The following is a 576,716-nucleotide window of genomic DNA, read 5'->3' on the forward strand; positions in this document are numbered from 1 at the left end:
TTGGCCTGACTGAAATCTGGCAGAGGTCTCGGCCTGAAACGAGAGAAGTTGGCAGGCCCAGGACCTCGCACTCTGTGCACCGTGGGTGTGCAGCACCCAGTCACCCAGCACCTCCTCCCGGCAGGACCCCCGGCTCAGGGCAGCCTGCGGCAGGACGGCCGGATGCAGCTGTCCTTCGAAGTGCCTGCTTTGATCCAGCACCTCGTGTCTGCCCTAACCTACCCAATCGCCACTATTTCACTTGAAAGTGAAATGCTGTTCATTCCTGTCCTGTGTTAATAATAATAATAATCCTACTCCATTTCACGTAAGGGACTTGAGCATCCGCGGAATTTGTTATCTGAGGGACTCCTGGAACCAAGCACCCGTGGATACAGAAGGACGACTGTCCTTATTTGAAATAAAACTTTAGAATGCCTCTTATTCTTTATCACATTAGTCACCGTATCTTATTATTTCTATGGGCAGAGCAGGAGGAAAAAATAAGCAAACGAAACAGGAGAAGGTAAGAGGAAATGGTGAAAAACTCACTGGTTTAACTCAACACATTTGTACTGAGCACATAAAGAGGACCCAGGCACAACGAGGGTACTGTGCCAGTACTTACAATCCCAGCAACCATTTCACTGTGTGATCTTTAAATTTAGCCTTGGAAGGAAAGCCGTTCTTGGCTGGATGCTTTAGAAAATGCCAGTAAAACCGTCACATTGAATGGACATCTCACTTTCTCATTAGCCAGTCTAGACATACATTTTACATTAGCTTTGTTAACTGTCTCATTCTACTGTCTTCTGCCAAAATGAAATCTGCTCATTTGTGGTATTATCATTGGTCTTTTTTTTTTTTTTTTCTGAGTTTTCTAAGGTAACATCCAATGATACATGATTCAATTCTTTCTCTTCACCACTGGATTAATGATTAAGGTAGAAGCATCAGGCTCTCGGATAATTCCAACAGGCAGAAGAACAGTAAAAAGGAATGAAGACTAACAAATAATAGAAGCATCCTTTTCTTACAAGGTTAATTCTGCATTAGTACATTTATTCTGTGCACATGTTCAAGAAGTAATTATCACCTACACGTGAAGCAAGATATGTTAAATTAGGGCACTGGGTTCTCAGAAAAACAACAGCAGAAAAACCCAGCAATTGAAATGAAACATGCCAATTCTGTTTACGTATTTTCTTTCAAAAGAGTGGTACAATTTACTAATTGCTAATTTTGTAATTGCTATTGTGGGTTCATTATACCTCCAATATTTACTGGTGTATCCAATTTACAATGAATATCAGTGCAATTTTCATTTTTAAAAAAGGGTAAAATACTTCAGAAAAAAGAACCCAATTAGAAATCATTTTAAATTAAAAAAAAAAAAATCTGGCATTATAAGAATATGAAACAGCAGGGGGGGATTTTAATTGGAATAAAAAAACTCGTAACATTCTAATTATTTTGCATTTTCTTCATTTCACTGAATTATACTGTTACATTTTTTCATTGAAAAGGATGGAATGATTGGAAATCAACACAAACCATCTTCAAAAACTTATGAAAAAATGACATAATCTAAATTAAACAGAGAGCCTAGAAAATATTTCTAGAACAGAAAACTGTTTTTTTTAAACTTATAGTTAAAGAATCCTGAGGCTAGGTCAGTTTTAGCTTAATTTTCCATGCCAGAATTAAAAAACATAAAAAACTACAATAGCCAAAGGAAAGATTTCTACGTTTTCCATTTCCTAATCTGAATTATGATCAATGATAGAAGCAGAACAAAGTACAGGACCAACTGGTACTAGAAATGCTTACTCAGAAACTAATCTGATGGATCTGATCTGGAGAGGGCATTAGAGCCTGACCATGAGCTCAAGGGCCACAGCCAGTCAGCCTGGGTTAGAATCCCATTTTGCTACACCCTTGCTGGAATGACCATGTGCAAGTTATTTAATCTCCCTGCAAGTCTTTCCTCATCTTTAAAATGCACTTGATGATAGCACCTAACTCATAAGACTGTTGTGACGATTAATTTAGAAAAGGTAAAGTGCTTAACTCAGAGTCTGGCACATAGATAGTGAAAGTATGTTATTTAAATTTATCAACACCATAATTCTCTGAAAAAATAACCTGATATCAAACTCATTACTATCTTCTAGGAACTCCTGGAATCATATATGTTTCCCCTCAGTAGAATGAGATGTAAGAAAAGCTCTCAACAGTTTAAAGCAAAGCCACCATCAGAACGTTTGTCTTCCAACCTCATATATATGTGTATATTTTTACCCAGTTATGATGGGAAGAACAAAGATAGGAGCATGGCTCTAAGCACTTGCATATTATTATTTCGATTAGTAACTTCCAACACTTTAAGTAGCACTGATAACCTCGGTTTACAAAGGGAAAACTTTCACACAGGAAGGTTTAGCAGTCACTGAAGATCACTCGGCTAGAGACTCAACTAGTCTTTTCAGAACTCACGTGCTTCACACCCATGCTATGCAGGCCAGCTCAACTCCAGTGTTAAGTACTTTGTGCATATGATCTCATTTGTCCACAAGTCCATGAGGGAAATACTACCACAGTTCCCATTCTGCAGATAGAGAAGCTGAGACTTAGAGAACTTATGTAACTTGCGCAAGGTCACAGGGCTGGTAATTTGAAGGGTTATTCAAACCGAGGCAGTATGACTCCAGAGGTGACCTTTTGATTCTGCCATGTCAATCAGTCCTGCCTTCAAGAAAGGACACTGGGACTGTTTTCAGTGGTATAACCTGTTTCCATGCATTCCCAGATGTTTCCTCTTCTCAGTGTATACCGATGTACCCATTATACACCCATCTGTCAGTTTGTTGTACCATGGTGGCTTGTATGATGCTATGATGCTGAAAGTTCTGAGACTGGTATTTAAATACCAGCAGGGTCACTCATGGTGGACAGGTTTCAGTGGAGCTGCAGACTAGGAAAAAAGGCTTGGCGATCTACTTCTGAAAATTAGCTAATGAAAACCCTACGGATCACAACAGAAGACCGTATGATGTAGTGCTCAAAGATCAGCACCCTAGGTTGAGAGGCACTCAAAATACACAATGGCTGCAACAATGGACTGAAGCACACCAACTATCAATCATGAAGATGGCACAAGACTGAGCAGTGTTTTGTTCTGTTTTATGTGGGGTTGCCATTGAGTCAGAGCTGACTCAGTGGCAACTGGCAACAACAATGTGTCTATGACAACTGTACTTAAATTTAAAACCACACCCCCCACCCACCCAATACTCTATACACACTTTTCTCACTTATTTCTCTTACACCTAAACAGATTTTTTTAAACAATTCTTATGTAAAAAAACAAGAGAATAATTTTAGCTCTAGTTTTCATTACATCAACAATAACATTTTATATTGTTTGTTAATTAAAAACTAATCTTTTTCTAATACATACATTTTCAACTTCTAGAATATGTTGTACCACAAAGAGCAAGTCTTACTTTAACATTGGTATCAATGGGTATCTCGGTGATACCACTGAGAAAATCTATGAGGAACTTCATGAGTTGGTAATAATATTAATTTGAAGAAAATAATGATCCAATACGTGGGAGAAGACATGATGAACCAAAAAAAAGAAAAATCAGACGAATCTAGATACCTTGATTCCATAAACTGAATTTTCTGCTTCTTCCCTCTTTCCTTCTCCTCCATACCTAAAATACCTCTAATACAGAAGTCATTGTCTCAAACTGTGGGTTTTACTGAATCACTAGGTTATAAAAGTTATATTTTTTTAAATATCCTGCTAAAAGGCAGAAAAAAAAGCTAACAGCTGGCCAAAAAATATAAGAACTATTAGGGTATATTCCTACTTACTTCTCCCTGTAGATGTTATTTTTTGACCACACCAAAATTAACAATGCACGGGCATTTTATCATTATAAATTTTATTCGAATAATAGAAAATAATAATACAGATAACCATAGGATACACACACAGGAGTTTAAAGGTAAATTTTATACTTTTCAATATGAAACGAAGTACCTATCTCATGGAGATATACTGCTAGAAATGAAAGGAGACAAGAGAAAGATCATCTTGAAAATGAAAAGTATAGGAACATATTATAGGAATTACTAAATAATAAAAAGGTACAATCCCTTACAAGCAGCATAAAATACAGGTCCTTGAAGAAAGCATTTCTCCACTTTTTGACTGGAAATAACAATGGTCATATGGAATCTACTAGTCATTCAGACTTTTTCTAGTTATATACATTATGTACAGACCTTACAGAGAAAGTTATAAACATCTCTCTCCTTTGCGTACAACGACTTTACCTTATGTATAATCTCTAAAGGTAATGTTTTATGGTGATATCAGAATTCTGCTAATTTTTAATCTGATGTCTCGATGTCTGAACTGTTGGTTTCAAATTCTGATAACTTTGGAAATAAGTAAAAGTTGCTGAAAAATGTGACATTGGTAGGAAGGAAGTAAAAAATTGATTTTGCAGTGTCTAATACTCAATATGATGGTTTTCATATATTCTTTACATATTGCTATGAAGTCATGTCTTCAACAATCTTTTGAAAACCACATATTGAAAGACCGAGTCATACATATCAAAGTCAGAAACTTCGCCATGGTTCTATTACAAATTTTAACTCAGAAACTAAAAAGCCTGCCAGACTCACTCAGATGGTTGGATTTCATTAAAAAAAAAACAAAACTCTGCCATCCAAAAAGAGAAATGGGAAATGAAGGATCATGAGAGAATTTTATATAATATTTGGGCTGAAGTTCAGATCCTTCCTTCTTTTCTCCATCACATTTTAATAAAACCTGAAGGCTTGTTCATAGGCGTGTGCATGTGGGAGGGGGTACAATTCCTTTTGAAATTTCTTTTTAATTTTTGAGAAAGGATAAAATGTGGTCATCTCCATATTATAATATCACGAAATGAAAGAGAAAGCATTACCTAGAATGTGCAATGCAGACTTTAAATACGTGGCTGGTAACCATGACTTTTATAAGGTTAAATAAATTCATACCAACACTTTCCACAGGTCCAGTGCATTAGGGGTAACGAGGCATTTTCATATTTCCTTCTTTATACAGGTGGGTATAATTGTCTCCACATTTTATGGCTGAGTAATTGAGACATACAGAACATAAAGTCATTTGTACAGTCTCACAACCACTTAGTGGCATTCTAAACCAAACAGCACCTTTCCAAGCTCTGTTAGTTGCTGTCGAGTGGATTCTGACTCTTGTGACCCATGTGTGTAAAGTAGAACTGCTCCATTGGGTTTTTAAGGCTGTGACTTCTTGGAAGCAGATGGCCCACCAGGCCTGTCTTCTGAGGAGCCTCTAGCGTATTTCCATAACACTCTTGAATCACATGCCACCCCTTTCCAAACAGGATAATTTTTTAAAAGTATTTTTCACCCTTGGGGATTGAAACTAACATTTTAAAAGGATACTGATTACGTCTTCCACACAACGCTGTTATAATGGGAAAATAGCATTTGGCTTATTATAATAAGAGTTTTTCAGTTAAAAAAAAATCCTGTGTGTTTGTATGCATGAGAGTGTGTGAGTCTATCCGTAGGCAGTGCTTAAACTCAAAGCTTAAGAACATTTATATCAAAAGTCTGAAGTATGTAATATGTAAATTCCTTTGGTTCATGAGGTAAAGATTAAGGCATTTCAGATTCCTCTAAAAGGATTTACTGCTTTTTTTTTTATTGTATTCATATTTTACCCATAATGAAGTAGAAAGTTAAAAATACAGAGTTGGGAAAAAAAAACATGCATAATCACTGCATTTCATGAAAGCACTTTTTTGTATTCAATTAACTTTCCAGTAAATAATTAAAACAGAACAATCACCACAGGGCATTTACAATAAAGAACAGTACTATGATTATAGAATTCGACACAGGGTGGACGTTCAAGATGGCTGACGTCGATCCTCTTGCATCCATGTCTGTCAAAGAGGAAAACATTAATAAGGATTGTACCAATACAAGTAATCAGGGCTAAAGCAATGTCTCATATCAAAATCAAATCATAGCATATACCTACCCTGGTGCCACAATTTATTATTAAAAAACAATTTATTATTAGTCTTCATTTTATTTATCAGTACAGCAGCTGGTACAGTACAGTATGCTAGGATATATTTATGTACACACTAATATCTATGAAAACATCCATGTGTTCAAATTTTCTTAAATTGTTTCAGACTTTCTTCATCTAATACCATCCAACTTTAACTGAAATTGGAAAAACAACTTAATCATTTTGAAAATAATTGTACTCTACCACAAACAATTTTGAGATAATTCAATGGTTTGATTAAAGAATGCTTCATTGGATAGGGGTTAGGAAAATCTGCATTTGTGTGTGTGCGTGTGTGCGTGTGTGTGTGTGTTTTTGGGGGGAGTATAATATGCATTTATATATTTTATGCATTTCCAGATAAGTTATTATCCATAATATAAAATATCATCTTTTAAAACAAGGCAATCAATAAAAGCTTCATTTTCATACAGAGGCCTTGTGCAGTCACTGGTCTTTGCAAGCTCAGCAAGGCTGAAGAAATCAGATAAAAAGCTATTCTTGACTCAGCACTCCTAAAACACTAAAATATGTCTGTTCCTGCAAAACTACGAAAACTACTCCTTTTAACAGTGCCACTTTGCCAATATCATAATGTTAACTCTATACATTACACTACTCTAGGAACAAAAGACCATGCCTTATGTTAAAACAAAACAAAACAAAAAAACCTTAATTCCTGGTTTTGCCCTACTGAATTATATACAGTTTTTGAAATGTCTGTGGCAAGTCTGAGATAAGTACCTTCCATCATCTCATTTTAGCTTAGTTTGTTTTAGTCTTTATGATTTCAAGGAAAAATAAATTCCTCCAAGTTTCCACTTCTCTCTTCCTCGTTAGCTGCTAATGATGTCAGTCATTTTTCCCCCTAAAATAAAATCTTGACTGCCCAGTACTATAGCTTAGTATGAGATCAATGAAAGAGAACAGGGAGCTGAGTTATTCATGTCATTAAGATCTACAGAATAGGATATGAGGACAAGGTGATCCTTTCAGTGTTTCTACTGAGGCCTGAAAACTCCAGACTTTGAATTTAGAAGAGAAGATAAAATGTCCTCTACCACTGTCACTGATAAAACATATATATGCACAAGTCTGTTTCTCCTAACTCAAAAAGTATAATTTATAGAAGGAAAAACAGATTTCATCTGCATTTTGGAAGGAAAAGTTCCTATAAAACTCCTGTGAAATCTGAAACTCAGAATTTTCTTAATATGTCTTTTGCTTTGGCAAACATAATTAATTTATGACCCTAACAACGTTAATTTAATTTTTCTACTTTTTAAAGAATTGGTAAGATTCATCTATAATTTATAGGAGGCAAACAACTGGAATATCAAAGGCCTTAGAAAACCGTTTGTGTGTTCAACATTGCTCTGGAGAAATGCTTAAGAAATTCTATTTTTATAGGCAGTACAAAGGCGAATTCAGGCATAGCTGAGAATGAGAAAAATGTTCAAATTAGGAAAATTTTGCTAAATATTTTTTGACATCTTCCCATTCTTATCTTTCTCCCTATTTTGCACCACTCTCAAGGGGTTACTGTTGCTTTATCTCTCACATTGCAAAACGTCCCCAGCATCTAGATGTAAGGGATGGTGGGGAAAAAAGAAGGAATGAAGGAGTAGACTGACTCACAGTGTCCATAATACTGATGTTGTCAATATAGAAATGTTGGCTTCATCCAACTTACTGGTTATTCCTGGAATCCTGATCTGTTCACTACTGGTTCCATCCCCTCCATCTGTTGTGGCCTTAACTTCAATAATGTAGTCCTCTTTAATGGGCAGCAGAAGTTCAGCTGAAGTTTTATTCGTGCTCAGCACTTGGACATTATGTTGACTGCTAGTCCTATAGAAAACCTAAAATTCATGAACAAATACACTTATTTATTACATTTCTCACTTTTATTTTCTTCAGAGCCCTTATCCCTCTGACATTACCGTTATTTATTTTGTCTTTCTACGCCCACCAGAATATAAATTCCATTCACTGTTCTGTCCATTGCTCTTTTATTAGGGATTAGCACATACTAGAATCATTGGGCTCTCAGATTCAAGGACATGGGGAAGAGTGAACTTCTGTGGGGGAGTTCTGTTGGCTTGGGTATTTGTAAGGCTGGAAATATAGCACAGGGCTATAATGTACGGATCATAAATTAGAGCTGAGGAATTAAGGCCAATACCTTTAGTTGTTTTTTAAGTAGTATATGGGTGAGCGTCAAAACTACCAAACTGATTAACTTAATGAACAATTTAGAAATATTTTGTTCCAAAACCTCCATATTAGCAGAATGACCTCACTTAATCTATATTGAAGAAATCATTTTGGAAAATACTTTTTTTAAAAAAACAAGCTTGATACCTGTATGTCAAAATTACATTATAGAAACCATGTTATCCACATTTAGAAAAATTCCTCTAAGCCTAGCTGTCCTTGGGAAGTAGTCCCAGAAGCAGGGAAAGAAAGCATCGCAAATGATACAACTTACTTTATATCCTGTTACTTCTGATTCATTCTCCATTGCTTTTACTCGTTCCCAATTAAGTAACACTTTATTGTCTGTAGCATTCCAAACAACATTTCCTGGTGGCTGACTGGGAGCTTGAAATGCAAAATGAGAAATTAAAACAAATTTGAGCATGGAGTGATATTTTCCATGAGAGCAGATAAATGACTCTCATAGGAGGCTAGCAGCAATAGGGTCTCCTTGATAATGCATGGAATATAGACAAAATCAGAAAAAAATGGCAGAGTAGTTAAATTTCTTTTTATAATGGAATTTCAATTAAATTGTGAGATAATTCATTTTACCATATTCATCATATTCTTTAGGAAAATCACGTTGATGGTGGAGATAAGTAAATGTCTTTATCCACCACTAGGGGGACGCTTGGTGATAGGCCAAGGTAGTCAGGCACTGTGACCTGTTTTGACGCAAACGAGAAATTGCCGAATAAGCAGATTAAAGTTGCAAGAAATGAAGCGTGGATGATTTTTAAAGCCAGTCTTGTATGATGAGATGGGCAAAATGTGAGGCAATCAAAAATAAGGATTACTTAGATTTATCCTCATGAAGTAACAGCTACACATGTGAAATATTGCAACCGAGAGAATATATTTTAAAATCTTCATTTGCCAAGTTTAAATTAATTTTTGAGAAAAATAAGGCAAAACACTAAAACGTTAATGAGGATTCCATTAGAGGATTAATGAAACTCTCTGAGGTTTACAGACTTGGATTAACAGTTCAGTTTCCTCTCACGAACACTGGGGTAGCAAACTCATGCTCAGGGGCCCACGAGCATTTGTCAATCGCAACAAAGACCGGGCACTGAATATTTATTTGTCAATCACAAATAACAAACATAACATTATTCATTTGGCAACAGCCTTGTAACGGCCCAAAACAGTACTGAAATATGTTGTGCTTGTGGATATAAGCACAGTATGTGATTCAGTTAACTGAATTTGTAATGGAAAAATGATATAAAAGATTGGCTATCTGGAGAAATTTCTAAACATCATTGACTCATACCAGGAAGGAAAGACGGCTGGACTTACAGATGGAAAGGAGTCTCAGGTGCATGAATGTGACCACTGACAGCAAACAAGACTGAATTCCCTGCAGAGTCTTTTGCTTAATGTCTGTTCTTTAAAATCTTGTGATTCAATATTAACAGTGGACTTAAGTCAGCTATGAGTATTCAAGCTGCAGTGCTTTGATAACAAAAATATACAATGGCAATTGCTTAGTGTTGAAATACTTATGACCTTGCTCTGATGGCTCAATCCAATTGATATGAGCACATAATTGTTAGAACATTTCCCCAAATTCTGTGACTCCTGTGGCCTGACAGGTCCAATTTGATGCAGCTCAGATAACACACTTCAGCATGGTTTGTCCTATCAAAAATGTGCTCCTGGAAGTTACAGAAGACTTGAGTAATTTTGGTTGTATCACCCATCTGAACACTAGCCTTGCTGAAGAAATGACTGCAATATAACTTTGGGGTTTATCTTTCATGAATCCCAAAATAGATAAGTTGAATGAGTTCAGCCTGCATTGAATATTTTTTGAAAAGTCAAAAAGGATAAAGGAAAAGAGAAAGGGGGAAAAAATAAAAGGTTTGTGCTGGGTGTGATTATTCTTATTTTGAATTACATCGGTGTTTCCTGAGGCTCAGACAGTCATATACTTTTTCATCATTTTTGCTTTTTTTTAAAAAAAAAAATTGACTAAATTAAAAAAAAAAAAGTAAGTATCTATTTTAGCCGTGTACCAAACAATAACAATCACACAATAATGAGATTGATATGATAGTTACAGTTTTCTGGAACTCACTAAAATACATTCAGAATCATTAAACTTTAAAACATGTTTGTGAACCACCCTTAAAGTCGTCTCTTATCACTGGTAAGAATAATGCAATCTGGCAAATTCTGAACAAGATAAATTTTCCTTCCATCCTCAAAATTCTATTATAAGCAACTAATGCTTATTAAACCTCTGTAATGTATTAGACATTGTAGAATACGATTTTATATAATTTACCTAATCTTCATAAAATTGCATTATAATAATGTCCATTTCCATACACAGGTAATCTGGGCCCAGAGAGTTAAAAAAAAAAAAAATCCTGTTTAAGAGACAACTAGTAAGAAGTATTAGGTGGATTCAAACCAGCTCTTTAATTCCAAAGCCAATGATTTCCATATTACATTATGCTAATCACCTGTGAAGGAGCCCTGATGGTGCAACTGCTCAGTGCTTGGCTGCCTTGACTGCTAGCCAAAAGGTTGTTGATTCAAACCCACTCAGCAGCTACATGGGAGAAAGACCAGGCAATTTGCTCCCATAAAGATTACAGCCAAGAAACCGCTATGGGGCAGTTCTACTCCGTCACATGAGGTCACTATGAGTCAGAATCCACTCGATGGCACGGAACAACAACTGTGACTTTTACTCTTGAATGACTGGCAATAAATTTATAAATGATGTAAAAATGAATGCTAAAACATATGTGTTCTAAAATTCACTCAAAGCTCACTTTCTTAGGAATGACTTTCCTGACTTCCCAGGCTAAAGCTGAGCCTCTTTCCATATACTGGGTCCCTTTTCTTCATAGTCCTCATTATAGGTATGATTTTTGCATTTAATTGTGGTTTTATTTTTATTAACATCAGTTTCCTTACGGAACTGTAAGTTCCTTGCAGGCAGAGACAATATTCAGTTTGGTCTCTGACACAGTTAAGTCCATATACTAGTTTTTATCCATGAGTCCAGTGCCATGAAAGAATAGGTATCAATTCAATATGTGTGTATCATTGACTAATGCAAGAAACACATACCCGAAGATTAAGGAAATGCTTTTGTAGTGCTATCAAAAAAACAAGTTTGATATATTTCCTATGTACCCCCTAAGGGATGATTCATGCAACGAAAAGATTCTGAATGGGGCAAAGATTCAGAAGAATAAATGAAAACGAGTTCACCACAGCAGCCACAGAACAACCCATGGCTGGTCACATTTCTCAAATGTGGCATATTAGAAAGCAGAATGAATTTTCCAGTTACCCGGTAACCAAATGATCAGTGGTTTGAACCCACCAGCCACTCTGTGGAAGAAAGGCCTGGCAATCTGCTTCTGTAAAGATTTCAGTCTTGGAAACCCTATGGGGCAGTTCTACCCTGTCCTATAGGGTCACTATTAGTCAAAATTGACTCAACAGCAATAAGTTTGGCTTTTGGTTTGGTAAACATGGTATTTAGATTTTTTTACTTAGTTCCCAACTGTTAAAACTTGGGAGCTTTCCTTTTAGATCTGGATTTCCTGTTTCTCCTGGAAAATCACAAGATCAGAAATACTGGGCTATGCTGGGGATATCAAGCATGGGCTGAAGATAAGAAGAGATCACCACCCACCCACTGCCTCCATTCCTACTTAGCCCTTCCACCCATTTGCATTGGGCTACTTACTCACTGAAAGGCTGGCAGTTTGAACGCATCCGTGGTACTGCAGAAAGAAAGCCCTGCCACCCACTTCCTGAAGGTTACAGCCAAGAAAACCCTATGGAACTCAGTTCTACTCTGCAACACATGGGGTTGCCATGCGTTGGAATCGATCGACTCAGTGGCAACAGGTTTAGATTTTCAGTTTTGGCCATTGAAGGCATTTGATTTTATGATTCCTCTGTTAAACAAGTGCCAGTTTTTGGTAGTTTTTATACATTTTTGAGAACATTTTATTAACATATTTATGTAAGTGATCGATCGTGGTGGAATGAATCTCTAAAATGTAACTTCGTAACCTCTTTATTGCATAAAGGCTTATACCAAAAAAAAAAAAGGTAGCTGCTGTGGAGTTGATTCTGGCTCATGGTAAGCCCATCCGTGTCAGAGTAGAACTTCACTGATTTTCAATGACTGATTTTTCGGAAGTAGATTGCTAGGCCTTTCTTCTGCGGTGCCTCTGTGTGGACTCAAACCTCCAACCTCTCGGTTAGCTGCTGAGTGCTTAGCTGTTTGCCCCACCCATGGACAATGTTCTATAAAGGCTTAGGCTTGTGGATATTGAAGGCAGCAACATTGAGGAGGAAGGATTCAGGCAGTAAGGGAAATTGGAAGGCAATGCAGGGATCCTTGGAGATCTATCAGGTAACTTAGACATAATCTTGGGTTCTTTAGAAATACCTTGTTTATGATCCTGATTTATTGGCTCCTGGACGGGTGCTCCTTGGAAACTCTATGGGGCAGTTCTACTCTGTCCTATAGGGTTGCTATGAGTTGGAATCGACTCGACAGAAACAGGTTTGGGTTTTTTTGGCCTAGGTTTATCATTGTTTAAGATTTTTGTAGGCCCCCCATGCGAGGATTGGGCTTTCCTGCATCTCTGATGTAACCCTTGGTCATGGGACTTCCTACTTGGAAGCAGACATACGTCCTCTTCCCATTGGCATCTCGAAGGCATCAGCCTTCGCTGTATGACATGTTTTGACAAATGCAATGTGAGCAGAAGTGACACGTGCCACTTCCAAGCAGAAGCTTCTTTTTTTTTTTAGGGAAACAGGAAGCTAATGATGGACATGTGGTATGAATGGGAAAGAAACATATGTAGCTTTTAGCCACTGAGTTTGGCTGGTCTGGACTAGCCTAATCTGACTGATACAGCTATTAACCATGAATCCAAATAGCACTGATGACTTTTTGTAAATGGATGGAAGCAAGTCCTGAAGTAGGAATGGGCAGGAGATAGTTGATGGCACACCTCCAAGGATTTCCAGTTTCATATTTTACATTCTACCCTGTATGGAAGCCCAACCCAGAACCTGCTGATTGAGTTCTAAACTTTATTAGAACTAGCTTGATTTACAGCCTACATTATTTATTTTTTTCAGAAAGCATTTATCAACCTTTATATTCTACAGAGTTTTTCAACTCAAATTTTACTGCTGATAGTATGCTAAAATAGAAAAAAATGGTAAAACTAATGTAATTCTAATATAAAGGTGGCATGTTACTAGATTTACATCATGACACTAATTGACAGGCTATAAAATTACTTCAAAAATTTCAATGGAATGTGAAAAAAGTATTACACAGAGAGGTTTTTGTTGTTATTATTCTTTCATCACCACATAATTTCTTCTATGGATTTGATTTATCAGAATCTTCAACACCAGCTTTATAGATTAATTATTCTTTAGACATTTGCCTACAAAAAAGTCATCACTGTAAGGCTGTTGATTAGATATAGCTGGGGATATCAGGCATGTCTACCAATAAGAAAATGGCAAAATAAAGCGTGGTAAATGGTCACAATGGAATGTTATACATACATTGACATATTTATGAAAAATTATTAATGGCATGTGGAAATAGTTATGATACCTAGGTAACTACATATACAACATGGAAACCCTAGTGATGTAGCAGTTAAGAACTATGGCTGCTAACCAAAAGGTTGGCAGTTGGATTCTACCAGGTGTTCCTTGGAAACCCTGTGGGGCAGTTCTACTCTGTCCTATAGGGTCGCCATGAGTTGGAATCGATTTGATGGCAATAGGTATATATACAACATAACCTCTATTGTGCAGGCAAAACATTCTGTACAACAAAAGTCTAGAAGGAAAACACCAAAAATATTAATGATATTATTTTTGAGTGGTAGTGGTGCTTTTAAGTAGGCTTGAATATTGAGTATATTGAATATTCCATGGATTGCCAAAAGAATGAACAAATCATTCTTAAAACAATTACAACCAGAATGTTTCTTAAAGGTGAGGATAGTGAGATGTGGACTTGCTCATATTGTACACGTCATCACTAAAGACCAATTGCCAGAATAGGACACCATGTTTAATAGAGCACCAAAGAAAATGAGGGAAACCCTCAGTGAGATGGACTTACACAATAGCCGCAACGACAGACTCAGACATAACAACAATCATCAATATGGAGCACAACCCTGCAATGTTTCTTTCTGTTACACATAAGGACACCATGACTTGGAGCTGACTAGATGGCAACTAACAAGTAGTGGTTTTTAATTTCTTCTCTATCTATAGTGTTGTTGGAAACCCTGGTGGTGTAGCGGTGAAGTGCTGTGGCTGCTAACCAAAAGGTTGGCAGTTTGAATCCGCCAGGCACTCCTTGGAAGCTCTATGGGGCAGTTCTACTCTGTCCTATAGGGTCACTATGAGTTGGAATCGACTTGATGGCAACGGGTATCCACAGTGTTAACAGTGAAGTTGGCACTTACGTCTAAAATATGGAATTTTAAGGACATATACTTGCTGTTATCAATTATACAAAATTCAATATTTTTCCAAACTTTTTCTTAGCCATCTGATGGTAATAAGATGACTTAAGCGATAAGTGGTTGCTATCACCAGTAGCTAGGAGGTCTACTGTGCACTTGGACTGCACTTGAGATGAGTATAATCAGCATTTGTAATTAAACTGCTTAAAGCATGTGGCATTGACAGACATCAGGTAACTGAAAGCCTGTTTCTTCCAAGTAACGCGTATATTTGTCTTGGAATCACTGACAGTATTATAAATTGTTACCGATTGAATTGTCCCTCCAAAATTTGTGTTGGAATCATAACCCCTATACCTGTGGATGTAATCCCATGTGTAATTCCATTTGTTGTTGTATAAATGAGGCCCTATTACTATACAGTGTGTCTTATGCCTAATGATTTTTGAGATATAAGAAAGAAAATTAGGCATAGGGAGAAGCAAGCACAAATAAGGGAAGATAGATACCATGCCCCATATAAATGTCCAAGGAACTGAAGAATACCGGAAGAGACATGAATCTTCCCCCAGAGTTAACAGAGAAAGAGCCTTCTTCTAGAGCTGATGCCCTGAATTCGGACATCTAGCCTCCTGAACTCTGAAAAACTACATTTCTGTTTTGTTTTTTTTTTGGTTGTAATCTTTTTTTTTTTTTTTAACTGTACTTTAGATGAAGGCTTAGAGAACAAACTAGTTTCTCATCAAAAAGTTAGTACATACATTGTTCTGCGACATTGGTTAACAACCCCACGACATGTCAACATTCTCCCTTCTCAACACTGGCCTCCCTATTAACAGCTTTCCTCTTCCCTCCTGCCTTCCAGTCCCCACCCCAGGGCTGGTGCACCTCTTTAGTTTTGTTTTGTTCCATGAGTCTGTTCAATCTTTGCCTGGAGTGAACCTCAAGAGTGACCTCATTACTGAGCTGAAAGGGTGTCCAAGGGCCACACTCTCAGGGTTTCTCCAGTCTCTGTCAGGCCAGGAAGTCTGGTCTTTCTTTTTGAGTTAGAATTTTGTTCTACATTTTTCTCCAGCTTAAATTTGTTTTTTATAAAAGCCACACATTGCAGTATTTCTGCCACAGTAGCACTAGGAAACTCATACATAAATAGATCAATTCTTTTTCATTGGAAATGTGCTCAATTTTTAAAAACACAACAAAAATATCTACTTACTTCTTAACTCATTTAAAACTCAGAAAAGACTGGCTTTGGGGTCGAACCTAGACAGGGAAGACACTCTTTGTTTTCAATTTCAAGGGAATTTTCTTGACGAAAAATTCTCCTTCTTTGGATAACGAAAACATTAGCATTTGTAAACTATAAGCAGGAAGATTTACAATAGTCAGGAGGATTCGAAGACGAGTGGGACAGATTTCCAAAAAAGTGCCTCATCTCCAATAAAGTATAAAGTTTATATCATTTATAATTTTGCTGATTTCTGTTTTAATCCTGGTAAAGTTCAATGTTATATTGTCATCTTTCTTAAAAGCTTACAGAAAATCAGAAATAATTTTGTCCATATATAGGAAAAGTACAAGTCCTAAGTTTGAGGTACACACATTAATAAGCAATGTATGCCAGTATTGTCTGTGTGATCTGTGCAATATACAAACATGAGTAAGTCACGTATATATGTGTATGTGATACACAGCCAAGTCACCAAATAACAGTAAATCACCTAGAGAGAAATTCCCTTTTAGTCTTCCCATTACTTCAAAGAGAAACCTGAATTTGGGAGCTACTAGGTCTTTAAATATGGGGCATCAGTGGTTGAGTGGTAGAATTCTCACCTTCTATGTAGGAAACCAGATTAGACCAATGTATTTTATGCAGAGCCACTGCCCCTCCATCAGTGGTGGTTTGCATGTTGTGCAGTCTATGGCTACTAACCAAAAGGTTGGCAGTTTGAATCCACCAGCTGCCCCTTGGAAACCTTATGGGGTAGTTCTACTCAGTCCTATAGTTTTGCTAGGAGTTGACATCAACTTGAAGGCAATGGATTTTTTTTTTTTTAATGATGCTGACCAGGCTTTAGCAGAGCTTCCAGACTAAGATGGGCTAGGGAGAAAATCCTGGAAAACTGTTTCTGAAATTCAGCCAGTGGAAACCCTATGAATGGCAACAGTCCAATTCACAACCAATCAAGGGGATAGTGCAGGACCAGGCAGCATTTTGTTTCACATGCATGGAGTCACCATGAATTGGGGGCAGACTCAATGACAGGTAACAAAGGTCTTTAAAATCACTCTAAAGCTAATGTCACAAACAAAGAGGGAGCAGATTCAGGGCTTTGTGCACGTGAGGGTATGTTTCTAGTGTTTAAAATGGACAGTGGCTTATTTTTTATTGTATTTATTCGTAGTAACAGTAGCAGTAGTATTGAACTCATTACTTTGTTAAAATCTACTTATGACAGTGATACTGGTTCTCTACTACTCAAATAGAAAGTAGTTTTTCATTTTTCTTTTAAATTTATGTAAGTAAGGTGGAGACAGCATGGCACTATAGACAGAAGCACCATGCCATTCCTCTGGAGCAAAGACCCAAAAAACTAAATAAAACAGATAGAAACATCAATCCTGGGGCCCTAAGCATCAAATGAAGGGATGAAATACTAGATCAAGCACTGAGTGGAAGAAGAAACTGACAAAAAATAGAGAATGAAGAGAGCTATGGGGTGGAGGTCCTCTGCCAGCTAAAGTGGCACAGGTTTGCCATATTTGAGCACAAACACCAATGACCCCAGACAGGGAGCTCCAAAAAGGAGACAGAGCACATGATAACCAGAGATACATGCTTTCCCAACCCCACCCTTCTGCCCTGTACGCTGCCCCCGCCACTTTCCAATGGGTCATGGCTGCTTGGCCGGAGACACTATGGATCACTGCCGTACCAGGTCCACCTCACCCCCAACAACCACTTATGAGCTATCCCTGCCCCACTCCTTTGCTGCACCTGCCCTGCTGCACCACAGCTGAGAGATTGGACCTGCCCACCTGGACAAGGTGGTGCAAACTACTGCACCCACAGACAAGCAAGAAACAGAGTGTGCCCAGCCTGTCTGCCCAGACATAACCAAAAAAAAAAAAAAAAAGGGCAGGATTAAACAAACCTACAATCAAAAATGAAGAAAATAATTCTTGAATGTCCTGGAGACATCAGACAATATCAAAAAATATATTAAAAGAAAAGGACAAGACGGCTCCAGTAAATGACCAAAATAAAACACCAGATGACCTTCCCGTAGAAAAAAGGCACTGGAACTACTTGATAGGTAATTGAAAAGTCAAACATTCAGGATTCATTAAGAGATTAGGAAAGAGAAGAAGGAAAACCTGGACCAAACTAGGGAAAAATAAACGAAACCATGGAAAATACAGAAAAAATCAGGGAAAACATACACAAAGAAATGGAAGAATTCAGGAGAATAATATAGGAACAAAATGTGAAAATAAATAAATGATTAGAAATCATGAAAAAAAACCAGCAATTAAAAAATCCAAAAAATAAACAATGAGATTTCAGAAATGGGCAGTGAAATGGAAGGTTTTAGGAGCAAATATGAAACTATGTAAAGACAGGCTCAGTGAAACAGAAGAAAAATCCTTGGATACCACTTTGAGGAAAAAATCAGAGAAAAGATTGAAGAAAACCTAAAAACTAAGTAGGATGCAATGAAGAGCAAAAATTTGCATGTGATCAGAGTTCCAAGGAGAACAAGGAGAAGAAATGGAAAACATAGAGAGGATCATTGAAGATTTACTGACAGAAAACTACCCTACCACCATGAAAGATGAAAAACTAACCATCCAGGAAGATCAACAAATCCCACATAGGATAGATCCCAAAAGAAAGTCACCAATACATACCATAATCACACTTGCCAAAATGAAAGACAAAGAAAGAATCCTGCCAGCAACTCAAGAAAAACAAGAAGTCACATAAAAACGGGAAACAATAAGACTAAGCTCTGATTACTTGGCAGAAACCATGCAGGCAAGAAGGCCATGGAATGACATACATAAAATCTTGAAAGAAAAAAAACTGCCAACCAAGAATGATATATCCTGCAAAACTCTCACTCAAATATGAAAGCAAAATTAGGACATTTCCAGAAAAACAAAAATTAAGGGAATATATAAAAACAAACCAAACCTACAAGAATTACTATACAGAGTCTGGTTAGAGAACCAACATCAGACAACAACTTAAGTTTAGGACACAGGACAGCATAAGCCAGAAAACAACCTAGGTAATGAACTATTAAGTATTAAACAAAATTAAAAGACTTACAACAAGGAGCCAGAAATGACAGTCTGTAAATGACAACAATATCAGAGTAGTAAAAGGGAGAGTAAATGGTGTAGGTATAAAACTTGCAAATGGAGAAGTCAAGGCAATATCAAGTAATAAAAAGACTGGTTCAAACTTAGGAAGATAGAGGTAAACATCAAGGTAACTGCAAACAAAGTTAACAAACCCACTCAACAAAATAAAGAAGAAAAACAAAGTCTCAGTAAACAGAAAACCTACAAAAAGGAAAAAAAAAACCTACAAACTAAAGGAATTCAGCATATGATAGTAAGAAGAACAAAGAAAACATCAGCACTAAAAAAAAAAAAAAAAGACACTACATAATAACAGCAATAAACTCACACCAATCGATAATCACACTGAATATAAAGGGCTTAAATGCACCCATAGAGAGACAGAGTGACAGAACGAATTAAAAAAAAAAAAAAAAGCAGTAGCCATCAATATGCTGTCTACAAGAGGCGTACCTTAGAAACAAAGACATAAATATATTAAAAATCAAAGGATAGAAAAAAATATATCAAGTAAACAGCAACCAAAAAAGAACAGGAATAGCAATACTAATCTCAAATAACATAGACTTTAAGACAAAATCCACCATAAAAGACAAGGAAGGACATTATATAATGATTAAAAAGACAACCAACCATGAGGACATAACAATAATAAATATCTACACACCAAATGACGGTGCTCCAAAATACATAAAACAAACTCTAACACTGAAAAGAGAAATTGATAGTTCCACAGTAAAAGTAGGAGGCTTCAACACATCACTCTCAGTAAAGCACAGAACATCTGGAAAGAAGCTCAACAAAGATGCAGAAGATCTAAAGGATACAGTCATCAAACTTGACTGCATAAACATATATAGAACACTCCACCCAACAGCAGCAAAGTACACATTCTTTTCTAATGCATGTGGAACGTTTTCCAGGATAGACCACATCTTAGGCCACAAAGCAACTCTCAATAAAATCCAAAACACTGACATAATGCAAAGCATCTTCTCTGGTCACAATGCCATAAAAGTAGAAATTAATAATAGGAAGAGCAAGGGAAAAAAAAATCAAAAACATGGAAACTGAATAATATCTTCCTTAAAAAACCACTGGGTAATAGAAGAAGTCAAAGATGGAACAAAAAACTCCTAGAATCAAAAGAGAATGAAAGCACATCATATCAAAACTTTTGGGAGACGGCAAAGGTTGTACTCAGAGGTCAATTTATAGCAATAGATGCACACATCAAAAAAGGAGAAAGAGATAAAATAAAAATATTAGCTTTGCAACTCAAATAGAGAATAGCAGAAGAAGCCCAGAGTCACAGAAGAAATAATAAATATCAGAGCAGGAAAAAAATGAAAGGAAAGAAAAACATCAGAAAGAACCAACAAAAGCAAAAGTTGGTTCTTTAACAGGATCAACAAAATTGACAATTATTGGCTAGATTGACAAAAGAAAACAGGAGAGAAAGCAAATAACTCAAATAAGAAATGAGATGGGGGACAACAGACGCAACTTAAATAAAAAAGAATCATAACAGAGTACTATGAAAAACTGTACTCCAATAAATTTGAAAACCTAGAGGAAATGGGCAAATTTCTAGAAACACACTCCGTACCTAAACTAACACAAACGGAGGCAGGAAATCTGAATAGACCTATAACGAGAGAAGAGATTGAAAAGGTATTTAAAAAAGCGTCCAACACAAAAAAAGTCCTGACCAAGATGGCTTCATTGGAGAATTCTACCAAACATTCAGAGAAAAGCTTACACAAGTACTACTCAAACTATTTCAGAACATAGAAAATAAAAGGTTACTGCCAAATTAGTTCTATGAAGTCAGCATAACCCTGTTACCAAAACCAGGCAAAGATACCGCACACACACACACGAAAATTACAAACCAATATCTCTCATGAATATAGAGGCAAAAATTCTCAACAAAATTCTAGCCAGTAAAATTCAGCATCATAAATAAAAAAGAAAATACACCACGACCAAGTGAGATTCATGCCCGATATGCCAGGATGCTTTGATCTTAGAAAATCAATCAATGTAATGCACCATATAAGCAAAAGAATCACATGATCACCTCAACCAACACAGAAAAGGCACTTGATAGAGATCATCACTAATTCCTGATAAAAAAAAACTCTGAATAAAATAAAAATAGAAGGGAAATTTCCAATATATTAAAGGGTATCTATAAAGAAAAAAAAAAAATTATACAAAACCACTAGCCAACATCATTCTCAACAGAGAGAGGCTTAAAAGATTCCCCCTGAGAACAGGAACGGGACAAGAATGCCCTTTATCACCACTCCTGTCTTACATTGTACTGGAAGTCCTAGCTAGAGCAATAAGGGGAGAAAAAGAAATACAGAGCATCCAAATTGGTAAGGAAGAAGTAAAACTATCCTTATTCACAGATGATATGATACCATACATAGAGAACCCTAAAGATTCCACAAGAAAACTACTGGAACTAATAGAAAGATTCAGCAGAGTAACAGGATTCAAGATAAACATACAAAAATCAGTTGGATCCCTACAGACCAATTAAAAAAAAAAAAAAAAAAAAAACTATGAGAAGGAAATCAGGAAGGCAACATCATTTATAAAAGTCCCTAAAAAAATAAAATTCTTAGGAATAAATCTAACCAGGGCTGTAAAAGGGCTATACAAAGAAAACTACAAAACTCTACTGCAAGAAACCGAAAGAGACGTAAACAAACAGAGAAACATGCCATGCTCATGGACAGATAGACTCAACATTGTGAAAATTTCAATTCTACCCAAAACAGTCTACAAATACAATGCAATACTGATCCAAATACCAACAGCATTTTTATAAGGAGATGGAAAAATTATTCATTAAATTCATATGGAAAGGAAAGAGGCCTCGGATAAGTAAAGCATTATTGAAGAAGAATGAAGTAGGAGGCCTCACGCTACTTTACCTCAGAATCTACTATACAGCTACAGTAGCCAAAATAGTCTGGTAATGGTACAATGACAGATGCACTCACAATGGAACAGAATCAAGAACCCAGATATAAATCCATCCACCTACGGTCACCTGGTTGTCAACAAAGGCACAAAGTCCATTAAATGGGGAAAACCCAGTCTTTTCTAACAAATGTTGCTGGCAAAACTGGAAGTCCATCTGTAAAAAAATGAAACAGGGCCCATACCACACATAAAACTAAATTCAAAATGGATCAAAGGCCTAAATATGAATACTAAAATTATAATGATCATGGAAGAAAAAATAAGATCAATGCTGGGGGCTTTAATATATGGCATAAATAGAATACAAACCATAACTAACAATACATGAATACCAGAAGATAAGCTAGATAACTGGGATCTTCTAAAAAATTAAACACTTAAAAAAAAAAAAAAAAAACCCGATTATGTTCATCAAAAGACTTCACCAAAAGAGCAAAAAGAAAGCCTACAGACTGGGAAAAAAATTTTGACTACATCATATCTGACAAAGGTCTAATCTCTAAAATCTATAGGAAAATCCAACACCTCTACAACAAAAAGCCAAATAATCTAATTTAAAATGGGCAAGGGATATGAACAGATACTTCACCAAAGAAGAGATTCTGGTGGCTAACAGACATGTGAGGAAATGCTTTGGATCACTAGCCATTACACCAAAAAAAACCAAACCCATTGCCATTGAGTCGATTCTGACTCATAGCAACCCTATAGGGCAGAGTAGAACTGCCCCATAGAGTTTCCAAGGAGCTTCTGGTGGATCTGAACTACCGACCTTTTGGTTAGCAGCTGTAGCACTTAACCACTATACCACCAGGGCTTGTCACTGGCCATTAGAGAAAGGCAATTTAAAAGTACAATGAGGTACCATCTCACCCTGACATTACTGGCATAAATCACACAAAAAAAGAAAATTACAAATCTTGGAGAGGTTGTGGGGAGATTGAAACTCCTATGCACTGCCGATGAGAATGCAAAATGGTACAGCCATTTTGGAAAATGATACAGCGCTTCCTTAAAAAGGTAGAAATAAAAATACCACACAATCCAGCTATTCTGTTCCTAGGAATATATCCTAGAGAAGTAAGAGCTGTCACACAAATAAACATATGCACCTCATGTTCACTGTGGTATTATTCACAATAGAAAAAGATGGAAATAACCTAAGTGCTCACCAACAGATGAATGGATAAACAAATTATGGCTCGTACACACAATGGAATAGTATGCAATGATAAAGAACAAGGATGAATCTGTGAAACACCTCACAACATGGATGAACCTGAAGGGCATTACGATGGGTGAAATAAGACAATCACAAAGGGACATATACTGTATGAGACCACTATTATAAAAAATCATGAAAAGGCTTACACACAGAAATAATCTTCGATGGTTACGAGGGAGGGGAGGGGTGGAGATGGAAAAACACTAACTAGACAATGAATAAATGGTAATTCTGGTGAAAGATAAGACAGTACACAATAGTGGGGAAGTCAGCACAACCTGGCCAAGTCAAATTCATAGAAGATTCATAAAAAAACATCCAAATTCCCTGAGGGATTGAGTAACTGAGCTGAAGGCTGAGAACCATGGTCTCAGGGGACATTTAGCTCAACTGACACAGTTTATAAAGAAAATGTTCTATACCCAATTTTGATTAGTAGCGTTTGGGGTCTTAAAATCTTAGAGCAACCATCTATGATACCTCTACTGGTCCCACCCTGTCTGGAGCAAGGGAGAATGAAGAAAACTACAGATACAAGTGAAAGATTAGTCCAAAGGACTAATGGACCACAACTACCACAGCTTCCACCAGACTGAATCCAGCACAACTAGATGGTTCCCAGCTACCACCACTGACTGCTCTGACAAGGAATAACAAGAGAAGGTTCCAGACAGAGTTGGAAAAAAATGTAGAATGAAATTCAAACTCACACACTCAAAAAAAGGACCAGACTTAATGGTCTGACAGACTAGAGAAACCCTAAGAGTATGACCCCCAGACACCCTTTTAACTCTGTACTGAGGTCACTCCTGAGGTTCACCCTTCAGTCAAAGATTAGACAGGCCCATAAAGCAAACAATAATACATATAGTTCAACCATGTATACAAGGCTAATGGGCACACCAGCCCAGGGACAAGGATGAGACGGCAGGAGAGGACAGGAAAGCTGGACAAATGGAAATGGGGAACCCAAGGTCGAGAAGGGGAGAGTGTTGACAAGTGGCGGAGTTGGCAACCAATGTCCAAAACGATTTGTGTATGGTTTAATGAGAAACTAATTTACTGTGTAAACTTTTACATAAAACACACACAGAAAATTTATTTAAGTAAAAATAGTAAGTTAATTTTTAAGAAAAAAAATTAGTGCATATTAGTAGAGGTGGCCCATGGAAATAGCAAGAAATTGAGAGTGGTTCACATATAAAATTTGGGGAACCTTGCCTTAAAATGTACCCCAAACCGTAGCTTATAGTAGAAGATTACACAATTAAATTGTATATAGGAGAACTTTAAACTTCCAAATTATGTGTCTGAGACAGGAATAGTCATTTTATCAAAAAGCTCTGAAATATTCTGATTCATATTTTTAGTACTTGACTTACGTATATTTTATTTTTTACTTGCTAAAAACATACTTTATTGGCTTTATTAAATCCAGAAAACTGATTTTGGCTCAGCCTACATGGATGAGGATATTATTTCGAAAAGTAAAAACTGACGTACAAAACTGATTATATAAGTGGATACACGTGTACAACAGGTATAAAAAGATAGGATACCCTCATTCCAGGGGAGGGTCTGGGTATGTGTTCCTGGCCAGATCAAATTTTTCTATCAACTGTCCACAAAACTTGATTTGGGTATGGCATTAACCCAAGCTGACCCAATAAGAATTCTACTTGCCCTGGAGTGGAATAATAAGGAAGGTGTTGTCTACCTTTTCCTGAGTGTTCTGTTGAGAGAAAATAGGCCTTGAAGTACAAGTGTCAATACTGCTATCCTGACGAGAAAACCTTTGGACGATGATGCCCACATAGAGCAGAGCCAAGAGATGGATAAAGTCATGCTTTATTCAGCCAATACTTACTGGGCACAAAATATGATCACTTAGCTTCTGGTGACAGAGCTCTGAGGAGAGAGCAATGCTCAACAGGCAAAACACCTGCCCTCAATGAGCTTATATTCTAGTCAAGACAGGTTGGAGAAGACAAAAATAAAATAAATAGGTAAAAGATTTAGTATGTTTGGTATGCCCAAGAATAAAGCAGGGAAGGAGACAGGGAGTATCAGGAGACAAGGGGCTGCAGTTGTAATATGGTGGCCAGGTGGCCTTGAGATTAGAGGAGAGTGAAGATCTGAAAAAGATGGTGGAATGTGTCACGGGGTTATCTGCAGGAAGAGCTTTCTAGGCAGAGGGAACAGCAGACACAGAGGCCCTGCTGGAAAGTAGAATGAACAAGGTGGAGAGAAGTAGGAAATGAATTGTAGCAGGAATAGGGGAATGGACTGCATGAGGCCCTGCCTGGCATTTTAAAGACGTGGCATTTATCTGGAGTGGGACGGGAAGCCATCAGAAAGTTCTGAGCAGAGGAATGACAATTAGCATCACTCTGATCTAACGAAAACGGGCAGAAAAGGGTGAAGACTGAGGGTCCATCGCCCTGATCCATGGGGCAGCTTGACCAGGGTGGCTACAGTAAGAAATGGTAGCTTCTGGATAAATTTAGAAGGTCAGATTCTGGATTGGTTGGAGGGTATGAGAGAAAGAAAAGAGCTGAGAGTGATTCCATGATTTTTGGCCTGAACAACCGAGGTAATGGAATTGAATTTACTATTTACTATAGAAGGAACAGGTTTTAAATGGGGTGGAGAGAGCAGCCGAGAGCTCAGTTTTAGAAATGTTCCCTTTGAGATCCTACTAGACAGCTCTTGAGGATGTTACTTGAATGCTTGGATCAACCCATACTGAAAGCCAAAACTGTCACTTAATTTTTCAGTTATGCAAACCAGAATATTTGCCCTACATATTACTTCTTGCAAACTCTAAGCATAAACCTCTCAATATGTTTCATTTAAGAAGCCAATAAATTTTATCATTTATAAACCATCTGCAATTCTCCTTATCAGTCCCTTTTGACAGAAGGTGTTGTTTAGAGTTAGCTCTCTTCAGGTTGCAAGTGACAGTAACCATCTTAGATTGCTTTAGGAGGCTTAGAAATGATTTTTAACACCACAAGTACTTGGATGTCAAAAATTAAGTGTTTAATGGAAGCTTTTTTAATGGACTTAATTTGAGAATCCCTATGCTATTTTACAGTAATCAAAAATATCACCCAAGATCTGTATTGCCATAAAGCCTTGCATACAGGATTCTATGATTACGAACGTGTGAAACCCACAGGTTTTAAGCAAGATGGTAAAGGTCTACAGCATAACTTTTGGGTTTACAATGTGCAGTCAATAATTCATAACATGCATTTTATTAATAATAGTGCTTTAGGCTGGCCTGCTTCTTTAGGCTTAATTCATCCATTCAGCCACGGAGCCAGCGTTTAATGAGTAGCTACTATGTGCCATGTTTGTGCTGGGCACTGGAGCTGCGTGAATAAGAAACAGAACTCTCTCCCCAATCCAGAGAGGAAGACATATTGCAAGCAAGTACTTCAAAATGCTATTTTAGTTCCTTATGCTCGAGCCAGGAGGATAATTTACTTCATAGTGATAATCACAAAAGCCTTACCAAAATTCTTACGTAGGATTTGACGTTAAACCTATGTCAAAGGTTAGAATGACTATTAAGGCCTGCCAGGAACCATATTAGAAATGGTTTTCTTTAACAGATGGTTTTACTTATATTTTGGTACATGTTTGAAAAATTCTTTTTAACACACAATTTAAAAATTAACGCAAGTTCTTTACATGTAATCTTAAAATGATTAGGGATTTTAATTATCTGTGTGAATCTACCACCAAATATAGGAAACCCTTCCCTAATAACACTGACAGATCAATATGGAGACTCCAGTTCAACTGCAACAATAGGAGAGCATGGCTTTTGGAGGGATTTTATTTAATTGTTGGAATTCCGATCAGATTATAGCTCCATGAGCTCAGGAGACCTGTCTGTCTTTGATCACCTTACCCAGTGGCTGTGCACAGAGCAAAATCATTTAACTTGGGTTAAATGAATCATGAACATTCTAAAAATATCATCAAAAGAGAGGAAAACACTTAAAGACTGTGTCTGGGCTTGGACACCTGTCCTGTTGTTGCTGTTAATTGCCTTTGAGTTGGCTCCAACTCATGGTGACCCCATGTGTGCAAAGAACTGCTCTGTAGGATTTTCAAGGCTGTGACCTTTCAGAAGCAGATCACCAGGCCTGCCTCCTGAAGCACCTCTGGGTGAGACTGAATCGCCAACCTTTTAGCTAATAGTTGAGTGATTAATGATTTGTGCCATCCAGGAACTCCCATCTGATCCCGGGAAAGTTACAGACTCTGTACATGCCTTAGTTGCCTCATCTCTAAAACTAGGATACTAATAGCTTCCAAGTTATGGTGTTGCTGTGAGAGTTGCATCGAGTGTGGTTGGAACAGTGACAGGGACATGCTCAGTGATAGCCATCGTCATTTTTATCATGTGCAAATTTCTACTTTAAATTGGGTATTTATATGCTATTTCTAAGTTATGAAGGAGTTTCTGCCTCTTTTAAAAATTTTATTTCATTCATTGTACATTATCATGACATGTCTGCTGATTTATAATCTGTCTCTTCCTTTGCCTTAACAATTCACATACATTCTTCACTGATTCCACCATGATATCCCACTGTCTTTTACAATCATAATTTCCTGGTGTGTAATCACATCAATAAAGTCAGAGGAAAGAGCCAGATAAACTTGTTTGCATATATTTCTGTCATCAGAATTTTTGACTGATGTGCTTTGAATACATAAATAATGATGTATATTTAAACAGGAATTGTTATTGGGAAGACCAAACATATTTAGTGAGAAGTTGTAAATATAGAATATTTTCAGTTTAAGTATCTCTAAATCCAAATGAATGCTCTTTGGTCTAACCACAACCATGTGTTATGAATAAAGATTGGGCCAGACTTTCCCTAATAATTACTTAAAGATAGTGCTTATTTGTCACATTAGTTGGTTGCTTACAAATGCATGGTTTAAAGGTATTTAAATGACTTTTTTGCTAAACTTAATGCTTATTATACTAGTAAGCTGGTAGCTGAACTTTTTCCTGTAGAGAATGCAAAAATAAACGTTGAGATTCCCTGATTAAATTAACAGTGGCAATTTAAAATCCAAAGTAGTAGAATGATGTTTTATATAGATTTTCAGTTATCCACAACAATGCTAGTCAATGATAATCACAACGATGTGAATAAACAGAATTGGTTTATTTTTTATTACTGACTTTAGGCGGCAACGGGTTTGTTTTTGGTTTTGGAGTTTTAAGCAACAAATATATGCTCTAAAAATTTAGGAATCATACGTGAAATGTAGCATGATGTTAATGAAATTTGCCATCTAGCAGAAGAGTCTCATTCTTGTATAAAGCCAGTTAAGCAAACACTTCTAGTGAATTAAGACACTTTGAAAATAAATTAAGACAAAAAACCTTTTTTTCAGCAAGTAAAATCACTGTATCATTGTACTATAGCTAATCGCTCCATGTCTCACTTTTCACACCATTTAAATGAAGATAATATCAGTACCTACCTCACGGGGTTGTTACAAAGATTAAATACAAGAATGTGTGTAAAGCATTTGGTACACAGAACATTCTCAGTTGCTGTTAGCTAGGAGCCCCGGTGGTGCAGTGGTTAAGTGAAAGGGCTGCTAACCGAAAGGTTGGCAGTTCAAATCCACCAGCTGCTCTTTGGAAACCCTATAGGGCAGCTCTGCTCTGTCCTCCAGGGTTGCTATGGGTTGGAATTGCCTTGATGGCAACACATTTGACCTGGTTGGTTTGATGTTGATGACAATGATGACAATTCAAAAGGCTGCATTGTGAGAAAGTAGCAATATAATACAGCGACTAAACATATATCCATGCTACCGGTTTAAATACTTGTGGGAGGCTAGGGAATTGACTTTCTTGTGAACTAAAGTCATGTTATACCTAAGATGTCACTAGAGCTTGGGAATTTACCTGTGAATACATAGGTAACAAAGACTCAGCTTTGAAGACAACAGTGATGTCTCTGGTTAGATTTTTTAAAGTATCAATACGGTGAAGCGGACCAACATCTTCTGATAACCTAACACACACTGCCATCTTTTAAATAATATAGGAAAAAAATAGCAAAAAAATCATTCCTGATTCTTGGGCCTGGATCTTAGCTTATTCATACTTATCAGAAATCCTCAACCTTTAGGGGAACTTCAAATATATGAAAATAAATCCAATTACATTTATCACATTTTTGAAGTTAGTGATTTCATTCTACTTGGATCAACAATCAACGTGCATGGAAACAGCAATCAAGAAATCAAACTACGTATTGCACTGGGAAAATCTGTTGCCAAATCTCTTTAAAGTTTTAAAAATCAAAATGTTGGTTATTTCAATCATCTCATATGCATGGGAAAGCTGGACAATGAAAAAGGAAGACAGAAGAAGAATTGATGCCTTTGAACTGTGGTTTTAGAAAAGAATATTGACTATACTGTGGACTGACAAAAGAACAAACAAATCAGTCTTAGAAGAAAAACAGCCAGAATGTTCCTTAGAAGCTAGAATGGCCAGACTTCAGCATGGTTACTTTGGACTAATCATCATGGAAGATGAATTACTAGAAAAGCACATCATGTTTGGTAAAGGAGAGGACAAGAAAAGCAAAGGAGGCCCTCAATGAGCTGGACTGACACAATAACTGCAACAATGGACTCAGACATACCAATGATCACGAAGATGGCACAGAACCAGGCGACGTTCTGTTATGCTAAGGTTGCCATGAGTCAAAGCTGACTTGATGGCAACTAACAACCACAACAACGTTTATCACATTATTAATTGAACATTCCACACTAGGATTTTTCAAAAGGTGCACATTCATTTTCACATGAGTTCTCTACCCAAAGATGTAGGGATACAAAGATATGTCTGGCTCTGAGTTTCCAAGGGATTGGAGTTACAGTTATGTCAAATCAGTGGGATTAATGATTTGGACTCGCCATTTAAAATGATAAAGAAGGCTACCATTATGAATGTAAAATATGTTGCTTGCCATTTGAAAACCAGAATATACGTACGAGTTTTCTTGGTTGTAGCATTAACTGTGGCGCTAAAGGGACCGGCACCAGCACTATTGTAAGCCCGGACAGCCATGTAATAGGCCAGGTTGCTCTTCAGGTCTCGGAGTCGGGCTGATGTCTCATTTCCTGACACTTTCACTTTACTTGATGATTCTTCTTCTCCTCCACTGTTATTCCAGAACCGTACCTGGAGAAAAGAAGACATAAAACATGCAAAGTGTTGACAAAATATATACATTAAGTGCTTTTGTTGAAATACGAACATTTATCTTCTCATTGACTCAGCAGATATTTACCGAGGACCTATACTGAGGACCTTGATAGCAAAAGATAAAAACAGAAAAACATTTCCTTGATATATGTAAACAGTAGTTTAAGCACAATAAAAATGGCAATTGATCCTCGGCTTCAGAGTCATGGGGACAATAAAGACTAGTGGGGATTCTGGCTGAACAGCTAAGGTTCCATATTAATAATGGAGCTCCTACTTAGCTCTGGTCCCAAGGTGGTGCCACAGTTACTGCACTTGGCTGCTACCAAGAGGTTGGTGGTTCAGTGGTTCAGCAGTCTGAATCTACCCAGAGGTGCCTCAGAAGAAGGTTTGTGGCACAGTAGTGAAAAGACAGAAACAGGCCTCTAGGAGGACACAGATAATAAGCAAGCATACACATGAGCCAGATAAATTCAAACAGACTAGATGCTAAGTGCTATAGTAGTATAAGTAGGAGAATTCATGAGAAATCTGCATATCTAACAGAGTGAGCTCAGCTCCTTATCCGCCCAGCCCAAGCCAACTCCTGAATGCTGGTAGCCATGTTTTAACTCTGTTGGAGAGTGGAGCTTCCTTCTGTGAAGAAAGCGAACTGTCTGAGAAAAGACCATCAAAAAGCCAGCTGGCCACTTGCTTGTCCTACAGCAATGGCTAAGAGTCAACAAGCCCACCTGTGCACGCAGAGCTGCTGCAGAGAAAGGGAAGGCAATTAAAACATTTGCTCTTAAATATAAATATATAATAAAATACATATATTTTATTATTCAGATCCACGCAAAATCATCTGTAACTTCTTGTAAAGATAACTATTTGGTATAAAAATAAAGAACACAGTAAGAAAGAATATTTGAAGGCTGAGGAATAATAGGGAAAATGAAATAAAGATACGGGTTACTTAATTACTTCAATTTTATGTTAAAAAAGAGTCCTGCTACATTGTTCTTGTTAGGTGTCATCGGGTCTGTTTCAACTAATAGTGACCCTATGTACAATAGAAGGAAATACTGCCTGTTCCTGAGTCATCCTCACAACATCTGTTATGCTTGAGCCCATTGTTGCAGCCATTGTACTGATCCATTTGTCAAGTGTCTTCTTCTTTTTCACTGACCCTCTACTTTACCCAGCATAGTGTCCTTCTCCAGGGACTAATCCCTCCTAATAACATGTCTGAAGTATGTGAGATGAAGTCTCGCTATTCTTACTTCTAAGGAGCATTCTGGCTGTACTTCTTCCAAGACAGATTTGTTCATTCTCCTGGCAGTCCATGATATATTTAATATTCTTCATCAACACCAAAATTCAAAGACATTGATTCTTAAGTCTTCCTTAGTCATTGCCTAGCTTTCACACGCATATGAGGTGATTGAAAATACCATGGGTTGGGTCAGTCGCACCAGGTCAGTCCTCAAAGTTACATCTTTGCTTATTAATACCTGAAAGAGATCTTTTGCAGCAGATTTACCCAATGCAACCCATCGTTTGATTTCTTGACTGTTGCTTCCATGGGTGTTGACTGTGGATTCAAGTAAAATGAAGTCCTTTACAACTTCAATGTTTTTTCTGTTTATCATGATGTTGCTTAATGGTCCAGTTGTGAGGATTTCTGTTTTCTTTATGTTGAGATGTAATCCATATGGAAGGCTGTGGTCTTTGATTTCATCAGTAAGTGTTTCAAGTCCTCTTCACTTTCAGCAAGTGACATCATGTCATCTGCATATCACAGATTGTTACTAAGTCCTCCTCCAATCATGATGCCATGTTCTACATATACTCCAGCTACTCAAATTGTTTGCTCAGCATACAGACTAAGTATGGTGAAAGGATACAAGTCTGATGGACACCTTTCTTGACATTAAACCACAAAGTATCCCCTTGTCTTTTTCAAACCACTGCCTCTTAGACTACGTACAGGTTCTGTATGAGCAAAATTAAATGTTCTGGAATTCCCATTCTTCCCAATGTTATCCATAATTTGCTATGACCAATGCAGTCGAATGCCTTTGCAGAGTCGATAAAACACACGTAAATATCTTTCTGGTATTCTGTGCTTTCAGCCATGATCCATCTGACAACATCAGTGATATCCCTGTAACATGTCCTCTTCTGCACCCAGCTTCCATTTTTGGCAGTTCCCTGTTGATGTACTGCTGCAACCACTTTTGAGTGATCTTCAGCAAAATTTTACTTGCATGTGATATTAATGATATTTTTCAATAATTTCCACATTTGATTGGATCACCTTTCTTTGGAATAGGCATAAATATGGATCTCTTCTAGTCAGTTGGCCAGGAAGCTGTCTTTCAAATTTCTTGGCATAGATGAGTGAGCACTTCTAGCACTGCATCTGTTTGCTGAAACATCTCAGTTGGTCTTCCGCCAACTCCTGGAGCCTTGTTTTTCGCCAAGGCCTTCAGTGCAACTTCAACTTCTTCCTTCAGTACAACTTGAACTTCTTCCTTCAGTACCATTGGTTCTTGATCATATGCTACCTCCTGAAATAGATGAGTGTTGACCAAATCTTTTTAGTACAGTGACTCTGTGTATTCCTCCCATCTTCTTTTGATGCTTCCTGTGTTGTTTAATACTTTCCCCATAGAATCCTTCAATACTGCAACTGGAGGCTTGAATTTTTTCTTCAGTTCTTTCAGCTTGACAAATGCTGATGCCTGTTCTTCCCTTTTGGTTTTCTATCTCCAGGTCTTTGCACATTTCACTATAACACTATTCTGTCTTCTTGAGCTGCCCTTTGAAATCTTCTGTTCAGCTCTTCTACTTCATCATTTCTTCCTTTTGCTTTAGCTACTTTACATTCAACAGCAACTTTCAGAATCTCTTCTGACATCCCTTTTGTTTTTTTTCTTTCTTTCCTGTCTTTTTAATGACCTCTTTCTTTCTTCATATATGATTTCTTTGATGTCATTCCACAACTCTTCCGATCTTCATTCATTAGTGTTCAATACATCAAATCTACTCTTGAGATGGTCTCTAAATTAAAAAAAAAAATTTAGGTAGGATATACTCAAGGTCATACTTTGGCTGTCATGGACTTGTTCTAATTTTCTTCAGCTTCAATTTGAACTTGCATATTAGCAATTGACAGTTGTTCCACAATTGGTCCCTGGCCTTATTCTGACTGATGATATAGAGCTTCTCCATCATCTCTTTCCATAGATGTAGCTGATTTGATTCCTGTGTATTCGATCTGAGGAAGTCCACATCTATAGTAGTTGTTTACATTGTTGACAAAAGGTATTTTCAATGAAGAAGTCGTTGGTCTTGCAAACTTCTATCATGTAATTTCTGGCATTGTTTCTATCACCAAGGTCATATTTTCCAACTACCTTCTTCTTTATTTCCAACTTTCACATTCCAATTGCCAGTAATTTTTAACACATTTTGATTGCATGTTTGATCAATTTCAGACTACAGAAGTTGGTAAAAATCTTCAATTTCTTCATCTTTGGCTTTAGTGGTTGGTAAGTCAATCTGAAAAATAATAGTATTAACTGGTCTTCCTGGTAGGCATACAGATATTATCCTATCGCTGACAACGCTGTACTTTAGAATAGATCTTGAATTTTTTTTTTTTGACGATGAATGCAACGCGATCCCTCTTCAATTTATCATTCTTGGCATAATAGACCATATGATTGCCTGATTCAAAATGGCCAATACCAGTCCATTTCAGTTCACTAACACCTAGGATATCGATCTTTAGGCTTTCCATTTCATTTTTGATGACTTCCAATTTTCCAAGATTCCTACTTCACACATTTCACATTGCAACTATTAATGGATGATTGCAGCTATTTCTTCTCCTTTTGAGTCATGCCTCATCAGCAAAGGAAGATACCAAAAGCTTGCCTCTGTATACATCATTAGAGTCAAATCCATTTTGAGGAAGCAGCACTTCTCCAGTTGTATTTTGAGTGCCTTTCAACCTGAGGGGCTCATCTTCCAGCACTGTATCACACAATGTTCCGCTGCTATTAATAAGGTTTTTACTGGCCAGTTTTTTTCAGTAGGAGGCTGCCATGTCTTTCTTCCTAGTCTGTTTTAGTCTGGATGCTCCGCTGAAACCTGTCTACTAAGGCTGACACTGCTGGTATTTGAAATACCAGTGCAAAGGTTCCAATATTACAGCAACACATAAGTCACCACAGAAAGACAAAATGACAGCCGTGTGATGGAGACCCACTATGGATTACTAGAATATTTAGATTATCCATAAAGTCAAAATCAAAACCAAAACCAATAACAATAGCAACGACAACAAAAACAATCAAGCAAATGGTTCATAAACAACAGAACCATTACCGGTATAGAAACCATTTGCTCATCTGAAGTAGCGGCCAGACAGTTAATATAAACATGTAAAGCAGACTGGGTGCATATACTGAAAAGTTTGATGTTAATAACAGAGGCTCTACTTAGCTCTGGTCCCCAGGTGGTGCAATGTTGAACACACTTGGCTACTAAGCAAAAGGTTGGTGGTTCAGCAATTCAGTGGTTCAAGTCCACCCAGAGGTGCCTCTGAAGAAGATCAGACAATCTACATCCAAAATATTAGCCACTGAAAACCCTATGGAGCACAGTTCTACTCTGACACACATGGGGTTGCCATGAGTTGCAGCAGCCATCTCAAAGACTACTGTTTTTTTAATTAGCTCTGGTTGATTGTGGAAGGCAGGCCCAGTGTTTACAGATCCTTTTTTTTTTTTTTCCTTAATTTTTTTTTAAAGAAAACAGAATCTCAATTTTAAGTGAATTCAAATTTAGGGTTTGCTCAAGTTTTAAAAGACACTGTGTGGGCCACACAACAAGTGTTTGTGGGCGGCATATGGTTACCGATTTCAGTCTTCTGAGCAAAAGACACTAGAAGTTACTGCTCTCTTCAAAAATGAGCCACTATAAAAGCTCTGGTTTAAAAAAAAAAAAAAAAGGTAGCAAAGTATAAATCTCAGATTTTTCAATAATGATCCCAAAGCAGCAAACTATGTTGTATTAGATCAATATTTTCAGTATCTAGCCATAGATACATCTACACATACATGTTCCCTAAAAGTTCAGAAAAACAGTTTATGTTGAGTTGTATCCATGTTTTTCCAGGAAAAGAGTTAGTAGTTTTTGTCAGAGCCTCAAAAGGAAGATGTAAACCCCATGTGACCAAGACTGGATTGAACACAGTTTCTGCAACTTTAAAGCATCAAATTAACACTAAAACTTGATGATGACATTTTAGCAACAGAAAATCCACACATCTGACAGATCCCATTTGCCATTATAAAAGAAAACCACATAGGCTTTATTCATCAATGAAAGATAATGCAGAAGCTTGTCTTTTATGAACCCAAAACCCAATGCTGTCAAGTCTTTTACGTCTTTTATGAAGCCATGGCTAAGTAAACTGTTAATAGATGCTAAAAGCTCATATACACTCTCCATGTACCAATACTAAACACTGTCGGTATTATTAGGTTTAGATGATGCCAAAATGATAAGACACTTTTCCTATTCTTGGGAGCATTGTGTAATTATTAACTAAGAAAAAACACATAATCAGTAATTATAATAAAATGTGACAGAAAGTCTGAGAACTTGTGGTCTGGACATACATCATAAACTGTAAAAACAAAACAAAACACATAAATATGAGCTTAGATAATCCTCACTTGAAAGAAGAGATAGCAGTGGCATGGAGTGGTTAGGTAACTCACTCAAGATCACACGGCCATACACCCTGGTCTCTTGTTTGGTTACAATCTAAGATAAATTTCCCCCTGATAAATTGCAAATTACCTCAATATAAATTGTCTTAAAGTATTCTTAGGAGACTAAATTACACAAGAAATGAAAATAATTTTTAACTGGCATATGTGATATCTTTTATAATTCCATTTAGTGAAGTTTTTGAAGGTTCTTGATGGCAGCATGTTTCTGAGGCACTTTAACTAATCTCTACGTATCCAAATGAGGTATTTCTTTTCAGGTCTTGATCCTGGCTGGGATCTGAACTGTTTAGACACAAAGAAAATGTTGCCAAATCTGAACATGACACTAAAACCAAAACCGAACCCGTTGCCATTGAGTTGATCCTGCCCCATAGCGACCCTAGAGGACAGAGTAGAACTGCTCCATAGGGATTTCAAGGAAACTGGAGTTAAAGGGTTTAATAACAACAACAACAAAAAGTTGCTGTTGAGTCGATTCCAAATCATGGTGACCCCATGTGTGTCAGGCTAGAACTTGAATCCCCAACCTTTCAGCTAACAGCCGAGCATGTTAACTGTATGTACTGGCGAGTGACTCTTGAAATTTAATAGACACAAAATATTAGGGCTTGAATAGCTAGCTTGGTGAATCTCTGTGGTGGGAGGAGGGAGGCATTTTGAAACTGTGTATTGGAGTTACAGTGAGGACCAAGGCAGACAGGTGTCAGCCTCAGGTGTGTGATTCCCAGTGACTGCCTCCTGCTACCTTCTATGCCAAGAAATGCAGGCAATTCTCCTTACAGGTGCACACTCCTCACTAGTGTCTCACTCATGTTAAAGGTGGTGAACTGTACCCCTCAGGTGTATGGTGACAAAAAATATGTTGAGAGCCCACAATTCAATCTTAACCATTCTCTTCTTTGGCGTGGATTTACATTTTATTTTTCCCACACCAAACTCAGGCTGAGTTTATAATATAAAAATTCCTGTGTTTCTTCAGTTCTAGAAAATTCTCAGGCATTTTCTCTTTTAATATTATCTTTCCTAACTCTCCCTGCCTGGAGCTCTGGTTGGAATTTTTCATTTCAGCCTCAATGTCTCCTAACTTTGCTTTTATAATTTTCATTTCTGTCTCCATGCTATGTTCTAGATGCATTAAGTCTCTCTTCCATCATCAAGTCTTTGGCTTAATTCTAAAACTGATTTTTTTTTGGTAATAATTGTATTTTTTAGGTCTAGGATTTTGCTTATTTATTGTTCAAATATGCCTGATCCTTTTTTTTTTAAATCTCCTATTCTTACACTGGGTTTACTGGGTTTTATTATGACACTATAAATTTAGTCCTTTATTTAATCAATTTGAACGTTTTAATATACTTATATCTTAAATTTAACACACTTATTTTAAATTTGAACATTTTAATATACTTATTTTAAAGTGCATTTTAGATCAACGTATTGGTTTGGTATTGTCATGAATTAAATTGCATCCCCGAAAAATATGGTCAGCTTGGGTAGTTAATTTGTGATTGTAATTTTATGTTACAGACGATTAGAATGGGATTATAACACCCTTACCCAGGTCACATCTCTGATCCAATGTAAAGGGAGTTACCGTGGGATGTGGCCTGTACTGCCTGTCATCTTTCAAGAGATAAAAAGGATAGGGAAGTGAGCAGACAGGGGGGACCTCATACCATCAAGAAAGTAGTGCCAGGAGCAGAGCATGTCCTTTGGACTCAGGGTCCTGTGCTGAGAAGCTCCTAGTCCAGGGGAATATTGAGGACAAGGACCTTCCTCCAGAGCCGACAGAGAGAGAAAGTCTTCCCCTGGAGCTGATGCCCTGAATTTGGACTTCTAGCCTACTAGACTGTGAGAGAATAAACTTCTCTGTTAAAGCCATCCACTTGCGGTATTTCTGTTATAGCAGCACTAGATGACCAAGACAGGTGTGTGTATATATATATATATATAAATTTTTTTTTGACAGAACCAAAAAAACATTTTATAAGCCAATATATTTTTATCTGTGTAAGTAAACAGAAACAAATGTGAGAAATGTCATGATTTAAAATGCTATCTCTATATCTGAAAGTAACTCGGTTATACCAAAAATGAATGTTCCCACTGTGAGGAGCCCTTAATAACATTAAAAAATAATAATAATAATTTTTTTTTTTTATTACATCAGAGATTTCCTTAATTTAAACTGAAAATGAAATGTAGTTTGTAAAACTGTATTGAAAACTGGCATGTTTTTGTTCATTAAAGCACAGGTATTCTTTTAATATTATTATTAATATTAATTAACATTAATATTATTTTAATAAAAAAATATTATTTTAATAGGCTAATATAATTATGTTTATACTTAAAAAATTTCATATAGACTCAGTTGTTAGACCAGACACATTTAAATAAACACCAAGCAGGCCAAAATGCATTCAAAGGTCTGTTAGGAAGATGAATCCTGATCTATTATTTTACCCTTCACCCTATTTTCAGTCCTGGGAGGGCCGACCTGTATTAATTACAACAGAGGCTTCCTTGCTCTGGCTACCCATGGAATTTAGCCAATAGGAGGCAGGGAAGGGAAGGGTGGGAGGAGAGAGAAGTTGGGATATTTAGTTTCCTAGATCCCTCAGTGGAGCCCTGGTGGCACAGTGGTTAAGAATTCAGGCTGTGAAACAAAAGGTCGGCAGTTTGAATCCACCAGGTGCTCCTTGGAAACCCTATGGGGCAGTTCTACTCTGTCCTATAGGTTGCTATCAGTTGGAATTGACTTGAGGGCAACAGGTATGGTTTTGGTTTTTGGATCCCTCAATGCTGAGCCACCGTTTAGCAGGGAAACCTGGTGGTATAGTGGTTAATTGCTACAGCTGCTAAACGTCGGCAGTTGGAATCCACCAGGCGCTCCTTGGGAAATTCTATGGGGCAGTTTTACTCTGTCCTATAGGGTCACTATGAGTAGGAATCAACTCGACGGTAACGGGTTTGGTTTTGGTTTATCTTTGCCTAGGAGCCCTAATGGTGCAGTGGTTAAGAGTGCACCTGCTAAACATAAGGTCAGCAGTTTGAATCTGCCAGCCACTCCTTGGAAACCCTATGGGGCATTTCTACTCTGTCCTATAGGGTTCCTATGAGTCAGAATCTACTCAGTGGCAATGGGTTTGGCTTTTGGTTTATCCTTGGTCAAGGAGTCCCTGGGTGGCACAAACAATTAAGTACTTGACTACTAACTGAAACGTTGGTGGCTCCAATCTACCTGCAGTACTACAGAAGACAAGCCTGGTGAATTGCTTCTGAAAGGTGACAACCTTGAAAACCTATAAAGCAGTTCTCTGCACACATGTGGTCACCATGAGTCAGAATAGTCTCAAAGGCAGCTTTTTTGTTTTTCATATCTTTGTCTAATGAAAAACACATCTCATTTGGACAACCCTCACATATAGCTACAGTGATTGTTCTCTCCAGCATAACTGACCTTTCCACCCACTTCAAAGGTCTCCAATTTATTCACTTGAATATATTTTTGCCTGCCTTAAATTTATGTGGATGTGTTTTAATTGTCTATTACCAATTTTCCTACGTACATTTGACTCGTTCTAGAGACATGTTAATCAATTCTTTGCCTGATAGTAAAGATAGACTCAATGCATATGTTGTTTTTCCAGTGGAATGTTCATATTCTTAAACAAGCACTCAAATATTTGACATCTTTTCCTGTTCTAATTAAAATATTAGGCACTAAACACATTCTTTACAGGTGTTTGGAACAGGAGGCTAAATGAAGGCCTCACTGAATTTATAGTTTGGGGGCTCTGTGTACATTTTTAGCTATGTTCTTCTGCCAAACTTTAAAAAAAAAAATTTATTAGGTTCCCCTAAAATATGCTATGCTATATCATTTCATACGTGTAGATTTTTGTTTTGATCACTTATCAAGATAATTATCCCAAGTTTTATTTTTCCAAAGCACAAAATGATGTTAAAGATACTGACTGTCTATACCATGCTGGGGCGCTGGTGGTTCAGTGTTAGAATTCTTGCCTTTCATGCCAGAGACCCAGGTTCGATTCCCAATCAATGTACCTCATGTACACCTACACCCTCTACCTCTGTCAGTGGAGGCTTACGTGTTGCTACAATACTGAACAGGTTTCAGTGGAACTTCTAAACTAAGACAGGCTAGGAAGAAAGGTCTGGCAATCTACTTCTGAAAATTGGCCAGTGAAAACCCTATGGATCACAAAGATCCAATCCACAATGGACCATGAGGATGGCAAAGCACTGGGCAGCGTTTTGTTCCCTTGTGCATGGAGTTGCAATCAATCAGGTGCCAGCTCGATGGCAGCCGACAATAACAACATACCATGCTGGAACCCTGGAGTTTGTATTCCTCAGACACCCACAATACACGAACTTAAGGGCTTCTACATCCTCTCCTTCATGTATTCATCTCTTGTTTTCATCCAAAGGTGCACAGGACAAGATCTGAGCCTGAGTGTAACAGCCTAGCTGATGAAATAAATTGGAGCCCAGGGAAATGAGCTCCTCCACTACTGCTGGGTCAAATCAGAAAGGAAATTAGTCTAGATGCTAATGATGATGTGAGCCCAGCATGCACACGGCACATGATCAACCCTCACTGAGATGAGAGAAAGTCAGGAGCTATTAAAAATTTTAAAGCCATATTGGGGAAACTGCAACTCAGAAAGTTAGCCACATGACCGGTAATTATATACTGTGCTAGGTTTTTTTTTTTTCCCCAGTTTAATCTTCAAATCATAACTGAAACTAAGATATATTTTTATCTTGATAGAATTACATAAGTCATTTCTTAAGATCTTCTCAATTAGCATAGCTTTCTCTTAGCTTGTCTTCCTTCTTTTCATACTTACTATATTGATTTCCTAGGACTGCCATAAAAAAAAAAATCACTAAACTATGTGGCTTAAAATAACAGAACTTTATTCTGTCATGGTTCTGAAGGCTCAAAGTCTGGATTCAAGGTGTTAGCAGAGCCATCCTCGCTATGAAGCCTCTAGGGGAAGTTCCTTCCTTGGGTCTTCCCAGCTTCTGGCAATCCTTGGCATTCCTTGGCTTGTAGATGCATCACTCCAATTTCTGCCTCTGTCTTCACATGGCCATCTTTGTGTCTCTCTTCTCCACTTTATAAGAACCCTGCTCTTGTTGGATTAGGGCTCACCCTAATCCAGTATGATATCATGTTAATTTGACTGGTAACATCTGCAAAGATCCTATTTCCAAACACAGTGAAGTTCACAGGTACCAGGGGTTAAGAGTCAACATATCTTTTTGAGGGACACAATGCAATCCATAACACTTGTCATGTACTTGAAAAATAATTGTTCACTAGTTGTTTTTTTCTTTTTTTTTTCCCCAATATGGTGTTCATGCTACATTTGGAAGTTCTACTTGCTACTCTTTACACAGATAGGCAACAGTCAATGCATCCCCACCTGTAATTAATTTCAGGAAAAGTCCCCTTTTCTCACCACTCTCCTCATCTTCTGTCCCTCATCCTAATGGCAATACCAGCAACGACAGAAACAACAGCCATTGAGCTACACACTGGAATTGTGCTAAGTGTTTCTATATTACTTTGTGATGTTCAAAAATTTTCGTCCAATGAAATCTTATCCAAAAGCCCAATACTTAAAACAAAGTGGAAATCCCAAATCTCTGTGAATCATTTTGAAAATGGCCGCTTTATCTCATTTAATTCTCAAACACTGAATAACTTCATCTCAAACGATGAATAATTTACTGTCATTATCTCTATTTTAACTGAGCCTTGGAGAGTTGTAGTAACTTGCCCAAGACCACAGAGCAGTAAGACAGTGGCGCCAAGAGAACAGGTGTTTAATTAGCAGGCATTTTTTGCATGCTTCCGGTGTGCTGGATACTACTCCACAGACAGGCAGAGCTCCCAGTCTTTTGTGGAGCTTATATTTTAATCTAGGGGATTTGAACCCAGTTTTGTTGAAACCTAACACAGTGTGGTCTAAACTAGAAACAATGCTGATTGTTCTTGCATTCTCTGGTTCTCTCCCTCTCTCTTTAAGCCTCTCTTTGCTGACATGATCAATAGTTCCTTATGGATTATCTTTATCTGGATGACTCCTTATCTGCTTAAATTTATATATTCAAAAATGAATATCCACTTGCCTCCATGCGGCATAGAATCACCAGCGACTCTCGTGGTCCTGGGAAGCCCACAGAGCCCATTTACACGTATTTGCTCATTTATTCCTCTTGGCTACTTCATCAAGCACAACCATGTCAAGAATTATACTCCTGTCATATGGTTCGTAAAGGGAAAAGCTGTTAATGGTGGGTGTGCATCTCTCCACTGACTGAGGAGTGCAAAACCATGTAGTCCCTGATTTTCCTTAAATAAATTTGATTTAGCACTGAATCCCATATCCTGCTCAGCTAATGGAAAATTCAACCTCAGTTGCTCCTGGGGCTCCCCTCCCAATGCCTTGCTAAGACAACTAACTGCTATGTTCTATTTGATTCCTTTAGTTCTGGGCCATGCTTGTGGGTTAAGAAATCTTCGATGAGTCAGGGAAACATAGCCAATCCCTTCTGTAATCTTGCCACCAACCTGGGTACCACCAGGTGAAAAGGTGTGGGCTCCAGGATTTTTTGATAGCCCCAGACCCTTATTTCCTTCAAAGTCATCAGAAATCCCTCCCTATCTAGGGAAACATCTCCTTAGCTCTTCTATTTCTTCAGTGGCATTCCCTCTTTTCTCTCTCTCCAGGATACACAGGACAATCTCTTCAAGGGCTTGAGCTTTGGAAACAAAGCTCAGAGGGGAAGTATTTCTAGGCACATTCTCTTGCTATCCATCCACAAACACCCTTGAGGCAAGGAAGCTTAAAGTCAAATATTTGCTTGAGAATATTTTTTAGGATATTTACTGGGAAAATATATACATTAATACCTCAAAAATGCTCTTGAGCCATGGTTCACACTTACTGATTAATTGTTATTATGAGCCTGGAGCTGTGTCAAGCACATTATGTATCTATTAAAATCCTAATGAGGTTAAGCCTATTATTGTCCCCATTCTGCAGGGGAGGAACATGGGGCTCACAGAGTTTATGTAACATTCCTGCAGGTCTGACCTCAGAGTTACACTCTTTTACAACTGGACTCCTCCCATTCATTTACATTTCCTGTCAATGTCACTGCCTTGTCTCTAATCATTAGGGAGTTACTGTTAGCTTCTCACCATCTTTAGTTGCTTATATACACTGATGTGGAATTAAGTGAATTTTCTCTCCAAACGTTCTTTGGTTCCTTTAAGATGTTGATGGAGCTGCTGTACTGTATTTCTATGGCGTTTCATTTTTTCATTCCCACTTCCTTCTCTTTGGAAACCCTGGTGGCGTAGTGGTTAAGTGCTATGGCTGCTAACCAAAAGATTGGCAGTTCACATCCACCAGGCGCTCCTTGGAAACCCTATGGGGCAGTTCTACTCTGTCCTGTAGAGTCGCTATGAGTCAGAATCGACTCAATGGCAGTGGGGGGCAGGTTTTCCTTCTCTTTAAACATGGATGGCTCTGTCTCTGATCAGGTCTCTGTTTGTCAAAACCTGTGTTTCTTAAATTTTAGTGTACAGAAAGATGTTTCCTTATAGATCATTGTTGTTAGCTATCGTCAAGTCAGCCCTTGACTCATGGTGACCCCCATGCATAACGAAATGAAACAATGCCTGGGCCTGAGCTACCCACATAATCAGTCGCAGATCTAATCGCTGAGATCCATACGGTTTTGTTGGCTGATTTTCAGAAGTGTATTGCCAGGCCTCTCTTCTTAGTCCTTCTTAGCCTTGAAGCCCCGCTGAAACCTGTTCAGCATCATAACAACACAAAGGTCTCCACCGACAGATGGGTGGTGGCTGTGCATGAGGGGCACTGACTGGGAATCGAACCTGGGTCTCCTGCATGAAAGGTGAGAATTCTACCACTGAACCACCAATATCCTGAAAAAGATTACAGTCAGGCCACTTGAAAATTTGATAATTGTCAAAAAATGATTTTAGTTTGCCTTCTATAAGGCTCCATGGGCCCTCAGCTCCTCCTTTCTTTAGAATTGCATGGGAATATGTTTTGAGTCAGAATCAACTTGATGGCACACAATAACAACAACATTTCTACTTTATCTCATTCCTGCAGACTAGCTGTTTTCTGCTTGTCTACAACTTTAGCTTGACAGATCTGAACTGAGCCTTGCATTTGAGATACGGCTGCATGACACTAACTATGATCTCTACATTACTTACTTTAATGCCTAAGAATCTGATTGGCTTAGCTTAACCATCCATGGACCAGTTGCCTTTATCAAGTGGCCACTGTGGTACAATCATTCAAGGTTGTGTAGCCAAGTGGAAGAGTACATGGCCCTGTGGTATAAAATGCCTATGTAAGCCTGCCACTGAACCAGAATTTACAATCATGAGGGAGTTTCCAAAGAAGACAGCTCTTGGTGGGGATAAAATCACAATGTATGACTCTAATAGTATCATTTTCAAAGAAATCTTAATACTTTTATCTTGTCAGTTCTCTGTTCAAAAATATCTAACTGCTCTCTACTAAATATGGAACACAGTCCAAATGATCCTTCTTAGTATTCAAAGCTGTCTGTGACCCGGGTCTCCTATAGGAACCTTCTTCTGCAGGGCCCCTACTCTTCTAACCTCCAATATGTCATGCCTTATATAGAATGCTTTCCACTCTCTCCACATTTACTAACTTTTCCTTCAAATTACTATTAAGCCTTCATATTCTTATGAACATCAGTCTATCAGTTTTTCATACTATAGTGGCTTGTATGCTAGAAGGTACTACATTACAGCTGCAACAATGGACTCAAACATACCATACATAAGGTCACCATGAGTCAGAGCCAGCTTGATGACAACTAACAACAACAATCCTTATGAAGCCTTTCAAAATGGCTCACGCATCTTAACCACCCAAATATCTCCTGTTTGGGTCATTCTGACACTCATTACATTTGGCCTAGTGTTATCCCCTGGTTCAGATGTTTCATTTTATTTCACCAAAGAGAGAGTTCTTTGAGGGCAAGAAGTATGTTGCATACAGATGTCTTCTCTAGAACCTAGAAACCTGTAGAAACCAAACCCTTTGCCATTGGGTCGATTCCAACTCATAGCAACCCTGTAGGACTTAGAACCTAGAAGAGAACCCCAGAATGCAACAAGGCTACTGAGGAAGTAAGAAAAAGAGCTGCAGGTAGGTGATTTCTTATTGCTATCAATTTCCTATAAACCTGAGTACTGCAACTTAATTCCACCCTCATTTTTTAAGTCAATCCATCTAAAAGATTTGGCCCACATGATTTCCTTTCACATTCTTTTGTTTTGTTTTGGTTTTCGCCTCCAATTGAAGTTATTTTCATTCAGCTTGTTAAGTTAAATTCCATAGTCATTAATAATCTTATGAGACAGTGTGCTGGTAAAGAGACTAAATCAAGGATTCCTTGGAGACCTGGAGGCGTGGTGGTTAACAGCTTGGGTGCTAATCAACAGGTCAGCAGTTCGAATCCACCAGCTGCTCCTTGGAAACCCTATGGGGCAGTTCTACTCTGTCCTATAGGGTCACTCTGAGTCAGAATCAAATTGATGACAATGGGTTTTTAAGATGTCCTTAAAAAGAAATTTAAATAAAAGAGACAGGTAACATACATACATGAAATAATTAAATTTTAAAGGAATTACCTCATAGCCAAGTAAATGTCCATTACTCAACTTCCAAGGAATGGCGTTCCATGAAACTTCAATTTCTGAGGAAGATAAGCTATCTGCAGAAACTTGAGATGGAGCTACTGCAGGCTCTATTTAGAAACAGAAATTGAAATACAATTGTAATTTTGGTAGTTGATTTAAAAATCTATTAAAATTTTCATTTTAAAAATACTTCAATATATTACAAATATTATAAAATAGTCATTAATAAGATTTGAAAACATAAATCATGTTGTTATGGACTGAATTATGTTCCCCAAGGAGATATGTTGAAGTTTTAACCCCCTGTACCTGTGAATTTGACCTTGTTTGGGGAAATAGAATATTTCTTTGAAGACATCAGTTAGTCACACTAGAGCAGGGTGGGTCCTGGCCCCAACCCCATGAGTGAGTGGTATCTTATAAAATGAGTAGAACAGATATGGAGGTAGGTTCATACACAGGAGGAAGACAGCATTTGAGGATCTGCCTACAAGCTAAGGAAAGCCAAGAAAAGCACAGGCTCTATCAGAAGCTGAAAGAGACAAGGGAGGATCTTCCCCTAGAATGCAAAGAGAGAAAGCACAGCCCTACCGAAACCCTCAGTTCTGACTTCTAGGCTCCAGAACTGTCAAACAATAAGTTCTGTTCTCTAAAGTCACTCATTGCGTGTTATTTTGTTATGGCAGCCCTAGCAAACTAAGATACATGTCTCAAAAATAAAGACATTGGTCTACTTCTTAAAGAAAGATGGCATCATAGCCACAGATTTTCCTGGCTAAATAGCCATAAAAATTTGTACTTTTCTCCCCTGTACTTCCTTCTTGGAATCTTCCTTAACTTCCCTTCTTTCCTTTTGTTCTCTCTTCCCTACCTTTATCTCTCTGCCCTTCATCTCACAGTTGTTGCTTGAAATCTCCTACAACCGAAAGCCCTACTTATTTGTTTTGCCAAAAGTCAAGGTCTGGAGAGTTCATTTATTTAATAAACATTTAGAGAACGCCTTCTCTAGCCCAGGCCCAGAGTTGCAAATTTAAATGAGATGGCGCAACAGCCGGGCCCCTACTTTTCTGAATGAGTAAATAGACACTCGTGTAAAGAATTATACAGTAAGAAGATTCCCTTTGAAATAGACAACTATTAGAGCTTTATGTGGCTCACCGTGCTCCTCTCTTCTCATGAAAGAGCTCTAACGCAGCTCCCCCATCCCTCAATATTCATTTTTTTGTTAAATGACACTCCTCCTGGCCATGACTGATTGAAACTGAGATAGACTCTTGGTCCAAGGATAAGCCCATTAAAGTTTCTCTTCCAAGAATTTGAAACTTGGTTTGGAGAAACCCAGGTGATCTGGGGCCAATCACACCAGTGTTGGCCCTCTAGTGAGGAAGACAAAGAAGCCAATTTCTGAGACCCCAGAGATTCTCTGATGAAGGTTCTTTATAAAGTTTACTTTTTAGCTCCTTTGACTTGATGAGAAGCCCTTGTATATTTCCAATAAATCACTTAGTTCTTTCTTAGGAAAGCAGAATCTGTTCCTGGTTTTAGAACAGAAAGGCCTTTAATCAACTCATTAGTGTGGGAAAGAGTGCTGATGGGACACTGAAAGTTCATGAAGCAAGAGGGCAAAGGACGGTAGCTCCCACCCCAATTGCCAGCTTTCCCAGTCTTGGGGCAATGTCCCCAAACTCTCCTGTTAGATGTTATCACTCCCCAGATCCCTGGTCTGCTCTTGTAATGAAAACCCTCGGCAACTTTTGGAAATGGAACGTGGCTATAAACAGATTCTTTTGCAAAGACTTTTATGATACCCATTTGTTTTCCTCTCAGAACTGAGAGAAAAAAGAGAGACAAGGATAAGGGGGTGAGGCCCTAAGGAAATTGACTTTACTTATTATTTTTAGTAGTGAGGATTGCGGAAAATCTCAAGGAAATTTTGCAATTTACTGCAAGATCTGGAGGGTAGGGGAGAAACTGAAATCATATTTCATGAGCTCAGTAATGGTTAAGAGTCAAGGTCTTGGGTTCAGCTACTGGCCCTATCACTTACTGCATGGACTTTGGTAGGTTTATCAACCTCTTTCACCAAACTTCCCATTTTCTTATGTGTCAGAGGGGAATAATAACAGTACCTAAACCTCATTTGACAATTCAAATTTGTTGATTTTTCTGACCTGGACTGGGAATCTAATTATGACTTGTACCACTGTTCTTTTGAAGAAATACATATGAAGTCACTAAGAACTTCCCAATAAGTTTTTGGAGCATAACTGGTTTATGAGCTTGGAACTCATATATAATCACGGTGTTTTCCATACCTTCTTCTGCAGAAAATACTGCCGTCACTGGGCTAAATGGTCCTTCACCTTTGTTATTATAAACACCCACTTTAACTTCATAGCGTGAAAATGGCACGATGCTTTCATTTCGAAAGACATATCTTGAGGTATCAGGGGATGTCACCACTGTCTGGATCCAGTTGGTTAACCCATAGGGACGAAAAGCAACAACATACCCAAAACCTTCACCATTCTGCAGTTCTTCAGGGACTGGCTATAAAGGAAAGACATGCTAGATCATCTTTACATAGGAGGGCAAAGTAAAAATGAGTAGAGCTATATTAGTCTTCCATAAAGGTATCAAATAACTACCTACATGGTACTAAGCAGCTGAATAAAAAAGAGGAAAAACATCAGTGGAAGACTCAGCTGCTTTTAAATTAACATATTGTACTTTCTTAAGCCATCCAGATAATGAACTAGAAATTTCTGTGATTCCTCATATATCTGAGCATATTGAAATCCCAGTCTGAGTTCCTAATAACAAGATATATTTTCAGCTAAATATATGTTATCTCTTACACCAAGTAAAATCAATCTAGTCCCTAATGTTGCCTTTAAGGAAATAAATCACACATTGATATGATGATTAAGTATAAAGGAGTAACCCGTTGCCTTTGAGGCGATTCTGGCTCATAGCAACCCTATAGGACAGAGTAGAACTGCCCCATAGGATTTCCAAGGAGCAGCTGGTAGATTTGAACTGCTGACCTTTAGGTTTGCAGCTGAATACTTAAACACTGTGCCACCAGGGCTCCATAAAGGAGTAAAACTAAAACAAACAAAAAAAGGCAAAACAACTTATTAAACCCAAAACTGTATTTGGGTCATACAAAAATTCCTATTGACACACCATCACAATGTCTTGATTCTGTATTTTTTCATCAACATCTTCAAATAATACAGACCACCTCCTGACTTTAAATGTATTAATTAAAATTTATCCTAATTATGACAAAAAGCAAGGGCTGAGAGAATAGTCTGGAACAAAACAGAGATTCAAACACAAGTTTGAGTGAAGTATGCAGGGCTGTGTGGGAAGCCGTGAAGGCAGGGCTCTAGAGTCATCAGCCAGGATTCAACTCTCACTCCTACATTTACCAGCCACGTGACCTTGGGTAAGATGTTTAATATCTGTGTTCCTTAATGTTTTCATCTATCAAATGTTCTGAAGATAAAATGAGAAAAACGTATGTAAAATGCTCGGAATAGTAGCTAGCACAGAGTGAGCATTCAAAAATATGAGCTACTAATCCTACCACCACCATCCGCACCACCACTAGAGCAACCCAGGAGGCCATGATGATCCATGAGGAACAGCACTCTGAAGGGGAAGACGCTGCCCAAACACTTACATCCCAGGTTATCACAAGTTCAGACCGGCTTCCGCCTCCTCCGCTGACTTCTGACGGAGGCACTTCTGGAACTGTGAGGGTCAGAGAGACAGAGGTGAACTGTATTTGCATTTAGTAATATCAATCTGAAATAAGACTCAAAGTTGTGTATTTTTAATATTGGCTCATTATACGTGTGTGTGTGTGTAAAATATCTTTGGGGTGATCATCAAATAATTTATACTTGCATGAAATTATAAAGATGATTCAAAATCTCTCAAACAGTAAGAAAACACGACTCAGTTGGAAGATACATTTTGAACAGTATGAAGGTTAATAAACAGGGAAAAGTGCTTTGCCAGGGATGATGGGAAATCAATCCAACATGAACACTTAATCTGTGATTAGTCCAGGTAGAGATATAATTCTCAGAACCACGTTAGCTTTACATAAGAGTGACCCAGACTCAAATCCTGTTACAAGGTATTCTATATTAACCTCACACAGGCATGAGATATTTTACCTACATCAACGATTTTATGCTTAGTAATCCCCATGACATAGCTAGAATGTAAGTCCACAAAGACCATCTTTCACTGTTTGCTATGTTCTCAGCTGTATCCACAACATCACGGAAGTGCTTAGCACATAGCAGACACAACCTAAGTGCTGTGTGAATAAATGAACAGAGCACCAAGGAAGAGGCGGCTCCCCTGCTTCTCATAACGCGTGGAATAAACATGTGCACTGTCCTGGGTAAAATGGTGTCATTAAAATTATTGAATCACATTCCATGACCCTAATCTTGGCTCAGTTCCTAAAGTGATATACCAGCTCTGTTTCAAACATTCTTTTAGTAAATGTTAATTCACCTTATAGATTCTGAAAAGGAAAATCTCTAGGTCTTCCCAGATGTTTCAATGTGATACCATGTATACTTTCTAATTTTACATTTTAATGTCAGGCAAAGAGTAGTTTTATGGTTTATACTAATAACCACTTTGCATGGACATTTTTAACAATGAATCCTTTTTAATTTAACACTTAAATGGCCAAAATATACCTATTCATCAATTGTCTAAGTGTATTCACTGAGCTTGGTGACAGAATGAGATTTCCTAGCAGCAGAACTCCCAAATGTCATTATCCTACCAATTTGTCAATGCTTGTTATAAATGAAAACAGCACTTCCCCAGTTAACAGGGTAACTATATCAGATAGTAATTATAACCTTAAGTGACAAAAACATACTCACTCAACATGCACTAATGATTGTTTACGATAATCTGAGCTCGTGGAAATGTCACATTACATCAGAATCACTTGTACACGTTGCCTTTGACAAGTGCCATATGGCTAGTTCTGCCATTAGAAAGGTCAGATAATTGTGACAACGGATTATTAAGGCTGATCCCCTGCTGGCCTGGAGACCAAGGCCAATGGGAAAAAAAATGCACTCTCAGGGAAACCTATTAACCCATTACTCAGAGAACAAAAACACTAACCTGCCTCTTCAGTTCTTACTTTTTCTGAGGGTAAACTGGGCTCTCCACCTCCGATTTTGTTACTGGCTACAACCCGAAATTCATATTCCACCCACGGGTTTAACTCGACAACAGTAGCTGTGTGTGTTTTCCCATCGATGACCTCAGGCACTATAAAGGAATATTTTGGGGAGGTAAGAGCCAGCGTATCTTAGCACTGACTTGAAATTCATTTTATAGGTACCGATAGCATTTGCCTCTTCCCTTCTTACCTGTTGTGACAGTTTGCCAACCCACAGAGAAGGGTGTCCTAGCCTGCACTGAATAGGATATGACTGGGCTATGGTTGTCTGTACCTTCTTTCCAAGAGAGTTGGGCTGTTGTATCTGTAATTTCAACTACCTTCACATTTGCTGGTGGTCCAGGTGAACCTAAGGCAGGAAAGAACGTAAACAGTGGGTTTTACGGGAACGAAGCAGAACTATCCAAAAGTCAGACCTTTTACAACATCTTTATTCATATGGATAAAAACCAAACTAGCTGTTGTCTCACAGCAACCCCACAGGTGCCAGAGTAGAACTGTGCACCATAGGCTTTTCAATGGCTGATTTTGTGGAAGTAGACTGTCAGGCTTTTCTTCTGAGGTACCTCTGGGGAGACTAGAGACTCCAATCTTTGGTTAGCAGCTGAGCACATTAACCATTTCCACCCCCTGAGACTCCATACCTAGAGGTAGCAATTCCATAAATATATCATCCTCTTCTACCAAAGTGAAGAATACATCACACAACCACCTCAACACGTCCAAATGATCCCAATTTCAATAGTACTTAGGGAAAAGGCCATGTACCTGGCAATGAAACAGCTACTTTTTTTCACTATTTGGTTAGAGGGATTTTAAATCTAGTTGTGAGGCGGTAATTCCCAAACTATAATACTCCATGGTTGCACTGACAGCTGCCTTTGGAGGCCTCAGTTCAGCAGGGTTCCGGTATGCTTCCAAGTTCAATGTCTTTTCTTTCCGCACTTGGCCTTTCCCTTTAACCCACAGTGCATCTCGAGAGCTGCCCAGTTTCTTGTCTAGAGCTTATAGTTCATAAAATTTGACTCTCTGATGGTCTCCGGTCATTTTTCAGCCCAGTAGGAAATTCAGTAGCTCAGTTTGGCAAATTTCTGGATAATCCTGATTCTTTTGGAAGTGGGCACACATACACACACACACACGCAATATTCTCTCTCATATCAAACACAATTGCGGAGTTAATGAAATGCTTAAAAACACACCAGCTTGGCAGCAGCTGTGACACCAATTACAGTGAGATCTATTGGAAGGGCAGAGTTGACATTTTGCTTCTTTGAATGAGCACCTATCCTCACTGTCATGTCCTCTGGTCTATGAGGAAGAAGCTCTGCAGTACTGTAACTCACACATACATGTGCTACCTCATCATGGCCTTCCTGCCAGGAAGCCCTGCTCAGTTCAGATGGAAGTTAAAAAACACCCCGAGGCATCAGTATTTACCTCTTACTATGAGGTCAGCAGCAGATGAAACCCTGTCCACCCCTGTTTGCACCATACAAACGTATTTTCCACTGTGCTTCAGCTGAATGTTTCTGATCATTAAATCGCCAGATGAACTCTGTTGGAAAAACAGGCAATAACACGCGGTTGTTTTGAAAACACAAAGAACCTTGAATTCTGCAGCCCATCACATTAGGCTGAAACCCATATTTAGAGAGAAAACCAAGACGATGCAAGACAGAAGACGGCCTCGATTGAACATATGGAAATAAAAACAAGTTAAAATCCTTACCTAACTGTAGGCCCACGTTTCTGCAGCCAAATATTCGACAAGCCATTCCCCTGGGCATTTATGGTTTTGAAAATAAATACAGGCAGAGATTACAGTCTCAGAGTCTATTTACTTCCACTCAGGTGACACTTCTTTTTATATCCTCTGCTCAGCACCAGCTCAGCTCTTTTCTTCTGGTTCCAACCCCTTTGCAATTATCTGCTTCAGAAGGTGAGGGGAGCGTGACACAGCACAACGAGGGGATTTCCATGGTTGAAACACTTTTCTGAACATGCTGGAGCTTAAAAAGCCTAAAGCCATTTAATTCCTTAGCTACAGAATTTAGGGGCAGTCAGTATGAACCCTTCCATAAGAAGAAATTAAAACATTTTAAACCCTAAAAATAACAGCTGCCCATAAAGGCATTTGCTGGTACCCCCCAGCACCAATTAAAGGAGCAAAAGTACTTCTAAAAGCTCAACTTGAAATGGTCCTCATTGAAAAAGAATGTAAAATCACTTCCATGAAATGGCTAAACTGTAGGCCAGTTTCACGCATTGATACAAATATGCATAGAAATAAAATGATGTGCAAAGCAAAGCCGTTTGAAAATGATCACTTAGTGAAAAATCTCTGAACTGGTACAGAGGAAAAAGCAGTAAGTGTTTATCTTATTAATTAAAAGGTAGTCTTCCTCTAGGATTTTCCTAGTATTTGTCCAAAGATGAATTCTGTTATGCTGCTTTTATGTAATTTCCTAAGACATTCTATAGGGTAATTTCTTAAATATTGCCTCCCATCCTGAGGATTCTTAATGGGCTATCTATCCTCTGTCGTTTGGATTGTATGGCTTTGGACTGAAGTTTTTGAGTCCTGCGAGAAGGCAGATGTGAAGTGATTGATGGCTGTAATTAAATGATAATCCAGAAACTGTTCAGTTTGCACATTTTACATTCATCAAGTTGAACTTTTTTTTCTCCCTTCCTCCCTCTCTTCCTCCTCAGGGTTATTACAGAATTTATCCCTTGGACAAAACCTTCAATGCTTGCTGACCTTTAGAAACTCTTCAGGCTTTATCAGCTCCATATACTCACAGGACATTGATTATCCTTTCTAAAGAAATTTCTTATTTTCAGGGAAGTAGGAACTGTGGCTATTAAATGTCATTAAGGCATTGGGTAAGCTTATTATTCCTTCCTACCTTTATTTGGTAATTTTAAAACAGTAGGCAAAAGAGAACTGTAACAGGACTTGCTGTATAAACTTAACCAGTAGTCAGTTGCCGTCGAGTCCATTTTGACTCATGGTGATGCCAAGTGTTTCAGAGTACAACTCTGCTCCATAGGGCTTTCAGTGGTTGTGATCTTTCAGAAGTAGATTGCCAGGACTTTCTTCCAAGGCACCTCTGCACTTGAACCACCCAACCTTTCCGTTAGTAGCCAAGCACTTAACCATTTGCACCACCCAGGAAGTCACCTGGATATAACTTCCAGGCACATCGGCTCCTTTTGTTTCTCAGAGGAGTACGGAAAAGTATGGTGTTGGGCCTGCCATTTCTATTCACTTTTCGTACTGATGGATGACGAAGGAGCAAAAATACCATAAGGAACTTATTTATGTTCCTTGTCAATTCTGAAATTGTTACACTATAGTGACAAAATAAGTCAATTAACCCAATTTAGTTAGATCATGAAAAAACCAAATCATTTCCTAAAGAAATGTAGCTAGGTCATCATCAGGGGAAATACAATTTTTAATTATCTTTTACACTGTAGAATGGGGAAAGGAAGCAATTAACTAAGACATGTAGACACTGGGAACGTGGAGTTAAGTAGTTGAATATAAAATTTAATAAAAATTAAGGGAGATCTTCAACTTAATTTTTCTCTCTCTCAATAGATTATTTTTGTATTTTTCCTCCTCTAGCGCTCCCTCTATCCCACCCTATATATTGTCTTTTCATACAGCAGTATAAAGAGTCAAGATTCATCTTAACAAAAGTGTATCTTATTAGAGCCACTCAAGGGTAGAGAAGTATCTAACACATGGTCCGTGACCTATAGGATGTAAACTAAAGTTGGGTTAACACGGTATGTATATATGTATTATGGATAGAACTGTGCCCCTCCCCCCTCCAAAATATGTTTTGGAATTCTAACCTCTGTGGATGTAATCCTATTTGGGAATAGGTTTTCTTTGCTATATTAATGAGGTCATTTCAATGCAGTTGTTCTCCTTGTTGTTAGATAAAGTCAAGTCAGTTCCAACTCACAGCGACCTTGTGTACAACAGAATGAAACACTGCCTGGTCCTGTGTCATACTTACAATCTTTGCTATGCTTGAGCCCATTGTTGCAGCCACTGTATCAATCTATCTCATCGAGGGTCTTTCTCTTTTTCTCTGACTCTCTACTTTACCAAGCATGATGACCTTCTCCAGGGACTGGTCCCTCTTGATAACATGTCTAAAATATCTAAGATGAAGTCTCACCATCCTCCCTTCTAAGGAACTTTCTGTCTGTACTTCTTTCATGACAGATTTATTCATTCTTCTGGCAGCTGACGTTACATTCGATATTTTTCAACAACACCATAATTCAAAGGCATCACTTCTTCTTCAGACTTTCTTATTCACTGGACAGCTCTCACATGCATATGACCCAACCCATATGTGAGGCAACTGAAAATACCATGGCTTGGGTTAGTCACACCTTAGTCCTTAGTGACATCTTTAAATTTTAACACTTGAAAGAGGTCTTTTGCAGCAGATTTGCCCAATGCATGCATTGTCTGATTTCTTGACTGCTGCTTCTGTGGGTGTTGATTGCGGATCCAAGTAAAACGAAATCCTTGACAACTTCAATCATTTCTCCATTTATCACGATGCCACCTATTGGGTCAGTTGTGAGGATTTTTGCTTTCTTTATGGAGGCATAATCCATACTGAAGGCAAGAGTCTTTGATCTTCATCAGTAAGTGCTTCAAGTCCTCTTCACCTTCATCAAGCAAGGTTGTGTACAATTAACTAAGACATGTAGACAATGGTAACAATTGATTTTCGTACATTTCAGCGTAGGGTGTGTCCTACACATTTCAGTGTAGGGTGTGTCCTATACTTAATTGCTCTGAGGTATAAAAAGCAGCACAGACACAGATACACCAAAAACCAACCAAACCCAGTGCCGCCGAGTCAATTCTGACTCATAGTGACCCTATGCACAGATACAAGTGAGCACAAAAAGGGGCAAGATGGCTACCAAGGAACTAAGGAATGGTGGGCTACATAAGCTGAGACAAGGATCTTCCCCCAGAGTTGACAGAGACCCTTCCCCTATAGCTGGTGTCCTGAATTCAGACTTCTAGCCTCTTAAACTGTAAAAGGAGCACTGGTGGCACAGTGGTTAAGAGCTCAGCTGCCAACTAAAAGGTTGGCAGTTTGAATTCACCAGCTGCTCCTTAGAAACCCTATGGGAGTGTTCCACTCCATCCTATAGGGTCACTATGAGTCAGAATTGACTGGATGGCAATGAGTTAAACTGTAAGAAAATAAATTTCTGTTCTTTAAAGCCATTTATTTGCAGTATTTCTATTACAGAACTACTAGGAAAATGAGACAGCATGCAACAGGTTCTTTTTACAAATTCAGAAAGTTTATTTAACAAAGGTTAAACAAAATTACATGGCACACACCCGCCAGGATGACAGAATGAAAGAGACAGATAATTTCAAGTCCTGCTGAGGATACAGAACGACTTATTATTGCTGATGGGAACGTGAACTGGTATGATCACCCCGGAAAACTGTTTATAAGTACCTACTAAGGCAGAACATATGCATAACTTGTGACCCAACCGTTCCGTGCCTAAGCCTACACCCTACAGAAATGTATGCATATGTCTACCATAATATATTTACAAGAATGTTTTTAGCAGAACTATTCATAATAGCTAAAAAGAGAAAAAAAATCCAGTGCCCATCTACAGTAAAACAGGTAAGTAGTAGAATTAAATAAAATACTACTACCTAAAAACCCACTGCCGTCGAGTCGATTCCGACTCATAGTGACCCCATAGGACAGAGTAGAACTGTCCCACACATATAGTTTCCAAGGATACCTGGTGGATTCAAAATGCCAACCTTTTGGTTAGCAGCCACAGCACTTAACCACTACGCCACCAGGGTTTCCAAAATACTCTAAGGATATGAAAATGAATGAACAACAAAAAGATGGATCAAAATATCTAAGTCTCAAAAACAAAATATATAAGTCCAATATAACAGAACACATACTACCAATCTATTGTATTAGAAGTCTAGAATATTGATATTTTTGGAGGGTATCATGGATTGAATTGTGTCACCAAAAAGTTTATGTTAACTTGGCTAGGCCATGATTCCTTGTATTGTGTGGTTGTCCTCTATTTTGTGATCTGATGTAATTATGTGTTGTAAATCCTAGCCCCTGTGGCTGTGGTTATGGTCCCATTTGGGAGTAAGTTGTCTGTAATGTTAATGAGGCATGATTAGGTTATGTTAATGAGGACTAGGGTGGGATGCACCACCCTTGCTTGAATTATACCTTTTATCTTACAAGAGATAAAGAAGAGAGAAGCAAGCAGAGGAGAGGGACCTGACTAACACCAAGAAAGAAGGGCCAGGAACAGAGTGCGTCCCTTAGAACCTTGGTCCCTGTGCCAAGAACCTCCTAGACCAAGGGGAAGATTGATGCCAAGACATATGCAGATCTCCAAGGAACTGGGCCCACAAATGTTGAAAGGTGACGAGGATCTTCCTCCAGAGCCAACAGAGAGTGAAAGCCTTCCCCTGGAGCCAGCACTTGGAATTCAGACTTAAACTGTAAGAGAATATATTTCTGTTTGCTAAAGCCATCCACCTGTGGTATTTCTGTTATAGCAGCACTCCTCAACTAAGACAGAGTGTAACCAAAGCTTAGTGACTAGGCTTCTGGGATACTGGTCATGTTCTGTATTTTTGTTTTTGTTTTGTTTTGTTTTTAAATCTGAATGCTGGTTACATGACTGTGTTCATTTTGTGAAAATTCAATGGTCTGTACACTTAGATTTATGGACTGTTTTGTATTGTGGGAGAAAGATGTGGCAGTCTCCTTCCATAAATATTTATAGCCTTGGAAACCCTGTGGGGCACTTCTACTCTATCATATAGGTTTGCTATGAGTTGGAACTTACTTGATGGCAACATGTTTTGTTTTTGGTTTAATCCATAATCCAATAAATAAAAGCAACAAGTCCAGAACATAGAAGAAAGGGTTGAAAAAATTAAATGGTAGTATATAACAGACATTAAAATGCAGTTATTATTATGCACAACTATACATCTAAATGATCAGCTTTAAATATGGCAATAGGGTGGAGCAGTCAAATAACATAACTTGCAATTCTAAATCAAGGAGCCCTGGTGGCGCACTGGTTAAGTATTTGGCTGTTAATCTAAAGGTTTGTAGTTTAAACTCACCATTGGCTCTGCTGGAGAAAAGACCTGGGATCTGCTCCATACAGATTACAGCCTAGAAAAACCTATGGGACAGTTCTATTCTGTCATACAGGGTTGCTATCAGTCAGATTTGACTCAACAGCACACAACAACAACTCTAAATCTCAATTCGTTTAACAGGAATTAAATATACGGTAATAATAATTTGATAATAATTTGACTAAAGGTGTCACTCAACAGAATACATTGTAGTATCTTATCAAATTGCAATGAAGTATTCCCAAACACTTCAAAAAATCAAAGAAAATTCTAAAACTGAGTTTTTACTTATATCAAGCCAAATCCTGTCCACATCAATTTGTCAGTGTTAGTGGTAAAAGTCAAGATAATTACTGATTAACAGTGCCAAAAGCACAAAATCCAAAACATTAAATAATAAAAAGAATCTTTTCTGATCATAGTGCCATAAAAGTAGAAATCATTAACAGAAGCAGCACGGAAAAAAAAAAAAAAAAAACTCTAATACATTGAAACTGAACAACACCTTGCTTAAAAACCACTGGGTAATAGACGAAATCAAGGATGGAATAAAAAATTCATAGAATCAAATGAGAATGAAAACACGTCTTATCAAAACCTTTGGGACACAGCAAAAGTAGAGTTTTTTTTTTTTTAAGCTTAGAGGTCAGTTTATAGCAATAAAGGCACACATCAAAAAAGAAAAAAGGCCAATATCAAAGCATTAACCCTACAACTCAAACAAATAGAAAGAGGGCAGCAAAAGAAGCCCTCAGGCACCAGAAGGAAGGGAATAATAAAGATCAGAGAAGAAATAAATGAAATACAGAAAAGAAAAACAACTGAAAAAATCAACAAGACCAAAAGTTGGTTCTTTGAAATGATCAACAAAATTGACAAACCATCGGCCAAACTGACAAAAGAAAAGCCAAAGGGGAAGGAAGTAACCTGAATAAGAAATAAGATCAGGGATATCACAACAGACCGAGCTGAAATAAAAAGGATCATAACGGAACACCATGAAAAATTATACTCCAACAAATTTGAAAAACTAGAGGAAATGGACAAATTTCTAGGAACATACTACCTACCTAAGCTAACACAAACTGAGATAAATAAATAAATAAACAGACTCATAATAAAAGAAAAGATTCAAGAAGTAATTAAAAGAAAATTCCCCCCTGCCCCCTCCCCCAAAAAAAGCCCTGACCTGGACAGCTTCACTGCAGAATTCTACCAAACTTTCAGAGAAGAGCAAACACCAATATGACTCAAGCTACTTCAGAGCGTAGAAAAGGAAGGAATACTCTCAAACTCATTCTATGAAGCCAGTATAACCCTGACACCAAAGTCAGGCAAAGACAATACAAAAAAAGAAAACTACTGACCAGTATTCCTCATGAACATAGGTGTAAAAATTCTCAAAAAAATTCTAGCCAATAGAATTCAACAGCATATCAAAAAAAATAATAAATCATGACAAAGTGGGATTCATACCAGGTATGCACAGATGTTTCAACATTAAAAAAAAAAAAAATCAATCAGCATAACCCACCACATAAATAAAACAAAAGAATCACATGATATTGTCAATTGATGCAGGAAAGGCATTTGACAAAGTCCACCACTCATTCCTGATAAAAACTCTTAGCAAAATAGGAAGAGAAGGGAAATTCTTCAACATAATACAGGGCATTTATACAAAACCAACAGTCAACATCATTCTAAATGGAGAGACACTGAAAGCATTCTCCTTGAGAAAGGAACCAGACAAGGATCTCCTTCATCACCACTCTTATTCAACATTGTGCTGGAAGTCCTAGCTACTAGAGAATAAAAAAAAAGAGCAATAAGGCAAGGAAAAAAAAAGAAAAGGGCATCCAAATTGGTAAGAAAGAAGTAAAACTAACCCTATTCACAGATGATATGACTCTATATACAGAATGCTCCGAAGAAATCCACAAGAAAGCTACTGGAACTAACAGAAGATTTCAGCAAAGTTGCAGAATACTAGATTAACATACAAAAATCAATTTGATTCTTCTACACCAACAAACAGAGCTTCAAAAAGGAAATCACCAAATCAATGCTATCTACAATAGCCCCCAAGAAGATAAAGTACTTAGGAATAAATCTAAGCATGGATGTAAAAGACCTATACAAAGAAAACTACAAAACTACTGCAAGAAACCAAAAGAGACTTACATAAGTTGAAAAATATGCCATGCTCATGGATAGGAAGACTCAACACTGTGAAATGTCAATTCTACCCAAAGTGATCTACAGATGGAATACAATTCTGATTCAAATTCCAACAGCATTCTTTAACAAGATGGAGAAAAAAATCACCAACTTTATATGGAAAGGGAAGAGGCCCTAGACAAGTAAAGCATTATTGAGGAAGAAGAGCAAAGTAGGAGGCCTCACACAACCTGAATTTGGAATATATTATGCCACCACGTTAGTCAAAACAGCCTGGTTCTGGTACAACGGACACATAGACCAATGGAACAGAACTGAGAACCCAGACGTAAATCCATTTACCTAAGAGAAGCTGATATTTGACAAAGGGCAAAATTTGTTAAATGGGGAAAAGATAGTCTCTTTAACAGATGGTGCTGGCATAACTGGATGTCCATCTGTAAAAAAATGAATCAAAAGCCATACCTCACACCGTACACAAAAACTACTCGAAATGGATTAAAAACACAAATATAAAATCTAAAATGACAAACATCATGAAAGAAAAAAATAGGGACAATACTAGGGACCCTAAGACATAGAATAAGAGTATACAAACCATAACTAACAATGCACATACACCAGAAGAGAAATTGGATAACTGGGAGCTTCTAAAAATTAAACACTTATTCTCATCAAAAGACTTCACCAAAAGAGACCGGGAAATATGTTTTGGCTATGACATACCCAACAAGGTCTTATCTCTAAAATCCACAAAATACTGCAACAACTCAATAACAAAAAGACCAATAACCAATTAAAAAATGGGCAAAGGATATGAACAGACACTTCACCAAAGAAGACATTCAGGCAGCCAACAGACACATGAGAAAATGCTTCCGATCTTTAGCCATTAGAGAAATACAAATCAAAACTACAATGAGGTATCATCTCACCCCGACAATGCCGGCACTAATCTAAAAAACACAAAATAATAAATGTTGAAGAGGCTGTGAGGAGACTGGAACTCTTATGCACTGCTAGTGGGAATATAAAATGGTAAAATCCCTTTGGAAAATGATACAGCAATTCCCCAAAAAGCTAGAAATAGAAATGCCATGTGATCCTCCAATCCCAATCCTAAGAATATACCCTAGGGAATTAAGAGCCATCACAGGGATAGACATATTCATGCCCATGTTCACTGCAGTACTATTCACAATAGCAAAAAAGATGGAAACAACCTAAGTGCCCATCAACAGATGAATGGATAAGCAAATTATGGTACATACACACAACAGAATACTACACAACAATAAAGAACAATGATGAATCTGTGAAACACATCACAACATGGATGAAATCTGGAGGGCATTATGATGAGTGAAATAAGCCAGTCACAAGAGGACAAATACTGTATGAGACCACTATCACAAGAACTCAAGAAAAGGTTTACACACAGAAAAAAACATTCTTTGACGGTTATGAGGCTGGGGAATAGGGAAAGGGGGAATCACTAACTAGATAGTAGGTAAGTATCAACTTTGGTGAAGGGAAGGAGAACACACAATACAGGTGAAGTGAGCACAACTGGCCCAAAGCAGAAGCATAAAAGTTTCCTAGAAACATCCAAACACTTTGAGAGATCAAGTAGCTGAAGGCTGGGGACCACCATAGACTTGGGGGACATCTAGGTCAACTGGCATGATGTTCTACACCCCACTTTGGTGAGTAGCATCTGTAGTCTTAAAAGCTTGCGGGCAGCCATGGAAGATGCAGCTATTGGTCTCATCCTGTCCTGAGCAATGGAGAATGAAGAAAACCAGACACAAGAAAAGCACTAGCCCAAAGGACTAAAGGACCTCATAAAATCACAGCCTCCACCAGCCTGAGGCCAGAAGAACTAGATGGTGCCCGGCTACCACCAGCAACCACTCTGACAGAGATCACACCAGAGAGTCTCAGGCAGAATGGGAGAAAAATGTAGAACAGAATTCAAATTCAGGAAAAAAGACCAGACTTACTGGTCTGACAGAGACTGGAGGAACCCTCAAGAGTACAGCTCCCAGACACTCTGCTAACCCAGAACTGAAACTATTCCCAGAGCCCACTTCTCAGACAAAAATTAGGCAGGCCTATAAAACAAAAGACAACATGTGAGGAACATGCTTCTTAGTTCAATCAAATATATGAGACCAAACGGGTAACTCCTGTCTAAGAGCAGGAGGAGGAGGCAGGAAGGGACAGGAACTGGACCAATAAACACAGGGAACCGGGGTGGAGAGAGGGAGTATGCTGTCTATCACACTGTGGAGACTGCAACCAACGTCACAAAACAATATGTGTATAAATTTTTGAATGAGAAATTTACTTGAGCTGTAAACTTTCACCTAAAAAAAAGTACAGTAAAATTAAAAAACAGACAAAAATGTAGTGAAAGTGATTTGGACAGGGATGTCCAGAAGAGCTCTAAGTAAAATTAGTTGAAATGTAGTAAAATAATATTCAATAGATTATTTCTGAACAAACTCATCAGTAAAATTGCAATGACTATTTAGATATATATAGAAACATGTCTGCCATTTTTTTAGAGTATAGAAATAATTCAAATAAAACAACTTAAGAATGCTAATATCTTTGACAAATCCTTGTTGTTAGCTGCCATTGAGTAGGCCCCCAACTCAAGGTCTTTAAAAAACAAAAAACAAAACATGTTGCCGTCGAGTTGATTTTGACTCACAGTGACCCTATAGGACAGAGTAGAACTGCCGCATATAGTTTTCAAGGAGTGCCTGGTGGATTCGAACTGCCGACCTTTGGGTTAGCAGCTATAGCACTTACATGGTCCCTAGGAATGCTAATAATCCTTTGATTTAAAAAAAAAAAAAAAAAAGTATATTATCTGTTAAATTAGTCTGTTTTTTGTTTCTTTTTATTGTTTTTTCTAACTCTTTTTTTTTCCCCTTCCCTGAAATAGAATGGACCAGAATTGGGCAGATGCAGAGTCAAAGCTTCATTTTGTTTTCCTCTTCACTCCTATTTTCCCTTAAAACCTCTCAGAGCTAAGCAGAGGTGTTGCAATTTTCAGTTTTTCCAGAAGCCATGTCCTTTTTCTACACTGCTGTCCACAGAACTACTCTGAAAAAGAACCTGTGGCCATGGGAGGAGCCTATTGTCACGGCTTACACAGGAGCTTAACAAGGAGAAGGTATTTCCCTAAATCATACAGCCTTGAGTTTTTTCTGAGACACACTACCATTTTAAAATGAGATCATTCATTCACAAACTACTTACTTACTAAGCAACCACTGTACATTAGTTTACTCTGACCTATAGGGTCACTGTGAGTGGGATTCGACTCGACGGCAACGGGTTTGGTTTTTTTCATTTTGGTTTGGTACTTCAGTTGCTGGGAATATAATGGTGAGGGAAATAAAAGACAGCCATTATCTTCATGGAGTTTACAGTCAAAAGCCAGGCATTAATCAAATGATTGTATAAATTAATGTAAAATTACAAAGTAATGCAAGCTCAGGGTAAATAGGGATATCTATGGTTTCCTGAGGTCTCGGGGAATTGATAGTTGAATTAGATTTGCAATAGGAGTAGACGTTAGCTGGGAAAAGAGAATGAGAAAAAATGGTCTATCCTAGGGCATGTGCACAGACCTATAAGGCCGAAGAGAACAGGTTCTATTTGAGTAACTCAAGAACATTGGGTGACTAAATGGGGGTAGGGGGTATGGGATACCAGAAGTATCATAATCCACAAATTATTAGTATATTCTCAGAAAACTGAAAGTTCACTGTACCTGATTTCAGGTTCATATTTTCACCTTAAAGACAGTTTGTTAAAAAAAAATTTTTTGGTACCCTTCACAACTTTTAAATTTTGCTAGTACTACTTGATTATTCAATTATGTGGCCATTTAATTATACACATTTCTCCTAGGGAAAAAATATTTCCAAAATTTATCATATGTATAAACAGTAAATATATAAGCTAAGTTATCCTTGAAATAAATGCTAAGCAAAAACCTAATGTGTATAAAATGAAGTAAAACAGCAGCCTATGAACTTTTTCCCGATATTTCTCAGGTAATGATGGTAATGGATTTTTTTTACATAATTTTATAACCAGTCTGCGCTGAAAGGAAAACACTGTATGGTGTGGTGAGCCATGCTCCAAAACAAAACCCATTGCCCTCGAGTCGATTCGGAACCATAGCGACCCTATAGGACAGAGTAGAACTGCCCCATAGGGTTTCCAAGGAGCACCTGGTGGATTCAAACTGTTGACCTTCTGGTTCACAGCTGAACTCTTAACCACTAAGACACCAGGGTTTCCAAGCCATGCTGGGAGGAAAAAAAAAGCAAACAGATCATTACTAATTACAGATATGCTGAAAGTATACTGTGATATCTACCAGATGCTAAAAATCAAAGTATAAAATAAACTTCGGAATTGAGGGAACCTCTTGAACAGCGCAAATGTAGCGTGAACTTTCAGTATAACAAATTATCAGCAAAAGCTAATTGCCTAGTAAGCACTTTTGATGTAAGTGTTTCTGCTGGGCTGCCAAGAGGCATAATTTTCCCGTTTAAGGAAAAAACAACACCAAAAATTTTGACGGGTATTTGGAAGATTTGGAAGGCAAGGTTGAATAGGTGGGACTCCTCCTTCTTATCACTTTACACAGCCTGTTATTACATAGCTTCAATATTAATCGTTCATCTATCTCTGTGATGCCTTCCAAACTTTGATACTGCATGTAAAACATCTCCAACGGTCACTGAAAACTGTAGAACCTGCAGGCCCTCCTGGAACCTGGTTGGTGCTGTCTTCCGTCAAGGTCTCTGAAAGGAATTGGTGGTGGACTTGACTGACATTTGCAATATGGACCAATCCAATTAAACTTGGCCTCCCACCAATCCGAGATGTCTACAACAAAGTCACCTTCGTTACAAACGCACTATGCCGACCCAAGGAACAGAAATAATTGGCAGTCATTGAAACATGAAAGCAGGCCCTGGAAACAGTCTTCATTTTTCTGACTGATTAACAATTTCAACTGTCACTTGGTTGTCTGAGCAGGTGATATTTAAGGCAGGTAATAAGCAATCTGTTAATTTAAAAACTTGCTTGATTTTCTTTGGTGCCAATTAACTGGAATAATCATCCCATTATAGGATTTACAGTCCCAGCTTGCCACATCATAACTGTTTCAAAAGAGTAACACATTAAAGATAAAAAAAAAAACCTTGGGCAAAGATACTTCATGAGTATTTGGTTGTTTCTGTTGTTAGGTGCTGTCGAGTCAGTTCTGAATGAAACAAAAGAATGAAACACTGCCCAGTTCTGTGTCATCCTCACAATGCTTGCTATGTTTGAGCCCACTGTTGCAGCCACTGTGTCAGTCCATCTCATTGAAGATCTTCCTCTTTTTCCATGACTCTGTAGTTTACCAAGCATGATGTCCTTCTCCAGGGACTGGTCCTTCCTGAGAACATGTCCAAAGCACATAAGATGAAGTCTCGCCATCCTTGCTTCTAAGGAGCATTCTGAATGCACTTCTTCCAAGACAGATTTGTTCGTTCTTCTGGCAGTCCATGGTATGTATATTCAGTATTCTTTGCCAACAGTATAATTCAAAAGCGTCAGTTCTTCTTTGGTTTTCCTTACTCACTGTCTGGCTTTCCCACGCATACGATAGGTGGCTGAAAATACCATGGCTTGGGTCAGGCGCACCTTACTCCTCAAAGTGACATCTTTGGTTTGTAATACTTTTTTAACACTTTTGCAACAGATTTGTCCAATGTAACACTTCATTTGACTTCTTAACTGCTGCTTCCATGGGCATTGATTGTGGATCCAAATAAAGTGAAATCCTTGACAACTGTAATCTTTTCTCCAATTATCATGACGTTGCTTATGGTCCAGTTGTGAGGATTTTTGTTTTCTTTATGTTGATGTGCAATCCATACTGAAGGCTGTAGTCTTTGGTCTTCTTCAATAAGTGCTTCAAGTCTTCTTTGCTTTCAGCAAACAAAGTTGTATTAAATTCCCAAGTTGCCTTAAAGATGTTAATTTTTCTCTGCTTTAACATCAAGTTCATATTAACAATTTGAGTTTTTTTTTTTTTTTTCTGGTCAGTGTAGTGTTTTGACGGAGTAACTAACAGGTAATTGGTGATCCAAGGTTGCTTAGTCCTTGTTCTCCCAATGATCTTAACTCAGTGTTTTACAAACTTCAGTCATTAGAGTCCCATCTTCATATTTTTTTGTCAATATCTTAGTACCAAATGCTCTATTATTATGTTTTTCTTAAATAGATTTGTTTTCTTAAATTCAAATTCATCTAATATGGACATGCAAATTTTTTTTTTTTTTTTTTAATTTTAAATGGAAAACCACACACCAAAACAAGAAGGTACTGGCAAAATGAACACCAAAAAAACCCCAAAACAAACCTATTGCCATCAAGTAGATTCTGACTCATAGCGGCCCTAAAAGACAGAGTAGAACTGCCCCACAGAGTTTCCAAGGAGCAGCTGGTGGATTCAAACTGCTGACCTTTTGGTTAGGAGATGTAGCTCTTAACCACTTCACCACCAGGGTTTCAAAAAAAAAAAAAAAAAAAATGAATACAGTGAGAATATAATAATGTAAATGACTTCTAGGTGGACCTTGTTAAAATTTCTGAGCCTGAGATCTTTTCTTTTAATTCCAAAGGGAGGAGAGCAAATATTAGAGAATCATTAATGACAAACCTAACACCATTCTCCTTGGTAAACTAAACCATTCTTCCTGGTAAAACCAAAATGACTGAAACAAAATTGAAAATAGAATAGTTCTCTCTTGAGCTATTGTCATAAACAACACTCACTGAAATAATTCAACATGGTGGTAGGCTACTAATGATAAAAAATGATACAAGAGTAAAAATTTAGCTCATAGACTAAATCTCTTTTTTTTTTTTAATTCATCCTAATATTGGAAAGAAGAGAGACATTTTCACTGAGGGGATGTACAGTAAGACTGATTGATAAGAAAAGCAATTCATTGATATTAAGGAAGAAAAAAATCTCTGTTTCCTGGATACTTGACCAAGTTGTATGAAATGTCTTATGTTTACTTCTAGTTCTGATAACTATTGCTACATAACAAATTATCCCAAAACTTAGTGTCTTAAAAAAAATAAGCTTAGGAATGTGGCATTTGAGCTGGGATCCGTGGGGGCAGCTCATCTCTGTTTCACACCTCATAAACTGCGGATGACTTGACTGGGGACTGGCAAGCTCACTTGACTGACACATAGGCTTTTGGCTGGGAGCTCAGCTAGACCTGGGGAATAGACACCTTGGTTTCTTTTGATGTGGACTGCTCCACAGACCATTTGGGTTTCCTCATTCTATGGTGGTTGGATTCCAAGAGCACTGGTGCCAAGGGAAGAAGGCAGAACTGCATGCATTTTTATGAGCTAGCCTTAGAAATCACATAGCAACACTCCTGCTGTTTCTTATTGGTAGAGGCAGTCGCAAGATCTGCTGAGTTTCAAGGGGAAAGGGCATAGACCAGACCATTCGATGGCGAGGAGTGTCAAGGTCGTATTGCAAGACAGCATGTTGGAGGAGGTATGCTTTTGCAGTCATCTTTGGAAAATACAATCAGCCACACCCCTCCAAAATCATTCAGTACTCTCCACTTTGTCTCTGCTTTGGGCAGCTACATTTAAGGACTGTATAAAAGGGTTCCATTAACTTGTGTCTTTTCTTGTTTGCGTCCAGTCAGGAGATGTAAGGTACAGAGAAGAGTGAGTTTGGGATATGTATTCACCAAGATTCATGCTTGCAGGGCTGTTTTGAGCTTACTGTGCCAAGAACCCAAAATTGGTTAAAAAACAAACTCCTGTTCTATACATCCTTCCTTTCATATCTGTAGTGTGCAAAAAAAAAAAACAGTCCAGAGTAAAGTCTTCAAGGGCTCAGGGAGAATAATATTTTAACTTCTCCCAGGAGACTTGCTCAAAAAGAGATCATACTTACCTTTATTACAACTGCAACTGATGGATTCCAACAGGTTTGCTGATACTGGATTTTTTTAAATCACAAAATCATCTTGAAAATGATAATGAAGTAAAGAAGGAATGACTAGGTTTGGCATCAGTTGTGACTAGCAAACAGGCTATTTTTCTGGTAAAGAGCATGATCTATAATTTTAAAATTCAATATATCAAAAATGGCTTATTAAATCAAGGAGTGTTTTCTATAGTAAGAAAAGAAAAAAAAATCTAAAATTCCTGAATTCCAAGTTTAAATTTTTATTTAATTAATTAATTAATTTATATTGTGCTTTCAGTGAAAGTTTACAACTCAAGTTAATTTCTCATACAAAAATTTATACACATATTGTTATGTGACACTAGCTGCAATTCCTATAATGTGACAGCACACTCCCCCTCTCCATCCCGCATTTTCCAAGTCCATTTTCCAGCTCCTGTCCCTTCCTGCCTTCTCATCCTGCCTCCAGACAGGAGCCATCCATTTGGTCTGTGTATCTGCTCGAACTAAGAAATCAACTCTTCATTAGTATTATTTTATGTTTTATAGTCCAGTCTAATCTTTGTCTGAAGAGTGGGCTTCCCAAATGGTTTTAGTTCTGGTTAACAAAGTATCCAGGGGCCATGGCTTTGGGGGTTTCTCCAGTCTCAGTCAGACCATAAAGGTGGTATTTTTCTATGAATTTGAGTTCTGCTTCATGCTTTTCTCCTGCTCCATCAGGGACTCTCTGTTATGTTCCCTGTCAGGGCCATCACTGGTGGAAGCTGGGCACCATCTAGTTCTTCTGGTTTCAGGCTGATGGAGTCTCTGGTTTATGTGGCCCTTTGTCTCCTGGGCTAATATTTTCCTTGTGTTTTTGATGTTCTTCACGCTCCTTTGCTCCAGGTGGGTTGAGATGAACTGATGCATCTTAGATGGCTGCTTGCAAGGTTTTAAATCCCCAGATGCCACTCACCAACATGGGATGCTGAACATTGTCTTAATAAAAATTGTTATGCCAATTGACCTAAGATATCCAACCCCCTACCCCAGGAACCATGATCCCCAGACCCCAAACACAGCTACTCTGTCCCTCTAAGTGTTTGGTTGTGTTCAGGGAACCTCTTAACCTTTGGTTTAGTTCAGTTGTGCTGACTTCCCCTGTACTGTGTGTTATCCTTCCCTTCACCTAAAATGATTCTTGTCTACTATCTAGTTAGAGAATTCCTCTCTCCCTCCCTCCCCACCCTTGTAACCATCAAAAGATGTTTTCTTCTGTGTTTAAATCTTTTCTTGAGTTCTTATAATAGTGGTCTCATACAGTATTTGTTCTTTTTCAAATGATCAATTTCAGCATAATGCCCTACAGATTCATCCATGTTGTGAGAGGTCCCGCGGGTTTGTCATTATTCTTTATCATTGCGTAGTATTCCATTTTTTTTTTTTTTAGTATTCCATTGCTTGTATGTACCATAATTTGTTTATCTATTTGTCTGCTGATGGGCACTCAGGTTGTTTCCATCTTTTTGCTATTGTGAACGGTGCTGCAATGAACATGGGTGTGCATATATCTATTTGTGTGACAGCTCTTATTTATCTAGGATATATTCTAAGCAGTGGGATTGCTGAATTGTATAGTACTTCTATTTTTGGTTTTTCAAAGAAGCACCAAATGGATTTCCAAAGTGGTTATACCATTTTACATTCCCACCAGCAGTCCAAAAGGGTTCCAGTCTCTCCAAAACCTCTCCAACATTTATTATTTTGTGTTTTTTGGATTAGCGTCTGCCTTGTTTGGGTGAGGTGGTATCTTACTGCAGTTTTGATTTGCATTTCGCTAATGGCTAATGATGATGAGCATTTCCTCATGTACCTGTTAGCTGCCTGAATGCCTTCTTTGGTGAAATGTCTGTTCCTATCCTTCGCCCATTTTTTAATTGGTTTATTGGTCTTTTTGCTGTTGAGGTGTTGCAGTATCCTGTAGATTTTAGAGATTAGACCCTTATCGGATATGTCATAGCCAAAATGTTTTTCCCTATCTCTAGGTTCTCTTTTCACTCTTTTGTTAAAGCCTTTTGATGAGCCTAAGTGTTTGATTTTTAGGAGTTTCCAGTTATCTAGTTTCTCTTCTGGTGTTTGTACATTTTTAGTTATGTTTTTTATTCTGTTTATGCCATGTATTAGGGCTCCTAGTGCTGCCCCTATTTTTCTTCCATGATCTTTATCATTTTAGATTTTAGATTTAGGCCTTTGAACCATTTTGAGTTAGTTTTTGTACACCATGCTAGGTATAGGTCTTGTTTCATTTTTGCAGGTGGATATCCACTTATGCTAGCACCGTTTGTTAAAGAAACTGCCTTTTCCCCATTTAACAGACTTTGGGCCTTTGTCAAATATCAGCTGCACATAGGTGGATGAATTTATGTCTGGGTTCTCAATTCTGTTCCATTGGTCTATGTATCTGTTGTTGTAATAGTACCAGCCTGTTTTGACTACTGTGGTGGTATAATAGGTTGTAAAATCAGGTAGTGCGAGGCCTCCCACTTTGTTTTTCTTCTTCAGTAATGCTTTACTTATCCAGGGCCTCTTCCCTTTCCATATTAAGTTGGTGATTTGTTTCTCCATCTCATTAAAAAATGTCGTTGGAATTTGGATCAGGATTGCATCGTATCTATAGATCGCTTTGGGTAGAACTGACATTTTCACAATGTTGAGTTTTCCTGTCTATGAGTAAGGTATGTTTTTCCACTTATAGAGGTCTTTTTTAGTTTCCTGCAGTAGTCTTGTAGTTTTCTTTGTATAGGTCTTTTATGTCTCTCGTTGGATTTCTTCCTAAGTATTTTATCTTCATGGGGGCTATTGTAAATGGTATATTGATTTGGTGATTCCTCTTTGAAGGTTTCTTTGTTGGTGTAGAGGAATCCAAATGATTTTTCTATGTTTATCTTGTATCCTGACAGTTTGCTGAAATGTTCTGTTAGTCTTCTTGTGGGTTCTTTGGGGGTTTTATGTGTATAAGACCATACTATCTGCAAGTAGAGATACTTTTACTTCTTCCATATCAATTTGGATGCCCTTTATTTCTTTTTCTAACCTAATTGCTCTGGCTAGGGCCTCCAGCACAATGTTGAATTAGAGTGATAATAAACGGCATCCTTGTCTGGTTCCTCTTCTCAAGGGGAATGCTTTCAGGCTTTCTCCATTTAGGATGACGTAGGGTGTTGGCTTTGTAAAAATGTCCTTTATTATGTTGAGGAGTTTCCCTTCTGTTCCTATTTTGCTGGGAGTTTTTATCATGAATGGGTGTTGGGCTTTGTCAAAAAAAAAAAAACTAGTGCCATTGTCAAATGCCTTTCTAATTCAATTGATAAGATCATGTGGTTCTTGTCTTTTATTTATATGGTAGATTACATTGATTGTTTTTCTAATGTTGAACCATCCCTGAATACCTGGTATGAATCCTGCTTGGTCATGGTGAATTATTTTTTTGACATGTTTTTCAATTCCCTTGGCTAGAATTTTGTTGAGGATTTTTGTGTCTGTGTTCATGTTCATTGGTCTGTAATTTTCTTTTTTTTGTGGTGTCTTTACCTGGTTTTGGTATCAGGGTTATGCTGGCTTCAGAGAATGAATCCAGGAGTATTCCATCTTTTTCTATGCTCTGTAAGACTTTTTAGTAGTAGTGGTGATATTGCCCATGTCATTTCTTATTCCAGTTATTTTCTGCCTCTCCTGTTTTCTTTTGTCAGTTTGGCCAATGGTCTATCGATTTTGTTGATCTTTTCAAAGAACCAGCTTTTGGTCTTATTTACTCAATTATTCTTCTCATCTCTATTTCATTTATTTCTGCTATAATTTTTATTATTTGCTTTCTTTCGGTGCCCGAGAGCTACTTTTGCTGCTCTTTTACTATTTCTTCAAGTTGTAGGGTTAATGTTTTGATTTTGGCCCTTTTGTCTTTTTCTATGCATGCATTTATTACTTTAAATTGACCTCTGAAGTACTGCTTTTGCTGTATTCCAGACATTCTGGTAGGATGTATGTGTTTTCATTCTCTTTTGATTCTATGAATGTCTTTATTCTAACCTTGATTTCTTCTCTAGCCCAGTAGTTTTTGATGAAGGTATTGTTCAGTCTGCATATATATATTTATTTTTTTTTTTTCCTCACTTTTTCTGTTATTGATTTCTACTTTTATGGCTTTATGGTCAGAAAAAGATGCTTTGCAATATTTCAATGTTTTCAATTCTTTTAAGGCTTGCTTTGTGGCCTAATATGTAGTCTATTCTGGAGAATATTCCATGTGTGTTGGAAAAGAAAGTATACTTGGGTGGAGTATTCTGTATATGTCTATGACGTCAAGTTGGTTGATTGTGGCATTTTAATCTTCCGTGTCTTTATTGAGCTTCTTTCTAGATGTTCTATCCTTCCCTGAAATTCGTGTGTTGAAGTCTCTACTACTACTGTGGAGCTGTTATTTCTCTTTTCAGTGCTGTTAAGAGTTTGTTTTATGTATTTTGGTGCCCTGTCACTGGGTGCATATATATTTATTATGTTATGTCCTCCAGGTGTACTGATCCTTTAATCATTATATAGTGCCCTGCCTTACCCTTTATAGTGGATTTTACTTTAAAGTCAATTTTGTCAGAGATTAATATTGCCACTCCTGCTCTTTTTTGATTGTTGTTTGCTTGATTTTTTTTTTTCCATCCTTTTGAGTTTTAGTTTGTTTGTGTCTTTGAGTCAAACGTGTGTCTCTCGTAGGTAGCATATAGAAGGATCATGGTTTTTTATTCATTCTGCAAAGCTCTTTCTCTTTATTGGTGCATTTAGTCTATTTACACTCGGTGTAACTATTGATTGGTATTAGTTTAGTGCTGTCATTTTGATGTATTTTTGTGTGTGTGGTGTGGACGGTTTCTTTGCTCCACTTAATTTTCTATGCTGAGTTGTTTTTCTTAGTGTATTTTCATCTTTTTCATTGTTGATTTTTTATTTACTGAGTCTTTCTGTTTTCTTCTTTTTTATTTTGATGTGTAGATCTGTTTCAATGGGGTTTTTTTTAGGTCTGTTAGTTTCCTTTGTGGTTACTTTAAAATTCACCTCTATTTTTCTAAGTTGAAGCAATCTTTTTTTTATTCCTTGATATCGCTTTAACTTCTTCTCCATATGAAAGTTCTATGACTACACTATTTAGTCCTTCTTTTCTCTTTTAATTTTTTCATCTTTTACATATTGACATCTCTGTTTCCCTATTTTCAGTGTTTTAGCTTTAACTTATTTTTGTGTCTTCGCTACTTGTTGGATATCTGATTGTTTTGTCCTGTATTCTAGTCTTGGGTTGTTATCTGATGTTACTGATTCTACAGATGGAGGACTCCTTTTAGTGTTTCTTGTAATTTTGGTTTGATTTTTATAAATTTTCTTAGCTGCTGTTTATCTGGAATTGCCCTAATTTCACCTTCATATTTGAGAGATAGGTTTGTTGGATATGTAATTCTTGGCTTTTTTTGTTTTCCTTGAAGTCTTGATATATGTCATCCAATTGCCTTCTTGCCTTATGGTTTCTGCTGAGTAGTCAGAGTTTAGTTTTATTGACCTTCCTTTGTAGATGGCTTTTCGTTTATCCCCAGCTGCTTTAAAATTCTCTCTTTATCTTTGGTTTTGGCAAATTTGATTATAATATGTGTTGGTGACTTTCTTTTGGGATCTAGCCTGTAGAGGGTTCGATGAGCTTCTTGCATAGATATCTTCTCAACTTTCACAATATCAGGGAAGTTTTCTTGTCAGCAAATTTTCAACTATTCTCTCTGTATTTTCTGTTATCCCTCCTGTTCTGGTATACCAATCACTCGTAGGATATTCCTCTTGATAGAATCCCACATAATTTTTAGGGTTTCTTCATTTTTTAAAACTCTTTTATCTGATTTTTCCTCAAATAAGTTGGTGTCAAGTGCTTTATCATCAATCTCACTAGTTCTGGCATCCATTGCCTCAATTCTACTCCTTTGACTTTCTATTGAGTTGCCTAATTCTGAAGTTTTATTGTAACCTTTTGCATTTCTATTTGCTGCCTCGCTATGGATTCTAGCAGCCTGTTAAATTTGTCATTCTGCTCTTGTACAGCTGCACATATGCCCAAATAGGCTAGGCGTGTGAAGTATTTTGATTACTGGTGTCTTTAAACTCTTATGTCCGGTCACCAGGTGGTTTGAGCTGCTACTAGATGTGTGAGCCCAGAAGTCCATTTACTTTTCTTGTGGGGATTTAGCTCAGGCATCCAGGTCATTGGTCACTAAGCATGTGGTGGAGGCTCTCACCTACCATCCTAGACAGGCCAGGCTATGTACGGGTGATTGGAGCAGGAACAGGTATCTGGCTGCAGTATGGGGTTATGTGCTAAGGAAAGTAGGGGGCTGACAGCTGCCACTGAGTGCCTGGTGGAGGCACATCCTTGGTCCCCTAGAGTGCATAGGTGAGTAGGTATTGCAGCCAGACTTTGGGCACCCAATGCTATTGGCTGTAAGGACTGGGAGGCACCACTTATTTTTGGACCCTTCTGAATTTAAAATTTTAAATTACACAAAACAAACCATCCATTCTTCACATTGTTATTCATGTTCAGATCAATCAAGTGTTAGAATTAAATATTATGTCTTACAAATGAAAAGGCTTTCTTTCTTGAAATTGGAGTATAAAATCTAAGCCAGCATGAATTACAAATAAATAATAAAAAGACAAATAGCTCAATTAGAAATTGGCAAAGGGCTTGACTAGGCATTTCTCCAAAGATATGCAAATGGCCAATAAGCACATGCAAAAATGTTCAACAACATTAGCCATTAGTCTGATACAAGTCAAAACCACAATTACATGCCACTTCATACCCACCATCACAGCCATAATAAAGAAGGCAGATAATAATAAGTGTTGGCCAGGATTTGGAGAAATTGGAAGCCTCGTATGCTACTGGTGGGAATGTAAAATGGTCCTGCCACTTTGGAAAACAGTTTGGCAGTTCCTCAAATGGTTATACACAGAGTTAGCATATTATCCAGCTATTCTATTCCTAGGTATATACCTAGGAGAAATGAAAACATAAGTCCACACAAAAACTTGTGAGTGAATAGTCATAGTGCCTTTATCAATAACAGCCAAAAAGTGGAACAACTCAAATGTTCATGAACTGATGGATATACAAAATGTGGTTTATCTATAAAAGGGAATATTACTCCACAATAAAAAGTAATGAAGTACTGATACTGCATGGATGAACCTTGAATACACTGTTCTAAATGAAAGAAGCCAGTCTTAAAAGACCACATATTATATGATTTCATTTATATGAAATATACGGAACAGGCACATCTATACCAAAAAAACCAAACTCATTGCCATCAATTCAAATACGACTCATAAGTGGAGTACAGGGCATTTTTCAGGAAGTTAAACTATTCTGTAGGATACTGTAATGGTGGGCATGTAATATTACACATTTGTCAAAACCCATCAGACTGACTGATGAGTCCTAATGTAAACTATGGACATTAGTTAAATATAATGTGTCGGTATTGGTTCATCAGTTGTAACAAACATAACATACCAATGTAAGATGCTAATAACCGGAAAAACTGTGAGCAGAAGGTACATGAAGGCTCTGTACCTCATGCACAATTTGTTTGTACACCTAAAACTTCTCCAAAATATAAACCGTATTTAGAAAAAAAAAACATCAGAGTATTACCACAAGTAGTTTTTGGAATAAGTACTTTGTCTCAGGTCAGATTAGTGCTCTGCCTCAGATTTAAAATACACATATCATCTTTTACATAGTTTTATATTCTAATAAACCAAAACCAAACCCATTGTCGTCAAGTCAATTCCAACCCACAGCAACCCTATAGGACAGAGCATAACTGCCCCCATAGGGTTTCCAAGGAGTGGCTAGTGGATACGGACTGCCAACCTTTTGGTTAGCAGCCAAGCTCTTAACCACTGTGCCACCAAGGCTCTTTCTATTGTGATAGAAGTGTTATTTTCAAATGTCCAGTCTTTACACACAAATAATTCCGTGAAATCAATCAATTCAAAGTGACCATATCATATTATTACACACAAGGATCGCTTTCAAGGATATTCTTTTCTACTTTCAAGAGCTGGAAAATACATCAAGCCTCAAGCTCACGAGAAGCTGCCACAACTAGAGTGAGACTATGGCCTGTGGGAGATAAATCATATTGAAGTGAGCCAGTTAAGCGAATGGCAGATTTGTTGTCACAGCTAAACTTCTTATTGCTTCCAGTGACTTTTATCCACACATTCTAATTCATCATAGATTCAATTCCACAAAATGTTTGCAAAGCTTTATAGCTTGGCTCTAGACATTTTTCATTCCTTAAACACCCATACCACATCAGGTATATCAAAGTATATCAGTTTCAACATTCTACACTATATATTGAACTTCCATCCTATAGGATGTTTGAAGTTCAAAAGTTTTTACATTCAGTGTGTCCCCATCATATTGGATGTTTCAGTTCAAAAGTAAGTTTATTAGGCAAGTCAGAATTATCCATAAAACCCCAAAACCAAGCCAGTTGCTGTCAAATTGATTCCAACTCAAGGTGACCCTGGTATCCCTTAAATCTTAAATTGCCAGGCTTTAAGTTTTTTTTTTTTTTTTTAAGTCCTTAGATGCTTCTCAGTCAATAGTGTTCTTTTGTTTCTCTTGAACTTTGGACTGTTGCCCCCCTTTTCCTGTTAGTTGGAGCTAATCTCTAAGTTAAAGTAGTGAAAGAAAGATATTATCCTGGGGTCAATAATGATGTATCTCTCTCCCTTCTCCTGTCTCTCTCTCTTCCCCTGCCTCTTTCTCTCTCTCTTTCTCTCTCTCTCTCTGTTTTGGCTGAGTGCATTTGGCTGAGTTGAACTTGCTTTGTTAAATGTGGAATGACCAAACGTTAGGAGTCCCTGGGTGGTACAGATGACTTGTTAAGTGCTCAATTAATAGCCGAGAGGTTGGCAGTTCAAAACTACCCAGAGCCACCTTAGAAGAAAGGCCTGGTGATCTCCTTCTGAAAGGTCACAGCATTGAAAACCCTACAGAGCATTTCTACTCTGCACACATGGTGTCATCGTGAATCAGAACTGACTTGATGGCAGCTGACAATAATATGAGAAAATGTTACTGTATATATATTACTGGAAAATGAATAAGGAAGACCGAAGAATTGACACCTTTGAATTGTGGCGTTGGCGAAGAATATTGAATATACCATGGACTGCCAAAAGAACGAACAAATCTGTCTTGGAAGAAGTACAACCAGAATGCTCCTTAGAGCAAAGATGGCGAGACTGAGTCTTACATACTTTGGACATCTTGTCAGGAGAGATTAGTCCCTGGAGAAGGACATCATGCTTGGCAGAGTATAGAGTCAGCAAAAAAGAGGAAGACCCTCAATGAGGTAGATTGACACAGTGGCTGCAACAATGAGCTCAAGCATAACAATGATTGTAAGGACCTAGCAGTGTTTCATTCTGTTGTGCATAGGGTTGCTATGAGTTGGAACCGACTCGATGGCACCTAACAACAACAACAACATATATTACTGGGCTTGAGTCTTATAACTATGTATATGTGAAATGAAAGTATATATGTGTGACTGTATACACTCTTACCAATGTATGCACAATTACATATTATATATCAAGGTATCTAGACATTTATAGGGACCTTACCAGATGGAATATACAGGAGTTCAAGTTGACTACATCTGTGAAAAGAGATGATGGAAAAACTCAATATCATCAGAACAAGGCCGGGGCCAACTGCAGAACAGACCATCAACTGCTCATATGCAAGTTCGAGTTGAAGCTGACGACAATTAAAAAAAGTCCGCAAGAGCCAAAATATGACCTTGAGTATATCCTATTGAATTTAGAGACTGACCATCACGAGAATAGATTTTACACATTGAACACTAATGACTGAAGACTACACGAGTTGTGGGATGATGTCAATGACACTATACATGAAGAAAGCAAAAGGTCATTAAAAAGACAGGAAAGAAAGAAAAGACCAAAATAGATGTCAGAAGAGACTCTGGAACTTGCTCTTGAATTTAAAGCAGCTAAAACGAATGGAAGAAACGAAGTAGAGCTGAACAGATGATTTCAAGCGGCAGCTTGAGAAGACAAAGTATTATAATGAAAAGTGCAAAGAGCTGGCATTAGAAAACCAAAAGGGAAGAACTAGCTCAGAATTTCTCAAGCTGAAAGAACTGAAGAAAAAATGCAAGGCTTGAATTGCAATATTTAAGGATTCTATAGGCAAAAAAATAAATAAATAAAAAATAAAAAAATTTATTTTTTTATAGGCAAAATGGAAACCCTGGTGGCATAGTGGCTAAGTGCTACAGCTGCTAACCAAAGGGTCGGCAGCTCGAATCCACCAGGCACTCCTTGGAAACTCTATGGGGCAGCTCTACTCTGTCCTATAGGGTCGCTATGAGTCAGAATTGACTTGATGGCAACGGGTTTTGGGTTATAGGCAAAATATTAAATGATACAGGAAGCATCAAAAGAAGACAGAAGGAATACACAGAGTCGCTGTATCAAAAAGAATTGGTCAACATTCAATCATTTCAGGAGGCAGCATAAGATCAAGAACTGATGGTATCGACGGAAAAAGCTGCACTGAAGGCATTGGCAAAAAACAAGGTTCCAGGAATTGGAAGAGTACCAATTGAGATGTTTCAACAAACATGCAATGCTGGAAGCATTCACTTGTCTCTGCCAAGAAATTTGTGCCCACTTTTCCTTGTGACCTGTCCTCTTGGCATCCATGGATCTTTGGACAACTGGTGCCCCTGTTTTGTTGATGCCCTAAGCATGTGCTTATCTTGCTTATTGGGTAATCCGTCCCTGGACTCACCTACTGTCATCATCTTACAACAGTGTCTAGAGCTTATGTGTATCTGAACACAAATCCCCCACTTTTTTAGTTAACTTCACTATGGTGCCTCTTACTGAGATTTGCTTGGCAACCAGTAGGCTTAAGAGGAAGCCTTTTACAGCTGGCTTGATTTTATGACTTTGATTTGTTCATTAGGCACAGGCTGAAGCCTGTCTTTGGACCCATATTTCTCCTTTGTGATGTGCCAATTTGTTTTACTAAACTTTTCTTACTATGTCTACTGTCATCACGCTCGTTTGCCATGATGTTCAAGTCGACACAAGAGATTTGTTTCAGCTTTTTAAGCTTCTGAATTTTTCCCTAAAGCTGTGTGTTTTTGAAAACTCACAAATGAGTACTGAATACCTCATATAGTCCCAAAGATAACTAACAGAATTGGTTGAAAAGACTGAGCTGGACTTTCCATGATCTAAACCACCCTTCCCATTTTATAAATGAGGCTCTTACTATCCACTTCTTGAAGCAACTTTCCCATTTACCAGTCTCCTCCCTTGCATCTTGTTGCTTTTGAAAACAGGGGGTATATTCATGAACATACTGAGATAAATGATAAGCAGACTTTTTAGTTATTAATGTGAGTGCTGCAATGAATACACAATCAGAGAACAAGGGTTGTTATATGATTCCCTTCTCATGCAACAGAAAAACCATTTACTTAATTGCCTGTGCTTGAGGGTAATGTCGTTTTGTACGGCTTACCGTTTTATACTGATTGGACAATATTAAGTTACTAATGGCACAAGTCAATAAAACAAATTCATAGGCCATGAACTAGCATGTTAGGAAAAGGACAGAATTGGCAAGCGATAGCATTAATTTATGAAATTTCACGTTTCAGATACCTGCTTCTTGTACAGCAATGACTTTATGCCTTACGAAGAACTTTTTCAGGGCTGCATAAACCACGAGTAGTTAAATTACATTATAAACTCGGATATTCCTAACTCTAAGCCCCTTTTACAGAAAGTGAAAATCCAACTCAGTCTTAGTGAGTATTTCCCAGAGACTGTTTGATTAGAATCAAACTACTTTGGACTTTCATTCCTCTAATGTGTATTTACTTAGCATTAACAAAGATGGAGGGCACTGAGTTGGGTAAGATATTATCAACAGCTTATAGACCAGCTGATAAAGCCTAAAGGTAATTATCTACAATATTCAACAAAGGTAACTAATGTTTCCAATGAAATTCTATGTCTAATAATTAAAATTAAAAGTACAGCTGGTTTAGAGGAGAAGCCTTCTGCAGATTGGTAAAGGGGATTTTATGAAGGTATCATTTCAGTCTTTTGTCCTTTCCCTTGCCACCTGCCCAGGGAAAGGTAGATGACAGAAGACCCTCACTATGGAGTAGAGAGCTGACTGAGAGTACCAGCATGTGTCTTTTCCTGTTGGATTAAAATAACAAGTTTTTTTTTTTTGATTAGCATTTAAAGCAATACTAGCAGAAATGCTAAAGGGTGGTAGAAACTGGGGAAGTTCTGGTAAGCCTGGGACTGGTCAGAACAATTCAAAGCTCGGACCTCTAAAAAATGTGAATTAGGCAGATGGTTGAAAACAGAAATGGTTACTGAAATTGTACTTAATTGTAATTAGGTATCTAAACATCTTCATTTTTTTTTCTTTTAAAATAGCATCCTTTCAAATTGCATAGGATCCTAATACGTTGTATAAAAAAAAAATTTTTTTTTGATACACGTATAATATGCTGACGTCAAATTAATTCTGACTCATAGCGACCCTATACGACAGAGTAGGACTGTCTCAAAGGGTTTCCAAGGCTGTAAATCTTTATGGAAGCATACTGCCACATCTTTCTCCCACATAGCATCTTGTGGGTTCCAACCGCCAACCTTTTAGTTAGCAGCCAAGTGGTTAACCACTGTGCCACCAGGCTCCTTATGTACACATACATACTTTTAATAGGTCTTTATTGAATGACTATATATGTGCTGCCCATCATATGGTTTTCTTCTTTAGGGAAGCTTACATGCTAAATCCAGACTTGACTAAGCAGCCCCTGACATCTTAGCCAAGCTTAATGAAGAAATACCTGAGTCAATGCAAACAGCCTGCAAAGGAGACTGGCTTTCAATCTGGATTCACAGATGTGACATGGGCTGTAAAGGCTGTCTGGTTTCCCAGCACTGAGTCTTCTTAAACAAATCCACAGAAAGGGTCAACTTTTCCTCCAAATCTACAATTTTTTTCTCACATAGGACCATCATAATTGAGGGGAGAGAACAGAACATTAGAAAGCACTTAAACTTTGGGGACACGCAAGTCTAAGCTTGAATATAAGCTCCACCACTAAGTAGCTGCGTGACCCTGGGCAAGTTCATATACTCTTCTAATCCCCATTTTGTGTATCTGTGAAATGGAGATTCTTACTAGGAATGTCCAGTGCTACTGTGAGCATTCCTGGGGATGAAGTACCTGGCCTGATACATAGGGGGTGTTTAACAAGTTGTGACTTCCCTCCCACTTCATCATAAATAGGTCACATGGAAAGTAAAAACCTGTATAAGAAAAGTGTCCCTTCCATGGGATACTAAAAACAAAATTATCATGAATAATAATAACTTTTAATATAAACAAACATACCCATTCAAAAAAACCCACAACCATCAAGTCAATTCGGACTCATAGCAACCCTATATGATAGATTAAACCTGCCCATAGGGTTTCCAAGGCTGTAAATCTTTTTGGAATCAGATCAGATTGCCATATCTGTTCCTGCAGAGCGGCTGTTGTGTTCAAACTGCTGACCTTTTGGTTAGCAGCCAAGTGCTTAACCACTGCACCACCAAGTCACAAAAAACTTGCTGCCGTTCAGTCAATTCTGACTCATAGCAACCCTGTAAGACACAGTAGAACTACCCTGTACAATTTCCGAGGAGTGCCTGATGGATTCGAACTGCCGGCCTTTTGGTTAGCAGCCGTAGGTCTTAAACCCTATATCACTGGCGTTTCCATGCATAACTTTAACGAAAATTATAAATTATAGGTCAGAGTAAATGTGCACACTTTCTGGTAATTATAAAAAATAACATTAGATCACAACAGAATTGAGAGTGTCTGTTATTACTCATTTAACCAACATTTCTCCAGCATCGCCTATGTGTCAGATGTTTGTTTAGAGACAAGGTATCAGAGCACCACACAATTTAAGAAGCATAAAGAAAGCATTACAACTTACCCCACCGACTTTCTCAAAGTGAGATCCTTCTTTCTTAAAATCTGTGAGGGCCCCATTGAAATACCAGGTAAACATGATGTCTAACAGGGGGTCGTGTTGTACCTGGCAAGGCAAAATGACACTTTCGCCAACTGAGACATCCATGTTTGAAGGTGCCAAAGTTATTCTCGTTGGTTCTATTGGGGAAAAAAATTGTTAAAGTGAAACTTATAGCATTTTTACTGTGAGGAAAACAATTTACACAGCCAGATTGTTAATCACTGTATGTGTGTGTGTTCATATATACACATGTACACACACACACACACATATAAGTACAGGCTACCAGGTTAAAGTATAGACAATTTGATGCAGAGCTATTACACATTTCATTGGATCCACAGATTCTTGTTACACGAATGAGAATACCTGAGTTGAAATATCAAAGTCATCTGTAAACAGTGGTCATAAGACTATTACGAAACCAATTTCAACTTAGTTTTGTGAAATACAGGGGTAGAAAGTGAAACCACTGTGTTTTCTCCAACTTTGAATGACTGGCAAATACAATACTACCAACATAAATAAGAAATAGGCCCAAACATTTAAGGTTACCATGGATTTGAAAGACACAAAAGATAGTTAGAATGGTTAAAACAAAACAAAAAAGGAATACTACGTTAAGGTGTTACTTCATGCCTGTTACTTCCCCCAGTGCAAGTGTCTATATGTACATTGCCTTCTCCCTGTCATCCCCATAGCCCTTCCATTCATAGTGAACTAAACTTCTGAGGATGCCACTTTTCCACAGCTCCTCCTCGTTTCTTTCCTCCGTGTTGCAGCGGAAGTCCTCAAGAGTCATCTATATATGTTGTCTGCTATTCCTCTATTAAATTCTCTCTTTAACCCATTCCAGTCAGGTTTCCCCCACCCCCAAACCACCTGCTCTCATCAAAGTCACCAATAACCCTTCCACTAATCCCAATGATGAATCTTTGGTCTCATTTTACTCGACCTCAGCAGCATCTGCTACACTTGATCACGGTCTTCTCCTTACTCATTTTCTTTACTTAGTTTCTGCAACATCACACTCTTTCTTTTCTCCTACCATGCTGGTCACTCCATTTCTGTCTCCTTTTATGGTTCCTTTCTTTTCTCAAACTTCATAATGTTACCGTGTCTCAAGCTTAGTCCTTGGTCTTTTTTATTCTCTGTATTCATCACTGTCTTGGTGATTTCATCTAGTCCTAATAATTCCTGAATGTTTGTCTCCATCCTTGACCTTTCTCCCCAAATGCAAATTCATACCTACTCAACAGCTCCACTTGGGTGTTGTGAGAGATATTAATGTTGTTCAACACTATTTCCCATTTTCCTCTTCCAGAGCAGAGTAGAAGTAAATTCTTAACCCCTTTGAATTCTGGCATAGTCATGAGTATAATCAGAAGTTATGCATGGCACTGGCAGGCAGACATCTGGAAGAACTAACGGGCAGTCATACTTGTCTTCTTCTTCCTTCTAGGGTGACAGGCAACACGTCAGATGGTGGAGGTACTGGAACCTTCATTCCTGAGTGAGGAGCCACTGTGGACTTGCAGCATGAGCAAAAGTATTTTACTACAGAATACCCTGGTCTGCTTTATGAACACTGAATCCAATAAACATCTCAAACGTAATACCTCCAAAACTGAACCCCTGATCGTCTTTCTCTCCAAACCTGTCTAGTCTCCAGCCTTTCCCATCTAAGCTCACCAAACACCCTGCAGCCTCCTTTCTTTCTCTTGGACCTCGAATCTAATCTGTCAGTAAATCCTGGTGACTCTACATATAGAATATATGCAGTCTGATCCCTTCTCTTCCACTCCTCTGCTGCTCCCTTCATTTGGGCCATTATCACCTCCTGCCTAGAATCCCGCAATGGCCTCTGAGACCTCCCCAGTTTCCACCCTTGGCTCCCCACAGTCTGTTCTCAACACAGCAGCTAGAGTCATCCGTTAACAATGTATTCCAGATCATGTCATTCTTGCTCAAAACCTTGCATCGGTTCCACTTTTCATTCCAGCGAAGGCCTACAGTCCTAGCAATGGTCTTCAAGGCCCCAATGTGATTGCTCCCTAGAAAGCTGTTGGTTCACTGCTTCATGTCCAGTAAATCTTTGTTCAAATTCCTCCTCTGGAATGAGCCCTACTCTGATCACCCACATCATGCTCCAGCTTGCCTTTCTCCATACACTCCTCTTTACTTTCTCAATTTGTAATTTTTTCCTTCTAATAATTAACTGATTTACTACTCCTATTTCTTATGTTCTTTCTTCCTCTGGTAGACTGTAAGATCTAGGAGGGCAGTATCTGTCAGTTAACTGATACAGCTCAAGCACCTGGGCCATAGTAGGTGCTCAAATTTTTTTTGTGAATGAACAAATGAATAAAGTATATCTAACACTCTAAGCAATGCTTGCTGATATCAAGGATTATTCCATGGGCTCTAGCATCTCCAAAAAAAAAATCAAAGATAATGAAAAAGTATACCTAAAGGACATGACATAATAGGAGAGCATAAAATAAAATTCAATATCAGCATTTGCTATTAGTAATTCTTATTGCCCTTCATCACAGCACAGTAACTAATTGTTCCTAGGTACACACTGTGCTGTGCTAAAGAAACATTAAGAATTGTACTCTTGATTTTTTTTTTTTTTACCTCTTAAAAATAACACAAGTGCAAACACCAGTTCTACCTTCATAGGAAACTGCATATTATGAAAAACACACACTTTCTTTGACCTTAATAATATCATCAGCAGTATTCCTAAGTGAAGGAGCTTTTAAGAAATGCATGTACCTGTAACAACCAAACGTGTTGTGCCATTTGCTTTCCCAAACTGGTTTTCCGCTATGCAGGTATAAGATCCAACATCAGCTTTAGTCACATTGGTTATTTTGAGTCCGCTGTCCTTTAAAAAAGAAATTCTAAAAGAAATATAAATTAGACAAATAAACATATAATAGTGGGTTTTTCCAAATAAATAGCAAGCTTTTTATAGGGTAAGTGGCCTTAAGCTAATATTTTTAAGGCATGATAAACTAGCCTTAGCTTTCTTGGAAACAAAGAAAATTAAAAGTAAACTCACACACACACAGCTGAGTGAGAAAAGATACTCCAACAATTCAAACATGATATTTTTAAGCAGCATTACTTAACAGCATTACTTAACATTGCACCTAATTTTGGGATTGCCTTATCAAATCAAAGAAGTGTGAAATGTTTTCCAAAAACATATGGTGTGGTATATTACTCATGGGTTGGCTTTATCAGTTTGGAGAAAATTAAAAGTTGACATGACAAAATTTCCCTTAAATTTTAAATAGTATATGAGAAATAAGAAATTTGCTTGCATTTCATTATGAATTAGGACAGTTACACCTGACCCAAACAAAACCCAAATTTTGCAAAAGAACTTTTGCATGGTCACCTGAGATTTATTGCAAAGAACCCAGGGAACCAAAATGAACATAACTTGAGAATTTCTGAGCATATACATAAAGTCCTTAAAGCTTTAGTATTAAAAAAAAAACCACTGCCATTGAGTCGATTCCGGCTCATAACGACCCTATAGTATAACTAATTAATTAAGGAAGAAAAAAGAAAAGACTGGCAATCTGCTTTCATAAAGATTAAGGCAAAGGAAACCCTATGGAGCTTAGTTCTACTCTGTATCACATGAGGTTGTCATAAGTCATAATTGACTACAACAGATTTGGTTTGTTTTTTGTTTTTTATATAATGAGTCCATTAACAGTTGTCAGGCATATTGTGAGCAAGACAGAAGTCCCTACCTTCATGGGAATGATATTCTGGTGGGTGGCATATACAACAAGCAACTAAATAAATAAATATGATAATTTCAGGTTGTTCAGAGGTACTCTGAAGGAGATAGGGGAATATAATAGAGTACTACTTTAGCCATTGTTACCATACTAGGCGCTTCAGAGAATCTTCTCAAGAGAGGTGACATCTGAACTTAGAAGAAGAATGAGAAGGGGCTAACCTATCAGTCCATTTCCTCTATCTTTACAACCCAACTTGTCAACCCATAACTATATGAATTCCTAAAATCATCATTCTTCATGCAATGCACTTGCCACTTAGAATGCCTGTTATCATCTATGATTCATATCATTGATACGTGAGAGTCATATCTATTCAAATGATGATAAACTTCTTAAAAGGTTCATAACCCCAGCGTCAGCATGATCTTTTATACGTGAACTATGGTCAATAAACACCTCAAACGTTTGGGCTGTTCACCAGAATAGACAGGAAAGATTCAGATGGCATTAGCCTGGAGTGGAAGGTCTCAATTCAATCTCTAAATATTATCAGGTTTGTTGCAAGATTTTCAGGTGTGTGACAAGTATTTGGTTACTTGTATCAACAATGTACGTGATATGTGTGTACCCATACCCATTGCTGTCGAGTCAATTCCGACTCATAGTGACCCTATAGGACAGAGTAAACTGCCCCATAGAGTTTCCAAGGAGTGATGGATTTGAACTGCTGACCTTTTGGCTAGCAGCCATAGCACTTAACTACTACGTCACCGGGGTTTCCTGATATGTGTATCGCCTTAAATCTCCTGTCTCTCACCTTGTATTCTGGTTATAAGATCCTGAGTGAGAAGGTTATAGTGGATTCAAGCTAGCACACTGGAATCTGTTCGTGATGCTGGGTTGAGCCATCCATGAATGTCTGTTGTTTGTATAATCTGTTGTATGCGTGCATCAAGTTGTATTTAAAACAAAAGGATATGAGAACAATGGCCTTAAAAGCCAATTAAAAAACACATAGTATCATACTTCAATTTGAGGAACTAGGCAGAAGGATTAAAAGCTGCAAGAACTTCCTCCCCAGATAGCTATAAAAAGGGAGCTATATCTGATTTCCATTAGGAAAACCTGACTTTTTTGGTTATGAAATGAAAGCTGATCACTTTTCTCTAAGAGTTGATCAAAGGACTTTAAGGAAAAATTCTTTATATCTTAACTTGTCAGAGAACAAAGATTATCTTACACAGTATGTAATAATAACTGAAAAAATGAAGCCCTGTAGGCTTCATAAGTAAAAATGAATGCAAACTTTGGATACAAAGACTGGAAGATTTGAGAAACATGCAGAGTAAACTCTAATAAATGTAAATCAGATCATATAATCCCTCTTCTTTACCTGCAAAATTCTAACTTAGACCCCCTTTCTCTGACATCCTGTATCCTAAGTCTGACTCCTATCCTACAATCAGGCACTGGACCCTCTCTAATCTCATATGGCTTCATAAATTTATCCTGCACTTGCTTTTCTCCAGTCACAAAAGGTTTCTTTGGGTTTTTATTCTTCCTCTTGCCTCGAGGGCCTCTACAAAAGCCATTCCTTATGTCTGGTTAAATTGTCCACATTCTTCAGATTTCTGTCACTTCCCTAAACCCCATGGGCTGAACTAGGTCTTCCTGTATTTGATCAAAACTCCTTCTCGGCTTTCTTTATAGCACTTGGCAACTTGCAAATTATACATTTGCATGCTTATCTAATTAATGCTTTCCCCTTCTAGTAGACTGTAAAATCTCTGCAGACAGGGCTGGCGCCTAGATTGTTGTTTTTTGTACCATTGAGTTAGTTCTGACTCAGAGCAACCCCATATGACAGAATAGAACTGTCTCAAAGGGATTTCTAGGCTATGATCTTTATGGGAGCAGATCACCACATGTTTCTCCTGCTGGGTGAGTTCAAACCAACAACCTTATTCACCAGTAAATTCCTGAAGCCTTGAACAGTACCTGAGACAAAACAGATGTTACATAAATAAATTAAATACTTATTGCATGAATACATGAATGTATGCCTTTGGAGAGTCATGGTAGAACGGTGGGTATTCATTAAGACAAGTTGAAGGGCACTGAGGATTTTATGAATAAGACAGAAACAGATTCAGAAAGTGTGTAGTGTATTCATGCATATATGTAGGAGCTCCGGTGGTACAATGGTTATGCACTTGGCTGCTAACTGAAAGGTTGGTGTTCAAACCCATCTGTGGCTCTGCAGGAGAAAAGACCTGGCAATCCGCTCCCTATAGGGTCACTATGAGTCAGAATCTACTCGACAGCACATGACAACAACAAACATATGTATTTGTGTGTGTATTTTATATATATATATGAATATATATATGGAAATATGAGGTCGTAGAAGGCCAGATGAAGTTATAAATGACTCTTGTAGGATAAGAAAATTGGGAATATACCAAAATGTACTTGCACTATGGGGGAAGAAGTCAGTAGAGAGACTGAAGACAGAGAGAGGGAGGACAGAAGGGATGATGGGAGGGAAGAAGAGGGTGAGAGGGGAAACTGAGAGAAATCCTCAGAGAAGGACAGAGTATAATCAAGAGCGATGCTTTCCAACTCGTTTTGATTGCTAATTCTATCAGTAAAGGTTTTTGACCATGACCCCCCAAAAGAACAGTCCTTGACCTATAGCACTACTCAATAAAGTGTACCTATCATTATTATTTAAAGAAAAAAAAAACTGCATATTGCTGGAGATTTTAATACATAAAGAAAAAAAGCTGGGAGATGATATCAGAACATCTTGAAGACATTTAAATGGTGGGGCAAACTCATCCTTTCCGAACTACTGGGTGGAGACAGAATTGGAAGCTCCCAAAAGCTGGGAAATCTATCAGTTTCTGAGATTAGCAAGCACCAAAACAACCAAAAGTGCCTCTTTGTTGAGTGAACAAATATTGAGCTCAAATTTAGAGGTTCTGATTTGGGTACCATAAAACGGAGACAGGTACTTTCGGATATTTTCTTACGCTGTAATTTTAGTATAACAGCTAACCTTTCTCTACACATACAGAACTATTTGAAATATTGGGAGAACTCGAAATCCTTTAGTGTGTTAGCATTAGGAACTTTAAACAAGCAAACCTGTCTTCATGACCATGTCAAGCTGAGGAACAGCTTCAAAGGCAAGGCCTAACACCTTAGGAATCATGCAAAGACTCCAAAACAAATACATTGACTCTCAAAAAATGCAGATTCTGTAGGCATCATAAAATTTTGAGTTAATTGGATATTTTCTTCTTAAATTGGTTCTTCCAGTAAATTCTAAGAGGCCCACAGGGTATTGTGCACAAGATAAAAATAAACAGTATTCAATAAATGGATGGAGTAATTGTTTCTCAACAGAAAACCTTCAATAACCGATGCCTGCCTACAGAGATCCAAAGTGAAAATTTCATACCACTTCACTATAAATGAAATTGCTTTCTAAGCTTCCTGGGAACAGGTTTTTCTGTAAATAGGTAGAGCTGAAAATGTAGATAACAATGAGTGACTCTAGTCTTCCCTTTTGTAGTAAAAGAGGTTAATTATTTCACTTAACTTTGTGCAGTCCACGGTTAGTTTGGGATAAGTACACTTAATTGCTCTAAGCTGCTCTAATGATCCATGTTGTAATTCAGTGATGGCATTGAATTTATGATTCTCATGAAATCCTGTTTGCTCAGAAAGTATACTGTTGTGTAGGCAACATTGACATTTACTTTATGATGACATTTAAGCTTCCGTATTAACATGAAACCAAAAAAAAAAACCAAACCCATTGCTGTCAAGTCAATTCCGACTCACAGCGACCCTACAGGACAGACTAGAACTGCTCCAGAGGGTCTTCAAGGAGCTCCTAGTGGATTGGAACTCCCAACCTTTTGGTTAGCAGCTGTAGCTCTTAACCACTACGCCACCACGGTTTCCCATAATAACACAGTTTGTTCTGAAACGGGAAAAGTGTGGAGGATTATACACACAAGGCAGGAATTCTAAAAGTACTGTTTTCCCCTGTGTATGTTCTGAATATTACAGTAATTTATTCAGCTCAAATTTTAACAAACAAGCTGCAGTTCTACATTGTCTCAGGATGTGCATCTCAGTGGAGATGCGATCACATGAGATCCTAACGATTAAACTGCTGTACAGAAAATAACAAGGCTATTTTGGATGGCACTGTCTGAATACACGGATAAAGAGACGGATGCTTACAATTAGCTGGCAGAGAAAAGTACTCACAAGGCATATGTTATCAGATAAATAATGACAGTTAAAAAAGCAAATATATATTGACGAAAATGCATGAGAAAATACATGCCAGAGAAAAGGAGAAGAGGGTGTACGTTTTCATCTACAACTCCTCTCACCTGCTTGGCTAAATAACTTTTCCCCTTGAGTTCAAAGATAATCTGCAAACAGTATCTAGGAAATGATATTAGAATTTTTATTCTTTTAGCTGTACCACTTGGGGCTTTCTTTCTGTAAAATTCAACAGTGTTAGGTTAGTGATTTACTGGTTAGAAAATCTCCAAGGAAAAGACGGGCAGGGTGGGGAGGAACCAGCAGTTAATTATCTTATCTTTGAGTAAGCACACGGCTAATAATACCTGGCTTTGTTATTTTGTTGGACACATTACATGCAGCAGACACTTCATATGAAGAGAACCAACAATAAAGAACCATTTCCTTCGCTTTTACAAAATCTTCCCAAATGTATATCTATCATGGCAAATACATTTGGAGCTGCATTCATTTTTAGGACAATGACTCAGTAGCATTTCCTTCTAAATTGGACTCAGACCTATAGGAGGGAAGACTTCAGAAACAGAATTCCGTTTGAATGATTATATAAAACTGGCCATGTAAGTAATTCATGGGGCCCAGGAAATAATTCATTTGATACATTTGCATCTTTACACAATAGAGTGTCTGCAAAAGTTAGAAATAACTAGACGTTTGAGGTAGTGAACAAATAACAAGAAAAATAAACAATTACCAGATGGCTCATGTGTTAAAAGGAAACCTCAAAGGAAATAACTACTAAGTTGAAGACTGATATAATTTTTCCCTGCCCAAGTGATAGATTTAGGAGTCACATCAATGAAAATCAGAATCTCAGCTTTACTTTTATATTACAGATAAAGGTGATGCAAAACTGCTTGCTTGAGCAACACTGGTTTTCTAATACTTCATCCCAGTGTTAGGCAGCTTTAACCTCCTGGGCACAGGAGGACAATCACAGGCCTTCCACAAAAGGCAAGCTCCTTTATGGCATGGTTATGAGGACAGCAAGATGTGCACTCTCTACAGGCAGGCAGCAAAGATGTCACTTTGAAGACTAAGGTGTGCCTGACCCAGGCCATAGTATTTTAAACCATCTCATAGGCATGTGAAAGCTGGACAATGAATAATGAAGATCGAAGAAGAATTGATGCCTTTAAACTACGGTGTTGGTGAAGAATATTGGATATACCATGGAATGCTGAAAGAAGTGAACAATTTTGTATTGGAAGAAGTACAGCCAGAATGCTCCTTGGAACCAAAGATGGCAAGACGTCGTCTCACATACTTTGGACATATTACCAGGAGGGACCAGTCCTTGTAGAAGAATATCATGCTTGGTAAAGTAGAAGGTCAGCAAAAAAAGAGGAAGACCCTCAATGAGATGGACTGACATAGTGGCTGCAACAATGGGCTCAAACATAGCAATGATTGTGAGGAGGGCACAGGACTGGGCAGTGTTTTCTTCTGTTGTACACAGAGTTGCTATGGGTTGAAACCAACTTGATGGCCTCTAACAAAAAAAACAAGCAGGCAGGGGAGTCCCTAGGTCATGCAAAGGTTAAATGCTCAACTATTAACCTACGATTCAAACCCACCCAGAGGCATCTCAGAAGAAAGGCCTGGTGATCTGCTTCCAAAAGGTCACAGGCATGAAAACCCTATGGAGCACAGCTCTACTTTGACACAGATAGGATAGCCATGAGTTAGAGTTGACTTGACAGGAACTGGTTTGGTGAAAGAGTCGGGGGGAGCAGGGGCTGAGCTACAATGTTAAGGTCTCCATCCTAACTCACAAGTCAGATACTTCTTCTGGGGAGGGGGAGAAGTAAGGCCAAAGTGTTACTCCAATGGGTGTCCTTCTACTTAGGCAACAGAAGCCCTAGAACAGATGCCACGTCAAACATAATGCTAAAATGCTTACATTGCATAAGAGGAATTTCATCAACTCAAGGGATATGTGAGATATTTATGTTTATCAAATGGAACCACTATGTATGTGGAGGGTGCTTAATATTGTTTGGGTGCCGAGAATTGACTCCCTTTTCTTTAGTAACCATCACTCTGATTGTCCCGTGGGGAATTCTCTTCTCTCTATCATATGTAGTCTTGGTGAGACTATCAATCCTAGTCAAGGGGCAGAAATGTAACACAAGTCAATGGTTCTCAGACTCTAACATGTACTAGTCACCTCAAGAGCTCATTAAAATCCCCACTGCTGTACCCACCACAAAATTAGGTCTTGAATGGGACCCAAGGACTTGCATTTCTAACAAGTTCCCAGGTCATGCTGGTGCTACTAATATAGAGAGCACACTTTGAGAAACTTTAAGCTTTGTCCTCCCCAGACTTTGACAAAAATAACGGTGAGTTCATTCATTGTGGCGCTCACCCTGACAAGGTGGTACAGTCTCTACTGCCAGGATTCCCAGGGACATCCAGTTCCAGGTTCACCTAGTAATTCTGTGAAAGTTCTTTAAACTGTTTCTCAACTGTAGTTCCCAAATCACTAAATGATACAAGCTACCAAAAGTTGCTGTCTTGTACATAGTATTTTTAAAATAAATATTTTGTTGTCTCAACAAACAGAATTCAGAAACAATCTTCTATCTACAAATGGCATGTTTTATGACAAACCAAGAGTAATCCTAACAAAACCTGCCCTATTGTCAAATTCTTGCAAGAAGAGATGGTTTTGGGTCCAGTATTCCAATTCCAAAGGTCAATGGGTGGCACAAACGATTTGTGCTACACTATCGTTATTTGCCGTTGAGTTGGGTCAGACTCATAGCGACTTTTTGTATCATAGTATGAAACATTGCCTGGTCCTCTGCCAATGAGTGGCCCCTCTTGACAACATGTCCAAAGTAAATAAGACAAAGTCTCCCCATCCTTGCTTTTATGGAGCATTCTGGCTATACTTCCTTCAAGACGGATTTGTTCATTCTTCTGGCAGCCCACGGTATATTCAGTATTCTTTGCCAACACTACAATTCGGACACACTTCACTGCTAACGTAAACGGCTGGCAGTTCAAACTCACCAGTGGCGTCATGGAAGAAAGGCCTGGTGATATGAATCTGTAAAGATCACAGCCAAGAAAACCCTATGGAGCAATTCTGTTCTGTAACATATGGGGTTGCCATGAGTTGGAACTGACTTGATGGCAATAGGTTTGGGTTTTGGTTTTTGATATTCTAATTCCAAGGTCATCATCTTTTATAGACACCCATTAATATTTAAGGGGCTCATTTACAACTTTATGCAATATTTCTAACTTTTCTGAGGCTCAAAGTTCTCGGAGCATTTGAAAAATGTGACAAACCTTCCTGCAGAACAAACAGAATAACAACAGTTTTAATCCAGTTTGGAATGGATTGTCTCCAGTTCTATGCATCTCAGATTAGGAACTCCTGCTTGCAGTTCAATCCATCCAATAACAGAGGATTGTGTTTTGAAACCTGCTTGTCTTATATGGCAGCACTGGTGGCCCAGCGGTTTAAGAGAGCTTGCCTGTTAATCAAAAGGTCAGCAGTTCAAATCCACCAGCCGCTCCTTGGAAATGCTACGGGGCAGTCGGAATCAACCTATGGCAACAGGTTTGGTTTTATCTTGGATGTTTTGGTTTTTGGTTTTATCTTAGATGTACCCGTGTCGGCCTTTCTGGAAGTGTTTTATTGAGAGTTTCTTACATGAGGATGGTGTACACTTGGAGACTACTTAAAAATCATCTTGCCTAACATGAGAGCAATAATACTAAAGCTCGAGAACTTGGGCTCTTGGATCACACATGTGCCCCCACACTGGAGAAGGTCACAAATGGTCTTCTGGGAAAAATCTCAGCCCTGATAACCTGTACTTTCTTGTCCCTCCTCCACACAGAGATGAGGTCAACACCTATTCCAACATAGGTTCTGATGGGCAGCCATACCTTTAATAAGATAAAATAAAATTTAATGCTAGTTTAATGGACTCTTTAAGCCTTTTACTCTTCATTTCCAAAGCAGCATCTTCTCTGTACCACAGATTCTGGACACTGAGCCTTCAAATAATTTCTATTCCAAATTTATTAAAAAACTTACATGAGAGAAATAATATTCTCAGCTAAAGGGAATGTAGCCCATCTGAATCCTGAGTTTAATACTCAGAGTTAAATGGATTGATCAGATATTGTGGAAAGTCAGAAAAAAGTAAACTTTTAAAACTAATTGTATTTTATTTTAAGGATGTTGGGTGTCAGTATTACATTACCCAGTGTACTCTCTCTGTGAACACTCATTGGATTTGGACATGGATATACCCATATCTTGGTGTAGGAAGAGTTGCATATTTCCTTACCAAATGGTTTTATTTCATCAACTTACAGATCGTGTACCTAGTGCTTTTTTCCATCCACTAGTTAGCACAAAGCTCTGAGCCAAACTTGTGGATCTCAGTTAAGGGAATGTATCTCTGGTGTATGCTTTGTAAACTAACCTCAGTCATTCATTCTACAAGTATTTATTGAACATCAGCTATGGACCTTGCTCTGTGATAAGCAGTGAGGACTCATTGGTCCTGAAATACCTTACATTCTAGGCAATTAGAACCCTGGCATTCTTTTTTCTCCTCAATGTTCACTTTGTGGATACTTTGACAAACTGTCTCAAGTAATTTTTCAATGAGATATGATATATATAAATGAAACAATCCAGAAAACATAAAGTTATAAAAACCAGACTAACAAATGGCCAACAAGCACATGAAATGATGCTTAATGTTATTAGTCCTTAGAGAGATGCAAATAACAACTATTATCAGATACCACCTCACTCCTATTAGAATGGCAATGGTTAAAAAAATGGAAAACAATATTTGCTGGAGAGGTTGTGGAAAAACCAGAATCTTCATCCACTGCTGGTGGGAATGTAAAATAGTACAGCCACTGTGGGAAACAGCTGGACAGTTTCTCAAAAAGTTGAACATAGAGCTACCATATGACCCAGCAATCTCAATCCTAGATATACTCCCAGATAAGTGAAGGCTATAAGGCAAACAGAAACCTGTACATCAATGTTCATTGCAGCACTTTCCACAGTAGCCAAAGGTGCAAACAACTGAAATATCCTCCAACAGATGAATGGATGAACAAAATACAGTATACACACACAATGGAATACTTCTTAGCCATTAAGAGAAATGAAGTCCTAATGCATGCTACAACATGGATGTACCTTGAAAACATCATGCTGAGTGAAGCAAACCAAAACCAAATCCGTTGCCTTCAAGTCCATTCTGACTCTTAGTGACCCTGTAGGACAGAGAAGTGCCCCACTGGGTTTCCAAGGAGTAGCTGGTGGATTTGAACTGCTGACCTTTTGGTTAGCAGCCAAAGGCTACACCATTGCGCCACCAGGGCCCTGAGTGAAGTCAATCAATTCGCAAAAGCACAAATACTGTAGGATCTCAGATATATGAAATAAGCACATATATAGAAACCAAAGATTACTAATGGTTACCAGGGGTGGAAGGGAGGGGAAAGGGAGAGTTTTTGTTTAGGGTGCAATGAGTTTACGTTAATGGTGCTGGAATGACTTGAAAAAATTGAATAACGAGAATGGTGGCACAACTTGAAGAATGTAATCAATGCCACTGAATTGTGCATGTAGAAATTGTTGAGATGGTATGTGTCTTGTTATGCATATTTTCACCACAATTTTTTAAAAAAGGCAAAAGTAATAAAAAAATAAATATAGTGAGGTGTAAGCTTCTTAACTATCTACGCTGGAAAAACACTAGATTTATAACAAGCTTTAAAATACTATGGTTCTACCAATTCAGTAAATTAATACTAGAAAAAATTAAATGTCTAATAAAATCTTCAAGTTAAAGGTCCCCTTTTCTTTAGCACTGGAATGTAAATGTTATAAATATCTCTCCTTTTTCCTGAAGATGGTTGACTTTTATATATTCTACCTGAGTGATAAATGTTTTCAGGATTACAGACGTGCAAAGGATCAGACACTCTGAACCTCCCAAAGAAACTGTTCTAGCAATGGAATATGTACTAAGGCAGGACTATAAAATACCACAAGTAAGATGTGGAAGCATAAAACAGATCAAAGTACAAATCAAACTTTTTTTGAGTTTGTTGGGCAGTGAAAAATTTAATTCCGTTTACAAACTCATTAGAACTTATACAACAAATCGTAAATTATGGGTAACTCCTTTCCACGCATCAGGATATGGGAGACAGCAAACATCACTACCAATCTGCATGTTTATTCCTCTTGAATGGAAATTCAATGGCAATGGAACCTCAGCTAACCATCCATTCAACCATCCATCCGTCCAATCACCCCTGTTTCAGTGAAAAAAGTACTAAAATGTAGCACTCTCCATATATTTAATAGGAAGCCTCAAGAAGAAATCTAGAAAAAAAAATCAATTTTATACATTTCTAAGAAACGGTCGTGATAAATCAGAAAATTGTAGGTACTTTTAAGACATGGGAAGCTGTTCAAAATGGAATGAAATTCACTCGAACAAATATTTGTTGAGTACTTTACAATGTAGTGTTTTGGGAAATGTAAATATGAATAAGAACTAGCTCCTATTTAGAGGTCTACAATTTAATGAGAAAGGAAGAGATACATAGTTCATGCATAATCATAAAATGTAATCCTTATGTATGAAAATTTACACCTGAGGTACAAATTCTTCCAGCCATACCTCCAAAACACACAGTATTCTCTTCTCCATTTCTACCACAGTTACCCTACACCAAGTGGTGGTTCAGTGGTAGAATTCTCGCCTTCCATGTGGGGAGACTCAGGTTCGATTCCTGGCCAACGCACTTCATGCACAGCCACGACCCATCTCTCAGTGGGGGCTTGAGGGTTTCTATGTTGCCGAACAGGTTTCATCACAGCTTTCAGACTCAGAACAGGAAGACAGGCCTGGCAATCTTCTAAAAATCAGCCAGTAAAAACCCCGTGGATCACAACAGTCCCCAACTGATCATGGGGATGGGGCTGGGCTGGGCAGCATTCCATTCAATTGTGCGTGGGATCACCGTGAGTACAAAGTTGACTAGATGGCAGCTAACAACAACTCTTGCCCTGACAGCTATAATTTGCCTCCTAATCTGATTAGCTTCCTTTCCCCTTGCTCTTTTCAGTCTACTTTCAGCTATGGAGTTATCTTTTAACCATATCACATCTCACCCCTGTTTTAAAACCATCAACGGCTTTTCATTTAACTTAAAATCTAACGTTCTTATCATAGCCTTCAAGGACTCATATTCTGGGTTTCCACCCATCCCTCTAGCCTCACCTTTTATTACCCTTCTGTACAACACTTGACACTCCAATCACACTAGCCTTCCTCTAATTTATCAAATAAGCCAATCTCAGTGCAGCCTCAGGGTCTTTGTTCTTGTTGGTGTCTCCATTTGAAAGTCTGTTCTCCCAGTTACTGGCATGAACAATTGCTTCTTACCAGTTAGATCTCTGCTTTAATGCTATCTTAATAAAGAGGCCTTCCCTGAAATGCCTTATGCAATTATTCTGTTTTACTTCCTTCTTGCTTAATGGCTAAAGAAATTATTTTGTAACTATGTGTATTCTGTCTCTCCTTTATGCAAGCTCCAAGACTGGGGACCATGTCTATCGGGTTCACAGCACAATGCACAGCACACAGTAGCTGTGCCCAAGCACATCTCCTAAAGATGGTCACAATACTCTTTCTCATCCCACGTCCTCTTCTAGAAGCTTGCCACTCTTCCATTAAAAGGTAGGATCTAATTCCCATCCCCTTGAATCTGGGGCAAGTGATGTTTTGTGGCTTCTAAGTTTAGGCAATTCAACTTCCATCCTGCTAGCTTGCATACTGTCACTCTTGAGAAGCCTCTAGCTACCACGTCAGCAATACGGCTACCCTGAGGCCACCAGGCTCAAATTAGAGACCATATGGATAGTCTTTAAGACTACTTGGAGAAAGATGGAGAGGTACCTAGTCAGCTCCCAGCTATATCAGGTCCAGCCCCCATCTGTCTGTAACCACATGAGAAATTCTGAGCAAAACCATCCAGTTGAGCCTTTCTTAAATTTCTGACCCACATAACCCCTGCATGATTAAAAATAATGGTTGTGTTAAACCATTAAGTTTCAGGATGGTTTTTTATGCAGCAATAGTTAATGGGAACAGAAGGTGCTAAAAAATACTTGATGAATAAATAAATGCTGAAATGAACAAATGTTTATGGAGGAGACACTGAAGATGCCAAGATGATAAGGTAAGAGTCCTAGAGGAATCTAGTGAGCTGGTCTCTGTGCAAACAGTTATAATACACTGTGTTAGTACTACAATTGGACATTGAAAAAAAAAAAAAAAACACTACAAGGGGAAAACAGAAGACAGAGCAATCAATCCTGTAGAATGGGCTAGGTGAAGGCTTCCTACAGGGTCACAATAAAGCTGGGCCTCGAGTGATAAGTACAGGTTTTCCACCTTCAGGAAAAAATAAAAGACATTCCAGGTAGAAGAAGTTGTCAAAGATTAAATGCAGAATGCAACAAGAATTCTGCTTTTTCTTCTCTTTTAAAAATGATTTAAAAGGCAATGATATGGACTCTTGTACTTTTGTGTGTGTGTGTTTTAGGTGAAAGTTTACAGCACAAATTTGTTTCTCATTCAAAAATTTATAGACAAATCCCTTTGTGACATTGGTTGCAATCCCCACAATGTGTCAGCACTCTCTCCCTTTCCCTTTTCACACTAGGTTCCTCATGTCCATTGGTCCAGTTTTCCTGTCCCCTCCTGCCTTCTCGTCTTTGCTTTTGGGCAGCAGTTGCCCATTAGCTCTCCTATACTTGACTGGACTAAGAAGCAGGTTCCTCACATGTGTTATTGTTTATTTTATAGGTCTGTCTAATCTTTGGCTGAAAGGTGGACTTTGGGAGTGGTTTCAGTTCTGTGTTAGTGGGGTGTCCAGGGGCCATAGTTTCGGAGGTCCTTCCAGTCTCTGTCAAACCAGTAAGTCTGGTCCTTTTTAGCAAATTTGAATTTTGTTCTATATTTTTCTCCCACCCTGTACGGAATCTTTTATTGTGATCCCTGTCAGAGCAGTGGTGGTGGTAGCTGGGCACATTTAGTTCTTCTCAGTTCAGAGTTATGGAGGCTGTGGTTCATGCTGTCCTTTTTCCTTGTGTGATATTCTCCTTGTGTCTTTGGTTTTCTTCAGTCTCCTTTGCTCCAAATGTGATGGGGCCAATAAATGTATTTTAGATGGCTGCTTGAAAGCTTTTAAAACCCCAGATATTACTCACCGAAGTAGAATGTAGAACATTTTCTTTATGAACTATGTTATGCCAATTGACCTGGATGTCCTCTGAGACCGTGGTCCCCAGCCCTCAGCCCCAGTAACTAGGTGCCTCAAGGTGTTTGGAGGTGTCTAGGAAGCTTCTAGGGCTTTGCCTGTGCTGACTTTCCCTATATTGTATGGTGCCTTTCCTTTCATCAAAATTAACACTTGTCTACTATCTAGTTAGTAATTTCTCCTCCCCATCCCTTCCTTATAACCAGAAAAGTTTTTTTTTTTTTTTCTGTATATATACCTTTTCTTGAGTTTCTATAATAGTGGTCTTATGCAATATTTGTCCTTTTGTGATTGTCTTATTTCACTCAGAATATTGCCCTCCAGATTCATCCACATTGTGAGATGTTTTGAGGATTCATCATTGTTATTTATTGTTGCATACTACTCCAATGTGCGTATGCACTAAATCAAACCAAATCCAGTGCCATCGAGTTGATTCCGACTCATAGCGACCCTATAGGACAGAGTAGAACTGCCCCATAGAGTTTCCAAGGAGCTCCTGGTGGGTTCAAACTACTGCCCTTTTGGTTAGCAGTTGTAGCACTTAACCACTATGGCCACCAGCATTTCATTTATCAATTCATCTGTTGATGGGCACTTATTTTCAGTGCTATTAGAGCTTGTTTGATGCATTTTGGAGCCCTGTCATTGGGTGACAGAAACCCTGGTGGCCCAGTGGTTAAGAGTTCTGCTGCTAACCAAAAGGTCGGCAGTTTGAATCCACCAGGCACTCCTTGGGAACCCTTTGGGGGCAGTTCTACTCTGTCCTATAGGGTTACTATGAGTCAGAATCGATTCAGTGGTAATGGGTTTGGTTTTTTGGTTTGGTCGTTGAGTGAGTAGATGTTACTAAGGTTTTGTCTTCTTGGTAGATTGTCCCTTTAATCTTTAATGTCCTTCCTTGTCTTTTATGGTTGATTTTGCTTTAAAGTCTATTTTACTGAGATTATTATTGCCACTCCTGCACTTTTTTGGTTACTGTTTGCTTGATATATTTTTCTCTGTAATTTGACTTTTAATATGCTTATGTCTTTGTGTCTAAGGTGTGTTTCTCGTAGACAGCATATTGATGGGTCATGGTTTTTTTTTTCCATTCTGTTACTGTCTCTTTACAGGTACATTTAAGCCATTTACATGCAGTGTGATTATTGATAGGTATGAGTTTATTGCTGTCATAATGTCGTACTCTTTTTTTGTGGTACTGTTTTCTTTGTTCCTCTTTTCTATGTTGAGTTCCTTTAGTTTGTGTATTTTCTTTTTTTCACTTTTATAGATTTTGTGTTTACTGAAACTTTATATTTTTCTTCTTTTTTATTCTGATGATTAGTCTTATTAGCTTTCTTTGTGGTTACCTTGAAATTTACCCTCATCTTTCTAAGTTTGAGTCAGTCTTTTTACTTGGTATCACCTTGACTTTCTCTCCATTTGAAAGTTCTGTATCTACACTATTTATTCCCCCTTCTATTGTTTTGGTGTTGTCGTTATTTACTAATTGACATCTTTGTTTCCCTGTTTTAAGTCTTTTTATTCTGTTTTATTATTGAGAGGTCTTTACCTAGGTCGGTATCTGGCTGATGCTATCCTATGCCCTAGACTCTGGTTATTGCCTGATGTTGTTGGTTCTCTAACCAAAGACTCCTTCTAGTATTTCTTGTAATTTTGGTTTATTTTTACAAATTCCTTAATTTCTGTTTATCTGGAAATGTCCTAATTTCATCATTGTATCTGAGAGAAACTTTTGCAGAATATACTATTCTTTGTTGGCACATTTTTTTCTTTCAAGGTTTTACATATGCCATCCCATTGCCTTCTTGCCCGCACAGTTTCTGCCAAGTAATCAGAGCTTAGTCTTATCATTTCCCTTTTATAAGTGACTTTTTGTTTTTTTAGGGGAAACCTTGTCCTTACTCTGTATCTCAGGGAAGATTAGTTTCTTTATCAAACTCTTGCTAAGGGTGTGTGCCAAGCAAATGTCAGCTACTTTGACTAACCCTGAACGTTAAGGATTCCTGGCCCTGTTTTACAAATAAAGAAACCAAGGCTCAGAGGTTAAATAACTTGTCTAACAGCAAATCAGTGGTAAAGAGCCAAGTTTGATCCAGGTCTTTCTCACTACAATGCTTTGCTCTTTCCACAAGTTAAATGAAGAACAAATAAAACTTACATCTAACTTCATTTGACACAGTTAATCATATGCACGGTGATTAGTACATTGCATGCCACTTAGGCATAAATAAAAATAATTTTTTTTTTTTAAAATAATGATACAAATATATACATTAGCTTAATCTGTCTGGTGGTTAACAGGGAAGATTTATAGTTATGGGTTGGGGATGCGGGGGTGGAATATGGCAGAGAGGAAGTGATCATGATGCCTTCCCAAGAGTACTATCCCAAACCAACAGTCTTGGATTACAGTAACTCTCCTCTTGGTTGTCTTCACCCTTCTCTTAAACCCTCAGCTCAATCTCCTCAAAGGTTATGGAAGTTATGGGGAAAATGTACCCTTTTGCCTTCTTTCCAGCTGGAAACAGAAGAAAATGGAGGTAAGGCTTAGGGAACCCAGATAGGAAAGGAAGCTGTTCTCTATTTTCTTAGTCACTTGCATATTTATAATAACCAAGTAAAGTACCTCGTGTGTCCTTTGAGAAAAAAAATAATCTTCCTCCAATATTTACCTCCTCTATCTAGGAAAGAACTCAGGTCAGGTTTTCTTATTTTCATGATCCTGTGTAAACTTTGCCATTGATACAACAGAAATAAATAGGCAGTTTCACTTCTTGTCTATGCAATCCTTTTTGTTTAGATGGCATTTTCCCCTACTCTTTTGCTTTGCTTGCCCTTACAGTTCCTTCAAGATTCAGCTTCAATGTTCCTTCGAGATGCCTGTATTTTTGGAGATGCTCTCCCCCTTCCCAGGACTAAGACCACATCCCTTCTCTGTGCTTCTTACTGGCTTGTAAACACCTCTACTATAGCCAAGACAATGACCAATTTCCCTGGACCTATCCCAGTTTATACGTGTTTTCTTGGAGGTAATTATTAATACAACAAACTAACAAAACAGTTACCATCAAGTTGATTCTGACTCATAGCGACCACACGTGTATCAGAATAGAACTCTGCTCCATAGGGTTGTCAATGGCTAATCTTTCAGAATTAAACTGCCAGGCCTTTCTTCCAAGGCACCTCTGGGTGGACTTGGACCTCCAACCTTTTGATTAGCACTTGAGCTTTTGCACTGATCAGGGACTCCAATTATTAATAGTACCCTCTTCCCCTTTCATACTGTCCCAGTTTATAGAATAAATTGCATGGTTATCTTGCTGCTTCTTATTCATCTATGAAATCTCAACACTGGGTACAGTCCCTAGTGCTGTATAAAGATATGACAAATTAATGGACAACATGGAGCACTACCCCCACAGGTGAGATCAGGGACACCAATCTCTAAACCAAGGTCCAGTTCTTGCAAGTGGCAGCATCACAAATATTCAATAAAATTCTCCCTTGTGCTTGAAATTAGAGATTAACTTGGACTCAAGGGTAAAAGAGTAAAGGACAGTTGAGATCTCAGCTGTATACCTGAAGGAAGATTAACTGGAATTCACTGAGTTTTCACACCTATCTGAGGGCTGTGAGGGAACAGCTGTTTAGATGGGTAGATGGTGGATGAAGGGGGAGGATAACAGGTTCAGGCCCTTTGCGGAAGGGGAGGAGTCAGGGAAGGGAACAGCATTTTTTTAACCCAATGAAGAAAAATAAAGACTTCATTGTGCTAAGAGAAAGGGAAAGTAAGGAGCGAGAGTGATTGGGGAAAAGATGGAGATGGAAATTATTTGGAGCTTGAGCCAAGTGGAAGTAGCACCTAACAGCTTTCTTGGATAGTAACAGAGTTTCTAGACACATCTTTACTAAAGCATGGCTGTGGCCACTAGGAGTGATACTAACAGATGTGCTAAGTCATTCTTGCTCTGACAGAGTTATCCTGGTTACTGGCAAAAGTGTGGATTCTGTGTCCAAGTACTGTCATTGAATTGTTTAGTGCTTCACAACAGGTAAAAGTGACCTGCTGGAAGTATTGCTTGAGCTTTTACACTCCAATATTGAGCTTCTAATGAAATGAAATTAGGAGAAGATAAATGTAAAATCTCATTTTCCTTCAATTTTTAAAAACAATAAAGGTATAATTTTCATATAGTATAACAAAAACCCAGTGCCATCGAGTCGATTCCGACTCATAGCGACCCTATAGGACAGAGTAGAACTGCCCCATAAAGTTTCCAAGGAGCGCCTGGTGGATTCAAACTGCTGATCCTTTGGTTAGGAGCCATAGCACTTAACCACTACGCCACCAGGGTTTCCTCATATAGTATAATTCACCATTTTTAGTGTATAGTTCTGAGTTCCAACAAATGAATACAGTCAAGTAACCAGATAGAGAACTTCTCCCCTCAAAAAGTTCCCCCAACAATGGCTTCAGGGGACATCGAAGTCAATTGGCAAAATAAATTCTAGTAAAAAAAAAACATGCTGCATCCCACTTTGAAGGGTGGCGTCTGGGGTCTTAAATGCTAACAAGTGGCCATCTAAGATGCATCAATTGGTCTCAACCCACCTGGATCAAAGGAAAATGAAGAACACCAAGGTCACATGATAACTATGAGCCCAAGAGACAGAAAGGGCCACATGAACCAGAGACTTACATCATCCTGAGACCAGAAGAACTAGATGGTGCCTGGCCACAACCCATGACTGCCCTGACAGGGAGCACAACAGAGAACCCCTGAGGGAGCAGGAGAATAGTAGGATGCAGACCCCAAATGCTCATAAAAAGACCAGACTTAATGGTCTGACTGAGACTGGAAGAATCCCGGCGGTCATGGTCCCCAAACCTTCTGTCGTCCCAGGATAGGAACCATTCCCGAAGACAACTCATCAGACATGGGATGGTCTGGACAATGGGTTGGAGAGAGATGCTGATGAAGAGTGAGCTACTTGTATCAGGTGGACACTTGAGACTGTGTTGGCATCTCCTGTCTGGAGGGGAGATGGGAGGGTAGAGAGGGTTAGAAACTGGCAAAATGGTCATGAAAGGAGAGACTGGAAGGAGGGAGTGGGCTGACTCATTAGGGGGAGAGTAAATGGGAGTATGTAGTAAGGTGCATATAAGTTTATATGTGAGAGACTGACTTGATTTGTAAACTTTCACTTAAAGCACAATAAAAATTATTTAAAAAAAAAAAAAAGGTCCCTCAAGACCCTGGATAGTCAACTTCTCTACCTACTTCTGACCCCTGGCAATTGATGATCTGTTTTCTGTCCCTAGAGCTGTGCCTTTTTCATGAATGTCATATAAATGGCATCATACACCATGTATTGCTCATTGCATTTTAAACTAGCTTCTAACTATATGCAAAAATACATTAAGAATTGGTAAATACATTGTCTGGACTCTGGCTATTATCCGGAAAAAATATCATTTCTTTAAAAAGCATTACAAATTTTATAGTATTAAATGCTGCACAGAACACTTGAAATAATTTTAACGTGTTTAATTAGAAGTAATGGCCCATTCTTGAACTCTCTTCTGAACTGAGGCTATTGCAATAAACTACTACTATAAGCAATCGAATTCAAGTAAAATCCCCCATTTTTAAAAATAATTAGCTAATGCATTTTAAGTACTACTAAGTGATTGAGATAAGCTAAACATTCTTTAAAATATGCCAACTAGCTATATCTTCTCTCACACCATGTCTTTTCATATTTTCCAGAGTCTTTTTCAACTTTACTTGGCTTAAAGGAGACAAAAGATCCAATTTTAATTCAAGTCGTTTTTGAAAACAATTGCCTTTAAGTGAATGAATAGAACAGCACTAAAACATTGACATCTGGTGAAATACTACTGGATGATGCTCGAAAAGGTGGGATATTTCTTTTTATTCAGAAAACTGCTTCATGCAGGGGAAAAATAATAATCAACACAATAATACAAAAAAAAAAAAACTACTCAATTCTGGATGTTAATGATACAGAAGTCGAGACTATTTGACCAACAGCTGACTTAAGTTGAACTTTACTTAATAAATCAAGCACTTATAAATTTTTATTGTTAGTTATTTAAGTAAGACTTTAAAAAGAGGCATCTTTTACTCATAACTTAAGTGCTCATCAGTTTCAGAGGTAAGATGTAGACCTTCTACTGTTTTAAAAATATATATCCTTCTAGACAATCGATATATGGAGAAAAGATTGAAGTTGCCAAGGATTTCATTTTACTTGGATCCCTAATCAACACCCATGGAAGCAGCAATCAAGAAATCAAATGACTCATTGCAGTGGGTAAATAGGCTGAAAAAGATCTCTTTAAACTGTCGAAAAGCAAAGATGTCACCTTGTGGCTGACCCAAGCCATGGTGTTTTTATTGCCTCATATGCATGGGAAAGCTGGATAATGAATAAGGACGACCAAAGAATTGACGCCTTTGAATTGTGGTGATGGCGAAGAATACTCAATATACCATGGACTGCCAAAAGAATGAACAAATCTGTCTTGTAAGAAGTACAACCAGAACGCACCTTAGAAGCAAGGATGGTGAGACTGCATCTTACATACTTTGGACATGTTGTCCGGAGAGATCAGTCCCTAGAGAAGGACATCATGCTTGGTAAAGTACAAGGTCAGTGGAAAAGAGGAAGACTCTCAATGAGGTGGATTGACACAGTGACTGCAACAATTGGCTCAAGCATAACAACAAGTGTAAGGATGGCGCAGGACTGGGCAGTGTTTCCTTCTGTTGTGCATAGGGTCACGATGAGTTGGAACCAACTCAATGGCATCTAACAACAACAGACAACTGTATTCATTGCCAGAGTTTTAGCTATCAGGTACATGCTGATGACATCTAAATTTCTGTCTGCAGCCTAGGGCTTTCTCTTTAGTTCCAGGTTCACAGTCAACTTCTATATAAAGAAATGTTTTCTCTTTTGAGAATCCAATAGTATTTCACCAGGTGTCAATGTGTTAAAAAAAAAAAAAAAAACCACTGCTGTCTAGTCAATTCCGACTCGTAGTGACCCTATAGGACAGAGTAGAATGGCCCCATAGAGTTTCCAAGGAGCACCTGGCGGATTTGAACTGCAGACCTCTTGGTTAGCAGCTGTAGCACTTAACCCTACACCACCAGGGTTTCCGTCAATGCGTTGGTGGTGTTCAATTCATTCACTTAAATACATGTCTTCAAAAATACTTAAATCTTTTGTCTCCTTTAAGCAAAATATAATTGATAAAGACCCTTGAGAATGTGAACGAGCATAGTTTTTGCAAAGAAATAGCCAGATGGCACATTTTAAAGAATGTTTAGCTTTTCTCTATCACTTAGTGGTGCTTAAGGTGCATTAGCCAACATGCACATAAATGTATTCAGTTGGTTTTTCAACAGGCACTTCAAACTCAACCAATCCCAAATTGAACCTATCATATTCCCTCTCACCCTGCCCTTCTGTACTGTTCCCTATCTCACTAGTCATTTTCAGATGCCTACATTGGAAATCTAGAACTCATCCTTGACTCTTATCTCCCTTTCAAGCCATGAATCCAATTACTAGATCCTGTTGCCTTAATTTCCTCTCATGCCCTCCAATACTTCTCTCTACTCTCACTGCCACGATACTCTCTTGCTTAGACAGGTAGCTTGCTGCTAAGTGGGTTTCTTGCCTCCAGTCTTTCTGCCTTTCCAGTCCCTGCACTCCACTGTCATCATGGTGAACTCTTTAAAACATAAATCTGATCTTGTAACTCTGCTACATAAATTTCATTCAGTTGCTTCCCAGTGCCTGTGGAATAAAGGCCAAACTCCCTTATTTAGCTTACAATGTTTCCTTAGTTTCCTAGGTGTGTCATTAACACGCTACCATGAATTGGGTAGCTTAAAACTACAGAAAACTTATCCTCTCACATTTCTGGAGGCCAGACGTCCAAAATCAAGGTGTCGGTGAGATCATACTACCTCTGAAGACTACTCTAGGGAAGAATTTTTCCTCACCCTCTTCCTAGCTTCGAGTGGGTGCCGGCAATCTTTGCATCCCTTGGTTTATGGCAACAAAATTCTAATCCCTGCTTCTGTTTCCACATGGCTGACTCCCATCTGTGTGCCTGTGTCTTCACATGGCCTTCTTCTCTCTGTGTATTTGTATCTTTGCATCCAAATTTCCCTCCTCTTATAAAGACACCATGTTAGATTTAGAGCCCACCCTAATCCAGTATGGTCTCATCTTAACTTGATTGTATCTTCACAGACCCTATTTCAAAATAAGAGCACATTCACAAACTCCAGGTGGACATGGATTTTAGGGGTGCACTATTCAACCCATTACAAATATCTTTAACAAGAAGACCCCAGCTCATCTCTACAACTGCACTCTCACTGTATCTTCCATTCCTATTGAGTTTTATGTCTGAGGTGCACTGAACCCTTAGTTACTCAAATACCCAGGCTGTCCTTTGCCTCTGTGCCTGACATGCTGCTCCTTCTGCCTGAGAATTCTTCCCCAGTGAACCCTTAGTCATCTTTTAAGTCTTGCTATAGACATTACATTCTCCAGAGAGTAGGTCTACTCTGAGCTCCAATTTGGATACGGAGTCTTCTCAAGTAATATCTAAACTTTGTCAATTAGGTTTTACGGTAACTGCCCTGTGCGACCTCACTGTAAACCCTGAAAACTACAAGCTATGGGATAGACTTCTCTGATAAAAATTAAATCCTAAGTGCCCAGCACATAGTAGGTAGTCAAGTATTTTCTAATGGATGAATGAACACTTACTGTTAAGAGCCGAGGGAGGACTATTTGCCTGACAAGTCCTGTTATCTGCTCAGAGCAGCTTTAGGCCTCCTTTGGACAGTAATTCTTTTACGATCTTAGCCTGAAATACTCTCCATGCTTGAAAGCAATATACAGATTTCTTCAAAATTATTTAGTGATTTAGGCGTCTCACAGACTTAGATCCACATGTACCAAGGCTGGTCTATAATCACAAAGCTGTTATTTAAACGAAACAAAAATTTACAAGCCAGGTACATTATAATTATTCAAACGTATTGTCTGGTTTACATGTTGTTGTTTTAAGTTGCTGTCAAATCGTCTGACTCAAGGCAAGCAGAGCAGAACTGCTTCCTAGGGTTTTCAAGGCTATGACCTTTTGGAGGCAAATCACCAGGCCTGCTTTCCAAGGTGCCTCTGGGTGTGTTTGAACCACCAACCTTTTGTCTAGTAATAGAGCACTTAACCATTTGCGCCACCCCGGGACTACTATGATTTATATAGTAGACATTTATTCGTTTATATGATTTTTAAAAAGATATATATTAATTCTTTTTTTTTTTTTTTTTCCTGATTTAGACATTCAATGGTACCACGTATACTGGAAGAATACTGGTTTAAGCAAAAGAGCCTGTGCTACCAACAACTTCTATGCTAGGGTAAAGAAAGCTTTTCTTTTTATCATAAATGTCTTATTCACTGACAAACCCCCATTCACCTACCAAAAATAGGAGCTAAAAAACAATGGATTTAAAATTTTGCCATAAAGCATCTCATCAAAAAAAAGTCTTCAATTACATTTTCAAATGCATCCATGAAATTATTTGTCCCTCAAAATCAGTCTGAATCTGCATTTGATAAGTTGCAACAGCCCGTGAATAAACAACCACAATAAATCTACCATTTAATGTGCTTCCCCAATTTGGCATAAGCCTGCAGACTAAGTCATAGGGAAGAGATACGGGACTTTCACTGCCAAGTGATGGCTGAGGCCCACTCTGATTTCCCATGAACTTGGAGGAGATTCAAACCTGCAACTTGTTCGATAATTGCTTCTAGCAGCCTTTTCCCTGAGCAGCAAGGCCCTGGCTCATCAGTGCTTTTGCTGTCCAAAGAGATAAAAGCAAAACCCAAACTACCAGATGCAGGAAGAACTACGGCACTATGGGCCCTCTCCTTAAAGGATGGTTCCTCTTTTAAAGTCCATTTTCATATCTAAACATTTTCTCATTATCCAAAGGCCTTCTGCAGCAAAAGACCTCCTTGAGGTATTAAAAAACAAGGATGTCACTTTGAGGACTAAGGTGCTCCTGACCCAAGCCATGGTATTTTCAATCGCCTCATATGCTTGCAAAAGTTGGACAATGAATAAGGAAGATGGAAGAACTGATGCCTTTGAATTACATTGCTGGTGAAGAATATTGAATATACACCATGGACTGCCAGAAGAACAGAACAAATCTGTCTTGGAAGTACAGCCAGAGTGCTCCTTAGAGGCAAGGATGGCAAGACTTCATCTTACATACTTTGGATATGTTATCAGGAGGGATCAGTCCCTGGAGAAGGACATCATGCTCGGTAAAGTGGAAGGTCGGTGAAAAAGAGGAAGACCCTCAATGAGATGGACTGACACAGTGGCTGCAACATTGGGCTCAAGCACGAAAAAGTTGTGAGGATGGCAGAGGACCAGGCAGTGTTTCATTCTGTTGCACGTAGGGTTGCTATAAGTTGGAACAAACTTGACGACACCTAACAACAGCAACAATATTATCCAAAGGCGAGACGTTAAAAATATTTAATAGAAAGCAAAGCATCAGTAGGCCTGAAAACACAGAAACCTAACATTTATGGCCATGAGACTGCTGGAACAGCAATTATTTTCCCTTTTTCCTTAGAAACAGAATCCCAGTTTTTTATTGGATACATTACCACCCAGAATAAAAAACAATACTCTGTGTTTTCCAGCCTCCTGTGCAGCTAAGTGTGGCCAGAGACTTATTTCTGACCAGTAAGGTATAAGGGAAAGTGTTGTATAGAACTTCTGGGACATCTCTTAAAGGGGAGGGAGTATATACCCTTATTTCTCCCAAACTCCTACCATTGCCTCGAATGTCAAAGGGAAGCAGGAGCTCCAGCTGCCATCTTAGTTCATGAGGTAAGTCTGATTGAACAGGAAGACAGAAGGAGCCTGTGTCTGGTTATTGTGGAGTCGAGGTAGCCTTGACTGCCTATCTCCAGAGGGGAGACCAAAAAATAAACAAACAAAAAACTATCACTTTCAGCCACTGTTACTGTCAGACTTTTTGTTACTTGTAACACAAGCCCACTCTTATTGACTAGTATATTGAATATACCATGGACTGCCGAAAGAATGAACAAATCTGTCTTGGAAGAAGTACAACTGGGGTGCTCCTTAGAAGCAAGGATGGTGAGACTATGTCTCAGATACTTTGTACATGTTATCAGGAAGGATCGGTCCCTGGAGAAAGAAGGACATCATGTTCGGTAAAGTAGAGGGTCAGCGAAAAAGAGGAAGACTCTCAACGAGATGGATTGACACAGTGGCTGCAACAATGGGCTCAAGCACAGCAACAACTGTGAGCATGGTGCAAGACTGGGCATGATTTTGTAAACCAGTTTAAACAAGTATAGATACTCTGCCCTACAGGGTCGCTATGAGTCAGGACCCACTCGACGGCAAACCTAACAACAACAAGAAGTATACTTAAAACTATCAGTCACTATGTTAAATGCTTGGATTCTTTGATTATCATAAACAGTTAAGTGCTCAGCTACTAACTGAAAGGTTGGTGGTTTGAATTTACCTAGAGGTGCCTTGGAAGAAAGGCCTGGCAATCTGCTTCCAAAGGGTTACAGCCATGAGAACGCTATGCAGCACAGTTCTACTCTGCACACACCTAGGGTCATTATGAGTAGCAATCTACTGAACAGCTACTCATTTGGTTTGGTTTTTTATGCTAAATGCTTACTTCATAGCAACTATGTAAGGTAGGAATTATCTTTATTTTGTGGATGAGGTTCAGAGATATTACAAAACTTACCTAAGGACACTACATTGAGGTAGCAAGTGGCTGAATAAGAAATCCCAAGTTACATTCTGAAACGATATTCCCTTTCCTGAACCATTCTTATACTATTGTTTTGGGTGCCATCGAGTCAATTCCAACACATAGCAATCCCATGTGGCAGAGTAGAACTGCCCCATAGGGTTTTCTGAGCTATAATCTTTATGAAGCAGTTCTCTAGGTTTTTCTCCCATGGAGCTGCTGGGTGGGTTGGAACCACCAACCTTTCCTTTAGCAGCCAAGTGCTTACCACTGCACCACCAGGACTTCTTATCCCTATACACTGTTAGGGTAAATCTCTTCTTTGTGTGCCTTTAGCTGAATCTCTTAATTTTTTTATCCCCTCTTAAAACTAAGATTAAAAACTTCTGCATACTCAGGATACTATTGTGAGGGCAAGTGGGTTTACTATTTGGACAAAAATCGTTATTTAAATTATGTATACCATTGAAATATTTAGTTTAAAAACTTTTGAACACAAAATGTCAGCAGTTACATAGGGAGACTTAAGCTCCAGCATAACCACAGGTAACTACCCACATACCAGTTGCCATCGAGTCAATTTTGACTCATAGTGGCCCCATAGGACAGAGTACCTATACTTATTTAAACTGGTTTACAAAATCAAATTCCGTATCACTAATTAAATTTCTGTTCCAGAAATTTATTGTGTGGCCTAGCGTTTGGCTGAATTGTGTTTAATCACTGACCTCACTATTCTATCTTGTCATCCTTCAGTGCCTCCCTTTAATGAAGATCTCCCCCGTTAAAGACTGGCGGGAACCCAGTCTTAACCAGCTCATATAAAGATAACTTGAGGTTCAACCTCAGTGTAATATGATTTTGTAATTTTGGAAAAGTAAATCCACATTTCTTGGTCTCAAGCATTATGGTGATGAGTTAAGTTGTAATGAGAAGTCGGACTCTGTGAGTTCAAAGGCTGAGATCACCTCGAAGATTCTGAGCTCCCTATTTGAATGTGGTAGTGAAATAGCTTAGCAGTTACCCTCTCGAGTCAAACAGATACAGATGCAAACCTCGCTTATTTGACTTTAGGCAAATTACATAATCTCCTACATAACCTTTGAGTTTCTCATTAGTAAAATGGAGATAATAATAGGATCTGCACTTGATAGAGTCTCAGAAACCTTAAAGGACATAATTATAAAGCCGTATTAGTTTGCTACGGCTGCTGTAATGGATTACCACAGACTCAGTGACCTAGAACAACACCAGTCAAAGTCAAGGTGTCAGCAGGGCTGTGTTCCTTTCCAGAGGTTCTCGATGCATTTCTTTGCTTGTTCAGTTTGTCAGCAGAATTCAGTTCATTGTGGTGATGGGACTGAGGTCCCTTTCCTTGCGGGTTGTCAGTGGAGAGCCGTTTCCAGCTTCTACGGTCACCTGCATTCCCTTGGCTCTTGGCCCCCTCCCTCCATCTTCGAAGCCAGTAACAGCAATTGGAGTCCTTCTCATACTTCAGTCTCACCTGACTCTTCTCCTATCACATCTCTCTGACCAACCCTTCTTCTGCCTTGCCCTTCCTTTTTTAAGGGGCCAGGTGATTACTCTAGGTTCACCTGGATAATATAGATAATACCCTTATTTTAAGGTCTTTTTATTAGTAAAATTAATTAAATCTGTAGCTTGAACTGTCTTTTGTCATGTGATGTAACATATTCATGGTTTCCCAGAATTGGGACATGAAGGCCATTATTCTGCCTGCCACGAGCTCTGAGCATAATACGTGTGTGTGTGTGCGCATACATACATCATACTTATGTGTAGCTTGTGGTAGGCATGTAGTAAGTACTCAAAAAAATGATAATACTAGGGAATACTTATTTCTACTCTCTGCTAGGTACTATTCTAAGTGCTTTATGGGTTTTAGTACATTTCATCCACATAACAATCTTCATACCATGAAGTAGGTAGTACTATCATGATCCCCATCAGCAAATGAGGAAATGAGGCACAGAAAGATCATGTCACTTCATTGAACCAGTAAAAGGCAGAATGAAGATTTGAACCCAGGCAGTCTGGCTGGCTCCAGTATCTTCTCATAACTAAGCCTCGTTCTGCCTCTTCATGTTAAATGTTACTGTAATAACCATGAAGTCAAGAAAGCCTTTGTTTCAACTAAATACCAGTGATGATAACTTGATTTAATAAGGGACAATGACAATATTGGTAGTTATTTGGCATGTGCTAGTGTATTATTTTCTCTAGTTTATGCTGAGATGTTTGGCCACTGGAGTGAGGGGCTGGGTCCAGAACCGAGGTTTCTTTATCACTCCAGTTTGAGTCTCCCGAGGTAGGGTGAATGAGGAGGAGAATCCTTGATAAAATGTTCTTGTGCAGAAAGGTTAAATATATCTACCTCTATTTTTAACTTTCAAAAAAATGCTTACTATCAGGAACTTAAAGCACAAAACTCTTAGAAAACATAGAGGCAGAGCTTTACAACCTTGTTTTTGACAGTATATCCTTGGTTATGACACCAAAAGCACAAACCACAAAAGAAAAAATTGATAAATGGAACTTCATCGAAATTAGAAACTTTTGCACATTAAAGGACTTTATCAAGAAAGCAAAGAGATGATCTATAGATTAGGAGAAAATATTTGGTAACCATATATCCGACAAGGATCTAGTAGCCAGATTACATAAGGAACTACTACCAGTTAACAACAAAAAGACAGACAATCCAGTCAAGAAATGGGCAAAGGACCTGAATGGACATTTCCCTAAAGTAATATATAAATGGCCATTAAGCATATAAAAAATTGCTCAACATCATTAGTCATCAGGGCAACACAAAGCTAAAACACAACAAGACACCACTTCAAGAGCGCTGGATGGCTACCATCAGAAAAATGAAAAATAACAAGTGTTGGCAAACGTGGAGAAATCAGAATCCTTGCACATTGCTGGTGGGAATGTAAAATGTTACAGCCACTGTGGAAAACAGCTTGGCACTTCCTCAAAAAGTTGAACATAAAATTACCATATAAACTAGCAATTTCGCTCCTATATACAAAACCCAAAGAATTGAAAGATGGTACTCAAACAGAAGCTGTACACCAGCATTCATTACAGCATAATTCACAACAGCCAAAAGATGGAAACCACCTGTGTGTCTATCAACAGATGAATGGATAAACAAAACAGGATACATATGAAATACCTAGAACAGGCAAATACATAGAGACACAAGTTTATGAATGGTCACCAGAGTCAAAGAGAGTGGGGAACAGGGAGATATTGCTTAAAGGCACTGAGTTTTTATTTGGGGTGATCAAGAACTTTCAAAAATGGTAATGGCGATAGTCATGTAACATTGTGAAGGTAGCTAATGTCATTCACTGGAATTACTATACACTTAAAAATGGCTCCCATGGCAAATTTTTGTTACGTAAATTTTACCACAATAAAATTAAAAAAATGCTTACTGTAAAAATGAGAGTATTACCAAACAAAAATCATTTTATTTTGGTTCTTAAACACCCCATTCACTATTGAAATGCTGAGACATTGAAAATGTACTTCAACATCACTATGGAAAGTGAGAAGTAAGTCACCACCTTTTTGGACAACGGAATAGAATACCTTTCGCTCTTCTGCACTATCCTGTCTCCTTTCTTCCAGAAAGAAAACGCACTGGGGGAGGCTCTGGGTTTACACTCCAAGATGACCAGGCTGCCCGCCTGCACTTGGACCAACTTTTTCATTGGGTTCCTTGAAAAATCTGGAGCAGAAGCTGAAGAGAAAGAAAGAAGAGATAGAATGAGAAGCAACAACCAAAACCCAAACCCACTGCCATCGAGTCAATTGCAATTCACAGTGACCCTAACAGAGTCTCCAAGGCTGTAAATCTTTACGGAAGCAGACTGCCACATCTTTCTCTTGTGGAGTGGCTGGTGGGCTCAAACCGCTAACCTTTTGGTTAGCGGTCGACTGCATTAACCACCGCATCACCACGGCTCCTCAGAATGAGAACAGGATCATTAGTTTAATTTTTAAAACCTCTGTACATTTAAAATGTAGCCTTTGTAACCATTTTTAAAGTTTGCTGGGCACACAAGATGTCAGCACTTGACGAAAGATTTAACGCGTGACAAGCAGGATCTCAGTGCCAAAAGAATAATTCATGCTATCATGTTTTCTGGCAAGTTCTAAATCTTGAGACGGCTAGTTTATGCAGGATTTTGAAAAACATTTCCCTGAAGTTTTAAAATAGTTCAACCGTTCATTTGTTAAACAAAAGAAAAAAAGCTACCAGAAAATGTTTTTAAAAGTAAGTTACACGAAGGCAGGGGTAGGGTTAGTCTCTTTAACTTCTTGGACACCACAGTGGGCACAGTGCCTCACTCAGTTGGTGCTCAATATTTGTAGAATGAAGGCTGAGTATTGAATTAATATTCTTTTTTTAAAAAAATCAAAATCTGTCATAAAATTTTCATGTGGTTAGGTTTAACTTCCAAGGTAGGAAAAATATCAAAGCATGCATTAGTATACAAAATATTATACTATTATATTAAGTATTATAACATGTAGAAAACATTATCTTTGCTAATAATACATAGAATACTGATCCCAAAACAACACCTGATACTCAAGATACATAATAACACACTATTTGAATGAGAAGATACGGAGGTAGTTAAATGTTCATAAGAAAATCATTATTCTTTTTATTGGGGGTGTGGAAAAAGCTCATAACTTAGTGCACCTCCTCAAACATCTAACACTCTGTCTTATGGAAAACGTTGTGGATATAATTTGTTTTTCGATAAGAGGTGATCTTACAGTGAATAATACAATTGGGAATAAAGAAGGCATGTTATCCAGATCTGGCTGGCCTTAAAAATTAAGATCCTGAGAAAACAATAATTTTTACTAAAACAAAACCAAAAACAACTTATATTTGGGTAAAAACATATATTTTTTTATGTATCTCATTTTTTTTCTCATACAACAACCTCACAAGGCATGCTGGGTAGGATCCCTCCATTTTAAAGATGAATAAATGATGGCTCGTCAGGTTAATTTAATACAAGAGTGAAGCAAGCCTTCAACTTAAGACTTTCTGTGCAAATTCTCGTCCCTTTTTGCCATACTACACTACCTCTCTGTTACTGATAACAGCAGCTAGGTTTTGGGTGATGATCTGCCCTTCCGAGGCTTTAGCCGTCCTAGTGGAGAAGACAGGCTCCTAGGTGGCACAAGCAGTTTGCAATCGGCTGTTAAGCTAAAGGCTGTTGGTTCAAAACCACCCAGCAGTGCCACAAAAGAAAGGCTTGGCAATCAGCTTCTGTAAAAACTACAGCCAAGAAAACCCAATGGAGCAGTACTACTCTATAACACAAGGGATCACTATGAGTCTGAATCAACTCACTGGCCAATGGACTTGATTGTATTTTTGGTGGAGAAGATGCATCTCTAACCTCCAGCCATCAGGCGTGTGAAACCTGCTTTCCTTTAAACCGGGGCCTCTCAACATCAACACCGTTAACATTTGAGGCTGGGTAAATTTTTAAACCTTTGTTGTAGGGGACCGTTCTATGTGTTATAGGATATTTAGCCGCATCCCTGACCCATCTGCCTACTAGGGGCCTGCAGCACACGCCGTCCATCACCCACCCACCACCAATTCTAAAAACTAAAAATACCACCAGACACTGCCAAATATCTGTTGGTAGCAAAAATCATCCCTCAGTTAAACCAATCAGGGCTTTCTAGCACTCTGGTCCTAAGAATTAGGCCAATGATGGGTACCTGATCCATATCAGGCTACACAGGGCCAGTGATGCTCAGGACTGGGACTTCTATTTGAGCAAATTAAGAAAGCCATCTGGTTTCCACTAGGTTAGCTGTGGTGAACAAAAACTGATTGGATGTGCTGGTGGACATCATATAGAGCTTAACAATGGTGACTAAGTTTGAGCCCCGTATCAAGTTATACTGAAATCCAAATTCTCCTATTAATTATATCGGACAATAGGTGTCCTATTTATTTACTCACTCATTCATTCGTTTGCTTTTTTGTTTATTCATTCATCCATTCATTCATGCTATGCATATCTTTGGATTTTCAGTCATTTTCAATTTAAAGCATCCTTATGGACAATTGTCCTAAAGATGATATAACATTTTCTTTCTTATCTTATACCTAAGGTATATGAAGAAGAAAGTAATTCAGAACTTCAAGTAGTTGCACCTTCGTTAATTAAGGCTTCAGGATGTCCAATGTTTGATGCTACTAGCAGGGTTATTACTAAAGACAATGGTCATTCCTTTTGAATCAATAAATGATGAATTTGAATATTGCTATTTACTTTTATGGACCAGCAACAGAGACCACCAAAGTCACTCATTCTCTTAAGAGGCATTGCTAAGTTTGTATACTGGAGTTGCATAAGTATGCTTTGGTCAACACTTTCTCCCTACCAATGATTTACTTCGAACTTTGGGACCTAATTCCAGCCTTAATTGTGTATATATACACATACACACCTTGATTAGACTATGCCTTCATTAGAAAGCCTGAGCGATTCTGTTGTAATATTGTAGATATTATTAGACAAAGGAATCTAATACGAAAAATAAATAACCTGCTTTTGGCAACAGTGGAGGTGTTAAAAAAATAAGAAAATAAAATAAGAAAAGAACAGAGAAATGCAGCCATACCAACAACCTTGAGTTCTGCACTGGAATAGACGAGGCCATGTTTGTTTTCTGCTATGCATTGGAACATGCCAGAATCAGTCACATTTAGGTTTGATATTGTAAGGGCACCGTTTTCTATCTGTATTCTCTCCTAGGTGATAACAAAAACATCTTGCACATAAATAGATACATCATTTTGGAAGAAAAATAAACATTATTGACTATCATTTCAATCACATAGAAACCTTCCACATTTTCCTCCATCTGACCTGAAATTTAACCTTTTCTCATTGGAAAGATAAAGGATTGATTCAACTTAACAGCCACACATTGGCAATATTAATAAACATCCTTCAGCCCGAATATAAATCAATAAAATAAATAACAAAGCAAGAAGTAAAATGTAGCAGTCATTTTACTGTTTTCCATGAGGTTAAAATTTCAGACTATACAATGCACGCGTTGTTGTTTTCCTTCTCGGCATTTAGAGAGGTTTTCACTATTTTTTTAATCATGCAAGTTCAAGATATTAAAAAGTCTGTGCCTTAAAAACAGGATCTCGGAAACACAAATATTTATCAGGATATTTAAGCAGTCTGAAAAGTGATGTATGGAAATTTGAAGGAACATAATTGAGCTAGTGTATAATTTCTCAAAGAGCACAAATTACATGGCTTGAGAAGAAAAGTGATGGAGAAAATGAGTACCCATGTAATAGGCTAGCCGACTAATAGATATATTTACTCTACAGAGGCCATACAAAGTTGTCAAACAGAAAAAAGAAAATTATATTCTACACTTGATTAAAGTCAGGTCTTCTCTAATGTCAATGTCTAAATCATAGCGTATTACTTCATATACTAAATTCACAAATCACCCTTTTCCAGTGAAATTCAGTGTTTAAAGACTTCCTTCTTGGTAGGTTAGGTGCTTGATTTTATTTTTGTTCCCTGTACCACTCACATGTAAATAACAGTTCACCTTCCATCCTAGGTACTAGGGAACACATTTACTTGACACAACGTGCAGAGGGGGATTCACCAGGTAATCTTACCTCTAGCACCAGAGCTTCTCCATTTTTCAACCATCGATAGGAGGGTTTGGGTTTACCACTCGCCCGGCATTCCCAGTAGAGATTATCCTCCACAGCTATTTCTATATCCTTTATGGTCTGAACCCAATGAGGCTTTGCTACATTTAAATAACAACAACAACAGAAATAAATAAAACCATTCAGTTAAAAAAAAAAAAAAATCTTATCCAGGTAATTATCAATGGATATACGCTTGCAAGCAATGGATTAAACTCAGCATAGTGACTAGAAACATATTTAATTCACAAAGTATTTACTAAGTGGATATATGAAACATTTCTAGATTTAATAAAGGATGTTGCAATCTGTTTTACCTAAGCCAGACTCATTACACTTGCTTTGTTTTAAAAACTCTGGGCATTTAATATATTCTTCATTTGTCTGTTAGTAGATAGGAGTCCCTGGTTGGTGCAAACAGTTAAGGGCTGAACTAACAGCCAAATGTTGGTGGCACAAACCCACCAAGAAGCACCTCAGAAGAAGTCTGGTGATCTACTTCAAAAGGGGCACAACCATGAAAACCCTATAGAGTACAGTTCTACCCTGACACACATGGGGTAACCATGAGTCAGAATGACTCATCGGCAACAGGTTTGGGTTTTTGTTTTTTTTTTCTGGTTTCATTTTAGATACAGGTAAACAAATTTGATTCTATTTTCCAAGTGTATATTTGAATCATGAGATCGCAACTGATAACGATTAAATACGTGAGTGACAGCACAGACTAGTCTTAATTACACGCTGAAAATTAACATCCATAGAAGAGAAAGTTCTATAGCTGAAGAAAAAAAATACTTCCCTCAAGTTAGAAATAACTCTTAATTAAATACAAACCAGTGAGCATCTTATGAACCTCTGTGCAAATTAAAATGAAGGCAGCAGTAGATGGATAAATTGGTTCAATTTGAATCATAATTTGATTTTTTTTAACCAGAAAAAGAAGTAACTCGAGCAACTTTAAATTATGTATGCAAATCACTTGGATCAAGTAGATTTATCGTTTTCTCTTATGTTTTAGAAGATATTTTGAAAATTCTTTTTACAGATGAAAGCAACATACCACTTAAAATGAAAGTCATTCAATATACATAGCATATTCAGCCAAGTCTCAGCTTGCATTTTAGATCCAACACTGGGAGGTGCGATGTCTTACTGGCTTCACATTGCATTACGTATGCGATGTCTACTGGGGGAGTCGCATTTGCATCCTCCATGTGGAGAAACAGTTTACGTATTTCTCTTTAATTGCAACCAAGAGGAAGATTTGTCTTTCTATTTCTCATAAAGTTGTGGGTTTTTTTTGTTTGTTTGTTTGGTAAATGAAACTATGGCTATTTAGCTTTTAGAGAAAACGCGCTGGTCTAAGTTTTACCTTAGTTTGCTTTTTTTTTTTTTTTAAATATAAACTACTCGTTCAGCCCCAAATCTCTTCTCTCTATTTCATATTTAAAGACATTTTCTTCTTTCAGAAATTATCAGCCTGGGATTGAATGACACTACACACAGACCTACACATGAGCCTTTGACCAAGAACTGAGTTTCTAGAAAAAATTTCCACTGGCTAAATCTCCCATATTAATATTCTTCTGCTTCTAATGAAAGAAAATTTTGCTGGACTACGCTAATTCTCAGATTATAACTGCAAACTTAATGGCCATTTCCCATTTATTCCATCATATGAGACCAAAATCTTCTACCAGATTTTTTTTATATGTATTAGGGGCAATAACAAGAGAACTGCATGGCACTTATTGAATATCCTAGACTTAAGGTAAATTTTCAGAGTCTCTTTCATAAAACTCAATGCATTAATATGAGAATCTTCATGTTCATTTCTAATTGATTTCTTAGGTACATATCATATTACCTTTATACTAGGCTAAAGCAATTGTCTATCTTCTTTGCTAATTATAGCGAATACAGTCAGTTGTCTATTGTGCTTCCATTTCCTGTCTTCTTTATTCCTAAATGAATTCTATTTGTTTATTCAAAAAAAAAAATTTTTTTATTCAGTTATCTTTTCTTTCCTCACCTCATACTGTCCATGAAATCCTGGGAAATCTGACCCAATTCTTTTTTCCCAAGAAAGGCTTGTAAGTGTCTAAGTCAATTATGGTCACCTCATTCTCCTTGCCAGTGATCAGTTTAGGAATGAACATGCAGCCAATGAGATTTGAGGAGGGGATTATGAGATACTCTTTGGAAAAGGAAATATGAACAAGGCATGATGTGCTGGTCACTGCTGGCAGCCATTTTGTGACCATTAGGGAAACTAACATGCAGACCAAGTAGAAAGAGAGAAAGGCAGAATTAAAAAATAAATAAAAATCAAAGAGAAACTGCACCAGGGCTTGACTTTAAGGTGCTTAAAAGCCAACTTAGCTTTGGATTTCTTGTCATATCAAGCAATAGAGTTGTTTATTATTTACACAGGGTGGCTGCTACATACAGGTAGTCCAAAACATTCCAACTGAAATATTAATATAACAAGTGTCAATCTAACCAGAGATAATGTACTTGCGGAGTTCTAATATTTTTTAGGGGAATCATAGTAAGCTCTATAGTTTTAATACTTATCTTTGCACACTTTAAATCCCCCTGAAAAACTTATATATGCTATCCCTTTTAGTGCTGTGGTTAAAAACTTGGGTGCTAACCAAAAGGTCAGCAGCTTGAATCCACCAGCCTTTCCTTGGAAACCCTATGTGGCAGTTCTACCCTGGCCTGAAGGGCTGCTATGAGTCAGAATCAACTCGATGGCAACAGGTTTGGGTTTTTGGGTTTTTCTTTTTTTTTGAGCTGAAGTCATCAATAATCTTAGTGGCTCTTTTCCTTCCTTTTTTAATTTAATAAAAGGGTTTGAAAACAATTTTTGGAAAAAGAAAGATAATCTAACTTTCCTACAAATAGAGTCTAAATAAAGGCAATGTTATTATCCTTTCCTTACTCAAATTGACCACTACATCAAACAAATGTGATTGCAAATTAAAGCCAGTAGACAATGTAAAGATACATTATTGGAAGGAAGATAATAGCACTGAAGAACTCAATAAGAGCCTGAGTTTATGTGGTTTGTCTAATGCAGTAACTGAAACCCTTCCCAGTAGACAGTTTCTTTCTGCTTAGTAAAGGTAATATGGAAAGCTATAAAGCCAGGTTTTCTGGAGGACAGAATAGACATCAGTCCCCAATATGCTACTGTGTAAAAAGTTATTCTTGGGAAAAAAATGTCAAATATTTCATTATCCTATGAATGATTTAAAAATGCAAAATAAAATGTTTTAGGCCTCACACTGTATTGCAGAATATTGTTTTTTTAGTTTCTTCTATGATGAACATCTGTGAGTCGCAATTGACTCAACGGCAATGGGTTTGGGGTTTTTATGATTAAATAGATGTTTGCCCTCTTAAACAAAACACAGAACAAAACAACTTGGACTCTGAAATTATGCTATGACATGCCCCTGCCCCCAGCAACAACAGCAACAATATTCTACAGATGAGAGAGTAAAAGCTAAAAACAGGTAATTAACTTGCCCAAAGCAGATGCTCACCATAGTATGTCAGACGCCCTCTGGCAACATTTTTCCCTCGTGAATTCTCAGCAATGCATTCATATGAACCTGAGTCTTCCTGTTGGAAGTTGGGGATTTCAAGGATACCATTAAACTTTCTCAATTTAATTTTACTGGAAAATGGCAGTCCGTCACTTCTTCTCCAGTTGATCTGAGGTACAGGACTAAGAAGAAAAGCGTCAAGTTACTTGCTTTTCTTGAACTGATGTCTGGAAGCTTTTTTGCCTTGACAAAATGAAGTTTTGGTTAGGATAGAGCAAAAAGGCACAGGTTTTCAAATATCAAACACTTCCAGTTGTCAGTTACCTTACATAAACCTGATGCAAAGATTTAGCTCTTTAAGTCAATATTTTGATGAAAAGAAATTGTGTGTTTTCCTGAGTTAATTCATGATTTAGAAAAAAAACCTGGAATGGAAGAAGTAATACCGACCCACTGTGTTAAAATACAACAAATGTAAAAGCAAATGAAAAATATCACCAATTTAATTTATGAAATTAGGAAGGCACAGTCATTTTCTCCAAATTGCCTTTAAAGTTTCAAATTAAATTACATGTATGCATCTTTCCTGTATTTTATTTTTCCTTGGCTTCTAAATGAAAGTAAAATTCAGAAGCTAAGGAAAAGGAGAAGACGCTGTTAAAAACCACCCTGATCTCTGACAGCAATTTAATATTTCTGCACATAGCGGTGGATGTTATAAAACTTACTTTCCAAGGGCAAAGCATTCCAATTTTACAGTGGAACCTTTAGCTGCTGGAAGAGTTTCTGGAAACTGAACTTCTATTTTGGGTTCATATTCACCCATAACACCTGTAAATACACAATACAACCTTATTAGTTTCAATGTTTCCTTTGCAATTGCCTCGTTTTTCTTAAATAAAAACTTTCTTTTGCTCTATTTGAACCAGCTCCTCCTAGTAATATAAATTACTCACCCGCCATCAGTTAGGTATTACTAGAAGTAGTTCTCACGTGGGTCAAACATGCAGCGTTAATAAATATGTAAGAATTTTGAGCTCAGTGACTCATAAGTTACTCTTGCAGAAGCAGTTCTGAGAAAACTTCTATGCCTTTTAAATTATATAAAATGGGAGGCTTTTAAAATTCTGCATTCAATATGGACATTTCTACTCAAACTGAACACACAATGTATTATGACTTCTTGAAATTTCCTAAAAAGCAAAAATTATGGCAGCGAATTTACTTAATGGTACCCTGGTAGTAGAGACACCAATCTTAAACTTGTTAAATGGTTCCCTAGAGGCACAAAACAGTGACTTAATAAATGCAAAAGGTCAAATTCAATTACAACTGACTGGAAACAGTGCTTAGACACTCTGAGGTCATGGCTTTATGCTGCACAGACAGGATTTTGTGTAAGTGGGTCAACTACCCAGGCTTACAAATCTGCTTCCACTGCATAGGCTCCCCATAAAGTGCCATCAAAGGGTTGACGAGGCAACCTTTTTTTCTTTAGTAATCTTTTTTAGGGATGCTTTTTAACCTACAATAAATATCCAAAGCCTCAAAAAACTCAGGCTAACAAAGGTGGCCTCACAGACTGCAACCTGTACTGTCAGGCTTGGTTTAATGCTGCACTGTTGACTTCTTGAAATTCTTTAGAATTTTTGAACAAGGTGCCCTGCATTTTCATTTTGCACTGGGCCCTGGGTATTACGTAGCTGGTACTGGGTAAGCATTATGCATGGAGTCCTAAGGTTTAGGGAATTATCTTAGTTCTCTATGCTCATATATATTCTTTGTTCAGGAAAAAAAAATGAAATAATTCATGATCTACTTTTTGCCTTTTCCAGTTTGTTTTTGCTTGGATTCACAACAAAATTTCCAGTCAGAATAACACTTTGAAACATTTCATACCATCAGAACGTAGCACCAAAGGCGTTGGCGAACCCAGAACTCTGGCGTTTGTCACCATACTCGTGACCACGCATGTGTAATTTCCCACATCGGATGGCTCCACTTTGGCTATGTAGAGGTGCCCCGTCTCCTGGGAAACAAATCTCCGACTATCTTCTTCAACAAACGATGGATATTCATTGAAGATCCAAGCATATGAAAGTTCTAATAAAATTATTGAAGAGGAAGCAATGTCATTGCTAAAGAAGGTTTTCCACAGCATATAAAAAATACAACTCATGGTACACTAGATAACTATGTTGCCTTGGCCATCAGAGAAGCCCTGGTGGCTCAGTGGTTAAACACTGAAAGATCAGTAGTTTGAACCCACCAGCCACTCCATGGGAGAAAGATGTGGTGGCGTCCGTAAAAACTACACCCTTGGAGACCCTATGGGGCAGTTCTACTCTGTCCTGTAGGGTTACTATGAGTCAGAATCGACTTGACAGCAATGGGTTTGGGGTTTTTTGACCTATACAGTGAAATTTTCTACCCCCTAAGACCAGATAAGCACTGCTGAATTCTTACCGTTACTGAAGCCCAGTGAAAAGTTAAGAGGAGCAAAGACTGTCTGTGGAGGTGTAAGGTGAGCTTCAATGGGGCAAGAAAGAGACTAAGTTCTTCCTTTTATAAGTGAATGGACATCTTACAAATCAGCTGTATGGCTTCTAAATCATAAGAATGTGCTCTGTTAGCCCAAAGCACATACACAGAGCTATTCTCTTCAGACAGCTAGACGAGTTATCTGTAGAACATGGGAATAAGTACTCAGCTTCCATCCATACGATCAGGTTTACCAGGAAAAGTGCTCTGTATTCTATCCTTAGATAAAATTCTGAAACTATACATTTCAAACGTTGGACCACACTTGCTTTCCGCTTTACAAAATGACCTTTCCTTCAAAATCATGCTTAGTGTTTTTACTGAAGACGATGACAAGAGTCATGCAAAATGATTCTGCCTGCATTCTATATTATTAAGGAGGACACTGTCGATTAGCATTCTTGGTGGAGCAACATTGCTGTCATCACTATTGCCACCCCAGATGCCTCCTAACAGGTCTCTCTGGCTTCCGCCTGGCTGCGTTTTATTTTCTATCTCCATACTGCATTTTCTTTGCTTTTCCGAAGTTACTAATCAGACCACATCGATTTCCGACATAAAACTCCCTGCCACTCCTCAGTACTCTCAGAAATAATGCCGGGCTGTTTAACCTGATAAGAAAAATCTCATGAGGAAGTTGCTGCTCCAGGCCTTACCACTCTGAGCTGCCCCATGCTCCCTCTTGCACCTGGGTCTTTGCACATGCTGCTCCCTCGGCCTGCAATGACCTGCATCTCTGACCACTCTTTTACTTCCTGCCCTTTCAACACCAAACCCCATTCTGCCTAGATAACTCCCAAATGGTTTTCAAAGCCTGATTTCAACATCAAGGATCACTTCCTCGGAAAAATTTTCCTAAATTTTTCCTGTCCAGGTTGGTTTGGTGCTCCTATATAGAGCCCTCTAAGCTTGTTTCAAGGAGCCCTGGTGGAGCAATGGTTAAGTGCACATCTGCTAACAGAAACTTCGGTGGTTTGAACCTACCAGCAGTTCCACGGGAGAAAAGACCTAGTGATCTACTCCTGTAAAGATTACAGCCTAGGAAACCTTCTGTCATACAGGGTCTCTGTGAATCAGAATCGACTCCACCATACACAACATAACAAAACAAAAAAAGGATATTTCAATTAAAACACATGTCATTTTGTATTGTAATGAATTATTCACTTGTCTGCCCTCCACATTTGGGAAACAAGTGATATGTAATTTTTATCCTGCCTCATCCCTCTCCCCCACCAACTAGCAAAATGCAATACCCAAAGACAGTTAGTAGTCCTCAATAAACACTTACTGAGTCAATTAACGATAAAATTATCCTACTGACAATCTGTTATGTAAAATTCATTATAAGAGTTTTCTTGAACTTTAGGACCCAGGTAAACATACTTTCTCCAAAGGAACTGTTGGCTGTCTCCTCTGTGGTAATGAGGGCTAACTAATGCTATGCTGCTGTGTCCTAGATGCCCACATTGTTCAGAGGCAGGCTGATGTTTAATCACAGTTGCTGTGGTTGGCATATTTGTTTCCTTCTTTCCTTGGCCCTATTTTCATTTATGACTTCATGTACCTCATTGCATTCGCTCATGAGGGTAATGCTTTTCCAAAAGAATTATTGGAAAACATGGAATCAAAATAAATTTAATGAATAACAAGTACAAAAAATAATTTAAGTCCTAAGTCCAAAGGTGAAGGAACTTTCTGTGTGCTACAGGGGAGTCAGTACACATAACAATGAGACAATATGTACGGGCTGGTGAGTTGCTGAGGTTTCAGAAGGTGAAGAGGTGACATGTTCTTCACCTCTGAAGGAACACATGTTAGGAGAACACTGTGACAAGCAGGGATAAAAGCACTCCTGGTAGAGTGGACAGTAGGCGAAAGGTGTCAAGGGAGAGAACAAAGGAAGTACCTGGTGTACAAAATGGAGCCCTGGTAATGCAGTGGTTAAGCATTCAACTGCTAACCAGAAGGTCAGTGGTTTAAACCCACCAGCTGGCCCATGGGAGAAAGATGTGGCAGTCTGCTTCTGTAAAGATTTACAGCCTCGGAAACCCTATGGGGTAGTTCTACTCTGTCCTATAGGGTCACTATGAGTTAGAATTGACTCTATGGCAGTGGGTTTGGTGCTTTGGTTTAGGGTAGATATGAAATGTGATGACTGGCTCCCTTCTACCCTCAATGCAAATGCTAGATGTTTCCAAAGATTAGCAAATCAACAGCAAATTGTCCAGACATTTCAAAACATTGATTTTGAACCTCAACCTGATCCTTAAATCATGCTATTGTATTGGCAAAGAGTGGTTCATGAAAGTCCAATAAGTCATGTGCCAGGTTATGAAATTCAAAGTCATCTGTTAGGTTGTATGAAAAAAAAGCATTTCGAACATCCATTCCAGAGTTGGCCTCATGCCTATTACCACGGTGGTTTTCCATTACAATATTATTGAATAAACCATAGGAGAAAACAAACCTAGTAAGATTGGATGAATTTGTTCTGCATTTGTGAGAAGTGGCAGCTGTTGTAGGTCTTCCTGCTCGTCTAAGCATCCAGTCACACTTTCCCCACTGACTCTCATCCCTCCCACCCGTGAAACAATATTTTGCTTTAAAGGAGGCAAAATAAACTCACTCTGCTTTCCAAAGTGTTCCATAAATAAAATTAATATATGGTTGTCACTCCCTCTCCCTTTTACACAGCCATATTAGAACTTCAAAGCTCCCCAATACATCGCACCTTAGCTGGGCATTAGGAATAAGAAGTCAATCTTATTAAACCAGTTTATACTAAAATGAGAGTGCTTGATGGAAAGAATTCAGATTCAGAGTCAAAACATCTGAAATCTGGCAAATTTATACAAGAGAATATCATAAGGCAATGAGAAGAAATGCATTATAGCTACACATGACAAGTTAGAATGAGTATTACAAACACAAGTTGTATGTTTCAATTCACAGTATTTTTTAAAACTCTAAAATTAAAATTATTAATATTTAAGGTACTTTTATACTATCATTTGGGGACCTGGTGGTGCAGTGGTTAAGAGCTATGGCTGCTAATCAAAAGGTCGGAAGTTCAAATCTACCTGCCACTCCTTGAAAACCCTAGGGAGCAGCTCTACTGTGTCCTATAGGGTCACTGTGAGTCAGAATGAACTCAGTGACAAAGGATTTGGGTTTTTTATATATGTACTATTACTAAGGACCCATGGTGGCATAGTGGTTAAAGCGCTCAGCTGCTAACCAAAAGGTTGGTGGTTCAAACCCACCAGCCACTCTGCTGGAGAAAGATGTGGCAGTCTGCTTCTATAAAGATTTATAGCCTTGGAAACCGTATGGGGCTGTTCTACTCTGTCCTACAGGGTCACTACCGTCAAAATCGACTCAATGGCAGCGGGTTTGGCTTTGGGTTTATACTATCACTACATTGTTTTTGACTATTAGGAGAAGTAAGGCAAGGAATTCTGTCTTAGTTTTCTAGTGTTGCCATAACAGAAATACCATAAGTGGATGGCTTTAACAAACAAGTTTAATCTGTCACAGTTTAGTAGGCTACAAGCCTGAATTCAGGGCGCCAGCTCTAGGGGAAAGCCTTTTCTCTCTGTTGGCTCTGGAGGAAGGTCCTTATCATCAATCTTCCCTTGGTCTGGGAACTTCTTCACGCAGGAACCCCAAGTTCAAAAGATGCACTCTGCTCCCCGCACTGCTTTCTTGGTGGTATGAGGTCCCCCTGTTTCTCTGCTCTCTTCTCTCTTTTATATCTCAAAAGAGATTGGTTTAAGACACAACCTAATCTTGTAGATTGAGCCCTGCCTCATAAACATAACTGGCACTAATCCTGTTTCATTAACATCATAGAGATAGGATTTACAACACTTAGGAAAATCACATCAGATGACAAAATGGTGGACAATCACACAGTACTGGGAGTCATGGCCTAGCTAAGTTGACACACATTTTAGGGGGATACAATTCAATCCATAAGAAAGTCAAAATTAAAATCATTTTATGACTGCTTCTAAATGAGCAATAAGAATTGGATATGTGCAAATCAAGGGATAATGATAGTGTGGTAGACGAAATAATGCCCGCCCCACTCCAAGATGTGCACATCCTAATCCCCAAAACCTGTGAACATGTTACCTTCCATGGCAAATGGGACTTTGTACATGTGATTAAATTGTGGATCTTGAGATGAGAAAATTATCCTAGGTTCTCTAGGGGCCATTTACTGTAATCACAAGGGTCCTTATTAAGAGGGAGGTAAGAGGAGCAGAGTCAGAGGGAAGGAAATATGAAAATAGAAGCAGGGATCACAGAGAGAACTGAAGATGTCATGTTGTTGGCTTGAAGACAGGGGAAGGGAGCACCACTCAAGGAATGAGGGTGGCCTCTAGAAGCTGGAAAAGGCAATGGAACGGATTCTCCCTGAGAGCCTCCATAAGGAATGCAGGCCTGCCAATACTGTGATTATGGCCTAGTGAAACCTATGTCAGACTGCTGACCTCTAGAACTCTAAGATAATGAATTTATGTTGTTGTAAATTTGTAGTAATTTGTTAAGGCAGCAAGGGGATAATAATACATATGGCAAAGCAACTTTGCAGATGTGATTGCGTTAAGAATATTGAGATGGATCTGGGTGGGCCCAATGTAATCACAAGGGTCCTCATAAGAAAGAGGGAGGAGAAGAATCTGAGAAGGAGATGTGACTATGGAAGCAGAGGTCTGATTGATGTGAATGTTGGCTGGAGGGCAAAGGGCCAATGGACGTGGGCAGCCTCAAGAAGCCGCAAAAGTCAAGGAAACAGATTCTCCCTTCGAGCCTCCCGAAAGGAATGCAGCACTTGTTGATACCTTGATTTTAGCCCTCTGAGACCCGTGTTGGAATTCTGGCCTATGGATCTGCAATATATTTCTCTTGTTTTTAGTCACTAAGTTTGTGGCAATTTGTTACAGCAGCAATACCAAACTAATACAAATGGTGATAATAGCTAACAATAGTCGAGTGCTTACTACGTGCCAGGTACAGTGCTAGGTGCTATAGACAAAATTCCCATAGAAAAACAAATGTCAGAGGAGCGGGGGGGGGGGGATAAGAAAACTTTCCCTTAGAAAGCATAAGAAGAATCAGGTCTTATACATTTATAAGAAAATATAAAGGGGAGCTATATTCCAAAAGAAATATCAAACTACAACAGCCACTAAAAAGCAAATGAATTAATGATTGAGTGTTTTTATAAAGATTTTGACCCTTAAAGATTTATGGAGGGAAACCAAGTCCACATTTGATAGGGTGTACTGGGTGGGTACACCGTCATGAGAGTTAGAGATTTGTAGCACCTACCTTTTTGTTTTAAGGACTTTGTTTGATTTCTATGTCTTAGAAGATCTGCACTAACTTTTCATTTATTGCCTCCATGACAGTGTTAAAATATATATGGCATCACTCTGATTGAAAATGTTGGAGAATTATATAATTTATTGCATTTGAATAATGTTAAAAAATACCTATTTTAACACTATCAGAGTTTCGTTATAAATATCTGCATTTGCAATAAATATTAGTTGTACATTGCAAAGTAAAATACGTATCAGATCAGCATTCTTTGGCGAATATTAGAAATAATTTTATATACACCGATAAATAAAAAATCTGTAATAAAAATGATAGTTTTATATACTCAAACAAGCCAGACTTTACAAAGCCTTTCACAACCTTTCCTGTAAATCACAAACACATTATGCAAAAACTATTTGGCCACTGGGCTTTCTACTAACAATGGTACATGAATATTAGGACTGTGAAATATTTCTCAGAGAAAAGAGATTTTATCAATCAAAGGCATAAATTAAGAAAATGAAGTACTAAAACTCTACTTTCTAAAAAGTAGTATGTGATGAATGGTATCACTTCTCCAGCCACATTCCTCCCAGGGCCTTCTAGGGTGACTTAAGTATAAAAAAAAAAATTAAAATTTTATTTATTTATTTATTTCTAGTCAATTTCACATGAAATATGTTACTCCAGTGTTTACCTGGAGATACAGTAATACACATATTACTGACATTTAAGGGTTTACTTCTGGCTCCATTACAAAATTCTATTATGTGGGAGATTTTATCGTTTGTACAGGTGTTTTCTAGAAGGAATTCTGTCAAACAAAACTGTTGTTGGGCAAAATGGTAAAAAGTAACTTTGGCCATTTTTTTCTGATGCCACCTGGGAAGTCTGACCTACTTTAAAAGAAGACACATTTAAAGGGTCTGAAAGCCTGACGGGTGTCATGCAGATTTTTATTACTGGTTTGTACAATCAGGAGAGAATCTGGCTATGAGGTTTACAGAGGGCACGATGTTAGCGGCGGGTCTAGGATGCAGTACCTATTCAACAACCTAAAACAATCTAGAAGATTGAAGATAATTTCAGGTTCAAAGAAGAGACACAGGATTGAGGAATCTGGACAGCATGGCAAAAGGCATTGTGAGGGCATTTCTAGCATTTCAGCGTGGTGTTTTTCAAAAGCTTTTTTGTAATTTGTTGCTTTGGGGCTAGAGGATCTATTCCTCCCTGAAAGAATAAAAAAAAAGAACAGCGATGAAGGAAACCTGTTGCCATCGAGTCTATTCTGACCCATGGCGACCCCACGTGTGCAGAGTAGAACTGTGCTCCCTAAGGGTTTTAGGCTGTGATTTTTTTGGATGCAGATTGCCAGGTCATTCTTCCAAGGTGCCTCTGGGTGGGTTCAATCCACCAATATTTCAGTTAATAGTCCAGTGCTTGACCGTTTGCTCCATCCAGGGGCTCCTATTCCTCCAGAGAAACAATATTACATAGAGTAGGTTTCTTTGCTTAGCCTATGTCTATCTGATGGATTCTAATTTAGAGTGCTAATAAGCTTGAATTATGAGGGTCCTAAGATATGGAGAAGAGTGGACAAAACAGAAAAAAATAATTAAAAATGATATTTCCTTCCTCCTTTCATACTTTAGGTCTGGATCTAGCCCTGGAGTGAACAACTACACTTGGTATTTGGTCAAGCCCAACTTGCTACCTGCTTTGGCAAATTAAGTTTTTTTTGGACCACATTCACACCTACTCATTTAAGAAGAACTGATGCATTTAAATTGTGGTGCCAGAAAAACAAACAAATCATTCTTAGAAGAAATACAACCAAAATGGTCCCTGGAAGTGAGGATGGAGAGATTCCGTCCTGCTTACTTTGGACACATCATCGGAAGAGACCAATCGCTGGAAAAAGACATCGTGTTTGATATAGCGGAAGGTCAGCAAAAAAGAAGAAAACCCTCAATGAGATGGTCTGATACAATAACCTCAACAATGGGCTCAACATATCAAAGATCATGGAGATAGCACAGGACTGGACAACGTTTCGTTCTGTTATAAGGTCACCATGCGTTAAGCAGACAATGGCAACTAACAACGCCATGGTTGTTTTCATGCTACAAGAGTATACTAGCTGTGACAGAGGCTCTATGGCCTGTAATGCCCACAATATTTACTATCTGACCTTTGAGAAAAAGTCTGCAGACTCCTGTTGGTTAGTATTATCTATAGACCGAGTTATGCTTTTGGTAATCCCTTACCTGTTTTATTTTACTTTTAGGCCTCTTTTTCCTTCCAGGGCCTTCGTGTTGTCCTAACCACCACATGAAGCTTTGCAAACCATAAACTAATCTCCTAAGTCTTCCATGCTCCATATGTCTTTCTATCTCTCTCTTGTTTTATTAGCTGCTGCCTTTGGTAAGCACAGATGAGCCATTTCTATTGTGTCATAGATGCTTCCAGGAGTTTCCTGCTGTACTCTGTGATCACTATTTTTGGTTCTTCCATTTTCTTTTAGGAACCAGCCTCTTCCATTATACTCTGACACCACAAGGTACTGCCAGCCTTTGTCGCTATTTTTAATGCCTCTGTCATAAAAGCTCCTTTCCTAACAAGTGTCCCCATCTCCTCCCTGGTATGCTGGCTCCTGCCATTGATGTGGCAATGCCCCCGAGGTACAAAAATGAAGCTCATTCCTCCATATTTGCCAATACAGAACGATGAAGAGCACCTCTAGAGGCTATTTTGTATTTCTGCTTGCATACACGCATTCTCCCTTTTTCTCATTTTTTTTTTTTTTTTTTTTAATGAACCTCCCTTTTTCCATCCTTGGTTCAAGTTATTTTGGTGGGACTGACCCTACCCTTCCCTCCTTGCTCCAAAGAGATCTTAAGTTAAGAAGGTGCAATGGGGCTACACTCAAGAACATTGAAAACGGGAGGTCTAACAACGGTTGGGGTACCTGAGAAGGACTGGCAAAAAACATTGGCAAGGCATTTACGGAAATACTTCCTTTGGCAAGGTCACTAAAGAAGCATGACATGGCTAAAGACACACCCCACCTTGTCCCGGACTAGCTAGTACAGTGAGGACACTCAGGGAGAGAACTCCAAAATGGCAGAATTGGAACTAGAGATAGAATAAACTATGGAAATATGATGTATTTCTTCTCTGTTTCCTCATTTTTCTCATAAAAAAATGTACCTTTTCAAAGGACTTCGGAAACTCTGAAAATGTATTTGCTAGAAAGCAAAATTAAAATTAGCTCAAAACCAAAATGCTGTCAACAACTAGAAGCCAAGACCTGCTTGTGTAGCTAAAAGAAAGTGCATTGAAATAGCTCATTTTCCACAGTGCCACACTTGACACAATGGATGTTTTAGACTGCAGATCTTCAATGTGTCCTGCTGCCAGACTTGCACTTTTGTCCTTACTTATACCGAACACTGGACTTTTTTTATGACTTTGGTGACAGTAAATAACATTTTCCTTTTAAGTGCAGTCCAGAGGAAGGTAAAGAATCTTATAGCTCATGGGAATGTTAATTGGAGCCAATTATAATTTGATTGACCTGCCTTGCTATTAAAACGATATGCAAAATTTACACTGCCCTTGCAAAATGGAAATTTTCTTTAGCTCAAGCTAAAATTTTTTTTTTTTTTTTTAACAACAGGGGGCCCACCCCTTAATGAATCCACGGGTGGTGCTTTTGGGTTATAATTCCCACATCAACTCTCAGAAGCTAATTCCAGAGGAAGGTTTGTAGAGTTGTAACTGATACAGAAGAATACCACAGAGGAAGAAAATGTGCAACAAAATAACAAACACTTCAGGGCTAACAAACAAAGGCACAATATCACAATAGCTGTCCCTTCCTCATTAGGTCTCATTTTCTTTTATGAAAATGTAAACTCCTTTCTTAAACAATGCCATGGGGGCTTGATTTTTCACTTCTTGTGATGTGGATGATTTTTTACAGCAGAGTAAAATGTTTATTTCACTGCTAAGTAGAAATGAGGTCGTCAGTAAAGGATGAGCTCAGTCTGCCCAATCGCAAGGGTTTTCTGAGGACAATATATGATTTCTCATGGAGCTGGAGTAATTAATGGTTCTCCTTCTTCCTCTCTCATATGCTTAGAAAATACTCCAGGCAGTCCCATGTTACAAATGAGATCCATTCCTAAGTGTGTCCTTAAGAATTTGTGGGTAAGTCCCAACAGGTACGTATGGTTCTTACTTAGCTTTACTTTAGTGCAACAAAGGCTCAAAGTCTTTGGAACGATTTAATAACTGCACATTCAGCAGGTGAAGGTGATTGTGAGGAAGAATCTGTTGCCAGTAGGGGTTGGTTCAATCTTTTCAAAGTGAGGGCACATTTACATATCATTAAAGGGCAAGTAAGATTTGTCCGTAAGTCAGACGTTCATCACCAGGGGACTTACTTCACTACTTTCCATTAGCAGCATGTGCAAATGTTCATCAAAATCGAGATAAAATCTATTTTAAAAGAGATTTTTACCCTTTCTGATTGGTCTGACTTCTCTGAATGATGAATTAAACAAAAGTGAGGACTTGATTATAAATTTCTTTTTTTTAAATATTTTATTCAAATTAAAATTTTAGGTGAAGGTTTACACAGCAAATTATGTTCCCCTTTAACAATTTTTGTACAAATTGTTCCGTGACATTGGTTACAATTTTCCCAATGTGTCAGCATTCTCATTATTTCCATTTTGTTTCATCTGTTTCCATTTGTCTAGCTTCTCTGCCCCTCCTTCCCTTCTCATCTTGTTTTTGGGTAAATGTGGACCATTTGGTCTCACATAGTTAATCATTTAAGGGAGCACATTCCTCATGGATGATATTGTTTATTGTATACACCAATTTATTATTTGGCTGAAAGGAGACCTCTAGAAGTAGCTTCAGTTCCAAGTTGAAAAGGTATCAGCCCAGTAAATCTGGTCTTTTTTAGCAATTTTAGTTTTGTTCTACATTTTGCTCCCATCTAGCTGGGGCCTTCTATTGTGTCCCTGGTTAGAACGGTCAGTAGTGGTAGCCAGGCTCCATCTAGTTCTTTTGGTCTCAGGCTGGAAGAGACTCTGATTTATGCAGGTTATTAGTTCTATGAACTAGTTTCTTCTTTGAGTCTGGTTTCTTCATTCTCTTTTGCTCCAGATGGGAAGAGACCAATAATTGGTGACTCACAAGTTTTTAAGATCTCAGAGGCTACTCACCAAACTAGGATATAGAACACTGTCTTTATAAACTAGGTTATGTCAGTTGACTGGGTTGTTTCACAAGACTCTGTTCCCAAGTCCTTTAACCCAGCAAACCAATCTCGCAAGGTGTTTGGATATGTCTAGAAGGGCTCCATAACTCTGCCCCCTATGTGCTTTATTATAAATATGAATATACATATAACACACCCAAACATATACATATGCACATGCATGTACTCACGTATACCTTCCTATACACATATAGTATATCTGTCTGCCGCTATAAGGAGCCCTGGTGGCACTGCAGTTAAAGCTATCAACTGCTAACTGAAAGGTCGGCAGTTCGAAACCACCATCAACTCCAGGAGAGAAAGATGTGGCAGTCTGCTTTAGTAAAGGTTTACAGCCTCAGAAACCATATGGGGTTGCTATGAGTTGGAATCGACTTGATGGTAGTGTGTTTGGTTTTGGTTTGCTATCTATCTCCGTAACCACATACATACTTTTTGGTTGTTATGGTTTTTGCAAAGTTTTACATTAACATGTACCATAAATGTCTTTTATTCTTGCATACTTCTTATTGTCTTTATTACCCTGCTCAGGTTGTACTGATTCCCTCATATTGTGTATAGTTTTTCCCATCACCAGGAATAGCAGGTGTCTACTATCTAGCAAGTTGACTCCTCCTCCTTCCCCCCTCATCACTGGTAACCATAGAAGAACGTTACTTTCTCTATGTATACTTATTCTTGACTTTTAAAAAAAGTCAGATCATACAATATTTGTCCTTTTGTGATTGACTTATTTCATGCAGCAAAATGTCCTCCAGAGTCATCCATGTTATAAGATGTTTTGACGACTCATCATTATTCTTTATAGTTGCACAATATTCCACCGTATATATTTACCACCAGTAGTTTATCTATTCATCCGTTGAGGGTCCATTTTTCTGCTATTGTGATTAATGCTGCAATGAACATGGGTGTGCATGTGTCTATCTGTGTCACCAATCTTATCTCTCTAGGATACATACCTAGAAGTGGGATTGCTGGATCATAAGGTATTTCTATTTCCAGCTTTTTGAGGAAGCACCATACTGTTTTCCAGGGTGATTTTACAGTCCAGCCAGCAATGTGTAAGAGTTCCAATCTCCCCACAACCTTGCCAGTATTTGTTGTTTTTTTGGTCAGTGCCATTTTTGCAGGGGTGAGATAGTATCTCATTTTAGTTTTGATTTGCATCTCTCTAATGGGAGCCTTGGTGGCACCGTGGTTAAGAACTCAGTTGTTAACCAAAAGGTTGGCAGTTTGAATCCACCAGCCATTCCTTTGAAACCCTATGGGGTAGTTCTACTCTGTTATGCAGGGTCACTAAGAGTCAGAATTGACTCGACAGTGACTTTTTTTTTTTTTTTTTTGGATGGGCACTGGGTAGGCACTATGGGGGGGCAGGCGGGGCAGGTGAATGCCACAGGTCACTATGGTTCACTGGTCTGGTGGTGTGGAAGTGTGCACTGCCAATCACTTGGTGCAGGGGGGGCAGTGGGGAGATGTCACCGGTTGCAAAGTTGGGGAGGGAAGATGCATGTCTCTGGTAAAGGGCAGGGAGTGGGGGAAGGAGGAGACTGAGCTGCCGATGGCTGGGCAGGCAGGAGAGTGTGCTCCTCTGGTCACTGGTATGGGTGCCAGGGCACTCCCCATAGGCTGCAGCCAGCAATCAGGGCCTGGCCCTGACAAAATGGGAGGAGGCGGGTAGCTGCCCGGCGTTCAGTAGGGTGAGGGATCTCCAGCTGCCACTCTGTGAATCTACTACTCAGTGTGCACCAACCACCCAGATGATCAGGGATCAATGCTGCTGAGTAGTCCCAGTCCTAGTTTCTGACTCTTCCTGAGCTGTGGTGGCCAGGATCCCTGGAAGTCTCACTTGCCTTCCTGTACTTTCCCCCTCCTTAGATCCAGTTCATGTTCTGCTCACCTTGCTTCACTCTGGGTTTGTCTATACAATATCTCTCTCTCCTATTGGGAATTCTGTGAAGTTGCCTTCCTGTGCTCCTCACCCAGGAATGCTTCTCGCTTTGTCTCAAGATGGCTACACCATGCCAGGCCAGCTGGCAGGGCACCTAACCTGTTGCCTTCAAGTCAGTTCGGACTCATAGTGACCCTATAGGACAAAGTAGAGCTGCCCGATAGTGTTTCCAAGGAGCAGCTGGTGTATTTGAACTGCCAACCTTTTGGTTAGCAGCCAAGCTCTTAACTGCTGAGCCACCAGGGCTCTGGAAGGACACTATGATCTGTAAATCTTCTCATTCACTGTTTTCATTCAGTTTCTTTTTCCATTCAGTGTTCAGTCCAATTCTTCATCCTTCTGTTTGCTGCTTGGGGCTCCAGGATTGTCATCTGTACCTGTTTCACTTGGTTTCCTGTGTCTTTGCTGTAGGGAGATGGCATGGTGTGTCTGACTAAGCTGCCACCTTGGGTTGTCTCTCTTGATTATACATCTCAGTGTTAAAATAGTCAAAGCCACCTGACTTGTAAAGAAATATTGTATATTTAAATATTTGATTATGGCAGAACATGCAATTATACATGACTATCTGAAATAAACATGAGAAAAAAAAATTGCCCAAAGAAGTCAATAATCAAAAGTAATTCCCATCCCTCAAATCAGGAAGGCTTTATAAATGCCAGTTCCTTAAGACACTGAAGGATATGCCAGGACTTTCACAGCAGCCTCAGGTTCAAGTCAAATACAGGTAACAATCAGTAAGCTTCGAGAAAAATGATAGAAAACAGAATCAGAGAACCAGCAATTGCACTACCTCAAGTTTACCCACTTTTTATGCAAATAATAAATACATGTGATTACACATACATTCCTTCTCTGCTTCCACTATCTTTGTAGCTCTTGTCTATCTTGGCTATGCAGTTATATACAGTGAAAAATCTATAACTCTATCACTCTGTAGAAATGTCTTTCAAAGCCAGAAAAAAAATGTAACAGCTCTTTCTGTTATTTTAATAATTTAGCTAAGAAAACACACATGCACACTAATGTTATAGAGAAATAAACATAAAAAAGTACAAGGTCCCTGCTCAAACTCAGGTGCCAGTTAAAATTCTCATTTGTTCAGTGTTTGCCTGTTTTAGAAATAGTCTAACTTTCTATTTTTGATTGTGAGCGTTTACTAAATTGACCCATTGGCTTATCTATCGAATCCTCCATATTGTTATTACTTTATAGCTGATCTCCTACCTATTAATTGCTCCCTCTTTGCAGATAGCCCAGTCAATGCAGAGAGTAATTTCTGGTCCGTGAAAGATGCAAACCTAAAGGAATATCTGAATCTAATTCAGCGTCTCTTTCACAGTTTCTACTACCAAGGGATAAGGAAAAATTAGATCTAAAATTTAGTAAAAAAAATAATGGATTGCTCATATTCTATCCCCTCAAAATGATAGCTGTTTAATCAAGTGAGATTTTTTAAATTTTACAGAGATCTTTTGATCTAATATTACTGTCTAGTAGTAGCTTTATACCCTTGCTAAAAAAGTGAGTTTTTCTCACCCTATTTAATTTTTCAACATCCTAGCCATCTATTAATAATAAAAAAATAATAATAATCATGTCATATTTAACTAATAGCTGAGTGTTCTATTGGTGAATAAAGATAGATGTATAAAGATGAATGAGTAGCATCCTGATATATGGTATGCCAATGACAACTTTTTAACCAAGAGATTCTATACTAGTATATTCCAGTACTATGCGGATTTCACATTTCTGTACCAGGCTAATGATGAACTCAAGTATCTCAACAATCCTTCTATTCCTTCTGTGTTATTGTTGTTGTTAAGATACCATTGAGTTGTTATCGACCCTATAGGACAGAGCAGAACTGCCCCATAGGGTTTTCAAAGAGTGGCTTGTGGATTTGAATTGCTGATCTTTTGGTTAGCAGTCGAGCTCTTAACCATTATGCCACCTGGATTCCATTCATCCTATGAGATAACAAACACTATTCTAAACTGATTCTTGCTCTAATGAGAAAACTGAATGAATATTGGCTTTGTGGTGATTTTCAAAGTCATAGAACAGAAGTCCACTGAGGCAGGCAGAGTAAAAAGAAATGGAAAGTAAATATGCCCTAATTCACCTTCAAATCAGTAACTGAGCTCATTTTCCTCTCAAAGGAAAGGTTTCAAAGCTCACATCATCAACCTCAATTGGTGAAAAAGATATTTTTAAACCAACTCAAATACTTGATATAATCTAAGTATGATGGTTCTATTTACAGATGTCCCTAAATTGTAATAAACTTTGTGTTTACTAATTCACTAAATTGGTTTTCTTTTGTACTTTTCATATTAGAAGCTTTAAGAATACTGGCTTTATTTGCTCCAAATGTATTTTCCTGAAATGGTACAAAGATATGCTACTTAACCATCTGCTCTTTCTTTCAAGCATTTCTGTATAAAGCACTTCTTACAAAGGAGACAGGGTTCCTTGTGAAAAGAAAGAGAGCAATCACGTGAGTATTCTTCAGCCAACTTGGTGAACTGCTTTTCCTTCAAGAAGCAAATATGTAGATTTTCAGCATAAGAGCATTTGACTCTGCCTTGATCAGAGGTCAAGAATAAACATACGAAGGAAAGTCTAATCTATTTCACATAAATGGTCATTGATCCTCTTTCAGCTGGGGGCGGATACTGAACTTTATTCCTTCAAATTCTAATCCAATATTACATTTTCTATTTATCCTCCCTAGCACTACTGTGTTTTATTTTCCAAATAAATTCATATTAAACAACTTGTCCTTTTGATTTACCCTGTTGTTTCTTTTTCCTTAATTTTACCTGAGGTGATCAAAAGATCCTGTCTTTTCTGTCAATTACATTAAAAAAAAAAAAAAACCTGTTGCCGTCGAGTAGATTCCAACTTATAGTGACCCTATAGTACAGAGTAGAACTGCTCCATAGAGTTTCCAAGGAGCACCTGGTGGTTGTGAACTCCCGACCCTTTGGTTAGCAGCTGCAGTTCTTAACCACTACACCACCAGGGTTTCCAATTATATTTAGGCAGCTGATAATTCTTCGATAATTTAAAGCAACGCATCTATTTCAGCTACCCTCTGCTTCTAGATACTTGTTTCTGTCTTTTTTGAGACCATATGTTGTATAAGGCCCTGGGAATTACTGAAACTGCTCATATTTGTCTTCTACCACAATTTATTTCAACAACATATCTTCTGGGAAATTTATGAGCATGTTTATTTCTTTCATTCCTTTCTTTTATTAATTCGATTAGCTGATCTTCAGCAGGCATGCAATGAAGGCACTTTCTAAGATTCCAATTTGAAAGTATTAAATCAAATAATATTTAGAATGCCATGTTGTGGATTTGGCAACCTCATGGCTATATTTTATTTCTGTCGCTCATAGACACTTATGACACTTGAATTCTGATAAAAATAATAAATTTTCTCTCTCCTCCTCAGAGAAAAATTTTCAAATTCTAGTGAAAATTTGGAAACCCTGTGGATGTAGTAGTTAAGAGCTACAGCTGTTAACCAAAATGTTCAGTTTGAATCCACCAGGTGCTCCTTGGAAACCCTATGGGGCAGTTTTACTCTGTCCTTTAGGGTTGCTATGAGTTGGAATTGATTCGACAGCATCAGGTTTGGTTTTTGGTTAGTGAAAATTTGCTCTTGCACCAAGTGGTGATCTACTTCCGAAAAGTCAGCCATTGAAAACCCTGTGGAGCACTGTTCTACTCTGACACATCTGGGGTCACCATGAGGTAGAACCGCCTTGACAGCTGCTGGTGATTCCCCAGAGAAAACGTGAAAGAAGGCAATGAAAATAATCTTAGCTCTCAGTACTTAATTTTTTTTTTTTTTTTTTTAATGATGGCAGGTAGGCAGAACACAGAGAACCTCTCCAAATTTCCTTTTGGCCCTTGGTATAGGAGATATGAAGGCATGTTTATTACATAATGAGGAAAAATGGCAAAAGTAGTATGGAGAACAGGAATTCAGAGAGAGAGCAAAATACTGTTTAACGACACAACAGTATTTCACCAAATTGTCTAATTGTAAAAAGCAACCTGAAATAAATTTTTCTGGGGGAACTTTGGATGGAGAAAGGATCTTTGGACTGAAGTCATAGGATTTGAGGTTTAGACTTGACTTTGACCTTCTCTAAGGATGTGCCTTTGGTAAACTCACTTACACTCTGTGGTCTCAGTTTTTCTTTCTGAAAAACAAGAAGGTTGCAGAGATGGCATATAACCCTGGTTGCCAACCTATGGGATATGGACTCTTTGGGAATCATGGAATTGCCAAAGGGGTTGGAGAATCCATAAACATGTTGTACTTAATGAAGAGACTGAAAAAAAAAGTTATAAGTTATGCATATATCCAACCCATTGCCATCAAGTGAATTCCGACACATAGTGATTCTATATAACAGGGTAGAACTGCCCCGTAGGGTTTCCAAAGCTGAAATCTTTATGGAAGGAGACTGCCACATCTTTCTCCTGTATGCATATATACGTTGTTGGTGTTGCCGTTAGGTGCCATCGCGTTGATTTCAGTTGATAGCAGCCCTATGTACAACAGAACAGAACACTGCCCAGTTCTGCTCCATCCTAACAATTGTTGCTATGTTTCTTCTCATTTTGAGTTATGCCACATCAGCAAATGAAGGTCCTGAAAGCTTGACTCCATCCACGTCATCGAGTTTAACTCTACTTTGAGGAGGCAGCTCTTCCCTCATTATATTTTGAATACCTTCCAACCTGACGGGCTCAACTTCTGGCTCTATATCAGACAATGTTCTGTTGCTATCCATAAGGTTTTCACTGGCCAAATTTTTTAGAAGTAGATTGCTAGGTCCTTCTTCCTAGTCTAACTTAGTCTGGAAGCTCTTCTCAACCCTGCCCACCATGGGTGAGCATCATGGATTGAATTGTGTCCCCCAAAAATATGTGTGAATGTGGTTAGGCCATGATTCCTGGTATTGCATGGTTGACCTCATTTTGTGATTGATATAATTTTCCTGTGTGTTATAAATCCTAATCTCTGCCTGGGGATAATGAGGGGCAAGATTAGATTATGTTAAAGTGGATTATGTGGGATGTAACACCCTTGCTCAGGTCATATCCCTGATCCAATGTAAAGGGAGTTTCCCTGGGGTGTGGCCTGCACCACCTTTTATCTTGAAAGACATAAAAAGAAAGGGAATACAGCAGAGAGTAGGGGACCTCATACCACCAAGAAAGCAACACCGAGAGTAGAGGACATTCTCTGGACCTACCTGAGGTTCCCGCGCTGAGAACTCCTAGTCCAGAGGAAGACTGATAACAAGGACCTTCCTCCAGAGCCAACAGAGAGAGAAAGCCTTCCCTGGAATTAATGCCCTGAATTTGGACTTGTAGCCTACTAGACAGTGAGAGAATAAATTTCTCTTTGTTAAAGCCATCCATTTGTGGTATTTTTATTACAGCAGCACTAGATAACTAAGACATTGACCCTGCTGGTATTTAAAATACCAGTGGCATAGCTTTCAGCATCACCGCAACACGCAAGCCACGACAGTAAGACAAACTGACAGACCAGTGGTGAACAGTACTATTAAAATGTGACACAGTGGCTAAGTGCTCGATTGCTAACCTAAAGGTGGGTGGTTTGCACCCAACAGCTGCTCTGTGGAAGAAAGATGTGACAGCCTGCTCCTATAAAGATTACAACCTTGGAAACCCTATGGGGTACTTCTACTCTGTCCTATAGGGTATACTCTGATTAACAAAATTATATACTCAGTTAGAAAGGGTTAATGATGTCATAGTAACTTTTGGGTATCATTGTATTTTTCCTTCAAAAATACTAAAAGCAATAAAAACAGCTAACTTTGAGTCGTTCATGTGAATCAGGTACTGATCTTAGCAACTTAAACATATTAACTCATTCAATTCCCACAAAAGTCCATGAGAAAGGCACTGTTATCCTCTGGTTTTATAGATGAGGCAGATAAGGCAATTGAGGAATTGATCGAGGTAATATAGTTAGGAAGGAATTGAATCTAGGCAGTAGGACAGAGCCTAAATTACATTGAACTGTCTTCTTTATGTACCTACACAAATACGAGAGTGATGGTAAATTTTTCACAGTTAGAATGAATCCATGAACTCAGAAGGGCTGGCGGCTACCAGTGTTGATGACCTTTTCCATCCCTCAAAATATTAAATTTCCTTTATGAGTTTCATTTCTTACAAAAGTCAGTCTAGAGTAGTGGTTAAAAACACAAGCTTTTTCACAAAATTGTAACTAAGGTCCAACCCTAATTCTACTATTTAGTAGCTATGAAACCTAGGGCAAGATTCTTTGCCTCTCTGTGCCCCAGTTTCCTTGTTTGTAAAATATGGATAATACACCTGCTCCTTAGGTGTAGATTAAAGACAATAATACACACAAAATACACGTGTGTATAACAAAGATCAAGTGTTCAGTAAATGTTTGTGGTTGGGGCTGTTGTTTTTATTTTTGTTTTGGTTTTATTTGATTGTCCCTGGCAGGAATCTTTTAAAGAAGTCAAACACTCCAAAGGTAGGATTTGTGAAGAAGGCAGGGAGGCAGGCCTGAACAACACATACACAGCAGTGAGCCAGTTCTTCCTGCTTCAAGTGGTGAAGAACTGAACATTATCTTCTTTGGCAGTTCTAGGTGGCAGACAAAACCAACTGTAGGAGGGTGAGCAAAACACTTGTCAAACAGGTTTTCTATGTTTGATGATGTGAGAGCCTCTAAAGTAACGATGTGGAGACATCTGACTTCAATAACCAACTAGGGTGAGTGGTGGGAGTTGCTTTTCAAGAGTGTTTTCATGTACCTTTAGGAGACATGGAGATAAATACTAAACCAGTTGCTAAAGAGTTGACTGCAACTCATGGTGATTCCATGTGTTGCAGAGTAGAACTGTACTCAACAGGGTTTCCACGGCTGTGAACTTCTGGAAGCAGATAGCCAAGCCTTTCTTCCAAGGCACCTCAGAGGGGGTTCAAACCACTATCTTTTCTGTTAGTAACTGAGCACTTAACCATTTGGGCCACCCAGGGACTCCTTAGATAAACACTAAACCAAAACTAAACCTGTTGCCATCAAGTCAATTCCGACTCATAGTGACCCTATAGGACAGAATAGAACTGCCCCATAGAGTTTCCAAGGAGCACCTGGTGGATTCGGACTGCTGACATTTTTGGTAATAGACATAGCTCTTAACTATTACACCAGCAGGGTTTCCATATGTAATAGCAATTATTACTTGTAAATAGTATCCAGTAGTGTTTATCTGGAGCTCTGGTGGCACAGTGATTAAAAGCTACGGCTGCTAACCAAAAGGTCAGCACTTGGAGTTCATAAGGCGCTCCTTGGAAACCCTATGGGGCAGTTCTACTCTGTCCTATAGGGTCGCTATGAGTCAGAATTGACTCATTGGCAATGCTTATTTTTTTGTGGGGAGGGAGGAACACCACAGGAATAAACTTTCATGGCAATTGACAGAACTTGTTGGAAAAGAATAAAAGAATTATATGGAAAAAATCCAAATTAAAATTTTACTCTCAAAAGTACAAATAAGATGATGTAAGTGACCTGAAAAAAGATCATCTGGTCTTGCTTTAACAGAAGAAAGCTAATAGGACTGACCTTTGATTCTGAGAAATATGCAGAATACAGGGATGACAAAACACAGCATCCTGTCTGCTACATTAATCAGAGAGCTAAGTTTGTCTCCAAGGCAGGGCTCACCGCTCAGGTGGTGAAGAGTGAGCTGGTGAAAGAATACGCTGCTCTGCACAGCTCTGAATGCCAGTAATAATTTGAAGCTCTATTTCTAACTCACTTTTGGAAATATTTCCAAATGGGAATTAATCATTTCTAAATGTCAACTTGACTATCTCTAATCTTAACTCATGGAAATACCTTATCACACCACTATGAGGATATTGACAGCATGTTTTGCGTTTATAAGCAAAAAAGCTGTTAATTAAATCCTCATCTCCCTGCCATTGTTTTGGGTGGTATACAGAAATTAAATGAAGATGGGAAAAGGTCCGCATTCCACCTAACTTTTGAACCTTAATGATGACATAAAGACACAGGATAGTAAAACAAACTTAATTTATATTTAAACATTCTAACATCACGCATAAAAAATAGGACCTTGGTAATTAAAAATATCCTCCTCTTTAGTTGATGAATTCTCATTCTGGAGTTAAAGGGAGAATGTATAAAGGTGGGATGACCAGCCCACAGGCTGGGACAGGATGGTCTCCCACTGGCTCCCTGAATAGCCAGTCATTAGTCCATCAAAGTGCCATGATGGTTTCTGATAAAAAGCATTTTACTGGGTTAAAATCACCACAGTACTACTCAAAAGATGGGCAATAAACATATACAAAGAAACAAATAATTCAATACTAATAAATTAAAAGAGAATCTAAATTCAAATAAAATTTTACTCCCCTAAATACTTAAGAATATGCTAGACATTTATTGTGTATGTAAAACATCCAGGGAATGCTAGCTGTAGCTACACAATTCTTATGATCAGATACACTCAAACTGAACTGCTGTCAAATCAGTGATTTAAGAAATTCAAGTATTTTAAATATCAATCAAAAACTCAGTGCAAGAGAAATTACACCATGCAAATGCTCTAAGGTTTCCATGACTATTAAATAAAAAAGAAACAACAATGCATAGAAAACAGCTTTAAAAATTCAGTAATAAATTTACTTTTATAAAAACTTTCCTGGTGGAGGGGAGAAAACTATGAAATAAACCCTAGTCAATTTGGACGTTGAAAATAAGGATGACCAAAGAAGAACTGATACATTTGAATTATGGTGTTGGTGAGGAATACTGAATATATCATGGACTGCATTTTGGGCAAGAAGAATGAACAGATCTGTCTTGGAAGAAGTACAGCCAGAATGATCCCTAGAAGTGAGGATGGTGAGACTTTGACTCACATACTTCGGACACGTTCTCAGGACAGACCAGTCCCTGGAGAAGGACATCATGCTTCATAAAGTAGAGGGTAAATGAAAAAGAGGAAGGCCCTCAAGGAGATGGACTGACTCAGCAGCTGCAACGGTGGCCTCAAATATCGCAACGACTGTGAGGATGGCGCAGGATTGGGCAGAGTTTCGTTTCGTTGTACATGTGGTTGCTATGAGTCAGAACCGACTCAAGGGCACCTAACACACACAATTATATTTATTTTAAAGAGTGTTTCCTGATAATTTATATCCTAAGGGCAGCTAAAATAGTCTTTGGAAACAGATTATAATTCTACACCATTGTCTTTTTCTTCACAGAAAACCCTAAGACAGCACTCACAGACACAGGTCAGAGAAACTGGTCTTTACAACCTCAACAAAGAAAGAACCCTTGGAATCGACATGGTAGGAAGTCCTGGGTAAAAATCTGAGAAATCAAATTTTATAAGGATTTCTTATATACTTAAGAAAAAGGGGCAGCCAGTTTGCCAGATTTTTTTTTTCCCCAGCTCTTATGTTAGTTACCAAGTTTTAATTTGATTATTACAGCCAACTTCTACTGTTTTCCGTATTATTGACCAACGCAGGCACTCTTGGCATTAGTCCTGAGCAACTGATTAATTTTTCAGCTTGAACTCACATTGTCAACACGCAGCTTCAACCACCTTTGCATGGGAGTCACTGACGGGAAATTACGGTGTTTATAATATATAATTACTTAAATTATTGACCCTTATCTCTTCAAATACTGCATATTAGAATGGATATTTTTAGATAGGATTTATGGAATCATATTGGTTTTCTAGAAAGTTGTTACAATGTAGAAAGACTAAGTTAAATGAAATGACCCTGGTATTGTCACTGATTTGGAATTAATTCTGAAATTTATCCTAACACACTGCTCAATGAGTGAATGTTGTCTAGTGCCGTGACACAAAGCACAAATTCTCCCTTTCTTATGGGGAGAATATATCTGGTTCTTATAAAAGTCTATGTAAAAGCCATTTTATATATACAAACATTAGAAAGAAAAAATTACTCAAAAGAAGGGCCATGGCATTATTTTTGGGCAGTTTATGTAATGCCTTTGAAAAAGTGTTATATATCTCAAGAAGAGTATCTTATAACAACATTTGAAGTAGTTCCAGCAATAGCTAAAACTTACTGAGCTTTGACTTTGTGTGAGGTATTATGCTACTGCACGCTAATATCTCCTCAAACCTGCACAACATCCTATGAGGTAGAAGGTTATTTTACAGATGAGAACGCTGAGGCCCATAAAGGTTAAATAAAATCTCACAAATAGGTGGAAGAAGTGAGGTTTGAACGCAGCCTGATTCCTAAGCCCCTGCTCTTAAAATCTAAGCAGTTCTGCACTCACAGAGTCAGACCTGCCATCATTATCCTTCCTCCCTCCTTAATCCAAGCTCTATTCCACATGCCGAAGACAAAGGAGAGAAATGAAAGCCTAAAATTTAGATCGCAAACGTAATGACTTGGAATGAAGTCCTATATTCTCTCTGAAGTAAACGATGAGCTCCCTAAAGACATAATTTAGATTCTTGGGAACAATCATGATCACAACCTGTAGGAGTCAACACTAAACCTTTGCCTTGCCTCAGATCTCTTCTTTAGAATTCATCCCCTACTTGTGTATCTTCTTCGCTTCTCACTGTAGTTAAATAGTACAGGGAATTACATGCAATGATCTTCAAAGAGTACTCTATGAACTACTAAGAACAAAACTGCTTTTATAAGCCAAGTGATCTCATTAAGAAGCATTACTCCAATGGTCTACTTAGATCCCTAACAGACCTGGATTCCCAAATCCCACAGTGTTCAACCTGGGTGGGACAGAGATACAGAACACAGGCTTTTGTTCAAGGGTTTGACTAAACAGAAGAAAAATGTTAAACAGCCCTAGCAGTGTGCCATTTTATATTTTCTCTCTCTGCTGAGTGGCTGGTCTTTTTGAAGAAAAGGCTATTCCATGACAGAATAATTGGCTCTGATTCCACAGTTCTCTATGTCAATGTTCTTCCTTCCATAAGGCCCCAGAAAGCTTTCAGCTGTTTTGAAGGAAAAAAAAAAAAAATCAAGAAACAGACTCAACCCATCTCTGAAGCTCCACAACCCAGTATGAAAGATAGGCACTGAAAAGCAAAGCAAAAGTCATGGGAAGAAAGTAGTCCTTCTTCACAGAATCACAAAAATGCCGTCCTAATTGGTGCATGGGCCACACAGTAAACCAGAAAAATTGGGTGAGCCCGACACCTTTCTTAGTCGACAGTCTCCACCCACCCATATGTTCTTCAAATTAACACCTACTTAACACATAGCAGATACTTTCCCAACACAAATTATACTATCATAAAGGTGGTAATGGAGTAACAATAGAAGTCAGATTTAACAGTGTTCAGGCAAATGGCTAAATGTAACTGGGAAAAATGTCAGAATTATGATACAAAGATTAATTTAGGTGAAAAGGTGGGAAAAAAAGGCATCATGTACTCTGAAAGTATTTTCTTTCACATTTATTAGTTTCTCTGCCACCGTTCTATTTATCAAATTAAAATAAGAAGCCATTCCTGGCCATGAATTACGAGAGATGTGACTTACCAGAGAAATTAAACACATAATAGCCTGTTACATAAATGAAGGTATTTTAATAACTCGAGTTTGGCAGCCAAATAAAACATTATGATCATCTTGAAATTTATGCTGCAGTTAGCAGCCTTGCTTAATGGAAACACATTCCACCTGAAAAAAAAAAGTCATTTTAAGAGGGGTACATGTATTTAAAGGAGCCCTGGCAGTGCAGTGGTTAAAGCAATCCACTGCTAACTGAAAGGTCAGCAGTTCCAACCACCAGCAGCTCCATGGGAGAAAGATGTGGCAGTCAGCTTCTGTAGAAATTTACAGCCTTGGAAACCCTATGGGGTCGCTATGACTCAGAATCAACTCAAAGGCAGTGGGTTTGGTTTTGGTTTTTTACAGGTACTCTCCTTAAAATGATTTTTCTTTTTTTTCCTTCAGGTAAAAAAAGATAACGGAAAGGCTAGAGGATTGAGTCCACCCAGAGGAACCTCGGAGCAAAGACCTTGTAATTTACTTCCAAAACTCAGCCACTGAAAACCCTATGGAGAAGGAAGTCAAACACAAAAGGACAAAACTTGCATGATCTTACTCATATGAAATATCTAGAATAGGCAAATATATACAGACCAAAATCTTTTAGTGGTTACCTGGTGGTGCAGTGGTCAACCATCTGGCTACTAACCAAAAGGTGGGCAGTTCAAATCCACCAGCTGCTCCTTGGAAATCCTACAGGGCATGTTACTAAATTGTACATGTGAAAAACATTATATGGGCGAATGTTGTATTATACATATTTTTACAATAATTAAAAAACTTGATGAAGCACAGTTCTTCTCTGACACACATGGGGTCACCATAAGTTGGAGTTGATGGCAACTGTTTTTTTTGTTTCTTGTCTTTGTTTTTGGAGAACTATGCTATCATAAGGACATAAAATTGTTTAAATGTGGGCAGTCTATAAACATAAATATTTGTTTACTACGTTGGAAGCATGGATTCCAAAATCAGGCCATCTGGGCTCAAATTCTAGCTCTACTGCTTATCGACTGATAACCTTGTGCTGTTCTTACTAACTCTGAGCTTCAGTGTCCTCAACTGTAAAACGAGGTAAATAATATTCTTGACCTGTATGGGGTTCTTGTGAAAATCAAATAAGCTAATATGCATAAAGTGCATCTCAGTGCCTCCCACATATTAAATGCTCAATAAAGATTTGCTACGGAAACCCTGCTGGCATAGTGGTTAAGAGCTATGGCTGCTAACCAAAAGGTTGGCAGTTTGAATCCACCAGGCACTCCTTGGAAACCCTGTGGGGCAGTTCTGCTCTGCACTATAGGGTTGCTATGAGCCAGAATTGACTAGGCGGCAATGGGTTTGTTTGTTTTAATCATTATTATATTCTTTGGTACTTAAAAAAATTCTTAATTTAAAGGCAATGTCCTCCAATTTTGATGAAAAGTGTTATGTTACTGTACTTATGTGAGAAGTAGATATAGGCCAGGGGCTAAAAAGGAAGGTAAGAGAAGGAATGGCAAACGGGAGGTAAAGAAATAAGAGGGAAGAGAAAGTGATGGAAAGAGAGAGAGGAGAAAAGTCGGTCAGATGAGATAATCTAAAGCAGGTACTAGGAATGACAAGTATTTAATTCAGGGAGATTAATTAAAGCGTATTACTGGATCAGAGAAAGAAGGATGTTTAGGCAAAGGAGGGTGAGAGATGAGAAGGCAAGGGGAAAATGCTCATGGTTCTACTTCTTCCTCCCTTCTTCCCTCTCAGTCTCCTTTCTTTGCCTCCCTTTCCCTTCCTCCTTTCTTCCCTCCCTCTCTTTCTTTCTTCCATTCAACCAACAAACATTTATTCGGCAAACAATTAAGAGCATGGCTACTAACCAAAGGCTGGTGGTTCGAACCCACCCAGAGATGCCTGGGAAAAAGGTCTTGTGATCTACTTCTGAAAAGTCACAGCCTTGAAAACCCTATGGAGCACAGTTCTACTCCGAAGCATGTGGGGTTGCCACGAGTAGGAATCAACCTGATGTCAACCAGTTACTGGTGGAACATCATAACATGACATTCTATAATAATCTCAATAAAAAAGCCAAAAGACTAGATATTAGGTACAGACAGTATTTTGTAGCAGAATAAGACAGAGAACTCAGTGCTAATACATGTGATAAGTATATAACGGCAGATGAGTTAGAGGAATTCCCTATTCTCAGTGTTCTAACAGTAGGAAATAGACTCGGTCATGGCAGCCTGCTTTCCAGGCTGCACCATCATCTCTCATACATGTCAGGATGTTGATTACATTTGTATGCTTTGGCTTCTTTTAATCTTGAAAATCCGTTCACACAATTCTAAAATGTTTGAATTCCCTCCTCTGTAAATTCACTGTTCTTCTCCTTGGCCCATTTTTCAATGTATGTGGCTGTCCCTTGCTTAACAATTTGCCAGGGGAGTGTGATTGAGGAGGTAACACTCAAGCTGAGATGTAATTAACAAGGAGAGGCAGACCTAAAAAAGACTTGGAGCTCCAGGCAAAGGGAGCAGCTAGTACAAAGGCCCTGAGGCTGCCATGTAGAAGGAACACAAAGAAAGTCAGTGCGGCTGGAAGAGAGTGGGAAAGGTGGCAAGTAGAACAGAAGAGGTCAGAGAGTGAGAAAGGGGCCAGAGGGATACCTGTGATTCAAAATCTGCCAGGCAGTGCAAGGTTTTCCTGCCCCATCTGCAGAATTTTTAACGTTGAACCTGACCTTTTACCATGCATCAATGAACAGATGATGACAAGCACAACTGTAGCTGATATGCCTCTGAGAGTTTAAAAGTAATAAAAGTAGATCAACAATTGTGATTCACAGCACTTAGGACATCACAAAAGAACATTCTATAAAAATCTCAGTAAGAGAAAGCTAAAAGATTAGATAATAGGTAGAGGAGATACTGTGTAACAGATAATTCGTGTTACTAAAAGAATTTAAAAAATTGCATACTCCTCATTGGAAAAGCCAAAATAATAATAACAAAGGCTTATGTAATTAGACCAGTCTGTAGAGAGTTTCATCTCAAATTACTATAGAAATGAATCTACCCATGGTAAGGAATTTTGAGATTTAAATTTAAGGACAAGCTGTTCTTCTCATTCATTAAGTCAAAAATGCAAAGGGTTGGAGGCTAATAGCTATAAAATAGGGGGAAAAAAAAAGCCAGCATATAATTAGTGAAAACAGTATATATAGTGAGTTTCAGTAAAATATATGCATCTTTCAGATGTTAATTATGCATACAGCATTAGAAAAATAATGTGACTTTGAAGCAATGCATTATAAAACTGTTAAAGAATGTAAATGGGAGGCTTCATTTTTTTAATCCAGTATAGAGCAAGATTTGAGAGAAGGACCTGGCAATCTCCTCCTGTAAGGATTATAGCCTAGAAAACCCGATGGGACAGTTCTGCTCTGTCACATGGGGTCACTATGAGTTGACATTGACTTGATGGCGTACACTGACAATAGAGCGAAATGGCAGAGGGTCCGGCATTGAGGGACATTGACATGTATGCATTTTATTGGGACACATGACATCTTATCTCAGTTTGTCTGTCTAGCCAACAGCAAAACATGTTATGCAAATGGTGGTGATCCTTATAACTCATCCTTTCCAAGAAGAGAAAAGAAGCAAAGAATAGGAAACTCTGAGAAAAGTATATTTATGTTTATCCAGAGATACAGGAATATTTTTAGATGTTAAAAGCAAGGTTAATCTCTTTTTTTAAGTCATAGTTTAATTTGAAAAGATGGTGTGGAACTAACAAAGCTAGAGAGAGGCTCATTCTTAAGCCTTTGTGATAAGTGCTAAAACCACCATCACAAATAAGAAAACCACTGGCAACTTTCAATTCTTTATCAGTGGCTTTTAACTTTAAAAGATAATATGGTTTGAATCAGTCGTTACACTCCTGGGATGATAAGTAATTGGATGCACATGGAAGTGCTTTGAACTCACAGGGGAAAAAGTCTATAAATACAGGACTGTCATTATTGCAAATAAATATTTGGAAAATGTTTAATGTGCAATACAAATGAAATATATGCTAACAAAGCACACAGATAAAATGCAAATAATATACACTGATATTATGATATAAAAATTGTAATTAATTCTGAGTAGTGGAGAAGTCTACTTGAGGCACTGGCTTGCACATGCCTATTGTTCATTCCGTTGCCTTCCAATTGTTTATTTCCTTTTCTGTTTCTCCCTCTAGACCCTAAGCATCTTAGGACAGGTATATGTCATTCTCATCTCTGTGGCCCCAGAGTATGGATTGATGTTAGAGCTCAGGAAATGTCAGAACTCATAGAATCAAACCACTCAACCTAATCAGCACCTGAGTACAACATATATAATTTGAAAAACAAAGTCAAGACTGGATGAATGGACCTTGAAAACATTAGGCTGAGTGAAATGAGTCAGTCACAAAAGGACAAATATCGTATGATCTCACTTACGTGAAATATCTACAGTAGTCAAATACATAGAGACCAAAGTTTATTAGTGGTTAGCTGGGGTGGGTGGGAGGGGAAAAGGCGGAGTAATTGCTTAGGGGGCACCGAGTTTCCATTAATGGTGGTGGAATAATTTGGTAAAATATAGTGGTGGGTCATGGGTGCACAACATGATAAGCCTAATCAGTGCCACCAAATGATATACGTAAAAATTGTTGAATTGGCAAATGTTCTGTCAGTGTTTCTACCATGATTAAAAAGAATCAATATTGGCCTGATTTGGTACTGTAATCATCAGCTCACTAAACATTCCCCTATTGTTGTACGAATAACATATACATGTGTGTGTTTACGTCCCTGGGTGATGCAAGTGGCTTGTAATCAGTTTGGTGGTTCACACTCACCCAGCGGCACCACAGAAGAAAGACCTGGAGATCCGCTTCTGTAAAGATTACAGCCAGGAAAACCCCATGAAGCAGTTCTACTCTGATACACACCGGGTTGCAATGAAGTGGAATCCACCTGATGGCAATGGGTTTGGTTTTATGTGTGTGTGCGTATTTATGCATTTATATATTTTAAAAAGTGAATTGGAAAGACCCTTAGATTAGCACCAGAAAGAACTGAGTCTGAATCCCAGTAAATTCTTATTTATAAAGCACTTACAAAGCACTTACAATAAAAAAAAAAAAAAAAAAAAGTTTTTTTTTTAAGGGTAATATTTAAGTAATGAGCCCTGGTGGCACAAAGGTTAAGCACTCAGCTGCTAACCAAAAGGCTGGTAGCTTGAACCCACCAGAGCCTTTGTGGAAGAAAACACCTGGTGATCTGCTCCCATAAAGATTACAGCCTAGAAAACCTACAGGGTGGTTCTGCTCTGTCACATGTGGTCATTATGAGTTGGAATCAACTCGATGGCACACAACAATAATATTTAATTGTCTGATAAAATATATAAACATAAACCAGGCCATGCTGGCCATATGCTATCAACCTTGGGCAAGTTATTTCACATTTCCAAGGCTGGGTTTCCTTAAGTCTGAAAAGTGGAACAATATTTTTAAAAAATGAGAAAATGAACAGAAAAGCATTAAGAATGCAGTTGTTAAAAAATATTACTTCTTTTCCCCCACTGCTTTTGTCTAAATTAAAAAAAAAAAACTAATTTATCTAAATGGTTTTAATGTGTGTCAAACTCCGTTCTTAAATATTTTACTACTGCTATGGTGAGTTTCAACGATGAAAAATCACACAATAAGAAAGGTATTAAAGACTGTTAGCTAAGGTTGCAAATATGAGTAACTTGTTTAATTTGCAGTTCCCACCTATTTATCCCCATTATGATTTGTATTAAAAAACTGAAACACATCTCACTCCAACAAGGCTGGCATTAATCCAAAAAACACAAAACAATAAATGTTGGAGAGGCTATGAGGAGATTGGAACACTTATACACTGCTGGTGGGAATGTCAAATGGTACAACTGCTTTGGAAATCAATTTGGCACTTCCTTAAATGCTAGAAATAGAACTAGCATAAGATCCAGCAATCCCACTCCTTGGAATATATCCTAGAGAAATAAGAGCCTTTACATGAACAGATATATGCACACCCACGTTCACTGCAGCACTGTTTACAATAGCAAAAAGATGGAAGCAACCAAGGTGCCCATCAATGGATGAACAGATAAATAAATTATGGTATATTCACACAATGGAATACTACGCATCAATAAAGAACAGTGTTGAATCTGTGAAACATTTCATAACATGGAGGAATCTGGAAGGCATTACGCAGAGTGAAATTAGTCAGTTGCAAAAGGACAAATATTGTAGAAGACCACTATTATAAGAACTTGAGAAATAGTTTAAACAGAGAAGAAAATATTCTTTGATGGTTATGAGGGGGGGAGGGCGGGAGGGTGAGAGAAGGGTATTCACTAATTAGATAGTAGGTAAGAACTACTTTAGGTGATGAGAAAGATAACACACAATACAGGTGAGGTCAGCACAACTGGACTAAGCCAAAACAAAGAAGTTTCTGGAATAAACTGAATGCTTCAAAGGCCAGCAGAGCAGGGGCAGGAGTTTGGGGACCATGGTTTCAGGGGACATTTAAGTCAGTTGGCATAATAAAATCTATTAAGAAAATATTCTGCATCCCATCTTGGAGAGAGGCATCTGGGGTCTTAAACGCTAGCAAGCAGCCATCTAAGATGCATCAATTGGTTTCAACCTACCTGGATCAAAGCAGAATGAAGAACGCCAAGGACCCAAGGTAATTACGAGCCCAGGAGACAGAAAGGGCCACATAAACCAGAGACTACATCAGCCTGAGACCAGAAGAGCTAGATGGTGCCTGGCTACAATCGATGACTGCCCTGACAGGGAGCACAACAGAGAACCCCTGAGGGAGCAGGAGAGTAGTGGGATAAAAAAAAAATAAAAAGACAGACCCCAAATTCTCATAAAAAGACCAGACTTAATGGTCTGACTGAGACTAGAAGGACCCCAGTGGTCATGGCCCCCAGGCCTGTTGGCCCAGGACAGAAACCATTCCTGAAGCCAACTCTTCAGACATGGATTGGACTGGACAATGGGTTGGAAAGGGATGCTGGTGAGGAGCGAGCTTCTTGGATCAGGTGGACCCTTGAGACTATGTTGACATCTCCTTCCTGGAGGGAAGATGAGAGGGTAGAGGGGGTTAGAAACTGGCGAAATGGACACAAAAAGAGAGTGGAGGGAGGGAGCGGGCTGTCTCATGAGGGGGAGAGCAATTGGGAATATGTAGCAAGGTGTATATAAGTTTTTGTGTGAGAGACTGACTTGATCTGTAAACTTTCACTTAAAGCACGATAAAAATTAAAAAAAAAAAAAAAAACCCAGAACAGTGCCTTAGAGTCGATTCCAATTCATGGTGACCCGATGTTTCAGAGCAGAAACTGCATAAGGTTTTCAGTGCATCTGCCTGACTTACCCTTTATCACATGACTTACAAGTATCTCTCTTCTATGCCTCTTCCCTCTGGAGACTATGAGCATCATGAAGGTTACAATGTTCTCTTATTTTTCTTTGTATCCTTTGAGCACAGTGCATGTGGGTGTAAAACAAATGTTTTGTGAGTAAAATTAACTAGTTACACATGAGGAATTAAAAAAAAATGACTAGTCCTCCGATGTCTGGTTTTATCACACAAACAGGTTAGACTGCCTGAGATAGAGATTTATAACTGAGTTGGATTTCATGGCCATGGGATATATATGTCCGGGTTACATTTTTCCTCCCCTGGAGGTTTATTGGCAGGCATTGGAGCGACTTATTTAGTATGTTCTGGCATCGTGGCGGATACTGGTGCAACTGCCTAAAAAAGAAGGAAGGTGGTCTCTGCTACATTTGAGTGTTGAGAGCCATTCATATGAGAGGATGCTTCCCAGAGGAATGATTGTGTGAAAATTTTGTGTCTTTTGGCTCCTGTACAGCGAGATAAGGCTTGCGAGTATGTTACTATTTCCTTTGTGTTATTGGGAAGGTACGGTTACTGGCATTCAGAAATATTCAAGCAAAGGAGTTATTTGGGGGGTGAAAACAGTTTGTGATGCACTTCCTGGGCCATGGGACTGATACGTTCCATGAGTGTGATGTGCTTCATGGAACATGGTACTGACATGCCCAACTCTAAATCAAACTGATAACAATTATGTGCAGAAAGCGCAGTGTTTATTCAGTATTTTGTGTGTATTTCTGGGAAGTTGAGTGAGGTATTTTAGGGCTCAAGTGTAACCAGGAAGTGTAATGCACCATGGGACTGGTATGTCCCCTGTGTGTGATGTGCTGCACGGGAAAAGGAACTGCTATGTTCTGCATGCAATTGGCACTCCATTTTTTCGAATACTAAAACACTACCAACAAACAATGATACAGCATCCATTTCATTAGTGAGAAAATATGGCATCACCAAAAACTTCAAAAAAAAAAATTTTCACCCATAAAAAGGTTAAAAATAAATTTCCAAATAATGTTTCTAATTAAATTTTGTCGGTAAATTTTACACAAAGAATCCTCCAAATTAACCTAAGTCTCCCCCTCCCCCCAAAAGATCCCATTACTTTTTCTTTTAACTTTCTCATTTGTGTATCTTCAAACAGGAGGTGTTGAAAATAATCGCCATTTAACAGATGGGGACACTGAAGTTCAGAGCTGCTGTTAAATTGCTTTCTCAAGGAAGAGCAGCCGCTCAGTGGGGGTCATAATCCAAGTCTTGCATCTTCCATTACTCTTTCAATTAGAATCTGCTTCCTAGTAATTAACACGTTTTCTTTAGCCTGAAAATAATCATCCTTTGTAGAGCTCCAGTATGGAACATTTCCATTTGAGGAAGAATTATTTCAGAAAGTTTTATAGGAACTTGCAGTTGCAGGCTATTGTGAAAGGCATCGTGCCATTTTAGTTTTAAAAATGTAATTGTGAACAATTCCCTGAAACTATGGCAACACAGCCCGCCCCTTCTAGTTGTTTACTCTTAAGGAATTAGAGGACTATTTAAGGATTAAGATTACCACATTTGCTATACCAGGTCACTTTTACAAAGGATAAAATACAAACTCTGAGTATTTGGCTTCATAAATTGGTATTGCTAACTATCTTGGGTCACATAGGTATATATGAGCATTTGAACTTCTGGGAAACTGTATCATTTATAAGAATCCCAACATAACTATGCTATTTTAAGGATTGATTAGCACACCAAAGGAAACGTTAAAACAGAATTTATGTTTGCATATGTTTGAGGATCAGTGTTTAGTATCTGTTATGAGATCAAAGCAAAGAGGGATTCCCTATATCTTGGATTTGAAAATAAGAACATGTCTTTGATTCATCAGTACTTTCATTAAAGATATTAATGGTTGTGCAGAAAGAGGAGGGAGGAAAAACTCAACACTGGAGACCTGTTATAAGGATGTGCTTCTTATTGACAGGCTATCCGTGCCTGGCTGCTATGAAATAAACTCAGTTATTAATGATGATGTCCAAAAAAAGTTTAATGCCTCTTAGTTCTACTACTTAATAAGATCCAATTCAATTTACTTTAAAGCTCAAAGAAAAAACTGCATGAGTTTTTTCTTTAACCACAATTTAACTGCTCATACTAAGAGATTCGAACCCTCCTTATTGTAACAAAACTAGTTTTTTTTTATTATTAACTTTTATTGACCTTCAAGTGAACGTTTACAAATCCAATCAGTCTGTCACATATAAGTTTACATACATCTTACTCCGTACTCCCACTTGCTACCCCCTAATGAGTCAGCCCTTTCAGTCTCTCCTTTCGTGACAATTTTGCCAGCTTCCCTCTCTCTCTATCCTCCCATCCCCCCTCCAGACAAGAGATGCCAACACAATCTCAAGTGTCCACCTGATATAATTAGCTCATTCTTCATCAGCATCTCTCTCCCACCCACTGACCAGTCCCTTTCATGTCTGATGAGTTGTCTTCGGGGATGGTTCCTGTCCTGTGCCAACAGAAGGTCTGGGGACCATGGCCGCCGGGATTCCTCTAGTCTCAGTCAGACCATTAAGTCTGGTCTTTTGATGAGAATTTGGGGTCTGCATCCCACTGATCTCCTGCTCCCTTAGGAGTTCTCTGTTGTGCTCCCTGTCAGGGCAGTCATCGATTGTAGCCAGGCACCATCTAGCTCTTCTGGTCTCAGGATGATGTAGGTCTCTGGTTCATGTGGCCCTTTCTGTCTCTTGGGCTCTTAGTTGTCATGTGACCTTGGTGTTCTTCATTTTCCTTTGCTCCAGGTGGGTTGGGACCAATTGATGCATCTTAGATGGTCGCTTGTTAGCATTTAAGACCCCAGACGTCACATTTCAAAGTGGGATGCAGGATGTTTTCATAATAGAATTATTTTGCCAATTGACTTAGAAGTCCCCTCAAACTATGGTCCCCAGACCCCCGCCCTTGCTCCGCTGACCTTTGAAGCATTCATTTTATCCCGGAAACTTCTTTGCTTTTGGTCCAGTCCAATTGAGCTGACCTTCCATGTATTGAGTGTTGTCCTTCCCTTCACCTAAAGCAGTTCTTATCTACTAATTAATCAAGAAAAAACCCTCTCCCACCCTCCCTCCCCCCCTCGTAACCACAAAAGTATGTGTTCTTCTCAGTTTTTACTATTTTTCAAGATCTTAGGGGTCTTACACAATATTTGTCCTTTTGCCTCTGACTAATTTCGCTCAGCATAATGCCTTCCAGGTTCCTCCATGTTATGAAATGTTTCACAGATTCGTCACTGTTCTTTATCCATGTGTAGTATTCCATTGTGTGAATATACCACAATTTATTTACCCATTCATCCGTTGATGGACACCTTGGTTGCTTCCAGCTTTTTGCTATTGTAAACAGAGCTGCAAAAACATGGGTGTGCATATAGCTGTTTGTGTGAAGGCTCTTGTTTCTCTAGGGTATATTCCGAGGAGTGGGATTTCTGGGTTGTATGGTAGTTCTATTTCTAACTGTTTAAGATAACGCCAGATAGATTTCCAAAGTGGTTGTACCATTTTACATTCCCACCAGCAGTGTATAAGAGTTCCAATCTCTCCGCAGCCTCTCCAACATTTATTATTTTTCGTTTTTTAGATTAATGCCAGCCTTGTTGGTATGAGATGGAATCTCATCATAGTTTTAATTTGCATTTCTCTAATGGTTAATGATCAAGAGCATTTTCTCATGTATCTGTTAGCTGCCTGAATATCTTCTTTAGTGAAGTGTGTGTTCATATCCTTTGCCCACTTCTTGATTGGGTTGTTTGTCTTTTTGTGGTTGAACAAAACTAGTTTTAATAAAAGCATGTACTCAAAAAAAAAAAAAAAGGAGAAATGGAAAACAGGATTCACAGAAATATCCTTTCCATCTCAGCACCAAGCCACAAGTCTTTAAACCCTCTACATATCTGAATTTGAACCAAAGAGTCTTAACCAAAAGGTCAGCAGTTTGAATCTACCAAAAGGTTAACCAAAGGTCAGCAGTTTGAATCTACCAGCCACCCCCTGGAAACCCTATGGGGCAGTTCTACTCTGTCCTATAGGGTTGCTATGTGTCGGAATCTACTCAACAGGAACGAGTTTGGTTTGGGTTTTTCATACTCATATTATGAGGTCCCTGGGTAGCACAAATGATTTGAGCTCAACTGCTAACCAAGAGTTTGGTGGCAAGGCCTGGCGATCTGCTTCCTTAAAGATTACAGCAGAGAAAGCCCTGCCATGAGTTGGAATTAACTTGATGGCAATTTTTCTTTAACTCATTATAATTCTCTCATACACACACACACACAGTGTTATATGAAATGAGCTGGTTTAAGAGCCTAATTAAGCATTAAAAAATAGTATTGGTAGGAATCCTTTTAAAATGTATGGCATACTTCCTTCTCTTAGCACATGGAGTCGTCTGAGGGACTAATTTAACTCTTATAGCGTAGGCATGAGGCAATATACCGTAACGTAATGTGGTATAAAAAGCTGCTGCCATGAGATGCTGAAAGAGCCATGGTGAGACGGAGTTGAGGGCACCTGGTTCACTGCTCCCCATCCTCTCATTTCCTGTATTCTCTCACCTCCACACCCCCCAGTTCTCTGCTATTCACTGAGTCATTTTTCCAGAGTATCTCATCCTTCTCCAATAATCAAGTGTATTGTATCAGCAAGCATTTTATACTTTAAGCGCTAAGGAGCCCTGGTGGCGTGGTAGTTAAGCGCTCCACTGCTAACTAAAAGGTCAGCAGTTCCAACTCACCAGCCACTCTAGGGGAGAAAGACGTGGCAATCTGCTTCTGTAAAGATTTACAGCCTTGAAAACACTACGGGGCAGTCCCACTTGCCCTACAGGGTCACTATGAGTTGGAATCAACTCAACAGCAACAAGTTTTGTTTTGTTTTGTTTTTTTTTAAACAATAGTCTTTGCCTGGGAAACAAATAAGAATGAAGCCCATGTTCTCCTAAGATTAAATTTTGCAAAAGACACAAGCCTTTTACATTCTGTAGGCTGGAGGGTCTGTTCCCCAGGAGCAGAACCCTGGGTGTGAGGTATCTGAAGCCCCAGGATTCACATGGTACATCTCCCCAGGGAATCAATTTTACCATGTGCATGTATTATTGGGTATAATGCAAAACTTGCATGAATCTTTAAAGTAAAATATGAGACTTCAAAGGAAGCTTGGGCTTATGGCTGCTCTCCTACAGCAAAAAACCAGAACTCTGAACATCTGTGCTTTCTCTCCCCTCTTCCCAGAGAAAAATACAGAAGCACTGCTTGGGGCATGGGTAGGGAATTATGCTATGAATAGATGAGATTTTTAATAACGTAGCTGGGGTCTTTAATGACAGGTCATTTTTCTAATAACAGTCCTCCAATGAAACCTCATCAAAGCTCATAAAACTTTAAATCTTTGGAACTCACCATTTTCTACCCTGTCTTATTTCTTATTTAGAGCCATGTCTTCTCTCTCTCTCCTTGTGGTTCACAAGCTATACCTGATTAATTGCTACGACAGAAAACTCCTCTAAGCACATTACCTTGAGTAAAAAAGTTGTAAATAACTTGCTGATGTTCCAGTAGATACCTGGCACCTATTTATTGAGTGCCTGCTACATACTAGGTATTCTTCTTGGAACCAGGGATATCACTGCTGATTTCAGATGGATCTTGGCTAAAAGCAGAGAATACCAGAAAGATGTTTACCTATGTTTTACTGATTTAGCAAAGGTATTCAACTGCTTGTATCATGACCAATTATGGCTAACATTGCAAGGAATAAGATTTTCAGAACACTTAATTGTGCCCACATGGAACCTGTACATAGACCAAGAGGCAGTTGTTCGAACAGAACAGGGGATACTTCATAGTGTAAAATTCGGAAAGGTGTGTGTCAGGGTTGTATCCTTTCACCACACTTATTCAATCTGTATGCTAAGCAAATAATCCGAGAAGCCAGACTATATGAAGAACGCAGCATGAGAATCGGAGGAAGATTTATTAACAGCCTGCAATATGCAGATGACACAACCTTGCTTGCTGAAAGTGAAGAGGACTTGAAGCACTTACTGATGAGGATCAAAGATACAGTCTTCATTATGGATTACAATTCAACATAAATCAAAAATCCTTACAACTGGACCAAAAAGCAACATCATGACAAACAGAGAAAAAGATTGAAGTTGTCAAGGATTTCATTTTATTTGGATCCACAATCAATACCCATGGAAGCAGCAGTCAAGAAACCAAACAATGTACTGCACTGGGAAAATCTGCCGCAAAACACCTCTTTAAGGTGTTAAAAAGCAAAGATGTCACTTTGAGCACTAAGGTGCACCTGCCCCAAGCCATGGTATTTTCGATTATCTCATCTGTATGCAAAAGCTGGATAATAAATAAGGAAAACCACAAAGGAAAAATGATGCCTTTAATTACAGCACTGGAAAAGAATATTGAATATTTTTTTTATGGACAGCTAGAAGAGCAAACAAATCTGTCTTGGAAGAAGTACAGCCAGAATGCTCCTTAGAGGTAAGGATGGCAAGACTTCATCTCACGTACTTTGGAAATGCTATCAGGAGGGATCAGTCCCTGGAGAAGGACATCATGCCTGGTAAAATAGAGGGTCAGCTGAAATGAGATGGACTGGCACAGTGGCTGCAGCAATGGGCTCAAGCATAACAATGATCATGAGGATGGCGCAGAACCGGGCAGTGTTTTGTTCTGTGGTACATAAGGGTAGCTATGAGTCGGAACCAACTCAACGGTACCTGATAATAACAACTTCTTGGCTCTAAGGTTACCAAACCAAAACAAATCCATTTGCCCTTGAGTCAATTCCCCACTCATGACAACCTCGTGTGTGCCAGAGTAGAGCTGTGCTCCCTAAGGTTTTCAACGGTTGTGATTTTTCAGAAATAGATCACCAGGCCTTTCTTCCAAGGTGCCTCTGGGTGGATGTGAACCACCAACTTATCAGTTAGCAGTCAAGTGCATTAACAAGCTGCATCATCTAGGGACTCCTCTAAGGACACAGAGCTGAAAATTTTAGCAAGTCCTAACTCCCGCGGAGGTATATAATGCAGAGGTATATAATAGCCGTGAAGTAGTATGTGATGGTATATTTTATGTGTGAACCTGGCTAGGTTATGATGCCCAAGTTGTTTGCTCAAACACTAGCCAGATGTTGCTGTAAAGGTCTCTTACAGGTGATTAGCATTTAAATGAGTTGGTCTTAAGCAAAGCAGATTACCCACCCCAGTGTGGCTGGTTTTAGCCAATAAATGTAAAGCCTTTGAAGTAAAAACCTGAAGTTTCCCAGGAGAAGGATTTTGCCTCTAAGCTATAACACAGACATGCTGCTGGAGTTTCAGGCCTGCTGGCCTGGTCTACCAATTTCAGATGCAAGACTGTGGAAGTTTCCAGCCTGTTGCCTGACCTAAAGATTTTAGAATTGACAACCTCCACAATCACGTGAGCCAATTCCTTAAAATAAACCTCTCTCCCACTACACATACATATGATATATATATATTATCTATATCTATAAAAAAATATCTATACCATATGTATATTATGTATGTATGCATTTGTATATACACATACATATGCTGCTGTTGTTATTGCGTGCCGTCGAGTTGGTTCCGACTCATGGTGACCCTATGTACAACAGAATGAAACGCTGCCTGGTCCTACACCATCCTCACAGTTGTTATTCTTGAGCCCACTGTTGGGGCCACTGTGTCAATCCATCTCCTTGAGGGTCTTCCTCATTTTCGCTGACCGTCTAATCGCTGACCGTCTACTTTACTAAGGATGGTGTCCTTCTCCAGGGACTGCTCCCTCCCGACAACATGTCCAAAGTATGTGATTATACATATATACACATGTATACAATATACACATATGCATATATATTCACATACATCTACACAAATACATATTTACGTGTGTATGTATATACATCTTGTTGGTTCTGTTTCTCCAGAGAACACTGACTAATACGAAGTGGAATTTTTTTTTAAATACACAATATAAACAAACAATAAAATGGAAGATAATGACAAATGCTCTGAAGAACATATACCCAGGTGATGGGCTAGAGAGTGACTGAGAGGTGAGGTTGCTGTAGAAGCAATGGTCAGGAAAGAAGGTGTCTCAGCTTAGCCCTGGATGCTTCAGCGGAGTCAGCCAGGCAAAGATCTAGGGGGTGAACATTCAAGCAGAGGGTCCCAAGGATGCAAGGTTCCCAAGGCTGGACAGGGCACCATGAGTTCTGGACCAAGAGAGGACACTGGGTCCAGGTAGTACTGGGAGGTTGGGATGGTGGAATGAGAAGATGGCTTGAGGTGAGCTGAGACCAGATGATGTTTTGTACTTTGTGTGCAGGATAAGGAACATGGACTTGACTTTTCCGGTGACAAGCAGCCGCTGCAGTGCTTTTAAGTAAGGGAATAATGTGATGTAATTTACATTTTAAAGCCATAACTTGGCTAGTGTGTGGAAGATGGCTGCAGGGGGAGGTTAGAGAAGATGGACATAGGAGATCGGAGGAGACACCTCAGGTGAGAGAGACTGCCAGTTTCAACTAGACTTAGGAGTGAGCCTGGAAAATGTGCAAGATTTTGTTGAGAGGAACTGCTGACAGAAGATGAGGTACAAGGTAAAGGGAAGGATAAGGCTCATTGTGATATTCACCGTTTCCTATGTTTCAAGTACTGTGTGAAGGTGCTTCATGTGTATTTTCTCACTGAAACCTCATAACAACTTTAAGAATTAGGAGGTGCAATTATTATCTAGATCACAAAACAGGTAGGTGGTCTAGTCAGGATTTAAATCAGAATTTGGACTATTCCCACAAACTACTTGTCAGTTCAGAAATTCTAGTTAATAGGGAGGAAGATGGCATAGTCAGAAAGGGGTTTAAGGTTTTATCCCATCATCACCTGACTTGGTATTTGAATTTCCCCATATCACAAGTCATTTCTATTGAATGTCTTAAACAGAAGTTTATCAATAAGTATATACTCTTACAAAAAATATAAGGGGCCAGTTCAAGTTGATCCTGAAACAAAAAAGAAACTCTCAAGCCTTTGGAGATAATGCGACCTCCTTATTCTTCTTGTTAGTCATTAAAGCCATTAATATGTTCTTGTAAGATGCTGTCAAGTTGACTCCATCTCATTGTGACCTTATGTATAACATAACAAAATGTTGGCCAGTCCAGTGCCATCTTCATGATTGTTGGTATGTTTGAGATGAAAAGGACATGTTTGGTAAAGCAGAACCAACAAACCAGTTGCCATCAAGTCAATTCCGACGCATGGTGACCCCATGTGTTGCAGATTAGAACTGCACTCCGTAGATTTTTCAAGACTGTAGCCTTTCAGAAGCAGATTGCCAGGTCTTTCCTCTGAGGTATCTCTAGGTGGTTTCAAATCACCAACCTTTCATTTAGTAGTCAACTGCTTAACCATATGCACCACCCACGGGCTGCTGGTAAAGTAGAGGGCCAAGAAAAATGAGGGAAATCCTCAATGAGATGGACTGACACAGTAGGTACAACAGACTCAAATCCATTAATACAGGGTAGTTGAACTAATTGTCCTTCTGGTTCTCTCCTCCAGATTTGTTAACACGTCCTGCTCTGCCTCCTCGGGGCTTCCTTCGCTAGGAAACCCCTTCTTCTTATCAGATCATATTAAAAAAAAAAAATGCAGGCCACCTCTTCCTTGATGCCTTGCTTTTCCGTGTTCCATATTTCACCTGTTTGGCTCTTAGGGGACTCATCTTCCTCTGTCTTTATTATTTAGGTCCATGTATAACCCTTCCTATTATACACCAAACCCAACCAAAAACCAAACCCAGTTCCGTCGAGTCGATTCCGACTCCTAGCGACCGTATCTCTATGAGTATTATACACCACAGACTATTTAACTTTTTGATAGAATCCACCACCCCCCCCTCCTGCCCCTACTAGTACAGTGTCTCAAATACAACTGGCACAAAATACACATATACAATATAAACAACTATCTATACTGCTGGACTAAATTTATCTCCACAAGGAGTCCTGTGCTACTGTAGAGTAGATGGCAAGGAATAGGAGATTTTCTTTTCTAGTTGAATTTGGATGAAAGTGAATTCACAGACATTCATTAATTCAACAACTATTAAGCCTTTCCAATGTGCCAGGAATGCTGTGCTGTTGTTACCCAAATCATGGTAACCCATGAACAATGGGATCGAATTGTTGTGATCTATGGGGTTCTCACTGGTTTACTTTCAGAAGTAGATTGCCAGGCCTTTCATCCTAGTCCATCTTAGTCCAGAAGACCACTGAAACCTGTTCAGCATCATAGCAACACGCAAGCCTCCACGGATAGAGAGGAGGTAGCTATGCAGAACCTGGGCATCTAGCATGGACGGTAAGAATTCTACCACTAAACCACCACTGCCCTCCATGGATGTTGTAAGCATTGAGTAAACAAAAGAAAGGGAAGATGGCTATTAAGTCTTTACAATGTCCGTTGCTCTGATTTATCAAGCTGAGACATCTTGAACATGATATGATGAAAAACCCAAACCAAACCCATTGCCATCAAGTCCATTCCAACTCATGGTGACCCCACGTGTTACAGAATAGAGCTGAGCTCCATAGGGTTTTCTTGGCTGTCATATTTACAGAAGTGGATTACCAGACCTTACTTCTGCAGCATTGCTAGGTGAATTCCAAGTGCTAACCTTTAGGTTAGTACCTGAGTGCAAACTGTTTGCACTACCCAGGGACATGATGTGATAGAAAGGGGGTATCCAATCATTTTTACCTTGCCTCTCATCGATTACCACTTCACCTTTTCCTCTCAACCAAAACTTAGCTAAGTAAAATACATTTCCAAATTGAAGTCTGTTTTCTTTGAAGAAATGTTTAAAAAAGAAGTCAGCATGTTCTTAATGTAACCCAGGAGGCAGCACGCTGTGGTGGGAAGAAGTTGTTAGGAAACCCAAGTTTTAGCATGGCTCTGTCACCATGCCCTGTGAGCTTGCTCAGTCAATGGACCTACGGAGGTCTCAGTTTCCTCATCTGTACAATAAAGACTTTAGACTAGATTTGTCTTCTGTGTGTTCCATGCTCAGGGTATCACAGCAAAGTACTGAAAGAGTTATAAAACAATTCAGTTTACACTACAGATATTGATGTCTTTTTGTCTGGAGGGACTTTTTTAGAGCAGGGGAAAAGATGAGAAAAAGATAGATTAGACAGGAATGGTTCATATTCCAACTGTAAAAACTGTATCCTCAACTTGCCTTAATTGTGCTCTTGAAGGAAAATTCCAAGAAAATTCTTTTACTACAATCCAAACTACAGGCTGAACTTTATACTCAAAGATACTCATTGTGGCATTGTAACAGCAAAAGTGGAAATGATCTAAATATCCAACAATAGGAAAATGAGGAACAAAAGGCTACTTCCTTAAACATGATAAAGAGAATCTATCAAGAACATCAGAAACAATTGCCCTTAGTGATAAAAGAGCAATGGAATTTTTATAACCTCAGGGGTAACTGAAAAATGGTACTTTCTGAGTACATAAGCCTGCTACCAAGAATCCACTGGCACTAAAAAAGCATGAAGCAATTTGCAAATAAATATGAAAAGTTAGATAGTCTTCTTGTATACTAGACACTATGCAGAAATAAATAATCTGAAAAAGGTTACACAGACAATAAATTTTTTTTTAATTAGGTATAACATTTTAAGAAGATATGTACTGATTATTACTGCAGAAAGACAGTAACTTACTGAAAAACATTACAATTTTAATACTAAAAATGTAGGCTATATTTGTGAATATGGAATCTCAATATTGTAAAGAATCAGTTTTTCCAAAATAAACTAATTCCAATTAAAATCTTAATTTTTTTTTAATAGGATGACTCTGATGTAGATTTAGAGGGATGAATGTATTTGAAAGGACAATTTAAAAAAATCATATAATAGGAGGTCTTGCCTTACAAATTACTGAAACATTATGGCATTTAAAATATCTGTAGAATTTTAAAAATTATACTGCAGAAATAGAATTAATAAGAAAGAACAAAGAGCTAAAAAACTGATCTATGTATGTCTATCTGTATCTGTATATTACTACATGATCAAGGTACCATTCAGAGAAGTGGGGTTATGAGGGAAACCCTGATGGGGTGGTAGTTAAGTGCTAAGCAAAATGTCAGCAGTTCGAATCTGCCAGGTGCTCCCTGGAAACTCTATGGGGCAGTTCTACTTTGCCCTATAGGGCCACTATGAGTCGGAATCGACTCAATGGCAACGAGCGTGTTTTTTGGGGGGTGGGTAAGAGGGGATTATCCATTTAAGAGTGTTGGGATAACCATTTGGCAAAAAAGATGTCAAAATTTGACCTCACAAATTACATGAAACCAATTTTAAATGGGTTGACAGGTAAATAAAAATCACGTAAGTACAAAAGAAAAATATAGATGAAAATATAACATGGAGGATGAGGCAGATTTTACCAAGAATGACACCAAAGCCAGGAACCATACATAATCTAAGAGATTTGACTATAAAATTTTAACACTTCAATATGGCAAAATAAACACAGCAAATACTATAAAAACCAAAACCAAACATTGCTGTTGAGTGGATTCCGACTCATAGTGACCCAATAGGACAGAGTAGAACTGCCCCATAGGGTTTCCAAGGAACAGCTGGTGGATTCAAACTCCCCACCTTTTGGGTAGCAGCTGAGCTCTTAACCACTGAGCCACTAGGGCTCCAAAATATAATGTCAAAAGATGACAAATTGGGAAAAAAAAAAAAAAGGCATATATGGCAAACTATGTTAACTGTCTTAAAATACAAGGAATCCTTAACAGGATTACTTTTAGAGATAAAATTATAATTTCTTTTTACAAAAAAAGTATTTCTAAGGTGTTCATATGAGTTGGAATCTACTTGACAGCAATGGGTTTGTTTTGGTTGCGTTTATACCAATACTGGGAAATGTTTAGGCTCTAATGTTAATAGAAAAAATATGAATTTGTCTCTATAGTACTTCTTAACTATGGAAGAAATATGTGTAAGTAAAATGTTACACAGAGCACCTGTTACTGTGGAGTTGATTCCAACTCATAGTGATCCTACGGGACAGAGTAGAGCTACCCAATAGGGTTTCCAAGGAGCAGTTGGTGGATTCGAGCTGCCCACCTTTGGCTTAGCAGCCAAGCTCTTAACCACTGTGCCACCAGGGCTACCTGTTAGACAGAGTAAATACAACAAAATGATGGCTATTTGGCACTGTGGTAATATGAGTGATTTTTACTGCATGATTTACCTTACTATATTTTCTAAATGTCTTTTAACAATTGCCATTCCTTTAAAAAAAAAAAAAAAAAGCAGTTTTTTGAAGTATATGCAAGTAAACAGGTTCATTTTGAAATTTTACTTTTTGTATTTTCTTACGCCAAACCCTATAGGGTCGCTATGAGTCGGAATCGACTCGATGGCAGTGGGTTTGGTTTGGGTTTGGAAACCCTGGTGGTACAGTGGTTAAGTGCTATGGCTGCTAACCAAAGAGTCAGCAGTTCAAATCCACCAAGCGCTCCTTGGAAACTCTATGGGGCAGTTCTACGCTGTCCTATAGGGTCGCTATGAGTCAGAATCGACTCGATGGCACTGGGTTTGGTTTTTGGTTTTATACGTCAATAAATAGCCCCCTTTTCTACGTGTGCAGGGTTCTTTCATCTAGACAGTTTTTTAAAATCTCTAATTTTGCCAAAAGACAAAGAAAAATGTGTGTGTGTGCACATATGTGCACACGTGTGTGTGTGTGAAAGAGAGAAGGGGAAAGAAGAAAATAATTAGTAAGATAAAATGGATACATTATTTCTCTTGCTAGATATTATTTTATTTCTGCCAGAGGAAGAAAGCCATAATGAAAAGAAATACAGGATAATTTCAGCGGTGAACATGTACTTATTAATTCTTTTCAAGGTTAAAATGACAGCTTCACTTTGTCACGTTGTTTCTTGAAAACTAAACAGGAATTAAGTAAAAATTCCTTTTGTTAAGCAGAATATCCCAAGACCTGATGGTTTACAGAATCATGTAGCCAAATCAAATAGAACCCCACTCTCTGTTCTAATGCAACACTGAATTCTGGTTTAAATTTGTGGATTAAAACTGAAATATGTTATGTTTTTCTATGTAGTGCGCAAGATAAAGGGATGCAGAACTTAAAACAATGAACTAAAGAACGCCTACACACTGTAAGCTATAAGCTAATGTAGCTCATGGCACGAGAAGCATAACTGAGCAAATACGAAGGGGTGGGTAAAATATAGGAAAGCCAACTGTTCTCAACAGAAGATCCAGAACTTTCCCCCATAGAAGTTTTTGAACAACAAATTTGGAAAATACTGGCAAATAACTACTTGATGGCAAAATGTAACACCACACTGCATCCATTCAATGGTATCTCAGTTTGACAAAATATAATAATTTCTTGACTTTTAAAGGAATTATATGATTCAAAATGAACTCAAGGGCAATGGGTTAGGCTTTTTGGTTTTGTATTATCTGTCTTATTTGAATAGGAAGTATATCACAGGGGCCACATACGTAATAACTTCTCCAATGGCTGTCGATGGATGTGAGCAACATGACGAGTCTCCAGTTAACCTCTCCTGACCTGATATTTTCCAACGTAGCCAGAATGGTGGATGCAACCACTGGCTTCCTGCTGGCGTAGAAAGGACCTTAAGAGATGATCAACAATGCTTGGATAAATTCTGCTCCACTGTGAGAAGGCACAAACTTCAGGCTAATGTGCGTCAAAGGAAATTAATTTCCCACTGGTCTTGCAACTTTGTGTTACATAAATTCCTGGATTTAAGACTAGGAATATGTCTGAGGTCCTTTTGAAAATCTGATCTAACTAGTATTTAAGAAAAAGAAAACAAAATTCTCCACAACACAATGTTGTAGGCCTTTGACAAAAGGATTGTGTGGGGTAAATCTCATCCCTGGATTATCTCTTTTAAAAAACAGCGGTTGGTGTTTAAAAGGTTATCACGGAAACAAGAAAGGCAAGAAGAGGGTATGCTTCTGAGGCTGTGCACGTTTTAATTCTTTCCACTGCATTTAAATTTGGAAGTTGTCTCTGTCCTTAGAGGGGACATGCCTGAAGCCTGAAACTGGTTTTCTATTTGCATCTAGATGCATTTCCCAACAAGCCAGATTGCTGTGACCATTGTTTGTCAATCACCCTTATGCACTTATACCTTCCCCTCCCCCCAGTCCTTTGTAAATATTGCACTGAGCTTTTGTAAATAGACTTTGGATTCTCTGGGAAATGTCCTACACTTTTTGACTACAGTTTTGTTAAGGACCTCCCCTGCCTTCTTCATGGTCATTGCCCTCCAGCTGAGGCTCTTGTATCCTCTGATTCCCAGAGAATTTTCTTGTAGCTTATATCTGCTTTTGTCTTCTGATAAAGCCTCATCATTGTTCCAGACAGACCATTTACAGGTTGTTTTCTCTAAATTTTACAGTATTATTCTAGGGCTAAAGTATCATTTTCATAAACTTTTCCACTCTAATACAATGGTTTATTTTTCCATTCCAGGTGTAAAGATTTTCAAGTCCTTTTGCACAATAGGCAGGTGAGAATAAGCAGTCTTCAGTGACACAAAGTGTTTGGAACCCTTGCATGTATTTAAGACCTGTATGCTTTGTCCCTTATCAGGATGTCTTATCACAATCCTAATGAACTAAATGTTAGGTGTCTCAATTCATATTATAATTTATTCTAGTAGTCTGTCTCCAATTATGTGTATAAGAACTGGAAGTTCACAAAGGTAACAAAAAATACATATACAGAGATACTATCCTTGGGAAAAAAACCTTCTCGTTCACACTTTTGGTTCTAAATTTTCTCTACATAACACTTCTAACTGAAATTCCCAGGCTATCTATTTAATGCCTGCTTCCTTTTTGTTTTTTTTTCCTTCGGTTAGGAAGCCAATTCTTAGCCTGTGTTCAAGTCCTCCAATTATGGAGACACCTGGATGTCCATTGAGTTTTGGATCTCATTAACTTCTTTTCTTTCCTGGTGAATCCCTTCACTGCATTACGCATGTTCAGTCATGATAACTTAGTTTTTGCAAACCAGCACTTCTTTCAATTTAGTGGAAGATTCTCGCCGATCCTGTATAGCTTGGAATTCATACCTCCAATACATTTCACCAAGAATAAGGACGATATCATGGGTTCTTCAACAATCTTTTATGACATATAGTGTGAACCAGTACTGTTGGAAATACAGAATTTTGCTTCTCCTGTAAGAGTCACTCAAAGAAAGATTCTGAATGCCTTAATTTCACCCCACAGACTTTACAATTCTCCTTGCAGCTGTATCTTGTTCTCATAGTCTGTAATTCCCCTTATTCTCTACTGTTACCACAGAGAACAAAATCCTGTCACTGTGTGCCTCAAGACCATTCATCCTCTTCCTGTCACCCAGCTGATGGCAATGAATCCCAGACTCAGAACAGAGCTACAGACAACTGAAAAATAACTTTCACTGCTCACTAGCATTGGATTGGAGCCCTGGTGGCAAAGTGGTTAAGAGCTTGGCTTGCTAACCAAAAGGTGGGCAGTTCTAATCCACCACTGGCTCCCTGGAAACCCTATGAGGCAGTTCTACTCTGTCCTATAGGGTCGCTATGAGTTGGAATAGACTCAATGGCAAGGGGTAGTTGTAGTAGCACTGGATTAAGAAAACTCATATAGATCTTATGTTATATCCAAAGGAAAAACAATCTATATCACATGGGTATCTGTAAGTGGTTGGCAATATTAAGGGTGTGCAAAGAATTAACATTTCATGTTTATACCAGATGTCAGGTATACTGTTCTCTCTGAGCTGTCAAAAAGCATAATACAGAAAGAAAAGGTCAAAGAATCCTGAGAGATGTTAGTGCTGCTTAAAGGTTATAATGATTGAAAAAGACTGCTTTAAATCTACATATATCACCACTTCAGGTGTCATTTTATATCTCATGTGGTAACAGAATAGGCCCTTTTCAGAGATGTGTGGAATACAATATGTTTTGGCATAAGACTTGAAAACACACTACGGTTACTGTAAAGCAAGGCAGGATGGGGTCCCCTTATCTGAAGATCAATGATTACGGATGATTGATGGACTAGTTTCCCCACCAAAAACACCAGCCTGCTGTTAGTACTATAACAGATGCAATGTGATCCACACATAATTAATTGAATTTATAAAATACCAGAAGTACATTAATTAGTCAAAGCCCGCTTTAATTTTCTCCCACAGATTTCATAATAATATAATGAAGAAACCACCCCCCAGCATATCAAAAATTCTACTACCTGAATCTGGATAAATTCAGGCAATTTGCTCTGTCTACCTCCTCAGTGATAAAATAAGGGAACTAGACTTATTCCTCCTTCCCTCCTTCTTTTCTCCTTCCTTCCTTCATGTCTTCTTCCTATTTCTTTCTTTATACTCTTTCAGCACAGATCTTATCTTTAAAGAATAAGTATATGGTAGCACACTTAAACCAGGAAAAAAACAGAGTTGCTGTATTTGAAGAGGAAGTTGGGGAAATGACAGGCGTATACACTAAGCTATCCCTTCAAATACTTTCACAAATCCTAACAGCACTCTGCAAAGGATATTCTGAAAACTACTCATATACCCGATCTTCAAACTAGGTCAGCATTTCCTAAAGTGTGTTCCTCAGAACATCCAATCCTGCAAGATGCTCCATGAGCAAAGGGTTCTCTTCTCAAGTGGGCGTGGGAAATACTGCAAGCTAAGTTCCTCTTCTTGGACATTCAAAATTAATACTGGCCTATTAAAAGCTCTAAGAAATAAAAGAAAGACACTTCTGTTTGCTTTTTATAGCATTTCTGAAAAGGTTTTAGAAAAAAAAAAAAAGCCCCATACTTTTTAGCATGATACCTATTATCACTGCACAAGAACACCCTATGAAAAATGCTGCGCAATATCACACAACAATCACTGAGGATAACCTATGCCAAGACAAGTACAAGACCATGAGAGAAAGTAAGGCATTCATGGCGGGAACACAGAATTTACCCTTACCAATTGTATTGAACCTATCAACCTGTTAATCAGGTAGTTTTGTCTGGGAGGCAGTGCACAGCAAAGTCCCTCATCTATGAAACCAAAGCCTCTGTGGTCGAGTCGACTCCAACTCATAGCAACTGTCTTAATCATCTAGTGCTGGTATAAAAGAAATACCACAAGTGGATGGATGGCTTTAACAAAAAGGATGCACTCTGCTCCTGGCATTGCTTTCTTGGTGGTGTGAGGTTTCCCAGCGACTGCTTGCTTCTGTTTCATTTTATCTCTTGTAAGATAAAAGGTGGTGCAGGCCACACCATTTCGTGGGGGTGGCATATGATCAGGAACCCATGGTATTGAAGGAAGAAGTCCAAGCTGCTCTGAAGGCACTGGCGAAAAACAAGGCTCCAGGAATTGATGGAATATCAATTGAGATGTTTCAACAAACAAATACAATGCTGGAGGTACTCACTTGTCTATGCCAAGAAATATGGAAGACAGCTTCCTGGACAACTGACTGGAAGAGATCCATATTTATTCCCAAGAAAGGTGACCCAACTGAATGTGGAAATTATAGAACAATATCATTAATATCACACACAAGCAAAATTTTGCTGAAGATCATTCAAAAACGGCTGCAGCAGTATATTGACAGGGAACTGCCAGAAATTCAGGCCAGTTTTAGAAGAGGATGTGGAACCGGGGATATTATTGCTGATGTCAGATGGATCCTGGCTGAAAGCAGAGAATACCAGAAGGATGTTTACCTGTGTTTTATTGATTATGCAAAGGCATTCAACTGCATGGATCATAACAAACTACGGAAACACTGAGAAGAATGGGAATTCCAGAACACTTAATTGTGCTCATGAGGAACCTTTACATAGATCAAGAGGCAGTTGTTCGGACAGAACAAGGGGATACTGATTGGTTTAAAGTCAGGAAAGGTGTGCGTTAGGGTTGTATTCTTTCACCATACCTATTTAATCTGTACGTTGAGCAAATAATATGAGAAGCTGGACTATATGAAGAAGAATAGGGCATCAGGATTGGAGGAAGGCTCGTTAACAACCTGGGTTATGCAGATGACACAACCTTGCTTGCTGAAAGTGAAGAGGACTTGAAGCACTTACTAATGAAGATCAAAGACCACAGCCTTCAGTATGGATTGCACCTCAACATAAAGAAAACAAAAATCCTCACAACTGGACCAATGAGCAACATCATCATAAACAGAGAAAAGATTGAAGTTGTCAAGGATTTCATTTTACTTGGATTCACAATCAACAGCCATGGAAGCAGCAGTCAAGAAATCAAAAGACGCATTGCATTGGGCAAATCTGCTGCCAAGGACCTCTTCAAAGTGTTGAAGAGCAAAGATATCACCTTGAAGACTAGGGTGTGCCTGACCCAAGCCATGGTATTTTCAATTGCATCATATGCATGTGAAAGCTGGACAATGAATAAGGAAGACCGAAGGAGAATTGACGCCTTTGAATTGTGGTGTTTGAGAAGAATATTGAATATATCATGGACTGCCAAAAGAACAAACAAATCCGTCTTACAAAAAGTACAACCAGAATGCTCCTTAGAAGCAAAGATGGCAAGACTGCATCTTACATACTTTGGATATGTTGTCAAGAGGGATCAGTCCCTAGAGAAGGACATCATGCTTGGCAGAGTACAGGGTCAGTGGAAAAGAGGAAGACCCTCAAGGAAGTGGATTGACACAGTGGTTGCAACAATGAGCTCAAGCGTAATGACTGTGAGAATGGCTCAGGACCGGGCAGTGTTTCGTTCTGTTGTGCATAGGGTCTCTGTGAGTTGGAACTGACTCGATGGCACCTAACAACAACAGGCCACACCCCAGGGAAACTCCCTTCACACTGGATCAGGGATGTAACCTGAGCAAGGGTGTTACGTTCCCACCCTAACCCTCTTTAAATGACAATGACATTGTCAATCACAAAATGGAGGACAACCACACAATACTGTGAATCATGGCCTAACCAAGTTGACACATATTATGAGGGGACACAGTTCAATCCACGGCAGCTACCCCATAGGGCAGAGTAGAACTGCCCCATAGGGTTTCCAAGGAGCGGATGGTGGATTCTAATTGTTGACCCTTTGGTTAGCAGCCGAGCTTTTAACCACTGTGCCACCAGGGTTCCTCATCTATGAACAATGATCTAAAATCAAAGTCATTTTTATGTGCCAGTACATGGAGTATATGTGCCCTGTTATATAAAGCTCAAACGAGAATATAAAAGAAGTAACAGGAGTGGGCTGCAAAGTGCATAGTATTTCTAAATATAATAATGTTATTGAAAACATTAAAAGTACATTAGAAGAAAGAGGAAAAAACCTTCAATTTCCAGATTTACATAACAATCTGCATTAGGAATAACCAACAATTTACTTAAAGCTACAAGAGAAAAATTAGTTAAGTTTCTGCTTAATTATCATGTTTAGTCCTGGTAAGATGATGCTTTCTCACTGGTACTGGATTTCAGTCAACATTTATCACTAATCTTTCAAATTCTTCTCTTTCCAGATAAAATCAACCTATAGTTTGAACTTATCTATAGTAAAACCTCGCTCATTAGACTCCCACGACGTGGTTGTGTTTCACCGACTGATTTGTCCTCACTCTGGTGGCACAAAACATTTGCAGAGAAAAGTAATAATGTAAACTATACTAGAAGGGGAGAATGCTCAGTTACCTCAGAAAAAGTATGTAAAACAAATTTGAATTAATTTTTTTAATTGGCACTAATTGAATGCCCTTGGGGCAGAGACTTCAAACTGTGGCCCAAAAACCAAAAGAACCCTCAAAATTCCTATTGTCTGACCTACATTGTTTCAAAAAAAAGTGGAAACATTGCTCTTATTGAAAACTTTAACGATTACTTTCTCCATGGCAAAAATCAGCTGGAGTTGAGTAGCACCTGAACCCTTCCAACAGAGAATGTTCTCTTCAGTTTACCTCAGTCACTCCCATACTGAGGCTGCTGCCATTTTTCATCCTGACAGATTGTAGTTCTTATGTTTTCTTCCTGGTTATGTTGGAATAACATAAACTAGTTATTGTGTCTAGATCTCTATCAAGTGTGGGGAAAATGAAAGAATGATCACAAAGGCTAAATAGCTCAGAAAAATGAGAGAAAGTAGGTGGTTGATTATATTATTATTATTAAGCCATAAGACTTGCCCTGGTGAATGAAATGGGAGCATCGAGTGGTACACAATCACATAAGATTGCATGGTTCAGTCAATTTTCTTTTCACTCTGTGAGAATGGTATGTCCCAGAAAGGAGCTGCCCTTTCCCCAAATAAAGAAGACACACAAAGTATAGCTGCAGCCAAACCACAGGCTATAGCCCATATGAATAGGAAATAAATCTTTGTTATTATAAGCTGTTGAGACACTGGAATTTCTTGTCACTGCAACACAACCTACCAAAGGTTGACTGAATCAGAGCAAATATTCTACAGGTAGTGAAGTATATTTTTATGCATTTTGCATGCAAAGTGTGTCTGTGTCTAATGAATTCAACTTGAGGGCATTAAACTAACAACTCATTGCTGTCAAGTCAATTCCAACTCACAGAGACCCTATAGTGCAGAGCAGAACTGCCCCACAGAGTTTCCAAGGAGTGCCTGGTAGATTCGAACTGCTGATCTTTTGGTTAGCAGCTGTATTACTTAACCACTAAGCCACCAGGGTTTCCAAGAGGACATTGGTGGAAAAAAGCCATGATAAGAACTGTGACCAGCAAATGGAAAATATGCATGGTAAAAAACTTACTGAACCCCATAAAGGTAATATTCTACATCCTAACTTGGTACGTAGTACCTGGGGCCATCTAAGATATTGGTCTCTTCCAGTCTGGAGCAAAGGAGAGTGAAGGAAACCAAAGGCTCAAGATAAAAATTCATCCAGAGGACTAAGGTCCACACAAATCACAGCCTCTTCTAGCCTAAGAGCAGAAGAATTAGACGATGCCTAGCTACCACTACCATTCTGACCTGGGATACACTAGAAGGTCCTGGTTAGGATGGTAGAAAAATGTAGAACAAAACTTCAGCTCATAAAAAAGACCAGACTTACTGGACTAATAGAGACTAGAGGAAACCCTGAGACTATCGCCCTAAGAGATCCTTTTAACCTGGAACTGAAGCCACTCCCAGAGGTCACCTTTCAGCCAAATGATGGATTGGCCTATAAAATAAATAATAGCACCCATGAGGAATGTGCTCCTTTAAACAATCAACTGTATGAGACCAGATGGTCATTTACCCAAAAGCAAATATGAGAAGGCAAAGTGGGGCAGGGAAACTGGATGGATGGAGACAGGGCAAACCAAACCAAATCCATTGCCATCGAGTCAGTTTGGACTCATAGTGACCCTACAGAACAGAGTAGAACTTCCCCATAGGGTTTCCAAAGCTGTAATCTTTATGGACGCAGACTGCAACATCTTTCTCCTATGTAGTGGCTGGTGGGTTCTAACTGCTGACTTTGGGGTTAGCAGCCACGTGTTTAACCACTGCACCACCAGGGCTCTGGGATACAGGGCAGGTGGAGTAGAAATGGTGAGAGTGCCAATACATTGCAGGGACTATAACCAATGTGACAGAACAATGCGTATATGAATTGTTGAATGGGAATTTAATTTGCTGTGTAAACTTTCACCTAACCCCCCCCCGCAAAAAAAACTTAAGGAACTCAAAAAAGAACTGAATTTCTGTTTTTAAAAAAATGCAAATAAAGTAAATGATGCTGTTGAAGTGATTTAACTATGTTACTAGAAAAAGAATTGCCCTCCAAACCTGGCCCTCTTCAAGAATATGGAAATATTAATACCATGCCATTATTGTAATTGAGTTTTGAAACAGACTTCCTGAAACATTTGCACATAATTCGTTTCACAATTTCTTACCTTTAAAATCTGGTATCATTTCAATATCCAACTTGCCAAAATTTAATAGGTTTTAAGTAAGAGCCAGCCTAAAAAGGAAGGTGACCAGTTTTGACACTCCTTCCCCCTAAGCCCAATCTGGGTTTTATTTCAGACGGATACAACCCCTTGGGAGGCAACACACACATACACACACTCACTCCACACAACACACACACACACACTCCATACATACACTCTACACATGAATGCAGACACTCCACACATACACATTCACACATAGTACATACACACACACACACACATCAACAATAACAAAAAACACAGGAAGCTACTCAGGGATGAGATGGCATGCAGAGCCTGTAAGGATCACAAGCTATGCAGTTCTAAATGTGTGTGGGCGTGGTGATCAGCCCCCATGAGTTCAACATACACAGGTGGGTGCCTTCCAGCTACTACACACCTGGGGAGGTGGATGAAAATCAGGGAATTTTCAGGTACAGGCCTAGGGACACCAGCAACCATGCTCCATAAGGCAGTGATAGATACCAAAGAAGAAATTCAGCTGCGACAAGGAATTGCCTAGCTTATTACTAAATGAACATCAACATTCTATACAAGCCAAGAATTCTAGTGCCCTTTTAGAGTTGAAATTGTCCTACTTAATAACATTCAACCACTAAAAATACTTCAATCTTACACTTGTTCCATCCATAAGTGATATTCATTACTTTCAACAGCCCCTTAATATATTTAAATGTGTATGATTTGAAGGCAGTGGGTCTCAAAGTATGGCTCAAGGACTAACTGATCAAAAATTCCCTAAGACATTTATTAAGAGTGTTGTTCCCAGGAACAACACACACTATGGAGTCATGATCTTTGGTTACATTTTAAACAAGCCCCTAAATGAGCTTGGTTATACAGTCCCTCCAAAAACCAAAAACCAAACCCAGTGCCATCGAGACGATTCCAACTCATAGCGACCCTATAGGACAGAGTAGAACTGCCCGATAGAGTTTCCAAGGAGTGCCTGGCAGATTCGAACTGCCGACTCTTTGGTTAGTAGCTGTAGCAATTAGCCACTACGCCACCAGGGTTTCCACTAGAGCATATTAAACACTGCCCTTAAGACTTAGGGCTGTATCTTATATGTCTGCAGCCTCAAAACATTTATTGTCGCAATAACAGGTCTACCTAAGTGTGGCAGAAGCAGGCTAGCTATCCTCCCAACCCATTTCTACCTCTTCGTTGGCAAAGAGTAGATTATATTTCCTCACCTCCTTTGCACTCAGGTGTGGCCACGTGACTGGGGACCAGCCGACAGAATGTGCACATAGGTGATGGGTAACACATCCGGGCGTATTCCATGAAAACAACCCACACTTGGCTTCTCTTGCACTTCTCCCTCCACCAGCTTGATGGAGACAGAGGTATGGACCTCAAAAGTTACATGTTGAAATACAAGGGCACAAAACGGATGGAGCCAGAATTCTACTACTCAGGAACACTTGATTGTACTTCACCTGAGCAAGGAATACACTTTGGTGTGAGCCAATACGTTTTCGAGCTTGCCTGTGACAGCAGCTCGTGTAATCTTAATTAAAACGCTAATTACCTAGAGGTGCATTTTATGGCAAGGCAACCAAGTTTGCCTCTCCCTCTTACTAACACAAGGAGCCCTGGCGGCACGGTGGTTAAGCACTTGGTTGCTAACCAAAAGGTCAGCGGTTCGAAACTACCAGCCGCTGAGGGGGAGAAAGATGTGGGAGTCTGTTTCCCTAAAAGATTACAGCCTTGAAAACCCTATGGGGCAGTTCTACTCTGTCCCATATGGTCAGTATATGGTTGCAATGAGTGGTAATCAACTTGATGGTAATGGGTCTTGTTAATAAACCGATTAGTCACTAGGTCTCACCCAGTGCCACGATGGTGATTTTTCCAACAAAAAGCACCCAACTAATTGATATTGTTCAATTTCTGCTTGAGATGTTTGGAAACAGAGCCTTTACCAATGTTAATTTGCACTAAATTACAACCTAAACTTTCACTTAAAGCAGAAAACATCAGTTTAAGCATTTTAAAAAGGAATTTTTGTTAAAATATTATCTCTGTAACAGCAGATTTAAACTTCCAAGCTTCTGTCTGTAATTTTTCCCTGCCCCTACAGGCTTAACGCTCCTTCTGACTTTTGTCTGTGGGTGGATGGAATCAGAGCAAGAAAAACAGGGCAACCCTCAGAGTAGGAGAAAATAATTTTCCTCATCATAATTCTGCAGACCATTTAGGGGATTTGAGAAAGGAATGGGAGGGGAGAGCCTGAAGTCACATGGCTGTGATAAAATATATGAGGAATGGCCAGTGGCATATCATAACTTTAGAGGAGACTCACGCACAGACTGAAAATGCAAGTAGCAGTGAGTCCTCAGTTTCTTCAAATTGTCTCACCTGACCCTGCCTCATCCCAAGGGTATTTATGACGTGTGCGGTGCTGGCAGTTTGAATCCACCAGGCGCTCCTTGGAAACTCTACGGGGCAGTTCTACTCTGTCCTATAGGGTCACTATGAGTCGGAATCGACTCGATGACACTGGGTTGGTGCTGACTTTAACCATAAAAGGATGTTGGAATAGCCCAAATAAACTTGCTGAAACACGTAGCTTGTTTCTTCGTTTTTCTGTTTCAATTTCCTCTTCTCCTTCCATCGGTTTCATTACTACACACACACACCACACACTGATGTAGCCTAGAAATAATGCCTGTTGCATTAGTTATGACCTTTTGATTGAAAGAAATGGAATCTTACCAGAATCAGCTCAAGAATGTCAGCTTAAGTAAGAATGGCAAATGCTACAGACAGACGTAGGGCTGCTGTACAGCACCCAAGGACAAAAAAGCAGCTGCCTCCCTCGGGAGGAGGGCTGGGGAGCCTGTAGGCCAGGCAATTTCAACGCTCTGTCTCTGCTCTCTGCTTGTCTCTGCAGGGCTGCATGTCTGCTCTCTGTGGATCAACTTTCTCAGCTGTCTAATCTACTTGACAGAAAGGGTCAGCCCTGAACTCCCAACTTCCTAGCCTATCAGGTCAAGTCCCAAATTCCCAGGAACGAACATCTGATTGGCCCAGCTTTTGTCAGGTGTCCTTCTCAGGCCAATCAGCCAAGGCCAGCTAGAACATGCTGCCTGGGGCCCACCAATGGAGTCCAGGAGGGTAATTCCCAGGGGGAGAGGTAGTCACTGATGCTTGTATGGGATGGGCATCTCCAAAGGCATCCTGCTCTTTCCTCTCTAACTGTTCTGTTAAACAAAAAAAGTCAAGTCTTCCCTGTTCAACCACAAATAATCCAGTCAGGAAAGAAATCCAAACATTTTCTAGAAACATATTTCCTAAAGTGGGTTGCAAATATTCCAGGTAAAACAATCCACTGGGGTGCAGGAAAAAAATATATTAAACCCTCTATATACATTTCTGCTTATTTAGGTGTTTTAAATGTCAATATTTCCCATATAATAAACGTACTAGGACTGTGGTACTTTTTTTTTTTTTCCTATGTAAATAAGTCAGACATTTCAAGCACTTCAGAGGCATTGCCTTCTTGAATCCTCACAGCAATCTTATAAGGACAGGGAATTGTGTCCCCTCAAAATTTTTTATGTGTTGAAATTCTAACCCCTATACTTGTGGAGGAAACCAGGGTTAAAAGCTACATCTGCTAACCAAAAGGTCAGCAGTTCGAATCCACCAGGCACGCCTTGGAAACTCTATGGAGCAATTCTACTCTGTCCTATAAGGTTGCCAGGAGTCAGAATCAACTCCACAGCAATGGGTTTTTTGTTTGATACTTGTGGAAGGAGCCCCGGTGGCTCAGTGGATAACGCATTTGGCTGCTAACGGAAGGGTCGGTGGTTTGAATCCACCAGCCACTCCACAGGAGAAAGATGTGGCTGTCTGCTTCCAAAAATATTTACAGCCTTCGAAACCCTACGGGCCAGTTCTACTCTGTCCTATAAGGTCGCTATGAGTCAGAATCCACTGAATGGCAACAAGTTTTCTTTTTTTAAAAAAATACCTGTGGAGGTAATCCTGTTTGAAAATAGGGCTTTCTTGGCTATGTTAATTAGACCAAACCCGAGTTGGGTGGGTTCTAACTCTAATCACTTCTGCATTATAAAAAGAACACATTAGACACAGAGGTAGGCACACAGGGGAAGAAGATAGACCATCGCCACGCCAAGGAACTAATGAACACCCAGGGTTATCTACAAGAAAGGACTCATCATGGTGGAGACCCTGATTTTGACTTATAGCCTCCAATACTTAGAGAAAAAATTTCTGTTTTTCAAAGTCACCCACTTGTGGTATTTGTGTTACAGCGGCACTAGGTAATTAAGAGAGATAGGTTCTGTGATTATTCTGTTTACAGATAGGAAATAGAGTTATGGAGGCCAGGCAACTTGCCCAAACTTTCGGAGCTAATAACATCAGAGTTTGAATAGAAACTCAAGCTGTATGGTTCTAGCAGCCCGGCTTGTAACCTCTATACTTCCTGTGCATGTTCCTCTGTGTGTGAGTGTGTTTGCGAAGGGTGCTTAAAAGCCTTTTTAATTATAAAAGGACATCTATCAAAAGGGTTTAAAAAATGTTTTCCTAGAATGTGGAAAACGTGCAAATCATAAAGTGACACAGACAAGAAACTTGTAATTTTGGGGCATAGGAAATTTTCCATCAAAAAGCAACAGACTTGGGCCCAAATCCCAAATTTGCTGCTGTGCGGCTTTGAGCAAGTTGCCTAACTGCTCTGAGCCTCAGCTTGTTAACGCAGAACAAGAGTGATATACCTTTCCTTGAATACCTGTTAGGAGCAATAAACTCAGTCCCTAACTGGGTTAATAATGGTGCCTAGTATTGCCATGGAGCCTTGGTGGTGAAGTGGTTAAGAGCTCAGCTGCTAACCAAGGGGTTGGCAGTTCAAATACACTAGCCATTCCTTGGAAACCCTATGGGACAGTTCTACTCTGTCGTATAGGGTCGCTATGAGTCAGAATCGACTCAACAGCAACGGGTTTGGTTTTTTGGTTTAGAATTGCCATGACAGGATCTATCAGTCATCAGGAAACCCACATGTCTTGTTCCCTATGGGACCCTAAGTCCCTGAGGACAACGGTGTCTTATTTTTCTATTTCCTCCAACACTAACCTCAGTGCTTTTCATATGGGGAGTGGTTTGAGGTGGGGTTCAATAAGTATTCATTTGAATACATTCCTATCAAGTTTATCAGCAATGTTCTCAGATTCTTCCCCACTTAATAGTAAGCTTATTAGGGTGATGGACCATATTTATTATAGTAAGTGATTGAAAGATGATAGCTAGTTATTTTATCTAGCTGGCTAGCTAAATCCATTACTGTTGAGTCTGCTAGCTAGACGGACAAAGATCAGTTGCCGTTGAGTCAGTTTCAATTCATGGCAACCCCTTGTGCGTCAGAGTACAACTGTGTCCCACAGGGTTTTGATAGCTGATTTTTCAAGTAGATTGCCAGGTCTTTCTTCTAAGACAAGTCTAGGTAGATGCAAAGCTCCGACCTTTCTGTTAGCAACTGAGTTATCCATTTGCACCACCCAAGGTATGTCCACAATTTGTTTATCATTTGATGGATGTATGAGTAAATCAATGAATAAATAAGATGGATGGATGAATGGAGAGAAGGAAAACAGGCTTAGTAAATATTTTTATTTTACAGTTTCCACATTCATTTGGAGGAATTTGGGATTTTTTTGATCTCCTTTTTTTTTTCCATTTCTAACTACAAAATAGATGTGCAAACAATTAGGTCTATTTACTCTGACAACTACTCCCTTTAAAGATCAAAACATTTTGCAGTTATTCATACAATAGTAGCTGTGATTTATGTATCAATTGATTCAGAACATAATTGTCTGAATGCCAAATGTGGATTTAATATTCTGGCTCCTTTCAATGTCAATAGTAACATCTGCCTTGACATATATTTAAAAATTAGTTTTATAATTGTGATATGTTATTCATTCAGTCTACAGATGGATTCTCTAACTCTTTGCTATAACACGTTAACCTACCTCCATGTTAAAAAAAAATAAATTAGGAGCAGTGCTCTACGGTGCAGATGGTAACTCCTTGATAACCCACTAATCATTTGCTTTTTAATGTGATATCACAACTTGTGACAAAAAATCAGCCAAAAAAAACTCCATGGATCACAGTGGTTCAACACTTAACCAATCATGGCGGCGGCACAGGACCAGGCAGCATTTCATTTCACTGTGCATGGGGTAACCATGAGTCAGGAGCGATTCAATGGCAGCTAACAACGACAACAAGAACAACGAGGTGGCTGCTGTAATGCAACTTTTGGAAAGGCTTCTTTAGAGAAAGTGGAAACCACTGGTTTTTAGAGGATCATTCTACACAGTGACCAGTAACGAAAATATGATGGGAACCAGAAAGCATATTCAGCCACCCATGAATGTATTATGTATTCTTTACTTCAAAGTTTAGAGAAAAGCTACCCTTTCACTGAAATAGCAGTATACCAACCACTAACACTGTTGCTGTCGAGATGATTCCAACTCAGAGTGGCCCTATAGGACAGAGCAGAACTACCCCATAGGGTTTCCAAGGAGTGGCTGGTGGCTTCAAATTGCCAACCTTTTAGTTAGCAGCCCAGCTCTTAAACCACTGCACCACCAGGGCTTCATAGCAGCCACCAGGTAGTAATCGTTCTGGTTCTAATGCATTTAGCACCAAGGTGGGTCCCTTTTGAAATGTATGAGGCTCAGCAGACCAGATCTGGAGTCTCCTTGTTGTGTAGGTTCAGCATTCTACTAGGTGATGCTTCCTGGATGTGTTAGTTTTGTAAACATTTGCCTTTTTTTCCTTTATTTCTGTGAGATAAGGCTTGCAAGCATAATTACTGCTTTCCTGTGTGATAGTTAGGGAGCCCTGATGGGTTTGTTTTGGTTTTTCCTGTGTCATATTTGGAAAACCAGATGTTCTCCATGTAACCTAATGGAAAAGTGCCAACAATAAATTATTACTACAGATTTCATTGATATATTGTCATACCACAGACCGTTGGTGCCAAAGTGCCACTAGCCTCACTGGTGGATTGTATTACCAATGATATTTCTCAAAATCCATATTGCCAACCAAAAATTTAAACACACTCAATTAGTAAGAATGCATTTCTGATATTGAAAACACATGTCATCAAAAAAAATTTTTTTTAATAAAAAGTTGGTAACAAAAGGGTTAAATTTGCTTTATAAGCGGAACAGTAGAGAAATATAGTTCAAGAAAAAATGACTAACTAGGAGAAGATGATGTAAAGATTACAGATTAAATTATTTTGAGAAATTATTGTTCTGGATCATAATCACATCCCAAAACACTAGGCAATGTGTCTTGTCTCCTTGATAAAGGCTCTAGCAACTGGACAAGTCTTCACAAAGACGAAAATTCCTACTTGGCATTTGTTATGTACTGAATTGTGTCATCCAAAATTTACAGTGAAGGCCTAACCTCTGGCACCTGTGAACATGACCTAATTTGGAAATGGGTCTTTGAAGACGTTATTAATTAAATTAACACGAGGTCATACTAGAGTAGGGTCGATCCTAATCCAATCTCAGTGGTGTCCTTATAAAGAAGGAGAACAGATATAGAGACACACAGAAAAAAGATGTCATTGTGAAGATGAATGTACTCCAAGGAATGACAAGAAATGCCTGGGGGTACCAGAGCTGGAAGATACAAAGAAGGATCTTCTCCTAGGGCAGACAAAGAGAGCACGGTGCTGCTGATGCTCCGCATTAGGGCTTCCAGCCTTTAGAACTGCGAGACAATACGTTTCTGTTCTTTGGAGCCACCCACTTTGTGGTCTTTTGTTACAGTAGCCCTTGGAAACTAATACAGCATCTTTTCTTCAGATTCCCTCCTCTAAGGTACCTGAGATGATTTTAGTTTTTTGCTTTATCCATCTTGGGGTAAGAAAAAAATAAATAAAGATGTTGATACAGAGGGTGTAAATCCCACACCATCTGGTAACGTTGCTAACACTTCTCACCTCTGTCACACCAGGATTTAAAGAGCAATTTTTAGCATAACATCTCTTCAGCCTCCACTGCCTGCTGTTTGGCATCTCACATTCTCCTTTCACATTCCAAAGGCCCTGCTTTTATTACTGAATGCCAGTGTACTGGGCTGCCATTTCAGGGTGAATATGCACACAGCAAAGACACGGGGAGCTGGATCAGAGATCAAAGTCATTTGTCGACTAAACACTGGGATGAACTCTTCTTTTCTGCTCAGAATAAATGTCATCAGCCATCCTTGGACAAAAATTGGTTCTTTATTAACAAGCGTGTATGTCATAACTTGATTAACCTACGAATTCATGTCTAATGGGTACCTACCATGAACTAGTCTTGCATAATAGAGTAATTTTTCTTCAGCATTTGATTTCTATGCCAACTGCAATGGTAATTGTGCTAATCCTCAGCTCCTCATAGTTTTGGAAACTATACTAATAGCTACACTTCGGGTAACCCATGTCTAGTTCCTTATTTCTGGCTTCTCAACTTCTAATTTTTCAACTAATTTTGGGTTGCTAATTCTTTTGCTTCAGAGAGGTGCTGGGTTCTTCTGGGTGAGGAAGTAATGAACAGGAAATGGCAGAAAATGTCACAGAATGAGTGGGAGATAAGATCCCCGGCAAATGACAGCAATCTGTTTTGCCTGGAGGTTAAACAGACTCCTAGAAAAAAATTCTGCACTGTCACCCACTGTGAAACAATTCTTCCTTCTTATGGCATCAGATGAATAGCCACCGCTCTTAGGCAGCTCAGCCCCAAGTTGTTGCCACTTTCTTGTAAATTACCTGCCTAAATGAATTGAGTGATATGTACTGTTTTAGAGGGCCCTTTTTTTTTTTTTTTTTAGGTATGATCACCCTAATCTATTTAGGGGGAACACTTCTGGGTTTTATCCCAAATAAACAAAAGATACATATAAATTTGCCTCACCAAGAGAATAGATTTTAATACAATTTTACTATGGGCTCATAAGAGAACTAAAACCCAGGAAATACAAATATGGTAAGAACAGCAATTGTTACTCTATAATAAATAACTTTGCATTCGCCCATACAGGTTATACTTCTGGTTGCAGGAAAAACCAAAACTCCTAAACCAAACAAACAATCTTTGGTGTTAGTCCCAACTCCCCAAAGCCAAAATCACCGAATGGGCAATATCTCTCTAGTACAGGACCCTGTGGACTCCTGAAGCCACCTCCCCTGCACTGAGAAGGCAGGGAGCAGCGAGGGTGAGACAGAGAAGCTCAGGCACACATCACTTCTGCCAATGGATTAAAGGCACAGGTTTTTGGCACACTCTAATGGCTGCTTCTTTGAGTCTTCATGTTTCCATGTCATTGTGGTGAAAAGAATAAAAGGATGATCTGGCCCAGGGATCTGAGACATTCCTGGGTTTTGCAGAAACTAAAACACCAAGCTGATGATGAATCACATCAACGCCTATTACAGGGCACTCGGTGTCATATCATCAAATTTCAAAATCTGCAAAGAGCCTGCTTTGGGTAAGGCTCTTCACGTGTTTGCAGCTCTAAACCAACCCCAAATTAGAGGCTGTATTTGCCTTTAATATCATACCTGGGGGTTGAAAAGACGTGGGCTAAGACTGTGATCCCTTTTTACCCTTGAGACTCTCAGACCTTCATTACAAAGGCACCAACCCTTACATAGGCTTAGGGGAAAAAATAACAACCGTAGTTTTATGAGATATTACAATATTATAAAGAAATGTTGGGGACTCAGAAGGCTACCAAAGAGGGGAATAAATCAGGGTGAAGAGGAGAGTCTTCAGAAAGACACTTCAGTCTTGAATTGGAAGGAAAAAACACAACCCTCAGTGGGGAGGGAATATTTTGGTCCTGAAGTGCTGTACATGTTTCAGCATTCAGGCTGAGAAGTAGGATAGTAAAGAAGGAAGGAGCGAGAGTGGGGTGCAGAGGTGGGTCACAGGAAAACCATCAGGGATCCAGCTCACAGTAATGGAACAGAGGACAGGGAGCAGCTTGCTACTCAGACTTTGGTCCATGGACCAGCAGCATGGGCTTCACCTATAGCTCACCAGAAATGCAGAATCTCAGGCCCTGCCCCAAACCCGCAGAACTGGAATTTGCATTTTAACAAGTCCTCATTGATCCATTTGCATGCTACAGTCTTGGAAGCACTGGGCTAGAGCATGCATGAGTTGTAATATGACTTTGGGCATTGCTGATTTGTTCTGTCTGTAAACCACGCCTTTGAGTATGTTAAAATCATTAACGCTGCTGCTTGAGGTATGACATAGCAGAAGTCCTTGGCTCAGGACAATGACCTTATTTTTCAGGACTCTATTTTTGTAGGGTCGCTATGAGTTGGAATCGACTCGACATCAGTGGGTTTGGTGGGTTTTGGTATTTTTGTAACACGGATACTTGCAAAATGGCAAAAAAGGCTCTATAGAGTGACAAGATAGAAAGAGCCTGGTCAGGAGTCAGGGCATCCAAATCCAAGTTCTCATTCTCCTACACAGTTCTGTGATTTTAGGTAGACCACTTACTCTCTGAGCCACGCTTTGGCAACTCCCAAACAGCAGCCCTAGATGAAAACAGGGAGGCTTGGTGTTAAGGCTTAGTTCTTGACCTCCTGTCTCATCTATCATTTCTAAGCAAGAGGTTTGATCCAATGCATTCAGTCACTGACTGAGAGCTCGGCCTTGTGACATCCTCTGTGCTGAGCTTCTAGATGCTACCTGAGGTTATCACACACCCTGTTCCTCTTCATACACTTAACCAGAAGAACCTCACTAACAGATAATTTCTACAAACAGCTTAACATACTGTTTAGCACGTAAGCAAACCCAGTGCCTTCCAGGTGATTCCGATTCATGGAAAGCCCATAGGTTACAGAAGAGAACTGCTCCATAGTGTTTCCTTGGCTATAATCTTTACGGAAGCAGATGGCCGGTCCTTTCTTCCGAGGCACCACTAAGTAGGTTTGAACCACCAACCTTTAGGTTAATAGTCCTGTGCAAACTCCTTGTGCCACCCAGGAGACTTAGCATGTAAGTAGTACTCAGTAAATAGAGGTAATTATCATCATCTTCATCATCATTACAGGTAGTCCCCAACTTGCGACGTATTTGAGTTGCCATGAATCACATATGACCGTTCTTCTACTTTTGTAAATCTTATTGTTAGTAATAGGTACTACAAACACCGTTGCAGTGTTACAACTCCGATTTCATTCTTATGACACTGACGCTGATGTCATTGGAGACCAGGCCTATACCACGGTCTTATTGAGCGTTTCGTACCATAAGAAGCATCAGTTGTTAATTTGAAGATGAGTTGTTCCAAGTTTCTCTGACTGTAATACTTGCACTGCTTATGCCTTCAACAATATCTCACATAATAGGCTTATTACTGCAACTGGCAAAGTAACAAAAAGTTATTGTTATAATTATTATTTTTAGAGTTATCATTATTATTTTTAGAGTTATCATTATTAGAGTTATAACTGCAACTGACAAAATCCCAATGTCCAACTCTTCATCATCTAAATAAATTTTTATGATTCGTGTATTTTTTATGCTGGCATATATGTATTAAAATATATCTGTAAATCGATACATGATGTTACCAACCCCCAAAGACAAATAAAGATACGATTTATAAAGATACTGATGATAAAAGCAATAATAATGAAACTAAAAAAAAATAAAATGAGGTATTCGAATTTGTCAGAACTCACAATGGAGTCGTTGGAACAGAACCTGTCATAAGCTGGGGACCACCTGTATTATTGCCTTTTTATGTTCACTGTGTTAGAGGAGGGAACGTGATGCGTGAATAAAATATAATGTTGTCTTAAGTAATCAGTAGGTACTGAGAAGCGACCAGGCAGAAATGAAGAAACAAGATAAAGTGAGTGAAGGTAATAAAAAGTGGTGAACTCAGAAAGGGGGACTTGCATGTCCTGCAGACACCGCAGGACTTGAAGGAAGAAGCCCAGGAGCACCACATATCACATGTACTGATAAACCCTGGGCTCACTGCTTCTGCTGTTCTCTGACCAGGCTCAAGCCCTCTACTGAATTAATGTCCCCAAGTCAATAGGGAGGACTGAGAAGGGCTGATGGCAGCTGCTTATGGGCAGAGGTCGCCCTAATCTATCAGTGGCTTCACGTGTGTAGTTGGTGCCCAGGGCATACTGACTGTTAGTTAAATGCTTATACCTTTGGAAGGAGCTCTGGTGGCTCAGCGGTTAAAGCGATTGCTTACTGAAAGGTTCGTGATTCTAAACCACTAGCAGCTCCGCAGGAGACAGATGTAGCACTGCTGCTTTGGAAAGAGATTTACAATGTTGGAAACCCTATGGGGTCCCCATGAGTTGGACTCAACTCGACGGCAGTGGGTTTGGTTTGTGTTTTTTGATTATACAGCTGGAAAAAAAGTTTCTGGTGAATTCTCAAAAAATATACAATTATATTTTTATATATGAATTATTATAAATATTTCATAACTTTTACAATGGTGACACTCTTAGCTGCTAACTGAAAGGTTGACAGTTTGATCCTACGCTGTAGCTCCACAGGAGAAAGACCTAGTGATCGGCTCTCGTAAAGGTTACAATCGAGAAAACCCTATGGGGTAGTTCTACTCTGTTAAATAGGGTCAATATGAGTCAAAATCAATTCAGTGGCACCCAACAACAACAACGAATCTAAAAAAGGATTGACTTATTCATTTCATGAATGTGTTCATTCATTCATTCAACTGATATTTACTATCATAATGCAGGCAAGGCATTTGGGTCGCAGAACAAATACTGACGTAAACCCTGTTCTCAAGTTGCCTACAAGCTGTTAAGTCAGGACAGTGGATATGGGTTGTAAATATCCCGCATTTTAGTGAGGCAGGAATCAATGAGAATCCTTTTTCAGCATCTAAACCTGACACTCTGGCCCAGATGGCTTTCTGACACTATCTAGCACTGAGGGAGGAGTGCTTTTGTTCAACAGTGTTTGCTCTCCTGTGCATGCTCCAGGTTCGTAAGGGCAAGTGGTTACTTCAGGGGAGATTTCTTTTCTTCTTTACCTACAATTCTACTTGACTTCCACAGGCCCCATATCCAAGTACTTTAAAAATAACAGCAGAAATATGCCAAGTCAGCAAACCAAAAAAACAAAAAAAACCATTGCCGGTAAGTCCATTCCAACTCATATCGACCCTATAGAACAGAGTGGAACTGATCCATAGGATTTCCAAGGAGCAGCTGGTAGATTCAAACTGCCAACTTTTGGGTTAGCAGCCGTAGCAATTAACTACTGCACCACTAGGGCTCCAAAGAAGAAGAAGAAAAAAAAAGGGCTCCAAAGAAACCAAAGGTAAGGAGAAATCAGGGTGCTAATACTTAGGTTAGCTGTGATTGGCCAAGAGTTATTCAATTTAGTGGCATTAGGAAAGATTCACCCAACAGCTTATTAAGACATTTTCACTGTGTACATGCGCAGTCAACCAAAAGGTTCCCTCTTTGTTATCATTGATTATACCTAATCATAAAGTACTTAAGGAAGAGCATTCAGTCAGAATCTTAAATTGGGTCAACATTTCTGAAATTCATTATAGACAAGACTATTCAACTACTATTATATGTTGATTTGATCCAATATAAACTTAAATTATTTTGAAACTTCCTTACTAAGTGTAGTTCCAGCCATTAAATTTCTAAGACTCCTCTCCCTTTTTTTCTCATACTAAAACCCTTCTTGTCTTTTGAAAAACATTTCTTCTTCATTCCATGGCTGTCATTGGGTGAAGCTGACTCTGCCCCTCAGCAACTGGGATAATCCCATAGACAAAGCTGATCCAATTAGAATCGGCCTTGCTATATTTGAGAAACAAAGTCCCCGGGTGACACAAATGGTTTGCACCCCACTGCTAACCTAAAGGTTCTTCTTTCAAACCTACCCATCAGTGCCCTGGAAGAAAAGCCTGGTGATCTGCTTCTGTAAAGATAATAGCCAAGAAAGCCTTATGGAGCAATTCTACTCTGTAACACACATGGTCACGATGAGTTGGAATTGACTCAAGGACAACGGGTTTGGTTTTTGGTTTTATTGGGAACAAGTTCTCTGGTTCATTAGTATCCTTAGCATCAACGACCACAAGAGCTTGAAGTTGCCAGGGGCCACCTCTGTCACCAAAGAAGCCTACACAAGCATGGAATCAACATGGAGGGCGGCAGAGCCAAGAAACAGGGAGAAAGACAGATTGTCCAAGACATTGGTTGAACCCTGGATGCAGCAGATTGGGTTCTCAGGAAACAGATGCTGAGACAGTTTGGGATAAAATATTTTTATTAGTGCTCAAAACCTGTGAAAAGAAGAAGGAGGAAGAAGAATTGGGCAGAGAAAGAAGCAAAAATGTGATGTGGCTCAAAAAAGCCTTAGTCATGCTGGCAAGAAGCTCTGGAGTGAATACTACCCAACAGAGTTGCCCAGCATTGGGCAGAAATGGCCTAGCCTTTCCATGTCTTGCTCAACCACATGATGTTGGCTAGGTGAAGGGTGTGGCCTTGGACAAAGCTGCTCTGTGCAGAAGCAGCAGACAGAGAAGGAGCTGACAGACAGAGACCATCCGTCAAACCACAGTTCGGCAGCAAGTCCTTCTGGGTGGTACATATCTGTGTCAACCATGTAGCTGTACTAAAAGCTTCCTGAACATCCCAGTTATGTACGCCAGTAAACTCCCTGTTTTCTTGAAGCCAGTTTGAGCTTGGTTAATTTTATTTGCAACAAAAAGATTCTCTGCTTCCCTTCAAAGTTAAAGATCCTATGAAACTTCAAGATTCCTGCAAAATGTACACTATTAAAAGTAATTTCTGGAACCCCTTTAAACCCATGCCAGCCAACGTCATGGCAATTGCATCTGCCAATCAAGCCCTAAATCCACAGTCTCCAGCTGGCTCCCACATTTCAGGTGGCTAAAAACAGAAGGTGGGAGATGTTTGTTTTATTGGGCACAGGATTTTGTGATTAAGATTAGTAAATCACTGGAAAAGAGCTCTTTGGTTTTTTGTCCCAGTACAAATAAAGTTCAGCATATTTTTATCTGAATGAGCTGTACCATGATAGAAAGCAGGCTCCTCAGTTTCGCCTCTGGTCAGAAAGACCCTCTCTAACCTGTTTATCTCTCAGTAATTCTCAACCTCTCGATAACAGTATATGTTTGTTTCTCTGATTTATAATATTAATAACACCTCCTTGTTCCTGAAAGTGACCAAATTTGCAAGAAGCATGAGAGTAAAATCAAAACAGAACTCCAGGCTCCTACAGAAAAGTAGTGTTTATTAAGTTATTTTCATATGTGCTTAGGTTCATTTTCACTCCAGGTAGCTATTTTGTTGAGCTCCTGAGTTTCCAGGAATATTTCAATTTATACCAGGAATATTTCAATTTAGATTAAATATGCAATTCCAACACCCCAATGACAATGATGTGTGTGTGCATATATGTAAGAAAATAATTATATACATACATATATAGTTTTATGGAGATACATATACATATATCACTTTCACATACACATGTATTATATAAAGAGATCCAACAGCATATATTAATGAGCACATGTAGGTATGTGAGTATGAATGTGTGAGAGAAGGGGAGGAAACTGCAAAGATTCTAATGTGTGTCATGATGGAAAATTAAATAAATTATAATGCTGTCAGGATAAAGCATTGTTCAGCAGTGTTGGGTAATCACAATGAATTTGATCTCTCTCTTTCCCTGAAAACCCTCCTTGATGGAGTGAGTTAATTATGTTTCTAAACTTCTCTAGATGGACTATCTTTTGTAGGGTTTCACATATTCCAACTCAGTTGACAGAATTCAATGCTGCTCAGGTTATCAAGTTTCCCAGGGTAATTTACAGAAGCAATAACAGTATATATGCCAAGGACCTTGCCCTGAAACTTACTCCATAAATGTACAACAAAACACACCACTTCTTACCTCCAGAGTGAGGCGGGGGACCGCAGAGCAGAACAACTCCCTGGCCTTCACGCACCGACACTGTACTTCTCATTTTGGTTTTAAAATTTTCCAGATCTGATTTGGAAACAAAACAAAACTGAGCCTCAGACAGGACAATAGTATTCATATTTTCACACAGAGATATTCTTTTCTTTCAGAGGACACTGTAGAAATCTCTTTTTGGGACCTAAAGGAGAAGAATGCTTGCTTTGAGAGGAGAAAGTAGGATTTTTATTTCTTTATTGAGACTTCAAGAATTAAGCAACATAAATACACACCCATTGATCTTGTGTTTTGTAATTGTGTCAGCAATGGCATGGACTATCCAAAAAGGCAAAGTCTGCATGAGACTTAATTAGCCAGACAATATGATTCTACGGAGGAAACAAAATATCTTGCAGCAAAAACATATTTAAGTGTGAATTCTGTATGTGCCACATGAAATTCACTAAATCGCTGGTAGACTTCTACCTCTATCCTTGCAAAGGTTGTCAACTCTTCATGAATTTCTTTCCTAAAATATTTAACCTACATAGTCTAAAATCTGTTTTATTCATCTATAATTATTGGTGTTATTTTTAAAAAGAGTAGAAAACGTTCACCCTCTGGGTATAAGTCCTCTTTATTTCATGTCTTAAAGGGTTCTGGGGAAGACATGCATCAAATCAGTAGAATTCATTAGTATAATTCATTATCAAACAAGTATAAATCAAAGCATAACCGTAACTTAAATCCATATATAACCTTTTATTTATAGCTTTAAAAAAATCCAAATCATTCTTATAGTCACTCAAGGCATTTTTTAAGTGTTTAATAAAGTTTAAAAAATAGCAATCAGAGACAAAAACTATTTTGATTACCAGTGATTATCTTTAGAAAAATATTAATTTCTTCCAGCAACAATCCAGGGTGACAAATACTCACCGATTCACACTTTCCAGCTTAAATTACAGAATAGAAAAAAATTCTATTGGCTTCATTTTTTAAAAAGTTTAAGTCTATGGGGGAAAGGAAGAAAGAGCTACTGTTTCTCTAAAGTCCGATTAAAAAAAAAAAAAGATTCTGGTGAATTATACACTTAATACACTCAATGGCATCACTTTCTGCATCAGAACAATTGCACTGTCAATTTGTGAGAGAACACGCTCACTTCATGGCTCTTAAGGGCTGATATAAATTGCCTGTGTGGTGACAATACAAAGTGGGACAGTGTGTGTATTTTAGAACACAACCTGGAAAATTTCAACTTTGCCCTGAAAAATGTAAAAAGCAAAATAATTACCTTGAAATAAATAAAACCACAAACTGTAGACACTTAGGAATATTTGAAACACTATAAATCAGAGCATTGGAAGGCAACGAGAAGGCCTGGGGGCTTCATTTTATTGTTTCTGAAAAACAGTATTAAATTGCTAGGTTCTACGCATGGAGTCAAGCGATTCAGCAAAATGCACGTATGTGTCCAAAAAAGAAAAAAAACTGTTCAAAGATTTATTTTAACCAGATGTTATCCTACAGAAATATGATATGACAAAATAGCATCGTATCATTTCAAATCTGTAGCTAAAATGCAACATTACCAAAACATTAAGACCCTTGAAGTGTAACTAAGTTGGAACTGCAAAATTGGCCCATCCAAAAGCTTCCCAGTGGCTATATGGGAAAGTACAACACATCACAATGTGACCTATATATGGAAAAATAATTTCGAAAGATTATTTTCTGGCAACCAAATACATATCATCGTCACTGCTTTCCTGCTCAATTCCTTGATTACTTGTGCCACATAATTTCACCCTCTGGAGGGAATTCATAACTGATTTAACTGGAATGTGCAAGAAAGGATAAAATACTTCCACAGAAACTAATGATGTCTCCTTCAGAAGTCAAACCTCTTTTGCCTAAGTACATATACTACCTGGCACAGATGTGACAATTCCTCTAGACACCAGCATTGATACTCTCCCTGCAGTTTATCAGCAATCAATCAGCTGCCACTGAGTTGATTCTGATTCATGGCGATCCCTGTGTTTCACAATAGAACTGTGCTCCATAAGGTTTTCAATGGCTGATTATTTGCAAGCAGGTCTTCATGTCTTTCTTCCAAGGTACCTCTGGGGTACTTGAACCATAAACCTATTGGTTAGCAACTGAGTGTGATGAGGTCTTAATTGGCAGGAAACACTGTTTTTAAATATCTAATATGGCCAGGTCATGGAACACATGTATCAGGAATAGCAAAACAAAAAACAGTAGGGGCATTAATGTGTCCTGGGCTTTTTTGACAGCACAACACTGTGACTGCAATATACTGCCTTCCATAAAGTAGTATTTCCTGAATTCTTAGCTTATGTTATCAAAGCGTGGTTTGAGGAATACATCATCATTAACGACTGGAAAATTTATTTAAAAATTCAGATTTCTCTAGGGGCCCTAATACATGGCATAAATACAACATAAACCATAACTAACAATGCACAAAAACCAGAAGATAAACTTGATGACTGGGAGCTGGTAAAAGTTAAATACTTATGCTCATCAAAAGCTTCACCAAAAGAGCAAAAAGAGAACCTACAGGATGAGAAAAAATGTTTGTCTGTGGCATACTGGACAAGAGTACAATCTCTAAAATCTACAAAATACTTGAAAAACAAAAAGACAAATAATCCAATTAAAAATGGGCAAAGGATATGAACAGATACTTCACCAAAGAAGACATTCAGGTGGCTAACAAACATATGAGGAAATGTTCCTGATAAATAGCCACTGTTGTTGCTGTCAGGTACTGTCAAGTTGGTTCTGACTCATGGCGACCCTACGTACAATGAATGAAACACTGCCTGGTCCTGTACTACCTTCATAATCATTGCTATGCTTGAGCCCATTATTGCAACCACTGTGTCAATCCACCTTGTTGACAGTCTTCCTCTTTTTCGCTGGCTGTTTACTTTACCAAGCATGATGTCCTTCTCCAGGGACTGATTTCCTCCTGATAATAAGTTCAAGCTATATGAGACGTAGTCTCACCATCCTTGCTTCTAAAGAGCACTCTGGTTGTACTTTTTCCAAGAAAGATTTGTATATTAGCCATCAGAGAAATGCAAATCAAAACTACAATGAGGAGCGGGGCCAAGATGGCAGAGTAGTCAGATGCTTCCTGTGGTCCCCCTTACAATAAAAACCTGAAAAAATAAGTGAATCGATTACACATGACAATCTAGGAGCCCAGAACATCAAAGTCAATATTGTGGAGTCAGACTGAGCAGCAGGGGAAGGGACAGAGTTCAGAAGCGGTGAGCATTTGCCAGACCTGACCTGGCTGACTCTGCAGGCTAGATTGGCTGGCGTTCACAGGCTGAGGCAAGCAGTAGTGCTTGGGATGTGTTTTCCACACCAGGCGAAAAAGAGCAGCAGAGAGTCTGCTCAAGCCTTTGGAACCAGGGAGAAGCAGCACTGAATCTGTAAAAGTTAAGTGCAAGCATCTAACCTACTGCAAGGGATCAAAAAAACCTGTCTCCCCTCTGGGGAGTACCTCTCGCCCGTTTACCTACCCCTCCCCTACTGGTACTTTGTCTGCCTTCAGCAATTGCCATGCCCCCTGGGCCGAAAGGGGACCCCCATCACACAACCTGAGCCATTTTCCTGGCTTCACAGAGGGAACAAGTTAACAAATAGGGGGAAAAAAAATCTGCCAGCTCCCCTAAGCCAGGAACTCAGGGCAGCCACAGCCCTTTTGCCTAGGCACAGGCATAGGGGATCCACGGACTCTGAATGCATTTTACCCTGCCTAGACCTGTGTGGTTTTAGACCTGTGTGGGCCCATTTCAACAGCGCAGGTCCTTACTAGCACAACAGGGTATATACCTGAAGCCTATTTACAACTGCAACAGCTAAGGTGGAATGGCAAATTTGTGACATTTGACACTGCCCTGCCTATTAAGCAGGGTCTTCACCTGCTCATATCAGGGGCCTGAGGACTGGTGGTTCCACCCACTAAACCTAGCCACCTGCCACAGGGGTTCCAGAATAAGTGATGCCTCCTAGTCCTTACAGCCAACAGCACTGGGTGCTCAACGTTCGGCTGCAAAACCCACCCACCTACATGCTCTAGGGAAGAGGGATGCATCTTCCATACAGGCACTCAAGGGCAGCTGTCAGCCCCCTACTTTGCTAAGCACATAAACCCCTACTGCAGCCAGATACTTGTGATTACTCCAATCACCCCTACATACCCCTGCTCATCTAAGGCTGTGAGAGCCTGCACCACACACTCCGTGACTGATGAGCCGGACACCTGAGCTGAATCCACACAAGTAAGGTAAATGGGCTCCTGGTTCACATGCCTAGTAACAGCTCTAACCACCTTGTGACAGGACATGAGCACTTCAAAGATGTCAATAATCATAGTAGCACACATGAGCAGCCTATTTGGGCACATCAAAACAAAACAAGAAGCTCGAACACAATTAGCAAACATAAAATAAATAAATATGATAACTTATTGGTGGCTCAGAGACAACAGTCAATATCAAATCACATAAAGAGGCAAACCATAACGGCTCCAGCAGGTGACCAAAACAAAGAACCAGAAAGCCTCTCAGAGGAACGGAAGGCTTTGGGATTACAAGAAGTAGAATTCAAAGATCAGTATACAGAGCACTTCAGGAGATCAGGCAAAATGCAAAACAAGCCAAGCAGCATGCAGACAAAGCATTAGAGGAACATAAGAAGGTTATGCAAGAATATAATGACAAATTTAACAGGCTGCAAGAATCCATAGAGGGACAGCAAAGAGAAATCCAAAAGATTAATAATAAAATTTCAGAACTAGACAATTCAACAGAAAGTCATAGGAGCAGAACTGAGGCAAAGCAAGTCAGAATTAGTGAGAGTGAAGATAAAGCACTTGACACCAATTTATTTGAGGAAAACTCAGATAAAAGAATTAAAAAAAAAAAAAAGAAACCCTAAGAATTATGTGGGACTCTACCAAGAGGAATAACCTGCAAGTGACTGCAGTACCAGAACAGGGGAGGATAACAGAAAAATACAAAGAGAATTGTTGAAGATTTGTTGGCAGAAAACTTCCCTGATATCATGAAGGACAAGAAGATACCTATCCAAGAAGCTCATCAAACTCCACACAAGGTAGATCCCAAAAGAAAGTCACCAGGACATATTATAACCAAACTTGTCAAAACCAAAGATAAAGAATTTCAAGAGTGGCTAGGAATAAAGGAAAACTCACCTACAAAGGAAAGTCAATAAGACAAAGCTCTGACTACTCAGAAGAAACCGTGCAGGCGAGGAGGCAATGTGATGACATATATTAAGCCTTGAAGGAAAAAAATTGCCAGCTAATAATTATATATCCAGCAAAAACTGTCTCTCAAATATGAAGGTGAAATTGGGGCATTTCCAGATAAACAGACTCAAATGTAATTTATAAAAACCAGTCCAAAATTACAAGAAATACTAAAGGGAGTCCTCTGGCTAGAAAATTATAACATCAGATAACAACCCAAAACTAGAACACAGGACAGAGCAATCAGATATCAACCCGGATAGGGAAGTCACAAAAATAAATCAAAGCTAAAACACTGAAATTAGGAAAACAGAGACGTCAATATGTAAAAGACGACACCACTGAAACAAAACAGAGGGACTAAACAATGTAGTCACAGAACTTTCACATGGAGAGGAAGATAGGTGATATCAAGAAATAAAAGACTGATTTAAACTTAGAAAAATAGAGGTAAATATTAAGGTAACCACAAAGGAAACTAACAATCCTATACATCAAAATAAGAAACAAGAACAACGTAAAGACTCAACAAATACAAAATCAACGACAATGAAAATACATAAAGGAAAACAACTTAGCACAGAAAATTAAGTGGAACAAATAAACTATCAACAACATACAAAAAGATACATCAAAATGACACAATAAACCCATACCTATAAATAACTGCACTGAATATGAATCAACTAAATATACCAATAAAGAGACAGAGAGTGGCAGGATGGATAAAAAAAACATGGTCTGTCTATATGCTGCCTACAAGAGACACACCTTAGACTGAAAGACACAAACTAAAATTCAAGGGATGGGAAAAGATACATCAAGCAAACAACAATCAAAAAAGAGCAGAATTGGCAATATTAATCTCTGACAAAATAACTTTAAAGCAAAATCCACCATAAAGGACAAGGGGAAGACTATATAATGATGAAAGGGTCAATACACCAGGAGGACATAACCATAATAAATATTTATGCACCCAACGTCAGGGCTCCAAAATATATAAAACAGACTCTTAACAGCACTGAAAACAGAAACAGACAACTCCACAATAATAGATTTCAACATACTACTTTCAGTGAAGGACAGATCATCCAGAAAGAAGCTCAATAAAGACATGGAAGATTCCAATGCCACAATCAACCAACTTCATCTCATAGGCATATACAGAACAATCTACCCAACAGCAATTGAGAATGAAAACACATTCTACCAGAACCTTTGGGGCGCAGGAAAAGCAGTGCTCAGAGGTCAATTTATAACAATAAATGCACACATCCAAAAAGAAGAAAGGACCGAAATGAAAACATCAACCCTACAACTCAAGCAAATAGAAAGACAGCGGCAAAAGAAGCCCACAGGCACAAAGAAAGGAAATAACAAAAATTAGAGCAAAAATAAATGAAATAGAAAACAGAAAAACAACTGAAAGAGTTAACCAAGCCAAAGCCAGTTCATTCAAAAGATCAACAAAATTGATAAACCACTGGTTAAAATGACAAAAGAAAAAGAGGAGAGGAAGCAAATAACCCAAGTAAGAAATGAGATGGGTGTCTTAGTCATCTAGTGCTGCTATAACAGAAATACTACTAGTGGATGGCTTGAACAAGGAAAAATCTATTTTCTCACAGTCTAGTAGGTTACATGTCCAAATTCAGGGCACTGGCTCCAGGGGAAGGCTTTCTCTGTCGGCTCTGGAGGAAGGTCCTTGTCCTCAATTTTCCCCGAGTCAAGGAGCCTCTCAGGCGCAGGGACCCCATGTCCAAAGGATGCATTCTGCTCCTGGTGCTGCTTTCTTGGTGGTATGAGGTCCCCAACTCTCTGCTTGTTTCCCTTTCCTTTTATCTCTTGAGAGATAAAAGGTGGTGCAGGCCACACCCCAAGGAAACTCCCGTTCCTTGGATCAGGGAGGTGAAATCCCACCCTAATCCTCTCAAGATAAAATTACAACCACAAAATGGAGGACAACCACACAATACTGGAATAATGGCCTAACCAAGTTGATACACACATTTTTGGGGGACATAATTCAATCCATGACAATGGGCAATATCACAACAGAACCAACTGAAATTAAAAGAATCAGAACAGAATACTATGAAATATTGTACTCTAACAAATTTGAAAAACTAGAGAAAATGGACAAATTTATAGAAACACACTACTCACCAAACTAATACAAACAGAGGTAGAACAACCAAAATAAACCAATAACAAAAGAAAAGATTGAAGAGGTAATTAAAAAACTCCCAACAACAACAAAAAAGCCCTGGCCCTGATGACTTCACTAGAGAATTCTACTAAACTGTCAGAGAAGAGTTAACACCGCTACTGCTAAAGGTATTTCAAAGCACAGAAAAGGACAGAATACTACCAATCTCATTCTATGAAGCCACCATATCCCTGATACCAAAACCAGGTAAAGACACCACAAAAAAAGAAAATTACAAACCAATGTCCCTCATGAACTTAGATGCAAAAATTCTCAACAAAATTCTTGCCAATAGAATTCAGTAACATATCAAAAAAATACTTCACCGTGACCAATAGGATTCATACCAGGTATGCAGGAATGGTATAACATTAGAAAAACAATCAATGTAATCTATCACATAAATAAAAGACAAGAACCACATGATCTTATTACTTGATTCGGCAAATGCATTTGACAAAGTCTAACACCCACTCTTGATAAAAACTCTCAGCAAAATAGGAATAGAATAGAAATTCCTCAGCATAATAAAGGGCATTTACACAAAGCCAACAGCCAACATCATCTAAATGGAGAGAGTCTGAAAGTATTCTCCTTGAGAACAGGACCCAGACAAGGATGCCCTTTACCACCACTCTTGTTCAATATTGTGCTGTAGATCCTAGTCAGAGTAATAAGGCAAGAAAAAGAAATAAAGAGCATCCATATTGGTAGGGAAGAAGTAAAAATATCCTTATTTGCAGATGATATGATCTTATACACAGAAAACCTCAAAGAATCCATAAGAAAACTACTGGAACTAATAGAAGAGTTCAAAAAGAATCAGGATACAAGATAAACATATAAAATAAGTTGGATTCCTCTACACCAACAAAGAGAACTTCAAAAAGGAAATCACCAAATCAATACCACTTACAATAGCCCCAGGAAGAGAAAATACTTAGGAATAAATCTAACCAGAAACATAAAAGACCTATACAAAGAAAACTAGAAGACACTACTGCAAGAAACCAAAAAAGACCTATATAAGTGGAAAAACATACCTTGCTCATGGATCAGATGACTCAACTTGTGAAAATGTGTATTCTACCCAAAGTGATCTACAGATACAATGCAATCCTGATCCAAATTCCAGTGGCATTTTTAAATGAGATGGAGAAACAAATTACCAACTTCATATGGAAGGGAAAGCACTACTGAAAAAGAAGAACAAAATGGGAGGCCTTATATTATCTGATTTTAGAACCTATTATACTGCCATCGTGGTCAGAACAGCCTGGTACTGGTACAACAACAGATACATAGACCAATGGAACAGAATTGAGAATCCAGACATAAATTCATCCACTCTATGAGCAGCTGATATTTCACAAAAGCCCAAAGTTCATTAAACTGGGAAAAGACAGTCTCTTTAACAAATGGTACTGGCATAACTGGATATCCAGCTGCAAAAAAATGAAACAAGACCCATAACTCACACCATGTACAAAAACTAACTCAAAATGGATCAAAGACCTAATTATAAACTCTAAAATGATAAAAATCATGGAAGAAAAATAGGGACAATGCTAGGAGCCCTAACACATGGCATATACAGAATACAAACCATAACTAACAATGCACAAACACCAGAAGAGAAACTAGATAACTAGGAGCTCCTAAAAATCAAACACTTATGCTCATCCACAGACTTCACCAAAAGAGTAAAAAGACAATCTAGAGACTGGGAAAAAAATTTTGGCTACGACAAAACTGATCAGCATCTAATCTCTAGAATCTACAAGATACTGCAAAATATCAATGACAAAAAGACAAATAACCCGATTAAAAAATTGGCAAAGGATATGAACAGGCACTTCACCAAGGAAGATATTCAGGCGGCTAACAGATATACTAGGAAATGCTCAGGATCATTAGACATTAGAGAAAATGCAAATCAAAACTACAATGAGAGACCATCTCATCCCAACAAGGCTACAACAACTCAATATAATAAATGTTAGAGAGGTTGTGGAGAGAATGGAATACTTATGCACTGCTGGTGGGAATGTAAAATGGTATAACCACTTTGGAAATCGATTTGGCCTTTCCTTAAAAAGCTAGAAATAGAAGTACCATATGATTCAGCAATCCCGCTCCTTGGAATATATCCTAGAGAAATTACAGCTGTCACACAAATAGATATATGCACACCCATGTTCACTGCAGCACTGTGCCCAATTGCAAAAGCATGGAAACAACCTAAGTGCCCATCAACAGATGAATGGAGAAACAAATTACGATATATTCACATAATGGAATACTAAACAACAATAAAGAGCAATGATGAATACTTGAAACAGTTTACAACACAGATGAATCTGGTAGGCATTATGCTGAGTGAAATCAGTCAATTGCAAAAGGACAAATATTGTATGAAACAACTATTATAAGAACTCAAGAAAAGGCTTAAACAGAAGAAAACATTCTTTCATGGTTATAAGGGTGGGGAGGGAGGGAGAGGGGAATTCACTAACTAGATAAAAAAAACTAGATAGTAACCAAAAAACCAAACCCAGTTCCATCGAGTTGATTCCGACTCATAGCGACCCTATAGGACAGAGTAGAACTGCCCCATAGAGTTTCCAAGGAGTGCCTGGCAGATTCGAACTGCTGACTCTTTGGTTAGCAGCTGGAGCACTTAACCACTACGCCACCAGGATTATCTTAGGTGAAGGGAAGGACAACACACAATACAGAGGAAGTCAGCACAACTGGACTAAACCAAAAGCTAAGAAGTTTCCTGAACACAAGTAAACACTTGGAAGGATAGAGTAGCAGGGGCGGGGGCCTAGGGACCATAGTTTTGGGGGACATGTAGGTCAACTGGCATAACAAAGTTTATTAAGAAAATGTTCTGCATCCCACTTTCGTGAGTGGCATCTAGGGTCTTAGAAGCTAGCGAGCAGCCATCTAAAATGCATCTTTAGTCCCAACACACCTGGAGCAAAGAAGAATGAAAAACACCAAAGACACAAGGGAAATACTAGCCTAAGAGACAAAAGGGCCACATAAACCAGAGACTCCATCAGTCTGAGACCAAAAGAACGAGATGGTGCCTGGCTACCGCCAATGACTGCCCTGACAGGGAACACAACAGAGAGTCCCTGACGGAACAGGAGAAAAGTCGGGTGCAGAATTCAAATTCTAGTGAAAAGACCAGACTTAATGGTCTGGCTGAGACTGGTGGAACCCCAGAAGACACGGCACCCAGACTCTCTGTTAACCCAGAACTAAAACTATTCCCGAGGCCAAATCTTCAAAGATTAGACTGGACTATAAACCATAAAATAATACTCGTGAAGAGTGTGCTTCTTAGTTCAAGTAAATAAACGAGACCAAATGGGTAGCTCTTGTCTGGAGGCAAGATGAAAAGGCAGAAAGAGTTAGAAAGTGGTTGAGTGGACATGGGAAACTTGGGGTGGAACAGGGAAGTGTGCTTTCACATTATAGGGATTGCAACTAGGGTCATATAACAATGTACAAATTTTTGTGTGAGAAATTAAGTAGAGCTGTGAACTTTCACCTAAAGCACACTAAAAACAAACAAAAACTACAGTGAGATACCATCTCACCTTAACAATAGCAGCACTAATCCAAAAAAAAAAAAAAAAAACCAGAAAATAACAAATGTTGGAGGGGTTGTGGGGAGTTTGGAACTCTTATGCACTGCTGGTGAGACTGTAAAATGGTACAACCGCTATGGAAAATGATACAGCATCTTCTTAAAAAGCTAGAAATAGAAATACCCTATGATCCAGGAATCCCACTCCTAGGAATATACCCTAGAGAAATAACAGCCATCACACAAATAGACATATGCACACCCATGTTCACTGTAGCACTATTTACAACAGCAAAAAGATGGAAACAACCTAAGTGCCCATCAACAGATGAGTAGATAAACAAATTATGGTACATACACACAATGGAATACTATGCAACAATAAAGAATGATGAATTCCAAAACATCTCACAATATGGATGAATCTGGAGAGCATTATGCTGAGTGAAATAAGTCAACCATAAAAGGACAAATATTGTATGAGATCACTATTATAAAAACTCAAAAAAAAGGTTTACACGCATAAAAAAAAAAAAAACTTTGATGGTTATGAGAGAGGGCAGGTTCTGGGAGCAGAAATCACTAACTAGATAGTAGACAACTGCCAACTTTGGTGAAGGGAAAAACAACACACAATATAGAGGAAGTCAGGACAACCTGACCAAGGCAAAGTCACAGAAACTTCTTAGACAGATCCAAACACCTTGAGGGATTGAGTTGCAATGTTTGAGGGTTGGACACCATGGTCTTGAGTGACATCTAGGTCAACTGGATAGCATAGTTCATAAAAAAAAAAAATGTTCTACCTCCTACTTTGGTGAATACCATCTGGGGTCTTAAAAGCTTGCAAGCAGCCATTTAAAATACATCTATTGGTTGTATCTTATCTGAAGAAAAGAAGAATGAAAAAAAAAAAAAAAGACACAAGAAAAATATTAGCCCATAGGACTAATGGACCACATAAACTACAGCCTCTACCAGCCTGGGGCAAAAAGAACTAGATGGTGCCCTGCTACCACCACCAACTGCTCTGACAGGGATTATGATAGAGGGTCCCTGACAAAATAGGAGAAAAATGCAGAAAAAAATTCTAACACACAAAAAAAGACTAGATGTACTGGTCTGAGAGAGACTGAAGGAGCACCCAAGCCTATGGCCCCCAGTCCCTCTGCTAACTCAGAACTGAAGCCACTTCCAAAGACTACTTTTCAGCCAAAGATTAGACAGGCTTATACAACAAACAGTAACACACGTGAGGAACGTGCTTCTTAGTTCAGTCAAGTATATGAGACCAAATGGGCAACTCTTTCCCAAAGGCAAGACAAGAAGGCAGGAAGGGACAGGAAAACTGAACAAATGGACATGGGGAGCCCTGGATAGGAAGGGAGATAGTGCTGACACATCGTGTGGTTGCAACCAATGTCACCAAACAATTTTTGTGTAAATTTTTGAATGAGAAGCTAATTTGTGCTGCAAACTTTCATGTAAAGCACAATAAAATTTAAAACAAAATTCAGATTTCTGGGAATCACTTAAACCTATTGAATTAAAATCGCTAGGGGTTAGGTGCAGGGGCCTGCATTTTTTTTTCCTTTTTTAAAAATTTATTTTGTTGTTAAGAATATACACAGCAAAATATACACCAATTTAACTGTTTCTGCATGTACAGTTCAGCGATACCGTTTACATTCTCTGAGTTGTGCAACCATTCTCACTCTCCGTTTCTGAGATGTTCCCCCACCATTAACATTAACTCACTGCTCCTAAGTTTCCTGTCTAATCTTTTGAGTTGCTGTTGTCACATTGATCCCAGAGAGTTCTTAAAAGTGTAAAATGCTCAAGGAAGACATTTTTTAGTAGTTAAACTAAACTACTATTCAATTTTAAGAAGACTTCAGGGGACACGTTCGGTTTAAGGTTTAAAGATCATCTCAGGGCAATAGTTTGAGGGGTTTATCTAGCTTCCATGACTCCAGAAAGTCTGGAGTCCATGAGAATTTAAAATTCTGTTCTACATCTTACCCCTTTGGATCAGAATTCTCCTACAGAATATTTGATCAAAATGCTCAGTAACAGTTGTTGTTAGGTTCCGTCAAGTCAGTTCCGACTCATAGCCACTGATGGGTTCCAGCTTCCACCCTTTCGATTACCAGCTGAGCTCTTAACCATTGTGCAACCATGGTTCTCTTTATTCCATGTTTCCTTTTCCTTTTTCTCCTTGTCTCCCTCTTCCTCCACACCATCTATAGGATGGAAGTAGCTCACCCAGATGCTCCTTCTGGCCATCAGCTGTGCTGCCTTGCTCTAACAAAGCCTAAGGCTCCAGGAGCACCCTGGAGCCAGTATCTCCCTTCCTGCCTTTGGAAACAAGTGTGCAGAGCCCTGAAGGATGTATAAACATTATGACTGCTTTCTTTGTGAAAATCCATAGGGATCATTTCTGGTGTATATCTCGGACCAAAAAACCCACTGCCATCAAGTCAATTCCAACTCATAGCAACCCTAACTGCCCCATAGGGTTTTCAAGGCTGTAATCTTTATGGAAGCAGGCTGCCACATCTTTGCCCCGCAGAGTGGCTTGTGGGTTCGAAGTGCCAACCTTCAGGTTAGCAGCCAAGTGCTTTAATTTTTGCGCTTCCAGGGCTACTATAGCTTTCATTCATATCTGTTAATTTTCTATTTTGGGCCAGGTTTTCTACTGACTGCTCGAGCACTTGACTTTCAGGTTGATCTCTCCCCCTGTGGAGAGGAAGACCACAGGAAACCATCAGTACAAACAGAGAAAAGAGACTGGGGTAATTCAGACTTCCATTTTCAGTATGCTCAGTTTGATATTTGATTCCACTTTCTATAAATTGCTGGTGTTGATTTCACCATGAGAATTCATCTAGATAGTCAGCTATAGACAGAGTTTGTGGAATGCCATGCAATATAACTGCAAGCTAGAGTGTACAAGTCTACCTTTATACAAATGAAATTAGCCAAAAGAACCATCATCATTTCCCAACAAGTAACTCTGGGAAACCCTGTGTTAAGCCAAGCTAAATGAGCTTCTTTATGCCAGACTCCTCAAACACCCTAATCTAAAATGTGCACTGATAATGTCTACTACGGTGAGATGGATCTTATAGTGTCCTAAACATACCTGATCAGAGAATCTTATGTGCAGAATTTTATGGGAAATGCTGGCAAACACCGTATGTGCAACTGGGTACACGAATATAAAAAAGATGCCAAGAAGAGACTGCAAAGAGAACTACGCCATTTTCCCCTAAAAGGACTAAAATGGAAAACAAAAGTGGAAATACCAGGCAACACAGGTATAGGTGATATAACATATAGGCAATATAACGATATAATAAAGCACAGTCTCCTATGCATAATGCCTTTGTTGTGGTGGTTGTTAGGTGCTGTGAGTGGTTTTCAACTCATTGCGACCCCATCTGACAAAATGGAACCATAAGGTCTTCCTGGCTGTAAATGTCTTTATCGTTTAATGTTGAAATGCTTAGTGGTTGGCAGATATCAAATTAAATCATTTCCCCAACAGTGTAAATGACAAAGCTATCTTTTGAAAGAATCAGGTAGCTGCCAATAAAAGAAAAGTTTTGCACTGCTATACAAAAGCTAAGAAATGCAACTCAATTAACACACCCGAAAAGGCAATGAATATCAAGATTGCAGCTCTGGTAAGGTTTTCATCTTCATCTCCACTGTGTTAGATGCTGTGAATAAAGAAGAGCTGCATTTAGTGACTCAGCTTCCAGGATCAAGCAGTAAAATTTCAGCTAGTATAACAAATCTCATGAAAGCACGTACCCCTGCAAGGACAAAAACCTTGCATTCAGTGGATGACCATGGCCTCTCTTCCTATTGCCTGACTCGTGCAGAAGCATCTGGAAGATTTCCCAAATCTGTCTGAATATAAGATAGAGCCAACTGAAACCTTTTTTTTTAAGATTAGAATATGATGACGCTTTATTTGTACTTGAAAATGTTATTAGATCTTAACCTGCCTTCTAATACACAGAGGTAGTTTCCTTCATCCTTGTCAAAAGTTGAGGCACTTTTCTTTTCAGTTATTTATGAGCCTAGTACAGTTACTATTTAGATGAATTTACCATAAGAAAAATCTTGCAAAATGATATGACATATTTATATAATTCCTTTGTTAAACAGCTCTCACGTCACGTAAAACAAGTGTTCCTGGGTGGCACAAATGGTTACGCACACAACTTTAGCTGAAGGTTGGTGGTTTGACCCCATCCAGAGCTGCCTCAGAAGTAAGGCCTGGCGAACTGCTTCCAAAAAGCCACAGCTTTGAAAACACTATGGAGCAGTTCTGCTCTGCACACATGGGGTTGCCATGAGTCAGAATCTACTCGATTGCAAACAACAACATCGTGTTACCCTAGTTAACCAACTGACTCTTAATCACCTTCAGTGTTAGGATGTCCAACACCCAACCATTTTTTCCTGCTCTATATTCCAACCTCCAAATTCAAGGCTTCTCCTTCTTTTTGTTACCTTTCTTATTTAATATATTGGCCCAATTCTCACAACACTTAATCAATTATGAAATCCCTAGAAGATTCTTTTTTTTTCTAGAAGATTCTTCCTTGGCAATTAATACATCTTAAGAAAAAAAAAAAAATCCTCTTATGCAAAAACAATGGCTTGCTCAACAAAATTCAACCACATTTTATTTCCCCAAAAGCAGGGCCTAAGAAAAGTCTTGGGAGAGGTGTTTTATGTGGGAGGTGATCTCAAGAGGTAGGAGGGAGGGAGCGGGGAGATGGAGAAAGGGATGGAGGAAATACCAACACCTGGGTGCATTATTGAAGATGCTACGGTAGGCAATGAGGGCTTGATTCTGCAGGAACTTTTGAGAAACATACAGAATGCCTTCCAGAATTATCCATTTGAAAGACGGGAATCTGGGGCATTTATATACTGGCTCCCAAACCCATTACTGGAGATTTTCTTCTGGGGGTGATAATTTCTTCACGCTTGTCAGAGCTCTCATTGTGACTTGTATGGAGCTGTCTACCCAAGTCACAAATGAATCAGAGGTAAGCAGAAGAGATGTGATACATTTTTACTGCAAACCATACCTTACTTAAGGCCCAGCCTTTTTAAAGGTTTTAAAATAAGTGGATATGTTAAGTCTCAAAAGCAAAGGATTTAATTTTTCAGTAGTTTCCTAAGCCTCTTTGAAATAGAGAAGCACCTTACATTTTAACATCTCTAGAAGCTGTCCTTGAGCACTGTCTTAGGCTGGGTTCTCTAGAGAAGCAAAACCTGTAAAGTGTATAAATATATATATAGAGAGAGAGAGATTTATATCAAGTAAACGGCTCACACGATTGTAGAGGCTGAAACATCCCAAGTCTGTGTATCACAACAGAGGCTTCTCTCAATTCACATAGCTGCAGGGGCTGGCAAACCCAAGACTGGCAGGTCGGACAGCAGGGCTCCTGCTCTCAGGCTGTGAAAATCGAGGAATTTCAAGATCTTCAGGTAAGCTGAAAGCTCAAGTCCCAAGAGCCACAGATCAGGTGAACAGGAGGAAGCACAGGATCCAGAGTGAGCAAAGAAGACAGAATGTCTGCTTATATTTGGATGCAGGCCACACCCCCAGGGAAACTCCCTTTCAACTGACTGGCTACTCACAGCAGATTCAGTCATGGGAGTGATCACATATAAACACTGAGAATCACGGCCTAGCCAGGCTGACATACAATCTTAACCATCACAAGTACAATTTGGGAGACGTTGGCACAAAGGGTAAACTCTAAGCTCCTGTTCTCCAAGACGCTTCCAGACAGTTACTCTACAGTCCAACTTCCTCTCTATCCCCCCTCAGACCATCGCTCCTGTACCCCCAACTCCCAGCTACATACATTATGCAGTCAAATTATATATTAAAGCAATAACAGGAGGCGGGGCCAAGATGGCGGACTAGGTAGACGCTACCTCAGATCCCTCTTGCAACAAAGACTTGGAAAAACAAGTGAATCATCACATACATAACAATCTACGAACCCTGAACAACAAACACAGATTTAGAGACGGAAAACGAACAAATACAGGGAGGCAGCGACTGTTTTCAGAGCCTGGAGCCAGCGTCCCAGTCAGGTAACCTTGGCGCCGGGCTTCTGGGCCCAGGGGAGCTGAACTCAAAAATCTTGTGACGGCGCAAACAAGGGGCACAGCCCTACCCCCCTGAACTGAACCCGGGAGGGGGCCCAGCCGGTCTGCGCAGGAGGCGTGGCGACGCGGCTGGTGGGAGAAGTCCCCGGGAGGCAGTGACGGGTTTTGGAGCCAGGAGTACAGCGTCCCAGCCGGGGAACCTTGGCACCAGGCTTTTGACTGGGCGCTGTCACGGCGCAAGCACAGGGCGCAGCTCTACTTCCCTGAACTAACCCTGGGAGGGGGCCCAGCCAGTCCGTGGGGGCTGCGCGGCGAAGCGGCTGCTGGGACGAGAAGTCCTCGGGAGGCAGCAACTGATTTTGGAGCTGGGAGTGCAGCGTACCAGCAGGGGAACATTGACGCTGGGCTTTCGACTGGCAGCGGAGGATCTGACCGCGGCTGCAGAGGGACAGACCCCCGGGGGCAATCTCCACACAGCCAGCACAGGTAGGCGACATGCCCCTTGGGAATCTCAGATAGAATAGTCATTCCAAGCAAGACAAGAAACTTTGGCTATATTCTGAGGTGCTACTCTCCTATCTCTCTGAACCCTCCCCCACCCTTCCCAGGCGGCTTCATTAATGTTGGAATTTCCTGAGCCAGACGGAGAACGGCTCCGGCTCCGTGGCGGCTTTGCTTTTCCCTTTTTTTTTTTTTTGGTCTTTTCCTAACCCATTCTTCTGGCCTGAAGGAACCACAAAAAACCCAGGGGCCAAAAATCCATCCCTAATTGGACTAAAAACACAGAACCAGCTACAGCCAAGCATATATGATCCAAATCTCGGACTTTCATCCTTACAGGGAACAAGGTGGTGGTTATAATCCAAAGGCAATTCTGATAGGGATCTGACTGTATTTTTTTTAATGGATTTTCTAGAAAAACAAGTTTCCCAGTGATGGCTCGGAGACAGCAGTCGATATCAGAACACATAAAGAAGAAGACCATGACAGCTTCTACAATCCCCCAAATAAAAGAATCAAAATCTTTCCCAAATGAAGATACAATCCTGGAATTATCAGATACAGAATATAAAAAACTAATTTACAGAATGCTTCAAGACATCAGAAACGAAATAAGGCGAACTGCAGAAAAAGCCAAGGAACACACTGATAAAACAGCTGAAGAACTCAAAAAGATTATTCAAGAACATAGTGAAAAAATTAATAAGTTGCAAGAATCCATAGAGAGACAGCATGTAGAAATCCAAAAGATTAACAATAAAATTACAGAATTAGACAATGCAATAGGAAGTCAGAAGAGCAGACTCGAGCAATTAGAATGCAAACTGGGACATCTGGAGGACCAGGGAATTAACACCAACATAGCTGAAAAAAAATCAGATAAAAGAATTAAAAAAAATGAAGAAACCCTAAGAATCATGTGGGACTCTATCAAGAAGGATAACCTGCGGGTGATTGGAGTCCCAGAACAGGGAGGGGGGACAGAAAACACAGAGAAAATAGTTGAAGAACTCCTGACAGAAAACTTCCCTGACATCATGAAAGACGAAAGGATATCTATCCAAGATGCTCATCGAACCCCATTTAAGATTGAGCCAAAAAGAAAAACACCAAGACATATTATCATCAAACTTGCCAAAACCAAAGATAAACAGAAAATTTTAAAAGCAGCCAGGGAGAAAAGAAAGGTCTCCTTCAAGGGAGAATCAATAAGAATAAGTACAGACTACTCAGCAGAAACCACGCAGGCAAGAAGGCAATGGGATGACGTATACAGAGCACTGCAGTAGAAAAACTGCCAGCCGAGGATCATATATCCAGCAAAACTCTCTCTGAAATATGAAGGTGAAATTAAGATATTTACAGATAAACACAAGTTTAGAGAATTTGCAAAAACCAAACCAAAGCTACAAGAAATACTAAAAGATATTGTTTGGTCAGAAAACCAATAATATCAGATACCAGCACAACACAAGGTCACAAAACAGAACATCCTGATATCAACTCAAATAGGGAAATCACACAAAAAAATTGAGATTAATTAAAAAAAAAAATGCTCAAAACAGGGAATCATTGAAGTCAATATGTAAAAGATCACAATAATCAAAAAGAGGGACTAAATACAGGTGGCACAGAACTGCCATATGGAGAGTGATACAAGGCGATATAGAACAACACAAGTTAGGTTTTTACTTAGAAAAATAGGGGTAAATATTAAGGTAACCACAAAGAGCTATAACAACTCCATAACTCAAGATAAAAGCCAAGAAAAACGTAACGACTCAACAAACATAAAGTCAAACACTACGAAAATGAGCATCTCACAATTTACTAAGAAAAACGTCTCAGCACAAAAAAGTATGTGGAAAAATGAAATTCTCAACAACACACATAAAAAGGCATCAAAATGACAACACTAAACACTTATTTATCTATAATTACGCTGAATGTAAATGGACTAAATGCACCAATTAAGAGACAGAGAGTCTCGGACTGGATAAAGAAACACGATCCGTCTATATGCTGCCTACAAGAGACACACCTTAGACTTAGAGACACAAACAAACTAAAAGTCAAAGGATGGAAAAAAATATATCAAGCAAACAATAAGCAAAAAAGAAGGGGAGTAGCAATATTAATTTCTGACAAAATAGACTTTAGACTTAAATCCACCACAAAGGATAAAGAAGGACACTACATAATGATAAAAGGGACAATTGATCAGGAAGATATAACCATATTAAATATTTATGCACCCAATGACAGGGCTGCAAGATACATAAATCAAATTTTAACAGAACTGAAAACTGAGATAGACACCTCCACAATCATAGTAGGAGACTTCAACACACCACTTTCGGAGAAGGACAGGACATCCAGTAAGAAGCTCAATAGAGACACGGAAGACCTAATTACAACAATCAACCAACTTGACCTCATTGACTTATACAGAACTCTCCACCCAACTGCTGCAAAATATACTTTTTTTTCTAGCGCACATGGAACATTCTCTAGAATAGACCACGTATTAGGTCATAAAACAAACCTTTGCAGAATCCAAAACATCAAAATATTACAAAGCATCTTCTCAGGCCACAAGGCAATAAAACTAGAAATCAATAACAGAAAAACTAGGGAAAAGAAATCAAATACTTGGAAAATGAACAATACCTCCTGAAAAAAGACTGGGTTATAGAAGACATCAAGGAGGGAATAAGGAAATTCATAGAATGCAACGAGAATGGAAATACTTCCTATTAAAACCTCTGGGACACAGCAAAAGCAGTGCTCAGAGGCCAATTTATATCGATAAATGCACACATACAAAAAGAAGAAAGAGCCAAAAGCAGAGAACTGTCCCGACAACTTGAACAAATAGAAAGTGAGCAACAAAAGAATCCATCAGGCACCAGAAGAAAACAAATAATAAAAATTAGAGCTGAACTAAATGAATTAGAGAACAGAAAAACAATTGAAAAAATTAACAAAGCCAAAAGCTGGTTCTTTGAAAAAATTAACAAAATTGATACACCATTGGCTAGACTGACTAAAGAAATACAGGAAAGGAAACAAATAACCCGAATAAGAAACAAGAAGGGCCACATCACAACAGACCCAACTGAAATTAAAAGAATCATATCAGATTATTATGAAAAATTGTACTCTAACAAATTTGCAAACCTAGAAGAAATGGATGAATTCCTAGAAAAACACTACCTACCTAAACTAACACATTCAGAAGTAGAACAACTAAATAGACCCATAACAAAAAAAGAGATTGAAACGGTAATCAAAAAACTCCCAACAAAAAAAAAACCCTGGCCCGGACGGCTTCACTGCAGAGTTCTACCAAACTTTCAGAGAAGAGTTAACACCACTATTACTAAAGGTATTTCAAAGCATAGAAAATGACGGAATACTACCCAACTCATTCTATGAAGCCACCATCTCCCTGATACCAAAACCAGGTAAAGATATTACAAAAAAAGAAAATTACAGACCTATATCCCTCATGAACATAGATGTAAAAATCCTCAACAAAATTCTAGCCAATAGAATTCAACAACATATCAAAAAAATAATTCACCACGATCAAGTGGGATTTATACCAGGTATGCAAGGCTGGTTTAATATCAGAAAAACCATTAATGTAATCCATCACATAAATAAAACAAAAGACAAAAACCACATGATCTTATCAATTGATGCAGAAAAGGCATTTGACAAAGTCCAACACCCATTTATGATAAAAACTCTCACCAAAATAGGAATTGAAGGAAAATTCCTCAACATAATAAAGGGCATCTATGCAAAGCCAACAGCCAACGTCACTCTGAATGGAGAGAACCTGAAAGCATTTCCCTTGAGAACGGGAACCAGACAAGGATGCCCTTTATCACCGCTCTTATTCAACATTGTGCTAGAAGTCCTAGCCAGGGCAATTAGGCGAGACAAAGAAATAAAGGGCATCCGGATTGGCAAGAAGGAAGTAAAATTATCTCTATTTGCAGATGACATGATCTTATACACAGAAAACCCTAAGGAATCCTCCAGAAAACTACTGAAACTAATAGAAGAGTTCGGCAAGAGTCTCAGGTTATAAGATAAACATACAAAAATCACTTGGATTCCTCTATATCAACAAAAAGAACATCGAAGAGGAAATAACCAAATCAATACCATTCACAGTAGCCCCCAAGAAGATAAAATACTTAGGAATAAATCTTACCAAGGATGTAAAAGACCTATACAAAGAAAACTACAAAACTCTACTACAAGAAATTCAAAAGGACCTACTTAAGTGGAAAAACATACCTTGCTCATGGATAGGAAGACTTAACATAGTAAAAATGTCTATTCTACCAAAAGCCATCTATACATATAATGCACTTCCGATCCAAATTCCAATGTCATTTTTTTAAGGCGATAGAGAAACAAATCACCAACTTCATATGGAAGGGAAAGAAGCCTCAGATAAGCAAAGCATTACTGAAAAAGAAGAAGAAAGTGGGAGGCCTCACTCTACCGGATTTCAGAAGCTATTATACAGCCACAGTAGTCAAAACAGCCTGGTACTGGTACAACAACAGCCACATAGACCAGTGGAACAGAACTGAGAACCCAGATATAAATCCTTCCACATATGAGCAGCTGATATTTGACAAAGGCCCACTGTCAGTTAATTGGGGAAAAGATAGTCTTTTTAACAAATGGTGCTGGCATAACTGGGTATCCATTAGCAAAAAAATGAAACAGGACCCATACCTCACACCAAGCACAAAAACTAACTCCATGTGGATCAAAGACCTAAACATAAAGACTAAAACGATAAAGATCATGGAAGAAAAAATTGGGACAACCTTAGGAGCCCTAATACAAGGCATAAACAGAATACAAAACATTACCAAAAATGACGAAGAGAAACCAGATAACTGGGAGCTCCTAAAAATCAAACACCTATGCTCATCTAAAGACTTCACCAAAAGAGTAAAAAGACCACCTACAGACTGGGAAAGAATTTTCAGCTATGACATCTCCAACCAGCGCCTGATCTCTAAAATCTATATGATTCTGTCAAAACTCAACCACAAAAAGACAAATAACCCAATCAAGAAGTGGGCAAAGGATATGAACACACACTTCACTAAAGAAGATATTCAGGCAGCTAACAGATACATGAGAAAATGCTCTCGATCATTAGCCATTAGAGAAATGCAAATTAAAACTATGATGAGATTCCATCTCACTCCAACAAGGCTGGCATTAATCCAAAAAACACAAAATAATAAATGTTGGAGAGGCTGTGGAGAGATTGGAACTCTTATACACTACTGGTGGGAATGTAAAATGGTACAACCACTTTGGAAATCTATCTGGCGTTATCTTAAACAGTTAGAAATAGAACTACCATACAACCCAGAAATCCCACTCCTCGGAATATACCCTAGAGAAACAAGAGCCTTCACACAAACAGATATATGCACACCCATGTTTATTGCAGCTCTGTTTACAATAGCAAAAAGCTGGAAGCAACCAAGGTGTCCTTCAACGGATGAATGGCTAAATAAATTGTGGTATATTCACACAGTAGAATACTACGCATTGATAAAGAACAGTGACGAATCTGTGAAACATTTCATAACATGGAGGAACCTGGAAGGCATTATGCTGAGCGAAATCAGTCAGAGGCAAAAGGACAAATATTGTATAAGACCACTATTATAAGATCTTGAGAAATAGTATAAACTGAGAAGAACACATACTTTTGTGGTTACGAGGTGGGGAGGGAGGGAGGGAGGGAGAGGGTTTTTTTACTGATTAATTAGTAGACAAGAACTGCTTTAGGTGAAGGGAAGGACAACACTCAATACATGGAAGGTCAGCTCAATTGGACTGGACCAAAAGCAAAGAAGTTTCCAGGATAAAATGAATGCTTCAAAGGTCAGCGGAGCAAGGGCGGGGGTTTGGGAACCATGGTTTAAGGGGACTTCTAAGTCAATTGGCAAAATAAATCTATTATGAAAACATTCTGCATTCCACTTTGAAATGTGGCGTCTGGGGTCTTAAATGCTAACAAGCGGCCATCTAAGATGCATCAATTGGTCTCAACCCACCTGGAGCAAAGGAGATTGAAGAACACCAAGGTCACACGACAACTAAGAGCCCAAGAGACAGAAAGGGCCACATGAACCAGAGACCTACATCATCCTGAGACCAGAAGAACTAGATGGTGCCCGGCCACAATCGATGACTGCCCTGACAGGGAGCACAATAGAGAACCCCTGAGGGAGCAGGAGATCAGTGGGATGCAGACCCCAAATTCTCATTAAAACACCATACTTAATGGTCTGACTGAGACTAGAGGAATCCCGGCAGCCATGGTCCCCAAACCTTCTGTTGGCACAGGACAGGAACCATCCCCGAAGACAACTCATCAGACATGAAAGGGACTGGACAGTGGGTAGGAGAGAGATGCTGATGAAAAAAAAAAGCTGATGAAGAGTGAGCTAATGGTATCAGGTGGACACTTGAGACTGTGTTGGCATCTCCTGTCTGGAGTGGGGATGGGAGGATAGAGAGAGCTGGAAGCTGGCAAAATTGTCATGAAAGGAGAGACTGGAAGGGCTGACTCATTAGGGGGAGAGCAAGAGGGAGTACGGAGTAAGAGGTATATAAACTTATATGTGACAGACTGACTTGATTTGTAAACGTTCACTTGAAGTTCAATAAAAGTTAATAAAAAAAAAAAAAGCAATAACAAACTACTCAGACTTCCCAGGCACACAACGCTTCCCCACATCTCATGCATGTGGTATTCCCACTCCATCACTGACATAGCAAACTTGTATTCATCTTCAAAACGCAGCTCCTACCACTTTTTTACCACAGCCGTTCCTGGAAACTCTTAAAATTACCTTCATTCTTTCACCTCTTTACTTCACATACTGGGAGACACCCAATGCCTATACCTTAATGCTTCTAATTTTGACAGTGGTTAAGAAGCCCATTTTGCTCTTTCAGTATACAAAACTTAGGAAAACAAACCAAAACAAAAATGAAACATTCCCCTTTTGATTATGGACATTAATTTCACCTGTAATATTAAATTTCAAGGCATGAATAGTATGTAAACTAAAGAGTAAAATAAATCCTTACTGTCTGAAAGATTTTTCCTACACTTCACATTTCATAAAAAAATCCTGGCTTTGTCATTAAAATTACATTCCTTTTTCATTTTTGTGGTAATAGTAGAAATCATTTTCCTTTTTTACAAAATAAAATCTCTACGTGTACATGAGATTTGATATAATTCAGAAAATCTGTGTGAAAACCACACTCTAAAATTTCATTTGATCTTAATAGAAAAACAGATAAAGCCAGTGTCCTTAACACAAAGCATTATCACATCAAGAAAGTTGTGTTTTCAACACTATTAAAAAAGTCATATTTCAAAAACTGACCAATGTACTTAATGTACCTATTCATTATAACTATTAATTATATAAAAATGTACTTGTTCCTTTCATTTAGTAATATCTACTTACCAATTTGAAAATAAAGAGATCACATCAAATGACAATATTCTGAATATGGGGACAAATCATGCCGCTTCAACACAGTTATCTTAATTAAGCTTTTTAATACTCTAGATTAAAATGTCACAGTGCCTTCTTCAGCACAGAACTTGAAGTCAGACTTCAATTGGAATATCTGCTACAAAAACTAGCTCTGTGGTTTTGCACAAATTCCTCATATCCTGACGCTGAGGTTCTTCATCTGAAAAATGCAGATAATATAACCTGTGTTACAGGCTTGCTGAGAAGGTTATACAAAAAAACAAATGTAAAATGCCTGGAACACATTCCAAAAAAACCCAAGCCCATTGCCATCAAGTCGATTCCAACTCACAGGGTAGAACTGCCCTGTAGGGTTTCCAAGGAGCAGCTGGTAGATTCGAACTGCCTTAGCAGCCATAACTCTTAACCACTGTGCCATCAGGGCTCCTGGAATACATTAGGTGGTCTTTAAGTGTTAGCATGCCATTTTCTCTCCCAAGACAAGGATAAACCCTACACCTCCTCCTAGCCTCATCTGTCCAGACCTATGTCATTCAAGTCCCAGGTAAAATGTTTTCTTCTTAAAAGCCTTTAGCAACTACTCCAGTTTACATATATTTATCCTCTTGCCTTATACAGGCATGTCTCTCTCCCCAGGAACACCGTAATTTCTATTATTTTCCTCCTGCAATTAGAGTAGGTGGAAACTAATATTTGTTGAGTTCAATACATGAAATGATTTTAAAGCTCCTGATATTTGCCATCTGTGGTTGGCAAAGTATAGCAGTCATTGAAATTATTTAGGAATTTCATGGAACAGTTGCCTTTAAGACACATTTGATTTTAGCAATGAATACATGATGCTACATCATAAGCTTTCTTCTATCCACCAAAGGAATAGTGAAAAAACTAGCATAATGCAGTGATTCTCCTAACTCTAAAACAAGAAAAACAAACAAAAACCCTGACATATGCTTCTTACCCTTATTACAAATACTTTATTTTGTTAATGATTCACTCAGCAGCACTAATAGGGTAGTTCACAGGTAGTGAGAACTCCTGTGGTTTGGCAAAGAGCACTCTTGTGTCTAGACATAAGCTAATTAGGCTTATTTTTTCCTTAATCATACAATAAGTTCATACTGAATGTTTTCATCAACATAAGAGAGTGAGGGACATCAAAGATTACTTATGGACCAGTAAAAAACACCTAATTCAAGTGAATCGGAGATTCCTTTCCAGTCTCCCCTTAAAGGTTCAAAAATTACTTAAATGTGTATGATCCTCTAGAGTTGTACATATTTTATCTCATATTATTCCCCCAATTACTGCTCTTATTATTCCCAATTTTTACATAGGCAAACCAAGATCAAGGGAGGTTAGAATTTTGTCCACAGTCATGCTTTGACACACTTAAGTGTTAGAGTCAGGCCGATAGCATATGCCCTGATGTCTAACATTAGAAAAAGAAGGAACGTCACATCCAAATTAAAGCTTAAGCTTCTGACTTCTTTTTTAGTCTTTAGAAATGCCACCTAAAAGAGCTGAACTGGATAATTCTTGTCCAATTTAAAAGTCGTATTTCATGTGTGCTCCTTCTTTGAATCATTTATTCGATTACTCGACAAATCCTACTAAGTGTTGCAAGGCTAAGTGAAGAGGTGTATGTTTTGGCCTTGTGAACCTTGTCAACTGGCTCCTTAACCACACAATGCCATGGCTTCCTCTTTCTCAACAACTATGGAAAATACCTGCCCAGCAATCTCTTACAGTTTGATATAAAGATCAAAGGCAATAATCAGAGACAGAGGTTCAAAATATAAATGACAGCACAATTCTTGGGTTAATTGGCTCCCATTCGTCTTCACTCTTTATAAAAATAGCTTTATTTTCCTTCAAAGTAGATATATAATATCACAGGGTATATTTATTGTTTATCTAGTTACCACTTTCCTCACTAGGATGTAAATACAAGACCATTGACTTTTCTTTTTTTTTTTTTTCTGGATAACTATTATATTCTTTCCACATATTATATGTTGAATACACTAAAAATGTATTCAAATATGATTTCCATATGGGATCTGTTTCTGCTATACCCTACATTAACCTCAACAAACCAACTAGCTAAGTGGGAGATTGTTAGCATCTTGGATCAAGGTTTTGCATAGCTGATTTCTGCTCTTCTGCTATAGCTCCCTTGAATCATTAACTTAAAGCACCCAAATACATAGCTAGAAAAAAACTCCCATAAAAAATAATTCTGAACGTAAAGGAACGAGTGTATCTCCCCCTCAACTTTAACATTGTTTTCAACCTATGTGTCACGTATCTTGATATCAAAACTTTTACAAATATATGTATGCAATTTTCAACTTACAGGAAATTATAGACAATTGCATTTGTAATAACATCTTGCTAATTTCCATGAGGTAAGACTTTAAAAACATTTAACCCAGAAAACAAGGCCTAATGTAAAGTTAAAAAAAAAAAAAAAAATTTTTTTTTTTTTTTTTAAATTACTTAAGAAAATAAAAGCATATATTATGTTGTCACTTTAACACCATATTCTAAAATAAATTCAGGCATATTAGATGGATATAAATATTATGATATCCTGCTTGTTGCCTTGGAAACATCGCTGTCATTGTACTTCTGAATATGTATTTGCCTATGTTTCTCTGGCTAAGAAAACAAGCCCAAATTCATGCTACTTGTCTTTCTCTGTAAGTTACATCTGAGAACTAGCATAAGCAAAGAACAAGGTGCAATTTTGTGCTCCAGAAATGCATTACACATGATACTAGGTGACACATGGATCCATTAGTCTAGTCGACCCCTCACCCTTTCAGCACTTAAAGAACCCTTGACAGAGGTTTTCCAGTTTAAATTTTTAAAGCACAAAAATGTATACATATTAGAAAGCAATTAGGGTAAATGTGCTGATGTGGAGGGTAAAATGAAGTGAAAATGTGACAAACGTAAACATATTTTAGTTAGGATAAATGTGCCAGCTTATTAAATGGGTTACATTAGCCTTTGGACCTGTTTGTGTATTGAAAGTGCCAAAAATCACGAAGCTGGTAGGAGAAATGCACTCCATTGATCCTGTGTACGCTGTTTGCACTTAGCCGATATGATAAATTAGGCTACCACCCTCCCAGAAAATACTGTCCCCCAAGTATAAATACTATAACTTTGACTCTGTAAACATTGAGGTCTCTACATTCTGTCGTATCCAATTACTTTCTTTCTTTTTTTTTTGTATAAATATTATATAACCGAGTAGGAGGCTTTTACATTAAAATAGATTAGACGGGAAAAGGGTCTGAATAAGGGTGGTGGAAACAGGATAAAAGGTAGAAGAGGAAGTTCAGGAATACCTCTAAGAGCTAAAATTAGGTGGCTGATTTCATATGTGGAAATATTGATAAGGAAGAAATGAAAAATGCTAGTGCAAAAAAAGGAGCAATTATTTCTGGAGTGGGAGAAGACCATCTTGTAACAAAGGATCAAAGAGAGAGAGACTGGAATAAGCTATCGTCACATGGAAGGAAAAGGAGGAGTATTCTCAATAGTAGATACAGTGTGTGTAAATGTAGGTGGGCCTGGGGCCTGGGACTAGGAAAGAAAAAAGGGGGGTGCATTTAGCTGAAAGAGAAGACTGAAGGGGGATATGACAGCTGTCTTCAAAAACTACCAAGCGGGCCTTACACAGACTGATGGTGCTGGTGATGGGCCATCATAAGTACGGATAACTCAACTCATAGCACCTTGGTGAAAAAACGTGTGTGTGCGTGTGTACTTACGTGCACGCATGTACCTATTTGTGTATTCACAAAGACATCTTGTCATATCTCAATTAGACTTCTGTGCTTCAAATGGGAGGTTTCAGAAGGCCACCTTAGACTCAACAGAGGAAAGCTATATGCAACATAACTTCGTAGTTTGGAATTGTGAGATCCCCAATCACTAGGAGGTTCAGCAATGATAATAATACCTATTTTTTTTTTTTATTTAATGGGATCTTACAAAGTGCTAGGTACTCCTCTAATTTCTTTATGAGAATTAACTTAGAGCATGACTCTCATAGCAATCTTAGGAGCTATTTTATTTTCACCTGTTTCAGAAATGAGGATATTGAGGGACAATGGCATTAGGTAACTTGTCCAAGGTCACATAGCTAGTAAGTGATGGAGCTGGGATGTAAGTCTAAATAGTCTGGCTCCACAGCCCATGATCCTAAACATGTTCTTATAGATTTAATATCTACCTCCAGTGGGGATGTTACAAACATGATCCCTGTATTGAACTTCCCTAGATTCTACGTGTGTCTTCAGGTTTGACCAGAAAGGCAAATGGGAAGGCCTTGGCATGCTGAATGGGAAAGAACCACCTCAACCTTAGGGAGGACAGTAGCAGCTTCAAGGAGGAAGTCCTGGATTTAGTAGGAGGAACCCAACTCAACTGGCTCTGTCTTCTTCCTTCTGGGTCCTGGGATCATTTCAGTCTCATCATCATTCCTTTTTCACCAGACCTTCCAGTCTTGATCACTGAAGTACAAACCCTTATGTAAACCTGAGCTCCTGACCAGCTTTGCCATCCTCCAATCTATCCTGTAGACCGTGGCTTGATCAGTGTTTCTTACATGCACATCTGATGCTGCCACTCCCCTCCTTCAACAGCTCCCCACTGCCTGAAAGATCAATCCTAATTCCTTAGCATGGCTCATGTGGTCCAATAAGGTCCGAACCCTGTCTATCTCTTCTGTACCATCTCTCCACTGTCTGTGACACACTGCATACCTCAGTTAAATGAAATGTTTTTCTCTAACCTGCATTCGGCACACTATTTTGTGTTTCTCAGGCCTTCCATCTTCTACTCTCTTTACCTGGATAACTATCATTAACTACTCAGTCTCAGCTTAGGTGTGGTTTCCCATAAGAGGTCTCAGTTACTCAGACCCTTATTATGTCATTGCTGTTGTGTACCATCAAGTCAATTCCAACTCATAGAGACCCTATATGATAGACTAGAACTGCCCCATAGGGTTTCCTAGGCTGTAATCTTTTCAAGAGCAGATCACCAGGTCTTTTATCCCATGGAGCTGCTGGTGGGTTTGAACTGTCAACCTTTTGGTTAGCAAGCTGAGTGCTTAACCATTGTGCCACCAGGGCTTATTATTATAGCATACCAAAAAACCAAACCAAACCCATGGCCATCAAGTCAATTCTGACTCATAGCAACCCTATAGGATGAATGGAACTGCCCCACAGAGTTTCCAAGGGGCACCTAGTGGATTTGAACCGCCAACCTTTTGGTTAGCAGCCGTAGCACTGAACCACTACACCACCAGGATTAGCATAGTCATTTTAAATACCACGTGAGTTTCATGAGAGCAGGGGCCTCTTGGTCAAGACTTGGCACTTTGTAGGTAGTGAACAATATTATGAATAAACAAATCTAGTGAACATATTATGTCTAGTACAGAAGGAATATTCAAGAACGGAGACTAGAGCATCCTCACACTGCCTATGCATGTTTCAAAGGGCCTGAGCAGTGGATATTCTACTGAAAGCTAAGCTTTCTATGTCTCTTCCCAGAACTTTTGACCTATCATAAAATAGTCAGTTGATGTTGAGTTGAATCAGACTCATGATGACCTTATGTGTATCAGAGTAGAACTGTTCTCCATGGGGCCTTCAATGACTGAATTTTTGAAGTAGATCACCAAGCCTTTCTTCCAAGGTGCCTCTAGGTGGATTTGAACCACCTACCTTCTAGCTAGTAGCCAAAATCTTAATCATTTGTGCTACCCATAAACTGCTACAATACAATGGAAACCATGTTTAATCACAAGCTTCAAGATCACGACATAATTCTCTGGGTTTTTTTTAATCTTTTTTATTTTTAAGGCCCAATACAGTTAACTTCTTAAGTATCAGCAAATATTCTTTTCCTTAGTTTCTCCTTCAGTACCCCAACAAAACTAAATGTGGCATAGCTTCACTTCTAATTACCAATTTAACTAAGTTTTGAAATACTGCTAGAAAAACCATTTTGAATGAGGCACTTTCAGCAAAATTTTAAATGTTTTCAATTATAAACTTGCATTTACTAGCTGAATATGGTCTGCTCCCTTACCAGCCAATAGAGGGACATTATTAATCATAAAAATTAATCTTAATTAAAGTCCACATATGGGAAAAATTAGGAAATATTTAATATAGCTGATTTTGAGTATTTTTGTATAATAGCAACAAAATATCTTACCCATGACTCCGCATACAATATAGAAAGATGATAAAAAATGTAGAATAAAAGAAATTAAATACAGCTATCTTTCCTGAAGTTTGCACACAGAATAGCTTCAATAAAGTATGTAGTGTCTAGACAGCTACGGCGTTATTACTCCGTGATGGATACTTCCTTTCAGTAGGTTTGATGACACTAACGGCACTCATAATATTTAACGCACTAATGATATATTTTACTTAGGAGGTTAAATGATGTTTGCAATACAACACTTTCTAAAATGTCATAGTCTTCTGACGATAATGTATGGAAACATTAAAAACTACTCCTGTTTTATGAATGTCTTCTACTAGGATCAATGAAATTAAACATGTATTTGACTATGACAGTAAGCAAAAGTAGCACTACGAAGACATGATGTTGGAAAGCAATACATTTTATGCAGCCTCTTAATGTGTACTGTCTAAGCAAGGGAAACAAAATTGAAGGACTCTGCAGTAATGCTAGTAGGGAAGGATGCGCTCTATCACTAAGAATCACAGAACAAGACTAGGCCTCTGTCATGGTGCAGGCAGACATTCTTCGTTTGTCTTTGAAAATAAAACAAATGGAAGAGTTAAGTAATGTGCCTAAACTCATTAGTTTTTGGCACGAATGAACCTGAAGTCAAGGTTGACACCTACGGCTGCACAGGTTGTACACTGCACAACTCAACAGAGCACCTTTCTCGTGGACTGTGATGTGAAAGCATCCTCAGGAGTTGTGAAGTGCTGAATTGTCACAACAGTACATGACAGCTCTGCTTAAAGTCTGACGTCTTCTCAGTCCTGATCTTTATACCTTACTAATTCTTCACAATGATGTTGCCTAGGAAAAGGCAAGTAATGGCAGATCTAAATTTCTCTCCCTTCCCCATGGTCAGTCCCTACAGGTCAAACCTACCTACACCTAGTCAGTCCTGCAGTGGTCATGCTTTTGACTTCTAGAGCACTGGTTTTAGAGTCAGAAGAACTGGGTTGGAGTCTGTCATGGATTGAATTGTGTGCCCCCAAAATATCTGTTAATTTGGCTAGGCCATGATTCCCAGTATTGTGTGACTGTCCACCATTTTGTCATCTGATGTGATTTTCCCATGTGCTGTACATCCTATCTCTATGATGTTAATGAAATGGAATTAGTGGCAGTAATGTTAATGAGGCAGGCACTCAACCTACAAGATTAGGTTGTGTTTTAAGCCAATCTCTTTTGAGACATAAAAGATAGAGGTGAGCAGAGAGACATGGAAACCTCATACCACCAAGAAAGAAGCACTGGTAGCATAGCACATCCTTTGGATCCAGGGCCCCTATGCTGAGAAGCTCCTCAACCACAGGAAGGTTGATGACAATGACCTTCCTCTAGAGCCGACAGAGAGAGAATGCCTTCCCCTGAAGCTGGTACCCTGAATTCGGACTTCTAGCCTTCTAGACTGTGAGGATGAACAAATCTGTCTTGGAAGAAGTACAACCAGAATACTCCTCACAAGCAAGGTTGGGGAGGCTATGTCTCACGTACTTTAGACATGCTATCAGTGGGGATCCATTCCTGGAGAAGGACATCATACGTGACAAAGTGGAGGGTCAGCAAAAAAGAGGAAGACCCTCAACAAGATGGATTGACACAGTGGCTGCGACAATGGGCTTAAGCATAATGACTGCGAGGATGGTACAGGACTGGGCAGTGTTTCATTCTGTTGTATACAGGCTTGCTATGAGTTGGAATCAATTCGATGGCACCTAACAGCAACAAGAAGACTATGGGAGAATAAATTTCTCTTTGTTAAAGCCATCCACTTGTGGTATTTCTGTTATAGCAACACTAAATAACTACGGCAGAGTCCATGATCCGTTGCTTATCTGCTCTGTAACTCTGGGTTAGTTGCTTACTACCTCTGTGACTCAGTTTCCTCATACATCAGAGTAACACTTATCTAGACTACCTCAGGAGATTTTAACAACAAAAATAACATATTTTAAAGTTTATGATATACCAAGCACTGTCTAAGTGTGTTGCAGGTATTAATTGTTGCAGAAAAAAGACTTACTCAGATTTGCAGATAGGCAGTTAACATTAGGGTTATTTGGATTGACAGGGGAACTGTTATGTGAGAATTTATATATCATAAACCTTAGATCCTCACTGTCCAATAATCATTGGCCACATGTGGCTATTGAGCTTTTGAAACGTAGCATGTTTGAATTGAGATGGGTATTTTTTTTTTAAGACTGTAAAATAGAAAATGGATTTCAAATACTTACTATGAAAAAAAGAATTAAAAATGTCTCGTTAATAATTTTTTTTGTATTGATTGCACATTGAAATAATATTTTGGATACACTGGGTTAAATGAAATATATTGTTAAAATTAATTTCACCTGTTTCTTCTCACTTTTTTTAATGTGGCCACTGGAATATTTTAAATTACATACATGACCCACATTCTATTTCTAATAAACAGTGCTGCCTTAGATAGAGTATTTTGTTTTTGGAAGTCAAAATACTCATATATCCATACATTCATAAAGATGAGGATCAGAAGGTATGTTTTTGAGTTTTAAGCAGACAGATTTACTTACATTCTAGGACATACTGATAAATTTTACCCTATCATCTTCTATACAAATATTCCATGCCAGTTCTTATATATGAATGTAATATAAAGTAGTTTGAAAGACCCCAACATATTTTTCCTTGTTTTGTTCCATTTATAATTATTTCACCAATGTGCATTTATCAGGCCCCTGGTGTAGTGGTTAAGTGCTACGGCTGCTAACCAAAGGGTGGGCAGTTCGAATCCGCCAAGCGCTCCTTGGAAACTCAATGGGGCAGTTCTACTCTGTCCTATAGGGTCGCTATTAGTCGGAATCGACTCGACTGCATTGGGCTGGGTAGCAGTGTACAGGTGGTACATTTAAGTGGGTAATTTGAGAAGAGTTTATAAAAATTTAAGAAAACCAACATGGGGCTAGTGATAGGGCACCATCACCATGCTTAGACCTGAAGGGTAAGGGTAGCTAAATGGGGGGAGGGTACCATCAGGAGCTGTGGCCTCCATTAGGAAGCCTCTTAGACAGCAGATGGAGGTCTAGCAGAGAGGGAGGCAGAGGAATAAATACTCTTCCCACTCTCCAATAAATACTCTCCCCACTCTCCAAAAAAATATTCTTCCCATTCTCTAATTAAATACTCTTCCCACTCTCCAGTAAATACTCTTCCCCCCTCCAGAAAAATACTCTTCCCACTCTCCAATAAATACTCTTCCCACTCTCCAATAAATACTCTTCCCACTCTCCAATAAATACTCTTCCCACTCTCCAATAAATACTCTTCCCACTCTCCAATAAATACTCTTCCCAGTCTCTAATAAATACTCTTCCCATTCTCCAATTTCTTGACCTTGCCTCCCATTAGCCAAAACCATCCAGCAGCCAGAAAACAAGGGAAACTTCTGTTGTCAACGTGGATCTCCTGAGTTGAACAGCAGGGTAGAAGCTGGATCTGAAGGGACGTGCATTTTTCATTATTCTGAAAGGTGTCTCTTGTCACTTAAGTAAACAAAGGGGACCAGCAATTGCATGGCAAATAAGACATACTAAAATGTTGACTTGAATTTAGCTAAAGGGTCTGGCATGTTTGTTTTGTTTTCAGTGATGTGATGACACTAATGCTGTCACCACATGTCCTATTTTCAAGTTCAAGGTTTACCATCGAATTTCTCTTTGGAGATGAATAATCTAATTTTCAGATATTATTATCCCTGAGGTGGAGAGTTCATAAAGAGTTACACTGACTCTAGGCACTCCCATTAGGAGCTAGAATCTTCTGGACCCCAAATGAAACTGCTCCATTTGAAAAACATCACCATTATTTTAATGAAGAGATTAAAAACAATCCCAATAGGTCAGTTTTTTCAGCTACTTGGAGAATACCTCATTCCGGAAGATCTATCAGGATGCAGGCCAGCTTAAAATTGGATGATCCATGCATCCCATTGCCTGGTGTCATTTTATGGATGAGGCAGTCAGCTGGGAACATCTGCTTTAAGATTTTCCAGGTTAAAATTTTGCCTTCAATGCTACATGGGGCAGAGCTCCAGGGTTTTTAACAAATTATTTATGCATTTGCTCAATATGATTCTTGGATCTTTTCTGTACATAGTACCCATTCATTCTTCCTCTAGGTACTTCTGTGACCCACACAAGCCCTGTGTCTAGGTGGGAATAACAGTGCAACTTTTTCTTCCTGAATGTTTACTTCATTTCTGAGCACATATTCTGTTCTGTGTATGTTGCCAAATAAGACACTTAAGCAGGTAGGTTTCTTTTAACCAAAAGCATAAAATAACAACAGAGCCACTAGATACTAGGTTTTCACCTTGTAGTACCAGATAGAGTGATTAAAACACTTGTCTTGGTCTAGAAAATGAAAGAAACTGTGATAATTAAATACTCTTATTCATCCTTTTTTTTTTTTTCCCCAATACATACCATATATTATATTAGTGTATATTATCAGAGATGGAAACCCTGGTGGCATAGTGGTTAAGTGCTACGGCTGCTAACCAAAGGGTCGGCAGTTTGAATATGCCCAGCACTCCTTGGAAACTCTATGGGGCAGTTCTACTCTGTCCTATAGGGTTGCTATGAGTCATAATCGACTTGACGGCACTGGGTTCGGTTTGGTTTTTTGATCATCAAAGAGAAAATCATTTGGGTAAATCTGACCAAACCTTTTGCTGTTGAAGTGATTCTGACTCATAGTGACCTTATAGAACAGAGTAAACTGCCCTTAGGGTTTCCAAGGCTGTAATCTTTACGGAGGAAACCCTGGAGGCGTACTGGTTAAGAGCTACGGCTGCTAACCAAAACGTTGGCAGTTTGAATCCACCAGGCACTCCTTGGAAACTCTATGCGGCAGTTCTACTCTGTCCTATGGGGCAGCTATGAGTCAGAATTGACTCGACGGCAACGGCTTTGGTTTTGGTTTTTGGTTAATCTTTACAGAAGCAGACTGCCACCTTTCTCGTGCAGAGCAGATGGTAGGTTCAAACCACCAACCTTTTGGTCAGTAGCTGAGTGCTTAACCACTGCACAATCAGGACTCGTCAACCTGAGGAACTCTTACTAATTATTTAGCTTCTTTGCACCTAAGTTTCTTCAGCTGTAAAACAAGGGAACTATGATTACCTACATTTCTAGGGTTATTGTGAAGGATTAAATGAAATAACATACATAGGGGAAGGATAAATACTAAAATATTAACTGTTGTTCTAAGTTATCTAAAACTGGATGGTGCAAACGGTTAAGCACTTGACTACTAGCTGAAGAATTGGTGGTTCAAACCCACCCAGAGGTGCCTTGAAAGACAGGTCTGGCGGTCTGCTTCCAAAAGGTCAGAAACTTGAAAATCCTATAGAGCTGTTCTACTCTGCACACATGGGGTCACCATGAGTAGGAATCCACGGGATGGCAACTAACACCACCACCACCAATAAACTATCAGCACAAACAAAAATGCCTTCCATGGCTATAGTTAATGAAACGCCTTCATAGTCTACAAGAACGGTGCAGCTCACAACTGTATCTTTTCTGTATCTTTTGCAAAGTAGTCCTCGAAGGCCCTATTCTCTCGTTTATACAATCCACTGCCATATACCTCACATTCATCCCTCACTTAGTTCTAAGAAAAAAACATCTGCCTCTTCTGTTAATTGTATATGCTTTCTATATTCGAGATGAAAAATTTATAAGCCAACATGTTTCCATTTTGGTTTTAGCTATCAGGACACTTCCCAGCTGTTAGAAATAACAGCTCCCAGGTGCCTCTAATCCTTTTAAATGGTCCCTTTCTATTTTTATCTGTGCTTGTCCTAATTTATATTAATTTCCTTTTGTAAGCCAACTCAAGTCTTTTCAGAAGTTGTTGAGGTATAAATCATAAAGAAATACATATGTACTCTAGAATAAAAATGAAGGCTGATTCTTTGTGGCTTCTTATTGTGCCCACTCTGGGGCCATTTCATCGCCAGCTAACATCCTCCCACATGAAAGATGAAGCAAGAGAAAAGGACTGAAATTAATTTAATCATTTTAGATGAGGTTCTGAGTCTTAAGTAAATCACATTATTTCAGTAAAGAGTTTGAAACTGAATTATTTATACTCTTTCAGAACACTAATCTCTTTAGTCATTTTGCTCAATTAAAAAAAAAACCACAATAAATTTTGATAGAAGAATAAAATCCACTTTGTCTTATAATAATCAGCAGAGGAGCATGATTAAAATGAAGTTTTCCAGGCCCCACTCCTAGAGATTCTGATTCAGCACGTGGGGGACGGACTTTGGATCCATGTAGGAGATGCAAAGCCCAACACGTAGGTCAAGTCAGTGAGCTGAGGGCCAAGAATTTTGAAGAAAAACCCTCAGACACATCTTGGACTTCATTAAACTGTAAGCCGTGGTTGATTAAAGTCATTTAGACTCTGACATTTACCAAAAGCCACTTGGCATTAATTGGTCTTCTACCAAATATTCAGAGTGAATAACTAGATATTCCATTATATAGCGAGCCAAAAATATTTACCCTGGACCAAGCAGTCAGAGGCATATTCTTGGAACACTGACATTAAGCAATGTTCTGGATACATATGCCAAATTTAATTACATACTACTCAAAAAAGCATGTTAAAATATATCTGTCATTTTTGTAATAATTTTTTATGATCATTTAGTTGGTATGTAATCACTTAATAAGGAGCCCGGGTGGTACAAAGGAGCACAGGGCTGCTGATAGAAAGGTCCCACCCAGCTGCTCCTTGGGACAAAAGACTAGTCGATCTGTTCCCATAAAGATTACAGCCTGAGAAATCCTATGGGGCTGTTCCAGTCTGTCATACAGGGTCACTGTGAGTTGGAATTGATTCAATGGCACACAACAACAACAATCATTTAATAGCAAAATACTGAGTTACTTTGAGCCTCTCTTCCCCTTACCTAAAATATAAGAATTATCTTTTGCTTGCAGGCTTGTAAAAATTAGGCGGCTCATGTCTGTAAAACACAGTAAAGCTTTCAATAAATTCTAACAGTAAGCATCTATTACTTTGGTAGAAAAGATTTTGCATTCTGTTTTGTAAATATTTAAAACATATTTTAAAAATACACATTTTTGATATTAAGTAAAGAATACTTCAATCTGCCAGTTAACAGAAACATAGAAGAAAATCTCCAAAAAGATTACTTAAGAAATTCTAAAATAAAAAAAAATTTTTTTTCACACCTTATTGGTGGTAATATAAATTGGTATTACTTTGAAAAGTAGTTTGACAAATTTCAATCTCCATAAAAAGGTTTATCTACACAGACATTCACTGGTGCACCGTTTATAATAGAAAAAGAGTAGACACAACCTAAATGATACAGAATAGGAAATTATTATGAAAAAAACAAAAACACATGGTTTATCTGAAGCCCTGGTTCTCAAACTGTAGCTTGCATCAGAATCACAGGAGGGCTTGTTAAGACTGGTCCATGAGCCCACCTAAGAGTGCCTGATTCAGTTGGATGGAGGTAGAACCCAAGAATTTGCATTTCTGACAAGTACGCAGGTGAAGTTGATGGTGTTGGTCGGGGAACCTACACTGTGACACCATTGGCCAATGCTGTGGACTATTACGCAACTATGGGAAAAAAGAAATATTAAAGCCATATGATCTAACACAGAATAAACTCCAAAATGTGTTAAATTTACATTACAAGGTGCTGGGAAGTCTGTTTGACACAACTATTTTAAACCATCTAGAGCCTTGGTGGCACAGTGGTTAAGAGTTTGGCTGTTAACCAAAAAGGTTGGCAGTTTGAATCCACCAGCTGCTCCTTGGAAACCCTATCGGGCAGTTCTACTCTGTCCTATAGGGCTGCTATGAGTCGCAATCAACTCGACGGCAACAGGTATGGTTTTGGGGTTTTGGTATCTCTATATAGAAGGAGCCCTGGTGGCAGAAAAGTTAAAGTTTGGTGGTTTAAACCCACCCAGCCGCTGCATGGGAGAGACAGCTGGCAATCTCCTCCCATAAAGATTACAGCCTAGAAAACCCTAGGGGCAGTTCTGCTCAGTCACATGGGGTTGCTCTGAATCGAAATCAACTCAATGGCACCTAACAACAACAATAACAACAACATCCCTATATATACTTATATAGGGACATGGGGGTTGCTGTCTGGCAGCCAAGGATATGGGGTTGGGAAGGCAGCATTCTCTTCATTGCATATCTTTAATGTTTTACATGTGCATGTATTATTTGTAAAATGAAGATCTATGAAAAAAATTAAAGAAAGAAAAGCCATCCAGGGATGTTCAACTTTAATTTCTTGTCAGCTGATTTACAGAATCCCTACCATTTTCCTAGGCCCGGAGCATCTTATTTCAATGGCACTACAGTGCATAAAATTCAAAATCTGGAGACTCCCAAAGCCAGCTCCGCTTATACATTTTCTTGGCAACCTGTAATGATTATGCTGCATTAATGGGCTCAGAAGGAGGAGGACAGATATGAAAAATGATGCGTTTCTTTTAGAGCCGCAAAGGACAATCCTAAAATTGTTAACTTGAAGTCAGCGTGGAGGAAGAGATGAAAACACAGAGAGATAATCTGCTCATTTACCTTTAGGTGGTATGTGTTGGTGAAAGTAGCTGATAGTCATACTGGTTTCGGAGGTGGAAAGAAAACTGTCTAAAACAGTTGGGTTATTGAGAGTTTCTTAAAATAGGAAGCAAATGGCCGGTAGGGAGTGTCACTGTAGCTAATTCACATTTTCAACAACAATAAAAAAAAACTTTCTGAATTTCCTTGTTATAACTTGGGTTAAAACTTTTTTTGGCAATGAAAATGTGATATTCATTTCATCTAGCTGAGATTTGGAAATGTTCCTTTTATACTGAAATAGCAAATTACCAAGAGTACACTCAAAGGAAGAATAAACTATTTACCAAGAAGATTTTTATATGCACTCTACCTACTATAAAAGTAACGCAAAGGAAATAATTCTAAAAGACAATAAAAACAGCATTTACAAAACTTCCACAAATATACTACAATCAGTTAATGCTAGATTTTATTTTAATAATGTTAAAGTGTTATATAGTTATGTGATAACCAAAATTAATATCCCACTAGCAGTTAACTGTCTATTTTATTTTAATATTATTAAAACATGATATTTTGTAAAATCCTATGATAAAAACAATATTATGTAATTGACTTTGGTGGAATAAAAAGAAGTCATGATTGAGCGTAAGAGTAAGGGCAATTAAGCAGTGTCTTGACTGTTCACAAAAGTTTAATTTTCTGCAAATATTAGTCTTCAGAAAACAATTTTCTATGAAGACAAACTTTTAGAGGTTCTGGGTACGGGTTAAGGGCCTTTGGCTTACAGGTAAGTGGCCAAGGTTTGGGTTTATACTTTATCATCAATTACGTGCCTAAGGCAAATTACCTTTGAGACTCAGTATTCTCATTGGTAATATACGAAAAATGCAATAATATCATCTACCTCAAGTACATTAAACAACATGCCCTACCCCCTCAAAAAAAAAACCCTGCTCTTAAAATTTTAAATTTTATTTGTACTATGGAGGGGAAGTGTTATGCAGCCACTCCTAACCAAGTTGCTCTGGGGTCCATTCTGACTCATGCTGACCCACGTGTGTCAGAGTAGAACTGCGCTGGCTGATTTTTCTTTTTTAATTGTGTTTTAAGTTTACAGCTCAAGTTAGTTTCTCATACAAAAATTTATATACACATTGTGATGACGCCCTAGTTGCCAACCCTATGTCAGCACACTCTTCCTTTGTACCCCAGATTTCCCGTGTCCATTCAACCAGCACCTGTTCCTTTTCCGCCTTCTCATCTTGCCTCTGGACAGGAGCTGCCCGTTTGGTCTCATACATCTACTTGAACTAAGAAGCACACTGTTCATGACTATCATTTTATGTCTTATAGTCCAGTTTAATCTTTGTCTGAAAAGTTGGCTTTGGGAATGGTTTTAGTTCTGGGTTAACAGAGAGTCTGGGGACCATGTCTTCTGGGGTTCCTCCAGTCTCAGTCAGACCTCAATGGCTGATTTTTAAGAAGACATCACCATACTGAACATTTTGGTCAAACATTCCGTTAAAGAATCCTGATCAAAAGGGGAGAAATGGAGGTTGGTTAGAAGCTGGCGAAATGGACGCGAAAAGAGAGAGTGGAGGGAGAGAGCGGGCTTTCTCGTTAGCGGGAGAGTAATTGGGAGCATGTAGCAAGGTGTATATAAGTTTTTATATGAGAGACTGACTTGATTTGTAAACTTTCACTTAAAACACAATAAAAATTATTAAAAAAAGAAAGAAAGAAAAACGTTATGGAGCAGTTCTACTCCGCATACATGGGTTGCCTTGAGTTAGATTCCAGCCCTGGCAGCAGGCAACTAACAACAGGACCTGTTACAGAAAACAGTGCCGGACCGATCTGTGGGTTCTCTAGGGGTCTGGACTGGGTGAGCCAGGGGAAGGTGATGCCTTTAAAATTAAATTTTAGATATTGCTATCCACTGAGGCAACTGTGACAGCATTTCTCTTTGCTGATAAAATCTTGATTTGCTGTGAAATACAGTCAACTACATGTACTTTCAAAAAAAAGGGGGGGAGGAATGTAAAACAGAATTTCAAATTTTCCTGGACTCCAGACTTTGTGGAACCATGGAGTCTAGATGAACCCCTGAAATTACTGCCCTGAGATAATCTTTAAATCTTAAATCAAACGTATCCCCCAATGTTTTCTTAAAACTGAGTAATAGTTTAGCTTAACTAGCCAAGAATGTCTGCCTTGAGCACTGTGCTCTTTTAAGAGCTATCTATGTGGAATCAAATTGACAACAGCTTATGTTAATGGAGGAGGAACAATGTGGATAAGGAGGGTAAGAACGGCTGCACAACTCAAAAAATGTAATCCTGTCACTGAATTGTACATCCAGAAACAGTTGAATTGGTGTGTTTGTTGTGTATATTCTCAACAGCAATAAAAATAAATTATTTTTAAAAACAGCAAAAAGAGATCACCAGCCCTTTCTTCTGAGGCACCTCTGGTTGTACTCAACCCTCCAAGCTTTTGGTTAGCAGCTCAGTGTGTTAACTGTTTTGCACGACCCAGGGACTCTTAAAATAATTATACTAACGATAAAAGGTTTACATATGTGTGTGCCACTTGAAAAAAAAAATTACTTTTAGCACTTATAAAGAAAGTCTGAAAGAACATAAAGTTCCTTAAAATCTTAATTTAATTCTTATTTAAGAAACAATTTCACATAGCTCAGAAGGATAGATAAATTAATACATGGCAACAAATTAGAAGGATCTAAGGAATTAAAAATGTAAAATCAGAGATATAAAATAGTCAGAAAATGTTATAAAGCTCTGTCTACTTGTAGTCACATCACATATTTTATTTCGAGCTTCCTAACAACCAAAACCTGAACCTATTGCCACTGAGGCGATGCCAACTCATAGAGACCCTACAGGACAGGGTAGAACTGCCCCATACAGTTTCCAAGGAGCATCTGGTGGGTTCAAACCACTGACCTTGAGTAGCAGCCATAGTTTTTAACCACTACACCACCAGGGTTGAGCTTCCTCACAACCATCAAGAAAACAGGCATTTGGTTAGTTACATAATTCACCACAGCTAGAAAGATTTTTTTTTTAATTCCACAGGTGAAACACAACTACACCTGATACCAAGACTAGAAAAAATAAGATCTGTAGGTCCCCATAAAGAAGATTCTTTCATAGTATGAGAACCATCCTTAACCACAACTACCCAGGGGTCACCAAAAACCAAAAAACCTGTTGCTGTCAAGTTGATTTCCACTCATGGCAGTCCCGTGTGTTACAGAGTGGAACTGCCCCATAGGATTTTTTTTGGCTGTAATCCTTTCATGGAAATCCTGGTAGCGTAGTGGTTAACAGCTACAGCTGCTAACCAAAAGGTTGGCAGTTCGAATCCACCAGGTGCTTCTTGGAAATCCTATGGGGCAGTTCTACTCTGTCCTATAGGGTTGCTACAAGCTGGAATTGACTTGATGGTAATGGGTTCGGGGTTTTTTTTTTGTTTTGTTTAATCCTTTTACAGAAGATCACCAGGCCTTTCTTCTGCAGTGCCATTGGGCAGATTCGAACTGCCAACCTTTTGGCTAGAGCAAATCACTTGTACCACCCAGGAATGCACACAGTGGTGAGTATATAAGGCTGTCCCTCAGAGCATCTTCTTGTTGGCTAATAAGCATACCATCAGTTGAACATATAATTTACAATCAGCATCAAAGCACTTTTGAAACAGAAACAGGCATTAACCAGCGAGAAAGCAGGGAAAACAGGTGTGAACTAAGTGACCAAGCAAATTGGGACAAACTATCACCTTCCACGAATCCATCTAATTCTATAGAGTCAAAGGGAGGGGCTCGTAATTTGATGAGGTGCAGGTTCACTGCTCTCTACTGAAGTAATATTTACTTTTTTTCAATTTTCACTCAGCAATTAATATTTAGAAAATTTATACAGTCATCAATAATTAAAGGAGATTACATTTTCAGGTCTTACAATGTGCCAAGGACTTATGGTTTCAAAGATTGGCAAATTATGGCTGGAGAGTCAAATACGGCCTGCCATTTGATTGTTTCAGGCCTGAGAGTGAAGAATATTTATATTTCCAAATCATTAAAAAAAAAAACAAAAACAAGAATACTATTTCATGACATGTGAAAAATTTTTTAAATTAAACTTTTAGTGACTACAAATAAAGTTTTAATTGAAACAGAGCCATACCTACTATTTACATATTGTCCATAACTAGTTTCTTACTACAATGTTGAGCTAAATAGTTGTGAACAAGACCATATGGCCCACAAAGAAGCCAGACTCAAAAGGCTACATTCTCTACTTAAATGAAATGTCTGTAATAGGCACATCGATAGAGACAAAAAGTAGATTAGTGGTTGCCATGGTCTGGGGAAGCAAAGAATACAGAGTTATTACTTAATGGCTACAGAGTTCTTTTTGGGGTGATGAAAAAGTTTTGGAAGTAGATAATGGTGATGGCTGTAAGACACTCTGAGTGTAACTAATGCCACAGACTTGTACACTTAAAAATGATTAAGATGACAAGTTTTGTGTTATACATACTTTAACACAATATTTTTTAAATTATTTTAAAAAGCTATGTACTATATGATTTCATTTATACAACATTCTGGAAAAGGCATAACTTTTTCAATAGCTTCAAGAGTCAAGGGATGAAGAGAAGGTTTGATTATAAAGGGGTAGCTGGAGAGTATTTTGGGGGGGTGACCAAACAGTCTGTGTTTTGATTGTGTCACTATTGTACTAACGAACATTCACAGATCTATATACCAAATTGTATAAATTTTACTGTATATAATTAAGGGAGGGGGGAAAAAAAACTGTTCTATTTGATTCCAAACCTCCTAGCCACACAGACTCAACAGAACATAGATTTCTCTCTTTCCAGTTCTATACTCTTCCAGCTCAAAGCCACAGACCAACTGTAAGCCCCTAGTCTCAATTAATATATCTTTAAATACAAGGGATACATTTCATTCAATAAAAGACTGCTGAACTATCTGTTCCATTAAAGGTCAGCTAAAGCCTTTCTTGACTGACTGCTCTCCAGCCAGCCTGCAGCTTCGGAACGCCTCAGGGCTCCTCGAATCTTCATTTCTCCAGCTGTAGCAGGGGGTTTGGGCAAAGTTTCCTCCATGAAGCTTGCCTTATTTGCTCCACGTTGCCCTTTCCAGAAGAACCTCGTCATCTTTCACTACTCATTCCTCTTCCTCACACTGAGCACTGCCTCACCAAGTTCTGTTACTTCTACCTCAGAATACCACCTATCAGTTCCCCTTCATCTCCACGGCTATGATCCTTACCTAGGCCACCATGCTCAATTCATTCTGGCAAACAGCCATGACAATCTTCCAAGTGCAGATCTCATGTTCTCATTATCCTGCTTGAACCACCCAATGGCTTCCAACTGACCTGACTTCTTAACAAGACCAGCAAGAGCTCTGACCTGCCTGTCTCCTCAGCCCCACATCTCTCCACTAACTTCTGCAAATTCTCGGGTCCAACCATCAAACTTCTCTCAGGCCCTTGGATGTTCTATGCCTGCTGCCTTTCCGCTGCTATGCCTTTCAACATGACATTCCCTCTGCTGACGCTCCCTTTTTCACTCCTTTTACCATCCTTCTCCACGCTGTACCCATCCATTAGTTCTCAGTTAAAACACATCTCTAACCTTTAAGATAGCTTCCCATAATGTGCCAAACTAAGTTATTCTCTTCTGTTAAAGCCTGCCATCACATCTTTAATTAGGTTTCATAAAACCTGGCTTTTTCTGTTTCTCCTGGAGTACTTAAACCAAATTCAAATAGCTCATTATTTTTCCTTAAGCATTTTAGTGTTATTTCTAACAGCTAGTACCTTTTTTCTTTTTTTGTAGTTAACATACACCTTTACCATTACCACACTTAAAAAAAACAAAAAACAAATCCTAATATAATTTACTCAGTCTGGGTCAATTTTTCTAACTCTATCAACCATGCCTTTTTTACGGTAAGTTTCTTCAGATCAGAATAGTCTAACATTGCATTTGGTTACTATGTCCCTTACATTTTTTTCAATTAAAACTTCATCGAGATAATTGTAGATTCACCTACTGTTATAAGAAATGATACAGACATCATATTACATTATAAGCAATTTCCCATGGAAATATTTTGCTAAACTACCGGATTATATATTGCGAGGAATGGGAATTCCAGAACACTTAATTGTGCTCATGAGGAACCTTTACATAGATCAAGAGGCAGTTGCTTGGATAGAACAAGGAGATACTGATTGGTTTAAAGTCAGGAAAGGTGTGCGTCAGGGTTGTATTCTTTCACCATAACCTATTCAATCTGTATGCTGAGCAAATAATCCGAGAAGCTGGACCATATGAAGAAGAACGGGGCATCAAGATTGGAGGAAGACTCATTAACAACCTGAGTTATGCAAATGACACAACTTTGCTTGCTGAAAGTGAAGAGGATTTGAAGCACTTGCTAATGAAGATCAAAGACCACAGCCTTCAGTATGGATTGCACCTCAACATAAAGAAAACAAAAATCCTCACAACTGGACCAATGAGCAACATCATCATAAACGGAGAAAAGATTGAAGTTGTCAAGGATTTTATTTTACATGGATCTACAATCAAAAGCCATGGAAGCAGCAGTCGAGAAATCAAAAGACGCATTGCGTTGGGTAAATCTGCTGTAAAGGACCTCTTTAAAGTTTTGAAGAGCAAAGATGTCACCCTGAAGACTAAGGTGCGCCTGACCCAAGCCATGGTATTTTCAATCGCATCATATGCATGTGAAAGCTGGACAATGAATAAGGAAGACTGAAGAAGAATTGACGTCTTTGAATTGTGGTGTTGGTGAAGAATATTGAATATACTGTGGACTGCCAAAAGAACAAACAAATCTGTCTTAGAAAAAGTACAACCAGAATGCTCCTTAGAAGCAAGGATGGCAAGACTGTGTCTTACATACTTTGGACATGTTGTCAGGAGGGATCAGTCCCTGGAGAAGGACATCATGCTTAGCAGAATACAGGGTCAGTGGAAAAGAGGAAGACCCTCAATGAGGTGGATTGACACAGTGGCTGCAACAATGAGGTCAAGCATGACAACGATTGTGAGGATGGCTCAGGACCGGGCAGTGTTTCGTTCTGTCGTACATAGGGTCGCTATGAGTCGGAACCGACTTGACGGCACTTAACAACAACAACAACTGGATTATATCACAGGCAGGATATTAACATTGACAAAACACACAAATTTTATTCATATTTATCCAATCTTACCTGTGTTAATTTATGATTGTATATGTTCAGTTCTGTACAATCTTATCATCTGTATAGTTTTGTATCTACACCACAACACTCAAAATACAGAACACCTATGTCACCACAAGTATCCCTCATGGAGCCCTTTTATAGCCACACCCCCTTAGTTATCTAGTGCTGCTATCACAGAAATACCACAAGCGGGTGGTTTTAACGAAGAGAAATTTATTCTTTCACAGTTTAGATGGCTAGAAGTCCAAATTCAGAGTGCCACTGGAGGGGGAGGCTTTCTCTCTGTGTCAGTTCTGGGCAAGGGTCTTTGTCATCAATGTTCCCCTGTCTAGGAGCTTCTCAGCATAGGGATCCGGGGCCCAAAGGACAAGCTCTGCTCCCAGCACTTCTTGCTTGATTGCTTGAGGTCCCTCTCTCTGTGCTCGGTTCTCTCTCCTTTTATCTCTTATAAAAGGTGCTGCAGGCCACACCCTAGAGAAGCTCCCCTTACATTGGATCAGGGCTCTAACCTGAGCAAGGGTGTTTCTTCTCACCCTAATTCTCTTTAACATAACCTAATCTTGCCTCATTAACCACAAACCGATTGTCATAGTCAGTTCTGACTCATAGTGACCCTATAGAAGACAGAAGCACTGCCCCACGGAGTTTCCGATGAGTGGTTGGTGTATTCAAACTGCCAATCTTTTGGTTAGCACCCTCTTAACCACTGCACCACCAAAACCCAAAAAACCAAACCCACTGTCATCAAGTTGATTCCAACTCATAGCAACCGTATAGGACAGAGTAGAACTGTCTCATAGGGTTTCCAAAGAGCTCTTGGTGAATCTGAACTGCTGCCCTTTTGGTTAGCAGCTGTAGCTCTTAACCACTATGCCACCAGGGTTTCCCTGCACCACCAGAGTTCCCACTAACCACAGGAATTAGGATTTATAATGCAAAGGATAATTACATCAGATCACAAAATGGTGGACAACCACACAATACTAGGAATCATGGCCTAACCAATTTGGTACACATTTTGGGGGAAGACAATTCAACCCATAACATGCCCAACTCTACTCCCACTGTCTGTAGCCCTTGGCAACCACTAATCAGTTATCCATTTCGAAGTGTTACATAAATGGAATCATATAGTAAGTGGGAAGGGCTTGTTTTACTCAGCATAATTACCTGGAAATTCATCCAGTTGTTCTGTATAACAAAAATTTGTTCTTTTTTATTGCTGAATAGTTTTCCATGTTATGGATTTATTCAGTTTGTTTAACCAGTCACCTACTGAAGGACATCTGCATTTCATCCAATTTTGGGCTATTATGAATAAAGCTGTATAAACCTTTGTGTACAGACTTTGAACGTAAGTTTTTGTTTCTGTATAACAAATGCAGAAGAGTGCAATTGCTGGGTCATGTGGTAGTTGAATGTTTAGGTTTTTTAAGAAACTGCAAAACTCTTTCCCAGACTGGTTGTGACATTTTATATTTCTGATAGCAATGTATGAGTGATCATTTCTGCATATCCTCACCAGCATTTCATATCATCACTATGTTTTATTTTAGACATTCTGATGGGTATATAGCGATAGATATCTCATTGTGATTTTGTTTGCATTTTCTAGGTGGCTGGAGATCTTTTCATGTGCTTATTTGCAATCCATATGTTGATATGAAATGGCTGTACATCTCTTTTGCACGTTTTTTACACTGGATTGTTTATATTTTTTACTGTTGAGTTTGGAGAGTTCCTTATATATTCTAAATATGAGTCCTTTACTAGATAAGTGGCTTGCAAATATGTTATACGTGTTTGTAGCTTGCCCTTCACATTGTTTTTCATAGAGCAAAAGTTTTAAATTTCAATGAGGTCTAATTTACCAATTTTTTTTCTTTTATGGATCATACTTTCGGTGTTAAGTTGAAGAACTTTTTGCTTAATCCTAGATCCCAAAAACCTCTACTTTTTTTTTGTAACGGCTTTATAGTTTTACATTTTATATTTAAATTCATAATCCATTTTGAGTTAATTTTTATATACGGTGTGAGGTTTAGATTAAGGTCTCCCCTCCCCCTAAATGATGCTCCAGCATCATTTGGCATTTGGTGAAAGGCTATCCTTCTTCTGCTGAATCGTCTCTGTAGTTTTGTCAAAAATCAGTTGAGCATGTATCTGTGGGTCTATTTCTGGGTTCTCCGTTCTGTCCTACTAATCTATGTGTCTATCCTTCCACCAATACAACAGTCTTGATTACAGTAGCTATATAGTAATTCTTAATATCAGATGGAGTGACTACTCACATTTTATTCTTCTTCACCAAGACTGCTTTAGCTATTTAGGGCCTGTGCCTTCCTTCATAAATTTTAGAATAAGCTTTTGTATGTCTACAAAACAAGACAAACAAAAATCCTCTGGAATTTTGATAGGAATTGCATTAAATCTATAGATCAATTTGGGGAGAAGTGACATCTTTACTACTCTGAGTCTTCCAATTTATGAACATGGTATGTCTTTCCATTTATTTAGGTCTTCTTTGATTTCTTTCATCAGCATTCAGATCCTAGACATGTTTTGTGACATGTATTCCAAACTACTTCATTTTCTTTGGAGAGACTGTAACTGGTTATGCTTTTATTTTGGTTTATGACAGTTCTTTGTTGGTATATAAAATTGTGATAATTTTTGTGTGTTGATCTATCCTTTCATTTTCTTAAACTCACTTATTAGTTGTAGGAGATTTTCGTAGATTCCTTGAGATTGTACAGATGTCATCTACAAGTAGATGTATGTTTTATTATTTATTTTCCTTGTCTTATTGCCATAGCTGGATATTTTACTATTATATTAAGAATGATGAGCATGGACTTCTTTTTCTTCTGACCTTAGGGGAAAATTATCAGTCTTTCATCATTGAATATGATGTTAGCTGTAGGTTTTTTGAAGGTGCTATTTATTAAGTTGAGGTAATTAACCTGTATTCCTAACTTACTGAGAGTTTTTATCATGAGTAGGTGTTGGATCTTGTCAAATGCTTTTTCTGTGTCAACTGATACGATCATATGGTTTTTCTTTAGCTTGCTGATATGCTGTGTCACACTGACTGATTTTCTAATATTGGGCCAACTTTGTAGTGCTGGAATAAACCCCACTTGATCATGCTATAGCAATCCTTTTATACATTGTAGGATTTGGTTTGGTAGTATTTTATTGAGGGTTTTTGCATCCAAGTGCGTTGAGTCACATATGTCTGTATTTTTCATTTTTGCACTTTGTCTGGTTTTGGTATCAGGACAATACTGGCTCCATAAACAGGTTAAGATGTGTTCTATCTTCCATACTCTGGAAGGGAATGTGTAAAATTGCATTAATTATTTGTTAAATGTTTGGTAGAATTATCCATTGAAACAACCTGAGCCTGAAAATTTCTTTGGGGGAGATTTTTAATTAAAAACTCAATGTCTTCAATGGTTATTGGGCTATTCAGGTTATCTATCCATTGATTGAGTTTTGGAAGTTTTTTGATTTTTGAGGAATTGGCCCATTCTTCTAAGCTGTTGAATTTATAACCAAATGTTATTTATAATATTTCCTACTTATTATTTTAGTAGCTACAGGATGCACGGTGATTGTCATGGATTGAATTGTGTCCCCCAAAAATACGTGTATCAATTTGGCTAGGCCATGATTCCCAGTATTGTGTGATTGTCTACCATTTTGTCATTTGATATGATTTTCCTATGTGTCATAAATCCTATCTCTATGATGTTAATGGGTGGGATAGGTGGCAGTTGTTAGGGAGGCAGGACTCAATCTACAAGATTGGATTATGTCTTGAGGTAATCTCTTTGGAGACAGAAAGAAGCAAGCAGAGAGATGGAGAGGCCTCATACCACCAAGAAAACAGTGTCGGGATCACAGCTCATTCTTTGGACCTGGGGTTCCTGCACAGAGAAGCTCCTAGTCCAGGGGAAGGCTGATGATAAAGACCTTCCTCCAGAGCCAGCAGAGAAAGAAGGCCTTCCCCTGGAGCTGGCACCCTGACTTCAGACTTCTAGCCTACTAGATGGACTGAGAGAATAAACTGCTGCTTGTTAAAACCAACCACTTGTGGTATTTCTATTCTAGCAGCACTAGATAACCAAGACAGTGATATTTCTGATTTTATTTCTGGGTGGTGTTTTTGTCTTTTTATTTTTGTCAGTATTACTAGAGGTTTATTGATTTTTTTCAAAGAACCAGCTTTTAGTTTCATTGTTTTTTTTCCTCATTTTTCATCCCATTTATTTCTGTTCTTATAGTTAACATATCATTCCTCTTTGGCTGCTTTCATGATTTATCCTTATCTTCATAGTTTTCGGTTTTTTGATGTGTCTTGATGTAGATGTCTTTGGAATTATACTGTTGGGCTTTACTCAGATTCTTGAACCTAAAAGTTTGTGTCTTTCATCCAATTTGGAAAATTTTCAGCCATTATTTCTTAGAACATTCTTTCAGCCGTGCTTTCTTCTTCCTGTCTGGGACTCCAATGATACAAATGTTGGACCTTTTGTTATTGTTCCACAGATCTCTAAGGCTCTGTTTTGGTATGTTTGATGGCTGGTTGGTTGGTATTTCTTTTTTCTTCCCCAGTCTATGTTCTACTGTTCAGATTGGGTGAATCTCTATTGATCTGTACTCAAAGTTCACTGATTGTACCCTCTGTCATCTAGGGTTTAACTATTACTATACTTTGATTTTCTAATTTTTCAATTGTTTCAAGAGAATTTGTAATTGATAATTAAAGAATTTCTATGATGGCTGCTTTAAAATCCTCATTAGATAATTCCAACATCTGATTCACCTCAATGTTGGTCTTGACTGTCTTCTTATTCAGGTTGTGATTTATGGTTCCTGGAATGACAGGTATCATGGATAATAGAAAATAATATATCATGGCTATGTTTTGTCTATTATGTTAGTAGACTCTGGGTCCTATTTAAGTCTTCTATTTAATAGGCAGTCACCATGTTTAAATTTAGCATGCAGATACTGGTCTACTTTTATGGGCTGTGGTTCCAGTGAGTTTCATTTTCAAAGCCTTCACATTGTTATTTTGGTCTGCATGGTCTCCCTGGAGCTGCTACAGCTCTCAACAATCCCTGCAGGTTCTGCCTGAGGAAACAAAAGGGGTTTCCCTATACCTGGTTGCTGGGTGTCTCTTGGTGAGGGAAGGAAGTCTCAGGCATGCGGGAATAAAAAGTATTCCTAACCCGAGTACTAGCTGTGGTGGGAAATCCCCTGCCTGTGAGTAGTGGGGAGTGCTTCTTGAGTTGGGTAGGAGACCATGATCCCCCCACAGGTGTCCTCCTTCTGCCCTATGTCTCAAAGAAGAGGAGGAGCATCTCAGGCCCACAGAGTCAAAGAGACTTCTGGACCAGACATCTTGTTGTGGCTGGGTCCCTCTTGCGGGATCTGCCTGTCTGTCTCCTTATGTCTCTGTGAAGGAGGAGAGTCTCACACCCAGGGGGGAAGGAGTACACTTTCCCCAGCTGCTCATTGTTGGCAAAGCTCCCTATGTATCCCCCTTTGTCAGTGTTATCTGGTTCAATCTGGGAATGGAATGAGCCTACTTGGGTTGCCTTCTCTTGCTGGGTTGGGGGGTTAGGAAATGTTGAGTCTGGGTTGCCACCTTTTGTTGGATTAGGAATCATAAGACACCCTGTCACTGGTTGTTCCACCACTCCTGTGTTCCCAAATCAGTTTCTCTTCTTCTTACCACCTTTCTGAGATTTCATTTAGTTGCCTCTTATGTTACTTCCAGGAACAGCAGGGAAAAAAATGGGCCTACACCATGTAATCCAGACTGCAGACTGTCTCTTACAACTGTGTGACACTTCTGTCTACCCACCCACTCCCATCTTCCTTCTCTTGCTTTCTTTTTATTTATTTATTTATGTTCATGCCCCTTATGTAAGAAACTTGATCATTCATATTATTGAACTGACTACTTTTTGGAATAGGCCGATTGCATCCCTGTGTGTCTTTTCACTTCTACTTGTACCTCCTAAAAGGAGCCCTGGTGGCACAGCCATTAAGTGCTCAGCTGCTAACCAAAAAGATCAGTGTTTTGAACCCACCAGCCACTCTGCAGAAGAAAGATGTACCAGCCTGCTTCCATAAAGATTACTGCCATGGAAACCCTACGGGCAGTTCTACCTTATCCTATAGGGTCGCTATGAGTTGAAATCAACTAGACGGCAATGGGTTTCTATCACCTAAACTGGTAAGTAGGCCTAGGAGTCTGATTAGAGTCAAGTTATTTGGGTTAACAATCTGGAGGCACCTGCTTCTGAATGCCCTTCTTTTGCTGATGTTAAAATTAATCAGTACGTGCATCTACCTATAATACATTAATCTCCATTAACAGGAATCTTTGGTAAAATCTGCAATTTCACTTTTCAGTCTATTTGCATCTAATTTGCATCTTATTTTGGGGTATTTACAATACCGGATAATCACTGAGATGGCATGATAAAACAAATTGAGGAATGGCAGGGTAGAATTTAGTGTTAAATTGGGAGGTATACTCCAATGTGGAATGATTTTTCACGTGCTCATTCATTAATGAATATTTTCCTGTTAAGATGATTTTTGATTCTCAGTTCTACTTCATAACTACAAGGAATTAGATAATGACCACTTGAATACTAAGAAGGATTCTGATGCTTCAAATGACCCAAATCCTTCTATGATTTATCCTTCTAAATTAGAATATAATGGGAAGAAGAGGGTAGCAGCACAAGCAATGTGGGTTTCCCCTTTATAATGTATGAACTTTCAAGTCCCTTTCCTAAGTACATATGACAACTAAAATGTATGCTGTTGAATAATGTAATAAATATACTTAAAAAAAAAAAAGTCTACTGCAGCTTTCACAAAAGCTAAGAATCAGGGTTAGAGTCACCTTGCTTTTTTCTACCTTGCCCAAGTCTAGTCAGTTATATCTTGGACATTTTTATCACATATGTCAACTTACCTCTTTTCCTACTACCCCAATCTTCACTGCCTGATTGTTATTGTTATTGTTAGGTGCCTTCAAGTTGATTCCAACTCATAGCGGCCCCATGTACAAAAGAACAAAACAATTCCAGATCCTGAACCATCCCCACAATCATTGCTACGTTTGAGCCCATTTTTGCAACCCCTGTGTAAATCTAATTCATTGAGAGTTTTCGTCTTTTTTGCTGACCTTCTACTTTACCAAGCATGATGTCCTTCTCCAGGGACTGGTCTCTCCTGATAACATGTCCAAAGTCACTTGAGGCAAGGTCTCACCATCCTCACTAATAAGACTGTACTTCTTCAAGACAGATTTGTTCATTCTTTTGGCAGTCCATGGTATATTCAATATTCTTTGCCAATACCACAACTCAAAACGTCTCAGTTCTTCAGCCTTTCTTATTCATTGTCCAGCTCTCACACGCATATGAAACAATTGAAAATAACGTCGTTTGAGTCAGGAGCACCTTAGCCCTCAAAGTGAGACATCCTTATTTTCCAACACTTTAAAGAGGTTTTTTTGTAGCAGATTTGCCCAACACAATACATTGTCTGATTTCTTGACTGCTGCTTCCATGGGCACTGATTGCAGGTCAAAGTAAAATGAAATCCTTGACAACTTCAATCTTTTCTCCATTTATCATGATGTTGCTTATTGGTCAAGTTGTGAGGATTTTTGTTTTCTTTATGTTGAGGTGTAATCCATACTGAAGGCTGTGGTCTTTGATCTTCCTCAGTAAGTGTTTCAAGTCCTCTTCACTTTCGACAAGCAAGGTTGTGTCATCTGCATATCGCAGGTTGTTAAAGAGTCTTCCTTTAATCCTAATGCCTCATTCTTCTTCATATAGTCCAGCTTCTTGGATTATTTGCTCAGCATACAGATTGAATAAGTATAGTGAAAAGATACAACCCTGACTCACACCTTTCCTAATTTTAAGCTAGAGTAACCCCTCGTTCTGTTCGAATGACTGCCTCTTGGCCTACGTACAGGTTTCTTGTGAGCACAATTAAGTATTCTGGAATTCCCATTCTTTGTGATATTATCTGTAATTTGTTATGATCCACACAGTTGAATGCCTTTGCGTTGTTAATAAAACACAGATAAACATCTGTCTGGTATTCTCTGCTCTCAGTTAGGATCCACCTGACATCAGCAATAATATCCCTTGTTCCATATCCTCTTCTGAATCTGGCTTGAATTTCTGGCAATTCCCTGTTGATGCACTGCTGCAATCACTTTTGAATGATCTTCAGCAAAATTTTACTTGTGTGTGATATTAGTGATATTGTTTAATAATTTCTGTTGGATCACCTTTTTTTGGAATGGATACAAATATGGATCTCTTCTGGTTAGTTGGCCAGGTAGCTATCTTCCAAAGTTCTTGGCATAGATGCATGAGTGCTTCCAGTGCTGCATCCATTTGTTGAAACATCTCAGTTGGTATTGTCAACTCCTGGAGCCTTGCTTTTCACCAATGCCTTCAGTTGAGCTTAGACATTTTCCTTCAGTACCACTGGTTCTTGATCATACGTGACCCCTTGGAATAACAGAATGGTAACCAATTCTATTAGGTACAGTGACTCTGTGTATTCCTTCCATTTTCTTTTGATGCTTCCTGGTTGTTTAATATTTTCCACGTAGAATCCCTCAAGAGTGCAACTCGAGGCTTGAATTTTTTCTTCGGTTCTTTCAGCTTGAGAAATGCTAAGTGTGTTCTTCCTTTTTGGTTTTCTATCTCCAGATCTTTGCACATTTCATTACAGTACTTTTTCTTCTCGAGCCGCTCTTTGAAATCTTCTGTTCAACTCTTTTACTTCATTTCTTCCATTTCCTTTAGCTACTCGACGTTTGAGAGCAAATTTCAGAGTCTCTTCTGACATCCATTTTGGTCTTTTCTTTCTTTCCTGTCTTTTTAAGGACCTGTTGGGTTTTTCATGGATGATGTCCTTCCACAGCCTGTCTGGTCTTCCATCAATAGTGTTCAGTGTGTCAAATCTATTCCTGAGATGGTCTCTAAATTGGGATATACTCAAGGTTTTACTTTGGCTCTTGTGGATTTGTTTTACTTTTCTTCAACTGCAATTTTAACTTGCATATGAGCAATTGATGGTTTGTTCTGCAGTTGGCCTCTGACCTTGTTCTGACTGATGATATTGAGCTTTTCCATGGTTTCTTTCCACAGATATAGCCAATTTTATTCCTGGGTATTCCTTCTGGCAAGGTCCACATACATGTAAGTCGCCATTTACATTGTTGAAAAAAGTATTTGCAATGAAGAAGTCACTGGTCTTGCAAAATTCTGTTATGCGATATCCAGCATTATTTCTATCACGAAGGCCGTATCTTCCAACTACCAATCCTTCTTTGTTTCCAACTTTCGCATTCCAATCACTAATAATTATCAATGGGTCTTGCTGGCATGTTTGATCAATTTGAAACTGGAGGAGCTGGTAAAAACCTTCAATTTCTTCATTTTTGGCCTTAGTGGTTGGTGTGTAAATTTGAGTAATAGTCATATTAACTGGTCTTGCTTGCAGGCATATGGATATTATCCTACCACTGACAGCGTTGTACTTCAGAATAGATCTTGAAATGTTCTTTTTGATGATGAATGTGATACAATTCCTGTTCAATTTGTCATTCCTGGCATAGTAGACCATATGATTGTCTAATTCAAAATGGCTAATCCTAGTCCATTTCAGCTCACTAATGCCTAGGATATTGATGTTTATGCGTTCTGTTTCATTTTTGACAAGTTTCAATCTTCCTAGATTCGAATTTTTGTATATCCCACCTTCCAATTATTAATGGATGCTTGCAGCTGTTCCTTCTCATTTGGAGTTATGTCACATCAGCAAATGAAGATCTCAAAAGCTTGACTCCATCCATGTCATTAAGTTCAACTCTACTTTGAGGAGGCAGCTCTTCCCCAGTTGTATTTTGAGTGCCTTCCAACCTGAGGGGCTCATTGTCTGGGTTATACCAGTAAAAAAAAAAATTGTTTCACTGTTATTCATAAGATTTTCACTGGCCAGTTTTTTCAGATGTAGACTGCCAGGTCCTTCTTCTTACAGTGTCTTAGTCTGGAAGTTCAGCTGAAACCTGTCCACCAAGGATGATTCTGCTGATATTTAAAATACCGGTGGCAAACCATCCAGTATCACAGCAACACACAAGCCACCACAGTCCAACAAAATGACAGACATGTGGTGGATTTTGCCAAGAGTGGACTGAATTTTTTTCTTCAGTTCCAGCTCATCATCTTACTGCCAGTTCTTGGGACTTGAGTCAGCGGCCTGTCGTCTTACCTGACAATCTTGGATTTGTCAGCCCCTGCAGCTACGTGAGTCAGGAGAAGCCTGATGCCTGATGCTTGACCCTAAGACTTGAGACCTGCCAGCCATTACAATGGCATAAGCCATTTTCTTAAGATAAATCTTTCTCTCTATCTCCCTCTCCCTTTCTCTTTCTGTATCTCTCCCTATGTGTGTGTGTGTGTATATATATATATATACCAAAAAAAAAAAAAAAAAATCCATTGCCGACAAGCTGATTCTGACTTATAGTGACCCTATGGGACAGAGTAGAACTGCCCCATAGAGTTTCCAAGAAGCACCTGGTGGGTTTGAACTGCTGACCTTTTGGCTACTAGCCATAGCTCTTAACCACTACACCACCAGGGCTTCCATATATATACATATATGTATATGCAAAAAAAAAAAAATTTTTTTTATATGCATATGTATTTTTTAATTAATTATTTATACACTTCACTGGTTTTGCTTCTCTAGAGAACACAGCCTAATTAGCCTTTTTCTAATCTCTGCACTTCCAAACCATCATGTTCCTGCCAGATTAAATTTCCTAAAGTACAAATCTAATCATATTGTTGACTCTGACAGTTTTAATTCCCTATTACATAGAAATTGGAATCCTTGGATGGCACAAATGGTTAAGCACTGGACTACCAGCCAAACTGCTGGTGACTTCAACCCATCAAAGGCACCTTGGAAGACAGGCCTGGTGATCTGCTTCTGAAAGGTCACATCCTTGAAAACCCTAAGAAACAGTTCCACTCTCCACACATGGCACCAGGAGTTGGGATCGACTCAACAGCAACTAACAAAATTACACAGAAAGCAGAGGTGAAATTCCGTTCAGTGGCACGCGTGACTTTTTGCCATCTAGTATTTCTCAGGGCTCCCCTTCACATACAGTTTAGTCAAATAAATGTATTTCCTTGTACTCATGTGACTTCCTATGCCCATGCTATCACTTAACAAAGGACTCCTGTCTAGAATACCATCTCCAAATAGCTAAAATGGTGGACATATTCACAGTATTTAATGACCTGTGTGACATGGATACTGACAAATCTGACTAAAAGGCAGCCAGTAAATCCCACTGGTGGTCACCAGCTGTAGAGCAGCCCTATTCCAAATCCTCAGCACTCTTCAGGAAACTACTCATTAGGCACTTCCTCTACAACACCTGTGTTGATTACCTCAGACTCCAGTAGCCCTATAAAGATATTAAGAGTCTCATAGCATTTCCTTTTTAATATCTATAACATGTTATTTCCCCTGCTGGTCTGTAAAATTCCTGAGGCTAAGAGCTGTCTGATTCATCTTTGATCCCCTTACAGCCTCTAAGATAAAACCTCATCTCACTTTACTTACTTAACAAAGACCTACATGTTTTTGAAGTCCAAGAACAATTGGCATCTCCAGAGTGAAACCTTCCATATCAGCCCTGGCCTTGTTAACCTTTCCCTACTCTGCTTCTACCAATTTTTAAATTGGTACTTGTAAATTAGTCTGTCTCTCTTGCTTATCTGTGGGACAATTAACTTGTGGACCACATCTATCTATGGCCCATATTTAGCACAGAGACTGGCATTTGAAACTCACTCAATAAAGGAATATTAATTTAAATAACTAAGCCATCACATAAACTCAGGAATCACTGGTTCAATGGAGAGAAGTGACAACTCTGTTTCATTAAGTATTTGATTTCTACAATGTTTAAACTTGGCTAATTTGCATTTTGCATATGTCTTCTTTCTCCAGTAAGACAGGAAATATCCTGAGTGTGTGACATGGCCCTTTCTCTCTCCCAGAGAGCATACTATCTGTGAATATCTGCAAATGATTGATAGATAACATCAATACAAATAGACAAGAATTTCAGTTAGTAAGTAACAGCGGAAGATTAAAAGCTGGTGATACAGGTAATGGGAGTCCAGGCAGCAGGGAGAGGGAGTGAGAGGCACCTACCCTAGCCTCCCGCTGTTAGAATCTATGGTCCTTCCTCTCATTATGAAACCGGCTCCCTTTGTGAATGCCACTATGAAGAACTAATTGGTTTTCTGGATTCCAGATTTCCTCCACAAGATGTCAAATGAGTTTACACCTCATGCAGACATATCTCACAGCAGGGACAAGACTATCTTAGTAACACTACATCTTCCCCATTTAACACTGATCTGGCTAGTTTCCTGGTCAGTCATTTCAGGAAGACTGAAAAACATGTCTTTTGTTGTTGTTGTTTTGTTCCCAGGTCAACATCTCCTGGAGAGCCAGCATATTTTATTCACACCCTTCATGTCTCACTAATGAAACGATGCTGTTATCTAACTAATCTTCTGTCCTGTCCACCAGCATCCTTCAATCAATCCATATTACACAGATGTTGGATGTGAAAACACAAAAACCCACAGGGAAAAGAAATGGTGGTTTCCAGCCAAGACTGGATGTGCCAGGTTTTACAGTTTCTATTACAGTAGATGCAGTTGAAATTTGTAAATAGTCATTCCTAGACTATCCTTTGACAATATCAGTTCCATTTCAAACTTTAGCTGGGTCTTAGAAATGTTTTCCCTAGGTCTTTTCCCCTAGAGTCAAAATCTATGTAGTGATTAAAGCATGGGCTTTGGAGTAAAAAATCCCAGGCTTCACAATATGGTGCTTCATGGGTGACCTTGAGAAAGTTACTTAATTTCTCAAAGCCTCAAATGTCTCACCAGCAAAATTCAGATATTAACATTACTTACTCATAGAGTCTATGTACAAAAGAGTTAATACAGCAAGGCTGAACTCTTATCCTTTGAAAGGGCTGCCTACAAGGTTTGTCTTTGTCTGGCATCCAGGAACTTGGGTTTCCAGAGAATTCTCACCACTCTAACATGAGTGGCAAACTGTGCTTCGACTGTTTGCATCAACAATGGGGTTTAAACAGAACACCTGCTTTCCTTCCAGAAGTCTGAAATTTTGGTATGTGTCAGGCAGAGGTTGCCTATGTGACCAAAGACAAACCCAAACCAGTCATTGCTGAGTTGATTCTGACTCATGGTGACCCAATGTGTTTCAGAGTAGAACTGTTTCATAGGGTTTTCATGGCTGTGACCTTTTGGAAGCAGGTCATCAGGACTTTCTTCCAGGTGCCTCTGGATTCAAACTGCCAACCTTTTGATTAGTAGTCCAGTGCTTACCCATTTGTGCCACCCAGGAACTTTGCCTATGGAACCAGCTCTTAATAAAAACCCTGAGGACTAAACTTCTAACAAGCTTCCCTGATTGGCAACATTTCACACATCTTGTCATAACTCATTGCTGGGGGAATGAAATGCTTCCCCTCTTGGAATCTTATGCCTGTTTTCCCCAGGACTTTGCCCCAAGCACCTTTGCCTTTTATAGATTTAGTTTTGTATCCTTTTGCTGCATTAAATCATAGCCGTAAGTAAAACTAAACACGGAGTCCAGTGAGTCCTTCAAGGGGATCCTTAAACCTGGGGGTGGCCTGGACGAAGCCCCCACCCCTGGCCCAGAGTTATAAGAATTAGATGACCTCATAGATCTCACGTCATTTTGAGAGTTAAATGAGATGATCATGTAAAGTGTTTCACTTGCACTGTGCCTAATCCATAATAAATATTATTTATGTTTAGGACATCTCAAATGTGCATATGAAAAAATACAAGGCGTGTGTCTTTGTTTAACAGTACTTACAATTCTCTACTGAACATACTATCTCCTGGCACCCAAATAAATTTGTTTATGGGACCTGAGCTAATGTGTTCTGATTTTTTCTTTGCTGAAAGATTTGATGGTATATATAGATGTAAGAATGTAGAAATCTAGTGTTAAGGCATCCCATGAGGAGAGGGCTTTAAACAAAAGAATAACAGTGGAGGAACATGCTGACAGCTTAAAATCCAGCTGCCAAAGCTTACACTGCAGTTCAGAGGAAGTCAATCAGAAACATTTACTCAAGAGCCACTGGACCCAAGGACAGTATGCGAACAGTGCCTACTTGGGTGCGGGGGGGGGGGAGGTTGTACAGTGTGTAGGAAAGCAGCTAGTACACAGTAGGCCGTCTGCCAAAATTATTTTCTACCAGGCCCTGTGTTCCATTTTGGAGATACAAAGAATATAAAACGATCCCACAGAGAATATTAAGAATTGTGTTGAGAATAAAATACAAAGGCTATGACCAATGCTGTTACACTCTGTGGAGATTGGTACATGACTTAAAAATACATATATACAGAGAGAGAGTAAAAAGTTAAAACAGACAAACATAGAGACAGCGGGACTACAGCCTCAATTAACCAACCTCCTCTAACATGGTTTTTCTCTCTTGCTGCTCGAAATGGAAAAATCTAGAAAGCACTATAAAGTGGAGAATGTCTCCAAGGGCATTAAATTCCTTCCTAGCCTTGTCAGGAGCCATCTTTGCAGACACAAAAGTACATTTTTCTGTCAGAGAAAAAGGTTCTAGCGAAATTCTCTGTTTTGCCTGTGCAGCATCCATCCCACTTCCCGGTAACAGCACCTTTAATTTTCTTTCAGGAAATTTCCTTCCCACACCCCTCAGTGCATAAGGATCAATAGAAGCTTGACCAATTAGGTATTCCATCTGCCTGATCAAAGGTTCTGTACAGGAATTGACACATGTCCTATGCCGATTGGTAAGGCTTACACCTAGAATTGTGTCTGAAACTTGATGGAGAAATAGATCCTTTTCTTCTAAGAATGGTAAAGTGAGGGGAGCCAGCAGCAATCCTGACATCCAGCAGATGGACGCTGTCCCAAAATGAGACCAACAGAGAGGAAGGCAGAGATGGAGAGACACCAAGTCCTAAGGACATCACTTGAGCCTCCGGATCCTGCCCTGATTACAGCCTCTTTACTCTGAACTTTTCAGCTGCAGGAGCCAAAACTTCTTTTGGAGCTTAAGCCGGTTTTCACTTGAGTTTCTATCACTTGTCACCCGAAGAGTCCAAACTAAAACAAGAGGGACCTGAGCAGACACAGAATGATGCTGCCAGAATGAAAGAAATGTGGAGAAAACAAGCGAGCTTGCTGAGAGGGCAGGGGCTCAGGCAAAAGTGGAGGGAAGTTAAGAAGACATAACAGACTAAGGGAGAAGATAAACGTGTGAAACTGCATAGTCAGTCTTACCGGACACTGAATTACCTACAGAGGGAGACAGGGGTCAGTAATGACAAAAGGATTTGAGTTGCTGATAGCATCGAAATACAGTGCAAGAAAAAGCATGAATAAAACATCAGTTACAAAGAGGCTCATAGTTAAGAAAGGAAGAAAAGCAGGATAATGAAATTGAGATTAATTCCCAAAATATGATGCTGAAACTACTACTGTGTGTTGGGAAACATAACTATTTTGAGGGCTGGAAAAGCTGAAGTATGCATAATTACGTGTCCTATCATTTTTTATCATTGCTACTTATTTTAATGGGAGCTTGAAGTCTAGATGAGCTGGAACAGTGGAAAATTTATCTACAGATCAGGGGTTGAATGAGAAATTTTATTAACAAATTATCTACTGGACAACCTGGATTTATATATGGATTTTTAGGCAACATTTTCAGTGAACACATAAAATCAAATTAATAATTAGAGGAGGCAGTTAGCATGAAAAAATTTGAACTTGGTAATGAAGAAGTCATAGGAATAAAAGAGAAATGTGAAAGAAATGAGTATACCTACTGACTATAAATCTTTATATATTAGTGCTCTTGAGTACAAAGGAATAAAAATATAGCAAAAAATGACAGGCAGAACTGTTAATTATAGTCTGCACAAATAAAGGAGAAAAATTGATTAGTGTTCACTGTAGGAGATTTTTACCAATAACTTTACTGAATCAAATAACCAAAGGGATGAAATGCTCCCATTTTCTAAAGCACTGTCCTTTGAGATTTTGAAATTAAAGTTTTAAAGTGTAATTTATGGCAAACAGAATATTTTTTAAAAAGAAGACATACTATACTGTTGAGTAGCATATTCTTTGCTGCATCACAGAAGGGCTGAAAATTCTCAAAAGAAGAAAAGCAAGTAGTATTAGTACATCTTTTGTAAATCAAGTCATTCAAAAACTCAACAACAAATAATGGATGCTGTACCAAATGTGGAATTATGAAAAGATGTAGAGTCAAACAGTACAGGCTTATCAAAGCTAGCCTGATTTTTAAAGCCATAACTCCAAATTTAACAAAATTATAACAGGAAAAAAATAAGATAAGGAAAAAAAAATGCTCCAGGAGAGATGACTACTGGGAAAATTATAAGATTCCAGGTCTGATTTTAAAGACATTTTCCAACATTTGCAAAATAGAATCACAGCAGTAAAATGTATGAGTATTAGACCAAGACTCACTTAAATAGATGCTCATGTGGGAAAAGAAATTACAGAATATTTTTAGCATGCTATAGCAGGAGAACACAACAGCCTAAAAATTATGGTACACGATACACTATAAACCACCACGCATGTATAATAGTGCCTTAGCTGCAATTAAAGGGTTCAGTTCAACCCTAGCCTTTTCAAAAGCCACTGGGTTTTAACTTTAAATATACCACCCAAGCAGCTGCTGCCTTCACCAGGCAACCCTTTCTTTCACAGGCAAGCCATAACGGTTCCATTATCGACAAGAAATTGCTTTTAGAGTTTTTAACAAGAAGTCTTTAAAAAAAAAAAACAGAACAGCAATAAAGGAACATTCCTACAGTGACCAAAGAGGAAAAGTAAAACAAAACAACCGGCAGAGGATTCCTAAGCAAGAACCTTTCCGAGGCTCACGGAAATAAAACTGATCTTTTTTTTTTTTTTTTTTTTTTATCCTGAGAAGCATTCAATCTACTTCTTCTGTAATGGCATTATATTAGAAAAAGAATAAAGGCCATATAGAAGATATGCCAGTTAATCAAAGGGCCAAATGGGCTATAGATATTTGCAACCTCTGGGATCTTGGGCTCCAATAACACAGGATTTCTCGTGACTTCTACGCTGGTTTTAATTTCACTTAATTAGAAAGGAACTGGAATCAGCTTTGTTGGGATTCAAGGAAAGCTAATCAGTATTTTTCCTTTAATCCCTGCAGTGGTAGATGCAACATATTCTGTATTCATAAACAACATTTATAGGAAGTTAAAATAAAATGGTATTGATATCTCCAGCAAAATCTTAAGTCCGGAAGTTTCCCATGACTGATAACTGACAGAAATGAGACAGGAGCTGACATCCTGCTGTGGCTTTGTATCAAAGAAGATACAAATGTTTTAATAAAACGGAATAAAAACTAAAACATACATGTAATTAACAGGTCAGAAATCTCTTAGGTACTCAGACCTGAGGTATATTATCATCAAGACCAAACAGGCTAACTTCCTCAATTTCATACCCCAAAAGAAAAATAAAAATCAAACTCATTGGCCCTTGAGTTGATTTCGATTCATAGTGACCCTATAAAACAAAGTAGAACTGTCCCATAAGCTCATATTGGCAGGGATGGTCCTCATTCTAATACCAACACCCCCAAAGTAAATGTCTTATTTGAATTCTTAAATTAATCAAATTTTTATCCATGACATCATCTAAGATCAAATGGATAAGACAAAACCACTGCCAGGCGAAAAGAACAAAAAACCACACTAAACAATCAACCAGATTTCCATAAATGGTACTGCCCTACAACAGAGAAATAGGGGGGTTTCTAGACTCTCAAGAATAACAACCCTGTGATTACAGCACACAAGTGCCACTTTCAGCAATCAACATCCATGGACATGTGACAGATGTCTCCTTCAGATGACAGATTTTGTAAGAATTTAGATATTACTCACCAAACTGAATTATACTATCTTAAGGAAATTTTTTTTTTTAAGGAAATATTTTCTAAGCTTGTCATTTAGGTGTTAGTTTCAACAAATTGCCTAGAAGGGAAGAAGACAAGAGGATTCTCAAGGCCATTGTTGCACAGTGATATTTTGGCAAATTCTCAATGAAAAAAGAAGAAAAATAATTCCATCCAAAGCTCTCTATTGTTTCAAGACCTAGAAGTTAGTATCTTTTTTTGCCTTGGAAGGAAAATTAGCGTCACTCTGTTCAGCTTAAATTTTAAATTTAGTTTTTTAGTAGAAGAGTATTTTAGATAACGTAACCAATCCTATCTTACAAGTAAAGAAACAATGGCCTAGGAAGATCAGGCGACTTGTATTTAGTGGCTGAGCCAGGACTAGAACTAAAGTCTTCAACTTCTAATTTTGGATTCCTTTCACTCTAGCACATTGATTTCATTAGAATAGCATTCCATTTTAACCCTGTGGATTACTCTCAAATTGAAGATATACCTTTTCAGTCTAATAATCATAGAAGACCTTTGCAAATTACCTCAGAGATTTACAGAGGTAACTCAAAAAATCATCTCAGCCATAAAATGGTAGGACATTTTTGCATATATTTGACTTATATATATCTAGACTATATAAAGAATTCTTAAACTCAATCATAAAAAGACAACCAAATTTTTTCAAAAATAAGTATCCAAATGGACATTTCTTCAAAGAAGATATACAAATGGTCAATAAGCACCTGAGAAGTTATCTATTACCCATTAGGGAAACAAAAGAAACACCACTTCTCATCGACTAAAATGAACATAACAGAAAAAGATAAATAATGTCAAACATTGGCAAGAATGAGGAGAAATTGAAACTGGTGAGAATGTAAAATGGTGCAACAACTTTGAAAAACAGTCTATCAGTTGCCCAAAAGGTTGAATACATATGAACCAACAATTTTAATCCTAGAGAAAAAAAAAAAAATATATATATATATATATGTCCATACAAAAGCTTGTAAACAAATTTTACAGCAGCATTAGTCATAACAGTCGAAAAGTAGAAACAACTCTAATTTCCACGAACTGGTGAATGGCTAAGAGAATGTGACACAGGCATATAATGGAATATTATTTAGCCATAAAAAGGAATGAAATACTGATACATGCTACAACTTGGATGAATCTTGAAATATGCTAAGTGACAAAAGCCAGACACAAAGACTACATATTGTATGATTCTAGTTCTATGAAATGTTAAGAACAGGCAAATTCAGATAAAAAGTAGAATAGTGGTTGCCTATTGGGATGAGAAGGTAATTGGGGGGAAATGGGGGGTGACTGCTAACGGGTACAGGATTTCTTTTGGAGATGGAAATGCTTTAAAATTGACTGTGGTGATGGTTATATAACTGTGGGTATACTCAAACCATTAAATGGTACACTTTAAATGGGTGAATTGTATGATATGTGAATTGTATCTCAATAAAGTTGTATTAAAAAAAAAATCTTAACTTGTCCCCTGTTAGGCCCACACTGCTATTATGAGACACATTGTTAGAGCATACAGTCCCCATATGTAGGAATCAGAAAAAGCTGTTTCCTCTGGGAAGGAGATTTAGAAAGTCAATCCCTTCTCCCTGCAGACACAGCCAGGCCAGGGCGAAGCTGCGTCACTGGAAAATGAAGCCTTAGATTGATTTCAGCCAGGAGCCCTCAGCAAGGAATGGTTGTACAAATATGCACAACAATGCTGCCCAATAAATAGATCACTTTATTATCAAGCCAGGTGGAAGAGATACTTTTTAGGTTACCTATAGGGTCACTGGGGAGCCCTTCATGGCGCTAACCAAAAGGTCGATGGTTCAAATCCACCAGCCACTCCTTGGAAACCCCATAGGGCAGTTCTATGCTGTTCTATAGGGTTGCTATGAGTTGGGTCTGACTCGAAGGCACCTAACAACAATACAGGGTCACTGGGGAGCCCTGGTGGCACAGTGGTTAAGAGTTATGACTACTAGCCAAGAGGTCGACAGTTCAGATCCACCAGACACTCCTCAGAAACTCTATAGGGCAGTTTTACTCTGTCTTTTAGGGTCGCTATGAGTGGGAATCAACTCGATGGCAATGGGTTTGGGTTTTGGTATACGGTCACTATGAGTCCAAATTGACTCAACAGCAACGGGTTGTTTGTTTTTTTATGAGTGGGAATCAACTCGATGGCAATGGGTTTGGGTTTTGGTATACGGTCACTATGAGTCCAAATTGACTCAACAGCAACGGGTTGTTTGTTGTATGGATGATGACATCAGCTTAAAACTCTTAAAAAGAAACACATGATCTTTCTGCACCAGCCACACCGTACCCTCCCATCGCATTCCACCCTCCTACCCCCCCCAAAATTTTAGTCTTCTAATGTTGCCCATCTTGGTTAACTGCACCAACCATCCACCTAGCTTCATGATAAAAATATTGCACACCCCCCCCCCCACATCCAATCTACTACCAAATTCTATCATTTTTATCTCAAGATTTCTAAATTCCAAGAGGCGGGGCCCAGATGGCAGAGTAGTCACATGCTTCCAGTGATCCCGCCTACAGCAAAGACCCAAAAAAACAGGTAAAGCGATTGTATATATGAAAAGCTAGGAGCCCTGAACATCAAAGGCAAAGTTAGAAAATGGACTGAGTGGCAAGGGGTGTAAAGACGGTTCAGAAGTGGCAAAGAGTTGCTGGACCTGATTCGGTGTGAACACTTAGGCACGATCCCCTGGAGCTACCATGGCGGGGCTGGTGGTAGTATTCCAGATACGGCTTCCGGAGGCAGAGACAGTGAGCCACACACCCTACTCACACTCCAAAACCAGAGTAGAACAGCACTCTCGGCAAAAGCTAAGTACTTGCATTTATTTTACCATGCCCAAAGCCCCCAAGCTTGCTTCAGTGGATGTCGATTTCCCTGGGCCTGACATAGGTCCTGCTGTACATCCTAAGCCATTTTTCCAGCCTTAGAGTAGGAATAAATTAACAAATGGGGGAATAGATAATCTGCCAGCTCCACTAAGCTGGCAAGCTCAGAACAGAAGCAGCTCCTATTCAGGGACAAATGCTCCATAGAGTTCGAATACTCACCCCTGCATGGATCTGTGTGGGCCCGTTTCAGGAGAATAGATCCTTATTGGCAGACTGCAACTGTTTCAGCTATGCAGTGGAGAGGTGGGTTTTTGATGTTTGATGCCACTTTCACTATTAAACAGGGTCCTCACCTAGCCGCATTAGGGACCTAAGGACTGGTGGCATCACCCGCATCCCCTAGCAACCTGCAAAAGGGGTCCAGGAATAAGTGGTACCTCCCAGTCCTTACAACCAAAAGCACTGGGTGCCCATGGTCCGGCTGCAAAACCTACCCACCTACGTGCTCTACAGAACAGGGACCTGGTTTCCTCACAGATAATTGGGGGATGGTTGTCAGCCCCTTGCCTTGTTCAGAGAGTGACTGCCTACTGCAAACAGATAACTGTACCTACACCAATCACCTCTGCCCCTCTAAGGTTGTAAGACAGAGCCTGTATCACACACTTCATGACCAACTACCTGGACACCTGAGCTGAATCCATACAAGAAAAATGAATAGACCCCTAGGATCATAAGTCTGGTAATAGCTTTAGCTATCTGGTGACAGGACGTTAGAGCTTCAAAAGCAAAAATAATCAAGCTAGCTCACTCAAGCAAACTATCTGGGCATATCAAAACAAAACAAAGCAAGAAGCTAGGACACAGGAAGCAAAGATAAAATAAATTAAAACCATAACTTGTAGATGGCTTGGAGACAACAGTCAATATCAAATCACATAAATAAGCAGACCTTGATCACTTCAACAAGCTCTCAAAATGAAGAATCAAGGACTTTTCCAGATGAAGGTGTATCCTGGAACTACCAGATGCAGAATACAAAAGATTAATATACAGAACTCTGCTCAAGACATCAGGAATGAGATCAGGCAAAACACAGAATACATGAAGAAACACACAGATAAAGCAGTTGAAGAAATTGAAAAACATTATTTAAGAACGTAATGAAAAATTTAATAAGCTGCAAGAATCCATACAGAGACAGCAATCAGAAATTCACAAGATTAACAATAAAACTACAGAATTAGACTAAAGCGGGGGGGGGGGGACACCAGAATTAAACCACTCGATAGAAAATCAGAGGAGCAGAACTGAGGAAATGGAAGGCAGAATTAGCGATACTGAAGATAAAAATTTTGGCAGCAACATATTTGAAGAAAAAACAGATAAAATAATAAAAAAAAAAAAATGAAGAAACGCCAAGAATCATGTGGGGCTCTATCAAGAGAAATAACCTGTGAGTGATTGGAGTACCAGAACAAGGAAGGATAACAGAAAATACAGACAGAATTGTTGATTTGTTGGCAGAAAACTTCCCTGATATTGTGAAAGATGAGACGATATCTATCCAAGATCTTCATTGAACACCACATAAAGTAGATCTCAAAAGGAAGTCACCAAGACATATTATAATCAAACTTTCCGAAACTAAAGATAAAGAGAAAATTTTAAGAGTGGCTAGGGAGAAACAAAAAGTCACCTACAAAGGAGAGTCAATAAGTACACCCTTGGACTACTCGGCAGAAACCATGCCTGCAAGAAGGGAATGGGATGACGTATAAAAAGTGTTGCAGGAAAAAAATTGCCAGCCAAGAACCATACACCCAGCAAAACTAACTCTCAAATATGAAAGGGAAATTAGGACATTTCCAGATAAACAGAAGTTTAGGGAATTTGTCAAAACCAAACCAAAACGAAAAGAAATACCGAAGGGAATTCACTGATTAGAAATTCAATAATATCAGGTATCAACCTAAGACTAGAACACAGGACAGAGCAACCAGATGTCAACCCAGATAGGGAAATCACAAAAAATAAATCAAGATAAAAAAAAAAAAAAACACAACAGAGAAACAGCGATGTCATTATGTCAAAGAAGACAAAATTAAACAATAAAGAGGGACTAAAAAATGTAGTCATAAATCTTTCATCTGGAGAGGAATTAAGACAGTACAAAGAAAAAAAATTTAGGTTTAAGCTTAGAAAAATAGAGGTAAATATTAATGTAAACACAAAGGAGACTAACAATCCTACTCATCAAACTAAAATACAAGAAAAAAATAAAGATTCAGCAAAAACTAAATCAACAACAATGAATAAGAGAAAAACACAATATATACAGATAAACTACTCAGCACAAAAAATTAAGTGGGAAAAAGAAAATGTCAACAACACACAAAAACAAGACATCAAAGCGACAACACTAAACTCATAAACCTATCCATAATTACGCTGAATGTAAATGGACTAAATGCACCAACAAAGAGACAAAGAGTGGCAGAATGGATTAAAAAACATGATTTGTCTATAGGCTGCCTACAAGAGACACATTTTAGATTTAAAGACGCAAACAAACTAAAACTGAAAGGATGGAAAAAAATATATACCAAGCAAACGACAATCAAAAAAGACCAGGAGTGGCAATATTAACTTCTGACAAAATAGACTTTAAAGTTAAATTCATCATAAAGGACAAGAAATGACACTATATAGTGATTAAAGGGACAATATACCAGGAGGATATAACCATATTAAATATTTATGCACTCAATGACAGGGCTTCAAGATATATAAAAAAAACTCTAACAGCATTGAAAAATGAGATAGATAGCTCCACAGTAATAGTAGCAGACTTCAACATACAACTTTCGGTGAAGGACAAAACGTCCAGAAAAAAGCTCAATAAAGACACAGAAGATCTAAATGCCACAATCAACCAACTTGACCTCATAGACATATACAGAACACCCCACCCAAAAGCAGCCAAGTATATTTTCTTTTCCAGTGCACATGGAACATTCTCTAGAATAGACCACATATTAGGTCATAAAGCAAGTCTTAACAGAATCCAAAACATCGAAATATTACAAAGCATCTTCACTGACCATAAGGCCATAAAAGTAGAAATCAATAACAGAAAAAGCAAGGAAATCAAACACTTGGAAACTGAACAATACTCTGTTCAAAAACTACTGGATTATAGAAGACATTAAGGATGGAATAAAGAAATTCATAGACTCCAATGAGAATGAAAACACTTCCTATCAGAAAGTTTTGGACACAGCACAAGTGGTGCTTGGAGGTCAATTTTTATATTAATAAATACACAAATCCAAAAAGAAGAAAGGGCCAAAATCAATGCATTATCCCTACAACCTGAACAAATAGAAAGAGAGCAACAAAAGAAACCCTCAGGCACCAGAAGAAAACAAATAATAAAAAATCAGAGCAGAATTAAATGAAATAGAGAACAGAAAAACAGTTGAAAGGGTTAATAAGACCAAAAGCTTGTTCTCTGAAAAAAATTAACAAAATTGATAAACCATTGGCCAAACTGACAAAAGAAAACCAGGAGAGAAAGCAAATAACCCAAAGAAGAAATGAAATGGGTGATATTACAACAGACTGAACTAAAATTAAGACATATCAGATTACTACGAAAAACTGTACTCTAACAAATTTGAAAACCTGAAGAAATGGATCAATTTGTAGAAACCTTAACTAACACAAACAGAGGTAGAACAACTAAATAGACCCATAACAAAAGCAGAGATTGAAAAGGCAGTTAAAAGAAACTCCCCAAAAAAAAAGCCCTGGCCCAGACGGCTTCACTGCAGAATTCTACCAAACTTTCAGAGAAGAGTTAACGCCAGAGGCATAGAAAAGGATGGAATACTTCCATACTCATTCTATGAAGCTAGCATATCCCTGATACCAAAAGAAAATTACAAACCAATGACCCTCACAAACTTAGACACAAAAATCTTCAACAAAACTCTGGCCAATAGAATTTAACAACATATCAAAAAAATAATTCACCATGACCAAGTAGGTTTCATACCAGGTATGCAGGGATGGTTCAACATTAGAAAAACAATCAACGTAATCCATCATATAAATAAAACAAAAGATAAGAACCACATGATCTTATCAATTGATGCAGAAAAGGTATTTGACAAAGTTCAACACCCATTCTTCATTAAAAAAAAAAAAAAAAAAAAACTCTCAGCAAAATAGGAATAGGAGGAAAAATCCTCATTATAGTAAAGGGCATTTACACAAAGCCAACAACCAGCATCATCCTAAATGGAGAAAGCCTGAAAGCATTCCCCTTGAGATCGGGAACCAGATAAGGATGACCTTTATCACCACTCTTTTTCAACATTGTGCTGGAGGTCCTAGCCAGAGAAATTAGGCTAAATAATGAAATAAAGAGCATCCAGATTTGTAAGGACGAAGTAAAAGTATCTCTATTTGCAGATGACATGATCTTATACACAGAAAACCCTAAGGAATCCTCAAGGAAACTACTGAAACTAATAGAAGAGTTCAGCAGAGTTTCAGGATACAATATAAACATATAAAAATCAGTTGGATTCCTCTACACCAACAAAAAGAACATTGAAGATGAAATCACCAAATCAATGCCATTTACAGCAGCCCCCAAGAAGATAAAATACTTAGGAATAAATCTTACCAGAGACATAAAAGACCTATACAAAGAAAACTAGAAGATGCTACTGCAAGAAACCAAAAGACACCTACATAAGTGGAAAAACATACATTGCTAATGAATAGGACAACTCAACATTGTAAAAATGTCAACCCTACCAAAAGCAATCTGTAGATGCAATGCAATTTGGATCCAAATTTCAACGATATTTTTTAATGAGATGGAGAAATAAATCACAAACTTCATATGGAATGGAAAGAGGCCCTAGATAAGTAAACCATTACTGAAAAAGAAGAAGCAAGTGGGAGGCCTCACACTACCTGATTTTAGAACATATACTGCCACAGTAGTCAAAACAGCCTGGTACTAGTACAATGACAGATACGTAGACCAATGGAACAGAATTGAGAATCCAGACGTAAATCCATCCACATATGAGCAGTTGATATTTGACAAAGGCCCAAAGTCAGCTAAATGGGGAAAAGACAGTCTTTTTAACAAATGGTGCTGGCAAAACTGGATATCCATCTGCAAAAAAATGAAACTAGACCCATACCTCACACCATGCACAAAAACTAACTAAAAATGGATCAAAGACCTAAATATAAAATCTAAATCGATAAAGATCATGGAAGAAAAAATAGGGACAATGTTAGGAGCCCTAATACATGGCATAAACAATATACAAAACATGACTAACAATGCACAAACACCAGAAGAGAAACTAGATAACTGGGAGCTCCTAAAAGTCAAACACCTGTGGGCATCCAAAGACTTCACCAAAAGAGTAAGACAATTACCTACAGACTGGGAAGAAGTTTTTAGCTATGACGATCAGTGTCTGATCTCTAAAATCTACATGATATTGCAAAAAATCAACAACAAAAACACAAATAACACAATTAAAAAATGGGCAAAGGATATGAACAGGCAGTTCACTAAAGAAGACATTCAGGTAGCTAACACATATATGAGGAAATGCTCACAATCATTAACCGTTAGAGAAATGCAAATCAAAACTACAATGAGATTCTATCTCACTCCAACAAGGCTGGCATTAATCCAAAAAAACGCAAAATAATAAATGTTGGAGAGGTTGTGGATAGACTGGAACACTTATACACTGCTGGTGGGAATGTCAAATGGTACAACCACTTTGGAAATCGACTTGGCACTTCCTTAAAAAGCTAGAAATAAAACTACCATATGATCCAGCCATCCTACTCCTTGGAATATATCCTAGAGAAATAAGAGCCTTAATACAAACAGATATATGCACACCCATGTTCACTGCAGCACTGTTTACAATAGCAAAAATGGAAGCAACAAAGGTGTCCATCAATGGATGAAGGGATAAATAAATTACGGTAAATTCACATAATAGAATACTATGCATCAATAAAGAACAATGATGAATCCGTGAAACATTTCATAACATGGAAGAATCCGGAAGGCATTACGCTGAGTGAAATTGGTTGCAAAAGGACAAATGTTGAATGAAACCACTATTATAAGAACTCAAGAAATAGTTTAAACAGAGAAGAAAATATTCTTTGACGATTACGAGAGTGAGGAGGGAGGGAGAAAGGTGGGTATTCACTAATTAGATAGTAGACAAGGGAAAGACAACACACAATGCAGGAGAGGTGAGCACAACTGGATTAAACCAAAAGCAAAAAAGTTTCTGGAATAAACCAGACGCTTCGAATGCCAGCATAGCAGGGGTGGGGGTTTGGGCACCATGGTTTCAGGGGACATCTAGGTCAATTGGCATAATAAAATCTATTAAGAAAACATCCTGCATCCCACTTTGGAGAAAGGCATCTGGGGTCTTAAACGCTAGCAAGCAGCCATCTAAGATGCATCAACTGGTCTCAACTCACCTGGAGCAAAGCAGAATGAAGAACAACAAAGACGCAAGGTAATCAGGAGCCCAAGAGACAGAAAGGGCCACATAAGTCAGAGAATACATCATCCTGAGACCAGAAGAACTAGATGGTGCCCAACTACAACCGATGACTACCCTGACAGGGAACACAACAGAGAACCCCTGATGGAGCAGGAGAGCAGTGGTATGCAGACCTCAAATTCTCTTAAAAAGACCAGACTTTATGATCTGACTGAGACTAGAAGTACTCTGGAGGTCATGGTCCCCAGACCTTCTGTTAGCTCAAGACTGGAATCATTCCCAAAGTCAACTCTTCAGACAGGGATTAGATACTGTTAAGGAGTTAGCTTCTTGGCTCAAGTAGACATATGAGACTGTGTGGGCAGATCCTGCCTGGAGGGGAGATGAGAAGGCATAGGGGGACAGAAGCTGGGTGAATGTACATGGGAATGCAGGGTGGAGAGAGGGAGTGTGCTGTCTCATTGGGGGAGAGCAACTAGGAGTATATATAAAAAAAAATATAGCAAGGTATATATAAACTTTTGTATCAGTGACTGACTTGATTTTCATTTAAAGCCCAATTAAAAAAAAAAAAAAAGATTTCTAAATCCCATCTCCCCTCAACAATCAGCAGCTGGCTAAACAAAGGTAATCTTTTCCTAGCGGTCTCCTTTTTTCTATTCTGGGTACCCTCTGATCTAACCGCCAAAAGCAACTAGAGTTTCTTTATAAATTCAGAATATGTCACCCTGTTTAATGGCCTTTAAAATGCCTGGAATGAGACAGTTTATATGAATTTACACAATCTAGCCTGTGACTACTTCTGCAAGATCATCTCACGAAATCTTCCCTTCATTGCTACCTTTATTTAGATTGAGATCATTCTGACCTCTTTCTCACCTCACTTTCTTTAACACTAAAGAAGGAAGACTGAAATAGAGAATTCCGAGTATCAAAGACAGATTATGGGGAAAAAAAGCTGTCATTTTCCTTTATAGTACCTGTCTCAGTCTGTATATATTTGTGTTAATTTGATAAAATTCTATTCCTCACTAGAATTCGGCTCCACGAAAACAAGGATCTTCCAAGTATGTCCAGCCTCTTATGAAATGCCTGGTACATAGAACATAAATTCAAAAAATGCTCATTTCATCAATCAATGGAGGGAAATTATGACTAATATGCCTGCCTTGCAAGGAATATTAAAAGAAGTTCTTCAGAGAGAAGAAAAATGATATATCAAGAAGTCCAGATCTATTTAAAGAGCATAAGTAGAGGATCTGAGAAGGAATAAATGAAGGTAAAACAGAATTTTATTTTTTCTTATTTTTAACTGTTCTAAGCAGTTTTTAACAGTTAACAGTTCATTTAAAATAGTAACAGAGTCAATATGTTGGAAGATTATAGGTTATGGACAGGTGAGATGAATGACAGCAGTGTTACAAGGGGTGGGAGGAAGGAATTAGGAATATTCTGTTATTAGGTACCTGAACTACCCATGAAGTGTTGTAGCATTATTTGAAAGTGGACTGAGATTAGTTTAAATGTATATTGCAAACACTAGTTGTTGTTGCTAGGTGCCACTGAGTTGATCTCAACTCATAGTGATCTCGTGTAACAGAGTAGAACTGATCCATAGAGTTCCTTGGCTGTAATCTATATGGACACAGATTGCTAGGTCTTTTTTCCAAGGAGCCACTAGTGGTTTTGAAGCACCAACCTTTCAGTTAGCAGCCAAGCACTTGTTTGCACCATGAGGGCTCCTTGCAAACACTAAGATAACCACTAAAAAACTATAAAAAGAAGTACAACTGATATACTAAAAGAGAAAATGAGATAATATAAAATAATTGAAACTAGAGAAGAGAGAAAAAACTAGGAAGACAAAAAAATAAAGAATAAGGACCACAAATAGAAAACAGTTACAAATAAACAGATATTAATCAACTATACCAATAATCACTTTAAATGCTAGTTGTTGAGAAACATCAATTAAAAGACAGAGATTGCTAAAGTGTATAAAAATAACAAGACCCAACTATATGTTGTCAACAAGAAACTCACTTTCAATGTAAAGACATAGATAGATTAAAAGTTAAGGAATGGAAAAAATACACCATGTTAACACCAATCCAAGGAAATCGGCAGTAGATATATTAATTTCAGACAAAGCAGATTTCAAAGTAAGGACAATTACTAGTTATAAAGAGGGGTATTGCATAATGATAAAGGGGTCAAATCTCCAAGAAGATATAAAAATCTTTAATGTATATGCACCTCAAAGCAGAACATCAAAACATGTCATACAAAACTCATAGAAGTGCAAGGAGAACTCCACTATGATACGCAGAGACTTCAACACTCTCCTATCGGTAATTTACAGATCCAGCAGTCAGAAAATCAGTAAGGACATATTTGTACTGATCAATTAAATGGATCTAATTGACATTTATAGAATACTTCATCCAACAATAACAGAATACACATTCTCCTCAAGCTCACACATACCACTGACTTAGACCACACACTAGGTAATAAAACACACCTCAACAAATTTAAAAGGATAGAAACCATATAAAGTATCAGTTAGCAATGGAATTAAAGTAGAAATCAATAGCAAAGACAGCTAGAAGATCCCAACAATGCAATTCTAAATAAAACATGGATAAAAGAAGTCTCAAGAGTAATTGAAAATATTTTGAACCGAATAAAATACAACTTATCAAAATTTGTGGAAGGTAGCAAAACCAGTGCTTTTATATAGGAAAATTTATAGCACTGAATGCAGGTGTGAGAGAAAAAGAAAGATCTGAAATCGATAATCTAAGCTTCCACTTTTGGAAGCTACGGGGAAAAAAAGAGCATATTAAATCCAAAGCAAATGGAAGAAATAATAAATATTAGAGAACACATCAGTGAAACTGAAAAACAACAGAGAAAATCAACAAAATCAAAAGCTGGTTCTTTGAAAAGATCAATAAAATTGATAAACCTTTAGTCAGACTAACCAGGACGATAGAAGACACAAATTACAAATGTCAGAAATGAAACTGACACCATGAAAATTAAAATAATAAAAAAGGAATGTTATGAACAACTCTATGCCCGTGAATTTAGTAACATAGATGAAATGTACAAATTCCTTGAAACATACAATCTACTAAAACTCATATGATGAGAAACAGATAATCTGAACAGGCCTATATCTATTTTTAAAATCGAGTCAATAATAACCTTCCAAAAATGAAAGCACCAGGTCCAGATGGTTTCACTAATGAATTCTACAAAACATTTAAAGAAGAAATTATACCAATTCTCTACAGTCTCTTTCAGAAAATAGAAGCAAAAGGAACAGTGCCTTACTCATTTGATAAGGCAAGTATTACTCTAATACCAAATAAAACCAAGATATTATATAAGAAAGGAAAATAAATGAATAACTAGTTTTGGAGTCTCTGCATCCTCTTTTGGTGTCTCATTCTAACCATTATAGCTCCACAGTGAAAATGCTTTATTTAAATCTGGTAGATACAGTTATTATCTGGCCACTTCTTTGAATCGTGAGCCTTGTAATGCTCATGGAATGAAGACCAAGATGAACTCAAACTCAATGGTCCAGATAATGTTTTACTATACAGTATTTCCGCTGCTCTTCTTAAAGTTTTCACTGGCCAATTTTTTCAGAAGTATATTGCCAGGTCCTTCTTCCTAGTCTGTCTTAGTCTGGGAGCTCTGCTGAAACCTGTTCACCAAGGGTGACCCTGCTGGTATTTGAAATACCAGTGGAAGGCTTCCAATATCACAGAAATATGCACACCACCATATTATGACAAACTGACAGTGAAAACCTTATGAATAGCGGCAGAACATTGTCTAATATAGTGCCAGAAAATGAACAACTCAAGTTGTAAGGCTCTCAAACTACCTAAGAGCTGCCTGATTAAAGTTGAGTCGGCCTTAATGAAGTAGGTGGAGTCAAGGTTTTGGGACTTTCATTTGCATATGTGGTACAACTCAAAATGAGAAGAAACAGATGCAAACACCCATTAATTACCGGAATGTGGAATGTACTAACTATGAATCTAGGAAAATTGGAAGATGTCAAAAATGAAATGAAAAGCATAAAGATGGATATTCTAGGCATTAAAAAAGGGCTGGTATTAACAATCATGAATTGGACAATCATATGGTCTACTATTTTGGGAATGACAAATTGAAGAGGAATGGCATACATTCATTGTCAAAAAGAAAATTTCAAGATCTACCCTGAAGTACAACTCTATCAGTGATAGGATAATATTCATAAGCCTACAAGGAAGACCAGTTAATATGACAATTTTTTATATTTACTCACCAACCACTAAGGCCAAAGATAAAGAAATTGAAGATTTTTACCAACTTCCAAAGTCTGAAATTAATAAAACATGCAATCAAGATGCAGTAATAATTACTGGTGATTGGAAAATGAAATTTGGAAACAAAGAAGAAGGATCAGTAGTTGGAAAACATGGTCTTCGTGACAGAAACGCTGCCAGAGATCGCATAATAGAATTTTGCAAGACAAACGACTTCATTGCAAATACCTTTTTTCAACAACCTAAATGGTGACTATACACGTAGACTTCATCAGATGGAATACACAGGAATCAAATCGATTACATCTGTGGGAAGAGACTATGGAAAAGCTCAGTATCATCAGTCAGAACAAGGACAGGGGCCAACTGTGGAATACACAATCAATTGTTCATATGCAAATTCAAGTTGAAGTTGAAGAAAATTAAATAAAAGTCCACAAGAGCCAAAATATGACTTCAAGTATATCCCACCAGAATTTAGAAACCATCTCAGGAATAGATCTGATGCATTGAATGCTAAAGACTAAAGACCAGGTGGGTTGTGGAAAGACATCAAGGACATCATACACGACGGAAGAAAAAAAGTCATTAAAGAGACAGGAAAGAAAGAAAAGACCAAATGGATGCCAAAAGAGACTAAGACTTGCTCTTGAGTGTAGAGTAGCTAAAGCGAAAGGAAGAAACGATAAAGTAAAAGAGCTGAACAGAAGATTTCAAAGGATGCCTACAGAAGACAAAGTATACAATGAAACGTGCAAAGACCTGGAGTTAGAAAATCAAAAGGAAAGAACATGCTCAGCATTTCTCAAACTGCCAGAACTAAAGAAAAAATTCAAGCCTTGAGTTGCAACATTGAAGGATTCTACAGAGAAAATATTGAATGATGCGGGAAGAATCAAAAGAAGGTGGAAGGAATATACAGAGTCACTGTACCAAAAAGAATTGGTTGATGTTTGGCCATTTCAGGAGGTAACATATGATCAAGAACCAATAGTATTTAAGGAAGAAGTTTGGTCTGCACTGAAGGCATTGGAAAAAAACAAGGCTCTAGGAACTGATGGACTACCAATTTAGATGGTTCAACAAATGGATGCAGCGCTGGAGGTGCTCACTCATTTACACCAAGAAATTTCGAGGACAGCTACCTGGCCAACTGACTGGAAAAGATCCATATTTGTGTCCATTCCAAAGAAAGGTTATTCAACAGGATTCAGAAATTATCAAACAATATTATTAATATCACACACAAGTAAAATTATACTAAAAAAACACTCAAAGGCAGTTTCAGCAGTATATCGACAGGGCACTGCCAGAAATTCAAGCTGGATTCAGAACAGGACATGGAACAACGGATATCATTGCTGATGTCAGATGGATCTTGGCTAAAAGCAGAGAATACCAGAAAGATGTTTACCTGTGTTTTATTGACTACACAAAAGCATTCGACTATGCAGATCATAACAAATTATGGACAACACTGGGAAGAATCGAAATCCCAGAACACTTAATTGTGCTCATGTGGAACCTGTACACAGATCAAGAGGCAGCTGCTGGAACAGAGCAAGGGGATGCTGCCTGGTTTTAAAGTCAGGAAAAGTGTGCATCGGGGTCGTATCCTTTCACTAAACTTATACAATACGTATGCTGAACAAATAATCTGAGAAGCTGGACAATATGAAGAAGAATGTGGCATCAGGATTGGAGGGGGACTCATTAACAACCTCTGATATACAGATGACACAACCCTGCTTGTTGAAAGTGAGGAGGACCTGAAGCACCTACTGATGAAGATCAAAGATGACAGCCTTCGGTATGGATTACACCTCAACATAAAGGAAACAAAAATCCTCACAACTGGGCCGATAAGCAACATCATGATAAACAGAGAAAAGAGTGAAGTTGTCAAGGATTTCATTTTACTTGGATCCATAATCAACGCCCACAGAAGCACCAGTCAAGAAATCAAACAACATATTGCACTGGGCAAATCTGCTGCAAAAGACTTCTTTAAAGTGTCAACAACCAAAGACACCTCTTTGAGGACTAAGGTGTGCCTGACCCAAGCCATAGTATTTTTAATCGCTTATATGAATGTGAAAGTTGGGCAACGAATAAGGAAGACCAAAGAGGAACTGATGCCTTTGATTTACAATGTTGGCAATGAATACTGAATATACTATGGACTGCTAGAAGAACAAAATAATCTGTCTTGGAAAAAGTACAGCTAGAATGTTCTTTGGCATCAAGGATGGTAAGACTTGGTCTCAAATATTTTGTACATGTTATCAGGTGGGACCAGGCCCTGGAGAAGGACATCTTGCTTGGTAAATTAGAGGGTCAGGGAAAAAGAGCAAGACCCTCAACAAGATGGACTGACACTGTGGCTGTAACAATGGGCTCAAACATAGCAACGATTGTGAGGGTGGCGTAGGACTTGGCAGTGTTCCATGCTATGAGTCAGAACCAACTCGACAGCACCTAACATCAACAATATACAGTATTTAAACAGAATAGAGTGCCTTGGGATGAGAAACTGATACTGTTATGCTTTTAGTGAAAAATACATTAGGAAATAACCTGATTAATTCAGACATTTTAGCCATACACATACCATCCACACCATTCTACTCATTCATAGATAACCACACTCAAAGACATAACAATTGATGGGTTGACACAGAAAACCCAATGGAAATTTAGATTAAGAAATCTCTCAATAGAATATTCTCAGCCAAGTTTTTACCTAAAACGTAGACCCTGAAATAATATTGTGACACTATGCATATCTTGGAATTCCTGGTGGCGTAGTGGTTAAGCACTATGGCTACTAAACAAAAGGTCGGCAGTTCAAATCCACCAGGCAGTCCTTGGAAATTCTATGGGGCAGTTCTACTCTGTCCTATAGGGTTGCTATGAGTTGGAATCGACTCAACAGCAATGGGTTTGGTTTTTTGGGTTTATCAATATCTTAATAAATCTGCAGCTTATCTTGCAACCTAAAACATTTTTATTATGCAAAAGACAAACAACAAATATATCCCATTTATGTGGAAAACATAAAACAAACACACTGAGAAGTTACTGAAAAATGCTGGCTTCTATAAAATATTCCTATGTTACAGGGCTCAAAAGTATGGTGCTTAACTCAAATTTTTTGTTCTGTTTTTTAAATCACACAACATCAATGGTGGGCTGATAAACATCTTTCAATCTAAGAGGGCATAAAAAATAAACAAAAAGATATAAAATGTCAGGTAAAGATCAAGTTGCTGATAAAGTTGTAGTCTTTTGTTTTAAACTTAACTCCTAATTAGACCTATCAGAGCAAAGCAGCTTCGAACTTCATCAAAGTCACTTATGTTCAAAGATGAAATTTATGTTTTTAGCAACACTATTTAGTTATAAGAAATAGCACTGGCTATAACTCACAGCAAACTAGTGAGTTCACTAATTTTAACACAACAACTTAAAGTAGCTAATTAGTCTTTATTAATTTTCTTTTCAGATACAGCCAGCCAGTCTGGGATTCATCCTCTTTTTTTTTTTTTTTGCATTTGTTTAAATTTTCTTCAAATTATTTTTTCCAAGTATTAATGTGGTTTCTAAAGATCTAATAAAAGTGCATTAAAATGCTACATCTTCATTTGGTGAGGGAAAGAGTAACTTTTGTAGGGGCACAAAAGACTGTGAAATAGAACAGACAATAATTTAAAACAAAAGAGAAAGAAAAAATACCTCTGAGGCTCAGTAGCTGCTATCTTGAACACCCTCCTAAGAGAGGGAGGTAGGATTATTCATAATCCAATGTAATAATTTTAATCTCACAGTATATCTGCTCTCACTATCTAGGTCAGAGGTCATGACCTGGTGACCCTTAGGTTATATCTGTCCTTCAGACATGTTCTGTTTGATGCAGACAGAGTTGGTACATGTAGAGTTTTTACACGATTTAAATTTAATTTCCAATATCTAAAAAGTCACCACATTACAAAAAGAATGGATTTCTGGTTTATTTTAAAAATTGATTAGCTCTGATAACACTATTACTGCATTTTCTCATTCATTGTTTTATTCCTTGACCAAATACTATTTGAATCTCTACTAAATTCCAGGAACTCTGCCAGATCTAGGAATATCTCAACAAACAACACAACGTCTTTCAATCTAAGAGGGCATAAAAAATAAACAAAAAGATATAAAATGTCAGGTAAAGATCAAGTCCACGGTGAAAATAGAGAGGATAGAAAGTGATTTGGGTTATCACTTGCCTTTTTTGGGAGTGATATATAAGAGTGACCCAGATGAAGTGAGCAATCCAAACAGATCTTGGCGAAGGCCCTGAGGGGGGCATTCTCAGGGCATTCAGGAAAGGCAGGGTCAGAGTGGCTGGTGAGGAATGAGTGAGGGGAAGTCATAGAAGATCACGCATGAGAAGCCAGACAATGTCTTGAGGGCCAAGGTAATGAGTGAGACTAATTCTTATTTTTAGGGAAAGTCATTGGAGATTTTGCACCAGGAGGCACTGCTCTGACAAGTATGAAACTAAAGGAGTCACTCTGGTTGTTGTCTGGAGAACAGTCAAGTTGGGGCCTGGAGAATGATAATAGAAAAAGGGAGCCTACTGCAGTAGGCAAGGTGAGTGGTAAGCTTTTTTTTGGATAAGGATGGTAGTAGTGTCAGGGTGGGGGGAGTGGTCAGATTCTGGGTATATTTTGAAGAATATACTAATGATTAGGTGTTGGAGTGAAAGACATACAGAACTCAACAATGACTGAGATTATCAGCCTGGATCACACAACGGAACAGTGATTTTTCCAAGATAGAGAACACTTTGAAGGCTGGTGTGCCTGACCCACGCCATGCTATTTCCAGTAGCCTGATATGCATGCCAAAGCTGGACAATGAATAAGATGAAGAAGAAGTGACACATTCGAATTACTGCGTTGGCAAAGAATATTGAATATACCATGGACTGCCAGAAGAGAAACAAATTTGTCTTTGAAGCAGTACAGCCAGAATGCTCCTTAGGAGTGAAGATGGCAAGACTTCATCTCATGTACTTCATACATGTTATCAACAGGGACCAGTCCCTGGACAAGGACATCATGCTTGGTAGAGGATCAGCAAAAAACAGAAAGACCCTCAACCAGGTGGACCGACACAGTGGCCACAACCACGGGCTCAAACACGGCAAACAATTATGAGGATGGCTCAGGACTGGGCATCCACTCCTGTTGCACACAGGGTCGCTATAAGCTGGAGCCAACAGGAGGGCACCTAACAACAACAAGAACATAAAATCGACAGTAAGCATCCTATCAAATGATGAAACATTAATGGATTTTTTTTACTCTCCTTAAAATCAAGAGTAAGATGGTAGTATTTACCCTCAAAATGCCTACTCAACATTGTATTTAGGCCATAGAAAGTACAGTAATGTAAGCAAAAGATATAAAGGGAGAAAAGATTGATGAAGAACAAAAAAGTGTCATTATTTGCAGATATGATTCTCCAAACATAAAAGCCCAAAGAGCCCAGAGACAATGACCATATATTGCATTTTGACTGATAAAGAATTGGCTCCTCAACCAAGTGCCTGGTAAATTTCATTTTCCATACTGGTGTGTGTGTGTGTGTGTGTATATATACATATATATGTATGTATCCCACCTCACACCATAGATACAAAGTCAATTACGGATAATAAATGACTTAAATGTAAAAAGCAGAACAACTAAAATTTTTCTAAGCATATTTAGGAAAAGATCTTTATCATTTCCATGTACAGAAGCAATTTTTTAAAAACAAGTAGAAAATATAAGTCATAAAAATATTTATACTTTCAACTATTTTACAACTAAAAACATACATTCATCATCTGGAAGGATTAAGGAAAACAACAATCACTAGCCACTAATAAACATAAGGTAACTGATAAGATAATAAATATAAGATAACAATCCAGTATAAATAACTCCTGTAAGTTATTTAAAAAAGAATAACATCTAGGTGAAAGATATTTAGACAATAGGAACATAAGAAAAAAAAAAAGATAAGAAAAAAAATATTTAGACAACAGGAACATGAGCAGTCGATAAATATATGAAAGGGAGCTTACTTAACTTCATTGTAATCACTGTTGCCAGGTGTCGCTGAATTGAATGCAACTCATAGTGACCCCAAATACAACAAAAGAAAACACTGCCAGGTCCTGCACCATCCTCGCAGTCGTTGCTATGTTTGAGCCCATCCTTGCAGCCACTATGTCAATATAACTCATTAAGGGTCTTCCTCTCTTTCACTGACCCTTTACTATAGGGTCTCTATGAGTCGGAACCAAATCGATGGCACCTAACACCAACAACATACTTTACAAGCATAATGTCCTTCTCCAGGAACTGTTCACCTCCTTATAACATGTTCAAAGTACACGAGACAAAGCGTCACCATCCTTGCTTCCAAGGAGCACGCTGGCTGTGCTTCTTCCAAGACGGACTTCTTCATTCTTCTGGCAGTCTATGGGTATACTCAATATTCTTCACCAACACAACAATTCAAAGTCATCAGTTCTTCTTTGGTCCTCCTTATTCACTGTCCAGCTTTCACATGCATATGAGGTGACTAAAAATACCATGCTTTGGGTCAGGTGAACCTTAGTTCTCAAAGTGACATCCTTGCTTTTCAGCACTTCAAAGAGATCTTTTGCAGCAGATTTGCCCAATGCAATACATCCTTTGGCTTCTTGACTGCTGCTTCCATGGCTGTTGATTGTGGATACAAGTCAAATGAAATCCTTGACAACTTCAATCTTTTCACTGTTTCCCATGATGTTGCTTACTGGTTCAGTTGTGAGGATTTTTGTTTTCTCTATGTTTAAGTATAATTCATACTAAATGCTATAATCTTTGATCTTCATCAGTAAGTGCTTCAAGTCCCCTTCACTTTCAGCAAGGAAGGTTGTGTCATCTGTATATCACGGGTTGTTAATGAGTCTTCCTTCAATCCTGATGCCACGTTCTTCGTATAGTTCAGCTTCTCAGATTATTTGCTCAGCATACAGATTGAATAAGTATAGTAAAAGGATACAACCCCAACACACATCTTTTCTAATAATTCTAAGCCACACAGTATCCCACTGCTCTGTTCCGACAATTGTGAGCCCAATTAAATATTCTGGAATTTCTATTCCTTACAATGTAATACATAATTTGTTATGATCCATACAGTGCAATGCCTTTGCATAATCAATAAAACACAGGTAAACTTCTCTCTGGTATTCTCTGCCTTCAGCCAAGGTCCATCTGACATCAGTAATGATATCCCTGGTTCCATATCCTCCTCTCAATACAGCTTGAATCAGGCAGTTCCCTGTCATTTTACTGCTGTAACTGTTTTTGAATTATTTCAACAAAATTTTACTTGCATGTGATATTATTTGATAATTTCCACATTCTGTTGGGTTTCCTTTCTTTGGAATGGGCACAAATATGGATCTCTTCTGGTTGATGGGCCAGGTAGCTGCTTTTCCAATTTCTTGGCATAGACAAGTGAGCACCTCCAGCGCTGTATCTGTTGAAACATCTTAACTGGTGCTATGGATTGAACCGTGCCCCCCAAAATGTGTATCAATTTGGCCAGGCCATGATTCCCAGTATTGTATGATTGTCCACCATTTTGTTATCTGATGTGATTTTCCAATGTGTTGTAAATCCTGTCATTATGATATTAATGAGGTGGATTGCTGGCAGTTATATTGATGAGATCTACAAGATTAGATTGTGTCTTAAGCCAATCTCTTTTGAGATATAAAAGAGAGAAGGGGACAGAGAGACTTGGGGACTTCATATCACCAAGAAAGCAGTGCCAGGAGAAGAGGGCATCCTTTGGAGCTGGAGTTCCTGCGCAGAGAAGCTTCTAGTCCAGGGAAAGATGGATAAGAAGGAAATTCCTCTGGAGCCAACACAGACAGAAAGCCTTCCTCTGAATCTGATGCCCTGAATTTGGACTTCTAGCTTACTAGACTGTGAGAAGATAAATTTCTCTTTGTTAAAGCCATCCGCCTGTGGTACTTCTGTTACAGCAGCACTAGATGACTAAGACAACAGGTGTTCCGTCAATTCCTGGAGCCTTGTTTTTTGTCAATGCCTTCTTCCTTCGATACCACTGGTTCATGATTATATGCTACTTCCTGAAATGGTTGAATGTCAACCAATTCTTTTTGGTACGGTGACTCTGTATATTCCTTCCATCTTCTTTTGATGCTTCCTGTGTCATTCAGTATTTTGTCCATAAAACCCTTCAAAATTTCAGCTTGAGGCCTGAATCTTTTCCTCAGTTCCTTCAGCTTGAGAAATGCCAAGTGTATTCTTCCCTTTTGGTTTTCTAACTCCAGTTCCTTGCACATTTCATTATAACACTTTATTGTGTCTTCTCAAGCTGCCTCTTGGAATCTTCTGTTCAGCTCTTTTACTTCATCACTTCACAGAAGTGCAAATTAAAACTGCCATAAAACTCAGATTTGTATTTATCAGATTTGCACAAATTAAAAAAAAAAAAAAAAAAGAACAATAAGAACTGTTGGCAAGAATGTATCAACAGATATTCTCTAACATAAAGTTGAGGGGAAAAAAAAGTTGTAGACATATGCAAACTGAATAATGCTTTTGTATTAAAATTTCTAAAATAAAATGGCATAAGAATTTTACATGTTATTTAGAAGTACATGCATATGTAGTCAGGAGAATGGCAGTTCAAACCCACCAGCAGATCCACAGGAGAAAGATGTGGCAGTCTGCTTTCACAAAGTTCTACTCCCTTGGAAACCCTGTGGGTTGGTTCTACTTTTTCCAAACTTATTGCTATGAGTCAGAACCCACTCGATGGCAATGGGTTTGGGTTTTTGCTTTAGGTATATATATCTAAAGTATTAAAAGCTGCATGGGAACAAAACACATTTAACTCAGAACAGTGAATACTTATGGGGAGGGGTGAGGGAGAGAAGGAGATGTTATCAGAGTGAGTTACCAGGTAGTTTTAATTGTGCTTCAAAAGCCTTAAGTCTTAAACTACATGGGGGCTATACAGATGGTCTTACACTTTTCTCCAAACAATTTGTATGACTGAAATAATTCATGATTAAAAAATATATTGGCACCTCAAAAATGTTTCTAATAAGAATATTTTAAAGAAAGAATTAGAAGAAATTCAGGAACAAGCCAATTAAAGCAAATTATTAACAAAGCAGGGATATTTGGAGTTTGGGAGCTATATCCCTAACCTTCACTGGCTGAGATTAAAAACCTGATTAGAACATCTCCAAATACATCAAAGAAGCACAAAAAAACTACACATGTGTAATGCAACAAAATCATTGAGAAAATTTCTACAATATAAACATAGCATAATTTTGCAAATTTTTTTTCCTCCACAGGTTTTGTGAGTGTTGCATATAAAATCTGTTAAAAGGGTCAGAGAGTGCTTACAGAAAGCAGGCATCCTACTCTATAAATGGCCTTTTCACTTTTTTTTCTTTTCAAACATTATTTTCAGGCAACCTGGAAATTAAGATAAAATTTCTTGCATTTTCACCAGTGTTAAAAGTGGAGTAGTGACCATATCTGCATTTACTCATTTATACATGAAGCACATACTAAGCAGTGTCTCCATGATTAGGAAACAAAGAAATGTTACTAAGTATTGAAACATACAATATAGTCAAGAGAGGAGACACAGCTATATTGAACAATTAGAACATTTTTCAGTGACAACACTTTACCATCCATTTGCCTGGAGCTAAGACCGTCAAGAGTCCTGTGAACTGGAGTCATTAGCATACTTCTAATACAAAGGTCTCCATCTTAATCCTGTCTTTCAGTTAATGTATCGTATCTTTCCAAGGTTACTAAGGTTAAAGCAATGCTCTCTTATAGCTGGTCATTTAGAATCTCTGACGTATTAATTATCCTCCATTTCTTTTGTCACCTTCTTTTGTTTCTTTCCCAGAAAGCTATACCCCAACCATATAAATTGAAAAACAAACAAAACATTTTATACATTTTTAGCCAATATGGTATCAGGCTAAGAATACCCACTGTTGATTCTTGTAATTTCCAAATAAAACACTTAAGAAAACACCAAAAAAAAAAAAAAAGCAAAACAAAAAATCCAAAATGAAAAAAGCCACATCATACCCCTAGATTATTAAACCATCTAATGCCAAATATAACCAGTTGTCATCAAGTTGACTGCAACTCGTGGTAACCTCATGTGTGTCAGGGTAGAACTGTGCTCCATAGGGTTTTCAATGACTGATTTTTTTAGAAGTAGATCGCCAGGCCTTTCTTTTGAAGTGCTTCTGGTGAACTTGAACTATCAGCCTTTCAGTTAGCAGGTGAGCATGTTAACAGCTTTCATCACCCAGGGACTCCACGCCAAACATAGGAGTAACTAAAACTTACTATAAGGCTAATGAGGTTGGGCTCAATTGAAACCTAAGAAACTAAACGGTACATAGTGAGTTTGATTTATGAAACAGAGAACATACTGTGTACCTCATGCACCACATGTATCCTGATATGGTACGTCCCAACTCAGAAACTCAAGGACAACACACACACACACACACACACACACAAATTAGCAACTTCTGTTAAAAAAAGTAATGCACTATGTGGTCTGAGCTTCCTTGCAAAACCATTTCTCAGGGCCCTGTTTACATAGAGCAACCTCAAGTAATAAGGTAATGTTCTCGTCAAGGGCAAGGAGCTGGCTTGCATACTGCTTGCTATAAAAGAGACAGACGCTCCAAGCTCAGTGTTTCTCAGCTGTGCCACAAACCTACTGCATATGTAGTATCCATCCTGGCCATATTGTATCATTTCCATGGGACTCGGATGCAAGGAGAACTGATGAAAACATTCTGAAGTTCATGTTTTTTTTCTGTGCTGAGAGTAATAAAGTCCTCTGTCACTGACCCAGTAGTCTCATGTCTTTTGCAGCACACATGAAACAATAACAGGTTACTTTGTTAGCTTGTTGTTGTTATCATTGTTAGGTGCCGTCAAGTTCCCTCCAATGTATAACAGAACGAAACACTGGCTAGTCCTGCACATTACTGCAGCTACTGTGTCAGTCTATCTCATTGAGGGTCTTCCCCTTTTTTGCTGACCCTCTACTTTACCAAGCATGATATCCTTCCCCAGGAACTGGTCTCTCCTGATAACATGTCCAAAGTATGTGAGAGAAAGTCTCACCAGCCTCACTTCTAAGAAGCATTTGGCACTATATCTTCCAAGACAGATTTGTTCGTTCTTCTGGAGGTCCATGGTATATTAAATATTCTTCACCAGCACCATAATTCAAAGCCATCAATTCTTCTTCAGTCTTCCTTATTCATTGTCTGCCTACCGCATGCATATTAGGCCTGGGTCAGGCGTACCTTAGTCTTCAAAATGACATCTTTGCTTTTTAACACTTTAAAGAAGTCTTTTGCAGCAGATTTGCCCGATGCAATACAAAACAGAATCCTTATAAAATAGTAAAGCAAAACACACAACCAATTTCTGATTCATACAGTATATAGAAATCAAAAACATATTGAATTGTTTTTTCAGCCTATTTAATGAATTAATAAAATTCATGTATTGTTTCTGAAACACAAAATAATCATACAAATGAAGTTAGATATTTTAAAATGTTGGTCTTTCTAGATGTGTGAACATAAACTTACATGCAAACTGGAGTTTAGCTTCTCTGCTGACAACTGTTCCAAGTGAATTTGTTGCAAAACATTGGTAGCTTCCTATATCCCAATTTCTGTTGGGATTAATAACCACAAGATTTCCTCCGATCAATTTATAACGATATTCCAAACTCAGATCGATATCACTTCCATTCAGCTGCCATCTGTAAAACAAATTTCAAGGATTTTTTTAACTCCCTCTTTGTATATTTAAATTAAAAAGGACTATATTAAGAAATCTACTTTGAGCATTTTTCCTCTTATTAATAAAAGATAATGCATACTTTATGCAAGAGGTACATGTTTGAAGATCAAATACGCCCACATATTTATCAGAAGCAAAAGGTTAAAGTAGAAAGTACAACAGAGTCACATCTAGAAGTTAAACATTTTTAAAGAAGTTGTCAAAAGAGGTGAGCATAATTTAGTTGGCTCACTAGGTGGGAATTAGGCTAGGTCTGTATAGCCAATGATGAAGTAGAAAGTCGAGGCAATTATCTCAGATACTTCAGGCCAATCTCACACTGATGATGAAGGGGAAAAAGCACATATTTCTTTGATTTATTGAAATTGACTAAGCACACTTAATAAATTAATTGGACAAGTGTTCAACTATCCATTTCAATTTGTTTGGGTAAATACCTGTCCCCAAGGCAGCCTCCAATTTTAAAGCTATCACAGTGCTAGTTACTACATGATACCCTAGTGGCAAAAAAACCTAAATACCACCTAACTCCTTGCAGTTGCCAACTCCCACTCATAGCAACCCTATAGGACAGAGGAGAACTGCTCCATAGGGTTTCCAAGGAGCGCCCAGTGGATTTGAACTGCCGTCCTTTTGATTAGCAGCCATAGCTCTTAACCACTATGCCACCATGGTTTCCAAATACCACCTAGAGGGTCCGAATAAGTAAGGCACTAACCCCACAGCCATATTTATCAACGGCAAGAAAGAAGAGAGAAAGATAAATACATACACACACACACAAAGAGAGGGAGAGAGAGAAAGGAAGGAGGGAGGGAGGGAAGAAGAGAAGAAAGGATGGAAGAAGCTGTTTTTGAAACAAGAGTTTTTCCGGAAGTGTTAAAAGAGTGAATATACTTGACACATTAGATTTCACCTTAAAAAAATTCATTCTTATCCAACAATCTCAAGAGCACATTCATTATATAAACTGAGGCATCCACCTCCTGAAAGACCACGTTCTTACAATAAAATTACATTTCCATCAGTTTTATAAATTTTAAAGTATTATCACAATGATTATCTCAACTGCCCTTTATAATGATCTTGAGAAGTAAGAACAATAGGTAATATAATGCCCATTCTATAGATGGCAATTGCCAAAAAACAGAAGTTGAGTGAGTTGTCAAATTGCTATAAACGATTAATTGGCTGGATCAGGTATAGCATCCGTTTGAATTTTAGCCCAGAGTTCTTCAGATATGTCCTAGGCCATCTAAAAATTCTTGTATTAATACATAAACTATTTAACCTGGAAATTTTATATACTGTTAAAGTATTTTCAAAATCTGAAAACTGTCTCAAACTTGAAAATAAACGAGGTGAAATGGAATATTATATAGCTCTGAAAATGGATGAATTTTATAAGCATGGAAGTCGCTCACAAATGATGGTGAGTAAAAAAGCAAATGAAAATGTAGTTTGATACCATTTATATGAAGTTTTAAAACAGACATATTAAGTACTTAGTAAACATATTTTAAAATGTATAACCACTGGAAATGGTAGATATCAACTTTAAGGTATTTAAAACCTTCTCCTGGAGAGAGTAGGGTATGTTTAGGGAGTACGGGGGCAGGGATGGAATTTAGAATTTTGCTTTATTTCTCAAACTGAGTAGGGGTTATATGGAGGTTCACCATTATACTTTATTGACTGTCTGCATCATTTTCTCTATGTGAAATAATGCATAATAAATATTTAATGATTGGGTGCTAAAGAAAATGAGTAAGTTTATACATGTAATCCCTGCTGCCCAATATAATATTTTATCATTTACTCATTTTTACAAGTCTCCCAGGTATAAAGCAACAATTCCAGTGATAGATAAAAATGAAATTAAAAGAAAAAAAGCACGAGGTCCCAACTCTTTTCTTCTGAACGTAAAGGAGCAGAAATAGAAGGGAACAGAAACAGCAGTCACCTTTTCTCATTTGTGACAGATTTCTCCTGTTGGTTTTCGTTCTGCTTTGTTTGCAGGGCCACTCTCTTATGACACTTCCCAGGGCAAGTTAAATCTGCAGGAGCATTTTGGGGTCGCTCTTCCTTCTATTTTAACTTTAGTTTTGCCCTCAGAGTTTTGAAGTTGAACCATGACCACTTCTTAGCCCTCCCCTATACTACCAAAGACAAAACAGTTGTCAAGTCAATTTTGACTCACAGCAACTCCATGTACTTCAGAACAGAACTGCACTCCATGAGGTTTTCAAAGGCTAGTTTTTGGAAACAGATCACCGGACCTTCCTTACCGAGGTGCCTCTGGGTTGGTTGGAACTGTCAACCTCCCAGTTAGTACCCTGGTGCTTAACCATCTGCACCACCCCTCATCTTACTGTTCCCAAAGCTCAAAACTACAGAAACACATAAAAGAAAGTGAAATAAAGGAAACACGTCCATCCACATTCTATCTCTGAATACTCGGTATTCTTGATACACAGTAGGGACTGAGGACCAGTATCATCATCATCATCATATGAAAATTTGTTGTAAATGCAACACCCTGGGCCCTATCCCAGATCCACTGAATCAGAATCTACTTCTTAGAGGGATCTCCAAATGTTTAATATGTACGATTCAAGTTGGAGGAAAACTAGTCTATGCCATCCTCACCAAGTAACCATGGGTTATCTACACTGGGACACAAGCCGATAAAGAACTCTATCCTTCCTCATTTAGCTTATCCCATATTCAACAACTCTGAGAAGTGTTTTTCCATGTGTCAAACCAAAACCTATCTTCCTTCCTTTCTCCCTTCCTTTCTTCCTCCCTTCCTTCCTCCCTACCCCACCCCACCCCACCCCTAGTCACAATCAGTTAAAAACAATTCTTGAGCCTCTTCCATGTGGGAGACTTGGGTTCAACTCCAGCCAATGTACCTCATGTACAACCACCACCCATCTGCCAGTGGAAGCTTGTGTGTTGCTATGATACCGAACAGGTTTCAGAGGAGCTTCCAGGCTGAGACGAAGGAGAAAGACTTGGCAATGAACTTCCTAAAATTAGCCAATGAAAATCCTATGGATCACAACGGTCCAGTCTGCAACTCATCATAAGGAGGGTGCAGGACCTGGGCAGAGAGTATTTCCTTCCATTGTGCATGGGTCACCATGAGTTGGGGCCTACTCCACAGCAGTTCACAACAATAACAACAACAATTATGGCAGGCGATTTTCTAGGTTCTGAGGATGTAGTGAGTAAGATCTCTACTTCTGTGTAGCTTACATTTTGTGGAGACTTTTTTCCTAGTTCCTGCTCCACTTGTCTAAACCCAGGACCCAGCCATTCCTTCCATGGAACAGTGTAATGAAAAGAAATGGATTCAGTGCCAAGTGATCATTGGTTTATCAGTTGGATCCACTGCTCACCAGCTGGGTGGTTATGGGCAAATTACTTAACTCCCCTGAGCTTAAGTTTTTAATATATAAAATGAAGAGCACGGCATTTTTTCCATAGAGCTGTTCAATTGATTTCTTTAGACCATGTACACAAAACACTCAGTTCAGTGCTTGGCACATGGCAGGCAATCACAAATGGATTGGCTGCATGTTAAGGTTGGCAGGGGCTCTGTCAAAGCCCGGAAGTTGAAAACCCATCTGTCCACTTTGTTTTGCTATTTTTCTCCATCCCCATCAAGACCACGTTAGCTATATGTCACCCTTGATCCACTGCTTTTGGTCATCTCCTCTCATGTGGAACAGACTGTATCTCCCACATATTGTTTGTCTGCATTTTTACCTGCCCTGAGAAGTCAGCAGAAAGCTGGACACGGCACATGCTGGGCTTGACCTTCAAAAAGTAAATATGACAGTAAATCGCAAGTGGGTGGGTTTTATTTTTAAGTGTAAATGGTCTGTCAGTTACTAAGTGACTAAATGCTTATGGAAAGAAAAAAGGCACTCAACACAAATCAGGAAAGGTGTCATTCATGTCACCCATTTTTGAATGGGAGGCGCTCATGACAAAGGGAACTTGTGTTTTTGTTACCTACAAAGTACATTTTGTATGGGGGAAAAAATGATTTTAACTCTGGAGTTAGAATGTTTATGGTCTGACTAAGAATGCCTGATAGTTTCATTTGAAAATTGTGTTTTTGTGCTTAGCTGAGGAGTAATAAACAAACAGTGGCTATGTGGAAAATTGTACAGACAAAAATGTGGAAAAGCACAATTTCTGATCTATTTAATAGCTGGAAAAATTTAAGAGGCCATAAAATATGTGAGAAAATATTTCAGTAAATGTTTAAAATCTAAAACTATCATTCTAAAGTTTTGACTTAAGAACCAAAATGGAAATTTTTTTGTCCTTTACCTGTAAACGTTTCTCACTTCCTTTAGCTAGGTCTTCATCACACATACCCAATTCCTAAATGATTTCACTATGGCAAAAGCTATTCCATTTTAAATATGTTTCTGCACTACCAAAAGCATTAATGCATTTGTTTTAGCAAACTCTTCAGAGCTAAGATTTTCTTGAGACACCTTGAAGAATGTTAATTTTCTTTTACTCAACCAATATAATTACTTCTGTCCATCCTAACACTATTCATTGTTAAATGGAATTCTTCCCCAGGTAATATAAAATTTCTCAATATCTTATTAAACATTGATTGTTTTTCCTCTTGCTGAAAAAATCATGTTGAATTCAAAAAGGCTCTCTTTGCTTAAACTCCTTAAAGTGTAAGTAACCTTTGGGACTAAAAAACAAAATGGTATACTTAGTTTTCTAAGTATATGCGTGTCTGATTTTTGTTGTTGTTGTTGTTGTTGGCGGCAGTAGAGTCGGTTCCTGACTCATGGCGGCTCCGTGAAAAATGGAAGAAAACATTACCTGGTCCTCCACCAGCCCCATGATCCAACCATTGTGATTCATAGGGGTGTCATTTGCTGACTTTCAGAAGTAGGTCACCAGGCCTTTCTTCCTGGCTCATCTTAGTATGGAAACTCCACTGAAACCAGTTCAGCATCATAGCAACACACAACTGTTCACTGACAGATGGGTGGTGGCTGTGTGTGAGGTGCACTGGCCGGGGATTTAACCTGGATCGCCTGCAAGGAAGGCAAAAATTCTACCACTGAGCAACCACTGACCCCACCTGATTTATAAACCTGGTTACTTTTCATTTGTATAAGATATATTGAGGAAAACTGACGATAATACACAGCGCCTTCTTTCACAAGTGTGGGTCCAATAAATCTATGAACTGGACTTATTTTCTTTGTGGGGATTTGTAGTTCAACTGTTCAGGGCTCGTGAACACAACACCTAGTCATAAAATGTGACAGGTAAATGGCAGAGTCAAGTCATAAACTTGGGAAACTTTCAGAGGCAGTTATTGCCTCTTAGTTTTGTGCATCCACAATCCTTTGTAGAAGGTACAGATTTCTGCTTTTATCCAGTAACTCTGCAGTTCACCAGGAGCTCTAAGTCTCAGAATGAAATCTTTTTGAAATATGGCAATTGTCGAAAACTTCACCAAAGTATATCTGCATACCCAAATTCCATCCCAAAAGGCTTAATGCAGTGATCTGAGGCAAAAGGAGACAGCCCTGTGGCTCTCGGAACTACAAACACCAGCATTTCAATTGTATAACATTTACATTGTGTTCTAGAAATAGACTAACCTTGCAGCTCTAGCTCAGTGGTAAATGTCACAAGATTAAGTACCTTTGCATAATCATGATGTCGTATCACTCTTGAATGATCTTACAAGTTCGCCGTCAGCCTTCAGTGTACAAATGCTCATTCTACACAAGTTAGGATTTGCTTTTAGAATCCACAAATGAAAAATGATTTATTATTCATATTTCACAAATCTACCAGCTCTCAGTCAAGTGCTCTCACACTCTTTAACTGTTTGGGGCAGAGTTTATACGTGAATCTGTTTCGTAGCCAGTAACTACAGGCCAATACTTGGGGCACCGGAATCAGAAGTCCTGGTCTGTTTACTCCACTGGCCCACCTGAGGTGGCAGACACTTAACAATCCACTTCTCCCAAATCCCAGTTAAGTACTCTGTAAAATAAGGAGGCTGAACTTATCTACCTGACTGGCAAGAGGTTTGTCAGGTAAAGGGTCAGACATAATGCAATACAGAGTGGTGGAGTCTGTGACAAACTGCCACCTAAAACAACTCAAATACAATTTCTTTACAACAGTGTTCATGCTCTTGGGCCATCAATTTTTGAATCTCGAATATAAAGCATAAAGTGACACTAGAGATATTTTAGAACGGGTGGTTATTACTTGTAAACTATGAAAACTATATTTTTTATTTCCAGGAATTAAATGAAAACATCAATGGCTGAGTGTATACGGATCACTGCCTTCCAATACAACCAACAAGCTATGTATAAAAACTAAAACCTAAACCCACTGCCATCGAGTCATTTCCAACTCATAGCGATCCTACAGGACAGAGTAGAACTGCCCCATAGGGTTTCTGAGGAGTGCCTGGTGGATTCAAACTGCCGACCTTTTGATTAGCAGCCATAGTTCTTAACCACTATGCCACCAGGGTTATGTATATAAACACAAATGTATATAATAATAAGTTAAATCACTACCAAAAAAAAAAATTCCTATATTATTAGGGTTAAAAGGGTCTTTTCAAAGCATATAAGCTTTTCCATTGGATCATGAATGTTTTAATTGTTGCTGAATTCCCACCATCTGGCATGGTGCTTAGCACAAGATAGAGACTCATAGAAGCTTCCCAAAAGGAGTAATCTAATTCTACTCTCTACTCTAGCCATGGAGGGGCCCTACTGGTGCAGTGGTTAAGAGCTTGGGCTGTTTGAACCCACCAGCCGCTCCTTGGCAAACCCTATGGGCAGTTCTACTCTGTCCTATAGGGTCATTACAAGTACGAATCCACTCAAAGGCAATGTTTTTGGTACAGGACTCTAGCCATAATTGACCTCCATATGTTGTTGCTATTGTTGTTTTAGTGTGCCACTGAGTCGATTCTGACTCATAGCGACCCTGTAGGACAGAGTAGAAATGCCCCATAGGCAGTTCCACCCCATAGGGTTTCCTAGGCTGTGATTTTTACAGGAGCTGATAGCCAGGTCTTTTCTCCTGAGGAATGGTTGTTAAGTTCAAACCACTAACCTTCTGGCTAGCAGCCGAGAGCTTAACCATTGCACCAATAGTCTCCCTTAACTATGGTAATCCATATTGTCAATAAACATCTCAGAGATGGGGAATCAACATATTGTTATTTTCTTTTACTTTATTAGTTATCTTTAAGGTACCATACTAGTTATTATCAGATATGGCAACCTCTGACACAAGACTGCACTAATATGGGATAACAATCATGAATTTAAACATAGGCTTATCTTGTTGTCAGTATAATTTAAGGCACTAAACTCTAAATTGGCAGTTCCCCAGGAATTTGACAACAAGGTTAAAGAGCATTGTCTCCTGAAATGGAAACCAACAAAACTGGAAATAAATTGAATGGCTTCAGGTAATTTCAAAGATAATCCCAGGATATAATTCACCTCACAATCTATATACTATTGCATGTAATCTGGTCAGGAAAATGCAAATATAAACAATATTCTGGGGAAAAACAACTGTCACACTTTAGACATCAACATAAAACAAGGCAAAAAGAACAAAATAATTTGCTAAAATCTTTTGGGGGCTGGAATTGGGCTTGGGAAACATGCCCGTACTAAACACTTGTTAAATCAACAGACAATACTTTATTTGGGGTTTGACAGGAAAATTAGGAATTTAATCACAGAAGCAATTTGTGGTTTTAGATGTGGCTTTCAAGTTAATAAGCAAACGCATTTGTGTTCAAATGCGATGTTTGTTAATATGTTTACTGAAGGGATGAGAATAATTGCAGCCCTTGAAAGAATGAACGCCTGAATTTGCATATTCAATACTTTATCCAAAAATAACTAGCTAGGCTTCAACAATAATTGCTGAAGATATAAATGAGTTAAGTTGTGATGCTGTGCTTTTTAAAAATTGACATTTGAAAATGTGTTTCATTACATAGATTCTCCATTTCTCAATCACTGATGATAAATTTTAAATATATGAAAAATAAAAAGAACAGAAATTAGAGCCACACTGGCATTTTAGAACTGCTCAGTTACATAGTTATAGCCTAGCTCAAATTGACTGGTTATCGTCTTAAGATTATTCAGAGGAGAATTACAGAAGATGTTTTTTTCTCCCTTCCCTGCATCCATTTTGACTTTTTCTGATAACAGCTCTCTCATGTTCCTTCGGAGAGGCCACACCTTACAGGACCCTGACCTGGCCAATCAGAACTCTCCCTTTCTCAGGCTTTAGTGATTAGTTAAGAACGTGAAGGTGACCCAAGTGATTTAAAATGCATTTGGTCAATCTGTGTATATTCCTCCTCCTCACCCCACTGCAGAAAAAAATTAAAAACAAAACCAAACAAACCTATGGATTATCTTGCTATACTCCTCTTTTTCTGTTGTCATTATGTGCTGAGGAGCCAGTTACAACTCAGTGGCCCTACAGGACAGAGTAGAACTGCCCCATGGGGTTTCTACACTGTAAATCCTTACAGAAGCAGATCGCCAGGTTTTTTTTCCCTGACGAGCCTCTAGTGAGTTCAAACTGCTGACCTTCCAGTTAGCAGCCCAGCGCTTAACCATTGCACCAGCAGAGCTCCTTTCCTCTTTTCTAACCCATTGCCATTAAGTGGATTCTGACTCATAGCAATCCTATATCTAAAAATAACCCAAACCCATTGCTGTCAAGTTGACTCCAACTCATAACGACCCTACAGGGCAGAGCAGAACTGCCCTATATAGTTTCCAAAGAGCGCCTGGTGGATTCAAACCGCCACCTCTGAGTTAGCAGCCGTAGCTCTTAACCACTACGCCACCAGGCTTCCTAAGCAACCCTACAAAAAAAAACCCTACAGTGGTGGCAAAATCTAACTTTATATTCTTACTGTGTATTGATTGCTGATAATATAGCAATGTTTTTATTTCACATTTTTTTCTGATACCATTCTGGGGCTCTAACGGCATTAACGGGAAAGATGCCATCTTTTCCCAGTTGACATCATGGGAAGGATAGGATATAAGTAAATCAGGACTTGTAGGCAGCCATCTTTGTCACCGAAAGGGCAGTCTGTCTTAGAATTGAGCCAAAAGAGGTTAATTAATCCAAATTTACAAATATCTTCTAAAATAAAATATTGGCCACTTCTGTCTCTGTGATCCTTCATGACATTCTTGACTCCTAAATCATGATCAAATCCCAAATTCCCTTTGTTTTCCCCCTTGTTAATGCCATTCCATTTTTTTTTTTTTCACACCCACCAATTGAGCATTCACTATTTGTGAGGCATTTGGAATGTAAGGATGAAGGAAGCACTGTCTTCATCTTCAAGGGAATTGTAGCCCCTTTTCATTTTGATAACCTTCATAAAGCAGGCTGGCATAGGGTACAATGGGTGGGCATGCTGTTGGTGCATGAAGCCAGCCCAGCGTTGACCTTATCAGAGAAAGCTTCCTGGGAGAGATAGTAGTACAGCCAACATTAAAAGACCCTGTAATAAAAATTATTAAAAAAAAAAAAAAAAAAAAGACCCTGTAAGAGTTGTCATTTACCTCTACTTGCTTTAGGAACTACAGCTATTCTTTGTATTTTATGATTTTCTACCATTTCAAGAATGTGAACATTTCATTGCTCTTAGTGGCTAACTGTGAGTGTGGGGACCAGGGCTCACCTGTTGGAGAAGTCAGGATGCTGAAAGTAGTTGAGCCTGAGGAAAAACCCAAGGAATTGGGCCTAGAAAGTCTAGCAGAGAGGATTATGTTTCTATGGGCCAACAGAATTTAGAGGAACGACTCCTATTTGTCTAGAGGTATAAAAGTAAAATAACAGGGACATCAGATCTTAAATGAGGATATGTGTAACTTACAGATGGCATATAATCAAAATTATAATTTATATACATATACCATATATTATTATGATATATTATGAAATAGAATATATGATATATATTCCATATACTATATATTCTATATATAGTATATATTAAAAATGTATAGCACATACAGAGAACATAAATATAGTACATATATATATTATTATGTTAGTATTATGTGTGTATATATATTTTACTGTGTGTTTCTTTATATTCCAAGAAACTAGATTTCCTTCCCTACAGTCACTCCTTGAATAAATCGTGAGCAGAATTTAGTCTATTATCTTATTTTCTTTTTCTTTTTTACACTGAATGCATTTAGTTGAATTTCAGTAAATTAACTCTGAGTAGGATGCTATTCCATGGCAGGCAACCACCCTTAAGAAGAGAAAACTGGGGCCAGAAAAACCTGAACTTTGGAATGATATTTAACTCTTACAACTTGAAAATATCTACCCAAGGCTCCTCACACTCTACTTCACTTGTTCTACAGAGCTGGGAGAGAATGATCCTCTGGTCACTTATAGTGAAAAAAGGATTCTTGGTGGAGCAGTGGTTAAGAGCTCGGCTACTAACCAAAAAGGCGGCAGTTCGAATCCACCAGCTGCTCCTTGGAAACCCTATAGGGCAACTGTACTCTGTCTTATACAGTCTCTCTCTATGAGTTGGAATCAACTAAGTGGCAATAAGTTTGGTTTTGCTTAGTACAGTGAAGAAAGGGACTGGGAGAGCATTTATAGGAAAGAGTGGAAAATCTAAGAGTCTAAAGCAGCACTGTCCAAACGAACTTTCTGCAATGATGTAAATGTTCATCTGTGCCGTCCAACATAACATCCACTAGCCATATGTAACTACCAAGCACTTGAAATGTGGCTGATGTGACTAGGAACTGAATTTTCTTTTACTGATTTAAATTTAAATGGCACCATGTGGCTATTGGCTACCAAACTGGACAGCAAAGCTCAAGAGCTTCCAGTTAGACTCAAAGTTGAAAACACAAAATCCACATGGGCCCCATTCGGCCTTAAGCATTATTTTCTTTGGTTTGCATTCATGTCTAAAAAGAAAAGAAGAGTCAACACTTAAAAGGAAAGAGATTACAAAAAGAAAAATATCTGCATTTTAAACTTCAGTGAAAAATCTTTTGCAGTACTGGACCAGGATTGCTGAATGGTAACAATTGGCTGGTGCTGAGAAGCAGCTATTCCCTTTCCATGGGCACATGGCTGAATATTTGATAGTTTCCAATCTTTATTTGATATGTCTATACGCTCCACCTCAGTCAGTTATGCTACTTGCCTGGCCCCTACTGGTGTGTGGGTATTATAGCCCAGTCTAGCCCAAATATATAATCCCTTTAAATGATAAGGATTCCCTGGGTGGTACAAACTGTCAATGAGTTAGGCTATTAACCGAAAGGTTAGAGGTACACCCAGAGGTGACCCAGAAGAAAGCCTGGCAATCTACTGCCAAAAAAATCAGCCATTGAAAACCCTGTGGGGAAGAGTTCTACAATAACATTCATGGGGTTGCCATGAGTAGAAGTCAACTGGATGGCAACTGCTGTTTTTTGTTTTGTTTTGTTTTAAATGCTAAATGGCACATCAGTAAAAGTAACCAGTGACCCTCCTATTTGGGGTCTTTCATCATAACAAATGTTGGGCATTTCAACCCCATGAAAAGGAAGAGAAAAGTATTAATAGTTCCTCAGGGTAACCTCTTTCAGCACCATCAGCAAGTAGGATGAGACTGAATACTAATTAACCTTTAAATATAGGTCTTGGGGCTGAGGTGAGGAAATGTGAAAGGAAGAATAAAATTTTCAATTAAGCCCTAAGACAAGTGATTTCTCTTGAGAATTTCTGAACTTTTGGATTTCTGATACGGTCAATTAAGAGTTCTCTTTTTTACCCAATGGGATAGTAACAAAGAAAAGGTCTCTAAACAGATACGTTTGCCTCAGTCTACAAGACAGGCTCTAGGCTGTCAAAGGACACTCTTTATAAGACTCAAACTCTATTCTGAATCTTTGGAAACATGTTTTGATTGCCTTTCACTTGTGGTTTCAAATGACCCCAATTTTCCTTCTCTCTCCTTCTCTCTCTCTCTCTCTAATTGTGTATGTGCATATACATATATATACACACACATACATTATAAATATATATCTATAAAAAGAGTACCCTTTCTTTGATCTTTTTGTAAAAAATTTCCCCATATTCCTCTTTATTTGTGTCCTCAATATTATTACATATTTATACCATTCATCTGTAATTTTCCAAGCGTAATAAAAGAATACGTGAATAGATTGCCTTCTGGATCATTTAAACAATTATGGGGACTATCACCCAGCTGCCTGTTAAAAGCTAAAACCTATAGAAAAATAAAACAGACCAAAAATGACGACGTTGTCTAAAGAAAGAAAGTTGTAATTACAGCCCACATTTTTCTATACTTCATTTACTCCATCCGCACAATCTATTTCTTATACAGGTAACAGAAATAACAGGGAGTTCTTCCTTATTAGAGGAAAACTCAATATTTCACAAAATGAAAAGAGGTTACCTTGTATTTTCTCATATTCTCTAATTCTAATGAATATAAACATTTAGTTTAAGTGAAATTTCATATCTGTTAGCTGCCTTAACTGTAGACTATTTTTAAGGTAAAATAAAAGATTCTGCTCTACTTTGCTACAAAGCGAGCATCTTAAAATAGAAAAAACAATACCTAGCAGGTTAAATTTCTGCATTCATAAGACATAAAATTGATAAGTCAATTTAAGTCACACGTCTCATAGTCTCCATCACAAATTTTGTTTAAATTGTAACATAAAGACTAGAATGACACCCCAGGGCATCTAATAAAATGTAAGAATCACTACACAAATAACAGAAATCCTGGTGGCATAGTGGTTAAGAGCTACAGCTACTAATCAAAAGGTTGGCTGTTCAAATCCACCAGGTGCTCCTCGGAAGCTCTATGGGGCAGTTTTACTCTGTCCTACAGGGTCGCTATGAGTCGGAATCAACTGGACGGCAATGGATTTTTATTTTAATACAAACAACATATATAAAGTGTTGATGGTGAAGTTTTGTCATCAGTATGTTTAAACATATACTCCGTGACATTCCAATAACTGTCTGGTGTGTAAAGAAAAAAATACGAAAAAGACTCCTTCTGGATTTCTAAGCATAAGGCTTCTAGCTATTTGATAAAACTTTACCAGCATAATTAATCTACTTATTTAAAAATGTATTCTTGTATGACTCTAAATCTTGTACCTTGACAATTCTTCAGCTGAACAAATTTATCACCAAATTATTCATATGATAAATGCCAGAAAATACAACTTTACTGACAATAGAAAAACAGCCTACTTAAGAGTCATTTACATGGATTCTTTACCGTATTTACAGCCATCTCTATGAAGGTAATTTTCCATTTCAAATAGAAATAAACAGATGTATCTAAGCATTATTTGAATGACCTGTGAAAACGCTGGAGAAGAAAAATATTTCCAGGATAATGTCTTGTTAAGTTGCTCTGTTTATCTTTCCCCAAAAAGGGCAGACATTTTTAGATTTTGCATATGTTTATGCCTGATTAACTGAACTACCTTATAAAATAGAGTCTCTTGGTTTTGGAATCATCTAGGTATTCTTCTGTTACTTTTACATGTTTTATTACCTCTGCCAATTCTGACCAGCCATGTTGTTGTTGTTAGGTGCTGTCGAGTTGGTTCCGACTCATAGCGACCCTATCCACAACAGAACGGAACACTGCCCGGTCCTGAGCCATCCTTACAATCGTTGTTATGCTTGAGCTCATTGTTGCAGCCACTGTGTCAGTCCACCTCATTGAGGGTCTTCCTCTTTTCCGCTGATCCTGTACTCTGCCAAGCATGATGTCCTTCTCCAGGGACTGATCCCTCCTTACAATATGTCCAAAGTATGTAAGACGCAGTCTCGCCATCCTTGCCTCTAAGGAGCATTCTGGTCGCACTTCTTCCAAGACAGACTTGTTCGTTCTTTTGGCAGTCCGTGGTATATTCGATATTCCTCGCCAACACCACATTTCAAAGGCATCAACTCTTCCTCAGTCTTTCTTATTCATTGTCCAGCTTTCACATGCATATGATGCGATTGAAAATACCATGGCTTGGGTCAGGCGCACCTTAGTCTTCAGGGTGACATCTTTGCTCTTCAACACTTTGAAGAGGTCCTTTGCAGCAGATTTACCCAATGCAATGCATCTTTTGATTTCTTGACTGCTATTTCCATGGCTGTTGATTGTGGATCCAAGTAAAATGAAATCCTTGACAACTTCAATCTTTTCTCCGTTTATCATGATGTTGCTCATTGGTCCAGTTGTGAGGATTTTTGTTTTCTTTATGTTGAGGTGTAATCTATACTGAAGGCTGTGCTCTTTGATCTTCATTAGTGCTTCAAGTCCTCTTCACCTTCAGCAAGCACGGTCGTGTCATCTCCATAACGCAGGTTGTTAATGAGTCTCCCTCCAATCCTGATGCTCCATTCTTCTTCATATAGTCTAGCTTCTCGGATTATTTGTTCAGCATACAGATTAAATAGGTATGGTAAAAGAATACAACCCTGACGCACACCTTTCCTAACTTTAAACCAATCAGTATCCCCTTGTTCTCTCCAAACAACTGCCTCTTGATCCATGTAAAGGTTCCTTATGAGCACAATTAAGTGCTCTGGAATTCCCATTCTTCGCAACCTTATCCATAGTTTGTTATGATCCACACAGTCGAATGCCTTTGCATAGTCAATAAAACACAGGCAAACACCCTTCTGGTATTCTCTGCTTTCAGCCAGGATCCATCTGACATCAGCAACGATATCCTTGGTTCCATGTCCTCTTCTGAAACTAGCCTGAATTTCTGGCAGTTCCCTGTCAATATACTGCTACAGCCGTTTTTGAATGATCTTCAGCAAAAATTTGCTTGCGTGTGATATTAACAATATTGTTCTATAATTTCCATATTTGGTTGGATCACCTTTCTTGGGAATAGGCATATATACGGATCTCTTCCAGTCAGTTGGCCAGCCATATGGAATCATATTTATTTTGTTCAAGGTATACAATAGGTGTTCAACAAACATGTTGTATGCATCTGAACAATATGCAATATTGCTGAAATAGACTCATCTTGACTACTTCCAATTACATAAATGCAAAGGTCTATATTCTAACGCAGTCCTGACCCAATTTACAATGACTGTTGGTTTCCATTATTTACATGGGTTAAGAGAACAATAGAAGTTCAATAAGATCAATATTAAAGACTCTAAAAACTAGAATTATATTAACAAATTGCTTATTCTGCAGGTTATAGAAAAGGGTTGGCCAAGCAAACTAACACCATAAACAACATTTTGGAGGTGGATGTTCACAGTACTTTAAAGAGCATGTTGTTTTCAAGCTGCCTCAAGCACTTTATCAGAGCCACTTATATGAAGGCAACACATCCTATTTATAAATAAGTCATCTCTTCATTAAATGGGTCCCTTAAGTGCCCCTAAGAGTAAAAATTGTTTTTCTTGTGTTATTTAATAAAGTAAATATCTATGTATTCCAAATAATTAACCATCATTCCAAAAATGTTAATTTTTTTTTTTATTATTTCAAGGTCGGGGAATAACCTTTTTTTCTTTCTTTTCCTGGCACCTTCCTGCAATGTTTGAAGGTTTTCAGTGAACAGATATTATTTATGGAACTACACCACCAGGGTTTCCTGTTATTTGTGCAGTGATTCTTACAGTTTATTAGATGCCCTGGGGTGTCATTCTAGCATTTATGTTACAATTTAAACAAAATTGGTGATGGAGCATTTGTGGTTAAGTGCTACGGCTGCTAACCAAAAGGCCGGCAGTTCGAGTCCACCAGGTGCTCCTTGGAAACTCTCTGAGGTGGTTCTACTCTGTCGTATAGGGTCGCTATCAGTTGGCATCAACTCAACCGCAGTGGGTTTTTGGTTTGATATTATTTATATAATCAGAAAAATACAGGCTTTGACATAATAAAAATGTGTAATCAATGAAATATATTTTTCTCTTTAAGAACAATTGAAATCACTTTAGTAAGATTATATTTTATTTTTGATATGTAATGAGCCCCTAAACACATATCCAATAAAATAGTAGAGGAAGAAAGCGGGACAGTTCAAGATTTTTGTTTTTTTTTTTAAAGGTATGGTTTCTAAATTCCCTTAGAACGCATTTCATTTCATCCCGCAATAGATGAGTTCCTAATGCCATTGCCGTTGAGTCGATTCCGACTCATAGCGACCCTAATGACCACATGTAAATACAAGTTTACAAATTAAATTATACAATAAATGGATGAAAAGACACTAATAAAAAAAGTTACTGTACATGAATAATCAATCAAATACGGACTGTACGTATCCAATGTTTATATATTCCATCAGCTTAACATATCATGGTGACAACTACAGTTTCATGGCTTATTTATTACTGATGGCATAAACATATTGAAGCAAAAAAAAGTTTACAATTGCCACTCTGATTTTTCTTAATAAAGTCAATTTTCAAACTTTTCACTGTACCTGTAGTGAGGTGAAGGGTTGCCTCTTGCTTCGCAATTGAAAGTTATTTTTTTATCCTCTGAACCAACAGGGAAAATGCTGTTGCCGGGCTCTTTGATAAACACGGGGCCTTGTAAGAGAAGCTCACCTATATGGGTGGAAGACATCCAAAAAAAATAGGAAGTCAAAGGTATTGTAGAATCTGCATTCTGGAACTGAAGAAGAAAAACAAGAAATGAATGTTCGTGTAAAAAAAAATCCATTCCTCCAGCTGCCCACAAAGCAACATGGCCTTAGGCATTGCCAATGTTTATCACTTAAATCATTCTCAATGGCCTAGTAACAAAAAACCTGCAATATTAATAAGATTTCTTAAAACTGTAAATAAGACTTCGGTAATCACCTTTCCCACTACCTGTCTGTCAATTTGCAGTACTACTGTGGCTTGTTTGTTGCTGTGATGCTGGAAGCTATGCCACCGGTACTTCAAATACCACCAGGCATACCCACGGTGAACAGGTTTCAGCAAAGCTTCCAGAACAAGACAGACTAAGAAGAAAGGCCTGGTGATCTACTTTTGAAAAGAAAATTAGCCAATGAAACCTTATAGACAAAAACGTAACATTTCCTGATACAGTGCCGGAAGATGAACCCCTCAGGTTAGAAGGTGCTCAAAATATTACACGGTATCAGGATTGGAGGAAGATTCATTAGCAACCTGCGATATGTAGATGACATGGCCTTGCTTGCGGAAAATAAAGACAATTTGAAGCACTTACTGATGAAGATCAAAGACCATAGCCTTATGTATAGATTACATCTCAACAGGAAGAAAGCAAAAATCCTCACAACTGGGCCAATAAACAACATCATGATAAGTGGCAAAGAGACTGAAGTTGTCAAGGATTTCATTCCTCTTGGATCAATAATCGATGACCACAAAAGCAACAGTTACAAAACCAAAGGACATAGTGTACTGGGAGAATCTGTTACAAAAGGCCTTCTTAAAGTGCTCAAGAGCTAAGGTGTCAATTTCATGACTAAGGTTGCACCTGACCCAAGCCATGCTATTTTCAATTACCTCATATGCACGTGAAAGCTGGAAAATGAAAAAGGAAGACCAAAGAAGAATTGACATATTTGAATTATAGCGTTGGTGAAGAATATTGAATATACCACGTACTGCCTATCGGGGTACTGCTGCAACCACTTTTGAATGATCTTCAGCAAAATTTTATTTGTGTGTGATACTATAAAGCAGACCTCGTGGCACAGCAGTTAAAGCGATAAACTGCTAACCAAAAGGTCAGAGGTTCAAAACCACCAGCGGCTCTGTGGGAGAAAGATGTGGCAGTCTGCTTCCATACAGATTTACAGCCTCAGAAACTCTATGGGGTCTCTGTGACATTAATGATATTGGTAAAATAATTTCCACATTCTGTTGGATCTTCTTTCTTTAGACTAGGCATAAATATGGATCTCTTCCAGTTGGTTGGCCAGGTAGCTGTCTTCCAAATTTCTTGACATAGAAGAGTGAGCGCCTTCAGCACTGTATTCATTTGTTGAGACATCTCAATTGATATTCCGTTAATATCTGGAGGCTTGTTCTTCCTCAGTGCTATTGGTGCAGCTTAGACTTCTTCCTTCAATACCATCAGCTCTTGATCATATGCTACCTCCTGAAATAGCTGAACCAACTCTTTTTGGTACAGTGATTCTGTGTATTCCTTCCATCTGCTTTTGATGCTTCTTGCATCATACAATATTTTGTCCATAGAACCCTTCAGAATTGCAGCCCGAGGCTTGAATTTTCCGTCATTTCTTTCAGCTTGAGAAATGCTGAGTGTGTTCTTCCCTTCTGGTTTTCTAACTTCAGGTTTCTGAACATTTCATTATGATATTTTACTTTGTCTTCTCAAGCTGCCCTTTGAAATCTTCTGTTCAGCTCTTTTTACCTCACCATTTCTTCCGTTTCCTTTAGCTACTCTACATTCAAGAAAAAGTTCCAGAGTCTCTTCTAACATCCATTTTGGTCTTTTCTTTCTTTCCCATCTTTTTAATGACCTTTTGCTTTCTTCATGGAGGATGTCCTCGATGTCCTCCCACAACTCAGCTGGTCTTCAGTCATTAGTGCTTAATGTGTCAAACCTATTCTCGAGATGGTCTCCAAATTCAAGGTTGCATTTCAGATCTTGTGGACCCCTATACCTGTGGTTATAATCTTATTTGGGAATGGGTTTCTTTGCTATGTTAATGATAGAGTATTAGTTTATGGACTGTCTTAAGTCCATCTCTTTTGAGATATAAAATAAAATTAAACAAGCAAGTGAGCAAGCAGAGATGATGGAAGAGAGGTGCCAAGTCACATAAAGATTGCTCAGGAACAGAGGTTCAAAAGAGACAAGAACCTTCCTACAGAGATGACAGAGAAAGCCTTCCCCTATCGCTGGCACCCTGAACTCCGTTCTAGTCTCCTAAACTGTGAAAAAATAAATTTTTGTTTGTTAAAGCCATAATTTGTAGTATTTCTGCTATAGCAGGACTAGATAATGAAGGCACCTACTACTGTGAGGCGCCACAAGACCGGTGAATGTTTCTTTCTGTTATATGTAGGTTTGCTATGAGTTGGAGCTAAGTCAAGGGCACCTAATAACAACAACAACTTTTCACAACAATAAGCTATACTTAGATTTTTATTGGTTTGTTAGTGAATGAACTATTAGAGGAAATCTTTTCTGTCATGAGCCTCTATGCAGAAATTAAAGTCCAATTCAGACCAAGTTGAATAGCTAAGTATCATCTTTTTCAGAAAATCTCCTGGGCATACTAATCTGAAGGTTGATAATGTAATTTTGTCATTTTGAAGCAAAAACACTCAATATTTGGTGGGACTGGGATTTCCATTTGATTACTAGCAGATTTAAGGGAAGAATCAGCACTGAACAACTGTCTTTTAAAAAAGTGTTTCTACTTCAGTTAAGAGAAATTGAATGTCCTCTGAGGAAGATTTTCACATAGTACAAAAAAACAGAAAGCTCTTTGTTCTATGACTTTATAAAGGAAAGTGATAATGCTTCTGCAGTTGTATATGCATTGCCAGAACATTTGTTAAAGTAAACAATTTCAGAGACAAAAAAAAGAGAGAGTGAGTAGACTTCACTTTCCTATCTTGGATCGCTCAGCAAAATTACAGGGTTCTTTTTTTTACTGAAGCAGAGAATGAGTAAACAGACTAAGAGAAAAAGAATCCTCGAATAATTAGCCAAAATGTAAATTCATAGTTTCTGGGCCTTTTGGGTTCTTTTTCCGTTTCTTTTTGTCTACTTCAAATAGTAATCACATCAATAAAAATATTTACCATAACACCACCACTAATAAAATGGTACCCAAACCAAAAAACCCAATCTGTTTACGTCTAGTCAGTTTCTACTCATAGTGACCCTACAGAACTGCCCCATAGGAGCAGCTAGTGGATTCAAACTTCTGACCTTTTAGTTAGCAGCTGATAAGCAGGCGAGCTCTTATCACTGTGCCATCAGGACTCCAATGGTAATAAATAGTGAAAACAGTCATTGAAATGATGAAAATAGCAGCAGCTAAAATTGAGTGTCCTCTGTGCCCAGATTGGTTCTTTAATCCTCTCATCACCCTAGGAATAATTATTCCCAAGATCAGAAGAGGAGTTCTGAGTCTAAGAGTTGTTAGGTGACATGAGGAAGTTCTGCAGCCTCTCTCAATGTACAACCACACTCTAGAATATCTGATTCAGAGTCTGTGCAGTGATACCGTCTTGCCTCCACTGCAACTTCATCTGAGTTAACCCTTACTACTCCTTGTGGTTGTTGTTAGCTGCCGTCTAGTCAGCTCCTGACTCATAGTGATCCCATGGACTACAGAGCCAACTACTGTGCCACATGTACCATCAGTTGCAGATCAGACCATTGTGAGCCACAGAGTTTTCACTGGCTGATTTTCAGAAGTAGATCACCTTTCTTCCTAGTCTGTCTTAGTCTGGAAGCTTCACTGAAATCTCTTCACCACGGGTGACTCTGCTGGTATTTGCAATACCAGTGACATAGCTTCCAACAACAAAGCAACACACAAGCCACCACAGTACCACAAACTGACAGACGGGAGGTAGAGAACATGTAGGAACTCAATATGTGTCTGCTGGATGAAGAAATTCTCACAGTATCTCTATGTAAGACAGATGATATTTCACAGATAGTGACTGATGAAGCTAAGATTTTAGATTTCCAGAACTTGTGTTTTCATTTTGTACGCTATTTGGCCTTCCCGGGAGAGGGGAGGCACAGAGAGGTTAACAACTCAACTACGGCAACACAGGTTCTTAGTGAGAGAACTAGTATCAGGCCCCAATCCTCAGATTCTTGTTGGGCTTCCTTACCAACCCTCAGATTCTTGTTTGGCCTCCTTCCCATTAAACCACACTGTTTTAAATACGGTCAAAGAGCAAAGTAACAATCAGCCTACTTTTTCCAAGTCAGTATTTCCAGACGACACTGGAGTTACCAGCCTGTGAGGCTTACACCCAGCATCTCTGAAATTTCAGGCTCCTAAAAGCTTTGCAGACCACCAGCAGCCATTCTGGAGGCTCCAGCAACTCTTAAAAGGTAAGTACAAATTAATAATGAAATGTAACAGGCGGTCCATGCTTCACGCTCAGCTAAGAGACAAAGGCCACTCAATCTTGCTTCAATGGAATGAAACAGGTGATAAGTGAAGTTAGGGTATAATGTTCTAGTCTCTCGTCAGAAATACAAACTTAAAAGGAATAGATATTGAGGTCTTTGCTTATCTAAAAGAAATTATCCAACATTTTCCTCAAAACGAATTTTGATCCTCAAAAGGACAGAACCTTGGCTATTCGCACAGATACGCATAACCAGAAAAAAAAAAAAAAAAGCAGGTTGGCTGAAAACAGAAGGGGACCTCTTGCCTAACTAAATGGATTTGATGTAACATTTAGATTGATGCTAAACTTTACTTTTGGTGACAGGAGCATTTTTTTGATATGTTAGCCTGGCTCCAGAGTTCCATTTTAAGTTTACGACCTAAAATAAAGGGCATATAACATTTCCTAACAGGACTAATAAGTCCAAAAATCCAATCCTAAGGTGTTATTTCTTTTCCCAAACACCCACAGGCTACCACGAATAACTGTCATTGAATGTAAGTACAAGCTTTATGAGATCCTAAGGCAATGTCACGTAAAAGATCAAACTGCGGCCGATCAATTCTAATGGTCGTGTTCCATACAATTTTTATGAAGACTGACAAAGAAAAATAGACAAGGGATTCCAAGCAGTTAGCATTACTTTCACTAAAAGAAATGAAATTTCTAAAAGACAGTGAATGTTATCTCTGAAACTCCCTAGGAAAACCGGAAAGCATACCTGTGTTCCCTTGCTGATTGACGTCTTAGCCACCTGAAACAAAACAGCAAGGCATTTCCATAATGCGCTAGATCCTAAAAGAGAGCCTGAGTCCACAGTGCTGTCAATGGCAGAATTTTAGTGGATGTGGACCTAGGAAGCAATGTTCAATTCACTTACTAGGTATCTGACCCAGAGAGAATGAACTTCTAGCTCTAGCCTAAGGTCAATGATATACTGCCAATGAGATGAGGTAAGTATTGTCAGCACAGTGGTTAAGAGCTCAGCCACTAACCAAAAGGTCAGCAGTTCGAATCCACCAGCCACTCCTTCGAAACCCTATGGGGAGGTTCTACTGTGTCGAAAAGTCGGAATTGACTTGACGGCAAAGGTTTTTTTTTGTTGTTGTTGTGAAAACTTTTTTTTAGCATTTTTTTGGCATTCTTGTTTAAAAGCAAGAAAATGCCAAAAAAAAAAAAAAGTAAAGATAAAAATAAAAACCCATGTATAGTCTTCCAATGTCAGGGGAAGATAAAGGATTCAATCTTAGATTAATCCAACCCTTTAACCACTATTTGAATGCTAGACACAAGCAGCATGTGAAAAACTAGCTGTGGCAGACGCTACTGCTTGTCTAACCCAACCCACTGCCATCGAGTCGATTCTGACTCATAGCGACCCTAGAGGACAGAGTAGAACTGCCCCAAAGTTTCCAAGGAGCACCTGGTAGATTTGAACTGTCGACATTCTGGTTAGCAGCTGTAGCTCTTAACCACTACGTCACCAGGGTTTCCTACTCAACAGTTATTTCCCACTCTTACCTTCCCTGAGAGCCTGATTTCAACCATTGTCACTGGAACTGCTAGATATATTAACTTCCCAGAATGCTCTGCAATTCTTGACCAAGGAGCAGGTGGACAGGGGAGACTGGGGCATGAGACTAGTAGCAGGCAAAAAGAAGAGTGAGGGAAAACCTGCTGGAACCTTCTAGGAAAGACGGTCTAAAAAAGAAAACAAGAAGGAATAAAGTGAAGGAATGCAAACTTCTCTTCCTTTCTCACATGGAAATTGTCAGGCAAAGAAAATTCTGCGAACTACTATAACCATCAAGACACCATGTAGGGAAGGTTTAATACACAGCGCGCAGAAAAGCCAACCGAGAGCCCTCACATCTTTGACCCAGCATGAACTACATAATTCTAAATACCGCTGTTAGAAAAATAAACCTCTAATGCATTTTCGTCACCTGCAGCTAAAAGCACTGTAACCAATGCGCTTGGGGGGTGAAGCAATACAGTGTGCTTAAAATGAGACAAGAAAATAAAATGCTTACCAAGAATAACTAATTTGTCCATTTTCTACACCTGGACATATTCTGAAGCAATTAGATTGAAAAAAAAAAAAAAAGGCGGGAGCAGAGGGGGCTGGAGTATGGCCTACGCCTGGAGTATGATATTTAGCATAATAGACACCAATATAAAATGATAAAAATTCCTTAAATTATTAAACTAATAGTTTTCTGCATTATTCCCCAATCCTTTGCTTCCTATTTTTTTCCATAAGCAGAAACAGAGAAGATGCCTAGGGAAGGAAAGAGCATCCAATAATTAGGGAATGAGAATTACGAGGGACTGTTTAAGCTTTGTATGTACTGGAAGGAAAAATACAAGTACAAAAATGCTCTTCCCTGGACTGGCAGAACCCTTTCAAAGCATGACAGATTTTACCCAGAAGTGCATTAATTCCTTAATTTCAACGGGGGAAATGTTCACACCCATGCATATACATGATTCAAGTTTAAGGTGAAATATCTGGACTTTGGCACTTTGCTTTAGGAACATAATCACAGATTTTGATGGAAGTTACCATCTATTTTACTGGATTAATTAATGTTCAATCTTCCCTAAAAAACCCCTAAATCAGTAAAAGAAGGGGACTTGGGAGGATTTCTGAGGATGTTGAATATTTTATCTTGATACTTTTTTTTAATCTGTTGGCTGTATTTCTGACTGCTGAAATGTTCTGTACAATTGAATAAAGAGTTAATCCATTTCCAGTTATACTGATGAAAATAAATGATATGTTTGGGCAAAAACAGTCGTAAGAGAAGATGGACCCAAATCTTTGTAGATTAAAATGTTTTCATAGGACTTCATGGTTTCTGTTTTTAAATTCATGTTATTGTCTTTTTGATGAATGTGAATTCTAGTGCTTTTGAACCTCCCTGACATCCTTCTATAATTCCCAGCTCATAATTATACTGTTCTTGCTAGGCAGTTGAATGGCAACTGAACAGGATAAAAGAAGTTAGAATGTTATTGTTAGGTACGGTGTGCTATGTGTACAATACATCCATGAGAACACAATTCATGGTCCATTTATCTGAAAAGAAAAAAACGCCTACGTTCCCACCTTGTATTATGCCAACATTCATTGAGCACCTTCAGAACGTGCAAATTCACAGGGTTATCGCCCGCCCATCATATTGAAAAGACCTCATTAAGCAACTCCTTTAAAAACTTTCCTTTAGCATCCTGCTCTCAAATGTTTTAATGGAGTAAATTATTACATCTGTGGTTTCTATTCTCTACCAAAGAGATGGGGTCGAGCCTTCTTGGGTCCAGGCATGATTCCCTTTGTGTATTTTAGAAAGAAGGTTCATGTGAAACTCTAGTTGAAGGCCATTGTCTCTACGAAAAAATAATTCTACGGTAAAGAATTCCTATGATAAACTGGTTGTAATGAAGAAGCTATTAAGAAGCAATACTTGCTGGTGATTGGATTTTTTAATATTTTCACTACTTTTTTTAATCTCATAAAGGAGAAAAGAGCGTATTCTTTTCCTGCCTCCACCTCAGTAAGCAGAGCCAGCATTTCGTTTCTAAATGTCTGAGTATATACAGTACCATCTATTTCACTCTTTCTACTTATTGTCCCAAGCAAGGATCCTGAATTTATATTTCCAGGTCACTGAGGGAATTGAGCAGGGTTGCAAGATCTAGTGACCCAGTGGTTAAGCGCTCAGCTGCTAACCAAAATGTTGGTGGTTTGAACTCACCAGTAACTCTGTGGGAGAAATATATGGCGGTCTGCTTCCATAAAGATTACAGCCTTGGAAACCCTGTGGGGTGATTCGACTCTGTCCTATAGGGTCACTATTAGTTGGAATTGACTTATGGGCAGGATAGGTATGGAGATCCAGGGGAGCTAGGTTCGATTCTCAGCCAATGTACCTCATGCAAAGCCGCCACCTGTCTGTCAGTGGAGGCTTGTGTCCTGCTATGATGTGAACAGATTTAAGCAGAGCTTCAAGACAAAGACAAACTAGGAAGAAAGGCCTGGAGATCTACATCCGAAAATCAGCCAGTGAAAACCCTGTGGACCACAGAAGTTTGATCGGCAACAGGTCATGGAAATAGCTCAGGGCTGGGGAGCATTTCGTTCTCTTTTTCCATGGCATCACCATGAGTTGGGGACTGACAACAACAACCACACCCTGTACAAGGCACTTCATATATCTGCTAAGTCACCTACTTCTAAGTAAATATTAAACACTCAGGATAAAAATGATACTCACTTTAATTTTCTTTCTTTCCTTAATAATGGCATGGATTATAAATAAGTAATATTTGGGGCTGGTAAGGAAGATTACATTGGGCACTCTATATGCATTTTTGGAACCACTACTGTGGAGAACCATTTGGCAGTATGTGTTAGGAACCACAAAACTGAGTAGGAAGTCTAAAGAAACTCTGCTATCAACTCTTTCCTTGGTACCACAATTTAACAGTGATGGTCCCCCATTTTCAATTCTTGAAAGAATTTTATGTATTCTGTTGCTTTTAGGTGCCATCAAATCGGCTTCAAATCATGGCAACCTTGTGTATAACAGAAGGAAACACTGCTCAGTCCTGCATCAACCTCACTATCATTGGTATGTATTCTATACAACACAATATCCCTATGCTTCTATATACTGAAGTTACTTGTTTTTTTCTCTTATATCCTCCACTCCAGGTCTTTTAACTTTCAGAGGACAGTGCTTATATTTAACACACATTTCTATACCCTTAGCATCCCTAACGTACTGTATACATTAGAAAACTATTGTTAGAAATGAAATCTGTGTGTATGTATGTATGTTTATGCATCATTGCACAACGGTTTAATTTACAAAATGTTGTATCTGATCAAAGACAGACTTGGGCCATTCCCAGGACAACCAGAAGCAAACACCCTACTGTCTGATCAGGCGGCTATTTCTGCTTGGACAATTTTCAGGCCCTTGGTTACCTGCACCCCATCTGCTTCCTCCTGAGGATTACAAATACAGGTACTATACAGGAGCAGCTTCACTAAAACACACACCTAAATATCACTTTTAACAGCAACAGCACTCTGGTAATCTCTTGCAGAATCTCTGAGTGCTGGAGCAGAGCTCCTCCTCTGGGTTTTCATAAGTTCCTTGGACATGGCGGCTGCCCCCCCATTTCAAAAAGAAAAGAAAGTTGAGCTCTTGCTAGGCTGTGTCATTCCTCAGCTCTCTCAGGAAGTTTACTGTGGCTAAAGTTACTTTCAAGAGGAGCAAACAATATCCTCTTTAGTAGGGCCCACAACTTCAGAGGTCATACCATTCCCCCGGAATGACACCTCTGCAATATATGACAAAAATCCACAATAAATCATTTAGGTGAACCATACATCTAGTAAACATGTAACCAAGATGCAATTCTTGCTTTAGATTCAATGTTCTAAATTAGAGGTTAAAAGTTAGAACCCAGATCAGTCACCTCGTTGGCTGCCTGAACATGCTCCACGCCACTGCTTCTCTACCTCACAGGATCAGCGTGACTTAGGATTCCTGTTTGCTTTTCACACAGGCACTGAGCTAGACTGTCTTTTCAGGGCTTTGCAAATGTGACATTCTCTAATGATAGGAAATGTGTATGATGTGACCTATCACATCTATGTCGACATTTAGTTTGCAGAGTAGCACATTAGTGCCTATGGAGCCAAATGATTCCTACAGGCATGTTAGATATGGATCATACCATACTCAGGCAAAAACACTTATTTCAAATTTACTGGCCTCATTTAAAAATCCAAAAATGTCACACACAAAAAGCCAAATTTCTGCTTTCTAAGAAAAACAAAACAAAACAACACACAGAGGTTTGGCATGGCTGGGTCCGCTTTCTCCCATGGTAATGCAGTGCCTTATAGACGGAGCATCTTCCCAGTTTTCACAGAATTCAGTCCTGCCAATAAGCAAGACATCCATGGTTGTCAATAAGAAATTCACCTATATGTATTTGCAAAATTGCTTTGCTTACCAAATAAAAAATCTTATATTGACTTAGGCCATTCTCCTTCCTAGGCTGCTTTCCCCTCTAGCCTTCAAGGCACAGAGACTCTTGAGACAGTCCAGCCAGAAACCATTCCACTGTATCAGAAATTCCACTTAGTGCACTCAGTTCTACCTCATCCAAGCATCTGTATTTGAGTAATCTGTGTGCACGCTGCCTTCTTCTTCCTCAGCTGTGTTCTTTTCATCCTTGAGGCATAGTGAAAAATAGCTTGCACGTGGTAATATGATAAGTGCTTGATAAACAAGGATCTTAAAAAAAAAAAAAAAGCAAAAACACACATGTGTTTACGCTTTGAGAGAGGGGTCAGCACACTATGGCCCATGGGCCAAATCCAGCTTAACACTTGTTTGTATGTGGACTGTGGATCAAAAGGGTATTTCAAGACACATGAAAATTATATGAGCTTCAAAATTTAGAGTCCATAAATAATGTTTTATTGGAACACAGTCACACTCACTTGTTTATGTGTTGTCTGTGGCTGCTTTTGCGTTACACTGGCAGAGTTGAGTAGTTACAACAGAGACCACAGGGTCCACAAAGCCTCAAATATTTACTATCTTGTGCTTTATGACAAAGTTTGCCAACCCATGATTTAGGAAGACGCATATCCACTGGGAGGAACTGTGACTTTGGTCAAGATAGATTTTTTATCCCTACCACTACCATCTACCCTTAGGTAAACCAAGGAAGCTCTCTGAGCTGCTGGGTTCTCTACTGTTTTATCAAAATGATATCAATATTACATGGTTTCTGATGCCAGGATAAGTAAAATTTTGCGTCCAGTGCAGCTTCAGTACAACAAAAGCATTTGACATTATTACTGCTTATTTTGCTTAACCCTTGCATCACACTTTTAATTACATCCAAATGAGAAATATTAATTTATGAGAAGGAAGAATAAATGACTTCATTCAGTAAAGCCCTATATCTCCATGACATGAAAAATAGGATGGAATTGTCCCTATCTTCATGGTGGTTGTGAACACTGGCACCTGTATGCAGTTATCTGGTCTGAGCAAATAATTGCAGGTACTATGTCTAAGACAGAAGATCCTTATCAATCAGTAGAGGGTGGTAACTGTAAAAAAAAAAAAAAAAAGGTAGGGGAATGTAAATTGCCTACTTCATCAGTTCTCAGTGAAAGAAATTCTCCAACACGTATTTACTCTTCGCCCTGTCTTTAAATAATTACTCACTTTAAAGTAGTATCAATGGGAAACTAGACAAAACAAGCAGCAAAGAGCTTTCAAACCCCATGAGGTGGAAAAAAGCATTAGATTCTTTTATGCTGAACGTTTATTTTCAGTCTTCCCCCATAATAGGAATAATGGCCACAGTACTGCATATTCTCAATTTGCTTTGCTGCGTAATCAAGCAAAAAAAATAATAATAATAAAGTCATTTCTGTTCTTGTACACACTGCAGTAAATATTATTCCTTAACTGAAAGATTGACTTTCACTCAGAAACCCATGCAGTACACTGCGCATCAATCAATACTTCCTAATTAAAAAATTATGGTCTGCTTATTACCGCTTCTCTACAGTTTTTGTCCATCTGCTTGAACTTAAACATTGTTCACATATGTGCAGACACACACTCACAGGATCAGAATGAAGAGATCTGTCTTCTTGTATAGCTGAAAAGTTAGAAAAAGTATTTTAAAATCACAGAAAGGAAAATTTAGTTGGAGACTACAAGTCTAGAAGCCCTGCTTCATAAAATTCACACTGACATAAAATCCCCCACGAATGTTGCCATCTGACTTTAAAACTCCCTGGGCGGCACATGCTGACTGCCCCTTTCTGATGCAACAAGAGAGACGACATGATGTTGCAATGAAAGGTGTAGGACAGGGATATATTATTCCAAAGTATTGATGTGTTCTTTCAACGATACTTTAAATTCACTAGTATCTCCATATCCATGGTAAAGTAACTGGATGAAGTCACAAAGTTCAGAGAATATGGATTTCCTTGTCCCAGACCATCACACATCATCACACCCCACCTGTCACCAGCCCTTGAATTCTCTTCCTTGGCTCCCTTCCACAAACTGGGTGCTGGGCCTTCAATGACTATGCAGCCGTTATAAACACAGAGCAGCTTCCTTAGGGTAACTGTCTGACAAGGTCACCCACAGCAAGCTGGGGCTCAGGTCTGCCTAAGTAGACAGTGCTCCTTTGTTTTTGTTTTTAAATTGCCCTTTTAGTTAAAAGGAACAAATTGCCTCTTGTTTAAGTGACAGGTGGGAATATTACTTTTGTCTCCAGCAGTCGATAAATAAGAAAAGTAAACCAAGATGGTATAAAGAGAAAGTAATAAGTCAAATACCAAGATAAGAGCTTAATTCCTTAGCTGCCAGGCAGAAGCTGAAAGAGACAGGACACTGATAAGTCCAATGGCCAGGTAGGGGTATAGAGATTTTTTTGCCAATACCAAGAGTTTGTTGTTTTCCTTCTTTTTAATAGATACTAGCAATGTAGTATGACCAAAAAACATGGTGTTTTACACTCAATAAATGTTCTTAAATATTAATAGAAGAGTGAGCAAAGAATTATCAACATTTCAATCTTAACCAGGTAATATGATAATGAAATCTTTGCTCACCCTTCTATTAGTTTTCAAAAACACTGAGTGTAAAACACTAGGTTCTTTGGTCAGAATGACATAATAGAATTTCCAATGCAATGACAATTATTAAGGGCTCCAATTAATGTGTCAATGATTTGATAGACCCAAAATCAATCAATAAAAATGATGTTGAATAATTTTCCTTTATATATTTATTTATTGATGGACAAATAAATTCTAACAATTTTGTGCGTTTCTAAAAGTCATCTTCCTTCTTTGCACTTGCATTATACCCTCTTCAAAGAAAATAATATGATGTTCCTTATGGACAGCATTAGTTGGCCTAAAAAAAACCCAGTGCCGTTGAGTCGATTCTGACTCATAGTGATCCTGTAGGACAGAGTAGAACTGCCCCGCAGAGTTTCCAAGGAGCACCTGGCGGATTCAAACTGCTGACCCTTTGGTTTGCAGCCGTAGCACTTAGCCACTACGCCACCAGGGTTTCCTAGTTGGCCTAATGTTTAAAAAAAAACAAAGAGCAATTACTGAACAACTAGCAGCTATCATAAAATATTTGGGTTAAACCTCTCCTTGTCACAGTTGGCAAAAAAAAACTCCAGAAGTTTTCCATAACTTGATCAAACAAAAAAAAAAAAACAACAAATCCATTGCCACTGAGTTGATTCCGACTCAAGAAGACTCCATGTGTTACAGAGTAGAACTGCCCCACATGGTCTTCTTGGATGTAATTTTTAAGGCAGCAGAGCCTTTCTTCTATGGTACTGCAGGATAGGTTCATACCGCCATCCTGTGGGTTAGGAGTCAAGCACAAACCTTTTGTGCCACCCAGGGACCGCGATAATGGGATATACTGCTTTAAAGTGATGGAAAGTCACCTCACAAAAGATAAAATGACTCTCTCTTTCCCCATAGTTGCTTCCAAATGCAAACACAGGTATTTATATATGTAAATATGCATACACCCTGATGGTTCCCTACTATATATTATTTTCATAAAGTAATTCTAAATTTAAAGTATCTCTATCTAAAATAGTATACCCAGTGGTGTATATCTAATCAGTGTTCTGTCACTTGACAGTGTATCAAACTTAAAGTGTTGGTTGACATTCAAAGGGAGAAAGAGGCAGAGAAGTGAGCATAAATTGTATCTGTATATCTCACCAAGATTGAAAAACAAACACAAAAAAAGGCACACGACAGGTCAGGGTTCAATAACTAAACAAAAGCATGGAATGAGCCACTTCTCAAATAAAAATGTGCAACAGTTTCTGAGTTAGAGTTTTGCTGTGAAAGTCATAGGGATACAGAAATGCTCCCTATGAATGGACATTTTCTCATGCCCCAGCTTTGGATTTATGGAAAGGAGGACGGGGTTAAAAAAAAAGGTACATGTAAATCCTGAAGACGATAAAGCCTCAGTGCCCTCAGAAGTAGGAAAAGGGATCTTTAAGAATACTGCTGCAGGCATTTTCACTACCAGAGGGTCTGAGTGATAGACTAAGCAAAAAGAAAGATGTAAAAACTCAGACAAAAAGGGAGATAGAAAGTATGTGGGAGTTACAATGCACAGTTGACGTGAGAATTACGGAAGGACATATGTAAAACACCTTTCACAGTGCGTGCCATGGAGGATGGTCAATCATGATGGTCATTATTTTCAGCAAGCTTAGAGATTCTGACTGGCAACTGGTAATAGTGGGCAAGTGGCTTATTTCCACACTGGTAAGAATTTTCATGATGACAGTGGTGATTCAGTGGTAGAGTTCTCGCTTTCTAGGCAGGAAACCTGGCTTGGATTCTCAGCCAGTGCACCTCATGAGTAGCCATCACCCATCTGTGAGTGGGGACTTGGTGTCTTGCTATGACGCTAAGCAGTTTTCAGCAGAACTTCCAGACTAAGATGAAGAAAGGTATGACAAACTACTCCGAAAAATCATCCAACGAAAACTCTACAGATCACAATGGTCCTATGTCCTATCCCCAACTGATCCTGGGGATGGTGAAGGATTAGGCAGAATTTCCTTCAGTGATGTCTGAGATCACCAGGAAAATAACATTTTCACATAATGAAGCACACATAATAAATAGCAACTTGGCATTGGTACAGTATAAAGGAAATACAAACTATGTTTAAGGACTTAGTCCCCCAGATACTCAGCAATGGGTGAGCTGAATCTACAAGGGTGATATGAAGCATCAAACCATTAGTATATGTTCACTATTCATTCCAGGAGAGCACTGGTACAGTATTCAGGAAGGAAGGTCAGGTAGATAGACACAAAAGCCAGAGCTAGCATCTACCAAATATCAACATCATCGTATTGTGACTGGAATTTTGATCCACTAAGTCGCTTTGCCTTAAAAGAAGATGGAAGGAATACACGGAGTAACTATACTAAAAAGCATCAGTTGATGTTCACCATTTCAGGAGGTAGCATATGATCAGGAACCAATGGTGCTCAAGGAAGAAGTCCAAGCTGCACTGAAGGCACTGGCGAAAAACAACGCTCCAGGCATTGCTAGAATAACAACTGGGATGTTTCAACAACCAGAAGTAGCACTGGAAGTGCTCACTCATCTACGCCAAGAAATTTGGAAGAGAACTACCTGACCAACCGACTGGAAGAGATCCTTATTTATGCCTCTTCCCAAGAAAGGTGATCCAACTGAATGCGGAAATTATTGAACAATATCAATATCACACACAGGTAAAATTTTGCTGAAGATCATTCGAAAGCAGCTACAGCAGTCTATTGACAGGGAACTGCCAGAATTCAAGGCAGATTCAAAAGAGGATGTGGAACCGAGGATATCACTGCTGATGTCAGAGACCACCAGAAAGGTGTTTACCTGTGTTTTATTGAGTATGCAAAGGCATTCAACTGTGTGGATCACGACAAGTTATGGATAACATTGCCAAGACTGGGAGTTCCAGAACACGTAATTGTGCTCATGAGGAACCTGTACGTAGATCAAGAGACAGTTGTGCGAACAGAACAAGGGGATACTGAGTGATTTAAAGTCAGGAAAGGTGTGCGTCAGGGTTGTATCCTTTTACCATACTTAGTTAATCTGTAGGCTGAACAAATAATCCTAGATGCTGGGCTATATGAAGAAGAATGTGGCATCAGGATTGGAGGAAGACTCATTAACAACCTTCGATATGCAGATAACACAACCTTCCTTGCTGAAAGTGAAGGGGACTTGAAGTACTTACTGACAAGGATCAAAGAGCACAGCCTTCAGTATGGATTACACCTCAACATAAATAAAGCAAAAATCCTCACAACTGGACAAATAAGCAACATCATGATAAAGGGGGAAATGATTGAAGTTGTCAAAGATTTTATTTTACTTGGATCCACAATCAAAACCCATCGAAGCAGGAGTCAAAAAAACAAAAACACATTACACTGGACAAATCTGTTGCAAAAGACCTCTTTAAAGTATTGAAAAGCAAAGATGTCACCTTGAAGACTAAGGTGCTCCTGACCCAAGCCATGGTGTTTTCAATGGCCTGATACGCATGCAAAAGCTGGACGATGAATAAGGAAGCCCAAAAAATAATTGACGCTTTTGAATTGTGGTGTTGGCAAAGAATACTGAATATACTATGACTGCCAAAAGAATGAACAAATTTGCCTTGGAAGAAGTATGACCAGAATGCTCCTTAGAAGCAAGGATGGCGAGACTACATCTCACATACTTTGGACATGTAATCAGGAGGGATCAGTCCCTGGAGAAGGACATAATGCTTGGTAAAGTAGAAGACCAGAGAAAAAGCGGAAGACCCTCAACAAGACGGACTGACACAATGGCTGCAATGACTGTGAGGATGATGCAGGACTGGGCAGTGTTTAGTTCTGTTGTACATAGGGTTGCTATGTGTCGGAACCAACTCGAAGGCACCTGACAACAAGAAAAAGCCACTTTACTAGGTCCCTAGGTAGGGCAAAGGATTTGTGCTCAACTACTACTAAAGGCTGGCTGTTCAAAGCCACCCAGAAGCACCAGGGGAGAAGAGCCTAGCAATCTGCTTCCATAAAGATTACAGTCAAGAAAACCTTATTGGAGCATTTATGCTCTGTAGCAGTTAGGTCACCATGAGTCAGAGTCGTTTCAATAGCAATGTTTTTGTTTTAAGCCACTTGGCATTTCAAGTAAATTCCTAGCTAGCTGGAAGTTAAGAACTAAAACTCAAGTTAAGAAGCCCTGGTAGCACACTAGTTAACCGCTTAGCTATTAACCAAAAGGTCTGAGATCAAATCCACCAGATACTTCGAGGGAGGAAGATGTGGCACTCACTTGCGGAAAGATTACAGCCTCAGAAGCCCTATGGGGCAGTTCTACTCTGTCATATAGGGTCAGTATGAGTCAGAATCAACTCGATGGCAACAGGTGGGGCTAAACCTCGAGTTATTTGATGTAGGAACAGCCATATCCCAAAAGAATGGTCTTTCTTTCAGCAGAACAAACTCTTTGGGAAATTTCAATTTTTGTCTATTCCCTTGAGACTATTTACCTTGAAAGTAGTTATAAGTTCAAAATATACACGAATGTTCTGAACTGACAACTCCTGTCAACTCCTTCTGCCACAGAGCTATGCCTTCATGCACACACACACCTGCCCCAAAACCCTATTTCATATCAACACTTCTCCTCCCACAGCATCAAAGAGGAACCGCTTGGTTCTTTTCTATAAAGGAGTCTACAAAATGCCACATTCATAAAAGACTGACTAGTACCTGTTACTCTTGAGTTAATTCCAACTCACGGCAACCCTACAGAAAAGAGTAGAACTGCCCCATAGGGTTTCCAAGGAGCGGCTGGTAGATTCAAACTGCTGACCTTTTGGTTAGCAGCCAAGCTCTTAACCACTGCGCCACTAGGGCCCAGTAAAAGGCTTAGTGCAGTTAAAAGACCCTTAGATCGAAATTCAGGCAATAAAATCACGTCCCTACTGGACTAATAACTAGTGTGTGACTTTGAGCAAGTGCCTGAAATGCTCTAAACTTCACTGTTCTTATTTCAAAATGAGCAAGCCTGGAATACACACACCACCACCACCATAACCACCACACACACACAGAGAGAGAGAGAGAGAAGGAAGCAGGGATTTGGATGTGTTCAAGTCACACTGGATTTTGAGGTGCTTGAAGAGTATCTGGGTGGTATGAGCTGGCAGGCTGCTGACACCATACTGGAATCCAGGGAGTGGAAGGGCAGAAGGTCAAGACGGGAAGGAAATTACATAATGACAGTAATTGATGATACCGTACAAGGATGAGGTATGGAGAGTTATGTGAGTGTGAGTTATGTGATAAAGTGTGTGTGTGTGTGTGCGTGTGTGTATGTGTGTGTGTGTGCATAAGTATGCTGTTCTTAGGTGCTGTCGAGTCAGTTCCAACTCATAGCGACCCCATGTGAGAAGAACTGCCCCATAGGGTTGTCTAGGGTGTATGGTGGTGTAGTGGTTAAGGATTCAGCTGCTAACCAAAAGGTCGGCAGTTTGAATCCACCAGGCACTTCTTGGAAACCCTATGGAGCAGTTCTACTCTGTTCTATAGGATTGTTATGAGTCGGAATCAACTGGACGGATGGCAATGGGTTTGGTTTTTTTTTTTTTAAATCTTTACAGAAGTAGATCACCTGGTCTTTCTCCTGTGGAGCTGCTGGGTGGGTTCAAACCTCCAACCTTTTGGTTAGCAGCTGAGCATTAACCACTACACCATCATGGCTCCTTGTGTGTAAGTATAACTGAGTTTAATCAAAGTGTTACTGTCATCAATGTCTTCTTCTTTCTTTCCAAGCACCTCTTCCTTAAAGCTTTACACTACAATAACCCAGGGTCGCCTGTTCACAAATCCCAGCAGCTTTCTGTCAGCCTCCATTCCTATCATGTCTCCTTTTTCTTGAAACATTTTCCTTGACTTCCACATCAAATGGCTGACTTGGGGATCCTTCCACATCTCTGCTCTTTCTTTACCTCTCACACCCCACCTTTGGGTTTGGTTCTGTTTGCTTTCAGTTACCTCTCCCCACTCATTCCTGCACAGCACCCTGGATTACTTTCAGTGGGCAAATCCCTCCTCATCTTGATCTCCTGCCCTCATGTCCCTTGGTTTCAATTCTATGGTTTCAACAGCTCATACCATCCAGATACTTTTCAAGTACCTCAAAACACAATAGGCCCCCCAAAACATCCAAATCCCTGTGGCTTTCTGTGTTCCTTATATCTGCTCATTGCCTCATCTCCCATTCAATTTTAAAACTTCATAAGTTTCTTTCAATAAACTGTCCTCCCTCACTGGGCACCACCAACTAATTGTTTGCCTTATCCATTCAATTCTGATTCTGTAATTTCTCTCATCTCCAGACTTATATATATATATATATATTTTTTTTTTTTTTTTTTACTCCAGCTGCCCTAATTTTAGCACTTGGTGTATTATAATAACCTTCAAACACTTCTTACTTCTTTTAGCTTTTCTTCCTTCCAATCCATCCTTCCAGTATCACTTTCCATCCAGGCAATTCTGACTCATAGAGACGCCATGTGGCTCAGCTGTGCTCAACAGGGTTTTCAACAGGCGACGTTTCATAGATAGATCACCAGGCCCTTTTTCTGAGGTGCCACCAGAGGAATTCGAACCACCAACCTATCAGTTAGTAGTCGGGCACTTAACTATTTGTACTACCCAGGAATTCTCCAATCTATCCTACACACAGCCTATTGGAGCCATGTTCTTATAGAAAAGCTAAGATACTAACATTCTTTGCTTAAGAATCTCTAGATGCAACTGTATATGGATCTCTTCCAGTCAGTTGGCCAGGTAGCTGTCTTCCAAACTTCTTGGCATGGACAAGTGAGCACCTCTAGCACTGCAACCATTTTTTGAAACATCTGAATTGGTATTCTGTCAATTCCTGGAAACTCGTGATTCACCACTGCCTTCAGCGCAGCTTGGACTTCTTTCAATAACATTTGTTCTTGATCATATGCTGCCTCCTAAAACAGTTGCACATCGACCAATTGACCAATTCGTTTTGGTACAGTGACTGTGTATTCCTTCCATCTTCTTTAGATGCCTGCCTACATCGTTCAGTATTTTGTCCATAGAATCCTTCAATATTGCAATTCTAGCCTTGAATTTTTTCCTTCAGTTCTTTCAGCTTGAGAAATGTTGAGCATGTTCTTCTCTTTTGGTTTTCTCGCTCCAGGTCTTTGCCCATTTATTATAATATTCTACTTTGTTTTCTTGAGTGGCCCTTTGAAATCTTCTGTTCAGTTCTTTTACTTCATCATTTCTTTCATTCACTTTAGCTACTCTACATTCAAAAGAAAGTTTCAGAGTCTTCTCTGGCATCCATTTTCATCTTTCCTTTTCTTCCTGTCTTTTTAATGACCTTTTGCTTTTTTCATGTATGATGTCTTTGATGTCATCCCACGACTCGTCTGGCCTTCAATCATTAGTGTTCGATCAGTCAAACCTGTTCTTGAAATGGTCTCCAAATTCAGGTGGGATGTACTCAAAGTCATGTTTTGGTTCTCGTGGACTAGTTTTAATTTTCTTCGCCTTCAACTTAAACTTGCATATGAGCAACTGATGGTCCGTTCACAGTCGGCACCTGGCCTTGTTCTGACTGATACTATTGAGCTTTTCCAACATCTCTTTCCACAGATGTAGTTGATCTGATTCCTGTGTTTTCCATCCAGTGAGGTCCACATGTATAGTCACCAAGTATGTTGTTGAAAAAAGGAATTTGCAATGAAGAAGTTGTTTTTGGTCTTGCAAAATTCTCTCATGAGATCTCTGGCATCATTTCTATCACCAAGGCCATATTTTTCAGCTACTGATGCTTCTTTTTTGTTTCCGATTTTTGCATTCCAATCACCAGTAATTATCAACTCATCCTGATTGCATGTTTGATCAATTTCAGACTGCAGAAGTTGGTAAAAATCTTCATTTCTTCATCCTTGGCATTAGTGGTTGGTGCATAAATTTGAACAATAGTCATATTAACCGGTTTTCCTTGTAGTTGTAAGGATATTATCCTATTACTGACAGTGTGGTACTTCAGGATGGATCTTAAAATGTTCTTTTTGACATTGAATGCATATAACCCAATATATCAAAATACTATCTCAATATGAAATTAATATAAAATTATTAATGATGATTCTCACTTTTCTTTCATAGTATGTATTTGAAACTCAGTGTATATTTTGTACTTACAGCAAATCTAAATTCTGACTAGCCACATTTCAAGTGCTCAACAGCCACATGTGGCTGAAGGCTACAATACTACACAGTGCAACTCTAGAGAAATACAGCCTGGGCTTGAATCCTGGTTCCACTTAACAACTGTGTACGAATTTAGGGAAGGTAATAATCTCTCTGTAACTCAACTGCCTCTTGTAAAATAACAATATTACTATTAATACTTATCTCATAAGGTTGCAGCGAGAATTAAGTAAATTAGCACAAATAAATTGTTTAAGCCTAGGAGCCAACTCTATGTTATAACTTCTTCTAAACTTAATTTATCTATCTTGCCCATTCTCTTATGTCCTATTTTAACAAACTGATTGTATCCATGGACTGTGGTGTGAGAGTGCCTTGGTTTCTGGATCCCAGCTCAAAGCCTTACTAGCTATGTGAATTTTAAAAGTCCCTTAACCTGTCAGAGCAGATCTCCTCATCTATAAAATAGGCATAACAATAGTAAACAAAAAAAAACAATAGTACATGAGTTAAATGATGTTATTCAGGCTAGGCTATTAGCTCAATGCTTGCTACACAATAAACTCAACAAACATTCAGTATAATTATTATCTGGAGCCCTGGTGGCATGGCGGTTAAGAGCTATGGCTGCTAACCAACAGGTCGGCAGTTCAAATCCACCAGCCACTCCTTGGAAACATTACGGGGAAGTTCTACTCTGTCGTATAGGGTCACCATAAGTCAGAACCAACTCAACAGCAATGGGTATAATTGTTACTATTTTAAGGTCCAACTCAAATACTGCCTTGTCTGTGAATATTTCTGTCTTTATTTCTATATATAGCTTTTCTCAGAAATTCCATGCTACTTTATCTGTATTTTTCTTAAAGCTCTCAGCATTTCTCCTCTCCTTGTTTCCATGTGCATTCTTTCCTCCCTAGACTGACAGCAAGCTGATTCATCTTGGAATCCTCCATAGCACTTATCACAATGCCTTATACAAAGGAGACACTCAGTAAATGCCTGCTGAATGGGTATTCTGAAAGATAACCCTGGTTGTAACATGTGGGATGTACTGGAGTAAAGGAAGATGCAAAGCAAGGTCAGGGCAACATTCCTAATAGAGTTAATAAATACATGAACTGCTTACAGAAAAGTGTACCAGAAATGGGAATAGGGACAGGGATGAGAACAGACAAAAATAGAGAAATGACAATAAAGTGAAATATTGGAGCACTCTTAAATGCAGCATAAACATTGCCTTCTCTTTGCTTAGAGGCCATTTGTTAGATACAAACTATTGACCGACATCAAGGTTTCTCCTGTTGTGGCTTGTATAAATGTGTATGTCTGTATGTATGTGTTTATCTAACACTCAAAGTACACCACTATCCATGAGTTAATACTTAAGACTGCACCTTTACACAGCATGAACCCAATCCATTGAGCTCACTAATACAACTAATGGGAATACCTACTATACACAGGGGTATTTAAAAACACTTGTATGTGATGAGTACTTTAAGACAGCTTACCACTTAGGCAATAGTCAATTAAATTGGCTTGAACAAGTGCTTTCTTTGCAGGAGTCAGTGAACTAATCAACATATACATTTGAGCTAAATTACAGTATGGGCTTTATTTATTCTGATGTGTTCTGCTGATTTCTAAAAGCATTTCCAATACACTTTTTTCTTTTTATTTTTTATCCCCTGAATGCGTTCTTAGTCACCATCTAGCTTACCAAAAGCCAATATCCAGAGTTATCAATGATCAACTTTATAAAAACAAAATACACCAAGAATGCTCTGCGTCTTTTACTTTGATTGCACATGCATACTCCGATAAACTGTCAAGATTTAAATGGGATAAATGAAAAGCCATTCAAGATTTAGGATGCTATAATAGAGGGGATAATTTGAAATAGGTTTTATCTGTAAAAACATGGAAGGTGTCAAGATTTCTAAGCAGAGATCAGAGACATCTCCATTTCACCAGTATCAATGCTATCAAATCATATTACATTGCACACAAATATTATAGAGGAAATGATAGTCGTTTGAGTTTATGGCAATAGTGTACTTGAAGTGCCACATCCAATGCCACAAAACTCAGTCCCAAATCTATTTTGAGATTAACTACAACCCAGTAGAAATCCTTAATCATTTTCTCAGTGATGACAAGGGTGGTGTTATTAAAACAAATTGAAAAATATTCTTCCATCATCTCAGGGAGAATGTGAAAAATTTACTTTGCTTTCAATGCATTCCTTAATCACTATTTGGATGAAAGACTAGCAGAGAAAGTTATTCACATTAAAATGACATAGAACAGGATGGAATGCGATGACTGAGGACATTCGAAGATTGGTGTCAGCAGGCATGATTTGTGTTTGCACTCATTGCTACTATTCGCTTTAGGGTAAGCCGAGTTTCTGATTTTCAGATGCACTCCAAAAATATGAATGTTGTTTGTACATGTTGTTAATTACTAAATCTACAATGTTAAAGGAAGTCAAGATTCATGTTGGGTGAATATGCATTTTATCCTCAATTATAATACCAAATACAAAAAATTTTTCACTGAGGTGATCTAAATCATATCATAGAAGATTAGGGATGCATATGAATGGACATAGGTCTCCAAACATGAAGTTCAGGGGTCAACACAGTGTTCCTAGAGTAAGGCCCATGCCAGTTCAGAGATGGGTTTATTGCTTTTTAATTCTGTTTAAGCCAGAAGTAGGGCTGTGGGATAAATGATTTAACTTTACCCAAAATAATTTTCTTTACACAAAGAATATGGTCTTTGTCCTTGGTTCCTTGGAGATAACCTCTAAAACCTTGGTATTTCTCCCATTAAATGAAGTATCTTTGAGAGTTCAATGCTGATAAGATGACTGGAGCCTGGCTAGGCCAGAAAGACCCTCAGAGGAGGGGCCCCAATAAAGGCTCTGGACATGAAAGCTCCATGGGCTTCCCGGTTGGTGAAAGACATCGATGCATGTGAGAGGGTAGCATGTCTCTTTTTGGGACATGGAAGCCTTGCATTGGGAACCTTCCCAGACCTTGCCCTATGCATCTCTTCAATCGCATCCTTTTTGATATAATAAAACTGTAATTGTAAGTATAGCACTTTCTTAAGTTCTGTGCGTCGTTCTAGAGAATTATCAAACACAAGGGAGTAGGGGGACCCAGCAAGTCAGAAGTGAGGGAATCCTGGAGACCCCTGAGCCTATGGCTGATATCCTGAGGGGGCAGAGGGAGCCCCAGAAGTGGTAGCCATAAGGTCAGAAGTGAGGGGAGCCTGGGGACACACATACTTACAGCTAGCACCCTGAAGGGATAGTGAGAAGTACTAAAATTTTAGCCAGCAGATCAGAAGTGAGGGAAACCCCAGTGGCTGGTGGTTAAGTGCTATAGCTGCTAATGAAGACATCGGCAGTTCGAATCCACCAGGTGCTCCTTGGAAACTCTATGGGGCAGTTCTACTCTGTCCAATAGGGTCGCTATGAGTTGGAATCGACTTCAGGGCAGTGGGTTTTGGCCAGAAGTGAGAGACCCCCAAGCTTACAACAGGCATTTGAAGTCTTGCGCAGATGTGGCAGTCTGGAGGACTGTGCCTTTTGCCCTAGTTCTGGTGGGTAAGGTTAATTTGGAAATGAATTGAATTGGAAATGAATTTCTTCAATTCAATTGGTGTCAGAAAAATAGAATGCATACATTTGCAATTAATCTTTATAGGAACCATGTCAGCATGCTGCCATGAAATAGCCGGGTTTTTTTTGTTTGTTTGTTTTGTTTAGTTTTTTGATCTTTCTGATCCACATCCACAGAAACAGCTTCTTCTTCAAAGCAGCTTCCCTATGGATTGCAGACTGGCCACCTGCAGCAACCAACACTTCAGGAATCCTCACTCAGGTCTACCAGGAGAGAGGGAACATTCCAAAAACAAAGTGTGAATAAAAAGTCCTTGAACCAATCAATCCCTGTGACTAGGAAAATGCTTTCAGCTGATTTGTTTAGGCCAATGGAGCAAATGGCATAGGTCTATCACTGGACTTTTGCATGGGGAAAGTCTGTTCCAATCCTTCTGGCTGCTCCATGATTACAGAGTGGAGTAGATATTGTAGAGACTTCCATAAAAACCCACTAGAAGAAGGTTAAGGACAACTGGAAATCGTCTTCCCTTTATCAGGCCTTCTGGGATTAATGACTACTTGCTTTGGCATGTAATTTCTAGGTAATACTAAGATTTTAGAAACCCTGATAACACAGTGGCTAAGCACTCAGTGCTAACCAAAAGGTCAGTGATTTGAACCCACCAGCTGCTTCATAGGAGAAAAATGTGGCAGTCTGCTTCTGTAAAGATTAAAACCCAAACCTAACTACCATCAAGTTGATTCCAACTCACAGCAATGCTACAGGACAGAGTACGACTGCCTTGTAGGGTTTCCAAGGCTGTAAATCTTTATGGAAGCAGACTGTCACACCTTTCTTCCACAGAGCTGCTGATGGGTTTGTATTGCCAACCTTTCAGTTACCAGCCAAGCACTTTAACCACTGCACCACCAGGGCTCTCTGTAAAGATTACAGCCTTGGAAATCCTGTGGGGAAGTTCTACCCTGTCCTATAGGGTCACTATCAATTGGAATCAATTTGATCACAATGGATTTGGTTTGGATTTACCAAGATGCTGGAGTCCCTGTGTGGTGCAAGTGCTTAACACGCTCACCTGCTAACTGAAAGGTTGTAGCTTTGAATCCATTTAGATTCAACTTAAAAGAAAGATCTGGAGATTCACTTCTGAAAAATCAACCACTGAAAACCCTATGGAGCACAGTTCTACTGCAACATACACATGGGGTTGCCATGAGTCAGAATCAGCGCAACACAAACCAGGTTCAGTTTGGTTACCAAGATATTAATAAACTTTAACCTGCTGATTGTTCACTACAATTTTAAGAGAAGAATTTAGTGAAATAAAAATATTTTAAAACATTTATAGTAATATATTTTTCATAATGGTGTTTTTAATTCGGCATCAATGATAATTTTAGTTACTCAGGGAAATTTCACTTTCCAAAAGAATTGTTACATTTACTTAGCTAGTCCAAGTACAAAATTAAAACAAAAAACAACACGGAATATACTCTGAGAAGCTTAGAATTTCCAAATGCATTGACTAGGACTTGTCTCTATTCATCAACCAAGGATACTGGAAACCTAAGCTCATCTTACAAATGATTCATTATTGATAGGTAATATACACTCAGGAATTATTTACACCTCCACATATAAAATAAAAAGCACCAATTATCTTAATTAATTTGATCTACCTTTGCACTAACAGAATATGTTAGAATGCAGTTACAAAATAATCAGGTTCCCAATTTATTAACTTTCTAGGGCAACACAGAGAAATACATACATATGTGTGGCAGTACATTTAAAAAAAAAAAAAAAAGGGCAGAAAACCATTATCATTGAGTTGATTCTGACTCATAGCGACCCCACAGGACACAGCTGAATGCCCCACAGAGTTTCCAAGGAGTGGGAGGTGTATTCAAACTGCCAACCCTTTGGTTATCAGTCGAGCTCTTAACCACTTCACCACCAGGGTCCACATAGATTTCATATTTTCTACAAGTCACATTAAAAAATAAAAATAAAAAGGTGAAATTAATTTTAATACATGTTTAAACCAGATACAGCTAAAATTCATTTCAACATCTAATCAATATAAAAAAAATTGAAATATTTTAAATTCCCCTTTTTTTTTGTACCAAGTTTTCAAAACCCCGTGTGCTTCTACACTTATAGTATATCTCAACTTGGCTAAACACATTTCAAATGTTCAGTATCCAAAAGTGGCTAGTTGCTCCTATGCTGGGCAGTTAACATCTAAAGTATCTAAAAATAGTTCAGCTAATTGGGTAATCTTGTATCATTAATGATTCAGAGCCCTATGGTTTGTATCATTCACTTTATTCTGAAAAGAAACTACTGAACTAGTATATACTAGTGGATAGAGGACTAGACTTTGATTTCAGGGCCAAATCGAAATCTAAAGAAAACCACACAGATTTGGAAAATGACTTAAATTCTTAGAAAATATTTGCTTCTTTCTAAAATAATATCTGACTTATTATGTTTTTATGAATTAAATAAGGAGTCCTCGTGGTGCAGCAGTTAAGCAATTGGCTAACCAAAAGGTCAGTGGTTCAAACCCACCACCTGCTATGTGGGAAAAAGATGTGGCAGTTTGCTTTCATAATGATTGCAACCTTGGAAACCCTATGGGGGCAGTTTTATTCTTTCCTATAGGGTCACGGTGAGTTGAAATTGAACTAAGTAAGGCCATTTTCATAGTACCTCATATTATTATTTCTAAATTTACTTTTCATTTCTAAAATTTTATCTCATCCAGTATTCCATCTTTCTCTGGCTTCTTCTAAAAATTTTGGAGAGTTTTCTTCTCCACATTCCTTTTCTCTACCTGGGTATCTAAGTTTTCAGCTTTTCCAACAGCAAATCGGAAAGAAATACATGTAACGTTATGACCAAATGCAAATATAGAAAAATATCAGGAGGTGGAGCCAACAAGGCACTAAAGACAGAAGCACCATGCCATCCCTCTGCAGCAAAGACCTGAAAAACTAAGTAAAACAGATACATATGTCAATTCTGGAAACTTAAGCATCAAATGAAAGGATAAAGAACTTGATCAAACACCGAATGGAAGAAGAAACTGACAGAGAACAGAGAACAAGGAAAGCTACAGAGTGGAGGTTCCCTGAGAGCTAAGTTGGTACTTTTTTGCCACATTTCACAGCCACAAAGGACCCCACACAGGGAGTACCAGAAGGCAACTCAGGGAATCCCCAACAGGAGATAGACCACCTGCTTCACACATCACATCCTCTCCCTTTCTTCCTGCCTATCTGCACTGTGCACCGTGCCCCTAAGTGGCACCACTGCAGACCCCACCCCACCTTGATACCCAGCCCAGGCCCACTGTGCCAGTATGTGCCACAAACAACCCTCCCCATCCCATCCCCCCAGCTGAACCTGCCCTGCTGCACCATAGTTGAGTGACTGGCCCTGCCCAACTGGACAAGGTGGTGAGAAGTATTGTGCCTACAGACAAACAACCAACGAAATATGCCCAAACCACTTTCACAGACATAATCAAATAAAACAAAAAAAAGCAGGATGTAACAAACAAAGCTACAATCAATAAATAATTCCTGAATTTCCTGGAGACAGCAGATAATATGAAAATAACAAAAAACGGGACAGGATGACTCCAGTAAGTGACCAAAATAAAATACCATGTGACCTTCCAGTAGTAAAAAAGGCATTGACCATCCAGTAGTAGAAAAGGCATTGGAACTACCTCACAAAACAAAACAAAACAATAAACCCATTGCCATCAAGTTGATTCCGACCCATAGTGACCCAATAGGACAGAGGAGAACTGTCCCATAGGGTTCCCAAGGGGTGGCTGGTGGATTCAAATGGTTGGTCTTTGGTTAGCAACCAAGATCTTACCCACTGTCCACCAGGGCTCCAGAACTACTCGATAGGGAATTCAAGTCTAATATTCAGGAATCTCCAAGAGATTAGGAATGAGATGAAGGAAAACACAGACAAAACTAAGGGGGAAAAAATAGAAAAAATCATGGAAAACACAGCGAAAACAATGGAAGAATTCAGGAAAATAATAATGGAATAAAATGTCAAAAATAAATAAACATCCAGAAATCAGACAAAAAGTTAGAATCCAAAAGATAAGTAAGATTTCAGAAATGGACAATGCAATGGAAGGATTTAGGAGCAAAATTAAAACAATGGAAGACAAGATCAGCAAAACTGAGGGCAAATCCTTGTATTCCACTTTGAGGAAAACTCAGAGAAAAGAATGAAGAAAACCTGACAATTATGTGGGATACAATCAAGAGCAAAAATTTATGGTTGTTGGGGTCCCAGAACAGGAGAAGAAAATGGAAAACACAGAGAGGATCATTGAGGATCTGCTGACAGAAAATGTCCCTAATATCATGAAAGATGAAAAACTGACCATCTAAGAAGTTCAACGAACACCATATAAGACAGACCCCAAAAGAAAGTCACCAAGACATCATAACCACATTCAACCAAACAAAAGACAAAGAGAGAATCCTGAGAGCAGCTTGAGAAAAATGAAAAGTCACATAAAAAGGGGAAACAATATTGCTAAGCTCTGATTACTCCACAGAAACCATGCAGGCAAGAAAGCAATGGGATGACACATATAAAACCTTGAAAGAAAAAAACTGCCAACCAAGAATAATATATCCTGTAAAATTCTCACTCAAATATGATGGTGAGCTTAGGACATTTCCAGATAAACAGAAATTAAGGGAATATGTAAAAACTAAACCAAACTTACAAAAATTATTAAAGGGAATTCTTCAGTTAGAGAACAAACATCAGATGACCAGGACACAGGACAGCATCAGCCAGATACCAAACTAGATAATGAACTCTCAAGCAGAAAACACAACTAAAGACTGACAACGGAGAAACAGAGAAGTCAATCTGCAAATGACAACAACATCAGAACAATAAAAGAGGGAATAAATTGTGTAGGTATAGAGCTTTCAAAAGGAGAGGAAGTCAAGGCAATATCGAGTAGTAAAAGACCGGTTCAAGCTTAGGAAGATAAGGGTAAATTTCAAGGTAACCACAAAGAAAGTTAACAATCCTACTCACCAAAATAAAAAAGAAAAACAAAGTCTAAGACAACACAAAATCTATGAAAACAAACTCCAAAAACAAAAGGAATTCAGCACAGGAGAGTTAAGAGGAACAAAGAAAACATCGGTACGACAAAAAAAAAAAAAAAAAAAGGGCACTACAAAATGACAGCAATAATTTTTATTGATAATCATACTAACCATAAGTGGCTTAAATGCACCCATAAAGAGACAGAGAGGGACAGAATGGATAAAAAAAAACAAGACCCATCAATGTGCTATCTACAAGAGACACAGCTTAGGAACAAAGACACAAACATATTAAAAATCAAATGGAAAAAAATGTATCACGCGAACGGCAACCAAAAAAGAGGAGAAGTGGCAATAGTAATCTCAGATAGATTTTATGACAAAATTTACCATAAAAGACAAGGAAGGGCATTATATAATGATTAAAGGAACAATCCTCCATGAGGACATAACCAAAATAAATATCTATGCACCAAATGATAGGGCTCCAAAATACATTAAACAAACCCTAACAGCACTGAAAAGAGAAATTGACAGCTACACAATGACAATAAGAGACTTCAACACACCACTCTCAATAAGGGCAAAACATCTAAAAAGAAACTCAACAAAGATTCAGAAGATCTAAATTGCCATAATCAACCAACCTGACCTCACAGACATATATACTCCACTCAACAACAGCAATGTATACATTCTTTTCCAATGTACACAGAACATTCTCCATAACAGACCACATCTTAGGCCACAAAGCAACTCTAAACAAAATCCAAAATACTGAGATAATACAAAGAATTTTCTCTGATCATAACACCACTAAAGTAGAAATTTATAACAGAAAGAGCAAGAAAAAAAATCAAATAAATGGAAACTGAATAACACCTTTTTAAAAACCAGTGGGTAATAGAAGACATCAAAGATGGAATTAAAAAATTCCTAAAGTCAAATGAGAATGAAAACGCATCATGCCAAAACCACTGGGACACAGCAAAGGCAGTGATCAGAGGTCAATTTAGAGCAATAGATGCACACATCAAAAAAGAAGAAACAGAGAGCGGAGCCAAGATGGCGGACTAGGCAGACGCTACCTCGGAGCCCTCTTACAACAAAGACACGGAAAAACAAGTGAATCGATCACATACATAACAATCTACGAACCCTGAACAACAAACACAGATTTAGAGACGGAGAACGAACTAATACGGGGAAGCAGCGATTGTTTTCAGAGCCTGGAGCGAGCGAACCAGTCAGGTACAGCACAAGCACAGAGAGCTGCTCCACCCCCCTGAACTAACCCCAGGAGGGGGACGAGCCGGTTCCGCAGGCGGTGTGGGACGCAGCCGGTAGGAGAAGTCCCCGGGAGACAGCGACTGGTATTGGAGCAGGGAGAACAGCATCCCAGCTGGGACACTCGGTCATGGCACAACCACGGGGAGCTGCTCCACCCACCTGAACTAACCCCGGGAGGCGGTCCAACTGGTTCGCGGAGGCGGCATGGCAACGCGGCTGGAGGGACGAGAAGTCCCCGGGAGGCAGCGACTGATTTTGGAGTCGAGAGTGCACCGTCCCAGTAGGGGAGCCTTGACGCTGGGCGTGGGGCTGGAAGCGGAGGATCTGACCTTGACTCCAGCGGGCCAGACTCCCCAGGGGCAATCTCCACACAGCCAGCACACATAGGTGACGCGCCCGGCGGGAATCTCAGATCTAATAGTCATTCCAAGCAAGACAAGCAACTCTGGCTATATTCTGAGGTGCTACTCTCCTATCTCCCTGTTCCCTCCCCCACCCTCCCCAGGCGGCTTCATTAACATCTGAATAGCCTGAGCCAGAGGGAGAACTCTGATAGGGATCTGACTGCATTTTTTTTTTAGCGGATTTTCTGGAAAAACTAGTTTCCCAGTGATGGCTCGGAGACAGCAGTCCATATCAAACCACCTAAAGAAGCAGACCATGACACCTTCTCCAACCCCCCAAACAAAAGAATCAAAATCTTTCCCAAATGAAGATACAATCCTGGAATTATCAGATACAGAATATAAAAAACTAATTTACAGAATGCTTCAAGACATCACAAATGAAATAAGGAAAACTGCAGAAAAAGCCAAGGAACACACTGATAAAACTGTTGAAGAACTCAAAAAGATTATTCAAGAACATAGTGGAAAAATTAATAAGTTGCAAGAATCCATAGAGAGACAGCATGTAGAAATCCAAAAGATTAACAATAAAATTACAGAATTAGACAACGCAATAGGAAGTCAGAGGAGCAGACTCGAGCAATTAGAATGCAGACTGGGACATCTGGAGGACCAGGGAATCAACACCAACATAGCTGAAAAAAAATCAGATAAAAGAATTTAAAAAAATGAAGAAACCCTAAGAATCATGTGGGACTCTATCAAGAAGGATAACCTGCGGGTGACTGGAGTCCCAGAACAGGGAGGGGGGACAGAAAACACAGAGAAAACAGTTGAAGAACTCCTGACAGAAAACTTCCCTGACATCATGAAAGACGAAAGGATATCTATCCAAGATGCTCATCGAACCCCATTTAAGATTGATCCAAAAAGAAAAACACCAAGACATATTATCATCAAACTCACCAAAACCAAAGATAAACAGAAAATTTTAAAAGCAGCCAGGGAGAAAAGAAAGGTTTCCTTCAAGGGAGAATCAATAAGAATAAGTTCAGACTACTCAGCAGAAACCATGCAGGCAAGAAGGGAATGGGACGACATATACAGAACACTGAAGGAGAAAAACTGCCAGCCAAGGATCATATATCCAGCAAAACTCTCTCTGAAATATGAAGGCGAAATTAAGATATTTACAGATAAACACAAGTTTAGAGAATTTGCAAAAACCAAACCTAAGCTACAAGAAATACTAAAGGATATTGTTTGGTCAGAGAACCAATAATATCAGATATCAGCACAACACAAGGTCACAAAACAGAACGTCCTGATATCAACTCAAATAGGGAAATCACAAAAACAAATTAAGATTAATTAAAAAAAATACACATAACAGGGAATCATGGAAGTCAATAGGTAAAAGATCAAAATAATCAAAAAGAGAGACTAAATACAGGAGGCATTGAACTGCCAGATGGAGAGTGATACAAGGTGATACAGAACGATACAAGTTAGGTTTTTACTTAGAAAAATAGGGGTAAATGATAAGGTAACCACAAAAAAGGTATAACAACTCTACTACTCAAGATAAAAGCCAAGAAAAACGTAACGACTCAACTAACAGAAAGTCAAACACTATGAAAATGAGGATCTCACAATTTACTAAGAAAAACGCCTCAGCACAAAAAAGTATGTGGAAAAAATGAAATTGTCAACAACACACATGAAAAGGCATCAAAATGACAGCACTAAAAACTTATTTATCTATAATTACGCTGAATGTAAATGGACTAAATGCACCAATAAAGAGACAGAGAGTCACGGACTGGATAAATAAACACGATCCATCTATATGCTGCCTACAACAGACACACCTTAGACGCAGAGACACAAACAAACTAAAACTCAAAGGATGGAAAAAAATATATCAAGCAAACAATAAGCAAAAAAGAAAAGGAGCAGCAATATTAATTTCTGACAAAATAGACTTTAGACTTAAATCCACCACAAAGGATAAAGAAGGACACTATATAATGATAAAAGGGACAATTGATCAGGAAGACATAACCATATTAAATATTTATGCACCCAATGACAGGGCTGCAAGATACAGAAATCAAATTTTAACAGAATTGAAAAGTGAGATAGATACCTCCACAATTATAGTAGGAGACTTCAACACACCACTTTCGGAGAAGGACAGGACATCCAGTAAGAAGCTCAACAGAGACACGGAAGATCTAATTACAACAATCAACCAACTTGACCTCATTGACTTATACAGAACTCTCCACCCAACTGCTGCAAAATATACTTTTTTTTCTAGCGCACATGGAACATTCTCTAGAATAGACCACATATTAGGTCATAAAACAAACCTTCGCAGAGTCCAAAACATCGAAATATTACAAAGCATCTTCTCAGACCACAAGGCAATAAAACTAGAGATCAATAACAGAAAAACTAGGGAAAAGAAGTCAAATACTTGGAAAATGAACAATACCCTCCTGAAAAAAGACTGGGTTATAGAAGACATCAAGGAGGGAATAAGGAAATTCATAGAAAGCAACGAGAATGAAAATACTTCCTATCAAAACCTCTGGGACACAGCAAAAGCAGTGCTCAGAGGCCAATTTATATCGATAAATGCACACATACAAAAAGAAGAAAGAGCCAAAATCAGAGAACTGTCCCTACAACTTGAACAAATAGAAACTGAGCAACAAAAGAATCCATCAGGCACCAGAAGAAAACAAATAATAAAAATTAGAGCTGAACTAAATGAATTAGAGAACAGAAAAACAATTGAAAGAATTAACAAAGCCAAAAGCTGGTTCTTTGAAAAAATTAGCAAAATTGATAAACCATTGGCTAGACTGACTAAAGAAAAACAGGAAAGGAAACAAATAACCCAAATAAGAAACGAGAAGGACCACATCACAACAGAACCAAATGAAATTAAAAGAATCATTTCAGATTAATATGAAAAATTGTACTCTAACAAATTTGAAAACCTAGAAGAAATGGATGAATTCCTGGAAAAACACTACCTACCTAAACTAACACATTCAGAAGTAGAACAACTAAATAGACCCATAACAAAAAAAGAGATTGAAACGGTAATCAAAAAACTCCCAGCAAAAAAAAGCCCTGGCCCGGACAGCTTCACTGCAGAGTTCTACAAAACTTTCAGAGAAGAGTTAACACCACTACTTCTGAAGGTATTCCAAAGCATAGAAAATGACGGAATACTACCCAACTCATTCTATGAAGCCACCATCTCCCTGATACCAAAACCAGGTAAAAACATCACAAAAAAAGAAAATTATACACCTATATCCGTCATGAACATAGATGCAAAAATCCTCAACAAAATTCTAGCCAATAGAATCCAACAACACTTCAAAAAAATAATTCACCATGATCAAGTGGGATTTATACCAGGTATGCAAGGCTGGTTTAATATCTGAAAAACCATTAATGTAATCCATCACATAAATAAAACAAAAGACAAAAACCACATTATCTTATCAATTGATGCAGAAAAGGCATTTGACAAAGTCCAACACCCATTTATGATAAAAACTCTTACCAAAATAGGAATTGAAGGAAAATTCCTCAACATAATAAAGGGCATCTATGCAAAGCCAACAGCCAATATCACTCTAAATGGAGAGAACCTGAAAGCATTTCCCTTGAGAATGGGAACCAGACAAGGATGCCCTTTATCACCGCTCTTATTCAACATAGTGCTGGAAGTCCTAGCCAGGGCAATTAGGCTAGACAAAGAAATAAAATGTATCCGGATTGGCAAGGAAGAAGTAAAGTTATACTATTTGCAGATGACATGATTATATACACAGAAAACCCTAAGGAATCCTCCGGAAAACTACTGAAACTAATAGAAGAGTTTGGCAGAGTCTCAGGTTATAAAATAAACATACAAAAATCACTTGGATTCCTCTACATCAACAAAAAGAACATCGAAGAGGAAATAACCAAATCAATACCATTCACAGTAGCCCCCAAGAAGATAAAATACTTAGGAATAAATCTTACCAAGGATGTAAAAGACCTATACAAAGAAAACTACAAAGCTCTACTACAAGAAATTCAAAAGGACATACTTAAGTGGAAAAACATACCTTGCTCATGGATAGGAAGACTTAACATGGTAAAAATGTCTATTCTACCAAAAGCCATCTATACATTTAACGCACTTCCGATCCAAATTCCAATGTCATATTTTAAGGGGATAGAGAAACAAATCACCAATTTCATATGGAAGGGAAAGAAGCCCCGGATAAGCAAAGCACTACTGAAAAAGAAGAAGAAAGTGGGAGGCCTCACTTTACCTGATTTCAGAACCTATTATACAGCCACAGTAGTCAAAATAGCCTGGTACTGGTACAACAACAGGCACATAGACCAATGGAACAGAATTGAGAACCCAGACATAGATCCATCCACGTATGAGCAGCTGATATTTGACAAAGGACCAGTGTCAATTAATTGGGGAAAAGAAAGCCTTTTAAACAAATGGTGCTGGCATAACTGGATATTCATTTGCAAAAAAATGAAACAGGACCCATACCTCATACCATGCACAAAAACTAACTCCAAGTGGATCAAAGACCTAAACATAAAGACTAAAACGATAAAGATCATGGAAGAAAAAATTGGGACAACCCTAGGAGCCCTAATACAAGGCATAAACAGAATACAAAACATCACCAAAAATGATGAAGAGAAACCCGATAACTGGGAGCTCCTAAAAATCAAACACCTATGCTCATCTAAAGACTTCACCAAAAGAGTAAAAAGACCACCTACAGACTGGGAAAGAATTTTCAGCTATGACATCTCCGACCAGTGCCTGATCTCTAAAATCTACATGATTCTGTCAAAACTCAACCACAAAAAGACGAACAACCCAATCAAAAAGTGGGTAAAGGATATGAACACACATTTCACTAAAGAAGATATTCAGGCAGCCAACAGACACATGAGAAAATGCTCACGATCATTAGCCATTAGAGAAATGCAAATTAAAACTACGATGAGATTCCATCTCACACCGGCAAGGCTGGCATTAATCCAAAAAACACAAAATAATCAATGTTTGAGAGGCTGTGGAGAGACTGGAACTCTTATACACTGCTGGTGGGAATGTAAAATGGTACAACCACTTTGGAAATCTATCTGGTGTTATCTTAAACAGCTAGAAATAGAACTACCATACAACCCAGAAATCCCACTCCTGGGAATATACCCTAGAGATACAAGAGCCTTCATACAAACAGATATATGCACACCCATGTTTATTGCAGCTCTGTTTACAATAGCAAAAAGTTGGAAGCAACCAAGGTGTCCATCAACGGATGAATGGGTAAATAAATTGTGGTATATTCACACAATGGAATACTACGCATCGATAAAGAACAGTGACGAATCTCTGAAACATTTCATAACATGGAGGAACCTGGAAGGCATTATGCTGAGCGAAATGAGTCAGAGGCAAAAGGACAAATATTGTATAAGACCACTATTATAAGATCTTGAGTAATAGTAAACCTGAGAAGAACACATACTTTTGTGGTTACGAGGGGGGGAGGGAGGGAGGGTGGGAGAGGGTTTTTTATTGATTAGTCAGTAGATAAGAAATGCTTTAGGTGAAGGGAAAGACAACACTCAATACATGGAAGGTCAGCTCAATTGGACTGGACCAAAAGCAAAGAAGTTTCCGGGATAAAATGAATGCTTCAAAGGTCAGCGGAGCAAGGGCGGGGGTCTGGGGAACATGGTTTGCAGGGACTTCTAAGTCAATTGGCAAAATAATTCTATTATGAAATCATTCTGCATCCCACTTTGAAATGTGGCGTCTGGGGTCTTAAATGCTAACAAGCGGCCATCTAAGATGCATCAATTGGTCTCAACCCACCTGGAGCAAAGGAAAATGAAGAACACCAAGCCCACACGACAACTAAGAGCCCAAGAGACAGAAAGGGCCACATGAACCAGAGACCTACATCATCCTGAGACCAGAAGAACTAGTTGGTGCCCGGCCACAATCGATGACTGCCCTGACAGGGAGCACAGCAGAGGACCCCTGAGGGAGCAGGAGATCAGTGGGATACAGACCCCAAATTCTCATCAAAAGACCAAACTTAATGGTCTGACTGAGACTAGAGGAATCCCGGCAGCCATGGTCCCCAGACCTTCTGTTGGCACAGGACAGGAACCATCCCCAAAGACAACTCATCAGACATGAAAGGGACTGGTCAGCGGGTGGGAGAGAGACGCTGATGAAGAAAAAAAAAAAAGTGAGCTAATTATATCAGGTGGACACTTGAGATTGTGTTGGCAACTCTTGTCTGGAGGGGGGATGGGAGGATAGAGAGAGAGAGAAGCCGGCAAAATTGTCACGAAAGGAGAGACTGAAAGGGCTGACTCAAGAAGGGGAGAGCAAGTGGGAGTAGGGAGTGAGATGTATGTAAACTTATATGTGACAGACTGATTGGATTTGTAAACGTTCACTTGAAGCTTAATAAAAGTTAATAAAAAAAAAAAAAAGAAGAAACAGACAAAATCAAAACATTAGCTATACAACTTGAACAAATAGAAGGAGAACAGCAAAAGAAGCCCACAGCCACCAGAAGAAAGCAAATAATAAAGATCACAGCAGAAATAAATAAAATAGAGACTAGAAAAACAATAGAAAGAATCAACAAAACCAAAAGTTGGTTCTTTGAGAGAATCAACAAAATCAACAAACCACTGGTCAAACTGACAATAGAAAAACATGAGAGGATGCAAATAACCCAAATAAGAAATGAAATGGGGGACATTACAACAGACTCAACTGAAATAAAAAGGATCGTAACAGAGTACTATGAAAAACTATACTACAACAAATTTGAAAACCTAGAGGAAATGGACAAATTTCTGGAAACACATTATCTACCCAAACTAACACAAAATGATGCTGAAATCAAGAGAAGAGACTGAAAAGGTAATAAAAGGATTTCCAACAACAAAAAAAAAAGCCCTGTCCCAGGTGGCTTCACTGGAGAATTCTACCAAACATTCAGAGAAGAGCTCAAGCCAGTATTACCGGAACTATCTCAGAACACACAAAAAAAGGAAAGCATACTTCCAAGTTCACTCTATGAAGCCAGCATAACTCTGAAAACAAAACCAGAAAAAGACACCACGAAAAAAGAAAATTACAGACCAATATCTCTCATGAATACAGACGCAACAATTCTCAAGAAAATTCTAGCCAATGGAATTCCCCATCATATAAAAATAATAATAAACCCCAACCAAGTGGCATTCATACCAGGTATACAAGGATGGTTCAACATTAGAAAATCAATCAGTGTAATCCATCACACTAATAAAACAAAAGAAAATAATCACATGATCATCTCAATCAACTAAGAAAAGGCATTCAATGAATTCCAACACCATTCCTGATAATGACTCTCAATAAAATAGAAATAGAAGGGAAATTTCTCGACATAATAAAGGGCATTTATACAAAACCAATGCCAACATTATAATCAGCAGAGAGAGGTTAAAAACATTCCCCCTGAGAACAGGAACAAGACAAGGATGCCCTTTATAACCGCTCTTATTTGACATTGTACTGGAAGTCCTAGCTAGAGCAATAACACAAGAAAAAGAAATAAAGGGCATCCAAGTTGGTAAGGAAGAAGTAAAACTATCCCTATTTCCAGATGATATGATACTGTAGGAAACCCTGGTGGCGTAGTGGTTAAGTGTTACAGCTGTTAACCAAAAGGTCAGCAGTTCGAATCTGCCAAGTGCTCCTTGGAAACTCTATGGGGAAGTTCTACTCTGCCCTATAGGGTCGCTATGAGTCGGAATCGACTCAACAGCAGTGGGTTTGGTTTGGTTTTTTGGATGATACTATACATAGAGAACCCAAAGACTGCATAAGAACACTACTGGAACAAATAGATTCAACAGAGTAGCAGGATACAAGATAAACATTCAAAAACCAGTTGGATTCCTATACACCAATAAAGAGAGCTATGAAAAAGAAATCAGGAAGGCAATACCATTTATAATACCTACTAAAAAGATAAAGTACTTACAAATAAATCTAACCAGAAATGTAAAAGACCTATAAAATGAAAACTAAAGAATACTAAAAGTTGTGCATGAAACCGAGACCTACGTAAATGGAAAAACACACCATGTTCGTGAATAGGAAGACTCATCATTGTGAAAATGTCAATTCTACCCAAAGCAATCTACAAATACAATGTAATCCCAATGCAAATAACAACAGCATTCATTAATGAGATGGAAAAACTAATCACTAACATTATATGGAAAAGAAAGAGGCCCTGAATAACTAAAGCACTATTGAAGAATAATAATTAAGCAGGAGGCCTCGCACTACCTGACCTCAAAACTTACTATACAGCTACAGTAGTCAAAACAACCTGGCACTGGAACAACAACAAACACACTGACCAATGGAACAGAACCAAGAACTCAGATGTAAATCCATCCACCTATGATCACCTGATCTTTGACAAAGGCCCTAAGTACATCAAATGGGGAAAATGCAATCTTTTTAATAAAGAGCACTCACAAAACTGGGTGTCCATCTGCAAAAAAAAATGAAACAGTATCCATACCTCACACCATACACAAAAACTAATTCAAAATGAATCAAAGACCTAAAGATAAAACCAAAAACTATAAACATCATAGAAGAAAAAATAGGGTCAACGCTAGAGGCCTCAATATTAACAGGCCACAAACCATAACTAACTATACACAAACACCAGAAGATAAGCTAGATAACTGGGTTCTTCTAAAAATTAAACACTTATCCTCATCAAAGAACTTCACCAAAAGAGTAAAAAGAAAAACCTACAGATGGGGAAAATTTTTTTTGCTATGACATATCCAACAAAGGTTTAATCTCTAAAATCTGTAGGAAAAACCAACCTCTCTACATTTGGTTTTGGGTCTACAAGAAAAAGATAAACACTCCAATTAAAAATGGGCAAAGGATATGAACAGACACTTCACCAAAGAAGACATTCAGGCAGCTACCAAATACATGGTGAAATGTTCACGATCACCAGCTATCAGAGAAATGCAAATCAAAATTACAATGAGATATGATCTCACTACAATATTACTAGCCCCTCCAAAAACAAACAAACAAATGTTGGAGAGCCTGTAGGGAGACTGAAACTCTTATGTACTGCTAGTGGGAACGCAAAATGGTGCCAACGTTTTCAGAACCGATATGGTGCTACCTTAAAAAAGCTAGAAAGAGAAATACTATATGATCTAGCAATCCCACTCCTAGGTATATATCATACAGAAATGAGAGCCGTCACACGACTAGACATATGCACAGCCATGTTCATTGTGGCATTATAAACAATAGCAAAAAGATGGAAATAACCTAAGTGCCCCTTGACAGATGAATGGATAAACAAACTATGGTACATATACACAATGGAATACTATGCAACAATGAAGAACAATGATGAATCCGTGAAACCTCTCACAACATAGATGAATTTGGAGAGTGTTATGCCGAGTGAAATAAGTCAACCACAAAAGGACAAATACTATATGAGACCAATATTATAAAAACTCATGAAAAGGTTTACACACAGAAAGAAACAATCTTTGTTGGTTATGAGGGAGGTGAGAGGTGGGAGGGAAAAACACTAAATACATAATAGGTAAGTGGTAACTTTGGTGACTCCCACATGTCTGTCAGTTTATTGTACTCTGGGGGCTTGTGTATTGCTGTGATGCTGGAAGCTATGCCAGTGGTATTCAGATACCAGCATGGTCATCCATGGAGGACAGGTTTAAGCTGAGCTTCTAGACTAAGACAGACTAGGAAGAAGCACCCAGCAGTCTACTCCTGAAAAGCATTAGCTAGTGAAAACCTTATGAATAGTAGCAGAACATTGTCTGATATAGTGCTGGAAGATGAGCCCCAGAGGTTGGAAGGCACTCAAAAGATGACTGGGGAAGAGTTGCCTCCTCAAAGTAGTCGATCTTAATGACGTGGATGGAGTAAAGCTTTTGGGACCTTCATTTGCTGATGCGGCAGGACTCAAAATAAGAAGAAAAAGCTGCAAACATCCATTAATAATCGGAACCTGGAATGTACAAAGTATGAATCTAGGAAAATTAGAAATCGTCAAAAATGAAATGGAACACATAAACATCGATATCCTAGGCTTTAGTGAAACTGAAATGGACACAGACCTCGCCAGATGGAGCACACAGAAATCAAATTGACTACATCTGTGGAAAGAGGCGACAGAAAAGCTCAATATCATCAGTCAGAACAAAGCCAGGGGCCGACTGTGGAACAGACCATCAATTGCTCATATGAAAGTTCAAGCTGAAACGTAAGAAAATCAGAGTAAGTCCATGAGAGCCAAAATATGACCTTGAGTATATCCCACCTGAATTTAGAGACCATCTCAAGAATAGATTTCATGCATCAAACACTAGTGACCGAAGACCAGACGAATTATGGAATGACATCAAGGAAATCATACATGAAGAAAGCAAGGAGTCATTGAAAAGACAGGAATGAAAGAAAAGACCAAGATTGATTTCAGAGGAGACTCTGAAACTTGCTCTTGAATGTCAAGCAGCTAGAGCAAAAGGAAGAATTGATGAAGGAAAAGAACTGAACAGAAGATTTCAAAGGGTGGCTAGAGAAGACAAAGTATTATAATGACATGTGCAAAAAGCTGGAAATGGAAAACCAAAAGGGAAGAACACGCTCAGCGTTTCTCAAGCTGAAAGAACTGAAAAAAAATTCAAGCCTCGTGTTGCAATAGTGAAGGATTCCACGGGGAAAATATTAAACGACGCAGGAAGCATCAAAAGAAGATGGAAGGAATACACAGAGTCATTATACCAAAAAGAATTAGTCGATATTCAACCATTTCAAGAGGTGGCATGTGATCAGGAACCGATGGTACTGAAGGAAGAAGTCCAAGCTGCTCTGAAGGCATTGGTGAAAAACAAGGCTCCAGGAATTGATGGAATATCAATTGAGATGTTTCAACAAACAGATGCAGTGCTGGAGGTGCTCACTCGTCTATGCCAAGAAATATGGAAGACAGCTTCCTGGCCAACTGATTGGAAAAGATCCATATTTATGCCTATTCCCAAGAAAGGTGATCCAACCGAATGTGGAAATTATAGAACAATATCATTAATATCACATGTAAGCAAAATTTGCTGAAGATCATTCAAAAATGGCTGCAGCAGTATATCAACAGGGAACTGCCAGAAATTCAGGCTGGTTTCAGAAGAGGACATGGAACCAGGGGTATCATTGCTGATGCCAGGTGGATCCTGGCTGAAAGCAGAGAATACCAGAAGGATGTTTACCTGTGTTTTTATTGACTATGCAAAGGCATTTGACTGTGTGGATCATAACAAACTATGGATAACACTGCGAAGAATGGGAATTCCAGAACACTTAATTGTGCTCATGAGGAACCTTTACATAGATTAAGAGGCAGCTGTTTGGACAGAACAAGGAGATACTGATTGGTTTAAAGTCAGGAAAGGTGTGTGACAGGGTTGTATTCTTTCACAATACCTATTCAATCTGTATGTTGAGCAAATAATCCGAGAGGCTGGACTATATGAAGAAGAACAGGGCATCAGGTTTGGAGAAAGACTCATTAACAACCTGAGTTATGCAAATGACACAACCTTGCTTGCTGAAAGTGAAGAGACCTTGAAGCACTTACTAATGAAGATCAAGGACCACAGCCTTTAGTATGGATTGCACCTCAACATAAAGAAAACAAAAATCCCCACAACTGGACCAGTGAGCAACATCATGATAAATGGAGAAAAGATTGAAGTTGGCAAGGATTTCATTTTACTTGGATCCACAATCAACAGCCATGGAAGCAGCAGTCAAGAAATCAAAAGACGCGTTGCATTGGCTAAATCTGCTGCAAAGGACCTCTTCAAAGCGCTGAAGAGCAAAGATGTCACCCTGAAGACTAAGGTGCGCCTGACCCAAGCCATGGTATTTTCAATCACATCATATGCATGTGAAAGCTGGACAATGAATAAGGAAGACTGAAGAAGAATTGATGCCTTTGAATTGTGTTGTTGGCGAAGAATATTGAATATACCATGGACTGCCAGAAGAACGAATAAATCTGTCTTGGAAGAAGTACAACCAGAATGCTCCTTAGAAGCAAGGATGGCGAGACTGCGTCTTACACACTTTGGACATGTTGTCAGGAGGGATCAGTCTCTGGAGAAGGACATCATGCTTGGCAAAGTACAGGGTCAGAGGAAAAGAGGAAGACCCTCAATGAGGTGGATTGACACAGTGACTGCAACAATGGCCTCAAGCATAACGATTGTGAGGATGGTGCAGGACCGGGCAGTGTTTCGCTCTGTTGTGCATAGGGTTGCTACTAGTCGGAACCGAATCGAAGGCACCTAACGAAAACAACAACAACTTTGGTGATGGGTAAGATGGTACAGGATACTGGGGAAGTCAGCACAACTTGACCAGGGCAAGGTTATGGAAGCTTCACAGACATGTTTGAGCTCCCATAGGGATAGAGTTCCTGGGTGGAGGCATGGGGACCATGGTGTTGAGGGACATCTAGCTCACTCAGTTGGCATAAAAAAAAAAACAAAACCAAACCCAGTGCTGTCGAGTCGATTCTGACTCATAGCTGGCATAACATAGTTTATAAGGAAAATGTTATCTCCTACTTTGGTGAGTGGCATCTGGGGTCTTAAGAGCTTGTGAGGTGCCAACTAAGATACATCTACTGGTCCCATCTCATCTGTTGCAAGGGAGAATGAAGAAAACGAAAGGCACAAGTGGAAGATTAGTCCAAAGGACTAATGGACCACAATTTTGACAGCCTCCAATTCTCCTTTTCAAACCCTTACAGCTTCTTTACTACCATATCCAGAAAATCGTATTAACATTTAAATTCTTTAATGTCTTTAAATTTCAGTAAAATAGACACTGCCTTTTCTATAAACTTTTTTCATAAATATGTAAAACCTATCTCAAAAACTGCTAAAACACAATCTATACAATTTGCACATTCCATAAAATTACAAGTTAAAATTTTAACCTTTGAAAAACTGATTTCATTTTCTGTAGCTATACTGTCACTTTCTGAATACATCTTTTCAGTTATGTGGGAAGTTGCAAGATTACTTCCACAAAAGTGGATACTGTAAACAATAACACTATTGTAGCATATTCCACATCACGTTTTCTTCTTCTACGACAACAAAAGTCAAATTTGAAACTTTGTGAATGAAGAAAAGATTCCAAAATTTTTTCTCAGTTTTGATATCTGCATTGATCTTTTTCCAAAGACCATTTGAAAATGCAGAAATTTGTGCATAATTATTCCTTTGTTCTTCAGTGCCAGATTAGTAGCAGTCAAAGAAAATGTATTAGAAACAAAATTGAGGCATAATGGCGAAAGAGCCTGTTAAAAACTTTTTAAAATTGTAGGTTTGGTTTATAATTTATTATTGATATTTGACCATATATTACCATTTAAATTGTTGAAGATATGTGAAGTTCCACATAACTCAGAAGTCTACTCCAATAAATGCAAGTCCTCAAATTCCATGTGTTTTATCTGATAATTGGATTTGGTACTTCCACACCGATTTCCACATCTTAGAAATGACAAGCTATATTTTGTTAGTTTTCTTAAATGTCATAAAGAAATTATATTTATGTAGAAAACTGATCTTAGAAGATGGGTATTAAATTTTTTAGGGGTGAGAGGCAATGATTTCTGCAACTTATTTTGAAATTATTTAGCCAAAACCAAACCAAATCCAAAATATTGCCGTCAACTCAATTTCGACTCAAAGCAACCCATAGGGTTTCCAAGCCTGTAAATCTGTACAGAAGCAGATTGCCACATCTTTCTCCTGCAGAACCATTGCAGACCTTTTGCTTAGCAGTTGATTACTCTAACCACTGTGCCCCGGGGAACTCTGATTTAGCCAAAGCCGGGGCCGGGGCGCGGGGGCAGGAATATTAAAAATACATACAAACATGCATAGAGATAGAACAAATATAGTAAAAGGTACAATCCCGTAAAAACCCATTGCCATTGATTCTGACTCATAACGACCCTGTAGGACAGACTAGAACTGCCCCCATAGGGTTTCCAAGAAGTGGCTGGTGGATTCAAACTGCCAACCTTTGGTTAGCAGCCATAGCTCACTGTAGCTCTTAACCGCTGTGCTACCAGGGCTCCAAAAGGTACAAAAGTTAAATCTAAATAGTTCATGTATGGGTATTCACTGCATTATTCTTTCAACTTTTTAGATGCTTGAGAATTTTTATAATAAAAAGAAGGGAAGCAATAAAATACAACAAAAAACTAGCAGCTGTTTACATACTACTCTATTAAAAGTATCCTCTTACTCATTTAATCCACCAGAAAACAAAATCATACAAACAAAATGAAAATACATCAAACGATTTAGAATAGTTGCTTTTATATAGTAGATGCTTGGGAATCATTCCCTTTTCCTCCTACTTTGCTCTAAACTTCAGATTTTCCTAAATCTCAAAAGAAAATTGCTGATCTTGAGTCTTGGTCCCTTAAATAAGTTAATTGCTAACAGAAATATAGGATTGTTTTTAGGATTTGATATGAAAATACTGACATTCTTCAAAAGCGAGATTTTTCACTTGTACACCAGAGCTTACACCTTCTAGCTCCTTTTGAAAAAAAAAAAAAAAGTCATCAACCAACATTCTCATATTTTGATTAATTGTTATATTCATAATACTAAGTATAACACTATAGTGGATCTATCATATTAAAAAAAATATGCCATTATATTTGCCATAGAAATAAAATGGCTTGCAAAGATTAAGGGGGGGGAGGGATGAGAATCCAATTATCGGAAGAGAGAATTAGAATTTTCTATCTGAGAGGAAAAAAAGATTTGTTTTTCTTTTCTATTGGTGAAGCTGTATTTCAGCATCTGAAAATAATTGAAGCATATGACTCAAGTACAGTTCTAACCTCAACTTAGAAAGTACAGCTTACTGTTACCTCCTAGGCAGCCAATGAATGAAAGCAGGATCAACCGTTTCCATGACAACATCATCTTTAACCGCCAAAAGCAAGAGTAACTCTTGTCCAGTCTCTGATGAATATGCTTTGTCTTCAGGTAAACCCTTTAATCTGTAAAATACATGTACAAAGAAGTTAGACTTCAAGAAAAAGTAATTGCTTTAAAAAAATAGATTTTTCTTCCTTTCATAAAACTGTAACATTCACAAACACTCAAAATCCTCAAATGAAATGACTCTTTTAAAATAGGGGATTAGTTTGAAATACAGATACTCAAAAATGCTTCATGTAACAGTCTTATAGATGGAAATGGCTTTACAGAACTAGGAGTTTTCACCAATATGAAAATATTATATCTTAACATATTAAATATTAAAACTTTTCCTAGGCAATAACTGCAACAAATTAAATATTGCCCTAAAATTTTAACTTTTCTTTCTCTCTCATGATAACATTTTCATAAAACTAAAGAAGACAAATAAGTTGGTATCTTAAAGTTTGATTTCTGTAGTGTTCAAATCCCCAATAAGGCATACTAATTATAAACAGCATTATTAATGTCCATCTTAAGCTTATTTTATTTTAGAGACACTTACAAAAAGCCCTCAATTATACATAAAAAATCCAAACCAAACCCAGTACCGTTGAGTCGATTCCGACTCATAGCGACCCTATAGGACAGAGTAGAACTGCCCCATAGAGTTTCCAAGGTGTGCCTGGCAGATTCAAACTGCCGACCTGTTGGTTAGCAGCCGTAGCACTTAACCACTATGCCACCAGGGTTTCCTCAATTATACATATGCTGCATAAAACAGACGAAAAACTTAAATCATAGAAATTGTTCATCCTGAGAACCTAGCAAATGAAACCATTTTCCTCTTGGCTTTCTTGAATTTTCATAAATTTGAATCTGCTGGTTGAGAAGAAATAATTACATGAAAGTCCTACGTCATTTTCAGTGGCCACTTGAAGCTAGTTAATCTGCACGGTTAATCATCAAGTAGACTAGATACACACCCCTAAAATTACAGAATGTTCTTGCTACTGCAGAACCTCAGCTGGTTCGATGCATGAAAATTAACTATTTTCAAGTTTGCCACTTTAGCAGGGTAGGTGAACTCTCTGATTCAGCAGTTGCTACTCGTTGGACTGCTTCAGTTGTGGCTGAGCAAAAAAGGGAAAATCTCAGCTTTGTTAAGACAGTGGTTTCCAACCATGGGCTCCTGACTTGTGGGGTACACCCAATCAGATGCTAAGTGGGTCCCAAGTAAGAATAATCTCATGATTACAAACACGATGACTTTCAAATCATGTATTTAAAGTAATACATCAGATCAACCATTCCTATAGTAATGTTCTTGTTCACTTGCAATCCAACATACACTCTTAGGTGGGAAATGAGAGGTGAATTGCAGCTAGAATGTCAGGAATTATGCATCGATCTGACTACGGCCATGAGAGTATGAAGTCATCTGGCTCAAGTGGGAACATACTTTCGAACTATTGTTATAAGAACTGCAGATTAGCAATTTACATCCTCTTGGGATCTTTGACCACCCCTCACTACTGCCATTACTACAAATTACATGAGTTTTAGTTTGGGTTTCCTCTATGGCAAACATTGCAAAGACTTCAAGTGTAAGTAGTTTACTTGTGAGGTGAAGGACCAAAACAATAAGGGCATGGGAAGAGGGGAAAGGGAAAGGAAGGCAGCCAGTAAAGGGTGAGATACACAGCCGCTCATCACCATGGGTGACTGGAGATTATGCCTGTTAGGGAAATCTGTAAATTCAGTCAGTGTACAGGATATAGCCCCAGAATTATCCCACCCATGGGTGAGGGAGGCTGGGCACTTATACACCAACTCTCATTAGTCATTGTTTAGAGGCTGCTCCTAGGGGGGTTAATTATCCAGCACATCTAGCCTCCCACTACAAGAGAAAAATGGCTCCAGAGGCTAAAAATGCCCTCAAGTAAAGAATTGTGTATGCTGGCAATTGGAAGTGGTAGCACTGAAGTGACAAAGGTGAAGGGATACGAGTGGGTCACACACAGTGTCTGCTACATCATGAATATGAAACTGAGAATTCTGGAACCTATTTTCAATAGCATCAGGTCCCAGGCGGCCATAATTACTGGATATTTGAAGTGTACAGGGGAGGGGTTCACATACTAACCCAATCAACCATTATACTTCTCAAGCCTTTCCAGTGGTTGATTCCCTCCTTGGACCAAAGGCTTTCAGATACCTGCCTTCCATCCTTTACTTCTGGTGAATCAAGGACACATCTTGTATCCGTGTGACTATACCTTGGTTCCCTATGTCTTTTTTATGAGAATAATTATTATTCTCAAAATCATTCTAGATTACATTTAACCTGTAACTAACAATCGTTAACTGTCTTAACCTTCTACTAATCATGCACGTGAAGAAACTGTAATCAAGAAATGATAAGGATGAACAAGTATATATATGTGTATATATACACACACATATAAATTTGTGTAAGAGTGAATAAATATATATGTACAAGAAAGGATAGTAAGAGTGAATATACACATACACATATAATTTTTTTTATATATGTATATATACACATATACAAGAAATAATAATAAGAGTACACACACACACAAGGAACCCTGGTGGCACAGTGGTTAAGTACTCAGCTGCTAACCTAAACCTTGGCAGTTTGAGCCTACCCAGCTGCTCCTCAAGAGAAAAGACCTGTCAATCTGCTCCTGTAAAGATTGCAGCCTAGGAAACCCTATGGGGTAGCTCTATTCTGACACACAGCGTCACTGAGTCAGAACTGACTCAACAGCACCCAACAACAACACACACACACACACACACACACTTGCATATACACATATATAAATGTATACATATAATTAGAAAACTAATACTTTTTTTAAATTGTGAGGTAAAATACAATGATAATTAGTTATAAAAGGCATGAGAAACATGAAATGCATGAATATGACACATGACGTATCAAAGATTCACAAAAAAAATTCACTGGAAAGGCATGAGGAGTATCATGTTCATTTAAACTGGTATTTCTTCCATTGAAGAGATCATGGCTATCCAGTTTATATACTAACTTTAATCTGGAAAGAATTTGGTTATTATAAAATAATACAACTGGAAAGAGTAAGTGTTGAAATTTTCTTTTAAAAAGGAAAAACTTGGGGCAGAGCAGAATAGACGCTTCCTGTTGTCCCTCTTACAACAAAGACCCGAAAAAACAAGTGAATCGATTACATATATGACAATCTAGGAGCCCTGATCATCAAAGACAAAGCTGAGGAGTCAGACTGAGTGGCAGCGGGAAGGAGAAACCACTCAAAACCAGTGGTGAAGCACCAGTTACAAGGTCGCCAGCGCCCTGCTGGCTGGGTCGGCTGATGCACGCTGGCTGAAGTGAGCAGTAGTGTTTGGGACACATCTCACTATATCAGGTGAGGCCAGGCGGCGAGTCTGTACACGCCTCCAGAGCTGAGTGGAAGAAGTTCTGGACCTGTGAAAGTTAACTGCAAGCACCTAACCTATCACACGGGGGCAAAATAACCCCCCTCTCATGGAATGTCACAGCAGAGAAGTGCTTCCTTCCCCTCACTCACCCCCACCCCACTAAGCTCTGACTCTAGTCGGGCAGTATTCAACAGCTGCCATGCGCCCTAAGCCTGAAACTCAAGGCTATCTGCATCCAAACCAGTCTTGCAGCATAAAAAAAAATGCCACTCCCCCTAAACCAGTAATTCAGGGCAGGTCAAGAGGACCTGCCCCTTTGTCTAGGCACTGGCATCAGAGGTACACAGACTTGCAGTGACCTTCAACCCTGCCTAGACCTGTATGGGCCAATTCAGCACTGCATGCCCTTATTAACACAAAACAGCTCGGCATATATGAGAAGCCCATTTTCAACTGAAGCAGGCAAGGGGGAACTGCAGATTTGCGACAAATGACACTGCCCTGCCCCTTAAGTAGGGGCCTCACCTGCTCACACCGGGGACCTGAGGGCTGACGGTACCACTCAATCTAGCCACCCACAACATGGGTATGAGAATAAGTGGTGCCTCCTAGTCCCTCCAGCCAACAACATTGGATGTCCAAGGGCCAGCTGCAATACTCCCCAGCTATATGCGCTAGGGGCCAGGGAAATGCCTTCAACCTAGGCACCTGGAGGCAGCCGTCGGCCCCCTGCCTTGCTGCACACATAACCCCCTACTGCAGCCAGATACCTGTGCCTGCTCCAAACACTCCTATGCAGCCCTGGTCATCTAGGACTGCAGGTGAGAGTCTGCACCACACACTTAGTGACCGACGGCCTGGACACCTGTGCCACACCCACCAAAAAAAGTGAACAGACTCTGGGTTCACTTAGTAGCTGCTATGACCACCTAGAGAAATGACGTGAGAGCTTCGAAGATGCCAATAACCAAAGTAGTCCACATGCTCAGGCATGTCAAAATAAAACAAAACAGAAAGTTAGGGCACAGTAAAAAAAAATACAATAAATATAACAACTTATTGATGCCTAGGACAACAGTCAACACCAAATCACATAAAGAAGGAGGTCAAGATTGACTCCAGCAAGAAACCAAAATAAAGAACTAGGAAACCTTCCAGAGGAAAATAAGGAAAATGGAACTATCTGAGATAGAATTCAAAAGACACAGAGCTCTCGAAGAGATCCGGAAGACGAAGCCAAGGAACACACAGACATAGCAACAGAGGAATTCAGGAAAACAGTAAAAGAACAAAATGACAAAATTAACAGGCTGATCGAATCCACACAGAGACAGCAACTAGAATTCAATAAAATAAATAACAAAATTTCACAATTAAACAACTCAGCAGAAGGTCGTAAGAGCACAGCTGAGGAAAGAGAAGTCAGAATTAGTGAAACTGAAGGTAAATCCCTGGACGCCAATTTATGTGAGGAAAATCAGAAAAAAGGAATGAAAAAAAACGAAGAAAGCCCATAGTGGGACACTATCAAGAAGAAAAATCTATGAGTTATCAGTGTACCGGAACAGGGGAGGGTAATAGAAAACAGAGAGAATTGTTTAAGATTTGCTGGCAGAAAACCTCCCTGTATCGTGAAAGAAGAGACAATATCTACCCAAGAAGCTCATCGAACCCCATACAGGGTAGATCCCAAAAGAAAGACTTCAAAATATACCGTAAATCAAACTAGCCAAAACCAGTGACAAAGATAGAGTCTTGAGAGCAGCTAGGGATAAAAGAAAAGTCACCTACAAAGGAGAACCAATAAGGATAAGCTCTGACTACTCAGCAGAAACCATATAGGCAAGAAGGCAATGAGACGACATATATAAAGCCTTGAAGGAAAAAGTGCCAGCCAAGAATTATATATCCAGCAGTACTGTCTCTCAAATATGATAGTGAAATTAGGTCATTTCCAGATAAACAGAAGTTAAGGGAATTTGTAAAAACCAAACCAAAATTGCAAGAAATATTAAAGGGAGTCCTCTGGTTAGAGAAACAACAAGATCAGACAACAATGCAAAACTGGAACACAGGACAGAATAAACACTCATCAACTCAGATAGGGAAGTTGCAAAAACAAGTCAAAGCTAAAATACTGAAAATAGGGAACCAGAGACATCAATATGTAATCGATGACAACATCAAAACAAAAAAGAGGGAATAAAGAGTGTAGTCACAGAACTTCCATATGGAGAGGAAGTTAAGGTGATACCAAGAAATAAAATATCAGTTTAAACTTAGAAAAATAAAGGTAAATTTTAAGGCAACTATAAAGGAAGCTAACAAACATAGCCGTCAAAATAAAAAAGGAAGAAAAATATAAACACTCAGAAAACACAAAAGTCATTAATAATGAAAAAGATGAAAAGAAAAACATACAAGGAAAAATGGTTCAACCCAGAAAACTAAGTGGAACAAAGAAACTGTCAACACCACACACACACATACACATACACAAAAAAATAAATAAATACATCAAAATGACAGCAGTAAACTCATACCCATCAATAATTACACTGACTAAATGCACCAATAAAAAGACAGTGGCAGAACGGATAAAAAAAAACACCATCCGTCTATATGCTGCCTATAAGAGACGCACCTTAGACTCAAAGACACAAACAAACTCAAAGGATGGAAAAATATATATACATCAAGCAAACAACAACCAAAAAAAAAGCAGGAATGGCAATATTAATCTCTGACAAAATAGACTTTAAAGCAAAATCCACCACAAAGGATATAGAGGGACACTATATAAGGATTAAATGGTCAATACAGCAGGAGGACATAACCATAATAAATAAATACGCACCCAATGACAGGGCTACAAAATACATAAAACAAACTCTAACAGGATGGAAAAGACAGACAGCACCACAATAATAGTAGGAGACTTCAACACACCACTTTCAGCGAAGGACAGAACAGCCAGAAAGAAACTCAACAAAGATACGGAAGATCTAAATGCCACAATCAATCAATTTGATCTCATAGTCATACACAGAACACTCCACCCAACAGCAGCCAAGTATATATTCTTTTCCAACGCATATGGAACATTCTCCAGAACAGACCACATTTTAGGCCCTAAAGCAAGCCTTAACAGAATCCTAAACATTGAAATATTACAAAGCATCTTTTCTGACAATCATGTCATGAAAGTAGAAATCGATAACAGGATCAACAAAGGAAAAAAAAAATCAAATACATGGAAAATGAACAAGACCTGGCTTAAAACTACTGGGTTATAGAAGAAATCAAAGACAGAATAAAGAAATCCACAGAAATAAATGAGAATAAAAACAAATCTTACCAGAACCTTTGGAACACAGCAAAAGCAGTGTTTAGAGGTCATTTCAGAGCAATAAATGCACTCATCCAAAAAGAAAAAAGGGCCAAAATCAAAACATTAACCCTACAACCTGAACAAATTCAGAGCAGTAAAAGATGCCCTCACGCACCAGAAGAAAGGAAATAATAAAGATTAGAGAATAAATGAAATAGAGAATAGAAAAACAATCAAAAGAGTCAACAAGACAAAAAGCAAAAGCTAAGAAGTTTCCTAGACATCTAAACACTTTGATGGATAGAGTGCTAGGACTGGGGCCTGGGAACCATAGTTTCAGGGGATATCCAGGTCACTTTGCATAACAAAGTTTATTGAGAAAATGCTCTACATCCCACTTTGGTGAGTGGTGTCTGTGGCCTTAAAAGCTTGCGAGCAGCCATCTAAGATACCTCAGTTGGTCCCATCCCACTTGGAGCAGAGGAGAATGAGGAAAACCAAAGACACAAGGAAAATATTAGCCCAGAGGACTAAAGGATCACATGAACCAGAGATTCCACCAACCTGAGACCAAAAGAACTACCACCAAGGCCTGCTCTGACAGGAAACATAAGAGAGTCACAGAGAGAGCAGGAGAAAAATATAGAACAGAACTCAAATTCACGTAAAAAGACCAGACTTGATGGTCTGACAGAGACCGGAGGAGCCCCCGAAACTATGCCCCTGGAACACTGTTAACCCCGATCTGAAGTCATTCTGGAAGTCCACTCTTCAGACAAAGATTAGACAGGACTGTAAAACAAATAATACACATAAGGAATGTGCTTCTCAGTTCAATCAGATATAAAAGACCAAATGGGCGGCTCCTGTCCAAAAGCAGTATGACAAGTCAGGAAGGGACAGGAAATGGTCAAAAGAACACAGGGAACCCGGGGCGGGGGGGGGGGGCGGAATATGCTGTCACATTGTAGGCATTGCAACTAATGTCACAAAACAATATGTGTATAAATTTTTGTACGAGAAATTAAGTTGTGCTGTAAACTTCGACCTAAAGCACAATAAAAAAGTGATGAAAAAAAAGTTAAAACTCTAGCAAAAGATCCTGTAGTAACATCATTGTCACCATTACCATCATCATCATCATACAAAAACACCCAAATAAATATATGAAATTGATCTATGTCACATAAACCAAAAAGACCTGTTACCATCAATTCTGACTCATGGCAAGTAGAACTGCTCCAGACTGTTTTCTTGGCCTAATCTTTACAAAAACAGATCACCAAGCCTCTCTTTTGTGGTGCCACTGGGTGGGTTTGAACTACCAACCTTTACGTCAATAGTTGAACACAAACTGTTTGAGCCACCCAGGGACTTTCTGTGTCATATAGATAAATATATATGTATGTATATATATATATATATATATATGGTCTATGTATTCACACCATAACAAACAAGTAAAATGCTGTCAACTCTTTTAAAAAGGATAAGAAGCCATTTAATTACTAGACTGAGAAATCTGAGGGTAGGACCACAAACCATCCATTACTGGATGCTCCAACGCTCCAAACACCCTTCTACATAGCAGGCTTTCAAGCAATGTTCCTTGCTGACTTCAAGAATAATGAATACATCACCTTGAGAGATTAAATCTCAGCACTGTATATAAAGTGACTGAGAAGCAGTTCTACTGGAACAAAAGAATAAGTCATGGCATGGGATCTAGCCACCATCTGAAAATTATTTCAGGAAACTGTAAGAAGGCATAAAGAACGTGATAGCTTTAAAAAAATGTTACCTTCACAACACTGTATTTCCAAGGTAACATGCATTCGGTTACATTTAAAAAGTCTAAGTGTGCCTACCTCAGCCTGAGGCTGGAAGAACTAGATGATGCCCAGGTACAACTGATGACTTCCCTGACAGGGAAGACAACAATCTCTGATGGAGCAGGAGAACAGTGGGATGCAGACCTCAAATCCTTGTAAAAAGACCACACTTAATGGTCTGACTGAGACTGGAGGGACCCCGGAGGTCATGGTCCCTGGACCCTCTGTTAGTGCAAGACTGGAGCCCTTCCCAAAACTAACTCTTCAGACAGGGATTGGACTGGACTATAAGATAGAAAATGATACTGATGAGTAGTGAGCTTCTTGGTTCAAGTAGACACATGAGGCTATGTGGGCAGCTCCTGTCTGGAGGCGAGATGAGAAGGCAGAGGGGGACAGGAGCTGGTTGAATGGACACGGGGAATACAGGGGGGAGAGGCAGAGTGTGCTGTCTCATTAGGGGGACAGCAGCTAGGAGTACATAGCAAGGTGTATCTAAGTTTTGTATGAGAGACTAACTTGACTTGTAAACTTTCCCTTAAAGCACCATAAATTTAAAAAATTAATTAAAAAAAAAAAAGTGAAAGATATCTATACCAGACCCCCAAACTCCATTCCTGCCTCCAACAATCACCTTCCACCCAAGTATTTACACTTAATCTTTTGTTATTGGTTGGATTTAAAAAATAAAAATTAAAAAAGTTTAAAAAATAAAAAGTCTAAGTGTGCTCAAAGTTTTGAAGTTTTTTCAGAAATTCATTCACTCAACAAACATTTACTGAGCACTGCATTAAGGACCGGGATTAGAATTCTGGAGGAAGGTGGGGGTGGGAGAGGTTGTTGGGGGAGAGATGATGTCTGCCTTCACAGAGGAAACCAACTAGTGAGGAATAAAAGAAAAAACACCCATTGCCCTTGAGTTGATTCTGACTCATAGGGACCCTATAGGACAGAGTAGAACTGCCTCATAGGGTTTCTGAAGAACCAAGCATGTTAACCACTTGCACCACGCAAGGACTTCCTGGTATAGCCTTATGAATTGACAAATATGCTGGCAAATAGCCATTGTCTGGACCTTGCCTCTATCACCCAGCAACCTCACCTCCCAGGCTGCCCCAGGACTGCATCACATCTCCTTCAATCCACCAACAAAAGGGTTAATGCTTGGCTCAGCAGGGAGCTTCCAGAATCAGTTTCTAGCCCAAGTCACTTCTGATTGGTCAGTGCCCAGGCCCTACTCCTAAATATTTTGGTAATCACCTCTGAAAATATGGGATAGAATATGCAAACGCTTAAATACGTGGCTTAAATGCTCATGGCTTCTTGCAAAAACAGAAAGTAGCCTAATGAGATGGAATGCAGATGACCAAACTGAGTGTGGTATGGAGGGATACTGCAGACGTATAATGTGGTTCAACCTTATAGGCCTGGCTAGGATTTCACTCTTACCAAAAAGCCCTTTGAAAAAGTCATTGCAATTTTAACCAGGGAGTTGATATGATTAGATTTGCAATGAAGATTCAAAGTAGACATATTATAATCTGTATCTGGCTTGAAAGGATGAAAACACATTTTGCGACACCCAAATTTCATTGTCACTTACAGATTCATAGAAATTAGATGCTAGAAAACATCAGGCAAACTATCTGATTTAAGAGAAGGGATATATTAATACACATATATTCTAATACAGGCATACCTTGTTTTATTATGTTTCACTTTTGCGCACTTGGCAGATATTGCATTTTTTTACAAATTGAAGATTTGTGGCAACTCAGTGTTCAGCAAGTCTATCGGTGCCATTTTTCCAATAACATGTCCTCACTTCATGTCTCTGCGTCACATTTTGGTAATTCTCACAACACTTCTAACTTTTTCATTATTATTACATCTGTTATGGTAATCTGTGATCAGTGATCTTTGATGTCACTATTGTATTGTTTTGGGCGTCATGAACCATAACCATATAAGACAGCGAACTTAATCTCTAAATGTTGCATGTGTTCTGACTGCTCCACCAACCAGCCATGCCCCATCTCTCTTCTCTCCTTGGTCCTTCCTATTCCCTGAGACATGACAATATTGAAATTAGGCCAATTAATAACCCTGCAATGCCCTCTAAGTGTTCAAGTGAAAGGAAGTGTCACACGCCTCTCACCTTAAATCAAAAGCTAGAAATGATTAAGCTTAGTGACTAAGCCATGTGGAAAGCCAAGACAGGCTGAAAGCCAGGCCTCTTGCACCAGTTAGGCAAGTTGTGATCGCAAAGGGAAAGCTCTAGAAGTTAAATCAAAAGTGCTACTCCAGTGAACATACGAATGATAAGAAAGCGAAACAGCCTTATTGTTGATATGGAGAAAGTTTTAGTGGCCTGGATAGAAGATCAAACCAGCCACAACATTCCTTTAAGCCAAAGCCTAATCCAGAAAAAGGCCCTAAAGAGTTCAACTCTGCGAAGGTTGAGAGAGGTGAAGAAGGTGCAGAAAAAAAAGTATGAAGCTGTCAGAGGTTGGTTCCTGAGGTTTAAGGAAGGAAGCCATTTCCATAACATGAAAGTGCAAGGCAAAGTGGCAGGTGCTGATGTACAAGTTACAGCAAGTTATCCAGAAGGTCTAGCTACGATAATTGGTGAAAGTGGCCACATTAAAAAGCACTATTTTCAGTGTAGATGAAACAGCCTTGTATTGAAAGAAGATGCCATCTAGGACTTTCATAGCTAGAGAGAGAAGTCAATGCCTGGCTTCAAAGTGTCAGAGGAAAGGCTGACTTTCTTGTTAGGGGCTAAGCAGCTGGTGACATTCAGTTGAAGCCATTTCTCATTTACCATTCCAAAAATCCTAGGGCCCTTAAGAATTACGTTAAATCTACTCTGCCTATGCTCTATAAATGGAACAACAAAGCCTGGATGACAGCACATCCATTTACTACATGGTTTATTGAATATTTGAAGCCCACTGTTGAGACCTACTGCTCAGAAAAAAGAAAGATTCCTTTCAAAATATTACTGTTCATTGATAATGCATTTGGTCACCCAAGAGCTCTGATAGAGATGTACAAGGAGATTAATGTTGTTTTCATGCCTGCTAACACAACATCTGTTCTGCAGCTCATGGATCAAGGAGTAATTTTGACTTTCCAGTCTTGTTACTTAAGAAACGCATTCATAAGGCTATAGTTGCCATACATAGTGATTCCTCTGATGCATCTGGGCAAAGTAAATTGAAAACCATCTGGAAAGGATTCACCATTCTAGATGCCATTAAGGACATTCATGATTCATGGGAGGAGGTCAAAATATCAGCATTAACAGGAGTTTGGAAGAAGTTGATTTCAACCCTCATGGATGACGTGGAGAGGTTCAAGACTTCAGTGGAGGAAGAAACTGCAGATGTGGTGGAAATAGCAAAAGAATTAGAATTAGAAGTGGAGCCTGAAGATGTGACTGAATTGCTGCTATCTCATGATAAAACTTCAATGGGTGAGGAGTTACTTCTTATGGATGAACAAAGAAAGCAGTTTCTCGAGATGGAATCTACTCCTGGTGAAGATGCTGAGAACATTGTCGAAATGACAGTAAAGGATTTAGAATATTACATAAACTTAGTTGAAAAAGCACTACCAGGGTTTGAGAGGATTGGCTCCAATTTTGAAAGAAGTTCTACTGTGGGTAAAATGCTATCAAACAGCATGGCATACTACAGAGAAATTTTTCATGAACAGAAGGGTCAACTGATGCGGCAAACTTCATTGTTCCCTTATTTTAAGAAATTACCACAGCCACCCCAGTCTTCAGCAACCACCACCCTGATCAGTCAGCAGCCACCAACATCGAGGCAAGAGCCTCCACCAGCAAAAAGATTACGACTAGCTGAAGGTTCACATGATGGCTAGTTTTTTTTTTTTTTTTTTTGCAATAAAGTATTTTCTTTTAGTTAAGGTACATACATTATGTTTTTAAACATAATGTTATTGCACACTTAATAGACTACAGCATAGTGCAAACATAATTTTATATGCACTGGGAAACGAAAGGAAATCCTGGTGGCGTAATGGTTAGGTGCTATGGCTGCTAACCAAAGGGTCGGCAGTTCCAATCCACCAGGCGCTCCTTGGAAACTCTGTGGGGCAGTTCTACTCTGTCCTTTAAGGTTGCTATGAGTCGGAATTGACTTGACGGCACTGAGTTTGGTTTTGAGTTTGGGAAACGAAAAAAAAAATCAGTGACTGGCTTTATTGCAACATTTGCTTTATTGTAGTGGTCTGGAACCAAAACTGCAGTATCTCCAAGGTATGCCTGTATTCGTGTGTGTGTGTATGTGTACATACATACAAGCACAAACACACCGTGTTTGAAGTTAAGAAGAAATCTTATTCAGGTATATTATTTTTAGAAGTCATGTTGCTTGTTTTTAAACCAATGCCAAAGTAGGGCACTGACTTTAAAAATAATGAAGGTAATTAATATAATCATGACCTGACTTCTCACCATTTCCAAGTATTATCATGGACAAAAGAGGCACATAAAAGCTCGTCCCATTTCTGAAATCTCAAGGCTAAAATAAACATGAAGGAAGCTACTGAAGTAAGGCAAATACAAATCCAAATGTCGCCCACTGCAAAAAGAATATTCCCGTAATCACAGAAATGTTTTAAATCAAAGAAAAAATAAGTACCCTTTACAATTTTCCCTGCTAATAGACATTTGCATTCAGGGGTTAAAGCTTAATATATTCCCAACACGTTTCTGGTGGCAATCTTTAAATTGCCCCCAAACTTAGTACATATTAAAAACTGTACTATCTATTCTAAATGTCAGCTGAGCTTAAAAATGCTAGACCTTGGACTCAAAACCAAAAATGCTCTAAATAGTTGTTCCTGGTTGTTCTAAAAGAAGAAACCACTTGTGACTTTCATTATATACTTCACAAAACTGCTGCTAAGATTGTGGATCATGTAATACTGATATATTTTTGCAATTTTAAACATATATGTACAACTTTGAATATAGCCTTGGCAACTGCTCAGAGTTAAGTTTCCTGATGTGATGGAAAGTGAAGCTGTGAGAACGATTTAGCTTAATTTCCGAGAGTCTTCTAGAACTTATATTAAGTTGCACTCATGGTATGCAACCATAACATCATGGATGTTGCTGTTGTTGTTAGTTACCCTTGAGTCACTTGTCATGCGTGGTGACCCCATGTGTGCAGAGCAAAACTGCTCCAAAGGCTTTTCAACGCTATGATCTTTCAGGAGCAGATAGCCAGGCCCGTTTTCCAAGACACCTCTAGATGGCTTCAAGCACTTAACCTTAAAAAAAACCTTAGTCAATAATAAATAAGTTTATTTGCTAGATTAGACTGCACATCCCATCAGATTAGCAATCAGGCATCCATCCATTTTGTTTTCATTCATAATCAGTAGTTCCTCCAGAAATGTGGTTCTTCCACTCTGCATACTAAGCCTGCCTCCATCCTGCGGGAACTGACCTAACCGGGGATAAAATTTACACGAACTCTGGGCTTCTAGTCCAAGATTCTGAAGAACTTTACCCACACCCTCCCTGCAGTTCACTAATGGTCAGCTACTAAGGAGAGGGGAAAACATAATGTGCCCAGTTGGGGACTATCTTCAACCCCAGCAGCTCTGTGATTACAGTAGCACAACCGAAAAATAAGGAAAATGGTGGCTGGAAGTCATCTCACACTCCTGTGGACATCCACAACACTTCATCTTCCTTCCTCAGGTCCTCAATATGTTCAGCACCCTCTATTACTGTTATTTAGACTATGGCTTCTCCCTCCAACTAACCTGCAATCTGCAAAAAACAGTGATTCTTAACACTTTTAGGTCAAGGACGCTTTTGAGAATTAGCCAAATCTAAGGACCCAAATATTTACCCCTCTACCCTAAATGCACATAGACAAACATAAGCAAATTTTTGAGTATACAGTATGATTTATTACACTGAAAAATAATTTTTTACACAGAAATGCAAATTTCTCACATCTTTTACATAGTATATATGAATGCTTATATAGAGAGATATATTTGTAGTATATACGGAGGGCAGTAGTGGTTCAATGGTAGAATTGTAGCCTTCCATACAGGAGACCTGGGTTCGATTCCTGGCCAATGCGCCTCATGTGCAGTTATCACCCATCTGTCAGTGGGGACTTGTATGTTGCTATGATACTGCACAGTTTCCAGCAGAACTTCCAGTCTAAAAGGGACTAGGAATAAAGGCCTGGAAATCTACTTCCAAAAATCAGCCAGCGAAAGGCCTGTGTATCACAAGGGTCAGATCTTATATGGATGGGGTTGCCATGAGTGAGGGATCAACTCAGTGACAGTAACTATAACAACATGTATGTATATATATATGCATGTGGAAATCCTGGTGGCAGAGTAGTTAACAGCTACAGCTGCTAACCAAAAGTTCAGCAGTTCAAATCCACCAGGCACTCCTTGGAAACCCTATGGGGCAGTTCTACTCTGTCCTAGGGGGTTGCTATGAGTCAAAATCAACTTGACAGCAACTAGTTTTATATACACACACACCAAAAAAAAAAAAAAAAAAACCCAAACCCGTTGCCATCAAGTCAACTCCGACTCATAGCGACCCTACAGGACAGACTAGAACTGCCCCATAGAGTTTCCAAGTTGCACCTGGTGAATTCGAACTGCTGACCTCTTGGTTAGCAGCTGTAGTACTTAACCACTATGCCAACAGGGTTTCCATGTACACACACACACACACAAGTGTGTGTGTGTTCAGGGGTTTAATTCTTCCTTCTTTATCATGAAGAAATTAATGGAAACTTCGTGAAAATGGAAATAAACCTAAATTATGCAAATAGAGATGAATTCTGTTCAAAAGATAAGTGTTCCCAAATTGTTAAGTTTTGTTAAAATGCTTAAGAATTTAAAACTATGAGCTGGTTTTTGGTATGGCAATGGATGTTGTCCCTTGACATCCTGTTAATTTTTGCTTTAGATCTTTTAGCAATAAGTGTATGTATGTCGTAGCAAACAGAATCAGAGCTCTCATTGCTAATACCTTGCAAGAGATGGGTCAACTACATATAAATATTGCCAGAACATTCTAAAATGCCTTCTGTACATTCCAGTCTATTTTACTTTGTCCTCAATTCAAAGGGGTCTTCTCTGGCAAGACCGACATCACTGATGTTACGTCAGAAAAAGAATATTATAAATCCCCTTTTCAACTGGTTCCACTAGTGTCATCTAAGTGCACGTTGAAGGGAAAAAACACAGCTCCCAAATCATGCCAAGCCATGATCTGTTTCAAACTATTAGATGAAATGTCAACACTTCTTGAGTAGTACACTTGACAGAGGGTTCACTTCAGTTTTCTTTGCTTCAAGCCTCAAACTAACTTGGCCATTTCTAGGGCACACTGTTTAACAAACACTCCTGCCATTCATGGTGACGTCTTTTATCTGAGATGCAACAATTACCCTTGTGGCATGTTTCAAGAGAAGACTTTTGTTTTGGAGCCAGTTAAAGTTTCAGTAAAATTTTCAGAATCTTCATCTCTGAAAAATATCTGCACTGTACTGTCTAATGTTTTTCCAAGGTAGACAGACATAAAGTGTTCTTCTAGCGTTTTTTTTGTTTGCTTGTTTTTCTTTCTTCGTTTTAAATTTTGTGATGCCATTGCAAAGAACCGCCAATGAGGGACGTTGACTTTGGGCTCTACCATGCTGAATGGTGAAAGGAAAACTAAAAAATAAGCAAACTTCATGATATATTCTCATCCTTGACATTTTCCAAATTAACCAGGGAACAAAATGTACAAAGACAAATTTCCATAATTACAAAGGTTTTCTTCACTTGTTATCAAATGGGAAATTACTCCAAACCTCATTACATGGTGAGGAGGAGAAACGTGCCTTTCCTAAGTCTGCGTAACAACATTCCTAGTCACCATATAATTATTTAGAATTTAAAAATAATAACACAATATGATGTCAATGTTTTTCTACAGAGACAATTCTCACCACATCAATAAGGAAACTACATAGTAATGTAATAATCGCTCACATGTACTGTGTGATTACTGTGTGCCAGGCACGGCTCTAAGTGCTCTCCATACATTAGTTCACTTAATCCTCACCACATTCCCAAGAGGCTCATTTTATTATCACCCCTCTGTTTCACGTGAAGAAATACAGGCACAGACAAGTTAAGAAACATTTCCAAGAGAAACAAACACAGAAGCTGTGTGATTTTGATATTTTTTTTCACACAATCAGTATCAAATGGAATGCTTAGGCAATCAGATCATTTAAACAAACAAACAAAAAAACCTACTGCTATCAAGTCGATTTTGACTCACAGTGACCATATAGGACTGAGTAGAACTGCCCCATAAGCTTTCCAAGGTTGTAATCTTTACGGAAGCAGACTGCCACATCTTTCTCCTGTGGAGCAGCTGGTGGGTTCAAACCGCCAACCTTTCAGTTAGCAGCTAAGTGCTTAACCACTGTACCACCAGGGCTCCTTAGTTAGGCATCAGGTAACCATAAAACATAACCTGATATTTTATGTATTTTGAAACTCTGCATAATATAGGAAACCCTGGTGACGTAGTGGTTAAGTGCTACGGCTGCTAACCAAAAGGTCGGCAGTTCAAATCCACCAGGCCCTCCTTGGAAACTCTATGTAGCAGTTCTCCTCTGCCCTGTGGGGTCGCTATGAATTGGAATTGACTCGACAGCGATGAGTTTTTGGTTTTTGCATTAACATAATTGGCAACTGAAAATGGTCACAAAAGTGTGAATGCATTAAATCTCAGTTACCTTTCTCGTAAAATGAAAAGGAATGGATTGTTACATAAACAACTCTTCAACTTGATTTCAAGCGCATGAACTTTGATAGTGCGTCAGCCCTCTACCATGCATGAAGTAAGAAAAATGCAGCAACTCTACTTGGAATCACATCAAAATATCTCCAATACATACTAAGTCACAAACAGAAGGTGCTAAACGTTGTGTGCAAACCTGTTCTGTGAGTACAAAAATATAAATGCTTAAATGGTCGATGGAAGCATAAGCAAGAACTGGTGAGAGCAGTTGTCTCCAGGGAGGAGAACCATGTGCTCAGGAACAGAAACTGAAAGAAAAAATACTTTTCACTGTGCATTGTTTTATATATTTTTAATTTTCTATGGCATGCATATAAGACTTATTCTAAAACATTAACAAACATTCTTATATTAGGAAAAAAACACTTCATTTCTTATATATGCTAATTGGCCAAAAATAGGTAAAAAAAATTTTGTTGTGCAAGTAGAACAATGCGTAGAAAAGGCTGAAGGATCTGAAAAGTTCTACAAAAGGACTTTTCTGCTGGGGTACAAGCAGTTTCAATAGGAGCTGTAACTCTGCCCACTAAGCAGGCCTCTTCTGCTTCTAACCTCCTAACTTGGGGAGTGATTTCTGACAGAAAACTTGCATTCATTGAGTGCCTACAGTGTGTCAGGAATAGACACAGAGATAGAATATCTTTAAATAAACCATCTTCTTTGCCCTCCAGGCACTTACACTCTAAAGGCATATACAGACTCCTACATATAATGGCCACACAGCTGCATCAATGATGCTGGACTAAAGAAGAGTGGTCTGTAACAAGATGTTGATGTGAAGTTTCCTTGAATCACTAACACACAACAGGTATTGCACCCCTAAGAAAGGACCCCAAACAGGCATCAGACTAAGTGTAAATTCCAAAGGAGATACTGAAAAGCCATTTAATTGCCTCTTAAGGCCCTTGCTCACATCAGAGGTCTTAGGAGACTGAATAGAGGATTTGAGAAAAGGCTTTCTTTGGAGAAGGTGCCCCAGTGGCACAGTGGTTAAGCAACTCCTCTGCTAACTGAAAGGTTGGTGGATTGAATCCATCAGCCACTTTGTAGGAGAAAGATGCAGCAGTATGGCCTTGGAAACCCTATCAGGAAGTCCTACTCTGTCCTACAGGGTCACCATGAGTCAGAAGCGACTTGATGACAATTTTTTTTCTTTGAAAAGGATGCTGCTGAGTTCTGCTCTCAGGGGGAAGAAGGAGGGTCCTCTCTCTAATGCCAAGTCAAGAGTAGGGGGAGGCACCTTATGGAGATCACACAGCTGCACAACATGGATGCGGTGGTCTAGCTGTTGGTGTTGTTAGCTGCTGTTGAATCAGCTCTGACTCATGGTGACCTTATGTATAACAGAATGAAACGCCCCCTGGTCCTACACCATCTTCATGATCATTGGTATGTTTGAGTCCATTGTTGCTGCTACTATGTCAATACATCTCATTGAGGGTTTCCCTCATTTTCACTGACCCTCTACTTTACCAACCATGATATCTTTTTCCAATGACTGGTCTTTCTTGATGACATGTCCAAAGTAAGCTGAGCTGGAGTCTCACCATCTTCATTCCTAGATACATTTAAGAACACTAATGGGTGCACAAATGGTTAAGCACTTGATTGCTAGCCAGAAGATTAGCAGTTCAAACCCACCAGACATGCCATGGAAGAAAGATGTGGCAGTCTGCTTCTATAAAGATTACAGCCTTGGAAACCCTAAGGGGCATTTCTACTCTGCCCTATAGTGTTGCTACGAGTCAGAATCAACTTGACAGCAATGGGTTTGGATTTTGATTTAGGGATGTTTTTTGCAGTCACATGGCATGGGGGGGTTGCTACTGGCATGTAGTGGATAGAGGTTACAGATGCTGCTAAACATCCTACACTACATAGGACAGCCCCCCACGACAAGAATTATCCCGTCCTAAATGTCGATAGTGTCTCGGAGAGAAACTTGGCTGTAGGAGCAGCTTAGCATCAGAAGGGAGTCCCTGCATGGTGCAAATGGTTAACACATTCAGCCACTGTCTTAGGCTGGGTTCTCTAGAGAAGCAAAACCAGTGAAGCATACATATGTAGAGAGAGAATGAGAGAAATATCAAGGAAATGGCTCACATGGTTGTAGAAGACTGAAAAGTCCTAAGTCCGTGGGTCAGGCTGGAGGATTCTCCCAACTCACGTAGCTGCAGGGGATGGCAAACCCAAGATCAGCAGGTCAGACAGCATGCCTCTGGGTCACAGGCTGCAGAGGTCAATGAATCCCAAAACTGGCAGGTAAGCTGCTAACTTAAGTCCCAAGAACCAGAGGTCAGAGGCAGGATCCAAAGCAAGTAAAAGCCAGCAAACTTCCAGAAAGTACACATATATTGGGTGCAGGCTACACTCCCAAGGAAAATCCCTTTGAACTGACTGGCTGCTCATAGCAGAACTCATCATGGAAGTGATTACATTATATCAGATCTCATTATGGGGGTGATTATATAATTACACAGCTGCCAAGCTACATCATAACTGCCAAACCACTGAGAATTATGGCCTAGCCAAGTTGACACACAACTTTAACCATCACAGACACTAACCAAAAGGTTAAAGGTTAGAGTTCACCCAGAGACAGCTCGTAAGAAAGGCCTGGTGATCTACTTCTGAAAAATCAGCCACTGTAAATCCTATGGAACACAGTTTTACTCTGACATTCATGGGGCTTCCATGAACAGAAGTCAAATCAACAGCAACTGGCTACTGGTAGCATCAGAAGAGCATAAAACCAGCTCCCATGCAGCCTGGCTGCTTCATGTTCACAATTCACAGAAGGTCACACTTTATTGTCAGGTGTCCTGTTCTCATGTACCACTAGTATTGGGGAAAGCAGAATATAAGAGCTTGGTGGCCCTATTTTTTTTAAATATAAACTTTTTATTGTGGAAAATTCCAAAGACATACACAGTAAACAGAGTAGTGTAACAAACCCCCATGTACTCACCATGCAATTTTAACAAATATCAATATTCTGCCATTCTTGTTTTATCTACAGCACTACTCAACCCACTCCACTTCCCACTTATTATTTCAGTTGTGTTTTAGATAAAATCTGAAAACCTTAAAGTGTTTAAATCTTAGCTGCATAATTTTTAATATGAGATTTTAAAAATTGCTATTGTAAAATAAAACAAAGATCTTTGTATTGTAAAGTCAAACATGAATACAAAACCAAACGTATTCATAATGAGTTACTCTAAGGTGAACCCCCATGTATCGTGGGCTCAGGCACTTTACCACAATGGCTTCCCTGACATCTAGCTTCTAAGTCAGTAGTTTTCAAACTGTAGGTTGTATCCCATTGATGGGTGCTATTAGTTGCTGTCCGGTAGGCTCTCACTCATAACTATCTTACGATTCTTGGTCTGTTCAAGCCCATCATTGTGACTATTATAACAGTCCATCTCATTCAGGGTTTCCTGACCCTCTCTCTTTTTTATCAAACATGATGTCCTTTTCTAGCAATTGGTCTTTTCTGATGATGTGTCCAGTATAGACGAGTCAAAGTCTCACCATCCTCATTTCCAAGGAGCATTCTAGTTATAACTTCTTCTAAGACTAATTTGTTCGTTGTTCTGGCAGTCCGCAGTATATTCGATATTCTTTGCCGACATCACAGGTCGAATACATTGATTCTTCTTCTGTCTTCTTTTTTCATTGTCCAGCTTTTACAGGCATATGAAACAACTGAAAAGACTATGGTTTGGGTTAGGTGCACCTTAGTCATCAAAGTGACATCTTTGCCTTGTAAAACTTTAAAGAGGTCTTTTGCAGCAGAGTTGCCCAGTGCAATAAATTCTTTGGTTTCTTGACTGAAAATTCTTTTTTTTGCAAATGAAATAGAATGGAATAAAAATATCAGGATGTACTGAAGATAACAAGGGTTAGTACTGCTTTGTAAGAATAATACTATCGATGTGTAAGGTATGTATTGAGCACTTAAGTAACTAGCATTTCTCACTAGAAGTGGTAGTCAAAAATAGTTAAAAATATATAAGGCAGAATGAATTGTGATGAAACACTGTTCCAGAATTTTTTGTCATTGTTGTATACCCTTGGGCAATTTGCTTAAAGCTCTCTTGCCCTTTTATAGCTCTAAAACGGATGGGAAATGTGTATGTAATTGGTTAATAAAAAAATAGTGAGAATTAAATAAGATTGTGATGATATGCTGAGCCAACTCCCAAATATTTAAGCAGTGATAGTTACTGTTACTATTTTCAAGAAAATAATTGGCACCATGCCTGGATATAACCCAAAGACTTTTATAAAGTAGGAACTCAAACATAAATTGCAAACTCATTTTAAAGAGATTTTAACTGCTCATGAACTGCTTACATCTTTTTAAAAACACTTGTTCTGCTTAAATGTGTTTTTTAAAGTTGCCTTATCACAATGAATGGAGTGATTTTGACACCTTTTGGAAATGCTAATCGTGGCTATGAATAGTTATCTGCTTGGAATTCACACCTATTCAGGCTGTATCTAGGTGTATAAAACTTCCACTCTATCAACACAGAAGTGTAAATCTAAATTCAGGCAAACTGTGATAGTAGCTTGAATTTATACCCACATTATCAACTTCAGCGGAGGAGACAGCAATAGGAAAAGTACCCGGAACCCCGGCCCCACACTGCAACAAACCTCCATTTGTTTTCATACAAAGAACTCACGGTTTAGATGAAGTCCATAAGCCATCACGGGAGGAACGGAAAAGATCAAATGCACTGCCTGCATGGAATAATCTGGAATGTACATGAGTGAAACATGAGACCAGATATGAAACCATAAGGAGGGGTGAAGACAGACAAGAACCTGGGTACCCTTCTAACTCAGCCTCAGGGGCTATTGACGAGTTGCAATGTGAGTCCAGGGCTGCCAGATGCTCAGATATCTCAGAATACCTGAGGCTTGCAGAATTTTACATGAAATCTCCCAGTTTTTAAACATTAACAATCCACTAATTAAAACCACAGCAACAACTTCAAAGACATTTGTGTGAACCAAACAAAATGTCTGCAATTTAGATATAGTCCATCTTGAAATCTCTGACCAAGAAGCCTAAAATCCCAAACAGCGTAACTGATCACCCTGTTGATCCTGGAGAAACATGCAGCACTCCATATCAGAAACATGTCCGTGTTTTTTTTTAAACCCAGAGTGCAATTATTTGTGCTTTAGTTCTTCACTGGAGGAAGTGACAGTGGAGGTCAGAATTCATCCACTCCATACTTTGTAAAGGAGAAAACTCCTGTGATGGAGGAAGGATTCCACTTTATTATGTTTTCCTGACCAAGATGGTTCTCATTCATCAACTAGTGAGCTCATCTCTAAGACCTCCAACCTTTGTGACAACAGCTCTGAGTCTTGAAGGCTGTGGCCAGATTGGAGATTTCCTCACTCGTATCCACACACTGCAGCCAGTCATCTCAGGCCACAAAGAGCCTCCTGTCTTGACCCCTGGGTGCCATACAGATATTAACATTTTCTACGTATGTCATGTGTGAAATACAGGGAGCCATTTGTAATTACTGGCAAGAAAAATTTGAGGACCTTAACGCAGACTTTGAGGCAGAACTAAGAGTTGACACTTTTCAGTTCACAAAGTAGTAATCACTGTGGTTTCAGTTCCTCAGATTGTTAGAGTGATTTGGGGGACAAAACTGAATTTACCAAAAAGCTTTATCCAGATTTAAAGGTAAAGGGCCAACTCTGAGCAGCTGGGCTGCTTCTTCAGCACCGAGAACTCTGCCTGGATGAATACATTTACAATGAATAAGCTTCTAGAAGTGGACTGTGTGATTTCTGGATTGTTCAGAGCACTGATTCTGTTTACTGCCTGCTTCTGTAGACACTCTACATATAGTACCACTATGTGGACATTTGAAGACATAATTATTTTATAGAATCAGAACACATTTCCTTCACATTTCAAAATAAGAAAAACAAATATAAGTTCTCATACACATTTACTTCAATTTTCCTAATATATATTCAGAATCTAAGGACACTGAAGAAAAAAACCAGGCAGGTTATTATAAATTAGTGAAAAGTACCAAGTAGGAGCAGTTATGAGATGCCAAGGGCTTGTCAACTAATATGGGGCAACTGCTTCCCAGTTGCAGAAAATACTTGTCAACCTGTCAACTTTTTTGTTTGTTTTTTTGTTCGTTTTATCACACTGGCAATCAATTTTTTTTTTTTTTCTTTTTAAACACATTTCTGACCTAACAAAACTTGCCTGTAGACAGGATGTGGCCTGCGGGTCAGAAGTTTAAAATCTCTGACTACACAGTTACGGGGTGGAGAAGTCCCTGGGTAGTGCAAATGGTTAACGTGCTTGGCTGCTCACCCAAAGGTTGAAGGTTCCAGTCCACCTAGAAGTGCCTGGAAAGAAAGGCCTGGTGATCTACTTCCAAAGAATCTTCCAATAGATTGGAAAATTTGGCAATGGATATGGCAATTGTTGCGCAGCATGACGAATATACTTGGTATCACTGAACTGTACACGTGAAAAATGCTGAATTGGCAAGTGTGGTTTATCTGTATTTTTACAACAATAAAAAAATTCTTTTTTTAAGAAAGAAAACCCTACGGAGCACAGTTCTACTCTGACATACACGGGGTCACCACGCGTTGGACTTGTGTCTATGGCAACTGGTAACAAAGTGGAACACTGGACAACAACAACAAAACCATCTGTTAAACTCTTCTTCAGATAAAGATAAGCGCTGCTGGGCTCACTTTCTGCCTATTCATTTCCATGCACATTCCCACTGCACGTCCCAAAGTCTATCGCGGTACCTGGCCACAGAAGAGTCTCAAAACATATGTGTTGAATTACTGAACATCACATGTAGGGCACCAGCTGCCACACTTGACCCCGTATCAGGGCTTTTGGGGGAGCAGTAGACCCAGATTTTTTTTTTTTTTTAACTTCCCAATGTAATTCGATGCATTTAGAATTTTAGTAATTCCGTGCACTTAGGAGCCACTAGCTAGGACACAAGAGCTTCCAAAGTCCTGTCCCAGTTGTCAGTGACAAGATTGAAAAGTGTCTTCACCTCCTTGGTAGTTTTAACATTTTTAACTTGGGTTTATTTTCCCTGAATCTCTCCCTTCCACTAGCCCTGAGATTGTCTGACACAGGGAAGTGTGAGGCAAGATGAAAACTCAAGTTTTTTCCCAAATGAGTTGTTGCCAAAAGCACAAGTAGTTTGCAAAAAAACCACTGAGAAGATTCAACAAAAGTCTCAGTGGGAAATACATGAACAGAGAAGAAAAAATTTCTTTCGAGACTAAAAAACATGTGTCCCAGGTTTGGAGGGATGAAAGTCAGTAAGTCACAGGAGAATGGCATGACCAAAGACAATGGCTACCTGGAGTTACCAGGTAGATGGACTTACAAAGATCCCAAGACACAGAAGCAGGGAAGGGCAGCTTGACCGGCAAGGACCATGTGGACAGACAACCTGGATAGATGGATGGCCCATGCCCCAACCTTCCAAGCCCTGTTCATTTCCATTTCCCAATTCATAAGCTCTGTGAAAATTCTGGAGCCTTCGTGGCACAGTGGTTAAGAGCTATGGCTGCTAACCAAACGGTCAGCAGTTCGAATCTACCAGCCACTCCTTGGAAAACCTGAGGAGCAGTTCTTGAAAACATGATGGGACCAGGTAAGGGAAAATCCATGAGAACTGCAGCAGAATGAGGATTTGCCCTAAAAAAAAAAAATCTAAGTTGAATTATACACCATCAGTCAATTTGTCTTATTATGGTGGCTTATATGTTGCTACAAGGCTGGAATCTATGCCACAGGCATTTCACATACCAGCAGGGTCACCCATGGTGGAGAGATTTCAGTGGAGCTTCCAGACTAAGACAGACTGGAAGAAAGGATTGACAATCTATTTCTGAAAATTAGCCAAGGAAAATCCTGTAAATCACGACAGACTATTGCCTGATGGATCACAACAGACTATGGCCCGATACAGTGCTGAAAGACGAGCCACCTAGTTTTGAAGGCATTCCAAACATATAGTAGGTATAACAACGGACTTGAGCGTACCAAAGATTATGAAGATGGTGCAGGATCAGGCAATGTTTCTTTCTGTCGTACATGAGGTTGCCGTGAGTCAGAGCCATCAGGATAGCAACTAACAACAAAAAGCTGAGTTACAGAAACATAAGAAGCAGTTTCCTGTGCCACTTTAGTTGGTATATTCTGATTTAGACCCCAACACCTGTCTGCAGTAAGGCTTTTTACATAAACCAGAAGTGACACTTGCTTGAAAGGATTTTGTGGGAATTAATTAGTTTGTGAAACACTTTGGAGGGTGCAGTAAGAATGCGCCTTATTGTGGTTATATAATCTACTAATTTTACAGTTTAAGAACAGAGTGATTAAGGTTTCATCACAAGCTGAGAACGCTGAACTTCAGTTAACTTTCTCTCCATCTGTATTCTTCCTGAGTTGAATTATCTGTAGAGTCAGGTACGCCTAGTTATTTTACTTAATAGATGCTTTGAAACAAATTTTAAAGGAAAAACAAAAAAGACAGATTCCAGTTTATCATAATAAAAATGTCTTCTGATTAATGCTCATTTGAAGGCACTGTTTTATTGGAGGAGCCCTGGTGGTGGAGTGGTTAACAGCTCAGCTGCTAACCAAAAGGCTGGCAGTTCGAATCCACCAGCTGCTCCTTGGAAACCCTACTGGGCAGCTCCACTCTGTCCTATAGGGTCACTATGAGTCGGAATCAACTTGACAACAACGGGTTTGGCTTTTTTTTTTTTTTTTTTTGATATTTTATTGGAGCATGTGTATTTGAATAAAAAAAATACACAACATTTATTACCATTTGGACATTTTGAACACCTAATCATTTTATGATAGAAAGGATACGTGGACTTTCAGCTTCTTGATAGGTGGTGTGTTTTTCACTTCCTAATGAAATGCCCTTCCCTGAGGCAGCCGTGGAAGAAAGAAATCAAAAACAAAGCTGCTGTTTCTACCGGGAATAATAATTAAAAGCCAGGAAACTGCTGAAGATTTGCAGCCACAACCCAAGCCCTGTTCTCACCACATTCTAGGTTGATATTTAGTCCAGGTTTACATGGCACAGCTGTGCCAACTGTTCACAGCTGCTGCCATTCTGACTGGGCAGTACAATGCTCCTTCTTAAATATTTTGAATACCACCCTTAACACATTAAAAAAAAAAAAACCTCAGTTGACTTTTCACATTATGCAGGGACATATAAATGGCCTCTGTCCAATACTTTAAAACAGAAGTCCTACAATAATTTTAATGTGTGCTAAGGTAGTTCCCTCTCCCATGGATACAGGCAAGAGCGTAAGTCATTGTACACCTAGCAGTGTCCTGCCCACAGGATGGATGAGGGTAACGAGGTGCCAGCTATTTAATGCATCATTGTGAGCAGGACTGTCACTTTGAAGTTTTAGAATGATTAAAAAAGTATTTAATACCTAATATTGGTGCTAAGAAATTGTTTCTCATAGAGTGTTAAAAGGCAAATGCTACTAGGAATTCCTGCCATTTGTTAACTATCTTATGCCTGGCACTGAGCTATTTTAATTCTCAGAACAGCCCCAGGAGGGAGGTACTATCATTACTTCCACTTATAGAGAAGGAAACTAAGGTTTAGGGAAGTAAAGTGATTTATCCACCATCACCCAGCTTATAAGTAGGGAGTGTCTGGAGTCCACTCTGGAATCCCTGGGTGGTACAAATGGTTAGCATGCTCCACTGCTAACTAAAAGCTTGGAATTTCAAGTCCACCCAGAAGTACCTCAGAAGAAAGGCCTGGCAATCTACATTCACAAAATCAACTATTGAATACCCTATGAACCACAATTATACTCTCACACACAGAGGTCACCATGAGTCAAAATTGACTCGATGACAACTGGTCTTATAACTGGAGTACACTCTAGTGGAATCTTAGGACTCTCTTATACTGTCACCTTCTGGAATATCCTTATGTCCGACATCAGTTTAAAACATCAGTTCCCTCTCAGAAGAAACAAAAAAATAGCAATTTAGTACAACACTATATTTAAAATGGCCCTGGTAGTTCCTACACAGAAATTTCTATTATGTAATACCTGTGCTGCTCTTTTGTAAGGTACTGGTGATCATTTCTTCCTATTTTTGGACTTGAGTTCACTTGCTCTTTAAGACTGAGGGGTGGAGTGGGTGGGTGAAGAACTAGAATTGAAAGTGAGTAGGAAAAAAAGAATGAGCAGGTACAACAAAAAGCCCCTTGATACAACCTAAACATAAAGACATTCTTTCCCAGTTCCACATTGTATTTGTTTGGATAGTAGGCTCCATTTGCTCTGAAAAAACAATAATAATTTTGAAGAGGTAGCCAAATGACCTGGCAGAGAACCTTCCAGAATGCAATACCTAAAATCCAGATCTGCTTGACCTGTCATGCAGCATATTCTATTACGGGAGCTCTACTTCTACAAGGTCACCACTCCAGCGGACACTGTTTGTAAGAACTAGCAAAGTGCATAGCTAGCAAAACACTTCCCTCTTGGAGGGCTGGCAGCCACACATGTTCAAGGTATACTCTGAAACAGGAAGCCAACTTGGTGAGGATCGCAATGGTCCACGACTTCTGTTCTGTACATACACCGTCCCGAGACTTTCTGCATAGGTCCCCTTCATTTGTCTTCCCATAAAAGGGCTGGGGGAAGGGGAAGAAGTATGAATAGACAGATAATAAGGAAAAGTTTTAGATCCTCACCTGGAGGAGATTTCCTTTGCGTGCTGCTTAATAATATTTCTCCTTACCATGAGTTTACACAAACATTGATTTGGTTATAACTGATGCATTGGCCTGATTTTGGCACTTAGCCATGCATCTTATATTGTTATTTTCTTTATTTATGTCCTGTTTCTCCAAGCAGATGTAAGAACCTTAAAAATATAGCAAAACCTGTGAAAGTGGAAACACATCAGAGAAGGAAAACTCAAACATTTTCCACTAAAACAAGCTATGCAAAAGTGGTAAGAAAGCACCCTGTCAACGGCTGAAAACTTGCAAGACCAGGAAAAACAAGGCTGTTCTGTCGAGTTCTGGCTCTCACAGGTTTCACTGTAATCATTCATGTTTGCTGAGCATTTACTATACGCCTGGCTCTATACAATATGCTTTACATGGGTTATATGTATTTATCTTCATACAACCAGATAGGGTAGGCACTAGTCTTCCATGGATTTCCACATGAGTAATTTGAGTCTGAGAGACTAAATAACTTCCTCAAGTACCCAACAGCACATTAAGTGACACAGTTGGTAGAACGTCCCCAAAGCCCTACCTCCCTCTTCCTTTACATTGCTTCCTACTGGTCAAAGATTTTTTTCTGCTTCTCTCTGTCCAAACTACCTACTTAATTCCCAAATCAACAAGTAGGCAAAGGCTAAATAATGGAGCCAAGCTGCTCCATTTAATCCATCAAAACTAGTAATCATTCATTCTATTTTATATGTCTGCATATACGACATCATGTCTATACACGAGACATCACGCTTGGAAAAGCAGAGGGTCACCAAAAAAGAGGAAGACCCTTAATGACATGGACTGACACAGTGGCTGCAACAACAGGCTCAAACAGCAACAAATGTGAGGACGGCACAGGGCAGGACAGTATTTTGTTCTGCTGTACATGAAGTTGCTGTGAGTTGGAACCGACTCGACACTGCCTAACAACAACAACAACAACATATACAAGGGTAGTATATTTTATTTATATATTTACATTCATAACGTACAAACTGTTATATAGCCTTTTTTTTTTTCTTGTCAGATACATTCCATATATTTGAATTTTGGTTTTAATTTAATAAGTAATACAAATCCATAGTGTAAAACATACATAGGCAAAAAGAAGAGTATAAAAGATTACTAAAAATCTCACAGTCTAGGTAAAACCATTCTAAATACTGTGGTGTATACACCTCCACCATGGTTTTCTTTTTCCAACTCATTATATAAATGAATATACTATTTTTGAAAAGTGGGTTCAGACTCTACATACTATTTTATACCCTACTTTAAAAGTTAATATGCTTATTCGAGGTGATTATAATTTGTTCTTATTAGAAATGACAAAAAAGAAGTTGTAAGGAATTGTTCATGCCCTGAAGGAGATTATATGGTTGAAAAAAACATAAGTCATAGCCATAAAAGGAGATGGGTTCATGTAAGTACTGGGAACTGTCTTAGTTTCTCAGTGCTGCTGTAACAGAAATACCACAAGTGGGTGGCTGTAATGAACAGAAATTTATTTTTTCATAGCTTTTTAGTAAGCCAGAAGTCTAATAACAGGGCACTGGCTCTAGGGGAAGGCTTTCTCTCTCTTCTGGCTCTAGAGGAAGGTTCATATCTTCTCTTCAGCTTCTGTTCCTCGGTTCCTCGGCCATCTTCATATGGCGTGACACCTATCTTTCTCCACCTGTTCTTGCTTTCTTCTATGCCTGATCTGCTCTTTTATATCTCAAAAAGTGATTGGCTTATGATGCATCCTATACAGACGTGGCCTCATTAATGTAACAAGGAAATCCCTATTCCCAAATGGGATTATATCTGCAGGTATAAGGGTAAGGATTTACAACACATAATTTTTGGAGGACATAATTCCATCTGTAACAGGAACCAACTATACGCTGTTCAAAAAGACCTAACCAAAAGAGTGGGAGACGGAGGGAGGATGGGAGAGAGGGAGACAAGGAGAGAGGAAGACAGGGAGAGTATGAAAGAAAATGACAGAAATTGGAAACAGTATGTCAGGCGAACACAAACAAAATAGTACTGAAACAGCTACCATGATTATCAGACAAAATAGACTTTCAGGGGAAAAAACAGTAGGAGAGACAAAGAGGCTCACTGCCTACTAATAAAGATTTGGTTCACCAGAAGGATGTAAGAATTCTAAATCTAAATAAGAATTCTAAAGGCACCTAAGAAAATAACCTTAATGTATAAAGCAAGACTTGGCAAATCACAAGGAAAAACTGATAAATACATCAGCACAGTGAGAGATGCCATTAGCACTCCCTCCATGATGGCTACATGCACAGAAAATAATTAGATAAATTATGGATAATTCATAAGCCCTGGCGGCAGAAATGCTTAAGCACTCAGCTGTTAACCGAAAGTTAGAGGTTCAAATCCACCCAGCAGCTCCCCAGAAGAAAGATCTAGCAATCTGCTCCTGTAAAGACTACTGCCTCAAAAACCCTATGAGGGCAGTTCTATCCTATCACATGGAGTCGCTCTGAGTCTGAATTGACCCAAACAACATCGATAATCTGAACAACCAGTTAAAAAGCTTGATTTAATAGACATATACAGAACACTGCAGCCAATAACTGGAGAAGATAAATTATTTCTTAAGCATGTATAGGACAGTCTCATAAACCGACCACACAAGCATTCAAACCAGCTGCCATCCAGTTGACTCCAAATCATGGAGATGCCACGTGCGCCAGAGTAGAGCTGTGCTCTGTAGAGTTTTCAAAGGCTGATTTTTTGGAAGTAGATCACCAGACCTTTTTTCCAAAACAACTCTGGTTGGACTTGAACTTCCAAACTATTGGTTGGCAGCTTTGCGCGTTAACCATTTGTACCACCCAGGGACTCCAGGCATTAACACATATCAAATACCTTAGGGGGGAAAAAGAAATCCAACAAAAGACAAACACGACCTCTATTCTGGGTAAAATAACACAATACTGAGAAAAACTGTAAAAGACCTAATTAAATGGAGAGAAATACAGATACCTGGATTGTAGACTCAGCCCTGTAAAGATGTCAGTTCTACCCCAAACTTATCTACAGATTTAATGAATTTCTGAACAAAGCCCTAGCATGGTGTGTGTGTGTGTGTGTGTGTGTGTGTTGTTTTGTTTTGTTTTCAAAGAGGGGAGAATGGAACTGATAAACTGATAGAAAAATGTATATGAAAGTTCAAAGGGCCAATAATAGCCAAGACAATACTGAAGAAGAGGAAAGCTGTAGGACTTATACTAACAGAAACCAAGACTTACTACAAAGTCACAGTAAATAAGGCAGCGGGGGTACTGGCACAAGGATAGTGAAACAGACCAATGAAACAAAATGGAGTGCCTAGAAACACACCCCCACATATAGGGCCACTGATTTATGACAAAGGTGACATTGTAGTTAGCACAGGGAGGAAAGGATAGTCTCTTCAATAAATGGTGCTTGATCAAGTAGATAGCCATATAAAAAGATAGATAAATCATGACCCATACCTCCTACCTTATACAAAGTCAAATGCCAGACATATTGTAGTTAGACATATGAAAAATCAAACAATAAAGGTTCAAAAAGAAAACATGGAAGAAAAGCTCCATGACTTTGAGATAGAAAAAGGTTTATTAAACATGACACAAATATTATTAGCTTTAAGGAAATAATTGATAAATTGTACTATATGAAAATTAAAAATTTATCTTCATGAAAAAATACTAAGAATGAAAAGGCAAGCCACAGAATGTAACTGAATGCTGGCTACAGAATATACAATATATCTTATTTTATACCCAGAATACATATTAAACTTTTTCAAAAATCAGTAAGAAAAAGATGACAACCCAATAGGAAAAAAAAAAAATGGTCACAAAAACTGAACAGGCATTTAAAAAAGAGGAAATCCAAATGACCAATAAACAGATGCAAATGTATGCAACTTCTTTAGGCATCACAGAAAAGCAAATTAAAACCATAATGGAACACCATTACATGAGGATAGCTAAAAAGTGAAAGACGTTACATCAAGTGTTGGCCAGGATGTCAAAGGGCTTTAGTTTATGTGGATTGTATCTATTAATATTTATCATCTTAGAAATTAAAAGAGAAAATTTTTAAATTATATATTTTAGTTAACTTACATACAACAGTAATAAATCTGTAACATGCTAACATAAAACATATTTTTATAAAAATAACTACATTATACAAACCGAAAAAAAAGGGTTTATACTTTCGCTAATACCTAATGTCTGGCTTAATGGAGAATAGCTGGATTTTTGCATCCACTTCTGCCTTCTGCTGTAGTACTGCATGTCACAAAGGCTCTGGTAAATTCCACTGTATGCTCATGAAAGAATAAATGTTATAAAGGAAATAGTGTCAGAGTGTTACTATGGAAAAGAGTTTTGACCTCATAGTGCCCCAGGGGTCCCCAGACCTCAGCGAGAATTGCTGCATTATTCAACAGATGTTAGCCAGACAATTGTTTAGCCACTAGAGGAGAGGTTAAATTGCAGCACAAATTCAGACTATACAAAAATTATTTCTAGGTACAGTAAAGATTTAACTGTTAAACATAAAATTCTAAAACCTTTAGAATATTTAAAAGAGTATCTTTATAACCCTGAGATTCGTATCTTTAAAATAACATACAAAATGCCCTCACCATCAAGAAAAGAAAGATAAATTTTTCTATACTGAATTTTAAAACTTTGGCTAACCATATCATATCGTAAAAAAAGTACAAATAAAAATACACAGTTAAAGAAGATAAGTTGTTTCACACATAACCAAGAAAGAATCTGTGTCTAGAATATATAATGAACTCCTATAAGTTAATAAGAAAAATTCAAGCAACCCAGTAGGAAGATGAATAAAAGACAGGATTAAGCATATCACACAAAAAGAAATGTGAATAATAAAAACATAAAAAAGACGCTGAAAGATACTCAACCTTACCAGTAATTGGGGAAATGCAAATAAAATTACAATGAAATACTGTTTTATACACATTGGATTGGCAAATTTTAAAAAGTTAGATAATATCAAGTGTCGGTGAGCCTGTGAAACAAAAAGAATTCATATGCCCAGCCTGTAGGCGTACAGCTTCACAGTAACAACTTTCTGCAACAATGTGTCACCATCTTGTAAAGGGGGTTAGAAGCTGATGAAATGGACATGAAAAGAGAGAGTGGAGGGGAAAAGCGGGCTGTCTCATTAGGGGGAGAGTAATTGGGAGTAAGTAGCAAGGTGTATATGAGTTTTTGTGTGAGAGACTGACTTGATTTGTAAACTTTCACTTAAAGCACAATAAAAATTATAAAAATAAAAAGGAGAGTCTGGAGTGAAGCACATCCTTTGGACCAAGGACCCAGGGTCCCTGTGCAGAGAACCTGCTATACCCAGAAGAAAGAGAACATTAAAGATGACCAGAGACAGCAGTGGCTGGCCTGCCCAGCCAATGGAGCAAAAGCTAAGCACCTTCAGGCAGGAGGTTTGCCCGTAGTGCTAAAAGAGTTGTAATGCTTATGCAGGGCAAGAGAGGCCTCAGTGTGCCCTATTCAGGGGCTGTACACGCCCCAACCCCTGGCAGTCAGGGCCCAGGGAGCAGGGCAGCAAGAGAGCCCCTCTGGTGGGAACCAGAGGCCAGCAAGGCCGCAGTGACATGCACACAGCATCCTACCTACCTAAAAGAGGCACGTGTGCCCAGCAAGATAAGAGTGGACATGGGTAATTTGTGGAAGTGTAAGCATTTCCCCTTTGGGAATCTGTTGTTACGGTTTACCATTTACTTTCTATAAATCATAATGGTTTTCACTTTACCAACACTGTATAAGTGTCTTGTGTGTCCAGCTCAATCACTGATGAATATAGCCCCCGTGGAATGGTTGATGACAGTGGTTGTATGTGTCTCATTCCTAGCAGTTTTATGGCTGCCTGGAAGTTTGAGGCACAGCCTGTCTCCATGTGCAATGCAGACAAACAGGTACATGCAACACATTTGCAATATATATTATTTGTATGTATGAAATATTTACTATAAAAGCAAACATTATTATTTTAATCTACAAAGTTTGAGACTAGAACAAAGAGTTTTGGTAGAACTCGATGGCAAAATGGAGTCTTAAATGTCAATTCTGACTTCTTTTTGTAATTTTCTGAAAATCTATGTTCTACATTAAGAATGATGCTTAAAGCATATGACCGAGCAATTCCACTCATAGGTATATACTCAAAAGAACTGAAAGCAGGGACTCAAACAGATACTTGCACACCAAGTTTATTACAGTATTATTCACAATAGCCAAAATGTGGCAACAACCCAAGTATCCATCAGAAAAAATGAATGGATAAGCAAAATATGTTATATACATCCAGTGGAATATTACTTAGTCATAAAGATTAGTGGTTATCAGGGGCAGGTGGGAAGGGGAAATGGAGAGGTATTGCTTAAGGGGTACCCAGTTTCTCTTAAGGGTGATGAAAATATTTGGAAATGGACAGTGGTGATGGTTGTCCAACATGGGGAATGTAATTAATGTCACTGAATTGTCCACGTAAAAATTGTTGAAATATCAAGTGTTTTGTTGTATGTATATATTTCACTACAACAGAAGAAAAAAGAATGATGCTGAGATCAAATTTGAATTCAGCTGAAACAAGTGCCACGATCGATTGCTAATGTCTGCCATGGGCACAGGACAAACCATGGTGACACAAGTGCTATGGCTTTTGCCATTTCTTGTGCATGAGATATTAAGAATAAGGCTGTAAATATGTTCCTGCCTCTGCAGGGGGAGGTGACTTTTAATAGAAGACTAAAAGGTATGAATTTTACCCTACAGAGATAAGGGACCACCAAGGCTCTGGAACAAACGTGTATTTACAGAAGTGCTTTAGGAAAATTAACCAGATAATGGCTTGAAAAATTCTAAGGTAAAGCAAACCATTAAATCAGAGGTATTCTCATGGGGAGATTTGTCAAAATCCACATGCCTGTGGTCTACCCAAGCAAAATCAGAAGCTTGGGAATGCTTATACTTTAAAAAGTTACTAATGCAATTTAGATCCATACAGCTATTTGAGAATCACTAAGTGAGCTATCGCAGATAACTATGCAGCCAAGATGTACTAAGTAGTATTAGATAATTTGCTGATTCAGGAAACAGTGGATTTTTCAATTTGGCGTAACTCAGCAGTAATCGCATAATCTTGACCATAGCTAACAGTGTAAATTTGCCAAGCACACATATTGCCTAACCAATGTTCAAAAGATTCATATATTTGCTATTTACTCATTTCTGTTTTTACAATTTAATTCAAAAGTTCTCTCAGAGTTTATATTTTCTGTATAAAGTACAAAGTACTAATTAAAATAATGAATTTCTGGTTTTTCTTCCCTAAAGAGTAAGAGTGACTGCTGACACAAATTTTCCTAGGACGTAGTTAAAAACATGGTGTATTCTATTTCAAAGTACTCAACAGGCAGAAAAACACATGGCATATGTGGAAAAGTGAAACAAGTAATCAAGACAAAAGAGAACCAGGAAAATTTTTTTTTTTAATATAGCATATAATTTATTACTTGGAATGTCAGCCTCTGATGGTAACAGATTTTCCAAGAACCTTTCTGAAATGACATAGGCATGCTAGGACTTCTGGATTTAATAATAGAAACAAAGTGCTGGGTCATGACACTTGCTGTTTTCTAAAAGATGGTGTTGAATGAGTGTGAGAAAATACACTGAGATCAAAGTGGAGAAGAACAATGAAAATATCCATTCATAGGAAATATGAATTAACAGCTTAATATTGTTGTATTGTGGTGGCTTGTGTGCTGCTGTAATGCTGAAAGCTATGCCACTAGTATTTCAAATACCAGCAAGGTTACCCATCCTGGGCAAGTTTCAGTGGAGCTTCCTGATAAAGGCAGAGAGGAAGAAAAGTCTGACAATCTGCTTCCAAAAATTATCCAATGAAAACCTTATGGATCACAACAGGATACTATCTGACTCGTTTGCTTTGGACACGTCTTCAGGAGGGGTCAATAGTCAGAGAAAGGCATCGTGTTTGGTGAAGTACAGTGCCAGCCACGTGAGGTAGACTGGTACAACTGTTGCTACAATGGACACATACACGCTAGCAAAAGTGAAGATGGTGCAGGATTGGGCAACATTTTGTTCTGTTGTACAAAAGGTCGCCATGAGTCAAAGTTGACTTGATGGCGGCTATTTATCTAATCTAGTAAAAGCCCACATGAAGTAACACTAATCAGATCTTCAATACTGGTTCCCAATTTTACTCAGAAAATATTTTTAACATTTACATATTACGTACAGACATTAATTTGTACAAAAATATAAAAAGAAACTGAAGGGGCACTTTTCAACATAGCAACTGCACAAACGTGCATACAGAGTCAAACATGTAAGTGGATGATGGGTTATTTAACAAAGTCTTCACAGCCCCATTTTACCAATCTGAGATCATAGAAATGCCAAGGCACTTTCTTCACCCAGGCAGAACTGGGATGATATAAGAGATTAAACTGGATCGAGTAGTAATTTGGGGACCACCTAACCAAGTCTTTGAATTAAGAGTTTTCTAATGAAAAAGAAGGTCAAATACAAAGACTAATAAAAGAACATACAAGAAAATCATTAATGGCTTTTAATCATATTTGACTGGCAAGTTCAAGTTAAACTTTCAATTTGCAATGGAAGAGTGTGTAGAGTCACTGAGTCTAATTTAATCAGAAACTCCAGGAATACAAGAGTCAGCGAGAACACAAACTGATTTTTTCTGTATTGATCACAGACCACAAGTCACAAAATAAATTGGGAGAACTGACATGGAAGGTCAGGCTGGCACTGAAAGGGGAAAGGCATTATTAGAACTTCTTCTCAATAAATTATGATATAAGCTCACAAACTTTTAACAGTATGTAACAAACAGGCTCAAGAAGATAATAGTGCCTGACCTGGAGAAACTTTGAAGTTTAATTGAGCCTTTATCCATGTCCAGCTCTTACTGAACTCCTCACTGAGCACATGTCAGATGTATTATTATTATTTATTTTATTGTTGAGGATATACACAGCAAAACATACACCAATTCAACAGTTTCTGAATGTACAGTTCAGTGACATTGATTACATTCTTCAAGTTGTACAACCATTCTCACCCTGCTTTTCTGAGCTGTTCCTCCCCCACTAACATCAATTCTCTGCCCCCTAAGATTCCTAATTAATCTTTCCAGTGTCAGACATTTTGTTTTTAATGTAATACTTATAATACAGTTCTAAGAATACTGAAAGTTATTTAAATGACATATTAGCCCGTGTCAGTTGCTGTCAAGTTGATTCCCACTCATGCCAACCCCATGTGTGCCAGAGTAGAACTGTGCTCCACAGGATTTTCAATAGCTGACTTTTCAGAAGTAGATCATCAGGACTTTCTTCAAAGGAGCCTTTGGGTGATGGCGAATCTCCACCCTTTCAGTGAACAGCTGAGTGTGCTAACTGTCTGCACCACCCAGGGACTCCTAAATGGTGTATAGGCATCTTCATTTTGGCTGCAAACTAAACAAAAACTCACTGCCATTGAGTCGATCCTGACTCACGGTGACTCTGTAAGAGTAGAACTGTCCCATAGGATTTCCAAGGTTGTAAATCTTTACGGAAGCAGGCTGCCACATCTTTCTCCCTTGGAACAGCTGGTGGGTTCAAACCACTGGCCTTTTAGTTTGCAACTGAGTACTTTAACCACTATGCCACCGGTGCTCCTTGGCTAAGAACTACTATTTATAAATACATAACAAACTTTCTAAAGCTTAGTGTACTGAATATCGACAGTTTTCTACTCTAAAGGCTGTATATGAGTGCTTGAAGGACACTGCTTGAACCATCTCTACCAGAATCTCGTGCAGTGCTTATTTAAAATGCCAATCCTAGGGCCTCCACACCCCTGGAATGAGACTGGCAATGCGAGACCATGGAATCTACATTTTAAACGCCTATCTTAGGTTAGGTAATTCTCTGGCATAATGATATTTTAAAACTCACAGGAAAAATCTTTAGAAACAATTTTGAGAAGAGAAACAAGCAACCTTAAAAAAACTTACATCATTTCAAAACATCTTATAAATAGAACAAAAATTCCACATTACAGTTATTGGGGGTTTTGCCCTCCAGGGCTACTTCTTAAAATACCCTACTTGTTATACTAATTAGTGCCTAGTACTCCAAACAAAAATTAGAATGTCAGTTCTTTGCCTTTAAGCTATCCTAAAAATTCCTCTAACCTATGATGAGATGCCAACTCAAGCTACTCAGTCCTATCAAGGTAATTTTCTGAAAAAGCTTAGGCTACTCCGCCACTCACATTCTCAACCTTTAAGACTGTGAAAACTGTCCCTTTACAACCCCCCTCCTAGTTCCTTAATACTTCAATAACTCTAAGTCCACTGGGTGTCACTTTAACCAGGCTCACATCTCACCACCCCACCATGTCTGAAAAGTATCAGTAAAACCCCACCTGCCGGTTCACAGGCAATGCTATAGTTCTTTTATTTATACATTCACAGTTCTAGTAGGTGCATTAAGTTAGGCTATGAATTCATTATCGCCAGAAGAAAGGAGGTCTTTATTTAAATTGTACTTCAAGGACAAGTTCTCGGGCTTTCTTTTTTTCTGAAAATAAATACAGAATGGTTAATCTTGAAATATAAAACTCTTTTAGGGATACCAAGATATTCAGTGATATAAAGTAAATAATTATAGATCTTTTTGTTTTGTTTTGTAATGTGCTATTATAAAAGCCGATAAATTTAAAAAATAAAAGGAGACATTTAGATCACAACATCAATAGAGATATCTTGATTACGTTAGCCCACACTCGATGCACCATTCCTAGACGATAAAAGGCCGAGTTGAGACCTGGGTCCATTAGTGATTTTTAAAGTTCCTCTTGAGTTGGTTTCATTTCTTGATATTTTAAGCATTTAGTCAACAAACAGCCATATTCACAAGCATCCAAAATAATATCAAATTTTCTATTCATGTTGTTTTATTCCATTATATTTAACTTTCTCCTTATACTGTTGATTTAATAACAGTAATTTTTTTTTTTTCATTTTCTACTTACTTTCCCCACTTCACTTCTTTCCCCCTCAACACACATCATCTTGCCACTCCCATTCCACTTCTTCCAGGCTAACAAGCTAACAGGAATGTATTCCATCATAATTTCCATACTTTTATTTAGTTTAAACATACACACACACATATTAATTTCTTAGTGGTGCTGTAACAGAAATACCAGGAGTGGGTGGCTTTAACAAACAAAAATTTATTTTCTCACAGTTTAGGAGGCTGGAAGTCCAAATTCAGAGCACTGGCCCTAGGGGAAGGCTCTCTCTCTCCACTTTGGGGGAAAATCCTTGTCTCAGCTTCTGTAACTTTCGTTTCAGTGTTTTTTGGAGATGATGTGGCATCTAACTTTCCCCATTCCTGCTTGCTTGATTCTGTGCTTATCTGCTCTTCAAGTATCAAAAGTAATTGACTTAAAACATATTCAACGCTTATATGGCCTCATTAGCATAACAAAAAAGCCCTTATTCCCAAATGGGATTATATCTACAGGTATAAAAAAAAAAAAAGGGGGCTAGGATTTACAACACATTTCTTTTGAGGGGACACAATTCAATCCATAACAATCCATGTTATTGTTGTTGTTAGGTGCCATCCAGTTGATTTTGACTCATAGTACTAACATGTAACAGAACGGAACTGCATCATAGCATTTTCTAGGCTGTAATTTTAATTTTTTTTTTAATTTTAATTTATATAGGATAGACACGTGTCTGTCAGTTTGTCATACTATAATGACTTGCATGTTACTGTGATATTGGAAGCTTTGCCACCGATATTTCAAATACCAGCAGGGTCAACCTTGCTGGACAGGTTTCAGCTAAGCTGCCAAACTTACAAACTAGGAAGAAGGACCAGGCAGTCTACTTCGGAAAAAACTGGCTAGTGAAATCTTATGAATAGCAGCGGAACATTGTCTGATACAGCGCAGGAAGATGAGCCCCTCAGGTTGGAAGCCACTCAAAATACTCCTCAAAGTAGAGTCCAGACTAATGATGTGGATGGAGTCAAGCTTTTGGGACTTTCATTTGCTGATGTGACATGACTCAGTATGAGAAGAAACAGCTGCAAACATCCATTAATAATAATGTTGAACATACGAAGTATGAATCTAGGAAAATTGGAAGTCATCAAAAATGAAATGGAACATATGAACATCTATATCCTAGGCATAAGTCAGCTGAAATGGACTGGTATTGGCCATTTTGAATCAGACAATCACATGGTCTACCATGCCAGGAATGACAAATTGAAGAGGAATGGCATCACAGCCATTGTCAAAAGGGACATTTCAAGATCTATCCTGAAGTACGTCACTGTCAGTGACAGGATAATATCCATAAGCCTAGAAAAGGCCACTTCATAAGGTTATTATTCAAATTTACGCAACAACTACCAATGCCAGAGTTGAAAAAATTAAAGATTTTTACCCAATTCTACAGTCTGAAATAGATTAAACGTGCAATCAAGATGCACTGATAATTACCAGTGATTGTAACGCAACTGCTGGAAACAAAAAAGAAGGACTGGTAGCTGGAAATATGGCCTTGGTGATAGAAAGGACTCCAGGGGTCGCATGATAGAACTTTGCAAGACCAACAACTTCTTCATTGCAAATACCGTTTTTCAACAACATGAACGATGAATACACACGTGGACCTCACCAGATGGAATACAAAGAAATCAAATCAACTACACCTGTGGAAAGAGATTGTGGAACAGTTCAATATCATCAGTCAGAAAAATGCCAGGGGCCTACTATGGAACAGATGATCAATTGCTCATATGCAATTTCATGTTAAAGCTGAAGAAAATTAGAACAAGTCCACAAGAGCCAAAGTATGGCCCTGAGTATATCCCACCTGAATTTAGTGACCATTTCAAGAACAGATTATTTGCATTCAACAGTAATAATGACCGAAGACCAGACATCACACTCAAAGAAATTGAGAGGTCATTAATAAGACAAGAAAGAAAGAAAAGACCAAAATGGATGTCAGAAGAGACTCTGACACTTGCTTTTGAATACAGAGTAGTTAAAATGAACAGAAGAAATGATGAAGTAAAACAGCTGAACAGTGAACCGAAGATTTTAAAGGGCGGCTAGAGAAGACAAAGCAAAGTATTATAATGAAACATGCAAAGACACAGAGACAGAAACTCAAAATGGAAAAACACACTCAGCCTTTCTCAAGCTGAAAGAACTGAAGAAAAATTCAAGCCTCGAGCTGCAATACTGAAGGATTCTACAAGGAAAATATTAAATGACACAAGGAACATCAAAAGAAGATGGAAGGAATACACAGAGTCCCTGTACTGAAAAGAACTGGTCGACATTCAGCCACTTCAGGAGGTAGCATATGACAAAGAACCAATGGTACTGAAGGAAGAGGTCCAAGGTGCACTAAAGGCATTGGCAAAAAACAAGGCTCCAGAAATTGACAATACCAATTGAGATGTTTCAACAAATCAATGCAGCGCTTAAAGTGCTCACTCGTCTGAGCCATGAAATTTGGAAGACAGCCACCTGGCCAACCAACTGGAAGAGACCCATATTTGTACCCATTCCAAAGAAAGGAGATCCAACAGAATGCAGAAATTATTGAATAATATCACAAAAAATAAAATTTTGCTGAAGATTATTCAAAAGCAGTTACAACGGTACACTGACAGGGAACTGCCAGGAATTCAACCTGGATTCAGAAGAGGACATGGAACAAGGGACACCACTGTTGATGTCAGATGGATCCCAGCTGAAAGCAGAGAATATCAGAAAGATGTTTATCTGTGTTTTATTGACTATACAAAGGCATTTGACTGTGTGGATCATAACAAGTTAGAGATAACATTGCAAAGAATGGGAATTTCAGAACACTTAATTGTGCTCACGAGGGAGCTGTACTTAGACGAAAAGGCAGTAGTTCGAACAAAACAAGGGGATACTGTGTGTTTGAAAGTCTGGAAAGGTGTACGTCACGGTTATATCCTTTCACCATACCTATTCAATCTGTACGCTGAGCAAATAATCTGAGAAGCTAGACTATACGAAGAAGAACACAGCATCAGGATTGGAGGAAGTTCACTGACAACATGTGATATGCAGATGACACACCTTGCCTGCTGAAAGTGAGGAGGACTTGAAGCACTTACTGATGAAGACTGAAGACCCAGTCTTCAGTATGAATTACACCTCAACATAAAGAAAACAAATACCCTCACAACTGGGACAAAAAGTGACATCATGATAAATGGAGAAAAGATTGAAGTTGTCAAGGATTTCATTTTTCCTAGATCCACAATCAACACCCATGGAAGCAGCAGTCAAGATATCAAACAATGCATTGCACTGGGGAAATCTGCTGCAAGAGATTCCTTTAAAGCATTAAAAAGCAAAGATGTCACCTTAAGAACTAAGGTGCACCTGATCCAAGCCATGGTGTTTTCAATCACCTCATATGCATTTGAAAGTTGGACGATGAATAAGGAAGATCTAAGAAGAATTGATACCTGTTAATTATGGTGTTGGCAAAGTATACTGAATGTATCATAGACTGCCAAAAGAATGAACAAATCTGTCTTGGAAGAAGTACAGCCAGGATGCTCTGTAGAAGCAAGATGGAAAGACTTCTTCTCACATACTTTGGACATGTTATCAGTCCCTGGGGAAGGACATCATGTTTGGTAAAATGGAGGGTCAGCAAAAAAGAGGTAGACCCTCAGTGAGACGGACTGACACAGGGGCTGCAACAATGGGCTCAATCATAGCAATGATTTTGAGGATACTGGGCAGTGTTTTGTTCTGATGTACATAGGATTGCTATGAGTTGGAACAGACTCGTTGGCACCCACAACAACAACGATTTTTATGATAGCAGATTGCCAAGTTTTTCTCTTTTGGACGGGCTGAGTGTGTTCGAATCGCCAACCTTTCAGTAACCAGTGAAGCGCTTAACCACCATGCCACATGGACAAACTTATACCTACGTGGAGTTTTTGTCATTGATTTATAAAAGTTTACACACATTTTTTTGCAACTTGCTTGTCTTTCTAATAACGCGTAATAAAAATTTCTCCAAGACAACTTGCCTAGCTCTGAAATATCACTTTTAATAATTATATAATATACCGTGACTGGAAAAATCAAAATGCATTCAACCATTTCCAATATTTTGATAGTCCTCCATCATGTAACACGAGACACACACAGAGATGTACACATACACACAATTAAACTAGGGCCTTCATTTATACAAGACAGATTCCCAGAAATGAGAATGCTGCTTGAAAAAAGATATGTAATGTATAATTTTTAATATTTTAATAGATACTACCAGATTGTTCTAAAAAGGTAAAACTATTCATAGTTCTACCTGGCAAGCAAAGATCATCATTTGCTCACTTTTTGCAGTGAGTACCATGAATTTAAGTACCTTAAATATACATTTAAGCATATATTTGCTGGCTTCCTGGCTTTACTCTTCTACAAACTTTTTTTTTTTTGCTGGTTTATTTATTGAGCTCTTTATATAAAATATAATTTACTATAGTCAATTTGTAAGAATTCTTTTTATATTATGGGTATTTACCATTCACCTGTCAACTACTCTACAATTTTACTTCAATCCAAATGTTTTGTATGTAATAGTTTTAAGTTTTGCACAGTAAAATAAGACTATATCTTCTATAAATTTTCCAGGTTGTCTGTTTTGATTAAAATGAATTTTATCTTGCAGCCTTCTAAATATTCTTCTTAGATTTTTATTTTGTTCATACCTAAGTCTTTAATCCACATACAATTTATTTTCAATGTGATACAAGGCAAGGCCCCGCCTTTATTTAGCTCCAGTTGAACAGAAATCTTTGCCAGCATTATTTAATAAATAAATAATCCATTTGCCACTAAATTACAATGCTGTCTTTGCTAAGGAAAACCTGGTGGCCCAGTGGTTAAGTGCTACAGCTGCTAACCAAAGGGTGTTGGCAGTTCAAAACCACCAGGCGCTCCTTGGAAACTCTATGGGGCAGTTCTACTCTGTCCTAAAGGGTCGCTGTGAGTCGGAATCAACTCGACAGCACCGGGTTTGGTGTTTTTGGATCTTTGGTAAATATTAAATTCTCATACATCCTAGGATCTAATCCTGGACTGTCTATTCTAGTCTGCCAATCTATGTGTCCATTCTTATGCCAATATCATCTGGATTTGGTTATAGGGGTTTTATAGTATGGTTTTAGAAAAAATGGTGATCAAAGGCATCTTTGCCTAGTTCTTGATTTTAATCTTAGAGGTAGGCCATTTAGACTAATTGCATGCAAGGTCTGGTAGTTTTTGGTAAACAGCCTTTATCATATTTAAATAATTTATAGTTCTTTTTTATCTATGTATTACATGAGGAATGGTAACTAAACATGTCTTTTCAGTATGTATTTGATATGGTCATATGGTTCTTCCAAACTAATTTTTTGCATGAAGACATACTGAAATGTTCTTACTTTCCCTGGTCAGAGTTGTTATTCTTTTAATACATTTCTGAATTCCAATTGTTAATGTTTTATTTATCATTTTTACATATATTTTAAAGATCATATGCATATTGGTCATTTCCTATTCATATACAATATTAGCTTAGACTTCATAATATAAATTATATAGACTTCATAATATAAAGTGCTGAGCTTTCTTTAGTTTTCTAGGGCATTAACTCAGAATAAATAGCAATATACATTTAAGGTCTTGTCCAGGGACATGGTAACTCTCCCACCCATTGACATATATAGTTTCAAGGGACCTAGACAATGTGAACATTTTGCAAAATATCACACTGGTCCAATATACCAACAACATTATGTCAATGCAATCAAATGAGCAAGATGTGACAAGCACATTGGAGACCTTGATAAAATACACATGTTCCAGAAGGTAAATGGAAAACCCTATGCAGATTGAGGGATTTGCCTCATCCACAGTTGAAGGATTTTAGCTTTTAGAGGTCCAGTGATATGGTGCATGCTGGAACATTTCCACAAAGTAAAGGATAAAGCATTGCATGGCAAACCTCCTACCATCAAGATGAAAGCAATATACCAGGTTAGCCTCTTTCTCTCTGAACAGTTCTCTGATCTGTGTACAAGTGACATATAAGCTGTCAGTGTTCAGTGGAGCCAAAGCAAGAAGAGACTCTGCAGCAGACTGTCGTGCAGGGCTATCATGCAAGTGGCTCTTCTCCTTGAGACCTATGACCTGGCAGATACCATGGTTTCAGCGGTGTCAGTGGTGGGTAAATGCACCATAGAGTTTCTGGCAAGCCTGGATAAGAGAATCATAGCATAACTCCTGAGGGCTCTGCAGCAAAAAGACATGACATCTGCAGTGGAGAACTATACATTATTTTGAAAACCAGCCGCTACAGTGTTACTGAGCCGAAGGAGAGAAAAAGTGCCTGACCCTGGAATGTTATCTGACCATTAGGACAGAAATGCCCATCACAAACCAGTTTCTGTCAGACTCACCAAGTCATAAGGTCAGGCAGGCCCAGGAGAAACCCAACATAATATGCGTGTGATCTATTTGGGACAGGAGGCAGCAGCGGTTCAGCAAAAGAATTCTCACCTTCTCTGTTGAAGACCTAGGTTTGATTTTCAGCCAAGGTAAGTCATGTGCAGCCACCACACATCCACCAGTGGAGGCTTGCCTGTTGCTATGATACTGAACAGGTTTCAGCAGAGCTACCAGACTAAAATGGAGTAGGAACAAAGGCCTGGCAATCTAAAAAATCAGTGAATGAACACCCTATGGATCACAACTTTCAATCCCCAACTGGTTATGAGATGGCACAAAACTGGGCAGTGTTAATTTTCTTTGTGCCTGGGGTCACCGTCGGTTGGGGGTCAATTTGATGGCAGGTAATAAAAAAAAAAATTTTTTTTTTTAATAACAGCAACAACATATCTGGGATCAGGCATGAGCAGGACCAGACCACCCAGCTCTGTATGTGGACTCCAGTCAAAAACAACCTGCTGCACCAAATCCTCAGTCAGAGGTGGCACCAAAAGACAGCAGTGAAAGGAAATCCTCAAAATAGGCAGAGAACTGTTTTTTTTTTTTTTTTGTCACAAGTGGCCTAAAGTAAAAATATATATGGATTCATAAAAGAAAAAAAACAAACCCACTGCTGTAGATCGATTCTGACTCATAGCGACCCTATACAACACCACAGAACTGTCCCACAGGGTTTCCAAGGCTGTAATCTTTATGGAAGCAGACGACCTCAACTTTCTGTAGCAGAGTGGCTGCTGGGTTCGAGTCACCGACCGTTCAGTTAGCAGCCAAGTGCTTAAACACTGTGCCACTAGGGATCGTTTTATGGATTTACTAAAAATAGCAAATAGCTTGGTTAGTTGGATGAGAGCCTACAAGGATCAGGGAAAAGGTGACCCGGGGAACAGGCATGTGGACAGACATACGGCAATGGGTACATAGTATGAAGATCTTAGTATCATGAATTAATACACACCAGAGAGCATCTACAATGGTAGGGGTATTAAATAATCAAGTGAGGCAGAACACTTTGGCCAGTTGTTACCAGCCAGCCTGTCATCTGCCACCACAGGGCTGGTACAAGGGGTATATGAGCAGAGAAGGACACAGATGGAGGCTAAGCATGGGTCCAAAATCACAGGCTCCCCACTTACCAAACCTATTCCAAACCACGATCAAGGGACCAATGTTGTATCCCCAATATAGCACTATCCCTCAAGGAAACCACAAAGCCACTTGGCAATAAGTTAATTGCATCAGGCCCCTTCTACCCCGGGAGTGGCAGCAAGCCATCTTGACAGAAATTAAGACATATTTCAGTATGGGCTTGCCTTTCTTCTCCATGGGTCTAAGCTAGAGCCACTAACCAAGAGCTTACAGTGTTTATCTTCTAACATGAGATCGTCCACCATATAGCTGATTAACGAAATGGAGGTGCAGCAGTGGGCACATAAGAACTGTAACATATTCAACACTATTCAGAAGCTGTCAGCCTGAGAAAATGATGTAATGGTCTTAATAAAAAAAAAAAAAACTGCTTTATTGAAATATAATTCTCATACCATAATATTCACACTTTTCAATTGAAATATTCAGTGGTTTTTAGTGTATTCACAGAGTCGTACCACAATCACCACTATCTAATTTCAGGTTTTCATTACCCTGTACCATTAGCAGTCACTTCACTTTCCCTACTCCCCCACAGCCACCAATCCACTTCCTGTCTCCACATATTTTCCCTATTCTGGGTATTTCACACAAATGGAATCACATACTACGCGGTCTTTTGTGACTGGTTTGTTTCATTTAGCATGTTTTCAAGGTTCATCCATGTTGTAGCACATATCAGAACTTCATTCATTTGTGTGGCTGAATAAAATTTCCTTGTATGGATATACCATATTTTATCTATTCATCAGTTGATGGACATTTTGGTTGTTTCCAGTTTTTAACCATTATGAATAATGCAGCTACAAATATACAAGGACAAATTCTTGTGTGACCATATATTTTCAATTTTCTTGGGTATATACTCAGCCGTAGAATTGCTGGATCATATGATAATTCTATGTTTAACTTTTTGAGGAACTCTTAAAAGTGTTTTCCACAGAGGCTGCACCATTTTACAGTCCCACTAGCAATGAATGAGGGTTCCTGTTTCTCTGCGTCCTCGTCAAAACTTGTTGATTTCCATTTATCTCATCATTGCCATCCCAGTGGGGGTGAAGTGGTATGTCACTGTAGTTTTGATTTGCATTTCCTAATGACCAAAATGCTGAGCACCTTTCCATGTGCTTACTGGACATTTGTATATCTTCTTTAGAGAAATGTCTATTCAAATCCTTTGCCCATTTCTTAATTGGGTTATTTGTCCTTTTATTATTGCATTGTAAGAGTTCTTCATATATTTTGGATGGAAGTCCTTATGAAGGTATATAATTTGCAAATATTTTATCCCATTCTGTGGACTGTCTTTTCACTTTCTTGATGACGTCAAAGGCAAAACAAATTTTTTTAATCTAATGAAATACAATTTATATCTTTTTTCTTTGGTTGTTTGTGCTTTTGGAATTACTACCAAATCCAAGATTTACACCTGTGTTTTCTCCTAAGAGTATTATAATTTCAGCTCTTACAGTTAGGCCTATGATCCATTTGGAACTAGGGAGTCCATCTTCTTCTGCCTGTGGATATACAGTTGTTCAACCATTGTAATGGTACCTGGAAGGTATAACTGAGGTATCAGCTTGTAGCTGATTCTCTAAAAGGGCACAATATATACCCTAAATCTATGACCATTATATGTTGCTATGTCCTTAATAGGTAGAATATGTAGGTTTAGGAACCAAGAAATGGAAGCAAAAGTGGCCGTACTTATTATGACTCCCAGTCACCCACATGGGAAATTGCTTCTTCTAATCCCTGAAACTCTGGGAATTTAAGAGTCCTTGTTCCCAGAAAGGGAACATTTCCACTAGAGAAAACAACCACAGTCTCATTAAACTTTAAGCTATAGCTTCCATCCTGTCAATTCAGGCTCCCTCTGCCAGGAGATCACTACGCAAAGAAAGGAAAGGCAATGCCAGCCAAGGGGTATCTAGAATGGGCAGTAGAGAACAGGACAATAAGTATCAGCTGTGGCCTCAGACCAGGTGCAAGTTGGAGAATATAATTTGAACCATAAACCTTCCCCTTGTAAACTTCTCCAGGAAAAGACACAAACGAGAATCTCGGAAAAGCTGTTTCCAAAACCTATTACACAAAGCAAGTGGATGTGAACAAAAGCAGTGAACTGTTGTAGTTTCTCTTCAGAAGGAGGCATTCGTTACCCCCGCTGCTGGGAATACAATACAGGTGGCTGCTGATCTCAGCTGAGTCCCTCTCCAGCAACTGCCCTTAGCCACCTTTTCAGATTTATCTAAAGCTTTACTTCTCTCTTTAGGGAACAGCCTGCATACAATTACAGGTCTTTTCAGAGTACCTGAAGGCCCAGTCCACTGCCTCAAGGTAGGGAAATGCTGCATGGAGATCCCAACCCCAGATTCACCTTAGAATGGACTGAGTCCTTCAATGTAACTGAACTTATGTATATCGTAACCCATTAACCCGCTCCCATCCAGTTGATTCCAACTCATAGCAACCCTACAGGACAGACGAGAAATGCCCCATAGGATTTCCAAGGAGCACCTGGTGGGTTCGAACTGCTGACCCTTTGGTTAGCAGCCGAACTCTCAACCACTATGCCACCAGGGTTTTCTATATATGTATATATATATGTGTGTGCGTATGTATGTGTGTGTGTATATATATATATATATATATAAAGAATCAAATGGGAAACAGAACAGCATAGAGATAGTTTGTGTATTCTTTGGTTTAATTGACCTGGATTTGAGTCCTTGATCTGCAATTTATTGTCTTTCTGATCTTGGGTAAACTACTTAACATTTTATATCCTAATTTTTTCATTTGTAATATTGGGTTAGGAGTCTCTGGGTGGTGCAAACAGTAACTTGGCTGCCAACCAAAAGGTTGAAGGTTTGGGTCCACCCTGAGGCATCTCAAAAGAAAGGCCTGGCAATCTACTTCCAAAGAAATCATCCAATGAAAACCCTATGGAGTACAGTTCTTTTCTGACACACGCAGCAACCCCATGAGATGAAATCCAATCAATAGCAACTGGTTTTAGTATGGGGTTCATAAAAGTAACTATGCTCAGGCAGTCATTTTAAGAGCTAAATAACCTAACTTGTAGAAAAATAGTAAGCATAGAGCTCAATAAACATTGTAGTTTCTGTTGTTGTTGTTGCTAGGTGCCATCAAGTGGACTTCAACTCCTAACAACCCCATGTGACAGAGTACAGTTGTCTTCTAGGCTGTAACCTTCACAAAAGCAGATTATCAGGTCTTTTCTGCTTCAAAGCCTCTGGGTGAGTTCAAACCACCAACCTTTTGGTTAGCAGCTTCGGTTAGCTGTCTTGATTAGTAGCCAAGTGCTTAACCATTGCACCACCAGGGTTCCTTGAATAAACATTAACCCATCGCCATCGAGTCGATTCCAACTCCTAGAGATCCTATAGGACAGAGTAGAACGGTCCCATGGGGTTTCCAAGGCTGTAAATCTTATGGAAGCAGATTGCCACATCTTTCTCCTATGCTGAAAGTGGCTGGTAGGTTCAATCCGTCGACCTTTCAGTTAGCAGTTGAGCGCTTACCCACTGCACCACCAGGGACTAGCTATTATTCTAGGAGCCCTGGTGGCACAGTCATTAAGTGCTCATCCACTAACCAAAAGGCTGGCGATTGGAACCCACCAAACCACTCTGCAGGAGAAAGATGCAGTGGTCTGCTTCTGTAAAGATTTACGGCCTTGGGGCAGTTCTACTCTGTCCAATAGGGTCGCTGTAAGTCGGTATCAACTCAATGCCAGTGGGTTTTATTGTTTATTATCGTAGTAAAATTATTACTGGGGAAAAAAAAACATACAAATGGGCTTAAGCTCCAGTTCTGACACTGTTAAAACTTTTCAGAGTTTATCTGTCTACCCTGTGTCTCAGTTTCCTTAACAACAAGATGAGAAAAGCAGATGAGAAGTCTCTAAGCTATCTTCCTGCTCCAAAAAACTGTGATTCTGGAAATGCAGGGACCCGGATGATTTGTGTCAGTGAGTTTTTTGGTATTAACAGCTCCTGAGATGCTGATAGTTCCTCGGCACCGAAGGAGAAGTGATGGCCACCCCTGCTCCTCTGGGGCCTCCACCCCTGCTCCTCTGGGGCCTCATTAAAGCCCTGTTCCTGAGCAGCTCCGTGGCGTCCTCGTTATCAGGGAGCTCTGGCGTGTGGCAGTTGCTTTGTACCTTGTGGCTTACCCAGCCTACCTCTACCAGCAGGGAGCTTTGTGGCTGGCAATCAGTCCTGACAGAACTGAGGGGTAAACATAAAAGATTAAAATAAAATAAGACACATACATTCAACCTTAACTCCACCCTCGACCTAAAAAAAAAAAGAATGCCAAGCACAATTTTAGAGCTTATACATTGCTTGAAGGGGAAAAAAAAACAGGAAAGAAAAAAATTTGCCTTCTTAAAAGAAAGGAAAGTATAGCCATCTGTTTTATTTAGATTCTTCTCCTCTCTTTAGATGGCTTCCTGATTACATTACGCAATTGCTTACCAGAAAACCAAACCAAACCCAGTGGCATTGAGTCGATTCCGACTCATAGCGACCCTGTAGGACAGAGTAGAACTGCCCCACAGAGCTTCCAAGGAGCTCTTGGCGGATTCAAACTGCTGACCCTTTGGTTAGCAGCCGTAGCACTTAACCACTACGCCACCAGGGTTTCCACGCAATTGCTTAGTAGGTTAATATACAGAATCTGTGGTTTCCCAAACTATATTTCAGCGGTCCATATCCAGAACTATGTTGGCAATTATTTGAATTATGATGAGATCATTCACATCTGCACACTGGGACACTGGTAATATCCCAAAATCCAAAACAATTCTTAGTCCAGAATATGCATCTCTAAAAAAAAATCAGGTCTGTGTCATTCGTTCCAAGAGTGGCAACTCAATTGGCATACATTTTTACAGTCACTCATATGCAGGCATCCGGTGAAAAAGCAGCTGTCGAAGCGCTGACTTCAACTCATGGCAACTCCATGTGTGTCAGAGGAGAGCTGTGCTCCCTAGGGTTTTCAATGAATGATATTTTTTGGAAAGGTCAGGATGGTTTTCAGAGGTACCTCTGAGTGGACTCGAACCTCCAACCTTTCAGTTAGCAGCCGAGCACGTTAACGGTCTGCGCCACTCAGGGACTCCAACGTATGTGTAGATGCCCATAAATGGTATCAATACATGGTGTCAGCACCACCCATGTTCTGAAGCCAGACAGTCCTGGGTGCACATCCAAGTGATGCACTGACTGGCTAGATGTCATAAGGCAAATTATTTTCCTTTCCTACCCGTGAGTTCGGAAACCCTGGTGGCACAGTGGTTAAGACCTATGGTTGTTAACCAAAAGGTCAGCAGTTCAAATCCACCAGGTGCTCCTTAGAAATCCCGTGGGGCAATTCTACTCTGTCCTATGGGGTTGCTATGAGTGGGAACCAATTTCACAACAATGGGTTTGGGTTTTTACCCATCAGTTCCTCCTCTGCACAATGGGATTAACAATGACACCTATGTTCAGAGGATCAGATGAGCTATTATCAAGATAGCACTGAATACAGGACGTGGTACCTGATGATTGCCTCTTAAGGTTATATGTACTATGGATATCCTTATGATTATTTCTGGTAACCTTGACAGGCCTTACATGCCTATTTTCCTATAAATGCCTTACAATTTCTAATTTTACATTTAAAAAAAATTGTTGTTTTTATCAGGTGCCCTTGAGTCAATTCCAACTCATAGTGACCCCACGTACAACAGAACTAAACGCTGCCTGGTCCTTGCCCTCCTCATAATCATTGCTATGTTTGAGCCCATTCCTGCAGCCCATCTGAGTTCACTTTCTGACTCATTGTCAATCCATCTCATTGAGGGTCTTCCTCTTTTTCACCGACCCTCTACTTTACCAAGAATGATGTCCTTCTCCAGGGACTGGTCCTTCCTGATAACATGTCCAAAGTACATGAGATGACGTGTTGCCATCTTCACTTCTAAGGAGCATTCTGGCTGTACTGCTTCCAAGACAGATTTGTTCATTCTTCTGGTAGGTCATGGTATGTTCAATACTCTTCGCCAGCACCATAATTCAAAGGCATCAATTCTTTTTCGGTCCTCCTTATTCATTGCCCAGCTTTCACATGCATACAAAGCAACTAAAAATACTAAGGCTTGGATCAGGCACACCTTAGTCCTTAAGGTGACATCTTTGCTTTTTAATGCTTTAAAGAGGTCTTTTGCAGCAGATTTTCCCAATGCAATATGTCATTTCATTTCTTGGCTGTTGTTTCTATGGGCATTGATTATGGATCTAAATAAAGCGAAATCCTTGACAATTTCAATAAAATTAACATATTCTAAAAATATACATGCATGTATACACATGGGGTTGCCATGAGTCAGAGTCAACTTGATGGCAACTGTTTTTCTTATACATAAATATACATATATGTGTACAAATACACACATACAGAAATTTAGAAATATTCAATCCACCCACGTCCCCTCCATCTCCAAGGTTATCACTCTAGTCCAAACCAACATCATCTCTTAATAGAATTATTGAGATTGACACTGAACTAAGCTGTCTGCTTGCACTCTTATCTTCTACCTCCCCATCGCCTCCCAGCAGCTAATTTTTCAAAACCTAGATCAGAACGTGTTACTTCCCTGGTGAAAACTCTGTTGTTCATAGAAAAAAAATCCAGACTCCAAACTATGTGCTACAAGGACCTATGAGCTCTGGTCCCAACGTCTCCCTCTAATCTCCCCTTCTTTTACGCCTAGGCTCCTTTACTACATTCTAGCCCCATGGGCCTTCTTTCCGTTCTTCAGATAAGCCAAGTTTATGCCCTTGGCAGGGCATTTGCACTTGCTGAAGTCCATCTGCAAAGCTTCTTCCTGCTCCATCCTCCTGTGCTTTGCTTTCCTTCTCATGTTCCTGGTCTTCTCTCAGTAGAGGACTCTAATATAGAGGGTCCTCCTTCCCTTCACATCCCCATTCTCCATTATAAAACATTGCCATATCATCCTTTGATCAGTTATCAGTCCCTGGATTTATTTTGTTCATTATTCTGGGATTTAGTGTTTATCTCCTTTCAACTACCTGGAAGCAGCATGAGAGGAGCTGGATCTCTGCGTGGTGCAAACAGTTAAGTGCCCGACTACTAACCGAAATTTAAGTAGTTCAAACCCACCCAGAGGTGCCTCAAAAGAAAAGTGATCTGCTTCCAAAAGGTCAGAGCCATGAAAACCCTACGGAGCAGTTACACTCTGCACACGTGCGGCCGCCATTTGTCAGAATTGACTCCATGGTAACTGGTTTGGTTTTTGTTTTGTTTATAATATCCTACGTCCTCTATATTACTTTCCACATCGTTAGAGCTCACTAGGCACTTTATGAATGAATGAATTCTGGAAACCATTTTATAAAGGGAAAAAATATCTTTTCATTCACTGAAACAGCATATAATCATGTTTTTTATAGAGGCATTATTTTTATTACTACTGACCATATATTTTGCAAGTAAGAAATGCCAAATTGGATTTACCATTCAAAATGAAGGCCCACATGATTGTTAGGAAACATTTTCAGGACAGAAGACGTGAGATACTCACACAGCCCGACTCATCCAGCACAGTAATTCACCCAAACTCTTGGGACCAAGATCCTAGAAGCCTCTTGGCGTTTACCGTACATTTCCACCAGCCACATCATTTTTTATTCTCATTCTCAATAGAAACAATTGACAAAACAAAATTGTCAACATGTTTGCAGGGAGTAGATTCTGGCACAAATGACTTGCTGTGAAAATAAACACATTCAAGTTTTACACAGTCAGATCCAAGGAAAGGTAAATTACAACCCACTTTTTTTTTTCACCTGGTGTTATTTTCATAATTTCCAAAATCTTTACTGTTTTCCTCCCTTTAATTTTGTGTGCTTGTGTGTGTTTGCTTCCCTTTTTTAATCTTTCTTCTGATGCTTGCTTCATAAACTTAAAAACGGAAAAACAGCACACACATCATTGCTACTTCTTCTCTGTCTGGCCGAAGAATGAGACGCTATGGCAACAGCACCCAGAAAACGATTACCGAAAATAATCAGGGCTTAGGCACGATACAAACTATATCCAGGTAATAAACTCAAAAGGGAAAACGAGGGGCTAATGATGGGCCTATGAAAGTAAATACTCTTGCTCAAAATCAAGTTCATGGTTAAGCCTGTGAAGGTTTTTATACTCTTAGAAGCACTGGCCGCACTCAGTTTTTCCTCCTCTGCCTCCTTCTCTGCCACCACTGCTCAGCACGGAACTCTGCGCGGATGCTTTAATTTAACACAATACTCAAATGCTTTCACTCAAGCCATCAGGCGGACCTCTCACTTCTTCACCGCTCAGCCTGGAGACATCAACTTTCCAACCCTGTCTTTCTAAGTAGGTCAGAAAATGCAAAGGAAAAAAAAAAAAATTTTTTTTTTTTTTAACTGTACGTGGCCTTTAAAGCTGATCACTTGCGTTCCAGAGCAATTAAAATCTGTCGAAATGTAAAACCCGCAATGAGCTTCTATTAGAAAGGCAAAGAGATACTCTGGCGTCCCGGGAATGCAGAGAGGTAATGCCCAATTGAGAATAATGATAAAGCAGCTGCAGGTGTTTAATCAATTAGATGGTCTGATTAGCGCAACATTCCCATGCATCATACAAATCAATAACGAATTGCCCCGCTGTTCATTTTCTGAGGAACGGCTTTAAACGGCATACCCAGGACAGCTGCTGGGTTCCACCCATTTGCTTCTATACATTCCACTACTCAATCCACCTCTGCTTAGTGCTTCATTTGATTGCCAAGTCCCGGATGTTTCTGCTCTCTCATTCTCCCTCTTCAGAATACCCTTTTCATTTGCAACCCAATAAGCCCAATGGAAAAATTAAAATTCCACATTAGCTCTTCAATTTGTGGGAGCTAACGAGACCTATCACTGCCTACTAGAGAAGTCGTATCTCTAAGTGTCAAATTTTCGTGATGGGATTACTAAGTAATAATGGAATCCAATTTATAGTTGCCCTTGCGTTCCTTTTACCGGTGGAATAGACTTTTGTTATTCTATCTGGGCACCCAGCATCTTCGGTTCCTGCTTAGAAAAGCTCCCCCAAACTCTGAGGTAGATTCTGCCCTCAGAACAGAACTGCAATTGCCAGAAACCAATTTTCCCAGGGTCTCTTGCACCATATTGTAGACACATAACGTAGGCTCTGACAAGTAAATGCACCACCTCAGACTTCGAATGAATAGTTTTTGAATGGAGACACACAGACTGATAGAATTCATGTTACTGAAGACTGGCAGCAGTAGAACCATTCACTTTCCAGGAAATACAACAGCAGCAGGGCTACCACCAGGGTCTTAGGTTGTGCATGACATTTGTGATACAAGCTGTGAGGTTCCTGGTGTTCTTGGTGTTCTTGGATGTGTAACCTCTAGGCTTGGCCCTCACAGATATTTTCTCTTTGATTTAGCCAACATCTTTTTAATAAGCGTTTTCTCTACTTAAGCAGCCAGAGTCAGACTCTACCACTTGCAACTAAGAACTCTGAAAGATATAGTCAGTGTAAGAACTATGACATGCAAATGTTAGAGTGTAGGGCTGGTACCAAGGAACACATCATGCCATGGTAAAAATAAGACAGAGCGTATTTTTCTCTTACTTAATCCAGAGGAGGTAGCTCTGTATCACGAGGTCACCCAGGGATCTAGTTTCCTTCTAAGTTGTCATTCCACTATCCTTCTCTGCAAGGTCAAATTTACCTTCCACCACTTGCATATTTCAACCAAAGGAAAAGGAAACAAGAGGAGCAGAAGTCAAGTAGTGCTCCTCTCTGTATTAGCTTCCAAATTGCTACAAACTTAGTAGCTTAACACAAGACAAGTTTATTTTCTTACAGTTCAGGAGGGCAGGCTCTAGGTGAGAATCTGGTTCCTTGTCTTCTTCAGCTTTTAGAAGCTGCATGCATTCCTTGGTTTGTGACCCCCTTCCTCCAACTTAAAAGCACATCACTCCGACCTCTGCTTCCATTTTCACATCTCCTCTCTCTGACTCTGACCCTTCTGCTTTCCTCTTTAAAGAATCCTTGTGATTAACACATTGGGCCCACGTGGATATTCCAGGACGATCTTCACATCTCAAGATTCTTAAATTAATCCGTCTGTAAAGTCCCTTTTGTCATGTAAGGTAACATATTTACAGGTTTAAGGGATTAGAATGTGGATATCTTTGCGAGGCCATTATTCAGCCTATCACAGAATACAACCCAGAAGTTGAACCTGTCTATTACACTCACGTTCTACCAACCTAAAATTAGTCACATAACAATATCCAGCTTCACAGGAGCCTGGGAATTTTTGGTCTACTTGGATAACCACATGCCCTTTCAAAACTCAACGATGGTGGGACAGGGAGAAGGCTTCTAAAATTCCAAGGAAGAAAGGGAGGATGGAAACTGGGTGATTTACATGGTTGCAGGGGCTGACGAACCCAAAATCTGCAGGTCAAGTGGAAGACTGAAGGCTTCTCAGGTTTTAAGTACTGGTGGTCAGATAATCGAGAGAGAATGAGAGAGAGAGAGAGAGCGCTTTGCCCGAATATCCATTTATACATTGGATACAGGCCACACCCCCAAGAAAACGCCCTTCTAACTGATTGGCTGCTCATATCAGATCACAAAATGGAGGATGATTACATACTGTCTGCAAACCACCAAGAATCATGGCCCAGCCAAGTTGACACATAACATGAACTATCACACCACCTTAAGCACTACGGTGACAAAGAAATCTGAAATATTGTACATACAGTGACTTAGCTATTGGGGAGCAAGGGTGACACCTGCATATCCTATGAGAGGATATGCCATCTTTTCTAATCTTGAGAAGACAAAGGGTGGGCCTTTTTCATATGATCACTCCCTCTGGTGACAGAACCAGATGATGCTTCTAGGTCCTCAAGATGCTCAGAGTTATACAGAGGACATGCACATTAAAAAAAACGATGTGATAGGGGTTTTAGGAGGTATGTAAAAAAGTTAAGAGAACACCAATGAGAGAGCAATTACCTAGGTTCAGTACACTGTAGGTTATAATACACCAGATTCCCCTCTCCTTGAAAAATTGGTAAGCTATAAAAACTAAATTCAGAAAAAATCTGAGTTAACAAGATTTTAACAATTCCCACTCATTCTGTGTAGACTGGAAGTTACTAATCGAGGCCCACTCAGTAACTTGTTCCAGAGAATCTTCCTAATGGCAACTCCCCAAACTTCTTGACCAAAATAGAAATTTTTTAAGCATTTTAGAATGTCTCAGCATCAATTTTCTATTTCTGAAAAACTGAGAATATTACCAGTGTTGTCCATTATAGAAGCACTCATTCCTTTAATAACTGGTTTTTCATTGATGTGACACTTAAGCAGGAATTCTTAAATGAGCTGATGAAGGCAAATTGGAAGGTTCTCATCTGTATTTAAGGAAAGCTGAACGCATACTCTAAGTACACCTATGCACCTGGTGTCCAGGTATATGCGCACGAATATGAGCACATGAATATGTGTTTGGGGAAAATGCTTTCCTTCACTCCTCACATGTGGGCAAAGCTTCATTAACTTAATACAACCCAAACCAAACGCCCTGCCGTCAAGTCGATTCCAACTCAAGGCAACAATATAGGACAGAGTAGAACTGCCCCACAGGATTTCCAAGCAGCACCTGGTGGATTTGAACTGCCAACCTTTCAGTTAGTAGCCGTAGCTCTTAACCACTAAGCCACCGGGGTTTCCTAACTTAGTATAAAAAAAACTTAGTATAGCACCTTCTTATTCCCCTACTCCAGGGGATATGAGCAATTTAACTGAATAGGGTATTTGCAAATAAACTGAACAAACTAAGCTCAATCCCAGGTTCCTTTCCTTGGTTCCAAGCTTGCTCTGCTACTCTCTGTGGGGTAAGGCCTGCCCAATCCATGCTTGTATAGAAGTGGGTAAATACATCTGCTAATTCTGGGGCTCGGTCTTCACAAACTCAGCCAACAGTGCAAAAACTCTGTGCTCCAACCTGGCCTCTGCCACTAATAACGGTGAGAATTTGTCTTCCACAGCCTCTTGTTTGCTTTATTTCTCGTTGCTTTTCAGAATCTGAGTGGGCAAAGGGGTTCAATTTTCTAAGGTCCTCTCACATGCCTCAAGGAGCCTTAGTGGCACTATGATTAAACGGTTGGCTGCTAACTGAAAGAAAGGTAGGTGGTTTGAACCCATCAGTTGGGCTCAGTAGGAGAAAAGAACTGGCCATCTGCTTCCATAAAGCTGAACCACCAGGACTCCTCCATAAAGATTACTGCCTGGGAAACCCTACAAGGCTGTTCTAGTCTGTCATATAAGGTCATTATGAGTGAGAATCGAGTCAACGGCAACAGGTTCTCAAAGGCCTCAACATGTGGTGAGCTGTCTTGGAGTGCCAATACACGTCAAAGGTCAAAGTTGGTGAAATGATTGGTGCTCTTGTGGCACTAAGACCTGTGACTTCGAACCTTGGACTTTAGTGTGTGAGCAAAGGACATGAACCTTGATGTTTTGATAGGAGGATTAAAAGTGTTTGAGGCTCTGCAAAGGTATGGCCAGCCTCAGCCAGATGGCAGGGAGGGCAAGGTGGTGCTGGATGTCTCTGACAAGGGGAAGTGGATTCAAGCTCCAAGTGACTGCTGCTGTAGTGTACTAAAGGACACAGCTGTCCCTGTGCAGGCACAATTATGCAAAGATTTTATTGTTGGAAAAAAAAGTATTTACTGGGCTTTTAGGCTTTGGTGAGCATAACAATTTTTGCTGCCATAGAAAACCCTGGTGGCATAGTGGTTAAGTGCTTTGGCTGCTAACCAAGAGGTCGGCAGTTCAAATCTGCCAGGCACTCCTTGGAAACTCTACGGGGCAGTTCTACTCTGTCCTATAAGATTGCTATGAGTCGGAATCAACTCGACGGCAATAGGTTTGGTTTTTTGGTTTTTTATGGTATCTTGAACTTGGAGGATTTAGCTGGTATGTTAGTATTCCAGGAACCCTGGTTGTGCAGTAGTTAAGTGCTTGTCTGTTAACCAACAGGTTGGTGGTTCGAACTCACCAGGTGCTCCATGGGAGAAAGATGTGGCAATCTGCTTCCGTCAAGACTTACAGCCTTGGACACCCTATAGGGCAGTCTACTCTGTCCTATGGGGTCGCTATAAGTCAAAATCAACTCAGTGGTAACCGGTGTGGTTTTTTGGCTTGGTTGGTGTCCACTTTACAGGTTCTAGTGTCCAGGTGCCGGTTTCTGTATGCTTTGCTTCTAGAGGCTCAGGCTTGTGACCTCCTTCAGGAGCCTGCCCACGTTACTACAGCAGAGAGCTCAAAATGCCTGAGAACGACATCCCCTCAGCATACACCAAGTCTACAGCTCAATACTGTAGAAGGATGACAGCCCAGCTCCATTGCCTCAAAATGGGGCAAATCTGGGGGTATAAGTTACACTCTAGAGCTTTCTGCAAGAGCAGACTAAAGCAAGGCTTTGCCTGAAACCACCCACTGCTCAGCCTCTTCCCCTTCCCCATCCTGCTCTCCCACTCCCCTACCAGTCTCCTCTGAAAGCATGTCCTTAAAAAATCACCTGCATGAAAGTCCTCACCTTAGGGTCAGCTTCAGGGGAATCCAAACGAAGAGAGAGACCAGAGCTTTGTCCCAAACAAGTGGCCATTTCCACAGAGGGAAAACCTGAAGCAGAGTCTAGGCCTTAAGCAAAAGTGCTGGAGGCTCTGCAAAGGCGTGGGCAGCCTCAGCCAGACGGCAGGGAGGGCGAGGTGGTGCTGGATGTCTAACAAGGGGAAGTCGCTTCAAGCTCCAAGTGACCGTTGCTGTAGTGTACTAAGGGACACGGCTGTCCCTGTGCAGGCACAATTATGCAAAGATTTTATGGTTGGAGAAAAAAGTATTTACTGGGCTTTTCGGCTTTGGTGAGCATAACAATTTTTGCTGCTTTTAATAGCATTTCCTCGTTTTCCACAGAGAACGGCAGAGCCAGGCCTAGGTAGACAATGCTAAGTCAGGGGTCCTAGATGTCATCCTGCGTTCTGGGCCACGCAGTAAGCTCTGGCGAGACTAGTAATGATTTCATGTTGTTTGTCTATCGGTTCAAGAGTATCAACTCTCAAATGATGACTTAGTGACTTTAAAATATGATTTTATAGGTGGGTTCACAGGTAACGTCTGGGCCCTCAGGGAATGTGCCAGAGAAATTAATAGAATTCAGAATCGTCTTGAGCAGAAGTATTGGTCTTCAATAAATCCTAGGGCAAAAGTTTTAGCGGTATCCAAGCAGTTTCAGTCCAGGGATCTGCTAGAATGAGTCTTCAGCTGCAACAGATGAGAAGCTAAGGGAAAACCTTCCCAGGGAGACCCTGATCCTGCACAATTCCAGAACGAGAGGTAGGAGGACAGATACCTTACACAGATCCGATGACTAGGACCATTATCACTGGAAAAGTGTCTTTAACTTTGTGTATTAATTTTCTGTTGCTGCATAACAAACTGCCACAAACTTAGTGGCTTTAAACACCATCAATTTAATTTATTTTCTCAGTTTCCCTGAGTCAGGAGTCCAGACACATTTTAGCTGGGTCCTCTGCTCTGGGTCTGACATCAAGGTGTCAGCTGGGGCTGCAATCTCATCTGAGGTTTGGGGTCCTCCTCTAAACTCGTTCAATTGTTGTCAGGACTCAGTTCCTTGAAGTTGTACGACTGAAGTACCCATTACCTTGCTAACATCAACTGGGGACTGCTCTCAGGTGCAAGAGGTCACTCCTGGGACCTTGCCACACAGCCCTTGTTAGGGACTGAACGGTGTCCCTGAAATACGCCTGTTGTAAATCCTAAACTACTATTCCCATAGATGTAATCCCATTTAGGAACAGGCGCTTCTTTGTCATGTTAATGAGACCATATCAGCGTAGGGTGCATTTTATGCCAATCACCTTTGAAAAAAGCAGATCAGGCAAAGAGAAGGAAGCACAAATGGAGAAGAAAGTACAAGCCACATGAAGATCACCAAGGAACCCAGAAATAGAAGCTGAAAAGAGACAAGGACCTTCCTCCCATGACTGACAGAGAAAGCCTTCAGCCAGTGCCCTGAATTCAGCTTCCAGCCTCCTAAAATGTGAGAAAATAAATTTTTGTTTGTTAACGTCACCTACTTGTGGCTTTTCTGTTGTAGAAGAACAACCAAGACAGTTCCCATAGGCAGTTCACAGAGTGGGGTTTGCTTCCTTTTAGGCCAGCAGGGGCCCATCTCTCTTTCTCCATTGTGACCAGCCAGAGAAAATGCTCTGAATTTAAAGGGTTTGTCTGAATAGGCGAGGCCCATCTGGATACTCACCCTTTTGCTATATAATGTAACAATATCACAAGAATAGTATCTCATCATATTCCCACGCTCTGCCCATACTCAAGTGGGTTATGCAAGGCACAAACACCAGGGTGTGCATCTGAGAATCCTGCCTACCACACTTTGCTGAACAGCCAAAAAAAAAAAAAAAGCAGCTGCTGTTGAGTTGACTCAGCCTGATGGTGACCCCATGTGTTTCAGGGTAGAACTGTGGTCCCTAGGGTTTCCATGGCTGTGATCTTTTGGAGGCAGATTGTCAGGCCCTTCTTCCAAGGTGCCTTTAGGTGGATATGAACCGCCAACCTTTCCTTAGTAGTTAAGAGCTTAACCTTTTGCTACATCCAGAACAGCTATAATGTGTAAAATGCCATTGTGAGTTAGGAAACATTGTGCACAGGAGGATTTTATCTACCAGGTATGATAAATGTACAGTATCAAAATGAAGTGCTTACTAGGAGACGGAGTTTCAATTCCTGTAGAGGATTCTGCAAGTGACGTTGAACCCAACGTGCTCTCTTTCAACCCTTCCTTGCCTTAGAACGTAGGGTCTCTGGCAAGATGACACAATGGGTTCACAAAGCGCTACCCTGAAATAACTGCTCCAGAGATTGGCAGGTATTTTCTCAGGTTATGCTGCAGAGGGATCAATGCTGCGTGATAATCTTGTGTGTCATATTAACCCTTTGGCTCCTTGAAAGTGAAGCACGTCAGCACCCTGGCCTCAGCCTTTGAAGCCTTGAAGGAACCCACCCAGACTTCAGCTGCAGAAGGATCATCAATTTTCTAGGGCATCGCTTAGAAAAAATGGGAGAGGATGAGTTTTAGGTTCTAAATTTATTTATGAATTGTGAACTTGCAATGGAAATACGGATAATACGATTGTACGCTTTTAGTCACTTGAACTTGAATGACTTTGGTATCTAACTGTGGACTTCAATTTTTCCTTGGGAATTTGATCATGGATAGATATTCATATTTGAGTTGAAGGCATTTCTAGGATAATATAAAATAGAGTATAACAATTAGAAATATAATAACACATGACATTTGCAAGGATAAGTACAATTGTTAGTTGCCTTCAAGTCAACTCCGACTAGGCGACCTTGTGTACAACCGACCAAAACGCTGCCCAGTCTCGCATCCTCACAGTCATTAGTGAGTCCATCGCTGCAGCTATTGTGCCAACCAATCTCACTGAGGGTCCCCCACACCCTCGCTGGCCCTCTGCTTCACCAAACATGATGTCCTCTTCTGGCAATTAAGTCTTCCTGATGACACAACCAAAGCAAGTGAGACAGACAATGTTCTATTATGACCTATAAGGTTCTCATTCACTAATTTTCAAAACTGGATTGCCAGGACTTTCTCCCTAGTCTTAGTCTGGAAGCTCCACTGAAACCTATCCACCATGGGTGACCCTGCTGGTATTGGAAATAGTGGTGGCACAGCTTCCAGCATCACGGCAACATGAAGCCACAGTAGTAAGGCAGAAAGGTGGTAGAAACGCTAGTACATGACATTATGATTTCTGAATTACATATATGTATATCGTTGAATTGAGTGATGACACAAAATATATTTCTTACTGTGAGTTGCAGTAAAAGGCAGTTGAAAGTAATTTAATTAATAGAAAGTGATTAATACCATCTTCAGCACACAATACGCACTGTACTATAGATAGTGTTCCCAGCAGCAGGTGCACTGACATCAGCAGGTCCCAACTTGGGTTGGACCTGAATCATCTGGGGAGCTTTAAACACCAAGGGAATCCTTGTATTCCCATCCCCCACCTCCTATTCTAATGTGATTGTCCCAGGATGTGGCCTGGGCATCAAGCTTCTACGAAGGAGATTAGCTCTAGCGGTACAGACCTAAGACGTGGATCCCAGCTCTGTCCTTTGTTCTTTTTATAATCCTGAACAAGCTACTTACTAACTTCTCAGGACTTCAGTTCCCTCATCTTTAATACAGGAATCTTTCTATTGCAGGCATTCAGGGGGGTGATTATGAGGATTAAATGACATAATGTATGTAAAGTGCTTAGCAAAGTGCCCGTGGTACATGTTCACAAAGTGGTAGCTATTATTCAGACATATTAAAAATCCACAGCAACAAGAAACTTGGAACTTGTGTGTTTATTGATGCTGTTTGTCAAAATAATCTTATTATGCATTTAGGTAACATGCATTAGTAACCTTCATTTTATACTTAGTAGCTAGGAAACAAAAATTCCAGAACTTGGAGTCTCTCTGATTTGAAAATATCAATTTGGAATATTTTCGTAACAATATTTTGTCATTTTCTTCTTGATCAACTACTAACTGCCTCAGTTCATCTTTGCTATCTCTGGCTTCCCAGCCCCTGGCAGTGTATTCTCACCTGCTGATCAGGGTATAACATCAGCTACCTCATTGGAGGCTTTGGCCCGTATACTGCCCACTGTCTTCACGATCTTATAATCTGCCCTCCACCTGCCCAGCCTTTGCAAACTCTTCTCATCCACTCTAGTGTTTTGAGCTACTTTTAAATAAAATAAGTGGGCCTGCCCTGCTTTCCCACTTTCTTCACTAAGAACTGTGACCCCCATGTGATACAGGTAGTCATCAACTTTTGTACATAATACATTCAAGTGCCCTGGGTCTCCAGGCCAGGTAAACGAAAACAAAATACCAGTTTCACCTAATGTATTAGCAAATACGCTGTGAACAGTTTAACATTTGATAACATCAGACATTGGTAAGATGTAGGCAAATGAATACTCTCATGTACCACTAGAGGAAGGGAAATTAGTGCTACTACTTTAGAAGGCAAGCTGAAATTATGAAAATTTAAAACGCACTTACAGTGTACACCAGTCATTCCACTTCTTAGTAGCTAATGTAACAGAAAGCCTCCTACATTTGAAGAAAGCATAACCCATAATAGTCACTGCAGCCCTGCCCGTTTAAAAAAAAAAATGGAACATAAATATTCATTAGAAGAGGAACAGGCAATTAAACTATGATATACTCGGCTACAGAATATTATGCAGAAATTACAAGGGAAAAGTTTGATCTATCTACAACAAAACAATGTCAAGTGATAAAAGCAAAATTACTTATAGTATCATATTATTTATGTATGTGTTATAAAGCCTTCCTCGAAGATATTGTGGGTTCGGTTCCAGACCACCACAATAAAGCAGATTTTTTTGTTTCCCAGTGTGTATAAATGTTCACACTATATTGCACTTTATTAAGTGTGCAATAGCATTATGTCTAAAATGTATATACCTTAATTAAAAAATACTTTTTTGCTAAAAACATGCTAACCATCATCTGAGCCTTCAGCGAGTGGTAATCTTTTTGCTAGTGGTGAGTCTTGCCTCAATGCTGGTGGCTGTTGACTCATCAGAGTGATGTCTGGTGACTGTAACAATTTCTTAAAGTAGAACAATGAAGTTTGCCACATCGATTGACTCTTCCATTCATAAAAGACTTCTCCGTAGCATGCCATGCTGTTTGATAGCATTGTACCCACAGAACTTCATTCAAAATTGGAGTCAGTCCTCTCAAACCCTGCTGCTGCTTTCTCAACTAAGTTTATGTAATATTCTAAATCCTTTGTTGTCATTTCAACAATGTCCACAGCATCTTCACCAAGAGTAGATTCCATCTCAAGAAACCACTTTCTTTGTTCATCCATAAGAAATAACTCCTCATCCAATGAATTTTTATCATAAGATTGCAGCAATTCAGTCACATCTTCAGGCTCTACTTGTAATTTTAGTCCTCTTGCTATTTCCACCACATCTGCAGTTACTTCCTCCACTGAAGTCTTGAACCTCTCAAAGTCATCCATGAGGGTTGGAATCAACTTCTTTCAAACTCCTGTTAATGTTGATATTTTCACATCTTTCCATGAATCACAAATGTCCTTAATGGAATCAAGAATGGTGAATCCTTTCCAGAAGGTTTTCAATTTATTTTGCCAGATCCATCAGAAGAACCACTATCTATGACAGCTATAGCCTTAAGAAACATGTTTCTTAAATAATAAGACTTGAAAATCAAAAGTACTCCTTGATCCATGGGCTACAGAACGCCTGCTGTGTTAGCAGGCATGAAAACAACATTAGTCTCCTTGTACATCTCCACCAGAGCTCTTGGGTGACCAGGTGTGTTGTCAATGAGCAATAGTATTTTGAAAAGAATCTTCTTTATCTGGGCAGTAGGTCTCAACAGTGGGCTTCAAATGTTCAGTAAACCACGTTGTAAACAGATGTGCTTTCATCAAAGCTTTGTTGTTCCATTTATAGAGCACAAGCAGAGTAGATTTAGCATAATTCTGAAGGGCCCTAGGATTTTTGGAACAGTGAAGGAGCATTGGTTTCAAGTAAAAGTCACCAGCTGCATTAGCCCCTAACAAGGGAGTCAGGCTGTCCTTTAAAGATTCGAAGCCAGGCATTGACTTCTCTCTCTAGCTGTGAAAGTCCTAGATGGCATCGTCTTCCAGTACAAGGCTGTTCATCTACGCTGAAAATGTGCCATGTAGTGCAGCCGCCTTCATCCATTATCTTTGCTAGACCTTCTGGAAAACCTGCTGCAGCCTCTACGACAGCACCTGCTGCTTTACCTTGAACTTTCACATTATAGGGGTGGCTTCTTGCCTTAAACCTCAGGAGCCAACCTCTGCAGCTTCAAACTTTTCTTGTGCACCTTCTTCACCTCTCTCAGCCTTCACAGAATTGAACTCTTTAGGGCCTTGCTCTGGATTAGGCTTTGGCTTAAGGGAATGTTGTGGCTGGTTTGGTCTTCTATCCAGACCAATTAAACTTTCTCCATTTCAGCAATAAGTCTGTTTTGCTTTCTTATCATCCATGTGTTCACTAAAGTAACACTTTTAATTTCCGTCAAGAACTCTCCCTTTGCATTCACAGCTTGCCTAACTGTTTGGCACAAAAGCCCTAGCTTTCAGCCCATCTTGGCTTTAGACATGCCTTCCTCACTAAGGTTAATCATTTCCAGCTTTCGATTTAAAGTGAGAGATGTGTGACTCTTCCTTTCATCTTAGAGTCCATTATATGGTTATTAATTGGCCTAATTTCAATATTGTCATGTCTCAGTGAGGCCTGAAGAGAGGGAGCGAGATGGGAGGGGTGGGGGTGATAGGTTGGTGAAGCAGTCAGAACACTCACAACACTTATTAAGTTTGCCTTCTTATATGGATACAGTCCATGGCACCCCAAAACAATTTCAACAGTAAGTAACACCAAAGATCACTGATTACAGATCACTTAAAACAGATATAATAACAATAATAAATTAGAAACACTGCAAGAATAACCAAACATGACACAGAGGCACGAAGTGAACGCATGCCTTTGGAAAAACGGTGCTGGTAAGACTTGCTCAGTACAGAAAAAGCCTTCAATTTGTAAAAAAAAAAAATGCAATTCTGCAAGTGTGATAAAGCAAAGCACAATAAAACAGGGTATGCCAATAATACCTGACATTTCTCTGTGTGTGTGCATGTGTGTGTGTAAAGAGAGCCCAAAATACACAAATGAAACTCAAAATGACTGTCTCTGACATGGTGGGGAATCTTACTTGCACTACTTGGATTTTATTAAATAATACATTAATTCATTACTTATACAATTAAATACTTGTTTATAAAAGCCCACTTTTTAAAAGCAGAATAAGAGACTTCAGTTTTGCTGCTTGTCTTACTTAGACTTACTTGGAAGCCGTGGTGGCACAGTGGTTAAGTGCTATGGCTGCTAACCACAAGGTTGGCAGTTTGGAATCTACCAGGCGCTCCTTGGAAACTCTACTGGGCAGTTCTACTCTGTCCTGTAGGATCACTATGAGTGGGAATCAACTCAATAGCAGTGGGTTTTTTGGTTTTGGGTTACTTAGACCACCTGGTGGATGGATTGGAACCTTTTTAAAAGGCCAGTGGAAGCCAGGAGAGGAGGTAAGTGCCTGCATGGGAGGACACCTGTAGTCCAGGGAATGGGGAAAGTCTAAGACTCCATCTACCTTTCCTGTACATCTGGAGGGACAGGCAGGCCCCATCTTTAAATCTCCATCTTGGGCTACACTTGATGCTTAGACTGGAGTGGGAGAGTGGCTGTTCCTTTCTTCAGCTTTGTAGCTGGTGCATCTGAGGCAAGTGGGGGACAGTAGCTTCCTACAGGGCACCTGCCTCCCCAGCTTAGTGCTTGTAGCCCAGGACTGCACACCTTCTGGCCGAACCAATGGAGGGCACCCATAGGACCCCAATGAGTTGGGAAGGATCTACCCAACATGAATGACTAAATATTCTTCAAGCCCCAGTAGTCTAGGGCATCCTGAGTCTCAAGGGAAAAGACAGAACTGATTGGCAGAGCATATTATGTCTGAGAGTGACAGTGAATGGAAGTGGGGGGTGGGGCCGGGAAAACAAAGGAGCACACTATTCAGCTGTACAAGCCACCATAGCACCACTCCCAAAACACCAGGCTGCCACAGAGTAAGCTCAATCCCCTTTCTTTATGTTGATATCTCAGAATCAATATGATAAATCACAATCATTATTGGTATTCTGATCTCAAAAGATAAATTTGTGTAGGAGCAGAAGTTTAGGGCAGTCAGGGCCTAATAGTCCAGGAGACAGTCTACCGTGTGTGAAAAAGTTATCACAGATCCAGGAAAAATTAAAATTAGAACCAACCTAAATACCCAGCAATAAGGGACTGATTAATAAATTGTGTACACATTTATGAAACATTATGGTGCTGTTAAAGAGGGTGTTGCAAAAATACCTTGGTCAACATGGAAAAATGCTCAACAGAGGCACCCTAGAGCAGAGGGCCTGGAATTGAATCCAGGTTCTGTCACTTTTGACCTTTGGAAGATTTTGCAAGGCCTTTTGCAAGACTCTTATTTAAGACTTCAGCAAACCTGTGTTTAAGTTCAGTAAAGCAACTGTCTTATAGGGTTGCTGTGAGGAGCTAATGTATACATAGATACCTTAGAAGGTGCCTGGCACACAGCAAATGTCACTATTAGCTATTATAACTAAAATGATCATTATTTAAGAAATCCTATTAGATGTGAAAGCTTACAAAGCAATGGAATAGTTTGGTATTTTGGAAAAAATATATACATATATAAGTATTTATATATAATATATGAAACGGGCAAATATATAGAAACCAAAGCTTATTAGTGGTTGCCAGGGCTAGGAAGGAAGAGGAGAAGGGAAGTTACTGTGTAGAATGCACCGAGTTTATGTTAATGGCAGGGGAATAATTCAGAAAAGGATAGTGGTAATGGTTGCACAACGTGAAGAATGTAATCAATACCACTGAATTATACATGTAAAAATTGTTGGATTGGCAAATGTTCTGTTATGCATGTTTTTACCACAATAAAAAAAAAAATTTTAAAAGTAACATTAAAGACTGTAAGCACTTAAACTGAGAAAAACAGAGGTATATATCATCTATATTGATACAGAAACAATTAAATATAGACACACAAACACATGTACATGTATTAAAATTCAATGATACAGAAACAACTTGAAGCATGAAACCAAGTATTGTTATTGGAAACTCTAGGAAATATTTTACTTCCTCTCTTTGTTTATCTAACTAGAACAGCTGTGAGGAGACACTGCCCATGTTCAATCCCTGGTTTGGCCACATACTAGCTATGTGACTTTGGAAAGTCACTTAACCTCTCTATGTCTCACAGTTTCATCATTTGTCAAATGAGAAAAACATTTGTAGTTATGCTAAATTACAATGAAATTATATCTTATTTAAAAAACATGTTCTTTATGAATCTACATAGGTTGTTGAGGACAAAATGGTTTAAATATATGTGATGGATTTAACACTATCATGTCAATTTTTATTTTTTTTCTACCACAGTTCGAAAATTTGGTTAGAATTTGCAGATTATACAATCTTTATATATTATACAATATAGATTATACAATCCTAAAGAATCTACATATATGGCATATATGACATCAGATCAATACACACAAAAAATGGTTGTATTTCTATTTACTAGCAATGAACAATTAAAAAATAAAATCAAGAAAACAATTTCACTGACAACAGCATCAAAAAGAATAAAATACTTAGGAACAAATTCATCAAAAAAAGGGCAAGGCTTGTACACTGAAAACTACAAAACTGTTGAAAGAAGTTAAAAAAGATTTAAATAAGTGAAAAGGCATTACTTAGCTCATTGATTGGAAAACTTAATTTTGTTAGGCTGGCAATACTCCTCAATAGACCTACAAATTCAGTGCAATCTCTTTTAACATCCCATCCATCTTTTTACACAAGTGGACAAGCTGATTCTAAAACTCATGTGAAAATACAAGGAATCCAGAATATCTGAAACAATCTTGAAAAAGAAGAAGTTGGAAGACTCACACTTTGCAATTTGAAACTTATTACAAAGCAACAATCATCAAAATGGTGTGGTAATGTTATAAGAAGATCAATGAAACAGAATCAAGAGTTCAGAAATAAAACCATACAGCTTATGTTTAACTGATTTTCAACAAGGGTGCCAAGACAATTCAGTGGAGTAAGAATAAAATTCTCAGCAAATGGTGGTGGGAAAACTGGATATCTACATGCAGAAGAATAAATTTGAACCCAAACCTCAAATCAAACCACATCAAACCCAGAGAGATAAAATTGATCAACTCAAAATGGATCAAAGACCTAGATGAAAAAAATAAAAACACAAAACCCATACAAAAAAAAAAAGTGTAAATCTTTATGACCTTAGAGTTCATCAAAATTAAAATATTTTGTACATCAAAAGACACTATCAAGAGAGTGAAAAGACAACACACAGAATGAGAGAAAATATTTGCGTATCACTTATCTGGTAAGTGTCTCCTATCCAGAATATGGAACCATGCAGGTGTAATGGTTAAGAACTCGGCCGCTAACTAAACATTGGCAGTTCGAATCCACAAGCCACTCCTTGGAAACCCTATGAAGCTGTTCTGCTCTGTCCTATAGGGTCACTATGAATCAGAACTGACTTGACAGCAACAGGTTTTTTGTCCAGAATATACAAACAACTCTTATAACTCAACAACATAGAGACAAATAGTCCAATAAAAAAAAGGACAAAGGATTTGAACTGACATTTTCCCAAAGAAGATACATAAATGGTCGATAAGCAATGAAAATGTACTAAGTGTCATTAGTCATTGGAGAAACGTAAAGGAAAACCGTAATTGGTAGCGATACCACTTAAAACCCATTAGGATGGCTACGGAGTCCCTGGTTAGTAAAAATGGTTAATATGCTCAGCTGCTAACAAAAAGGTTGGAGGTTTGAGTCCACACAGAGATGCCTCAGAAGCTATTTACTTCCAAAAATCAGCCACAGAAAACCCTGCAGAGCACAGATCTACTCTGACACACATAGGGTAGCCATGAGTCGGAATTGACTCAACAGCAACTAGCTTTGGGATGGCTATAACAAAAAAAAGTGGGGGAACAGAAAGAACACGTGTTGAGGAACAGGTAGAGAAGTTGGAATCCTCACAGACTGGTGGAAATGTAAAACATTTCAGTCACTTTGGAAAACAACATCCCTACGAGGCACAGATGGTTTGGGCTGGACTGCTAATCTAAAGGTTGATGGTTTGAACCTGCCCAGCGGTACTGCAAAAGAAAAGGCCTGGTGATCTGCTTCTATTAAGGTAATAGCCAAGAAAACCCTATGAGACAGTTCAGTTCTGTAAGACATGGGGTTGCCATGAGTAAGAATCGACTTGACGGCAATTAACAACAACTGTGGAAAACAGTTTGGCAGTTCTTCAAAATCCTAAACTAAGAGTTACCATATGACCCAGCAATTCTACTCCTGGTATGTATTCAAGAAAACTGAAACTATATGGTTCACACAAACGTCCAAAGTAGCACTATTCACAACAGCCAAAAGGTGAAAACAATCGAAATGTCCATCGACTGATGAATGAATAAACAAAATGTGGCATATCCATGCAATGGAATAGTATGTAACCACACAGAAAATAGAGTCATTGCAGCCAGAGACAGTGTGGAGAGGGGAAGGGAAAGTGGCAGCTAATGGGTATGAAGTTTCTTTCGTTGTTGTTGTTAGGTGCTGTTGAGTCAATTTCAACTCATAGCGACCCTGTAGGACAGAGTAGAACTGCCCCATAGGGTTTCCAAGGAGCAGCTGATGGATTCGAACTGCCAACCTTTTGGTTAGCAGCCATAGCTCTTAACCACTGTGCCACTAGGGCTCCGTTCTTCTGGTAGTCCATGGTATATTCAATATTCTTCATCAACACTAATAATTCAGAGGCATCAATTCTTCTTCAGTCTTTCTTATTCATTGTCCAGCTTTAGCACGCATACAAAGTGATTGAAAATATGTGGCTTAGGTTCGGCACACCTTAGTCCTCAAAGTGACATCTTTGCTTTTCAACACTTAAAAGAGGTGTTTTGCAACAGATGTGCCCAATACAGTATGTTAGTAGATTTCCTGACTGCTGCTTCCGTAGGTGTTGATTGTGGATCCAAGTAAAATGAAATCCTTGACAACTTCAGTATTTTCTTCATTCGTCATGATGTTGCTTATTGGTCCAGTTGTGAGAATTTTTGTATACACTTTATGCTGAGGTGTAATCCATACTGAAGGCAGTGCTCTTTGATCTCCATCAGTCGGCGCTTCAAGTCCTCTTCACTTTCAGCAAGCAAGGTTGTGTTATCTGCATGGGAGTTTCTCTTAGAGTGATGAAAATGTTCAGAAATTAGATAGTGGTGATGGTTGCACAAACTTGTGCATGTACTAAAACCCACTTAATTGTATATTTTAAAATGGTGAATTACATGGTGCGTAAATAATATCTCAAGGGAAAAAAACTGCTTAGAACATTTTTTTTTTTAATGAAATGTAACTTCTAAAATTCCTGCTTTATGTTTCATTGTGACTAAATCAGAATCATGTAGGTTAGCTATCCCCACGGAATTCATGTTGCTTTCCTCCATCTCACAAGCTTTTTATTGTCCCTAGTGTTTACTCTAGGAAACCCTGGTGGTATACTTGTTAAGTGCTATGGCTGCTAACCAGAGGGTCAGCAGTTCGAATCCGCCAGGAGCTCCTTGGAAACTCTATGGGGCAGTTCTACTCTGTCCTATAGGGTCGCTATGAGTCGGAATCGACTCAGTGGCACTGGGTTTGGTTTTTGGTTTTATTGTTTACTCTGTCCTACAGGGTCACTATGAGTCAGATTCAACTTGATGGCAAGGGATTCTGATATTTTTTTTGTAGCGTGGCACTTATCTTTTCAATAATTCCATTTGCACCAGTCACTGATTGGAATTTGATATTACCAAACTGTATCCATTCTGGAAAACTCTTGGAAAAATCAAAGGATACAGCTTCTACCAGGCATTTCCTGAAAGATCCACATGGCTTCCGTGTACTCTGCGTTATTACTGAAAAAATTAAAACTGCTGGTGAGAAACTGAACAGCCACAGGTGATGTTAGGTAGAAAATGGCTCAATATGATGGAAAGGAAAATCAATGCTTTTCTGAGAGGCATTTTCTATTTATTAAAAAAAAAAAGCGACCAGATAATTTTTGAGATATTCAGTTGTTATTGCCCCTTAACATCTCTCCCAGATCTCACACACACACACACACACACACACACACACACACCACTTCAAACTGTACAGTCAGGTTTTTTGTAGCGCCTTGTAATTGGGGAACCTCAATTCCTGGTTCTTTTTTTCTGAACCTCCCTCATTTTTCAGTGTCTCTGTCTTAAAAAATGAAGTACCACTCTGGGAAGCTTATCAGCCAACTGAGCCACTATGGAGACACTCACTATGCCAGCCCACATGGTTCCATGGGGTCCAGCAGCTCTACTGTTTCAGAGGCAAACTTGGTGGGTAAACCATTCCTGGGCTGGCCATCTGGTACCCAGTATCCAAATTCCCTAAGTCAACCATACATACTTCCCACCTTCACCAAAGCAACCCCCCAAAAGATTCTACCACATGCAGAGTATTGACCACAGGCATCTGCTCCTTCCAGTATCCCAGATTTTTGCCTCCTTCTAATCTTAAAACCCCTTCTCCTGCCTCTTCTTGCCTTACTCCCCTCCTTCCTCACCCCTCTACTCTGTTCCCTCTTGGCTCTCCCAAATGCTCAAACTTCTCCTAGGCAAGAGAGCAGTGGAATATAGTAGAAATATCATGCAAATTAATTTCTTTATAAATTCTACTGCCATATGCATATATTTCATATCATATATGCATATATGGATATTTCATATATATATTTCACTTATGTATATATGTATAATGCAGAGCCCTGTGGTGCAGTGATTAAGAGCTCAGGCTGCTAACCGAAAGGTCACCAGTTCAAAAACACCAGTGGCTCCTTGGAAACCCTACAGGGCAGTTCTACTCTGTCCTAGAGGGTCACTATGAGTCAGAATTGACTCAACAGCAATGGGTTTTGTTTTGTTTTAATACATAACAAGGAAACAAACACTGTTCTCTGATCTTGAGCATATCAAACTTCCAATGTTCTCATCAATAAAACAAAAGAATTTGGACAGTTTATTTCCATTGTCTCTTCATTCCAACTTAAAAAAGAGAACATATTCAATGTCATATATAATATGTCTAGTTAAAACAGAACAAAAAGTCATTCTCCAAACCAGACCAGAGTACAATTTCTTGAGTAGAAGGAAAAAAAATCTTCACCTAGCCACAAGCAAGGAGGAAACAATTTCATAAATTGATAATAATTGAAATTACATTAATCATTTATAGATAAACCAGAAAAGTTCTTTTTATATAGCCAAGATAAAAATCAGAATGATCGTACATTATTCTATTTAAAATGCCCTTAAACTGCATCTATTCTCTGGAAAGGTTTCTCTGTTTCTCACATTATAATTTATATTAAATTTATACTAAGTAAAAGAAAAGAAAAAACCCACACCCCTGGTGCTTAATTAATTATTTTCCCTATTTAAGAAAAACAAAGTATTTCTACATATACTTTTTCTTTCTATATGATTTTTTAAAAAAGCAAATTCAAACAAACTCTTAAATCCTACTTCCCTACTGGAAGTAGGAGCGCTTATTTCCAGGGCTAAAACTCCCACTGTTAAGTTTATTCTACTTACTTCCCAGTTTAAGGACCAAATCCTGTAGAATCTTAGTGACCACCCTTAGTCTTCCAGGAGAGGAAGCAGTGAATCTGTAGGCAGCTTACTATGCCTGGTAGTAATATAAACAAACACCTCTCGGAGTTCACTGTGTCCAGGCTTCTTCATTCAAGAAGGAAAACAAAACACACACCTCTCCCTGGAGAATGATCCGGGTACTACATCCCGAACACAAAGTCAAGTCATCACAACTGAAATTTAGAAGAAATGCCATTCAGGGAGCCATGCCAAAGATGTTTTAGTTGAACGGATAAACTAGTATCAAAGGAGTATCAAATGCTTCCATGCGCTATAAAAATGAAGAAAGATTTCACTAAAACAGATCGTTAATCCAAGTGATAAGAGCAGTTTCTATCTTGGCAGCTGTGATTTCTAACCATTCAAACTTCCCAAGTTATTGCATTAAAATGTGCCTGGTTTCATTCTTCAATTGGCTTCACAGCATTACTTATTCTATGTTTTCAAGAGGGAAGGAAAAAAAAAAAAAGAATTATGGTACGTGCATGTTACTGAAATGACCTCAAACCCAAATAGCATAGTTCTCTCTCATTTAACCAATGCATATTTCATTTTTACTACCACACAAGATCTCAAGTTATTCTAAATTATTCATGATCACTCCTTCCCAGTAACATCCATATGGTCTCACTCACTTTAAAGAGAAAAGCCATTTCCATTCTTGATTAGTAGCATTTGCAAGCTATCACCTTTCTTTAAAATGAAAGGTTGAATGTTTCCAAAAAAAAATTATTATTATATAGGCAAAATCTAAAGACTCAAGTCACATACTAGCATTAATTTTTGCAGAAAGTTTTGTCCTGAACTAATGATGGATGTTATTGACAGAAACCCATGATTAGATATTTTAATATTAATTATGTTGCCTATATACATACAATCTGCAGAATACTGAAAACTGGCACAAAGCAGGCATTCTATATATATTTGTTGAACAAATGAATGGATGTCTAACTGACGGGCATTTTGTCTTAAATTAAAAAACAGATATTTATTTTAAATGTACCATATTTTCATTGAAATAAAGGTCTGATAAATCTGGTCGCTTTGCAAGTTAAATATTGAAAATATGAATTTCCTCATAAAGTCACCAAAATTAACCTAACTCGTTGCCATCGACTTGATTCCAACTCATAGTGACCCCATGTGTCATAGTAAAACTGCGCTCCATAGGATTTACAAGTCTGTGACCCTTCAGAAGTGGATCACCAAACCTTTCTTCCAAGGCACCTCTGGGAGGGTTCGAACTGCTCATCTTGTGGTTAGTAGTCAAGCACTTAACCATTAATGCCACCCAGGGGTTCCATTTATAAAGCCAGGTTTGATGTCATTGATTAACTCCTCATTAAAGAAAGCCTAAACAATCGTTCACTAAAAGACGGTATTCAAAATTCCCACTTTTGTTTAGCAAGCTACTGGCAGAGATGGAATTTTTATAATACTCTTAACCAGACTCTGATTATAAAATGTAAATAAAGGAAAAAGGTGAAACTATAAAAGTATTACAGGAAAAATACATAAATAAATTAAAGGCCAGCAACTGATAACCAGGTGCCACAGGCCAAGCTTCTCTTTTGTTGCATATAAATGCAAAAAGTGACGTCACACACATACCAACCACCCACTCACAAACCTAAAGGGACAATGCATCACTTTCTTCAGTGAGTGAATGTGAAATCAGGTTCTGTGACAGGCTGCCAGGGCATCTAGAGTTAAATGAAAGGACTTTCCCTCTTTGTGGTGGAGTAAGGACATCCGGTTCTCTAGGAGCCCATTCTTCAAGTTCATTTACAAGCACATTCATTAACCCTTCAGAGTATTCCATCAAGAAGACAGGAATCATGAACAATTTATAGGTGGCTAAAGTGCCATGTTCTCATGACTTACTCCACTTGCCATATGTTCTGGAAACTTGACTTGGGGAAGGGAATAAATCCACAGAGCTTTAATAATTAATTGCAAAAAGTTTAAGGGCTACAATTAATTTTAAAACCCTGTGAATTTGGCCCCTTCCTCGACATGGGTCTAGGGTGATGGAATGCATAAGACTCAGACCACCTCTCTCTCAGGCCTTTTTACCTCATCACCAAGAGAGACCTCCATGCTGATACTAAGAGCACACTTCCCCAGGCCGTCTGTCACCACTACCAGGGGTGAAGAGGGCCCAGAGGTCCACATCCTCCTGCCACCATCTGCCACCGGGACTCATCACACGGCAAGCCCATGACCCTATCCCTCCATCTCCATGAGATGTCCAACTTCCTGGTCATCCCTTATCCCTGACACTGTATTTTTATAAGACTCTTCACATCCCCTATTCCTTTCCCTTCACCTGTTCCTCCTCAATTCCTGAAATCCCTCCATTCATACTCTAGAATCACCTCTATCATCAGCAAGCCCCCTACATCCTTAGGTTCTTCTCCCAGTCTTCCCTTGAGCATCTTGCTCAGCAGAAACCTGGCTCCTCCCTAAGAATTCTGCTTCCTCTGTAGCCCTCTCCAATGGTGGCTACCTGTTATTTATCCCACAACCCTTTTTCCATGGGATCTGGATGTGGAGTTAATGTCCTTCTTGCTCCTCAGTGCCATGTTAAGACCATTCTCCTTCCCTCCTCCATAAAAATCCCAACATGCCATCAGATTACTGCACCACTTTTTTTTTACCCCTCATTGTGAGGATGGCACAGGATGCATAAGGTTGCCATGAGTTGGAGTCTACTCACGTATAGGTAACAACAACCGCTCACTGCTGCCCTGGTCTACAAACCCGAGGACCATCCTTTTAACTTCCTGGGGCTTTTAGCACCTGACTCACTACCACTCTCTCCAATATTATCCTTGTTATAATTCTTGATGATTCTAACGTGCACATTGGTGATCCTGTCCACAACTTGGCCTCTCAAGTTTTTGAGCTCCTCTCCCCAATGATCTTGTCCTCTGTCCTGGCACATTTGCTCACTCCCATAGATGTAACCCAGAGTAGCAGTCCTTCAGCTTTTTGTGCCACAGACCACACAGACAGTCTGGTGAAGTCTATGCACCCTTTCTTAGAAAATATTCATACAGGCATAAAATATAACACTTATGATTACAAATTAAACAATTGTATTGCTATGAAGTTGTCATAATATTTTTACACATAAATGTGTGACACAGTAACATATTTGCTACTTTGTTAACACAATTATTATCAGGATCTAGTTGTAGGTTTCAAAACTGCCATAATTTTGAAATAGTGATAAACAAACGATATAGGAAGGTATCACACACTGATATAAAAGTATCTACTATTTCTATTAGCGATAAAGTCACAGGCATTAGTAACCCCTATGTGATTTGTTACTCACATTTATAATTGAATAAAATGCTAAATTTCAGTTAGGCTAAGTGAAAATAAAGATGTGATTTTTTTTCACTTCCAAATTCAGGGAGCCCACAAGTGTTATCCACGGGGCCCAGATTTAAAAACTATGCCTCAGACGTTGTTGTTACCAATAAGGACAACCATAAATGACTTTTATATTCAGTGAGTGGGAGAAATAAGAGCTTGCAGTCTCAAATCTCTGACTTTTCATCCTCCATAGCATAGGGCCTGTGTCCGCTGAGGACTTTCTGGTCCTTTGGTATTAGATTATTCATTTTACTACCTTTAAAAAAACAGTTGTTGGTATCCTCTTCCAATTTGTGGTTTACATGGACATGATGCCCCCTCACGTGAGAATGAACGTTCCTTAAACAAATTAAACTGCATAACTGAGACAGACACAATAAATACAGTGAGGTCTATACACCCTAGATGCACAAGGACACAATGCAAGGATTTTTTTTTTAATACAACAAACATTTTATTTATTTATATTTATTATGCTTTAAGTGAAAGTTTACAAATCAAGTCAGTCTCTCATACAAAAACATACACATCTGGCTATGTACTCCTAGCTGCTCACCCCCTAATGAGACAGCACACTCCTCCTCTCCACCCTGTATTCCCTATGCCCATTCACCCAGCTCCTGTTCCCCTCTGCCTTCTCCTCTTGCCTTCAGACAGGAGCTGCCCACAGTCTCATGTGTCTACTTGAGCCAAGAAGCTCACTCCTCATCAGTATCATTTTCTGTCTTATAGTACGGTCTAATCCCTGTCTGAAGAGTTGGGTTCAGGAATGGTTCCAGTCTTGGGTTAACAAAGGGTCTGAGGACCATGACCTCTGGGGTCCCTCCAGGTCTCAGTCAGACCATTAAGTCTGGTCTTTTTATGAGAATTTGAGATCTGTATCCCACTGCTCCCCTGTTCCCTCAGGTGTTTTCTGTTGTGTTCCCTGTCAGAGCAGTCATCGGTGGTAGCCAGGCACCATTTAGTTCTTCCAGTCTTGGCTGATGTAGTATCTGGTTTACGTGGCCCTTTCTGTCTCTTGGGCTCATCTTTACCTTATGTCTTTGCTGTTCTTCATTCTCCTTTGCTCCAGGTGGGTTGAGACCAACTGATGCATCTCAGACAGCTGCTTGCTAGTGTTTAGTAAGGACTTATTTTTAAAGGTCAGCCTCAATTGGTCATTACATCTCCAATACTTAATTTATTTAAAATATACTAGAAGCCCTCAGTTTTAAATATCTTACCAAACTTTCTATTCCAATATTTTCAATCTTCTTTCCAATGTGACAAGATGGCAATAAATTATACTCTAGCTTTTAAGTATCTAGGCTTTTGCTTTTTTTATTCCAGTCACCTAGATCCAAATGGATACCTGCTAACCTGCTGGTCTGCTCCTACAATTATCAGAAGCATTTGGCAACTATGTTTCATAAAGCAGCCTTTCCACCCTTCCACCAAGTGACCCTTCACTAACATGACAGAGTAAAAAGGGTATGAGTTTTGGCAACAAATGTACTTGAGTTTGAATCCTGGTTCTGCAGGTTGATATCTATGAGAAATTACTTACCCCTGCTAAATTCCAAATCCTATATCTGAAGATTAAGAGACGGGTTAAATAGTTTGTCCAAGGTCAAAGTGCTGATAACAGAGGTAGGACTTGAACCAATGCCTAAATTTTGGTTTTTCTATGCATAAAATAGGGATGATAAGAGTAATTAATTAATAGAGTTATGGAATGATTAATTAAATAAGACATGCCTTTTGCATGCCTAGGGCATATGTCTTAGTCAGCTAGTGCTGCTATAACAGAAATATTACAAGTGGATGGCTTTAACTAAGAGAAATTTATTACCTCACAGTAAAGTAGGCTAAATAAACAAATCCAAGGTGTCAGCTCCAGGCAAAGGCTTTCTCTGTCAGCCTTCTCATCCATCTTCCCCCGGACTAGGAGCTTCTCCACTCCGGGACCTTGGCTCCAAAGGACGCACTCTGCTCCCGTTGCTGCTTTGTTGATGGTATGAGGGCCCTCCTCTCTGCTCGCTTCCCTTTCCTTTTCATCTCTTCAGAGAAGAAAGATAGTGCAGGCCACACCTCAGGGAAACTCCCTTTACATTGGCTCAGGGATGTGGCCTGGGTAAGGGTGTTACAATCCCACCCTAAGCCTCTTCGACATAAAATTACAAACACAAAATGGAGAACAACCACACAATACTGCGAATTATGGCCCAGCCAAACTGATACACACGTTTTTGGGGAGACATACTTCAGTCCGTGACAGCATACTAAATTGTTAATATTATGAGATATACTTATTTTTTAAGTATGTAAATGGTTAGTATTTAATAGATGCTCAAGACATTTTAGGTTCTTTTATTAGCTCCCTATAACACCATTTTAAGGAATATATAACAAACATATAAAGTAATAAAGCATATGTAGGCTGTAAAGTAAAAGTATTCCCACTTTCCTCTTTTTCCTGGCCTCTTAAATGAATTCAATATTTCACTTCAAATCAAATACAAAAGTAGCAAGAGACAGCCACGTCCATCCTTAAATAAAGCTAAATAAACCTTAAATCGCAGTTGTTTCTGTTTTAACTCCTCAGAGAATAAAAAATTACCTGAACTCCAGAAAGTGACAAGCCCCTCGTGAGAGAAAAAAGACTTAATGGTTCTCTTATCCATGCAGAAACTACACGGTACGGAGAAAATCAGCCACAGAATAATAAGGGGAAATCAACTGAATGCTTAGTGAATTTTTCCTGACCCTGGGTGGACTGATGTGACAGATAAGATCCCAAACAATCCCCCAAAACAGAAGTCTCGAACCATCTGCCATCTCCTTTCTTCCCACAATCTTCACTGAATGAGCTGAAGCAATGCACCAAAGGCGGGGCAGACAAGGAGGGCTGAGCAGGAGCTCCTGGAGACACCTGGGCCTTTGAAAACAGGTGGAGAAAGGCAGTGGGGAAGTGGCAAGAGAGATGAGAGAATGCCATCTGCAGGATTCTGGACTTTCAAGATGAAGGCAGGGCAGCAAAGATCATAGAATATAGCAGAAGCATTCTTGGCCTCCAACTAAGAAAAACTAAGGTTGGGGCACAAGAGCTGAAAGAAACTCCCAAGACGCTTCAAGTTTTCAACAACCAAAGACTAAGAAAAGCTCCTTTTTAGGGCTTTCTGGGTGTTCCAGAGTGAAGGGGTCCTGCACTCAGAGGACTATCAGGGCTGGAAGCAATCTCCAGAGGTCAGGCTGGGAGCTATGTTTTGCAGTCAATCAGTAATTATTTTATTCTTAGTCAAGACACTGCTGTTTGAAATCCTTACCGATGGCAAACTGTTTATCAGTTCTATCCTGGCTCTTCATCCACGGCCACACCGATAAGATTGGGTATAAAAGTCTTCAGAGGTTCTCTCATCTTCAGAACATTTTTGACTCTCTAGCTGAAGTGTTATGCTGATTTGCAAATTGTAAATCAAGTACACTTCTGTCAATTTTTATTATCGGCTAATACGATTTTTTGTTTTAACACCCCATACACCAGCGTTTATTTGACATAGATCGTAGATCTAAATGTAAAACTCCAAATCATCAAGTTTTCAGAAGAATGCATAAGAGAACATTTTCGTGGCCAGGGACAAGAAACACAATTAACCATTAAAAAAATAAAAGGATAAACTGGACTTCTTCAAAATTAAAAATTCTTCCTTATCAAAAACATATGATTGAGCAAATCAATTAACAAACCACAGACTAGGAAAAAAGTATTGGCAGTATATGTACCTGCCAAAGGACTTGTATGTTAACTATAAGAGAAAAAAATGATGTAGAGATAAAAAAAAAAAAAAAAAGCCCCATAAAGTGGGTAAAAGACTTGAACCAACACTTCTCAAAAGAAAATATGTAACAGATCACTTAGCATAAAAAGATGCTTCACCGTAAAAGAAAAACTAGATAACTGGGAGCTCCTAAAAATCAAACACTTATGCTCATACAAAGACTTCACCAAAAGAGTAAAAAGACTACCTACAGACTGGAAAAAGTTTTTAGCTATGACATTTCTGATCAGCGCCTGATCTCTACAATCTACATAATACTGCAAAAACTCAACTGCAAAAAGACAAATAACCCAATTAAAAAATGGGCAAAAGATATGAATAGACACTTCACTAAAGAAGACATTCAGGTAGCTAACAGATACATGAGGAAATGTTCACGATCATTAGCCATTAGAGAAATGCAGATCAAAATTACAATGAGATTTCATCTCCCTCCAACAAGGCTGGCATTAATCTAAAAAACACAAAATAATAAATGTTGGAGAGGCTGTGGAGAGATTGGAACACTTCTACACTGCTGGTGGGAGTGTCAAATGGTACAACCACTTTGGAAATCGATTTGGTGCTTCCTTAAAAAGCTAGAAATAGAACTACCATACGATCCAGCAATCCCACTCCTTGGAATATATCCTAGAGAAATAAGAGCCTTTACCCAAACAGATATATGCACACCCATGTTCATTGCAGCACTGTTTACAATAGCAAAAACATGGAAGCAACCAAGGTGCCCATCAATGGATGAATGGATAAATAAATTATGGTATATTCACACAATGGAATACTACGCATCGATAAAGAACAGTGCGGAATCTGTGAAGCATTTCATAACATGGAGGAACCTGGAAGGCATTAAGTTGAGTGAAATGAGTCAGTTGCAAAAGGACAAATATTGTATAAGACCACTATTATAAGAACTTGAGAAATAGTTTAAACTGGGAAGAAAACATTCTTTTGTGGTTACCAGAGGGGGGAGGGAGGGAGGGGGGGAGAGGGGTATTCACTAATTAGATAGTATATAAGAACTACTTTAGGTGAAGGGAAAGACGGCACACAGTACAAGGGAGGTCAGCACAATTGGACTAAACCAAAAGCAAAGAAGTTTACTGAACAAACTGAATGCCTCAAAGGCCAGCGTAGCCGGGGCAGCGGTCTGGGGACAATGGTTTCAGGGGACATCTAAGTCAATTGGAGTAATAAAATCTATTAACAAAACATTCTGCATCCCACTTTGAAGAGTGGCGTCTGGGGTCCTAAATTGTAGCAAGCAGCCATCTAAGATGCATCAATAGGTCTCAACCCACCTGGATCAAAGGAGAATGAAGAACACCAAGGACACAAGGTGATTACGAGCCCAATAGACAGAAAGGCCCACAAGAACCAGTGACTACATCATCCTGAGACCAGAACTACTAGATGGTGCCCAGCTACAACTGATGACGGCCCTGACAGGGAACACAACAGAGAACCCCTGAGGGAGCAGGAGAGCAGTGGGATGCAGACCTCAAATTCTCATAAGACTAGACTTAATGGTCTGACTGAGACTGGAAGAACCCCAGTGGTCATGGCCCCCAGACCTTCTGTTGCCCCAGGATGGGAACCATTCCTGAAGCCAATTCTTCAGACATGGATTGGACTGGACAATGGGTTGGAGAGGGATGCTGGTGAGAAGTGAGCTTCTCTTGCCTGGAGGTGTGAAAAGGATATGAAAAGAGAGAGTGGAGGGAGAGAGGAAGCTGTCTCATTAGCGGGAGAGTAATTCGGAGTATGTAGCAAGGTGTATATGGGTTTTTGTGTGAGAGACTGACTTGATTTGTAAACTTTCACTTAAAGTACAATAAAAATTATTTTAAAAAAAAAGATGGTTCATATCATTAGTCACGCAGATTAAAACCACAGTGAGATATTCTTTCAAAAAGACTGACAAATGCTGGCACAGAAGGAAGTAACTGGAATCCCCAAACATTGCTGGTGGAAATGTAAAATGGTTCAACCACTCTGGAGAGACTGTACATGTCCCTACCACACATTCTGTTTTTAAGCATTTACCCCAGAGAAGTGAAAACCTGTCCACAAAATAACCTGTACAAAAGTGTTTATATAATCCTTATTTATAGTAGCCTCAGAGTAAAAAAAAAAAAAATTTTTTTTTTTTCAGAGTGGAAAACAAACCGAATGTTCATTGACGAAGGAATAAACCATTTCTCTACAGTGAAACACTTCTTAATGATTAAAAACAAACAAAAAACACTACTGGTACATGCAACACCTAGAAAAAAACTGAAAAATACTATGTTAAGTGAAAACATCCAGACTCTAAAAATATATATATTTTTTCATTTATAAGAAGTCTGAGAATAGACAAAAATATATACTGTTATGGGAATCACAGTGATTGCCTTTGGGAGGAAGGGTCAGGGGTGACTGGAAAGGGTCATGAGAGAAATTTCTAGGGGAATGAAAGTATTCTATACCTGATTTGAGGTACGGTCTACCTGGGTGTACTCAATTTTCAAAATGCATCAAACTAAACACACAACATCTGTGTATTTAGTTGAGTATTAATTACGCTTCAAATTTTTTAAACGGAAAAAAAATTAGAGAAAATTATACATCTGAAGAATTACTCTGGCTATTTTTACCGCTTACTTTTCACGTTTATCGTTTATTTGAGGCCCAGTTGGAGACAACAGTTAATTGCAGCGGTTTCAAGCTCAGGCTTTGCAGCAGACTGGCCTCGCTCTTATTTCTGACTCTTGTCACTGGTTCTTATTCTAAAATCTGTGTGGCTTTTTTACCCAGGCTTTTATCTTCTCTAAGCCTCAGCTTTTTCATCTGAAAAAATGGTAGTAGCGGTATCTATTTCCTACCCACAGTGGACGCACTCTGGCAACATCACAATATAGGAAAACCTCACATTGATGATAGCAATCGCAGTAAAGCTAATATTAATTATTTGTGAAAACCTACACCAAACAGTAGTTGTCACTGAGCTTGGCAATGGCATGTGATATCCATTTTCTTCATTGTTATTTTTTACAACACAATGAGTTTTGTATTTTATTTTCTACAATAAAATGAAATATATCCTTTGTTATAAGAACATAGTTTACTCGACACCTTACATAGCTGTGCCCCTGGCGGCTGGCATAGTTGTTGAGACCCAAATAGAATAATATATAGGAAAAAGCATGAACTTCTGCACTGGGTCCACAATGCACTACATGTACATTATCACTTACGATCCTTACAATATTCCAGTATTCCTATTAAAAAAAAAAGGTAGCTACTATTACTATTCCCATTTGATAGTTGAGGAAACTGAGGCTGAGAGAAGTGTCACACTCCAAGAAAACAAGGTGGATTAGTGGTAGAGCCAGGATTTCAACATGATCATTAAGAATCCTGGTTCTTTTCATCTTTCTACCCTGACAGCCTCAGCAAATTGGCTCATCCTCTCATGACTACAAAGTGCTTTTCCTGCATCAGGTATCACATCTTTAATCACTATCCAAAGTCAAGAAGGAAGAAAGAGGGTTCCTCCCTCTTCTGCTCTGTCCCTTTATAATCTAACCCACCAGATAACTAATACAAGGAGTATCTCCCCCTTACACATTTCCTTATGAAAGAAGGAAGTAGGAAGCGCATATCTAACTTTAATAAAATACTGCACTTGAAATTTTTACATGCAAGGAGAATCATTAGATTTAAGGATCCTGATGGGTCAATATCCATAAATCACAGGTCTGGACGTGTGCAAATGAAGCCCAGCCAGAGCTGCTAGGAGAATCAGAAATTAAGCTGTAAATCCTGCCCTGCTTCCACGTGTGACTGAAACAAAAGTTGGAGTATCTAATTCATATTACTTTAAATGTTAAAGAATAACTGTGTGTACGCCCAAACTCAATGGATTTTCTGTAACAAAATTGTGGGTACCAAGTTCTTGCAAACTACAGAATTAAACATTTACTGACATTTGTGGGCTTATGTTGCATTAGATTACTCAGTTTTAAATCAGGTTTTGGACAAGCAAAACACTAAAAATGACCTTGATAGTATAAAAAACAAAATTGGAATTTATATTTGTCTCAAAATCTTTTATGAAGTAATCTTGGTCTTTTACAGGACACCCCAAAAGAACGACAAGCTAACTTGATTGTTAAATATTAAGTATGTGTACACTTAAAGGCACACTGTTAAATTAAAACTTTTACTTAACTTTATAAAACTTTTATTTTAGTATAGAAAAAGAGCTGTCTTAACAAAAAAAAATCTAATTTTACTATTTCAAATAAACACAGCTAAAAATGTATGTTAATGTCAACTAAATACGGATTTAAAAAAGGATCTATTCAGGCCCATTTAAGACAGTTTTCTTAGCTGTCAAAATGAGCTACAGAAGAACAAATGGGAATTGCATTCCATTTTATCTCACTTTTCTACAGAGGCACGGTATGAAATTCTTATAACTTCCTTGTTAAAATTACAATGTATCAAGCAGAATACCAGCCCACTGGGATAATGGTAAAATTACTATCTTGGCATTCTGACTTCATTTCCTCAAAGATTTTGGAAGTTGTGACAAGCTGCTAGGTGTCTTCAAACTACAAAGAAAAGCAAAATATCCTCATCTTGGCTGGCACAGGATATGGCAGCAAACAAAGTGAGGCATGTAGCCACGGGCAATGATTTCTCTATAGAGATATCAGATCTGAGAAAATCAGTTATCAAAATATTTGTTCTTCTATAATGATGGGAGATGTTGCCTACCACGGATGTAATGGATCTTTAATAAGTGCACATAAAAGTCATTAATAAAATCAGAGACTGCAAGGAGAATGCTAACATAGAAACTTGTTATGTTGTTGCTGGATGCCACCTAGTTGACTTTGATTCATTTGCTATGAGGTGCCCTCAAGTCAGTTCCAACTAGCCGCCCTATGTACAATAGAATGAAACACTGCCCGGTCCTGAGCCACCCACACAGTCTGTTGCTATGTTTGAGACAATTGCTGCAACCACTGTGTCAATCCGTCTCATTGAGAGTCTTCCTCTTTTTAGCTCCAGGGACTGGTCCCTCCTGATAACATGTCCAAAGTATGTGAGTTGAAGTCTCACCATCTTTGCTTCTAAGGAGCAATCTGGCTGCACTTCTTCCAAGACAGATTTGTTTGTTCTTCTGGAAGTCCACGGTACTTTCACTATTCTTCACCAATACCATAATTCAAAGACATTAATTGTTCTCTGGTCTTCCTTATGCACTGTCCAGCCTTCATATGCATATGAGGCAGCTGAAAATATCATGGTGTGGGCCAGGTGCACCTGAGTCCTCCAAGTGACATCTTTTTAACACTTTAAAGAGGTCTTTTGCAGCAGGTTTGCCCAATGCAATAAAAATACGTCATTTGATTTCTTGACTGCTGCTTCCACAGGCACTGACTGTGGATCCAAGTAAAATGAAATCCTTGACAACTTCAATATTTTCTCCATTTATCATGATGTTGGAAACCCTGGTGGCATAGTAGTTAAGAGCTACCGCTGTTAACCAAAAGGTCAGCAGTTTGAATCCACCAGGCGCTCCTTGGAAACCGTATGGGGCAGTTCTACTCCGTCCTGTAGGGTTGCTATGAGTCAGAATCTACTCAACAGCAACGGGTTTGGTTTTTCTGGCTTATCATGATGTTGCTTATTGCTCCAGTTGTGAGGATATTTGTTTTCTTTATGTTGAGGTGTAATCCATACTGAAGGCTGTAGTGTTTGATCTTCAACAATAAATGCTTCAAGACCTCTTCATTTTCAGCAAGTAAGACTGTGTCATCTGCATATCACAGGTTGTTAATCAGTCTTCCTCCAATCCTGATGCTTCATTCTTCTTTATATAGTCCAGCTTCTCCATTATTTCTCAGCATCGGCATACAGGTTGATTAAAACCCACTGCTGCCAGTTCAATTCTGACTCATAGCAACCCTACAAGACAGAACAGAACTGCCCCATAGGGTTTCCAAGAAGTGGATTTGAAATGCTGACCTTTTGGTTAGCAGCCAAGCTTTTAACCACTGTGCCACTAGGGCTCCACATATTAAGTACTGTGAAAGGAAACTGAATGGGTTAAAATCAGGAAAAGTATGCTTCGGGGTTGTATCCTTTCACGTCTGGTGAAAGGATACAACCCCGAAGCATACTTTTCCTGGTTTTAACCCATTCAGTATCCCTCTGTTCTGCTCCAACAACTGCCTCTTGGTCTATGTACAGGTTCCTCATAAGAATTCCCATTCTTCGCAATGTTAGCCATAACTTGTTATAATTCACACAGTCTAAGGCCTCTGCATAGTCAAGCATAGGCAGCAACCCTAAGGCAGAGCAGAACTGCCCCCGTAGGATTTCTAAGGCTATAATATTTACAGGAGCAGATTGCTTTACAGGAGCACCTGGTTGGTTCAAACCACTGACCTTTTGTTAGCAGCTGAGCATGTAACCATTGTGCCACCAGGGCTCCTTAACATACGAACACACACACACATATAGGGCTCCTTAACATATACACACATATATATGTATTTGTGTGTGTGTGTGTGTGTATACACATATACACACCCCCATTAACTTCCTCACCTGTACTGACTACCAGAAACACTCTTTCTCATCTTGGAGAATATCCTGCGTTTTTCTGCATTTTAAATGGGGAATATACTGTAAAAGGATGCAGTTTGAGGCAAAATTTATTAAGAAAATACATCAAGTGACTATTTAATAAATTATTATAGTGATAAAGCATAGAGTTGGACTGGGTAGGCTCAAATCCCTTCTTCAGAACTGTCTAGCTTTCAGACTGTGTATTAGTTTCCTCAGGCTGCTGTAACAAATTACTACAAACTGGGTGGCTTAAGTGCTCAGTTACTAACCATCTGAATCTATCCAGAGGTACCTTGGGAAAAAGTCCTGAAGATCTATTTTCAAAAGATCACAGCCTCTGAAAACCCGGAAACCTTGGCGGCATAGTGGTTAAGTGCTACAGCTGTGAACCAAAGGGTTGGCAGTTCAAATCCGCCAGGCGCTCCTTGGAAACTGCACGAGGCAGTTCTGCTCTGTCCTATAGGGTCGCTATGAGTTGGAATCGACTCAACCGCAGGGGATTTGGTTTGGTTTTTGGTATTGAAAACCCTGTGAAGCACAGTTCTACTGTGAAACGCATGGGGTCACCACGAGTTGGAATTGACTCAATGGCAACTGGTGGTGGGTGCCTTAAAACAACAGAAATTTATTCTGTCACAATTCTGGAGACCAGAAGTCCAAATTCAAGCAGTATACAGGGCCATGCTCCCTCAGAAGGCTCTGGGGAATATTGCTTTCTTGTTTCTTCCAGCTTCGGGTGATTGTCGACAATCTTTGGCCTTCCTGGCTTTAGATGCATTACTCCAATCTCTGTCTCTATCTTCAGTTGGTGTCCTCCTCTCTGTGTGTCTTTATGTGCGTTAGTGTCTCTCTGTCTATCTTCTTATAAGAACACCAGGAATTGGATTTGTGGCCCACTCTGATCCAAGTTAAGATCTCGTCTTAACTTGATTACACTGCAAAGATCCTATTTCCAAATAAGGTCACATTCCTAGGTACCAGGGGACTGCAACCTCAATATATCTTCTGGGGGGATAAAATCCAACCCACAACACTTTGATTAAGTTAATCAGCCTCAGCTTTCCCATTTGATCAAGTGGGTTAAGAACAGTACATACCTCACGGGGTGGTTGTGAGGATTCAACAAATTCATACACGTAGTACCTGACATAATAAGTATTAGGTAACATTTATATAATACTTATTATATCAGGTACTCGATGGCAGTGGGTTTTTTTTAGTAGCTTTTTAATAGTAGTACTATCATACTATAAATGAATGAATGAATAATAAACCAAAAACTTAAGCAAGATGCTGTGTTGAACACTACCTGAGAAACCAAACCAAGCCCATTTTCATTGAGTCAATTCTAACCCACAGCAACCCAAGAGGACAGAGTGAACTGCCGAATAGGGTTTCCAAGGCTGTAAATCTTTACAGAAGCAGACTGCCACATCTTTCTCCTATGGAGCAGCTGGCGGGTTCAAACTGTAATACATTTCTTTTTTCTTTTTTTAACACTACTAACACTACCCAAGACATACAAAAAAGAAATGTATTAGCCTCTTTTCCCAAGTAATTTTAAATCTATTTAGGGATCTAGCAGATACCTGTGAGGTCTGCTTACCTAGCACCTATTATGCCTAGATTTTATTTTGATGAATTGCCCCTCCCAGCTACTCTCAATCCATACAATTCAAGTGGGGCATTCCCCATTTCTCCTTTTTCCCTCACAGGTCCAGAGAAAGGCACACAGCCCAGGCCTCGCCAGAAAGAGTCAATTTCAGAACTTGGTATCTACTAGTCAGAAAATGATCTCTTCCCCCGGGAAACACTTTTAACTCAGTATTGAAGTCACTCCTGATGTTTACCCTTCAGCGAAAGATTAGACAGGCCCATAAAACAAACAATAACACACATAGCTCAACCATGTATACAAGGCTAAGTGGGTACACCAGCCCAAAAGCAAAGACAAGAAGGCAGGAAGGAGCAGGAAAACTGGACAAATGGAAACGGGGAAGCCAAAGTCGTGAAGGGCAGAGTGCTGACACAACACAGGGCTGGCAACCAATGTCACAAAACAATATGTGTATTGATTGTTTGATGAAGAGCCAACTTGCTTTGTAGGCTTTCACCTAAAGCAAAATAAAGAGGAGAAGAAAAAAAGATGATCTCTTTTCCCCGGGGTGAAAATAAAAGCATTAAAAACGTAAGATTTGTATGTATGTCAATCTGTGTACCACTACCTGCCTCTCAGTTTGTCACACTGTGGTGGTTTGTGTGTCCCTGTGATGCTGGAATCTATGCCACCAATATTTCAAATACCAACAGGGTCATTCATGGTGGACAGGTTTCAGGAGAGTTTCCAGACTAGGGCAGACAAGAAGAAAGGCCTGGAGATCTACTTCCAAAAATTAGCCAATGAAAATTCTATAGCTCGCAACAGAATATTGTCTAATACAGCGCTGGAACATGAGCCCCCTAGGTTGGAAGACATTCAAAATACACAGTGGCTACACCAAGGAACTTGAGTATATCAATGATCACAAAGAAACGGGCGATGTTTCATTCTGTTGTACATGATATTGCCATGAGTCTGGACAGCAGCTAACAACGAAAATGACAAATCTGCATAAAACTGAGGGGGGAGTGAGGAATGCAGATAACCGCAGTAGAAAGGAAACCTAATTAAGCTCAATATGAGAGCATAGGGCCGTTCACCAAGATTATGGTTTTCCTTTCCATTCAGGCGAGGAAAGGACTGCACCCTCACTGAACACAGGTATGGCATGCGATTTTCTTTGTTCAGTGAGATAAAAGCAACAGTGATAGGTGTCTCTGCTGGGCAGAAGTTCAAAGACGATTGCACAATCTGTCATGTTCCCTTTTTCATATTATGGGGACAGTGGAAGCATATGTCAGGATTGTGCTTCCATCAACCTGGGTCTCTAAGTAACTACTATGGGCAGATCTCACCTCCCACTTATGTAGAATGTATAGCATAAGCAAGAAGTAAATTTTAATTGCATTAACCTATTAATATTTTAAGTACTTAGCCTGTCCTGACTGATACAGGGGCAAAGATAAAAGTGAAGAGAGACAGACAACCACAGCTGTCCAATGATCATTGTAAAATGCCTGGATCTCATTAGCCCAAAGATATCTATCCTGGACTTGTCAGTAAAGTAATTCAATGCATTTGGGGTAGCAGAGATAGAGGTTTACGCCAGTCTGACTTGGGTATCTGACATTTAGGAGTGCTGGTGACACAATGGTTAAGTGCCCAGCTGTTAACTGAAAGGTCAGCTGTTGGAATCCACCAGCCACTCCACGGGAGAAACATGTAAATATTACAGCTCTAGAAACCCTATGGGGCAGTTCTACTCTGTCCAATAGGTTGATATGATTTGGAATCGACTCTCAACAGCAGTGGGCTTGGGTCTGGTCTAGTTTATCTGACATTTGCAACTTATACTTTCTAACCCAGTACGGGCAAATATTCATGAGAAAAATAAATATATACAACTCTAATAAGCATGCTAAATTACCTTGGGCGTTTATGCAGACGATGGATCAGAGTGTAAGCTTTAGGCATGGATTAGATTTTGGCAAACAGATGAGTGAGGACTTTCCAAAGGAGAGGAAGAACGCACGCAGAAGAAGGTGAATACACAGGCAGCCAGGGACACCTGAGCAGTTCTCAGTGGCTCTCAGAGCCGCACCACCCCCTGTGTGGGCATCTTCAAAAACAGTGTACAGGGCATTTTAGCTAACTCATTGCTGGGGGAATACCAGCAGCTGTTAAGAGGACAGGGGCCATGGATGTCAGATGTCCTGCAATGCAAGTCCCACACGGCTTTCAAATGGGACCATTATATGAGTTAAAAACAAACAAAAAAAACTATCATTATCTGAGCTTACAAAGAATTATTGGAAGGATTTTAATACATAAAGATGCAATTCCCATGCAAATCAATGGAAGGCTGCATTTGTAATGTTCAGAATGTCCCCAAAAGCTGCCCACCTTTCCAGAGAGTCACATTGCCACTGGCCACACTCCTAGTAGGCCTCCAGTCAACAGCTTGACTCCTGGACTGCATTTGTAGCTCTTCCATTCACACAGTGATTCTATGAATACATACAAATAGGCATATATAGCTATCATTTAAAAATATCAAATATCAAGAAAAATGACTATAATATTGAGTTGGCTCCTGTCTTACTGCTCTTAAAAAAAAAAAAATCTAACCTTAATTATTATTACAAGCAGCTGCAAGCATTGACAACTTCATCTTATCTTCATGGGCAAGCAGTTACAGATTAAAACAACATATTATATCATGAATTAATAATTATCTCTCCTGTAATTATATTTTTAGGCTTCATGTCAGCTTTTTTGAAGTCATGTGTGTATGTCATCTATGAATTTCATGCCAATAGAAAACCCTCTGGGGTACTTCTATTCTGTCACATGGGGTTGCTATGAGTCTAAATTGACCAGATGGCACTTAACAACAACAACAACATATAAAGGATATAAAATATTTGTTAAAAAGAGGAGTTTTGAGAATTACTGACCCCAAGTAGAGAAACTGGAAGAATAATACTGTTGTCAAAATGTGGGAATCCCTGAATGCCAGGCTAACAGCTTTTTTTGGGGGGGGGGAAGGGGTACTTTTCCTGCAAGCCACAGGAAGCCGTTATAGTTTCACAGTGAGAAAGTGGTATGAAGTCAGCTGTGTTCTAGGATAATTCATACACGATCATGCAGGGCAATATGGGGAGAGGAGAAACCAGTGAGGTAGCAGCTGTGGTCACCATAATGTGATAACTGAGGCCTGAACTGGGGAAATGGCTGGAGAAAAAGATCTGAGCAGCAAAGATGATTCTACTATGACGAGCGACTGGGTTTGGGAGGTGAGGGAAGAATCAGTGATAACTTCAAGGTTTTTGGTTTCCCTGACAGGAAAGACCAACCCTCCTGAGTCAGCAATAAGGAAGTGTGAGAAGGCACACCTGGAAAGAAAGGTAAATATGGGTTCAGATTCACCAGAGTTTAAATTAACAGCAAGACATTCAGATGGAAATGGCTGACAGTGGTTGTCAATTTGGGGCTCAAGCAAAAGGAAGAATCCAAGGCTGAGAAGACACATCAAGAACATAAGAGTTGCAGTGCTATAGATAGGATGGACACCCTAATGGAAGAAAGGAGTAAGGAAAGAAAAGGCAGCCCAGGGCTGAAGTTCAGAAAACATCTTCAATCACAAAAGGAAGAAGAGTAAAAATCAGCCAGGCAGAGTGGCAGCTGGAGACACATAAAAAGAGCTACCAAAGTACAGTGGTATGAAAGTCAAAGGAGGCAAAGTGATGGTGGAGAACAGCATCAAATACCATTGAGAGCTTACAGAGAATGAGGACTGAAATATAAGCCCTGAACTTGACATTAAGAAGCTGCTTGTCATCTCCCAGATGTCATTTCTGTAGTATGGGGATCAGAAGGCTGACTGAAAGTCAAAACTGAGCTTTAGACAAGAAATTAGGGGGCCAACGGAGGCAACCTGTTCTAGAAGTTCAGTAGTGTAATGGGGGGTGTCATGGATTGAACTGTGCCCCCAAAAAATATCTGTCAACTTGGCTAGGTCATGATTCCCCGTGCTGTATGATTATCTACCCTTTTGGTATTGGATGTGATTTCCCAATGTGTTGTAAATCCTATCACTGTGATATAATGAGATGGATTAGCGGCAGTTATATTGATGAGATCTACAAGGTCAGATAGTGTCATAAGCCAATCTCTTCTGAGATATAAAAGAGAGAAAGGAGCAGAGAGACATGGGGACCTCATACTACCAAGAAAGAAACACCAGAAGCAGAGCGCGTCCCTTGGACCAAGGGCTCCTGAGAGGAGAAGCTTCTAGTCTACGGGAAGTCTGATGACAAGGACCTTCCTCCAGAGCTAGCAGAGAGAGGAAGCCTTCCCCTGGAGCTGATGCCCTGAATTTGGACTTCTAACCTACTTGATTACGAGAAAATAAAATTCTCTTTGTTAAGGCCACCCACTTGTGGTTATTTCTGTTACAGCAGCACTAGACGGCTAAGATGGAGGAAGAGGAAGAAACCTAAGGTCACTGATGAGTGATTTCAGTATAGACTACAATAAGAAATGTTGATTCATGTAGTCAGGTATTTCAAATTAGACTCTCGAATTAGAAAAAACTATACCTACCCCCAGTATTACTTGGCAAAAGAAATATATACACACAAAAAAATTTTAAGTATGCAACAATTCTTACTTTAAGAAATTAAAGAAAGTAATACTAACACTTTCTCCAAGCCTTAAGACTTCAGGCTGGGATAGTCCCTGGTGGGTTGGCTAGAAAGCTGATATTCTGGGTCACCATTTTCCTGAAGGAAAACTGAAGTAAAATGCAGACTCTTTATTGGAACTTTCTTCACAGAAAATGACTGTGGGAAACATCTAACCAAAGACTAACCTCTATTGTTCTCAACACATTTATTTTTTAAAGGCCTGAATTTTATGTGTCTCATTGATCACAAATTCTTTCTAGGAAAATCTCTTGTTTGGCAAGTTTACACAATAAAAATACGTCACATTTACTAAGTCAACAATTGTTACCTCTAATTACTTCATAAACCATGTAGTTACTCAGTGCCTAGTATGTTTCAGGCATGAATATAGCTTCAAAATAAACTTAGCTTCCTAAAATGTAAATAAATATGCAAATTGACTCAATATTTTAAGTTATGTATTATTGTATTTTTTTTTTAAAGAACATGTCACAAATTCTGACTAGTAGATTAATTGAGAAGTTTATAGCTTGGCAAATGTATTTGCACTTTAGAACAATTTATGACAAGGATTCTGTAATGCCTTGTGGCTAATTAATGACTTTTTTGTGGTTTGACATACATAATACATTAGCTTTGTGAGAGCTTCACCTCAGATCCTCCTGAATCATCTCTCTAAAATCTCAAGGCATGTGAGTGGTTGAAATAATAGAAACTCCATTTTCTCTTCTGTTTCATAACAACTTATGGTACAAAGGTGATTTGCTATTGAACATCAAAGAACAATGGATAGACATGGAAGGTTGAGAGATTATTACAAGTGCCTCTAAATTTCCAAAAATATTGCATACTAGTCTACAATTTTTAGCAGTGCTATTAAGTGTTGACAGGAAGGGAAATATTTTCATACACTCTTCCTGTTTAAATAGATTAATTACAACAGAATGCTTCTGTGCCACAAACTATATGATATTACATTATTTTTAATTCACAAGAGCCATGAAATGTTGGTTTCACAGATGAGAACACTGAAGCTTATGAGTTTAAGGTTTCAGGAAACACAATTAGAGGGGTGAAGCTATTTAAAAGCCTCACCAAAGGTTCTGTTCACTGGTTGGGACTGATTTAAAAATGGAATTCAGTATTAGCTGTTGCTTCTATGATTTTAGCATCTGCTAAGAGGAGGAGCACCTTAGCAGTAAGAGTTGTCTCAGTGACTCGTGAATTCTTATAGAAAGGGGAGATCAAAGATCTCTCTCTTCTGCCAACACTGTCCCATCTCCACACTAGAGTAGAGAATAGAGTCACTGTGACAATCCACTTTAAAATGGAAGAGAAGTGATGGGACGTTGAATGGAAGACACAGCAGGATAACAAACCTAGGGAGCCTGGAAAAGGAAAGATGGAATTCCAAAGGGAACATCTTATTTTCCAGTGACGATGATAAGGATGGTTCCATACCCAGTGAGGAGAGGGGGTGAGGGGAAAAGCATTGGTAAAGTCTGAATAGGTCTATCATGGGTGTCCTATGCGACTCCGTGTGGGCTTACTAGGCTACAGGGTTATTTACTGATGGCCAATTCCACCAGTCCCTTCCAATATTAAATGCATAGTACTGTGGCTATATATTTGTTGTGGATTGAATTGTGTCCCCAAAAAATGTGTGTCAGCTTGATTAGGCCACCATTCCCAGTATTGTGTGGCTGTCCACAATTTTGTCATCTGATGTGATTTTCCTGTGTGTTGTAAATACTACCTCTATGATGTTAATGAGGTGGAATTAGCGGCAGTTATGTTAATGAGGCAGGACTTGATCTAAGATCAGGTTGAGTCTTAAACCAATATCTTTTGAGATATAAAAGAGGAAAGCAAGCAGAGAGACACGGAGGACCTCATACCATCAAGAAACATGAGCCATGAGACTTGCACATCCTTTGGATCTGGGATGCCTGTGTTGAGAAGCTCCTAGACCAGAGGAAGGCTGATGACAAGGACCTTCCCCCAGAGCCAAGAGAGAAAAAAAGCCTTCCCTTGGAGCTGGCACCCTGAATTCAGACTGCTAGCCTCCTGGACTGTGAGAGAATAAATTTCTCTTCGCTAAACCCATCCACTTGTGGTATTTTTCTTACAGCAACACTAGATAACTAAGACAATATTCAAAGGTGTATTTCCTATTTCTGAAAAGTATTAGACAATGTATACAAAAATTACCAAAATTGGAATCAGTGGATCCCATCCCCTGAGAAAGGAAATGAACGTACAATAAATCAGTACCGTGGACTTAAGGTCCAAGGGTTCTTCCAGGTGTAAATGGTATAATTCTGTCACTGGAGAATATTACCTTTAAGAGCAGAGTTCTAATGTCTTCAACAAGGCATCAATATACAACAAAGGACTTTACATACAACAAAGGACCGGGGATAAATCCCTTTACCTTCAGGTGAAGTAAAACCAATGTAGCCCTGGAATTCAGGTCCCACCCATCCTCCTAACTACACTGGCAGGAGAAGCAGGCAATTTAAACACAAGATCCATTCTATTTACATAGAATTCTAGGGCAACAACTTAATTGGAAAAGGGAGGGCTCTATTCACTACTAGCCCATCAGTTCAGTGATCTGACATGAGAATCTATCAATGTATATTGATCATATAAAATCTACTTTAAATGAGACTTATACTAGGTTTGTTCCTGAACCAAAAAACCATCCTTTATAACCATTTCAGGAAGAGTTTATCAATACCATTAGAACCATGGTTTTCTTAGACATATAAACCTCTTCTCATGATTTAATACTAGATGTAAAATAACTCTACACTCTAAGCAAAAAATCTTTCCTAAGCAAAAATCTTTCTAGAACTACATTTTATCAAGTACATTGGTTTTAATGAATAAGGAGTAACCCATACTATGGTCCTCCTAGCTACTAAGCTGTGGCTTTGTGAAATGGAATTTACAATTACTAAAAAGAATACAGCCCCAAACCCCACAGCTCCTTTCATTTAATTATTCATGATATTGATCAGCACATTTATTTTTAAAAACAGATGAAGTTAGAGCACCACTCATATAGGGAAAAAAACCACAACAACTTCTTGCTAACTTTCATCACTGTGGACTGGTTAGTTTTTGGGGGGGGGGGGGGGGCGGAATTTGTACTTTACATGGAACCCTGGTGGTGCAGTGGTTAAGACCTCAGCTGCTAACCAGAAGGTCAGCAGTTCAAATCCACCAGCCACTCCTTGGAAACCCTGTGGGGCAGTTCTTCTCTGTCCTACAGGGTCGCTATGAGTCAAATTTGACTCAACAGCAACGGATTTGGATTTTGGTACTTTACATATGTAAATTTTAAAAGCAATCAGTATCATCACCACATGGCTGAAACAAGCTTACAATGTTAAAAGCCATCTTTGCAGGTGACACTTTTCCTCCTAATTTACTCATCAAGCTTAATTTCTGTTTATTGTTCTTAATCATAAAAATTAGATAACTCCTGCAATACTAAAAATAAATATGGCAAAGATGAAAAAGAGGGATAGAGGAATGATTTAAGAGTTCTAAAAATTATTTCAGGATTTATAAGTCATGTCGGCAAATCAAAAAACATCAGCTATGACAGAATAGACTTTGTACTGCTGTTGCTGTTGTTAGGTGCCATCAAGTCATTTTTGACTCATAGTGACCCCATGTGACTGAGTAGAACTTCCCCGCAGGGTTTTCTTGGCTGTAATCTCTATGGAAGCAGATCACCAGGTCTTTCTCCAGTGGAGCCACGGGTAAGTTTGAACTGTCAACCTTTCGGTTAGCAGCTGAGCACTAACCAAGGCTCTTTGACTTTCTACTACCCATAACAATTGAGGTAATCTTGGAAACATTTAAAGAAAATTTAGAAGATGTGTTGGTTCAAGTACTTCCCTTACAGTGGAGGATGGTCTGTTAACACAGTAGCCAACAAGTTCTCCTAACCCCATATGCCACACTGCTCCCTCACCTCAAGAGGTAGAGTTCATCTCCTCTACACCTGAATCTGGGCCAGCCTTGTGGTGTGCTTTGACCAATGGATGTGGCAGAGGTGACACTGTCAGTCCCAGGCTTAGGCCCCAAGAGTCCTTACAACTTCCATTTTCACTCTACTGTAATGTTCTCACTGCTGTGTAAGGAAGGCCAGCCTAGATACTGAATGATGACAAGTGAGAGACAGCAGCTAGCCAGGCCCAAGGCATTTCAACTACTGCAGCTGGGGCACCACATTGTGAGTATAGGCATCTTGGATCCTCCAGCCCCAGTCAAGCTACCTCAGCCACCACCACATGGATCAAAGATGAACTGTCCCTGCAGAGCCCTTTTCAAATTCCCAGCCCACACAGAACTGTAAGCAACACACTGATTGCTTTAAGCCTCTAAGTTATGGGAGGGTTCATTACACAGCAATAGATAATTGATACACTTACAACTGAGTTCCATACAGTGTGATATCCACTCCTGTGCCCACTCCTGTGCCATCCCCATACTCAGCTGCAGATTGGACTATTGTGATTCTTTAGTTTTCACTGGCTGATTTTCAGAAGTAGATTGCCAAGCCCTTCTTCCTAGTCCCTCTCAGTGTGGAAGTTGAAACCTGTTCAGCATCATAGCAACATGCAAGTCTCTGTTGACAGGGTGGTGGCTATGCACAAGGTGTGTTGGCCAGGACTTGAGCCCAGGTCTCCTGCGTGGAAGGTGAGAATTCTACCACTGAACCACCACTTCCCCCGTAGTTTCACTACATCCCTTAATATAATAAACAATTCATGTCAATTCTATAAACGAATCATTGAACAGATACCTCTAGAGGTATCTACTGTGTGTTAAGGCAATGAGATAATATGAAAAATGGTAATATCACCCATCTAAGTATACTTTTTTATTCATCAAATATGTATAGAGTTCCTACTAAGATCCAGGTACTTTGCCAGACACAGGGGAATGGCACTCAGAAATGTTAGTTTTAGAGGGCCATTTGGGCAGGTAAAGGGAAATTATGGCATAGAGTAATAACTGCTATCATGATAAGGGTTAAAATCTAGGAGTGGAGAAAACACTATGTTGAAGCAATACACTAAGCATCATAAGAAAGGTATAGCTACATTGCTCATTTGTTGTGAAGATTAAATGAAGTGGTTAGCATAGCATTTAGCACATAATCAATCCACATTAAATGGTGCTGAAAAATATCAACTACATAAAGGCTTGCAAAAACTCCAACAAGGAAAAATCATGAGTGGGAGTTGCTTGTGGGTTTTATCTAACTTGTTCAGTGTTTTTAAGAGCCTAATCAATGCCAGGCACTAAGGTACAGAGGTAACCAAGAAAGACTAGTTTCCTGCCCTCAGACAGCTCAACCTGGAAAACTGACATTAAGTAAGTGTAATGAGTGATTTTTAAATGCCTGTTTTCCAGGGTAACAAGTGTTTAATGAGGCATTGTTGGTTCAGGGATAGGAATCTCACCTTCCAGCCAGGAGGTTCGATTCCCAGCCAGTGCACCTCAAGTGCAGCCACCACCCATCTGTCAGCGGAGGCATGCGTGTTGCTATGATGCTGAACAGGTTTCACTGAAGCTTTCAGACTAAGAAGGAGTTGGAAGAAAGGCCTGGTGATCTACTTCCAGGACTCAGCCAATGAAAACCCTGTGAATCACAATGGTCCAATCTGCAACTGGTCACGCAGATGATATAGGACTGGATACTATTCGTTTCCTTGTGCATGAAGTCTCCGTGAATCAGGGGCGAGGCTGACAGCAGTTAACAGCAACAAAAACAAAAACAATGAATGATAAAAAAACAAACAAACAAACATAGAATAAAATGCTGTAATCTGTTCCAGGATGTGCCATTTAATTTGAAACTTGCAGGATGAGGTAGAAGTGGGGCAGGCAATGGCTGCTGGGTGTTGTGTGCAGATGGATGGATGTGTGGGGTGGGGTTGGGAAGCATACTTCAGCCAGAAAGCACAGCATAAGCAAAGGCCTGTTCAGGGAACCAAAAGACGTCCATCATTGCTAAGGATCAGAGAATACCACACCATGTGGTGTCCTGTGTTAAGGCCAGTGAGGGTGGTAGAGGTAAGGTCAGGAAGGTCTCATGAGCCATGTAAAGTAATCCAGACTTTAACCTAATGGTATGTGGAATTCACTGAAGTTCTGGATGATTTCAGCAGGGTTTCATATTTAAAAGAAAGCACTGGCTACAGTGTGGAAAGTAGGCTTGTCACAGTCAAGAATGGATATAGGCAACAGGAGAAACCAGACAGGATGCTTTTGTAATAACTGAAACAAATGATGAGGGTGGTTTGGATTAAGATGCTGGAGCTAAACATGGAGAGAACTTGGGCAGTATTATGAGATATTTCAGATGTAGAGAAGACAAGACAGCTGCTATCAGAGGCTTCAAAAAGAAGGAGTTAAAAAGAAATCCCAGGTTTCTGGTTTGAGCAGTTGATTCAGTGGTTCTCCTGCTTTCTAGCTTTGGGGACAGAGTGAACACTGGTAGAGAAACGACTTTGGCAAGGACGTTGATGGGGTCAGTTTTGTGCACATAGGGGCTGAAGGGGTGGGAAGCACCCAAGTAGATGTGGTATATCAACCAGCAATAGCCAGGTTATGCTGTCATAATCAACAGCACGTGGCTGGCAACAACCAGGAGACAAAACACTCATGTCTCACATCTATTGCAGCTCAAGCAGAAGGCTCTGCTCATGGCAGTCACTGGGAACTCAGGCTCATGGAGGTTATATCTCAACATAGGCCTCCACAGCCACAGCAGCAGATGGGGACACAGGAATCATGTCCTGGCTCTCAAAGCCCTCACCAGGAAGTGACTAAATGTGAAACGCCCACATTCCACTGGCCAAAGCAAGTCACATGACCGAGCCCACCAGCACCAATGGGGCGGGAAGAATCATTCTCTTCCAGGGAGAAGTAGTCATTCCCAACAGTTTCCCAACAGTAATACAGTAATATAGTAAACAACTGTACAGATAGGTCTAGATCTCTGGATCAAGCTGGACTAGAGCTAAAGAGAGACAGAAGAGAGAACATTAAGTTGAACCTTAAAAAGCATGGGTCTGATTTTGACAAAAACAAGAAAAACCATGAAGAGAATTCCAGGTATAATCGCAGGCAAAGAGAAAGAAAAGCACAGCAGGTCGATGACTGTTTGGGTTTTTTGTTTGTTTTTCTCTTTACAGAAGAAGAGAGAAAGAGAAAGAAAAAAAAAAAAGGAATGATTAATATGAGGGAAAGGAGAAAAAGTGCAAGCAGGAACCCTGAACCAACCAGAGAAACTACGACCAAAAGAGCAAGTAAAGAGAAAAGTCTTCAGAAAGAAGGGGAGAGGGGTCATGAAGGTGCACAGGGGAGCTGGAGGGGCTCGTGAAAACTAAACTGAAAGTCGGTGCTGTAGAGGAAGTCCTTCAATAGAGGAGAGTGAGTACACTCTGAGATCAGCAGAAGAGTTCACTCCCATGCACTCTATAGGAGAGGGCAATGGTTCACACATTTAGTTACATACAGTTTTTCACAAGTCGAGGCTGTTCCGGGGTGAAAAGTGCATTGCTTCTGGACATGGGGAATATGGATTCCATTCCTGGTTAGGTATTAACCTGAGGCATTCTATGAATCTTTTTTCTCTCACTGGTAAAATGCATTCTAAGATGCTCTGCTTTACAAGAATTTTTGAACAAACGATAAAAGTTATCTAGAGAGAGAATTTATCATGTTATCATAGATTTATTTTTCTTCTCAGTCTCCAATGACTTGAGTTTCACAGCAGGCCATGGCCTCAAATTGACCTCCATGCTCTAATAATATCTGAGTAGCTTTTTTTCTTTTTTAGCCAACATCCTACCCAAAACAAGGTTTCCCTGTATTCCAACTTACAACTCAACGACCATCCCGTTAAAACACTCTCAACTACAACAAGCATGGAAAGGACTCACTGGCTCAAGAACATGCCAGGTCAGCTCATATCACTCAGACAAGCTGTACCTTGATTTCCAATCCTCCACATTTTGAGGGTTCAGCTCAAATTTGAGATTCACATGAAGTCTTCCCTCATCATTATGTCTGACAGGCATCTCAGCTTGCTCTAATTCCCCCCAACTTTCTTTTTGTTTAGCATACGCCACATCTCTATTACTGTATGAATGTATTAAATGCATGTAAAAAACAAAAAAAAAACAAACCCATTGCCGCCGAGTCGATCCCGACTCACAGCGACCCTAGAGGACAGAGTAGAACTGCCCCATAGAGTTTCCAAGGAGCGCCTGGCGGATTCGAACTGCTGACCCTTTGGTTGGCAGCCGTAGCACTTAACCACTACGCCACCAGGGTTTCCATTAAATGCATGTAGGAAATAATAAACACCTCAACACTAATACAACCACAACCATCAACAGTTAGCATCTACTGAGTTTTGCTAAGCATCTGGCCTTATCTCATGTATTTCTTACAAGAAACCTGCACAATATTCCAACTTCACAAATGAACAAAGTGAGGCTTAGTGAAGTCAATTAATTTGTCCAAGGTCACAAGGCTATTAAGTGGCAGACAAGGTTTGCCTGGATTAAGAAGCACACACATGATTACTAGGCCAAAATCCAGTCGAAATGGATTCCATTCTGACTCACAGCAACCCTAGAGGACAGAGTAGAACTGCCCCATAGGGTTTCCAAAGAGCAGCTGGTAGATTCAAACCGCCAACCTTTTGGTTAGCAGCCGTAGCCCTTAACCACTGTGCCATCAGGGCTCCACTACTAGGCCAAACTTCCTGATATTGCTCGCTTGATTTTCTGACATGCTCACTAAATACACATCAGTTCTTGCAGTTGGACTGTATGGCCTCTGAGGGCTTTCATTAGTTTTACACCTCTGTGTATGCGAATTTTTGAGCCTCACCCGGACTTCTTCATTTAGGCATCGATTCTAAACACCAAAATCCAAACCCGTTGCCATCAAGTCGATTCTGACCCATAGCAACCCTACAGGACGGAGCAGAATTGTTCAATAGGGTTTTCAAGGTTGTAATCTTTACAGAAGCAGGGTGCCACATCTTTCTGCTGCGGAGTGGCTCGTGGGTTCAAACCACTGACTGGACTCTGAGTTAGCAGCTGAATGCTTAACCACTGCATCACTAGGGATCCTTAGGCATCAATTAAAAAGAGTGGCATAATTCATTCCCGGGCAATAGGCAATAAAGTGATATTTTACATTTGTTTCTAATCTGAAATGCAACTAAAATCTAGAGGGCATTTACATTGCTTAATGGTGGTGTAGGAGCCCTGATGGCATGACAGTTAAGCATTTGGCTGCTAATTGAAAAGTTGGCAGTTCTAACTCACTCAGCTGCTCCACAGGAGAAAGACCTCGTGATCTGCTCCTGTAAAGATTACAGCCTAGAAAACCCAGTTCTACTCTGTCACATGGGGTTACTATGAGTCAAAATAGACTTGATGGTACCTAACAGCAACAACAATGGTGGTGTAGCAGATTGCCTTATCCGTCCAAATTCTTCACCCGTTCCTGTATCTACGCCTATGGCCATGCGACTTCGCAGTTCTTCCCGCTAACAGGATATTTCCCCACCCTTGACTTTGGGTTCCACAGAGTTACTTGTTGTGGCCAATAGAATGAGGCAGAAGTGACAATATTCCAGCTGTGAACCAAGAGCTTAATGGACTCTGTGTGTAATCCTGCAAATGTCATGAGAAGAACTTCACCCAGGGAGCTGCTCCTTCAGCCCGGGTCCCATAAAGAGATGGGTAGAAACACCTGAGCCTGCCAGATCTTCAGCTCAATCGAGGCAACTGTCCCGAGCCCAGTCTAGATCAGCCAACCCACAAGAAAATGAGCAAGCCCAGCTGAGTTCAACAGAGCCACCTCAGCTACTCAGTAGGTATGAGAGCTATATAAATTCCTCTTATTTTCGGCTGCTGAAATGTTATGGTTGTTTTCCATATAGGATTATTGTGGTAATAGGTAATTCATATGGGTAAATTATATTCTTGCCCACAAATATTCCTGCTTGGCCCTCATACCTAGACGTGGAATGTACTTCTCTGTCATGTAATTTGTCACCAAAATATCAGCATATGAGATTTACAAGGGTAAGTCAAAAAGTATTGCTACTAGGTTTCCAGTTCATACATGCACGGGTTTATTCCAAACAAAACATGTTTAAACACGTCTCTGCGATCAGCGGATGGCTGTGGACAAGTTCTCTCAGTAATACACTTGTCTTAGTCTCGTTAAGATGCCTTCAAAAAGGATACTTTTTGTTCCATGGGGAAAAAAAAACAATATTGAGGTCAGGGCTAGTATCAAATTTTTAACAGAACTCAAGTGGACATCTTCCTAAATCACTGAAGCTTTGCAACAAGTTTATGGGAACGCTGACCCACATAAAACAACTGTTTTTAGATGGGTCAAGTGTTTTAAGGAAGGTCTGGAAGACCTCAACGATGAGCCAAGAGAGGGAAGACCACTTAGAAGGCTATGGCGACTGTTTTTTTGGGGATCCCAAAGGGGTTATCTTGATAGATTTTTCTCAAAGGACACAAGACGATCACAGGGGCTTATTATGAAGAAGTTTTAAGAAAAATGAAAACTGCACTGGTGAGAAAAAGACCAGGAAAGTTGCACCGAGAATTTTTTTCCATCATGACTGCACCTGCTCACTCTTCGAGGCTAGCAAGGGCTGTTCTAGCAGAAATTTCATTGGGAAACCTTACCCCATCCACCCTACAGCCCTGATCTTGCCCTGTCAGACTTCTTTTTGTTCCTAAAACTCAAAGAACATTTAAAAGGAGCATGATTTGAGTCCCCTGAGGATGCCAAAACTGCCATTTTGACATGGAATAATTTGAAGAATGCAGAACTCTTCAGGGGAAGGATTAGAAAGATGGAAACACTGCCTTCAGCAGTGTATAGACCTAGATGGAGGATCTGTCAAGAAACAATGGCTTCACATCTTGATATTTTTGTTTAATAAGGGTTTCTATGATTTTGAACCAATACTTTTTTACTTACCCTCGCATGCTACTAGCTAGCACAGATTTAATGATTTAATTGTTTGGTTCTGCTTTTTGCACTTTTGCCATAAGAAGTAGAGAATATATAAAGAAATCTTGGACTTATATAGCCTGATGACCAGACTGGATGAGACTCCGGGGTGGAGTTCTTGTAGAAAGAGTGAGGGCATTTTATGTACACCTGAATAAGACTATATTTGGTGTGTATGAGGCTAAGACAGGTGGACTACAATAGCCAGTAACCAGTTGCTACTGAGTCAATTCCAGCTCATGGCGACCCCAACTGTGACATGTCAGAGTGCAGCTGTGCACCACAGGGTTTTCAACAGCTGAATTTTCAGAAATAGATTACCAGATTTTTCTTCTGCGGTGCCTCTGGGTGTACCCAACCTTTCAGTTAGCAGCTGAGCACGTTAACTGTTTGCACTAGACAATGTCAGATTATATTATTCTTTTAAGCATTCATTAACCCGTCTCACCTGAGCCGTTACCTGTAAGGGGAATACACTACTCTGTTCCATTTCAGGCTTGGCCCTGTGACTTCTGGCCAGCAAAATGTGAGAAAACACAATATATGACCTGTCCTAGCCCAAGTTTTTTATGCCATTACATGATTTAGCTAAGCCTCTTAGGTTCCTATCCTTTGCCGTGAGAATAGTATGCCCCACAAAAGAGCTTTTCTTGTCTTGGGTTCCCCAGAAGCAAAATCAGATGTGGAGAGAGTTAAGGACCATTCTCAAAAGAAACATCTGTGAGGAAGTTCATGAAAGCATGAATGGACAGAAAGGGACCTTGAAACTTAAAGTAGTTGCCACAGAGGCCTTCACGGAGTTCTGAGACTGAGATGGCCCTTTAAAAAAAAAAAAAAGAGTTGTCAAAATCAAGACAAGGGTCTAAACCTTTGTGCCCCTGCATCACCCACTCATTGATCACAAGCCACCCCCAGAGGGGCATAACGATGGCTGAGACAGTCCTCTGTAGCAAAGGGAAATTCCCAGTGAGGGGTGCATCTGTGAGCCATCAGCTGCTGCTCTTCCGGCCATTTCATAGAAAGGTATGTGGGCCTTAAATTAGGAGCACACAGTAACCACAACACAGCTTCACCTTCACCCATGGAAGGTATCGTTGCAGCCATCTTGCAGTCTACCACAGGGCTGATGTGTGATGCTGTTGTTGTTTCTGGCTGTTTTTTCTTTTTTTCCCTGAAGTTAGTTTTCTTTGAAGATCCAGCTTGATAAGTTTTATAGGGTCTGCCCCGCCCCTCCCTGCCCCCCGCAAAAGAACACAAATATATGTAACCTTTTTAATTTTTTTTTTTTTTTTCCAATTAGAGACAACTGAAAACAAAATCTATCCACTAGAGGCCAGCACAGAAGAGTCAAACATGACCCTAGGGCACGCAAGAAAACTAAGAAAAGGAAAAGAAGAGGAAGAGGAAAAGGAGGAAGAGGAAGAGAAAGCAGAGGAAAAACCTGAAGAACTTGAAATATCATGGGCATATTACCACCAGATACAATCTAAACTGCCTCCCCCACCATTTGATTTTATTCTCTTCTGCTTGAATGCTTACAAAATGTCTAAATTTCTTACCTTATGTATTTCATGACTTAGGGTTAATGCTATCCATATCCTAATCTATGTCTCAGGTGGTGTGTGTGTGTGTGTGTGTGTCTGTGTGTGAGACAGGTGGGTTGTTAGAAGGCTAAGGTACAGTGGGAAGAAGGATGATAGAGAATAATCAGGTCATTAAAAAGGAAGAATAAAAAATCAAAACTCAGGAGAAAAACCCCATAAGTCATTTCTAGCAAAATAGCAAAGGATATTTGCCATGCAAGTCACAATGAAAAAAATATTTACAGCAATATACAATTCTGACACAATTAGATTAAAAAGGGATAATGTCTATATCCTGCAATTTCCATTAAAAGGAAGTATGCCTTCTATCTGTATCTTCCCAGAATATGTGGTCTGTTTCATGATATAACGAAATTCATATATACACACCCTTTTACTCTTTAAAAACTAGTATTTGCCCTAAATACTACAGAATCAACTCCATAGGGGCAATAATTCTTTTATACTGGTGAAACAGGAGTCCCTGGGTGGCACAAACAGTTAAGTGTCCGACTACTAGCTGAAAAGTTGGTGGTTCGAACCCACCCAGGGGAGCCTCGGAAGACAGGTCTGGTGATCTGCTTCCAAAAGGTCACAGCCTTGATAACCCTATGGAGCTGTTCTACTCTGCACTCACAGGGTAGCCATGAGGCAGAATGGACTCAACAGTAACAACAACAACGTTGGTGAAATAACAGTGTAATAATTATGACTCAGTGTAAATATGTATATCTTTACATCCTATATGAGAATAATTCTTATGTGATGGAATGAAAGGGAGAAAAAAGAAAACCTTTGACTTATAAGGTTCTAATTTCAAAATCTTATAGCCTCTGCATACAGCTTTTGGTTGAGTGAAGTTAAGAAAATGAAAAGAAGTCACAGCAAAGCTTCACTTAGAGTAGCTGAGGAAATGACATAAAATGTCTAACAGGTATATACAAATGTAAAAGCATTTGATGGCAAAGGGAATGAGTAAGGGTGAGGAAGGTACTGTCACAGGCACCATGCTTCTGTACAACTGTGCCTTATTATCTGTATTCCGGGACCTTCAGAAAACTCCCCAAAGTTAGTAACGACCACTGGTAATCAGCAACTTTCTGCTGCTTTACATTCACAGAGGCAGCCGGCCCCAGTGAGTCGCAGGCATCGGATTAGATCACTAGCTATATTGTTCGAGTTGATTTTAATTGCCTGAAAAGTGTCATTACCATCTTCTGAAATGTGTTGAGTTATTTTAAAGTGTGACTATTTCCATGTAAGAAACAAAAATGGACTACGATTCAGTTAGAACGTACATGGAAGTATTCCATTGGGCCTTTAACCTGGTGGCATAAAAATCCTGTTCGAGTCTCAATACGATGAGAAACAAACACACTTGGTATCTGTGTAACTTTTGAAACTTAGGATGGAAATTAAACACAAATTCCAAGCTGATGACCACAGAGAACCACCCAAATGTCACATGCTGGCATATAAAACGCCAAGACTCCCATTTCCACGGCAACTTTTATATACAGGCATCACCAAGGTGAAGGAGTTTATGATATTTAAGAACAACAAAACAAATATTTGCATGCAAAAAGGTCTATGGAGGTGGAATTTTTGAAACCTCAAACATATTTGCAAAAATATTATATCAGTGTATGCTTATCTACTCTTTAAAGTCCTAAATGCATGAATCTATGCATGGGATAAAACTGCACAGACCTCACACACACACAAAAATGAATGAAGGTTAAAAAAAAAATGGTGATAATTGAATAAGCTCTGTGGTCTAGTTAACCATAATGTACCAATGTCCTTTTTCTGGTTCTGATATTACACTACAGCTATATAAGATGTTACTCTTGGGGGAACCTGGGTGAAGGGTACAGAGAACTCTTCATACTATTTTTGCAACTTCCTATAAGTCAATAGTTGTCTTAAAATAAAAAGTTTTAAATATACGTTACGAAGCCGCACCCACAGGGAGGATTCAGAAGGTCTTATACGGGCCAAGAAATCTCCATTTTTTCAGCAAAACCGCAGTTAATGCTCATGTAGAGAGATCACAAGTCAGGAAACCATGGAAAGGGGAGGGAGTATTTTCAGTACTGTTAGGGGTGATTTCTATTTAAACGAGAATCTGTGAGAATGTTAATGCCCACAAGGTCTTCCTCTAGTTAAAAGTAATTATTATTATACTTTTGATTTGTTATGATATAGTCATTCTGTTATTTATTTCATGTGCCAACGTTTAACTCTAGTAAAGCAATGAATTTTGAGGATACCAATCTACTTCTTTGCACTTATTGTTGCTGTTAGTTACCATTGAATTGATTCTGACCCCATGTATGTAGAGTAGAACTGCTCCATAGGGTTTTCACGGCTCTGTACTTTTGGAAGCAGATCACCAGGCCTAACTTCAGAGGCACTTCTGTATGGATCTGAACTGCCAACCTTTTGGCTAGAAGTCAAGCACTTAACTATTTGCGCCTGCCAGGGATGAATTAAATCAATGACCAGCCCTAGACGATAATGACCATTAGCTTATACCTCCTTTAGGGTATATGTTTATCACAGAATTCTCCAAATTCAGACTCAAGATACCGCCACACCAAGGATAACATTCATCTTTTGTCAATTAATGATTCATCTGCCACCCGGGAACTGTGCAAGATATAATAAAATCTTTAAATTATGCACTAAAAAATGTTTCAGTCCTAGAAAATGGAACCCCAATAAACCCACAGCAGAACTTCATGCAAATGAAAGAGATCAGGCAAGCAGGGACAGGACAATTAGACTATTTTTCTATCATTGCACATATATTTACCAAAGTCCTAATGGTGTCTGTGCCTTCCACTCACACACTAACAGGAAAGACAGATATTAAAGAACTTTATAACATTAAGTGAATTCTAATCCATTCTCATCCAAAAGAAGAAATAAAAAGTAGTTGCCTAAATGGCATAGGGCTCAAACCTAGTCTGGGAAGACAGTTAAGGCTTCCCTGAGGAATCCATGGGTGGACGTCACCGAGACAAAGGGTAGGGCTGGTAGTAAGAGCTTTCCTGTCAGAAGTAACAGTGAATCAGTGTGTAGATGAGTTAGTTGAAATGGGAATGAGTGAAGTAGGGTGGAAGCAATGTGTGTTCTAGACAGACGCAATGGCACATGCAAGGGCCTTGAAGGTAGAGGTTGTACGTTGAGTTTGCAAGGAAGTAAAGAAGTCTCCTGCAGTTGGAATATTAAGAGTCAGTGGAGACTTACAGGGAAGAAGCCTCATGCAGACAGGCTGTACTGGTGGTATTTTTCTCCCTAGGAATTAGTACCCAAAGGCAAAGGGGTCTGATTTGTGGATTAGTACAGCACTGTGTGCTAAATGGACTGGAGCAAGAAAGTGAAGGGAAAGAGAGATCACTTCTCAATCCACTGCATTTAAGCAAGAAGTAATAAGCACTAAAGGGAGCAATGTGCTTAGAACCCAGCCTGGCACGTACTAACCCCTGAATGAATGTTGTTTGTGTTTTTCATCAGTTGACTGCTTGGTTACAGGGGCCAAGAGAGAGGATGGTGCCAAAGACCACTGGTGTCACATGCCTTGAGGGTCACGATGAAAGCAAAGGAAAGAAGTGGTCATCTGAACTGGCATCAGCTTGGGAGGAAATATGATAAATCCCATTTGGACACGGGTTTGAAGAGGCACATAAACAAGAAAGTATGGACAACGTGGCAGAAGGTATTCCACAAAAGTTAGCTGCAAACTCTTGACGAATACAGACATCTTGACAAGCTCCTAGACCTTGGTCACACAGGTGCCATGGTCACATGTCACAAACTCAGCACCCTGTGAAGCTTAGTTCTCATGGGTTTATCAAACTCTACTGCAAGCCAGGCACTGTGTAAGGTGCTGTTTGGCAATAGTGAGTAAAACAGCCCTAGTAACTGCTTACAAGGTACTTACAGGATAGTAAAAAAGTAATCACACAAGGAAATGTGCAATTCTGAATTGCAATACCCGCAATGGGAGAACTGAACAGAAAGAGTCTAACAGAGGTGCCCTAATTCAGAGGAAGAGGGAAATTAGTGGTCCAAACGGTTAACACAAAAGGTTGGAGGTCGAGTCTACCCAGAGGTGCTGTGTAAGAAAGGCTTGGTAATCTATTTCACAAAATATGGAGCACAGTTTTAGTCTGATACACATGGGGTCACTATAAGTCAGAACTAACGTGATGACAACTGATTTTTCTCTAAGTAAATGATATTTAAATTACTACTTAAGGAGTGAGCAGGAGTCAAAAACGTAAACAGGTGGTGGTGGTGGTAGTGGGGTGTGTGTGTGTGTGTGTGTGTGTGTGTGTGTGTTCGGGAGTGCAGGCTGGCAGAGGGCTGCAGGAACCCTGAGGTAGGAAAGAACGGGACAAACTGCAGACCTCAGAGAAAGTCTATGACACTCTTGCTCCCCAAAGCATGGGGTGAAATGGTATTGGAGGGTTGGGTAGATTTTAAACCCTATGCGGGTTTGTAGATAATACTTAAGAGTCCAGATTTTATTCTAAGTGCAACAGAAAGCCATTTAATGGTTCTGAGTAGATGATCAATAACTCAATTTACATTAATATATATATATATATATATTGTTCTGGCTGCTGTATAGAGAATGATTTAGGGAAGGAAGCAAGAAAGGGGTCCACAGACCATTTAGGAGGCCACTGTAGCTGTCGCTGGAGAGAAGATGGTGACTTGGAGGAGGATGATGTGAGTGGTGACGGAGAAAAGTGGGGAAAATTTGAAAAAAAAAATTTTTCAGAGTTAGAATCAAAAGGCCACATAAGATCCGGACAAAATAAGACTCTCTTAAGTACTGTGAAAATACCAAGAATCCTTTATCTTAGTAAAAATACTATACTCACAGGCAAATTTCTCCAATAACTCATAAAAGTAGTTTTTGAATTGTGGCTCTCCTTGGTTGTTTAACATTTGAAAGGTAATCAAAGTCAAGGCATTAAAAAAAAAAAAAAGGACGGGACAAAATTTTTCTATTTGAGAACATAGAGAATTTGCAGTCTGAGTTACAAAGGTATCTAAGGGAGTGCTATGGAATTGCTGCAACATATATAATCTATTCCTTTAAATGTCAATGTGGCTGCAATAAGGAAAATGCTGCTGGATTATTTTATCCTACATAGTAGTCATTTGTTTCTCACTCTTCGCAAGGCAACTTCTTGCACAGTAAAGATTGTACAAATATTTACATTCCAAGTAGCACAGCTGTTTGAAATGCTATGAAATTCTGCCAAAACTTCTATGACAAACCTTTATTTCTTGTTTATAATGGGTACATAAAAGGTGGAAAATAAAACGTACTATGATTTGAAACTTGGCATACAAAGTTCCAACCAGGGAGCCCAATTCTCCTGCAGCAAATTTTCAAAAAGAAATGTACCACCATTTAGGAGGTAGAAGGGTAAAAAAAGGCTACAAACCAAAACCATTTAGCCCACTTGATCCTTTTCTGAAATTCTTTTATACAAATTAGATCTGAGAGTGAGAATTATCATCCCTCAATTTCAAAGAAATGTTCTATTTTAAACTATCCTGTGGCTCAACACTAATTATTGCTAAACATATCGCCAGAGGGATATTGTCCAATGCACTCTTATGCAGCATAAAAAAGGAAATGGCCCACCGGCAATAAGTGACTAACAAATGCATATTAAAAACCAGTAAAGTCTCAACAACAACAAAATCAATAAAATTTAAAAGAGGGGAAAAAAAAAAACTCATGGAACAACCATCACAGAATAAGAATATCAACACATGTGAAAAATATAATCCATGTCACTGAATAATTTGTGTAGAAATTATTAAACGGGAACCTAGTTTGCTGCCTAAATGCTCACAGAAAACACAATAAAATATTATTTGGGGGGAAAAAAAAGCATTACACATCAAAGCACTCAAAGAAGTACAAGAGCAAGAGATAAATCTTCACTCTGTCTGATTTCAGGGATTTCAAAGGAAATCTGAAGTGGATGCGATTACCTGGTAATTAAAAGCAATAAAAATAGCAAAGGCATCATTTTTCATGGAACAAAAGTATCCATTCTTTGGCGAAAGTGGCTTGAAAGAAAATTTCAAAGAAATGCATTAGATGTGGAAAGTTTGAGCCTCCTCGGGTTCCTCTACAAACTCCAAGGAGAAACGAATGAAGCCCTGGAGTACTATGACAGAAGGCCCTGAGGCTGGCTGCTGACTTTGAGAAGTCTGAGAGAAGTGATCCCTGGTTGCTAACATAGCAGTCATTTTCACATTCCATTTGATTGTAGGTTAATATGCGGTAATCATCTTTCCTGCTTGCTGTACTCAAAAACATACTATGTAATTCACTGTAATGATAAAATTTCTGAACAATGGTAGTTGTATTCAGAAAAAGCGATACAAAAAATATATACATATGAAACCATTTCTGTGTGAATGCTACAAAGTAGAAAAAAGAGTTTACTGAAAAAAATTGAAAAGAAATAAAAACACTGAACGTCTCAGAGGTGCACAGCTTTAAGAAACAAAGTAACTCACAAAGATCAGAAGGCTTAACGATGGACCCGTGGTGATGACTAATCAGAGATGGCAAGTGAACACACAAAGCATCAATAAATCCCCCTGCCATCTGAATATCTCCAACCACATAAAATTAGCCTTATTTTACGGCTAACAATTTACTAAGTGGTGACCGGAAAACACAGAACACTGAACCAGTCATACATATACCTCTCTGTTTTTGGTACTGCCACAACACAGTGATATATAGATCTGGCGGTTTGAAAGGGGCAAGTCCATCTATACACTATTTCAGCACAAAACAGATTAAGAGTTAATGAGAACTTCAAGTTGGCCACTTAAATATGCAGTAAAAACAAAGCCAGAAGATGTACATTGAATGTGTGAGGAGGAGTTAGGAACATATAAAAGAGAAAGAGGTCTATTTTGCTTGCAGAGTGAAGAGGCTGTTAGTTTGTAATAACTAGGCATATATGAAATGTGACAGTGATAAAATTGAACATCCATCAGCAACTGAGAGGCTACTGCTTGCTGCTCCACTTGAATCTGCTCAGCACTTTGGTACTATTAAATGTGTTGCCATTTTAAGGAAAGCTTGGGTAATCTGGTTGTGTTGAAGTGTACTTAAAAGTTAGAGTTCTCCTGGAGAAATGAACTCAATGCTTTCATGTCTTCGGGCTGATGTTAATGACATCCAGACAGTGAGTAGGACATGGGGCTGAATGTTATTGTCTGAGGCAGCCGCTGTCTGAATCTATTACCCTGGAAATCAATTAACCACTTGGTGTCTCAGTTATCCCATCTTTAGACAGCCGGGGCCACACGCATGCCTTCTACCTCACCATTCCCATTCATCTAACAAAAATGTGCAGCAATTTTCTGTTTCCCTGGTGGATAGTGATCCTTTTGGGGTAGGGGTCCTCAAACCACATGTGGACCCTCAACTGACTTCTCGCACGCATTCAAAGACCAGTAATTTCTGAACCCCTTATTTTTATTACTTGCAAGCAATTATCTTTCCATTAGCAAAGCTGAACTCTATTGGTTGTCCTTTATTAACTGCATTTATAAAAACTTGTCCCACTACAATTGGTGACTTGTACATACTAGGCATTTTACAAGTGTTGCTCAAAATGATATGAATATTAACCTGCAGGCAACTTCCTCCCTACTGCCAAGACCCACAAAGGGTTAAAACCACCAACAAAGATGACATTATTGCAACCAAAGTCATGTCACTGTTAGTAAATACTGCTAGCAAAGCCAAAGTAAAAAATTTGACTTTGCTATTGAGACATAATAGCTCTTTCAAAGGCAATTACTCCTCCTTTCAATCTCAAAAGGGCTCTGACTCATTGTTCTGATTAATTCCTGTTTTTAATCTATTTACAGATCAGGATTCTTTCTCTTTTTCATCTAGTGTGATATTCATCTCTGCGGGGGTAGACAGAAACCACAGCACTACAGTCTTCCTACTTTTTTTTTTTTTTTTGTAGTTATTCTTGCTTAATGATTTAAAAATTATTTCTGGGTTTACCTACTCACCATATGAGCTGGGGTTTCAGATCTCCCTCCTGCACATCGCACATCTCCCGTCTGCAGCCTCCTCTAGCTCTGTTTCCCCACATCTTGGATTGAGGTTAACAGCCTGGCTACCCCTCTCCCAGACCTCTGTCTGTTCTCCTCCCTTTGGCTCAGAACCAGTGTCCTCAAGGCAGCGGGCACTGTTTGTTATTAAACCATTTCTCTGGGCGCATCTCCTTCTCGTAAATCAATAAGCAAATTTTATAACGGAGAAGGAGCCACGGGTTGGCAAGCTGTGCGGAGCTTTGCAGAAGCAGAGCCTAGAAGCTGTTCGATGCAACCCAAAAAAAATTCCTGATGCTGCTGTGACTTGGGGTGCCCGGCTAGGACTTCCTGATTTTCTCTTCCTTTAGTATTCTGTTGTTACCTGCTTGGTCAGCTTTGCAGGGTTTCTTAGAGGACACGGAAGCAGCCAAGATCAAGGTCCGAGTTCAAGAAACCTGGATGACAGCCTATAGGAGAAAACCTGCAACTCAACGCGACAGGGGATCTGTCCAAGGCTGAAAATTTTAAGCGCAAAGAAAACGCAGCTCGGAAAACTTGATCTCTAATAGAAGCACCCTCCCTCCTTGGCTTCCTCCATACCTCGGGGGACCAGGAGGGAGTCTTCTGGCAAAACGGTATTACAATCCCACCCCCTGCACTATGGACCTGGGGTTCTTCCTCAGCACCCCCACGGTTCACAACTTTTATTTTCAACTTTCACTGGCCAAATCCGCTCCACTAGGGGCTAGCCAGAGGGTCTCACCTCGCTCTCTCCGCGCTCCAGTTGGGGATGCGGAGTCTTTCCCTCCGGAAAACAATACTCGCCCTAAGTGGGACAAAACAATCTCCCCCAAAACAAGCCGGCTGGGAGAAGCATGCTGTATTCTCGACCCGTCGGCCGCATCTCCCCACAAACAAACTTTGGGGCTGAGGAGCCGCGAAGCCAGTGCATAAAGTTTGCCCAGGCAGGTGGCTCAGCCCTGTACCCCGGGCCGGCGCGAGGAGCCTGGCATCCCCAACCTACCTGGTCGCTGCAGCTCGGAAGGCGCCCGCCCAGCCGGCCCGCCCGCCGCCGTTCGCAGGGGCCCGGGGGGCCGCCGCGCGCGCCCGTGCCAGTCCTCGCCGCAGCGCCCCCGTCCGCGCCGTTCCCCGCCGAGCCCGCGGCGCCCGCCCGCCCGTCGCCGCCTCCACCGCTGCTGCCGAGCGCCAGGCTGCTGTGGCCACTGCCGGCGCCGAACGCGAGCTGCCGATGCCTCACCGCCCCAGCTCCGGCGCGGGCGCCAGAGGGAGGGGATACGGGGCGGGAGAGAGGGGCGGGGAGCGCGCCGGCTGCAGCCAACTGGGTCCCGCGCCTCGCGCCTGCGGCGCCCCAGCACCTCCTCGCCCCGCGGGGCACCGTGCGGCCCTGCGCTCCGCCGCGTGTGCCCACGTGTGTCCGGCCTCCGCAGGGCCCGGGGCAGTGGCGCGGAGGGGGCGACGGTCAGTCTGTCACCACTGGGTGGCCTCGTGCGCGCGCAGCTGAGGCCTGGGGTGCGCAGGGTTAAAAGGCAGGAATTCCACTTCTTGGAAAGCCTCCTGGAGCTGCAGTGCCACAAGTGCGCGAAGATTGCCAATTTTAATATTAAAAAGCGTTTAATTATTGAGGGCTTGCTATGCCCCAGGTACTGGGCTGCAATTTTAGTGAATTAGTTCATGCAGCCCCCAGAATAAGCCTGGGTCTGTTATTATTCCCCGATTTAGACATAAGGAAATTAATTTGCCTGTGGCTTCAGTGGAAACCCTGGTGGCATGGTGGCTGAGAGCTACATCTACTAACCCAAAGGGCAGCAGTTTGAGCCCACCAGGAGCTTCTAGGAAACCCTATGAGGGCAGTTCTACTCTGTCCTATAGTCTCACTATGAATCGGAATCGACTCGACGGCCGTGGGGGTTTTATGACTTCAGTAGCAGTTTGGAGAATGGTCGTTACTGTATTCTTACAAGGACCCTATAAAGTAGGTCTGACTAACTTTATTTGCCCATCTACATACAGACAGTGGTTGATTGGAGAACCTGGATTTAAGTCTAAGCCTGCTAAAGTCCTAAGCCCTTGCTTTGAACCGCTAGGCTTTATTTGTTATTGAAAAACAATTAGAAACTGCCTGCCTATCCATCAATACGGGAATATTTAATTAAAATAGAGTGGAGCCATACAATGGAATAAATGCAACAGCTACATGCATTGGCATGAAATGACCTTCAGGAGGTACTGTTAGGAGGAAGTAACAGATACAGGAAAAATAGGTACAGTGTTTGTGCTTACATATACATTCTTATGTATGCATGTATATGTATGTTCTGTGTGCATTTATGCGTTCACAATTTGTAAAAGAATGTCCCAGGATACCATTAACAATAGTTAGTCCTGAGTGAAACTAAAATTGAGGCTGAGGAGACCATATACTTTTCATTTTATGACTCTCTGACATTGTTTTTAACGTTTATTTTCCTTTTAAATTAAAAATACCCGGTCATTTTTTCAAAATTAGAGCTTATGGCCCTGTTACCTCTCCTGCCCTCTCCTCTCCTCCCTTCTCTTCTCTTCTCTCCCCTACTCTCCAGGACCTCCCTTCTTTTCTCCATTCTGCAGAGGAGACCAAAACCTGTTGCTATTGAGTTGATTCCGACTCATAGTGACCCTATAGGAGAGAGTAGAACTGCCTCATAGGGTTTCCAAGGAGCGGCTGGTGGATTCGAACTGCTGACCTTTTGGTTAGCAGCCAAGCTCTCAACCACTGAGCCACCAGGGCTCCGACAGAGGAAAGTAACCCCTAAAATTATGCAACCTGGACACACTGGACCTGAGAGGGTGTTTAAGGGTCATGGCTCTTTTAACTGCTCTTTCCCATTCTTGCTCATTTCTCTGTTAACTAAGCATTCCAGACGATTCCCCTGCAATAGAGTATGGAATTTGAATCTGTGGGAAGACTTCCCTTATGAAAGTTTAAAAGATAGAAAGTAAAACTCAAGTCACTAGGATGCTGGTTGCTGCTCCCTACTTTGAAGCCCCTTATGGGTTCCAGCCTGCCCTTCCTGCTGGCAGAAAGAAAAGGCTTCAGAGGCTTAAGTAGGGTGGGTTTTCCCCAAACTTTCCTTCAGCAGTAGTATTCTCTTTGCACAAGAGCATGCAAAGTGTTCTGGAATACACTGGGGGAACTTTCCCTGATGTTGGGCACTTTTGCCCCATTTCTCACTTTGTTAGGAAACTGCTCTTCCCTGTAAGAGTAATAGCTGGATTTAAAAAAGAGAGGGGAAAAAAAAAGAAGCTGAGGTTATTTATATTCTAAGGGGGGGGGGTGGAGATAGATAGAGCACACTGCTATAAATAAAAATAATGTGCTTTTTCCCACCAGAATTAAATTGTAGTAAATCTGGACTCCTTAAGGTCTCTCTACTTAGCAAAAGAAAAAAAAAAACAGATATGGAAAGGTTGTTTATGGCCGTTTCAGTTGTTATTGGTTACTGTAAATAATCTTTTTGCTTGCAATCTGGGAACGTGTTGCCGAACCCCCCGAGTGTGACAAAATGTTTTATTGGTTAGAACTGGTGTGTTCTGGAAGGTGCTCAGAGAACGTAACATGCAAATTATGCTCATGCCTTGCACCCAGCAGGTGCAATTACTGCCATCCCCACATCCATCACAGGAGTGCATCCTCTCTTAATATTTTCAAGTTGATGTCTCGTGATGCATTTTCCTTCTAATACATACATATATGCTCTATCTAATGGGAAGGGAAAGAGCATTTTCATCAAGGAGGGGAAGCTGGCCCTAGGCAGCAAAATAACAGGGGAAAGACAACAGAGAAGCTTCTTGAAATTAGAGAAATTTACACTGTGAACCCCTTACCACCATCTCTAAATAATTAGTCATTTTTAGACTCAGATTACATTATCTGTTCTGGGGAAGGCTGATTATGCTGGAAAGATATAATTGAATTTTGAAACCCGTGGTTGCAGCAGAAGGGGTGGCATCCTGAAAATTGTGGAAGCAATGATGGACATTTAGTATGAGCCGTGGTTTCATAATCAGAACAGGTAAAAGGTGTATAAATATATGTATTTGAAGAGAGATGCATCATTTTATTTACCTCCCTTTGCCTAAAATGTAAAGCATAATGTGAGTCAACTGAAAACCTGATATTTACTAAAAGTTGATACACAAAAGCAGGTTTAAATAAAATTTCTGTCCGATTTCTGGGCTGGAAGCCCAGGAAATTAAAAAAAAAAAAAATTAAAGGCACACGTGGGTCTCCTCACTGTGAATGCCGAATGGAGTTTTTATTGAATTTGGCCTCAACTGACTGTAGCATTATAAGCAATTCTGCAGGTAAGTTTCAGCAGCCATTTAGATGGTAAATCCTTTTTTTAGGGTATTATAACTAAGAATAATAACTTACCTTTTATATCGAAGCACTTTAAAGTGTGAGATCACCTTCCCATTATTAAGATCCCCCATCTGTGTTAGAATATAGAAGCTATTTCGTACCACTGACACCGCATAACAGTTATTTGTTTGCTTGCTTATCGTGTAGCAAAAGGAAATGAAGAAACATACCTGCTAAATCCTCAGACTGAAAGTTCTAGGTAAAACTGTAAATTGGAATATAGCCCAGCCACTAAGTTAAACACATCTATTTCTATGCACAAGGGTGTAGAATATTTTCATGTCCATAGGTGTAAAGATAAATCCTCTGGGCATCCGCATGTTACAGTAGCAAAGTTCTAGATTGTTTCTGGGTGCAGAGATTATACTGTTAATTATACAGGATTGTCATTTATTATTTCCAGCGCTGGGATGGGTGCTTCTGTGTGGTTCTTGGAGTCAGACTAAAGAATACTAAGAATATGCTTTCAGCATCCAAATTTGGAGTAAGGAAATACATTGTTACAATAACAGGAAAATGGAGACAAAAATCCTTCCATGAAACTTATGCCTTAATTGTCTAATTGTCCATTGGCTATGCTATTCAAGCAAGTTCTCCACCTTTCTGGTAAGAGAGTCAAAACTGGAGGATTATAAAAACATGAATACACATAAATTCCTTAACTTTATGCCTGCAGCTTAGCTCTACATACTAATCAAATAATGCTAACAAATTCTGGGATATGCTCATTTGCTTTCCCCTCTGAAGGCATTTGCTGAGCTTCCTGTCTATAATAGCACTGCGGTCATTCTCTCTACTTCACGGAACATATCATTATGTGACGATTATTTTACATGTCCGCTCATTTATTGCCAATTTCCCCCACTAGATTGTAAGCTGCATGAGGGCAGGGACTTTGCTTTGTTCACTGCTGCATTCACAGCTCCCAGCTGATATCCGACACATATGTGATAAGTGTGCAGTAAATATTTGATGATCGAAAGAGCTTCCAGTGTGCTAGGCACTGTACTAACAGCTCAGTGCTTCACAATCCTTACAATAACCTCGTGGGATAACTACTGTTTTACCACCTTTTTCACCAGTGAAGAAACTAAGACAGTAAAGTGAGCTCACATATTTGGAAGCTCACACTTCCAAGATTACACTAACTGTAAGCAGAAAGGCTTAGCCTTAGATCTAGGCATTAATGCTAGACTCTCCACTCTGTGTTATACATCGCCGCAAGCTCGGATGAATTTCATTGACCATCTCGTCCAGCACTTCTCAAACTTCAGTGCACACATGAATCATCTGGGGATAAAATGTAAATTCTGATTTGGCAGGTTTGGGGTGGGGCCTGAAACTATACATTTCTATCAAGCTCCCAGATGATGTGAGTGTTAGCTTTGAAGAGCTAGAATGTAGTCCAAACCTTTCATGTTAACATATAAGCTGGTTTGTACAACCTAAATTTTAGGAATGTGAATTAATGGAAGTTAAGCATAATAATAGGGTATGCCCAGGTGGTACAAATGCTTAAAGTGCTCAGAGGCTAACTGAAAAGTTGGATGTTTGAGTCCACCCAGAGGTGCCTCAAAAGAAAGGCCTAGCTGTCTACTTCTGAAAAAAATCAGCTATTGAAAACTCAAGGGAGCACAGTTCTACTTTGACACACATGGGATAGCCATGAGTTAGAATCAACTCAACAGCAACTGGTTGATTTTTTTTGGTAAAAATAATGCTGGAATTACTTTAAGGGTCATGCAATCATAAAATTAAGATTAGGATTTTTTCCTTTACAATGCCATCAATATTAATTTCCTATACAGAAAAGGAAACTAAGCCACAGAAGGACTGATGATACAACTCCATGATACAATTTCCCCAATTCATTGCTGGTATTTTTTTTTTTTTTTTTTAGAGTTGGAATAGGAACCACCATGTCCTGATTAAGCTGTTCTCTTCTTGTTTTGACCAGAACACTCACACTTCTCTCAGTTTTTTCAAAAATAGATTTCATGGAGATTTGAAATGGCAACAGTCTGACAAGGTTAAAAGAGTTGGTAAAGAAAAAGGTGTATATGAATGTAGTGATCAGTTGCGCTTTGGTAGGGATGAGGTTGTTGCAATCAAAGAAAGAAATGAGACCATTTGAAGTTCACAGCTCTTGAACTGAAAATCTGTTATATAACACACCAATGAGCTTTGTATATGACTATACCCTGAACACAGGTTTCTGGTTTAGTAACTCTATATTCTTTTTCTTTGCCCAAATTTTAGTGGGAATAATGCTGTCTTTCCCATTTAAATATGATTCTGCTTTGAAGAGGACATATATCACTCCATTGAAAATATGTGCTGTTGTACAAAGTGACACATAGTTCATTAATTTATCTCATCAATTTTTTAAATGGGGGTTTCAATAAGTATTTATTTTATTGCTGTACTTGAAATGTTTTCCCCCAGACTGCCAACCTTTCTTGGAATAAAGATAAAGATTTTTCATATGCTAACGTGTAGAAAGCATGCCTTCATATTTATATTTTAATTGTGTTTATATTTTTATTATGATGCAAATTTTTATTAAAGGTAGTAAATTTATTGATGTTAAAATTGGGCTTCTGCCCTATATTGAACTTGGAAATGCTTTATATATCTAAAATCTTAGCTGGTATGTTGAAACAAGGACATTTTCTAAACATAAGGCTAAAAAACCTTCTTCACAGGGTAGTTTCAGAATGAAACACAAAAACTGGTTCATTATATATGGAGGATGGCCACTATTAGCTGAAAAAGTATCCTGGGTGAAGTATAAAGAATGAAAATAATAATACAAAATAAGTTGAGGTAAAATATTATCCTAAATAGAAAATATTGTATAGAGGACTAAGAAACAAGCCAGGAGAAAAGAATGTTGATTTAGTTGCTATCTTCAGATCCTCATGAACCTACAAATTAGTATAACAAATATTGTTGGCAACATTTATAGGTATTTGACAACATATATAGGTATCAAGTGGATTATTTAGGCTCTGAAAAAGACATAAGGAATAGTTTTATATTTAAGTCGTTTAACACTTTTTAACTTTAAAAAGTTAAAGTCATTTAACTTTTCTGTTAATAACTTATTGCAGCATTGGTAAGAGTAGCCATAGGTATAAAACAGCACAGGGTAATCAATTCTGCTTTGATTAACAGAGCCTCAAACCAGTTTGAACTGGTTCAATCATGGCCAATGAAGTAAAACCAGAACAGGCCCAAATTTTTACAGTTTGGGTGATCCAGAATGGTAACAGGAATAGGAAAAATTATGGGTCAAAGCCCTGGAATGGGAGACTCAGAAGAGGCATAGTGAGCCTTTACAGGAACCTGATGCGTGAGGTTGGATTATTGGCAGGACTGCAGAGAGTGACACACATTCAAAGAGGCATGGTCAGCTGCCATCTTTGAGCAGGGCACTACTGTTTCCGACTCTTCTCAAAATCTAAGGGGCAAGAGATCTGGTTGCTATGCAGCACATTGCTGCCGTTGGTTTCTAAGAGAGAGATTATGTTTCTAGCAGGGCTTCAACCTGTAATTTTTCCCATTTTGATTACCGTTCTAGTTTACCTGAAACTCTAAAAATTCGGGTCTGTTCCAGTGTCAATTCTTTGGCCATGACTGAATCAGGGAAAACCTGGCTCAAAGCCCTGCTTTTTAACCTGACCACTTAATCTATAAAAATAAAAAGGTCTGGTTTCCACTATTTCCTTAAACCTGAGGAAGGAGTGATTTCCGTAACGAGTCACAAAAAAAAAAAAAAAATAGAGTTCTTGGCTTCCTTCAGAGCTCAGGCAAAGTGCAAATGATTTCTAAAGTTCTCCTGGAAAATGAGTGGCCATAAAACAGATGCTGTCCTTGGACCTCTCACATGGCCTAATGCACAATATACGTTAAAATGTTCATTGAATGAACACATGACAAATGGTAAGGTTTCTAAAATTATTTTTAATTCATGTAATTCATTTGGATCACCTGCTGAAGTTCTTTTTATTCTTTTCTAAATGCTTAAAGGAAGAAAGGTATTTTCCTGATTGGAATGTACACTTCATTATGCTAAAATACATTTTTGAGATACTGGTAGCCAGAATCCTTTAGTCTAATGGTTCTGAGACTTTCGCTGAATGCTAGAATCACTTGGGAGAACTTTCAAAATCTAGATGCCCTGGCTTCACCTCGTACTTACTGCTTTGGAATCTCTGAGGGCAGTCTCTTTTTAAACTTCCCATGTAATTCCAATGTACAGCTAAGTTTGAGAAACACTTCTCAGTCAACCTCAAGACAAGCCTTGCTGGCAGTATGTGATTCCCCCTTGGTTGGTGGCTTGGTTTTTCCTCATTTAGCTGTCTAGTTGAATTGGGAGGGGAGATGGTTTTAAAATAATAGCCATTTTCACTGACTATGGCAGAGTAAATATTTTGCCTCTTTCCATTCCACCCTCATTTCCCGCCACTGGCATTAAGCCAGGCAGAAAAATTCAAAGCTCTTACTTTGATGAAACATTTCTTTGGATCATTCCAGTTTTAGGGATAAGATTCTGCCACTTGCTACTCCAAGCACTTGTTTGCCTGTACACTTTCTATCACGATCCATATAATTCTATGTGAGTCACATGACTGTGGTGTTTTCTCTTTGAAGCCAGACCAATTGCTGCAGAATACAATCAGCGTAATCAAAACATTTTTAAGGTTGAAAACAATGAAAAACTGGTGGCTTTCTTTTTCTCAAATCTTTTGTCCCAGATGATAGGTTCTCAAATATATTTTCCCATAAAAAATGTTTCTTCAGTAATTATGAAATGATCCTCAACTATAGACTATTTTAAAGATTAACTGAAAAGAAACTTTAGGTGATTTTTAATCATCTTCAAACTACTATGACAATTATCACAGTCACTGAAGGGTAAGAATAGGGCATGATTTGGTCATGGGTACACACAGCCTAGTAATCAAAATGCTGGTAAAGCAACACTCATCTCAAGCAACCGTTTTAGATGACTAGATAAGTAACTATAGGCATAAGTCCAATTAATGAAGCATTGCCCAGTTTATGGTTCCTGGGCATTGCAAACAGTTTGTGCTTGGCTACTAATTAAAAGACTGGCCTTTTGAACCCACCCAGCAGCATTGCAGAAGAAAGGCCTGACAACCTACTTCTGTAAATATTACAGCCAAGAAAATCCTATGGACTCTGACAGGGATCACAATACAGAGTCCCGGACAGAACTGGAGAAAAATGTAGAACAAAATTCTAACTCAAAAAGAAAAACCAGACTTGCTGACCTGACAGAGACTGGAGAAACCCTGAGAGTATGGCCCCTGGACACCCTTTCAGGTCAGTAATGAAGTCACTCCTTAGGTACCTCTCTGAGCCAAAGATTGGACAGGCCCATAAAACAAAACGAGACTAAAGGGGCACACCAGCCCTGGCGCAAGGACCAAAAAGCAGGAGGGGACAGGAAAGCTGGTAATAGGGAAGCTAAGGTTGAGAAGCGAGAATGTTGATATGTTGTGGGGTGGTTAACCAGCATCATAAAACAACATGTGTTCTAACTGTTTAATGACAAACTGGTTTGTTCTGTAAACCTTCATCTAAAGTACAATTAAAAAAAAGAAAGAAAGAAAATCCTGTGGGGCTCAGTTCTACTCTATAACACACGGGATCACCATGAGTCAGCATCACCTTGACATGTCCATGGGTTCAGATCCACTTTGTAGCATGATGGGTGCGAAACTCCAAAGCAGGTCTAGAAATGTATAAATTATAACCTCTAAAATATGATTGTCACATATCTGACACCTAAGCTAACAGAAAAGAGCCCTCACCTAGGAATGTAAGTATGCAATTATAAAAATTATCAGGAGAGTGATCAAGTGTGGTATTAGCTGACAGCTTAGAACATAAAATAGAGATAACTTAAATTTAAGGGTTAGTAGTTCACATGAATAGAAACACCACTGGTGGAGAGAGAGCTTTAACTTCTCTTATCAAAATTACTAGGTCCTTGGCATAAACATGCCTAATGTCTTGGCTAATCCTATGATGACTGATAGACAATATTCTGTGGAGCATTTCTGGCTGTAAAGTCCTCACAGATCCTCAGGGGGTAAGAAACACACAATAAAAGGAGGGTGGAGGATTAGGATAATTACTCAGGTGGTTGGAGAGGAAAGATGTCTTGCCCTGTGAGAGCCAGTCATGTATTTTATATATAGCTAATGGGAAAGTCAGGACCTACTACATAATTTGTGGCACCCAGTGCAGCATGAAAATGTGGGAACCCTTGTTCAAAAGCAGGAAAAAAAAAAAAAAAAGTATTGTATATAAAGCTTTTTCCTTTCTTCCATGTTCTCTTTCTCACATTTTCATGGTGTCTTTTTTTTTTTTCCATTTAATGTCACTCTAAGAAAGGAAAAATTTTCATTATTAGCTTTAGTTTTATCATTCACCTTTATGTTGTGCAACGCCAGTTTTAAATGCAAATATAAGAGAATTTAACTCATATGCAGAATCACCAAAATTACACAATTTGTATTTGATAGCCTCCGCATGCATATGTATTTTTTTCTTACCAGAACAATAGGAACATTGCACAAAACTAACTCAGCTGTTGTTATTTCACTGCTTGATGTGCACACCTTCTACCAATGCTCTCTACTTTTGGTTTACTAGTGAGTAAGGAAGAACAGAAGGGAAAATGAACTATGGGCTGCCCTACCTTTCACTTTCCTCTTATAATTTTCACATAAGTGGTGGGACAATACAGGGAAGCAATAAGGATAAGAAAGGATATGACAGGGTTCCTTGATCTTTAGAGTTTCCAAGCAAGTTTTGGCTCTATTGGACAGAGTGGCTTCCCAGGGCTGTGGGCATCCTTGATTCCTGAGTCCTAGACTTAACACATTTACTTTGTCTCCATCTAAGTCCCACATAGTGGGTCCACCAAAATTTTATGCTTATGGGGCTTCCTGAACACTGTATGTGAATGGGAAGGTCAAGAATGGCAGACACATATTTCCTCTCCTCAAGTGCATGCTCCATTGTCCAGTTGAATTACAAAACACAAGCTTACTTGTCACTTACAAAACACAAGTTCAAAGTTAAAGTTATTAAGAATTTCAAGATGGCAACAGCATAGCATTAAACTAAGTGCAGGGCTCTTTCGAGCTTGGGATGCTGTGTAATGAATCAGGTCACGCAGCCATAAAACCAGCCCCAGGCAAAGCTATTACACACGTGTAGTTTCCAAGTTTCTCTGTCTTTCCACTCCCAAGAATGTTCTGGATTTAAATGTAAGTGTTGGGGTGATAGCTAAAACATTTAAACAGGTTACTTGAGTTGTATTTAAAAATGGTGCTTTCATTTTTTAGCTCTTCTGTCTAATTTTTGACTTAGCAGGAATCGGTTTTTTTTCTTACATGAAATAGGTACACAAACTCTCCCTGAGTATATTTTCATGTTTTTTCCTTTGCTAGTGTCCTTTCTTTTATCTATGCTGAAATTTGCTATTGGGAGCTAGTCATGATCTATATTCTGGATCCACAAAGTCTTTTTAAAATAAGCTGTGGGCAATTAATGTTTATTGGGTGGAGCAAACAGGATGTGCTTGACTACTAACTTAAAGGTTGGTGGTTCAAACCTACCCACTGGCACCACAGAATAAGGGTCTAGTGATCTGCTTCTATAAAGATTACAACCAAGAAAACCATATGAAGCAGTTCTAGTCTTTAACACATGGAGTCACCATAAGTGGGAATCAACTTGACAACAAAGTTTTTTGTTTTTTTTTAGACAATGATACAACTTCACAGTCACACACCCCCTGTTCTGCACATCTATCTGCATTTACTTATATTTTCAAATTATCGTAATCATTTTTCTTTGTGTCTTTGTCTTAAGGAACAACTTTATACCACATGTTGTAAAAAGCGTTGATGGGGTTCTTGGACACATGGCTTAGTTATGCAGCGATAGATCCTTTGAGGTTAAATCTGTCGCTTTCCCATTGTGGGTCTACTTTCCGCACCACTCTGTTTTAGAGGGTTCCTGCATTTAAAATTTAGATCATTAACTTTGAGCATGGCAGAATTTCAAAACCGGCATACGTTACAAGAAAGCAGCCTGGGGGTTACAGGCATTCTACCATGTTTTAATACTCCCAGGTGCTGCTTTTGTGAAAACACTCCAACTCTACCCCATGTTTGGTATGCTGCCCTGCTTACCACGAGTGCAAATCTAGTGTAAACACTCTTCTTAATAAGGCTACCAGGATCAGAGCCAATCAAAAAATAAAGAGCCTTCATAAATATTCTCACCTCACCAGGGATTTATCTGTAGCAAATAATGAATAGTCATAGGGAATCACACCATTGACTGAGACCCATCAACGCAAAAACAAAACCCCATTTCCAAAAGCAAAACAACGGAAGTGTGTCTGTAAAATGCAGGCGACGGGTAGTCTTAAAATGCAGGTGACGGGTAGTCTTAAAAAAAAAAAAAAAGTTTTTTTTTTCTTTTTTTAGGAGTACATTATTTCGATTTAGAGATTTTTCTTTTACAGCCCGTGCATCATTTATTTTCTTTTTCTCCCTCAGATTAAGTGTAGGTTCTAAAATACACACACGTAAGTTGTGAAGACCTATTTTCCCCCAATATATCATTATTTTTTCCCTTCTACTTAGATAACCATGTGTTCATATGCCACAGACGGCAGTAAGATCCACGCATTTTCTCTGAATAGCACATCTGGTTGCTTACTGGGCTCATGGGAAGCTGGTAGGTGATTTTAAAAATGGTTTCTGGCTTGTGGTAGAACATTTCATCCTGGAAACTGGAATAGCACTTGGTTCGACTCCCCTCAATTTGAGAATAAAATATTTGGGCTTAAAACATAAAGTGGGTTGAGGCATATGGGCCACAATGAGTCAGGAAGTAACCCGGACATTAAATCTGGGAGAGTGGGGGAAAATGTGTCTCTCCTTCCTTATTTCTCTCTTTATGGCTTGCTAAATAGAATTGTCAAAGCACCAACCTCCTGCATCTGTTGCAATGTTTTGTACATTAGATATTTGGAAAGCACTGTTATCTTTATGAATCTGTCTTCAATGGGATCTGCTCTCTCTTCTGAAACCCATGCAATTAAAAATGATTTAACAGGAATGTACTACAAACCGGACACCCCAGGTTAGGTGACATATGTCCTCTCTTCACACCCTCCCCCCATCAGTCTGACCAAGTTATCAAAGAGACTCAGAGGACCTCTAAGTATTTTAATGGATGCACAAAGTAAGTCCAAAGAGAATGTCTTCATTTATTCATGTAACCCTCTAATTATTCATCCAGCTCTCTCTGTCTTTCTCTTTTTTTTTTTTTAATAAATTGTAGTTGGCTTAGAGCAAATTCATTTCACAGCCTGTCACCTCTTTCCCACCCTATCCCCTTCCCTCACCTTCAATACAAGAAACCTTTAACTCCTTACAAAATTAAATACAAATTCCTCCACGTTACGTTCTGGTTGTTCACATCAGGACTCCCTGAGTCAGGATGCTTTGGATTATCTAATGATGGAAACCCACACAAAAAGGAAAATGTCTTTGTTCACAGAATTGAAAAATCCAGGACTACCATTAGCTTCAGACATAGCTGGAGCCAGAGAGACTGAGTTTCTCTCTTCCCTTGCCACTACTCTCCTCTGCACTGAATTCCATAGTAAACATGTTCTCTCCATTTGGTGACCCCTGGCAGCTCAGGCTTACATCCTCCCCATTTTAAGTTAATCAGAAAGAGACTTCTTTGAACCCCAACAAAACTTAAAGAAAGATGTCTCATTGTACTCATAGACCAAGCTTGGGTTACTTGCTTCTCCATGAAGCAGTCTCTGGAACCTGAGGGAGATGATGCTGTGACTGACATGTTTGAGTCATATTCCACCCTTGGAACTAGGCATGGACTCAGCTCACCCAAACCACATGGATCGTGATACTTGCAAGAAAAGTGAGGTCCTATAGACAGAAGAACTTGAGGCTGGACAGGAAATTACAACGGATACTCATTAGAAGCCTCAGTCTACCTTTCTTGTCTTGTCTTCTTTTCCCCTAAAACAATCTGATTTAGTCCACTGTGGTTTCATTAATTGATGTACACAAGAGGATAGTTTCAGTCACGTTTTAGGGAGACATAATCCTCTTCCTCAGCAACATAAAATATTCAGGAAATCTTTCTACAAGTTCGTAGTCCAAAACTTAGTCTTAAAATCAAGTCCCATTGGCAAAGACAGCTGTCTCTGGGGAGTCTAGGCCTCTGTTAGGGTAAAGGCTTAAACTTGGTTCCAGAGTTTAAGTGGCTATAACTATAGCCTCCCTGAGGTGTTTAATCATACATTCAACATATGTTTAATCATATAATGAACATCACCAAGCGCAGGTGTTAAGTTCATTACTATGACCTGAATTAAGCGGGAGTGCAGTGGTCAAACAGAATTCTCAGTGTAGCCCTCTGATTGCTTACTTCATACATCTATCCAAAGGCTATTTCTTAGAGGTGTCATCCTACTAAATAGTGGATCCTACAATAGAAAACATAGGATGTAAAGATATGTTCTTGACCTGGAAGGATTCTTGGATCCTACCCTGTGTCTCTTTCCCACAAGTTATGGCCTTAGGGAATACTTGAACAAACAGATTGGGCAGGCATTATCTGATATCGTCTAGACCCTTGCTCCACAAACTCTGGCCTGAGGATCACTAAGTAGCATTAGCAGTACCTGGGAGTTTGTTATAAAAACAGAATTATAGGTTCCACCATGGAGAGACTGAATCAGAATCTGCATTTTAACAACATGTCCAGGTAAGTAGTGTACCTATTAATGTTGTCCTAGGGGGTGCTGTCCTAGAGAACAGACTCTGGACCATCACAATATACGTATGACAATATTTCAGCCTTTTTAAGCATCTGATATTTTTAGTTTTGTGCAGTAGACCTTAGCAGTTAAGAGCCATGCTCTAGAGCTAGAGTGCAAATCCCAGCTCTAATGCTCAGTTTCTAGATGAATCTAAGATACTTAACTGTTTTGTGCCTCAGTTTCCTTAGCTATATAATAGGATAAAAATGGTACCTATTCACATTATTGCTATGAGAGTTACATGAATTAAACCAAAAAAAAAAAACCAAACCCATTGCCATCGAGCTGATCCCGACTCATAGTGTCCCTATAGGACAGAGCAGAACTGCCCCATACAATTTCCAAGGAGCGCCTGGTGGGTTCAAACTGCCAACTTTTGGTTAGCAGCCATAGCTCTTAACTACTATGCCACGAGGGTTTCCTTACATGAATTAGTACATATAAATATTTAGTATGGCATCTGGCCCGTAGTATAATCAGTATAACTCACTAATAGTTATTATTACTATCATCTCATTCTTGAAGTCAGAGATGAAAATGACCTGTGGTCAACACTTTACCTGAGGTGTATGCAAAGATGGAGGAACACCCTCAGGTGAGTGAGTACGTCATCTTTGCCCTAGTGCTTTTGAATCTTCTTTGTGTGTGTGAGTTTGTTTTGTTCATGCAGTAGGGATCATTTTGTTCACTCAGCAAAGGGGTGGTGTCTTTGTTCATCTTTCATGCAATTTACTTGACAAAAGCCCTTATACTGTCCTCATATTTGTTCAGCTTGGGACTTCGGATGCCTTTTGTTGCCCGTCCTATGCACCCTCACCAGGCACACAGCAATCTAATCCCTAACTAAACAATGGTTGTTTTCAAATTATTTGTCTATTATTTTTAGACTTATTATTCCATTTAACACCTCTCATCAGCACTGCACACAATGGTGCAAACACTGAGTCAGGCCTTAGAGTAAGGGAGTCTGAAAATCGTTTTATATAATTTCACAGTCCAAAATCCATCCCAAATCAGGCCCTTCCCCACACCTTGTTTTCTCTGCCTATTATGCTCCAAGCCATCTTCCAAAGCCAGGACCTGACCCTCAGAGGCTTAGCTGGGCCGTTTAGTTCTTGTCTCTCACTCATAAAATGCCTCAAATTATTCTTTTAACATGATTACTCAATAAGTTTATACAATCGTTGCTTTTGTGAGTTTGTGTAATTGGCATTAGTTTATGAAAAAATAAAACATTAAAAATAGACCACAACTTTTACAACCCACTTTTGGCATTAATTTCTTTCTTCCTTACTTTCTTTTTTTAGTATTCTGGAAGCCTCAGAAAATGGAAGCGGGTTCTCGCCCTCTTCTCCAAACGCCTTTTAAATTATCTTTCTTTCTATTGAACTTTTGCAGATGCCTCCTTCCTCTAAACTCTCCTAGAAAGTTCTAAAATTCTCACCAATTATTCATTATTCTCTGCTTTCACTGAGAGTTGTGCACATCCCTTGTCTTCCATTCTCACAATAGCTTTTTGAATTCAAGGACTATTTTACCTCATTTTTTTTTTGTGTGTGTGGTATACTTGTATAGCCCTCCACAATCTGACAGGACCTGTGTTATATTCACTGATGAGTCAGCAGGAGCCTAGCACATAATTCTGTTTACATAGTAGGTACACAGGGTCCATGGGGGGTGCAAACAGTTCCTGCTTTTCTACTAACTAAAAAGGTGGTGGTATAAACTCATCCAGTGGGACCATGGTAGAAAGTCCTGGCAATCTGTTTCCATAAAGATCACAGCCAAGAAAAACTTAGTGAGCAATTCTACTGTGTAGTACATGGGGTCACCAAGAGTTCAAATTAACTCAATGGCAACAGATTTGGTTTTTTTGGCTTTAGGAAATGCGTAATTAGCATTTGTTGAAATGTCTTGTATCTTTCAGTTTACAATTGTGTTAGAAATGTCTGTGTCTTGTGAGTGTCTTGATGGTGTAGATCTAGTTGGTAGCAAAATCCACACTTTCCTTTTCTTGTGTGATTTATAAACAGTTGCTCCTTTATAAATAGTCCTTGCAAACAACCTCCCTAATTCTCAGAACTGACCATACTTGCTGTGATTCTTTCACTATACCATATGTATGCTTCTGTCATGTTGCATTTATTAGTTTACTTGCCTGCCACATCTTCTTATTCTGTAAGCCTTTCAAAAAGCAAAGAGTAACAACTGAAACACCTACCAACTGATGAATGATGTCATACAATGGAATACTACTCGGCCCTAAAGAGGAATGAAGTACGGATGCATGCCACAACATGGATGAACCCAGAGGACTTTATGGTGAGTGAAATAAGTTGGTTGCAAAAGGACAAATACTATATGATCCCACTTACATGAAATAAGCAAATAATGTATAGAAATTAAAAGTAATTCATGGTTATCAGGGGTGGGAGGGTGGGGGAGAGTGGGAGCTTTTGTTTAGGGTGCATCAAATGTATGTTGATGGTGGTGGATTATTGTCGAAAAAGATAACAAAAAGGGTTGCACAACTTGAAAAAAGTAATTAGTGTCACTGAACAGTACATGTAGAAATTGATGAAAAGCTATGCTTGGCTGTGTGTATGTATCACTATAAGAATAATAAAAAGGCAAGGACTACTTTTTTTTCGTCTTTATATCCCCAGTACTTAGACCATAAGTTTCAGTCCATAACTATTTTTCATATTAAATAAATGGGAGGAGTGATGAATTGAATGTAAGTCAATTCCTGTAGAGGAAGGATGGATTCCTGCATATCAGTTAGCCATCTCCACGATAATACCTCATAACAAATGCCACGAGACTCGGTGGATTAAGACAATGATTCTTTATTCTTCATTACGTGTCTGTGGTTCAACTGATGTAGGCTGTACTTATGTGGACATTTCTGCTTCAATGTGTGGGTCAGGAGAGGCATGGCTCCCTGCCACAGACAGGGACTGTCTGTACCACCCGTGTTAATTCTGGGGGCCCCGCTGAAGATGCCAGCAGTTAAAACTAGTCTTTTCTCAAGGTGACAGCAGAGGCGCAAGGGAGCAAACCCTGCCATATAAACATATTTCAGACTTTTGCTTCCATCATGATGCTAACATTGAGTTATTCAACTAAAAGCCTCATGGCTAAGCCTGAAGTCAATGGGTAAATACCTTTGAGTCCATGAGAAGAACTGCAAAATCTCAGGTAAAAGTAAAGATACAGGGAGGGGTGAAAAACTGAGGTGAACAATTCAATCTGCCATACTAGATCAAAGCAAAGATTTGTGCAAGAAGTAGAGTTTAACAGTTCGATGTAGCCATTGCTGTTCTAGAATTTATTTGTGGTCTGTATCCAAGATATCTAAGGATGATTCTAGTTTAAATCATATTTCAGTATCTACTAAATTAATGCTTATATATTTTTAACCATTTAAAATACATATCGTATACATTTATGAATATCTAAATATTGCTATGTTATGCTCACTAAATCTAAAGTTAATGTCTTCCAAGAACAGATTGTCCTTATTCTGACCTTGGATTTGCAAATTCCCCTAGTGAAGTTGCCTTCTTAATTAGCAATCATGACCTTCTGTTCACAGAAACAATGTTATTTAATTGGCCTTCCTTACAATCAAGTCAGACACCAGGAACATTTCACGATTTTTAATTTGTAAATGACCATGATTTTAATACAAGTTTGTGCAGTCAGTAGTTCCAAGGTTTACTATTTTGCACCCTCTGCTGGGGGAAAAAACAAAGCGAATTACAACAGATACAGAGAAGTATGTGATTTGAGGTATGAAGGAAAAGCCTTAGAAGAGCCCTTGGCTAATAAAAGTTTCACATTTTCAATTATTTTGAGAATATGTTGCTGTAACTCTCCTTGCAAAAACAATATATTATGCAATTTAAATTCACGAACATTAACCTAAAAATATTCAAGCTTATAACTTATAGTATATAAGTATATTGTGGAATATATTTAGAGCAAATCCCATTGATAAGAACTCAAAATAGCAAGACAAGGAAATATTCTGTATCTGAAGATTGGAAATTTAAATGGTACTTTCCATTCAGAAAGCCACAAGTTAGTAATTTTTCTGTTCTGCATTCCACAAAAGAGATTGTCAGCTTATGCAGTACATGAATTATAAGGAAACAAATATCTTTTTGTTAGAAAGGTATATTTAAATGCAGTTACCCCTTACAGTGAATTACTAAGAATGCTAATGGGACTATCCATTGGGATATACTTTCTTTTAAAGGTCTCTCCATAATGACAATGACAGCCTAAAATTATTTCAGTGTAGGTACCAAACATAACATAAATCTGAACTGTAGAATGCTTTTCGTAAGAAGAAAGAAAGTAGCTGTCTTTAAAATATTCCCCAACTCTTATTCCCAACAGGTGAGTAGTTTCGTAGGTGAAATTATCACTTAGAGTGACAAATATTTTAAATGGAAGAATATTAGATTTAAATAGTCTTATTTCTAAAGTCTTATACCTATGCGTGTAAATCTCTGCAACTGTCCTACTTTACGTTGAATGCTGTAATATATTGTCCAAAGTGGTCAGATGTATCCATTCCCCACACCTTTATACTCTAATGTTGAAAGAATATTTCAGCCGCCGCTGCTGTCTGAGTAGCCTGTGGAGCAACACAAACGTGATATTTTCTAATCCGAGGTTATTTTTCAGGTCATCAGTTCTATTTCCAAACATCTGACAGACTCTGGTGTTCTTAATTAGAATGGTGGCACATCTATCGATCATTATCTTTATGACTTCAATTTTCTCCTCGACTTGTAACAAGTTCAGAGCTAGGCTTTCACAGACCTTGTCTGTTGCTGTCTGAATCACATCTACTAGCATTTACTAAGCCAGTCTGACATCATTTGATAAGTAAAAATGCATATCCTCAGATGTTAAATCAAAAATAGTATTGTTTACCTTCAAGGAAGAAATGAGGGCAAAATGGTGAATTCTGATCTTTCTCCTTCCAGCCCTCTCTCTCTTTCTGTTACATAAAGCCACATACTTACAGCCCTTAGTTACAGAAATCAAATACAGTTATACAAAATATGAATAGAATTACATTTCAATACCTTTGTACCTATCTTTAGTGTTAGAGAAAACACAAATATGTAAGCTTTGTAAATACAGGATTTCCATCTGGTTCTTTCAGTTTCAACCTCTGCTGAAAATATGCATTTCTAACAGTTCCCTGCTGAGAATTTGCATTTCCACCCCAGGTATACAGCATCAAAATCTACATTGTAACAAGATCCCCAGGTGATTCTTATGTATAGCTTCCTAGGAACTTGTTAGAAATGCAAATTCTCAGCAGGGATTTGAACCAGAAGAACCCATTCTAAGACCTGTGTAAATGCATTCCTTCTAAATGGTGTTACGGAAACCCTGGGGCCTAGTGGTTAACTGCTAGAGCTGCTAACCAAGAGGTCAGCAGTTTGAATCTGCCAGGTGCTCCCTGGAAACTCTATGGGGCGGTTCTACTCTGTCCAAGCTGGAATTGACTAGACAGCAGTGGGTTTGGTTTTGGGGGTTTAAATGGTGTTATAGGAGTCTCTGGACAGAGCAAATGGTAAGCACTCAGCTACTAACTGAAAGATTACAGGTTCAAATCCACCCAGAGGCACCTCAGAAGAAAACCCTGTCAATCTACTTCTGAAGTATCATAGCCGTTGAAAACCCTAAGGAGTACAGTTTTACTTTGAAACGTACGAGGTGGCCATGAATTGGAATTGACTCAATGCAACTGCTTTTTTTTTTTCCCGTCTTTATTATTTACTGTTTTTTTTTTGTTTGTTTGTTTGTTTTAATGGTATCATGGGTAGGAATACAGGAAAAAAGAACCTCAAAGTTCAGTTAGCTGCATTTTCTGGAGGTCAATGGTGTGAGAAGACCTCCTATAATCTGGCCTTTCACTTCCAGCTTCACCCTCCACATTTCACAATTTAAGCTATTTTAGCTGGCTCTGTGCCTTTGAGGTCTGTTCAAAACGCCATGCTTGCCCTGTTTGTCATGTAATTTTGCTTCTCATTTTTACCTTTTAACATCAGATTATGCCCAGCTCATGCACAATGCCTGTTGCCGTAGAGTCAATTCTAACTTATAGCGACCCGATAGGAGTAGGTTCTACAGAGTAGAACTGCCCCATACGGTTTCCAAGAAGTAGCTGGTAGTTTCGAACTGCCGACCTTTTGGTTAGCAGCCAAGCTCTTAACCACTGTGCCACTAGGGCTCCCACATACAGTAAGGAGCTATAAAATTTATTTTAAAAAATGTCAGCATTAAGTGATATTTTTTCCTAAGAATAGGACTAATCTAATTAAATTAGATAATTAATTATGTCATGTATTTATCCTTTCAAGGAGCCGTGGTGGCACAGTAGTTAAGCACTCAGCTGCTAACCAAAAGGTCAGCGGTTCAAACCCACCAGCTGCTCTTTGGGAGGAAAATGTGGCCGTCAGCTTCTGCAAAGATTTACGGTCTGGAAATCCTTTGAGGCAGTTCTACTCTGTCGTATAGGGTTGTTATAAGTCAGATTCAGCTTGACAGCAATGGGTTAGGTTTGTCCTTTCAACACAAATTTGGATTGAATTGGATAACTCTTATGTTTCTCGATCCAGATCCCCATTTCAATTTTCTGTCTAGGAAAATCTGTTCTATCCAATGATACTCATTGTGTTGATTGCCGCGACCCATTTTCTTACCGTATAGAGAAAGATATTAAATAGGGTTTGTCTGCATCTTTGTTCTTGCACTCATCATGCTTTTTCAGGAATGCTTCAGCTGTCGTATTAGTTGGAATTCTTTCATTTGCAAGTAACAGGAACCACACTCGAATTAGCTCAAGGTAAAAAACGAGATTTACTCATGAAGTAATAGGAAATGATACTGGAATAGATCTTGGAATGAAAGGACAAGATCTAAGCCTTTAGGTATTAAAAAGGAAGACCCAGTGCTTCCTGAATTCTGTCTGGATGTATCTGTTGCCAACCTCTGCATCTCTCTGTAAGGCAGCAGGCCCCATGCTATGCAGCAAGAAATGCGGTTGCCAAAACCACTAATTTAGCAACTTTAGCACAAAGTCTGTCTCTCATTGTCCAATTATCCAGGGAAGGCACCTGATTGGCCCTGCTTTGACCCACATATCTACCTTTTGGGCCAATCACAACTGCTTGGGTTTGGAGAAATGTAATTTTGAACCATATGTAACTACTGTTTCCGTAGGTGCAAAATGATCAAATATTGCCGTTTTTATATGGTTCAACCAACTGAAGGGCCAGGCCTGGTCATATGCTACTCTTTGGACCAGGAGGTCTTTTACTAGGTCCCGAAAAAAGGAGTGAGAAAATTGTCAGACAGCTGAAAAATTAGTTATTATAATTCCAATAAAAGCATTTTACATATTTCAATAACTTAAGGTTGATAATATAATCTATTTTATGAGTACTTAAACCCTCAAAATATACCTGAAACAATACAAACCTGGTCTTTTTGAACTGAGGTCCTTTTTCAGGTCATCAATTCTATTTCTAAACACCTGAAAGGTTCTAGTGTTCTTAATTAAAATGGTAGATGCAAGTCTATATCTTTTTCTTTTTTCAAAAGGAGATTTTGTTCTTAATGATTGTGTTTCATATGCTGAATTTCATAGCATTTATAGAATTTTCATTCCCAATTCTCAAAGTAATCAAGAACCATATTATGAAATGTTTTCTATCTTCTTGTACAAAGCCATTATCCCTTATTAGAAGATGAGTGCTCATTTATTTAGGACCCATAGTAGGACACATTTCAAAAACCTTTTAAACAGTACATAGGTATGAAGGTGGTATTATACCCCTGGACTTTGTCACTTCGAAGAAAAGTACAGGTCAATAACAACTTCATTCCATTTAAATAAAATTATTTATGATTGCCACAGAAGTGGTAATTTTATACAGCTCAACCTATTAATCCATGAGAGAAATTTATGTCAAGTCCTGCACTTGATTTCATAGAGTGTGAAATTCAGTGTCACTCTTGGTCTAGGTCTGAACTGGTATAGGAAAATCTCCTCAGATACAACTTAATTCGTTTGTTTTCACAGCTATTAAACAATGGCTTTTTGTAAGGGTACCTTGTACTCAAGTACGACGAAGGATAATTTTCCAGTGCCATCCAGGTATAAGCATGAGCTCAGACTATGATTTCCAGGTCTCCGTAAAAGAGCAGAGTTTAGGTCAGCTTTGTTCGTTGCTGTGTCGGTAAATATCTAATGCAGAACCTGGTACATGAGAGGCAATTAATGCGATTTTACTGTGTGCGTAAAAACAAATGTATATATATATAAATGTTTACTTGTGCTTTTAGGTACATTTTCTTGTTGAAAATAATTTTACCCTAAAAAAAAAGTATATATATATGGAGAATTAAACGGCAACTGCCATTTCACTGATGACTCTGGTGTACAAGTTGTGATATAGCACACCAGAAATTAGTTATATGTGGGAGAAATCACAAAATTTTAAAGTTAATGGTGCACCTACCAATGCCTACTCCATTTTAAAGATGAAGAAACTGGGAACCAAAGAGGTTAAGTACCTTGCCTAAGATCACATGGCTAGTTAGTAAGAAAGATAGGACAAAAGTTCAGGATTCATGAATCCCACTGCAATAATCTTTTCATACGTAATTAAAAGAGAAAAAATTGAATTTGTTTTGAACCTCACTCTGTGGTAAAATTAAAAAAAAAACAAAAACCCGGTGCTGTCCAGTCAATTCCAACTTGTAGCAGCACTATAGGAGAGAATAGATCTGGCCCCTTGGAGTTTCCGATGAGCACCTGGTGGATTCGAACTGTTGACTTTTTTGCTAGCAGCCACCAGGGCTTCCGTGGTAAAGTTAGCAATCTTTTAAATGGATTACACTGAACTGAATGTAATAGAACAAGTCAGAGTATAACCCCGAACAGTATTTTCCATTGAAAAGTCTGTATAATGTTTGCTATAAAAGTGCTAGATCCCCCAAGGTGGGTAGTCTCAGCTACAACACAGACCCACTGTGTGTAGCATCCAACACATTGTCCCCATGTGACCTGGGGGCTAGGATAACTGATACAAATATGCTGGCGCTCATGTCATTTGCTGTGCTATATGTCATAAAGTTCTTGTCTTTGACCCAGGAGTGTCTGTATTTTGCCAGCATTCATCAACAGTAATAGAGTAATTTATTAGCTTGTAAGGAGGGTAAAAATGAAATCCCAAATCTGAAATCATGTTTGTTAACTCCTCAACAATTTAGGGGAAAGCATAGAAAAAAAAGTAAGCCTTTGCTGTTTAAAGACTTGAAGCTAGAGATTGAGCTGGATGCGGTCACATTGTGTTTTAGTGTGATTTTTAATGAGGAGGAACATATGAGAATATTATTAGTGTTTGGTTACCATCTGTGAATAGGTACAAAAATATAATTTGATTACTTTCACAGGGATAATAATATATTATTTTTAGAAGAATTTCTGTTCTATCTGAGTGGATTTTCATGTTGAATTTATAATGTTGAAATACAAATGAACAAACAGCTTACTTTAGCTATATATAATTTGGAAATCTTTTTCTATTTTGCCTGTCTGTACCATAAATACATTTATCCTAAAATATTTTGATTTCTGTAGTTTCTAGTTATTTTTCATGATAATAATATATTAAAATACATAGCTTCCTAAGGATTATATTTCATTAATGCGAAAGTCTTGTTGTTAGGTGCCGTCGAGTTGGTTCCGACTCATAGCAACCCTGTGTACTACAGAACGAAACACTGTCCAGTCCTCCGCCATGCTCACAATCATTGTTATGCTTAAGCCCATTGTTGCAGCCACTGTGTCATTCCATCTCATTGAGGGTCTTCCTCTTTTCATCTGACCCTGTACTCTACCAAGCATGGTGTCTTTCTCCAGGAATTGACCCCTCCTAATCCAAAGTATGTAAGATAATCCAAAGTATGTAAGATGCAGTCTCACCATTCGTACTTCTGAGGTGCATTCTAGTTGTACTTGTTCCAAGACAGATTTGTTCGTTCTTTTGGCAGTCCATGGTATATTTAATATTCTTTGCCAACGCCACAATTTCAAAGGTGTCAATTCTTTGTCAGTCTTCCTTATTCATCGTCCAGTTTTTGCATGCATAAGATGCAACCCGAAAATACCATGGATTGGGTCAGGCACACCTTAGTCTTCAAGGTGACATCTTTGCTTTTCAACACTTTAAAGAGATCTTTCACAGCAGATTTGCCCAAGGCAATGCGTGTCTTGATTTCTTGACTGCTGCTTCCATAGGTGTTGATTGTGGATCCATGTGAAAGACTAGAGGTTATGTTATTGTATTTCTTTTTTATTAAATTTTTTGTTGGGAATATACACAGCAAAACATACAGTAATTCAACAGTTTCTACATGGTTAAGAGCTCAGCTGACAACCAAAAGTTTGGCAGTTCAAATCCACCAGTTGCTCCTTGGAAACCCTATGGGGCAGTTCTACTCTCTCCTGTAGAGCCGGTATGAGTCAGAATAGACTCAACGGTACACGACAACAACAAGTTTCAATACTGTATTTCTTTTTAAAGTTATCGTTTTAATAACTTGTGTTGAACTCTCAAAAATTCTCTGAGACTCCTCCTGCAAGGAGGGGACAGAAACAAGAGTATCAAGTGGCCTGATGCAAGCTTTGTGTGCTTTGATCAGGCAGTTGCTTCAATCTTGCAAAAAAGAGATTTTTTTCTTTGTGATTCGACTCAGACTAGCTCATCATGTCCTGTGGTTGTGCTAAAAGAAAGGATTCAGAAAGTGAGGCTTTTCTACAGACAAAAACCAAATTCAACTGAATTAAAAAAAAAATGTTCACTGCTGTTTAAGAGTCTTTTGAAGGTTGAGTAAAGGGTAAGCATTATTTTTCCTAAATGTATCCCTTAACATTACAGATCTTGAAGCCAGACGGGCAATAAACTTATTTAAAAGCAAACTAACTTCTAGATAAATGTAGTTATTTCGTATTCTCTAGGATATTTTTTGAACCTCCCCTTGTGAAATCTTACATGAATGAGCATTTCACTGATTAACTGTGGAATAGTGATTTATTCTACCTCACACTTAGCATCTAAATATAATCATTCCATTACTGGTAACAAATCACCATAAGAGCAGTTACAGCTAGAATATTTCCTCACAATCTGGAGTGAAACGTTGAATAGGACTCTCAGATCCATCTCCCTTTATCATGCTGCAATGAACCTGAAGGCTAATTTACTTCCCATCTGCCTTTATTTCTTATCCTGTCGATTTCATACTTGCCTCATCTTTTTTTCCCCATGGATGTATATTCTTTCTCTTCCAAACTCCTTTCTTTTTTTACCAATTTCAAAATTGGGCAGCTGATTTTCAGTAAGACATCATCCTAAAGGATCATGCTGCATTAACATAATGTGCTCTCTCCCTCTCTGCCTCTCTATCTCCCTGAACTACTCAGCTAATTTTGAAATTTGAATTTTCCCTTTGAAGCAACTTGTTTCTATAACATTTCTTTTGTCTATAATATGGAAACAGATAAGGAATCTTGGCCTCAACAGATATGATGTCTTGGCCTCAGTTCAGATTGCTGAACCATATGGACTAGGACTTTGTAGAAGAACACTACAGGCAGCCCTTTGGAAGCTGTAAGTAAAAAACAAACACTGCCATCCCTCTCTGAATTAGTAATTCTAAATGATGTTCACACATCTCTGCACAGTTTTTGTTTTTCGATAATGGAGCTATTATTACTTTTTCCTCCCTTTAGAATTTGTCAATACTAACTAACAAATAACATAATAATATCTGCATCTAAACCTATTCAAGGAGACAGGCGATTTAATAAGAGCATTTTAGTTTACAGTTGGAGTTATGATCAATGTGAAGATAAACTTGGATAGTGTGATGGTATGTGTGGGGTTTAGATCAAAGTTGAATTATCCTTTATCAAATTGTAGGCAGGGTAGCATAACGGCTAAGGTTTGAGGTCAGTCTTACCTGATACAGCTTAGATATATATATAATATATGTGTATCTATGTATATATGTGGAAAATATATATGGAAATGTGTATAGAATACATATATGGAATATATATATAAATATATGGAATATATAAATATATGGAATATATATACACATGGAATATAATTGCTGAATAAATATTATTGTATTTATTATTATTATTACTAGCGCAGAGCCATTGTAAAATGAATTTTCAGTGACCAACCCTGTTGAAATGGCGGGACAATTCATCAGTGTCTACATATAACACACACAGTACCTTAATTAACCCTATTTAAACCATAATAATAACCCTCAAGGGATATGGTGTCTTGGCTTCAGTTTAAATGGCTGAACTGTATGGATTGTGGACTTTGATATTTTTTATTTATTCAACATATACTTTTGTCCTTTTTTTTCCCTTGTATCTGTTGTTGTTGTTTTACATTGCTTCTAACCTAACGTCAGTACCCGGCAATAATCTGAAATTTTGGACCTTTTGATATTACACATATGAGAGAAAGAGCTCACATTCTCACGTTTTTTACAACTTACATTTCAACTGCTTAATTTCAAGGATTGTATTGTTAAAAAAAAGTTTTATTCATGTTTTAAAGCCAGAATACATGAGGTGGTAGCGTTGGAGTCGTGGAAGGAGGCTGTACATCACAGTTGGTATCTTGGGTTCACACTCTGGTTTCTGAATTCACTGCTGAATAACAGAATGGGCACAGCTGAAGAGCGCTGATAATGTCCATCTGAAAAGCAGTCAAATGCATTTGAAAACTTGAGGAATCACAGAAGGTGTTCTGAAGGTCAGAGGAGAGTGTAGAGCAGTTCCTGAGGTTTTTCAAGTGAATAAACTCTTGAGATCTCATTTTGTTCTTCCAGTTTGTGAAGTTCTTTTAATTATGATAAGCAAAGGTCTTATCAATATAAATGTTCATAGTTGACTCAAGAAGTAGCAACCCATGCAAATGAATATCTGAAAGATAAATGAAAAAGTCATGTACAAATTTATCCTTAAACCATGCATGGGCTCAAGTGAGTTAAGTACCATAAAATATTAAGAAAACTAACAAACAACACCAAATAATTATTATATTTTGTTAGCTATTCCAGAGCACAGACACAAGCAAATGTCCAATAGCGGAATAGTGGAGCGATTTTGATGCACCTATACCAGGGTCATTATGAGTTGAAATTGACTCAAGGGCAACAGGTTTTTTTTTTTTTTTTTTTTTGCTTATTATACCATGAGTTAATATGCAGACATTTCACAGTGAGCAATGTCCAAGATACAATATTAAGATACAAAGTCAGTAAGTATACATATAGAATTTGGAATTTATATTTTATACAGCTATAATCATACATTTAAATATAAACATAAATTTAAATTTATACGTGTTAATAATAATTCCCTTAGGGGAAGAGAGAAGATGCTGTGTGTGTGTGTGTGTGTGTGTGTTTGAATGTGTGTTCAGTATGTGGACTAGAATACTGGGGAGAATTGAAACATTCGTACTGAACACAATAGATTTTTGTATTTTGCTAATAATTTAGAATCAGAACGCTTTTATTTCTTATTTTGTAAAAGAAAACACATTAAAATTAATAGGATAAAATAGAAGTCATGGCAAAGTATATTATTTTCATTAGAAATATGAGAATGAAACCAGACCAGTGGGTCTGTGCCCAGCGTGCAAGAACCCAAACTCTCAGATGTTGGTTTTGAGAGGAAGAAGTTTATTTTGCAGGCGAGCAAGTGGGAACTCAAAGGTGTCGACCTCAGATAGAGTTCCCCGATCTGCACGAGCAATGTACAATTTACACTTACACATGTTCATTTAGGGGTGGAGGGAAACAGTAGGGAGGATCAGAGGTTTTACCTATTCATAGTTTCTACTGATTATTTATTACGAGGCGGGGCTAAGACTCGAGGGCACTGAAGGGGCTGACGGACCAAAAGCTTTTGAAATGGGCTCAACTATTGTCAGCGATACATTTCCGGTGATTTTGGTTCTTTGCCAGGAGTCTTTCGGTTCTTTGACATAAGTTCTCTTGCGTTATTGAGCACGTGTGGCAGCCCCGGGTTGTTTGTCAGTCATTGTGGTCTGCTGTGCACATGTCAGGCTGCTCTGAGCCTGTTAGATCTGGACCCTTCTGAGGCTGTCTGGAGGGTCTGAAAAACAACTTAGAGGAATTGAGTGCCGTGGTGGGGAGGTGACCGTGAGTGGCCTTATGCCTGGTGGAGTACTAATTAATTAGGTGTCTTCAGCCTCAGAGTCCTTAAGCTATTTGCCAAGCCAGGAAGCTAGAATATTACCTGAACTCAAGCCTAGGTTTTTGGAATCCATTCTCTCCTCTACTTTAAAGGGATATATTTGTTTATAATTTTAACATTATTTTTATTTTATTGTATGGTTATTATAAATTACATTTGGAGGATACCGATTACAAAGCTACTATTCATACCTAAGTTGCAAAATATACAGAGAAGGGCACAAAAAAGATCACTTACTATTCCATCATGTAAGGATAACTAATATTAAATTTATGATTTACATACTTCTGATCTTTCATTTATGCTCATGCACAAAATGAATATCTCCTAAATTAAAGTTATACATATTTACATATTTCTAGTTTCTACATACAGTCGTGTTGTTGTTAAGTACTGTCGAGTCGGCTCCAGCTCATAGAGACCCTGCGTACAACAGAGAGAAACACGGCCCAGTTCTGCACCATCCTCACAATAGTTATGCCTGAGACCATTGTTGCAGCCATTGTGTCAATACATCTTGCTGAGGTTCTTCCTCTTTTTTGCTGACCCTCTACTTTACCAAGCATGATATCCTACTCCAGGGACTGGGCCCTCCTGATAACATGTCCAAGGTATGTGAGGCGAGCTCTCCCCAACCTTGCTTTTAATGAGCCTGATTGTACTGCTTCCAAAACAGATACGTTTGTTTTCCTGGCAGTCCATGGTATAGTCGATATTCTTCACCAACGCCATAATTCAAAGGCATCAATTCTTCGTCCATCTTCCTTGTTCATTGTCCAGCTTTCACATGCATATGAGGCAACTGAAAACACCATTGCTTGGTTCAGGTACACTTTCATCCTTAAAGTGACATCTTTGCTTTTTAACATTTTAAAGAGGTCTTTTACAGAAGATTTACCCAAAGCAATGTGTATTTTGATTTCTTGACTGCTGCTTTCATGGGTGTTCATTGTGGATCCAAGTAAAATGAGATCCTTGACAACTTCAATGTTTTCTCCATTTATCATGATGTTGTTTTTGGTCCAGTTGTGAGGAGTTTTATTTTCTTTATGTTGAGGTGTAATCCATACTGAAGGCTGTGGTCTTTGATCTTCATCAGTAAGTGCATCAAGTCCTCTTTGCTTTCAGCAAAAAAGGCTGTGACATCTGCATAATGCAGGTTGTTAATGTGTCTTCCTCCAATCCTGATGCCACATTCTTCTTCATATAGTCAGCTTCTCAGATTATTTGCTCAGCATACAAACTGAATAAATATGGTGAAAGGATACAACCCTGATGCACACCCTTCCTGACTTTAAACCACACAACATCTGTGTGTTCTGTTCGAACGACTGCCTCTTGGTCTAAGTAGAGGTTCCTTGTGTACAACATTAAGTGTTCTGGGATTTCCATTCTTTGCAATGTTATCCAGAATTTGTTATGATCTACACAGTTGAATGCTTTTTCATTGTCAGTAAAACACAGGTAAACCTCATTCTGGTATTCTGCACTTTCAGCAATGACTTCCCTCATTCCTTGTCCTCTTCTGACTCCGGATTGAATATCTGGCAGCTTCCTGTTGATGTACTGCTACAACTGGGTTTGAATGATCTTTAGCAAAATTTTACTTGTGCATGATATTTTTTGATAATTTCTGCATTCTCTTGGATCACCTTTCCCCAATATGGGCACAAATATGGATCTCTTCAGTTAGTTGGCCAGATAACTGTCTTCCAAACTTCTTGGCATAGAGGAATGAACGCTTCCTTAATTGTTGAAACCTCTCAGTTGGTATTCTCTCAATCCTGGAGCCTTGCTTTTCGCCAATGCCTTCAGTGCAGTTTGGACCTCTTCCTTCTGTACCATTGGTTCTTGATTATATGCTACCTCCTGCAATGGTTGAACAATCAATTCTTTTTGGTACAGTGACTCTGTGTATTCTTTCTACCTGCTTTTGATGCTTCCTGCATTGTTTAATATTTTTCCTGTAGAACTCTTCAATATTGCAACTTGAGGCTTGAATTTTTCAGTTCTTTCAGCTTAAAAAATGCTGAACATATTCTTCTCTTTTGGTTTTCTATCTCTAGGTATTTTCACATTTCATTATAATACTTTGCTTTGTCTTCTGTAGCCACCCTTTGAAATCCTCTGTTCAGCTCTTTTACTTCATCATTTCTTCCTTTCACTTTAGTTATTCTACATTCAAGGTCAACTTTCAGAATCTCTTCTGACATACATTTTGGTCTTTTCTTTTCTGCCTTTTTAATGACCTCTTGCTTTCTTCATGTTTGGCGTCCTTGATGTCATGCTACAACTCCTCTTGTCTTCAGTCATTACTATTCAAAATGTCTAATTTATTCTTGAGATGGGCTCTATCAATTCAGATGGGATATACTCAAGTTTTACTTTGGCTGTCATGGATTTGTTCTAATTTTCTTCAACTTCAACTTGAACTTGCATATGAGCAACTGATGGTGTGTTCCACAGTCGGCCCCTGGCCTTTTTTTCTGACTGATAATATTGAGCTTTTCCATCATCCTTTTCCACAGATATAGTCAATTCAATTCCAGGGTACTCCATCTGGTGAGGTCCAAGTGTATAGTCACCTTTTATGTTGTTGAAAAAGGTATTTGCAATGAAGTTGGTCTTGCAAAATTCTATCTCGCACTCTCCCGTATTGTTTCTACCACCAAGGCCATACTTTCCAACTACTAACCTTTCTTCTTTGTTTCCCACTTTAGCATTCCAATCACCAGTAATTATCAATGCATCTTGGTTGCATGTTTGATCAATTTCAGACTGTGGATGTTGGTAAAAATCTTCAGTTTCTTCATCTTTGGCTGTAGTGGTTGGTGTGTAAATTTGAATAATAGTCATATTAACTGTGTCTTCCTTGTAGGTATCAGGACATTATCCTATCACTGAAAGCATTGTCCTTCAGGATAGATCTTGAAATGTTCTTTTTGGTGATGAATGTGACAGCATTCCTCTTCAAATTGTCATTCTCAGCATGGTAGACAATATGATTGTCTGATTTGAAATGGCTAATACCAGTCCATTTCAGTTCACTAATGCCGAGGATATTGGTGTTTATGTGTTCCATTTCATTTTTGGTGATTTCCAATGTTCCTAGATTCATACTTAGTACATTTACATCCTGATTATTAATGGATGATTACAGCTGTTTCTTCCCATTTTGAGTCATGCCACATGAACAAATGAAGACCCTGAAAGCTTGACTCCACCCACATCGCTAAGATCAATGCCACTCTGAGGAGGCAGCTCTTCCCCAGTCGTACCTGAGGGGCTCATCTTCTGGCACTATACCAGACAATGTTCTGCTGCTATTCATAAGGCTTTCACTGGCCAATTTTTTTCAGAAATAGACTGTTGGGTCCTTCTTCCTAGTCTGTCTTAGTCTGGAAGCTGTGATGAAACCTGTCCTACAAGGGTGATCCTGATGGTATTTGAAATACCTGTGACAAAGCTTCCAATTTCACAGCAGCATGCAAGCCACCACAGTGCAACAAACAGAGACGTAGTGGACATATACTCATAAATACATACAGTACTTGAACTTGAGCCTAGGCTTTTGGAACTCATTCTCTCCCCACTTTATATATGCATATTTATAAGATAATAGTCACGATAGACAGATTTTATGACTTTTAAAGCATAATACATAGAAATATTCCCCATGCCATTAAACTGTCTTCTAAAATGTGCCTAAATATCTGTGTATTACTTTATATTTTGTACAAATGTAGCAGTACTTAGTTAGCTAATTTATTATTATAAAAGTTTTCACAGGTTATGTCTCTGAGCATTTCCTTAGGGAAAATCCTCAGAAGTGAAATTTCTTGGCCATATTTTTAAGCCTATTGATAGATCTTAATGAACTGCTTTCCAGAAAAGGTTTACCATGGCCAGTTTATAAGCACATTATTTTATCTCACTCTGGACATACTAGATAGTTAAAATATATTTTATTCTCATTAAATGTTGCCAGTATGATAGGTGCAAAATTACATTCTCTGACCAATTAGTTCTAATTGAAGTATCTGACAGAATGCATAATACTCAGGACAAAGCATTACTGTAAAAAGCAAATAGGTTTTCAACCTTTCAATGTATCCATTTAGAAGTAGGTCATTAGGAAGAGCAACTGAGTGCCAATTATGTTCTAGGTATAACCCAGATAACAATTGAAGTTGCCCTGTCCTCTGAGATTCAAATAAAATTAGTTCAAACCTATCTTACCTTCTGTCGGAAGTATGATATTCCCTCAAAGGTGTCTGAATCTCATGGAACATGTGCTTTGATGGTAAACTCGTACTCTGATTTCTTGCTCCTCTGAATTTTCTGCCCCACTGGCATCACGTCTTCAGACTTGTCTACTTCTCTCGCCACTGCAGTATTAACGTAGCACAGAGCAAATCTCCTAAAGCCACGCATGGGATACATTGGTGTGTCTAGTGGGGGCAGTTTTGGGGTGGGGAGAAGAGAGTTTATACCCCAGTTCTAAATAGGAAATGACATCTATAAATTATGAAGTGGTGAAATGAATGAAAATTTAGTAGTAGACATTTTTATCCTTAAATGTCATTCAGCTAGCACAGCTGGAATTTCTCATTGACCTGGTTTCTCCTAAGTCCAGTACCTTCTGATATGCATCTCAGTTCCTTAAGCTTTCTCTCTCTATCCTGTTTTACCATTTCTTCTTTGTATTTTCTCACCCAGCCCCCACCCAAACCCTGGTAAGTTCTTGTGTAGAACATTTTAATGATTACTTTTTTTTTTTTTTTTTAAATCACGAAGCCATCCAGCTAGAACCCAGGAGACTTCACCTTGATAAGCTGGTGAACAAAGACAACTTTCTCCCAGACAGGAAGTTTATGAGTAGCCCTTAAGGTAACACCCCTCTCCTATGGCTTCGAGGATGCAATACAGAGAACGCTTGGTTACACCAAGTGGAACAAAATCTGGTTGATCCCTGCTCTCCAGACACTCCAAATACAGCATCTCCATTTAAATTTCTTAATCTTTCTGAGACCTATATTCATTCCTCAGACAAGTAGTTAACAATACAGTTTATTAGAATTATCTGGGAACTTTTTTTAAAAAGCTTGCACTGCATGGCAAACCAGTGAATCAGAATCTCAGAGGTAAGAGCCCCAGACCCTGTGAGCACTGGGATGATGCTGATGTGTTCGCAAACTTAAGAAACTCAACAATAGTCCATCTTTTTGGAAGTTTTCGCCCACATACAAAATTTATGACTCTAGAAAGTAGTAGGAGAACCAGATCCAGCTTCATAGTACTTTCCAAATTCTTCATAAAAATAATCAATGTCATTATAAATGGTTACAAAAGAATTATGTGTTCCAGCTAGATTGTGTATTTGTCTGAGATAAAATAAATGGGAAGTTCTAAAAAGGTCACAGATAAACCTTTTTCAAATATAACCAACATAAAGATGAACTGAAAACTTGCGGGAAAAGAATAGGTAGTGATGACTTAAATAATGGTAAACCACTCTGGGATTTTGGTGACAGAACAAATGATGAATGCATAAATAATAATATAACTCACTAGGTAAACACACAAGGTAGGTCTCAATACTCAGAAGAGTGGTCATGACACTTCTCTGTGTGCAAGATTCTTGCTGTCTTTTATACTCAACTGGATAATCATAATTGAGGGATAACCATGTTGTGATCGTTATTAGACCCTTATTGGTTCTAGATGACTCCTATAACGGAGGTGTCTCTTTCTAGATTGTCTTACAAGAAAGTTTTAAATAATTTTATACAGCCTGTCTGTTAAGTCAGAGAACCCTACACCTTTGATCATGAGTTAGTTAATCCATCTTAAGAGGGGGCGGGGGATATCCTATATGGAAACTTGGAAACTTACATTTTGTATTAGTCAAGGCTCTTTTACATGTATTAATTCCTTAATTCTCACAACAGATGTATGAGATAAAAGATAGGTCCTATTATTTCTCCATTTTAAAGGTGGGGAAACAAAATCACTGAGAAGTTAAGTAATTTACCCAAGGTCATACAGCTATGAGTGGTGCAACCAGGAATCTCATCTAGGCTGTTTGACACCAGAGTCCTGGTCACACCTGGACCACTTTTGGTTTACAGGAACAGGTCCGGCTTCCCCCTAAATTATGACCTGGTAAGATTGTTATAAAATTGGGAGTGAGGGGATGGTTTCCCAAAGGAAGGGTTGATAGATGGGCAAAACTGAGGGTCTAAGATGTATTTTTTCTTCTCATAATAGAACAATTTGTCTAATAGAAAAAAAAATTGCAAATAGTTGAAGGACCAATATAAGAATTAATTAAAATTAATGTAATAATTGAAGAGGTTTGTGAGGCAAATTTATTTTGGTGGAAGGAAGTGTATAGTCAATGAGATTGTTAGAATAAAGGAAGCTACAAAAATGGGAAACTAAATGAACCCACCTGGGAAGGTAATTTGTTTCTTTCCGCCTCCTAGCAATTCTGGTAAGTTTTTGGAAGGCACTTTGATTTAAAAACATATGACAAATACATAGATGTTTAAGTCTTCAGAAAGATAGGCTAGAGCTGGAAGATAAAGGAAAATAAGAAATAGTTTAAATAGTTAGCAGTTTGGGACATCTTACATTTACTTGCTTTGGCATTTAACCACATACACGTACACAATTCATACATATACACACACATACATACACTCTAAAGTCATATATATATACACAATTCAAACATATACACACTCATGCTTACAATTCACACACACATACACAGCACACTTTTTTGCTGGAAGTGTCAAAAGTGAGTGTTTCTTTTTTATCAGAATCAAGAGTAATGACATTTTTGCATGATGAATTCCTTTTTCCTCTAGAAAAGCCAATCTTCCTTTATTCTCTGTGCTCAGGCTGTTTTTTAAAATAGATTCTAAATCACACAAAACTCACCTGAAAGCAATGAGAGGATAAAAAGCAAAAAACAAAAATGAAGTTAAGCTATACAATTCAGCATCAGAAAAGGGTAGGAATGGGCGCCTTCCCCCTACGTCAGTGTTTCACCACATTTAACTAACTTCCATAGCAAACACCAACCTGTCATTGTTACAGTAGTAAACTTTTTATGTGGCACATATATGACAAAAGCAATCATTTTTACTTTCACTGCTAAGCAATATTTTAAAATAAGATTTAAAGAACGGCCATAAATGTAAATCCTTCTCTTTCCAGCAACATATTGCACTTATTGGTGCAATATACTAGACTGAGGATTTTTATATTCTGGAAATATTTCAATATGTTTTTCCATTACTTGTTGGGATGGGCCCCTTCTGAATATTTTGGATGGGCTTAATGGAAGAGTCCAGTGGCAATGAATAGGATCGCTTAAAGCAGAGAGCTTTTTGGGGGGATGTTTTTGAGGAATGTTTTACATCTCAGGAGTCCATCGGCCTTTTGAACTGCACTGGACTACTGTTCTTACAGAACACATGTTTTAAAAAGGTGAATTATATTCATCTAATAATGAATATTTTAGTTGATATATTCTAAGGGAAGATGACATCAATGTGGTTAGTCCAGCCATGGCTGATGTCTTTCCGTAATGTTATCTCAATTAGACTGACCACATTTTAACCAGGTTCTACTCCATTTGAGGAGCTTTTACCTCTCTCTAGCCATTTTTCCTGGTCATTGCAATGTTGCCATGATAAGAGATGGGTACTTGGAGGGATTCTAAACAGCACTTGAGGCTAGGGTATGTTCTTAAAGCAAAATAAAGTCTATTAGAGAAATATGTAAGCAATAGGTTGAAGTGTATTTTTAAACTAAAATATAGATATGTTTTCAAGTAAATTAATGAATATGATGGAATGAAAGTATATTGAATTCATCGTATGTGTTTGTAAATACTGAGATACAGAGTTTTAGCAGTCAAAATAATAATACGATGTCTCTTCTGGTTTTAAAAAAACTTGTTTTGTTCATTTCATTGAATAATATTGAATTCTTATAGTTCTTTCTGAAAAAATTTTCAAATTCAAACATTTCTCCATGTATACATACAAACATATATTCATCTGATAACCATGAAAATTAATTTCATTTCTCCATTTACTCATTAAAGTCTTATTTTCTTCAAACCAAATGTATTTATGGATTATAAATTCATCTCAGAGAAAATGGCATGATGAGCTATTAGTGGCACTATACTTCATTTGCAACTTATAAATATTGCTTTTTTCAAGTGGTACTTTTATATTTGCTTTATGAGATGGATTATTCTTTATTTTGTCTAATAAGTACGAATGCCTAAGTTTTAGTTAGCTTTCAGTAATGGAGGGCAAATTAATTTCTCCCATATTAGAATTTTTTCACATTATAACCTTCGCAATTTATTATGTGTATGTTACTTTCTAAAGGATGGTTTTTTAATGGTAAGTGCTCAGAACTATTCACTCTTAATTACTTTTACTAACGTTTAATATAACACTGTACTGATCATCTGTAAAAGAAGACAGATGGACACCATTTACCGTCATTGAAGTGAAATTTGCATGTGTTTCTGTGTGTGTGTGTCACATTCTGTAGTACTTACCTGCTGGAATTTTATTTTTAACTATTTAAAGTTGAGCTTACTGACCTGGAATTGGTAACATATACAATGCTGAATGCCACAGGGCTTGGGCATGCTTTCAATAGATAAAAATGAACACATACTTTCCAGACTGTCATGGCTGATTATTTCCCATCCTGCCAATCAATGTGATCCAAAACTTTTCATTGTGTGTATAGCCACTAAAGTAATTTGGCTTTCAAATATCGATTCCAAATCAATCCCAGGCTTCAGAGAAAATACTAAGGAGGACTAATTATAGTAAAACTCCTGAGTTTACCAACTTTAAAAGCACTTCGATGTGTTTAAGTACATCAATTACAGAAACCACATGGAAAAATGGACAAATCTTCTTTCAAAAAGTTTAAAATATCCCACATACTAGAAGTGGGAAGTCTGTGTGGTGTCATTACTCTTTGATTATTGAGCCATTTTTCTTCAGTAATTAGAAGCAGAGCTTTGCTGTCTAACACAATTAAATTTGGGTCCTGGTTTCACCTCTTTCTAGCCTGTGTCAATTTCCTGATTTATAAAATGAAGACAATACTACCTACGTCATAGGGTTGTTGTAAGCATTAAGTGACAAATATATACAAGTCTTTAGTATACTGCCTGGCTAAAAGTCAGGGGAGGATTAAGGGTTCTGCTGTTGCTGTGTTGTTATTGTTATTATTATTCTTGATGTCTCCTGCTGGTTGGTGGCCTGTTAATCAGGGGATTTCTCAATTTTGATCTAAGGTATTAATTATTAGTTATCTATGCATGCCTGAAGAAACCTAGTAAGAATAAAGTCTATTAGAACATTTTGACTTTTATAACTAATTTTTTTTTATTGTGGTAAGTATATATATAAAACATTTGCCATTTCAACATTTTTGACCTGTGCAATTCAGTGATATAAATTATATTCATCATATTGTGCAGTCACCACCACTGTCCATTTCCACATTTTTCTATCACCCTTCACAGAAGCTCAGGACCCCTTAAGCAATGGCTCCCTCTTCCCCCCACCCCGTCCCCATTCCTGTTTACCACTAATAAAATTTTATTTCTATACATATGCATATTCTAGGTATTTCAGATAAGTGAGGTCATACAATATCTGCCCCTTTTTGACTGAAATATCACTCAGCATAGTGTTGTCAAGGTATATCCAAATTCTTAATCCCAAGCGTTGGTTGAAATTGCTGGGATTTTGTTAAGCACGGAAGGTGGGGGATATGTGCTATTGTCTTGGCCACCTGGAGTGGCTCCCAGGCCATCACTCTTAGACTCTGGAAATGAAAGACATTTGGCTCCAATGGCATACCTACTTGTACTCTATACATGCCATGAAGACGGGAACCAAATCTGTTTTGTTCTCCACTGAATCTCCAGTATAGAGGCCAGATTCTAACAAGCAATGAGTGCATATTCATTGGATACATTTATCAGAGGAAACATTAAAGCATAATACGATTGAGAACTTTCTACTCTCCCCTTCTTAACCTTCTGAAAAATGTTAGGAAATCTATTTTTTTTTTTTTATCAAGTATTCAGGTTATTTATTTTTTTCTCACTACAAACACACACATCTATACACCTTGGTATTAATTATTATTCTTGTGGTGGCAAAAGGAGAATCTATTAGAAAGATACTGGGTGACCTCACTGAATGCAAAGAAGAGTTTGACAGTCAAGGGCAAGAATAAAAGCAGATTCAACAAGTTCAGCTTAATGAATGATTCAACTGCCAATATCTTCTAGTCTCTCTGTTTTTAGTATTTCAGGAAAGACAATCTAATTGGCGCAGCTTGTATGAGTTGTCTACCTTTGGACCAATCAGCTATATACAGCTAGGGATAGTGTCACCCATTAGTAAAACATTTGCTAAGAGTCTACCCCTGTGGGTAGGGTAGCAAGTTTTCAGCAACTAAAACAGCTGGAAGACAACTCATGTCTGTCAGATTGGGCTAGGTTATGCTGTGGTAACCAGTAACTCCAAAGTCCCAGTGACTTAACACCGAGCTTTATTTCTTGCTCTCAGCACATTTCCATTGCTGGCTGGCTGCTCTGCATCATCATCATTCTAGGACCTAGGCTGAGAGAGCAGCCAGTACCTAGAACAATGCTGTCCAATATGGCAGCCTCTAGTCATACGTGGCCATTTAAATTTTACTTTAAATGAATTAAATTTAAATAAAATTTAAAATACAGCTCCTCAGTCATACTAGCCATATTTCAAGTGTTCACTAACCAGATACGGCTAGTGGCTACCGTACTGGACAGTGCAGAGCACGTTTCCATCGTCACAGAAAGTCGTACTGTATAATTCTGATATAGAACATTGCTAGTCACTGTGGCAGAGGAAAAGAGAGTTCTGGAGGGTCTTGGATTAGCATTTTAGTGCTTTATCTTGGAAGCAACTTGCACCACTTCTGCTCACAATAAATAATGCCTCCACCAAATTTCATGGCCTGCCCAGCATCAATTCTACTATGCAACCCTACTATGTGAGAAACAGTAGAAACCATGAAATACTTGGTGAGCTAGCACTAATAACATCCACACAAACCAATGGACATTTATTACTACAGAAAATTTAGGAACCATGCAATGTTTTCAGGTTTTTTTTTTTTTTTCTTCAGAAAAGTATTCATGACTTCCGCTTTCCCGAGGAAAACAATGTTGCACATAAAGTCTTCATTTTTTATCTGGAATAGTCGCACCATGCAAGAAGCTAGCAAACACACTGTGTGAGTGTGTGTGCATTTGTATGTGTGTGTGTAATGGTAAGAACCTGATAGGGTTTTGTTACTCTTATATAATTGTACTTGAGAATAGTTTACAAATTAATTTTTTTTTTCCTGCTTTCAGACTATTGATTTCCTATACCAATATTAGTTTGATAAACTAAAAGAAAAAATTACCTGGTCTTAAAAAACCAAAAAGCACAATTATGCTATTGAGAAACCTGGCTTACTCTCAAACCCTCCAACAGTGGCCATAGTAACAATATTTGAGAACAATCACTTTATGCCAAGTATTATGGTAGGTCAGTTACATAATTGTGATGGTTAAGATTGTGTGTCACCTTAGCTGGGCCATGATTCTCAGTGTTTTCGAAGTTGTGTAATGTCGTGATGACTTCCCTGTTGAAATTTTATATATGATCATCCCCATGATGGAATCTGATGAGTGGTACCGGAGGGGTTGGGGCCTGGTAGCTCACCACCCCCTCAGCCTTCATCTCTCCACCTTCCGCCACCTACTTCCTTCCTGCTCACCTGGCAAAGGTTGTTGGCTTGTTCTGGATCCAGCAGTTGCCTCTTGTCTGTCCTCTGGTTCTTGGGACTTGAGCTAGCAACTTACCTGTCCATCTTGGGATTCACCAATCTTCACGGCCTACGAGCAAGAGTCCTGCTCCCCGACCTGTCTATCTTGGGTTCGCTAGCCCCTGCAGCTAAGTGACTCAGGAGAAGCCTTGCAGTCTTGCCTGCCGACCTTGGGGATTTCTCAACCGTCACAACCTGTGAACGGGATTCCTGTTCTCCAACCTGCTTATCTTGGGTTCACCAGATTCTGCGGCTCAGTGAATTGGAAAAGGACTCTATCCTGATCCGAGGACTTGGATCCAACACCTACAAATGTATGAGCTGTTTCCTTAATATAAATCTCTCTCTATTTATGTATTTATATGCATTACTCGTTTTGCTTCCCTAGAGAACCCAGCCTAAGACAATAATTAAATTATTTAGTCATCATATTTGAATTTTACAGATAAAGAATTGTTACATAGCTAGCTGAAGGTCATAGGCTGTGGGAAGGTAGACATGGGACTCAAACCATGTCTGTGTGACCATCCCACATTGCAAATCCATGTACTTGGTGACTTTAGAGTACTCATCTTTGCTGCTTGCTTATGCTTCCCCTTCTCCCCACTATAATGATTTCTGTAATTAAAGAGTATATTTTAGAAATGCCGATTTGCTGAAGACCTTTAATCTCTTCCTGAATAACTTATCTTACGGATGAAACGAGAGGTACACGAGGCTAAGGCTGTTGATTAAGGTCACAGAGATAGCTATTAGCAGAGGTGGGGCAGGGACTTAGCCTTGATGAGTGCTGTGACTATTTACATTTACAGGAACAGAGGCAAGGATGATGATTCTACAGCTACCTGATATATATTCATTCATTTATTCAGACATTAATTTCTTTAACAGATATTGGAGAAAATTCACCATTTTAAGCCCCCAGTAGGTCACAAGGACACCACTCTAAATCAGACATGGTTTCTACCCTTCTGCATTGTGTTATTAACTGTGGCATGAATTTAGTTACTTTCTAAAACTTTGAGACTTTTTTATATCCTTCAAACCTTGGAGATTTTAAAATAAATGCTAGTTGGTGTTAGTACATTCCTACCCTAAAATCAACTTTTTTCTCTATGTGTGAAAGAGTGCTCATACTTCTTTAGAATGGATAATGTCACTCTAGCTTTGTTAGGCTTCTTAACCTTTTACTCTCTAGAAGACTTTTGAGACCCTATGCCCACCCCCATGTGGCAGAGTTTTCTGGATTTGAACCAGTAACCCAGAAGTGATAGAATTTATATTCTGTACCTGACCCGGTTATAATCCTGACACCTCCTGTTTTCTCAAAAGGGTTGATTTATTGCTGCACCACAGATCTTTAAACATTTCTTCAGTCACAAGATACGTACCTCTAGCTGCTCCTGCACTTGTTGTTGGAAGACCTTGATTTCTGAATTCTTTTAGTGCTGAGCCATCTATCTTGAATGCTCAGTTTAAGCAAACTTGACTCCATTTTGTTATCAGATACCCTATTTATAAGGGTAGTTTCATGTCGTTTACACAGGAAAAGCATGGCATTTGCTTTTCACATAAAGACTTAGGTTTTGTTCTTAGTACTCTAGAGATTGTGAAAATGTACCCTATTGCTTTGCAGGATTTTCCCTGCGAATCATTAAATCTTAATTGGTTTTCTCAAATTCTGTCTTATTATTTTGCCTTAGTAAGTTCAAAAATAGATTTCTGCCTGTTTTCTACAAGAGGAAAAAACAATCATCCTCCAAACTAAAATATATATTTCATGAAAAAACAGACAGAGGAAAGGAAAGTTGGTATTTGTATGTAGTATATCATTCATATCTACTCCTGAGTTTTGGGCCTTTCCATCAGTTACCTAAAAACATGTATATGACCCTTATTATAATACCATGTACGTGGACCATAATTTATTCTTCAAAAATATTTGGTCATTTGGATTGAGAGGTAAGGCACAGGGCATAATGGGCACTGGATTAGGTCAAAGCATGACCACATTCTTGCTTATCTCCTTCCCCTGTCCTGTTCTGCTTCCCTTGCTCTTTTTTTTTTTTTTATTAACTTTTATTAAGCTTCAAGTGAACGTTTACAAATCCAATCAGTCTGTCACATATAAGTCTACATACATCTCACTCCCTACTCCCACTTGCTCTCCCCCTATTGAGTCAGCCCTTTCAGTCTCTCCTTTTGTGACAATTTTGCTGGCTTCCCTCTCTCTCTATCCTCCCATCGCCCCTCCAGACAAGAGTTGCCAACAGAACCTCAAGTGTCCACCTGATATAATTAGCTCACTCTTCATCAGCGTCTCTCTCCCACCCGCTGACCAGTCCCTCTCATGTCTGATGAGTTGTCTTCGGGGATGGTTCCTGTCCTGTGCCAACAGAAGGTCTGGGGAGCATGGCCGCCAGGATTCCTCCAGTCTCAGTCAGACCATTAAGTATGGTCTTTTTATGAGAATTTGGGGTCTGTATCCCACTGATCTCCTGCTCCCTCAGGGGTCCTCTGCTGTGCTCCCTGTCAGGGCAGTCATCGATTGTGGCCGGGCACCAACTAGTTCTTCTGATCTCAGGATGATGTAGGTCTCTGGTTCATGTGGCCCTTTCTGTCTCTTGGGCTCTTAGTTGTCGTGTGGCCTTGGTGTTCTTCATTTTCCTTTGCTCCAGGTGGGTTGAGACCAATTGATGCATCTTAGATGGCCGCTTGTTAGCATTTAAGACCCCAGACGCCATATTTCAAAGTGGGATGCAGATTGATTTCATAATAGAATTATTTTGCCAATTGACTTAGAAGTCCCCTTAAACCATGTTCCCCAGACCCCCGCCCTTGCTCCGCTGACCTTTGAAGCATTCATTTTATCCCAGAAACTTCTTTGCTTTTGGTCCAGTCCAATTGAGCTGACCTTCCATGTATTGAGTATTGTCTTTCCCTTCACCTAAAGCATTTCTTATCTACTGATTAATCAATAAAAAACCCTCTCCCACCCTCCCTCCCTCCCCCCCTCGTAACCACAAAAGTATGTGTTCTTCTCAGGTTTACTATTTCTCAAGATCTTATAATAGTGGTCTTATACAATATTTGTCCTTTTGCCTCTGACTAATTTCACTCAGCATAATGCCTTCCAGGTTCCTCCATGTTATGAAATGTTTCAGAGATTCGTCACTGTTCTTTATCGATGCGTAGTATTCCATTGTGTGAATATACCACAATTTATTTACCCATTCATCCGTTGATGGACACCTTGGTTGCTTCCAACTTTTTGCTATTGTAAACAGAGCTGCAATAAACATGAGTGTGCATATATCTGTTTGTATGAAGGCTCTTGTATCTCTAGGGTATATTCCCAGGAGTGGGATTTCTGGGTTGTATGGTAGTTCTATTTCTAACTGTTTAAGATAACGCCAGATAGATTTCCAAAGTGGTTGTACCATTTTACATTCCCACCAGCAGTGTATAAGAGTTCCAATCTCTCCGCAGCCTCTCCAACATTTATTATTTTGTGTTTTTTGGATTAATGCCAGCCTTGCTGGTGTGAGATGGAATCTCATCGTAGTTTTAATTTGCATTTCTCTAATGGCTAATGATCGGGAGCATTTTCTCATGTATCTGTTGGCTGCCTGAATATCTTCTTTAGTGAAATGTGTGTTCATATCCTTTGCCCACTTCTTGATTGGGTTGTTTGTCTTTTTGTGGTTGAGTTTTGACAGAATCATGTAGATTTTAGAGATCAGGCGCTGGTCGGAGAGGTCAGAGCTGAAAATTCTTTCCCAGTCTGTAGGTGGTCTTTTTACTCTTTTGGTGAAGTCTTTAGATGAGCGTAGGTGTTTGATTTTTAGGAGCTCCCAGTTATCGGGTTTCTCTTCATCATTTTTGGTAATGTTTTGTATTCTGTTTATGCCTTGTATTAGGGTTCCTAGGGTTGTCCCAATTTTTTCTTCCATGATGTTTATCGTTTTAGTCTTTATGTTTAGGTCTTTGATCCACTTGGAGTTAGTTTTTGTGCATGGTATGAGGTATGGGTCCTGTTTCATTTTTTTTGCAAATGGATATCCAGTTATGCCAGCACCATTTGTTAAAAAGGCTATCTTTTCCCCAATTAATTGACACTGGTCCTTTGTCAAATATCAGCTGCTCATACGTGGATGGATCTATGTCTGGGTTCTCAATTCTGTTCCATTGGTCTATGTGCCTGTTGTTGTACCAGTACCAGGCTGTTTTGACTACTGTGGCTGTATAATAGGTTCTCAAATCAGGTAGAGTGAGGCCTCCCACTTTCTTCTTCTTTTTCAGTAGTGCTTTGCTTATCCGAGGCTTCTTTCCCTTCCATATGAAATTGGTGATTTGTTTCTCTATCCCCTTAAAATATGACATTGGAATTTGGATTGGAAGTGCGTTAAATGTATAGATGGCTTTTGGTAGAATAGACATTTTCACTATGTTAAGTCTTCCTATCCATGAGCAAGGTATGTTTTTCCACTTAAGTAGGTCCTTTTGAATTTCTTGTAGTAGAGCTTTGTAGTTTTCTTTGTATAGGTCTTTTACATCCTTGGTAAGATTTATTCCCAAGTATTTTATCTTCTTGGGGGCTACTGTGAATGGTATTGATTTGGTGATTTCCTCTTCGGTGTTCTTTTTGTTGATGTAGAGGAATCCAAGTGATTTTTGTATGTTTATTTTATAACCTGAGACTCTGCCAAACTCTTCTATTAGTTTCAGTAGTTTTCTGGAGGATTCCTTAGGGTTTTCTGTGTATATAATCATGTCATCTGCAAATAGTGATAACTTTACTTCCTCCTTGCCAATCCGGATACCTTTTATTTCTTTGTCTAGCCTAATTGCCCTGGCTAGGACTTCCAGCACTATGTTGAATAAGAGCGGTGATAAAGGGCATCCTTGTCTGGTTCCCGTTCTCAAGGGAAATGCTTTCAGGTTCTCTCCATTTAGAGTGATATTGGCTGTTGGCTTTGCATAGATGCCCTTTATTATGTTGAGGAATTTTCCTTCAATTCCTATTTTGGTGAGAGTTTTTATCATAAATGGGTGTTGGACTTTGTCAAATGCCTTTTCTGCATCAATTGATAAGATCATGTGGTTTTTGTCTTTTGTTTTATTTATGTGATGGATTACATTAATGGTTTTTCTGATATTAAACCAGCCTTGCATACCTGGTATAAATCCCACTTGATCGTGGTGAATTATTTTTTTGATGTGTTGTTGGATTCTATTGGCTAGAATTTTGTTGAGGATTTTTGCATCTATGTTCATGAGGGATATAGGTCTAAAATTTTCTTTTTTGGTAATGTCTTTACCTGGTTTTGGTGTCAGGGAGATGGTGGCTTCATAGAATGAGTTGGGTAGTATTCTGTCATTTTCTATGCTTTGGAATACCTTCAGAAGTAGTGGTGTTAACTCTTCTCTGAAAGTTTGGTAGAACTCTGCAGTGAAGCCGTCTGGGCCAGGGCTTTTTTTTGTTGGGAGTTTTTTGATTACCGTTTCAATCTCTTTTTTTGTTATGGGTCTATTTAGTTGTTCTACTTCTGAATGTGTTAGTTTAGGTAGGTAGTGTTTTTCCAGGAATTCATCCATTTCTTCTAGGTTTTCAAATTTGTTAGAGTACAATTTTTCATAATAATCTGAAATGATTCTTTTAATTTCATTTGGTTCTGTTGTGATGTGGTCCTTCTCGTTTCTTATTCGGGTTATTTGTTTCCTTTCCTGTATTTCTTTTGTCAGTCTAGCCAATGGTTTATCAATTTTGTTAATTTTTTCAAAGAACCAGCTTTTGGCTTTGTTAATTCTTTCAATTGTTTTTCTGTTCTCTAATTCATTTAGCTCAGCTCTAATTTTTATTATTTGTTTTCTTCTGGTGCCTGATGGATTCTTTTGTTGCTCACTTTCTATTTGTTCAAGTTGTAGGAACAGTTCTCTGCTTTTGGCTCTTTCTTCTTTTTGTATGTGTGCATTTATCGATATAAATTGGCCTCTGAGATCTGCTTTTGCTGTGTCCCAGAGGTTTTGATAGGAAGTATTTTCATTTTCGTTGCTTTCTATGAATTTCCTTATTCCCTCCTTGATGTCTTCTATAACCCAGTCTTTTTTCAGGAGGGTATTGTTCATTTTCCAAGTATTTGATTTCTTTTCCCTAGTTTTTCTGTTATTGATCTCTAGTTTTATTGCCTTGTGGTCTGAGAAGATGCTTTGTAATATTTCGATGTTTTGGACTCTGCAAAGGTTTGTTTTATGACCTAATATGTGGTCTATTCTAGAGAATGTTCCATGTGCGCTAGAAAAAAAAGTATATTTTGCAACAGTTGGGTGGAGAGTTCTGTATAAGTCAATGAGGTCAAGTTGGTTGATTGTTGTAATTAGATCTTCCGTGTCTCTGTTGAGCTTCTTACTGGATGTCCTGTCCTTCTCCGAAAGTGGTGTGTTGAAGTCTCCTACTATAATTGTGGAGGTATCTATCTCACTTTTCAATTCTGTTAAAATTTGATTTATGTATCTTGGAGCCCTGTCATTGGGTGCATAAATATTTAATATGGTTATGTCTTCCTGATCAATTGTCCCTTTTATCATTATATAGTGTCCTTCTTTATCCTTTGTGGTGGATTTAAGTCTAAAGTCTATTTTGTCAGAAATTAATATTGCTACTCCTCTTCTTTTTTGCTTATTGTTTGCTTGATATATTTTTTTCCATCCTTTGAGTTTTAGTTTGTTTGTGTCTCTAAGTCTAAGGTGTGTCTGTTGTAGGCAGCATATAGATGGATCGTGTTTCTTTATCCAGTCTGTGACTCTCTGTCTCTTTATTGGTGCATTTAGTCCATTTACATTCAGCGTAATTATAGATAAATAAGTTTTTAGTGCTGTCATTTTGATGCCTTTTTATGTGTGTTGTTGCCAATTTCATTTTTCCACATACTTTTTTGTGCTGAGGCGTTTTTCTTAGTAAATTGTGAGATCCTCACTTTCATAGTGTTTGACTTTATGTTAGTTGAGTCGTTATGTTTTTCTTGGCTTTTATCTTGAGTTATAGAGTTGTTATACCTTTTTGTGGTTACCTTATTATTTACCCCTATTTTTCTAAGTAAAAACCTAACTTGTATTGTTCTATATCGCCTTGTATCACTCTCCATATGGCAGTTCAATGCCTCCTGTATTTAGTCCCTCTTTGTGATTATTGTGATCTTTTACCTATTGACTTCCATGATTCCCTGTTATGTGTATATTTTTTTTTTAATTAATCTTAATTTGTTTGTTTTTGTCATTTCCCTATTTGAGTTGATATCAGGACGTTCTGTTTTGTGACCTTGTGTTGTGCTGATATCTGATATTATTGGTTCTCTGACCAAACAATATCCTTTAGTGTTTCTTGTAGCTTTGGTTTGGTTTTTGCAAATTCTCTAAACTTGTGTTTGTCTGTAAAGATCTTAATTTCACCTTCATATTTCAGAGAGACTTTTGCTGGATATATGATCCTTGGCTGGCAGTTTTTCTCCTTCAGTGTTCTGTATATGTCGTCCCATTCCCTTCTTGCCTGCATGGTTTCTGCTGAGTAGTCTGAACTTATTCTTATTGATTCTCCCTTGAAGGAAACCTTTCTTTTCTCCCTGGCTGCTTTTAAAATTTTTTGTTCATCTTTGGTTTTGGTGAGTTTGATGATAATATGTCTTGGTGTTTTTCTTTTTGGATCAATCTTAAATGGGGTTCGATGAGCATCTTGGATAGATATCCTTTCGTCTTTCATGATGTCAGGGAAGTTTTCTGTCAGGAGTTCTTCAACTATTTTCTCTGTGTTTTCTGTCCCCCCTCCCTGTTCTGGGACTCCAATCACCCGCAGGTTATCCTTCTTGATAGAGTCCCACATGATTCTTAGGGTTTCTTCACTTTTTTAAATTCTTTTATCTGATTTTTTTTCAGCTATGTTGGTGTTGATTCCCTGGTCCTCCAGATGTCCCAGTCTGCATTCTAATCGCTCGAGTCTGCTCCTCTGACTTCCTATTGCGTTGTCTAATTCTGTAATTTTATTGTTAATCTTTTGGATTTCTACATGCCGTCTCTCTATGGATTCTTGCAACTTATTAATTTTTCCACTATGTTCTTGAATAATCTTTTTGAGTTCTTCAACAGTTTTATCAGTGTGTTCCTTGGCTTTTTCTGCAGTTTTCCTTATTTCATTTGTGATGTCTTGAAGCATTCTGTAAATTAGTTTTTTATATTCTGTATCTGATAATTCCAGGATTGTATCTTCATTTGGGAAAGATTTTGATTCTTTTGTTTGGGGGATTGGAGAAGCTGTCATGGTCTGCTTCTTTAAGTGGTTTGACATGGATTGTTGTCTCCGCGCCATCACTGGGAAACTAGTTTTTCCAGAAAATCTGCTAAAAAAAAAATGCAGTCAGATCCCTATCAGATTTCTCCCTCTGGCTCAGGCTATTCGGATGTTAATGAAGCCACCTGGGGAGGGTGGGGGAGGGAACAGAGAGATAGGAGTGTAGCACCTCAGATTATAGCCAGAGTTGCTTGTCTTGCTTGGAATGACTATTATATCTGAGATTCCCTCGGGGCGCGTCGCCTATGTGTGCTGGCTGTGTGGAGATTGCCCCCGGGGGGTCTGGCCCTCTGGAGTCATGGTCAGATCCTCCGCTTCCAGCCCCTCGCCCAGCGTCAAGGCTCCCCTGCTGGGATGGTGCACTCTCGACTCCAAAATCAGTCGCTGCTTCCCGGGGACTTCTCCTCCCTCCAGCTGCGTTGCCGTGCCGCCTCCGAGAACCGGTTGGGCCCCCTCCCAGGGTTAGTTCTGGTGGGTGGAGCAGCTCCCCGTGCTTGTGCCATGACCGAATGTCCCGGCTGGGACGCTGTTCTCCCCACTCCAATACCAGTCGCTGCCTCCCGGGGACTTCTCCTACCGGCTGCGTCCCACGACTCCTCCGGAACCGGCTGGTCCCCCTCCCGGGGTTAGTTCAGGGGGGTGGAGCAGCTCTCCGTGTTTATGCCGTACCTGCGTCCAGTCCAAATCCCGGCGGGACGGTTCCCCGGCTGGGACGCTGCTATCCCCGTTCCAAGACCAGTCACTGCCTCCCAGGGACTTCTCCTACTGGTTGCGTCCCACGCCTCCCGCAGAACCGGCTGGTCCCCCTCCCGGGGTTAGTTCAGGGGGGTGGAGCAGCTCTCTGTGCTTGTGCCGTACCTGACTGGTACGCTGGCTCCAGGGTCTGAAAACAATAGCTGCTTCCCCATATTAGTTCATTCTCTGCCTCTAAATCTGTGTTTGTTGTTCAGGGTTCGTAGATTGTTATGTATGTGATCGATTCACTTGTTTTTCCGTGTCTTTGTTGCAAGAGGGATCTGACGTAGCATCTGCCTAGTCCACCATCTTGGCTCCACCTCCTCTTGCTCTTTTTGATACATTACCTATATCAGGAGTGCAAGGCTTTTAAGATTTTCCTTAAGATAGCTCTTTTTTTTTTTAATTTTTTTATTGTGCTTTAGATGAAGGTTTTTGGAACAAATTAGTTTCTCAGCGAACAATTAATACACATATTGTTTTGTGACATTGGTTGTCAACCCCATAACGTGTCAACACTCTCCCTTCTCAACCTTGGGTTCCCTATGAACAACTTTCCTGTTCCCTCCTGCCTTCCAGTCCCTGCCCCAGGGCTGGTGTGCCTCTTTAGTCTCATTTTGTTTTATGGGCTTGTCTAGTCTTTGGCCGAAGGGTGAACCTCAGGAGTGACTTCATTACTGAGCTAAAAGAATTTTTTTTTTTATTGTACTTGAGATGAAGGTTTACAGAGTAAATTCGTTTCTCATTAAACAATATATGTATTGTTTTGTGACATTTGTTGCCAATCCTGCAACATGTCAACACTCTCCCCTTCTTGACTTTGGGTTCCCCATAACCAGCTTTCCTGTCATCCTCTGCCTTCTCGTCCTTGCCCCTGGGCTGGTGTGCCCATTTGGTCTCATATATGTGGACGTAGGCTACGTTTATTATTGTTTGTTTTATGGGCCTGTCTAGTCTTTGGGTGAAGGGTGAACCTCAGGAGTGAGCTCAGTACTGAGTTAAAAGGGTGTCTGGGGGCCATGCTCTCAGGGTTTCTCCAGTCTCTGTCAAACCAATAAGTCTGGTCTTTTTTTGAGAGTTAGAATTTTGTTCTACATTTTTCTACAGCTCTGGCCGGGTCCCTCTATTGTGATTCCTGTCAGACCAGTTAGTTGTGGTAGCTGGGCACCATCTAGTTTTGCTGGACTCAGTCTGGTGGAGGCTGTGGTAATTGTGTTCCATCAGTGTTTTGGACTAATCTTTCCCTTGTGTCTTTGATTTTCTTCATTCTCCCTTGCTCCAGATGGGTTGGGACCAGTGGAATATCTCAGATGGCCGCTCACAAGCTTTGAAGACTCCAGACGCTATCCACCACAGTAGGATGTAGAACATTTTCTTTATAAACTGTGATGCCAATTGAGCTAGATGTCCTACAAGACCATGGTCCTCAGCCCTTAACCTAAGAATTCAGTCCCTCAGGGAGCCTGGATGTTTCTATGAAATTTCCATGACCTTGCCTTGGTCAAGCTGTGCTGACTTTCCCAGTATTGTGTACTGTCTTACCCTTCACCAAAGTTACCACTTATCTATTAGTCTAGTTAGTGTTTTCCCTTCCCACCCCTCCCCCCATAACCATCAAAGATTGTTTCTTTCTGTGTGTAAGCCTTCTCATAAGTTTTCATGGTAGTGATCGCATACAGTCTTTACCCTTTTGGGATTGACTTGTTTCAGTCAGCATAATGTCCTCCATATTCATCCATGTTGTGAGATGTTTCACAGATTCATCACTGTTCTTTATTGTAGTGTAGTATTCCATTGTGTTTATGCACCATTGTTTGTCCATTCATCTGTTGTTGGCCACTTAGGTTTTTTCCATCTTTTTGCTATTGTGAATAATACTACAATGAACATGAGTGTGCACATGTCTATTATGTGACAGCTCTTATTTCTCTAGGACTTGTTCCTAGGAGTGGGATTGCTGGATCATATGGTATTTCTATTTCTAGCATTTTAAGGAAATGCCATATCATTTTCCAAAATCGTACCATTTTACAGTCCCACCCGCAGTGCATAAGAATTCTAAGGTCACTGCAGCCTCTCCAACATCTGTTATTTTCTGTTTTATTTATTCATTTTTTTTATTTGTGCCAATAATGTTGGGGTTAGATGATATCTCATTGTAGTTTTGATTTGCATTTTTTTAATGGCTAGTGATGGAGAACGTTTCCTCTATGTCTGTTAGTTGCCTGAATGTCTTCTTTGGTGAGGTGTCTGTTCATATCCTTTGCTCCTTTTTTAGTTGAATTGTCTTTTTGTTGTAGAAGTGTTGAATTTTCCTACAGATTTTAGAGCTTAGACTTTTGTTGGATTTGTAATAGCCAACTTTTTTTCCCCAATTCTGTTTTTACTCTTTTGGTAAAGTCTTTTGATGAGCATATGTGTTTAAATTTTAGAAGATCCCAGTTATCTAGCTTATCTTCTGGTATTCATGTATTGTTTGTTATGGCTTATATCCTCTTTATGCTGTGTATTAGGGCCTCTAGCACTGGCCTTATTTTTTCTTCTATGATCTTAATAGTTTTTGGTTTTATATTTAGGTCTTTGGTTCATTTTGAATTCATTTTGTGTGTGGTGTGAAGTATGGGCCCTGTTTCATTTTTTGTTACAGATGGACATCCAGTTTTGCCAGCACCGTTTGTTAAAGAGACTGTCTTTTCCCTATTTAATGGACTTTGGGCCTTTGTCAAAGATTAGGCAACCGTAGGTGGATGGATTTACTTCTGGGTTCTTGATTCTGTTCCATTAGTCAATACGTCTGTCATTGTACCAGTAGCAAGCTGTTTTGACTATATAATAGGTTCTGAGGTCAGGTAGTGTAAGACCCCCTACTTTTTTCTTCTTCAGTAGTGCTTATTCATCTGAGGCCTCTTCCCATATAAAGTTAATGATTAGTTCTTCCATCTTGTTAAAGAATGCTGTTGGTATTTGCATCAGGATTATATTGTATTTGTAGATAGCTTTGGGTAGAATTGACATTTTCAAAATGTCGAGTCTACTTATCCATGAGCATGGTATGGTTTTCCATTTATGTTGGCCTCTTTTGGTTTCTTGCCGTAGTGTTTTGTGGATTGTCCCTGGTTAGATTTATTCTTAAGTATTTTATTTTTTAGGGGCTTTTGTAAATGGTGGAGCCTTGGTGGCATAGTGGTTAAGAGTTCAGCTGCTAGCCAAAAGGTCAGCAGTTCAAATCCACCACCTGCTCCTTGGAAACCCTTTGGGGCAGTTCTACTCTGTCCTATAGGATCACTATGAGTTGGAATGAACTTGACAGAAATGGTTTTGGGTTTTTGTGGTTTATTATCAATGGTATTGCTTTCCTGATTTCCTTTTTGCAGTTCTCTTTATTCATGTATAGGAATCCAACTGATTTTTGTATATATGTCTTGTCTCCTGCTACTCTGCTTAATCTTTCTACTAGTTCCAATAGTTTTGTTGTGGAGTCTTTTGGGTTTTCTATGTATAGTATCATATCCACAAATAGGGATAGTTTTACTTCTTTTTTTTTTATCAATTTGGATGTGCTTTATTTCTTTTTCTTGTCTAATTGCTCTAGCTAGGATTTTCAGCACAGTGTTAAATAGGAGTAGAGGTAAAGGGCATCCTTATGTTTTTCCTAATCTCAGGTAGAATATTTCCAGACTCTCTCCTTTGAGAATGATGTTGGCTGTTGGTTTTGCATACCCGTTGCCCATTGCTGTCGAGTAGATTAGGACTCATAGTGACCCTATAGGACAGCATAGAGCTGCCCCGTAGAGTTTCCAAGGAGCACCTGGTGGATTCAAAGTGCTGACCCTTTGGTTATCAGCCATAGCTCTTAACCACTATGCCAGCAGGGTTTCCATAGGGTTTTGCATAGGTGGCCTTTCTTATGTTGAGGAATTTCCCTTCTATACCTATTTTATTGAGAGTTTTTTAAATCAGGAATGGATGCTGGATTTTATCGAATGCATTTTCTGTGTCAATTGAGCAGATCACGTGATTCTTTTGTTTTATTTATTTATTTATTTTTAATTTATGTGATTGGTTTTCTGATGTTGAAGCATCCTTGCATACCTGGTATCAATACACCACTTGGTTGTGGTGTATTATCATTTTTGTATGGTGCTAGATTCTACTGACTAGAATATCAATGAGAATTTTTACTTCCATATTCATGATAGGTACTGGTCTGTAATTTTTTTGTTTGTTTTTATGGTGTTTTTGCCTGGTTTTGGTGTCAGGGTTATTTATTTATTAGAATGAATTTGAAAGTATCCCTTCCTTTTCTACATTCTGAAATAGTTTGTGTAGTTCTGGTATGAGTTCTTCTTTGAATGTTTTGTAGAATTCTCCAGTCTAGCCATCTAGGCCAGAACTTTTTTGTGTTGGAAGTTTCTTTCTTTCTTTTTCATTTTTTTTAAAATTACCTTTTCAATCTCCTTCCTTGTTATGGACATGTTCAGATTTTCAACCTCAGTTTGTGTTAGTTTAGACACGTAGTGTGTTTCTAGAAATTTGTACATGTCTTCTAGGTTTTCAAATTTGTTGAAGTATAGTTTTTCTTAAGATAGGTCTTAGAAGGCAACAACCATGTGGCTAAGCATGAGATAATGGAATGTTTTTTCACATTCTTGGGGACAGAGAGCTGTGAGCAGAAAATCTACCCAGGGACTGAATATCGGAAATGGTCACTACTATACCAAGGCCAAATTTCAAATTGCCCATAGCAGTTAATTAGATTATGTACTGGTTTATTCCATTTTCTTGTTTTATTTCACTATTCCTTTTCAGAGGCAAATGAGGCATTCTTTCAAAAACGATAAGTCTTCCATGCAGAAGAATCCCAAATGATGTGCATAGAGGCTCTCCTGTCCAGGAGGTGGAGATTAATTCTCCTTCCCTGGAGCATGGTCTAGACTTGGTGTCTCAATTCCAAAGAATAGAGTATAGAAAGGAAAAAAGAGTGTCTTTACAGTGGAAAAAGCTGACAAATGCTACCTGAGCCAAGTGATAAAGGTTAACATCACTCATGATAAGTTCTGTTGATATTACGTATCCCTTGATATGACGTGATGAGTAGGGCACATCACTTATCTGGTATTCTTTGCCAAAACCCATAACCCCAATCAAATCATAACAGAGAATACCTGAAGGATGTTTACCTGTATTTTATTGACTATGCAAAGGTGTTCGACTATGTGGATCATAACACATTGTGGGTAACATTGTGAAGAACGGAAATTCCAGAACACTTAATTATGCTCATGAGGAACCTTTACATAGATCAAGAGGCAGTTGTTCAGACAGAACAAGGGGATACTGATTGGTTTAAAGGCTGGAAAGGTGTGTGTCAAGGTTGTGTTCTTTCACCATATGTATTTAATCTATGCTGAGCAAAAAATCAGAGTAGCTGGACTATATGAAGAAGAACAGGGCATCAGCGTTGGAGGAAGACTCATTAACAACCTCCGTTGTGCAGATGACACAACTTTGCTTGATGAAAGTGAAGAGAGCTTGAAGCACTTACTAATAAAGATCAGAGACCACAGCCTTCAGTATAAATTGCACCTCAACATAAAGAAAAAAAAAAAAATCCTCACAACTGGACCAATGAGCAACATCATGATAAACGAAGAAAAGACTGCAGTTGTCAAGGATTTCATTTTACTTGGATCCACAATCAGCAGCCATGGCAGCAGCAGTCAAGAAATCAAACAACACATTGCACTGGGTAAATCTGCTGCAAAGGGCCTCTTTAAAGTGTTGAAAAGCAAAGATGTCACCTTGAAGAGTAAGGTGAGCCTGACCCAAGCCATGGTATCTTCAATCACATCATATGCATGTGAAAGCTGGGCAATGAATAAGGAAGACGGAAGAAGAATTGATGCCTTTGAATTGTGGTGTTGGCAAAGAATATTGAATATACCATGGACTGCCAAAAGATTGAACAAATCTGTCTTGGACTAAGTGCAACCAGAATGCTCCTTAGAAGCAAGGATGGCCAGACTGCATCTTACATACTGTGGGCATGTTGTCAGGAGGGATCAGTCCCTGGAGGAGGGCATCATGCTTGGCAAAGTGCATGGTCAAAGGAAAAGAGGAAGACCCTCAACAAGGTGTATTGACACAGTGGCTGAAAAAATAAGCTCAAGCATAACAACAATTGTGAGGATGGTGCAGGACCGGGCAGTGTTTTGTTCTGTTGTGCATAGGGTCACTATGAGTCACAACCGACTGGGCGGCACCTAACAACAACAATCGTGAGAAAACATCAGACAAACCAAGTTGAGGGATATTCTCTTCAATGCATGATCAGTACTCTTCGAAACTGTCAAGGTCATGGAAAACAAGAAAATATTGACAAACCATCATAAACCAGAAAAGAGTAAATACAGTGCTGTATCCAGAACTGGAGTTTAGAGCACAAAGAGGACATTAGTGGAAAAACTTGTGAAATTCAAATACAGTATACAGATTGTTTAATGGTGTTGAATCAATATGAAACCCTTAGTTTTTACAAGTATATCATAGTTACATTAGATAACATTAGGGGAAGCAGGAAGACAGGTATGTGGGAACTTTCTGTAGTATCTTCGCAACTTTTCCGTAAATCTAAAATTATCCTCAAATAAAAAGCTTTTTGTTTCAAAGAGAGAACCATTGCCCCACTACAGACGCTTTTATATCTGAGGTCAATGATTGAAAATGGCAGAACCAATGTAATGAATTAATCCGACTCATGGAAGTCCCACAGATCCCTCAAAATGAGAAATATCTTATTGTTTTGAAAAAATACGTAGGTTTTTTAATCTTCCCAAAATTTTTAATACTCCTTGATAACAAATTTTGAGATCTTGCTGATAGTTACTGGAAATAAACTAAATGCTCAGGCCAAATCCTCAATTTACCTCTAATGAACTAGGCGTCCTTTAACTTCTGTGCCTCAGTTTCTTTAGCTGTAAAAAGGGGGTGATAAGATTTACAGATTTGTTGTGAAGATAATGGAGCCATGAACCATCTTAGGGGTTATGTTGTCATTGTAAGGATCAGATGCATCATTTAGGTATTTTTAGCATTACCATTATCAGCTACCCTTGCATTAATTCCATCAACTGTAAATTTTAACATATATATATATAGAATTAACTTGAGTCTTATAACCTTTATCTTTCAAAGTGAATATACTTCAGTTTGACTTTCTGCAGAGGTGAACATTTGGGGAAATTTGAGGGGAAAATATTGCATGGTTCTGCCAATAAACAAATCAGCTAATAGTATGAACAACATTGAATAGAATTTAAATCATTAAAAAGAATAATGCACTTTGGATCTCAAAATGATATCATTTAAAATTTCCACCTAGTCATTTACAATACTACGTTAGGGATTTTTATTATGAGCATTTAAAGAAGAAAATGAAGGCCTGTGTAAAAGCTCCAGTTAAATACATTAAAATAGATCATTGGAGTTAGGAGATTGTGCAAACAGATTACATTTAAGCTTAGGAACTGAGACCAAACTGGCACACAATCAAGCCAGGTCCCTGTTTTGGCTGCAGTACAGAAAGGACTATTTTCCCAATCTTGTCTCCTGCATTTCACTCTTTACAGCCAACACCAGATAAAACTACTTTGGGCCATTTGTTTACTGACATTAAAGTGGATTTACTGAGACTGAAAGCCTTAGTTCTATTGTCCCTTCTGGGCTGAATCAACTTTATTTAAATGGTAATTCACTCACATATTTCTAATCCCCTTCAAATGCTTCCTTTGTTTATAACAACCAAAGATATTGAGGATTTAGAAAAACAGTTTGCAAATATTATTGAGCATATTGGATAATAAAAGCCTTACTCTAATACTTAGTAAATTAAGCATTTCTGAAGAAAATGCAATATTTCTGTTTTCAAACTAAAAATTTAATATAGTAGACAAAGGATTTAAACATAATCCTGTATATATAATTAATGACTCATTCTGGTAGATAGAAAATAGTCTGTTATCAGTCACTTCGGAAGTAATTTCTATTGTGTTACCCCTCCCGTTACATTTTTGTCTTAGTTAAAAATTTCCACTGGTAATGACTTATTATTTTTTTCCTCATTTGGGTCTTTTACTTTTCCATTTATTAAGTCACTTAAATCCTCCTCTCTGTCTTTGTAAAGAACACTTTTAAACAAAATTCTTAGAGTTCAGTTTGACAACTGTACCTACTTGCTTGGCTTACAATCTTTGCAGACTTCTGAATGATTTCCATTTTTTCTCTTCTTTTCTGAAAACATGCTGACAGAAAGTGTTTTTTGAAGGTTTTATATTCCTGTACTTCATAGTGGCAAGGAGCCAAGTGATACAATGGTTAAGCATTGGTGGTTTGAACCCACCAGCAGCTCTGTGGAAGAAAAGACGTGGTGATCTGCTCCTGTAAAGATTACGGCCTATGGGGCAGTTCTACTCTGTCCTATAGAGTCACTATGAGTTGGAATAGACTGGATAACACACAACAACAATAATTCTTAATGGTACCTTTTTTCAGTTGCAACATTGACAACAATTTGTTTCTACATATCAGTGTTGCTCTCTTAAGCAACTTATTGTCAGAAATACTAAATTGACATGTCAACCATGGTCTGAAAAGTTGGAGAATATACAAGAAGCTGGATGTGGTCTTAGAACATTTTCAGAGGTTTATTAAAATATGATTACTGGGACCTCATTTGTTCATTTTATTTTGTTTAAAAATGTATTGGTCTAAATGTAATGGCATACCTCCAATTAAAAAGCAGAGGGATTCTCTGGCAGGATGACAAAGCAAGACCAAACTATGTGCCGTTTACAAGAACAGACTTTAAATATAACAAAACACACAGAAGATTTGGACAATCATATCTACATAACATGGATCAGTACAAAAAGCTTTATGTTGAGTCTAAGACCAAGACCCCAAAAATTATATATGTGTGATTCCATTTATAAGAAACCAGGGACAGGTGATTATAAATTTAAAAACCTATTTAAAAACAAAAACCTAGATATACTCCCTGCATCAGAATCACATGGAATGTTTACTGATTTCTCAGGGCTCATCCCAGATCATATAAATTAGAATATTGTGGGAATAACCCATTGCCGTTAAGTCGATTCTGACTCATAGCAACCCTATAGGACAGAGTAGAACTGCCCCGTATAGTTTTCAAGGGGCACCTGGTAGATTCGAACTGCCAACCTTTTGGTTAACGGCAGTCGAACTTAACTGCTACACCACCAGGGTTTCCGTTTTGGGAGTAGGGTCCAAAAATCTGTATTTTTAACAGTCTTCCCAGGTGACTCTTATGTAATCTGAAGTTTTCAAATCACTGGTTTGCAAGATACTAAGAAAGAAGTAGTGCCAAATAGTAGATGCACAAACTTAGATACAGAGTGGTGCGATGACTTATCCAAGGTCAGACAGTCAGTGTGTTGCAATGACATATCTCCTGATACCCAATCTGTTGCCATTCCTATTATTTTACGTGAGATTCTTAGTTTATATTTGGGGTCAAGTAAATGGATCTGTGGACTACATTGTGATGCCTGTATCATAAGTGAGCTTAAGTCATACCTACTTCCACTCAGAATCCCAGGAGTGATCTCACCATCATGCATTCCCAGGCCTGTATAACACATCATCGCATTCAGTATCACATAGAGAAGTTGATATGGGACTTGTCTATCAGAGGGGAGTGCTTATCAAAAGGAAGCAAGCTGCTCTGTAGAAGGGAGGAAGAAAAAGATGGTGAAGACAAGGAAGAGAGAAGAAGAGAGATAGACTCAGGTCTCTAGTTTATTTATTTATTTATTTTTATGGCAAAGATTATTTAAAATTTAAGTCTTTTAATTTCTAGCTAAACAGATCAATATCAGGCAATTGATTCCTAGGCATAAAAATCTATTGATACGTTTAAAAATGGAAAATTAAATATGGTGCCGTCAAGAAAGATGGATTTACATTGGAAATATTTTTAGTGAGCATTCCACATAGTCTTACTTAGCATTAAGATGGATGATGGATTCAAAAGAACATTAACACCACATTCCTTTCAGTATTATAGGAAAGAAATATTGTTTTTAAGTTGAGGGCAACAGTGATAATGCTACAGATTGTGGGATAATTATAAAGCTTTCATCCTTGATTCGCTTAGAAAAAAATACTTTATTATGTAATTTTTTTGTGTATGAATACTGTCATTTGACATTGACCTGTCTAAATTAGTCTAAACTTCTTTTATTCCAGCCTTTTTTTTAATTGCTAGTTGCCATAGGGAATATTCATATAGATGTATATATTTATTGAAACAACAATTTCATAGTTGCTTCAATTAACAAGTAGACTTGTCACTGTAGACAGAAAATTAAAAACAAAACACATTCTTTCTCAGAAGCAAGCTGAATTCTATGAAGAAGAACACGGGTTTAGTCCATTGAATGTAATCAATTGAATTCACTAAAAAAAGTGAGCTACTTTCATCAATTCCTTTGAAGTCACCATTGTTCAAATCCATAATTCAAATATAATCCTTGGAATTCCTTAAAAGATGAATTCGCTAACATAGGTAACAGGAATAAGCAGTCTTGAGTTTGTTTTTTGTAAAGATTTGCAACACATGTAGGAACAGAAGTACAAATTTGAAGACTCTTCGAATTTTAACATCAATAAAGGCCGTCTAACCAACCCACTAAGATCTGAAAATAGACAATAGAGTGCTCTGTAATTTGCAAAATGCTTTCACAGCCATTATACAAATTTTCATTACAAAAACCATGAGATACAGAAGCACGGGCAAGCTAGTGAAATTTTACTGCTGAGATTATTGATACTTAGGTTGCTATGATGGGGATAAATAATGTAAGGCTTTCAGGTACTTAGTGATTATGGGTTGTTGTTGTTTGCTGCCTAGTAGTTGGCCTCCAACTCATGACCCCATGCACAACAGAAGGAAACACCTTCTGGTCCTGAGCCATCTCCACTATTGGTTATAGATCGGACCCTTTTGATCTATAAGGTTTTCATGGGCTGACTTTTGGAAATAGATCACCAGGCCTTTCTTCCTAGACTGACTTAGTCTGGAAGCTCTGCTTCAGCATCATAGCACCACAAAAGCCTCCCCTGACAGACAGGTGGTAGCTGTGCATGAGATGTACTGGGCAGGAATCGAACCCAGGTCTCCCACCTGGAAGGCAAGAATGAAACTCCTAGTTTTTTTTTATTCTAATTTCACCCAATTTTACATTCTTGTAGTTTTTGCCTGTCTGCACGGCTTCTTTCTTTATCTTTGATTCTTTTTCACAGACAAGTGACTGAGGTTATAGACAAAAGTCAATGATAGTAACATATATAAGAATGGTAGCATATTCTAGAAGAAGAATATTAGAATTGGATTTAGGAAATGTGGACATTTTCTGGTGATGTAGGGGTTAAGAGCTATGGCAGCTAACCAAAAGGCTGGGAGTTTGAACCCACCAGGCATTCCTTGGAAACACTATGGGGCAGTTCTACTCTGTCCTATTGTGTTGCTATGAGTCGGAATTGACTCAACGGCAACAGGTTTGGTTTTGGTTTTTTGGTCTCTTTTTCTGGCATCAATCAGCTATATAAACAAGAGTCTGTACATGTAGAGTAGTAACACCTGCATTATTTCCTTTGTAGGATGCCAATAAAAGGAAGCCATGTGTTAATAGAGTTTATAAAAATAAAAAATGCCCTACACATGCAACTTGTTTCTGTAAAATTCTGTTTCTATTAGTTAGACCATAAATAACTAAATTGAGAGTCAAATAACCTCTCTTGGGTACATGCTGGGAGAAGGGCCTAGCAATTTGCTCCTGTAAAGATTACAGCCTAGGAAATCCAATGGGGCAGTTCTACTCTGTCCTATAGAGTCACTATGAGTCAGATTTGACTCAATGTCATCCAATAGGTACATGCTGCTGTATAAATATATTCCCCATTAGCATCACAGAAAACTAGGTTTGAAAAAAAAAAAGGTTTGGAAGGAACCTTAAATTACTTTAGTCCAACCACCCCTCTGTTGCTTAGATACATTCAGCATAAATAGAAATTATATAACTAATGAAGGTATTTTGACCTCATATCCAGCCATAGCATTCTAAGGTGAGCCTATTTAATCATTATACATAGTAGTGATATATTAATGAGTTTTGTAATCATGGAAATTATGAATATATGAACAGCGGAGTTGTATCTTACTTGGGGATCAGGTTAGAAAGCCAGCACTAAATTGCTCATAATGGCTGGGACCAGAGCTCTTGAGGTTTAAAAGCCGTGAATTAGCTTGCTTTGTTTTAGTGCCTTTATGCTGTGGGTTACTGGAGGCTACAGTTTTCCCTTAGGGATGGTTTGAGGGTGTGTGTGGGAGGGGGGTGCAGGCAGAAAAGGAAAGGCATGATTCCTTCTTTCTGCTGACTGTTTCAGGTGTGACTTGCTGATGTTAACTGTATGCATTCTGGGACTCAATTGGACCTACATTTATTTCTAATGCTCTTCAAAAGCCCTGACTACAACACCACAATCCGTTGCTCACAGCCTCAGTAAGCACACGCCCTCCATGTGCACACACCCTCCACCTTTCTCTGCATTTGCTTTTATCCACATCATTTTTGCAAAGCTTCAGCAACTTTGTTTCAATATAGCATGACTGCACATTTTAATTTCCTGAACTTGGTCTTGAAATCCTTCCAAATAAAAATTAGCTCCTTTTCTTTCTTCGTTGGTTACCACTCACCTGTAATTTTGAAGACGGTGGTAGAGACAAAAGTTCCTCCCATTCCATAGCACTTATGAGGCATATATAAAGCTGAACAACAGTTTGAATAGAAGAAAACCAGCCCGTTTTCTTATAAAGGCAGTACCTGGAAGTCTGAGCAGTGATTTGGTATTTGTGTGAGCATCAAGTGCTCTGAGCATGTTTCCATGTTGTAGTCATGTTTTCTAACTCATTTCCTATTTACCTACTAACAAAATCTTACGATTCTTAGTTTTTGGCAGGCAAATTTAATTGATTTATTGGACATCTGGTCAGAAATTTTTGGTAGATAATTCCCAGATAAGAAGTCAGAGCTCCAAGTTACTTATATACATAGACGTATATTAGTATAGATGTACATGTGTAATTTTTTAATGGGATGCTTTTCCTGTCCCTACCTCCCAAACTGGACATTAGCTGTCTGTACTCCATTGACTTTGGTGCTTCTGTTAGTACAGTTACCCAGGTGCCCTTAGAGTCTGAGTGCCTGGGTTCATATCTCAACATCACTATTTCCTAGCTATGTGACTTAGGGAAAATTATCTAATCATTCTGAAACTTCAGTCTTCCCATCTGTAAAATGGGGTCGACAATTGCATCTATCTTTTAATATTGTAGGAGGATGTTAAGTGCTTTGCACAGGACAGGTATGATATTAACAATCATTAAATATTAAAACCAAAAACCAAACCCATTGCCCTTGAGTCAATCCTGACTCATAGTGACCCTATAGAACAAAGTAGAATTGTCCCATAGGGTTTCCAAGGAATGCCTGGTAGATTCGAACTGCCGACCTTTTGGTTAGCAGCTGAACTCTTAACCACTATGCCACCAGGGTTTCTTACTATTCCCTTCTTAATCTTTCTCATTTTACCACTTGTGTACTCATCTAAGTCCTTCATCTGAATGATAAACTTCTTAAGAAAAAGACCTTGTTTTCAAATGCCTATTACTAAAACAGGGAGAAACTGTGTAGCATTTTTGAAATGAATGTGGGCTGGGTGGTCAGAAAGACCTGGGTTCAAATATAATTTGAAATCCAGGATCTGATAACTTATCGGTAGGACTCTTTCATATGTAAATTTGGAATAATAAAATTACCAAGATTATAGGTGATTAAATTGGGTTTATCTTTGAAAACATGCATTTTCTAAGCAAATCTTAGACATTGTGTTAGAAATTCCAAAGATAAGTTAAACCAGGATGACTCTTACCATATACCGCTGTTTATTTTAGCTATATAAACAACACACATTATCTTGCTAATATGTTTCAACACATAAATGTTTTTCATAAAGTATATAAAGAACTGAACTGGTACCTGGCACATAGCACAGCATCTATTACTGTGGTAGTTCTAGTATTGTTATTATCTGGGAAAAAAACTCATCTAAGTTTTGAAGATCATTAAAAATACAAATTTGAATTTGAACCAATTATGTATAAAATCTGCCAAAATCTTTATCATAAATACCATGAAATTAGTGACATTTTTTTTAAAATGGGGGCAACATCATATTCTAGAACTTTAACATTTTCAGGACAGCAAATTTTTTCCTTGACCAGTCAGATCAGAAAATGGAGAATTTGGAAGTAGGATTGGTTCATAAAAAAGAACACGAGCCTTTAAGGGTGGTTCCTTAGATGATCCCTGTTAATACTCTTTGGCCTTCATTTTCTGCATTGGTGAAATACAGCCAACTTAAAAGTGATAATTTGGAAAAGATTTCTTTGCCTCTTTCCGTCATATCTGGGACAGGAGATTGGGCTCATCATTTAATTTATGCTTCAAAATAGCCCTGTGTGGTATATAAAAATAGGGCAGGTATAATTATAGTCAACTTTTAAATGAGTACTAGGCCCAGATTGGTTATGTTAATCATCCAAGGACATTCAGCTAAAGTCATTGGTAGTGAGGATATGAACCTAAGTCTTTGGATGGTAGACTTTGATGATCTTTGTATCACATCAGACTGTTCGTGACTTTTGTGGCTACTTGGTCAAAGCCATTGTGCAAGGGGCAGCTTTTACCTTGATATGAAAAAAAAAGTGCCCACTCCCATTAACTATTCAGTCAGTTCATAATTGTCAACTTTGCCTAAGCAAAACAGTGCTTTATAACATCAGGGATAGGAACTTTTCAACTCCAAACCAAATATAGCAAGAGAAGAAAAATATTCATATACTGGAAACTTATCACAAAAACCAAACCTGTTACCATCAAGTCAATTTCAACTCATAGTGACCGTATAGACAGAATAGAACTGCCCCAAATGGTTTCCAAGATGCAGCTGGTAGATTCAAACTGCTGACCTTTTGGTTAGCAGCCAGGTTCTTAACCACTGTGCCACCAGGGCTCTGGAAACATATTAGCAATATAATAACACAATATAATATGTGTTGCTCATATAGTTAAAATAAACAGCAGTATATGGTAAGAGTCATTCCGGTTTGATTTATCCTTGGCATTTCTAACAAAGTGTCCAACATTTGCTTAGAAAATGCATATTTTCAAAGACAAACCCAATTTAAGAAGTGCAAACCTCCTACTGTAGTCAGTCTACAAAGTCACCATCGACTTGTATGAGATACAGGAGGTTTTGATCTCTAATTATAGTCTGAACTCACCCCTGGAAAATAAACATCTTGGATTTTTGGTTTTATTTTTATTTTTAGCCTCTCCTCAAAACACTGAATATGAATTCTTATACACAGCAAACACTGAGAAAATATTATTCACCGACTTACTGAAGCTAAACCTTATTGAGCAAAAATACCTTCCAGTTTCTTGGAGGGGCTGGAGTCAATAATTCATCTCCTCGTAGATACAAGTGAAAGGCAGTTCTCAGCACAGCTGCTTGCTTCTGCTCGGCGTGGTGATTGATGGGAGAGGGAATAGGCAGTGAGTACTGTAAGGGTTTCTTGCAGGTGGGATTCTTAACCTGAAGTTCAAGGATAACTCGGAAGCTCCAATGATGATCCTAACAGAATCTGCAAGTAACTGCTAAGAGTATTCAAGTGTTTATACACGCCTTTCTATATTTGCACCCCAATGGAAACAAACAAAACCTTAATCCCTAGTGTAAAGCAACAACATGGCCAACTCAAGGAATTAAATATTACAAGTCACAAGAGGATTGTGCGCCCACAGCTTCTTTTATGGGATCGGCGTGAAAAGCTGCAATGTTGAAGCATTGCTGTTGTAACGTCACTTCCCGAATCTTTGTGGACTGTGGGTGGGATGGAGTCTTGAGATAACATGCTTCAGCCATAAATTCCAAGTGGAGGCTATAAAGATAAAGAAGATTCTATTGCCTACTCCTGTTAGGTGTCTAAAAATATCCCATTAGATTCACCACAAGTGATATCCGTGAAAGACTTGGAATGAACAGCTATACTGGGAGCTCAGGGAGGATTTTGAGGGCAAAATAAACCAGAAATGTCAGGCAGAATATGTTGCCAGAGAAGAAAATGGGGTGGGTAATTGTATTGCAGTCACTGGGGGTAGTCATTTATTAAATGTTAGGCTTTTTGAATGTCCTGGTAGATTTAGTTTTATTTCCAAAAGGTGAGGCTTCTTCTGTTAGCATCTCCCTAGTAGACTCAAGAATTTAATATCTGTCTCCACATAGTTTCTTCCCCTCTTCCCTCACCATTTGATTATCTTTTCATTTTCTTATAGGTTCCACAAAACACATTTGTTTTGGCACCTCATATTATACAGGTGTGTGTACATGTGTCTGTGTGTTGTGTGTGTGTAATTTCTCTATGTACAAACATCTGCGCTGAAAGGAGGATGATAAGGGAAACGATGAGCTTCTATGCTGAATGTCACTAGGTATCTCTTTTCTGCAGATATTTCAAGCCTCCAAATCCCTTTTGTATTTTTTTCATCGTCCCTATTAAATGCATGAAAATTTATAGTGAAATCTGCAGAGATAAATCGGTATCACAGAATCACGTGTACTCTGACTGTTGTGGTTCTATTACAAACAAGGTAAGTGATGTCTGCTGTTTTGGCAAACATTTCTTTATTTCTATTCTGGAAAGATAATAGTTGTCAGTTACTTAGAATACCTTTTCTTGTTAGTGAATTTGGCTTACAATTTATATTCAATTTCTGAACAGGAAAAAATACAGAATTCACTTGATTGCAACAAAGAACGTAGGGAAAATAAATACCAACTTTTGACAATTGCCAATTCTGGGACCTCCATTCTATTGATTGTACTTTCTCTAGATTTGACACCATCTTCCTAAAGATGAGATTCCATAGACCACAAGGTTTCCTGTGAAAACGGTTCCCCGTTTTACTTGTAGGCACTAAAAGGAAGAGAATCATCCCAGGTATCAAGCTGACAATAATCTGTTAAACAGCTATATTAATTTATGCATATACTTCCCATTGCTGTAATTAGAGGTGAGAATCATCTCCTTAGCAATGAGCCTGCTCAACTTCATAATTACCAGTGTCCTTGAAGGATAGTATTTATTGCAAGTAAAGAAAAAAAAATAATTGCAATAATATTGAGCAGATTTACAGGGTTTTTTTTAATTTATCATGTTTTGGAGTTCTGCATGGGATTTAAACCTCATGAAGGAGGCCAAAGCAAAGTTTAAGCTTAGTTAATTAATATATAAGCATTTTTCTCTTTCACAGGTTTAAAAATAATTAAGCAGGTTACACAGACAAAATAAAAACACCTCGTTTATATTATAGAAAATCTGAGCTGTTACGGATAATCAGAAAAAAATTCACAGTTCTGATGTATTTAACAAAAATAGTTTATTTTAATGTGAAACGTGTCTCTAAATTAGTAATGAAGGAATTCAGTTAGTATAATGGTTTCAGCCATTGGACTCCAAATTGCTGATTATTCTAAGTTTTAGTTATATTCAAGTATATTGGCACTTTCTGAATGATAAATCACTTAGTTCAAGTCTGGAAGGTTATAGTAATTTTGGCATCAAATGAGTGGACTTCTTTCCAGGTCTAATGAAAGAGAAATAACAACTATTAAGTTCCCAGTTGATACTAAACTGGGTAAACTTAGCTCTTTACAAAATATATCGTTTATGTTAGGACATGAATAGCCAACTGGGTCATTTCTGCATTGGAAAATAAAAGGTTTTAGTTTGAATCATCTAGGTTCAGTGTGTTATGCTTCTAAAACGTATTCACCAATTAAAATGCCTTCCACTGCCTGAAAACTGCTGGAGGCATTTCATCTGAATGTCCAACATAGTTTCTAGCAAATTGTGGCCATTTAGTCAAACTGTGAGAAAAGCAAATGTGTTTTGTCAGTTGCTTCTTTTATATTATTTTCCCCAGCACAGACATAATTTGTGTATTGAAATGGTGCATGCGACTTGTCAAAATTTTAGGTCATATTTTGTTTTGTTTCTGGTCCGCTCAACCGTTGTGCAGGCTTTCCTCCTTCCTTCCCTCCTTCCCAGCTCCATCTCCCCTCTTCCCTTCGTCTTTCTTTATTTCCTCCCTTTCTTTTCTATTTAAGACAGGGAAACAACTGATTTGCGCTTTGTGCCTATGATTATTTGTAATGTTAGGGCTGGGGTTTCTCTTTCTGATTCAAGACTTTTGGTAACATTTTCTCAATCATAATGAAACTCTAAGGCATTGATTTACTCTGAGCCTTCTGAGGGAGGGTAGAGGCCTATTGGTCAACTGGAATAAACTGTTGGGATTGAAATGAGCAGATTGTTGCAGATGTTTTGGGTTGTTTTCCAAATAGGAACAAAACATATTTGATGCACTAATTTTTAATGATGCAATACATTGTGTTGTTGTTGTTAGATGCCTTTGAGTCTGTTCTGACTCATAGAGATTGTATGCACAATAGAGCAAAACACTGCCCAGTCCTGTGCCATTCTCACAATCGTTGTTATGCTTAAGCTCATTGTTGAAGCCACTGTGTCAGTCCATCTTGTGGAGGGTCTTTCTCTTTTTCACTGACACCTTATCAGGAAACCCCGGAGGCGTAGTGGTTAAGAGTTCGGCTGCTAACCAAAAGGTCGGCAGTTTGAATCCAGCAGGCGCTCTTTGGAAACCCTATGGGGCAGTTCTACTCTGTCCTGTAGGGTCTCTATGAGTCAGAATCGACTCGATGGCAACGGGTTTGGTTTGGTTTTTGGGTTTTACTTTACCAAGCATGATGTCCTTCTCCAGGAACTAGTTCCTCCTGATAACATGTCCAAAGTATGTGAGATGAAGTCTCACCATCCTTGCTTCTAAGGAACATTCTGGCTGTACTTCTTCCAAGGCAGATTTGTTCTTTCTTCTGACAGTCCATGGGATATTCATTATTCTTCATAATTCAAAAGCATCAATTCTTCTTCAGTCTTCCTTATTCATTGTCCAGCTTTCACATGCATATGCAATATTACCCAATTTTATTTTGTTAAACGAGTTAAAAATAATTCTGGGTAGTCTAAATTGTTACATTTATTTACAAAAGATGAATGGAGAATTTTTCAAAAGCTGAGATTTTGAAAGTCACAAAGATCTTAGCCTAATGAAGCCAGGAGAGTTCACAGCTGAGGGACAGCAGTCAAGCCCCCTCTTTACTACATTAACCCTTTCCAGGACCTATTGCTCTTTTTGCTTTCTTCCCTTCAGTCCTAGGACTTCTGTGTTCTTTCTCAACCATTCCTTAGGATCTTCTTCAACAATTCTTTCTACCTCAAATACTCTTTCTCAGAAGAAGTTAGCACATGGCTAACTTCCTCATTTCATTCAAATCAGTCCTCAAATACCTACCCTGACCTTCTACTTAATACTGAAATATGTGCCACCACCCAGCCTGAAACTCCTAGTTCCTCTCACTCTGGTTGATGTTTTCTTTTCTCTATATACTCTTCAGTTTATACACTAGATAATTTACTTAATTATTACATTTATCATATATTTATCTCTCATGCTAAAGTGCAACATCCTAAGGGTGGGAATATTTGTCTTTATTGTTCATATATATATGAAATATCTATCATGTATTTATATATGTTTTTTTAAATAGGCTTATGTCATGGATTCAATTATGTCCCCCCAAAAATATGTGTATTAACTTAGTTAGGCCATGTGTGTTTGTCCTCCGTTGGGTGATTTTCCTATGTGTTATAAATCATAATCTCTGCCTGTGGTTAAAAGGATTAGGGTGGGATGTAACACTCTTGCTCAGGTCACCTCCCTGATCCAATGTAAAGGGAGTTTCCCTGAGGTGGGAACTGCACTACCTTTTATCTTACAAGAGATAAAAGGAAAGGGAACAGGCAGAGAGTTGGGGACCTCATACCACCAAGAAAGCAGTGCCAGGAGTAGAGCGCATCTTTGGACCCCGGGTCTCTGCACCTGAGAAGCTCCTTGACCAGGGGAGGAATGAGGACAAGGACCTTCCTCCAGAGCTCATAGAGAGCCTTCCCCTAGAGCCAACACCCTGAATTTGGACTTGTAACCTACTAGACTATGAGAAAATAAATGTATCTTTGTTAAAGCCATCCACTTTTGGTATTTCTGTTACAGCAGCACTAGATGACTAAGACAGCTTACAAAACAAAACAAAAACCCATTGTCATTGAGTCGATTCTGACTCATAGAGACCTTTTAGGATAGAGTAGAACTGCCCATAGTGTTTCCAAGGAGTGGCTGGTGAATTGGAACTACTGACATTTTGGCTAGTAGCCAAACACTTAATCACTGTGCCACCACCAGGGCTCCATTACATACATCTTGAATCTCTCAAAAATTCATGTCTAAATGGGACAAAATAATTACTGAAGTTAGGTGCTAAATGAAAGGTTGGGGTTTCGAGCCCACCCAAAGAAGCCACAGTAGAAAGGCTTAGTGATCTACTTCTGAAAAATCAGCCACTGAAAACCCTGCGGAACGCAGTTCTACTCTGACTCACACGGGGTTGCTGTGAGACAGAATCAACTCCATGACAACTGGTTATAGACTAGTGTCCCTGAATGTGATGTGACGGCTAATTTTGCATTGTTTTCCTCAAATCATAAGATAGAGAACATTTGTTTTTTGTTTCGAAAGGCACTGTTAGAGGATTTTATTTATTGAAATAAAAATATTCTAACATTTTAATATCAGCAAAATTGTAGATCATCAAAGCATTTTCTGAGCAAAGCATATGTCGTGAAAGTTTTGTAATTATAAACACCTGAAATGTATGATACATTTGATTCATGAAAGACTAGTGAGTGTTTCAGCCAGAGTAGCAAACAACTTGTGTTTTTTAAATTGAGTATTTTCCCTAAATTATCAATGCTACTGAAAAATGAATTTAAAACAATCTCACAGCTGTGAAATATTTTTATCTCTTTTATATTGTATTCTAGTTTTATGCTTAAATATCAATACACTTATAATCTGAAAATAAATCATGTTTATAAGATGATATCTTTCTAGTTAAAGTCATTTCCACTATAAACACATGATTAATAAATGTTTCCCCCCAAATACAGCTTTACCTGGTACTCTATTTGCTGGCTAAGAAATGAACACTGAATAATTATTGACTGAGAAGAAATGTTCAGTATCTCTCTTGAGTTTACTTTCCTGAAAAACACAAATAAACAACAACCATTTGGTTTTCTTAGAAGAGTGAAGAGATTTAATTAAACTTAAAATATGGAAAAGATCACTTTCTATTAGAAATTAACAGGTTAAAAAAAATGAGTGCAAAGGTATCCGTGGCACCATTTTTCGAAATTCACACTTCATTTGCATCATACAAGCAGATAAGTCATGTACCTCCCTCCAAAGTGGATAACAGAAGTATGTGTATAACATAAAAGCACATCTGTTAATAAGTCTCTGTTGAAAAATGGGAAGGACAAAAGCTTACTCCTTTCAGCATTAATTTGATAATGAGAACTGTCTCTGAAACCTCAGACCACTCAACACTGAAAAGTAGAGAGTAAAGCGTAGAGGGAATTCCTAGAGTAAATTAATAGGTTGATGGTAATAAGATGCAGTGCTAATTCCTCTTTTACTAATTGCTAATATAATCAAAATACAGTAAGACAATATGGAAACACATGAAAGTAAACAAGAAAAAAGGACACGTCTGTTTATTATTAATTATTGTAGCATGAGATACAGCAGTAATTTTGAGGATAAGGGAAAACTCACAGCTTTTTTTTTTCCCCCATCATCCTTCCGCTGAGAGAATTGCTCTATTTCCAAAAATGAGTCCTTAAAAAAAGAAAACTACAGTCTGTACTTTGAAATCAGGTGCAATTATCTTATTAGCAATTGAAACCATCTCCAATTTAGGAGAGGCTTAATTTAAACTTCTGAGGTCTAAGGTAACTGGGTTGACTATTTGCTAGTAACTAGACTGCCTTTATTTAGATGCTCAATTCCCCAATCCTATGAACGTATTCTCCCATTCAGGATAATCAGGGAACATCTATGGAAAACTTTTGACTTAAGATTTTTTGTCTGTGCCCAAATTAAATGCTAACCAGGAGTTTGGCAGTTGGAACCCACCAAGTGGCTCTGAGGGAGGAAGACCTGGTGATCTACTTCCATGAATATTACTGCCACTAAAACTCTATGGGCAATTCTACTCTGTCACATGGGGCCAACTCTGAGTCGAAGTCGACTCATTAACACCTTCTACCAAAACAACAAATTAGATAAAGCCTGGAAAGAACCTAAACGTTAATCTGACTTCCCTACTATGGCGATTGGAATAAAGGTAGTACCACTGATAACTCACCCTCTTCATAAAGATTTTATTTTGTCATATACTATTGTCTCAGACAAAATAGTAAATGTTATTTGATGATAATGGCAGGTAATAAATAAGGGGAGTAGAAACATCATGTTTTTGTATTTTGGATTGTTATTTATTTGTAAGTTGTCCATTGTCCCGCTTTACAACTAATTATAAAGAAGGAAGAACCCATAAACTAAGTCACATTAAGAAATCAATAACTAATATTGTATTAAAATTTTTATATTACTCCTTCCAAGATTGTTTGCGTTTTCAAACAGGACACCTAGAAGTAGAGGTATTTTAAACAAAATATCTCTAGATAGTAGTAAAAGTATACCTTTCAAGTCAAATCCCACAGGACAAGTTCTATTATGCTTATAAAGAGTCTCCTGTGTTCAAGTTAAAATGGAACTTTTCAGTTGGTTTTTATTCTAAGACAGAATAAGTTCAATTCACACTGTCCGTCCCACGAAAAGCTGCTATAAAACCTGGACGGCATGTATGAAGCAACTGTTTGAGGACTGTGAATAGTAAATAGTACCAGGGGGACTGGGAAAGAAAACCAGGAATGGATGGTGTACCCTTTCCTGTCTGGTATGCTTCCCAGCTCAAAAACCAAAGTAGGCATCAATTTGGACAGAGTTCCAAGAGAAGCCCTCCGTTTCTGGCTCAAGGAAATGGAAAAAGGAACTCTTAGTTCTCAGAGTGGTTTTTTCAGTCATGCTTTTTGTTTGTCTCTATTCTCTTGTTTTTTGTTTTTTATTCTCTTGTGCCTCAGCCTGCAAGCAATTCTGTGGCAGCAGCAGCAAGAGCAGCAGTAATAAGAGGCTACAAGACTCAAAACCCTGGTGAGGTGGAATATTCCTCTCCAATCAGAGGAGCTCTTTTCTCCAGCAGGCAGAGACCTCCTCATGTTTTGTTCCCCTCTATTACTCTCTTCCTCCTGTTAGGTTCTGAATGTAGGTACAATCAAGGCCTGAAAGAGAAGGATAACTAAAGATCCAGGTTTGGGGTCAGAAAATCAACCAATAAATACCCTATAGATTACAAGATTGGATCCACAACTAACCACTCAGATGGCACAGGGCTGGACAGTGTTTTGTCCCCTTGTACATGGGGTTGCCACAAGTCTGGATGCCGACTGGATGACAGCTAACAATGAAGAATATAAATGGTTGTTTTGTGCCTATATATTCACCTCTCAAATTTTCAGCCACGAAAAATAGTGTTTCAATTACACACTAATTAATGAAATTATTCTCAAGCATGTCTCTTCTGAGAGGGATTTGGTTTTGGAAGGGAAGGGTAGAGCAGTGCACTGTGTAGTGCACCAAACAGAACACATGAAAGCACCAAAGGCATTTTATTTACAAGTCTCTGAGTCTAGTCAAATAAAGTGGGGCAGAAAAAACTCACTGGATCACTTATGAATCATTTTCCTTAATAAGAAAGTAAAAAGACAAAAACTTAAAAAAGTTAAAAGTACATAGTTTATTTCAGACAAAAATATTTGGTGTGAAAAATAAGGCAGATATATTATTGTGTTGAACAAAATGATCCCTCTGTCTTTTGCCTGCATTGAAAAGATATGTCTAAAGACTGTTACCATGTTCTAACGTTCTAATTGCCATGGACCATGGAAGAGTGAATAGGTGTTGATGTAAATATAGTGCCTGGCAGGTATGAACTTGAGACTTCGTAACTCATTTACTGTAGTCCTGAAGTCCATATATTTCCTTTATTTGCATTGTTTTACTTGATGCTATTAGAGTCAGCCTTTCTAGAATATTCTAAGTTTTTAACAATTTTTTATTAATAAAATATAATTTTGGATATGAAATTGGGATACATAAATATAGTGGACACTTGGTTGTTCCCTCTCAATTCATTCCTCTTAACTCTTTTCTCAAGAATTTTCCTTTTGGGGATCTCTGTTATTCTGGAAAAACTGACTCTGTCCTTATAGCCTATAACCAAGCCTAAGCCAATCACCACATTTCATTCTCTGGCCTCAGAGTTGGTACATGAGAGGCATGTAATTCTGACCCGATCCAATCAAAGTAAATCTCAGGGCTTGTACTCAGGTTGCTGAGACAAAAATGCAATAGAGTTTCTCAACACTCAATCGTTTCAGGAAGTAGCATATGATCAGGAATGGATGGTACTGAAGGCAGAGGTCCAAGCTGCACTGAAGGTACTGGCAAAAAACAAGGCACCAGGAATTGACGGAATACCAATTGAGATGTTTCAACAAATGAATGCAGTGCTGGAAGCACTCACTTGTCTATGCCAAGAAATATGGAAGACAGCTACCTGGCCAACGAACTGAAAGAGATCCATGTTTGTACCCATTCCAAAGAAAGATGATCCAACAGAATCCGGAAATTATTGAACATTATCACTAATATAACATAGAAGTAAAATTTTGGTCTTGATAATTCAGAAGCATTTGTAGCAATATATCAGAGGGAACTGCCAGGAATTCAAGCAGGATTCAGAAGAGAACATGGAACAAGAGATATCATTGCTGATGTCAGATGGGTACTGGATGAAAGCAGAGAATACCAGAAAGATGTTTACCTGTGTTTTATTAACTATGCAAAGGTGTTTGATTGTGTGGATCATAACAAATTATGGACATGGCGAAGAATGGGAATTCCAGAGCACTTAACTGTGCTCATGAGGATTATATAAATGATTGTTTTGTGCTTCTATATTCAACTCTCAAATTTTCAGCCATGACAAATAGTGCTTCAGTTATGCACTGATTAATTCAAACAGAACAAGGAGATACTGCTTGGTTTATAGGCAGAAAAGGTGAGCATCAGGGTTGTATCCTTTCTCCATACTTATTCAATCTGTATGCTGACCAAATAATCCCAGGAGATGGACTATATGAAAAGGAACAGAGCATCAAGTTTGGAGGAAGAGTCATTAACAACCTGTGACATGCAGATGGCACAACCTTGCTTGCTGAAAGTGAAGAGGACTTGAACCACTTACTGATCAAGATCAAAGACCACAGGCTTCAGTATGATTACACCTCAACATAAAGAAAACAAAATTCTTCACAACTGGGGCCCTGTTGGTGTATGGCTCAAGAGCTTGGCTGCTAACCAAAAGGTTGGCAGTTTGAATCCACCAGCTGCTCTTTGGAAACCCTGTGAGGCAGTTCTACTCTGTCCTATAGGGTCACTATAAGTCGGAATCGACTTGAAGGCAGTAGGTTTAGTTTTTTTTTTTTTTTTTTGGTTTGGACCAATGAGCAATGTCATGATAAACAGAAAAAATATTGAAGTTGTCAAGGATTTCATTTTACTTGGATCCAAAATCAACATCCATGAAAGGAGCAGTAAATAAATCAAAGGACACATTGCAATGGGCAAATCTCCTGCAAAAGACCTGTCTAAAGTGTTGAAAAGCAAAGATGTCACCTCGAAGACTAAAGTGCACCTGGCCCAACCCATGGTGTTTTCAATCACCACATATGCATATGAAAGCTGAGTGGTGAATAAGGAAGACTGAAGAAGAATTGACACCTTTAAATTATGGTGTTGGCAAAGAATATTGAACATACCACGGATTGTCAAAAGAATGAGCAAATCTTTCTTGGAAGAAGTACAACCAGAATGCTCCTTAGAAACAAGGCTGGCGAGACTACGTCTCACATACATGTTATCAGGAGGGATCAGTCCCTGGAGAAGGACATCATGTATGCAGAGGATCACTGAAAAAGGGGAAGACCCTGAACAAGATGGATTGACACAGTAGTTGCAACAATGGGGTCAAACATTACAACAATTGTGAGGGTGGCTCAGGACCAGGCAGTGTTTCATTTTGTTGTACATGGGATCACTAAGAGTCAGAATTGACTCAATGGCACCTTACAACGTAACAACAACATTGCTGATATGAAGGAAGAAATTTGTGCCTATGAGATTTATAATGCCATCTTGGGATCATGAGGGTGAATGGCTTAGGGTGAAGTCAGTACCGACGAAGCAGAGCAAAGAGAATGGCAGGAAAGGTTCCTTTTAATGTATCAAACCTATCCTAAATCCTTCTTCAGTACTTTTTAGTTAAATGAACCAAAAAAAAAAAAAAAAAAAAAATTTCCTCAATTAATTGTTAAACAATTATGAGTTGGTGTTCAATGATAAATAACAGTTCCATACCTGGTAAGAAGAAAAACTAAGCCTTTTATGATAGGTGGAATAATGGCCAGCCAAAAATGTCCAAGTCCTGTCTCCAGAACCTCCATGTTAGATTACATGGCAAAGGAGAATTTACATAAAATTGAGGTTGTTACTCCGTTGACTTTAAAGTAAGAGATCATCTTGGATTATCAGCATGGATCCAATGTAATCACAAGAGTCCTTAAATGAGAAAGATGAAGACAGAAGAAGAATCAGTGTCTGTGTGATGCATCATGAGAAAGACTCAATAGGCCCTTGCTGGCTTTGAAAATGCAGGAATACGGCTAAGAGCCAAGTAATACAGGCAGCCTCTAGAACCTTGAAAAGGCAAGGAAGTTGATTCTCCCCTAGTGCCTCCAGAAGAAATGCAGTACTGACATATATCTTAATTTTAGCCCAAAGAGACCCATTTTGGACTTCTAAACTCTAAAACTGTAATGTAAAAAATGTGTGATGTTTTAAGCCACCAAGTTTGTGTTAATTTGTAATAGTAGCCACAGGAAACTAGAATATCTTAAGCCATCAGTTCCTCTGGATAACTTTCCCTCATATATGAAGTTTGGTTAGATGTCTCTCAGTTGTCCTTCCACAGTACCCTGTACCTAAGATTTTTTAACCTCTAAATACTTCAAGATGTAGTTCCCAAAAACAGGACATGTTCTTACATAATCACAGAAATTATGGATATCTGGAAATTAATATTGATACAATGCTCCAATCTATAGTTCTTTTTCAAATTTTTGTTGTCTCATTAATGTCTTTCATATATATATATACAACCCATATATATACATGTATGTATATTTTTAATGATCAAAGATTGAATTCAGGACCACACATTGGATTTGTCATGTCATGATATTTCCTCAGTTCTTTGTCTTTCATGTGGATGACATTTTTGAAAAGTACAGATAAATTATTTTGTGGAACATTCCTTAATATGTGTTAGTCTGATGTTTCCTCATGATTAGATTCGGGCCGTGCATTTTTGCAGTAATACCATGAAAGTGTTCTTCTCAGTACATCGTATCAGGAAGCACGTGTTGTTTATTTGTCCTGTTACTGTTACTCTGATGGATTAAATTGGTGTTATGGATTGAACTGTGTTCACAAAAAACTATGTGTTGTAAACCCTAACCTCTATGCCTGTGATTATAATCTCATTTGGGAATGGGTTGTCTTTGTTATGGTAATGAGGCAGGATTAGTGTAGGGTGTGTCTTGAGTCAATCTCTTTTGAGATATGAAACAGATTAAACAAGCAGGCAAACAAGTAGAGATGGGGGAAGATAGATGCCAAGCCACCTAATGATCACCCAGGAGCAAAAGCTGAAGACACAAGGACCTTCTCCCAGAGTCAACAGAGAGAGAAAGTCTTCCCCTAGAGCTGGTGCCGTGCATTCTGACTTCTAGTCTCCTAAACAGTGAGGAAATAAATTTCTGTTTGTTAAAGCCACCCACTTGTGATATTTTTGTTATAGCAGCACTAGACAACTAAGATAACTGGCAACTAGCAATAAACTCCACTATAAATTTATCAGTTCCCTCTTTGCAATTAATAAGTGTCTTATAAGGAAATATTTTTAGATCATATAGCTATCTCATTATATTTTTGCTCATTAGTTTTGGCATCTGTTGAGTGCCCTTGCCTGAAAAATTACTATAAACTCCAAAAAAACCAAACCCACTTCCGTCAAGCTGATTCCGACTCATAGCAACCCTATAGGACAGAGTAGAACTGCCCGGTAGAGTTTCCAAGGAGTGCCTGGCAGATTTGAACTGCCGACCTCTTGGTTAGCAGCCGTAGCACTTAACCATTATGCCACCAGAGTTTCCAAATAAATAGTGGTTGCCAAATGGTGATTTTCCAGTTCTATCATTAATTTTCTATTATTGGAGTTCTCTTCTAAAGAAGAGCTGTAATTTCTCCTCCATTTATTATTTTCATAGTCATTTGTGTCAGTGTGGACTGATGGTTTTTTCTTTTCTTCTTTGGGTTATACTTTATTATTTATATTTTACATTTTATTGCTCAAATTACCCCAGATTTGAGCAGTGCTAGTCCTTTCAAGCTGGCTTTAGTGTTCTTTTGGTATGTCCCCATGATTTTAGTCCTTTCAAGCTGGCTATAGTGTTCTTTTGGTATGTCCCCATGATTCTTTGAATATTACCTTACAGTGTGGCACAAAATATTGTAACTTTATCCTGTATGTTTCCTGTTCTACCTCTGGAATAAGCCATTTCTTCAAGGAACCCAGGTTCTTATTGTTGGATATGCTATTTAGAGACCAAGAATTGGATGTTAGGTGTGCTTTTGCTACTAGGGTTTCATTACTTCCAGAACTGTTCAGTAAACAATTAGCAAATAGAGAAGAGATTAGGACATTGACATATTTGGGGGACATTATTTTCCTTACTCCATTTGAAATATCACATTTGATTTATCCTTTTATCAGTTGATGAACATTTGGACTATTTCCACTTTTTGGCTATTATGAATAATGCTGACATAAACATTTGTGTACTGTTGTTTGTGTGGACATATTTCCATTTTTCTTGGTCTATACCTGTTGCCCCCATGTGTCTGTCAGTTCATTATACTGTGGGGGGTTGCATGTTGCTATGATGCTGGAAGCTGGTATTCAAATACCAGCAGGGTCAACCATGGTGGACAGGTTTCAGCTGAGCTTCCAGACTAAGATAGACCTAGTGGTCTACTTCTGAAAAGAATTTTCCAGTGAAAACCTTATGAATAGCAACAGAACACTGTCTGATATAGTGCCAGAAAATGATCCCCTCAGGTTGGAAGACACTTAAAATACAACTGGAGAGGAGCTGCCCCCTCAAAGTAGAGTTGACCTTAACGATCTGGAAGGAGTCAAGTTTTCGGGACCTTCATTTGCTTATGTGGCAAGACTCAAAATGAGAAGAAACAGCTGCAAACATCCATTAATAATCAGAATATGGAATGTACTAAGTATGCATCTAGGAAAATTAAAAATCATCGAAAATGAAATAGAACACATAAACATCAATATCCTAGGCATTAGTGACCTGAAGTGAACTGGTATTGGCTATTTTGAATTGGACAATCATATAGTCTACTATGCCAGGAACGACAAATTGAAGAGGAATGGCATTGCATTCATCCTCAAAAAGAACATTTCAAGATCTGCTCTAAAGTACAGTGCTGTCAGTGATAGGATAATATCCATACTCCCACAAGGAAGACCAGTTAATAAGGCTATTACTCAAATTTACACACCAACCACTAAGGCCAAAGATGAAGAAACTGAAGATTTTTACCAACTTCTGCAGTCTGAAATTGACGAAACATGCAATCAGGTTGCACTGATAATCACTGGCAATTAAATGTGAAAGTTGGACACAAAGAAGAATCGTAGCTGGAAAATATGGCCTTGGTGATAGAAAAGATGCTGGCGATCTCATGATACAATTTTGCAAGACAAATGACTTCTTCATTGCAAATGCTATTTTTTACCAACATAAATGATAACTATACACATGGACCTCGCAGAATGGAATACACAGTAATTAAATTGACTACATGTGTGAAAAAAGACGATGGAAAAGCTCAATATCATCAGTCAGAAAAAGGCTAGGGACCTACCATGTAACAGACCATCAATTGATCGTATACAAGTTCAAGTCTTAGCTGAAGAAAATTAGAACAAGTCCACGAGAGCCAGCTTATGACCTTGAGGTTAATCCACCTGAATTTAGAGACCATCTCAAGAACAGATTTGATGCATCGAACACTAATGAGTGAAGACCAGAGCAGGTGTGGAATAACAAGGACATCATACACAGATAAAGCAAGAGGTCATTAAAAAGACAGGAAAGAAAGAAAAGACCAAAATTGACATCAGAAGAGATTCTGAAACTTGCTCTTGAATGTTGAGTAGCTAAAGTGAACAGAAGAAATAATGAAGTAAAAGAGTAAATGATGTTGTAAACAACATACCTGTTGTTTTTAGGTGCGTCCAGGCAGTTCTGACTCAAAGCAACCCTGTGTACAACAGAACAAAACACTGCCCTGTCCTGAGCCAACCTCACAGTAGTAGTTAAGCTAGAGCCTGTTGTTGCAGCCACTGTGTCAATCCATCTCACTGAGCGTCTTTCTCTTCTTGGCTTTACCTTCTTTTCCAGGATAGATCCTTCCTGATAATATGCCCAAAACATGTGAGACAAAGTTTCACCATCCTTGCTTCTAAGGAGCACTCTGACTGTACTCCTTCCAAGTAAGATTTGTTCATTCTTTCGGCAGTCCATGGTATATTCAACATTCTTTGCGAACAACACAATTCAAAGGCATCAATTCTTCTCTGGTCTTCCTTATTCACCATCCAGTTTTCACATGCATGTGAGGTGATTAAAAAGACCATGGCTTGGGTCAGGTGCACCTAAGTCTTCAAGGTGACAGCTTTGGTTTTCAGCACTTTAAAGAGGTCTTTTGCAGCAGGTTTGCATAATGCAATTCATCTTTTGATTTCTTTACTGCTTCTTCCATGGGTGTTGATTGTGGATCCAAGTAAAATGAAATCCTTAACAATTTCAATCTTTTCTCCATTTATCATGACACAGTTTATTGGTCCAGTTGTGAGGATTTTTATTTTCTTTATGTTGAGGTGTAACTCAATTGTTTACTAACCCTACAGTCACTGTCTTCTTTTCCCTGAGTTAAAGTTCTTTTTGGTCTAGTAACTATGTGATCTTTTTCAGACTGGCTTGATATCATGCTCATTTGATATTATACTTCTCCACTCTACTGTCCACTCCACTCTACATACTATGACACATTTCTGTCAACTGAAGAGTCCATCTGACAGATATCTCAGTAACAGGATACCTTCTCAGTTGCAGCAGAAATAATATGGCACTTTTATTGAAATCGTTGGCATGCAAGTGAAGAGTTTACAGGTTAACTGGTGCGCCAGGGTATTACAAGGCAAAACATCAAAGCATTTATTGAATGCCTATATGTAAAAACATTTAGATATGACAACAACGGTCTAAAGAGCATTTCAAAAACATTTAGTCTCCTGTATCTTTCCAGCTTTGATGTTTTAGAGTCTTTCAAAGTGTTTGTCAGAAATAGTATACTGCTCTGGGATCTGTTTTCATGTTACCTTGGAAGGAAATAGAAATTTGTTTTGAAAATAAAATCACAAACAAAGCATAGACTCTGAATCCTGACTCATTAGAAAAGACTTAAATGCAAACAGCCAGTGGCTTTTAGTTATAGCAGAATAGAAATTGCAAGCATTAGCATCATCTAGTAATACAAAATCTGCCTTTAATACACAAGATTAAATGAAATAGATGTTTTCTAAAAGCATGTATATATATGTATTTTTTTTTTTTCAAATAAGAGAAATTAGCTTAAACTGTTTCCTAATTATTTTCAATTTTTCAGACTGTTAATCTGGCTAACGTTAAAACCTGTTGAGGTAAGAGTCATGACTTCTAGTTGTGTGGTACTTTCATTGTATGGTACTTTCATGGTAGTGAAAAAGCACAATATGCATAGTAACCGGTTGCCATCGAGTCGATTCCGATTCATAGCGACCTGATAGGACAGAGTAAAACTGCCCCGTAGGGTTTCCAAGGAGCACTTGGTGGATTTGAACTGCTGACCTTTTGGTTAGCAGCCAAACTCTTAACCACTAAGCCACCAGGGTTTCCACATGCGTGGTAGGTATATATAAATGTTATTTACAGGCATACAACCTCTCTGGCAGCTGCCATTCACCTCCTGTCTGGAAGCCTCTTCCTACACAGTTCCTCATGGCTGCCTCTATTGCCTCTTCAGTCTCTGCACCAATGCCACTTTGTCACAGACATCTTTTTTTTTTTTTTTTACCACATTATATAAAATGTCAGGTACTCATGCCCTGCCCAGTTCTCCTTAGTCCATTACCCTGCTTTATTTTTGTCCATTTCAGAAATAGAACTATGCCTTTCTTCAGACAAACTCAGAATGAATGTCAGAAATTTGAACAAATGGCTAAAAGAAATTTTTATTTTTATTATGACAGTAATATGTATTCTTTGTGAAAAATTAAAAACCGTAGAAAATACTACAAAAAGGTACCTTTATATCTTAATGACATAAACACTCTTCTTGTTAAAATTAAACACTTTGCAGATTTTTCTTTGTAAATACTAACTTATTTGGTTTCCAGCTTTTGTATCTGGAGCTTATAACACAAATACAACATATATCATTTAAATTTGAATTTAAATTACAGTGGGATATAATACACCATTAATCTTAATAACTTTGGAGATAGAAACATTTAGAAAAACTATTTGATGTGAAGAATTCAGAATTATATATTAACTGTATCATCAACATAAATGTATCTCTGTAAAATATAAAAAAGCACAAAACTTTTTAATAGTGCATCATGAAGAAGATTGAAGACTTTAATTGATATTTAGTGTTGACACTACTGATATTTAGATATATCTAATTTTCCACCATCTGTCTGTTTGTCATACTATGGTGGCCGTGTATTTGAAATGCCGCTGGTATTTCAAACACTTGCAGGGTCACCCTTAATGGACAGGTTTCATCTCCCAGACTAAGAGAGTAAGACTAAGGTGGAGCTCCCAGACTAAGACTAGATGGAGCCTCCTAGGCTAGAAGGCCCTCAAAATACCCAGTAGCCACAAAAATGGACTCAAGCATTCCAATGATTACGAAGAACTGGGCAACAGTTCATTCCGTTGTACATAGGATTGTCATGAGTTGGAGCTGATGCCATGGTTGCTAACAATATTTTTATTTTGCTATTAGCTGAGTAGACAATAATAAAACATTTAAACAAAACTGAGTTTGTCACACATTTGCTTCTTCTGTAAAACATACATTGCATATCTTCTTCTATAAAACATAGATTGCATATCTTCATCTTCATTTATAGAGTGAAGTAACCTGCAAAAGTAAGATACCTTTAATAAAGCTAACAAAGATACAGAGAGAGACCATGTAAAGTTGTATGAAATGCTGAGTCAACAAAGCTGGACTTAATGACACTCTAATCAAACAGCTATCTCTGTCTTGGCATCAGTTTCCAAAGATTCGGATTATGCCAAGATGGGCACGGAAATGTGAGAGAACAGTTGTGATGATGTTTTTACCAGTATGGTTCCAATAAATGCTTTGATGTTTCCGTGATGAAACTCTCTTTTGGTTTAATACTAGTTCCAGTATCTAATATTGATACGAACACCTGCCTTGCAGAGTAGTTATGAAAACTAGAAAGACATACCAGTCAAGAATTAAGGATATCACACATAGTAGACAGCTCAGCCCACCAGAGCTTATTATTTTATGCATTCATTTTTGAATTAAGTTTTACTGTTTGCTCATAACACTAAACTCAATTTGATTTTTTTTCCTAAACATATCTTACAAACATAAGGTTTCAAACACAAGTTTTCAGCAATAACTTATTCTTCATAGGAGAGAGGAATACTGAATGTTATATCTAGATTTTCTAACTAGCTACATGACGTTGATGGTTCTAGAAACTATTTTCCTATCCTGGGAGATAGATAATATTATCAGTTTACCTATAGCAACACAGGTAGGTGATAAATACAGAATACCAGCAAATAGCTTTCAAAAATGTAAAATATTTAAAATAGTCTTTTGTCCTTGAACATTCTATCAGAGGTTACACGTTGGTGGTCTTTGGGTCAACTGGGCTCTAAGTCATTTTATTTGGCCTGTATGGATATCTATATCTCTAGATCTAGATGAAGATCTACAGATACAGATATGAAATATACATATAAAAGATATAAATGATTTCTTTAAACAGTGCCTGTGTTTACCAGATTACCAGGTTCTCCACAATGCAATCTCTTTATAATTAGTTCATTTTATTAATTTATGTTACCTGTAGATATTTGAATTGCTACCATGGCTCTTAAAAAACCTCTACTAAAAAAATGAAAACTTATTTTGTGGTGACATTGAAAAATTTCTGTTCTACTTATATCTTAGCTAACACAATGTTGGGTTAGAAAATCCTCAAGGTTTTTTTTTTTTTTTTTTTTAGCAATATCAACCTTGTCATACTGTCACTCTTAAAGAGGGCTTCTTATCAAGTAGTCTACAATAGAATTCAGGAGGTTTGTTGAACTTCAGTGGTATAACATACAAAATTATGTATTTTCAGCCTTTCCTTTAAGTTTGATGGTAGGCAACATGTCACAGCTATTTTAAAAGAACTTGTGACACCTTCACTCATAGAAATCAATGTATTTTCTTTTTAATTTTACTGTGCTATTTTTTTTTAGGTTAAAGTTTACAGTGAAAGTTTGTTTTTCATTCAAAAATTTATGCATGAATTGTTTTTTGACGTTGGTTGCAATCCTTGCAAAATGGCAGCACTCTCCCCCTTTCACTTTGCACTCCGAGTTCCCCATGTCCATTTGTCTAGTTTTCTTGTTCCTTCCTGCCTTCTTCTCTTTGCTTTTGGGTGGGTGTTGACCATTGGTTTGGGATATTGATTGAAATAAAAGGCACATTCCTCAGGTGTGTTACTGTTTGTTTTACAGGCCAGTCTAATCTTTGGCTGAAAGGTGTACTTCAGGAATGGCTTAACTTCTGAGTTAGCAGGGTGTCTGGTGGCCATAGTCTCAAGGTTTCCTCCAGTCTCTGTTAGACTGGTAAGCCTGATCCTTTATGGTGAATCCAAATTTTGTTCCACATTTTTCTCCTACTCAGTCTGGGACCCGCTGTTGAGATGCCTTCAGAGTGGTTGGTGGTGGTAGTTAGGCACCATCTAGTTCTTCTGGGTTCAGGCTGGTGGAGGCTGTGGTTCATGTGGTCCATTAGTCCTTTGAACTAATATTTTCCTGTCTTTGGTTTTCTTCACCCTCTTTTGCTCTGGACAGGACGGAACCAACTGTTGTATCTTAGATGGCCACTTGCAAGCTTTTAAGACCCCAGACATGATACTCACCAAAGTAGGATGTAGAAAATTTTCTTATGAACTATGTTATGCCAATTGACCTAGATGTCCCCTGAGACCATGGTCCCAACTCCTCAGTCCCAGTAACTCAGTCCCTCAAGGGGTTTGGATGTGTCTAGGAAGCTTCTATGACTTTGCCTTGGTCAAGTTGTACTGACTTCCCCTATATTGTATGTTGTCTTTCCCTTCACCAAAGTTAATATCTGTCTACTATCTAGTTAATGATTTCTGCTCCCCACACCTCCCCTGCTTCGTAACCATCAAAGATTATTTTTTCTATCTGTAAACATTTTCTTGGGAGCCCTGGTGGCACAGTGGCTGCTAACCAAAAGGTCGGCAGTTGGAATCCACCAGCTGCTCCTTGGAAACCCCATGGGGCAGTTCAATTCTTCACTATAAAGTCACTATGGGTCAGAGTTAACTGTCCAGAAATAAGTTTAAACCTCTTCTTGGGTTTTTGTAATAATGGTCTTATATAGTGTTTGTCCTTTTGTGATTGGCTTATTTCACTCAGTATGATGCCCTCCAGATTGATCCATGTTGTGACAAGTTTCTCAGATTCATCATTGTTCTTTATCTTTCGTAATATTCCATCGTGTGTATGTACCATAACTTGTTTATCCATTTGTCTCTTAATGGCCACTTAAGCTTTTTAAAATCTTTTTGATATTGTGAATAAAGCTGCAATGAACATGGGTGTGCCTATGTCTATTCATGTGAGACCTCTTGTTTCTTTAGGATATATTTCTAGGACCAAGATTACTGGATTGTATGGTAATTCATATTTCTAGCTTTTTAAGGATATGCTATATTGTTTTCCTGAAACCCTGGTGGTGTAGTGGTTAAGTGCTACGGCTGCTGACCAAAGGGTCAGCACTTCAGATACACCAGGCGTGCCATGGAGACTCTATGGGGCAGTTCTACTCTGTCCTATAGGGTTGCTATGAGTCGGAATAGAATCGATGGCACTGGGTTTTGGTTTTTGGATATTGTTTTCCATAGTTGTTATAACATTTACATTCCCACCAGCAGTACATAAGAGTTCCACAATCCCACAACCTCTCCCACAACCTCTCCCCGCAACCTCTCCCTGCAACCTCTCCAACATTTTTTTTTTTAATTTTTTGTTAGTGCCAGTAATGTAGGAGTGAAATGGTATCATCTTATAGTTTTAACTATCATATCTCTAACGGGTAGAGATTGGGAGCATTTCTTCATGTGTCTGTTGGCTACCTCAGTGTCTTCTTTGGTGAAGTGTCTGTTCATATCCTTTGCCCATTTTTTAATTGGATTATTTGTCTTTTTGTTGTTGTTATGTTGAAGAATTCTATAGATTTTAGAGATTAGACCCTTACTGGGTATGCCACAACCAATTTTTTTTTTTTTTCCTTCAGTCCGTAAGTTATCTTTTCACTATTTTGGTAAAGTCTTTTGATGAGAATAATTGTTTAATTTTTAGGACCCCCCCCATTTATCTAGTTTATTTTATGGTGTTTGTGCATTATTAGTTATGGTTTGTATTGTATTTATACCATGTATCAGGGCCCTTAGTATTGTCCCTAATTTTTCTTCCATGATCTTATTTGTTTTAGATTTTATATTTAGAGGCTGTTTTAACTACCATGGCTGTACAGTAGGTTCTGAGATCAGGTAGTGTGAAGCCTCCTACTTTGTTCTTTTTCTTCAATAATGCTTTGCATATCCTGAGCATCTTTCTTTTCCATATAAAGTTGGTGATTAGTTTTTCCATCTCGTTAAAGAATGCTTTTGCTAGTCTGATCAGCATTGCATTGTATCTGTAGATCGCTTTGGGTAAAATTGATATTTTCACAATGTTGAGTCTTCCTTCCCTGAGTATGGTATGTCTTTCCATTTATGCAGGTCTCTTGATTTCTTGCAATAGTGTTTTGTAGTTTTCTTTGTAGAAGTCTTCTATGTCCCTGATTAGATTTATTCCTAAGTATTTTACCTCCTTAGTATTTTACCTATTTTTCTGATTTCTTTTTCAAAGTTCTCTTTATTGGTATATAGGAATACAACTGATTTTGCATCCTGCTACTCTGCTGAATCTATTAGTCCTCATAGTTTTCTTGTGGAGTCTTTTGGGTTCTGTCTGTATAGGATCATATCATCTGCAAGCAGGAATAGTTTTACTTCTTCTTTTCCAATTTAAAATAAAAAAATTCTTTTTCTTGCCTTATTGCTCTAGCTAGTACTTCCAGCACAATGTTGAATAGGAGTGGTGATAAAGAGCATCCTTGTCCTGTTCCTGTCCCCAGGGGGAATGCTTTCAACCTCTCTCCCCTGAGCGTGATGTTGGCTGATGGTTTTGTATAGATGCCCTGTATTATGTTGAAGAATGTCCCTTCTATTCCTATTTTATTGAGAGATTTTATCTGGAATGGTTGTCAGACTTTATCAAATTCCTTTTCTTCATCAATTGAGATGATCAAGTGATCCTTTACTTTTGTTCTATTTATGTGGTGGATTATGTTGATTGATTTTCTAATATTGAACCATACTTGCATACTTGGTAGGAATCCCACTTTTGTGTGGTGTATTATGTTTTTGATATGATGCCGAATTCTGTTGGATAGAATTTTGTTGAGACTTGTTGCATCTATATTCATGAGAGATTTGGTCTCTAATATTCTTTTTCTGTAATGTCTTTGCTTGGCTTTGGTATCTGGGTTATGCTAACTTCATAGGATGAAACAGGGAGTATCCCTCCCTTTTCTATGCTCTGAAGTAATTTGAGTAGTGCTAGTGTGAGCTCTTCGGTGAAAGTTTGTGTAGAATTCTCCAGTGAAGTTGTCCAGACCAGAGCTTTTTTCTTGTTGAGAATTTTTTTTTATTATTATTACCTCTTCAATATCTTCTCTTGTTATAGGTCTGTCCAAGTTTTCTATCTCAGTTTGTGTTAGCTTAGGTAGGTAGTGTGTTTCTAGAAATTTGCTCATTTCCTCTAAGTTGTTAAATTTGTTGGAGTGTGAAGTTTTGTAGTATTCTGTTATGATCCTTTTTATTTCAGTTAGGCCTGTTGTAATTTTCCCCATCTCATTTCTTATTTGAGTTATTTGCTTCTTCTCCTGTTTTTCTTTTGTCAGTTTGGCAAAAAATTTGTCAATTTTGTTGATCTTTTCAGGGACCCAACTTTTGGTCTTGTTGATTCTTTCTATTGTTTTTCTGTTCTCTGTTTCATTAATTTCTGTTCTAGTCTTTATTATGTTCTTTCTTCTCATGCTTGTGGGCTTCTTTTGCTGTTCTCTTTCTATTTGCTCAATTTGTAGGCTAACATTTTGATTTTGGTCTTTTCCTTTTTTTTTGGTGTGTGCCTTTATTGCTATAAATTTACCTCTGAGCACTGCTTTTGCTGTATCCCAAAAGTTTTGGTATGGTATGTGTTCATTCTTATTTAATTCTAGGAATTTTTTGATTACCTCTTTTATTTCTTCTATTACCAAGTTGTGATTATTGGTAAATATGAGTTTATTGCTGTCATTTTGTTGTGCTTTTTTGTTGTTGTTGCTGACATTCCACCTTCTTTCTTTTGCTGAGCTTCTTTTATTTTTAGATTTTCTGTTCTTTCATTATTTTCCAATTTCGTGTTTACTGAGTCTTTATGTTTTTATGCTTTCTTGTTCTGTTGAGTAGGCTTATTTACTTTCTTTGGGGTTACTTTGAAATTTACCCTAACCTTCCTAAGTTTGAACCAGTCTTTTATTACTTGGTATTTCCTTGACTTCCTCTCCACTTGAAAGTTCTATACTCACACCATTTATTCCCCCTTTTATTTGATATTGTTGTCATTTACAGATGGACATCTCTACTTTAAGTCTTTTAGCTTTGTCTTGTTATTGAGAGTTCTTTGTCTAGGTTGGTATCTGGCTGATGCTATTCTGTGTCCTAGACTCTGGTTGTTGTCTGATGTTGTTGGTTCTCTAACCAAATGACTCCCTTTAATATTTTTTGTAAGTTTGGTTTGGTTTTTAAGAATTCCCTTAATTTCTGTTTATCTGGAAATATTCTAAATTCATCATCATATTTGAGAGTTTTGCAGGTTATATTATTCTTACCTGCTGCCATGGAGTCAATTCCAACTCCTAGTGACCCTATAGAACAGGGTAGAACTTCCCCGTAGGGTTTCCAAGGAGTGCCTGGTGGATTCAAACTGCCAATCTTTTGGTAGCAGCTGTAGCTCTTAACCACTATGCCACCAGAGTTTCCATATTATTCTTGGCTGGCATTTTTTTTCTTTCAAGGTTTTATATATGTCATCCTATTGTGCTCTTGCCTGCATAGTTTCTGCCAAGTAATCAGAGTCTAGTTTTACTGTTTCCCCTTTGTAAGTGACTTTTCCCTTTTTTTTTTTTTTTTTTCCCAAGCTGCTCTCAGGATTCTTTTGTTGTCTTTGGTTTTGGCAAGTGTGATTATAATATGTCTTGGTAAGTTTCTTTTGGAGTCTATCCTATATGGAATTCTTTGAACTTCTTGTTTGGTCAACTTTTTACCTTTCATGATATTTGGGAAATTTTCTGCCAGCAAATTTCCAACAAACTTCTCTGTATTTTCCATTTTCTCCCACTGTTTTGAAACTCTGATAACATGCAAATATTTGCTTTTGATGTGTCCCACGTAATTCTTAGTTTTTCTTCATTTTTTCTCAAGCAAAAATGGCATCCATGTATTCGTCCTCAGTCTCCCTGATTCTGTCTTCCATTAATTCAGATTTACTCCTAAAACCTTCTTTGAGTTGTCCATTTCTGAATTTTGTTGTTTATCTTTTAGATTTCTAATTGCTGTTTTTGTATAATTTCTGTTTATTTATTTTGACATTTTGTTCTTATATTATTTTCCTGAATTCCTCTATTGTGTTTTCCATGATGTCTTTCCTAATCTCTTGGAGTGCCCTAAATATTAGTGTTTTGAATTCTGTATCAGGTAGTTCCACTGCCTTTTCTTCTACTGGAAGGTTATCCAATTCTTTCATTTGGTCAATTGCTGGAGCTATCCTGCCCTGCTTTTTTATATGTTTTGATATTGTCTGCTGTTTCCAAGACATTAAAGTATTATTTTCTTTTTTATTGATAGTATGTTCACATGTTTTTTCCTGCTTTTTTTTAATCTTGTTTTGATATGTCCAGTTGGGCGGGCTGGGGGTGCTTTGTTGCTTGCTTGTCTGTTGGTATAGAAGCTCTCACCAGCTTGTCTGGATGAGCAGAACTACAACAGGCAGGGTGAGCCTACTTCTCTTTACACTGGTTTGGCAAGAAGGCTGAGGGCAGACTGGGTGGGTGCTATCTGTCTCCTGATGTTTATCTAGTGTTGTGGGAGCATTCACAGTCCCTTGCCAGATGGTTGGGGGTGTAGGCCAGGGAGTGCTACATGCTTCCTTCCCACTGTTTAGCAGATAGTCTAGTGGTGGGAGGGGAGGGGCAGTGTGGGCCTGGTATTGTGACAGGGCTGAGTGCTGATGGAAACGTAGCCATGGCAGCATAGCAAAAGCTGTTGGGAGGGGAAGAGGTGGTGTACAGGGTGGTGGGAGGAAAAAAGGAAAGAAGAGAGAGAAAGAAGAAAAAGAAAGAGAAAATGATAGGCTGCAGGTGGGGGCAGTGCTGACTTGGTGATGGTGGGAAGAGAGGGTAGGTGGCATACAGGGCTAGGAGGAAGAGAAAAAGAAAAGGAAGGAAAAAAATGACAGTGCAGTGGGGGGCCGGTGAATGGGGGTGGGGCAGACCAAGGGCCAGTGGGTAGAGAGGAGAGGTAAGGTATGGGGCTAGATAGGAGGGAGAAAAGAAGAGAAAGCAAAAAGAAAAAAATTGCAGTGTGGTAGGAATCAACAGGTGGGTATGGGTTGGACCCAGGGAAGTGGCCAACTGGGAGCTTCTAGCCATTCAGTGCAATGGGAGCTGGTGGGAAGGGGGGGGTGAAAAAAAAATGGTGACGCGGGAGTCAGCGGATAGGGATGTGGCAGACCCAGGATGGTGGCAGGCTAGTTGTTGTCTAGCTACAGTGGTGTGACAGGGACCAATGGGAAGGGAAGGTGATGCATGGGAAAAGGTGGGAGGGAAAAAGAAAAAGAAGTAAGACAAAAATGCCACATGGTGGAAGGGAGCGGTGTGGCCCTGAGTGGTGCAGGGATCGTATTGTGGACCCTAGCAGTGGGGGTTGTTGAGGTGGGGGAAGGTTCTTGCCTCAATTTGTCAGAAAGGTGAGGCATGGGAAAACGTGTTTCTCTGGTTAGCAAGTGCTCTCTCTCCTGTTGGGAGCTCTATGATATTCCCTTCCTGTACTCTGTGTCTGGGGTCTTTGCTGGCTGTGTTCCAAGACAGTGTAGCTATGCAGTGTTAGTTAGCAGAGGTCCTCTACTCCATATCACTCTTCATTTTCTGTTTTCTGCCAGTTTCTTCTTCTACTTGGTATTTGATCTAGATCTTTACCCCTTAATTTGATGCTTAGGGTTCCAGGATTGAAGTTTGTATCTGTTTTACTTAGTTTTTCGGATCTTTGCCACAGAAGGAGGGCATGGTGTGTCTGTATAGGGTGCCATGTTGGCTCTGCCTCCCAAAACCAGTGAATTTTTGTATCATGTAATATACAAAGATGCATGTAAAAAAAATAGTAAGCTCTGCAAATATTTTGGAATACTGCTTATCATATCTTGAAATTATGGTGGTTAATAGATCCACTGATAGATCTTGTTACTTAAGCTACTGTAAAGGAATTGCATATATTGCTATATCACAAATCTCTTATATTAATATTTTGATAACTCTAATTTAGAATAATGTGCTTCTTTTGTCACCCTATCTGTTTTAGATCATGCACCTAACAATATAATTCTGAGAAATATCTTAGCCTAAAAAAAAAAAAAAGAAGATATAAATACAAAATAAAAACCTACTACTCTAAAACAATATTCCTTCATCTATGTTGTTTTTGTTAGGTGCTGTTGATTAGGTTCTGGCTCATAGCAACCCTATATACAACAGAATGAAATACTGCCTGGTCCTGTGCTAGCCTTACAATCATTGCTATGTTTATTTAAGCCCATTGTTGCAGCCACAGTGTCAGTCCATCTCATTGAGGGCCTTTCACTTTTTTGCTGACCCTCAACTTTACCAAGCATGATGTCCTTCTTCAGGGACTGGTCCCTCTTGATAACATGTCCAAGGTACGTGAGACGAAGTCTCACCATCTTCACTTCTAAGGAGTATTCTGGCAGTATTTCTTCCAAGACAGATTTGTTTTTTCTTCTGGGAGTCCTTTGTATATTCAATATCCTTCATCAACACCATAACCCAAAGGCATAAATTCTTCTTTGGTCTTCCTTATTCATTGTCCAGTTTTGAGATGCATATAAGGCAATTGAAAAGACCATGGCTTAGATAAGGTGCACCATAGTCCTTGTCATGGATTGAATTGTGTCCCCTAATAATATGTGTATCAATTTGGTTATGCCATGATTCCCAGCATTATGTGATTGTCCACCATTTTTCATCTGATATGATTTTCCTGTGTGTTGCAAATCCTATCAATATGATGTTAATGAGATGGATTAGCAGCAGTTATGTTGCTGCGATCTACAAGATTAGATTGTGCCTTAAGCCAATCTCTTTTGAGATATAAAAGAGAGAAGCAAACAGAGAGACATGGGGACTTCATATTACCATGAAAGCAGAAGCAGAACACATTCTTTGGACCCAGGGTTCCTGCACAGAGAGGCTCCTAGTCCAGGGGAAGATTGATGAGAAGGACCTTCCTCCAGAGCCGACAGAGAGAGAAAGCCTTCCCTTGAAGCTGACACCCTGAATTTGGATTTCTAGCCTACTAGACTAGACTGAGAGAAAATAAATTTCTCTTTGTTAAAGCCATCCACTGGTGGTATTGCTGTTATACCAGCACTAGATAAGTAAGACAGTCCTCAAAGTGACATGTTTGCTTTTCAATACTTAAAAGAAGTCTTTTGCAGTAGATTTGCCCAGTGGAATGTGTCATTTGATCTCTTGACTGCTGCTTCCATGGGCATTGATTGTGGATCCCAGATAAATGAAATCCTTGACAGCTTCAATATATTCTCTGTTTATCAAGATGTTGCTTATTGGTCAAGCTGTGAGGGATTTTGTTTTCTTTATGCTGAGGTGTAATCCATACTGAAGACTAGTCTTTAATTGTCATCAGTAAGCACTTCAAGTCCTCTTTACTTTCAGCAAGAAAGCTTGTATCACCTGCATATGCAGGTTGTTAATGAGTCTTCCTCCAATCCTTATGCTACATTCTTCTTCATATAATCAGGCTTCTTGGGATATTTGCTCAGCATACAGATTCAGCATGGTGAAAAGATACAACTCTGACACACACCTTTCCTGATTTTAAACCATTCAGTATGCCCTTGTTCTATTTGAACGACTGCCTCTTGGTCTATGTACAGGTTCCACATGAGCACAATTAAGTGTTCTGGAATTCCCATTCTTCCCAATGTTATCTGTAATTTGTTATGATCCACACAGTCAAATCCCTTTGCATAGTTGATAAAACACACGTAAACATCTTTCCGGTATTCTCTGCTTTCAGCCAAGATCCAGCTGACATCACCAATGATATTCTTTGTTCCATGTCCTCTTTTGAATCTGGCTTGAATTTTTGGCAGTTCCCTGTTGATGTACTGATGCAACTGTTTTGAATTATCTCCAGCGAAATTTTACTTGTGTGTGATATCAATGATATTGTTCAATAATTTCTGCATTCTGTTGGATCATCTTTCTTTGGAATGGGTGCAAATATGGATCTCTTCCTGTCAGCTGGCCAGGTAGTTGTCTTCCAAATTTCTTGACATAGATGAGTGAGTACTTCAAGCATTGCACCCTTTTGTTGAAACATGTCAATTGGTATTGCATTAATTTCTGGACCTTTGTTTTTGCCAATGCCTTCAATGCACCTTGTACTTCTTCATTCATTATCATCGGTGCTTGATCATATGCTACTTCTTGAAATTGTTTAATGTCAATCAATTCTTTTTGGTAGTGTGACTCTGTATTCTTCCATCTTTTTATGGTTTCTGTGTCATTCAATATTTTGCTCAGTTATCCTTACATATTGCAACTCTAGGCTTGAATTTTTTCTTTGGCTCTTTCTGCTGGAGAAATGACAATTATGTTCTTCCCTTTTGGTTTTCTAACTCCAGGTCTCTGCACATGTCGTTATAATACTTTACTTTTCTTCTTAAACTGCCCTATGAAATCTTCTGTTCGGCTCTTCTACATGACCATTTCTTCCATTTGCTTTAGCTGCTCTATGTTCAAGAGCAACTTTGAGAGCCTCTTCTGACATCCATTTTGGTACTTTCTTTCTTTCCTGTCTTTTTAATGATCTTTTGCTTTCTTCATGTATGATGTCTTTGATGTCATCTCACAACTTATCTGGTCCTTGGTCATTAGTGTTCAATGTGTCAAATCTATCTTTGAGATGATCTCTAAATTTAAGTGGGATATACTCAAGATTGTACTTTGGCATTTGTGGACTTGTTTTAATTTTCTTCAGCTTCAACTTGAACTTGCATATGAAGAATTGATGGTTTGCTCTGCAGTCAGTACCTGGCTTTGTTCTAACTGATGATATTGAGCTTCTCCACCATCTCTTTCCACAGACATAATCAATTGATTCGTGTGTATTCCATCTGGTGAAGTCCATGTGTGTAGTTGTAGTTTACATTATTAAAAAAAAAGGTATTTGTAATGAAGAAGTCGTTGGTCTTTCAAAATTCTATCTTGCTATTTTTGGTCTTGTTTCTGTCACCAAGACATATTGTCCACATACTGATCCTTGTTCATTTCCCAATCACCAGTAATTATCACTGCATTTTAATTGCATGTTTGATCCATTTCAGACTGCAGAGTTTGGTAAAAATCTTCAATATCCTCATCTTTGGCACTAGCAGTTGGTGCAAAAACTTGAGTAATAGTCATAGTAATTGGACTTCCTTGTAGGCATATGGATATCACTCTATCACTGACAGCGTTGTATTTCAAAATAGATCTTGAAATGTTCTTTTTGACGATGAATGTGAAACCGTTCCTCTTCAATTTGTCATTCCTGGCATAGTAGTCCATATGATTGTCTGATTCAAAATGGCCAACACAAATCTAGTTCAGCTCACTCAGGCCTAGGATATTGACATTCATGCATTCTTTTTCATTTTTGGTGACTTCCAAATTTCCTAAATTCATACTTTGGCCAATCCATGTTCCAATTATTAATGGATGTTTGCAGCTCGCTCTTCTCATTTTGAGTCTTGCCACATCATCAGATGAGTGTCCCCAAAGCTTTACTCCATCCACATCAGTTAGGTTGACTTTACTTTGAGAAGGCAGCTCTTTCCCAGTTGTGTTTTGAGTGCCTTCCAACCTGAGGGGCTCATCTTCCAGTCTTATGCTAGACATTGTTCTGGTGCTATTGATAAAGTTTTTACTGACCAAATTTTTAGAAGTAGGTCACCAGGTACTTCTTCCTAGTCTGTCTTAGTCTGGAAGCTCTGCTGAAACCTGTACACCATGGGTGACCCTGCTGGTATTTGAAATACTGGTGGCACAGCTTCCAGCATCACCATAACACACAGCCACCACAGTATGACAAACTGACAGATGAGTGGTTGTCCTTCATCTACATAAAATACCTATTTGTTCAAGACAATGAATATTGCAGATCTATGCAGTCATATAATCTTTTTTCAGTGTTACACAATATGTTGGAAATACATATGTCCTGATTACAAAATTACCCCTTCTAGTCAATATCTCTTTACTTAAAATTCCCCTTGTCACAAGCACCATTATACATTTTACATTTTAACACTGTTTGTGAAAGAAGCGCATAGAATGACTGAAAATTATGTGTTAAGGATTTCCTGTACCCACCACTGTATTTACACACACTTAAAAATAGCAATATGGGTTTTGAGATCCAGGATAAAACATCCAGTTGTAATATTTTAAATAGCAATTGCTTTTCCTTACTTAAAATCTAGACTTTGAGAGTCTGTTTCTTCAATAATATATAGTTGTTATATGCTTCGACTGACCAATTTATGTTTTTCTACATGTTGAGTACCAAGCAGCATTTTAATCTTAATGTCAATTGTGGATTCGTGGGAACACGCAATCACTCTCCAGGTATATCAGATGCCAGTTTTTGTCTTCAGAAGGCACTGTATCCGGATGTGAATAAGAAGGGTTATGCTACTACTTACAAGTTATGATTTTTTTTTTTTTTCTTAAAGGCTATTGTAAGAACTGATCACTAGAATCCTGAGTTTCAAGAGAACTATATGGGATTAAGAAATATCCATGGTATTAAAAAAAAAAAAAAAAGACAAAACACCAAAGGATTTTATTTAAAACAATTTTGAAATTGTTATTTGCCCTTTAGTTGGCACCAACTCATGGCAATCTTATGTATACCAGAAGGAAACATTGCCCAGTCCTAGGCCATTTTCATTATCTTTGGTGTGTTTGAGGCAATTGTTGTGGGTATTGTGTTAACCCATCTCGTTGAATGTTTCCTTCTGCAGTGTGATTAATTACTTTTGTGTGTGTCCTTTGTAGCCGTGGTCTTATAACTTCCACCCAGGTGCTTGGGTGGGACTGCTTGATAGGGCAATTGTGGCCTACCAAGGGGATTGGTCAGTTTTGCTTAAAAGAGAGCCAGTTCTAGAGCAGAGAGAAGGCGCCTACCACCACCAAGGAAGAACAGGCAGGAGCAGAGAGCACATCCTTTGGACCTGGGATCCCTGTGCTGAGAAGCTCCTGGAAGAAGGAGACTGAGAGAGAGAGAGAGAGAACAAGCTGTAACCCTAAAGATGGTGAGAAGCAGTGGCATGAGAGACCTAGCAGCAGGAGACAGTGTAGTGGGGCTTCTCAGCCCATGGAGAGAGAAAGCTGAGTGCCTTTGGGAGAGACCTAAGGCCAGGTAGAGTCATGCCTATGAGCACGGTTGGGAAGAGTCTGTCCTGATGAAAGAATTTAACCTGAGTGTTCCTGAGCCTGAATTGTAACTATTACTTCCCCAGTACCTCACAATTATGAGTATCGTGTTTGAGTCCTGTGTGGCCCTTGCAATGAATTATCAGACCCAGTAGAGAGTGCTGTAGGAAGGACGATTGGTGTCAGAATTTGTAAAGATGGTGGAGAGAGGAGGTGTGTCTGTCCTTCACCTCATTGGAAACAGCCTTGGGCTGTTGATCTTGATTCTCCTTTCTCCTTGTGAAGTTAGAGGAGGTCAGACACCTTCATTTTTGCTGACCCTCTACGTTACCAAATAAGATCTCCTGTCCTAGCAATTGTAAAATTACCCCCCCCCAAAAAAAGCTAATGTGGAGCATATATACAGATATAAATTTATTTACCCAGCTTGTTCCGCTCCCCTTAACTCTAGACCCTGTAGTATCTAAGAGAATAGTAATGTTTATTAATGAATTCGACCATTCATGCTGAATTGTAAACTCTACAAAAGTGGTAACCTTCTTTCTCTGGGCCCATCATTCCAAGCAAACTAATGCTTAGCTAAGTTCTTTTCAGGCAGTATGTGTTCAAAAATATTTGTTGAATAAATTAACTATGCTTGTAATTTGCTTCTATTCATTCTTTTTTTTGTGGCAAGGTGGGTTTTCAATAATCAAATCACTATTATTTTCCTAAATGATTTTTTTCTGTGTGACATATATGGTTAACACAATGGTCTTAGTTTGGGTTCCCTCAAAAGCAGACCTGAGACAGGAATTAGTTGGAATGCTTTATTGGCAAAGTCATACCAGAGTGTACCATAGGGTCATGGGGAAGTGAGACAGGGGAGTAAAGGAAGCAAAAAGATAGTGTAGAACTTATCTCAGAAGCTAGGGTAATAATTCTCTTACTTTTATCCCTCACTGGTTGAGGGCCTCTCCAGAAACATTAATGCCCTGGAGTTTTCCATTTTTGTGTGCCCATGAAAGGATATACATGACAAGAAGAAGCCCTCAGGTAGAGAGTCTCAAATGATTACAGGACGAAGTCTTCCACACCTTCAGGAATGTGCCTCCAACCCCTCCCTACCAGGGCATGGGGAAGACAATTTCTGTATGACTTATGAGGAAGACAGTGTTCTGCTGCTATTCATAAGGTTTTCACTGGCTACTGCCAGGTCTTTCTTCCTAGTCTTTCTTAGTCTGGAAGCTCAGCGGAAACCTGTCCTCCATGGGTGACCCTGCTGGTATCTGAATACTGGTGGCATAGCTTCCAGCATCACAGCAACCCACAAGCCCCCACAGTATGACAAACTGACAGACACATGGGGGGGCCAGAATGCCCCTTAGAAGCAAGGATGGGGAGACTGCATCTTACATACTTTAGACATGTTGTCAGGAGGGATCAGTCCCTGGAGAAAGACATCATGCTTGGCAGAGTACAGGATCAGCAGAAAAGAGGAAGACCCTCAACAAGGTGCATTGACACAGTGGCTGCAACAATAAGCTCAAACATAACAACGATTGTAAGGATGGCACAGGACCAGGCAGTGTTTCGTTCTGTTGTGCATAGGGTCGCTGTGAGTCGGAACCGACTCGACGGCACCTAACAACAACATGAGAAAGAAGTTATATGAGGTTAGGAGTGAAAATATCTTAGACATTCTAAGAAAATCAATCTAAAAGTAAAGAGAAATCACCTTCTAATGTTTCTTAATTTTTTTTTTTTTTTTTTTTGCTGTATTATAATTATTTAAATTTTTTCAACAGTAACATGCATACTGTTTAAAAAAAGTTTTCTGGAGAAGGTAGGTAGAGGGATGGGGCAAAATACATGCAAAAAGGGAAGAAAAAAGAATGAAATTGCAGTAGTGAGAGAAAACAAAATGTACTGCATCTCCTACAGTATTTCAGGATGAAATAGCTCATCCATTACCCCCACCAAGGAGGAATTATGCTGTGACAAAGAGCGGTCTTGTGTTTGATCAGAATTAAAATCATACACAGCTTACAGACATATGCTCACACTTTTGTAACAGTACATGTATCTATATTTTTGGAAATAAATTCTTCATTCTACAGCCCCCATTGGAAAATGCCTCAGAATTATGGGTGTGTTCTCACAGTGAAGTAATTTTTGGTTTTGATTATTTTCCTCTAAGTAGAAATAAACTCTATGAAAGCTGGAACTGTATGTTTACTCCTCATCTACTAACACTTTAGAAATGGTGGCTGAACGAGCGAGATTTATTGAATACGTTAAATGAAATCATTTCTATCATGCAGTGTTTTTTAATGGGGGATGATTTTGTGCACCTCTGCCTCCAAGGGATTTTGGCATTGTCTATAGGAACTTTTGTCTGTCATAGCAGGAAGGACGGTCGTGCTGGCATCTACTAGGTAGGGGCCAGAGATGTTGCTAAACATTCTACAGTGCACGGGACAGCCCCTATAACAAGGAATTATCTGCTGCAAAATACCAACAGTACCAAGGCTGAGAAACCCTGTTATAATGCCTGATAGTGTTTGTTCATTCATATAGTCTAGCAACAGTTTACAAAATTCCCTTTTGGTCAACAACCAGCAAGTCGCTTTTTCTTCCAAAATCAGTCAGCCTCACCTAACTAATCACATATAAAGTTCTTTGAATAATTTTAGAGTTTGGGGTCCCCCAGAAGCAGACTCAGAGACAAGCAGTGCTGCACAAGTAGTTTATTTGAGAGGCGATCTCAAGAGACACCAGTAGGAAGTGAGGAAATGAAGTAGGAAAAAAAAAAAAGGAAGTCAATGAAGAGTGTAGTATAATCAAGATGAAGTCACTAGATGATGCAAATGATTGAGGCACTTGATTGCCAAACAAAAGGTTGGCTGTTCAAGTCCACCCAGAGGCACCTCGGAAGAAAAGCCTGGGAATACACTTTTGAAAAATCAGCAGTTGAAAACCCTATGCAACACCGTTCCACTCTGACACATGTGGAGTTGCCATGAGTTGGAGTCAACATGACAGCAACTGGTTATTATCAAGGTATTTACCACTGTGGCTAACTGGAGCCAAACCTTACTGGAAAACCCTGGGAGACAGGGTCTAGTATAGCTAAAAGCTATTCCAACGGAATGGCAAGGAAGCTGGGATAAGTATCTAAGTATCTCCTTTCATCATTGGTTGAAAACTACTTTTAGGGGCTTCTGGTTTGCCCTCCACACAAGTTGAGCCACAACCAGACAAAAGCCATCAGGCAAATGGGTATTCACATCGCCAGCCTTTGGTGTGAAGAGGTGAGTGCCAAGTGAATATGATGGGGCACTAACACCAGCAACCACACCATGGTATGGCAGGTTTTTGACTAACGTTATTTCACATAGGGGATTGTATAGCATAAATTGTTTACAGTATGTTTTTAACTAAACCTCCCTCCTTGTTTTTAGACTCACTACTCTTTGATCCTTCTTCTTCTTCTTCTTATCCTTATGATATTTAGTATCACAGAATCATTTGTCTAATATAACTTCCTCCAAAATTTGGACAAATGGATATTTACTTTTGTTTTAACATTTCTGTCCTACTACTGTCTAACCACTTGATTAATTAAGTTGATCCTGAATAAGAAACGGTTTATTTTATTTTGCGTTTTCACTTTTCATTATGGATTAATGAATGTCATATTGTCCTTGACATCTAGATCTATTGCTACTAGAAATACCTTGACATTAATACTTGATTTATTCTTGGAAAAAGATATTAAACTCAAAAGAACTGGCAAAATCTTATTCAGAAACTTGTGTATGTTTGAAGCTCTTCTTATTTTGTGTATATTTATATTTTAAATATTAAATCTTCATTCCAGATAGGTGTGAGATACTAATTTATAAGGAAAGACAAAATTAGTTTTATGGAAACTTCTAAAACTTGCATAAATCACTCCTCAATGCAGTATTCATCTCTGTCTACACATTATATTAAAGTCTGCTAAAATGTGTAAATTTAACCCTGATACATAGGGATTGAAGGCTCTTTTGCATGATTTATGGGACCATTGAAGGATTTATTTCTCCTCCCCAGAAGTTTTTCTACTATCGTCTCAAGATTTATATTATCCGATCAGGTAAAGACCACTTTCAATCCCATTTGAATAACTGCTGATAGGTCATAACTTTTCTAGGAAGGAATATCAGATATTTTAGTGATCTTCTTACTTTTGACAAACCTTGAACAGGGAAAGTTTGCCTGCTAGGATTTTCTACATAACCCACCCTTCATGTTCTTACAGGTCTGTTTCAAGTCCATTGACATAAAAATAAACTGTATATATCAACTTCTCAAGAACTGTTGCTGAGGGTTCAACATCAAGAATATATATGAATTTATACAACTCAACAACAAATAGGCAAGCAACCCAATTAAAAAACAGGCAAAAGACTTAATTAAACAGACATTTCTCCAAGGAAGGTACACTGAAGGCCAAAAGCACATAAAAAGATGCTCAATGTCATTAGTCATTAGGGAAATGAAAGCAAAACTGCAATGAGATACCACTTCACACCCACTACAAAAACAAACAAAAAAACAAATTTACAGCTGTGGAGTCAATTCTGACTCATAGCGACTCTACAGGACAGAGTAGTACCGTCCCATGCGGCTTCAAGGGCGTAATCTTTACAGAAGCAGACTGACACATTTTTCTCCCACAGAGCAGCTGGTGGGTTCAAAATGCCTACCTTTTGGTTAACAGCTGAGCACCTAACCACTGCACCACCAAGGCTCCTTTCACACCCACTAGAATGGCTATTATCAGAAAAATGGAAAACAATTGTTGGAGAGGATGTGCAGAAATTGGAGCCTTCATCCATTGCTGATGGGAATGTAAACTGGTACAGCCACTGTAGACAACAATTTGGTGGTTCCTCAAAACAGTCAACAGAATTACCGTTAAAAAAAAAGACAAACAAACCCAAATCCTTTGCCATCAAGTTGATTGCCCATAGGGTGTCCAAGGCTGTAATCTTTAAAGAAGCACCCTGCCACATCTTTTGCTGAAAAGAGGCTAGTGGCTTCAAACTGCCAATGTTTCAGTTAGGAGCCAAGTGCTTAAACCACTGCACCACCAGCCAGCCTTAGAATTACCGTACGACCCAGTAATTCCACTCCTACCTACATACATAAAAGGCTTGAAAGCAGGTACTCACAGAGATATTTGTAGACCAATGTTCATTGCAGCATTATCTACAACACCCAAAGGTTGAAACAATCTAAGTGTCCATCAACATATGAATGGATCAACAAAATGTGGTACATGTATATAAAAAACCCAAAAACCCAGTGCCATCAAATCAATTCTGACTCATAGCGACCCTATAGGACAGAGTAAAACTGCCCCACAGAGTTTCCAAGGAGCGCCTGGCAGATTCGAACTGCCGACCCTTTGCTTAGCAGCCGTAGCCCTTAACCACTATGCCACCAGGGTTTCCATGTATATGATGGAGTATTCTTCAGCCATAAAGAGAAATAAAGTTCTGATACATGCTAAGATATGGATGAACCTTAAAAATATTATGTTAAGTGAAATGACAGACTCAAAAAGACAAATGCTGTATGGTTCCACTTATATGAGACATCTAGAATAGGAAATGCATAGTGACAAAATTTAACAGTGGTTACGGGTAAATGCAGGGATTGGGAGTTACGGTTAACTGGTATACAGATATCTAGTTGACTACTTACTTGCAAGTCTTTTATGTATATACTTAGGAGTGGAATTACTGGGTCATATGGTAATTCTAAGAAGCCCTAGTAGTGCAGTGGTTAAAGAACTTGGCTGCCAACCGAAAGGTCAGCAGCTTGAACTCACCTGTGCCTTCTTGGGAGAAAGGTGTGGCAGTCTGCTTACTGTTTGGTATGGTGAAAAAATGTTTTTGAAATGGGTAGTGGTGATGGTTACACAGCTTGGAAAATGTGATGAATGTTACTGAATTGTACACTTAAGACTAAATGAGGTGGCAAACTTTTGTGGTATATATTTTATCACACACACAAAAAAACTCCAAAAAAAGCTTTGTTTAGTTTACATTTAATTTTTGGAAAAGGTATCAGCATAGATGAGTTTATGATGGTTACAATTTACTGGCAGGCCCAATTAATTCTCTTCCATTTTTTTTCCTTCAAACTCTGATTAGATACAATGTAATTTTTTCACAGTTGCATTTATCTCACATTGCATTCACTGTTACTGTTTGTATCAATCTGTAGAGAGTTAACAAAAGGCAAGACGGTAGACAAAGACTTTTTATACATTTCAAATGTTATTTTACAGAAGGCTGATTTCAAAGTTTAGTATTATTCAAAACATAGCCGATGTTAATAAAACATTTAGATCATGCTAATAAAACTATTTTTTAAATCATTTATGCCAGTTATGTTACAGAAGTGATTCTAACACTATGAAAGATACCAGATATAATTGTGGCTTTTAGGGAGATAGTTCTTGAAGAATTCATTTATATATTTAGTTATTGAATCTGGCATAAGTTTGCCCTAGTTCCATTTGTGCTATATAGATTCCATTTCGTTTCTCTGACAAAGTGCTATAGCAAAAAACCTGGTTTTTATTTAGTGTTTGAAAGGACAATCGGCCAAATTCTAATCTCAGATATGTGAAGTTATCCCACATATTTCATAAAATGTGCTACTTTACAGTCTCAGAAATGGATTTGAGGCATTTATGGCAAAGCAGAGTATACATGAGACCCACACGAGGGTGGATGAATTAATTTTCAAGAAATGAACTTGGGACTTTACTTCAAGAATGCACAAATTTTATTTTTCTCTCCAGGTTCCAATCAGTTCAAGGAACTCCTTATAATTTTTCAGTGGGTTGAGCTTTCGAAAGGCCAACTGTTGAGTGTAGGAAGAATGGTGGGAAGAAAGAGGGGCTTCAAAATGTGGAAGTTCCAGATTACCTGAGAGCCACTCGAAGCATCAAATGGCTTTGTTTTCTTTCAGTGATCCCTGATTGTATTAGTCATTGATCATTTGCGTTCTCCTGCATAGATTTTCATAAATTGAAATTATACTTACTTTTGTAGTAGGTTTATGCATTGTCAAATATGTCCTCTATTTTTTAATACGGTTTTTCTTGATTAAATTTTTTCCTCTCTCTTTGCACATTTCACACAACCAGGGTGGAATCTGGGAAATGACTTCCCTTCTGAAATGCGGCTGTTTGTGGCAGCTATTGCTCAGCCTCTATTGTCTCTCTCTTTGTGCTAAGATAACACACGGGAAGGTGGGCAGAGCTATTAGTTTATTTATTTCTTCTTTTTAATATATTTATTCCTTGTTCCTCCAAAGGACCTCAAAAGACTGCATGCATTAACACAAAAGATCCAGAATGCCCTTTACCCCCTATATTACCAAGCATGATGTCCTTCTCCAGGGACTGGTCCCTCCTGATAACGTACCCAAAATATGTGAGATGAAGTCTCGCCATCCTTTTTTCTAAGGAACATTCTGGCTATACTTCTTCCAAGACAGACTTGTTCAACCCGAAGTCCATGGTGTATTCACTATTCTTTGCCTACACCATAATTCAAAGGCATCAATTCTTCTTTGGTATTTCTTATACATTGTCCAGCTTTCGCATGCGTATGAGGAAATTGAAAATACCTCAGCTTGGGTAAGGCACATCTTAGTCATTATAGTGACATCTTTGCTTTTTAACACTTTAGAGAGGTCCTTTGCAGCAGAATTGCCCAAAGCAATGCGTCCTTTGATATCTTGACTCTGCTTCCATGGGCCTTGATTGTTAATCCAAGTAAAATGAAATTCTTTACAACTTAAATATTTTCTCTGCTTATCATAACATTGCCGATTGGCCCAGTTGTGAGGATTTTTTTTTTTTTTAATTTTTATTGTGCTTTAAGGGAAAGTTTACAAACCAAGTCACTCTCTCATACAAAAACTTATACACCTCACTGTATACTCCTAGTTGCTCTCATCTCATTTCTTATTCAGGTTATTTGCTTCCTCTTCTGTTTTTCTTTTGTTAATTTGGCCAAGGGTTTATCAATTTTTTTCTTTTTTTAATCTTTTCAAAGAACCAGCTTTTGGTCTTGTTAACTCAATTGTTTTTCTGTTCTCTATTCCATTTAATTCTGCTCTGATTTTTTTAATTTAATTTTGATTGAGCTTTAGGTGAAAGTTTATAAATGACGTCAGTGTCTCATACAAAATTTATATACACCTTGGTATATACTTCTAACTGCTCTCCCCCTGATAAGACAGCACACTCCTTCCCTCCACCCTCTCTTTTTGTTGTGTCCCTTCAGCCAGCTTCTGACCCCTCTAACCTCTCATCTCCCCTCCAGATAGGAGATGCCAACATAGTCTCATGTGTCTACTTGATCCAAGAAGCTCATTCTTCAACAGTATCATTTTCTATTCCATTGTCCAGTCCAATCCCTATCTGGAGAGTTGGCTTTGGGAATGGTTCCTGTCTTGAGCTAACAGAAGGTCTGGGGACCATGATCACCAGAGTCCTTCTAGTCTTAGTCAGACCATTAAGTCTGATCTTTTTATGAGAATATGGGGTCTGCATCCCACAGCTCTCCTGCTCGCTCAGGGGTTCTCTATTTTGTTCCCTGTCAGGACAGTCATCGGTTGTAGCTGGGCACCATCTAGTTCTTCTGGTCTCAGGATGATGTAGTCTTTGCTTTATATAGCCCTTTCTGCCTCTTGGGCTCATAATTACCTTGTGTCTTTGGTGTTCTTCATTCTCCTTTGCTCCAGATGGGTTGAGACCAATTGATGCATCTTAGACGGCTGCTTGCTAGCGTTTAGGAACCCAGGTGCCACTCTCC

General features: G+C 38.8%; 1 protein-coding gene across 2 annotated transcripts; it reads right to left on the reverse strand.

The window, feature by feature from the left end:
- Positions 1–4,727: 4,727 nt before the first annotated feature.
- On the reverse strand, positions 4,728–470,497 carry CNTN3 (contactin 3). 2 transcript variants are annotated; one of them, XM_049862421.1, is made up of 23 exons: positions 470,420–470,497; positions 352,538–352,669; positions 305,441–305,567; positions 288,650–288,825; positions 197,329–197,424; positions 125,757–125,960; positions 124,586–124,688; positions 123,855–124,039; positions 120,262–120,398; positions 119,229–119,358; positions 116,148–116,298; positions 85,958–86,085; positions 83,138–83,313; positions 52,984–53,101; positions 51,734–51,892; positions 51,483–51,632; positions 49,999–50,069; positions 48,623–48,857; positions 46,299–46,414; positions 30,536–30,725; positions 8,607–8,719; positions 7,809–7,977; positions 4,728–5,981 (listed from the first exon to the last, which is right to left on the reverse strand). In XM_049862421.1, the coding sequence occupies exons 2-23, from the start codon at positions 352,590–352,592 to the stop codon at positions 5,881–5,883; spliced, it is 3,090 nt and encodes a 1,029-aa protein (XP_049718378.1). In that variant the 5' UTR covers positions 352,593–352,669; positions 470,420–470,497; the 3' UTR covers positions 4,728–5,880. The 2 variants fall into 2 exon arrangements, with proteins under 2 accessions (XP_049718378.1, XP_049718379.1); XM_049862422.1 differs by lacking the exon at positions 51,483–51,632 and having other exon boundaries at positions 51,818–51,892.
- Positions 470,498–576,716: the final 106,219 nt, after the last annotated feature.

Source organism: Elephas maximus, chromosome 20 (genome assembly GCF_024166365.1).
Source record: "Elephas maximus indicus isolate mEleMax1 chromosome 20, mEleMax1 primary haplotype, whole genome shotgun sequence".
Taxonomy (NCBI): domain Eukaryota; kingdom Metazoa; phylum Chordata; class Mammalia; order Proboscidea; family Elephantidae; genus Elephas; species Elephas maximus.

What these genes read in the sequence shown, in the direction of transcription:
- CNTN3 (XM_049862421.1), bottom strand. Translation starts at nt 352,592, where the DNA reads ATGATGTTGTCATGGAAACGGTTGATCCTGCTTTCATTCATTGGCTGC. An exon ending in GACATTTACTTGGCTATGAG is followed by an intron (nt 30,726 to 46,298) that starts GTAATTCCTTTA and finishes TCTTTTCTCCAG; the next exon opens with GTACGGTTCTGGAATAACAG. An exon ending in CAGAAGTAACAGGATATAAA is followed by an intron (nt 7,978 to 8,606) that starts GTAAGTTGTATC and finishes CATGAATTTTAG; the next exon opens with GTTTTCTATAGGACTAGCAG.